General features: G+C 42.2%; 4 protein-coding genes, 1 long non-coding RNA gene and 1 pseudogene across 27 annotated transcripts; 2 read left to right on the plus strand and 4 right to left on the minus strand.

The window, feature by feature from the left end:
• Positions 1-24,606: 24,606 nt before the first annotated feature.
• Positions 24,607-55,218, minus strand: PGM2 (phosphoglucomutase 2). 3 transcript variants are annotated; one of them, XM_038399451.2, is made up of 14 exons: positions 54,802-55,218; positions 47,082-47,249; positions 43,651-43,757; positions 43,205-43,289; positions 41,400-41,483; positions 40,333-40,526; positions 39,472-39,661; positions 38,603-38,700; positions 33,640-33,820; positions 33,458-33,551; positions 32,352-32,481; positions 29,129-29,318; positions 28,327-28,460; positions 24,607-26,492 (listed from the first exon to the last, which is right to left on the minus strand). In XM_038399451.2, the coding sequence occupies exons 1-14, from the start codon at positions 55,102-55,104 to the stop codon at positions 26,390-26,392; spliced, it is 2,061 nt and encodes a 686-aa protein (XP_038255379.1). In that variant the 5' UTR covers positions 55,105-55,218; the 3' UTR covers positions 24,607-26,389. The 3 variants fall into 3 exon arrangements, with proteins under 3 accessions (XP_038255379.1, XP_038255380.1, XP_043369907.1); XM_038399452.2 differs by lacking the exon at positions 54,802-55,218 and adding an exon at positions 54,136-54,573; XM_043513972.1 differs by lacking the exon at positions 54,802-55,218 and adding an exon at positions 49,013-49,188.
• Positions 55,219-100,106: 44,888 nt separating this feature from the next.
• Positions 100,107-209,688, plus strand: RELL1 (RELT like 1). Of its 12 annotated transcripts, none has more exons than XR_006281133.1 (9): positions 100,200-100,392; positions 121,916-122,158; positions 125,372-125,443; positions 128,548-128,605; positions 131,285-131,524; positions 140,775-140,958; positions 154,921-154,998; positions 207,590-207,659; positions 209,548-209,688. XR_006281133.1 is itself a non-coding variant. In XM_043513981.1 (8 exons), exons 1-6 carry the CDS (start codon positions 100,230-100,232, stop codon positions 140,953-140,955), a joined length of 957 nt encoding a protein of 318 aa, XP_043369916.1. In that variant the 5' UTR covers positions 100,107-100,229; the 3' UTR covers positions 140,956-140,958; positions 149,460-149,493; positions 150,193-150,584. The 12 variants fall into 12 exon arrangements, 9 of the variants coding, with proteins under 9 accessions (XP_043369916.1, XP_038255337.1, XP_043369915.1 ...); XR_006281132.1 differs by lacking the exons at positions 207,590-207,659; positions 209,548-209,688 and adding exons at positions 156,856-156,922; positions 181,539-181,689; XR_005292546.2 differs by lacking the exons at positions 154,921-154,998; positions 207,590-207,659; positions 209,548-209,688 and adding exons at positions 145,973-145,998; positions 149,460-149,493; positions 150,193-150,584.
• On the minus strand, positions 175,657-240,130 carry C4H4orf19 (chromosome 4 C4orf19 homolog). 8 transcript variants are annotated; one of them, XM_043513974.1, is made up of 6 exons: positions 239,624-240,126; positions 211,138-211,236; positions 208,171-208,253; positions 198,783-198,840; positions 181,521-181,574; positions 177,059-179,237 (listed from the first exon to the last, which is right to left on the minus strand). In XM_043513974.1, exons 5-6 carry the CDS (start codon positions 181,550-181,552, stop codon positions 178,241-178,243), a joined length of 1,029 nt encoding a protein of 342 aa, XP_043369909.1. In that variant the 5' UTR covers positions 181,553-181,574; positions 198,783-198,840; positions 208,171-208,253; positions 211,138-211,236; positions 239,624-240,126; the 3' UTR covers positions 177,059-178,240. The 8 variants fall into 8 exon arrangements, 6 of the variants coding, with proteins under 6 accessions (XP_043369912.1, XP_043369909.1, XP_043369910.1 ...); XM_043513975.1 differs by lacking the exons at positions 211,138-211,236; positions 239,624-240,126 and adding exons at positions 222,661-222,667; positions 227,577-227,587; XM_038399945.2 differs by lacking the exon at positions 211,138-211,236 and having other exon boundaries at positions 239,624-240,127.
• Positions 231,377-248,670, plus strand: LOC122460071. Its single transcript, XR_006281134.1, has 4 exons — positions 231,377-231,387; positions 243,849-243,851; positions 246,619-246,625; positions 248,551-248,670. It is a non-coding gene; the product is annotated as an uncharacterized LOC122460071 (long non-coding RNA).
• A 4,514-nt stretch (positions 248,671-253,184) lies between these two features.
• Positions 253,185-376,260, minus strand: NWD2 (NACHT and WD repeat domain containing 2). 3 transcript variants are annotated; one of them, XM_038401059.2, is made up of 7 exons: positions 374,598-376,260; positions 331,422-331,510; positions 311,360-311,476; positions 263,122-263,325; positions 260,723-260,867; positions 259,816-260,405; positions 253,185-258,913 (listed from the first exon to the last, which is right to left on the minus strand). In XM_038401059.2, the coding sequence occupies exons 1-7, from the start codon at positions 374,746-374,748 to the stop codon at positions 254,978-254,980; spliced, it is 5,232 nt and encodes a 1,743-aa protein (XP_038256987.1). In that variant the 5' UTR covers positions 374,749-376,260; the 3' UTR covers positions 253,185-254,977. The 3 variants fall into 3 exon arrangements, with proteins under 3 accessions (XP_038256987.1, XP_043369922.1, XP_043369923.1); XM_043513987.1 differs by lacking the exons at positions 331,422-331,510; positions 374,598-376,260 and having other exon boundaries at positions 311,374-311,476; XM_043513988.1 differs by lacking the exons at positions 311,360-311,476; positions 331,422-331,510; positions 374,598-376,260 and having other exon boundaries at positions 260,723-260,918; positions 263,122-263,260.
• Positions 376,261-567,501: 191,241 nt separating this feature from the next.
• On the minus strand, positions 567,502-569,975 carry LOC119855087 (annotated as a pseudogene).
• Positions 569,976-576,716: the final 6,741 nt, after the last annotated feature.

Genomic DNA, 576,716 nt, shown 5'->3' on the forward strand with positions numbered 1-576,716 from the left:
TGGGGTGAGCTCATCACACAGTCCCATGAATGTGGCTTTCCTCATCCAAAAGTCCTGCAGCCACTACTTGTCATCCCAGATGTGCATGACGATGTGATCCTAACACTCAGTGCTCGTTTCCCAAATCCAAAAGTGGCGTTCCACTGTGGTCAGCACCTCCATGAATGCCACAAGCAATCTCGTGCCGTAGCTGCTACTTGTGGTGAAATCAATATTGAGCTCCTCTTGCCTTTGTAGTTTAAGGAATAACTCCACTGCTACTCATGAAGTGTTAGTGAGAGCGAGCAGCATATTGGTCAATAGTGCGAGATCCATTCCTGCAGACTGAAGAGGCAGAGCGCGCAGTACACAAGCCATGAAAAGATGGCACCAAATGCAGACGGAGCACAGGGATTGCTGGGATGCGAAGCAATGTATCACGGGGCATTGGGACAGGACCCAGGATGCCCCACGTCCCCCTCCGCCTTCCCACAACTCTTAGTGGCAGAAGAGAAAGAGATACTCTGTGGGATAGCTGTTCAGAGTGCACCAATCTGAATACTACTGCAAGTGTCGCAAGTGTAAACGTACTAATGCACAGGCAGCTGACAGTGTGAACACACAACAGTGGTTTCCCTTCAGCGATCTCTGAGCAGCGCTGTAACTCTGCAGTGTAGACGTACACTTCCACATGTACTTAACTCTAAACCAGTGAGTAGTCTTATATGCAGTGGGAGTGCTCACCTGCTTAAAGTTAAGCATGCACATGTTTGCAGGATCAAGGCCTTAGGAAACTTTCTTCTGCTATAACTGTTCAGTGAATAGAGGTCTCTAATCTAGTAGACTATCAATCAGACACCTTTCATAAGCACTACAGTAACAAAAATTAAGAACTTAATTCTAACTTCGATGCACAGGCTCACACACACATTTAGGCTTGTGAATATCAATTTTAAAGCTTTTTTGATGTTTATCAATTTAAATTTTCACAGGTGTGCAAAATTATGGGGGAGATCAGACAATTATTTAATGATAGTGGTGTCTCTCAGATTTTGCAGTCAGACAATTCCTGTGTTGTGGCCCATACAGTGAAATTAGCCAGATTCTAGTCTAGTCTTTTCAGAGAGCAGCAGCCCAGACAGGCACCAGAACTACTCACAGGGGATGAGGAGACAAAATTAGCTGAGACACCCCACCCCACCCCTCAAGCAGCCAGGAGGCTGGAGAAAGGATAGAGTAAAAGGGACAACCCTTCAACTTAGAAAGAAAGAGAGAGCTGCTTTTCCCAATAGCTGGGGGTGAGGAGTTCAAATATATCAGACATCTAATAGCCAGAGGCTGATATGAAAGACGGAGCCATAAACTGAACAGCACCTCAAGTAGAAATCCTAGTTCACTCTTCATCACCAGCAGGGAATGGCAGTGAGGCTAGACTAGGTCTGAACTGGAGTTCATTAGGGGGCCCTCCATTGTCTTTCCTATCACCTCTAGCTTATATGCTTAATCCTCTAGCTAGTAGATGTTTTGTCAATTTTTCAAGCTCTGATGCAGGGTTTTATAGATCAAAATAAATTCTTTAAATGGTACTTACATTTGCAGTGGTTTAACAGTCCCATTTTATTTGGTTTTTGGTAGCTTCCCCCCTTCTCTTTCAATACAAGGTTTTTAGCTACAGCTAAAGTGAGAGAAAAACAAAAATCAATCATCTTTATATTGGCAAACACCTTGAAAATTTAAATTCAGGAGCCCATACAAGCAGAGAGAGATGATCTGTTTAATCTAACCAATCTATCTAGGCTTTTATATTGTATTTATCAGTATAGTATAGTATCAGTGTGGTTTCGAATCATCCGAGAACACAACTAATTACCCAGAGTAAAGAAATTTGCAATTCACTGTATTAAGAAATAACTGTACAGATATACAAAATTTCACAACTAATGTACAGGGATTTGCAAACTGTACTATTCTTGAGAAATAACTGAAGATTGGTTATACAGATTGAAATTTCCAGAACAAGCCCGAGTTAATTGTATGTATGAGGAAACAATATACAGTTAGTGATAGGTAATTAACACATCCCTACCCTCTGGCTGTGACAATTTTATTTCAGAATATTCTTTTTTAATTAAAAATCATTCCAATTCATCAACAAGTAAATATCAGTGGCTTTTGAAAGTAATTATTTTTCTTGTAGTCACCAGTTTAACAATAAGAAAAGGAGTACTTGTGGCACCTTAGAGATTAACAAATTTATTAGAGCATAAGCTTTCGTGAGCTACAGCTCACTTCATCTGATGCATAAATGCATCCGATGAAGTGAGCTGTAGCTCACGAAAGCTTATGCTCTAATAAATTTGTTAGTCTCTAAGGTGCCACAAGTACTCCTTTTCTTTTTGCGAATACAGACTAACACGGCTGCTACTCTGAAATCAGTTTAACAATGTACACAAATGCAATGATAGGAATGACATAATATTAACAAGATATAGTGGAGAGATACACAGATCACAACAAACAGGGCCAAATTCTGCTGTCAGTGGCAACAGTGTAAATCTGGAGTAACTCCATTGATTTCAGTGGAGTTACACTAGACTTACACTGCTGTAACTAATAACAAAATGTGGTGTTTACAAACTATATACAAGAAAAAGTTAATGGTGAGACAGTGAATTATTTTAATGAGGAGAAGCATTGTTATAAACATCAGTTTTATTGCTGATAAGAGGAGAACAAATGGCTCACTCATATGAGACAGGAAGTGCTACTGAACAGCAGGGCAGTGAAGCTGCAACTATTTTTTCAGATTCTGCCTTTGCAGCAAAACACCACTTCAAAAGTGATTTTGCTGTTTACTTCCTATTCTTTCCTCTTTCTTATTGCTGTCACATTTTTCTACCTCACAAAGTTTGGGTATATCCACTCTAATACAGTGAAACATTACAACACAACTAACTAGCACCATTATGCTACAAAAACACAACATTGTATTAGTTTGGTCACAGGATGCCTGTAAAGCAGTGGTTCTCAAACTTTTTCCCCCATGGACATGAAAATTGCTGAGGGTCTCGGCGGACCACTTAGTGATCATTCCAAATGTTGTTTGTACCGTTAGCTAACTATTGTAAAGCACTTTGGATAAAAGCGCTATATAAAAAAAACCCTAAATAAACAACATTTTTTTGTTTTACAAATAAAAGCAAACAAGTCATATTTTAATATCAGTAGTCTTACCTTTCTAATGTGATGGATGTGCCCTCTCTCCCCCGCCAAGCTGGGAAGGAGGGGGTCTCTCCCTTTCTACCCCACCACAGCAGCCCCCAAGCTGGGGCTGGGAAGGAGCGGGGTCTCTCCCCCACCACAGCAGCCAGAGAGCTCAGGCTGGGAAGGAGGGCCATCTCTCCCTGGCAGCTGCTGCTCTGGAGCTAGGGAAAGTCGCCTCTTTCTCTGGCCGCCGCAATCCTGCACATCCCAAATTCCCTCCACCCCCTCTTCTCACTCCACTGTCCTCTCCAACCTACCCCTTATTTCCCCAAGGCCACCATCTCACCTTACATATGCATCTTCTCCAGGGTCCAGGCACCTAATTAGTGGAGCAACATTTCCATTGCTCCACTAATTAGGTGGGTGGCCCTTCATTCTCTTGTGCATGGACACCCAGGCACGCACCTTAGAGGGAACTATCCACGGATCACCTGAACACAGACCACTGTTTGAGAACCTCTCCTGTAAAGAATGGGAGACAGTTATTGGTGTATCATCTTATTGTCATTATAACAAAAGAGCTTGTGTTGCTATTTCGGTTTATTTGATTAAAATCTATTTAATACATGTTTAAGGGCCTGATCCAAACCCTACTGAAGTCAATGGTAGACTTTCCATTGACATCAATAGGCTTTGGATAAAGCACTAAATCAGGGGTTCTCAAACTGGGGGTTGGGACCCCTTAGGGGGTCATGAGGTTATTACATGGTGGGTTGCAAGCTGTCAGCCTCCACCCCAAAGTCCGCTTTGCCTCCAGCATTTGTAATGGTGTTAAATATATAAAAAAGTGTTTTTAATTTGTAAGGGGGTGTTGCACTTAGAGGTTTGCTATGTGAAAGTGATCACCAATAAAAAAGTTTGAGAACCACTACACTAAATTCTTATCTAATGACTTCTTCTTGTTCTGGTTCTATTTATATATTGTTTCAGCTACTCCTATAAGCTGGATTTGAATGTTGCCATTTATCACAGTGTATGTTTGCATGCTTTATATTTTGCAAGAACACATAACAGAATTTTAGAGACTAATAAATTTGTTAGTCTCTAAGGTGCCACAAGTACTCCTTTTCTTTTTGTGGATACAGACTAACACGGCTGCTACTGTGAAACATAACAGATGTTTATAATTGTCTTCCCAGGCAAGGAGAGTTCTGATAACACAAGCATAAGTAAACAGTTATAATAAAGCTGAGCTGTTGTCACATATTAGGCATGTTGCTTTTGTATTTTTGCATGCTTATTTTAGATTTTCTGATTTGTCACCCACTCCCATAAGTACATTAAAAATGATTTGCCAGTGAACATACCAGTATTTTAGGCTTTTCCTTTTGTTCAGAAGCTGCTGTTACGTATCATCTAGTTCGCATTTTATTTAGATGTGCCTGAGAATGTAATTGGATAATTGAATATGCTCATTCCATTGTTCAAAACGTTTGGACAGTGTATGACCTGATTTCATTTACCTGATTTTCTGAAGAGCAATAGCCAGAAAACAAAATTATTCCTTCCAATGGGGAGCTGAACTACAGAATATAGCATTTTGGCTACATTTATGTGCTTTTATAATGCAAGGAAATGCTATTTAAAGAACGAAATTTGCTAAACAAAGAAAACTTTTGGTCAGTTCAGTCATACTCATACCTAACTTCTCCTGTTTCCATCACTCTTCCGTGCAGGCTGGAGGGTGGGTTGAGATTTTGGTGCTGGAGATATTTTGCTGGGTGATTTTTTTTGGTATATGATTAAATTATTTATTTTATTTATGTATAGGACCCAGGAGCCCTCTAGCCATGGAGTCCCAAGAGGCCCCAGTCCTGTAAGGATTTATGCATATGCTTAAACTTTACTCACTGTAGATAATCCTGCTGACTTTAATGTGGCTAGTCACAGTGCCTAAGTAAAGCACATGTGTAAGTCTTTGCAGCACTAGGGCCACAGTCAGCAATCAGAGCTGGTTATTTTTTGTATACTGAAATCAACATCAGAAGGATTGAAATATTAAAACTTTAAAAATCACCTACCAAGCAGGAAAGTTTAATTGACAGTAACTTTAGAAAGGATATTAATGACAAGTTTAAGCAATATACGTATACAATGCGAGTCATTTTGTTTTATAGACCAATTCATGTGCATGTTAAACTAAAATTAATGTGCATGTATCATTTTTATAGGCACTTGTTAGCTCAGTGGACACAACAGTATCAAGTGTTCCCTTCCATGTCTCAAATAAATAACCTATTTTAAATATGTGCTATGTGCTAGAAGTCACAGTTCAGGGCAGCAGCACCTATATTGCCCCTCTATGGGGCAGCAAAGATACCCACTTGAGCTTCTGGCCCCCCAGCTGTCACCTCTCTTGGGTAGAGACGCGTCTCTCACCCCCCTCTACCAAGGATATTTCCAGGCTGCACCAGGTCACACTGTTATTCCTAGCAAAAGACAGACTGCCTAACCAGACCTGCTTCGCTTCTCCCCACAGAAATGGTACACATTGTAATAGCTACAGTTAGAAGTTACCACTCAGTTCTTCCTAAGCTAGCCTATTTTATTCTTATGGTAAAAGCACAACAGAGAAGGCACATGAAGAACAATTTAAAAAAGCCTAAATGGATGCTAATAAGCTTACCACAGATCACAGCCTTGAACATAGGTTCTAGCAGGAGCAGTTCTTCAAAACTCCACCCAGGAGTTTGCCTGTGGTTTCATAGTCATCCTACTCTTTGCTGAGAATAAGCATCCAGTCTTATCAGGCCTTACTCCATCAAAGTCCTTCTAACCCTTCCCTAAGGACTGGGGCCCTGGATCAGAACACAAGCCTAGAATCAGTTCACCACCATGTTATCTATCCCAACATCCTTTCTTTGTCTGCTGGTCTCTAGAGAATCCAGTCTTAACCTTTGAAGAGACTATTAATAGATAATGAGCCAGACAATGGGTCCCCTCACCATGGCAAAGCTTCAAAGGGTTGGTAACCAGAAGAGGAATTACATAGGCATAACACCTCCTTCTAGATAAGTTACACATACAATCTGACAATAACACATAATGAACAAATGCATTTTAATACAATAGACCTTACAGGTATTAATCTTAATTCAGTATGGTTTAACTAGGATATTGTGTATATGTCACACTAGATGCACAATTTGCAATGAAGATAAAATATATTTACTTCCTTCTAGCCAAATTACTTTAGGGAATTTAAAATGAAGGTAATTCAATCTACATTTAAATCATATTTAGGTTGCAGCTAATCAACAAAACTACCAATTTCAAAATGAAAGGTATCAAGCCCATTGTGCTTTTAAATATATAGCATTGCCAGTTTCTCATCTTAAACTAACAGCATTTTTCTCATTAGTCAGTCAACCAGCTCATTTGCCAGGGGCCTGATTTTCTTAGATGATGAGCGATTGAAGCTTCTGATGACTAACTGGAATTGCAGGTGCTCGTCACTTCTAAAGATCAGGCTCATTATGCTCAGCTGTAGTGATTTTGGGATCCAGCGCTCACTAAAACCAACTAGGATTTTCCTTGTGCTCTGGGACTCTGTTCAGATCATAAACATTCTTGATGGTGGTCTTAATAATTATTATTTCTGGAGAAACTGTCAGACAGTTCCTAGATATTGCATCTATTTAGTGCAATACTTTCAGCATAGATCTCAGAGGTGAGTATTCATTTTCCATTTTGTTTGTATGTGTAAGCAGAGTCAGGATGAGCTCTACCCTGACATCTGGTGGCGAGTCATGGTGGGTTGTGGAAAAGAACTTCAGGGGCTGATCTCATTTGCATAGGCACACCCACCCTGCCTAGATGCAAAAAGAAAAGGAGTACTTGTGGCACCTTAGAGACTAACAAATTTATTAGAGCATAAGCTTTCGTGAGCTACAGCTCACTTCATCGGATGCATTTGGTGGAAAAAACAGAGGAGAGATTTATACACACACACACACACAGAGAACATGAAACAATGGGTTTATCATACACACTGTAAGGAGAGTGATCACTTAAGATAAGCCATCACCAGCAGCAGTGGGGGGAAAGGAGGAAAACCTTTCATGGTGACAAGCAAGGTAGGCTAATTCCAGCAGTTAACAAGAATATCAGAGGAACAGTGGGGGGTGGGGTGGGAGGGAGAAATACCATGGGGAAATAGTTTTACTTTGTGTAATGACTCATCCATTCCCAGTGTTCTCTGTGTGTGTGTATATAAATCTCTCCTCTGTTTTTTCCACCAAATGCATCCGATGAAGTGAGCTGTAGCTCACGAAAGCTTATGCTCTAATAAATTTGTTAGTCTCTAGGTGCCACAAGTACTCCTTTTCCTTTTTGCGAATACAGACTAACATGGCTGCTACTCTGAAATCTGGGGATAGGTATTAATACTGGGTGGTATAGGCCTTGTATGCTAATTGCACTTTCTCTTCTCTCCACTGTGAAATATCAGAGCTAATTTTGATTCTATTAGGAGTCTAGTTACAGGATGCTGAGCTGAATTCACTTTGGGCTAATGGTGTACCAGCACCAAGGCTCCCTTACTACAAGCTGAAATTACAAAAGAGTTAAATTTACTAAGATCTGAAATCATTGAGCATTGTGTTAAGTAGCGGGGGAGCCGTTTGCGGGACGGTGAACAGAGCAGATTGGAGCGGCTGGCAGAGCATTACAGTTTGTGGGATGCAGAGCAGAGCGGCGGATGGAGCAGCCCATGGGGGCGGCTGGCAGAGCGGAGCCCCATGGGGAGGTGGGGCAATCAGCTTTGGACCACATAAGGTGCCCCTTAACCCCTCCCCCCCATTTCCACCCAGGTTGGGAGGTAAAACTCTGCAGATAAACTTTCGAACTCTGGGGCTGCCCTGACCAGGGACAGAGACTTTTGGGTCATTGGACTTTTGGGTGAGTTTGGGACTCAAGAACCAAAGGGAAATGACACACCCCAATTTGCTTGGGGTGGGTTTTTTTGCTCATGGGTTGTGTTATGAATCCTGTTGGTGGTGTTTCCCCGACATAATGCCACATTCTTTCTCTCTGTTATTAAAAGGCTTTTTGCTATACTCACACTATGTGCTTGCGAGAGGGGAAGTATTGCCTCTTGGAGGCGCCCAGCGGGGGTGGTATATATTTGTCCCAGGTCACTGGGTGGGGGCTCAAGCCGGTTTTGCATTGGGTTATTGGAATGGAACCCCTAGATACTGAACCCGGCCCTTGTTGCTGCCAACTCTGACGGGCAGAAGGGATGCACATGTATTCCAGATTCAAGCCTGGTTATTCAGACAGTCCATTTATCCAGTTGTGTGTCTATGGTGGTCTCTGTGTTATCTAACTTCAGATTTATTATCTCTCACACAAATTTTATCCTACCTGAGGGATGGCAGATGAAGACAACTGTGAGGAAGATTTCTAGTTTAATAATGTCTGTTAGAATACATGATCATAGAAATCTAGGGCTGGAAGGAAAGGTCATCTAGTCCATTCCACCTGTACTATATACCTAGACCATCCCTTACCTGTGTTTATCTAACCTGTTTAGAAATCTTGGACACAGAATTGGACAAACAAACTGTCTGAGTAACCAGTGTTGAACCTTTCCTTCAGAATTCTTTTTCTTCTTTATCTTCTGTTCTTCATTTTAGTTTCAGTTCTGTTTTCTCCTCCCCCTGATATATGTAAGAGAAGGTTGAGTAAAATCTCTGGAATTAAGTAACGGCTGAGTGACTGTTAGCTCAATCCTATAAACAAGAGGTTTGTTCCTGTGATGTTGGCCTGTTTTAGAGATGTTTGGGGGAAAAAAAAAAGATTTTTCATCACTGAGAAGGCAGAATTAGGTATTTTCTTCGGTCTTCTAAATCCTTGCATTAGTCAAAAGGCATTTAATATACAAAGTTGCTAGGCAGCTTTTCAAATGTACTTATACAAATCATAATTGGCAAAGTCATCAAAAAGCATCTCCCTTCCCCATCTTTTTTTTCCTCCACCCACTCATATGAATGCTCTACCCAGCTTATTCACGCAGGGAAGTTAGGACAAGCTCAGCATTTGACTTCAACTGTCATAGTCTGCACGGGCAGAGCGGTGGTCTCTCATATAGTTAGGACCCAAAGCATGTAAAACTTTATAAGTCAACATCTATATTCTCTTAATATATATCCCCTGCAAAAACTAGGTTGTGCAACACATCATACATGTGTGTGTATATACATAAATTCATATTTACATGAATGGCTCTGGTACATGGAGGAGAGTACAGAATTTTGTGAGCTGTTCAGGAGATGTTGTCCAGGCTCGTTGAGCCTCTCCATTGGGCTGTGGAAGCAGACAAAGAGGGAGAACTGACTGATGTAGTAATAGAGTCAGAGAGGAAAAGAAACATTGTGCGTCAAAGGAGGGCCTGATTAAATTTGGAGGAGATTGTACGTGCTGGTGCTCTCCTAGGACAGGGTGGGCAAACTACAGCCAGGGGGCCACATCTGGCCCTCCAATCCAGCCCTCAAGCTCCCACTGAGGAGCAGGGTCTGGGGCTTGCCCCGCTCCGCCACTCCAGTTGGGGAGCAGGGTTGGGGGCTTTCCCCACTTCACGCGGCTCCAGGAAGCAGTGGCACGTCCCCTCTCCGGCTCCTACGCATGGGGTAGCCAGGGGGCTCCATGCGCTGCCCCTGCTCCAAGCGCCACCCCTGAAGCTCCCATTGGCCAGGAACCATGGCCAATGGGAACTGCAGGGGCAGGGCCTGCGGATGAGGCAGCGTGCAGAGCTGCCTGGCTGCCCCTATGCATAGGAGCTGGATGGTGGGCATGCTGCTGCTTCTGGGAGCTGCTTGAAGTAAGCGCCTCCCAGAACCTGCATCCCTCCCGCACTCCAAGCCCCTGTCCCAGCCCTCATCCCCCTCCCGTCCTCCGAACCCCGTCCCAGCCCAGAGCACCCTCCCGCACCTCAACCCCTCCCCAGAGGCCACATCCCCAGCCAGAGCCCTCACCCCCCCCCCAATCCCAACCCCTAATTTTATGAGCATTCATGGCCTACCACACAATTTCCATACCCAGATGTGGCCCTCAGGCCAAAAAGTTTGCCCACCCCTGTCCTAGGCAATTCTCACACCAAGTGGGCCCTACAAATGCTGACTGTTATTCACCTGACAAGAAACAGGATGTGGGTAGTTTGCTAGAATGACTCTTGTCCTCATGCATCTGTTACCTTTTACATATGACAGAAAACTGGTTTAGGTATCTTGCATTTCATAAGCCTACTTACAGTTTTAACAAATTAATTCAAAGGACATAAGTGGCTCTCCTCTAGGTTTTCACTAGTATCATTCAAGCACTATAATGCATTTCAAAGCAAAAGAGAATTCATTCATGTGAGACTTCCTGCAGAATGAAGAGGAGTACTTGTGGCACCTTAGAGACTAACAAATTTATTTGAGTATAAGTTTTCGTGAGCTACAGCTCACTTCAGCGGATGCATTCAGTGGAAAATTGCAGAATGATTCAGCTGCTGAAAGCATGATTTCAGTTTACATCAAAAACAATACACATATACTATGTCTAATAGCTTACTCTTGATCACCTAGAGTGGTGGCAGAAGGAAAGATAGTCAAGATCATCTCCTGCTTTACAGGAGATGCTAGTACAGAGCTGCCTTGAAACCACTTTACACCTAGCCTCTGGAGGATCTTTTCCCTATAAGGGATCCTCAGGTAACATAGAGCTGCCAGCCACAGTGACTGAGGAAAATGAGATATGACTCCCTGGCTGCTCTATCATCCCATTCAGGTTGCTCTAACTTGCACCACAGAACTGGCCCAGTGCAGAGCGCTCTCAGGATTGGCAGAGAAGTAGAAACACCCTTACATACACATACATAAATACTCTGTTGCACCCAGTGTGCCTAGACCAGAGTTTAGTATTTATCCTTAAACGTACAGTGCATCTTTCCTAATTGAATCTGCCTATTCTTTTATATTGTAATAAAGACTTTCAGTAAACATCTAGGAGCAGAAATGGGTAAGTGGTGAGGGTGGAGCCAGACACTGTTAGCAAAAGTCCATTTCAGAACCAAAGCGAAGTTAAATGGTTTAAAATATATGGGTTGCTACGGTTTGGGAATCCCAAGACAGTCAGAGAAGCCAAGACACATTTTTGTCCTTCACAAAGAGAAAAGCAAGAGTGGAAAGTAAGCAAGGGTTTGGGGACTTTTCCATAGGGGCAGCACAAAACCCAATAGCTGCACCTTGAATTTTTTTATTTTATTTTATTTTTTTTTAAGAATTTTGCTTGTTATTTTGGTAGCATCCTAAGTAATGTTTCTGGTAATTCTGGGGTAAATAATATTAAAAGGTTGAGTTTAAGTTTTAAAAACTGGAAATAACTTCTAATGCAGGTATAGAACAAAAAGGAGAGGCCAATGTATGTATAAATATTTAAGGAAGGAATAATAATGGTTGATAGCAGAATAGGACAAACATGGAAAATATCTGGAAAAACACTAACTGGGCTAAGGACCTCATTTATTGTATTACGTGTTAGGCTGCCAAGAGCCTGGGATTGATGTCTTGTTATTATTTTAAATATAAATAAATCTAAAGCCCACTGAAGTAAAGAGATACTGCTGATGACTTCAGTGAGTTTTGGATCAAGGCCTAAAATCATTAGTTTCTAGATTCCTGCATGTGTTACTCTTTAGAAACACAGAAACCAAAGACCATGAGAGCCTTGGTTCAGCACTGTTCACTCACTGTAATTACAGAAAGATCAGCCATGTGGAATATGCCCACCTAATCCTAGCAGATGATCCCTGCTCAGTACTCCAAAGAAAAACGAGCAACCTTAAGTCCCTTTCCAACGCTAGCTCTGGTAACCAGTTCAGACCTCTGCATGTGAGCATGGTTAAATATCTGAGCCATACACACATTTCTATTAAGGTGAAATTAAGATTGTGGACACATAGGTGTGGTTTGAGTATACCTATCAAGAATGTGAGTTGAAAAAAATAATTAGAACCCATGAAATTCAGAGAGTTATGGTTAAACTTACAAGATATCCAAAACCTTGAAAATATTCAAATTGTTAAGGTTGAAGTAGGTCCCCACAAATCTCATAAGCATAAGACCTTTAATGAAAGTGGGGAAAGACTTCCTTCTGCATGCTATTTGTTTAATCATGAAAAAGCAAAAGACTTTTATATGTAGTGGAGATGACTGTAAAGGAAATCATAAAATGGCACAACCACTATACAATTAAAATTAAGGTGTTCCACTTTCTGTGGTCACTGATAAAATGAAACTGTTATGGATGCAGAAGACAGTACAATTTTCTCAGGGCATCTCTATAAGACAGGTTACTTACATTAACTGAATTTCCAATACTTTCAGATATTTGGGTAAGCATTTAACCTTACAAAGCCACTGTCCAATTAAATTTTTAGAAATTGATTATTTTAAAAAGACAGTTTTTGATCCAGCACTACTTATATCCTGATTTAAAAAATATTTTTAAAGTGTTATGTAAGATTTTCTGCTCCCCATAATCCATAATATTATGGATATTAAAGGTGGCTTTTTTGGTTGGTTGGTTATCTTTCTTCTCTTTCTTTTACTGGGCCCAGGAGTAACACCACTAAATATGCTTGGTGTCCTTCCTCTTTTTGTGCACCCTCTTGTCTCCCGTTGCTTCAGGGTTAGGGTATGTCTTCACTGCAGAGTTAACTTGGGCTCTTACTCTGGTGTTGCCACTCCCCAAGCACACACAACTCTGTCACCTGAGTTTGGTCATACTTTAAATCCTGGCTAGCTAGGGCTTGGGTGCCATTGTCACTCAGGCTGATAACTCACCCACTTTGTAATGAGGACACAGACTAAATCACTTGCATGCTGACAGTCCTCCTATGCCTTCCCATAATTCCCCTCTCCCATGGGCCTAGAAGGCAGACATTCTCCCACAGTTCACTAGGAATCAATCATAGAGTGGCTCACAGGCCATATGATAAGGCCCATTATTGTGTTGTTCTGTTCCAGCAAGAGGGTACTACATATTCTATGCAATTTTATGTAGGCAATAACCGGAGAGCTCTTGTGTAAAAAGTTCTCTGCCAAGAAACGCTGTCACGGTGCATCCAAAGTTAGCTGGCTGTCAACTGATTTTGACACTGTGCTGATTAAAGAATGTCTGGATATAATTTCCACAATATTTGCATAATCTGGGTCCAAGATAATACAAAATGATTGAAATATGTTCAAAAATGTATTGAAATAATTAGTGAAAGCATCATACAACTCATACATGATACAGGTGAAAACATAGGTAAAATACTCAAAACCCCCTTATATTTTATCTTTGAATTATGCATGAAATTACTTATAAAGCACAGAAGTCTAGTCCATCTAGTTCATATAATACACCAGAATTTTCCTCATTGATCATGCAGACAGTGTGCAATAATCAGCCATAATGCTATTCTGGTCAAATTAGTTCTGTAAAACTTTACCTCAACCTCTAATTTATCTATCATCAGCAATATCCATAGTTCATAATAGTTGTTAATGTATTCCATTTTAACTCCAGGCAAAGTATTTGTATGACAAATGCATGATATTTTAAATTCATTTCTTCCTAAATGTTCATAGTCGTGTTTTCCTGGCAAACAGCATATTTTCCTTAGTGGCAGCATTGCAGAATAGTAGCATATAGAGGCTTTACATCCTTACAAAGAGGTTTTGGTATCCCAAATGATGATCTATTTAATTTTAAACAAAAAAGACAGGGTAGGAACACATTAAAAAGGTGCTTGTACTTAGCACCACCACATTTTTCTAGCAAGAACAGTTAATATTATGGGATATTGCAAGTACAGCAGTGAACATTGTTATCCATGTAGATTTTCAGGAAGTGATTTCATTATTGTCTCCTACGTGTTGTGGGGGGGGGTGTTTTGTTGTTTTCCCCCCCCCCCCCCCCCCACTTTTCAGCATCCAGCATGCAACTATTGGAAAATTAACCGAGTATTGAGCCTGGCATGTGCACCATATAAAAAGAGACAGTAATAAAACTTGCAAGCTTTGGATCTGACCAGTTAACACATGTATTCATGCAAAACCAATGTGGCCACGCTCAAGAATGGTGATGAAGACGAAGAAATCTCTTGTCAATCATCTAAGATTCACAAGAAATCCAGATTAATAACGTATTTGTATTGTTATACGCATCTAGCCTCAAATCAAGGAGTCCACTCAATTATTTACATGTGTCAGGTAGAATAAATACCATGCATGTGCTCAAGCATGGTTGGACTTCCATGGTGATAACTGATACATTGCTGAGCATTTCAACAGCAGCTGACAAAAGAATCTGATGACATCCCCAGTGACTCAGGATTCCATCCCACCTTCTATAGACATTCTATGACAAAAAGCACATAGAGAAAGCAAGTAAATGCTGTGTTCAGCAGTCAGTATTACAGGGAAACAGATTGATGGACAGTACCTCTTCCAGCACGAGTTCCACATCTTTGCCCAACCATAGGAAGACACTTTGGTCAATATCTGCCTTCCCTGTTTGTGTCTCTGGACCAGTCTTTCCTACCATCTGCATTGTATACCAGAAAAGGGAGTGATACATCACTGTGGCCCATAAATGCAAGAAAGGTTAACCAGATCAGGCAGAAATGATAGCTGCAGTACAGATAAAAAGAGCTGCAGCTTTGGAGGATCAGAATATTGTCTTCACATACCAGGACAGTATGGCAGTTGAAGTCTGGTACCATAAAACATGTTACAGAGACTACACAAAATTTTTGACAAAGTTTGTAGATAAGGATAAACCTGCTTGTGCTGAACAGATGTACAGCAAAGCCTACAAGATTGTATATGCCACTGTCATCCATCAGAGGTTCATTGTAGACCAGGAGGTAGTGTGGATGACAAGACTAACCCTTACCCAAGACTGTTTGCCAGAAGCTGGGAATGGGCGACAGGGGATGGATCATTTGATGATTACTTGTTCTATTCATTCCCTCTGGGGCAACTAGCATTGGCCACTGTAGGAAGACAAGATACTGGGTTAGGTGGACCTTTGGTCTGACCCAGGATGGCCATTCTTATGTTCTTACCCAGATTTTCATTGAGCTTGTAAAAAAGCATGAAGGTGATTGGTGATTCAAATTACAGATAAGTGATACATTGTATAGGCCAATATTTTCATAATCATTTAGGCACAATCATGGCAGAGACAATGGAAATTTAAACATCACAGCATTTTTCTAACCTTTAAGTTTGTAGAATGACAGGTTTCAGAGTAGCAGCCATGTTAGTCTGTATTCGCAAAAAGAAAAGGAGTACTTGTGGCACCTGAGAGACCCAAATAAATTTGTTAGTCCCTAAGGTGCCACAAGTACTCCTTTTCTTTTTAAGTTTGTAGTAATTCTTGAATACTATAGTAAAACTAATTTAAAGAACGGTAGCAGAACTATGACTTACAACTACGATAAATGTCCCCATGGAGAACCCTGTTTTTAGAAATCATGCATGGTTTTGTATTGCAGCATTGGCCAACTGAAATATTGTCTGATATGCAGTTTCCCTCAGCTCATCTTTCATATACCATACCACAAGAATGTCAGCGAGATGGTGTACTTTGACACACTTTCAACAAAATATATTTATTAATAGACTTCTTTATCAATCAGAGGCAGAAACAGATACAGACACAACTGTGAGTGAAGAGGAACAAATTCATTTTCAAGCACAAGCTGACCTACCATCTCAAGATCATCAGCAGTAAGTACACAAGCTCCTGATGTGCAGTCAGCTAGACTCTGCACAGTGGTGCACTGATCAAGAGCACATTGGATGACGCTCCTGGAACGAGTTGTCCTTGGCCACTAACAACAATCGGTTTAAGTGTTGAATCTACAACATCTGTCGTGCCGTTGAACTTTACAATTTGATGCTCTCAATTATTGACACACCAGAGGCACCAACATGTTATGGCCGGTTATGTTGATCTTCCAGATGATGTGGACCTTAAACTCGTATTACTTTGCCAAGACTTTGTTTACCTTGAATCCAACTGTTGAAAATAATCACCTAAATCCCTTTGCCTTGGATTGACAATTAGACATTTGACAACTGGTCACCATACTAAACAAACTGGGACATTGTGCATCTGAAAATACAGTAATTAGCCATGATGACACATCTTGCTCAGCTATAGCTTGGTAAAAGTTCTGATAAGATTCCACTGGGCTTTGCAAAGAAGGCTTCAACAGCTCTAGTATGGGACCATATCAATTTTGGAGAAGAAACCCTATCTGGATACTGTAGAGCCACATCATTGAATCAACTCCAACATCAAGCAGGGCATCACTGCCAAAAGGAGTATATAGTTCTCTTAAAGCACCCCCTACATTTGCAATAAAGCAGTACCATCAGAACAAGAGGCAAGGTCCACAAGACTTGAGTCATGATACACATGTCCCAATAAAAGCTGACAGTTACAGATCAAACCTGGAACCTGCACTGAGAAATAAACTGGCATATATTTGTATGAAGGCTCTCAATGCTGACTCATGTACACTTCCTGGAGGGACATGTTTTCATACTACTCTTCAGCATGACTATGCTCTTGAGAAATCGGCTATACCTTACCTTCCAGTTATTCAGCCATCACCAAACAGATGTCTACTGTCTACACAGTTCTCAAACAAAATATTGATATTGCTGATAAGCTTGAAATTAATCATGTAGTCTAATCTTTGACCAAGCAATATATACAAAAGCACAAGTCCAATGCAAAGATGATGACTACACAAGACGTTTGATAGTGTGGCTAGGCAAATTGTATAGCTGCATGTCATTTCTAGGTGTCCTTGGCAAAAGATTTGTGGATGGAGGACTTCATGGCATCTTGATAGAGTCAGAAGTTGCTGCCCAAGGATCAGAGTGTTCTGAGAGGACAGTGTTATAATTGCAGCATGAGAGCACACACACTTCTATATGAAAACATGCAGCATCTGAAATTCCAGACTTAAATAATTTCCCATGGACAAAGCAGGTAAGTACCTTGAGGTCATTACAAGAAAATGACACTAGCATTCCCTGTTGACTTGTTTGATGTTCTGTGTAGAGCAGATGAAATCACCAATGTAGTCATGAAATATGAAGCCTTTGTCCAGAGAAAGAGCAAAGAGAACCCAATGTTTGCCTTCTGGAGTTCTTACATAAACATGGTGCAACTCTTGCTCCCTTTTGTGAGAGCAACCCAAGAGACTGACTGGGAGTTGCATCATTCAGTTGTACGCTTCATGAAGCCCTAGTTTTTCTCTTACTATCAGACAAACTATACCAGGTATCTTCTATCATATTGACTGGAAATGGAGAAAATGCCCATCACACACTCAGAATGTTACACAGAACTCAGCGCTCGAAGAGAGTGGACAGCCCAACATCAAAGTGGACATGGGTTCTCTTAAATTGCATGTGACCAGGCAATTGAATAAATGTACAATAAAGTTTCAAAAGCAAAAGGTGGTTTGATTGGATTGACACAAAGCCAGTCAGCAGTTTATCGCTGGATCTTGTCACAACATAAAAGAGCTGCTATAATGAGATAAAGTGATGGCAGGCATGACTCCAGAGGCATGGAAAAAGAAAGATCTTGTCAGCACAACAATTCAGCTATAATGAGTATTCTGTGCACTGCTGAATGTATGATCAATCCTTTTGATGCTCCTCAAGATGGACTAGTAAAAAAAACCAGGAGTACTTGTGGCACCTTAGAGACTAAGAAATTTATTAGAGCATAAGCTTTTGTGGGCTACATCCCACTTCATCGGATGCATAGAATGGAACATATAGTAAGAAAATATATATATATATATACACATACACACACACACACACATACAGAGAAGGTGAAAGTTGCCATTCAAACTGTAAGAGGCTAATTAATTAAGATGAGCTATTATCAGCAGGAGAAAAAAACTTCGTGATAATCAAGATGGCCCATTTAGACATTTGACAAGAAGGTGTGATGATACTTAATTTAGGGAAATAGATTCAATATGTGCAATGACCCAGCCATTCCCAGTCACTATTCAAACCCAAGTTAATGGTATTTAGTTTGCATATTAATTCAAGCTCAGAAGTTCCTTATTGGAGTCTGTTTCTGAAGCTTTTCTGTTGCAAAATTGCCAGCCTTAAATCTTTTACTGAGTGGCCAGAGAGGCTGAAGTGTTCTCCGACTGGTTTTTGAATGTTATAATTCTTGACGTCGGATTTGTGTCCATTTATTCTTTTACGTAGAGACTGTCCAGTTTGACCAATGTACATGGCAGAGGGGCATTGCATGCACATGATAGCATATATCACATTGGTAGATGTGCAGGTGAACGAGCCCCTGATGGCACAGCTAATGTGATTAGGTCCTATGATGGTGTCATTTGAATAAATATGTGGACAGAGTTGGCATCAAGCTTTGTTGCAAGGATAGGTTCCTGGGTTAGAGTTTTTTTGTTGTGTTGTGTGTGGTTGCTGGAGAGTATTTGCTCAGGTTGGGGGGCTGTCTGAAGGAAGGACTGGCCTGTCTCCCAAGATCTGAGAGAGTGAGGGATCATTTTTCAAGATAGGTTGTAGGTCTTTGATGTTGCGCTGGAGAGATTTTAGTTGGGGGCTGAAGGTGACAGCTAGTGGCGTTCTGTTGTTTTCTTTGTTGGGCCTGTCCTCTAGTAGGTGACTTCTGGGTACTCTTCTGGCTCTGTCAATCTGTTTCACTACAGCAGGTGGGTATTTTAAGAATACTTGATAGGGATCTTGTAGGTGTTTGTCTCTGTCTGAGGGATTGGAGCAAATGCGGGTGTATCTTAGAGCTTGGCTGTAGACAATGGATCATGGGGTGTATCCTGGATGGAAGCTGGAGGCATGTAGGTAAGTATAGCAACAATTTCCAACCCACCATCAACCTCAGCCTAGACCAATCCATACAAGCGGTCCATTTCCTGGACGCTACTGTGCTAATAAGTGATGGTCACATAAACACCACCCTGAACTGGAAACCTACGGACCGCTATACTTACCTATATGCCTCCAGCTTCTATGTGATGATCCTTCAAGCATCATTTTAGTGTACCTGATTAAGCTTGCAAGAAAGTACAAGTGTACTTATCTGGACTTTGTCACAAATAAAATGTATTTTACTCAGGGAATAAGCACTAAAATGCAACAGCCATACACAATTCAAAATGAACACAGGATTTGAATAAGAAAAGAAAATTGATTTATATCAATGATTACATCAATTCATACCAATCCAGAAAAACTGTCACTTACAAATATTTGATAAATGTCATGTAAAGGGGATTACGGTAAAGAGGTTTGTTTTACTTTTTCAGTGCTATTACTGAGCAAAATAGGCTGGTTGGCAAGGAAAATAGTTTTCAGAGTAGCAGCCGTGTTAGTCTGTATTCGCGAAAAGAAAAGGAGTACTTGTGGTACCTTAGAGACTAACAAATTTATTTGAGCATAAGCTTTCGTGAGCTACAGCTCACTTCATCGGATTTTAAGGAAAATAGTAATACTCTAGGTATTTACATAGATTTAATGCATGTGATGCATTTTTCAATCATTTCAAGTAGTTAAGCTGATGTACAAATACTTTTCTTGAAGGTAAATGATAACAATCCAGCTAAAATGAAAAGTGAGTATTGCCGAGAAAAACAAATTATGGGGATGGGTAATACCTTGACCTATTCTTACTACATAGAGATAGACATGGTAGTTTATTGCACATATCTCTTAGACTGATGATTGTAGAAAATACTAATGCATTAAACCCCCATAGGACAGAATTTTTAGTTCTCTAGCGTTTTTTGTCCATAAACATCAAAAAATAGGGCTGTTGATTAATCGCAGTTAACCCACAAGATTAACTAAAAAAATTAATCACAATTAATCGCAGTCTTAATTGCACTGTTAAACAATAGAATACCAATTGAAATGTATTAAATATTTTTGGATGTTTTTCTACATTTTCAAATATATTGATTTCAATTACAACAGAATACAAAGTGTACATTGATCACTATTTTTTATTACAAATATTTGCAGTGTAAAAATGATAAAAGAAATAGTATTTCTCAGTTCACCTCATACAAGTACTGTAGTACAATCTCTTTATCGTGAAAATCAACTTACAAATGTAAATTTTGTTACATAACTGCACTGCATAATAAAAAATGCAAAACTTTAGAGCCTACAAGTCCACTCAGTCCTACTTCTTGTTCAGCCAATTGCTAAGACACACAAGTTTGTTTACATTTACAGGAATAATGCTGCCCACTTATTTACATTGTCACCAGAAAGAGAGAACAAGCATTTGAATGGGACGTTTGTACCTGGCATTGCAAGGTATTTACATGCCAGATGTGCTAAACATTCATATGCCCCTTCATGCCTTGGCCACCGTTCCAGGGGACATCCTTCCATGCTGATGACGCTCATTAAATGAGTTAATTAAATTTGTGACTGAACTCCTTGGGGGAGAATTGTATGTCTCCAGCCTGTTTTACCTGCATTCTGCCATATATTTTATATTACAGTAGTCTCAGACGACGACTCAGCACGTTGTTCATTTGAAGAACACATTCACTGCAGATTTGACAAAATGCAAAGAAGGGTCCCATGTGAGATTTCTAAAGATAGCTACAGCATTCAACCCAATGTTTAAGAATCTGAAGTCCTTTCCAAAATCCGAGAGGGACGAGGTGTGGAGCATGCTTTCAAAAGTCTTAAAAGAGCATCGCTCCAATGCGGAAACTACAGAACCCAAACCACCAAAAAAGAAAATCAACCTTCTGCTGGTGGCATCTGACTCAGATGATGAAAATGAACATACATCAGTTCATGCTGCTTTGGATTCTTATTGAGCAAAACTTGTCATCAGCATGGGCGCATGTCTTGTGGAATGGTGGATGAAGCATAAAGGGACATATGAATCTTTAGTGCATCTTGCAACACCAGCTGTAACAGTGCCATGTGAATGCCTGTTCTCGCTTTCAGGTGACATTGTGAACAAGAAGGAGGCAGCATTATCTCCTGGAAATGTAAACAAACTTGTTTGTCTGAGCAAGTGGCTGAACAAGAAGTAGGACTGAGTGGACTTGTAGGCTCTAAAGTTTTACTTTGTTTTAAATGCAGTTTTTTGTACATAATTCTATATATGTTCAACTGTCATGATAAAGAGATTGCACGACAGTACTTGTATTAGGTGAAATGAAAAATACTATTTGTTTTTTTAACGTGAAAATATTTGTAATTAAAAATAAAGTGAGCACTGTACATTTTTGTATTCTGTGTTGTAAATGAAATTGGTATATTTGAAAATGTAGAAATCAAAAAATATTTAGAATACTTAAATAGAATATTTTAACAGTACGATTGTGATTAATTTTTTAAAATCATTTTTTTAATCGCTTGACAGCCCTATTAAATTAATTTTTCCACCCAAATGGGGCATTTGCAATATTTTTTCTTGTATATGACTTAAATTCTTCAATATTTGCCCTATAAAGACTCAGATCAGCCAAAAGTGATTGAAATGTATATGGAAGTCTGTTAAAGGCAAAATTGAATGGATCGAAGTTATGGACAAAACCCTTTGGCCAGATGGTGTCAAAATTGGTAGCTTTGGATGTGCTGTGACAGAAAACTGCAGGGTTTCTTGTGAAGAACTTTTAACACAAGATCTCTCAAGTTATTGGCTATATAAACCTGCAGAGAGTAAGTAGTGCCCCTGTTGCTAGAACAAAACTCATTTTCTAAGCAATATAGACCTCACCGTTCAGCCTATCAGCTTAATTGTTCAGTCCACCAGGTATTTGGGTTTCTTATGCAGGTTGTTTTGAGATTTCATGTGTTTTGTTTTGTTTTTAAAAATACAGATTGCTCAGAAAATTCCCATTTAACTGAAGTTAGAAAATTATGATCGCACTATCTAGTACTCACAGGGAACACCTCACTGTAGATATGTCTTCATTAGAGTTAACTCAGGTGACCAGCATCTGAGTCTGAGCACCTGAGTTAACTTAAGATGGATGTGAGTAGCCACACTGCAAAGCTATACCCAAGTTATTGTGTCCTTACTGGTGCTTTACTCACCCATGAGTTGCTAAGCCACTCTATGATTCTTTCTCAGTGAATGGTCAAAGAACCTGTCTTTCCTTTTATCTGCCTCTAATAGCAATATCCAGAGGGAAGTAAATTCTATATCATTTTTGCCAGAACTCACTTAATCCTGGGGCTCATGAAAATACTCCTGAAGAGAGAATTCAGATTTTGGCCTGGGTCAGATTTAAATGAATCTAAAAAGTCTGGAAGCCGATTCCCATTTCAAGTTATGCAAGATAAACACTGAACTCAACTGGTAATATACTCAGCATACTTCCAGGAATAATATGTCAGCAAAGAGTAGTTTTATAATTTTGTTTGGACCTTACTGTTGCCTCCATTTCTCATGATAAACTATTTGGTGTCAATGGGAAAACAAATTAATGTTTTCCAACCCCCACATTCATCTCTCCACACAAATGGACCGGTAACATGATGGATTTATCAGACTAAAGGGGAATATTTAGTAGAAGCCTCTTACTAATAATAATGACAGTATGAACCTGTGGTCTAATCAAACAAAAATCCACCAACCCCTCCAATCAACCCGGGAACTAGCCATTTAAATCTGGTCACTTTATCCCATATCTAGAATGGAGAGAAAGTCTGAAAACTGTTTGACTTAAATAAACAGTATTCAAGGGGCAAAGACCTCCAGCCTCTTTGCATCTAAATTATAGGTTATGGTAAACAGGAAAGTATATGTGGAAGTGTTGCTGCATGCAAGCGTACACGCACAAAATCTAAAGGGGGGGGGGGGAGAAGAGCTGAAGATAAAAACTGCCCCACAATTAAGTCCAACATGCTTACCAGGCTAAAGACTACTAAACTATTCAATCTGTCATGAATCAGTTTGGGGTTTTTTTCCCCTCTCCGGTAATTCTGATTGAAACCTAAAGTTCCAAATTTTTTAAATATTTAGATCAGTGAGACTGGAATTTTCACCAAAGTTAAAACATTATGATCCCACTGTCTAGTACTCATAGTCCACGGTTTTATTTGAGCACCCACTGTCGTTAATCAATGGCTGTTTTTTTAGTAACACTAGAAATTGATGAACCTAACCCACTCACTCCTGGAGTAGGCCTATTAATTTTGGCTGAAATGACTGAAGTTATCAAATCTTGATTTAAAAGTCTTCAATTTATTGAGAACCCACCATTTATTCTAGTTCAAACCAGCAAGTGACCCATGCCCCATATGGCAGAGGAAGCAAAAAACCTCTAGCATCTCTGCTAATCTGACCTAGGGGAAAATTCCTTCCAAACCCCAAATATGGTGATCAGTTAAAGCATGTGGATGAGACCTTCAAGTCAGAAGACTGGAATAGAAGTCACTGTAGTAATTCAAAGTACTCCCCCCACTCTAGTGTCCCATCCCTAGCTGTCATTCTTAGCAGTATTTTTGTCCCATTTTTAGTCATCTGATCACATTATTAGCAGCATTTAAAAAAAAATGCTGCTACACATTGAGCAGAGATGCACTGAGCCAACCAAAATGACTCCCATTAAAAAAGCTCCTTATTGGGCTATCTTTGGCACACCCACCATACTCATCGTTGCCTCCTCTTTAAACCTACATATTGTGAATAAGAGCCATATGTAGTCTGATACAGCCTTCAATCTTTGAATTACAAAGTAATGTGCTAGTTTTAACAAATATGTTCTGTTACCCTTTTCATAAAAGCACCACCATATATAGTGTGTAGGTTTTGTTTGGTTAACTGCTTCTTAATTGTCTTGGTGGTTGGTAAAAGTCACATTTCTGAGTATGTACAAAACAGTGACAGTCAGGCAGCAGTAGCGCTGTACTTTTTATGAAGGTTACACAAATCAGGAGGTTTTATTGTTTAGAATAATCCTTGCTCTAAAGTTAAGGTGACTAAAGCAAATTAATTCTTACTGCATTTCTCTAGACTCTAGAAGCATTGAAATAAGGAGCAAGATATCAGGGTTTTCCTATCAAATTTCCATTGAAGACTACAAAGATATCTGCAATAAGATATTACTTTACCTAAAATGTAACTGTCTAGCTATAAACATTGAGAAGTCACAGCCTAAGATCTTGTGTAAGCCTAACATTTTTCCTTGTGTCAAAATAAAATCCTAGCAACTACCTATATAGAGAATAAGCGCAGTAGTATTTACTTTACAGTACCTGTTTTTTTCCATTTTACCACTTGTTTACAAAGGAAACAATTGGAATACAGGAATCTCACTTTAGAAGGAGTGATATTTTGCTTTCAAGATTCAGTTCAGGTTTACACTATACCAAATACATTTTAGCACAATAAAAACAAACAAACATACACAAGAATGCTGAGTTACAGACTAACATTTTGACCAACACCGGCTGGATGTTGTACAATCCCCAACATTAATATGGCATATACAATAAACACACATTATATGGTCCTCAGTGAAGTATATTCATAATTCCAGACTGCAGTGTGTCCTCCCATGGTTTTTAATAAGTTATTTTAGAGTTGTCCTTGCATTTCATTTTCAGAAGATAACTACCAGGGTAATGAAAAGCCATGTGCATGGAATTTCTATACAAAGTGAAACATCCTAAGTCTCACTGAAGTCAATAGCAAAACCTTCCCATCCATTATCACTAGTAGTATTTAATAAGTATTTCTGGGCCCAATCAAAGATCAGGGCTGCATCATGAGGCACTTTATAAATATATACTCAGAAGCCAGTCTCTGCCCCAGCATGGTGTTAAGTGTCTTTAGAGAAAGACACAGGGCTGGCATGCTCAACTCCAACCCGAGATGCTACATTTCCTCTTCCCCTGCCTAAAAGATGATTTATTTCATAGACACCATGACAATAGACAACTGATGTCCATTCTGACTCTGCTTCATTGACTAATTTATGCTGTCAGCATGTATGTAGTAATATGTATTATCTGCTCCATATTTTATATATTAATATGGATTAAGCACAAATATAATAGTGATATAGCCTAAAACTAGCCTACACCATAATCCCATAACTTCTTCCATTTGCTGATGTAAACATTTGGCATAAGCAGATAAGATACATTCATTCTATGTCTTACTACGAGCTAGGGGAGGCACCTTCGTGGACCTGTATCTAGAATGCTAGTATCTAAATCAAAGATACAGAAACAGAACAAGTTAGGGAGCTGGGACAAACTGATAGGTTGGATTTTAGTGACCTGTAAAGAGAGAGACAACTTGTCTTATGTATAAATAATACCAGCTGAAATGTGCAACTTCGGGAGCACACCTTCTGTGTAAGGTGAATGTAACATCACTGCATTACATGGCTTCTCAGAGACTGGTATCACAATAATAATATGGTACAGGAGTAAGGTTATATGTCTTAGAGCAGTAAGACATGTTCACATGGTTCATTATTAATGAAAGTGTGGTGGTCAAGCAATTGACTATACAATTTATCAACACCCACAAATTCACCACCAACCCCAGTAAAATCCTGCTATTGTGGCTAAAAATCACTTGGAAACCTGTTCTTCTAGGGACATCTACCCCCATTTACCAAAATTCCCCACAGATTTCCAGTGCCCCTTAGTTATACAACTAGCCTGACTTGCAAAGATAAAACTAGACATATTCATGCAGCGCTATCCAGTTCCCCCAACATCAGAAACTTGGTAGTTACATTGCTATCAAATTAGGCTACATACATGTAAAAAGCAAATTGCATTTACAGAAATTAAGGCAAGGCAAGTACAATAAAATATTTATTAGAACAAGACTTGATTATTGAAACATATTTGCATTGTACCAGATAATTTTTGGTTGCTAGTTTTTAATAAGGAATCCCTTGATTTACCCAGATAAAAGATATTAGATCAAAAAGAGGATGTGGAACACATATTGATAAGGATATATATTTTACTCATTTTTTTTGTCCTTAAAAATCACTACTTTTTCAATAGTGTAGAGTTTTGCTCACAACATGCTGCAAAGAGAGTGCAATTAAGGAAATCATCTTAATTGTTTACTCTGCCTTGGGCTGCAGTTTATTTTTTTCTGGCTGAAAGAAATACTCTTCGATAGCACTAACCAGCTCACCTAATTCCTCCTTCAGTTGGTCAGGATCACTAAAACAAAAAAGAAAACCAAGTAAACAAAACCAAATCATAGTAGAGCAGCAAAAGAGGCTAGAAGAAAAGGAAAAAAGGGGTATATTGTGAGGGCTTGTCAAGACAGTCAGTGCATGGCAAGCTGGGATGTAAATTACAGTACACCAGGAGTCCATGTGGACCCTGCTACTGCATGATAAAAGTTCCCCAGTGTGCACTGATTTACACCCCAGCTTGCCCAAGCACTAACTGTTAGTCTAGACTAGCCCTCGGTCTCATGTGTGATGTTTTAACTGCACATTTTCTATAAAAATTGAAAAGTAAAATTGTGCATTTGATTTCTTAGTCCCACATGTGGGACTATGTCAGTGTTTAGCTCTAATCTTTTTGTATCAAGGAGCTGAATTTACATGTTTGTCCATGTTTTTCTAATTTGATATGACAACAGCGGATTTAAGCTTCAAATATTTCCCATTTCATCCCTAGTTTGTATGTTTAGCAACATTTAGACCTTGTATCACTTTTCTTTCATTCATGATAAAGCATAAATACCATTAGCCTTATTTAACAAAAGTTAGCTTATTTTTAAAATACTTTAACACATATATTCATATTTTTGAATCCATCTGTTGCCTCTCATCTTAGATTGTAAGCTTAAGGACTGCCTTTTTCAGATATTGTTATTTAGAGTATCACAATGGGATTGGGGCCTTTAGGCAAATATTACCATAATATTCAACATTATGTATTTAAAGATCAATTTTGATGAGCAATTCATAGACAGTGTTTTCTATTTGAGTTACTATAGCTTGGCAATCAAAAAGTTATGAATAGCTACAGAAAAAGTTATGAATAGCTACTTCTCCACAACACTCCATCAGCGTGCTTCAGCCAAAACATAGCACATTGAATAGAAATGAAGACTGCCATACCAATCCCAGACTTCTGCTGAAGCTTCCAAAAACTGTTGTCTTTTTGTTTTGGGGAGACCAACTGAGCCACCAATTCATTTCACACAGAACATGATTCAGACACCACCAATCTGGGCTAGATCTGAATGACTAACCTAAAAGTAAAATACTACATATGCTAATTGTCAAAACTATAAGGCACATTTCCCCTCCTCCCTTTTAAAAACAGGGAAGGAGGGGCTTTGAGATTTGAAGTTGCTTGCTTTGATGATTGTAGGTTATACTAATTACAGTGTTGCACTTAGAACATTACTTGTGATGTACTCTTACGTTATCAAGAAAATCTAAAGCATACGGACGTGCCAGTTTTTAGCATTTGTACATCTACATAAATGTGTCCTTGGTTAAAGAGAAGAGGAAAGATAATGCAGAGTTTCTGATGAGGGATCCAGAAGATCCACCACATAATTAAGAATATGTTCTTTGGGGGGAAAAAAACCCAAATTTTACACATTTATGAAAGTGGGCCAAATTCATCCTGGTGTCAGACAAATGGGCTAAATACCAAGATGTTATTTGACTTATGACAGTCAATTTCCAAGGCTACTTGAGTCAAAGGAATTAGTATGATATTTGAGTAATAAGTCTCGATAATATTAACTTTGAAACAAAAACAAAAGATTTGAGAAAGGAAGCAGTCCTTTCAAGTTATTTTGGAATATTTTAATACAATTTTAAAATGTTATCAAGTTGAGTGCCCCTTCCTGCTCCTACGGAAGTCAAGACAATCAATGTTCAATGAAACTTCAGTGACAGCAAGAATTGGCCATTCATTGTGCGGAATTAAAGCTTTGGACACATTCTTTTTCTAAAGAGTGTAATTATATTAAAATAGGCCTTTTTAAAAAAAATTGAATTTAATCCTAAAAGCAACACAATACCTGTTTCCAGGAGGGGCGCACAGTTCAGCATAGTATTTGATTTTTGGTTCTGTCCCACTGGTCCTCATAGTAGCCACCCCTCCATTAGCAAAAGTAAATGTTATCATTTGGCTACTTTTACTTGTAGGAAGAACCTAGAAATACACACACATCATAGAATAGCTTCTTTAAAAGTTCACTACTTAAATATATGCAATGAGTTTTAGATGCAAGGGAAAAAAAAAATCTAAACTTGAATTCAGTACCAAATACATAAACTGAACTATTTTATTTTGGCCTCCCAACTTCAACAGACATGTTGGAGTTAGTCACAATCTTACCCTCAAGGTAGGATTTGAAAAGGGAAGCCATGTCATGGCTTGAGTCACTATTAGATAACACATCTTGAAATCTTGTGAAGATTTTGGTACCATATAGAAAAAGCTACACAAAGCATGTGCTCAGTGACTATCAAAAGAAAAAAATAAATACAAATCACCCTTGATTCTAAAAGAAGTCTAAAGAACCTAAAAAACTTCAGATCTGAATAGATATTTTACATTTCTTGCATCAGTGCTGAGGGGAAACATAATCCCTCCAAGCAGTAAGAAAAAAACAGAAAAACTTAAAGCTGTAGTAAATAGCACAAATCCTCCAAGCTTCCTCAGCTGACTCTGCCATTTTATGCAGACAAGATCAAAGTATGGCTACAAGAATCTGTGTGATTTTTAGTTGGTATTTTCACTTTTCTCTCAATGTTAAGTATACTGTTAATCGTACGACTATAAAATCTGATCTATCATTTTTATAAAAGGATACTTACCGCCTTTTGATCAGGCTGGCTGCTATCATAGCCAGTAGTTAGATCCCTTACTCCAGAAACTTTAAATTTGCCACATGATTTTGGGTAAGTGTTTTTTCCATCATAATTTCTAAGATTCTCAAATAGCTCTTTAATAGTTTTAGGATCATGGCAGATAAAATATGAAGCTTTAGTAATATGGCAGCCATATCTGTTGAGAAAATATAGTGATTTGAGAACACAGTCTACTTAAGCACACATTGTGCATACCTTCTCATTGTGATACAAAACACATCATGATACATGTGTGTTTATAATGCAACTAGGTCAAGGATTCTCAACCTTTTTCTTTCTAAGGCCCCTCAACATGCTATAAAAACTTTACACGCCACCTGTGCCATAACAACCGAATATGAATGCCAGGGCCAGTGCTAGGAGGTAGCAAGCATGGCAGCTGCCCAGGGCCTCATGCCACAGGGGGCCCCGTAAAGTTAAGTTGTTCAGGCTTCAACTTCAGCCCCATGCGGTGGGGCTTCAGCTTTCTGCCCTTGGCCTCAGCAAGTCTAATGCTGGATCTGCTTGGCGACCCCCTAAAGCCTACTCACAGCCCCCCAGGAGGCCCTGGATCCCTGGTTGAGAACCACTGGTCTAGGTAATATAAAAATAACTGATCCTCACAATCATCTGAAACTGTAGAATACATATTTTTCACTTACATTTTTGTTTAAAGACCAAAACTGCTGGCGTTTAGTTTAACATGAACCTCCCCCTGTATTTTAACTGCTGCAAAAATACCATTTTTAAAAAATTGGGAATGAAAAAGTGACAATTACAAATGACAAAAAGAACTGTACCCTGTTGTAACTGTGGCTCTTAAAGATGTGTTGCCCACAACATATGTCCAAAAAAACAAACAAACCCCAAAACAAAAAAAATAAAACAAAAAAACCAACACCACAGTTACTCTAAAGGTAGGTAATTGTCCACATGGATTCTACTCTTGGTGAGTAACAAGCAGTAGTTGGTTTGCTTGGAGGTGGATACTGGGAGTCCTACTTTTAAACAATGACTATAGAACAGCTCTACCAAAACAGGCATCCAATGTGGAAGCTTTTACGAAAAATATTGTTTTGTGAATGTGTAGACTCTACATAGCTTTGCTACAAATTTGAGAAAGAAGGACATTCATCCTCCCTGTTCAGAAGATCTTACAATATAAGATGACCAGTAACTGTTGGCCTATGCCTTGTTTATATAATCGTATACCATGTATCTGCAAAACTTTCAGTAACAGGTCTTACAGGCAAGACATAACATTATGTAAGACAGGGGCCAGTCCTGTGTGTAACATGAGCTCTAGTCTCCCATCAAGCACATCTCTTTGGCATTAATGGGAATTACATACAGGGCCATCCCTACCAACTATGGTGCCCTATGCAGCCCGAGCACCTGCTCCCCCCCCAGGGCTGCACTCAAGGTCTGCAGGGCCAGGGAGGCAGGAGCAGTGGGGGGCCAACTTGGGGGTGGGTCTGGGGAATTAGTGGGGGGGCCAGGAGCAGGAAGCGGAACAACCCGGCCCCAGCCCGCTCTGCTTCCCCTACCCCAGCTGTGTTGCTTGGGGGAAGGGGTTTTCCCGCACTCACAAGCGGCAGCGGGAAGCAGAGCAACCTGGCTCCAGCCTGCTCTACTCTGCCAGCTCCCAGCCGCATCACTCCACTTCCCACCACTGGTGAGTGTAGGGGGCAGTCTTTTCCCCACCCCCCCAACCGGCAGTGGCGGGAAGTGGAGCAACCCGGCCCCAGCCCGCTCCGCCTGCCCCAGCATGTTGCTCGGGGGCGGGGGACCCCACCCCACACTCAACAGCAGTGGAAAGCGGAGTGACGTGGCTGGGAGCTGGTGGAGTAGAGCGGGGATGGGGCCGGGTTGCTCCACTTCCCACCGCTGCTGGTGAGCGTGGGGTCAGAGGTGGAATGGGGGCGGGCTGGGGACAGAGCAGGGGGGAGAAAAAGAGTAAGAGCAGGGTGGAGGGAGTTGACCGGGACCCCACACCACTCTAGGGACAGCCCTGCCCCTTGCAGTGGGCACAGCCCGGCGGGGTCCAGCTGAGGGATAGGGCTGGTTGCTGCCACGTATGCAACACGCAGCTGCCTAGGGTACCATGAAATTTGGGGAAATTTGGTGCCCCAAATTTCATGGTGCTCTACGCAGCTGCGTATTCTGCATATGCCTAGATGGCCCTGATTACACGTACACCAGGAGCTGAATGGACCCCGCCTAAGTTTACAGTGTTGTGACTGTGCCAGTCCCAGGATATTAGAGACAAGCTGGGTGAGATAATATCTTTTATTGGACTAGCTTCTGTTAGTGAAAGAAACAAGCTTTCATGGTGGTAGGTGGGTTCATGGGGGATGAGGCTGTACCATTTCCCAATATACATAAACCTTCAAAAGACGAGTCTGGGAGCTTAAATTCCCAACTCTGCTAGACACTAAAAATCATGGTCTTAATAAAAAGACTGGATTTATGACTTATAGCAACCTGTAAGTAACCCACTAACCCTTCCTTTTTTGTCCTATGACTGCAGGGGGTTAATGGGCCTCTTCACCTTGAATGGCCGCTTAGAATGCGTGTTAATTTCTTATGCTAATCAATTTGTTCCACCTTGTATTTAACTGTGACACTGAGTACCACTCCCAAATCAGAAGAGCTTTGTGCAGTTCTAAAGCTTGTGTCTTTCACCAACAGAAGTTGGTCCAATAAGCTATATTACCTCACCCACCTTGTCTCTCTCTGGGACCAACACAACTGCCACACTGTAAATTTAGGAGGGTCCATTTGGCACCTGGTGTATTTGTAATTCCCATTAATGCCAAAGAAATATGCTTGATGGAAGAACAGATCTCTTTACATACAGAATTGGACCCTGTCTTATAGAATCTCTTTTTCTTGCCTACAAGATCTATGCGGTACTGAAAGCGTTACTGAAACAGTTGTATAGCTTGTCACTTGAATAACAACTCAAACTGAACAGTCAGTTGAGGCAACTGTGTATATTCTTAAAAGAGAGAGAGGCATTGAATATATTAAGCTTTGCTTTTATGAGACAGGGCAACTTGCAAGTAGATAATTACTGTTGCAAAAAGTACTTTGCCTTTATATTGTATTACATATTATTCAGTAGCAAGTTCATCTCCAATATGTTAGTTGAGACCATCTCGTAACTAGACAATGAAATTAAACTCACTCATCATAGATAGCTTTCAGCTGCAGAGACAAAGACAAATTTTTGGTTGCTAGCCAACTAGACATCTCCGCAGTTATAACAGCAGCACTGACACCATCTTTGTCCAGGACAAGAGGGCTGCACATATATCCTAAACAAAAGAAAGCATATAAAAAGAAACCTGTAACAAAAGGAACTAGAGTATACAGAGAAAACCACAAAGAAACTGACACACTGCAGAAGTTGAAAGTTTTAGCAAACAAAAGTATCACCACATTCTGGTGTTAGGAAGAGCACCCATAAGAATGATTATATATAATAAACTTCAACATTTCAGGTGATTTTTCTGCACAGAAAGATGAAGTTAAACACTTTAGTACTGATGATAAATATCAGTGAAACATTTTCCAACCACTTGCAGATCCACCCATAAGAGGTACTTTCGTGTGTGTGTGTGTGGGGGGGGGTGGTTTAAAAAAAAAAATCAAAGTTGCACAATAAGGCAGCTTAACCAGAGTTTGGTCCCAAATTTGATTCTTTCCATATGGCAGCATGTGGTAGTGTCAACGGAACTCCAAAAGTCACTCTTTCACTGGTGCTGGAGTGCTATTCTACTTTAAAAAAAGTCGCTTCCCTAATGTGTCATTTGTGTGTCAATTATTCATAACAATTAGAGTTGTTTTTTTTCCCTAGTTTTGTTTTTTTAAATTGTCACTCATGGAAACTTGAATCTCAGATTTCAGGTTAACTTGTCTTCATGGCTCATGCATACTCTGCAATTGGAATTGCGTTAACAATTCTGATAATATACAAACCAGCTCACTACCATATTTGCATCACCTCTGAAGTGCTACAAAAAGTAGTAAAAACTTAGTTAACCAGATAGATAGGATACTGAACACCCATGAAAAGAAAAGGAGTACTTGTGGCACCTTAGAGTCTAAGGTGCCACAAGTACTCCTTTTCTTTTTGCGAATACAGACTAACACGGCTGCTACTCTGAAACCTGAACACCTATGGGGAGTGAGTTTTGAAATGATGACACTTTTACATAGCCACTTTCTGGACAGAAGTGATCTTTACTCTTCTACAGTGCACCAGAGCTATCTATACTGTTCATTTCTTACCTATAGCTTCTTCAAATGCAAATAAAACAGTTTTCCCCTGGACCGCGAGCTGCTTGGCTCGATTTCCCATCCACTTGAAACCTGTCAATGTCTCCTAAAGTGAGATTGTGGGGGGAGGAAATGTAAAATACATTGCGCACAAAAACAAAAACATGAATACAGACTTTTACACAATAGTTTACCTCAAAGTGAAAGCCTTCCTTCAGTGCAATTGCTCTCAAGATTTTGGAAGAGACAGTGCTGGATAACATGTACACATCTTTGATGGCAGCAGGATCTTGATTCTGATTTTTCCAGCAAGTGAAGATCCACCAGCCTAAAAGAGCTCCCAGCTCATTGCCAGAAAACACTTTCCACTCACCACTGAAAACAAAACACGATGCAATCATTATAAAAACAATTTAAAAGACAATATTAGAGAACATTTAACAGTTGTTGTGTACAAGAAAATTGGCAGAACAGATGAAGTCATCTAACCGCTGTGGAGGTGAATTTGATTTTCAAAGGACAAATGGGAGTTAGGGATCCAACTCCTACTGAAAAAAATTAATGGGAATTGGGTGTCTAACTTCCATTGGAAAATGTTCCTTACTTTATCCAACTAAAATAGGACATTCTTCTCCTTGTCATTCCCATTGGCTTATATGCCTGTCAAAAGCTGCAACAATTCATTATCCACATTTGACGATACAACTGTTAAAGCTAAAGAGAATTAAGAACAAGTATTTTTCATTTTAAACTAAAGTATTTTGGTTTTGGAGCATCTACATCATATCTTGATAAAAAAAGACCTCATATTCACAAGCTACAACACCAACATGACTTGGGGAAAAACAACTCTGTACTAAATGACCATTATTAGAGTGGGTTCAGTAACAGTCTGGGCTACTAATTTTCACACAATCACAAGTACATCAGGACACTAGGTCATTAAGGAAGAATGGAAAAGTCTCAAACATAGGGAGAAATCAAAAAAGGGTCAAAGCTGACTATTAGAAGAGCAAGGAAAATTATGAAGGGAAAAGCAGAAGAGAAAAGGGGAGTGAGAAAATTGTTCAAAAATCCAGTTGTGAAGGGGAACAAAGACATCACTAAAGCCGACATAAATCAAGACCTACAAAAACAGTACCTGTTGTGAAAGAAAAGCAGCCTCAGTCTCTTGCATCTATTGATGCCAATAGGCACAAAGTAATGCACAGCAACAGTTTAGTGTAACAGCAGATGACAAACTACTTGCGCTCTAATGGGAGTTTCTGTCAAGGAAGAAGTACAGATACTGTAGAAGTCTATTCTTAACATACTAGTTAGTGTACAAACATCTTCAGCAGGAGGAAGAGACGAGAGGACTCAAAATGTGAGGACTATGGCTGGCCAAGAGATTAGGAAAGAGAAAGGCACAGAAAAGCAAATACACACATTATGTGTAATTCATACCTAGCTGTCACTGCTATAAAAGTGTGCTAAACTAGAAGCAGAATTTCTAATACAGAATATTAAAGTCAGGTTTAAAAAAAAAAACAAAGATGCATTTAGCACTCTGCTCTAAGTAAATGTCCCCAGCAAAAACATTTTCTTTTCCCTCAATGCCAAGGAAGCCTTTTGTGTGTGTTTGACACATGCAACATTTTGCTGGCTGCTTGACTTTGCACCTACTTCCTAAACACATTTGCTTTTTACATTTTATTTTTGCTGGTATGTTAGTGGACTTAGAAATTCTGTTCCTGACTGAAATGTACTTCTGATTTAAAACTTCAGTGCACGCATCATTACATACGAACGGCCATACTGGGTCAGACCAAAGTCCATCTAGCCCAGTATCCTGTCTTCCAACAGTGGCCAATGCCCGGTGCCCCCAGAGGGAATGAACAGAACAGGTAACCATCAAGTGATCCATCCCTTGTCACCCATTCCCAGCTTTTGGAAAACAGAGGCTAGGACACCATCCCTGCCCATCCTGGCTAATAGCCATTGATGGACCTAGCCTCCATGATTTATCTAATTCTTTTTTGAACGCTGTTATAGTCTTGTCCTTCATAACATCCTCTGGCAAGGAGTTCCACAGGTTGACTGTGTATTGTGTAAAGAAATACTTCCTTTTATTTGTTTTAAACCTGCTGCCTATTAATTTCATTTGGTGGAATTACAGATACAGAAGAGCCTCTCTAATCCACACAGCTAGAGCAAGGAAAAGCCCTTCAGCTGCTGTAGGAATGAAGAGGATCCGAGTTCTCCTGGTGACCAGGAAGAATACTTGTGCTCTCCTCCTCTTCTTCCGTAGGAGCTTGAGAGCCTGAGTTAATTGGAGTGGTGTAAACTCAAATCTCTCTAATTTCAACAACTACAGGAGGAGATATGGTAAATAGCCCTCTCTCAGCACTTAGCCAGTGTCGAGGATGGGACCTGGTTTTCAAATCACTCTGATAGTGAAATATCACCTATACTGCCCCTTCCCTTGGTAGCAGCAGCAGAACTTCGTTCTGTATTGCAAGGAAATAAAAACCTGAAGTCCGACTTCAGTGCACGTTTACAGTAGGGCTGTCGATTAATTGCAGTTAACTCATGCAATTAACTCAAAAAAATTGAGATTAAAAATATTAACAGCTTAAATCACACCGTTAAGTAATAGACTACCAATTGAAATTAAATATTTTTGGATGTTTTTCTACATTTTCAAATATGATTTCAATTACAACACGGAATACAAAGTGTACAGTGCTCACTTTATAATTTTTATTACAAATATTTGCACTATAAACAAAAGAAATAGTATTTTTCAATTCACCTCATACAAGTACTGTAGTGCAATCTCTTTATCACGAAAGTGCAACTTACAAATGTAGATTTTTTTTGTTACATAACTGCACTCAAAAACAAAATGTCAAACTTTAGTGCCTGCAAGTCCACTCAGTCCTACTTCTTGTTCAGCCAATCGCTAACAAAAACATGTTTGTTTACCTTTATGGGCGATAATGCTACCCACTTCTGAATTACAATGTCACATGAAAGAAAAACTAGGAGTTCATGTGGCACTGCTGTAGCCGGTGTCACAAGATATTTACGTGCCAGATGCGATAAAGATTTATATGCCTCTTCATGCTTCAGCCACCGCTCCAGAAGACGTGCTTCAATGATGATGTTCATTAAAAAAAGAAAGCGTTAATTAAATTTGTGACTGACCTCCTTGGGGGAGAACTGTACGTCTCCTGCTCTGTTTTACCCACATTCTGCCATATATTTCATGTTATAACAGTCTCTGATGATGACCCAGCACAATGTTGTTCGTTTTAAGAACGCTTTCACTGTAGATTTCACAACACACAAAGAAGGTACCAATGTGAGATTTTTAAAGATAGCTACCACACTGAACCCCAGATTTAAAAATCTGAAGTGACTTCCAAAATCTGAGAGGGACGAGGTATGGAGCATGCTTTCAGATGTCTTAGAGAAGCAACACTGATGCGGAAACTACAGAACCCAAACCACCAAAAAAGAAAATGAACCTTCTGCTGGTGGCATCTGACTCAGATGATGAAACTGAACATGCGTTGATCCGCACCCGCTTTGGATAGTTATCGAGCAGAACCTGTCGTCAGCATGGACGCATATCCTCTGGAATGGTGGTTGAAGCATGAAGGGACATATGAACCTTTAGCACATCTGGCACGTAAATGCCTTGTGACACTGACTGCAACAGTGCCATGAGAACGCCTGTTCTCACTTTCAGGTGAGATTGTAAACAAGATATAGGCAGCATTATCTTCTGCAAATGTAAATAAACTTGTTTGTCTGAGCGATTGGCTGAAGAAGTAGGAATGAGTGGACTTGTAGGCTCTAAAGTTTTACTTTGTTTTAAGTGCAGTTTTTTTGTACATAATTCTACATATACAAGTTCAACTGGCATGATAGAGAGATTGCACTACAGTACTTGTATGAGGAAACGAAAAATACTATTTCTTTTGGTTTTTTACAGTGCAAATATTTGTAATCAAAAATAAATATAAAGTGAGCACTGTACATTTTGTATTCTGTGTTATTGAAATCAGTGTATTTGAAAATGTTGAAAACATCATAAAGTATTTAAATAAACTGGGATTCTATTATTGTTTAACAGAGCGATTAATCAGGATTAATTTTTTTTAATTGCTTGACAACCCTAGTTTACAGCTGTTTAGATTAACTTCTGCTCTACCAGATTAGGTGAAATGAGAAACATTAAATTTCTGGGTGGTAGTATTCAGCGGTGCACTCCAACTGAATCCCTATCGTCTGGTACAGCTTTTCAGAAGCGGTCTGTATGATGCTAGTCACTCAAGGGGACTACTGGATGGTGAGCCAGAATTACATGTCACACAGGCCACAGGCACATCTGACAAATGTGGCAGGCCCCCACCCTAAGGAGCTTACTTTTATTGGCCCCAGCAACAGAATCTAAATGGGTACAAATGTCCAGCTATGCATGTTTTACAATGGAATTGAGAACTAGTAGCCAAATCATCAGAAGTTGCTGAGCACCTACAAATCTCTTAGGAGAGAAAGTGAGATGCAGATACACAGCATCTTTGAAAAATCAGGCTCAAGGTGTCTAATAAATATCTTAGCATATGTAGTCAATCACTACCCCTGTTCTTGAACTGGGGAAAAAGATAGAAAGGGTTTGATACATGAATGAACTATGCTGTCCCCCTGATTCTGGAAGTTAATGAAAGAGTGACATGCAATTAAAGATGTTAGTTACTACTCACTAAATGAAATGAGTGAGAAAGCATGTTTTGAAGCGTACTACTGAAGATTTTTATTTAAACACCGTGATATACTATAAAATAGACTAAGCCATTTGGGGTAAAGGCTGTCTCTTCATATTTGTCTTCTTTTTGTACATTCCCTAGCACAATGGACTCTAAATCATCATTGCAGCCTCTGGGTGCTATTGCAATATAGTTATAAATCACACACACTTTTAGAGCTCTCAGATTTTCCCAACATCATCATCATCATCAAGGAATCTATGAAAAGATAAGGCCAAAAGGAACCATTGTGATCTAGTCTGACCTCCTGCATAATACAAGCCACAGGACTTCCTAGAATGAATTCAGGCTTCAAGTCAAATACCTGTGGTTGAACTACAGCATATTTTTATTACTATACCTTTCTTGTTTCTCTGCAACAAGAAGTCGATCAGCATCTGGGTCATTTGCTAAAATAATTCCAGCCCCTTCTTTTTCAGCCAAAGCAAAAGATAACGTCTAGAAAACAATAGTACAGTGCAACACCAGAGAAGGATCATCAATACTTCTAAATAATATTTTCACTTTTATAGGTCTGTAACACTCCCATTTACTTTCACTTGAACCCACAAAACCACAAAGCTATGTTTATAGCAGAAACGCCATCCTTAATTCATTCAAGGGTACCTTCAGTATTAGAGATCTCAACGGTAGTAGCACTACATTAAAATAAGATACAGAGTGTGAAGTGTAAATTAATAACGCCTATTTCTACATTTAGGGGCCAATTCAAAGTCCACTGAAGTCAATGAGACTGCATTGAAGTTAATGGACTACTCACACAAGTCAAGTTATTCCCATGAATGTTTGCAGATAAGGCCTTAGATCTCTACATTTGGTATCATCTTATTCTAGAGTTTAACTGTTAACAGCTGTTGGATTCAGGTTGTTAAAAATGTTGATTGTAATTGGACATTTTCTAAAATGGAGGAACATTCTCAGTTTGTTTTTTTAAGGGCTATTCTATTCTCCATGCTGATACTGTATATTCTACTGGAGAGCTAAAGAAAAAATTTCTAGTAGTTTATCTTGTTATTAGATAAGTTCATTAAAAATTAAACAGGAACTATGAAAAGACACTTGTTAGCTTTTCAAGAAATCTAATGGAAATAGAAACTCAAAATGAAAAACTATTTTATAAAAATGTTACACCTAGGTTTACAGTGACAATTTCTGGCTGGTGGAGAGAACACTTAATATAGATAGCAAATATTTAAACACAATATTTACCAGTACACCTTTACCCTCTTCAGGATTTGGGTACTTTACTGTTGGAAATTCTGGGTCAGGATCCTTCTGTTCAGGAACAGCCAATGGAGGTTTAAAATCAAATGCCTTAAAGGCTGACTGCACAAATTCATGGCCTACACCATGCACAGAAGTGTGGATGAACTTCAGCTTTGTTTCCTTGTTTATATTCCTGAAATCAAGTAAATTAATGATGATGTTAAATTAACATGGCCACTGTGTGCCACTTAACGGGGGTTCAGAAACAACCACGACTCAATACTTTGCAACAATATTAAACTATGAAACCAAAAGAAAGTTTGTATTACAAGGTACCTTTTTTTACCCATCTCTAACCCTACACGACTGTACCAAGACATCAGATAAGATACGGCTCTGTATAGCCTTATAGAGCACTGGAGGAAGGAAGGAACTAGTATGTATGATTGGCTGATAACATTCAGTACCCCAAGTTGAGTAATGACATTTAAACGAACTTCTACATAAAAGCAGAAGCTACACTGAACCACAGTGCTATCTGTTGCTATGTTATTTATCTTTCACACACTTTACTTAGAGACACATACAACTAAGAACAAACACCACTTATTCTCCTAAGTAAATGCATAATGCTTGTTTGTAATATTACAGCATCATTTTTCATACATTCCTGGTTTTCTAGTACACTGAGTTTAGCAGTTGCTAGCCTAAGGGTAAAGCTAATGTAACCGACGGAAGTTAAAATTTTTGTACCCAGCTTCTCCCCCTCCCCACCCCCAGTTTTAGTTTTAATCTTTCTTGTTTAAAATCATGTTAAAAATATAGGTTTGTCACCCAAGAGAATGACAATCACCACCAGCTCACCTATGAAAGCAGTGCTTTTGTATGTCTTTAAAGTAGTCCTTATTGATAGTGACATAAGGATCATGAAGTAGCAAGCTGCTGTCTACCAGACTGTCATCCCAAGCCTGAGGCCATGGCTCTTGGTTCTCTTTGATAGCTTGAGAGATTCCTTTGTCATGAGGTGAAGTTATCTGTGCACCATTTTCCCAATAAACCTAAATGGTACACAAGACACACAGGGGTTACTTTAAACATAAATACCTTTACTGATCTTAGTTGGCTAAATCCTTGCACAACTCATGGCTGATTCCAGTAAATACAGCTAAAACGATACAGTGTAACATACTTTGGATATAGATTTCCCCAAGCTTTGTTTTTCTGAGGATGTAGTGCCCTATATTTCAATCCCCCATGAAAAACATGTAGACCACCATCAAGCTCATCTCATTTAGAGATAAAAATCAAATTTCAGGCCATTTGCTAGGCAGATAGTTAATACTTGTCCATAATACATTGTATCAACCTACATAGTTTACTCTAATTTTATATATAACCACTACCCATGAGACAAGGGGGGAAAAAAAAGAAAATATTTTTAGTACCAAAAAAAAAAAAACCAAAAAAACAAAAAACACCCCACACAATTTTTAACTGCAAAAGCAGTCAAACTTTTAGTCCCCTACAACACCTGCTGCTCTTGGTCTTCAAACTACTTCCACCCATGCAATAAATTGTTAATTTAAGTCATGTTACTATAAAATTCTTAACACTTTCAAAGGTCTGAACATATTTGAAAAAGCAGCAGAAAATTAATATATAACATTTTAGAACAGTGAAGCAACACATTCTGGAGGAATGACCAAAGATCGGAGTTCTAATCTTGCCTCCGCCTCTTACTTGCTATATGGCCCTGGGCCAGCCACTGTCTCATCTGTAAAATGGGGATGATACTACTTCCCTCCCTCCTTCCTAGGGCTACTTTGAAGATTAAGGACTGGATAGCTTTTTGAATATAGAGCGCTATTATACATGCTATTATTAAATAGTCATGTCGAAAACAATAGAAGATTTAAGTTATTTAGGAATACCTTGTAACCATTATCTTGTTTTGGGTTATGGGAAGCAGTAATCATAATTCCAGCAGAAAGTTTCAGATGAGTTATTGTGTAGGGCTGTAAAACAAGAGTATAAAAAGAGAGTTATCCTGGAGTCTCCATCCTGCTAAATTCTGGGAATCAAGCCATTGCTGCAATCATACAATCATGATTTCAAGTCTAGAAAATAAACTATATTCTCTTTATTGATTTCAAGCCATGCCATCTAGTGGCCTGTCGGCTTACTTACAGGTATACTCAGTACCACACATGTCCAATAAAAGTGCAAGGTCAAAGAACATTTGATTTTCCAAAGACTAAATCTGGACTGAATATACCAAAATAATGAAAACAAAGAAATAATGTATATGACAAATGTTATCCCTGTTCATTTTACTGCTGTGAAATTTAAGTGTAACTAATTCCCTTCACAGCATGTTTCAATTGAAGTTTATTTAAAAGCTGTATAGAGTATCAATATTTAAGTTAACCAGAATTCAGAGTACAGTAGATTCCTCCAATCTGGGACAGCACAGTGAACGACTGTCACCATCAAGATGTGTTCCTAACTCACAGAGGACATTTAAAAAATAATGCTGGTCTCCTGAGAGCAGTAGCCAGTCCACTGTGTACTGGACAAGTCCAAAAAGTTGGTAGGCATTTTGTGCACTGGATTAGGGACAGAATCTTGCTAACTGCATGGCAGCCCAGAATGGCCAAAAGGAGCAAACTAACAGTCAAGAACAGGCAATAGCTTAAAATTCACACAGTATTTCATCAAAGGAGGAAATGAGAGCTGTTACATGAGCAAACATGTAAAAAAAAGTATGAGCACAAGACACACTAAAGTCCTAAGCATGACCATTACAAGAGCATATCCTCATTAAAAAACAGTCATTGCCATCATATGACTTAAAATCATTTATTGAAAGACAACTCATTGAAGCATGGCCTGATGGAATAGGAAAACCAATATCTTTTTCCTTCTATCTTGAAATTAGATATTCTCTCTCTCTATTTATTTATTTATATATTTATTTATTTATTTATATAAATAAATAAAAAAAGATTATATTTGGAGAACATAGTAACTCAGGGATGATGGGAGATACGACTCTATTGTTCCAATCTACGAAATGTTTAATACTTCTGCTACCAGACAGGGTGTGCTTCTGTAGCACCAGTTTAACACTAGATAGAATTTACTAGAATATTCTATTCCAGATACATTAAGCAGCACAGGAGGTCCTGAAATACCCAATACCAATTAGTGAGTACCTGTCTAGTTTAAATAATGTTATTTGCTGGAAATATTGTCTGGATTCTTGAGTTCAAGCTCACCTATCTATAAATATATAGAGTATGTATCTTGGAAAAGATCAGCCATTGCTCATAAGCAGAAGTGTAGCAGCTAATCTTCCAAAATTCAATACGTAACGTATCCCATCAGGCAGGTGTAAAGGGACATACATATCCTTCAGAAACTCTGGTGGCCCTCACATCCCCATCTTTCAGAACAGCTGCTATCTGGGCCGCAGCACAGTATGGTTACATGGAATCAGAAACAGGCAGAGCACTGGCTGCTTCCGAAGAAGCTGAGAAGTTCAGAGTAAAATATTGCCTGCATATCCTAATCAGTTCCTCTACGGCTTACTGCATCTGAAGCAGCTAGGATCTTAAATAAGCCTGAGAGTAGCAAACTAAGAAATGAGTTTGCTTTTTTCTAAAAAAAGATGAATAGTTTTTTGTACTTGACAGTACCCTATTATGTATGAAAAATAAATTATAGACAACCATACCACAAAAGGTGTTGGTGTTATATTGGAGAAGAGGTACACTGGAATTCCCTGACTGATGAAAGTTGTTGCAGCAAGCCTTGCAAACCTAAATGACAAGAAAAAGTTCATTTGGAAATACATTCATGAGACTCTCACTAGACAGTTAAATAAAATTCACAAGGAGCATGTAGATTTGATTCTGCTGTAATTCATTTGTCCCTTATTCTGGTTACAAAGATGGTCCAAATTTGCAGTACAGACTGGATTTTACCTGGGTTTCATACCAAAATGCAAAAGGAGAGCAAAGCTATATTTCTTATCTTCAGATGCACAGTGTACACATTTTTACATTCAAATTGCACACACATCTAACTGCTCCAAAGAAAATGCTATTAAAGCAGTGACCAAACTAGAATACATTCCATATAACATACAAATAAATCATTTCCACAGACTACTAAAAGTACCTCTTGCTGCTACCTCCACTTGAAGGATGGGCGCGAGCATCAAAACCAATGACAACCCCTCTTTTCTTTAGATCACTGAAGTTCTTTTCAAGGTACCTGCAAAATCCCTAAAGACAAAAAAACTCAGAACTTAATCTTCGTATTTTAAATGTGGCTGCAATAAGTTTTAAAATCTTTAAAAATAAAAAAGTAAAGTACCCTAAATTGGTTTAGGGCACAATTTTCTGGGAGCAAGAAATACCTGATTGAAAACCAAGAAAGTGGTGAGTTTCCAAACAAAAATACTGAACTACCACTGATGGGTTTTATAAATATGAATAATTCCAAATGAAAAATTTAAATCCAGGTAGATTAGGTAAAAATGGTAATTTTGGATTACAGAACTTCACAAGTGATTAATTCAGATGCTCTTTTCTGGCCTGAAAAAGTAATCACTACTAGTGAATGCATTAATTTTTTAATCTCAAAAACACCAAAATGAAGCCTGTTTAGGACAAAGTAAATCAGCGACACGGAATACACCCTTACTTTTATTCAGCTTCTCCAGATACAGCAGATCTACTCTAGAACACATTAGAACTTTTATGCAAATTGAGGCTTGCACAGATGTACTAAATTGGCTTAATTTGTGATTTCCTAGATTTTTAATGACTGAGACAGTAGAAAAAGCATCTGGCACGTAAATACCTTGCAACGCCAGCTACAAAAGTGAAATGCAAACGCCTGTTCTCACTTTCAGGTGACATTCTAAATAAGAAGCGGGCAGCATTATCTGCCACAAATGTAAACAAACTTGTTTGTCTTAGTGATTGGCTGAACAAAAAGTAGGACTGAGTGGACTTGTAAAACTTCAGAGCCTACATTGTTTTGTTTTTGAGTGCAGTTATATAACAACCACCACCACCACCTACATTTGCAAGTTGCACTTCCATGATAAAGAGATTGCTCTACAATACTTGTATTAGGTGAATTAAAAAATACTATTTCTTTTAGCATTTTTACAGTGCAAATATTTGTAATAAAAAATATAAAATGAGCACTGTACACTTGGTATTCTGTATTGTAACAGAAATCAATATATTTGAAAACGTAGAAAAAGTAGGAAAAACATTCAAAAATATTTTAATTGGTGTTCTATTATTGTTTAGCTGTGTGATTAAAACAGCAATTAATCACAATTTTTTTTAATTGTGCGAGTTAATTGCAATCAATCAACAGCCCTAATATAACTGAGTAAGATTGCAATTTTAAGATAAGGTTTAAAAACTACAATTCAGCTGGCGGAGCCGAAGTTACTTGGTCCCAATGTGGGTCTCACTGTGGTGGGCTCCTGCTGCACTGGTCTGGGCATGGGGGAGGGGCCCCTTTCTGATACCGGGGTACCGAGAATTGAGAACAGTGCCGACCACTGCTCTATGTGGGGAACTCTGCCGGTGCCAAGGGTCTCTGGCAGAGTCCTTCCTCGGTGACAACTCATGCCTCGTCAGTGCCAGCACACCAATGCTGAGGTGTTCAGTGTTGGCCCTGCTGAGCCGGGATCCGAGTGAAAACAGAGCAGCTTCCATCAGAAGAATCTCGAGGCGCTGATCCCTCTCTTTCTGAGTTTTTGGATGAAATCCCCTGCAGATCTTGCAGCATTCCTTTTGGTGACTCTCCCCCCAACACTTCAAGGAGGAAGCATGGAGGTCACTTCTTGGCATAGACTTGCCACATGCTGCGCTGGGTTTAAACCCTGGGGATTGAGGCATGCCCTGGTACCGGGGCAAAAGGTGGCAATAAAGGGAGAGGGTGTGACATTATCTAATTAAAATATGACCACGTAAACCATTGTTGCTACCACTGTTAAATAGTTGCTACAAATGTTATACAAAGTGTGACACGTAGCCGGAAAGGGTTAAGCAGCTTGCAAGTTAATTGACTCTGGATCAATCATTAGGGACATGTTAGAAAAGCATGTAAATGGTAATTAAGACCATTCTATGGTAGATAGGGTAGAACTTTGAAATGCAAACCTATATTGTTAGCAATTAGAGGCAATGCTAATTCTATATGTGTATTCATATCCTGTTTAACGCTAGCCATGTAAACAGACAGTTCCTGTCTGTGACTATAGCTACTGATTCAGAGATTAAAAGGGAATATTAACATTTAGATGAATCTTGGGTGCAATAATGTCATTGTCTCTGTGTCTCTTTAAAGTTTGTGATAAACTACTTAATGGATCAATGGTCTTATGTTAATCCATGTAGTTAATTACCAGTGAGGTTTAGGAAACAGAAGGTTACATTAAAAGCCTATTGTTCACCCAGAACTATATGGTCAAATGGCTACTAGAAAACTGTATAAAAGACCTCTGGGTTCTGATCCTGTCTTCTCAGATCTGCTTGATGCTTCTATGCAGAGAAAGTTTAAGCCACAAGATTGAGATCCCAGCTCTGAGTGGACCACCCTGATATAATTTGGACTATAACCTATGGACCAATTCTGAAAGACCTCTTTGCAACTACAAAGCTCACCATCTCTACTATGAATCTGAACCTCAAGAATTATACTCACATCTGTATGTATATTGATCTTTTAACCAACACTCTTTTTTAATAAATTTTAGTTTAGTTAATAAGACTTGTCTGTAAGTGTGTATTTGGGTAAGATCTGAAGTATTCATTAACCTGGGAGGAAGGGGGGAAATGTGTCCAATCCTTTGGGATTCGTAGAACTTTTTTATATGATGAATAAGATTTTCAGTAATCCTCATTATATTTGACTTGGCATCTGGGTGGAGGCCAGTGAGGTGTTATAGAAGTTGTTTTGTGCTGGCTTGGTAAATCTACGTATTGGAATATCCATCAGCTTTGGGGCTTGTCTGCCCATTCTTCGCAGTTCACCCTGAGTGACCTCAGTTGGCTCCCCCGGGATTCTGGTCCAAGGGGGTTACCCGCTAACTGAAACTTATCTAACAATTTACAGGATAAAAGTTCAAACTACTAAAGAAGTTGCACTTGCAAAGCAAGAGCTAACAAGCGTTCTGGCTAACCATCACAGGCAGTAAGAAGGAACTGAAGTGGCGGTGAGTTGGCAGGGCCCTATATTCAGCGCCACAAAGGTGCAATCCCAGGGGGCACCTGGACCGATCTGACAGGTACTGCTAAGGGAAAAACGTTCTGGCTGCTGTGCATGCACACCTAATTGGAATGGACATGAGCAATCACTCAAAGAAGAACTATAATTTCAATATACGTTAGTGGGTTTTCTGAAGTGGTCAACATTGGCCTAACTCTGCTCCCAGTAAAAACCACCCTTGAGGTTTTGGACAGTGATTAGGCTCAATTTTATTTCCAATTTCATCTAGTTACTTTTTCATTAAAAATATTATGAAAGCAGAAGAAAAGCCTGCAGTTAAGTATAACAGAAAAACAAAGTGAACCTGGTACCTGAGTTGTCTGGATAATAGTAAAGTCATTCATCTGAGAAATTCCTGCCCCCATGGCTGCTCTGAGTCCTGCTGTCCCAAACTCCATCCGTGACCCAAAACATTTTTGTAGTTCTCCTGCATTTTCTTCAGCAACCAGCTGCTTCACTATTTCTGAGGTTTTTGTATTCTGTAGAAAAATAAAATTACAATATATTGTTATTCTGAAAAAGCCTGTTATGACTTTAGTCTCAAACTGTGACATTCCTTACCATTTCTTCTGCTGAACTGATTCTCAGAGTAGACCTGCATACAACATCTAAAACTCCAAAGTATTAGTCATAACACCTTCATAATTTTAAATCAGTGTTACTATAAGGGATTTTTATTACAATACTATACCCATAATCTGGCATGCCAATTGCAGTTTGCACACCATTTTGAGACCCTGACACTGAAATCTTCGAAATCTTTGCTACATTTGCAAGTCTGCCAGACACAAGAATATTAGAATATAAGATGAGAGAATTTTGGTTATGTGAATAAAGGAATTTGAAAGAGAAAGCGTACTGAAAGGCTATTTAGGGAGATAAATACTAAATTCTGAAATATTACTTGTATAGTACTACATATGTGCATGAAGCGGTTAAAAAAAAAGCACCATCTCTGTCCCACAAGTCTGCCTAATACAATAACTACAGAAGGAGAAAATATGTGAAGGGGTAAAAAGGGAGGGAAGATCAGGGCAAATATATTGCAAACAAGCAATAATTGGAGAGAATATATCCTTCCATCCTGACGGTTACACTTTTTAAGTTTAACAATAAACTACTTTAATCCTCTTTGAATAAGTGGGTTTTGAAGAGGGAACTGGAAGAAAGGGTCTCGTCTCCAATTCTAGAATACAACCTTACTCTATTCATAATGGGGCGGGGAAGTTGTTGGGCTTGTTTTGTTTTGTTCTTTAGTTCATTATGTGCACCACTTTGGAGGCATTTTCCCCTTTTCTTGGAATGTTACATGCGAAATACAGTTGTAATATCTCATCCTATGACATGCACAAGACCTTCACTATATTAAAATACCCTTACATTTCCAATAACCATATTAAAAAGAGCATTGGATTCAAATTTCTACACTAGTTGTAATTCCCTGAACTGTGATAAGCAAGACAGAACATTAAGAGAAATGATGGTCCAGTGTGGTTAGGGTGCTAGCCTAAGACCTGGCCTTGAGTCCTTGCTCTGCCACAGACTTCCTGCGTGACCTTGGGCAAGTCACTTACTTCTCTGTGACTCAATTCCTTGTCTGCAAAAAGGGATGAATACTTCTTTTCTACCTCACAGGGGTGTTGTAAGGATAAATACATTAAAGATCGTGAGGCATTCAGATCCTACTGTGATGGGTGCCAAAAGAGTACCTTAGATAGATTGGACAACAATGCTATGTGATATGTGGTGTCTTGCACAATGCATTATCCATCCCATGACTTTGCACATTTTCTACTGAAGTACAAAGGTTCGATTTTAAAATAGTTACATCCTACAGAGGATCCTACATAGGATTGCTGAGGGAAAAGCTCACCACAAAGTTCTAAAGTGCTATAGGATTTTTTTAAATTATAAACACACAAGCTCTATCCCCAAAGTAACAGAATTACATATTAAAAAAAACCTTATTTCACAATAGGAAAATACTGACAGAAAATGCACTTTGTGTAAATCATGTATTGAAAAAGAATCCTAGCGGCCTATCTGCAAACTGTGACTCATGGGAGTAATTCCATCAAAATCAATACAACTATTTTCATGCATAACAGTTCACAAGACCAGGAGTTCATTTTGTTATAACTGGGAAAGTGACATGCAGTTTATCAGTGATAAGAAGTAAACTTTACTTTTGATTTTGTAACTTTCTATTGGTATTAAAGCAAGCCCCGTGGAACCCAAGTACCTGAGTGGTGTTTTCTTGGATCACAGTAAGTGTACGAGGGTTATATTGATTCAAATTGGGTTTGCTCAACAACAAATATTCTTGAAGCTCATTGTGTGAAAAACTGTTGCAGATTAGCTCATCCCCCTTTCTCAATCATCACAGTGACCAAAAAGCATGTTAATCAAGAACATCTGCAACTTCAAATAAGATAGCTGTTGATAAAAATACATTTTTCTTTTTGAAAAACTACTTAAAATTAAAATTGAAATTATGAGACCTCATAAAAGTCGCTGGCTAACCAAGCAGAATGAGAGTTTGTTGAAGTGCTAAGCCAGCTTTTGACAGCAGTACCTTCTTGTGCAGGTACAGAGAGAATACCTACTTTCTTGATCACTGTGGACAACACTTCCATCCAGCGTTTCACTCAAGCCCTCAGCCTAAGCGTTATCTTCACGTCAGATCTTTCTAGGTCCTCACATCTCTGCTATATCTTAATCTTGCCAATTTTTTCTGTAACTTTCTAAGATATGGCCTTTCTTATCCATCCATGTAGATAAAACTCATATCTAAGCTCCTATCATCTTGCATCTCAATTAATGCAACATCCTTCTCTCTGGCCTTGACAAATGCAATCTTACCCCACTTGTATCCTCTCAGAATGCTTGGGAAAATATCACTTTCCACACCTGTTGCTTTGACCATGTAATCCCTGTTTGCATCCCTCCACTGGTTCCCTCTTCATTATCACATCCAACATAAGGTACCCGTATTCACTTCCAAGGCCTTACACAGTCAATCCCTATCTATCATTCAGTATCAACCTACTCGTTAGAATTTTCCAACAAGCATCTCCATGCTTTCTACCATGCTGCCCCGCATTTGGGAGGCGCTCTCCATAAACCGCCTATTACTTGACTATGGTCAAATATTCGAGCAAAGAATGCCCTGATGTAGGCAGCGGCCTACCTTTTTGATTGTATCATGATGCCATTTGTTAGCAAGCCTACTTAAATATCCTAATCACTCACTTTACTACATGCTAATGACACCTGTTGGGAAAAAAAAAACTGACTGATTGGCTGGAATCTCCTAGAACAAACTTTTATGTACATCTTTATTTGTATATCACGTCACTGATGCAAAGATATAGATGAATCAATTGAAGCTGATAAAGCAAAGATAATGACAACCAAGGTGTTTGAAGAGTTGGCCTGTTCCCTAGCGAATCATTTAAAAATAACTTTCTAGTTGCTCTGTGTTTTATTTAATTTTGTTTTTTTTCCTTGTGTGACTATTCAGTCTTGAATAATGTTCACTTTTAAATGCCAACCTAACGTTGCAAAAAAAGGTAATTCTACTTTCTTTTTTTAGGTCTTCATTACATTTACTTTGAGTTATTTTAATATAAAAATGTAATTAAGTAACTTTTTTTGATAATTAAGCACAAGTATCTAAGGCTAAGCCTATTGGAGACAACAAAGTCTTACTCTTCTTTGCTAATGTTCTAATGAATTAGTACTTTAAAATATTTGGCCATTTTTGACATTTGACCAATTATTTTTGGATTGATCAAATGTCCAGTTCCACTTCAATTTGCTAAATACATATAATACTTAGTTTTAAATGCAACACGTGTTTTGATAAGAAAAAAGCTTATGCATTCAGTACATTTCAGATAGTTTCAGTCAAATACAAACAAATTTAAAATGCTGTTTTAGTGCATGTTTAATTGAATTCTAATTTCCATTAGAAGATATTGATACAAATTTCAAGTGAAAAATTAGTCTAGTAAATAATTGTATGATTTCCCCATTTTTAACATAATAAAAATGTAAAAATTAATCTGAATCTGAATTTAAGCTAAATAATTGCATTATAAGTGAGTAATGATATCGTCTGCCCTCATTATCCAAAAAGTATCAAGTTTAATGTAAAGATGATATTTAGTTGCAAATCAATATGATTTAATGTTTACCAGCTAATTTGAAACAGCTTTTCTTTAGGAAAATACCTAAAAAGTAGAAATGAAAACTACAATACAATTAAAAATGAATGATTTAAACAAGTTTTCCTGCTTGCTGATTTAAATCATGATTAAAATTGGTGATTTAAATTGCCTGATTTAAATCATTCTAACTTGGAAGACATTATTAAGTATGTTCCAATCACCCACGACCACCAGATGAAAAATACTGCATGGGGTTCTGAGTTATATTTTAAAGAGTCTTATTTATTTATAAAGGGCCCCTGCAATGCAAAAGGATGCACCCCTGTATTCACACTCTACATATTGCAATAATATTTGTACAATATGCACCTTATGACTTACTGGTCAGTAAATATGGTGAAATGTATGTAGCAACATTATGTGTAAAGTTATGAAATCCCCCTGTATGATGTTAGAGGCACATATTCAAACTCACATAGCCCAGATTAAGTAGAATTGGTCAAGGAGGCCTGTCAAACATAAGAATGTGTGTTTACCACTATTTGCAGATAAGCTGTATTAAAAAAAAAAAAAAAAAAAAAAAAAAAAAAAAAAGAGAGTCCTTAGACAGCAAGAGGGGAAAGAAAGAAGACCAAGAAAATTCAACATTAGAGCATAAATAGGTGAAAAGAAATATACCTCTACCCCGATACAACGCAGTCCTCATGAGCCAAAAAAATCTTACTACGTTCTAGGTGAAACCGCATTATATCGAACTTGCTTTGGCCTCGAGCATTTCCATTATCAATAGTTACTTCCCGCCCCGACTGACCCCTCAGAACCCCTGACCCATCCACCCACCCTGCTCCTTGTCCCGACTACCCCCTCCAGAGACCTCCCTGCCCCTAACCACCCCTGTCAAGCCCCCCCTGCTTCCTATCCTCTATCCACACCCCCTGATAGGCCTGCAGGGACTCCCACTCCCTATCCAACGCCCCCATTCCCCATCCCCTGACCGCTCCATCCCCAGAACATCCAAACCATCCAAACCCCCCCCCCGCACCGACCCCCCCCTCTGCCCCTTATCTAACCCCTCGGCCCCGGTCCAGCACCCTTAACACACCGCTCAGAGCAGTGTGTCAGAGCCACACACGCTGATGTGCCGATCTGCCGAAGCGCGCAGACCCACCCCCCAGAGTGTTGCTTTACTGCGTTATATCCGAGTGTGCGTTATATTGGGTTGTGTTATATCGGCGTAGAGGTGTAGCATGAAGCCTCCTTCCTCCAGCAGACTCCATGTCTACTTACTCTCAGCTGGAAAGAACTTTAGTGAGGCATGACACTCAGGAAAATGCTTTTCAAAGGGTGACTGGACTATAAAAGTGAGGGGCAAAACACGCCAAGTTCTTGCTCCATGCCCATCTCTCTCTTGACCCAAGATGATCAGAAAAACAGCCATTGGACTTTGGGGCCAGATTCTGGCCTGAGAGTTCAGTCAGCAATATTACTGGGAATGTGGTAAGGAATTTCACTTTGAACCAAGTCTAGTTTAAGTTCAGAAAGAGTTTTATCTTTCTTTTTCTTGTAACCATTTCTGGACTTTAATGCCTCATTTACTGTACTCACTTAATATCTCTTTGTAGTTTTCTTCTTTAATCAAAATTAATTAATTAATTATTAATTAATCCAGTGTTGTGAATTGTTTGCGTCTTCCATTGAAGACGACAAGCTATTATGTACTGATATCCTTAGAGGAGCAAAATAACCTAGTGCAGGGGTTGGCAAACTTTTTGGCCTAAGAGCCACATCTGGGTATGGAAATTGTATGGGGGGCCATGAATGCTCATGAAATTGGGGCCTGGGGTGAGGGAGGGGTTGTGGGCTCAGGCTGGGGGTGCCAGCTCTGGGGTGGTGCCAGAAATGAGGAGTTCAGGTGCGGGAGGAGGCTCCAACTGAGGGTGTGGGCTCTGGGGATGACAGGTTGGGACCAAGGGGTCAGAGGGCAGGAGGGGGATCAGGGCTGGGACAGGGGGTTGGAGTATGGGAGGGGGTCAGAAGTGCAGGCTCTGGGCAGCGCTTACCTCAAGCATCTCCAGGAAGGAGCAGCCTGTCCCCCCTCCAGCTCCTATGCAGAGACGCAGCCAGGCAGTTCTGCACGCTGTCCCATCCACAGGCACCACCCCTGCAGCTCCCACTGACTGCAGTTCCCAGCCAATGGGAACTGTGGGGGCCGCGACTGGGGTGGGGGCAATGTGCGGAGCCCCCTGGCTGCCCCTACGCATAGGAGCCAGAGGAGGAACATGTCACTGCTTCCAGGAGCCATAGCATGGTTGGAGCGGGGCAAACTCACAACCCCCCTCCCCGACAGGAGCTCAAAGGCTGGATGCAAACAACTGAAGGGCTGGATGCGGCCCCCAGGCCATAGTTTGCCCACCCCGACCTAGTGTATCTGGACTGTCCAGAAGAGGGCTGGACACTGCAGCACACACATTTTGGGAGGGAAACTCAGGACTGGTGGCATATTGGCATCACCTGCCAATAGTAACCAAGGCTCCTGGAAGCTGCTGTTTGTTGACAGGCTGCTGGGGTCAAAGCTGCTGGACCAGGGCTGTGGCTTTACACAGACACTCAGGGTGCAACCTGCATATTGGCAGGCTGATCACAAGTGACCCAAACCGGAAGCTACAACAGCAAAGCATTGAGAGGTACCACAGGTATCAGGGCAAGGGTGAGACAGCCCCTCTGGTTTGGACTGCACCCTGGAATGTCACAGGGACAAGACAGGAAAATTAAAATACATTGTTGAAAACAAATGAAATGTAAGAGCCAAATCGGATATTCAAAAGCCAAGTAAAGTGCAATCATTAAGAAGAGGCTGGTAATAATCAAAATCAACTCTGAAAGAAAAGAACAAAAAAAGTAGAGATGATAGAAGACAGACCTAGTGGCCAGAGTATTGGGCGGGGCTCTGGAGATCTGGTCAACTCTACACTACATTGGTTTGCGGGGGTAACCTTAGGCACATCACCTCGGGTGCCTCAGCTTCCTCTTCTGTAACAATGTACAGAGGGCAAGGAATTTTTCAACACAACCCCAATTCATCAAAATCGAAAGCAAAACCTTTTGCCGAAATGAATTGTTTGGATTCATTTTTTCCTCCGGTTCAGAACAGAATTACTGGTCAAAACCAGAGAGAAAGAGAGTGGGCACTCACCTGGGAGGTGGGAAACCAAAGCTGAACTTCCCGCTCTTAATCAAGCCTGACTTTTGCATTTAACCACCAGCCCAGTTGAGCGGCGGGGCCCTCTCCCCCCAGAACAGCGGGTGTGTCTGGAGTTCCCGTCTAGTCCTACATTTCTGTGACTTCATACTTGTTCTCGACATGCCGTGCTTGGTCGCCAGCCCTAGCGACACGTAACAACAATACTCCCTTTGTCAAGGGCTCTGGGATCTAGGGCGGGAAGGCCTCCAGGAGTCTTCGTGCTCTAGCCAGGTCTTATTCCCATCAACGAGCGTGGCCCAAAACTTGAGACTTAATGGAGCTATTGTCTTCCCGTCGGACGCGACTCTCTCCCTCTCGTACCTAGCGAGCGTGTCGAGCGCAGCCCCCGCAGCCGAGCCACGCGGGGTGATTCCCCTCCGGCGGCTCCCGTACAAGAAAGCGAAGGAGGCACAGGCACGCAGCCGCTTCCCGCGCTTTGCGCGGCGACCCTGCGGGCAGGCAGCGAGCGGCTCCGGCCCGGGCCCAGAGACCAGGGGGCGCGCCGGGCACTCTGCCGCCGGTCCCGACAGCCCAGGCGGCTACCCGGGGAGCTCGCTCAGCCGCCCGTACGGCGACAGGGGCGACGTCGGGGAGAGCGCGCCGGGCTCCCCGCCTTACCTTGTCCCAGCGCAGCCACTGAGCAGCCGCCTCGGTCAGACTCGGCGCCGCCATCCTGCCGGGGCGGTTCAGCTCAGCGCTGCCCTTCCGGGGCGGGGATTGAGCGGGAAGAGCCGCTGCCGTTAGCTTCCCTCCGCTTCGTCCCTGGGCGGGGCCATCGGCGGGGCGGGGCGAGACGAGGAAGGATCCGGCCCTAAACGGCTGCGGCTGCGGCTGCGGCTGCCCCTCCCGCTGAGCTGCCTTCGCAAACAGCTCCCGCTCGGCATGCCCCCGGGCGGGTGCACTGAGCATGCGCAGTAACATTCGCTGTTGCCTCTGCCCTTACTCTAGTCAGACTTTGCGGCCCGCTCTTCGGAGGGGTTAAAAAGGAGCGAGGGGGGGGGAGGGGTCAGAGTCTGAGCAGGGGGCAGACATTTGCTGGCCGGGGGCGGGGGGGGAGGGGTCAAGCTACAAGCTTGCTTGCAAGTATAGGGGTGTGGTGGGGGGCAGAGGCTTTTCTATTTCTCCTCGCAGGACGCTGCCTGTCAGCCCAGAGGGCGGGTTCCTGGGGCCGGGCTCTTAAAGGCACAGGCCTCCCCCTTCCTGGACTGTCGGCGCTTAGACACCGCAGCGTCGCTCTTATGCGAGTGCAGAGCTGCTACGTTACGGCGGCAGCCGGGAGACTTGATGCTGTGAAATACTGTGCATACGCTCCCGCCCTCACACTCGGTGCCACGCGTTCTCCACGAGTATTTAAATGAGTCTGTGTCTCTATGAAGTCACCACAGCTCCCTTCTCTTATGTAACATGCGGAGCTTCCCAGAGCCCGCACGGCCGCACCCCCTCCTGCACCCCAATCCACTGCCCCAGCTCAGAGCCTGCACCCCTCGCCCAAACTCTCTCCCAGGGCCTGCACCCAAACTCCCTCCCAGAGCCTGATTAACCTTTTGTGGGCCCAGTGCTAAACCTATTTGTGAGCCCCCCCCATGGGGGCAATGGGAATATGGGGGGGGGGCAGAGTCCTCAGAGCAAGGGGCTGGATGGGGCAATGGGAAAGGGGCATGGCACGGCAGGGACAGCCCTGCTCCACCCAGGCCAGTAGAAGGGCACTGATTACAAACCTGTAGCCGCCGGACGCACACTGGCCCGCCCGGCCCTGCACTGTCATTGTGCTTCTGCCCCTTGTGGGCAGGCCCATGCCACACCATGCCAACCCCGGCCCAGCACCCCTCTGACCCCCTACACCCACTGCCAAACCAGCCAGAGACCCCCACAAACCCGTATGCCCAGTGCCCTCCCACAGACCACTATAAGAACAGCCATATGGGGTCAGACCAAAGGTCCATCAAGCCAGTATCCTGTCTTCCGACAGTGGCCAAAGGCAGGTGACCCAAAGGGAATGAACAGACAGGTTATCATCAAGTGATCCATGCCCTGCTGTCACCCCATCCCACCTTCTGGCAAACCAAGGCTAGAGACACCATTCCTGTCCAGCCTGGCTAATAATCATTGATGGACCTATCTTCCATGAATCTATCTAGCTCCCAGCACCCCCCCCACCCACAGATCCTCTCATTGCCCAGTGCCCCACTACCCGAACACCCCACACAGCTCTCCCACCACAACGGCACAGAGCCCTGCACTTCTCTGCCCAGAACCCCCCCATACATCCCCTCACTGCCCAGTGCCCCCCCCATAATCCCACCACCACAACTGCACAGTGCCCCACACAGACCCGCCCTGACACACAGATCTCCCCCACTGCCCAGCCCCCCAACACACAGATCTCCCGACTGCCCAGTGCCCCCCAAAGCACCCCACTCCCTAGAACCCCAAAACACACAAACCTTCCCCGCTGCCGAGCACCTCCCACCCCCTCACTGCCCAGCACACATCCCCAACCCCCTAGAGATCTACTCTCCCACACCCTGACCCCTGGCCACAATAGGAGGTGACTGTGTCTGCCAGGTTGAGCCGGCAGCGCAACCAGGGCTGGTCCTGGAGCACGATAACTCCAGCCCCTTGGGAGTGGTGCAGTCAGCCAGGCCTGCCCGAGCCAGGCTCCCTCAGAACCCACATGCCTGGCAGGACCCAGCTAAGGCCTCCTACACTGTCCCCTGTGACTGTCTGAGAGTGACCCGGTCTCTGCACCAGTCCGTGGCTACATGTCCATGGCTCCCGCAACAAAGTACAGCTTGCTCTCCAGCGATGGGGGGACTTTCATCAAATCCTCCGGGCCGCAAGGGCCCTCATGGGCAGGGCCCAAAAGAACTGGCAGGCAGGGCACCACGGCCTACCAGCGGGTCCGCCTCTTCCATGACTCCTTACTCACCTACGGGGTAGGTCATGGACTGCTGCGCGGCCCGTCGGGAGCCACGAGCTTCCCTGCCAGCGAGGATCCCTCCCAACCCTCCTCATGGCACCTCTTACCATCACAACATTGAACACCTGTGGCTGTAGGATGGGTCTCCGCAGGTCCCAGGTGCTCTCCTTCCTTCGGGGGGGGGTTACTCTGTGGTTTTCCTGCAGGAGACCTATACGGATCTGACTGCCAAAGACAGCTGGCGGCTGGATTGGGGGGGACAGGGTCTACTTTAGCCATCTCACAGTTCATACGGCTGGAGTGGCAATCCTGTTCTCCCCCGACCTACGGCCCGAGGTGCTGGGGGTTGCCGAGGCTATGCCGGGCCGCCTGCTGCACCTCCGGGTCCACATGGAGGGGCTAGTAGTCAACCTCGTTAACATCTATGCCCCGGCAGTGAACCCAGAGTGGCTGCAATTCTATCAGCAGGCGTCCGCCTTCCTCGGCACCTTGGATCCTCATGAGTGCCTGGTCCTGGGAGGGGACTTTAACATCACCCTCGAGGAGCGGGACCGCTCTGGGACCGAGCAGAGCCCGGCCGCCACTGCCATCCTCCAGGAGATAGTCGAACACCACTCCCTGGTGGACGTCTGGCACAACTGCCACCCGGATGACACTTCCACATTCATCTTTGTCCGGGTGGAGGCCCATCAGTCGAGCCACTCCAAGTTGGACTGCATTTATTTATCACGCTTCCATCTTTCATGAGCCCACTCATCCGGCCGGCCCCATTTTCTGACCATCATTTAGCCACCGTGACGGCCTCCCTCTGCACGGAGAGGCCGGGGCCGGCCTATTGGCATTTCAACAACAGTTTGCTGGAGGATGCGGGCTTCGTGGCATCCTTCTGGGAGTTCCGGCTGGCCTGGCGAGGGCAGCGGCATGCCTTTCCCTCAGTGCGGCGGTGGTGGGACCTAGGGAAGGTGCGCACTCAGCTCTTCTGCCATGACTACACCCGGGGCGCCAGCCGACGGAGGGATGCGGCGATAGAGCAGTTGGAACGGGAGATCTTAGAGCTGGAGAAGCGTCTGGCTGCCAGCCCCAAAGATCCGCCCCTCTGCGGAGCGTGCCGGGAGAAGCGGGAGGAGCTCCAGGCCCTCAAGGACCATCGGGCCCGGGGTGCCTTTGTTCGATCCCACATCCGTCTCCTTCGGGAGATGGATCGCAGCTCCCGCTTCTTCTACGCCCTGGAGAAAAAGAGGGGAGCCAAGAAACATGTCATCTGTCTTCTGGCAGAAGATGGCACCCCCGCACAGATCCGGTGGAGATGTGCGGGAAGGCGAGAGCCTTCTATGCAAGCCTTTTCTCCCTGGATCCGACCGATCCTAACGCTTGCAGAGTGCTCTGGGACAGACTCCCGACAGTCAGCGCGGGTGACCGAGACCGGCTAGAGCTCCCTCTCACTCTGGCTGAGTTCTCGGAAGCCCTCTGTCGCATGCCCACCAATAAATCTCTGGGCATGGACGGGCTGACCGTGGAGTTCTACCGCGTGTTCTGGGACATCCTCGGCCCAGACCTAGTCACTGTCTGGGCCGAGTCTTTGCAGAGTGGGGTCCTCCCTCTTTCGTGCAGGCGAGCTGTGCTTGCCTTATTGCCGAAGAAGGAGGACCTCCGCGATTTATAAAATTGGCGTCCCGTCTCGCTCCTCAGCATGGACTAAAAAGTCGTGGCAAAAGCCATCTTGCTGCGGCTAGGGTCCGTGCTGGCGGACGTGGTCCACCCAAACCAGACCTACACCGTCCTGGGCCGCAGCATCTTCGACAACCTATATCTGGTCCAAGACCTTTTGGAACTCGGGCATCGGGATGGTCTGTCGTTCGCCCTCCTGTCCTTAGATCAGGAGAAGGTGTTCGACAAGGTGGATCACAGGTATCTCCTGAGCACTCGGCAAGCGTTTGCCTTTGTACCCCAGTTTGTGGGTTTTCTCCGGGCGCTGTACACCTCCGCAGAGTGTCTGGTCAGGCTCAACTGGACCCTGACCAAACCGGTCAGCTTCGGGCGAGGAGTACAGCAGGGGTGCCCCCTCTCTGGCCAGCTGTACGCTCAGGCGATCGAGCCCTTCCTCTGTCTCCTCTGAAGGAGGTTGACAGGGTTGGTGCTGCAGGAGCTGGAGCTGCGGCTGGTCCTGTCGGCGTACGCTGATGACGTGCTCCTCGTGGTCCAGGACCCGGGCGACTTGGTGTGGGTGGAGGCTTGCCAGGCCATCTATTCGGCAGCCTCCTCCGCGCGGGTCAACTGGGTCAAGAGCTCTGGCTTGGTGGTAGGGGACTGGGGCAGGCGAGCTCCCTCCCACCCGTGCTTCAGGCCATCCGGTGGAGCATGGGTCCGCTGCTCTATCTCGGCGTTTACTTTTCTGCCACACATCCTTCTCTGCCGAAGAACTGTCAGAATTTAGAGGGCGGGGTGACAGAGCGGCTCCGGAAATGGACAGGACTACTTCGGTGCCTCTCCCTTCGAGGGAGAGCGCTGATGCTTAATCAACTAGTCCTGTCCATGCTCTGGTCTCGGCTTAACACCCTGGTCCCGGCCCCGGGTTTCCTGGCCAACCTCTGGACATTGATTCTCGAGTTCTTTTGGTCAGGTCTGCACTGGGTCCCTGTAGGGGTTCTCCATCGACCCCTGGAGGAGGGAGGGTAGGGCCTGAAATGTCCGCTTACTCAGGTCCATGTCTTCCGCCTCCAGGCCCTGCAGAGGCTCCTTTATGGTGCAGGTAGTCCGGCGTGGAGCATACTGGCGCACGCCTTCCTGCGCCACTTCCGAGGGCTCCGATACGACTGGCAGCTCCTTTATCTCCATCCGAGAGGTCTTCCGTGAGACCTCTCCAGGCTGCCGGTCTTCTACCAGGACCTCCTCCGGACCTGGAAACTGTTTTCAACGACCAGGTCCGTGGTGGCCACCGAGGGGGCAGATCTCCTCGCGGAGCCCCTGCTACACAACCCCCAGCTCCGTGTCAGGTGGCAGAGTCCTACTTGGTGCACCAGAGGTTGGTCCTGGCAGAAGTCACAAGAGTTGGAGACCTCCTGGACTATGACCGGGGAGACTGGCTGGATCCCCTGACACTTGCTCAGCGCATGGGGCTCTCCAAACCTTATACTCCCTGGCACATACTTCAGGAGGTGAAGGCCGCTTTGCTGCCCGCTGCTCAGGTTTATCTCGACCGGGTCCTGCACGAGGGCACGCCCCGCCCACCCTCTACCCCAGGCCCACCGGACCTTTTAATTGGACCCCTGCCCCGTGGACCCAACAGATCCTCACCCCTTCACTGTAAGCCAGCTGCACGAGATGCAGCCGGTCTGCTTTCAAACCACGCCAAGAAAACATCTATACACACTTGTGCTCCACACCCTTCACGCCCTCACCCTCATGTCCCGCCCCGATACAAAATGGCGGGACCTCCTGCCACCTTTGGAGGGTGAGGAGCCCTGGTGGGCCAGCCTATACTCCACCTTAGTCCCGAGACCCTCCAGGGATGTCAGTTGGTGGCTCCTTCACGGAGCCGTGAGCACGGGTGTGTTCTTGGCGCGGTTCACCTCAATCCCAGACACCGGCTCCTTTTGCGGCGTGAGGGAAACCCTGGCACACATATACCTGGAGTGTGCCAGGCTGCAGCCCCTATTCCAGCTCCTCACCAATATTTTATTACACTTTTGGTTGCACTTTTCCCCTCACCTTCTTATTTATGCACTCCCTATCCGTGGCCCCACAAAGTCACAGGATCTCCTGGTCAACCTCCTCCTGGCCCAAGCTAAAATGGCCATCTATAAAACCAGACTGAGGAGGTTGGCCAATGGAGTCTCCTGTGACTGTGGGGCCTATTTCCGATCCTCGTTCCGTTCACGTATCCAGGCAGAGTTCCTCTGGGCGGCGTCCTCTGACTCCCTTGATGCCTTTGAGGAGCAGTGGACGCTGTCTGGGGTTCTCTGCTCGGTGTCCCCGTCCGGTTCCCTTCGTTTGACCCTTTTGACCACACTCCTGTCCCTGTTATTTCATTAGTTGTCCACCGGAATTTTTTGGCATCTAGGTCCTGTGGATCCCCCTTTTAGGCTGGGGGGGGGTCCTTTAGCAGTGAACGGGCTTTGCCCGTCCACTTCCCGGATCCCAATAGGATTACTCTCCTATTGCCATCTGGCCCGACCCTGTCACAGGGGATATATATAATTTTGATTAACCAAATTTATATTTTATGTGATTCCTTTTTCAAATGATTTCCCATCCTCCCCCCAAAAAAAACAACCAGGGTCAGCTGAGAAGCGCATCTCAGGCTTTTCATTTTCCAATTAGAAGCAGGTATGTCCTGATGCTGACTTGCAGTGTAACCTTGGGCAAGTCACTTATCATCTCTATCTCAGCTGCTGCACTAGATGTGGCTAGTACTTATCTAACTCACAGATGTGTTGTGAGAACTGATTTAATATTTGTACATTAATTTGAAAATATGAGTTCAGTGCTATTAGTGACCCTGCAGATTATAGACAAGAGAGGACTTCAGTACAACAAATCAAAGGGGATATTTATTAAGCAGCTGAATGCAGGCTGATAACTAGTAGTTCTTTGTTGCTCTCTCTCCTAGACTGATGAACACAGTGGTGTCTAAATCAAAAGGAATTTATAACCTAGTACAGGCTAGGATTTATGTGACCATTCCATCAATACATTATACATTCCTAGCAATATCATAGATTTAGAAGCAAGATATTATACAAGAAATCCTTCTCAATGACATGCCATTCAGTGCAGGTTGAAATGATGTGATGAATAATACCAGCTATCTTATTTGCAACATCTCTGAAAGAATAACGGTGAAATCACTTGGGGAGAATAGGCAAGGTTTCATGTACTCCATGGCAAACTGCACCTAAATGCTGCATCAAGGGGACTGAATTCTGCACCACCACAGTGTAGTTGAGTGGAAATTTTGCAGAAAATTAATGTAAATTAAATGTGGAGCTTTTTAATAACTATAGAATAAATACCACAATCAGATACATTGCCTGTGTATTATTTATGTAGCTATTACATTTTGTTATTTTACACAGTCCTTATATCTTCAGTTTTCAATGTGCTATGAATTCTTGAACTGTTCTGTAAATGTTGCAAGCTGGAGAGGGGGTAGTTAGGACTTTTGACTTCTATGGAGATAAAGGAGGTGATTTGAGGTTGTAGGATAAGCATAGAAGTTAGACATTACTGCTAAAATATTGATGGTGAAATTGACATTTTTAGGTTTGTTAGTCTCTAAGGTGCCACGGGGACTCCTTTTCTTTTTGCGAATACAGACTAACACGGCTGCTACTCTGAAACCAGAGTTAAACAAGTCAACATGAATGAGACAGTTAACACTTTTCAGCTCTCAAAAATTCAAGACAACAACATTGCATCAATTTTCACTTTATTCACCTTTTAAGGTACTCTTCCCACTAATGACTAGACGTTTTTTTTTTAGAATAGAGCTTAGATTTTGCAACACAAATTCCATGGCAAAGAGTGGATTCCACTGGAAATTTTGCAGAATACCAAGAGCTCTGGCAATAGTGTAGCCTCTTAAATAAAGCGCTAGTCTCCTTATCCAGGTCTGGGGATTTGGTGATGATTATACTTTTGGCTTGAATTGTGATCTATTCTACATTTTCACAGAATACCATGTGATACAAGGAACTCTTCTGGAAGAGATGCTGTCTTCAGGTCACATTATGGTTCTTTCTGGAAATTTTTACTTCGTTTTGTAAACCTGTAATTCACATTAGCAGGTTCCTTCCAAAGTATGAACTGGTACGTGAATTGTTAAAACATGTCTGTCTAGACAGCAGCTCCTCTCCAAGTTCAAGGAAGAATTGCTTTATGTTTGTCTAGTAGACAATAAGAGTTAGAACTAATGCCAGTGCTTTTTCAAGAATATTCTGTCTGACTGCCCTTGATGTTGCTTTACTTTCAAACCAGAAACCTTGTTCTTCTGAGGTTGATTTTTATTTTCTCTCTCAAATTATTCAGTTGCATCAATGTAAATAAGATCTTTAGCACTGGAAATAACTTATTCCCTATACCAATGATTAAATTTTGTAATTTTTACAACAGAATTTGAAATGTTAATAGTTTTAGTTTCATGGCTTTATTAATGAACATATACAGATTATTGTGACTAAATCCCTTTACAGAAGTCAGGAATACTTTCTCTGATACTGATATAACTATTGTTCACTTTCCTTTCTCAGATAATTTGATTGCACTTTGTTTTGAATTAAGTGATTTTTCTTCACTCCTAAATAGAATGCTAAACACAACTTGATTTCAACAACATGACACCATGATTATATGGCAATTAGATTCTTGAGGATGACTGTTGGTGTATTCATGTGCTAAAGTACAGGCAAGTTCTTCCATGACAGACATTAGTCAGACGGGGTTTGAGAAAAAAGTTTAAAGCCCTTATAGCCTAAATGTAAGGCAACAAAGTGCCCAGTGCAGCTGTATGCATCAGGTTACTTGGGACAAGATTTCCAAAATGTTAAGTTCCTAACTCCATCTTTAAGAACCTAAAGTCAGGTTTTCAAAAGTGCTGAACATGCAGCAGCTCCCATTGAATGCTGCAGTCTTACAGGTACATGAGAGGCATGGTTGTGAAAATCAGCTTTATACAAAGCACATTATTCCTGTAACATCGTGGTACCAGTCTGCCAATACTTAGCTTTGAAACATCATTTGTCTTACACCCATCAAACCTCTTAACATTGGATCCAAAACACATGAATATGTGCCTATTAATGGAGAAATATATAGATAAAATGTGTAACTGTGGAAGCTTTTAGGATGTGGGCAAAGTGTAGTCTTTTGATTTTTATAATTTTGGAACATTTGGGTTTTTTTCCATGTTGGAGGTAAGTTCTGCATCTAGAGCAGTGGTTCTCAAAGCCAGTCCGCCGCTTGTTCAGGGAAAGCCCCTGGCGCACCAGACCGGTTTGTTTATCTGCCGCATCCACAAGTTCGGCCGATCGCTGCTCCCACTGGCCGCGGTTCACCGCTCCAGGCCAATGGGGGCTGCAGGAAGCTGCAGCCAGCACGTCCCTTGGCCTGTGCTGCTTCCAGCAGCTCCCATTGGCCTGGAGCAGCAAACCGCGGCCAGTAGGAGCCGCGATCGGCCGAACCTGCAGACACGGCAGGTAAACAAACCGGCCCGGCCCGCCAGGGGCTTTCCCTGAACAAGTGGCAGACGGGCTTTGAGAACCACTGATCTAGAGTATACCACAAAGCTGCAAATCTGGAAGCTCAAAAAAAGTTCATTACACTGAGGCTACATTGACTGGAATGTTACTTTTCTTGATCTAAAAATAGCCGCAACTGAAGAATTGGGCAGAGAGAAGTAGACTCATTATATTATAGATACATTTACTCTTGTCTGAAGAGTTGAGGTTGCAAGTGTCGCTCTGATTGAAAGCATAAAAGCACTAAGTCGATGTCTCATCTTAGGTTCTCTTATCTACTGTGTTTGAAAACTGCCTCTAAGAAGTAAAGGTACCAGGACTTTGAACTTGGAATTAACAACTGAGGGTAATTCAATTGCAAGTGAAATATTACTTTACTTTCTTTTTCTTACAATGTCACTGTAAAGTGTAATGGGGTGGCTAGCTTAATTGCAAGAGGGCTGGAGCTAGCCAACCGTGATTAGAGAATGAGCCCCACCTGAAAGCAATCAAGTGAGTCCTGCTGCTTTTATACTGGAAGTTGAGGGAGAAAAGGAGAGCATTCAGGAAGCTGTAGTTATGCCTGCAGAGAATAAGAGGTTCCTTCAAAACCCTGAGTCAGCATAGGAGAAGGTGCCAGCAGTGAAGGCCTACGGAGAAGGCCAAACTCCAGATGGGAAGCAGAAAGCCAGATCCTCAGGGAAAAGCGACTGTGCTCAACTGAAATGGGGATGAGGACTGAGTTTGTGTTCTATTTTGAAAGACGTTGTGTTACACTGGATTATCAATAGAGAGACATTGAACCTGGGGTTGGGGTCTGGAGAGCCAGTGGACCTGATGACTGAATAAATTGGACCAAAGTGGGGAACGTTTACTTTCCTTTGTACTGAGGAGAGTTTAGGAAGCCCTGAGGAAGGGGAAAACAGAGGCAGGGTAAATCAGGGTCACCCATGGCCATGAGGGGGTACTCTGGAGGCAGTAAGCGGCACACAAAGATAGCACTATAAATAACTTGCATGAATTGGTTTTTTTGTCTGAAAGTCTTGGAAAGTATTAGTATGTGTGTTTCATTGTCTGAGTGGTGTGGCAAATGGCCAACGCTATTATGGGTCCTGCGCTTTTCCTCCATATGATAGGTCAGGGTGCCACCTCTTGCGCCTATTCTTGGGTGTTGACGGCTCCACTAGTGCCCTGGTGGGAGAGAGGAAGGGAGCTGGGAAGGAACCCAGGCCCACCCTCTACTCTGGATCCCAACCCCTGCAGCTTCTTGGGCTTCCTGACTTCTCTCCCCTTGGGCAGGGTTTCTTTCAGTCCTCTGTGCCTGTGGAGTCCCTCTGCTAGAGCAGGGTTTCCCTTCCCCTGGAACTCTGATCCTCTGGTTAAGTACAGTCAGCTCTCCCTCCCTTCTCCCCTCTGACTGAAGCAGGGGTTTTTATTAGTTCTTTGGCAGGGACTTAATTGGCTCCAGGTGCGCTAATTAACCTGTAGTAACCTCTCCTCAGTGCAACTGCAATAAGTCTCTGATCAGCCTGGGGATTATATACCTCCCATTGATAATTCTCCTGCTGCCCTCTGGCTCTGCTATATCACACTGGAAATAAGATTTGTATATTTAGGCACCAAAACAACTAGCTCTATAGTCACTTTCGTTTAGGGTACATCTGCACAACAATTAAATACCCCTGGGTAGCTTTGGTCAGCTGACTTGGACCGTGGGGCTGTAAAATTCTAAATGTATATGTTCAGGCTTGAGCTGAAGCCTGAGCTCTGGGACCCTGCGAAGGGGGAAGAGTCTAATAGCTAGAGCTGGAAACTCTACACAGCTATTTTTAGCCCCATGAGCCCAAGTCAGCTGACCCAGGTCAACTGTGGCCATGCCACAGGTTCTTTTATTCCAGTGTAGACGTACCCTCAATGACTAGATACTCCACTGTCAAATACTATACAGGTTTATTGTGCTACATGAGTGAAAATGACTTGATCTTTTATTTAAAATATTAACTTGCCTGATTTACAGAAACTAAATTGTTTGGGAGGAAGGGTCCTGTAACCTATAAAATGAAGTAGACCTGGAAGCTGTAACTCAGAATTCTAAAGGCCTTATACTGAGCTACATGAGGCCAGGGCAGAATTAACCTCTTGAGGCCTGATGGCAGTTTGAGAGCGTGTCAAAACATTAAGCATGTAAAAGTCAAACTGGCACTAGAGGAAAAGTTAATAGTAAAGTATTGCATACCCTTAATTTGAACTAAACCCCAAAGACTCTGTGGATATTTCAAGTGTATCTACATTCTCCCACCTGTTTCTGTTTATTACAAAAGTGAAACACATTGAATTCAATCTGATTTGCATGAAATTTTTCATTAAAATAAATATTGTATGGACCAAACAAGACAACACACATTAGCCCCAAGCCTGCAACTGACCCTCTTGCCCACACAGAGCACTATTGACTTCAACCAGAGAGAGGCTATTGTTTAAGAACCATTTGTTTGTTTTAGTTTGGGTATTTTTTTTTTAAATCAGAGAACGTCTCTTTCATAAAAAGAAAAGGAGTACTTGTGGCACCTTAGAGACTAACAAATTTTCCTGTGATTATGCAAGGCACTGAATTTAGCCGTATAGAGTGGAAAAATTTGTTAGTCTCTAAGGTGCCACAAGTACTCCTTTTCTTTTTGCGAATACAGACTAACACGGCTGCTACTCTGAAACCGTCTCTTTCATGTTTGCTATGATTATACAAGGCAGTGACCACTCAGGCTTCAGCAGTCATTTTGTCCTCTACTGAAGTCACTGAACTTATTTTGACTACAAACAGTTATGTAGTAATTTTATACAAAGTAATAGTTCTGATAGTGAGGAAAACAGATAAATGAAGGTCACAGTGTGAGTTTATTTTGGTTAATAGAACCTGGTATCTAAAGTCTGACACCAATTTTAGCAGTGATTCCTGGTTCTCTCAATGTATTTTTCCAGATGCAGTACCAGTTTGAGAGTATAAATATGCCACTCACATAGTTGCAGGCTACTTTCAGGGTGCCTACACTCACACAATACAGAACACTCCTCAAGTTGCAAATTACACATTATCCTTTTATGTTAACATTTCTTATCTTCATTACTTTTCCCCAAGCAATGCTTTGAAAGCAAAGTCTAGATCAGGGTTGTCCAACTCCTTCAACCATTGGAACAATTTATCAAGGGTTGTGACAGATTCTCCATCACTGATAATTTTTAAATCAAGATATGCTCTCAGAATTATTTTGGACAAGTTCTGTAGCCCATGTTAAACAGGAAGTCATACCAGACTCACAGTAGTCCCTTTTGAAATCTATTAGTCTGTCAGGGCTACTGGGTCAAGCTGTTTGCAGACACTGGAAGAGGATGCTGCATCACTACAGCCCAGTCACACGTTGGAAGGTTAGTTTTACAACCTTCACACTCACTAGCAAACATGCAAATCTTAACTTGAAACACAACAGTTATCCACTAAGAACAGTTTTCTACACACAACCTATAAATACAGAAATGAAAACATTTCAAATGCATTTGGCCTCTGCACAATAAAAGAGCTTACATGTTATAAACTGTATCACAACCCCACAGCATTATTCCCTCTATTCACACTGGTCTCCAATAATTCCACATATCTAACAGAGAGAAACAACAGTGCTCTCTATAGGTCTTGCTGGAGCCCTAAGCATAAGTAACAATATGAACCAAAGGCAGTGAACCAGAGTAGGCTTGGCTTTGGCAAAATAGCAATGCACCAAGTGTCAGATAACCAAGTAAGCACATTCCTGATTGGAGAAGATGGTACAAAAACACAGATCTCTCATGTAATTAATAGATCTCTCAGAGATCTAACAGGTTTCTCATTCTTACAACATGGTACAAGAACATATAGATGCCTCGTAGGATAAGGAGGGAATGACAGGATAACAGATGAGAATGTCCTGTTCAAACTAGCAGGTACAAGGATAATCATCATCATCATGTTCCTATTACACCTTTGGCATTTAGGGCAGCGATGAAGCTCCTCCACTCCTGTCTGCTTCTGGCAAGTCTTTCAATGATTCCCCAGCTGTGCCCCAGGTTTTTCAGCTTGGCTTCCACAGCTCTTCCCCCTGTTGTTTTCGGGCGGCCTCATTTTTGCTTGCCTGCAGGTGTCCATCTTATTGCTATTCTGATGATGGAATCAGTTTCCATCCGAAGCACATGACCGATCCATCTCCAACACCTCCGGGCAATGGTGGTGCTCAGATCCTTTTGGCTGCACTCTGTCGATAGATCTTGGTTTGAGACTGTTCTGGACCAAAAGATACAGAGGATTTTTCTGAGGCAGATTGTATGGAATGAAGACAGTTTGGACATGTCCTACTTTCTCATTCCCCAGAATTTTGCACTATAAAATAGTGTTGAAAGTACGCAGCTCTGATAAATCTTGAGTTTGGTTTTGGTGTTGTATTTTGATGATTTACAGACTGGCTTGTTCCACTGTCCTGGCTGATGGTGCCGCCCAAGTATGTGAATGTTTCTACATTGATGAGAACATAATCCTCTATCCATACTGGTGAGGTAATATTAAATGTCATGATATCTGTCTTATTGTGGTAGATAATTTCAATCCAATTGGCTGGCTGAATGCATTGAGTCAAGTAGTTTTTTCTTGTATATGGTGTTGGGTATGTGATAGGAGAGTGACATCATCTGCAAAGTCCAGGTCTTCCAGGGTTGAGAAGAGTGTCCATTTAATGCGTCCTGGCATGTCTTCTGTTGCACACCACATTACCCAGTCGATGGCAATGTTGAAGAGGATTGCGGACATGACAAACCCCTGATGTACTCCTGTTTTGACTTTGAAACTGAGCTCACTGTGATCCACACTGCATGTAAAGTTGAAATAGAAGCTTTTGATTATATGGAAAGGAATTCCATATGCCCACAGAATGCGTCATAGGCTGGTCCTGTGAATGCTATCAAAAGCCTTCTCAAAGTCTATGAAATTTATGTAGAGTTGCTGTTGCCATTCTAAGCACTGTCCACTGGTGTCCATGCCTTGTTGTGGCAGGACAGCTTGTGTGCTCTAACAATACCCAGAGTCTGTGTCGGCGGGGGCTTTTTGCTCCTGGTAGATTCAACCATGCTGGATTGGTCTGTAGGGGAGGGGCCAGACAAAACAAACACCCGGGTCCTCCAGGTTCAGGTTGAGGGTGAGGCACAGGGCTAACAACCCTGTCCTGTAAAAAACAAAATACGTTACGGAAACAGCGACGGAGAATGTACAAGGATAAGGGTGATAACTAAAACACCTGGAGTGTAATACATAATTTGTTTGTATCAGTGTGTAAAAGGAGACGTCCTAGGAGGGGCATCTTTGAACCAGTCTAGGGGACAGGATCATGGCCTAGCACCTTCGCTACCATGGGTGGTGGGTACCATAGCCAGGTGTGACCTCACCCATACTCTGTCCCCAGGCGCCCCCTGCTTCTGCTCGATGCGGCCGCTGCAGTCTTCCTGTGGGGTGGCACCAGCTCGGGCCTTGCCACCCGCCCTCCTGGCTCTCCAGAGCTGGGGAGACTGGGGCCACGCCGCCTTTTCTGGGGCTGGGGGGTAGGGGGTTAGCCTGGGGTGGAGGCTAGTGGCTGTGGGCGGGGAGGGGGCTCTGGGCTTGGGCAGGGGTGTGGCAGGGCTGGCGCTTCAGGCAGAAGGGGCGGGGGTGGGGGCTAGCCTCCCCCAGCTGGCGGTTCATGCGCCACCTATGTTTGCTATCAAACCAAGCCTGTGGTCTTTCTTATGAATAACACTGAGATCTGCTAAATTAACATGCTGCACTCTCTGTTAGTGCAGATGGCATCAGAACTCCAAGAACAGCAACCCTAGCAGCATTTACACTGCTGCAGCATCAGGGACACTCCACAGCACTAACATCTCCACAATAAGCCACATTCTTATTACTGTTAACACTGTTAGCCTTTTCAAAACAGTATTAGGACACTAATCTCAACAGTAAATGTGGTTAGTTACAGTTGGACAGGGAATATGATGGAGGAGTTGTGTGTCTTGTGAGTTGTGGATAGGGACCCAAGAGTGTGGTAGTTCAGTGATGTGTAGTATTGTAGATGGTGGGGAAAGGAAGATGAACTTCAGTGATTGGTTGCTGAGTTTGTTTGTAAATCTGTATTGTCTGCTTTGGTGGATGTTGCACTTCAGCAGTCTGGACTGTTATTGACTTTTTGGGAGGGACAGTTAATGAGATGGTGACATTTTTTTTGCCATGGATTATTTAAATTGTAAAGTGATTGTAGCTTTAAATTATGAGGCAGATTAAATTCTATTTAGCATATAAATAATATAACATGACAGACCATACTGTGACGGCATTCTGTCTACATTACATACACACACTAGCTGCAAACTTGGATAAACCTGTGATTAAGTTGGGGTTTTGTTTCTGTTTGTATATTATAAAGTTATAGTTACAGTGCAGCATAGAATCTTCAAAGAAAGAGCTCTGTTATACATATTCAATGGGTTTCAGTAGTTCAGCATTCAAATCATGATTTTGTAGGAAAGGATGCCCTCTGTAGGACATGGAAGAAAAAACTTTTTAGGACACATTACAATATTAACAGTGCTAGAAATGACTCAGCCCCAAAATCGCTTTCTTTGTTTTAAAGAAAAAGACCCTTTTTCTTGTCAGATGGTAGATCAATATTTAGTCATGTGTTTTGATGACCCAGTATTATCCTTCCTATGGGAAGTTTCCTTTGCTTATCTCCAATAATTCAAATGGAAATTAAAGATCACATAGCATTCTTTAATACTAATAACAGCAGGGATATAACTCCAGTGTTTAGCCATATACCTGGTTCCTTCAAGCAAGTTCTGTTACCCAGGGTGTAAGTAGAGATGGATGGAAAACAGTTCTCATTCTCTCATGAACATTCACAACTTCACAAAAAGAAAAGGAGTACTTGTGGCACCTTAGAGACTAACAGATTTATTTGAGCATAAGCTTTCGTGAGTTACAGCTCACTTCATTGGATGCATTCAGTGGAAAATACAGTGGGGAGATTTATATACATAGAGAACATGAAACAATGGGTGTTACCATACATACTGTTACCAGAGTGATCGCTTAAGGTGAGCTATTACCAGCAGGAGAGCGGGGGAGGGGAGGACCTTTTGTAGTGATAATCAAGGTGGGCCATTTTCAGCAGTTGACAAGAACGTCTGAGGAACAGTGGCTGGGCGGGAGGGTGGGAGGGAGAATAAACATGGGGAAATAGTTTTACTTTGTGTAATGACCCATCCACTCCCAGTCTCTATTAAATCCTAAATTAATTGTATCCAGTTTGCAAATTAATTCCAATTCAGCAGTCTCTCATTGAAGTCTGTTTTTGAAGTTTTTTTGTTGAAGAATTGCCACTTTTAGGTCTCTAATCGAGTGACCAGAGAGATTGAAGTGTTCTCCAACTGGTTTTTGAATGTTATAATTCTTGACGTCTGATTTGTGTCCATTTATTCTTTTACGTAGAGACTGTCCAGTTTGACCAATGTACATGGCAGAGGAGCATTGCTGGCACATGATGGCATATATCACATTGGTAGATGTGCAGGTGAACGAGCCTCTGATAGTGTGGCTGATGTGATTAGGCCCTATGATGGTGTCCCTTGAATAGGTATGTGGACAGAGTTGCCAACAGGCTTTGTTGCAAGGATAGGTTCCTGGGTTAGTGGTTCTGTTGTGTGGTGTGTGGTTGCTGGTGAGTATTTGCTTCAGGTTGGAGGGCTGGCTGTAAGCAAAGACTGGCCTGTCTCCCAAGATCTGTGAGAGTGGTGGGTCATTTTTCAGGATAGGTTGTAGATCCTTGATGATACATTGTCAATCTCTCACATTTTCACAAACTGAAAATCCAAAAATCCTGGTGAAAACATGGTTTTCAACCATTTTTAATTTTTAAAAATTGTAATACAATTTGATTACATATCAAAACAAAAAGTCACTTTGAAATGAAAAACTGAAATTTTTTTCATTTTTGACAATGTCAAGACAAATTTGTGTAGACTAATCCTTTCCCACAAAAACTTTTAGTTTCAATGAATCCCCATTTTTCAGTGTCAAAGAATTCCCACTCAGCTCTAGATGTGAATGAGAATTGAAAGCATAATGGTAGCTCCACTTGCTTGCAAAGCCACTACAGTCTCTATAAAGCTGACTATGTCTACATTTAAAATGCTACAGCAGTATAGCTGCAGCACTGCGCCTGCACCACTGTAGCACTTCAGTGTAGAGCAGAAACTCATTATATCAATGGGAAGGGTTCTTCCATCACTTGTACATAATCCACCTCCCCAAAAGGCAATACCTAGGTAGACAGAGGAATCCATTGACCTAGCACTATGTACATGAGGATTTAGGTCAATTTAAGTCCATCACTCAATGGTGTGGATTTTTCACATGCCTGAGGAATGTAGTTGGATCAATCTAATTTTCTAGTGTAGACTAATAGAGTACTCTCCAGTACTCACCCACAAAAAAGGTGATGCACGGCAGAGAGAGATGTGGGATGCAGGAAGAATTTCAATACCCATCTCAATAAAAAGGAAGAGAGATTGACAGATGCAAGGGGATTGTGTAGGAAGAGAGACAGTCTAAAAATCCAAAGACAGAGGGGAAAGACTGTGAGAAATAGAAATCTGAATTGCTTAATTTTAGGGGAGTCTGTTAGAGATATGTTACCATCCAGTTAATATGGTCCTATAAAGTGCTTGTTTATATTAAAATAACTGTCTCAAAAAATTTAGCTGTGCACATAGTTAGCCTATGTAAATACATTACTGATTCCTTTGTCCTCCCTCCTCCAGTCCTTCTGATTTTTGACACCTACTTGTTGTATTTTGTTTGTTGTTGATTGCAAAATCATGAATGACCCCTGGAGAATATCTAGAAATCACTTATTTCCACTTATATCATTAATAATATTCATTCTTCAAGAAAATGATATCCCCCCCCCCAAAAAATCCTTAATTTGTAGACATAACACCAAGGCTACCTCTGATTCACCACCATCGCTTCAGTTTTACACCTCCTAATTTTATTGACTTCATCAAGTTTACTTCTAATTTGCACTGGTGTAAATGAGAAAAGAATAAAGTCTACAGTCTTTACAACTACAGAATATTACTAAGTAATGCAAATGGACAGTGGGATAAACCCCTGAACATATATAGTCCTACTGTGGACAGAGATTGCTTACGTCTGATATGTGAAGGATGTCTCAAACACCACATGTTGGAAACATTTTGTATAGCTTGTCACACCAATAAAGTTTCATTAAATTGAAAGTCACATTTACCATACAACTTTCTGTAGATAACTGAAAAAAGATATCCTGGTAATTCTATCATGTTTTTATTAACAGGCCCTCAGTCTACCCTCCCTTTCCTCATTTGCTTTTTTGTACATTTTAAATAGCTGGAGCAGTATTTTGGGGGATTCTTCCCTGGGAAAAAGTCTCCCTTCCCACAGACATGTAGTCACTGGTGAATGGCTAGGGAAGGGTGAGATCCTAGAGGAGGCTTCTTCTTGGCTGAATGTTTTTCCACATATCTGGCTCTACTCTAGCTCCAGCTCTTTGGGAATTATGTTTTTGCCTCACACCAGGAAAGACCAGCAGTGTTAGCTGCTGGGATTGATAAGTGCTGCTATTTATATCCTCACACAGCACCCCGGTGCTAGGATTGCAGCACTATTTCAGGATGCATGGAATTGTTAAAAATAGAATTCCATGGCAACACGTCTCCTTAGAGGAGCCACATCCTAACCAATTTGCATTTGCCATTGGTAATGTAGTGTTCTGAACAACACGAATTTTCATTTGAAGTCTTCTTTCCAAGCATTAAAATGCACTAATTGCCCTGAGCCAGTGGCCTAGGGACAGTACTCTTTATCGCTATGTGGGGAAAACAAAGATTTCCATGCCAACGTCTTGTGCCCTGCCTGGCTTACTGAAATCAAAGTGTTTGTATTGCCTATTGTTGGCGAATTTATAAGCTCCTGTCTCCTTACTATTATTTGAACATGTCCCTGGGGGAAAGAGTACTCACTCAACACTCTCCTCCATCCAATTAAGAGAATTGTAATGGTTGCATAAAATTACAGCATGGTTGTTTCTAGGTCCCTAATTGAAATATTAGCTCTGTGATGCTGGCAGACCCGGTGCTAGCTCATGCCAAGGCCCTAGGCCTCACTGAACACTGACAAGTGCACAGCTGGAAACCTGTCTGGCTTGCTGACCTGTGTGTTAGTATAGTTAAAATAGATATTCGAGTTATAAGAATGTGCTTAGACTTTATGGAATGATTGTAGGATGCTGCATGTATTAATCCTACTTATAATATCTGTATCCCATGTTATAAGGTATGTTTGAATGTTTGCTCTGTAACTATAAAAAAATGTTTGCTAAGACTTTGAATCCTCAACAGTCAGGGGAGAAGCATTATAAAGTGTGAAATACCAGTTTACCATGAGGTGTTATCTCCTCCCCAACAAAAGTAGGTCTACAGACATCAGACAAGCTATTGTGGTCTAAAGACTATTTGACTATGCCCCTATTCTACTTGCTCTACATTGATGACGTCTTCATCATCTGGACCCATGGAAAAGAAGCCCTTGAGGAATTCTACCATGATTTCAACAATTTCCATCCCACCATCAACCTCAGCCTGGACCAGTCCACACAAGAGATCCGCTTCCTGGACACTACGGTGCTAATAAGTGATGGTCACATAAACACAACCATATACCGGAAACCTACTGACCGATATGCTTACCTACATGCCTCCAGCTTTCATCCAGACCACACCACATGATCCATTGTCCCAAGAGGGAGCTTTATTGCACAGTGCCTAGCACAATAGGGCTCCAATCTTGGTTGCAGCCTTTAGGGGCTGCCTACAAATAATAAATATCCAACATGGTATGTTGATGGGAAGTTGTGTGCAGGCAGGGGCACGGTGGAAGGTTGCTTAGATGTGGGGGTGGGGGAAGAGGATAGATCTCTCAGAGATAAAATTGTTTCCTGCCCCCCAAACCCAAAATTAACTCAATAGGGCTTACGTTTAATTTTAATTTGCTTTAATTTGCTGCGTGCTTTTAAAAAAAGTAAAGTTAGTCATCTGTAGCCTAAATCTATGACATCTCCAACTGACAGAAGCTCATAAAAATGAGGTCCTCAGCTGGAACCATAACTTCAGTTCCACACAGTCAACGTGTTTACTCTTGGCTACTCACTATCCTCCTTAACTGTTACGATGGCATATAGGTGGCTCAGAAGCTGGCCAGAAGTAAGGTACCAGGCTTACGTGGGCACATTGGCTAACACTATGTATATCTTTCTTTTATATTAGAAAATGTTCCTTTGGATCAGTTGTGAAGCACTTAACATCATTGGTTCTCTAGACTTGGATCCTTAACTGTGAAAGAAAGGAAATGTAGAGGCATTATGCATTTCTTGCAAACCAATTACTATTACATGGGGAGTTAACCTATAAACATCTACCCTTAGACAATGCATATAATCATTCCAATGTCAGGTAATGGGAAAAAGCCAAACTGCACTAGCAAGGATTGAATCAGACAAAGTTCCAAGCACAAGTTGTGCATTTATCCAAAATACTACTATCAGACAGACTTCTTACTAGTCATCCAGTGGGTATGCTATCACTTCTTACATACAAAGGCCAACCAAAAAACATTGTCAGCAAAATAAGATTTGCTTGTCTGGGCAATAATAAAGTGAATATGCATAAAGGAAAGAAGATAATCCACTTCCTAGCCAACTCAGCTCTCTACAATAATATAACAGGCAGTGACCATTATGATTCAAAGTGTGAAAACGATTGTCAGCAGATTCCTATATGCTATAAACAAGGATTGTGTTCATTTTCCTGCCAACACCTCCACAGCTGCAGGATTAGGAGTGTATTGGATCAGATGGCCTTTTTCTGCTCCTAAAATAAATTCATGCTCCTATTTTAACCTACTTGCCATACAATGCTCAGCTGAATCAGTAGGGAGACCAGGTGTCCAGTTTTTTAACCCAGTCGAAAACCGCTGACCAGGCCATTGACTGTCCGGTTGGCGGCACTGTGGCATCAGGGCTCCTGGGAAACAGCAGAATGTCCACCCTCCAGCCCCTATGCATAGGGGAAATCCAGAGCCTCTGCACGCTGCCCCCACCCCAAGCACCGCCCCTGCAGCTCCCATTGGCTGGGAACTGCAGCCAATGGGAGCTGTGGGGGCGGTGTCTGCGGATGGGGCAATGTGCAGAGCTGCCTGGCCGCACGTCCGCTTAGGAGCCAGATAGGGGACATGCTGCTGCTTCCGGGAGATGCTTGAGGTAAGCGCCACCCGGACCCCTTCCTGGACCCCAACCCCCAACCCCAGCTCTGAACCCCTTGATCCCAGCCTGGAGCACCCTCCTGCACCCCAAACCCCTCATCCCCAGCCCCACCCTAGAGTCCACACCTCCAGCCAGAGTCCTAACTTCCCCCCTGCACCCCAACCCCATGCCCCATCCCTGATCCCCCTCCCGCCCTCCAAACCCCTCAGTCCCAGGCCGGATCATCCTCCTGCACCCCATATTCCTCATCCGGGGCCCCACCCCAGAGCATGCACCCCCAGCCGGACTCCCGCCCTCCCTGCACCCAACCCCCAGCCCCAGCCTGAAGCCCTCTCCTGCACTCTGAGCCCCTCATTTCTGGCCCTCAGAGCCCACACGCCCAGCCAGAGCCCTCACACACACACCCTGCACCGCAACCCCTTGCTCCACCGCAGAGCCTCGTCCTGCAGCCCAAACCCCTCATCCCTGACATCACCCCAGAGCCCACACCCCCAACTGGAGCCCTCCTGCCCTCCCGCACCCAACCCCCAGCGTGGTGAAAGTGAGTGAGGGTGGGGGAGGGTGAGCGATGGAGGGGGGTTGTCGAGTCCTCAGAGAAGAGGTGGAGCATGGGTGGGGCTTCAGGGAAAGGGGTGGGGCATGGGGCTGGGCAAGGGTGTTCAGTTTTGTGCTATTAGAAAGTTGGCAACCCTATGAATCGGCCTTGATATCTGGCTTAATTTATATATAGACTTGGAGAAGACCCAAACTGTGTGTTTTGTGGTTGAAAGGTGGTGTAGCCAAAGCCAAGTAATCTACATTCTGTAGGAGCAGGGCAGAGCCATTATTAAATCTTTAGTGAGGATTTGGCCCTGTTGAGGCATCTCAGCCCAAATGGCTTACCGTGATTTTGTGAATGCACAGAACCCTTATTTGTGTAAGATGTTTTTTTTCCCCCTTCGCCAGTCTGAATAAACAGACATTTTGTGTTATCAGCATCTAAGCTTGAGCCTGTGCTCATCCATTTGCATACTTTCTCTCAGCCACTGCAGTGACAAGCTGTGCTTCAGTCCTGAAGGTCATTATTTGGTAGATAAGGAGATGCTCATAAAATCATGGTCTGACTCTTTTGCAGTCTAAATAGTTTGAGTGAAGAGTCCTTCAGTGATTGCTTCTTACCTTTCCTCCAGCTTTCACCCAGATCACACCACACGATCCATTGTCTACAGCCAAGCTCTAGGATACAACCACATTTGCTCCAACCCCTCAGACAGAGACAAACACCTACGAGATCTCTATCAAGTGTTCTTACAACTACAATACCCACCTGCTGAAGTGAAGAAACAGATTGACAGAGCCTGAAGAGTACCCAGAAGTCACCTACTACAGGACATGCCCAACAAAGAAAATAACAGAATCACCTTCAGCCCCCAGCTAAAACCTCTCCAATGCATTATCAAGGATCTACAACCTATCCTGAAGGACCACTCAACACTCTCACAGATCTTGGGAGACAGGCCAGTCCTTGCTTACAGACAGCCCAACAACCTGAAGCAAATACTCACCAGCAACCACACACTACACAACAGAACCACTAACCCAGGAATCTATCCTTGCAACAAAGCCCGTTGCCAACTGTGTCCACATATCTATTCAGGGGACACCATCATAGGGCCTAATCACATCAGCCACACTATCAGAGGCTCGTTCACCTGCGCATCTACCAATGTGATATATGCCATCATGTGCCAGCCATGCCCCTCTGCCATGTACATTGGTCAAACTGGACAGTCTCTACGTAAAAGAATAAGTGGACACAAATCAGACGTCAAGAATTATAACATTCAAAAAACAGTTGGAGAACACTTCAGTCGATTACAGACCTAAGAGTGGCTATTCTTCAACAAAAAAACTTCAAAAACAGACTCCAATGAGAGACTGCCGAATTAGAATTAATTTGCAAACTGGATACAATTAACTTAGGCTTGATTAGAGCCTGGGAGTGGATGGGTCATTACACAAAGTAAAACTATTTCCCCATGTTTATTCCCCCCTACCACCACTGTTCCTCAGAAGTTCTTGTCAACTGCTGGAAATGGCCCATCCTGATTATCACTACAAAAGGTTTTCTTCCTCCTCCACCTCCTGCTGGTAATAGCTCATCTTAAGTGATCACTCTCCTTACAGATGTATGATGACACCCATTGTTTCATGTTCTCTGTGTATATAAATCATCTCCCCACTGTATTTTCCACTGAATGCATCCGATGAAGTGAGCTCTAGCTCATGAAAGCTTATGCTCAAATAAATTTGTTAGTCTCTAAGGTGTCACAGGTACTCTTTTTCTTTTTACCTTTCCTCGTGTGACCTTTGTAGTTGGGACAGGATTAGATTCTACAAATATCAGGTGAAAGCACTGATTAAGGCTTTTTATTTTTGAATATACTATCACCAAAAGAAAATATTTGGAAATGCATAACCCCCGGTTAACATAACATCATTATTAATCTCATGGAGTATTTCTAAATGTCTTCTTTAGGCATCTGAATGAAGGTCATGTTAGTCAATCCTTACAAAGAACTGCGTAGCATTTAGATACTTTCAGTGAACTGAATATTAAGAATTTCCTAGTTTGCAGTGGCTGTTTTACCAGAGAAAGGCTCAACTATTTCTTCCATCCTATTTTTGTACTGGAGTAAATGGCAATTAAGTATACGATTCTTACAGTTATAGCTATTGCTTTATATAAGAAACTGATTTGCGCATCTGCACATGGACAGCAAGAACCCTCGTGCTTCCATTTCTTGAGCTCAAAAAGAAAAGGAGTACTTTTGGCACCTTAGAGACTAACAAATTTATTTGAGCATAAGCTTTCGTGAGCTACCGCTCACTTAATCGGAAGAGTCAGAGTAGTGGCTGTGGCCTTACTGCACCCCATTCCACAAAAGGCAAATGATATGCTGGAATCAGGGGTGCAACTCCATTAACTTCAACAGAGTTGTTATATCTGAGCTGAGTTTGGCCCCAAATGATGACAGTCCTTGTAACACTTTAACTTGCTAATGTAACTGCAAGATATTTTTCATCTTCATGTAATTATCTAATCTTTTTTTTAATTTTTTTTTGCTGAAGTGTTTGCTTCTCATCCTGTGGCAGGATAGGTTATACAGCAGAGCAAACAGGACAGTAAATAAGATTGTGTGCCCCACATCGGAGTATAGAAGATAAATAGCAGTACATAAACAACTGTTCAAGAACACATCCTGACTGATTATTTTAAAGAAGCTCACTGTATTCTAATAGCTGAATTATTAACTATTTTAAGAGGAACTTATATCAAAGATAGTTTTGTTTTTTAAAGCTATCACTTAATTTATGAAAACTTACCAGCAGTCCTAGCTTGGCCAGGACAGGCCCAGATTTGTGACACCAATTCCAGGAAATTGGCATCAATTCCTGTGTCCCAGGAATGTTCACAGACCTCCTGTTCCTCAAGAAAACTAACAGCTTAAGCCACTTGCTCCCTGTAGCCATCCTTTCCAGTGAAGCACTTAGTAACTCTTGCAGGGCTTTTGTTGCTAATTTTCCTGTAAGAGACTTCTATGTAAAGAGGTTTATATAAAAGGTTTAGAAACTATGACCTATGAAGAAAGTCTTTAAAAAAAAAAGCCTGAAAGGGGACCTGATATTCTTTAAATATGTGAAGAGCTGTTATAAAGAGGATGGTGATCAGAACAACTGATCTCCATGTCCACTGAAGTTAGGACAAGAACTAGTGGGCTTAATCTGCAGCAAGAGAGAGATAGTTTAGATATTAGGACTATAAGGATAGTTAAGTACTAAAGTAGACTACAAAGGAAAGTTTGGAATCCCTGTCATTGGAGGTTTTTAAGAATAGATGAGGCAAACACCTGTCAGAGATGGTCTAGATTTATCTGGTCCTGCCTCAGTGCAGCAGGCTGGACTGGATGACCACTCAAGATCCCATCTAGTCCTATAAGGAAAGAGTTTTGTCTGCAGCCATATTAAAAGAGCAGCAGCCATTAGCTAAAAAAGCAGGAAGTCACAACCTCACATTCCATTTAAATTACATAAAAACAATGTAATATCAGGCTGTTAAGGAGATCCTGTCCTAATAATATCACCCACTATCACCAGATAAAGAAACAGATCTTAAGATAGTTAAAGAAAACTTAGTTTGATAGCATTCTTTTCTGGCAAGAAATCACTTATCAATAGTTGTGGTTGTGAAATCCTCATTTTCACTCAAGTTTCACTATATAAACAGGGGTCCAAAAAGAAGTTCTTTGGGAAGCAACTCGAGAACACAGCCCCAAGAAGAGAACTGCCAGACCTCAACACTCTGCCAATGACACCATGCAGAAACTGGAGTCCCGCAGATGGGCCAGATGACTGGCCAGCAGGGAAAAGTTCATCTGTCTTATTGGGAGTGGTGAGCATTGTATATGTAATGTGTACATTCTGTTTGGTGGTTGTTAATAAATAGAGGTTACGTAGGATATTACTGTGTAAGGCTCTTTCACTGGTAAAAGACCCTGCAATCCCGCAGAGTGTAAGGTTATGCCTGAGCCCACAGAAGGATAAGAATGGGTGCCTAGATTGACAGCCTCAGCCCTAGGAACAGGGTAAGGGTGGGTTCCTAAATTAAGAGGGTTACGCCTTGAGCCCTAGGAACTAGGTAAGGGGCGAGTGCCCCTAGAGTGTGTGAGTAACAGAGAATTTTGTGCGGGTAACAAGCCCTACATTTCTATGAAGTAGAGCTTCTACTCTGGCATCCAGCAGATCCCCTGCAGAGTCAGGATGAGATCCTCACTACTGTCTTTTCCCAATCCAGTGACACCCCCTTCTCTGCCTCCAGCCCCATTACCAAACAAACCCTCTTGCTCCTTTCCAGATCTGGATTCTCTGCAAAGTTGGTAGCTGTGTATATAAGAATCCAGCTAAGATATCACTGGCTGTCCTCATTTCCAGACAGCAACCCTAAACCTACTTTCATTTGCCTCTTTAAAAGCAATAGCAACATTTATTTCCTAGTCTAAAACAAGTGTGAATGTGTTTGACTTGGGGGAACAAAACAGTACAATTCATTTTTTACAATGTCCTCAGGCTGATCCTGGCTGGCAGTGTAGGCAGCTGCAGGCCATTTTTCACCCATCCCTCTGCAGCTGTATCATTCCTCTCATCAGAATGTTTCTTAAAATAATGTTGTGCAATATTTCTCAGATCATTTCCTTTTGCCTTCATGAAACAGGAAGCTGAAGAAATCTCTCCTCCTAGCTCTGTCAAGAACTTCCTGTTTGGCTCTCGATCAAATAATCCAGCTGCGCACTTGATTTTATTTTAGTTTTCATTGCAATAAGAAAAGCAATTCAAGAACTACTGTAAGAGGCTGACTTGATATGAAGACCTAATTTGGTAATTCTAAACAACAACTGTGCATAGACAATACAAAATGAAGAACTGCAGAAAATCCCCAGCATTCATGATAGGCAATTGTTGTTAATTTCAAGTGACACCAGTATAATAGATGCGTATGCTGTCAGAAAGGAACTATAATCAAATAACATGAAATGAGGTGCCATGGGTATATTTATACCCATCTCCATTGCATCTCTCATTCTATTTTTAGAAACATATTACTGTTTATAAGTGTTCCCTGGCTCCAAATGTTTGACTTCCCAGAGAACATGTTTTTCCTTCTGCTCCATATATTTTCTGATTTGCATTACCATTCACTGAATTTATTATGATGCTCTTTACCTTCGTTTGCAGCTTTGAGACCAATTGGTGTGGCTTCTCCGTCAAAGGCTTCTCACACACCAAGTAGTGCTCATAAATAGGCCTGGCAGAATTGGATTTTCATCTTATATCAGCTCTACCCCATATAGAGTTTAAAAATAGAATAGCCAGTGTCCTATTAACCATGCAAAAATAAGTTCTACAAACTATGCATGCATGAACACTGTCATTCCTTTGAAAAAGATTCACTGCAAATTATGAAATAGGACTCTCTTTTAAGTGTGTAGTCTTCAATTGCATACATACAAAATAGGAAATGACTGCCTATGAAGGAGTACTGTAGAAAGAATTCTGGGAGTTAAAGTGGATCACAAGCTAAATGAGTCAACAGTGTAATACTGGTGCAAAACAAGCAAACATAATTCTGGATGTATTAGCAGGAGTGTTGTAAGCAAGATATGTGAAGTAATTCTTCCATTCTATTCCACGGTGATTAGGCTCAGCTGGAGTATTGTGTCCAGTTCTCAGCGCCACATTTCAGGAAAGATATGGACAAATTGGAGAAAGGCCATAGGAGAGCAACAAAAATGATTAAAGGTCTAGAAAAGATGACCGATGAGGAAAGATTGAAAAACTTGGGTTTTACTCTGGAGAAGAGAAGACCGAGTGGGGACATAACCGTTTTCAAGTACATAAAAGGTTGTTACAAGGATGAGGGTGAAAAATTGTTCTCCTTAATCTTTGAGGATAGGCAGGGGTGAAAGAAAGTCGAGTGACTTACCGGTACTCTGGGGCCAGCTCTGGCCCCCGGAAGGGGTGGCGCCTAGGGCGGAAGGGGCGGGGTTGAGGGGGTCAGAGCCAGCCCCAGCCCACCCTGTAAGGTAACTGTCACCCCCACCGGGGTAGCAGCAGCAGCAGCAGCCCGGGGCTCTGGGGGCTATCTAAAGGGCCCGGGGCTCCCCTCTTCTAACACCCTGGCCCTTTAAATAGCCGCCAGAGCCCTGGGGAAGCGGCGGGGCTCCAGCGGCTATTTAAAGGACCGGGGCGGCAGAGGCAGCTGGAGCCCTGGCCCTTTAAATAGCCCCTGGAGCCCCCGCTACCCCAGGGCTCCGAGGGCTATTTAAAGGGCCCGCGGCTCCCCTGTTTCTACCACCCCGGTCCTTTAAATAGTCACCGGAGCCCTGGAGTAGCAGCGGTGGGGCTCTTGTGGCTATTTAAATGGCCAGGGCGGTAGAAGAAGGGGAGCCCCAGGCCCTTTAAATAGCTACTGGAGCCCTGCAGCCGCTACCCCAGGGCTCCAGCAGCGGGGCTCTGGAGGCAATTTAAAGGGCCTGGGGCTCCAGCCACATAAATTGCCTCCCGGGGAAGCTGGGCTTCCCCAGTAGGGTGCACCGGCTCTTACCAGTATGCTGTACCGGGGCATACCGGCTTACTTTCACCTCTGAGGATAGGACAAGAAGTAATAGGCTTGAATTACAGCAAGGAAGGTTTAGGTTGGACATTAGGAAAAGCTTCCTAACTATCAGGGTAGTTAAGTACTGGAACAAATTGCCTAGGGAGGTTGTGGAATCTTTATCCTTTGAGGTTTTTAAGAGCAGATTAGACAAATACCTGTCAGGAATGGTCTAGTTATTTACTTAGTCCTGCCTTGAGAGCAGGGGACTGGACTAGATAACCTATTGAGATCCCTTCCAGTCTTACACTTCTCTGATTCATGTTGTGTCTGATTGCTTGATGTGGATAAAAGTCAAAGGCTTAAGGTAAAGTAATCGATCATGTTTAATCATGGCTGCAGCTAAGGACGTTAGTCGCTAATGAGTTGGCCAACTAGTATAGTTTAACCATATCAGACTTAGTTTCTCAAAATCACTTTCTAGACTGTGCCACACTACCAAACCATGTTAGAAACTCTTTTAGTGGGAACACTGTTTAAACTTATTTTTAAACAGTTCCCTTGCACAATTAAAAGACCTATGTAATTGAGGCTTAAACCAGACATTTTGCTACTTTGAAGGAATGTGTCATTTCAGCTGCACAGAAGCCATAAGATTACCACAGCATTCAATTTGATCAGAAACAACTTTATCACCATCTTTCTCAATGTCTGATGCAGACAAGTGAATTAATACAGCAAACCATATTTTTTAACTTTTTCACTATTGACATCCAATTCATATTCTGGAAATAGAAATGAATCAGAGGGGGTAACACAGAAATAGAGGGAGAACAGGGAGGTAATTGTACTTACAATGCTTGCTTAGTAATTGTGGCCCAAATTTTTAAAAGGTATTTAGGCATTGTTCCTCTCAGCATTGATTTCAATGGGAGTTAAGCACCCAGGTCCTCTTGAAAATCCCATTAGGTGTCTATCTGAATCTTTAAGTACCTAAATGCCTTTTAGATCGGGTCCTTGTATGCTTAAGTCTCATTGAAAGTCAATAGAACTTTCAGCTACTAAGTGCCTAAGTTACTTCTGACAATGGGATTCAGCCATCTAAATCAGTCAGGCATTGCTCTGCTCAGCATTGCAAGGCCTACATACCTTTCTTTCCAAATTTAGACACGTGTGTCTTGACGTAAAAACTGACTGATTCAAAGCACCAGACAGCTGTATTTATGTGATGTCCAGTTGGTAATTTAATGATCTTGTTTGTGCTGTTACTCTGACTTCTTAATGCTATGTTTATCATCAGCTGCTTGATCTTTCATTCTCCACAATAAGGATACATGTGGCATAATTTGCTCATGTCATAGTTGTTTAGCTACTGCAGTTGTACCAGAGAAGTGTAAAAACGTTAAAAAGCAAGTATCAATGTTTGCTTGTATTGACATGAAAATTAAATTATGAAAGAGGGAGCAAAGGGATGAGGTAATACATAATGAACTGTCCTTGTAAAGGAGGCCGGGAGCAGTATACCTACTCCTATTAAACACCTTTTATTAAATTTCATGAATACCTACCATATAAGTGGCCTGAGGATGAAAAGGCCCTTTTTATGATGATCAATTCATGAACAAGCCAGATAATAGCAAAAAAGCAAAGCAGCCCATTTCTAGAAGAGAGCAAATTCATCATCTGTGCTTCATTTTGACAAGGTCAGTCCTGAATTATCTCTACACTGCTATTATACTAAAGCTTATTATTAATATTTATTCTTTATCTCATACTTTGTTTTCTCCTTACTTCCTCATAGTCTCCTTTCTTGCTAAATGACCTCACAAGAAAGATAGATGATTACTCAAAAGTTCAGATTTTTATCTGAATTTTATCATTAATTGAAAAATCATGATATGTGGGAAGATTAAGTCTCTGATTCCCAGTTTTTCGGTTCTTGCAGCTTGGGATAGGGATAGTGGGGTAGGGAGAAAGGTGACTTCAAGTTACCCTGACACTTATTGTGTGAAATTGTCACCCTATTGTACTCAATGAGAATTTTGCCCAGCCTCTGCTTCACTAGAACATCATGGGTACTCTACTTTATGCTATGCTTCCCATGGTCCCTGGGAAACAGAAAAGATCCTCCACCACATCTCTGATCTCCCTGCTACACTAGTCAAGCAGGGGCACTGCTCAGGGATCTATTTCTGCCCTCCTTTAGATGGCCAGAATGTGTAAAATGGCCTTAGCATAATTGTGACCTAGGTTTCTTGCAGGCCTTGTTATCCCTATGCATTGAAACCAAGCTAGCTCACACATGCCTAGTAACTTCATGTAATACTACAGGATCTCCTTATTCAGTCATAACACCATCCTCTCATTTGAGTGGTTTCCCCATGGCTTTTGCTCCATCATTACATTGCAGTTTGAAAGCTTCCTATAGCATTAACGGGATAATAACAAGCTGTTAAATAGCACTGATTGACTAGTTCTGAAAACAAACATTGAGCATCTCTGTAGCAGGGACTATTCTGTGCAGGTTCTTATATCATGCTCATCTCTGTAGTTCTGAGCACCTTCCAGCAGTGCATTACGCAACCATGACTACACATGTTCTTATCTTCTCCCCAGAGGGAGAAACATGTGTAGTGGAATATCTTGTTTTGGTAGCATGTGTGTGTGGGTGGGAAATATATACCATCCCTCTCCCCACATACACTACCTGAACAAGGTACTCCTGGTGCTATGTGTTTATATTTAGAAGCAGCAAGGTCAAAGAAATGTTCATCAGGGGTATTCACAGCATGGAAAGAAATGTGGTAATTGCAGTGTTTTCCCCCTCTCGAGATTAGTTTTTAAATTTCAGCCAGGAATCCAAAGAAGCCCTGCTGGCAGAGGCTAGCTGGGAGAATGCATTGAATCTGTGCATCCCTAGGTGCCCTGATCATTCCCCCTTCCTGGGTAGTGTTGCCCATTTTTGGGGCTCTGGTCCTAGCCTCCTAGTGCTATGAAGAATATAAGTGCCTTACACCACAGCAACCACTGAGGGCAGATTTTACTTCCAGGGACCCTATGCCTTGTATCACATAGATTATTATTTATAACTACTTGTATTATTGTAGTACCTAGAGGCCCCATCTAGGACTGGAGCCCTATTGTGCTAGGTGCTGTACATACACATAGTAAGAAACAGTCCCTGCTTCAAACAATTTACAATTTAAATAGATAAAATGGACAAAGAAAGTAGTATTTATTTCCATTTTATAGTCAGGGAATGGAGGCAAGGAGAACTAAGTGACTTGCACACAGGCTGTGACCGGAATCCCAGGGGAGCCAACTGAGGTCACTCAATTAGGGTGAACTGCAAAGAATGGGACAGGCAATCCGCAAAGCTGGTGGATATTCCAATACTTAGATTTACCAAGCCAGCACAAAGCAGCTTCTATTAACCTCATTGGTTACTCAGAAGTCAACAATACAGTTCCCTTAAAGTAACTCAGTCTCAAGCCTCCACCTAGACACCCAAGTCAAAATTATGAGGATTACTGAAAATCTTATTCAACATATAAAAAAAGTTCTACCAATCCCAAAGGATTGGACACATTACCTCGCAAATCAATCAATATTCCAGACGTTTCCCAAATACACACTTACAGCCAATTCTTATTAAAAACTAAGATTTATTAAAAAAGAAAAAAGAGATAGTATAAGTGAAAAGGTCAGTATACATACAGACATAAGTACAATCTTAAGATTCAGATTCATAACAGAGATGGTGAGCTTTGTAGTTGGAAAGATCCTCTACCACAGTTGGAAAGAGTTCTTTTAGAATTTAGAACATATGTTATAGTCCAATTCCCAATATCATATTCAGGGTGTTCCAGTTTAGGGCTGGGATCTCAATCTTGTGACTCAAACTTCCCCTGATGAAACTTAAGCAGATCGGAGATAAAAAAAATTGGGACCCAAGGGTCTTTTGTACATTTTTCTAGCAGCCACTTGACCATACAGTCCTGGGTAAACAATAAGCTTTTGTAACCTTCTGTTTCCTAAACCTCACCAGTAATTAACTACATGGATTAACATAAGATAATTCATCCATTAAGCAGTTTATTACAAACTTTAAAGAGACATATAGACAATGATCACAGGTTTCAGAGTAGCAGCCGTGTTAGTCTGTATTCGCAAAAAGAAAAGGAGTACTTGTGGCACCTTAGAGACTAACAAATTTATTAGAGCATAAGCTTTCGTGAGCTACAGCTCACTTCATCGGATGCATTTGGTGGAAAAAGCAGAGGAGAGATTTATATACACACACACAGAGAACATGAAACAATGGGTTTATCATACACACTGTAAGGAGAGTGATCACTTAAGATGAGCCATCACCAGCAGCAGGGGGGGGAAGGAGGAAAACCTTTCATGGTGACAAGCAGGTAGGCTAATTCCAGCAGTTAACAAGAATATCAGAGGAACAGTGGGGGGTGGGGTGAGAGGGAGAAATACCATGGGGAAATAGTTTTACTTTGTGTAATGACTCATCCATTCCCAGTCTCTATTCAAGCCTAAGTTAATTGTATCCAGTTTGCAAATTAATTCCAATTCAGCAGTCTCTCGTTGGAGTCTGAGACTGCTGAATTGGAATTAATTTGCAAACTGGATACAATTAACTTAGGCTTGAATAGAGACTGGGAATGGATGAGTCATTACACAAAGTAAAACTATTTCCCCATGGTATTTCTCCCTCTCACCCCACCCCCCACTGTTCCTCTGATATTCTTGTTAACTGCTGGAATTAGCCTACCTGCTTGTCACCATGAAAGGTTTTCCTCCTTCCCCCCCCTGCTGCTGGTGATGGCTCATCTTAAGTGATCACTCTCCTTACAGTGTGTATGATAAACCCATTGTTTCATGTTCTCTGTGTGTGTGTATATAAATCTCTCCTCTGCTTTTTCCACCAAATGCATCCGATGAAGTGAGCTGTAGCTCACGAAAGCTTATGCTCTAATAAATTTGTTAGTCTCTAAGGTGCCACAAGTACTCCTTTTCTATAGACAATGATATTATTGCACCCAAGATTCATCTAAATGTTCCCTTTTGATCCCTGAGTCCATAGCTATAGTGACAGACATGGCTAGCATCTAAGATACACAAAATAAGTATCACCTCTAATTCTCTAACAATACAGCTTTGCATTTCAAAGTTCTAGCCTATTTACCATGGAATGGCCCTAATTACCATTCACATATTTTCCGAACATGACTTTAAAGGTTGGCTGTGGGTAATTCAGCATGCAAGCTGTATAACCCTTTCTGGCCATGTATTACACTTAGTATAAGATTTGTTTCAATTATACAACAGTGGTAGCAATAATGATTTGTATGATTATATTTTAATTAGACAACATCACACAGGCATTCTGCCAAAGGATCAAGAATTAAACCTGGGTCTCCTGCGTTCTTCTTGAGGCACATAGCTGGTGTATTTGGCTCAACACTTCTAAAGATTTACAAGACAAATTTTTCCACCAGATGCATCCGATGAAGTGAGCTGTAGCTTACGAAAGCTTATGCTCAAATAAATTTGTTAGTCTCTAAGATGCCACAAGTACTCCTTTTCTTTTTACAAGACAAATGCAATCCCAACACATTTGCTAAGTAATTTCCTTCCTTTCCTGGAAGCTATTCTTCCAAGAAACTAATGGGGGGAAGGAAAAAACAAACAGAATAAACTTTATATGTTACAATGGGTTTCTTTTCACCAACTCCATCATAATACTTTGCATCATGGATGAGCTGTTTATCCCAGATGGTGCCATATTGATGTATATGAATCTCTTGAATATTAATATGGTGCCCGTTCGCTGAAGGTCTTTTTAGATACTTTAAGAAAATTAAGAAGGTAAAGTCCACCTTGAAAACAGTGATCAAGATTAAGGTAATGAATAATGTTAAGCAACTATTGGGGAAAAGCAATACCATTTTAATTTGAAAGGGAATTTTGATTTGGTCAGCTTCATTATCCTTTTGTGTCTATTTTAATTTTCAAGCTTTACTTGTACAGGTACTTGTGAAAAGTTGATTGTTAAGATGAAATATTTGAATTATTAATTTTGCAACTAATAGTAGAATCAGCATCCCTTTCTCTATCTGTTCAACTTATGTGCTCAAGTTATAGCCTTGTGGGATGTAACTGTTTAGGCCCTGATCCTGCCAAGGATCTCCAGCCAAAAAAAAAAAAAAAGAAAAAAAGAAAAAGAGAGGATTAACATTTGAGACTGCTTTATCCATTAAGAAGCAGTAAAAGGCAAAATGTCCCTCCTTTTCTCACCCTCTCCCCATTCCCCTTACTTCTCCCCCCGCTTTTGCTTTATAGTTGATTTTTAAAAGTGGATTGGTAGGTCACTTATTCCTTTTCAGATACTCTAAAACACAATCTAGTAGACTAGCCATTTTAATAATAATAAGTCTTCCACCGAATAAACCCAGCAATGACTTGACTCTCAATAATTAGCAAGACAAATTAATAGAACATCTTGCAGTGTATTTTGATCCAATACAGAAATTAAAATATTTTTAAAAGACTTCTCTAAAGACAAACATACTAATGTTCAAAATTAAATATTTAAATAAGTATTCACTGTGTTGCCAATATCTATATAAGAGGTAGATATTTTCATTTGTCTCTAAACCTTTGAATCAAGTGAGAAAAATGAAAGATTTCTAATATGTACCCTTAGATTGAAACAACTAGTTAAGGACAGAAAAGGTAAAACACACACCAAAACATAAATAATAAATAAAAAAGTCCAAAACTTCTATAAAGAAGTAGGTATTTCTTAAATAACAATACAGTTCAAAATCTCTTAAATGAGTGCCTAAAGCACAAGATAAAATTGGAGGCGAGAAACAATAAAATGCTTACATTACATTTAACAAGAAAGTCAGATAAATAATGAATGCTCTTTCTGATCATAAATCATTTGGTTTGCATGTCTTCCCATTAAAATTTTACAAAATATTTTCATGCAGCATTTTAGACATTCTACTTCAGACTTTTAATGCGAGCAAACAATCTGAATGTTACACCCAGTCTCAGTTACAGATTTGTATGTGTATATTACTGTGCCCCCTTTTGAGGGGGTTTATAATGTCCTTGATTAGAAACTGTTTCATTGCTGCTAGAGGACTGGGCCTGCATAAAACAGTGAGCTTCAATATAGTTGCCTAGAATTCCATGAGCAGCTTCTATTTTTATATTATAAACACCTGTATGTTGGACTGGGAAGGCTTTTGAAGCCCCATAGTGACCTATCTGACCTGACCGCTTATCCATATATCCCAGCTGGTTTAACATTTAACAGAAGATATTCAGACTCATTGCTTATAACAGAAAAATATTACAGAGAAAAGTATAATCTTGTTTCAAGTTAACAATATCTTGGTAAGGGGCTCTGAATCCCCTCACCGACAAACAAGATGATACTAAACACCATGTATAGACAGCAGAAATTCTGATCGGAAATGTACCTTTTGGGAAATACTTTAGTAAAGCAGACAAGCTATAGAGCACTGATGATAAGATATTTTAAAGTTCTTTGTCTTGCCATTACTAGAGCTAGTTGGAACAATTTTGAGTAAATGTATTTTCATCAAAATATGCTATAAATTTATCAGAATGTTGTGCAGAGATGTATAAATTTTGACTACATTTTTGATGGGAAGGCTTCTGAGATCCAGAATGAACTCAGAGTCAGAAAGAGACCGAAATTGAAAAACCTGACCTTTTTGATCCATAAACAAATGTTGCAACATAATTCTGTGTTGTGAAAATGTTTGAAAGGCTTTGTTTACATTCTGGTTTGAAAATGAAAACAAAACCTGAAACCTCAAAAGTTGTTGCAAAATGGACTTGTCATCCTCCAACCAGCTGTAGTTATTGATAAGATTTCATCAATGGTACACATGACAGATTTTCTCAATGGGCTGCCTTGCAGAAATTTTTGGGGAAAAAATTACTACTGGTGCAATATGTCTACTTTGTTGTTCAGTTGTTCCACATTTTAGAGTCCAGTAACTGATTTATTTAGTTTACTTGTTTATACAATTTTTATAAATATGTGCTTACTGTGACCTTTATGTTCTTGTACAATCAATAGCTATATAACCATACTTAAACAGTTAGTTGAACTCAGTTGAACCCTTAGTTATTGTAATTCAACTAGTAACTCACCAGCCACAAAAGAACTCCTTCAATCCACCCCAGAATAAAAAGTCTGACCAAGCTGTGATAAATGAAGGAGGGGTGGGAGGTAGCTCCCTTTTATGGACACCCAACCAGCCAGTTAGCTATAAAGTCCCTCTTGGTGGCTATTCTCTGCTTGCTTTACTTGTAAAGGGTTAAAAATACCGCAGGTAAAGAAAAGGAAGCGGGCACCAGACCAAAATAGCCAATAGGAAGGTAGAACTTTTTAAAATTGGGAAAGAAATTTTCCCTTTGTCTGTCTGTTCTCTCTGGGCTGCAGGGACACAGAGCAGCAATGCTATAAGTAGGAATGCTGTGTAAAGTTTGAACCAGATACGAAAAATTATCTTCCATACCTAGAAGGAATCATTTGGATAGGGAATGTTTAGATAAACACAATCAGGTTTATTTCTTTATTTTGGTTTGTGGATCTCCTCTGTGCTAACCCCAATGCTTTTGTTTTGCTTGTAACCTTTAAGCTAGACCTCAAGAAGGTTATTCTTGATGTTTAATTTTTGTAAGTGTTTTTTTTAAATCTAGCAAAAGCCTCAGTTCCAGATGTATATTCTTTCTTTTTGTTTTTAATAAAATTTACCTTTTTTAAGAATAGGATTGGATTTTTGGTGTCCTAAGAGGTTTGTGCATATGTTGTTTAATTAGCTGGTGGCAACACCTAATTTCCTTTGTTTTCTTTCTGAGCTCTTCCCCGGAGGGGGGAGTGAAAGGGCTTGAGAGTACCCCACAGGAAGGAATTTGCAAGTGTGTCTTCCTGGGTTTTTAAAAGGGAGTTTTTTTGCATTTGACTGGAGGCAGCATTTACCAAGCCAAGGTCAGAGAAAAGCTGTAACCTTGGGAGTTTAATACAAGCCTGAAGTGGCAAGTATTAATTTTTAAAATCCTTGCGGGCCCCCACCTTCTGCTCTCGAAGTACCAAAGTAGGGCATCAGCCTTGACACAAGTAGATAGATCTTACAACATGTCCTGAATATCAACTAATTTGGACTGTCCGATCAAAGGGGGAAACCCAAGTCAGAGACCAAGTTCCTTCATGGAGAACCAGTTGACCCAAGACCCAGGTGAACAAATCAAAGTTGCGTCAAAGCAACGTCCCAGTTGATCACAACTGCTAAGTTAAAGCACAGGGAGAGAGGCTGTCTATAGAATAGCGAGGAACTAAAAATAACCCCTCATATTTATTCAAAAATGAGCTAGAAATTGATGGAATCTGTGGAGCACAAGAATAACATGCTGTGGCATTCTGTACCTCAAAGCAGCACTCTGGAACCCCTATATTCACCTCATCATATACTTATGATATGTTTCATACAAAACATGCCATGTAAGATATCATAATAAAGGTCATGATCTGTTGAAACCAATTTGTTCTGTTCAAATATGTATATAATTAGTGTGTATGAGTTATGAGATTTTACTATATGGCTGTTACTGAAATGTGTTGTAAGTTCTGGGGGTGTCCACTGCCAGTTCTCCAGTGACATGATGAGCTACTCCCAAGCTGATCCTGATTGGTTGGAGATCAGATGGCTGGATTAATGATCAGACCCAGCTGGGGAGGAGCTGGATGATTTCCATAAGAGCTGGGAGAGCACTGTTGGGGAAGGAGAGGTGTAGGAGGGCTATTGTCTTCTGTGGCTGGTCCTGAATGGGCGGCGGCGGCGGGGGCAAGGGCAAGGGCAAGGGCAAGGGCAAGGGCAAGGGCAAGGGGGCTAGATGTTCCTGGGAAAAGGTAAGATCTCTGGTAGATGGTTTGACAGCAGGATCCAGACTGGGGAAAGGACTCCAAAGAAGAAGCCTTGAGCATCAGTGGCTTGGTCAGAGCTGAACCTCCATGGAGAAAGTCCATAGGGTCAGCTCCTCTATGAGAAAAGTGGGGTGGATGGATAGCCTAATAAGGGTTTTTATTTTGTTTGATTTATTTATTTAAACTCAAAATGTCTGTGAGACAGAGGTTCCCTAAAAGAAGATAGGCCCATCACAGGACTATTGGGAGAACTAGAACGGAAACAAGCAGAGCCATGGCTGTACTGTGCTACAGTGGGTCATAAGTGGGTGCAGGGACAGGTTGCAGTCACAGATACACTTTGTCCAACAGTAATTCAGACTACTTAGGGTAAACTGTTGAGACTAATTCAAATGAGTATGATATTCCTTTACCAGTGTCTGCTTTTGAGCAGCTCCATTTGGTTGACCCAGAACTAACATTAAAGCCTTCAGGAGAGAAACTTCACTCCAGCTCTCCAGTTATAAGGATGGATTGGTTTGAGGGAAAAACCATAGAAGATCTCTCATTTATATTTATATATAAAAAGTTATTACCCCTTTTGACATGAGCAGTCTTGGTTCTAGTTCCTGGCTCCAGCCTGTCTCACCCTAGAGCTGCAATTGCAGGGAAAGGCCTGCTCAGCGCTAGGTTGGAAGATGCCCAGTGTGGCTGGAATCTTTGAACAACTTAGCTATGAAGCTCTAGTAAGTCTCTACTGAGCAAGTGAGACCTGTGATTGTTTTATCAAAGGCTTATGACATGTACTGGATATCTATAATTTTCATGACTGGTAACTCCACAGAAAGCTGCTAACTACCAGAATCCACAGCACTCAGTACCAGCCAAGCCACCTGCTGGATCAATCTTTGCTGCCTAGTGGTGTGAATGCAGGATTTGGAGACAGGAAATCATGAGTTCTAATCCCAAATATGACAGTGGGTGAGATTCTGTGCTGCACATCTAAGAGCTCAGAAGAAGGGGGATCAAAGGTGGCTTTAAGCCACCATAGCACCCACCCTCCCCATTCTTGAGCTGCTCTGGGAGCTGTAGAGGAACTGGTATAACTTAGACAACCCTGGCAGCTAAATTATAGCAGTTTCTTAGGGCTACCCTGTGGTTGTGAAAACATGTTATGGGGTTAAAGTAAGGGAGAGCAGAGGGACCACAACTCCCCTACCTCCTCTAAAATCGGAGTGAAAATATTCCTGGGTTGGTGTAGTTATTATGGAGAGCTCTCTCTTCTACTTGGCTGGTGCAGTGAGAGTTTCCCTTCTTGGTTATGTTCAGTGGTTGAAACAAATGAGTTTGGAAAATTTATCTTGCTGATGCAAGTCCCCAGTTTTGTTTTTAAAACCCCAAACCTCTAAAATCCAGTCAGATATCACAGTGATGGTCTTAGTATAATTTTTATAGAATAAAATACAACTCATAAAGTCAATTCACAAAAAAACTTTTAGGGCATCTCTGATTAGCTTTTGAATGTTTAGTATTGTAGCCATACAGAATCTCTACTTTTAATTGCCAACAACACCATTACTCCACAAAAAATAAGAAAATGTATTTTAAATTTAAATGAATTTGGTTTATTCATGTTATAAATGTAGTATTACTTGAATCTAGAAATAGGAGTGTACTTGTATCATTTCCTATGACAACTACAACAGCCAAGTCCAGGATTTGGAGTGAAGTGGTACATATCAGTACAGTGTACCAGGATCTTGTGTAAGTGTGAGTGAAGCAAAATTAAACTGAAACTTCTGAAGTAAAATTCTCATTGACAAAAGTTAGTTAAGGTTTTTTGCTTATTTTTTTGAGTGAAGAGCAGTAGGAGCTGAAGAAACCAATTGTAGCAGTGACAAATTAAAGAAAAATGCAGAACCAAGCAGTAACGTTAACGGTGAAAAGATTCATAACTTTCTACCTCCTCAAAGTGCATATAGATGAGAAAATGCTTACTCTTCTAATTTCCCCTCTTGCATAAAACACGAAGAACTGAAAGAATCAGCAAAGTCAAAGACCATTTTAGGCAATCTTTTTATACTTAGTGAAGCTATCCATTTGAAGAATGTGTGTATTAATGCCCAAATTATCATGACATCAAGGTGATCTGAAAAGCCAAGATTGTATTGCAGATCTAGAGGTGATAACTTAACTTATCCAATAACATATAATATAATTTTTCTACTCCTTAAATTCTTGATCTATAAGTCTGGCTGATATAGTATGTAAGTCAAATGTCAGCGATTCAACCACTGTTTTGTTTGTTTTGGTTTTTTTTTTTTCCCACATCTCTGGGGAACTGCTTTTCCAGTGACTTATAGAATGATCTTTAGTTCCTAATTGGATGCAAACTCCTACTAGACTATTTTTAAGCTAAAAAATTATATTATGACTGTTTATAAATCAAGCCAAAAACCTTACAGTGCCTATGCTATACGGTATTTGTTACAGAAATATGGGTGTCTGCTCATAATAAAACTGCATCATTCCTTCTGTGCATGAGTCAAAACTGCAAACATCAAATACCTGCTGTTAAACTTGAAGCAAACTTACCTCCTGCTCTGTGTCATTACACTCATAAATGATGATGAAAGATAAGTTAATCGTTCACTTGTCTGTGTTTTGGATAAAGCTCTATAGCCTTAGCTTTTTGTTGGATCATAAGGATAACAAATGGTCCCAAGCTTACATCATAATTTTGTTTATAGTGGTTTAGATGAAAAAGGTGTAGTGTGTTGCAGACTACAAATTATTGAAATGCTGAAGGTTAAAAGAATAACATTAAAATCTAAGTATATTTAGGAGCAACTGTTGAAAATATAGCACTGGACCTTTAACAAGCTGTGAAAACATGTATTCAAGTTTGACATGACATTCTTCAACTATAGATATAGGTGGTGTAGAAACAGCTTCCTTTTCAGATAATGACAATGAAATCCTTAATGATATGTCAAATTGTACTCTGTCACTAGAACCAGACAAGAATGGAAAAGAAAGTAAATGTTCCTTAAATACAAAGTTAACACTTCATTTTTCTGTTCATGACTGAGAAACTTAGGCCTCTGAGATTGGAGTAGGAGCAGCTGCTAGTGCTTGGATGCTATGATGATGGACAGCTGATAAAGACCCTAAATGCAGTAAACAGCAGCACAGTAGATTTTAAACGTTTATTATAATATTGGCTGCTATCAGTGACAGATTGTTTTGAACTATTCAACTATTAAAAAATTTGGCTCTCTGCTATGATTCCCAGAACCATGGTTTTCCAGCATGTTATATTTTCAAACATATGCATTTATTATTGTTCTACATGCTTATTTTAAAATGTCATAACAATGGTCCTTTTTTCATGACCAAAAACCTGAAAAAGAAAGCAGATTGGCTGATTACCAGCTGAGAGGAGGAAGAAGGAAGAGGTCTGATGGGTCAATGCTAGGGGAGCATATTTCTGTGGAAACAGCTGAAATCATTAATTGTACTAGATGGACAAATTATTCAAGAACGGTAATATGGAAATAAATGCAAATAGTTTTATAAAAATCACATTATTAGTGTTTAAACTATTGTATTGTGTATTCAACAATGAGTAAAGGGAAACAACAAATAAGTTTTTGCATAACATATTTTAAAAGAGTAATGTGTTTGGCAGCATTATGAATTTAAAATAACTGCTTTCATACAAGACTCTGACTTGGTTTTATATCATGTAAATATGTAAGGCCAATTTCAGAAGCAGAGGTGCAAAAAATCTGTCAACTATGCTGTCAGGGTTCCCTCCCCCCTCTGAACTCTAGGGTACAGATGTGGGGACCCACATGAAAGACCCCCTAAGCTTATTTCTACTATCTTAGGTTAAAACTTCCCCAAATCGCAAATCCTTCTTTGTCCTTGAATGGGTACTGCTGCCACCACCAAGTGATTTAGACACAGAATCAGGGAAAGGACCAATTGGAATTCCTATTCCCCCACAGCCTGACACCCGCTTCCTGGGAAGGCTTGAGAATAATATACCAACCAGATTCTTAAAAAACAGAACTTTATTATAAAACCCCTTATCAGATTGCATTGAATCATTCAGCTGCAAGCAAGCATAAACTGCAAGCAAGTAGGATTTGGCCAAACATATGTGGGTTCTTATAAAGCTCTCATTCCACTTCTTCCACTAGTTACTATAATTATAACAAAAAATGAAATGGTGTCAAGAGGGATAAAGGGCTAACACAAATTTTAAAACTTATTCCTTTGTGGGCAAAATTCATCATGCCTACAGCCAAACACAATTTTCATAAAAACTAGCGTGTCACCTTAAAAGTGGACCTTTTAGTAATTAAAAGCAAATGAAATTTCTTTCAAACATATTTCAAATGTTATTCAAAAGGTACTTGTGACTAGAGCCATGGATAAGGACTACTCTGTTTAGATCAACCAAGCCAGGTAGAGCCCAATACTTCCAAGGGTTCTCTGTTGATCCTCTTGAAAGGTTCACAAAAAGAAAAGGAGGACTTGTGGCACCTTAGAGACTAACAAATTTATTTGAGCATAAGCTTTCGTAAGCTACAGCTCACTTCATCGGATGTATTGCTTATGCTCAAATAAATTTGTTAGTCTCTAAGGTGCCACAAGCCCTCCTTTTCTTTTGCGAATACAGACTAACACGGCTGCTACTCTGAAACTTGAAGGGTTCAACAAATTTATTTGAGCATAAGCTTTCGTGAGCTACAGCTCACTTCATCGGATGCATTTGGTGGAAAATACAGTGGGTAGATTTATATATACACACACACACACACAGAACATGAAACAATGGGTTTTATCATACATGCTGTAAGGAGAGTGATCACTTAAGATGAGCCATCACCAGCAGGGGGGGGGGAGGGAGAGGAGGAAAACCTTACACCATCATAGGGCCTAATCACATCAGCCACACTATCAGAGGCTCGTTCACCTGCGCATCTACCAATGTGATATATGCCATCATATTCCAGCAATGCCCCTCTGCCATGTACATTGGTCAAACTGGACAGTCTCTACGTAAAAGAATAAATGGACACAAATCAGACGTCAAGAATTATAACATTCAAAAAGCAGTCGGAGAACACTTCAATCTCTCCTATCACTCGATTACAGACCTGAGAGTGGCTATCCTTCAACAAAAAAACTTCAAAAACAGACTCCACGGAGAGACTGCTGAATTGGAATTAATTGGCAAACTGGATACAATTAATTTAGTCTTGAATAGAGACTGGGAATGGATGAGTCATTACACAAAGTAAAACTATTTCCCCATGTTATTTCTCCCTCCCCCCACCCCACCCCCCACTGTTCCTCTGATATTCTTGTTAACTGCTGGAATTAGCCTACCTTGCTTGTCACCATGAAAGGTTTTCCTCCTCCTTCCCCCCCAGGCTGCTGGTGATGGCTCATCTTAAGGGATCACTCTCCTTACAGTTTCAGAGTAGCAGCTGTGTTAGTCTGTATTTGCAAAAAGAAAAGGAGGACTTGTGGCACCTTAGAGACTAACAAATTTATTAGAGCATAAGCTTTCGTGAGCTACAGCTCACTTCATAGGAGCTGTAGCTCACGAAAGCTTATGCTCTAATAAATTTGTTAGTCTCTAAGGTGCCACAAGTACTCCTTTTCTTTCTCCTTACAGTGTGTATGATAAACCCATTGTTTCATGTTCTCTGTGTGTGTGTATATCAATCTCCCCATTGTATTTTCCACCAAATGCATCCGATGAAACGAACCGTTAGCTCACGAAAGCTTATGCTCAAATAAATGTGTTAGTCTCTAAGGTGCCACAAGTCCTCCTTCTCTTTTTGCGAATACAGGCTAACACGGCTGCTGCTCTGAAACTTGATGGGTTCAGGCTCTAAATGTGGGGGGTAATTCTCGCAAAATGTTTGTTATTTTTGCAAATTTACTCTTTACTACGTGTAAATAGGGGAAACACGCAAGGAGCGGGGGGGGAAACGTTTGTCTTTAGGCGACCTTTTATGCCTTTAGGGCCAGCTTCCCTCTCCGTCGCCAATGTGCATTGGGCAGGAGCAGGAGGAATACAGCTGTTATGTTACCTTTGCTTCCTTGCAGTGATGGCACGGGCTGGGAGCCGTCGGACAGTCCCTACATCAGCTCCCCCGCCGGCAGCTACTTTTCCTTTCCGAGCCGAGATTAGGCCGGCGTGAGGCTGGGGCACAGGGTATAAACCCGTGACCCGGCCCTCACGGAGGCGCCCTTCCAGCAGAGGCCCAAGCCCCTGGCTCCCTCTCGCTACCTCCCCCCCCCCAGGCTTTGCCCCTTCCCTCTCTGCCCCCTCCCTGAGCAGCCCCGAGGGGGCGGGGCGCAGCTGCTCCCGGGCATGCTCAGTGCTGCGAGAGAGCAAGGCAGCCCCAAGGCGGGGCGGGCTGGAAGGCGGAGGCTGAGGCGTCTCGCCCCCGGGGCGGGGGACGTGCAGCGCGAGCTGCAGCCGCTGGGATCGGGGATGGCTTCGTGGGGCGCCCAGGGGAACCGCTCCGAGCTCGGTGGGTGACTCCGTCGTTTCCTTGCGCCGCGCGGGAGTTTCGGGCTGAACGCTGGGCCGGGACTGGAGCCGGCCCCTGCCTCTCCCCAGCCCGCCCTAGGGCCTCCCTCCGCGCCTGGGGTCGCCTCCCCGGTGCTGCGCCCTCCCGGTGCTGCGCGCCTGACTCCCGCCGAGCAGCCCGGTGCTTCTCCCCGCCGCCGCCGCCGCCGCCCTTCCCCCGAGCAGGCAGCGTTCCTCGGTGGGCGTCCGCCACGGGCCGCCCTCAGTCCCCGTCCCAGCGCATAGATCTCCCGCCTCCGCCGCGTATCTTCCCCCGGCTCCCCGTCCCACCCAGGCGTCCCCTAGCGCAGCGCCCTCCTCTGCCTCGCTTTCTCCCTTTCCCCGGCGCCCTGACTTCCCGGGGAGGGGGGGGGCCGGCGCGCTCGCCACTACCTGCCTGCCTCGCCTGGGCACGCCCTGCGGGGAGCAGAGGCAGCCGGAGCTCTGGGGGCGACCCGGCTCCTTCCGGCTGGCTAGCCCAGGGCAGCCGCTTGTTACTGAGAGGCGCTGCCTCCGGCGTCGCCTAATCTCCGCCCGAAGCGAGAGCGGCAGGCTGGGGCCACTGGCGCTTCTTGAGGAGTTGTGGGATGCAGTCTGCGGGTTGGGCACCGGAGCTGGGTGAGGAGAAGCAGAGCTCGGGCTGGGTGTTTCTTCTCTGCCTTCCGAGCCTTGCTCTTGGCCTTTCCTTTTCTGATAGTTGGAAGAGGTCTCCCCCCCCCCCCCCCCCGCAGATGAGAGTTCACTTTGGTACAGCTTCTTGTGTAATATCCCACAACTAGAGGCATAGCTGAGGATCATAGGTCCCTGTGTTTCAAAGTAATAGGTTTCAGAGCAGCAGCCGTGTTAGTCTGTAGTCGCAAAAAGAAAAGGAGGACTTTGTGGCACCGTAGAGACTAACACATTTATGTGAGCATAAGCTTTCGGGAGCTACAGCTCACTTCATCGGATGCATTTGGTGGAAAAACAAGGAATAGTGTTTCAAAGCTGTAGCAAGAAAGTTCTTGGCTTTTCAGGTTCACCTCATGGTGCAAGTTGCCCAATTTTTGCTAAAACAAAACTCTAAAATATTGGTTTCGTGGCTTGTTTTTTGCTTTTCTTATATGAATTTGGCATGTCTAAGTTAAACTTGGGTCCAAAATTAAGTCAGTTACATACATTCAAGGCAGATGACTTGTCTTCAGGTGCTTCCTGTTGCTGCTTGAGGGGGATAAAGTGGTCCCTGAAACAGAAGATTGCATTTATTTCATGGGATGCTGTCGATTTAAATTAGTTTCAAAATTTTAAACTTTAATTTTTTATAATTCATGAGAACTCTGTAGATTAAAAAGAAATTTCAATGAAAACAATTGTTTTTAAACTAACGTTCCTCTGCATGGATTTCAACTCGAACATTGCAGTACTAATAAACTAAAAGTGGAAATGAATTTCATTGCTTTTTATTGTCCAAGGTAAGAAACACAAAGTAATTGGAGCATAAATAATGACATGTAAATTTGATTTAAAAAATTTAATTTTTAAGGTAGCGTCCAGAATTTTATAGGTTAAGATACTTGTTTAGAGTGTGACTTTAAAATTAACTACCTTTTTGAATAGTCTTGTGGAATGGGGTTGGTAAATCCAAAGAATTGGCTTGTTTAATCTGAAATTATGAGTCTACGGAGGAAGGATCTGTGATGTTGCACCCCATGTGATTTATGGAAATATGCTTATGAATATGACAACTGGAATATGCTGTACGCTAAATACCCCTTGTATAGTATCATAACAATATTTATAATCTACTGTGTGTTCATCCTATTTGTATGCATGTATCATTCTTGTTTCTGAAGTTAGAAAAATAAAGTATAACTCTGAAATCCTATTGTAATTACACAAAATGTGAGCTGTGCAATTATGCAAATTATGTGGTTTAGAATCTTGATGGCTCCCATTGACTAGGACAATTGGTTGTAAATGGCTCCGTGTACTTGCAAACCTTCATATGTACCTGTGGGCCAGCCCAGGAAGAATAAAGATAAGGAGTACTTGTGGCACCTTCGAGACTAACAAATTTATTAGAGCATAAGCTTTCGTGAGTTACAGCACGAAAGCTTATGCTCTAATAAATTAGTTAGTCTCTAAGGTGCCACAAGTACTCCTTTTCTTTTTGCGAATACAGACTAACACGGCTGCTACTCTGAAATTTATTTGAGCATAAGCTTTCTTGAGCTACAGCTCACTTCATCTGCTACTCTGAAACCCAGGAAGAATGGAGGCTGAGGTCTCACAGGACATGTGATCATGTCACCTGATACTGGAATCCATCTTAAATCTGGTACTTTTCTGGTACTAATTTAGAAGGAGGGGTGGGGAAAGCACAGACAAAAGATTCCCACCTTGTGCCAAAGCTATAAAAGGGGGTGGAACAGAACAAAGGGGGCTGTCAGTCAGGAGAAAACTCCCAGTTAACACCCAAGATGTCTGCTGGAACTAACAAGGACTGTACCAGGGAACAGGATTGGGCCCAGACTAGGAAGGGGTCTAGTCTGTGGAAGAAGCTTATTGAAACATCTAAGGGTGAGATGACCTGTAAATCGGTTTCTTAAAGCATTAGGCTTAGACTTGCATGTTTTTGCTTTATTTTGCTTGGTGACTTACTGAATACATCCGATGAAGTGAGCTGTAGCTCACGAAAGCTTATGCTCAGATAAATTTGTTAGTCCCTAAGGTGCCACACGTACTCCTTTTCTTTTTACTTTGTTCTGTCTGTTATTACTTGAAACCACTTAAATCCTACTTTTTATAGTTAATAAATTCATTTCTGTTTGTTAATAAACTCAGAGTAAGTGATTAATACCTGGGGGAGCAAACAGTTGTGCACATCTCTCAGTGTTATAGAGGGAGGACAATTTATGAATTTACCTTGCATAAGCTTTATACAGAGTAAAACGTATTTATTTGGGGTTTAGATCCTATTGGGAATTCGGTGTCTGGAGACAGTAACCTACTGAACTATTTTCAGTTGAGTCTGCAGCTTTGGGAGTGTGGACCAGACCCTGGGTCTGTTTTGCAACAGTCTATTGTGTCTGGCTCAACAAGATAGGGTTCTGGAAGTCCCAAGCTGCCAGGGATAACGGACTCAGAGGTAATTTCACCACATCAGGTGACAGTCCTAAGGGGATCTTTGTGACCATACCCATCACAGCCAATTTATACAAAGTCTACATGCAAAACTGCACAAAAGGTGCTATTTTAAACTGATTTTGCTAAATTTGTCCAAAACCCTCTGTAGACACACTGAAGGTAGACAGTCCCAAGGGGGTCTCTGTGACCAAACTCATCACAGAGTCAACCTAAGCAAACACATGGGTATAATATTAAGCATTTCTCCAAGGCTTTTTACACTGTGATTTTTGCAGATCTATTATTCCTAAATGGTGCAGCTGGGTTGGGGGATATAGTGGTAAAAACAACTTTATTTGCACTTTGGCTTCTGCTGGAGGAGCTGCACCTACAGTGGAGACATGCCTTTAGCTAGGAGCAAAGCTCCCAACCCAGGTGAACCGCCTCACACTAGTGGAGCTCAAGTTAGCACACAAACAATACGGATGTTGTGGTTCAGCCTCTCAAGCGTGAACGCCGTGTGAAGAGGCTATCCCTGAGCCCCACCCCTTCCGTGTCGGGCCCACTGGAGCTTAGAGCCACCCCGACGCAGCTGCCGGCCCCTGCCCTAGGATACTGTCCCCAACCACCCCTGGAGCGCCGGGAGGGCGGGCAGTGTGGCCCCAGCCCCAGAGCACAGGGCGGGCGGGCAGTGCGGCCCTGGCCCCTGGAGCTGTGCTGAACAGAAGCAGGAGGGGGAGCCTGGAGAGAGAGCATGGGCGGGGCCATGCCTGGCTGTTTGGGGATGATACCCACTGCCCATGCTCTCAAGGCTTGGTGGGCAGTTGGGCCTGACTCAAATTTAGTTCTGTTGAGTATGAAGACAGTTACACTGGTGAATTCTTGGGGTGACGTATAAAAAAATCAGCCCATTTACCTGGGCTGGAAGGCTCACTCCCAGCTGCAGTGTAGATGAACCTGGGGGGTCTGAAAGATCATAGTGTAGAGAAAGCCTTGGAGCATACACTAACTTTTAGCATCATATTGAGGTGTTGGCAAAGTTGACTCTTATCTGTCAGTCCCAAATTTTCATTAAAACAGACTCATCTTCTGGCATTACCAACTTGTATTGACTCACAGGTCTTCTGCCAAGGGATTAATTATTTTTTTCTGGTGTGTGTGTGGGGGGGGGGGAGGGAAGGAGGTTGTAAGAAAAAGAGGGAATTCCCCCCCCCCTCCCCAACACAGCCTTTCTTCTCTCAGGTTTTATTCATGTTTATGTAAAATACTACTAAGTAAGACTTACATTAATCTTTGTCACCTCTCTACTTTGGTATATGAGATGCAGGTTTGTACATGCTATAGTTGCTGTGCAGTTTTTGTGCTGTAGCTCCATGAAGAGAAACTGGTATTTATACAGACTCGTTTAATTAGCCAGAAGTCTGGAATTGTGAGCATGTACAGACATTTAACGTATGTCTATTCGGATTTAGTTCTGTTGAGCTTGAAGATAATTACGCTGGTGAATTTTGGAATGGCGTCCCTGAGGAGAGTTTAGTAACATTTTCTTTTTTAAAAATCAGTGCCAAGTATCATCAGATGGGCAGGACCTTGTTTCTGAAAACTGGACTTGTAAAACATTGGGACAGGGAATTCATAAGAGATTGGGGGAGTCAGACTCATTTTCTTTCTGGGTTTATTATGAAATTCTTCCCTTCCCCTTTTCTAAAAAGACAACTGCTCGGCTACACTTCTTCACATCTGTGAGCCACTGGGTGTCAATCTTGGGGAACAGATTTCAGAGTAGCAGCCGTGTTAGTCTGTATTCGCAAAAAGAAAAGGAGTACTTGTGGCACCTTAGAGACTAACAAATTTATTTGAGCATAAGCTTTCGTGAGCTACAGCTCACTTCATCGGATGCATTTGGTGGAAAAAACAGAGGAGAGATTTATATACACACACACAGAGAACATGAAACAATGGGTTTATCATACACACTGTAAGGAGAGTGATCACTTAAGATAAGCCATCACCAACAGCAGGGGGGGGAAGGAGGAAAACCTTTCATGGTGACAAGCAGGTAGGCTAATTCCAGCAGTTAACAAGAATATCAGAGGAACAGTGGGGGGTGGGGTGGGGGGGAGAAATACCATGGGGAAATAGTTTTACTTTGTGTAATGACTCATCCATTCCCAGTCTCTATTCAAGCCTAAGTTAATTGTATCCAGTTTGCAAATTAATTCCAATTCAGCAGTCTCTCGTTGGAGTCTGTTTTTGAAGCTTTTTTGTTGAAGTATAGCCACTCTTAGGTCTGTGATCGAGTGACCAGAGAGATTGAAGTGTTCTCCAACTGGTTTTTGAATGTTATAATTCTTGACGTCTGATTTGTGTCCATTCATTCTTTTACGTAGAGACTGTCCAGTTTGGCCAATGTACATGGCAGAGGGGCATTGCTGGCACATGATGGCATATATCACATTGGTAGATGCGCAGGTGAACGAGCCTCTGATAGTGTGGCTGATGTGATTAGGCCCTATGATGGTATCCCCTGAATAGATATGTGGACAGAGTTGGCAACGGGCTTTGTTGCAAGGATAGGTTCCTGGGTTAGTGGTTCTGTTGTGTGGTGTGTGGTTGCTGGTGAGTATTTGCTTCAGATTGGGGGGCTGTCTGTAAGCAAGGACTGGTCTGTCTCCCAAGATCTGAGAGAGCGATGGCTCGTCCTTCAGGATAGGTTGTAGATCCTTGATGATGCGTTGGAGGGGTTTTAGTTGGGGGCTGAAGGTGATGGCTAGTGGCGTTCTGTTGTTTTCTTTGTTGGGCCTGTCCTGTAGTAGGTGACTTCTGGGTACTCTTCTGGCTCTGTCAATCTGTTTCTTCACTTCAGCAGGTGGGTACTGTAGTTGTAGGAATGCATGATAGAGATCTTGTAGGTGTTTGTCTCTGTCTGAGGGGTTGGAGCAAATGCGGTTATATCGTAGCGCTTGGCTGTAGACAATGGATCGAGTGGTATGATCTGGATGAAAGCTAGAGGCATGTAGGTAGGAATAGCGGTCAGTAGGTTTCCGATATAGGGTGGTGTTTATGTGACCATCGCTTATTAGCACCGTAGTGTCCAGGAAGTGGATCTCTTGTGTGGACTGGTCCAGGCTGAGGTTGATGGTGGGATGGAAATTGTTGAAATCATGGTGGAATTCCTCAAGAGCTTCTTTTCCATGGGTCCAGATGATGAAGATGTCATCAATGTAGCGCAAGTAGAGTAGGGGCATTAGGGAACGAGAGCTGAGGAAGCGTTGTTCTAAGTCAGCCATAAAAATGTTGGCATACTGTGGGGCCATGCGGGTACCCATCGCAGTGCCGCTGATTTGAAGGTATACATTGTCACCAAATGTGAAATAGTTATGGGTCAGGACAAAGTCACAAAGTTCTGCCACCAGGTTAGCCGTGACAGTATCGGGGATACTGTTCCTGACGGCTTGTAGTCCATCTTTGTGTGGAATGTTGGTGTAGAGGGCTTCTACATCCATAGTGGCTAGGATGGTGTTTTTAGGAAGATCACCAATGGACTGTAGTTTCCTCAGGAAATCGGTGGTGTCTCGAAGATAGCTGGGAGTGCTGGTAACGAAGGGCCTGAGGAGGGAGTCTACATAGCCAGACAATCCTGCTGTCAGGGTGCCAATGCCTGAGATGATGGGGCGTCCAGGATTTCCAGGTTTATGGATCTTGGGTAGCAGATAGAATACCCCAGGTCCTGGCTCCAGGGGTGTGTCTGTGCGGATTTGTTCTTGTGCTTTTTCAGGGAGTTTCTTGAGCAAATGCTGTAGTTTCTTTTGGTAACTCTCAGTGGGATCAGAGGGTAATGGCTTGTAGAAAGTGGTGTTGGAGAGCTGCCTAGTAGCCTCTTGTTCATACTCTGACCTCTGATCCCACTGAGAGTTACCAAAAGAAACTACAGCATTTGCTCAAGAAACTCCCTGAAAAAGCACAAGAACAAATCCGCACAGACACACCCCTGGAGCCAGGACCTGGGGTATTCTATCTGCTACCCAAGATCCATAAACCTGGAAATCCTGGACGCCCCATCATCTCAGGCATTGGCACCCTGACAGCAGGATTGTCTGGCTATGTAGACTCCCTCCTCAGGCCCTTCGTTACCAGCACTCCCAGCTATCTTCGAGACACCACCGATTTCCTGAGGAAACTACAGTCCATTGGTGATCTTCCTAAAAACACCATCCTAGCCACTATGGATGTAGAAGCCCTCTACACCAACATTCCACACAAAGATGGACTACAAGCCGTCAGGAACAGTATCCCCGATACTGTCACGGCTAACCTGGTGGCAGAACTTTGTGACTTTGTCCTGACCCATAACTATTTCACATTTGGTGACAATGTATACCTTCAAATCAGCGGCACTGCGATGGGTACCCGCATGGCCCCACAGTATGCCAACATTTTTATGGCTGACTTAGAACAACGCTTCCTCAGCTCTCGTTCCCTAATGCCCCTACTCTACTTGCGCTACATTGATGACATCTTCATCATCTGGACCCATGGAAAAGAAGCTCTTGAGGAATTCCACCATGATTTCAACAATTTCCATCCCACCATCAACCTCAGCCTGGACCAGTCCACACAAGAGATCCACTTCCTGGACACTACGGTGCTAATAAGCGATGGTCACATAAACACCACCCTATATCGGAAACCTACTGACCGCTATTCCTACCTACATGCCTCTAGCTTTCATCCAGATCATACCACTCGATCCATTGTCTACAGCCAAGCGCTACGATATAACCGCATTTGCTCCAACCCCTCAGACAGAGACAAACACCTACAAGATCTCTATCATGCATTCCTACAACTACAGTACCCACCTGCTGAAGTGAAGAAACAGATTGACAGAGCCAGAAGAGTACCCAGAAGTCACCTACTACAGGACAGGCCCAACAAAGAAAACAACAGAACGCCACTAGCCATCACCTTCAGCCCCCAACTAAAACCCCTCCAACGCATCATCAAGGATCTACAACCTATCCTGAAGGACGAGCCATCGCTCTCTCAGATCTTGGGAGACAGACCAGTCCTTGCTTACAGACAGCCCCCCAATCTGAAGCAAATACTCACCAGCAACCACACACCACACAACAGAACCACTAATCCAGGAACCTATCCTTGCAACAAAGCCCGTTGCCAACTCTGTCCACATATCTATTCAGGGGATACCATCATAGGGCCTAATCACATCAGCCACACTATCAGAGGCTCGTTCACCTGCGCATCTACCAATGTGATATATGCCATCATGTGCCAGCAATGCCCCTCTGCCATGTACATTGGCCAAACTGGACAGTCTCTACGTAAAAGAATGAATGGACACAAATCAGACGTCAAGAATTATAACATTCAAAAACCAGTTGGAGAACACTTCAATCTCTCTGGTCACTCGATCACAGACCTAAGAGTGGCTATACTTCAACAAAAAAGCTTCAAAAACAGACTCCAACGAGAGACTGCTGAATTGGAATTAATTTGCAAACTGGATACAATTAACTTAGGCTTGAATAGAGAGTGGGAATGGATGAGTCATTACACAAAGTAAAACTATTTCCCCATGGTATTTCTCCCCCCCACCCCACCCCCCACTGTTCCTCTGATATTCTTAAAAAGAAAAGGAGTACGTGTGGCACCTTAGAGACTAACAAATTTATTAGAGCATAAGCTTTCGTGAGCTACAGCTCACTTCATCGGATGCATCCGATGTTGCATCCGATGAAGTGAGCTGTAGCTCACGAAAGCTTATGCTCTAATAAATTTGTTAGTCTCTAAGGTGCCACACGTACTCCTTTTCTTTTTGCGAATACAGACTAACACGGCTGCTACTCTGAAACCTCTGATATTCTTGTTAACTGCTGGAATTAGCCTACCTGCTTGTCACCATGAAAGGTTTTCCTCCTTCCCCCCCCGCTGTTGGTGATGGCTTATCTTAAGTGATCACTCTCCTTACAGTGTGTATGATAAACCCATTGTTTCATGTTCTCTGTGTGTGTGTATATAAATCTCTCCTCTGTTTTTTCCACCAAATGCATCCGATGAAGTGAGCTGTAGCTCACGAAAGCTTATGCTCAAATAAATTTGTTAGTCTCTAAGGTGCCACAAGTACTCCTTTTCTTTTTGCGAATCTTGGGGAAGTGTGTAGATAATCACTGTTGTGCTTAAATTTCAGTTTTCAGCCGAGTATCGGAAATGATAGTGACAACTATCCTCTATAGTTAAGGCCCTGCCAAAGTCACGGTCCATTTTGGACAATTTCATGATCATAGGATTTTTAAAATAGTCAATTTCATGGTTTCAGATGTTTACATCTGACATTTCAGGGTATTGTAACCATGGGACTGATCCAAAAGGGGGTGTAGGGAGGCGGTGTAGTACCCCGCTGCCCCGGAGAAGAACAAGCTCCACTGGTCACCAGAGTGGGCAGGGCCACAGTACTCCAAGCCCGCCCCCCAGAGGGTTAGTTGCTGGACAGGAAGTATAAGAGCCCAACCCCAGAGCTCACTCAAAGAACAAACGCTGAAGAGAGGCCAGACGCCCCCTGCCCAGCTCCTGCTGGGGAGACTCCAGCAACCAGTGATGGACCTGAAGACTGGCCCGACCAGCCGATACTTGACACAGATCAGCATGTGGGAGAGTTGTGAGCCTACCCCTCGCTAGCTACCCAGAAGATCCAATGGTGATAGACCCCCCTGAGGACACCACCTTGACCCAGGTATCCTCTGAGGGGGAGTTGGGAAGTAGCCTGGGGGCAGCCGATCCAAGTCTGGCTGCAACACTGCCGGGACCCATGTCAGTGTGTTGCGGCCGGGATCCCAACTGACACAGCAGCGGGACTTTGGCTGCTGCTAGGGCTCCAGGCTGGGATGCAACGTGTGGATGGCAGTCTCCCCCTCTCCCAGGCCTGAAGCCTGGGTGTGCTATTTACTTGTGTTTGCTCAGCCCCTGCCTGAGGGACTGAGCCTTAGACTCACTGCTTCCTTACCTATATAAACTGCTGCTCAGCCCCTATCTGAGGGCCTGAGACTTGAACTCATTGCTGCCCCACCCTGGGCCTGGGCCTGTTGACTATATAACTTGTTGCTCAGTCCCTGCTGAAGGGCTTGAGCTGTGACTCTTTACTGCCCCACCCGGATCCCAGGCTTGGGCTTGTTAACTGCTAATTGTTACCTATGTGTGTTCAGCCCCTGCGGGTCGGCTTGAGCCAAGACTCCTGTGGCCTGACTGATTCCTCCGGGGCCAGTTCTAGGACTAAGGGAGGCGGTGTGGTTCCCCGCCGCCCCGGAGAGGGATGAGCCCCGACGAACCCGCTCCACATGGGTCATAGGAAAGATTACTGTCAGGGGGTTGTGGGATCACCACCTTTACTTCTGCGCTACTGCTGGGGGAGCGCTGCCTTCGGAGCTGGGCAACTGGAGAACAGCGGCTGCTGGCTGGGCTCCAAGCTCTAAAGCCAGCACCACTGCGAGCAGCAGCACGAAGTGAGGATTGCAGGATATGGGGGAGCAGGTTACCCTACATTTGGGTTTTCCTGGCAGCCTCTCTGCCCAGGTCAGGGTGAGGGCACTGATAGCTGGGGCTGCAGCCTCTCCACCTGGATTGTGGCCTGTCCCAGCCAGCTGCCACAGAGCTTCCTACAGCTGGGGGAGGTTCCCAGAGGCGGGTGGCCCCAGCTCATGGAGTGGCTCCTGCAAGGGAAAGGAAGTCCTGTCTCTCCCCAGCCTGGGCTGGGATTAGCGGTTGGAGCCTGACCCACAGTAGGAGCCTGTGCCTGGGGTGCCCCCAGCCCTGCCCTTCCCCTGCCATAGACTGATTTCATGGTCCATGATCATGAATTTGGTAGGGCCTTTTCTATAGTGTAAGGGCTGGTCTACACTGAAAACTTAAGTTGACATAACTACATGTGTCGGGGTGTGAAAAATTCATACCCCCTGAGAGATAGCTATGCCAACCTAACCCCCGGTGTGGACAGTGTTAGGTTCACGGTGGAGGTGGATTTACTGCAGTAAGGGGAGAACCCCTCCTGTTGATGTAATGAGTGTCTACACTGAACTGCTTCAGATGTGCCACTGTAGCGTTTTAAATGTAGACATACCCCAAAATTTCATTGTTGAAATACAGGGCTTGTCTATGTACAAAAGTTGTGCTTGTTTAACAAAAATAGGGTTTAAAACTGATTTTAATTAAGTCTGTGCAAATCCCTCTATGGTGACGCAATGATTTAAAATATTTGCCACCTTAGCTTTTATCTGTAACTTTGCCATTGAAAGCTTAAGTGATATGAATTAGTTTTAAATCTTCAGTGTGTCTACAGAGGGTTTTGGACAAGTTTAGCAAAATCAGTTTAAAATAGCACCTTTTGTTAATCCAGTGCAGTTTTGCATGTAGACTTTGTATAAATTGGCTGTGATGGGTATGGTCACAGAAATCCCCTTAGGACTGTCACCTGATGTGGTGAAGTTACCTCTGAGTCCGTTATCCCTGGCAGCTTGGGACTTCCAGAACCCTATCTTGTTGAGCCAGACACAATAGACTGTTGCAAAACAGACCCAGGGTCGGGTCCACACTCCCAAAGCTGCAGACTCAACTGAAAATAGTTCAGTAGGTTACTGTCTCCAGACACCGAATTCCCAATAGGATCTAAACCCCAAATAAATACGTTTTACTCTGTATAAAGCTTATGCAGGGTAAATTCATAAATTGTCCTCCCTCTATAACACTGAGAGATGTGCACAACTGTTTGCTCCCCCAGGTATTAATCACTTACTCTGAGTTTATTAACAAACAGAAATGAATTTATTAACTATAAAAAGTAGGATTTAAGTGGTTTCAAGTAATAATACAGAACAAAGTAAGTCACCAAGCAAAATAAAGCAAAAACATGCAAGTCTAAGCCTAATGCTTTGAGAAACTGATTTACAGGTCATATCTCACCTTCAGAGATGTTTCAGTAAGCTTCTTTCACAGACTAGATTCCTTCCTAGTCTGGGCCCAATCCTGTCCCCTGGTACAGTCCTTGTTAGTTCCAGCAGACATCTTGGGTGTTAACTGGGGGTTTTCTCCTGACTGGCAGCCCCCTTGGTTGTGTTCCACCTCCTTTTATAGCTTTGGCACAAGATGGGAATCTTTTGTCTATGCTTGTCCCCACCCCTGTGTCATCAATGGAAAAATACCAGATTTAAGATGGATTCTAGTATCATGTGATATGGTCACGTGTCACTGTAAGACCTCCTAGTCTCCATTCTTCCTGGGTTGGTCCACATGTACGAAGGAAAGTTTGCAGGTAAATAAACCATTTACAGCCACTTGTCCTAGTCACCCTTTGCATAATTGCAATAGGACCTCAGAGTTATACTTTGTATTTCTAGTTTTAGAAACAAGAATGATACTTGCATACAAATAAAAGGAATATTTTCAGTAGGTTATAACCTTTGTTATGATACCTTACAAGAGACCTTTTGCATAAAGCATATTCCAGTTACAGCATATTCACAGTCATAAGTGTATTTCCATATAATACATGGAGTGCTGTGCCAGATTTCTGTTACCAATCAGCCTGAGGGATCAGGTGATCAGGCTGAGGCCGCAGGATTATTAGGGGAGAAGATGACCAAGCATACCAAGTAACTTAGTTTTAAAGCTTTATTGATAAAATAATATAACAGTGGAGAGTGCTTGTGGGGTTCCTCATATCACTCGGAAGAAAGTGTTAGTGCCCCAAGCCCTAACCCACTTTCATACTCTCACCCGCACTACCCGAGGCTGGCCAAGCCTGAGGGTAATGTAAGAAGGGGGGGGAGGTGGTGGGCGGGAGTTCTTGTCCCATGCATGGGTCCTCCAGGGTCCACTGTTGATCTCTGATTTGCCTCAGCTCCCAGGAGGGTTTTTAAGTCCTTGGTGTCGCTTGGGGGTGTCTCCTTCCGGGACCTTTGTTCCCCAACTCTGTGTACCAGTTCAAATTGGTCTTCCATGGCTTCCTCAGCTTTCCCAAAACACGCTGGCTTCAGGGCCGTGAGGCGCTTATTTTTCCTCTCGTTGACCTTGTCTCACTCCTTTTCGCGGCCCCTGCAATTTTGTTCCGCAACTCTCCTTTCTCATGGCTGATCGGGGCGGGTGGATTCCCCCCTTCTGTCTTGGCAGGTATCAGAGTGTGTGCAATGGCCTTAGGCTGGAATCAGTTCCTTATCTTTGGGTTTAGCTGGAACATCAAGTTAACCCGTTCTTTTCTCCTTTCCTCCCCCTTCGGCCTTTCACTGCCTGCAAAGAAACCTTTCACTCCACACTCATACCTTTAACCCTTCCCAGGATCCTTTCCAATACACACAAAAAGATTAGCAATATAAGATGCTGGTGTTTACCCAGGGGACCCCTGGGGCGGGGAGGGGGAAGCTATATTGTGATAGTTCAATGTCACACTAGCGTTCAAGAAAAAAGCTCAGACTAAATTACAGAAATTTTGAGTAATTAGTCCCTGTCCCAGAAAGTTTACAATTGATCTTTTCATTTGTGTTTGTACAGGACCTAGTGCAAGGGGGTCCTGGTCAGTGAGTGGGGCTTCTAGGCACTGCTACAATAGAAATGATAGCTAAATAAAACCTAGGTTCTTCCTGATTCTTGCCCTCAAGTTTCATTTTCAACCACATGATTCTATGAATTAAGTCTTTGGTATCCTTTCACTCTTCTTTTTTTTAAAATTTTTACAAAGTTTTTCCTTACCCAGGGTGGTAGAGCTCCTTCAAGTGATTGCCTTTTGGCAACTATTTCTTGGGTTACCAAGAAAGTGGAGCAGGGCAGAAGCACTGGTGTGATTGTTCTGAGGGAGGCTCTCTTGCTTGGATGGAGGGCAGAATTAGGGGTCTGGGGTTCCTGCTACTGCTCTATTTGTGAGCCACTTTCTATCTGTTCTGGCACCTAATGCCACCTGGTTGATTCAAAGGACAAAATGATAGGTGCATGTTTAGAAATATATAGATACATACAGGTTTTTTTTGGTCCCTTTCTGTGCAGTTTGGAATTTGAGTGTTAACTCTGCTCCCAACTGGAGTTTAATATTTATTTCAGCGTTGACGTTTCATAGTAGTTCTCTGGATGTGCAGGCCACATGGTTTTTCAGCCTCTACTGAAAATAGTGGCACATTTTATTGGAATCTATCTTGTTTTCAAATGGTGGTGAGTCAGCATTATAGATCTGAGACTTCTTCAATTTAAATGACGTTCTCTTACTTAGGTGGGAGTCTTAGTATTTGTTTTTCTTCTTATGGCCCAGTTAATGTTCCCTTGCAAGTTATTACGGAAAACTATTATGTACTTACAATGTTTTCCAAGTTCTTAATTTCAGACTGCTAACACAGGACATAAATTTAAATCAATGCTATGATGTGGCACCCCTGAGCATGAGGAAGGAGAGGGAAAAATAATAATGTAAAGTGTTAACTCACATCCAAAAGTAAAGTTTGAATCTTAAATAACTATAGTGTTTTAAAAGGTTAAAAACTAAGTTTTTGGAAGCAGCCTTTTTAATAAACAATTTCAAGGGGATGAAATCTTGTGTTCTGAGATGTCTGCAGTTAAATCTCTGAGATAACATAAGAAAAGAAGCTGCATTATATTTTCTTGGCTTAATAAGCCTTAAGGGGGAAGTGACTAAAAACCTGAGTATGTGGTTCACCATCTCTAACTCAGGCTGTTTGACTGAGTGAGGCTATGGCTGTGTTTCAGCAGCAGGAGTTTTGCAGCTCTGCTGCTGTAATATATATGCTTTCTACAGTGCCGGAAGGGGTTTATCCATCGCTGTAGTAAATCTATCCCCTTGAGGGGCTGTAGCTAGGCCGACAGAAGAATCCTTCCATTGACCTAGCTGTGTCTATACTTGGGCATAAATTGGCTTAACTACTTCTAATGAATTTTTCACACCCTTGAGTGATGTTGCTAAGTTTTCATTGTAGACCAGGCCCGAGATAGCTGAACTGGAAATAAAAGGGAAACACGGTTCATGTTCACCCCTTCTCAGAATCTGTAGAACAGGGGTTCTCAAACTGGGGGTCGGGACCCCTCAGGTGATCGCGAGGTCATTACATGGGGGGTGGTGAGCTGTCAACCTCCACCCCAAACCCTGCTTTTCTCCAGCATGTATAAATCGTGTTAAGTTCAACATACTGTTTAATATATTTATTAAGGGGGGTCACACTCAGAGGCTTGCGATGTGAAAGGAGTTGCCAGTAGAAAAGTTTGAGACCCACTGCTGTAGAATCATTCTAGGGACTATGAAGTAGTCAGTGATGTGTGGGCTATACATTGATGTTCTTGGCCATAGCTAATTATGATTGCTTCTAACAGAACATAGACCTTGCTTGGGAGGCAGCAGCTGGAGGCTATTTTTCTTTCACAGGAGTCCTGCAGTAAAGCCCTGGTTGAAAATTTTGGGCAGACACTTTTACCACTATTGCACTGAATTCAGAAATAACTATAGCTTGGGGAAGAAACTGGACTAGGTAGAGGCTTTGCATCAGATATCTAAGTAGTCTGTGGCAGGGGTTCTCACAACAAATTCTTTCGTAGCCTCAGAGTGTGGCTGCCAACTCCTGCTGGTGGCCGCTCTGATACGTTTTCCTAAAAAATTAATTAACTTTAGGAAAAACAAATAAATATGCATGTATACATGTCCAAATCATAGTCATTTATATAACTAGCTAAAAGAAAAGGAGTACTTATGGCACCTTAGAGACTAACAAATTTATTTGAGCATAAGCTTTCGTGAGCTACAGCTCACTTCATTGGATGCAATCAGTGGAAAATACAGTGGGGAGATTTATATACACAGAGAACATGAAACAATGGGTGTTACCATACAGACTCTAACAAGAGTGATGAGGAAAGGTGAGCTATTACCAGCAGGAGATCGGGGGGGGGGGGGGAAAGGGGAGGGAAAACCTTTTATAGTGATAATCAAGGTGGGCCATTTCCAGCAGTTGACAAGAACGTGTGAGGAACGGGGGGGGGGAGGGAGGAGAATAAACATGAGAAAATAGTTTTACTTTGTGTAATGACCCATCCACTCCCAGTCTTTATTCAAGCCTAAGTTAATTGTATCCAGTTTGCAAATTCCAATTCAGCAGTCTCTCATTGGAGTCTGTTTTTGAAGTTTTTTTTGTTGTTGTTGAAGAATTGCCACTTTTAGGTCTGTAATCGAGTGACCAAAGAGATTGAAGTGTTCTCCAACTGGTTTTTGAATGTTATCATTCTTGACGTCTGATTTGTGTCCATTTATTCTTTTACGTAGAGACTGTCCAGTTTGGCCAATGTACATGGCAGAGGGGCATTGCTGGCACATGATGGCATATATCACATAGGTAGATGCACAGGTAAACGAGCCTCTGATAGTGTGGCTGATGTGATTAGGCCCTATGATGGTGTCCCCTGAATAGATATGTGAACACAGTTAGCAACGGGCTTTGTTGCAAGGATAGGTTCCTGGGTTAGTAGTTGTGGTATGTGGTTGCTGGTGAGAGTATTTGCTTCAGGTTGTTGGGCTGTCTGTAAGCAAGGACTGGCCTGTCTCCCAAGATCTTTGAGAGTGATGGGTTGTCCTTCAGGATAGGTTGTAGATCCTTGATGATGCGTTGGAGAGGTTTTAGTTGGGGGCTGAAGGTGATGGCTAGTGGCGTTCTGTTTGTTGGGCCTGTCGTGTAGTAGGTGACTTCTGGGTACTCTTCTGGCTCTGTCAATCTGTTTCTTCACTTCAGCAGGTGGGTATTGTAGTTGTAAGAACACTTGATAGAGATCATGTAGGTGTTTGTCTCTGTCAGAGGGGTTGGAGCAAACGCGGTTATATCGTAGAGCTTGGCTGTAGACAATGGATTGTGTTGTGTGGTCTGGATGAAAGCTGAAGGCATGTAGGTAAGCATAGCGGTCAATAGGTTTCCGATATAGGGTGGTGTTTATGTGACCATCGCTTATTAGCACCGTAGTGTCCAGGAAGTGGATCTCTTGTGTGGACTGGTCCAGGTTGAGGTTGATGGTGGGATGGAAATTGTTGAAATCGTGGTGGAATTCCTCAAGGGCTTCTTTTCCATGGGTCCAGAGGATGATGTTATCAATGTAGAGCGAGTAGAAAGGCGCATTAGGGGACAAGAGCTGAGGAAGCATTGTTCTAAGTCAGCCATAAAAATGTTGGCATACTGTGGGGTTGCAAGCTTCCAGAGAACAATTACCACCCATTTCTTTACTGTCTAAGCAGCTCTCGTTTTGATGTGTATGCACTTTAATGCTCAGATGAATGTGGCATATAACAAAAGGAATGTGATCTTCCACATACAAAAGTTCGGGAGCCATTGCTGATCATCCCAGATTTGTATCGTGATCCAGTCCTACCACTCAGTGCTTGTACTACAGGCTCGCAAAACACTGTTGCACTGTGTGCAGTTTGTCATTGAATACCTACGGTAGCTGGTTAGCTTTTTTGCCATCTTCTGCTCATTCTCTGTATCCCCTCTGTGTCTTGAGAGTGTGGTTCTTGCAAATATGAAAAAATCCCTTACCCTGTCCTTAAAATGGGCAAGAGATGCTCCACTGATCTGTGTGGCTTCTGGTGGTGAAGTGAAAAAAACTGCAAAAAAAAAAAAAATAGCCAAATGTCAACTCTCTCTGTTTAAAATAGCTGTGAGTAGCAGTATTCCATAGGAACTTCTGTGGGTAAAACTTCTTCTAGTGTAGACAAGTCCTTAGTGGAAACCACCTTCTTGCTATCAGAATTTCCTTGCTTGCTTTTGGGGAAAGCTACAGTTCCAGGTTGTCATCATGTAACATCACTATTAAGATCCTTCAACATTCTTGCTAAAGATCTTCAGCAAAGAGGGAATAGCGAGTACATGGTTCGTGTATTTCAAATCTAAGTTACATTTATTTATATTAAATTATCAAATTGCACAAATGTTTCTGCAGAGAAAAAACTTGCTAGAGATCTTTCACTTTTTGCAAAAACTTCATAAAATTCTTAATAGACTTGCATTCCCTTCATCCTCTTTTTTTCAAGCCATTTTGTGCAAACACACTGTTGTTGCAGTAACTAAAAACAAGTATCTAGTAACGTACCTTATAGTACAGAGTATACCTTTAAAATTTTTAAATACATTTCAAATACAAATTTAAATATTTATCAGTCCCATTCCAAGCTATATTGCTGTTTGAGTCTATACTTACAAAATATTTAAACCTAACCTGCAAAGGTTTCTTCTCACTTCCTCCTCCTTTTCACGCACATGCACACGGGTCCCTTTCTCTCTCTCCAGAATTAGGTTAAAAAAAAAATGTAATGACACTTCTGAAGGCTGAGCTGCAGCATTTCCTTTTTCCATCCCAACTGTTGATATCACAGAACCATAAATCCAAGAATATTGCAAAATTCAAGGGAAATTAGATGGGGGGGGTGAGAGAAACAAAAGGAGGAACTGGATGAATGGGATAGAAGCCAAGCCATCTGAGCAGTACAAAGGAAGCTAGCGAGGTTGGCACAGGTAACTGTAGACTTAACTGCTGTAGCAGAGAGGATGCCTTCATCGTGCCTAGTCCATAAGTGGCGCTCAGCCTAAAACAAGAGCACTCTCAAAATACCTATCTTAGGTAGGAGAATCCATTTACGCAGTTGTTCTCGTACCTTTTGTAGTTTTCCACTGGCTGTTGGTGAGTCTTCTTAATTGAGCCATCTGACTTTCCTTCCAAACTTCAAAATTATTTGGAGGGGGATGGGACAGGGAGGAAAGAGGGATGATAGTGGAAAGGAAAGCATTCTCTGCAATATTTAATATCTTTAGGTAAGGCAGACCTACAAGCTGATATGCCTGTGATTTAGTAGCAGGGGCAGATGCTATGTAGAAATAATTTGGAGTACTCAAATAGTAAGGTACAGATAAAACCAAGATTGGTCTCTTAATCAAAATGAGCCATATACAGTAAAACCTGATACATTGACTGCTGTCTTTAAAACATTTGCAAGTATTTCCTATTCCAGAAAGGCCAATCTGCCTCTACGTCCATACCAGTACACTTTTTTTTATTCAGCTGATTAGTGAAATTTTTGTGAGAGTTTAAATGTCAGTATAGAACAAATATTTCACTTGCGTTATAATGTATAAGTTCTTGGCACAAGCTGTGCTTTTTTTCCTTCAGATTTAGAATATTAAGTCTTCTAGAATCTTTTTTAGAAATTAGGGGTGTGTGTATTATTTTACATAGCAAGTCATTAAAGGTGACTATATTTGCTTTCACTTTAACAGCTGCTGTGCATGTATGACAATCTGGTTTCCTAAACCATTTAGCACATTTTGTGTTCCTTAAGGTACAGAGAGCAAATTAGACAAAGTTTGTACATAAAATCTTCAGTTGGTATAAGCAAATAATGGATGTAAACTTTTTTTTCAGTGGGAAGCATTTAAAGTTACAGGTTGGTCCAAACTGTGTGCCAGTATTATGGTGAGGAAATAGAAACTAACTTTTAAGTAGTTGTATTGAAGAACAGTTAAACAAAATAATTTTCACCTTTGTTGATCAGTATGAGGTGAAAATTAAGGAGGAAGAGTAAAAGAAGATGAAATAAATGTTATTTCTGCTGTAAAAGCCTCTTTATATGTCTTGTAGTACCCCACTATGGGAAGAACAGGTTGTCTCTCCTAAATTTGGTGATATATATTTTTCCCATTACAAGGGTCCGTCCTAAACCTAGGCACTGACTCTGTGTGTGCTCTGGGGCTAGAGCACCCATAAAAAAAATAGTGGGTGCTCAGCAGCCACCCCCCAAGCAGTTGTTTGGTGGGCTCTGCAGATCAGTTCCTCCCCTTCCCCCCGCATCTCCCACCCAATGGTGGGAGGGAGGCGCTGGGGGGAGGGGAGGAGTGGGGGTGGAAGAGGCGGAGTGAGGGCAGGGCACTCTAGGGGATGTTGGGGCAGAGCAGGGGCAGGAAGAGACAGGGCGGAGCCTCGGGAAAGAGACAGGACAAGGGTGGAGACTTGGGGGAAGGGATAGAGTGGGGGTGGAGCACCCCCAGGGAAAGCTGAAAGTTTGGTGCTCCAATAATCTTTGGTGCTAAATAGAGTTTCCCCTCTTAGATAGGGAAGATATGGATCCTTCCAATATCTCAATTTTTTGTATGGAAGATGAGAGCTGCAAGGGTCCTATTTTTAAAGTGGTGTTGGGTTATCCTTGAATCCCAGGGGAGGTAACGGAGTTATTTAGTGCTTCTGAGATGTAGGTGTGGATAATGTTTATCCACAGCGGGATGGGAGTGGGACGAATGAACTTTCAATGTGGTAGGACCAAATGATGAGTGATAGGGAGGCATAGAAAAAATTGCATATTCATTAAAGTTAATGGCCAGGTATTTGGTTTGCCTCCAGTAGAACCTGTTAGGTATTTTAGATTAGATGTGAACTGCTTTTCATTTTACATCAGATCAATTTCCACTCGTCATTCCACTGATGTTCTTTTTTTCCATTTTGTCCCAGGTAAGGATGCGTAATGGATAGTATTTAGCCACTGGTAACATTGGGCAGCATTTTGGAAGTCTGCATCACTTCTTGTGTGGTGAGGTGGTGAATTTGGGGGTGCATCTGAGCATGGTTTAAACAGCAGCTTCAGAGGCATAATCCTAACAGTAGATAGTATTCCAGTGCAACATAATAGCTGCAGAGTTGCAGGTATGCTTCCAATTCAATGAACTATTGTAATGATCTGTGACAGTACATATACTTCCCCTTTCAGATCATACAGAAAGTATTGTAAAATGGGCCATCTTTATGGTGACAGCCCTCGTCAATTTCTCATTGTGACTAGATGCATAGGTGAGATATCAACCTAGTGATTTTCTGTCTTAAATTGTATGTCTGAGCTAAACAAAATGAAATTCATGATATCTTCAAGGATCTGTGTTGACGTAAACTTTGATTTAACTATATTAAAAGAAAGTTTGACATTTTCTCTCCTTATTTTGAAATATAATGAATGTTTGTGGAAGGATTGTTGCCCAGTGGGTAGAGCTGGGGCCAACAGGGCTAGACTCTTGACTTCTGTTCCCAGCTCTGCCACTGAACTGCTGTGTCCTTAAGCAAGTTGCTTTACCTTTTGTGCTCGTTTTGCCATCTGTAAAAGAGAATACCTACTACTTATAGGGGTTTGAGGCTTAATTCATCAGTAGACCTGGATCCATCAGTGGAAAGACTCCCATTGACTTCAGTGGTCTTAGGATCATGCTCATAATTCACCCAATCCTTTGAGAGCCTAAAGTCAGAGCTGCTTGAAAGTGCAAAGTATTATCTAGAACTGTGCTTCATAACCATGTATTTATTTTACATAGGAAATCAAGATTTTCCTAATATTTTGGCAAGCCATGGTTTAGAAAGTACTACATCTCAAGCTGTCAATGATCACATAGGAAGTGGCATGCATCCAGAATATCTTGCTTATGGGTTGGTTCCTGTCTTTTTCATCATGGGCCTTTTGGGGATCCTCATCTGTCACGTGCTTAAGAAAAAAGGATATCGGTGTAGAACAGAGGCCGAGCAAGAAATTGAAGAGGAAAAGCTTCGAGAAAAGATAGGTAAGTAATGTCAATGTCTTTTTGTTCATTTTTATGCAGTATGTTACTAATCTGGAATGATCCATAGCTGGAGTTCTCTCTCATAATACAGATCCTCGATTAAATAGTTTAAGAACATTGACTTAACAGACAATCAAATGGTAATTACTTTTGGCCATTTCCAAGTGACCTCTATTAGGAAATTCTGCCAATTCCCAATGCCAGTCCTCTAAAATATACTTTTTAAAACCTTTTTTTGAAGGATCAAAGTGTCCAAAATACTTCATGGAGACAAGGTTGGTGAGGTAATATCTTTTATTTGACCAAGGTCTATTGATAAGATGGGCTCTTAGTGTCTCTCTTATCAACAGACCTTGGTCAAATAAAAGATATTACCTCACCAACCTTGTATCTCTAATGTCCTCGGACCAACACGCTATAACAGGGGTAGGCAACCTATGGCATGCATGCCAAAGGCGGTATGCCAGCTGATTTTCAGTGGCACTCACGCTGCCCGGGTCCTGGCCACCGGTCTGGGGGGCTCTGCATTTTAATTTAATTTTAAATGAAGCTTCTTAAACATTTTAAAAACCTTATTGACTTTACATACAACAATAGTTTAGTTATATATTCTAGACTTATAGAAAGAGACCTTCTAACAACATGAAAATGTATTATTGGTATGCCTAACCTTAAATTAGAGTGAATAAATGAATGCTTGGCACACCACTTTTGACAGGTTGCCAACCCTTGCGCTACAACAACACTGCATACAAAATACTTTATAGCTTTTGTGACTATAAACTAAGATTTGAATAGCTAACCCACTTTTCATCTACTATCTGCGGCAATAGTATGCAGTGCATAACTCTTTTAAAGACTGACATCCATAAACCAGCCTTTTTTAAAGCATAACTTTTTGGTATATGTTTAACAGTGCAGATGCTTGAATTTTATTTGAGTACATTTAATACTCTAATACTACGGTTTCCACCCTCTCTCTTCTCCCCTGTTGTGATGGATTGGAACATTGGTGTGCTCTGGCTATATTCTTTGATGTCAGGCCTTAACACATTTGCTGCTATCATTTTTTTCCCCTTCGTCTTTTCCTTCCCCCTCCCCCCCTTTAACATTTTTTCTTTGTGCTCTTGTTCTTGTCCCCTTACTTGTCAAAAAGTACTTGCAGTGTGTGTTAGTGGCTCCATGAATTCAGTAGCATGTGGTGCTGAAGTTACTTATTTGATTTGGGAGCAGAGGAGAAAAGCTTATGCCTGGTAGGTTGTTCCTGTTGCTGTCTTTATTGGGAGATCCTGTGAGCCGTGGGTATTTTTCTTTAACTTTGTAGCTGGAAGTCAGGTAGGAATGGAAGGGTGGGTTCTCTTCAGGAGACAGGCAGGAACTCCTCAGAGATGCAGAGAGACTAAGTAGCTTTAGGGATAATGCTGCCTTTCCTGTTCTAATAAAATTAAAATAGTGAGTAAGGAAGTGACTCTTTCTATATTTTTGTTGCCACATAGGGTTGCCAGGTGTCCCGTTTTCGACTGGACTGTCCGGTCGAAAAGGGAAACTGGCAGCCTTTGGTCAGCGGCCTCTGCCACCGGGGGACAGGAAGAGCAGCTGCTGCTGCTGGAGCCTGGAGGAGTGGCTCTGCTTAGCAGCTGCTGCTCTTCCCCCCTCCTCCTCCCCCCGCCTGACAGAGAGAACTGATTGGCTCCTGGACCAGGCTCCAAAGTAGGTACCGGTGCCAACCAGGGGTAACCTGTCTGCCCTCCTGCCCCTCTGTGTTCTGATTTCCCAGCCCCTCACTCTGGGGACCCTCCTGCTTTGCCTTGATTCCCCAGCTCCTCACTCTGGGGATCAACCCCACCCCCACTGTGCTGTGCCCTGATTTCCCCACCCTGGCCCCTCACTCTGGGGACCAATTCCCCCTCTGCCCCAGTCTCTTGCTCTAGGGATGGACCCCATTGTGCCCCGAATTCCCCACCCCATCCCCTTGCTCCGGGAACTGCCCTCCCACTCCAGTGTGCCCTGATTTCGCCAGTCCCTTGGTGTGGGGACTGACCCCTGCTGTGCCCTGATTGGGCAGGCTCTGCGCCAGCTCCTCCCAGCCCAGCTCTGCAGGTGGCAGGTGAGTCCCAGGGGATGAGGGAACGAGTAACGGGCTGGGGTGGGGGACAGGTGGGGTGGTGGGCAGAGCCTTGGAGGAGGAGGCGGGGCAGGGGGTGGGACCGTGGGAGAGGGGTGTTTGGTTTTCAGGGATTAGAAAGTTGTCAACCCTATAACAGGGTGGAAGGCAGTGGTGTATTCATTATGCACAGTCACAAAGTCAATTTTTACCCCTTAAACTACTTTGAGAAGGCTTTTTGTGAGACTCCCCCACCAGAGTTCTCAATTCAGAGATTTTTTTACACAGGTATATTTATATACTCATTATATTTAAGTGCTTTTTCTTAAAGCCCTGGCTCCTGGAGTCATGCTGTTAAATGAAAATCTTGGCTTTCATTTAAAAAAATGTTTCTATCCCTGTGTTGTGTGGAAAAGCTTGAAAATGCAAATCCTAAAGATTCAAACTCTAGAAGACAAACAAAAATCTAAAATTTAGTATTTTTATAAAATCTTTCAATTTTTAAGATGATCTCATGATTTTGGGAGATTCTGGCTCTTGATATTTGAATGCTTGGGGCTGGCAGTACTTGACTCCTGTCTTCCTAGTTGTAATGAAAGGCGCTGAATTTATAGTCTTAGAGGTTAACAATATAGCAGTGCAAGCTTCCCTGCAACAACTCATTAATTTGCTGCTAGTCAAGTGTGAAGTATTCCATATGTGGTAACTTAATCTCCAAACCCATTTTCTGCTGAGACTTATATTCCTTCTGCTCTTAAAATTGAGGTGAGGAGGAGGATGAAAGTGATGATAGAACTTTGATATTTCAAAGTTTTATGAAAACTTTGAGTTTTCAGGGGGTATTAGATGAAATACATAAAATATGGAACTTAAGAACTCAGTCCTGATCTCTTTAGTGAGAGAATCTTGCCTGAATAAGGGCTGCAGGACTGTCTTCAGGATTGTTACTAAAATCCATAAAAAATGTTTTGTTTTTTTAATATGGCAGTGACATAATACTTACGGAATAAATATATATATTTAAAAAATGAGATGTTCTCCTTACTTTACCATAAGAAAAAAATTTCTAGGAGGCTGTAATACTGACTATATGTTGTTCCTCCCCATAGAAATGAATGAAAGTGTAAGTGACAATAACGATACTGTGGGGCGAATCGTCAACATCATTATGGAAAATGAAGGTACAGTTTAACATCAGTGTACAGTGTTCTCCGTTAAAGATGTGAATCCCTCTGATGCAATTTAAAAAGCTACATAGTATCAAAAGAAAAGGAGTACTATATGCATAGAGAACATGAAACAATGGGTGTTACTATACACACTGTAACGTGCTCAAATAAATTTGTTAGTCTCTAAAGTGCCACAAGTACTCCTTTTCTTTTTGCGAATACAGACTAACAAGGCTGCTACTCTGAAAACCATAACGTAATCACTTAAGGTGAGCTATTGCTGTGGGGCGGGGGCTTTTGTAGTGATAATCAAGGTGGGCCATTTCCAGCAGTTGACAAGAGTGTCTGAGGAACAGTGGGGGGTGGGGGAAATAGCTTTACTTTGTGTAGAAGTTCTTGTCAACTGCTGGAAATGACCATCTTATTATCACTACAAAAGGTCCCGTCCTGCGCGCCCGCCCCCAGTAATAGCTCACCTTACCTGATCGCTCTTGTTACAGTGTGTATGGTAACACCCATTGTTTCATGTTCTCTATGTATATAAATCTCCCCACTGTATTTTCCACTGAATGCATCCGATGAAGTGAGGTGTAACTCACGAAAGCTTATGCTCAAATAAATTTTTTGGTCGCTAAGGAGCCACAAGTACTCCTTTTCTTTTTGCAACTACAGACTAACATGGCTGCTACTCTGAAACCTGTCATAATGTCAGTGTTTCCTCAGCATATTAGGGCTTGCTTCATTCGGATGTGCTCTCATACCTTCTTGTTTGCACACACTTAGCATTCTGAAATTGCTTTTTAGAATGAGACTTTCCATATCTTCTGAAGTTAATTTTTTGGGGGGGTTGGGGGGAAGGTTGGTTCATGTTGGAAGTTTAACTTCTCTTTCACCAACAGAAGTTGGACCAATAAAAAATATCTCACCCATCTTGTCTAATATCCTGGAACCCACACAGCTAAAATGCTGCAAACTTGCTTTTCCTGTCATTAGAAATAATAGAAACTTCGCAGTCTTTGCAAGAGCCTGAATGTTCTTATTTTTAAAAGAAGATAAAAGAACTAGCTTGTTCGCTTAATGGTAATGTCAAAGCCTATTTGGGAGTATTTAAATATTACCATCACACTGAATGGCTTGGAATGGAGGGGCAAATTCCGACTACTGCACATGTGTGACTGAGGCAAAGGTTTTCAGCAAAGTAGGGAAAACAGGACATCTGTTTACTTTGTGATGGTTGTATCTAAACAATGGAAAAAAATGTTTGGAAGGGGGAAAGAATGCTGAGCAGCTGTGCAACCATGTTATGTAAGATTTTCCCCCTGTAACATCACTTCACATTCTGCCTGCCTGGCCAAACAAAGGGCTAGCTGATTAGGAAAATGTTTTTCTGCTTTTGTTTTCAAATTTTTTATTTTGCATTTGTGTAATTCAAATACTTAAACACTAAACTGAGTCCTCTGAGGACAAGTACTTTGGATTTATTCAATAAAATTGGTTTAGAAAGAGGTAGTAGAAGAATTTAAAAAAAAAATACCTGCTGAAAAGGTACACTAAGTGGTTTATTGAAGAGCTTTAACAATATACCAAAATGTAGAACCCCCTGAATATTTTATATATGTGCGAGCAGTATATATGCGTATCTCCACCCTTTCCATAAATGCACCATATTATATGCATGTTTCAATGTGTGATCGTATATACATGTTAGAACATTGAAATAAACACTCTGTTTCAAGTTAGTTAATACATAGTCAAAGGTACTTAAGGACAGAGGCTTGCTTGCAGGGGAGCAATGAAGTAGAATGGCTGTCAGGCCAAAACAGGAGAGTAGTGCCTGTGCAGCATTCTCCTCTGTAACATTGATGGAATCTGCTTTTTGCAACATTACACAATTGGGATTACATGGGTTTTTAGAGAGTTGTAGCTGCTATGTATTGAACTGCTCTTCTAGGAGTTCCTCCCAGTGTAAATTTATGTACAAGTTAAGACTGCCCGTTAGACCATTAACTTCTCCTTTGTGGCATCCAACCTGCAGTGTAGCTGAACTAGTGATCCAGTAGCAATATAGCTCTAGCAATATGCCAAATGCAATGCAAAGGCTAGTATCTATGTGGATATCCTAGAAACTAAGGGAATTGGATCAGATTTTCCTTTGGAAATTTAGGCTTTTCACAGTTGAAGGGTTGCAGCTCCTGCCGTTTTCTGTACATTCATAAATACCCTGAAGAGAGAATGTGGTGGCAATTCAGAATTCACTTGTTTATAATTGGAATACTTTTTTTGTGGAGGTTGGGAGTAACTGGCCCTCAATATGTTCCTTTGAATATGTGATCTGTCTATAATTCTTAAGTTGTAGTGTACTTAAGGTTGTGTAGTACTAATGTGCATTGTTAAACAGCTGCTTATGTTACCAAAAGGCAGCTTTATTTTAATGGTGGCTGATATGTTGCCTTTGAGATCCATCCAAATAATTAAATATTCATTAACTCTACTAATCTTTTGACTTGTGGCCTGCGAATGGTTTTTAGACAAGGTTATCAGTATTGGTAGATTGTATGCATGGTATTAAGCATGACAAGCATTTCCATAACATGGATAGTAATGTATGTACTTTGTATTGGGACTGAGATATGTGTTCTATAGCAAGAGTAAGTTTACCGTCTCAATTATAAACTCCTATAAGTTTTTAAATAAATCAGCATTTCATAGAATCATAGGACTGGAAGAGACCTTGAGAGGTCGTCTAGTCCAATCCCCTGCACTCATGGCAGGACTAAATATTATCTAGACCATCCCTGGCAGGTGTTTGTCTAACCTGCTTTTAAAAATATTTCATCATACAGATTTATTTTATTTGCATACAGATTTCTTTTATTTGTTGCCGTTGGCAGCTTACCTTTTGGAGATTCCATAATGCAGACTTCTCCGGTCTAGGTGGAACTAAATTCAGAGCCCTTCAGTTCAGCTCGTGAGATTGCTGTTAATGCACCTTTGCTAAGTGGATTCTGGGCCAAAATTAGAGTCTTCAGCTTGCTTACTTTTTACTATCTCTTTTTGGTTATACAAGGACATAGCAACACATTTCTTCTAACGATTTCTGTTTATGCTTTTTGCAGCAAATGCTGATATGTTAAAGGCCATGGTGGCAGATAACAGTGTGTGTGATCCTGAAAGGTAAGGTCTTTCTATTTTAACTCTGTATATTTCCTCTATTATGTCAAGATGTATCCTACCAATGATTCTATGTTAATTAAAACTGAAATCTCAGTGAAATTGCAATCCTTTAAATGCTATTATGATAACTGAAAGTTTGTTCACTCTAGTTTTAGATTCAAGAACATTCAGTAGCAGTCATTTGGGAGCTTAATCACAGGGATGCTACTTCAAAGATGCAGTTACTTTTTTTTTTAATAAAAAATGCATCCATTCTTGTCACACTATTCCTGTAAGTTTATGTAGTGTCCATTTTTATCAAAACTGGAAATGTACATTTGATTTCATAAAAACAAGGTATCTATATCTCTTATTAGAAAAAATACAGATTGCCACAAGTTGCTTTACTTGCTAATCAGGTTTTTTCTATTCTTTTGCTCTCACTTGCCTGAGTCATTGGTTGAAAAGAGAATATTTTGATTTCATTGGCTTATTTTTCTCTGATTCACTAAGATTTCCTTTCTCTTCTGAAATAAACTTTTCTCTGAGAAACTTTCAATTCTGTGTGTATGCATTGAGATTTGCAGTAGAAATCTATCATACTGGGGATTGAAAATTGACAGTAGCTCATAAAGCCTTTACACGCCTGTTTAATTCTTTAAAACAAGGCTAGGGCTTGGAAAAACTAACAGAACACTTAACAGCTAGAGAACTAACCCAGATTGCTAGAGGCTGATCTGAAAGATGAGAGGGGAAGAGACAGTAGCTTTCTAGGGGCTTGATTTGTACAAAACTTGACTTCAAAAAAATATACATCTTTCTTTTTTCTTTGTTCTGTTGTAAATGTGCATATATTTTGGGGTAGTATACACAGTTTTATGTGCCAATATAACTATATATGTTTTAGAAAATGAGAGAGTTAAAGTGGAACAACCCTTCTTAGGCCTTGTCTACACTGACAAGTTTCTGTGCGTTAAAGCAGCTTTCTGCTGTGTAACTACCGAGGTGTACAGACTGCAAGTCACTTAATGCGCAGAAACTCCTCAGTTGCAGCGTTGCCAAAAAACCACCTTGACGAGTCGTAAACCTTACAGTGCAGAGGGTCCAGTGCTCTATTGGCAGTGTAAACACATTACAGTGCAGAAAGCAATCAGTAGGCCTCTGGAAGTGTCCCCTAATCCCTCAAGTGGCTGCTATGCTCATTGTTTTGAACTCGGCTTCCCTGGAGACATGCGCCCCTCCCCTTTCAAAGCTCCATTTCTGACAGCCCTTACATGCTGTGCTGATCTGCTCTAGGACACACAGCAAGCCATTAATGTGGTAATTCTTGTGCTGTTGAATACGTGTGTGTGTGTGTGTGTGTGTGTGTGTGTGTGTGTGTGTGTAATTGAGGGAGAGTGCTGTGCAGAAAGCACAGGGAGGGAGGCGGAGGCTGATGTCGGGGTTTCCCCCTCCCCCTGTCTCAGTTCTGGTTACTTCCTGCCACTGTCTGAACTTACAAGACAGCATGCTGACACACTGTCCCCCAAAACACAGCCTCGCCTTCCCATTCCATATATACACACACACACTCCATGTCACACACTCTGCCCCTCCCCCCCCAGTTGAAAAGCAGCTGGCAATTTAGTAGGATGCCCATGGAACAACGGGATTGGGAAACCTACATTATGTGACGCTATGTCTGCCCCATGAGGCATTGCAAACCCCTCCCAAAGCACCCTGCAGCCAGTTGCACAGTGGAATAACTACCACAATGCACTGCTCTCTTTGCCATTGTAAGAGTTGCTAATGTGGATGCACTCCATTGTCACAAGGAGTGGTGTGGACATGCAATAACGGTTTAATTCTAGCGCCTTAATAAAAGTGGTATAACTTGTTGTGCAGAAACTTGCCACTGTAGACATACCTTTCTTGTGGATGCAGTTGTACCAGTCTCTAAAGGTTCTTGTGTCTGTACTGATAAAACATGTTTAACTATATCAGCACCGATATAAACACCTTTAGGCTGACACAACTGCATCCACGCTGAAGAGGGTTGTTCCACTTTTAATTATACCATTTTCTAAACAAATATAATTATAGTTGTACAAAGCCTGTGTGTAAATCAGCCCTGTGTATGCATTATTTACACACTTTGTTCCTTCTCCTTCATTTTACCTCCTATTTTACTTGAAGCAGTTTTTTGAGGAAAATATCTTTACAATCTTGAGAGATGTCCGTTTTCAAATATGGGCCAATTTCAAAATCTTGTGTGATGCAGGAGTGTGTGGTTGAGTTAAAATTTGAACAACTAAATTGTTTTGGCTTCTCTTTCTCTTTTCACAAGAGAAAATGAAGATGTATATGTGAATTTGCAAAACTGCCTTTTTTGTAGCGGGGGGTGGAGGTGTCTGCTGGTGCTCTTCTCTCAGCAAAAGGGGATGGGGGGTGGAGGGAGAAGGCTGGAATAAATTATTGACTTTTCCACACCAGACTAATGTTTCTTTTTTTGTCAGCTAAAACTACCTTCTGTGGGGTGGGAGGGGAATCAACAATCTAAATTTAAAACTAACTGGATACAGCCCTAGGGTATGTGATCAGAGAATAAGGTGAGACGATTATTTAAATTTAAAGAAACTGGCAGGCTATTTCTAAGAAGAACAATTATATGTAATTAAAGTTAAACATTGTTAATTTTTTTTGTTTTGTTTTTAAAAATAGCCCTGTGTCTCCTACCACTCCAGGCAGTCCTACAAGTCCAGGCTCTCCTTTGTCACCAGGTGATACTCCATCAAAACATAACTGTCGTGGCCATCACTTGCATACTGTTGGGGGAGTAGCAGAGAAGGATGTTTGTACTCGCTGTAGTCACAAAAGATGGCATCTTTTAAAGCCAACCAACAAATCTAAAGAACAAAGAAAAAGCCGACAAGGAGAAGTTACGGTACTTTCTGTGGGAAGGTAAGACTGTTCTGTTTTGTTTCATGCTTTATTTACGTGTTATCTCGTCTGATTCTTACTGTTGGATTAGTTATATGCTGCTACCACCTACTTCTGTAAAGATTCTTGCCACAGCCCAGCACATTGATTTTTCTGAATTGCAAGACTGTAATTAACTTTCAAGGCATTGTGTTGCTTCCCTAGACATCAGATGTCTGACCTGTAAATCCAAACTTTCAGTTCACTAGTTCTCTTTTTTTGATCAGATGTGTTTTTTTTTTTTTTTTTTTAATTGGGATTTGGATAAGCATATTGGCAAGTGAAAGAATTTTAATAATTAATTTGTATTACCATTAGTGTCTGGAGCCCTAGTCATGGACCAGGACCCCATTATGCTATATGCTGCCCAAATGCAGAATAAAAAGACAGCCTCTGCCCCAAAGAACTTACTTTAGTCTAAGGCCTAGTCTACACCTAAAACTTAGGTCATTCTAATTACATTGCTCTGGGCAATAAAAATTTTCATTCCCTGTGTGATGTAGTTATGTTGACCTAACTCCACTGTAGATGGAAGAATTCTTCTGTCAATCTAACGACCACCCATCAAGCGATGGAAACCCCCCTTCTGTCACTGTAGTGAGCGTCTATGCTACAGCACTGTAGCTGCTCCTGTGTTGGTGTGCTGCTGAAGCACTTGCAGTGTAGTCATAGGGCATGGCTACACTTGCAGATGTAGAGCGCTGTGAGTTAAACCCGCCTTCGTAGAGTGCAGTTGGGAAGGCGCTGCAGTCTGTCCACACTGACAGCTGCAAGCACACTGGTGTAGCCATATTTGTGGCACTTGCAGCAGCATTGGGAGCGGTGCATTATGGCCAGCTATCCCACAGAGCACCTCTTCCCATTCTGGCGCTGTGACTTGTGAGAAGGGGGCAGGGGAGCGGGACATTCTGGGTCCTGTCCCAACGCCCCATGACGCATCGGTTCGCATCCCAGCATTCCCTTTGCTTCCGTCCGCGTTTGGCTTCATCTTTCAACGTTTTTTGTACTGCGCGCTCTGTCTTCCCTTTCGGTCTGCAGGAATGGAGACCGAACTACTGAGGAGTATGCTGACAAGTCTCGTCAGCATGTCATGTTTGGCAGTAGAGTTATTCCTTATGATCCAAAGTGACAGTGAGGGCTCTGATGATATCGACTCGAGGAACGCATATGACACAAGCTTGTGGCATTCACGGATATGCTTACCACCGTGGAACGCAGTGGGCTGGGGAAACAAGCACTGAGTGGTGGGATCACATCGTCATGCAAGTCTGGGATGACGAACAGTGGCTGCAGAACTTTCGGATGAGAAAAGCCACTTTCATGGGGCTGTGTGAGGAGCTCACCCCAGCCCTGTGGTGCAAGGACATGAGATTGAGAGCTGCCCTAACAGTGGAGAAGCGGGTGGCTATTGCAATCTGGAAGCTGGCAACTCCAGACAGCTACCGATCGGTCGCTAACCAGTTTGGAGTGGGGAAGTCGACCGTTGGAATCGTGTTGATGCGAATTTGCAGGGCCATTAATCCCATCCTGCTCAGAAGAACCATGATTCCGGGTAACGTGCATGACGTAGATGACTTTACACAGATGGGTTTCCCTAACTGCAGAGGGGCAATAGACAGGACGCATATTCCAATTCTGGCACCAGCCCACCTAGCCTCCGAATATGTTAATCGGAAGGGGTATTTCTCAATGGCTCTCCAGACACTTGTGGATCGCCGTGGGCGTTTCATTGACATTAACGCAGGCATCTTTCAGAACACTGGCCTGTTCAAGAAGCTGCAAGCTGGGACTCTTTTTTCCAGACCAGAAGATCACCGTAGGGGAAGTCAAAATGCCCATTGTGATTCTTGGAGACCCCGCTTACCCTTTAATGCCGTAGCTCATGAAGCCCTGGTACAATCACAGATTTGCCTATGTACTGTCCGGAGTACTGTGCAATGAGTGCTGCACTTGAGGATGGCTATACTGCATGGTGATGGGGGTTGAGTGCATTGGGTAAGGGTCGTAGTTTTCAGGGCTGGGTGGTGAAGCTACAAGTGTTGGAGGCAATGGGTGGTGGTAAGAACCTGGATGGTGGGGAAAGTGGGCTGGAGGTGACATGGGGCACAAGGGAAAGAGTTTTGGGACAAGGGGTGGGGGGAGGGCGTGGTAGTGCTCTGCCTGCATTGCTACGAGCGCCGGAATCGAGTCTGCTTGGCGCTCCATGATGCTTAGCAGCCACTCTATGCTTTGGTGCTGGCGATCCGCATTCTGCTGGTGGACCCTCCTTTCACTCTCCTGCCACTCCTGCACTTTTTGATTTTCATTACTTGAATGCTGCATTACTTCATGCAACATGTCTTCCTTGCTTCTGCGTGGCCTCTTTCTGATTCTTTGGAGAGAACACGGATGGCTGAGATCTCAAGGTTGCATCTGTAAAGGCAAAATGCAACACTTAACAGAGGCAGCATTGTTCACACCAGACAGAGCAATGATTCCCCATACTTAAAGGCAAGCACAGTCTACACAATAGCATAACTGGCCCGTTTCAAAGCGAGAGCACACAACCCACGGGAGCCCCAAAATGGTGAGTCAGCACAGGGTCAAGCGTGACTGATTTGTTTCACGGCTGTACTGTCCTCTGGGTTTCTGTGCCTTTGGGGAGCCAACGCGGCAGGGGGCCCTATACTGAACACTGTCCCCACATTTTCCGCAGGAATTCGTCCTGGAAGATCTCTTGCTTCTAAGGAAGCAAGGGAGGGTCTTCTACTGCAGTGTGGCTTTTACTTTGGCTCATATGCCGCTTGCCTGTATGCAGCAATGGTCCCCTCGCCCCTCATGGCACAATGGCGCGGACAAGTTAGCCTGACTGGGACAAGGACCACAGTAAGAAGAAAAGGAGTACTTGTGGCACCTTAGAGACTAACAAATTTATTTGAGCATAAGTTTTTGTGAGCTACAGCTCACTTCATCGGATGCATTCGGTGGAAAATACAATGGGGAGATTTTTATACACACACACACACACACACACACCCGTGAAACAATGGGTTTTATCATACACACTGTAAGGAGAGTGATCACTTAAGATGAGCTATTACCAGCAGGAAGGGGGGGAGAGGAGGAAAACATTTTATGGTGATAATCAAGGTGGGCCATTTCCAGCAGTTAACAAGAACGTCTGAGGAACAGTGGGGGGTGGCGTGGGGGGGGGGAAAGAAATAACATGGGGAAATAGTTTTACTTTGTGTAATGACCCATCCACTCCCAGTCTCTATTCAAGCCTAAGTTAATTGTATCCAGTTTGCAAATTAATTCCAATTCAGCAGTCTCTCGTTGGAGTCTGTTTTTGAAGTTTTTTTGTTGAAGTATAGCCACCCTCAGGTCTGTAATTGAGTGACTGGAGAGATTGAAGTGTTCTCCGACTGGTTTTTGAATGTTATAATTCTTGACGTCTTATTTGTGTCCAATTATTCTTTTACGTAGAGACTGTCCAGTTTGACCAATGTACATGGCAGAGGGGCATTGCTGGCACATGATGGCATATATCATATTGGTAGATGCGCAGGTGAACGAGCCTCTGATAGTGTGGCTGATGTGATTAGGCCCTATGATGGTGTCCCCTGAATAGATATGTGGACACAGTTGGCAACAGGCTTTGTTGCAAGGATGGGTTCCTGGGTTAGTTGTGTGGTGTGTGGTTGCTGGTGAGTATTTGCTTCAGGTTGGGGGGCTGTTTGTAAGTAAGGACTGGCCTGTCTCCCAAGATCTGTGAGAGTGAAGGGTCGTCCTTCAGGATAGGTTGTAGATCCTTGATGATGCGTTGGAGACGTTTTAGTTGGGGGCTGAAGGTGAAGGTTAGTGGCGTTCTGTTGTTTTCTTTGTTGGCCTGTCGTGTAGTAGGTGACTTCTGGGTACTCTTCTGGCTCTGTCAATCTGTTTCTTCACTTCAGCGGGTGGGTATTGTAGTTGTAAGAATGCATGATAGAGACCTTGTAGGTGTTTGTCTCTATCTGAGAGGTTGGAGCAAACGCGGTTATATCATAGAGATTGGCTGTAGACAATGGATCGTGTGGTGTGATCTGGATGAAAGCTAGAGGCATTTAGGTAGGAATAGTGGTCAGTAGGTTTCCAATATAGGGTGGTGTTTATGTGACCATCGCTTATTAGCATCGTAGTGTCCAGGAAGTGGATCTCTTGTGTGGACTGGTCCAGGCTGAGGTTGATGGTGGGATGGAAATTGTTGAAATCATAGTGGAATTCCTCAAGGGCTTCTTTTCCATGGGTCCAGATGATGAAGATGTCATCAATGTAGCGCAAGTATAGTAGGGGCATTAGGGACGAGAGCTGAGGAAGCGTTGTTCTAAGTCAGCCATAAAAATGTTGGCATACTGTGGGGCCATGCGGGTAACCATCTCAGTGCCGCTGATTTGAAGGTATACATTGTCCCCAAATGTGAAATAGTTATGGGTGAGGACAAAGTCACAAAGTTTAGCCACCAGGTTAGCTGTGACATTATCGGGGATACTGTTCCTGATGGCTTGTAGTCCATTTTTGTGTGGAATGTTGGTGTAGAGGGCTTCTACATCCATAGTGGCTAGGATGGTGTTTTTAGGAAGATCACCGATGGATTGTAGTTTCCTCAGGAAGTGATTGGTGTCTCGAAGATAGCTGGGAGTGCTGATAGCGTAGGGCCTGAGGAGGGAGTCTACATAGCCAGACAATCCTGCTGTCAGGGTGCCAATGCCTAAGATGATGGGGTGTCCAGGATTTCCAGGTTTATGGATCTTGGGTAGCAGATAGAATACCCCAGATCGGGGTTTCAGGGGTGTGTCTGTGCGGATTTGTTCTTGTGCTTTTTCAGGGAGTTTCTTGAGCAAATGGTGTAGTTTCTTTTGGTAACCCTCAGTGGGATCAGAGGATAATGGCTTGTAGAAAGTGGTGTTGGAGAGCTGTCTAGTAGCCTCTTGTTCATATTCCAACATAGTCATGATGACTACAGCACCTCCTTTGCAGCCTTTTTGATTATGATGTCAGAGTTGTTTTCTGAGGCTGTGGATGGCATTGTGTTCTGCACGGCTGAGGTTATGGGGCAAGTGATGCTGCTTTTCCACAATTTCAGCCCGTGCATGTTGGCGGAAGCACTCTATGTAGAAGTCCAGTCTGTTGTTTCGACCTTCAGGAGGAGTCCACCCAGAATCCTTCTTTTTGTAATGTTGGTAGGAAGGTCTCTGTGGGTTAATATGTTGGTCAGAGGTGTGTTGGAAATATTCCTTGAGTCGGAGACGTCTAAAATAGGATTCTAGGTCACCACAGAACTGTATCATGTTTGTGAGGGTGGAGGGGCAAAAGGAGAGGCCCCGAGATAGGACAGATTCTTCTGCTGGGCTAAGAGTATAGTTGGATAGATTAATATATTGCTGGGTGGATTAAGGGAACCACTATTGTGGTCCCTTGTGGCATGTAGTAGTTTAGATACTTTAGTGTCCTTTTTCTTTTGTAGAGAAGCAAAGTGTGTGTTGTAGATGGCTTGTCTAGTTTTTGTAAAGTGAGGAAGTTTGTGTGGAAGGTTGGTTCTTTGAGAGTATCCAGTTTTGAGAGCTCATTCTTAATCTTTCCCTGTTTGCTGTAGAGGATGTTGATCAGGTGGTTCCGCAGTTTCTTGAGAGTGAAACTATCAGCTTAGTCTGTGTGGTATGTAGATTGTAATGGATTTTTTACCTTCAGTCCTTTTGGTATGATGTCCATCTGTTTGCATTTGGAGAGGAAGATGTCTGTCTGTCTGTATCTGTTTGAGTTTTTTCATGAAGTTGATAGATTTCCACTCCATACGGCTAAATTCAGTGCCTTGCATAATGACAGGTTTCAGAGTAGCAGCCGTGTTAGTCTGTATTCACACAAAAGAAAAGGAGTACTTGTGGCACCTTAGAACCTAACAAATTTATTTGAGCATAAGCTTTCGTGAGCTACAACTCACTTCTTCGGATGCATTCGATGGAAAATACACAGGACCACAGTGGCTCTCCCGAGAAACCTGCGCAAGCGCGTTGCCCAAGTTCTGGATGAGACCTTTGAAGAGATCACTGAGGCCAGTTACCGCGATGTGAGAGAGCACATCAGCACCTATTCCGCATCTAGGCATGCATGCAGCCCTAACGCTCCTCGCCCCAAGAGCCCACACCGAATAACTTTCTTCCCAAAATAAAAGCCACTTACCGGGAACCTCATCTGGTGTTTGTCCTTCCCCAAGCACTGGCCGCTGCGACTGGCTACCTTCCTCCTGGCTTGAGAACAGCTCCTGGCTGCTTGCATCTAGGGATTCCAGGGTGTCTTCCTCTGCCTCAGCACACTTGCTCCCGCTTTGCTGCTCCTCCTCCTCCTCCCTTGTTGCACTGGGCTCTGAAGCGTCCATGTTGGTCTCTGAAGTGGAGGTGGGGTCGCTCCCAGCTCTTTGTAGAAACGGCAGGTCACGGGGGCAGCACCAGAGCGGTTGTTTGCCTCATGGGGTTTGCGGTAGGCATGCCATAGCTCCTTCAGTTTAATTCTGCACTGCAGTGCGTCCTGGTCATGGCCCCTTTCCATCATGTCCCTTGATATCTGCCCAAAGGTATCGTAATTCCTATGGTTGGAGCCCAGCTGGAACTGGACAGCTTCCTCCTCCCAAATACCGATGAGGTCCAGCAACTCGCCATTGCTCCATACTGGGGCTCACCTGGCATGTGGAGGCATGGTCACCTGGAAAGATTTGCTGAGAGCACTCCACGCGTGGTTGAGCAAACAGGAAAGGATTTTTCAAAATTCCCAGAGAATTTAAAGGGCGGGTCTGATGGTTGGTCACCTGAGGGCCAGGCAGTAGAGGTCAAAGTGATGACCAGAGTGGCTAGCACAGGCATTGTGGGACGCTTGTGGAGGCTGATCATAGCACACTACCAGAGTGTCCACACTGGTGCTGCGGTGCTCCAGCGGGGGCGCACGTTATTCCACTCACCAAGGTGGAGTACCAGGAGCACTGTAGCTACGGAGTCAAAGCGCTCTACGTGCCTTGCCAGTGTGGATGGGCAGTGAGCTAGTGCGGTCAGGGCTTCTTTATTGAGCTGTAACTCGCAAATGTAGCCAAGGCCATAGTCTTAAGTATAAGACAAAAAATGACAGATGGGGAAGTACAAGGAAACAGTGAGACAATGTTGGTCAGTGGTCTCAGCACATCATCAACATAACCATTGTCATGTTTTTTGTAGGCCCTGTAGAAAAGGAGAGTTTGAAGGAGGAGGATGAGCTAGTTTTGCAGATTTTATATGGAGCTCCTCCCAAGTGTGAAGGGACAGCATGGGAAAATGCACTAAGATGCTTATTTGAAAATTTAACAAGTGGGCAATGGGCAGATTGGAGGTGTGATCCAACACCTTGGTAATGAATGAGAATTGATAGGATGGGATAGGCTATGAAAGACTGAAAGTGAAAGCAAGTAGCTTATATTTCTTGGGGGAGAGAAAGGGGAGCTAGTTGAGATATGCATAGAGAGGGGAGACTGGATGCAAAGAGAGGTCAAAGCAGTGGGAGAGGAAAATTATCTTTGCAGCAGCATTGTGAATGCATATGACTGAGGCAAGATCTAGAATGTAATTAGAAACTGTATCGTAAGACATACACCTCAGAGGGCTGAATTAAGACTGCACAGAAACCTTTATTCTGGCATTTCCTATCTTTTGAGTGCTTGACTTTACAACTGTAATGTTCTCTTGGTGTGTGTGCACGCGTGCTGCTGGTTTTTATGAATGCAAACTTAGAAATTCTAACATGTGGCATCGTATTAACGCACATGGGTCATCAGCAGTGTCTGCTACATGGAACTTTGCTATTCGAGCAAAGTGACTGTTGTCATTCTCTGTGTGGAGGGGGATGAGACACTTTACCAGAGACTTTCACAGATTTTTCTGACACCAAAGGAATGATGAGATTTGGGAATCATGGGTTCCACCCCAGTCTCTGAGCGGGAGTCATGTTCTCTAGTGATAACAGACCTGTCTGCCCATTCTGCGCACCCCCCCCAGCCCCAACTTGACCCCTTCTGCTCTGTCCCCTTCAGCCTAGCCTTTTCTAAGTCCTATCTCTTGCCCACCTCTGGCTCCTCATCCTGTTTTCTTCACCTAGCTATGTCACCACTCCTCAGGCTTCCCATTCTAGTCACAACCTCTAAATGGAGCAAGGAGATTAAAGTACCACCTCCCAGAAGGCACAAAATGAGGCCTAAAAACCTGTGCCTTGCACTAATCTGCTGTTGTCATGAAATTCTTGATGGGTCCCCATACTTTAATAACATTCAGATTTATACTGAGTCTTTGGAACTTCAGGGTTCCAGCATAATTGTGTGCATATTCCCTACCTCCTACACTTAGGTGGGGAAGTCAACAAGCTCCAAGTTTCCCTCAAAATAGGATCTTTTTTTTTTTTTTTAATGGATGAATGCCTTCACCAACATAGGAACCACAGAAGACCTGGACTCAGGTTCTTCCTCTCATCTGCTCATGTGCATAGCATGTTGACATGAGTATTTGCAGTTTAGTGCTTGAACCCTGAAGTCTGTGACGTTGTATGTCTGACTGTTTACACTTTCTTTGAGGGGATGGAAATGGAAGATGCTTAAGGAGCACAATAAAGTAAATTTCACTTCAGCATGGGCTGATATGGTTAATATGTTCTTTTTAATCTAGTCAAGGACAGTAATGAATTATACTTTTGCCTCAGAGCCAGGTGGCTTTAAAATTTTGTGCTGTGGAATTTTTTAAAATCCCTTCATAGTGTGAGTAGAAATCCAAAGCTGTGGATCCAGTAACACAATTGCCTAAAAAGAAAGCAAGAATTACAGATAGATGCTCATTCTTTTGACTGTCTTTACAGTAAGTATCAAATACAGAAGATGCAGTTTTCTCTCTTGTTTCAGGTTTTTTTTTTTGGCTTTTGGACTATTCATGATTGCTCAACAATAGTGTAGTCTTGTTTTAAAATTAGAGATCTTGTTTCTTTTTCCAATAGAGGTAGGTATGGTCCAAACACTAGCGTCTGAGATAGGAACTCCCAACTTTAGACTTCTCTCCTGCTGTATTCTTGGAAAGCCCCTTTTAAAATATCTTATTTTCTATGTATATAGTTGGGATAATACTTGCCTCATTGGAATGTTGAAGATTGGTTAGCTAATTTCTGGAGAAAAACAAACCAACCTATCCTAAGTGGGTTCTTGTATTGCTTGTTTCAGATTTAGAGTCACAAAAGTAGAGCACAAATCTACATCCAAAGAGCGGAAAAGCTTGATGTCTGTTAGTGGTGTTGAAGGTGTCAATGGAGAAGTGCCTGCCACACCTGTCAAACATGGATCAGGAGAAGTTCCTGCCACACCTATCAGACAAGGAGCAGGAGGGAGAACTGGCACAGAATAACAGGTGGGTATTGAAGATTATAGACTGACATGGAAAGTGGGATCTGGTGAGAGGGTCAGATATATTCTCACTGATTTCCTTTGTTAAGATGTTAAATATGTGGCTATCCATATTCTAACACACATTGGTTAATTATAAAATGTCACAAAGAGAGAATACATCTACAAAAATGTATACACCACCTTTCAGTTACCTTGTCAAGACTAACCAGACTCTTACCCAATTATTGATTTATATTCTATATTTAAGGTTTAAATTGAAATAAATCCATTTATCTTTTATTGTCGCTTCCACAATCCAAAGAATGAAGATGTGTAAAAGAACATCTGTATTTACTCATTTTCTCTGTAAATTATTTGATTTCATTCCAGGTGCTGGTGAGGAATATGTCCTCAGTACAAAAAACACTATTACAACGGCACTAACTGGAATATACTTGGGCAGTCAGCAGAGGCACAAAGCACTGAATGGGCATGGAACCAAACTTATTTATAATGGTGGTTGTTAAAAGACTTGCAGATCACAGCCTCACAGGAATATCTGAGATGTCTATTATTTCATATAGTTTAAGTGCTGCAGTTATTGTTTCTTGTATCAGATGGTGCCATAACTGTGGAATCTTGGATACCTCTGAATGGTGCACATACCTTGTTAGGAGTACCATTTCAGATTTTTGGTGGGGAGGCAACTTTAACCATGATCTCAGGGGCTACTTAGGCACCTGAAAACTTTTTTTTTCCAGATAATAACTTAGAAATTAGCTGACAAGAGCCCTGTATCTAATTCCTATATAAGGAAAGAAAAAATACATACGAACACCAATTAAAGCCATATTTAAGTTTTTATATTTAAATTTAGAACAATAAGGAGAGAATACAGCAAGATATTCCCAATCCCAAAATTGGAATAGATCATCTGACTTTTGGAAGCATCCTACTAGGGCAAGTCTCCATGAGTTTATATTGCATCTACCTGGGATTCTAGGGGTGTTACTCTAGTACAAATAATAAGACTAGAAACTGACTTTAAACGGGAGTGAAACTGACATTTAAAAGTCACTTTCTCTTCTGTTTTAAAGGCTATTTACTTTCCAGGAGGCTCTTAAACACAACACTGCAATGATTGAGTTGTAGTTCTCACTGGAGAATACTTAAAACCAAACACCAAGAAAATTGCACATTTTAAAGTTGAGAAAAAAGTCTTGTTTATTATTTAAAGTTTGTACATATGTTTTTAAAGTTCCAGTCTGTGTTTAGACGCTGTACCTCAGTTCTGATTGCTATAAAATGGGAATAAGAATATTTGCCTGCATGCCATATGGAATTATAAGGATTAGATTGAGATATGTGGGACAGGAACTGGGCCTTCTTAGTGGTTTGTATGGTGCTTAGCACCGTTGGGGACTCCTCCTGATTTAAGGACTTTGGACCCTAGTGTAATGTTAGTCAGCTGTTGAGATGCCTGCTGGTGGTAGCTGAAGGGGACTTACCTGGTGGGTGGGATGTCAGTGGATTACAGGTCGATATCTGTGTTGGCCAGCAGCACAGACTTCATCCCCAGTGAGCTCAGCACCTGCTGGCAGAATTTGCAGCGCAGCATGGGAACACACCTGTCCTTGAAGCTGCACCCACTAGTGGACATGACAGCTCTGGACCAGAAGGGTCTGTCTCCGATCTTTTCCCAGGAAGAGGTGAGGGCGCTTCCTGCTTCTCTGAGAGCAAATGGACATAGACAATAGACATGCATAGACAATCCAGGAAGTTTTTGGAAAGCGTAGGGGACAATTTCCTGGTGCAAGTGCTAGGGGAGCCAACTAGGGGGAGCACTTTTCTTGACCTGCTGCTCACAAACCGGGTAGAATTAGTGGGGGAAGCAAAAGTGGATGGGAATCTGGGAGGCAGTGACCATGAGTTGGTTGAGTTCAGGATCCTGATGCAGGGAAGAAAGGTAAGCAGCAGGATACGGACCCTGGACTTCAGGAAAGCAGACTTTGACTCCCTCAGGGAACAGATGGCCAGGATCCCCTGGGGGACTAACATGAAAGGGAAGGGAGTCCAGGAGAGCTGGCTGTATTTCAAGGAATCCCTGTTGAGGTTACAGGGACAAACCATCCCGATGAGTCGAAAGAATAGTAAATATGGCAGGCGACCAGCTTGGCTTAATGGTGAAATCTTAGCGGATCTTAAACATAAAAAAGAAGCTTACAAGAAGTGGAAGGTTGGACATATGACCAGGGAAGAGTATAAAAATATTGCTCGGGCATGTAGGAAAGATATCAGGAGGGCCAAATCGCACCTGGAGCTGCAGCTAGCAAGAGATGTCAAGAGTAACAAGAAGGGTTTCTTCAGGTATGTTGGCAACAAGAAGAAAGCCAAGGAAAGTGTGGGCCCCTTACTGAATGAGGGAGGCAAGCTAGTGACAGAGGATGTGGAAAAAGCTAATGTACTCAATGCTTTTTTTGCCTCTGTTTTCACTAACAAGGTCAGCTCCCAGACTGCTGTGCTGGGCATCACAAAATGGGGAAGAGATGGCCAGCCCTCTGTAGAGATAGAGGTGGTTAGGGACTATTTAGAAAAGCTGGACGTGCACAAGTCCATGGGGCCGGACGAATTGCATCCGAGAGTGCTGAGGGAATTGGCGGCTGTGATTGCAGAGCCCTTGGCCATTATCTTTGAAAACTCGTGGCGAACGGGGGAAGTCCCGGATGACTGGAAAAAGGCTAATGTAGTGCCCATCTTTAAAAAAGGGAAGAAGGAGGATCCTGGGAACTACAGGCCGGTCAGCCTCACCTCAGTCCCTGGAAAAATCATGGAGCAGGTCCTCAAAGAATCAATCCTGAAGCACTTAGAGGAGAGGAAAGTGATCAGGAACAGTCAGCATGGATTCACCAAGGGAAGGTCATGCCTGACTAATCTAATCGCCTTTTATGATGAGATTACTGGTTCTGTGGATGAAGGGAAAGCAGCGGATGTATTGTTTCTTGACTTTAGCAAAGCTTTTGACACGGTCTCCCACAGCATTCTTGTCAGCAAGTTAAGGAAGTATGGGCTGGATGAATGCACTATAAGGTGGGTAGAAAGCTGGCTAGATTGTCGGGCTCAACGGGTAGTGATCAATGGCTCCATGTCTAGTTGGCAGCCGGTGTCAAGTGGAGTGCCCCAGGGGTCGGTCCTGGGGCCCGTTTTGTTCAATGTCTTCATAAATGATCTGGAGGATGGTGTGGATTGCACTCTCAGCAAATTTGCGGATGATACTAAACTGGGAGGAGTGGTAGATACGCTGGAGGGGAGGGATAGGATACAGAAGGACCTAGACAAATTGGAGGATTGGGCCAAAAGAAATCTAATGAGGTTCAATAAGGATAAGTGCAGGGTCCTGCACTTAGGATGGAAGAATCCAATGCACCGCTACAGACTAGGGACCGAATGGCTCGGCAGCAGTTCTGCGGAAAAGGACCTAGGGGTGACAGTGGACGAGAAGCTGGATATGAGTCAGCAGTGTGCCCTTGTTGCCAAGAAGGCCAATGGCATTTTGGGATGTATAAGTAGGGGCATAGCGAGCAGATCGAGGGACGTGATCGTTCCCCTCTATTCGACACTGGTGAGGCCTCATCTGGAGTACTGTGTCCAGTTTTGGGCCCCACACTACAAGAAGGATGTGGATAAATTGGAAAGAGTACAGCGAAGGGCAACAAAAATGATTAGGGGTCTAGAGCACATGACTTACGAGGAGAGGCTGAGGGAGCTGGGATTGTTTAGTCTGCAGAAGAGAAGAATGAGGGGGGATTTGATAGCTGCTTTCAACTACCTGAAAGGGGGTTTCAAAGAGGATGGCTCTAGACTGTTCTCCATGGTAGCAGATGACAGAACGAGGAGTAATGGTCTCAAGTTGCAGTGGGGGAGGTTTAGGTTGGATATTAGGAAAAACTTTTTCACTAAGAGGGTGGTGAAACACTGGAATGCGTTACCTAGGGAGGTGGTAGAATCTCCTTCCTTAGAGGTTTTTAAGGTCAGGCTTGACAAAGCCCTGGCTAGGATGATTTAACTGGGACTTGGTCCTGCTTTGAGCAGGGGGTTGGACTAGATGACCTTCTGGGGTCCCTTCCAACCCTGATATTCTATGATTCTATGGATCCCAAGACCCACTTATCTGCTCCTAGCCCCACCATCCTTCTTCAGCTCCCCTTACCTCAGGATCCGTGCCCTGGGGACTGTTGCCCACTCACTACTCCCTCAGGACGCAGCCCTATGCCCTCATCTCTCTCTCCCTGTGGAGAATGACTCCCCTTTCCCACTCCCAGCACCCCCTGCTCCCTCTCTCCTTCCCACCATCACTATAGGGGACTCTGTGCTCCCTCCTCACCACTGGAGACCCTCGCTTCTTCCCCCCCAACCACCACTGGGGACCCTGTGCTCCCTCCTCCCACCCTGACTGACCCCTTCCTTGCCTGCCCCACCCCTAGGGGCCCTGCTCCTCCCAGGGGCCAACCCCCTTCTCTTTGCCTTGGGCCAGTTAAGTTGTCTGTGTCGGTCCTGCTGTCATTTGACCCCAGTGGTCTAGGCTGTGGGAGCCCCTCATTTTCCAAGCTTTTAGACTCAGCTTGAATCCCCATCCTTGCATCCTGTTGGAAGAGAGCGGCTGCTGATTAGAGGAGGGGGCGGGATGGGGTGAGCTACCACAGTGTAGAAAACTTGACTGCGGGAGCCAGAGAACCCTGGCTCCTGAAGGAGGGGACCTGGGTGTGTGTCATGGCAGGTAAGAGCTCTGCCTGGGGCTAGGGTGTGCGCCATGAGCAGACCTCTGGTATGAAATGGGATGAAATGTTGCCCCTGCTTGTGTTGGTAACTCTTGGTGTTTTAGTGGCTATTGCTGCAATGACCTACACAAAGTGACCTACAAAGGACTTCCATTTAAAAAATGGACTTTGCCCTTTTTGCTTTTTTATGCGATAAAATGGTGGCTTGAACACTTTTTTTATTTTAACTTTTAAAAAGTGTTTTTTCTTTCTTCCCTTTAGGGTCGACCTCTGCCAGCTAACCTGAGGTGATAACTTGATTCTACACTAGGGATTAATCTTGATTCCTTTTCCTAGTCTAACCAAACTCTCGGTTCTCATCTTTGTTTCTTGACTCTGACTCATGTTTCACTGGTTCTCCTGTCTCCATAAAGTCTTCCAGGATAAGACAAGGTTGGGAACACTTAACGTGCATGCAGGGTTTTTAAGTTTTTGTTTAATAAAAAAGAAATCCAGGCTTTCTAATATATCTCATGAAGCAGCAAGAAAAGGACATACAACATTAAAGTAAAAATTGAGTTCCAGTACATTTGGAAGGTTACTATAAAATAGACTTATTTCAAACCTATACAAAATGATAACGAGACATGTTTTGTATTTCTTTAATCTTTTTGATAGCATAAAACTTGATAGTTTTGCAAGTCCATTTGTTAAATAAAACAGTATTGCTGCATATTACCTGAGCTGTTTTCTAAAATTTACTGTATCTTTTAAATTTAAAAATAGACTACTCTAGGAATGCATGATACTGCTATAGCTTTGCTAGAAACTTTGAATGTCCATCTAAGGCAACCTTGTGTAGAATCTCCCATAGGATTTAAGTGGTTGCTCACTATTGAAAACAGAAATAATATGGGTAGTGGAGGAGGGACTCAGTGGAAACTTTTGTAAAGTTCATGCCAGTCTGATATAACTGTTTTGTAAATCATCTGGGAAAGAGCCTAATCCAGTGTTAGGCCATAATCAGGTCTTGACTGATGGCTAAAACACTTTTCCCTAACATAGTTATAGACCCCTGTTTTTTTCTGTTCATACTGGCAAAAAGCTGTTCTAATATAAATTGAATCAAAATCCTATTTCACAGTTGTGTTTAAGAAAATTGAAGCAATAGTAATTTCAGGAATGTAACCCACATATTCCTTTTACTATCTCCTAAGAAAATATCCTGACTTACTGAAACTGAACAGAGATAGGTACCTGTTCAGAGTTTTTTGTCACTGCAGCCAGTAAACATATGTTGATGAAATACATTCACATCTAGAGAATTTTGACCCTGATCCTCCTCTACAGTAAAAGAGGACTTCATGCAGTTGCAGGACAGGGAGGCGCAAAGGCATCGTAAAAGCTATGCACCAGCTGCCCACAGCATGAAGGGGACATTTCTGGCTGCTCGAGATCACTGGAAAATGGCAGAGGCAACTCTGTGCCCTGACATCAGCAGCAGGGTTTGGGCTGGTGTAGGAGCTGTTGCAGCAGCGCTGTGCCACTTGAGGATTCCTGTATGCTGGGGGCATTCCTGCTTTATGGCAGTTTTGTGCAGTATTGCCAACAGTTGCCCTAATATCCTTGAAGTTTTCCCTCAGCTTAAACTGCCTGTAGCCAGCATATTCTCAGCACTTTTTTGAAGTGAGCCCTGCAGTTGCACATCTTAGGCTTGAGTGTCAATGCTGACTGCCTTCCTGGAAGTCAGAGTTTATTCCCAGCATAGCAATCTGTTCCACCAATTTAATTTATTTTGAAAGTAAAAGTTTACTTGGCATATAAGAAAAAAGAGAAAATAAAAACTTTAAAGCAGAATATAAACATAACTGGTCTAAATATTGCAGATAGCATAGCGAGCTCAGACCTTGCATTTGGATTGCAATCTATTGGATAAATAAGATTAAAAACTTCACATGGTAGAAAGTTCAATATCTGTAGTTAGTGTCCTCCTTTCTCTTCTCCCCCTCCAACTGAATTCCCATTGCCCTGTGGAGCTTTTTCTAAGATGTTTAAAATTTGTGGTTGGCATGTTTGGACATTCTCGTTTGTTACCTTAAATGTAGATAGTCATCCTATGGTTATGTATGAGCTGCCAATGTGATATGGCTGTGAAAAAAGCTAATGCGGTTTTGGGATGGATCAGGAGAGGTATTTCCAGTAGGGATAAGGAGGTTTTAGTACCATTATACAAGGCACTGGTGAGACCTCACCTAGAATACTGTGTGCAGTTCTGGTCTCCCATGTTTAAAAAGGATGAATTCAAACTGGAACAGGTGCAGAGAAGGGCTACTAGGATGATCTGAGGAATGGAAAACTTGTCTTATGAAAGGAGGCTCAAGGAGCGTGGCTTGTTTAGCCTAACTAAAAGAAGGTTGAGGGGAGATATGATTGCTCTCTATAAATATATCAGAGGGATAAATACCAGAGAGGGAGAGGAATTATTTAAGCTCAGCACCAATGTGGACACAAGAACAAATGGGTATAAACTGGCCACCAGGAAGTTTAGACTTGAAATCAGACGAAGGTTTTTAACATCAGAGGAGTGAAGTTTTGGAATAACCTTCCAAGGGAAGCAGTGGGGGCAAAAGATCTATCTGGCTTTAAGATTCTACTTGATAAGTTTATGGAGGAGATGGTATGATGGGATAACGTGAATTAATTGATCTTTACATATTCATGGTAAATAGGTCTAATGGCCTCTGATGGGATATTAGATGGGTGGGATCTGAGTTACCCAGGAAAGAATTTTCTGTAGTATGTGGTTGGTGAATCTTGCCCATATGCTCAGGGTTTGGCTGATTGCCATATTTGGGGTCGGGAAGGAATTTTCCTCCAGGGCAGATTGGAAGAGGCCCTGGAGGTTTTTCACCTTCCTCTGTAGCATGGGGCATGGGTCACTTGAGGGAGGCTTCTCTGCTCCTTGAAGTCTTTAAACCATGATTTGAGGACTTCAATAGCTCAGACATAGGTGAGGTTTTTTGTAGGAGTGGGTGGGTGAGATTCTGTGGCCTGTGTTGTGCAGGAGGTCGGACTAGATGATCAGAATGGTCCCTTCTGACCTTAGTATCTATGAATTTATGAACCACATAGTCTCTGTTGCACCATATTTAATTAAAATCCTAAAAACCTTGTATAACTTCTTCCCAATCTCCATGAATACAAAAAAGGCACCTTCCCATTTCAAAGTATCCCTTTGAAGTTTAGCTATTTAAATTGAATACATGCCTGCTTCATCCTAAAGCTAATTATGGAATCTGTTATCTTTAACATTTTCTTAAAGGTGTCTTCACACTTGGTAAGGCAACTCTCATCCTTTTATGTATTTATATATTTTCCACTCCATTCATCCGATGAAGTGGGTTCTAGCCCACGAAAGCTTATGCCCAAATAAATTTAATTTCTAAGGTGCTGCAAGGACTACTCATTGTTTTAGCAAGTTAATTATTTTCCACCCTCAGATAACCGTTGTTTACTGGTTTAAGATTGACAGATAACACAGTACTTTAGAGACAGCACTAACCTTACTAAATGAACAACAAATGCAATTCAGATCGGATAGTCCATGTGCTGCAAGCAAATGCTAATCATTTTTTATTAGGGGAAAAAAATCTATAAATCACAGTACAGATAAACTAGATACAACCATAACAGGATTTATAGAAATCCAAAAGATAAGTAGGTATAATCATTATCACACCCACTAATGAGTGTCATCTTAAACTTTCAGCACCAGAGCACCACAGAGAAGTGATATAATTAAGGTAGATATATATGCTCTTTGAATGTCTTTTGTAATAGATTACTTACTTGGTAAAATTCTCATCTCTGCACAGGACAAGGTTAAAATTTTAGGAATGTCATTTACATTTATGTAAAAAAAGGCATTTTTCAAATTTTGAACATATCATAGAATCATAGGCCTGGAAGGGACCTCAAGAGGTCATCTAGTCCAGTCCCTGCACTCAAGGCAGGACTAAGTATTATCTAGACCATCCCTGACAGATGTTTGTCCAAATTGCTCTTACAAATCCCCAGTGATGGAGATTGCACAACCTCCCTAGACAATTTATTTCAGTGCTTAACCACTCTGACAATTAGGAAGTTTTTCCTAACGTCCAACCTAAGCCACCCTTGGAGCAATTTAAGCCCATTGCTTCTTGTCCTATCCTCAGAGGTTAAGAACAATTTTTCTCAGGTTTTCTGAGAACACTTAAGTTACTCTGATATGCATTAAAATTTTAGCACAGGTAAATCTGCCAGGTTCACTTAAAAAAATAAAAAACAAGCCCACATCTATCTCTTTCCCTTTTTTAGTATAATTTCAGCTTTAAAATACATAAATGAAAATTGTTCATAATAAATAAAATGCACCCTAACTAGCACCAGTGTTGTCACAGATTCTGTACTTGGGTGTGTGCTCTACTGCCATTTTCTGACTCCAATGTCTTTGCCATCACCAGATGACCTATTTATGCTAAGGCAACAAGAAGGAAGAGAAAACGCACCGAGAAGAGGAGAAGACACAGAGTAAGGAATGTAAATGAACACTAAAACTCATGTGACTCTTCTCTATAGATTGACTTCCTAAAGTCTGTTAGAAATATTGATCTGTATTCTTGCTCGTTGTACTGTGGATCAAGCAAATCTGAATTCTGTGGAAGGGCTCACCCTACATTCCTGTGCGTAGTTTAGTCATTCACAGTCAGGTTGTTAAACCCGGTATAATGGAAAGGTATGCATACAGGTTTTTTTTTTTTTCAGTTAATTGTAAGTTTACTTGTAAGGCATCTGCTATTGATTTAAAGTTCTGTTAATCTAAATACAAGGCAATTACTTACATTTGAGCATGCTGGGAAAAGCCTGCACACATACTATTCACTATATTAAACTAATATCTTGTGCTATCTTCTCCAGTCTGAGGACCCTTCTCCCAAATTCTGTGTTGTCTAGACACTCTGTGTGTGTGTGTGTGTGTGTGTGTGTGTGTGTGTGTGTGTGTGTGTGTTAGAGTAACCTGTAAATTGCCTTAATCTGTCTGTTGCCAGTGACCCTCTGGGCCCTTATAGCAGCCAGGAATTTGCCAGATACAGGAACATTCCTGATCTTGCACTCTTTTCCTCACCAGAGCCCCTCTAGCTGGAATTAAGGTTGGCCTAGGAGCTCAGTGATCAGGAGATCATTCAGTGGCCAGTTAAGTTGGACTCTGAGTGCACAAAACAATCTGAAGTGGTGCAGAGCAGCTCCAATATACCAGTGAATCAGGCCACTTGTCGTGAGTGACATTCCATTGCATTGTCAACAATGTACTTAAAGTAACTTTTGTAAAGGAAAACCAAGTCTGTCAGTTTTATTGTGGGGTAAATAGTTTTGTTTCTGTTGCAGATGGAGTTTTTAGAAGTGTGTTTGATAACATGTTGCTGAAACTGAAAACTTAGGAAATGTATTATTATAGGAAATGTATTTATGTCACTGTAGCTCTTTATAGTTTCTGTGAAGGAGTCTATGCAAGGGTAGGTCCTAAGCACTTAAGATTTGTAGCCAATAAAACATTTCCAGTCACTGACAGTGTTGCATCCTGTGGTCAGCAGCCTATTTGTTTGCCTTCTTCTTACAAAGAAAAACGTATGTAACCCTTGGGGAAAACAAAAGTTCTTCCACCAGAACTTCCTCACTGCTGTGTCCAAATTTAAAATATTTAATTAGCTCAGCAATGTAAACAATGGAAAACATAGGCAAGTTGTATTATATGGGGACAGCTTTATCCTTTATTTCCAAATAAGAAACTTATGGCATGGTGGCTGTCATGGTTATCGGGATAACATCACACTTGATCACTGTCTGGTCTCTGAGTATACCCTTCACATCCTGAGCCTCGTGTTTACTTCCCATGGGGTGGTGATTCTCTCCCATTTAGAATGGGGCATTGAATCAAGCATGCTTATGCCAGCAGGTCCAACTACATTCAGCACCTGCTGGTCTTCTTTTGGGAGCTTGTTACCAGTGGCAAATACAATGACCAAACAGCCTTCTGAAAACAAAAGAATTTTTTAATCTTAACAGTTAGCAGCAAAGTAAAACATGAGAGAGAGGATTTTTAAACAACAAAAGGCCTACATGCTGTCTGTCCTGTCTAAGCGCTTTCACTCTGCAAGAGGGGCCTAGAAAGGCCTAGCTTTGTCAGACGCCATGACAGGTGTCTGTGGGTGTCAGTCTGTTTCCCCTGAACAGCTTCCCGATAACTGCCTAACTGTTGGCCAGAGAATCTTTTTAATCAGTCTTCTCACATTCCTGTGCTTGAACTCTGCTGCTCAAAACCAATTTGGTGGGCTCCATTGGAAGTCAAACCCATCACTTCTGAGCCAATTGCCCTGCCATTGTCCTCTCTCTCTCTCTCTCTCTCACTCACACAGAGTTTTTGTTGAGGAATGTATGATCTTGAGTCATTGTTTTGCCTTCCTACTTGTTTTTTTTACAACAGCCTGCTATTAAACTAAGACTACATCATATAGTAAACTTTCCTGACAACAATCAAACATATAGCACACAATACAGTATTCAAATATTATAGAGCAGCCCCATGTCCTTCAGAGTGTCTGTCTCTGAAAATAGATACCCTCAATCCATTTGTGCCAACTATTAAGCCATAATATCCGCGTCCTTTCTTATCTTCATATTTTGAGTGCGACTCTCTGATACACAAAATCAGTGACTGTTAAGCAGTGCTAATTGTTGTTTGTGTCTACTTGCCATGATTAATTACCACTTTGCCTTAGAAATGATCTGTTAATTGGGAGCATTTGTGATATTTTGGCAGACTTTGCTGTATAACAGAAACTGAAAAGTGACACTTTTGCTATAATGCGTGCCTAACAAGAATACACATCAATCTGTAGCTTTAATGCATGTCAATAGGGATTGTACTAAATCATGAGAAAACTATAAAGCCGTTTATTATGCTTCACAAACTTCTTGTAAATGTCTTTGTAACTGATTCATGTTTTAAATAAATGCTGTGTTTTTGTAGCTGTGTCGGTCCCAGGATATTAGAGACACAGTGTGGGTGAGGTTGTATCTCTTGGACCAATTCTGTTGAAGAGAGAGACAGAAGTTGGTCCAATAAAAGATATTACCTCACCCACCTTGTCTTTTTAAATGAATACTGTCCATCTTCTTTAGTCGGAATAAGTGCTCTAATTTTTTTCTTTATCTCTGAAAGTCAGGTTCTCCATCAGCGCATGTATTTTTAATTATCAATATGTGTAACAGCAAAAGATTTTCCCCTGGCTATCATTTCACATGCCCCATAGGTTGCCACTTAAAGTTTAGGAATGAGGCACATTGGTGGGTTATTGTAGCAGTATTGCGAAGCCCAGATGTTCAAAAATCATGAGTTAGGCTCATCAAAAATCATGAGATTATGTAAAAATAATAGATTAGATGTTTATTTGCCTTCTGCTTTTTGAGCCTTCAGGGTGCATTGGAGGTCACATTTTGAAGCTTTCTCCCTAGCCATGGGAGCTAGAAACTTACTTTTTCTTTAAGAATGAAGGCTGAAATCATCACACATCCCTTGACTCCAGGAGCTGAGGCTTAAGGAAAACAATTATCATGAGACTCATGAGAGTTGGCAACACTGTATATAGGGAAGTTTACACTACTGACTGTGCTCTACTTGATCCGTAGGTGGCAGATGTAGTCCAGACATCTCAGACCTACAAGAGAAACCAATTATTTTTGTCAATTCTAAATAAAATTAAGTCTTTTAACAAATGTTTTATTTATAGTTTTCAAGAACTGAGTTCCAAAAGTAACTTTTATCTGAGTCCGACTGCTATTTGTGAATAAATCCAAAGATTTAATAGATTTTTTTCATTATTAGTGTAAATAAGATTTCTTGCTTCACTCAGATTTAACTCAAACTACCAATATAATCTTAAAATTACTAAAAGAGACACTTAAATTGATAATCCTTGGCCTACCATGTTTTCCCCTTAGGTTTGCAGATATCACTCTTTTCATGAACAGCTCTACAGCATACTAAAATGTATGCAGAAGGAATTTAAATCGTGCCAGTATATTAATTTCAGAATTCCAGGATATTGTGAGAATAGGTAACTGAAGTGTATATATGTGACAGTATTTTTAATATTAAAATTATTGGATGAAAATGTGGACTCTAGAGTAAAAGTTGTTTTGTACTTACACAGCCAACTAAACAGTTGATTGTTTTGAATATGAAGATGCACAATTGTAGAGTATCCCAAAAACTGAGATTTTATTCTGATGGGAGCACATGTTAGTAATATGTGGTTTAACACAGCGAATAAATATGCTCAAAAGAGTGAAAATGTTAATATATGCTATTTTTTACTTAATTTAAAAATAGTTGCTATTTTGATTCCATTAGAAATATGCAAAATTTTTATCCAGTACATTCAACATGTAAAATCTTATTAGTTGAGATTATCTAGTAATTATTTAACATGAATTTCTAATTATGTACATAAGGCTGATGTTTGTGGGAAGTAAAATGTGTATTGCCACTTTAAGAAAAAAAAATGTGGTAAATGTGTGATCTTATTGCATGCAAGTGGTACAAACATTGTCGTCATCAAAAAAAAAATAAACTTTATGAAATCAGTTTTTCTTAATCTTGCACATCAACTGAATTTTTAACAATATGGTTTGTATAAGACTTGTACTACCAAAGTAGTAAAAAAATAAATAAAATAAACTCATTCTTAAACTCCCTTGTGTTCCTGTTTTAAAAAACCTTAATTCTTAAAAATATATACATGCTGTGTATTTGTAGCTATTGTGTTTGCACTATAGTGAAATTGTGGGGTGGCAAGGAATTTATGCCACACTTTCACTTTTGCAAGAGCTGCTTAAAACTTCTGCAGATCCTTTTTTGATCTATATTTAACCTAGGAAGACCGATGACATAGCGCTTTAAACCTAAGACTTGAAGAATCAGTGTCAAATATATTAGGTGTGCACAATTCTCAATTTACTTTTCACATGTAATTTTTTTTGCCATGTTTACAAATGACAGGAAGCTATTTGTATTTGTTGCTTCTCAGCCTGGCCTGCAGTGAAGTTACAATGTTCTTTGTCACATTGCAATCTCCATGACAGCAAGCTGTAATAACTGTTATGACAACTGTACAATTATGACTTCATTGCAGGGTGGATCAGGAGGAGACCCAAAGCAAGTTATTACTGGGGTTAACCCTTAATGGGTTATCAATATGCCACCAGGATAGGTATGTCCTGCAACCTTTGCTATTTTATATAAGTGTTTGTACCTGCATCATGAAAACAAGGCCTTTTTCAAGCTATTGTGAAGGGTTTTTTATAATTGAGTAGTGCAGTCCATGGTGCAGGATGAGCCATTTTCCTTTTGTCTCAATCTTCTAAATGTTGGAGCAGCCCAGAAAAAGCTTAGCCCCAGAAGCACAACTGGACTTTGTGTTGCAATGCCCAACTTTTAGGTACCAAGAAAATAACTGAAATCCACAAAGCCTGAGTTAGGTGCCACAAAAGCCAGCATCCTAGGCAGTCCCCTGCTTAAGTGAGCCTATAGGACACATCCCTTCTGTTTGTACTGCTAAGCACCCTCCCCGCCCTGGAATTTAGACACCTAAATCCAAGCTGTAGATGCTTCCTTCTGCTTGGGATTTACATCAGGGAAATCCTCACCCTTAAGTGACTAAGCCATTCTTTGCAAGAAATGGCTGGAGGAGGTGATGCTGCAAATGCCTCCCTTATAACTTTTAGCCCAGTGTTTAGAACCTTCACTGAGGATGTGGGAGATGCAGGTTCAGTTCCCTCCTCTGTCTGACTGTGGGGGGAAGAGAGAGGATTTAAACAAGATTTTTCCCCTGTTCAGATAAACACCCTACCCACTGGGATATGGGATATTTTGATGCGAGTCTCTCCCCATCTCTCCTGTTGAAGATGTTCCACTCTGGATACATAATCATTGGAGCAGGGGGACTGGACCCTGTGTCTCTCACCTCCCAAGTGGGAGTAAGTTGTGATGCGGTCTAAACAGGTTTCCAGCTATGTCATGCAGACAGTCTAGCTCAGAATAGATCAACAAGCCAATTCACTTGTGTATGAATATCAAAGAAGGGTTGAGTATCAATATTCAGGCCAATTCACTTGTTCTGACAGAAATCAAAAGATATGTTGATTGTATTGTTTTCATCTGTCTCTGGCCTGTACTTAATTAGCCTTGGATTGAAATATGTTAGTATTTAAATAAATGTGAATTTACTTGATGTGTAAAGCTGCATGAAAACTAATAAAGAATTGTTTCTATCACTTTATGTTTACATTATGTTTACCCATTGGAGATTGGAGTGTTGGATACATTAATTAAGGAATATGTTGACATCAAAGCCTGGCTGGTCATTCATTGTTTAACTATGGGGAATATGGACCCATGCTGTGATGGTAACGCTTGCCAGACTGTTTTCAGCTATAAGAAGGGACCCTGGTAGCGATTCTGCATCTGTGATCTATTTGGATGCTGTCAGGAGGCATTTCAGGTACAAGACAGAGGTCCCCAAAGCCATTTTGGGCAACCCTGAGACCCCTTGAGAAAGGAGCAGCTACCACATTGCTGCCATCATTTGGACTTACAAACTGTAACTTCTACCTGCTTTAACCTCTCAATATCTCTCATTTCTTTTTCTTCGCTAATAAATCTTTAGTTTACTAATGGATTGGCTATAGCGTTTTTAGGTGAGATCCAGAGCATCTCGCCAAAAGTGACTGACCTTTGGGGCTGGGAGCAACCTAATGTGGTGATTTTTGGTTTTAATAACCTTTCTTCACAAAAGTCTGGTTTGTCTGAGTGGCAAGATGCGCTGGAGAGCCTAAAGTGGCCATCTGTGCTCCGGGGTAAGGCTAATATCGTAATCCAGGAGTGCACACTTGTTACTGGTTTGGTAAAATTTAATTATAGAATATACCATCAGTTTGGGTGTATACACTGTTTTCTGACAGTCTGACCTGAGTTTGGGGCATTGAGTTGTGAGCCACAATCCAGACACCATGACATACATGTTTATCCAAAATATGTCTCCCTTAACTCTTCCTTTCCTGGTTTTCAGACGCTTGAGATCTCAACATTCTGGAAGGGCCTGAGAGAGCTCCCAGCCAACTTTGTTTAACTCTATGGTTACTAATCTTTTTGTCAGTGAATCTTTTACTTGTTTAAAAAAAAAAAAAAAAGACTTAATGGTCATTTAGGCCATTGCTTACCTAGGTTTGCAGTTGATACATTAGTGGGGCTAGGTAATAACAAAAAAACTGAAGTTTTGTACAGCACTTTTCATCAGTAGATCTCAAAGTACTTTTACATCATTGAGCTCCATTTTACAGATGTGAAAAAGGCACAGGGAGGTAAAATGACTTGACCAAGTCCCCCAGCAGGCCAGTGGCAGAGCCTTGAATAGGCCCAATGTACGGGTCTCTCTACTAGGCCACGTGGTTGCTGTGTGATTGTGCTCTTCCCCCCCCCCCAGCTCTAACTTTTTTGTTTATCGTGGAATGGGGATAATTGTACTTGGGTCTAATTGCTAACAGGGCCCGTGTGAGAATTCTCAGATATGGCCTATGTGTGGCATAGAATCTAAACAGTTTTACTGCATGGTGGCTACCATAACTTTTAAGTGCATGAGAGAAGATGGCTGTATGTCTTCTATCCTATGACCATTCCACACAACAGGCCGCTCCCCCACACACATATGCACCAATACTTCCTTTTCACTCTTTTCCCCATCCCATTAAGCCATTCGTTAACACTGTAGGGACTGTTGGCACATAAGAGGATGCTCTTTGCTGTCTTGTGTTCTCTGTTGCTGTGTATACATTGCAGGCAGCAGCTGGAGGGCTGCCCACTTCCTTGGTTATGAAGTCTTGGCTAGGTTCATCATCCTCCACCCCCATCCCCAGCTGGGCCTTCCACCCAAATTCCTTATCCTTTCCCATCCATAGTCACCTGTCCCATCTACCATTTGTATGTGAAATGTATTTTCTTTTCAAAAATAGTTTGGGCACCATCTCAATGATTTGCTGTTCTCAGATTACATTTCTTCAAAATAAAATTAAATAAATTGAGTTGACAGAAGTGGATTTTACTCAACTATTTACAGTTCACTTTGACTTCTGTGCAGAATGGGTTTCAAACTTCAGAGTTGCTAGACTTCGAATTGTAGGAAATGATGTTTTTCTTCTAGGGGTTTGTATCTCAGGAACCCCTTGCTTAAATAAGCCCCACCATGACTGACTTACCCTCCCCTACTCTCCTATGAGCAATGGCAAATTTGAAGACAATCCACCTGTGCACCTGGAAGAGTTGTTTAAACAGGAACAGCTTCTCAACCTTAACTAAAGCAAAGCTGGTGCTTCTGCTGTAATATAGTATAAAATCAATCATCGTCAATTGCTTTGCTGATCCAGATTCCCTGCACAGGGTAATGCTGAAAGGGGGTGTGACATTCCCCTCTGGTGTTATCTGGACCAGTGATCTGCTAGGTCACTCCACTCCTTGACTCTGGGAGCCAGTCTTACCCTGCTCTGCTGTGAGAACCCCCACTCCTGGGCTGTTCACACACAGCCTCTGGCATGTAAGCTGCTCCTTGGATTGTGAAACCAAATCACACTAGCCAATATCTCCGGTCCCAGACACAACCCTAGGAGCCTCCAACTTGCAGTGCCCAGTTATACCTGCTGGATGCTGCAAGCTTATATGAGTTTGTTAATTTAACAAAGAAATTGATATGTACCAGGCTTGTTATCCCAAGGGGAGCCTCTGACATACTGCAAACCAAACACACTGCTTCAGGTAGAATAAATAAAACAAATTTATTAACTATAAAGATAGATTTTAAGTGATTATAAGTCAAAGCATGTCAAATTTCGTCCAATGAAATAAAAGCAAAATGCATTCTAAGCTGCTCGTAACACTTTCAGTGTCCTTACAAACTTGAATGTTTCTTACCACGGGCTGGCTGGTTGCTCTTTGTGAGGCTCTCCCCTTTGATCAGTGCTTCAGTCGCTTGGTGGCGGTGGTGTCTGTAGATGTAGATGGGAGAAAGACACATTGCCATGTTCTCCCTTTTATCATGTCCTTTCTTTTCTCTTGGTTTTGCCTCCCCCCCCCACCCCACCGAGTCAGGTGAGCATTACCTCATTGCAGTTCCAAACTGACCAAAGAAAGGGGGTGACTCCCTCGAGGGTTTGTCCCATCCGTGCCCTGCTGAGGTGTGAACTGCCTCTTTGTTCTTGAAGAGTTTTTGAATGGGCTCGCTTTAAGCTATGAGGATACATTTTCAGCCTCATAACTATGTATATGAAATTATAACCTTACTATAATGTTACTGTAACAATTACTATAACAACCATGCTCAGTGCATCATGAGCCTTCTGAACCCACCATGACAAACTTTGCATTGGATACCACACAATCATTTTATAAAGATGAACATGGGAGTGTAGGGTGTTTCCCTGAGGTACAGAGTGTCACGGGGACTTTTGAAGGAGGGAAGGGGCTTTATACACCCATCTGAAGCATAGAAAGCTCCAGAGACCTGAGTGTTCCCATTTCCCCTCCTCTGTGCTGAAGAGCCTGTGCTATGCATCAAGCATGCCCATTCTCAGCTCCAGTCCAGTCTCAGGAGTGTGTATTCTGTCAGCATACCTGTATTTCTCAGCTCCCTACTCAGCAGGGCAGGGCTTCCCCAGATCCTGGCTCACACAGGGAGCGGGACTCAGACCTCGAGGGGCAAGGCCACCTGATACCAGCTTACATTGTGGGGGAGAGGTTGAGAAGAGCTTAGATCCCTCCCCACAGCTCAGCTTAGCTCAGAGGACACACACACAGGTCAGGAAGAGGGGCTGAGATACCCCTAGAGGGTCAAGGCCTCTTATTGCCTAGCTCACATAAGGTGGATAAGTAGGGGGATTTAGTCACCTATAGAGGGGCAGAGGCCCCAGATCCTGGCACACAAAAGTAAAGAAAGGGGCTCATACCCCTTCAACCCAAAGTTGGCCCCACACACAAGACGGGAAGCTGTGGGACTGACCAGTGCCCCTGAACCTATATTTCCCCAGCCACTCACCCCCATGTCCCTTTCCTAGTGTCCTATCCTTCCCCTCCTGCTCCCTCAGCTGAGCCCCCTCCTACTACCCTTCCCCATAATCATAATTGCTCTCTGTATTCCCCACACTCCTGTCTCCTAACCCCCCTACAAAGTATTTGCATGTCCAATTTTTTTTGTTCAAAAACACTTTAATTACATTACCCCATAATAATTTAAAAAAGCCTCTGAGAGAATTTAGCAACATGCTTTCACCCCTTTTCCAGATTTCTGTTCTGGAGGAGGTTTGATCTTGAACTAGCACTGTGTAGTTCGTAATCAAAGACTAGGTATATCCCTTTGAGTTATGCAGCTATATTTTTTTCAGCTCCTCTTAACTCTTTTTGTCTGTGTATGCTCAGTGTACTCTATTTAGGTCAGGAACATTAGGTGTGAGTGTAAAACGAACACTAAACTCTGGCAAATACCATTCTAAATTTGACTCCCCCAAAGAGGTACTGGGTGTGATGGGGGGGGGGAACTCCAGCAACTGAGATCCCCGTGCCAGGATCAGCTCCATGGTTTGATTCCCAGGTCTGAGCAAAAAAACATTGTAAAATGTGAAACCATATTTCAAGGCAATCCATGTGGATTTCAGAGCATTTACAGACCTGGAGGTCTGCCCTAATAATACAAACCAGAACTTGCTAAAAGTCTGTAGCATGAATGTTCTTTCCTCTGCAATGTAACCAGACGTACAAAGAACAATGGATTGCTAGTTAGCCACTACATCCATGCGCACACTCGTGCTCCCAATATCCATTGTAGCTACAGGATTGCAAAAATCCGGAGATTAGCCTGCAAGTAGTGAGACTTTAAAAAGGATAAATCATGGTTTTCAGTCTATCTTCCCCTCGATGCTTTCTCAAGGTGGGTGTGATAATCAAACTCTGTGTCCAGCAGCAGCAGCAGCAGCTGCTCGCGTGCCCCTAGTGTCTATTACCTCCCGCTCCTTGCAGAAGAGGTGGGGGTTACTAGCTATTACAACACTCACGGGCAGCTCAGTAATTTTGTTTGCCGCAGTTCTCCCTTCCGCCGCTAGAGGTCACTGTGCTCGGAAGTGGCGGCATTAGCTGCTCCCATTGCCTGCAGGGTGCCCTTGCATGCACTGAGTAGGGCAGAGTCCCTGGAGTAGGTGTAACATGTGTAGAGCCGCCCTTCCATCGCAGGCTAGCAGCAGCCACCACCCCAGTGTGAGGAAGGGGGAGTTAGTGGAGGTAGGAGCCTGCGGAGCCCTCCCTTTTAGGCTGGAGCCGGAGGGGGGGCGCTAGTGTTGCAGGAGCATGCCCGGGGGTGGATTGGGGCCACATGGTAGAGTAGGGTAGGGTAGGGAGGGCAATGGAAGGAGGGAAGGAAGGTGGAGTTAGGCTGGGGGAGTTGGAAAGAGCAGTAGGTACACAAGAGAAGTTTTAGCCATTTAATCTCCTGGATGCTTAACTGATTGAATGTCTCCCCCTCATGCTTTTCAGTTTATTCTCTCTTGTCTTCAGTATACTGGAATGGTAGTGCTCCATGATAAAATACAGAATTGTTACCTATCACAATGTTTTGCTCATCCCACTGGACTGGCAGATTAAATTTGATTTGTTGCAGCTGGATTTAGGTTTCTTTGTGCACAGTTTGCATTTACTTCAGAATGAATTTTGCCTGAGTAAGGATGGTGGAACTAGGACCCAAGTACTATAGTGGGTGAGATCTTCCCTCATTTGTCTCAGTCCCTTTAGCACGGCTCCTTTATGTTCTGCATGTTTTGTTGTAGATTTTCAGTCTTCAGGGTTTAACTGTACTTTACTAGCTAAAGAATTAAAGTAGTACAATTTTTGTATCTACACAAGCCCTCATTTTGTTTTCTCTATTGTTTTTCTCTTTAGATATCCCCCTCCCCTTCTTCCTTTAATTTCCCCCTTTCCCAGATCTCTGTATTTCTTGTTCCTCCTACCCTTGTTTCTTCTGTGTTGGTGAATCTGGTTGAAGGTGCTCAATATCCAGCAGTGCTGCCTACAGTGGCAGAGGTAGTGCTATGTCTGTACTGAACACATAGCAATTCTTTAAATGAGAGGAGTAAAACTCATTTATTTTAGTAGGTCTCCTTAGAGTTACAAGTGAGATGCAAAATGGCCCTAACAATGCTGCTTTTACAAACCACCCACCTAACCTCCACTTGTAGGAAGTAACTGGCTTAGGTAAGCCTTGCGTATGGTAGCAATTATTGGGAAATTGCCCCCATTTGCACTATGACTAATATAGCTCCACTAGTGGCGGTTGTGCGAGTGAAGGCACAGTACCACTGTGTAATCTAGGCCTGTTCCAGCTGCTTCCACCATTACTACTAGTGCAGATGTAAGAGTGGAAGAGAACCTGATTCAATTTCTTAAAAGTGCTTGTTTGAATTTATAGAAATATATAAAACAGTGACTGATGGCTTAACAATGCTAATAGCAACTACCAGGCAGGGGCATTGGGGTAGATGGAATACCAAGGGATAGCATATATGGTGGGAAATAAATCAGAAATCAGTCAAATATAAATGAACGTTGTCTAACTTTGGGCAAGCTTATGATTGTTTTGAGTTCATTCAATTCATTATGATGTTTATTTAGAATTTATTAATTTTGTTACATATTAAAACATGCAATCTAATTATAGCTACAGTGCACTTAGATTATTTTGATGGTTCTTGTAAGAGTAAAATAAGGTCTTGTTTATCACTAACTGTTTAGTATAGAAACCAGTGCTCTGAAACAGTGCCACACCCCCATACCGGCACTTCTGTGTCTCCTTCCCTTCAACTCCACTGGCTGATCAGAGCTGCTCCATGTGCTCATTTTCCTCAGCACCTGGAGTAGCTACTGCTCCCTCCTGCAAGCACAGGGCTGGGGAGCACAAGCTCAGAGCAGCCAGTGTGGAGAGCTGTGGTCCCCTTAGGCCTGACGGGGTGGAGGAGATAATGCAATTGTGATGGGTCTGGTGGGGACAGGGGTATGTCACTGGGAGGGCTTGTGTGTGTCAGGGAGAGGAGACCAGTTTGTGTGAATAACAGTGTGGGGGCTGTGAGTGTATTAGTATGTTTGTGGGTGAAAGTGGGGGGAGGCACATTGTTGCATAGTGTGCATCAGTTGTGGGGGACCTGCGTCAGTTGTGGTTATGATCTGCAATGTGTGGGGATCTGCATCAATTGTGCTTGCACTGCATAGGGTTGTCTGCATCAGTTGTATGTATGGAGGATCTATCAAGCAATTGGTGTTGGGTGACAGAATCAAAGGGTCTGTTTTTCAACAGTGGGTGGGGCTTCAGCAAAGACAGCTGTTTGTTTTTTCCAGTCAGATTGTTATTGCTTCAAGTTACTTAGATAACATGGGGATGAGTGTAACAGAAATATCTGAGTAGAGAATTCAGTTTTGCTAGTGTTTTTTCATGACAAACTATTAGAGCATTCACTGTGTGGTCATGATGTAAATAGCAAATGTCACAAAGGTACAGACAGAACCTCACAAAGTACTGCTGGACATCAGTATTTTGATTTGCCATAAAAATGCTTTAAAACCATTAATGGCAACAAAACATGGCAATAGATGAAAACCAAATAAATAAAAAATACAAATATAGTGTTTTCTCCTATCTATTCTAAAAACTTTAAATATTTTTTACCTGTGTTAAATGAGCAGGTTCGGCATAGATAAGTCTGAAATCTATATGTGCAGACAGCAGAGGGAGCCGTAGCAATTTTTGCTGATTATTCAAACAAACTTTTTGTAATGCCAATATAATCCTAATTTAACTTGTTAGGTATTAAAACAAATAAGCAACAAAAACATACAACCGCTCCCCAATCCTCCTCCTTCTAAAATAAACATCACAAAGAAAAACAACAGGATCCATGTCCCTCATGTCAAAACTCTAGTTTTATTCAGTAGTTTTGTTGCCTGATCTATTGATTGTGTATTAGTTACCTACCTTTGTAGGCTACAGTATTAATGTGTGTGTCTGGAACAAGGTGCTTGAGGTAGATGCTGCTTTGAAGGTGTATTCTGCTGTTACTATTACTTCGGAAGGAAATCCTCTTTCTGCTCCTGAGACATCCCCAGATGTACCGTGTACCACCACTGCTGCTGCTCAACAGAAGGTCTCTCAGACACCAACTACAAAGAAGGTCCTAGGTGCCTCCAGGACATTGCAGACCAGCAGCACGAAGGGGAAGATCGGTGGCTGCTCGAAGGACCTCCTCCAAGATGCTGTTCCAGTAAGATCTTGCATCCTGAGGACGGCCTGTCGGGACATCACAACCAGAAGGAACATCTCCCCTGCTCCCCAGTAGCACCAGATGCCGAGGGTCAACCCCCTCGCCTTACAGCAGCTGCCGACCGAGAGCCCCCCCGCTCTCCAGCAACACCAGCTGCCGACCGAGAGCCCACCCACTCTGCAGCTGCAAGATGCTTTCAGGCAACCACCTCCCACCCCTGCAGCTGCCCAGGTCCCCGAGGCTGGTGGTGCTCTCGCTGCTCTACACACCATCAAGAGAGGAATCTCCATAGACGGGACCAGCATCTCTCCAGAGACCACCCAGAGGGTCACCAGTGCCTCACTGGATGCCTGCCCAGCCTCAGAAACCACCCTGAGTGACCCCAGGTCCCTGCCGGATGCCTGCCCTGCTGGAGCTCTCGACCCCAACTGCCCACATCAGGATGAACCAGCCAGCGATACCGCTGATGCTGCTGGAACCCTCCCGCTGCAAGGTAATGAGGACACGATCTACCTGCAGTACCCCCTCGCTGCAGACGTGCTCATCTGCCCCATCTGCTCCCTGCCCTGAAGCTTCCACCTCCTCGGTGGCGTCACCAGGCACCTGAAGAGATGCCACAGCAAGCGGGTCGCCTTCAGCTATGCCCTCTTCAGCCTGCCCTTTGAGATGCAGAAGCAATGCAAGACGCACCAAGTTGCCTGCAGGAAATGCCTCAAGGGAACAACAATGCCTCCTGCTGCGTGCCGGCCTGCTGTTCCTGAGCCTCAACAAAGAAAAGCGATCGTGTAAGCTGCCGTCAAGAAGCCTGTCCCCATCACCAGGCCAGCGCAATGGGGTTCTGTGACCAAGAAGGTATCTGCTGCCTCGGGGAACATCACCCAGCTCCTCGCCAGCAGGAGGCCCATCTCACCCTCTCACATCACCAAGCAAATCTCCATACTCAGACGACTCAGTACTACCTTGCCACCTGCCTAGTACATTCCCGTCCCCAGAAGGATCAGCGCCCCACTGTGCATAACTGCTCGAGATCCTGTCGCTGGAAGAGCCAGTGCCGCCCCTCAGAATGCCTCGCCAACTCCAACCGCCGGAGGAGCCAGAGCCACACCTCAGACCGCCCTGCGAACTCCAACCGCCGGAGGAGCCAGAGCCACACCTCAGACCACCCTACGAGCTCCAGCAGCCAGAGAAGCCAGTGCCAAGCCTCAGACCACCCTGCGAGCTCCAGCCACCGGAGGAGCCAGCACCATGCCCCAGATCGCCCTACAAACTCCAGACATTACTGGAGGAACCAGCCCCGCAGCCACAGCAAAGCACCGGGCAGCACGGCCCCCGAGTCCATTCTGCAGGACACTGCCTACGGGAGATCTCCCGCTCCAGCAGCAACCGCCCAGACAGCAGCCACTCCTAGAAGGACCAGTGGTGTCCCAGCAACTCCCGAGCTAGACCGCGTCTCTCCGACCGCTAGCAACGCCAGCATCCCGCCAGAGATCCCGCCCCAGCACCCAACCGATGGGAATCCTGAGCCATGAGATAGATGGCAGGCCGACCATGCAGGCTTTGAGCCTGCACCAGATGAGGTCGAGGACCATGAGGGCCAGCAGCCGGTGGTGAGAGCTGCCACTCTGTGGCAGACTGCCTGGACCGAGGAGCTGCAAGTGACAGCTTCCTTTGATGACTTCGACCTCCTAGTAGACAGGCTCACTCAAGAACTGTCTGCTGAAACCTCTCCCAGGAGAAGTTCAAACCAGGAGAACGTCCCGCCTGTCCACAGAACGCCTGCTCCAAACCTCAACACCACCACCATGGGAGCCAGAAGTAGAAACGCCAGCCACTGCTACGATCCAGCAGCGGCTTCAAGGATTCAAAAGCTGTACTAGGCAAACCGCTCCAAAGCCATGAGGGAGATCCTAGACGAGCCGTCGCCCTACTGCACGATCCCATCTGAGCATCTCTACAGCTACTTCAAGGATGTATTCGAACGCATAGCCCAGAATGACGCGCAGCGCCCAGAGTGCCTCCACCCCTTCTCCCGTGTCAACAAAGCAGGTGTCCTGGAAACTGACTTTACGCTCAGGGAAATGATGGCCAGACTCTCAAAAACAAAAAACACAGCTCCAGGGAAAGACGGCATCCCCTACAGCCTCCTGAAAAAGCGAAATCCCAGCTGCCTGGTCCTCGCCATGCTCTTCAACCAGTGCAAGCGATTCTGCCGGACTCCCAGCTCTTGGAAGAAGCCCATGATGGTACTGGTGTACAAGAAGGGTGAGCGGGACGACCCCAGCAACTGGAGGCCCATCTTTCTCTGCTCCACAATGTACAAGCTCTATGCCAGCTGCCTGGCGTCGAGGATCACGGAGTGGTCAGTGAGCGGGAGAGCCATCAGCTCCACCCAGAAAGGTTTCATGTCCTGTGAGGGCTGCTATGAAAACAACTTTGTCCTCCAAACCACCATTGAAACGGCCAGAAAGGCGTGGAGGCGTGCACAGTAGCATGGCTCAACCTGGCTAATGCCTTTGGGTCCATGCCCCACCACCACATCTTTGCCATGCTCCAGGAATTTGGGATGCCAGAGAACTTCCTGCGTGTGATCCAAGAGGTGTACAAGGGATGCAGCACAACCATTCGCTCGGTCGAAGGGGAGACCACCGAGATCCCGATCCGGAGCGGAGTTAAGCAGGGCTGTCCCCTCAGCCCCATCATCTTTAACCTCGCCATGGAGCCATTGCTGCAAGCGATCTCCAATGACACAGATGGCCTCAATCTCCACGGCGAGAGGGTGAGCATCCTGGCTTACACGGATGACCTGGTCCTGACCGCAGACGACCCAGAGAACCTCCAACGTATGCTAGATGCCACCAGTCGAGCTGCCAATTGGATGGGGCTCCACTTCAATGCAAAGAAGTGTGCATCTCTCCACATCGATGGCAGCAAATGGGACTCAGTGTAGGCGACAGGGTTCCAGATCCAGGACGAGCCCATCATCCCCCTGGCAGAGGGGCAGGCGTACCGGCACCTTGGCACGCTGACGGGTTTCCGTGTCCGGCAGACACCCGAGGACACCATCCAGGAGATATTGCAGGATGCCGCCAAGATCGATGCCTCCCTGCTAGCACCGTGGCAGAAGATAAACGCTCTGAATGCCTTCCTGATTCCCCACATCTCTTTTGTCCTAAGGGGATCCACCGTGGTGAAGGTACCCCTCAACAAGGCAGACAAGATTGTCCGGCAGCTGGTGAAGAAGTGGCTGTTCGTTCCCCAGAGAGCCAGCAATGAGCTGGTCTATATTGCCCACTGGCATGGCGGTGCCAATGTCCCCCGCATGGGTGACCTGTGTGACATCGCGGTGATCACCCACGCCTTCCGCCTGCTGACGTGTCCCGATGCCATGGTAAGGAACATCGCAGCAAACGCCCTCCATGATGCAACAAAGAAGCGGATCGGCAGAGCCCCCTCCAACCAAGGCACCGCCAGATTCCTGAGCGGTTCTCTGGATGGCGAATTTGGATGGGACGGTGGCGACATCGCTTCACTGTGGTCCCGCACTCGCAATGCCACGTGTCTCCTGGGGAAGCGCATCGGCTGCCGCTGGGAGTGGTGCGAGGAGCGCCAGGAGCTGGGAGTCCTGGTGCCACAGATCAGGTTCGACGACAACACCATCGTCACCCCGAGCGCCAGGGGCATGCTGGAGAGGACCCTGAAGGCAGCCATCCACTCATTGTACATGGAAACCCTGAAGCGTAAACCAGACCAGGGTAAAGTCTTTGAACTTACCAGCAAGTGGGACGCCAGCAACTACTTTCTCGCCGGGGGAAGCTTCACGCATTTCCCCGACTGGCAGTTCATCCATCACGCCTGGCTCAACTGCATCCCGCTCAACGGAGCCGTCCGCCACGGGAACCGTGACAAGCGTTGCAGGAAGTGCGGCTACTCCAGTGAGACCCTGCCCCACGTCCTGTGCAGCTGCAAGCCCCACTCCAGAGCCTGGCAGCTGCGCCATAACGCCATCCAGAACTGCCTGGTGAAAGCCATTGCACCATGCCTGGGGGAGGTCGCCGCCGTGAACTCCACCATCCCCGGGACGGACAGCCAGTTGCGACCTGTCGTGGTAGTCGCCGACGAGGATCAGAAAAAGATCATCCTCATCAACATCACGGTCTCCTTCGAGAACAGGACCCCGGCCTTCCGCGAATCCCAAGCTTGTAAGCTGGAAAAATACGCCCCCCTGGCCGACACCCTGAGAGCGAAGGGCTACGAGGTGTAGATGGATGCCCTGATTGTTGGAGTGCGGGGCGCTTGGGACCCCTGCAACAAGCGTGTGCTGCGGACCTGCGGGATCGGTCGATGGTACGCACAGCTCATGTGGCGCCTCATGGTCTCGGACACAATCTGATGGTCCAGGGACATCTACATCGAACACATCACTGGCCACTGACAGTACCAGGAGGTGTGAGCCGGTACAACATCGTGCATCAACCATGGGAAAGGGACTGAGAGACTTTTTTTCATTGGACCATATGAACTGGAACCATAAACTCACTGAACATTAAATCCAACCAAATGAGGGTAGATCCATCCTCAACATGGCATCCGCTCATTATACTCCACACCTGAACATAGCCGTTATATGGACAACATATCCCCATGTCTCAGTGTCTGTACTTTGACCTGTTAAACTTTTACCCCCAATCGGGGAGATTGTATATTATGTATTCCTTAGTCCACCCGCTCCTAAACTGAATTTTGCACCCCTTGATAATCTGTACCTTATTCCCTGATAACCAGAAACTTCCATGCCTAAACTCTGTACTGTTTTCTTTTTACTTCAACAATATCTTAATAAAATTATTAAATCTGTTATTGGACCAGTTTCTGTTGGTGAGAGAGATGAGCTTTCGAGCTCGCAGCGCTTCCTCAGGTTTAGGAAAGATACTCGGTGTCACAGCTAAATAGAAGGTGGAACAGAATTTTTAGCATAAGGAGTTAACAAATATTGTAAGACCATTCAAGGTGCAGTGGGCAGTTAACACCTCTGCAGTCATGGGATAAAGGAGTAGGTTAGTTAGTAGGTGATTGTTGTAATGAGTCACAAATCCAGTGTCTTTATTATGGCCATGATTTTTAAAGATTTTCATGCAACAGCTTTTGTTAGCTTTGTTTTTGTTATGATCATTCAGGTTTCTTTTCAGTACAGTCCTTTTTTGACTCACACAGACTGGATGTTTGTCGCATGAACATCTTGTCCTAAATGCAAAACCAGCCAACCTAGTTGGGCAGTAATGTTATCTTTTTGTTTCGTACCTAAACATATCTGCACAAGTAGAGGATTTTGTCAGTAAAAATTAACTAGAACCCAAACAGCCAGCGGTATTGTTTTGACAAAACATGCAATTTATTATTAGATTGTTAACCTTCAAGTGTCACTGCTTCAACCACATTGAAATGTGTTGGGTTAAAGATTCTTACTTGTAATATCCTCTCAGGATATGTCTTCACTAGCAACATTAAAGTGCTGCCCTGGCAGCGCTTTAACGTGGCAGTGTAGTCACGGCACCAGCGCTGGGAGAGACCACACCCACGCTGGAAAAAAAAGCCACCCCCACGAGGGGCGTAGCTACCAGCACTGGTGCACTGTCTACATTGCCACTTTACAGCACTGAAACTTGCAGTGCTCAGGGGCGTGTTTTTTCACACCCCTGAGCGAGAAAGTTGCAGCACTGTAAAGTGGCAGTGTAGACAAGGCCTCAATCTTGGAGATGGTCCTTCTAGGTCAGGGACAGGCCGAATGAGGGAGCTTGTAAAGCGGTTTAGACCACAGTGGTTTTGTGTTATGGGTAAAGAATTTCAATATCTTAGTGTTGTCAATCCAGCACCTTTCTCTTACACAACTATGCGTTTCTCAGGTTAGCACCACTTTCTGGTAGTTTTGTTATCACGTCATGGCTTAGGGGGGAGAAATTCCCCAAATGAGAACTATGATGTTATCCAGGCTTTATTCATAGGTTCTTAGAAAGTAGAGATGGAAAAAACCTAATATGTAGGTTACCAGCAACAGTCTATTCCCATGCCAAATGCCAATTAAGGAGTGGTCCCTACAGTATATCTTTTAGTGCTTTTAATACATTTAACAGTTTAGGTTTTTCCAGATGCTTAGCCTATTTTTTTTCTTTCCTAATTTCATCCCATATACTCTCATCACCTTTTGTCACCCTAAATTCCTCTTCCTTTTTAGTAGTTACACCTTTCCAATATCTGTGGATAGCTATCGCTCTCCTTACCCCCTCTGCAGGTGGTTTATTCCCTTGGATCTTTGAGTTTATGGGACACAGTTCTCTGAGTGAATCTGAAGAGATGAGGTTGTTGTCAAACTCTTGGAAAACTGCACTGTTGTTCAGTTCATGAGCATGAACCAAGCCCTGCAGAGGTTGCACAGTTTTACTCTTTATCTCCTCTTCTGATTCTTAATTATAAAAAAACAACCACCCTGAACCGAGCATAGATTCTTGCTGTACTTTACAGTAATTCTTCAGTTCTCCATATTGTCCGTTGACATGACCCTTTATTCCACAAGTAGTGGGAGGAAAGGAGACTTTCAAGAAATACAGCTTACTGGAAAGCTTACTTCCTATCAGGAAGCAAAAAAAAATGAGTCACATTTGGACTATGGTGTAATTTGTTTGCTCACTGTCAGAGTTCTCTCATATTTGTTCTGCTATACAATATTGATTTTTATAAGTGCTGAGCACTAGATGTGCAAGTACTCAGCACCACTGCAGCTGTATTTAATTTCAATAGGAACTGTAGGTTTCCCAAAAGGGGACCATTGTGATCTAGGCAGACTTCTTGCATAATGCAGTCCCTGAATTAATTTGTGTTTCAACTAGCGCCTATCGGAGTGGATCAAAATCTGATATTGAAAAGAAAAGAGAAGAAATTAAAAACTGTATTATTTATTTAAATCAATTTTTTTTTTTAGATTTAAATTAAATGCATTGTCCAGCTAGTTCCATTCAATGACTAGCTCATTCAGAGCTGAGAAACGGAATGGGAACTGAAATAGCAGGAAAGTTTGTTTTTTCTCATTCAATCTCTGAATTAAAAACTAGAGATGTGCAGAAAACAGAAATCCCTTCCTGAGGAAAAAATTGTGGTTTTTTTTTTTTTTTTTAAATGTCATCCCAATTGGGATGAAAAGTCAAAAATGTGGCATTTTTCACAGGAAAGGATTTCAAGTACAATTTTGTTTCGGGGAGCCAACATGAATGTTTTAGCTACCTAGCTACTTGCCTTATCACTTTCTCACCATAGGCAGAAAGAAATACTCAGGAGCTGTTGTTTTGATTTTCCTGATGGAAAAATAAAATTTTTCCCATGAATTCTTCAACGTTATGAAAAGGGCATTTTCTATTGGAAAATTGGTCTAATGGAAAATTCCTGACCAGCTCTAATAAACATGAGATGTGAGAGGATGATCTGCTAATTCTAAAACCTTGAAGCACACGGTAACCAGAAACAATCATTTCAGTTCACTAACTACAGACAATACTCCCTTTGTTTAATAAATCAATTGGTTTTAAATGCAAAACATGTTTTGATAAACAGACTTTTTTCTTATATATCCTGCACATTTAAGATAATTAACATATAAAAATAATTTGAGTGCACAAAAGAGCATGTTAAATTGAATTCCAGTTTCCATTCAAGTGCAGATTTGCACAAATCACAAAAATTAATCATCCTTTAGCAGATAAGAAACCCATCATTCACCATTTTATAACATAATACAAATGTAAAATTAAGAATCTCAATCACTGTATGTTAAGCTACCTAATTTCCTAAATCAATGTGCATAGGTATCTCCTGGCTAGCAAAAGAATTATCAAGCAATGAGAATCAATCTTACTTTTTAGTTATTTTCTTAAGGAGAAGTCAATGATTTAAATCAAGGTTTCTTGCTTGCTGATTTAAATTATTATTTAAATCTGTGATTTAATCACTGTGATTTAAATCAATCCACCCTGCAGCATATCTTTTACAAAAACATCCGATTTTGGCTTTAAAATTTCCAGTGATGGAGAATCCACCAAAAGCCGTGATAACTTGTTCCAGTGGTTAATTACCCTCAGTTAAAAATGTATGCCTTATTTCCATTCTGATTTGTGTATTCGAACTATTGGATCTTGTTATACATTTGTCTGCTAGATTGAAGAGCCCTCTATTATCACATTTTTGTTCCCATGTATATACTTATAGACTGTGATCAAGTGACCCCATAACTTTCCCTTTAATAAATTAAATAGATTGACCTTGTGTGTCCCTCACTACTAGGTGTATTTTCAAATTCTTTAATCATTCTCATGGCTGTTCTCTGAACTTTCTTAATTTTTTTTTAACATCCTTCCTTCTTTTATTGTGCTTGCCAGACTGGGTACAGTATTCCAATAGCAGTTGTACCAGTGCCAAATGCAGAGGTAATATAACTTCCCTACTCCGATTCAGTATTCCTCTATTTATACATCCAAGGATTGCATTAACCCTTGGAGTTACCAAGGGAGCTCATTTTCATCTGATTTTTCCCTCCACAACATCCCCCAAGTCTCTTGCCCTCCTGTAATTATGGTCTGCATTCTTGTTCCTATATGTTTGATTTTACATTAGGCCACATTGAAATGCATAAAACGTCTATTCCCATTAGCACACAGGTGGACAAGAGGCTCACACTGACATGAAAGCTATCAATGGAAGACTACAGCTTTTAGAGTTCTGCTTAAAACTGATCCCTCTGAATAGAGGGAGCATAAATGGTATTTACATTACTTGTAGTTCTGCTGTTTATTATGTAGCTGCTTCTGATGTGTGTTTGGGGATTTTTTTAACCGCTACAAAGGGAGGAGAGGGGCTCTTAAAAGGTATAGTTTTGTGCATGCAGCTTACTCTCAAATTTCCAAGAACATTGCTTACGTCCTCTGCTTTCCCAGGGGAGCAAATGTTATTCCCACTAATGGCTGGACTAAGAGGTTTTATGCAAAAATAAAATGGACTGTAAAGATTGATAGCATTTGCATTTCTACATGACTACATTTTAAAGGGCTGCAAAAGGCTTGCTGATTACACAGTTATTGAAAACTTATCTTATAGGGGAAAACATACAGAATTTGTGCTTCTGTGGGGTTATTAATAGTTCAGGGTTATTTCAGAGGTAAGCTGCTTTTCTTCCCTTTTGACATGGGTTGTTATTAATTAATAACTATTCTTTGTAGTCAGTGAAAGGGGCCGTAACATTGGCCCTTAGGCTGCTTTAGCTGCTCAGTGGTAGGGGTGACAGCGAGAGTAAATCTACCCATAAAACCACAGTACGACCCTGTAGAGTGTGAAAGCGGCTAAGTGGGAGGCTGCCCTCAGTTCCCACGAATTATGATGCCAGGGGCTGGGAAGAGGAGCAATACTACATGGAATGATCCTCTGCAAAACTGTGACTGATCTCAGTCAATGCTCTGACTCATGGCGGAAGAGCCCATAGGGGGCAATAAACCAATGGCAGAGCAACTACTGGTTCTCCTGTGCTGCTATGGCTGGTGGTGGATGTGTGGGGTGGTGGTAACAATAGGGCAGCTTGCAGTGGAGCCTTTCCATGTAGCTCGTTCATCTCCATTTTCCAACCTATTCCCTGCCAGCTCTGTTCCTTGCAAGTTGCAGCATGCAGACTCCAGGTCTCCATTTTTTGTGTTAATTTGTTAATCTCCACATGCTTTATATAGAAGAAAAACATAGAGTGCTTTTCTTTTCTACAAATTGAGCACGTGGACTTTGAGTCTTATCTTGCATTTCCCTATCTGACCAGAACACTCTCTGAAGTCAGTGAGAGCTTTGAATTCACAAGAAATCAGGATTCAAGGCCTCTGTTCTTGACCCGAGTAGATTTGCTTTCAAAGGTGTAACCTGGGGACAGAGTGCCACACCAAGCAGGCATGGGTTACAAAGGTATGTCTGTACTAGGGCAAAAGGTGTATTTTAAAATATGTTGGCTAACAAGTTTGAACTAAGGTGTTTTAAAATCCTAGCACAGAGAGGGCAAGCTGTATTTTAATATGTTTTAGCTGGTCAAGGTGAACTCTACAGGAGAACCTAGGGTTCAAATACATGCAAATAAGGGTCACAGAAAATTCCCAAGGGTTCAGAATTAGGGCTACTGTGGCTGCTGTTGCCTACACTTATGCTTCTTAAACATGTTAAATAATTTGGAGAAACGGGGAGTGTTTAAATGGAGAACAAATCATAGTAAGTGAGGAAAAAAAGTTGCTTGGAAAAGAGCCCTGGTATACAACCTCTAAATGTTCCATATAAGATATTTGGTCTGTGTATGTATTTTTTGAATTACCTAAAGACCCACTAGCTTCTCTCTCTCTCTCTCTTTTTTTTTTGGCACTCCAGTAAACTGTTTATACTGCTTTCCGTTCTTCATTTATGTACCATGTTAACAGCTAAGTTGGAAACAAAAAGCAGCTGTTCATAAGGAATCTGATCCAAAGTCAGTCAAAAACTTCCATTCAGTGGGTTTGGATCAGGCCAAAAATGACAAGTGTGAAACAACTCTAGGGTCCATTTCAATGGAATGTCCTTTTTTTTTTCAATGAAGTGAGACTGGGGGTCATTAATTATCAAATTACTGTGCAAATAAGGCTATTTAACTAAGGGGGGAGGTTAGTTTGAAACACTGAAATGAACTCCACTACCCCCAAATTACACCCAAATTGTTCATAGATTCATAGATACTAAGATCAGAGGGACCATTCTGATCATTTAGTCCGACCTCCTGCACAGCGCAGGCCACAGAATCTCACCCACCCACTCCTACGAAAAACCTCACCTATGTCTGAGCTATTGAAGTCCTCAAATCATGATTTAAAGACTTCAAGGAGCAGAGAAGCCTCCCTCAAGTCACCCATGCCCCATGCTACAGAGGAAGGCGAAAAACCTCCAGGGCCTCTCCAATCTGCCCTGGAGGAAAATTCCTTCCTGACCCCAAATATGGCGATCAGCTAAACCCTGAGCATATGGGCAAGATTCACCAGCCAGATACTACAGAAAATCCTTTCCTGGGTAACTCAGATCCCATCCATCTAATATCCCATCTCAGGGGATTAGTCCTATTTACCCTGAATATTTAAAGATCAATTACTTACCAAAATCACATTATCCCATCATACCATCTCCTCCATAAACTTATCGAGTAGAATCTTAAAACCAGATAGATCTTTTGCCCCCACTGCTTCCCTTGGAAGGCTATTCCAAAACTTCACTCCTCTGACGGTTAGAAACCTTCGTCTAATTTCAAGTCTAAACTTCCTGGTGGCCAGTTTATACCCATTTGTTCATGTGTCCACATTATTGCTGAGCTTAAATAATTCCTCTCCCTCTCGGGTATCTATCCCTCTGATATATTTATAGAGAGCAATCATATCTCCCCTCAACTTTCTTTTAGTTAGGCTAAACAAGCCAAGCTCCTTAAGTCTCCTTTCATAAGACTCTATTAACTGACTACATCCAATAAGTGGAAATCCAGTGCTTTAAGTTGCCTTGAAATTATTATATGCAGATGGGCAGTCCAAGTATGCAAAGAATACTTCCTTTAATTATTTGTGTGTGTGAGAAACTGTCTCCTCGTAACGCTGCCTACATACTGTATCAGCAATGAGAAAAAGAATACAGTACAATGTACCCCAAGTAGTATAGTCCGTTACACACTAGAACATGTCCTTTTGATTTTATACAGCAGAATTATGGTGCACAACTTAGTATAGTCTGATTTTTATATTTTATGCAGAACATATTGTTCCTTCATTTAGTTTTCTAATAAGCCTGTTGAACTGATGAGTTCTTTTCTACTAACCAGCTGCAGTATGAAAAATATCAACTTAAGAATATTCAGATTTTACATTTCCATAAAATGTAGTTTCACAATATAAAGACATATATGCAATTTCCTAGTATGACTGGTTTATCTATAATGTACAAATTGTCTACAGGTGGAATTCAGTAATATAGTAAATATATATGTGTATATATATAAAATCACATATGAAAAGATTTAGTAAGTATAACTTTGCCTTACTAAACATTATCATTTAGCATGTCTCAGTTTCACAAAAATATCTCTGACAGTGCTTTTCAACCAGGCACTTTACAGACTAAACATATACTAGAATAAGTTCACTTCTCACTGAAATGCAGCAACAGCCAGGGAGGCAGAGAAAGGGACAGTCTTTTGAGACTAATGTTCTGTATTAAGAACACATGGAGCTTTTTTTATTTTGACAATACAGTGTGCCAACTATTTCATTTTCAGTCATGTTTGGCTTTCTTGAAGCAGGGATTTAAATCACTATTAGTAGGAATATGTATAGTGTGTTGAGAAGCAGAAATATGGATTTAATACTGTAGTACTTATTTGGGAAAAACTAAGGATATGTCTATGCATTGGTGACTGTGCTGGCATAGCCATGTCTCTCTAGCTATGCTGGCATAATCTCATTGTGTAGACTCAGCGTAGATGGATGGAAGGGGTTTTTCCAACAGTGTGGGAACAACGCCACCCCGGGTCATGGTAGCTAGGTCAACGGAAGCATCATTCCGTCAACATAGCTGCATCTTTGCTGGGAGTTAGGTAAGCATAGCTAGGTCGGTTAGGGGTGTGGTTTTTTCACACCTGTGACCAAAGTAACTATGTTGACCTAACTTGTAAGTATACTCCAGGTCTAAGTAAAGACTAAGATTAAAGGTCTTAGTATAGATCAGATATGAACTCTACCTTCAGAATTCTGATCCTTTGACTAAAATTAGCAGAATTACAATGGCATCGTACCACTATCATTTCCTTACTTGAATAGACTGTTGGCATATAGACTGGAGGCAAGTAGCATATATTGCACAGGCAAAGGTGACATAACAATCGGTAATTTTCACACACATTAATTGAGGATGGGTTTTATATTAAGTTTCTTTGAAGGTTTATTTCTTAGGAATTGTTGCATAATTTAGAAACCTAACAAAGTATAAAAGTCAACAGATAATGGTTCTTTAAATTTTAAAACAATTATTTTATTAACAGTTTATAATCAATTCAGGAGCCGACAATTCACAATATAAAACTTGGACCACATTTTCTATCTCAGCCATTCGACAGCATCCAACATTTGGTGACTTTAAACATGAAGTGTTTATTTTCCATATCTCCTAGGCTTTCAACCAGAAATTGTACAAGAGGAAGTTTAACATACTAACTGAAAACTAAAAATATGAAATTATCCAGAAAGGGTAAACATGTCTGAAAGCAGAGAGTCAAAAGTTCTAAAGTGTAATAGGTACTTGATTTGGGGCTAGCTGTCTCCCTGCTGTAAGTCTAGGGACTGTAGTCCAGTTACAGCAGGATGAATTTAGCCCTCACTGGGTTGTGGGTGTTTTTTTTTAAACAAATGGGTTTTGCTTCTTCTGGGAGGCTGAGGCAAAATCCGTTTGTAAACAATTGGTGAGTCAAGAGATTGTGATTCTAGTTTCTTGCAAAGCATGAAACCAGGCAAGTTTCACATGGGTTTCACTGTGACTGCATCTCACAGCTCTGCTAATTTCTTAGTCACAGTTTGCTGAAAGGTTTTTGAAGCTAGGGTCAGTTGTATAGTTTTACACTGAAATGATTCAGTTCTGTGGTTTTGTATGGCTTGTACCAGAAATGGGGAAACTCTGGTTTTTGTAGCCATGCTTTAGATTCATTTGAACGTGAAACTTGAAGTATGTGAAAGCCCTTGAGTCAACTGAAGAAAACCTTCACGTGAACTATACTGTTACATGCTGGCTTTGTCTGAGTAATGCTACGCCCTTGTTTGTGGCCTATGGGAACGATATGGGCCTTATTACTACCAGAAGCCAAGGGAGTTGTTCTTCAGTTCAGGTGGTAAAGGACTGTGTTTTAGCAGCTAAATGATCAGAGTTCTAGTCCCAGCTCTTTCTGTTTTTTGTGCTTTGTACAATAATTGTCTGTTCTGTACAACACATGCATTCATTAGTTTCTCACACAGCTCCAGAATGAAGTTTACTATGAATGTGTTAGAAAGAAATCTCCATCTAATACTCCTCATCCTCTTCATAATCTTCCCCCGCGGTTGCAGCTTCCAGTGCTGCAAGAGCTTCTGCCACCTCTGCGTCCTCCTCCTCTTCCTCCTCTTCAATTTTTCCATTAATTTCTTTATGGTTAATGTGCTTTTCCTCTTGTGCTTCTGTTATGAGGCCCTCAGATGCAAGACCATCAGGCATGTCCTCTTTGACACATACATTTACAGACTCAGTTTTAAGAGCTTTCTCCACTGAATCATAATTTTCCTTCATGTGCAAAGGCAGGCTTAGGCCAGGGTCCTCCCCCTTATTTATCACTATAGACTCTGCATTTTGGTCTGAATGTGTGTAATTGTCTGAAAAACTGTCCTTTTCAGGAGCATTATTGTTTCTGGTTTGGCTATCATATGGGAGGTAATCCGGGTCTGGTAATTGGATGGCATCGTTTTGGGTCTCCAGTATTGCACTTTCTGTGAGAGAGCTGTTTTCTCCTGCAGACTGCGAGTTCTCATCTCGAGAACGTTCTGGCTCTTCTGAGTCCTGCTTCTTGTGATTGCCTGTTTCTGGGTTATATTCTTTGCCAGATTCATTTGAGAAAGAGAGTCCCTTGGTGCAGAGGTCTCTTGTCCTGTTGGCTAAAAAAGAACTTGCTGACTGGCTGGAATTTCCATGTCTGATGGTTTCTTTGATTTGGTTTGTGTTGTGATTAGGAAAGGGATGAGTACCACTACAGGAATTGACACCACTGTCAAACTTTTCAACGCAGTTTCCTAGCCCTTCCTCATGAAGAGCAGTTCCTTTGTGGTTCCAGAAGGCCTCTTTTGTGTTGTTGAACATGTTTTTATTTTCTGTTCTCTTTAACTCATCATTTTGCAGTTCATTTTTATGCACTGGAGTTTCATTGTTCTGATCGCCTTTGAATTTATTGCCGTCTTGCTTGTCTGGTTTGTAACTGTTTACTTCATTGGGGTATCTCGAGGATTGTACATCTTCTGGATCAAAGATATAGCTGGGGAAAGGAGAATTTTACCAGTTAATATTTTCTCTGTTAGAAACCGAAAACTGATTACACCCAAGTCTGACGTATTGAGATTAAACAACTAGCGCAACTGTGCTCAACCTACAGTATTGTGTACTAAACATAAAAAGCATATACTTAGTTGTCGTCATTTTTTCAATAGACTGAATGCTACAGAACAATTAGACTCCAGGCCAGAGGCTCCACAAGGGGACAGAAAGGCCATGGAATGCCTCACTGGATATGTCACAGCCACAGGACAAGAAGTCCTTCCACCTTATAACAATGCAGTTGTTCCCAACCTTTATCCCCTCGATTAGCAGGTGGGCACCCCGTACGTGTTCCCTGCGATCATGGCCTGACCCAGCTGTCATCATTTTTTCCTTTCCTCTGAACATTTTCTCTCTCATATCTCCCTTCTGTTTCCCCTCTTTTTATTTTTTCCATTCATTTTTTGTACCCCCTCTGCCCCTTTTCCATTTTTTTTTATTGCTCTGACACAGGTGTTCTTGTTTTTTCTTCACGATGTCCCTCTCCCCTTTATCTTCTCTGGTAGTTTCAGTTTCCTTCCCCATTTCCCTCACTCACCATGGTTACTCCTGAGGGCATTCTGCGTGAAAAAATTTAAAATTCTGCACACACTATTTTAAAACTCTGCAAATTTTATTTCTCAAATAAATGTGGAGGTTCCAGCATAATATTGGGGAGCACAGGCCACTGCCTGTACGGAGGTGAGCGATTATTGTGCAGTTCCCCCCACCCCAAATACGAACTCAACGTTGAGGCTGCACTCACCCCTGACATAGCGCAAGGACCGGACCTGCCCCAGAAACACCCCAGGGCCCTGCCCCTCCGTGCCAGGTGGAATAGGCATGGGCATCCAGGCTCAGCAAGGCAGGATCCAAGTGTGGAGGGTCTTAATGTGGGGGGATCCAGATGTGGATTGAGAGGATTCTGTGTGGGGCAATCTGGGTGTGAGAGGCTCAGTGTGGGATTCAGGTGTGGGGGATCTGGATGCACAGGCGCTTGTTGGAGAGTTCTGGGTGGAACAGTAATGGGACTCTGCAGAGGGGTCCAGGTGAAGGTGGTTGGGGCTAAGCGGAGGGGTCTGAATGTGGGGGGATAGAGCTTGGTGGGGTGGGGGTGTGGGGAACTCTGTGGGGAGTCCAGATGTTGGGGGAGTGGTGCTCAGTGGGGTGGGGATCCAGGTGAAGGTGGCTTGTCGGGGTGATCCAGGTGCAGGGGGAGTGGGGCTCATCGGGGGGATTCTGAGTGCGGGGTGGGTGAGGATTGGTGGGAGGATCTGGGTATGAGGGAGTCTGGGAGCACAGGGGTTGGGTGGATGGGAGAGAGAGAGAATTTGCAGAGCTTCCTGTGGCTGGGGGAGAAATTTATGGGTGAGTCTGACCCAGCCCTGGATGCCATGCCGGGGAAGAGGAAGTCCCGTCCTCCCCAGCCCAGCCAGGACTAGCGGCTGATCCTGGTGTACGGTAGGGGGCCGGGTCTTCCTCAGTCCCACTTCCTGCCCCACAATGATTTACCCCCTTTGCTGGCTCCCCTGGGTACCCAAAATATACTTCTGGGGAGGGTCGCATGACCGCACTTGTGGCTTCCCCTTGCTTCCTCATCAGAAAGTCATATTTTTCTGCAGGGAAGTAAAGAAATCTGCAGGGGACCTAAATTCTGCACATGTGCAGTGGCATTACCCCAGGAGTACATGGTGATGGGGATGGCATCCACATAAGGCTGAGTGGAGCATTGAGAAGCTTGGGATGGCAGGCTGTCTAAATTGAAAGCCCTTTACTATGTGACCTGCCCAAAGCCAGTTACTGTAAAGGCTACAATGGAAGCAGGGATGGAAGGTAAGGGATTTCATGGAGCCGTCTCTGCCCTACCTTCAGATTTACAGCACATTTCCAGTGTTTAGAAGGTGATGGATCCTACAGCTTCCCCCCCCCCCAACTGAACTAGTCTTGCTTCTTGCCACTCAGGTGGGAAAACACTACAGTGAGAATTTGCCTCTGTTGCCACATAGCTTCTGTGGGCTAGCAGCTAAACAGATAAAACTCAGTTAAAATAAACCAACATGAAGCTTACAGGAAATCAGCATTTTTGGGCTCCAAAATGGCTTAATTGATCTAAACTGTAAATTCCTGAATTATTTGTAACATGGTAAATATCCTTAACTTAAAGGATGAATGCAGGTGAGAATGGATTTATTTTTAACAAGTTTTTATTTTATTCTGATTCCAAGCACCATTTCTTCTGCTGTACCTTTGTATCATTTTACAGCATCTGCACCCCATCTGGATTACTCGTTGTTAACATCTGAAGAGAGAGAGAGAGAAGGCAAGGGAAAAGAAAAATGAGGGATGAATTATTTCATGCAAATATTAAATGAATAAATGGTGGTTGCACTGAACATGAGTCTCCAGTTTTGAAAGGTGCTGCTGTTTGGAGAGAGGTTCCCTGTGCTTAGCAATGGGGAACTGGTAACAGCTCTTGTACAGAATGAACTTTTTCAGTGTTACCACTATGTCACCAGAACAAATTCTTCCCTTGCAGTTTGACTAGAAATAACAAACTGTTGTAAGTAGCTTTCTTTTTGTATGTAGCATCTCACAACAGATAACGACAAATCAGGCAGAGCTTCTCCTGTGGGGTGCTAGATGCCTTCAAATCCCACTAATAGCCCAACCCTTTGTTATGATCGGAATCAACATATTGGTTTGTCCCAATGGTAATCTTGTGTTTAGCGATGCGCTGAAAGCCAAAACCCAGATCTGAACATCCCAGAAATTTGGGAAAATTTGATTCTCAATTTTATGGCTTGGGTCCATCTCTACTTGTGTCAATGGAGCCAGGGCCCTTTGTAAGCTTCTCTTTGCCAGAAGCTGGCAATGCGTGACAGGGGATGGATCACTTGATGAATACCTGTTCTGTTCATTCCCTCTGGGGCACCTGGCACTGGCCACTGTTGGAAGACAGGAATCTGGGCTAGATGAACCTTTGGTCTGACCCAGTAAGGCCATTCTTATGTTCTTATTTTACACATTTTGCAATAATGGAATTTCTATCCATTACTAGTCAGGATCCCCAGTTTCTCTTGACAATTGAACCTGACAGAATCTGTTACCCCTTTGCCCAGCAATAGCAGATCAATTTCCTATTAGGAGAGAAATTGGTGACACTGGATCATGGTATTTGCTAATGCCATTGATTTAATTTATTTACAAAAATCCTGTTTATCTTGAACAGAAGTTCTGCAATTCCACTTGCAGAAATTTGAACTAAAACACCAGTGTCAAACACTCCTTTCTCTAGACTTGTTTCCCCTGGTGCAAGTGATGAACCTGGCACAAGGACAGAGAAGGATGGCAATGCCTGTCCCCAGTGCAGGTTAGGGCAACATATAGGGCTCCACTAAATTGTGGACTGATTGTGATGGACCCTTATGATCCATTCCAGCAGCAGCAATGAATTCCCCTCTCTTTGTTCCTTGGTTGCTGTCTCCTTGCTTTCAGGACACTATCACTTCCATCATCACCTGTTCCTTTCACCAGGGAAGTCTCTTATCCTAAAGTCACTAGCCTTTGGCTGTGTAGAGGCGGGTCTCGGCACTGACCTGTTCTGCAATATAAAGGAATTCAGACAGGTTTGACTAGACCCTGAGTGTCCATTAGAGCCGGCTCCTCTACTAGTCAGACCTCATCCAAATGAAACAGAGTGCTTAACCCAGTAAGTCCCCTTTAACAATTTTCTGAGGACTTGTCTACAAAAAAAAGTTGCACTGGTTTAGCTTAAGGTGTAATGTTAAACTGATTCAGTTTAGTAAGTCCCAATATGGACACACTGATTTTCATTTAAGAGTGTCTTGTTTTGATTTAGCTTAAACCTGTTCTTAATCAACTTAAACTAAACCATAAGAAGCCTGGTAAACTGAAATAAGTGTCCTCGCTGCATTTGTTATTGGTTAATTAAATTGTTTTAAAATCACACCTTCAGTTAAACCATTACAACTCTGTGTGTGTAGACAAGTCCTGAGCTCTGTCACTGCAGCTAGCTTTCTTGAAGGACCTTGGTCCAGACTCTCTAGGTTTAACCATTTTTATATTGAGTTTCTCATTGAGTGTTGATATCAGTAATTCATATCCTGTATTCTATTAACATCTTGTTCCATAAAAATATTTCAGCAGTGGCTTTTAACCATACTAAGTGCTGATAACTTTTGTTTGCTTTAGTTGTAAAGCAGCCTGAGACATTCTCTAGAAAGATTATATAAATGCAAATTACTTCTGTTATTTCTATAAAAGCACTTTCCATGATTTTACACTTATGTGAGTATTTGAATTCTCTGCATTTACTCCTAAGTTTTACAAGCTGATAGTTATAAACACTTGTATTTGTCCTCTTGTATGACTAAACTAATGTTTATGGGAAGTATTTTATACTGCATTCTTTTGTAAATAATTCTCAGCATTGAATTAGGAATAAAGGATTTTAAAATGTCAGTGTTTCAGGTTTTATTTTTTCTAGGTTTACAGCAAGTTTCAGAACCAGGATTACAAAGTAATGTTGTGAAGTAATATAGTCGTATACAATGAAACATGTTTTAGTCCTATTAGTATTAGACATCTTGCTATGAAAATTTCAGTGCTTATCTTACTAAAAAGTACCATAGATGTGTCAATGTTTTACAACACACACAGCTTTGACAGATTCCCATCCAAAGCAAGTTACAATTTGAATCAAAAGAATTCTATGCAGACTATTAAAGAAAGAGGTTTGGAGCAGAAACCATAGCCTAACAGCAATTAGAGGCTAAGCACAACTATGTTTTCAGAAGAGATTTCCATACAGAGATGTAGGAGGGCTGTCGGAAATGAAGGAGAAGGCTCTTCAAAGCTTAGGGGGAAGCAAAGTAAAAAAAGGCAGAGAGAAGTGAGATCACAGAAGGGGACACAAAGCGAATATTGGATAGAATGTGGTGTCTGAGAACAAGTGTAGGAGGAAACCTGTTGTATCTTTATATGTTGTTCTATTTTTAATTAGAGACATTTTAGATTTGCCTTTTGTGACATTTTCTTGCAAAGTCTGACTCTTAAATATTTCCATACTAGTAAACCATGAGTGAACCCTTAAAATATATCAGATTAAGAAGGCATGACTCAGAGCCTAAACTTGCAAAGCACAGTGTGTGGAATTTTCCTAAGAGCTCAGCACTGGCCAAACTCTGCTCCTGTTGAAATCAAAGGGAGTTTTATCTTTGACTTCAATTGGAACAGAGTTGGATCAATGCTGAGCTCTCTTGAAAATTCCCCTTGAGTGCCTTCTGTGAAATTCTGAACATCCTCAATTCTCATTGATTCCATTCTCAGTGGAGGACACTCAGGAGATACTTAGTCCTTTGCAGGATAAGACTTCACATTTTTGAGGTGTTTGTGAACAGCTGAACCTAAAAGATGATGGAATCACAATATGCTAATAGGCATGTGCTGTTGGTAAAATAGTTACAGATCTCAGCAAAGAACTCACACTGGCAAGGCCAAGGCCATATTAGTGTCAAAAGCAAAGCTCTGCGTGTGGAATGAGGGGAGAAATATACCCTTCAATCTTACATAATTACATAGCACTCAATAATGTTTCATGTGCATGCTTCCTTAGTCTGTTCTACTTGACAAAAACCAGCGGGTAGGACTATAGCTAACTGTGTGAAATGCGTGCATATATTGGGTCCCTACACTGTCATCATACTTGCAGTATCCCTGTAATCCCCCACGATTTATTATCCTACATTTTATTACATACACAACAGTGCAGCTGATAGAGGAAGATATAGGAATCCGGGCCTGCAGCAGAGCCAGCCTCAGGGCAACCTAATGAGTGCAACTGGCCTGTAGTAGGCTGCCTGATTGACTACACAGACTGATTGGTGGGAAGAGTCAGCAGATCAGCTCTTAAGACCAGCAGCAGCAGTTTGGTGGGTGCTCAAAGCATTCACCCACAGCTGTGATAGCTCCTGCACCTGCTTCATCCCAGCTCTGCTCCCGCCTTTTTCCATCCTTTCTGCTTCTTCGGTCTCAGCCCTTCTGTTGCCTTGGACTCAGACTTGCCTCACTCCACATAACCTGGCTATGACCCTAAGCTCTGATTCATGACTTATTACTTTGGCTCTGACCCGCAGTGCTGGCATCTGGCCTCTGACTCTGCTTTTGACCCTTAGCTCTGATCCCTGATGGCTGACTCCAGCTCCAGCCACTAGGTACAACTGTCCATGTCTCAGTCACTTACAATTTTGAGCAGCCCTAAAACAGGGAACTGGAACTGATATGGTGATCATGGACCCTACAAAGGCCATTTATCTCTCTGAGAGAGAGTGGGAGCACTATGGACCTTGCAGGCCCAGGTTGCCATCCTGCAGATGCAGAATGCTGTTCTGCCACGCTTTCAGCTCCAACCCAAGCTCCCACACCTGGCAAGTTTGATGGTAGTTATGGCAATTTTGTGGATTCTTAAATCTGTATTTGCTCCTATTTCTGCTACATTGTACCCACTGACCAAGCCTGGGACTGATTATCAGCCTGCTTAGTGGGGAGTCCCTGGCTTGGGTTTCTCTGCTCCTGGAAGAATCAAGCCCGCTTCTGGAACAGTTCGAGGACTTTGTTCAGGCTATGGAGGTGATCGTTGATGATCCATGTCACAAGCATATGGCAAAAGTCACACTTCAGATGTTGCTGCAGGGATGCCGGCAGTTGCTAGCTATTCAATGGGGTTCCGATGCTTTGTAGTAAATGCCGAGTGGAACAGTACCACCCAGCATTATCATTTCCATCTCAGCCTAAATGATGACATTAAAGGTGAACTGGCACAGTTAGAATCCCTGTCTGACCCAGATCGGTAATATTCAGCTGGACTACACTCAAAGATGACTGCAGGGTGCAGCGATTTCTGGGGTTCACCAATTTCTACGAGTGATTTATTAAAGGATTCTCTATGGCACTCCTTGAAAAAAGAGCCCGGTTTGTCTGGTACACGGAGGCTCAGTTGACCTTTGATCGACATTCACCTAGCACCCATCCTGATTGACCCAGATACCACTAATCCATTTACAGTTAAGGCTGATGCCTCTAGGTTTGCTATACGTGGAGTACAGCCTTAACATGAAGGCGCATGCAACCAACCCACCCCTTTGCCTTTTAATTTTGGAAACTAACCCAGTGGAAAAAATATGTGATGTTTAGCTACTGGCTATAAAGGCGGTTTTCAGAGTGGCACCACCTCCTAGAAGGGGCTTGATTCCCAGTCCAAGTCCTGATTACCACAAGAACCTGGAGTACCCCTGGACTGCTAGATGCCTTAACCAGCACCAGATCTGCTGATCTCTCTTCTTTGCTCGCTTTGACTTTACAGTTACCTATCGTCCAGGGATGAGAAATGGGATGGTGGGTGATCTATCCTGCAAAGACGAATATATTGAACCTGGCGAACAGCCCTGTGCCACCGTGCTCAAGATTTCCCACTTTGTCAACAGGACAGTTGGCAGGATCTGAAATCCCCCATCTGCTCTCTGCTGACCTCTTTGTGACCCAGACCATGAATGATGTGGGTATCTGACTTGATTCCAAGTTCCAATTTCAGAAAGGCCTTCTCTGTTGCAAGGGTTGTATTTATGTTCTGGGGGGTGGGGGGAGAACCTAGGCTTCTGGTATTGAAACTGTGCCACAATTTACCACTTGCAGGCCAATTTAAGACTTGGAATCTGATCTAGAGGAATTTCTGGTGGCCAGGCCTACCAATTTACATTAAGAATTATATAAGGTTCTGTGACCTCTGTGCCTATACCAAGGGCACACAATCAAAATCCCTAGGTCTCCTCCATCCTCTGTTCATGCCTCCACTGCCTTGGTCTACTATATCAATAGACTTCACTTTAGAACTGCCACACACTCAGGGACACTCGGTAATCCTGCTTGCCATCAACTTCCTAGCAAAGATGGTGCACTTCAGCCCATCCTGTATTGTTCCCACTGCATGGGAGACAGCTTAGCTCTTCCTGGAAAATGTCCACTGCTACCAAGGGTTATGGAAAAGCATTGTATCAGACTGGGGACCTCAGTTCATCTCCCCAGTCTGGAGAATATTTCTCAGACTCATTGGCATCAAATCCCTTCTCTCATCCACTTATCACCTGCAGACTAATGGGGAAACAGAGTCAATCAAATCTTGAAGAAGTCTCTTCACTGTGTTCTGAGTTACCACCAGGATGACTGGGTCACCCTGTGCTATGCCAAATATAACAATGCGAACCATGCCTTGACCCAACATATCCCATTCTTTGCAAACTATGACTCTTAGCTCTGCTTCCACCCAGACTTACTCATAAGTTCCCCAGTGCTGGCCACTGTGGATTTTGCCTCCCACATGCATTGGGAGAATAAGGAACACTTGCAGTCTCCCAAAGAAGCCTTTAAGCACCACATGGACCAAGAATGTTGAGCTGTCCCAAATCTGCCTGTAGGGGACAAGGTGTTGCTCTCTGCCCAAAGCCAAACTGGATTATTGATACCCATGACCCTTCAAGATTATATTTCTTCAGTGGCTTTCTAGTTACAACTGCGCAAGTCCTTGAAGATCCACCCTGTCTTTCACATTTCACTTCTAAAGTCCTACACTGAGAATCTATACCCAAATGGCTCCAATCCGTCATCGCCCCCCATAATAGTCCATGGTTAAGAGGGGTACTTGTTCCACCAAATCCTCTGCTCTCGGCAAGTTAGGAGAAGATTCTAGGACCTGGTGGACTTGGAAGGCTACAGTCTGGACGAATGGTCTGGAAACTGGTAGAGAATATGCATGCCCTGGACCTATTGTTAGAACTCTACGAGAAGAACCCAGTGAAACCAGGCCCTTAGGAGGTGCCCTTGAGTGGGGAGTACAGTCAGGAATCAGGTCCTGCAGCAGATCCAGTGTCTGGACAATCTAACAAGCACAACTGGCCTGTAGTAGGCTGCCTGCTGGGCTACGCCACACAACTGGTGGCAAGAGTAAGCAGAATAGTTCTTAGGCCCAGCAGCAGCAGCAATTTGGTGGCTGCTCAAAGTATTTGCCCACACCCTGCCCCTCCCTTGGCCGCAGCCTTGTTTCACTGCAGGAACTTGACTCTGACCCTCAGCTCTGATTCCTGACTTCGTACTTTGGTTCTGATTTTGGTTCTGACCTTGGGCTCCTAGTCCTGGCTACCGACTCCAGCTCCAACCACTAGGCATGACTTCCCGTGTTCCAGTTGTTGACAGTAGAAGCTTCTAATGAGGAGTAAAAGCCCTGTAAATCACTATAAGAAAAATATTGCCTATAGGAAATGTAGTTATAACGGTGGCATGTACTTTCTATGCTATTGCTATGTACTTCAATAATTTCTTTGTGACCTTTATCATCAAGATGAGATCATTCACTTTCCATTTTAAATCGTTATCTATTCTGGTATTCCATTCATCATCATCATGATTAATACTGTTGAAATGCTTTATATCCAATGATAATATTTAACAATTTCCTGGAAGTGAGCTAGCTAAATGGACAATAACTTCTATTTGCAACAAAATCTGAAATATTTAAACAATTTTATTTGTAGTTTAGATGAACTATTTGCAAAATTAACATTCAGTTTTTCAAAAAGTTCTCTTTGATGCTTGATCTTTAGACTAAATACAGTGTATATATTTATTCCTTAGCATTATTTATTTTAGTGCTTGTGAAAGGTATGCAATTATCCCTAGATCCTGTAGTTTCTTATTCACAGAACAGGTATAGCTCCGTTAGTGGCAGAACAAACTTCCTTTCATTGCTTGGGTATTGTGCTGCTAACCTGAGATGAAGGGGCCACAAATGGATAAGAGTAGTTCATACCCCACACCTAGTTAGACATTGACACCAGCACTATAAGCCAGATCTTCAGTTGTCATAAATGGGTACAACTCCATCTGGCCCTATACATTTAATTCCAGAATATTCAGAATACTTATGAAATATTTTCCTGTGATTCTTCCCCGTCCCCCATATCCTTTGCATTCTTTTCTTTTGGATTCTTTCATGATTTTGAATTCCAGTGTCATCAGGGCTAAAAGCAAAAGTGCCAACCGTGCATTTGCACTGAGGTGGCAGTTTAATTTTATTCTTTACATTGATTTTTCTTGTCAAAACTATTATTTGAATGAACATATCTTTTTAACGGAAATGAAAATTTGCATGGAAATTTTTTATTTTTGTCAAAATGTTGTCTTGGTTTTTTTGATGAAAAATTGAAAACTTAAAAATGGAAGGGGTGGGGTTTTTTTTTATGTTTTTGGTTCCTCACCGCCTGTATTCTTTTACCCTTTCATCAGTGAGGACAAAAGGTAGTGAGAAGGGGGAAAACCTAAAACCCGTCTTTGTTCTTTTTGTCAAAAACCCAAAACATTTTAGAACATAAGAACAGCCATACTGGGTCAGATCAAAGTTCCATCTAGCCTAGTATCCTGTTTTCCAACAGTGGCCAATGCCAGGTGCCACAGAGAGAAGGAACAGAACAGGTAATCATCAAGTGATCCATCCCGTCGCCCATTCCCAACTTCTGGCAAACAGAGGCTAGTGACACCAGCCCTGGCTAATAACCATTGATGGACCTATCTTCCATGAACTTATCTTGTTCTTTTTTGAATCCTGTTTTAATCTTCGCCTGCACAACATACTCTGGCAAGGAGTTCCACAGGTTGACTGTGCATTGTGTGATAAGCATTTTGTTTCATTTTAAATGTTTTGTGAAAACATTTATCCTCCAACCATGTCTAATATTTAACCAATAATTTTCCCCATTTGCTAGCAAAGCCTAGGACTGATGAGAGATATTAATTTACTTAGAGAACCACTATAGCATAGTGGATGGAAAATATGGCAAGAAATCCTGAGTTCTGACCCCTGCTCTGCCAACAAACTTGCTGTGTAACCTGGGGCAAGTCACTTAAACCAACATTTTAAAACTGAGTGTGATGAGTCATCCCTGAATTTCCTTTGAGCCTGAGCATGTGATGAGTCATAGGAGGCAATTACCTTTTAGACCCCATGCCACTTACCCAGGTTCAGCCAATCCACAGGCAAGAACCCACCTGAGTGATCCTAAGGCAGGTACATAGACTCCTAAGGGAAGCAGTCTTTCTAGTCTGCTCAACTTCAGTACCTGGTCGGGAGTACTCCCACAGCCTAGTAGTTTTGATAGTTTACCTGTGCTCCTACTCCAGCTTCCATTCTTGCTTCGTCCTATGCCCATTTCTACTCTAGCCAGCCCCCTACTGATTCTGACGCTGGCCACCTACTGTTGGACGGTTACATTTCATATTTAAGTACCTAAATAGAAGGGATAGCTGAGGATGGCTTTAGTGGCATTTGTTCATGCTCAGTTCTTCTGGAAATCAAGCCACTTTTACTTGCATTACATAAAGTTAGGAGCCCAATGTTAATCATTCACTTGAAAATGTTGACCTTCACCTTCCCTGTCCTAATCGGAAAACTGGGGCTAATGCCTACCTCAGAGGTGTTATGAGGACTAGTTAATGCTTTTTACAGTGCTTTGGAAAAAACTATAAGGGACTACATAAGTGCTCAATAGTATTATCGCTGTTCTGTAGTTCACTCTGTGTGTGTGTGTGTGTGTGTGTGTGTGTGTGTGTGTGTGTAAACTAGAAAAACATTTCTGCTTTTGTATTAAAAAAGAAGAACCAGGTTTGAATCTGTTTCAGCCTGTGGTATTACTTAATCTGGCTCCTGCTCATCTGAGAGATAAAGGGCAAGATTTTCAATCTGTAAATCTGAAATAACTCCACGACTGCAATAGAGTTATTGTCACCAGAGGAAATTAAATGAGAGTTGGGCTCTCTTTTGCTCAAATGTCATCCGCTGCTAATCCCACTGCAGTGTTAGGACACTTCTAGCTTGTTTGGTAGCCAAAAGGAGAGAAACTCCTTTCTTGCCAATAGAAATGGAGTTGTTTATAGAAAAAACACCCCAGCTATTGTAATTCATTTATACAGTAGAACCTCAGAGTTACAAACAGACTAGTCAACTACACATAGGGTGACCAGATGTCCCGATTTTAGAGGGACAGTCCCAATTTTTGGGTCTTTTTCTTGTATAGGTTCCTATTACCCCCACCGCCACCTGTCCTGATTTTTCACATTTGGTGTCTGGTCACCCTAATCACACACCTCATTTGGAACCAGAAGTTCACAGTCAGGCAGCAGCAGACAGAGAGAAAGAGACAAAAAATAAATACAGTACACTACTGTGTTAAACGTAAACTGCTTTAAAAAAAGAGGGAAAGTTTTAATAAAAAAAGATGTGACAAGATAAGGAAACTGTTTCTGTGCTTGTTTCATGTAAATGAAGATGGTTAAAAGCAGCATTTTTCTTCTGCATAGTAAAGTTTCAAAGCTGTATTAAGTCAATGTTTAGTTGTAAACTTTTGAAAGAACAACAACATTTTATCAGAGGTATGAACATTTGAGAGTTACAAACACCTCAGAAATGGAGGTAGTTTGTAGCTGTGAGGTTCTACTGCAGGGGTAGGCAACTATGGCATGCGAGCTGATTTTCATTGGCACTCACACTGCCCGGGTCCTGGCCACCGGTCTGGGGGGCTCTGCATTTTAATTTAATTTTAAATGAAGCTTCTTAAACATTTTAAAAACCTTATTTACTTTACATACAACAATAGGTTAGTTATCTATTAAAGCTTTATAGAAAGAGACCTTTTAAAAACGTTAAAATGCATTACTGGAACCGAAACCTTAAATTACAGTGAATAAATGAAGACTCGGCATGCCACTTCTGAAAGGCTGCCGACCCCTGATCTACTGTACTGAATTTTGACAAGAGATTGAAATGGATGAGTTGGTTGATGATGGAGAGAGGAAAATCTAATATTAGGGAAGATATATAAGAAGACTGTTTTCTCCCTCCCCCCCAGAAGATTTTGGGAACACTGCCATTTTACACAGTCAGAGAAGTGCCACTGTGTAGTCATGGTGATTGAGGAAATAGTGACAGGGCTTGAATCCCAGTGGAACAGAAGGAACGATATTGCCTTTAATAAACAGACACAAGAAAAGTGGAAAAGTTCCCTTTTTAAATGTTTACCAGTAGCATTCTGCAATCTGGCCATACAGGGTGAAGAGAATGGAATGAGGCCTTTCTTGAAAAGTGTATATAAGAAGGGGGAGAGGAATGTAACCTAACTTCTGAAATTGTAACTTCTGTAAATGAAATGTGAAATGCAAGGCCGAGTATACATAATAAACCCCCCTGTCTGATTAAATAGAAGTGAGAAACATAATACTTCTGACTTTGTATTATGTAATAACATAGGTTGTATTGTGTGTTTAAACTGTGATATGTAATATGGATAAACAAAAAATACAAGTGAGAAGACATCATGAATAAGGAAGGACAAACTATTCCAATGAAAGAAAAAACTGGCAGCCTCTTGCAAAATAATGATTGAAGTGAATTAAAACTTTATTGTGGTTTTAAAACGCTGATCCTTTTTTAGTTGTGTTTAATGTACTGTTTCAATCCATTTCCTGGTTTTGGCCAGGAGGGGAAACAGAAGTGCCAGGAGAGAAGAAATGTAAATGGTATTTTTGACTCAGCCCAGACCAGTAAGAGCTGGAAATCTGACTGAAAATATTTTTGTAAAATAATCCAGCCTGATTTCCACGCCAAAGAGTTTGGCATGAGATCTGAACTTTTGCATGTTTCTTCCAAACTAAATCAGTGGGCTACCAAGTAACCAGGCATTTAATATATTGGTCACTTCAATGGGCTGCTAGGCCAGTTTTTCCCCTCTCCCTAATGCACTGCAGTGTCTCTCTGGGCAGGCTAATGCAGATGCAGTCAGCCAATGCAAAACCCTGCTGGCTTCTGCTTCCTGCTGCATCAGCCTGCTGTGTTTCCACTACCCCAAACTCCTGCCTGCCAGTGATTAGAAGCACCAATTTGCACACCCTGAATAGTTCCCGTTCCTCCTACAAAGTGCACAAACCCTCCCTGCTTAGGGCTATGTCAAAGGAAGTCCAGCAGCCTACACCTTACTGCCAAGGTAACCCAGCCATGTTTCACTTAGTTTCTATCACTGTCTTAGGCCTCATGCAGACACCCCAAAAACACCTGACATTTTCAGAGGCAAGTGTGAGAGGAGAATAGATTGTGGGGGAGATGGATGGGGGAAGGGAAGAGAGGAAACAATAGATTTTGGGCATTAATATCCTCCTTAAGTATGCAAGCAGTTGTAAACACTTAGTGGGCTTTTCAAAGTACAACCTCTGGTTTGTATTCTGTGCTGTGTCGGTATCAGAATCTCATTTAAGATTTCAAAGGTTACCTTGTGGATATGCATGCTGGTGCATATGTATGAGGTCTGAGAGAGTAGCAGGGTTGTGTGTAGTAGGGAATGGGGTAATGCAGAGAATTAGTAATAGGTGGAGACAAAGGAATGAGCGATAAGGAAGATGGGAAAAATCAATGACAAATAGGTGAGAGAGGAATGGAAAGATTATGGAACAGCAGGTAGAGCTGGGAAGAGGAGAGAACAAACGCAGGAATAGAAAGGTGGGAGATTATTAAATATAAGGCACAGAAACACCAGCAGATAGTAAAAGGAGAGAGAGAGAGAGAACATTATGAAAAGTTATTTAGAAGCCCAGTCTAGCAAAGACTTGTCCCTGTCATTTGGACAACTAACGTGCTTAAAGTTAAACATGCTTTGCTGCATTGGTCCCTATTTAGTGTACAGGTTAAAGCAAAAATGTTACAGAAATTAAAACTATGTAGAATGTTTGTTTAAAATGAGACACAAAATTCTTTGGTAACTTCCTTTTGGTTTCTAACCCAAACTATGCCTGCATTAGCATAATTTGGTATGGAGGCATCAGTAGCAAATCCATAGTTAAATTTGCATTAAGATTTGTACTTAAAACAGGCCTGAAATCCCTCGACTTTGTATTTTAATAACCAAATTTAATCTTGAAATTAATCACAATACTCAAAGGAAAATTAATTTTCCATGTAATTATCGGGTTTTTGAGAAAAGCAATTATTAGCTTGGGTAGAAGACAGACTTTAAAAATGATCCCTTTATTGAATTTTGGTCCTGATCTCTCATAGATGTTTGGCTACAGGAGCCAAAGAAACATTATCACCACAAATTCCACCCCTCTTTCTGCACACCCACACCGTTTCTCATAATGTAACTTGAGAAGTCATTTTCATACTTTATTTAAACATAAAGGGTTGGATTGGCACCTCGCAATCCATCCCCAGTAGGAGGAAGCATGTAGCTGCGCTTTACCAACAGTAGAATAGGGACCATATCATGACTCAGCAGGTCACAGTTTACTTCCTGCTTCCCCCCACTGCTCCATAAGGAAAGTAAGTGCTGCAGTAGTCTTTTTCCTGGTGCAATCCACTTGCCCCTCCATGTCAGAACAACCAAAGCTCTACCTGCAGTGGCAGTGTCTTGCCCACCATGCTGCTGCCCTTGAAAGGCTTATGCCACCTTGGTGCCCTGCATAGGAGCATTGCCAGGGGTCACAGTCAGGCCCCAAAAGAGCAGTTTCTCTAATTTGTCATAATTTAATTTGCTTTGCATTGAAACACTTCCAGAGTTGTCTGGATCCACCAGCTGCTTTTTTTCCTCCCCTCTTGCCTAGCCTGGCTCCCTAATTCTTCATCTGTCCTCCTCCTCCTCACATGTATCTCCCCTATTCCTGACTATGGGAAGGCAGGAAGACAAGCTGCCTAGAAGGGATCCCTGGTCCCTAATCCATATGTCTTCTTCCTCCACAGCTCCACTACTGAGATGGGGTTTACATGTGTGCAAGCTCTGGTTCTCAAGTCTGATTTTGCAGCAACTCCCACCCTGTGTCTGCTCCTTCCCAAGCTAAAGTCTGACCTCATATTTTTTCATATACAAACTTCACCACTGCATGTGTTTTGTGGTCATTTGTCTTTAGCTATGATAAGTGCTCTAGCTGTTACGAGGATTTAGATGTTTTGAGCAAGGGGTTGGACTAGATGACCTCCTGAGGTCTCTTCTAACCCTGATATTCTATGATTGATTCTATGTGCACAGTGCAGGTGGTTCTATGGTGGAAATGAGATTATGGTTATGGAGTTGAGCAGACAATGTGTGTTTGGGCATTATGATTAAAGCTGGTTGAAACTTTTGAACAGCTACTTTACTGATTAAAAATGGGCTTTTTAAAATGTTTGCAAATAAATTGACGTTGAAATTTTTCATCTTAAAAAAACTGGCCTCTTGTAATTTAAAAACATTTTTTTCATGGGATTCTGGTAAAGAAAATGTCTCAACAACCATTTCATTTTCAAAAAGTTTTCTTTTAAAAAACTGAAAATTAACCTCCCCTAAAAATTTAAAAAAGAAGACAAAAGAAAAAAATCCAGTTTGAACATCCAGTTTCAAAATTAAAACCACTTCAGAAATTGAGTGTGTATATAAAATAGGTTTTCATTATTCAACCAGCTCTAATTATGATGTTTGAGTGGTAAAGCATATTTGAGGTTGGTATGTATGTAAATGTTGTCTTAACTCAAGGGTGGGCAAACTACGGCCCGCAGGCCGGATACAGCCTGGGTCGCGGGCCCCGCGCTGCTCTCAGAAGCGGCTGGCACCGCATACCTGGGACCCGGGGGGAGGAGGGGGCAGAGGGCTCTGTGTATTGCCCTTGCCTCCAGGCACTGCCCCCAGCAGCTCCCATTGGCTGGGAATGGGGAACCGCAGCCAATGAGAGCTTCGGGGGAGGTACCTGGAGGTGTGGCAAGGGCAGTGCATGGAGCCCTGTGGGCCCCCCCGGGGCTGCACAGGGACGTGATTCTGGCTGCTTCCCGGTGCGGCATGGGGCAAGGGCAGGCAGGCAGGCAGGGAGCCTGCCCTGGCCCTGGCGCATGCCACTGCCACCCCGGAGCCGCTTTAGGTAAGCAGTGCCGGGCCAGAGTCTGGACCCTGAACCCTTCCTGCCCCCCAACTCCGTGCCCTAAGCCCCCTGCCTGCATCTCGCACTCCTCCTGCACCGCAACTCCCTGCCCTGAGCTCCCTCCCACAATCTGCATCCCTCCTGCACCCCTGCCCGGAGCTCCTTCCTGCAGTCTGCACCCCTCCTCTGCCCCAATCCCTTGCCCTGAGCCCATTCCTGCACACTGCACCCCCTTCCACATCCCGCACTCCCTCCTGCACCAGCCCTGCATACAATTTCCCCACCCAGATGTGGCCCTAGGCCCCAAAAGTTTGCCCACCCCGTCTTAACTAGTGATTCATGATTTTAAATGTATTGGAGCAACATTAACTCAATTAACAGATTTTTTTTATGGGGATTTTGGGGTGTGTGTGTGTGTATTGCTAAAGATACATTATGCCCATCTGCCTACCTCTGTGACCTGGTGTCTTTTAGAGTTTCCCAAGCCCTCTCAGCTATGCTTAAAAGCTCTTCCAAAATCTATTTGTTAAGCCTACTGCTAAGGCTGTCTGAAAAACAAGAATTCTGTTTCATGAAAAATGTTGACGTTTCAACGATTGGTTTTGTTCCACATTGGAACACAAGCTAGACTTCTGAAAACATTTTTGCAAACAAAAAAGAACAAGCTGAGTGGTCAGGGCACTCAGGGGGATGGGGGAGACCCAGGTTTAAATCCCTGCTCTGAATCGGGCACAGCCTATGGAGTCAATCTCCCTTTCAGGCTCCTGTTGGAGCTGTTCCACTTTCTATAAATAATTAAATATTCACTGGACTAGAGAGAGAGAGACTAACTCTGTAGACCAATGTTCAGGGCACTCACCTGCAATGTGCCTTATTGACTATTCTGAGGTGAGTCTTGGTCTCTTTCTCTCATTTTGACCGGAAATGGCATTCTGGACCTGAGACACCTTTTGATTTTGATGAATTGGGTCCTTGCCTGCTGCATTTGCTGACAGAAACTCATTTAGTTGAAAAATTCTCACCTATCTCTGTTTGTGGTGCACATCTCAGTCAAATCCCTTCTACAGACCAATGTCTGTATCATTACTGCATTTTAAATGGAAAAGAAAAGGAACCACCTGTCTGGCTAAACCTAAACCACATAATCCAATCTCTCTAACTCACGTTCTTCATTGCCCCTTCCTCTTTCTGGGGCATGTTGTATTCTCATCTGTCTGTCAAATCCATCACGGAGACTGTATGTTCTTAAGGACAGGAGGCCTGTCTCTTACGTGTTTTCTATGAATAAACTGGCACACTTGTGGGTGCTCTTGAATAAAGAATAATAATTATATTACATTTCTGTGCACACAAATGGCTGTACTGGGGTGCATTGAGAGGAGTTATGGTAGAATCTTATGTGCCATTCAGAACGTATTGGGCTGTTAGAATTTTGACCTTGAGAGGAGAAGTCAGGGAACTGATTTTATTTAGACTCAGTATGGATTGCCCGGTGTAGAAGTGGTTTTTGGCAAGGTGAGTATTGAATGGGGCTGGAAACTACCATGCGTGAGAATTGGTGGCTTCCTCACTAATTCTTGTTTGTTGTTTCAAACTGTATAGGCCCAGTTCCATTACCATTTCTTGCATTTTTTAGGATTATTCTACTCAAAAATATTAACCCTCTATGACTAGGGCCCTACCAAATTCATGGCTGTGAAAAATGTGTCACAGACCAAGAAATCTGGCTAGTGTGAGAGAGGAGCAGGGCTGGGGGTTCCTACTGTGTGCAGGGCTCCAGCTGCTAGGTCACGCCAGGTTGGGGAGCGATGGGACTTTCTCCTTCCCTGTAGGGGCCGCTCCTGGGGCCAAATGAGACCCACCTCCGGGAACCTCCACTGGCTGCAGGAAGTTCTGCGGCTTCTGGCTGGGAGCCCAGCTCTGAAGGCAGCGCCGTCACCTGTAGCAGCGCAGAAGTGAAGGTGGCAATACCTCACCCCCCCAACAATAGCCTTGCGACCCCCCCCATGACTCTCTTTTGGGTTGGGACCCCTGTAGTTACAACACTGTGAAATTTACTATTTAAATATCTGAAGCCATGAAATTTACTGTTTTTAAAAACCTATGACCGTGAAATTGACCTAAATGGACCATGAATTTGGTAGCGCCTTGTGACATAAAAGTTTTGTCTCGGGAATTGTTGTGTTCTCACAAATAGGACTATTACTTCAGCAAGTAATGCAAAAGCATAAAGCAAAAGTAGCAGAACCCTTAAACAACAAAGTTGCTGTTGTCATACAAACATTCAGAGTAACAAGAAAACAAAAGAATACAAAATGGAATAGGTGACATTTAAGCAGAATTGTTTTACCTCCACATTTTCCTGGAAATGACAAATCTGTTATTTAAATAATTCACAGGAACATAGTAATCAAACTTAACATTAATAAACAATTGAAAGCAAACACAGTGCACATTGTAATGAACCATCAGTATTTAAAAATATCAATTATCCCCCAAATTACAGCATACTTACCAAATAGCCAATGGGAGTTGACTGATCATGATTTTAACATCTGTCTGAGTGGTGACATCTGAAAGTATATGTATGTGTTATTTGTTTATTCAAGATATTTGCAATAATAATAATAAGATGACTTACTGTGTTTTTCATCCCAGGATCTCAATATGCTATTGCAAACATTAATTATTACAATTTACTTGCAAATTACTTCAGATATTAAATGCTAAAAGTTAATTGTTATACTTCTGGCTTATTTACAATGGCCACCCTTGGGGGAGTGTGGTCTGCTGGCCAAGGGATGTGTCTAGCATGTATTCTGGTCAGGTGCATACTTTAGTTAGGGGTGCATGCAGCCACATTTCTGAATAGTAAGAAAATGCATCCTCACCACTTGGAGCCCAAGTCCTGACTAGTGGAAACTTGGCATAATTGGCAAGATGCCTGGAGCAGAGTGTGTATCTGCTAGCATCCCTCCTCCCACTCACTGTGCTGAAAAGGACAGGGTTTGGCGTGTACTGCATTAGTCCAAAAATATGTACCAATTGGTTTCAATATAGGCAGTAATCATATCAAGAATTTTTATCAAATGCAGCTTTGCCAGCTTGTAAAAATTTTGAGTTGGTGGCATTGGTACATCAGAGGCAGCTCCCTTTCTGTACCTCACCCTCTTCCCCTTCTCTGTCTATTAATGTTTTTATAGGGTCACCGTGATATCTTCTGCCCCTTGCACCTTCTTTTCTTCCCGTCTCCTCTTTTTGAAGACTTACTGACCAGCAGCTACAAATGGGCAAAGATCTTCCATTGGAAGCAAAATTTAAATGTTCCTACCCAGCACTGACAGACGCTTCCTGGCACATGTTAGTATTTGTTAAATGCTGCTTCGCAGGTAGCCTGACACCAGTGTGGTATAGTTAAGGTTGACTCTTGGCGATGGTTTTTGCAAAAGTCATATTTTTGAGGTTGTTGCTAGCTGTTGCCTAGCTGAGCTTCCCATAAAACAAGTAATAATCATTCGTGGTTATTTCAAGTCCTGCTGGCTCCTCCCTAGAATGTTCTCCTGGCTCCATAATGGCATAACTTTGTATGTAAAATCCTTCCTTTTCTTTCTCTTGGTGCAGCGTTAGATCTTCTCTCCCCAGTGGGAGCTTTTCTAACCCTCCTGAGCGCCATCAGAGGTGTTGTATCTATTGGTTGTTTTTCTCAGGAAAGGAGGAGAGGTATTTCCCAGCCAGGTATTTTATTTTGTTTCCTTTATAAGGGCCCCCCCCCCCTTACAGTCTGTTCTCCATACCTGAGAGTGCCGTGCTCTTGCAATGCTGTTCCCTCTTTCCAGCTTTCTCTCTCATCCTGGCCAACATGCCTTCTCTCTATAAAACAGGCTCTAATGTCCAAGGCTGCATGTGTGAGTTACTGCTGAGTACCTAGGGCTTGGTCCTGCTTGGTGCTGACTGCTCCTGTGAAGTACTGAGTGCCCTTAGGTCTCACAGAGGTTGATGGGAGTTGTGGGTGCTTTGCACCTGGCAGGAGGTGCTCAGCGCCTTGCAGGACAGACCCTTAATGACTAACATGTTTGCTTACAGTCACTGCACTGCTAGTATCCAAGTTATTGCTCTGAGATACCTCAGCTTTGAAAAGAGCTGTGTAACACTATGTAATCCCCAAATACTCTTCTGTTCCTCTTCATCTCTCTCTTTGTCTCTGTGTTTCTCTAGCAAACACTCATACTCTTTTGTTGTGTCTCTCTCTCTCTCTCACACACACACACACACACACACACACACACACACACACACACACACACACACACACACACACACACACACACACACACACACACACACACACCCCCCTCTGTTTTGTATGTGTAGTTTCTCTCCTTTCCATCTCCATGGAGGACGTTTGAGGGGATACATACTTCTAAGGCACTTATTATCAGAAGCACATGGTGGGTATTAGTTACACCGATCAGTAAAACATAATGAGATCTAAACCGGTCCCTTACATTATTACATCCTTAAAAACAGATTTTAAATATTTACTCAGGTTTAGAGAGAAGAATGTGTCCTGTCTGATTTCCCTTGTCTACCATCCAAAACAAGAAGTCAAAGAGCATCTCCTCACCCCACTATTTACCATATAAGGTTAAATATAATTTTCATTTTAGATTATTAAAAGGAAGAGTGGGGCAAAGGGTAAATCCCTTGCAATCATTAGCTAGTTTGCAGGCGGGACAAACAAATATGATGAGTAGCATAAAAAAAACCTCACTCACTTCCTCTTCAGAAGTCTTTCCTGAGTTTACTTTTAATCTCTTATGATTGCTGAAGTTCATTTGTCCCAGATTCATAGTGACTTATCCCTCTATTATTAATTACTTGTTCTGTGGTAGCGACTAGAGTCCCCAGTCAGGCATCAGGACTCACTGTGATAAGCATCATATACATGTCTAAAAATGCAGTCCCTTCCCCAAAGAGCTTACAGCCTGAACATATGACAAGGGGCAATAGGTAGTTCCAGCAAACAGTTGAGCGGAAGGACAAGTTATTAGTGGGCAAACCATATTTGGTTCAGTGAGCAGCAGTCACATCATGTCCACTGCTTACCCATTTTAATACCCTTTATCTACCTGGTCATTGTTTGTAATACTGTATAACACTGTAATATCACTGCATTATCAATTATTACTTGAGTGATCAGAAGGTGGACAGTTGGTCATTCTAGCCAGAGGTGATCATATTGCTGGGATTCTGTACCGCTAAAAGATATCACTGGAATGCACAAACAGAGCCAGCTCTGAGCTGAGTTGGCAGCTCAATCTTGAGTGCCAGCATATCCTGTTTGGCTAGCATTGCTGGTGTCTGACATCACCAGCTAATCCATTGCTGTAGTATTAATTTTGGTCAGCTTGCTCACAGTAATAATAATAATAATAATAATTAATAATAATTAATAAATAATTAAGTATATCAGATTCTGTATACATGCTCCCAGGCTACGTGTATCAATGGGTATGTTTCTGTACCACTTTGTACAGAAAAGTGTCTTGCCTCGGGTTCTTAGACTGCAAGGAGCATGAGCACTTACAAACTCTTATGGGAGTAATAGGCATTGTCCTTGACTGGCGAAGAGTTGTGGAAATACATCCAGCTGCAAACTGAGTTCATTTTATGTTAACATTGATGCAACTTAATATGAATTATATTGTAATATGCTGCTTAGTCTATTATGAGGCTCGTGTGGCAGAAGGTGTTACTGATCAAATAATGGGGTTAGAATGGGAAGTAAAATCTAGAACTTTAGTCTTTTAAAACTAATTGTCTCTAATGACATTATTTAAAAGGCTTTAAAATAGCCTGATCAGATGAATGCCATATAATAGGCTGTAGAATGACTCAGATGTGTTGATAGCAGCTTCATTGAGGATTCAGGACAAGCTGTCTATATTGATAACTTCCATGTCTGATAACTAGACTTGACACCAGAGAGAGTTTGAGGCCCAATGGCATAGTAATAGTGCAGTGGGCTGCCATGTTAGAAACTGAGCATTAGCAGCCGATTGGTGACTCTCAATCCCGAGGGTAGTGGAGATTCCATGCATTGCAGATACACAATGGACTGACTCTCTTGGAGGGAAAAGCAGGATGTGCTTACTCATTTGCCCAGCACCCCTTGCAGACCAATTCAGCATTTTGCTGGAGGAGGCAGCTTGTGAGTTATATGTCAGGCCCCTTTCAGTGAAGAAATGAAGTGGCAAGTGCATGGGTTGTGAGGAGAAGCATGAACATATAAACAAAACCAAGACAATGGTTGGGCTAAAGCCCAGGTTCCTAAGATTCTGAGTTTAGCTGTTCTTCAGTAGAAGCAGAATTTTTTTGCATTAAGCGGGTCTGATTATCTGCTCCATGGCTTTGGAAACACAGTTAGCTGCAGCCCTGGCTGGGGAATGCAAAGGACCATTGCTATTATGCTTTAGGGACATTTTAAGGAAATCATTAGACAAATGTCATGTAGTGAACTTGTTTGACTTGGTGTATGGGTATGCTAGGAGGGAGGCATATGGGAATTAATACATGCTAGAGATGCTTAAGTTTTAATGTTTTATTTTAAAATATGTGGCTACTTAACATGGAGTTACAGTCAGCAAAGTTGTGATCTAAAATGGCAATTCTGTTCCTTGTGTATCTGGCTTTTAGTGACAATCTTTAAACTATCGTTCACCTGCGCATCTACCAATGAGATATATGCCATCATGTGCCAGCAATGCCCCTCTGCCATGTACATTGGTCAAACTGGACAGTCTCTACGTAAAAGAATAAATGGACACAAATCAGACGTCAAGAATTATAACATTCAAAAACCAGTTGGAGAACACTTCAATCTCTCTAGTCACTCGATTACAGACCTGAGAGTGGCTATTCTTCAACAAAAAAAACTTCAAAAACAGACTCCAACGAGAGACTGCTGAATTGGAATTAATTTGCAAACTGGATACAATTAACTTAGGGTTGAATAGAGACTGGGAATGGATGAGTCATTACACAAAGTAAAACTATTTCCCCATGTTATTTCTCCCCCCCACCCCACCCCCCACTGTTCCTCAGATATTCTTGTTAACTGCTGGAAATAGCCTACCTTGCTTGTCACCATGAAAGGTTTTCCTCCTTTCCCCTCCTGCTGCTGGTGATGGCTTATCTTAAGTGATCACTACTCCTTACAGTGTGTATGATAAACCCATTGTATCATGTTCTCTGTGTGTGTATATCAATCTCCCCTCTGTATTTTCCACCAAATGCATCCGATGAAGTGAGCTGTAGCTCACGAAAGCTTATGCTCAAATAAATTTGTTAGTCTCTAAGGTGCCACAAGTACTCCTTTTCTTTTTGCGAATACAGACTAACACGGCTGCTACTCTGAAACCTAAACTATTTTTGTCTCCTAATAATGGACATTTAGCTTCAAGGACCTTCCTCTTATACTCCCTTATATTATTGCTACCATTCTGTACCACAACCGCAGGCTCCTCCCTCGTAGATCGCACTAGAAGTTTCAGTACATGTCTTGTGGGATCTACCACCTTCTTGCTGTGAAGACAAGTCATCTAAATGTCTCTTGTAGTCACCACCTACCCAGATATTGATATTTCTCTGTGTGTCCTTTAGCCGTGACACTGATTTCATCAACTGGAGGATCAAGACAGCCTTTTCTGAGGTAGGCGTATCTTAGAGTGCCCCTGTACATTGTCTCTGTAAGTAATTGGGCCTCCCCCAGTTCAGCAACTCTATCCTAAAGATGCAGAGGGACATGCATTTCTTGCATCGGGGGCATACATGTGGCCACAAGGCAAATAGTAATACATTATGCAGTCCAGGACTTTTCCAGCTCCCTTTGAAGTAAACAGAGGACTTTCCATTGAGTTCAATGGAAGTTGGCTTAGGCACTGAACTGCACAGTCCCTAGGTTGACTAATCTATGGCTAGTTCTCTACCTCCAAGTTTTTATTTAATAATTTTTCTATGCTTTCTTCCACTAACAGTTATTTAAGCATCCTGCTCTTCTTGGCACCAAACTCCCATGCAGTTCAGACTTCCTTGTACTTGCTCTGTCTGATGCCTTTCTCAGCATGGGAGCTAACTTTAGATCAGTAGTTCTCAATTGTTTTGGGCTCAGGACCCAGGTGTAAATGTTTATGGCCTGTCATGACCCAGTAAATAGTCTGGAGGTGGAGGCCCTGGCATAGTTTCGGTCGAATCCTGCCCCCCCAGTGGGTTGGGTCCTGCTTGGCATTCACCCCAAAGTGGCAGCTCCTGTGTTGTGGGGCTGGCTGAGCTTGGCTCTCTGCTCCGGGTGTTGCAACCTCCGGGGTTGCAGTGCCACTCAGGTTTGGCTCTGCCCCCTTGACTGGACCAAATTTGTGTGAGTGGAGTTGTGACCTGGCTCATGGGGTTGCAGTGCCACACACTTAAATTTGTCCTACTCGGACTCCTGCCATCATGATGGCTGGGCTAAACCCGAATGGTGCTGGGAACCCAGAGGTTGCAATGCCTGCAGCAGTAAGGTGAGCTCAGCCAGCCCTGTGGGACAGGAGCCACAGGAGATGCCACACAACCCTTTCAAACATTTTGCTGACCCAATTTTGGATCCCGACCCATGAGTTGAGAAACCCTGCCTTAGATTATTAAGGACAAGGTCTAAATCCAGGGACTCTTGGTAGCTGTGTCAAAAAATACTTCTAGTTCCAAATGCAGCAACAGCTAGACAAGGGAGACTTCAAGGTTGTGTGGATGAGAAGATGGTGTGAGGAGGAAGGGTTTAAATGTATTTGTTTCAGTGGAGTTTTTTGGATCAGGAAGAGCCAGTACAGAAGGGATGGAACTAAACTGTTGCACAAAATATGGACATAATTTTGGTGGATTATTTAAATGTTGAAGAAAGCTAACAGGTGCTGAGAAGCACTCAGGTCAGACAAAGACATCTGTTAGGGATGGCAATAGAACAAAGGTGTCTCTGTATCTAGTAAAGGATAGGACACAAATTACAGCTGAACTGTAGGAAGGGCAGGTTGAGATCAGAGAAGTACATTCCAGAAAAATAACAGGATATCAGATTAAAGAGTTAAATTAAAATAGGCACACAGCAAAAATTAAAACTAGAACTGGCTAGAAATGAGTGTGAGAAGGTTGCATTCAAAAATGCCTGACAATAAAAAGGTATCTTGATAAAGTAGGCATTACTGAAATATGGTGGGATGACTGTACTAATGGACCGGTCAACAGAAAATCATGCCACCTTGTTACAAGCTGACTGTTATATTACAGTTTTCTTACTGCTTCCTCTGATGCATCAGGTGCTGGCTACCGTCAGAAACACTGCTCTGTTGGCAATTCCTATGCTCTCATTACTGTTCAGTAGTGTAGTCAATACAGCAACATGAGAATGAGCTGGATTCCTGACTCTTGCATCATCAACTAATTCTGCCCTTATTTACATTTTTGCGACCCCAAGGAGATTTGATGAGGATTGGAAAGATGTAATAAGGGCAGAATTTAGCCTACAAAATAGTTATTACTGCTGGCGCTGAATGAGCTGAAAACGACACAGCTTGATTTTCAGTGCCTGGAATGAACTTGCAGAGTTGACAGGTATTCAAGTCAAAAGGTTTTGTTTGTTTTTTATCTGTAAGCAGAACTACATGTTAAGCCACCTTCTGAGCCAGAATAGAGAGAGAGGGAGGTTTTGCTCGCATAGTACATCAGACTCCCACTTTAGACTTGACCAAAGCCCCCAAACCTGCTGAAGGTGGAATCACTTTTTCAATTTGGGATGAGGTTTGTTTTTGTTTTCTCTTCTTTGACCATTTTAGAGTAAATTTTTGCCTTACCCATGCCAGTTTTATAAATGTAACAGCGTGATGAAAGACACTGCTCAGAAAACTATAGCGGGCGAGAAGACTAGGAAGAGTGTTTTCTCTTTAATTTCCCTAGGGGTAAAAACTGTGAGGAAAAACTCTATAGGACAGACTGGTTCTTAGCAATTAGTGGCTGGCTGGCCAACATGAATTCTGTTTCATGAAAAAGTTTTGATGTTTTGATATTTGGTTTCATTCTACATAGGAACAAAATCTAGAATGTTTGCAATGTAGAGAGAGATTTAGGATTAACCAGTATCCTGGTGCTAAAGTGGTTTAAGTCCCTGATTCAGAGCAGGAGCTTGAGTCTGTCACATACCAGGGGAATATCCAGTTGCTGTTCTGGGGTGAGAGGTCTTTCTTTCTTTTTCCCTGTAGACCTGAGAAACCTGTTCAGTGAAAAAGACCACTTTTATCAAATTTCTGACCAAGTCTACCAGCAATGCTGCTATTTAATTAGTCCTCTGTGTGATAACTTCACCACCACTACATGGCAGCATACCATGACTTTATACTCTGTGAAGTCAAAGCTCTATTTGGGCCTCTTCAATCCAGTTGTCACTCTACTTGGCCACGTTGCCTCTTGCACAAACTTTGCTTATAAGCTCCATGCAGAGGTAATAATCTATGGTGGTTTTACCTACTTTCATGGGTAATGCTGGGGGTGTGGCTAACATAACTTTTAAAAGACTAATTATAGCACAGAATCTCTAGTCCAACTGGAGAATTTTTGAAACAAAACAAGGGCTCAGCAATTCTAGATTTAATAAAATATGTAGGCCAGATTTTCTAAAGGCGCATCTAAATGTATGTGCCCAAAATTGCACCTTCCATTTTTTTGCACGTGTAATTTTAGTATCACAAGGTTATTGCATGCCTAGAATCTTGTGTGTGCAGATTTGGTAGCTGGTGGCTCTACCTTCTGCTGTTCATCTATCTGTTTGGTGCACACGCTTCTTTTTAATTTGGGTTTTGAGCTGAGGTGTTCAAAGGGATTTGGTGGATACCTGCATATAGGCAGCCCTTTACATTATGTAGAATTGTGTATTTTAATTTAAGGGAGAGGAGTCCTGAGAATAGGACGGATGGCTATAGATACCATTCTAAATATACAGATGAGTTTTTTGGGAACATGAATTTAAAGGCAGGATTGAGGTCACTTAGGGAATGTGCCCTTGCCGTCATGTTCTGACTGTCCTGGTATCCTGAAAATCATCTTGTCCTAGATATTTTAAATGCCTCTGATTGATTAATGCTGCTAGAGACATTGCCAGGGGCACAAAGACACTTAGATTGTGAGCCACTTACAGTGGAAAAAGACTGCAATAAACCTGGAAGCAGTGAATGTGACTAAAAGGGATTCTGTTCTGAAAAAAACTGCTGGAGGGGGCCCAGAGTTTTCCCATATTTATAGGAATACTGGGTTTGTCCCTCTGGTGGAATGAACCAGGGGCCTGCAACCAGCTCAAATGGGATCCGCTGAGGTCAGTACTATCTCTATTGGCCCTGGCATTGCCTCTTAGGTTTCCTGTCTCTCTTTTTTCCTCAGTTCCCTGGTATCTTATCCCAAAGTTCTTATCCTGTTGTCCGTCTTTTCACATTCACGTTCTCTCTCTCTCCCCTCCCCCTCCTTTTTTGGATTGTATTAATTGATTTTTAACTTGCGTGGGTCACTGCTGTACCCCTGGTTAATTAAAATTTCGTCTTTATGATGTTTTGTTTTCTCAACTTCAAAGTGAAAACAAGGAGGGTTTCAGTTGTCACTACAGAACGAAGATCAGGCCGGAAGAAAACACCGTTCAAAATCTGTCCTGTCAGTCTGTGTACGTATGGCCACACATCATCATCATCATTAGAATACGTGATAGGATAGCACAGAGAGAAAAATAATCCAAAGACATGCTTATTGTGCCTCAGTGCAGAAGACATAATGGCAGATCAGAAGAATGGCTACTAAATCCAAAACCTACAAGAGGAGAATAAAGATCTTCTTACCGATTAGGGAGTATTCCAGGATGTACCAATAAGGGTGTGCACTCAGATTCCTCTAAATGTTTAATTTCTGAAATGTCCTGATCCTACAATAACAAAGCAAATGTTTTTGACTCAGGAAATCAATAATATTTTGGGAGCTGCCTCTTTCTCATGCTTATATTGCAAAATATGTACAAACAGTATGAGCCCCAGGTTCTTTGAGCATAGCAATGTAGTAGGGTTCCCAGGTCTCCCCCATCGAAATACTCTTAAAAAAAAGATCAGATTAAGCCCTGATCCAGCAAAGCACTTAAGTATATGCTTAACCCATTGAAGTAAACAGGAATACTAGCTTACTTAAAGTAAAGCATATGCTTTGTTGGATTGTGGCCTGTGTGAATTACTGGCCTTTTAAAAAACAAACAAAACAGCAAATACTCAAATATGCAGTTGTACAGTATATTTTTGGAGGGACCAGGGTATTTATTTCATCACCTAGAACCTTCTCTTCATCTTACACTTGTCCGAACCCCCTCTTTGAATCTTCATCATGAACCTGGAAACTTATCAAAAGCCTCAGGCATTTCCATAATACTGCACGTACCTAGTAAAGATATTGTTGTCTCTGATATATGTGCTCCCGGCTGAATGAAAATTGCATTAAAAAATGTCTTTACCGACCATTGACAGACAGGGTAGATTTGTTCATATAATGATAGAATTTGAATTTAAAAATGAAGATACTTTTATCTTTTAAAGTATATTAACTTTTTGTTTCCAGATATCCCACCAAAAATAGTGTGTGTGTGATTGAGATAGGAAGACTACTCTGTGAGAGGCAGGACCGTATAATCAGCAGGTCAGACTCATTTCATGAAAAGGGCAAAATATGGGGCCTGGACTATAAAGTTTGTAATGTACGCATTTCTTACTAGTGACAGTAGAATGTGTGTACAAAGATTGAGGGCAGTACAACCATTATATATTACTTCATTTGCAGGCATTGATCCTCCACAGGATTCTGCTTGCTCGAACTATGCAGCCTGCTTGGGGCCTCAGTTATGTTGGTGGCACACCGCATGGGCCTATGAGTGCCTGTTAGCAGAACCCCATGCAGGATTGGGTCCTTAGTAATGTCATTCTGAAATTCAGCAGCAATTAGTAGGGAAAATATTAATACAGAGCATTTCAGAACCACCATTGTTCCTTCCCTATTTTTAGGCTCTTTTTGCATGCATTATTTGTTTTGTGGATGTATTTGCAGTTATGCAAATCAGGCTCACAGTTCCACACCTAATTGTTGGAAAATAAAGCTCTCAAAATACCATCATTAGATTTCAATGTTACCGGTCAAATTATACCAGTTAGGCAATTGACAGTCATGTACATCTTTTTCAGAGCTGCCATTTCAGACTGCCTGCAGAATCATGATGAGAACCCTGTGCTGAGTTGGTGTGGGTTTGCACTCAGTCCATATTTGGAAGGTTTCCTATGCAACCAAAAGAGTTACTTTGCCTTTCCCACTCCCTCTTCCCCCCCCCCCCCCCCCAAAAGGGCCTGAGTTCTCCAGAATTAGATTATGTCATGGAGACAAAACTAGTGGACTGGGTTTTTGATACTACCCTTGGGATTTGAGGAAAACCTGGGAACCCTTAACTACTTCCCTTGCTGTATGCCCTTAGGGGTAAGGCACATCAGATGCTATGGAGTAAATAGGCTTATGGAGACTTTCTTCTCAGAGTGATGCCATGTAGTGTTTTAATAGACTTTTTGCCCTTGAACTTGCATCTGGTTGTGTCAGTTTGTTAAGAATTCTCTGGTGTCTCTGTTAACTTTAGTTCTGTTATATTTGATGCGGATAAATTTGCTCGTTCTTAATTACAAAATATGTCCTGAAAAACACTCTCATTCATTTCTGTTCTGTTCTAGGACTAACAGGGTATTGTTATCCTCATGTCCTTGCTTGTTGGTTGTGGCCTAAGAGTTTACACACACTACGGAGCATTACAATTCCACCTGACAGTGGAATCCGTATCCTCCTTACATTGCATTGAGAGAATGCAGATTTTAGCTAGCAAATACAGAAGCTACATTTTGTTTTAATGAATTAAACCGTAAGGTGCCTTTCTAGTTACTGTGAATTGTTTTCATTTGCTGACAAACTTTGGAGTTAAAGATTAGCAGGTACAATAGTTTTTCTTGCCAGGAGCGAATTTATATACATTGACTAGAAATGGAGACGAAAAAACCTCAAAGAGAAGAGACTATATGAGTCATAGTTTTTGGCAAGCATCTTTATTACTAGATGTGAGGTAATTAAGTTGTTCCACTCTGAACTTTTGCCTAAACCACAATATATGGGATCAGTTTCTGTTAAACAAAAGGGATTTTTTAAGAGTTCATTCATAAGGTCATTTGCCTAATATTCGAAGGACTAGCATTAGAAAACATAGTTGTGTTCGAGACTTTGTGTAACAAAAGAGAACATGCAAAAACTGATGGACATTCAAATGAACCTGCAGATCAAGTGATACTCTTTCTCTTCATAGTATCATCCAGAAGGGTAACCAATCTGGATGGTTTATATTTATATTTAAACTTTAATAATCATTTTTTTTCTATTCTTGGACTTGTCAAACATGATTTAAAATTATTACTTCCATCATGTTTGGAGCACGCTAAGATAACTTACAATTTCAACTGTGTATGTGTCTCATTTTCACAAACCACGGCTGCCTCCTAAAATGAAGTACTCTTTCTCCATCTATCACTTGCTTAGTGATGTCCTCCTCCTAGTGGTTTTAGGAAACTTTCTCTATTTGTCTGGTCAATAAAACAAAGGCATATTTCCATATCCTGCTCTTCTGTATTGTTCTGAAGGACAGAAAACCCCTGCGTGCTTCTGAATGTATTTAGGTACTGCTATGCTCTTACATGCCATAAGATACGACGTATGATTTGATACATGCCCTGTAAAGTAATGCTTACCATGTCTATGCAGGTTGAGTGCACTTTTATGGGACTGAGTGGAAGCCACATAGTCGTCATAGGTCCAGGCAGAAAGCAATTTTCACATTACAAATTAACCTAGAATTTTTAATACAAATGATTAGGCTAAACTCCATGTCCCATCATTGACTGTTCCAAGTACTTATGCCGTAGACAGACCTATTGTGTTTCCTTTTTTATTTAGTTCCTGAAAATACAGTCTCTCAAAGTCACATGGTTAAAATCTAAATGAAATATGATAAGCCTGCTTTGGCATAAACACTGGGTGCAGTTTTGTGCAGCAGCAGAAGGAACCTTCTAATCATTGTGATCAGTTGTTTCCATTTTCACCTTCCTGGTTTGTTTTGCACCCCTTTTTAGGTTGGTTTGATTTTTTAAAATTGTATCTGTGATCAAATGCAAAGCATCCATTGTTCAAATTGTTCTGCTTTCTCAGTACAGGCTGTGCAACTATTACTCTACCTCTGCTGTGCTATTGCTTTGTTTGGAATTTAGTCCCTAAGGAATTTATGCACCATGCAGGGCTCTTTTGTTGTATAAAGTTACATGAAGCCAACCAGTACTCTTCACAAGAAAATAGACTTCCTCACCCTAGGGAGTAGTGTTTGCTTTACTCAGTGAAACAAAACAATGTTTAATCCTTTCTCCTTGATGCCAGAGCATCATACATTGGTATTTCAGATAAATAGGACTGTAGGCAATATTGGATTTACATTGTTTGAACAAGTGTACTGAATTTTAATACCCCAGCTCATGGTTTCGGAACATGTGTGGTTATCAAAACTATTTTATTTTGAACCTAAAGAAATTTTTTTTTGTTTCCCTCATTACTCTTTCTCCTTCTTCGTTCTGCCCCTGTGTGAAGTCTTGGTATTTAGTTCAAGACCCTTCTCCTCTGCCACTTCTATTGTCTGGTACCGTTTCTCTCTGGCCTGGCCTACACTGAGTTTAGGTCGAATTTAGCAACATTATCTTGATTTAATCCTGCAGCCATCCACACGATGAAGCCCTTTTTTTTGACTTAAAGGGCTCTTAAAATCGATTTCTTTACTCCACCCTCGACGAGGGGATTAGCGCTGAAATCATCTTTGCTGGGTCGAATTTGGGGTATTGTGGATGCAATTCGATGGTATTTGCCTCCGGGAGCTATCCCAGAGTGCTCAGTTATGACTGCTCTGGACAGCACTCTCAACTCAGATGCACTGGCCAGATAGACAGGAAAAGGCCCGCAAACTTTTGAATCTCATTTCCTGTTTGGCCAGCGTGGCGAGCTCACCTGCACAGGTCACCATGCAGAGCTCATCATCACAGGAAACCATGCAGTCCCAAAATCGCCAAAGAGCTCCAGCATGGACTGAACAGGGAGGTACGGGATCTGATCCCTGTATGGGGAGACAAATCCATGCAGGCATAACTCCGTTCAAAAAGACGAAATGCCAAAATATTTGAAAAAATCTCTAGTGGCATGAAGGACAGAGGCTATAACAGGGACCCACAGCAGTGCCATGTGAAAATTAAGGAGCTTGGGCAAGCCTACCGAAAAATCAGAGAGGCAAACAGCCGCTCTGGTTCAGAGCCCTAGACGTGCCGCTTCTATGATGAGCTGCATGACATTCTTGGGGGTGCAGCCACCACTACCCCAACCCTGTGATTTGACTTCATCCAAGAAGTGGAAGGCAACATGGAAGCGGGTTTTGGGGGCGAGGAGGAGGAGGTTGTAGATAGCTCACAGCAAGGAAGCGGAGAAACCGGTTTCCCCAACAGCCAGGATCTGTTTCTCACCCTGGACCTGGAGCCAGTACCCCCCGAACCCACCCAAGGTTGGCTCCCAGACCCTGAAGGCGCAGAAGGGACCTCTGGTGAGTGTACCTTTTGTAAATATTATACATGGTTTAAAAGCAAGCACGTTTAATGATTAATTTGCCCTGGCATTCGCGGCCAGTACAGCTACTGGAAAAGTCTGTTAATGTGTCTGGGGATGGAGCGGAAATCCTCCAGGGACATCTCCATAAAGCTCTCCTGGGTGTACTCCCAAAGCCTTTGCAAAAGGTTTCTGGGGAGGGCAGCCTTATTCCATCCTCCAAGGTAGGACACTTCACCACGCCAGGCCAGTAGTCGGGAATCATTGCAGAACAAAGCATTGCAGCATATGGTCCTGATGTTTGCCGGCATTCAAACAACATCCGTTCTTTATTTCTCTGTGTTACCCTCAGGAGACTGATATCATTCCTGGTCTCCTGGTTGAAATAGGGTGGTTTTAGTAAGCAGACATTCAGAGGTGCCCGTTCCTGCTGGGCTGTTTGCCTGTGGCTGCATAGAAATCTTCCCCACTGTGAGCCATGCAGTGGAGGGAGGGGTGAAGCCAGCATCCCAGAGAATTGGGTGTGTGTGTGGGGGGGGGGGAGGGAGAGTGTTAGTTGGGTTTCTGCTGCACGTGAACCCGGAAACTTCAACCCATTTTTAATGGCCAACCCAACAGCTACTTTGTATGGGAAATGAAGGTGCTGCTGTTTGAAGCCATTCCCACATGTTATGAAGGTTAAAGAAGCTAGAAGACTGTGGCTTACCATGGCTACCTGCAAGTCGAATTCTGCTGCCCGGCCCTGCGTGAAGGATCTCTCACACCAAACCGGCGTACCCTCAATAAGAGGCAAAATGCGACCTTGTAATGAAAGCACATGTGCTATGTAATGTTAACAGCAAGGTTCACTGTGAAAGAGTCTACACATTGTTCTCTAAAATGTCTTTTTAACTACCACTCTTCCTTTTTTTCCCCTCCACCAGCTGCATGTGTTTCTCCTTCCCAGAGGCTAGCGAAGATTTGAAGGTGAAAAAAACGCACTCGTGATGAAATGTTCTCTGACCTCATGCTGTCCTCCCACACTGACAGAACACAGCAAAATACATGGAGGCAGACAATCTCAGAGTGCAGGAAAACACAATATGACCGCGAGGAGAGGTGGCGGGCTGAAGATGGTAGGTATCATCAGCTTGCTGAAAGAAGGCAGGAGTCAATGCTCAGGCTGCTGGAGGATCAAACTGATATGCTCCAGCGTATGGTTGAGCTGCAGGAAAGGCAGCTGGAGCACAGACCGCCGCTACAGCCCCTGTGTAACCAACCGCCCTCCTCCCCAAGTTCCATAGCCTCCTCACCCAGACGCCCAAGAACGTGGTGGGGGGGCCTCTGGCTACCCAGTCACTCCACCTCAGAGGAGTGCCTAAGCAACAGAAAGCTGGCATTCAATAAGTGCTGTGTGGCCTTGTCCTTCCCTCCTCCACCACCACCCCTCCCGGGCTACCTGGGCAGTTATCCCCCTATTTGTGTGATGAATAAATAAAGAATGCATGAATGTGAAGCAACAATGACTTTATTGCCTCTGCAAGTGGTGATCGAAGTGGGGAGGGGAGGGGAGGGTGCTTAGCTTACAGGAAAATAGAATGAACCTGGGGGCAGGGAGGGGGGGTTTCCATCAAGGAGAAACCAACAGAACTTTCACACTGTAGCTTGGCCATTCCTGAAACTGGTTTTCAAAGCTTCTCTGATACACACCGCGCTCTCCTGTACTCTTCTAATTGCCCTGGTATCTGGCTGCGTGTAACCAGCGACCAGGCGATTTGCCTCAATCTCCCACCCCGCCATAAACGTCTCCCCTTTACTATCACAGATATTGTGGAGTGCACAGCAAGCAGTAATAACAATGGGAATGTTGGTTTCAATGAGGTCTAACCGAGTCAGTAAACTGCGCCAGCGTGCTTTTAAACACCCAAATGCACATTCTACCACCATTCTGCATTTGCTCAGCTTATAGTTGAATAGCTCCTGACTACTGTCCAGGGTGCCTGTGCATGGCTTCATGAGCCATGGCATTAAGGGGTCCCCAAGGATAACTATAGGCATTTCAACATCCCCAGCGGTTATTTTCTGGTCTGGAAAGTATGTCCCTTGCTGCAGCTGTTCATACAGACCAGAATTCCTGAAGATGCGAGCATCATGTACCTTTCCCGGCCATCCCACGTTGATGTTGGTGAAATGTCCCTTGTTATCCACCAGTGCTTGCAGCACCATTAAAAGTACGCTTTCGGTTTATGTACTGGCTGCCTTCGTGGTCCAGTCCCAAGATAGGGATATGTGTTCTGTCTATTGCCCCAATACAGTTAGGGAATCCCATTGCAGCAAAGCCATCCACTATGATCTGCACATTTCCCAGAGTCACTACCTTGATAGCAGCGGCCCAGTGATTGCATTGGCTCCTTGGATCACAGCAGCCCCCACTGTAGATTTGCCCACTCCAAATTGATTCCCAACTGACCGGTAGCTGTCTGGCGTTGCAAGCTTCCACAGGGCTATTGCCACTCGCTTCTCGACTGTGAGGGCTGCTCTCATCTTTGTATTCTTGTGCCTCAGGGCAGGGGAAAGCAAGTCCCAAAGTTCCATGAAAGTGCCCTTACGCGTGCGAAAGTTTCGCAGCCACTGGGAATCATCCCAGACCTGCAACACTGTGCTGTCCCACCAGTCTGTGCTTGTTTCCCAGGCCCAGAATCGGTGTTCCATGCCACGAACCTGTCCAATTGACACCATGATGTGCACATTGCAGGGGTCTGTACTTTGTGAGAAGTCTATGTCCATGTCCTCATCACTCTCGTCACCACGCTGCAGTTGTCACCTCCTCGCCTGGTTTCACTTTTCTTGCAGGTTATGGTTCTGCATATCCTGCTGGATAACGCGCGCAGTGTTTATAGTGCTCATAACTGCCGTGGTGATCTGAGTGGGTTCCATGTTCCCAGTGCTGTGGCATCTGCGCTGAAAAAAGGCACAAAACAATTGTCTGCCTTTGCTCTGACGGAGGGAGGGGTGACTGACAACATGGGTTACAGGGTTGACTTACAGGGAATTAAAATCAACAAAGGGGGTGGCTTTGCATCAAGGAGAAACAGAATGGCCCCCTCAAGGTTAGAACTCAGAACCCTGGGTTTAGCACGCCGTTGATTTCACGGAGGAAGGGAGGAGAAAATGAATACAAAACAAATCTGGTATATTTCTTGTTTTGATCCACTTCATCTAACTTTATACATCTGTCAGGCAGCAGGCAGTGCAGTACGACTGCTGGCCATCGTCATCTCCTGAGTGTTCGGCAGAAGATGGTGCACTATGACTGCCTGCCTGCCATCGTCGTCTCCTGGCTGCTCCTTAGAAGACGGTGCAGTAGGACTGCCAGCAGAACTGAATTGCCATGAGATAAAACTTAAAAGGGAAATGACCTGGCTGAGTCACTCCCAAGTTTGCCCAGGCGCCCCTGACCTACCTCACCGAGGTCGGCTAAAAGAGCACCCTGGAGTACGGCGACGATGGCTACCAGTCATATTGCACTGTCTGCTGCCAAAAGGCAATGAGCTGCTGCTGTGTAGCAATGTAGTACCGTGTCTGCCAGCACCCAGGAGACATACGGTGAGCTGAGCGGGTTCCATGCTTGCCGTAGTATGGCGTCTGCATGGGTAACCCAGGAAAAAAGGCGCAAAACAATTGTCTGCCGTTGCTTTCATGGAGGGAAAGGGGGGGCCTGATGATATGTACCCACGACAATGTTTTTGCCCCAGCAGGCATTGGGATTTCTACCCAGAATTCAAATGGGCGGCGGAGACTGCAGGAACTGTGGGATAGCTACCCACAGTGCAACGCTCCGGAAGTCGACGGTTGCCTCGGTACTGTTGACACACTTCGCTGACTAAATGCACTTCGAGTATTTGTGTGGGGACACACACAATCATCTGTAATAAAATGCTTTCTACAAAACCGACTTCTATGAATTCAACCTAATTTCATAGTGTAGACATAGCCTTAGAATGCTGGTATTTTCCCGCCAAATCAAAGCTTATGAGGATGCTGCATCTACAGTCTGCTGTGCGATAATAAAAATGGGAGCTAAGAATGGATGGTAAAAAGGCTGAAGACTTTTGACAATGAAAATACCTCCATCGTAGTATCGCAGGCCCTATCTACATGGGCAGAATGGAGGCTTTTTTTCCTAACCAAGTTAGGTCAATTGAATTAGTTCAACTTGACTGAACCCTTCCTTCCTCTGCTCCCTCGCCCCCAACACCCGGGTAGATACAGTTTAGCATCTTGAAGATCACTTGAAATGTAAAGTGGGATGCCTAGGCTACCACCAGACTGACTAAAACCATTTTAAAGGTGTTAAACTCTGTGCCTACATAGGTGCGTGTGTTCATTCAAGTTAAACTAACAGAAAAAGCACTTCTTTTGCCTGCATGGACAGAGCCTTACTTTGTAAAAAGTAATCACTGGTGCAGCTGGAAGTGAATGCTGCTGTGTCTGTTTAACTAATTTGTATATATTGACTCTTATTAAAGAGAGCAGAGACAGAGACCACACATCTATTCCTTCTCTATTTCCATCATTACCTTTGTGCTAACTGCTTAGTGGCATGTTAAACAAAACAAGTCTAGCTGAACATCTGTAAATTCAATCGTGCAAATCATCCCAGACTCAGCACAAGTGGTTATGCGTTTAGAGCAGATTTTATCTGGAAATTGAAATTACTACTGGCCATTGTTTTGGCAACATCTGTTTTCCTCATGTAACTTAACTAAAAACTGTCTGAAAATGCACTGAAGACAGACATTTGGATAAGATTATAATGTGATGGTTCAAGGTGTATGAGCCGTTGAAATATGAGATTGATTTAAATTTCTCAGTGGGGCAGGAAAAGACTTTTCCCTGCAATCTTGTCTTCAATTTTATTTTTTTAATCCTATGAGACAAGCAGTTCAAGCATCCATTTGAGTCTAAGCATACAAAAGTCACACTGTTCAAAAATGGTCTAAAGTAAACCAGTGCAAGCAAAGTTTTAAACCAATGCAGAGTATTCATGCACAAAGTTGCCCTGGTTTAACTAAATCAGTGCAACATCACATCTTTAGTTAAACTGGTGCAACTGTGGGTGTCGACCAAGCCTGAGAGAGTGTGAAAGCATGGATCTTTCCATTTACTGCTTCAGAGACAAGTTTCCCAAAAGCAGTAGAGCCACTAAAGCTCCTGTTGTTACTTGGGGAAAAGAGAAATAAATGCCCTGATCCTGCAAGTGTTCTCCGCGGGCAGATCCCTGCACCATCACAAAGCTTCATTGATTTATCTGGGGCTCTCTGCAAAGGTGCAGGCATCCACTGGGACCTAAGGACTGGTCTACATGCAGAAGTTGCACCACTGTAGTTAAATCATTGAAGTTAAATCAGTACAGCTCCGATTTCGGGAGAGTCTTCACTCAGTTTGAGAGTGACATATTTGTGTAGCTTAGCTTAGTTTTAGGCCTTCTTTACAAATCATGAAACAAAAGAAGGCAATTTGTTTTTCCTTTTCAGGTTTAGCTTAGTTAAGCTAAATGGGTGCAATTTGTGTGCATGGCCAGGACTCTAGTATAGACCATACCAGGAATGTAAATTCTGATCTTCCCTAGGTTTGCAGGAGGACCTCCTGGATGTCTCCTAACATGTATATTATAAGCTCTAACACCTTAATTGAAGGGTCTGGGTTGTTGAGTATTTAACAAAGGCTTCCCTTCTCTAAAATGTACGTTAGGGCTTGTCTATACTGGCACTTTACAGTGCTGCAACTTTCTCGCTCAGAGGTGTGGAAAAACACACCCCGGAGTGCTGCAAGTTTCAGCGCTGTAAAGTGCCAGTATAGACAGTGCAGCTCCCAGCGCTGGTAGCTACGCCCCTCGACTACACAGCCATGCTTTAACGTTGCTAGTGAAGACATGCCGTGAGTCACTGAAGTTCAATATGTGTTAAAATAGAGTTTTAAATGGTCTGATTAAAAATCCCCTTTCCTTTTATTTACTGAGCCTTCAGTCTTGTGATTTGTTCTCTGTGTGTGTATATAAATCTCTCCTCTGTTTTTTCCACCAAATGCATCCGATGAAGTGAGCTGTAGCTCACGAAAGCTTATGCTCTAATAAATTTGTTAGTCTCTAAGGTGCCACAAGTACTCCTTTTCATCCTTTAACTAGTTCTCCAGTTATCATGCAATTCTCCAGGCTAGAGAGGAGCTGAATTTCTAAAGTAAAACTCAAGCGTGGGGGGGGGTGATGGAGGGGGGAACCTTGAAGAAATATATAGACCTTCTTTATAAATCATGAAGCCAAAAAAGAACCATTTGTTTATCCTTTGCAGGTCAGCTTTAATTCAGTGTTCAAGTGATCTACAGGGCCTTGTGTGGGTTTAGATGAATTTCACCCCAAATGACTGGGTTCTCCCAGATGATGGAGGTAGGCAGGGGTCCAATGTTAGGCTCTGATCCTGCACTGAGATCTGCTAGTATGGGCACCTGTGCCTGTGAGGAGTCTTGGGAATCTGCAGGCATAGGGGTCTGTCCTGGTTGATCCCAGTGTAGGATTGCGGTCTTAGTGTTTTAGATTTCCTGACACTAGCTCACAGTGACTCAGGGTAGAAATTCTCCAACAATATGCAAGCAAAACCAAATCCCATAAGCTAGATATGTTTAAGGAATAATGTATTCTAATAGTGCTGAGCGGAGAATGGTGATTCTGTTTTGTGGAGGATTTTGTGATTGCAGAATTTGGTTTTGTTTCAGTGTGGAATGAAAGCTAGCATTTTAAAAATTCTCAGCCAAGTGGAATTATTCTTCTCCAGCCAGCTTTACTGGGATCCCGGCCTCCAGGGCAATTTGCATTGTGGGCTATCACAGAACAGGGCATCCTGGATGCCCAGGGAGCCCCGATTCAGAGGAAGCCTGCCAGGCAGCCTGCTGACGGTTCTGGGAGCTAAGGAGATGGAAGCCCAAAAATCTGGGCTTCTAAGTATTCAGCTCCCTGTCAGCCCACCAAGTGGCCTGCTAAGGATCCAGACAGGAAAGATGGTAGGTTTTTGAGGGAATTTCATCAAAGTAGACCCAGTCTTGTGGACCATTTCAATGTTCATGAATTGACAAACATTGACAAAAAGAAAAGGAGTACTTGTGGCACCTTAGAGACTAAAATTTATTTGAGCATAAGCTTTCGTGACCTACAGCTCACTTCCGATGCATCCGATGAAGTGAACTGTAGCTCATGAAAGCTTATGCTCAAATAAATTTGTTAGTCTCTAAGGTGCCCCAAGTACTCCTTTTCTTTTTGCAGATACTGACTAACATGGCTGCTACTCTGAAACCAAACATTGACAGTTTCATTGAAAATTTTCTGACCAGTTCTATATTACAAGTGAACCTAACAGGATGGCTAGTCAGGTTTCACTCAACATCCCTCAGTCCTCTAGTGAAGCAGGCGAGGGAAGAACGGGCCTGATGAGATGGAAACATTTTTGACAGTTAGAAAGGGGAATGACACTAGCTTGCACTGGATGAGCAGCCCTGACAGCTTGTGAGAGACAGAGCTGGCCATGAGGTTGAGAAATGCATGGCTACGTTTATTATACTGATATTTCTATCTTTCCTCTGTGACAAAACTTTCTAACACCACAATGACGTCTTATGAGACAGACTTAACTATTGAATTTCCATATATTCCTTCTTTATATCAGATAGCCGTGGCTGTATGATTATACCCTTAAAAAGTGCTGTAACTACCATATTGCTTTGTTTGACTTCATCCTATATAAAACTGTATTTTCAGAGGATTTCCAGAAAACAAAAATATCCAAAAGAAAACCAGTCCACTGTGAATAGGGCTGTTCTGACCCCATTAGCTGGGTGGAGCCTTTGAAGCACAGTCCCCAGCACCTGTTGAAACTATTACCTCATTCCATGACATCCTGGGCACATGTACCATTACTGTGCTACTTGGACGACTACAGACTTTGAACACAGTTGAATGACTACCTGGAGCCAGCTGAGAGTCAGAGGTTTTGAGAGGCCAGAGAAAGCATCAGAGACAATATAGTTCTTTTTTTATATTTTTGAACCTAATGCACCAGTCTACTTGCTCTTTGACCGTTAATTGCCATCTAAACAACAGAGGACTTTTGCAAAGCACAACCATTGTTTAATTTGTAACTCCTACCCTGTTTTGAGATTACCTTAAACTCCAGCTTTTGTTATAGACTGCTGCAAAAGAGAGTGAAAGTCATTTCTGGAAAAGAATCGCTCTGTTTGCAGATCAACACAAAGCACGGATAGTCAATGCAAGCTATTCTGGAAGGTCATCCGATGAAGTGAGCTGTAGCTCACGAAAGCTTATGCTCAAATAAATTTGTTAGTCTCTAAGGTGCCACAAGTACTCCTTTTCTTTTTGGAAGGTCATTGTTTTTTGATTTGTCGTCACCTTAGGTGATTCACCTGTGCTCACAGTGAACGATTTGAGGAGTAGGTTTTATAGACCTGAAAGAAGTGTAGAACTTGGAAGATTAGGTCAGGGAAAGGGAATCTGCATAGAAGGCTAGAGGATTAGAGTGGGAGACAGACAATACTAGGGCAGTTATTTATGTGGGTTGGACAGAACGGTGGGTGAGAAGGAACTTCGTTCTTGTGGGTAAGGCACTAGCCTGGGACATAAAAGATTGGGGTTCAATTCATGGCTCTGCCCCAGACTTCCTTTGTGATCTTATGCAAGTTGCTTCATTACTCTCTGCCTCAGTTCCTGATCTGCCCACCTTTGCCTGTCTTGTCTATTTAGACTATAAGCTTTCTGGGGAACAGAATGTTTCTTACTATGTGTCACTTCTACAGCACCCAGCTAGGGTGACCAGACATCCCCTATTTAAGCCCTCCTGCAGGTGTCCTGACTTTTTCTTAAAAATGGGCAAATTGTCCCATATTTTCTGTCTCCCCTCCCCATCAGTACTGGCGGGTCCTGCTGCTGACCTGATCCCTGCTCGCCAGCCGCCTGTGATGAGTGGCAGGGTCCAGTGGCCGACAAAGGGGGTGGGTGTGCAAGGCTGGGGCAATGCTACAGCATGCTGGGCCAGCCACTCCCCCTGCTGGTCCATCAGCTGCTGGCTCTTGGCCAGCAGACCCTGCTCCCCCCGTCCCGTTTCCGGCCGGCACTGGCTGTGTGCTGCAAGCTGTAGCGGCTGATGAGTGTGGGCAGGTGCCAGGCGGCAGCTGGTTGTGTCGCCTCTGCTGCCCATCCATCAGCCCTTTATGTGCTTCCCCTCTCACTGTCCTCTCCCTGCTTTGCCCCATCAGCCTCCAACTCCCACTGCTTCTCCACATCTCCCCCCCGCCCCCCCCAGCAAGGTGCATGCTGCTCCCAGCGCTGTGCGGAGAACCAGCCCCTGGTTAGAGTGCTCGGCTCACCAACAGCCTGGCTGGCAGGCTCCTTCCTTCCCCCACTGCCTCTGGCTGGGTCACCGCCCCGGGAAACCCCAAGATGCTCCAGCCCGGGGGACTGACCAAGAGGAACCAAATTCCGTATGTGCCAAAGCCCTGCACAGCGCTGGTATGGGGAAGCCTCTCCGCCCCTCAGCTATGCTGTGGGGTGGGGGGGAGGGTGGGGAGAGAGTGATTTCCAGCCTGTTCACACCCTGAACCTGCAGGCTCCACAGGGGCTTAGCACCCTCTTCACCGGCTCCTTCAGTCAGATTCCCTGGGCCCTGGTGCACAATGCATCCTTAGGGCTTAACCCCTTTCTGCCCACACTGTAGTCGGGGGTCAGGTGGCGGCTGGGTTATGTTGGTGGCCAGCAGCAGCCTGGAGGTGTTAGCTGCCTTTCAAGACTGTGGGCAGAAAAGGACAAGCTGCTTCCAGTCACAGGGAGTGTGGGAGTGGGAAGAGACGAGTTCTACAAAGACACCGGCCAGATCATCCCATCCCATGGCTGGAAGCAACTCCCATCCCTTCCCTTCTGCACAGTGCCGAAAGGCTGCTGCTGGCCACATTCTGGTGTGAACCCTGACAGAAATCTGGGGGGGGGGCATGTGACCCTGCATGCCCCCCCCCCCCATGTGTTGCCTTGGGAAGTCATGGCACCAGGTACCAGGAAAGGCGGGTCCATCCCGGGGGCACAGCCAGGCAGGGTGGGGAGGGTTGGTCTGTCACCCCCCTGCCCCATGTGAGAGAGGTGTACTGGAGAGAGAGAGAGAGAGAGAGAGAGAGAGAGAGAGAGAGAGAGAGAGTGTGTGTGTGTGTGTGTGTGTGTGTGTGTGTGTGTGTGTGTGTGTGAGAGAGAGAGAGAGCTCTCCCATGTGAACCCTAAAGCCTTAAAGATAAGAAGGTAAACAAAAAGAATCCAGCTATGCAGTATTTCTTTTTAATGGAGACACAGTCAACTTGATGTTAATTTGAACATTTGTACTGCATAGTTCTGACTGATTTGCCATTGAAGTCGTTTGAATATGAATAATTTTACTAGATTTCCCGTATTCAGCATAGGGAAATATGGTCACCCTACACCCAGCACAATGAGGCCCTGAGCTCAGCTGGGGCCTATAGATGTTAACAAAGTACAAATAAAAATAAGTAAGGAAATAATGTAAATCTAAAGATAATTGTGGTGTCCTTGGCAAGCCCAGCTGAATGGGAACATCTAGTCCTATACAAGGGGAAAAAATCCCAAATCCCAGCTCCATAAAGTGAGTTTCTTCCTTTTCTTTTGGGAGATGGGACTGGAAGGGCACTGAGCCCCAGGACAGAGTGTACCCTGATAAATAAATACTGTGAATTACAAAAAGCCCCCAGCATCAGCCTTGGGCACTTCACGGGAATGCCTCAAAAAAGGCAATATATTAAAGCTTCGTTCGAATCAATTACAGTCTTTATTTCCATTAAGAGATATTTAATCCTTACTCTGAGCAAAAGGAACCCATACACAGGACAGAGAGAGGTCTAGCACAGACTTTTGTCCACTGGCCTTTGACAAAGCCTCTTTGATGGAAATGCTGGCCCTTTACTGGGTTGTACATGTTACTTTTTCTTGGAATAGCAATTCTTCCACTGCTTACTGGAAGAAAATCGATGGTTTCAATGAAGCTTTCTTGAATAGACTTTATGGTGCTGTGCCCCAGATGCGTTCTGGTTTCTGCAAAGCTAGATGATAGCATGCTCACAGGTATGTTTGCCCTCTCCTTCCATGAGTGTAGGGGTAGCAAAAAAATCTGTATTTGCAGAAAGTTGGCAAGGGAGTGAGGGATGGCAGCTTTGCAACAAGCTCATTCCCAACACCTTTTTGTCAACCTTAGGGAAGCCTCTCTGGAAACTGCTCCCTGTGCCAGGTGGGAGGGGATTTGTGTACCACTGTTTCCTTTTAAACCATGTGGGAGTTTTTGGTTTCCCCTGCCCCCTGAGCATGCCCCATTGATGAGGATATAGCAAAAAGACCCAACACCAACACAGCAGAAGTTATGGAGGGCAACAGTTCACAATCTCACCTGAATGGATTGTTTGAACTGAAATAAAAAATGGACTCTTGGTGAGTTAGGTTAGAGTTTTAGGTTAACTGCAGAGGTGACTTGTTAAATTGTCCAAATTGTCCAAATACTATTCTGCACATTGGGCTGAATGAGAGGAGTAATATTGCATGCTGTGAGAGTAAAACAAAGAGGAATTGAATTGGCCAGAAAGATCTGTTTTTACTAAACAAAGAATTCTCAGTCTGTGATTAACTAATTTCATGCTGAGGGTAGAACATACAAATCTAGGCTCTTTCATGGAACAGTACATAACAATACCAGCCCTGTAGCAGGGAGAGCATGCCACTGCTGGATTATCTGCAGTAAACCTGCTTAAGAGAAGTTCAGTAACAAATACCTATTTATTGCCACCATTAGGAGTGCTGCAAATCACAGATACCCAGATAAGCCTGTTTGGGCTTCAGGTGCTCATCTCTGGTGCTGGCCATGTGAAACCCAATTTGTTTGTTGCAAATTTAGCACGTCAAATTTGTTCCATGTCAGGTTTGAATGATACTGTGAGTGGAGCTAAGTGTCCTGAGATTTACAGAATTAACGATCTACGGACTCCAAAATCCTCAGATGGCCTTTAAGAGACTTAACAGGATTTTGGGGGGGGGAAAAATTCCTAGCTCTTCGAAGAGTAAATAGGATCTAAGGGAAAAATGAGTTTCTGTTGGTTTGTTAATTCAAAGGGGTAGATAACAGAGATGACATCAACATGGCTGCCAGCCTGGAAAAACTTTTGAGTGGATTATAAACAACAATCACATCTTAAAGCTGGAATGTAAACAGAATGAAAAGTTCCTGGAACATATTTATAAATGCCTGGAGTCTGCATGAGGGTGAAGTTATATCCCTGGTTTGCTACTGCTGGCCTTTGTGCTTCCTGCAAAGGAGATATGACATGACCCCCAAAATATGCGTTGCAAACTTGCTGCTCAAGCCAGAAAAGAACCATGCTTGGCAGGCTTTAAGGAGAAAGCACCATAAGTTGGCAACTGCCCTTCTCCCACACTCACGGTGGCTAGAATGTTTGACAAAAGGCTGTGCAGAGGGTATATTCTCTGGGCAGTGTGCCTGGGAAAAAATGAATAGAGGCAATGGGCTGGAAGAAGTAAACAAAAAGGGCCTCTACACACAATGGGAAGATGTTTGGTGAAGATGAGCTGCCCTCTGACTTTAAACAACAATCAGACTCAGCCTACCTTAGTAGAACCCAAGCCCAGCCTCTCCCCACACACCTGGCCATCCATCCTCTTTATGGACACTAGAAATCAGAATGGAAAGTGTCTATTTTAACATATCAGAGGGGTAGCCGTGTTAGTCTGGATCTGTAAAAGCGGCAAAGAGTCCCGTGGCACCTTACAGACTAACAGAAGTATTGGAGCATAAGCTTTAGTGAGTGAATATCCACTTTGTCAGATGTATGTAGTGGAAAATTCCAGAGGCAGGTATAATGCATGCATCTGACGAAGTGGATATTCACCCACGAAAGCTTATGCTCCAATACGTCTGTTAGTCTATAAGGTGCCACAGGACTCTTTGCCTATTTTAACATAAATATTTATTGCATTTTCTTATCCTTGCAGGTATTTTGTAGGATTACAAAGAAGAAATCTGATTAAGTAACACAAAACTTGTTACAGCTTGTGTTGGGATTTAGGCATAAACAGTGTTAGAGTTGGGGTTATTATTTCCTGTTTGGATTCCTCCGGAAGATCCCTTCCTCGACTGAAATATTAGGCTTGAAATGGATGGAGAGGAGGAGTACAGTTTATTGTTTGAGTAGTGTGGCAGTTTTCCTAAGTACTTAGAGGCAGATCCTGCAGGGGGTTGATTGCCCACAATGCATACTAAATCTAATGTTCATCTCATTGGAGTTCTAGGACATTAGAGTTTGATCCTATGCCTATTTAATCAATAAGAGGACTTCAGTGGAAGTTGGAGGAAATCCTTAATGCTGAGGGTATTTTGCAACCTGTATGGGGAATTACATATGTTCTAACAGGCCTGAGGGCATATGTTCACCTCTGAGGGCATTTCAGAAGGATCAAATAATCAGAATGAAAACACAGAACATTCTTAATTGACGTAATACTTGTAGATCTTTTCTTGCTGCTGTTGTTTTTGCCTTTCTAGTAATTTTGTGCAAGTGTTTTATGTGGCCAGGTAGGGGAGCGGCAGCTAGCCAACAGTAAGATCCTGCAGGAAAAGACTTGGCGTTTGGACATATTAGGTAGGCACTCAAAAAACCCAACTCCATTTCCTTATATTTTGTCTTTTTTAAAAAAAAACAAACTCACTAATATAGGTGAGGAATAAAACAATGTAGAATCTGAGATTGTGTGTATCCTGTTGTGCTATAGTATACAGTGTATGCTTACGTGAAGATGCCTTCATGTGCCATTATTTTACCTCTACTCCAGTACTGTATTTTGCCCAGTCTGTTTTTTTTTAAACAGCATTTGAGTGACTGTGTAAAGTATAGGGTAATTTAATCTGCATAATTTTACAGAGTCTGTGAACTTTCCCAATTTTTTTTTTTTTTAAAGCAATTTCCCTGAAAGACATGGTGGGGTGAGAAGATGGTTAAGAGAATGATTGGTCACAGTGACTTTAAAGAATAAGAATAAAAAATCTTTATGCTACAATTAGAGTAATTATTTCTCAAGCACATGGCAAATCCATAGTATGATCATAGTTGATGATAGTATTGAAAGCCATCCACATGTGGCTCAAGTATTGTAATTGTGAGATGGCAGTGAAATACAGTTGCATTTCCATTGTGCTATTGAACTGTAATGTGCTTGATTTCTTATCTTAATTATATTTCCAGGCTTTTTAGTGTCAAACTGGAACAATGCTTACAAGCTATAGAAGAACATTTGTTCGTTGAAGAGACTTTAATGTTTGGAATTGAGCCAACCAATGAATCCATTTCTTTTCCAGAGAATAGGCTCTATTCACCAAAGTTATCAACCAGAATTTCACAGTTAAGTATGACACGTGGGACTGTTTTTATAGTGAAGTAGCTCATGATTATATACACTAGTAACTATTGTGTTGGCGTTTCTAGTAGAAACCCTCCTTTCAGAGGTTTATATCTTGGCTGTAAAAATGTGCTTCACATGGCTCTTTGGCATGGCAGATCCCCCCTGCTTAGGAGCAAGGACAGTTTATTGGCAATATCGATGTATTTTTTCATGATAAGAAATTGAGCTGGAATTGAAAACTCTGTGTATTGAGACGGTGTGGCCTAGTGGATAGAGCACTGGACTGGGATTCAGAAGGCCTGAGTTCTAGTCCTGGCTGTGCTACTGGTCTGCTGGATAAACTTGGGTAAGTCACGCCATCTCTCTGTACCTTGGTTTCCCCATCTGTAAAATGGGGATAATGATACCTCCCTTGTAAAGCGCATTGAGATCACTGATGAAAAGTGCTAAATATTATTAAATGCTTAGGCCCTATCTCCATTAGATAAATTTGCATCAGTCTAACTTAATTGATTTAATGATGCCAGTGTAAATCCCCAAACCATGATCCAACCAGTGGACCAAATTTGGTGATGAATCCTGGTCACGTGCCATCTGAGGCACATTGTGCATACACTAAGAAGATGTAAAGCAGAGTTTTATTCTGGTATGATTTAATTCAATAAATTGCCAAAGTAGTATTACCTATTAAAAGACTTTATCCTGCAGTCCTTGCACTATTCATTGACTTCAACGGGAAGTTTGCTTACTCCCCTCATTGAGGGTATATGTCCACTTTTTATTAACAAGATTCACAATCTACAGGTTTTGATAGATTCCTGCCACAATTTCCAGATAGCATGAGTAGACAAGAGACTTTTCCTCCAACCCTCTATGTGCCTGGTTGATCTGGACTTTACCATACTAGTGTATGAGTATTCTCCAGGCAGGATTACTACATTCGGCTCTACTTGGGGCTACATGTGAAGACTACACAAAACGAATGCAGAATACGGCTGACCACTTACTTAGCAGAATTTTGGATGGGGCCTGATCTGAAGCCTACTGAAATCTGAGAGAGTCTTTCTGCTGACTTCAGTGGTATTTGGATCAGGCTCTTACAGTGTATTACACCTTTACTCCCATAGACTTCTAGAGGTGGTTGAAAATTTTCTGAGGAAAATTTCAACTTTGTGTTGAAAAGCTAAAAACCTGAAAACTGTTTTTTTGTTTGTTTTTGTTTTTCAGCCAAAAGCTTTCAGGTTTTTGATGAAAAATTTAATATTTTCTAGGAAAGTCAACATTTGCTTTTGTTTAATTGAAAACCCAATTTTGATGCAAAATTTTCAACCAGCCCTGAAGGGTTCCACTTTGTTTCTGGTTACAATTCTAAGTATTAATATAGAACTACAAAGTCCTACTTGGTTTGGAACTTGGCTTTCTTAGAGACCATTGCACTGTTCATGCTCCATCTCAGAACTTCTGTTGAAACTGATTTGAGAGGTGGGCTGCATATACATGAAGGTTTAAGAGTAGTTGTGGCACCTTAGAGACTAACAAATTTATTTAGTTTTCCAAACTCCAAAGCAGCATCACCCCTACTTAGCCTAGAACTATGTAGATTTGACTGCTCCAAAGTACATAAGTTAGTGCAACACAAGACAGTGACTCTTACAGCAAGCTGTTGTCATTGAAATGTACACTTCTACTGTACACTTTGTCCTGTGCTTAGAAATCATCTTATTCAGGAAATTATACCATACACTAATGAACTAACTGGTTTCTGACTGAATGGAGGTTATTTATTTTGTAACTTTTACATCAATAAATAAGGTTCAGTTAACAGTAATCTAATTAGCTGGGGCTGGGTTTCATTTTGCACAATACATTTCAAGTTAGAGGAAAGTGATCCTTCACTACTATGCAGATGTAAATGCAACACCTAGGTATGTATATGTGTGGACAGCAAAAGCAGAGAACGTTAATTTAGGCTAAGACTGAAAAAAATGGAAGCCTAAATTTTTTCCTTTTTATTTGTTAATTATAATTTAATAATCAATAATAGGTTCTAAATCCTCAAAGACCTGAAATAAGTGGCCTGGTTTTCAAAGGTGCTGAGCATTCAATAGCTGCTGTTGAAGTCAGTGGGAGTTTTGTCATTCTCTTTAATGGGAGCAGGATAAGACTCAAAGGCATTTTGTGAAACAATTGTGTTTTGCTAGATGATTCTGTGCTTTAGAGAATCAGTAAGCAGTGTGTGCTCTATATAGAAGTAATGTATAAGGGCTACGGCATTTTTATTTAAGCACATTGCTAAACTGTTGGCATTGCACCTGCTATTTAACTTTTTGATGAATGATCTAGCAAACGGAAAATGTTTCCAAACGTTTTCAATTAAACAAGAATTTAAGAATGGAAATTGTACATGTATGTGACAAAAAGAAAAGGAGTACTTGTGGCACCTTACAGACTAACACATTTATTTGAGCATAAGCTTTTGTGAGCTACAGCTCACTTCATCGGATGCATTCAGTGGAAAATACATTGGGGAGATTTCTATACACAGAGAACATGAAACAATGGGTGTTACCATACACACTGTAAGGAGAGTGATCAGGTAAAGTGATCAGCAGGAGAGCGGGGGGAGGGAGGGAGGGAGAAACCTTTTAAAGTGATAATCAAGGTGGGCCATTTCCAGCAGTTGACAAGAACCTGTGAGGAACAGTGGTGGGGGGGAATAAACATGGGGAAATAGTTTTACTTTGTGTAATGACCCATCCACTCCCAGCGTTGTTGTCTTCTTCCTCAACTCTCGTCCCCTAATGTCCCTACTCTACATGCGCTACATTGATAACATCTTCATCATCTGGACCAATGGAAAAGAAGACCTTGAGGAATTCCACCATGATTTCAACAATTTCCATCCCACCATCAACCTCAGCCTGGACCAGTCCACACAAGAGATCCACGTCCTGGGCACTACGGTGCTAATAAGTGATGGTCACATAAACACCACCCTATACCGGAAACCAACTGATCGCTTTGCCTACCTACAGGCCTCCAGCTTTCATCCAGACCACACCACACGATCCATTGTCTACAGCCAAACTCTACGATACAACTGCATTTGCTCCAATCCCTCGGACAGAGACAAACACCTACAAGATCTCTATCAAGTGTTCTTACAACTACAATACCCACCTGCTGAAGTGAAGAAACAGATTGACAGAGCCAGAAGAGTACCCAGAAGTTACCTACTACAGGACAGGCCCAACAAAGAAAATAACAGAACGCCACTAGCCATCACCTTCAGCCCCCAACTAAAACCTCTCCAACGCATCATCAAGGATCTACAACCTATCCTGAAGGATGACCCATCACTCTCACAGATCTTGGGAGACAGGCCAGTCCTTGCTTACAGACAGCCCCCCAACCTGAAGCAAATACTCACCAGCCACCACACACCAAAAACACTAACCCAGGACCCTATCCTTGCAACAAAGCCCATTGCTAACTGTGTCCACATATCTATTCAGGGGACACCATCATAGGGCCTAATCACATCAGCCACACTATCAGAGGCTCGTTCACCTGCACATCTACCTATGTGATATATGCCATCATGTGCCAGCAATGCCCCTCTGCCATGTACGTTGGCCAAACTGGACAGTCTCTACGTAAAAGAATAAATGGACACAAATCAGATATCAAGAATTATAACATTCAAAAACCAGTTGGAGAACAAATCAATCTCTCTGGTCACTTGATTATAGACCTAAAAGTGGCAATTCTTCAACAAAAAAAGCTTCAAAAACAGACTCCAACGAGAGACTGCTGAATTGGAATTAATTTGCAAACTGGATACAATTAACTTAAGCTTGAATAAAGACTGGGAGTGGATGGGTCATTACACAAAGTAAAACTATTTCCCAATGTTTATTCTCCCTTCCTCTCCCCCTCCACTGTTCCTCAGATGTTCTTGTCAACTGCTGGAAATGGCCCACCTTGATTATCACTATAAAAGGTTCCCCCTCCACCCACCCCCCGCTCTCCTGCTGGTAATAGCTCACCTTTCCTGATCACTCTTGTTAGAGTCTTTATGGTAACACCCATTGTTTCATGTTCTCTGTGTATATAAATCTCCCCAGTGTATTTTCCACTGATTGCATCCGATGAAGTGAGCTGTAGCTCACAAAAGCTTATGCTCAAATAAATTTGTTAGTCTCTAAGGTACCACAAGTACTCCTTTTCTTTTTGCGGATACAGACTAACACGGCTGCTACTCTGAAACCTGTCATGTGTGTGACAGTAGGTCCTTGTGCCTCTGGAGACCCTGTTTGGGGTGGGTAGTTTTAGCTCCTACCATATTTTGCTCTTTGACCATCTTTGCCTGTGAATCTGTTGCTGACATTTCAATGTGTACCTTAACAACGCAGACGTAACATATTCACTATTAGACTGCTAATGTTTAGCAGAGATGAACACGTTTTCCGACAACTGAAGCGAAGGGCTGACATCAGTCAGTCCGACATCTGCTAAATTCACATGGGGGAAGATAATACAAAAACTAATATGCAAAGAACAGAGCTACACTACAGGTAAATATTGTTTTTTCCATGCCCCACCCAAAGCAGCTAAACCAAAAATAGAGGCATAAAGGACAATGAAAAATTGTCAATTTTAAAGACACAGTAACCTCATTTTCCATTGAGTTATAAAGATGCAGTCTTTCAGTTTACTTCAAGAGTCTGAAATCCACAGGGCTGTATGCTGAACTCACAAGAGTATATCATGGGAGTAACTCCTTTGAAATCAGAGCAGTTAGGATTGTGGAAGTGAGATCACAATCAGGCTCAGGAGTTAAGAGCCGATAACATTTTACAGAATACGGTAAAAGAAACTGCATTGAGTACCTGGCAATATTGAGTTGCTAAGAAGCATAAAAGGTGCAGTAGGCAGCAGAGCTGTGGACTTTGGACCCTTTCATCACACCATCTGCTGCACTGAATGCAAGGCTCTTGCTAGGCAGTTAGTCTGCTCCCAGCTTTCCCATGTGCAGGCAGCACTACCCTGGGGAGTACCACTGCGAGAAGGGCCTTGGCAGACCCAAACTTGGGAGCAGGAAATCAGCAGAGCTCAGGCATTAACAAGTGCACAAAGTAAGGCAGCCCCAAAGGAACTGCTGTGAAACCAATGCCGCAAAATGGCTCGTAGTGGGGATGGAGGGTCAGCCTTAGAAGAGCAGCAAATACCATAGTATTGTCTGGGGAGGGGGAGACCAACTGTCAGAGGGGCCAAGTATCGACAGCCTAAAGGTACATGGTGATTGTGGGAATGTGACTCCGCACATGCCAGTCAGACTTGGCACACTCCTCTGTTTACATGGCTGGTGTGGCCACTTCAGAGCAAGCACTAGGGATCCCACAAGTGAGCAATCTTCCAGGAGCAAGGTGTGCTTGGCATCCAGATGCCACACCTCAGAATTAGCACCTATCCCCCCAAGTGTGATATAGCTAGGGCCCTACCAAAGTCATGATCATGAAAAACCTGTTACGAACCGTGAAATCTGGTCTTTTGTGTGCTTTTACCCTTAACTATACAGATTTAATGGGGGAGACCAGCGTTTCTCAAATTGACCCAAAAGGGAGCTGCAGGGGAGTCGCAAGGTTATTTTACAGGGGTCGCAATATTGCAGCCCTTATTTCTGCACTGCCTTCAGAGCTGGGCATCAAGGAAGTGGCAGCTGTTGACCAGGTGCCCGGCTCTGAAGGCAGCGCCTTGTCAGCAGCAGCGCCGAAGTGTAGCAAAATACCATACCACTCTTATTTCTGTGCTGCTGCCTGCAGAGCTGGGTGGCCAGATAGTGGTAACTGCTGACTGAGGGCCCAGCTCTGCAGGCAGCAGCACAGAAGGGAAGGGTGATAATACCAGGCCATCCTTACTTCTGTGTTGCTGCTGGCGGTGGCTTTGCCTTCAGAGCTGGGCTCCCGGCCAGCAGCTGCCACTCTCCAGCTGCCCAGCTCTGAAGGCAGCATAGCCATCAGCAGCAGCACAGAAGTAAGGGTAGCAGTGCTGCAATCTCCCCTACAATAACCTTGTGGACCCCCCCCAACTCCTTTTTTGGGTCAGGATCCCTACAATTACAACACCGTGAAATTTCAGATTTCAATAGCTGAAATCATGAAATTTACAATTTTAAAATCCTATGACTGTGAATTTGACCAAAATGGACCGTGAATTTGGTAGGGCCCTAGATATAGCAGTGGTGGAGAGATGGGGAGAAGTGGTAGCCAGGGGAGATACACAGAGGCCCCATAGCTGTGGTGGAGCTGAATCACTGGGGCAAGCACCTGCTGCTGCATTGCAACGATCTCTGCTCTAGCTCTGTTTCTCCTTTCAGCTGGTTAATTTTGTGATGTCACTAGAACAGTCTGCAAAGCTGTATGGAGTCTGGCTGTACACCACTCATTCCCCCTCTTGCTGAAAAAGGGTCTGATCCTGCTCTCACTGACGTCAGTGGCAAAACTCCTGTTAGCTTCAGGAGTGCTTCTCAGGGTGAGAGAGGGTGACTGAAATAAGACCAAGAACTCTCTACTTTGCCTTCATCTTTGAGCTTGATTCTCCACTGCAGAAGTTGAGTAACAAGCATAGAGGTCAATTGGAGTGGTCTGCTACAGCAAGGAATCAGCCTTATTTGCGTACAACATATCTACTTTGGCCCACTATTTACCTTAATAAAAATACACATCTCTTTTAAACGAATGGGGAGGATTCCAACGTGGCCATAGAGTGATACTGAATAATGTGAGACATGAGAAGCCTCCTACCTCTTTTTTTCCCCCCAGAACCACAAAATAATTTTACATGTCAATTTACAACAGAACACAGGACTATAAAACTTCTTTATAACCAGGGCAAAAAGCATCTGCACTTCCACAGCAATTATTTATGGCTAATATGAGAGGTAGGGAACTAAATAAATTGCTGGAGAAAAAGTGGAGGAGACAAAGGTCAGCCATTAAGAGAAACTTCTGCTTTTTATATATATCTGCTTTCTATTGTTACTGCTTATGCATTTAATTCATACTCTCCCAAACAATGTGATCAATTCACAACAAAATATGAGTTTTTCCACATGTCCAAATGAAAGAATGCTGAATTCAATCCCCAGAAATATTGACAACATCACTGGTACCTCTATGACCTCAAGTCATCCTTTTCAACCCTTCCTCCAAATCTTTCTTGATACCCACTTGGACATCAGCCTTCAGCAAGGAAAAATGGTCTGTGCTTCAATTCTGTCTCCTCTAACTTCTCAGTGCTTGCTTTCTCTAGCACAACAATAATCAACCATTCTCTGTCCACTGGCATTGTTGCCTGCATCCATACTTTTGGGCTGTGTTTCTCCGAGTTTCCCTGAGCTAAGTAAGGATTGTTAAGCCAGGCCACTGTTTAGATGGGAGAAAATCCATGTGCTGCTGGATTGGGTGCTGTTAATTCAGGAAGTGGGACTCTGCCTGTGAGTCAGTATGAAACCAGTACTCCCGTCCTATGTGGTGTAATATAGCACTGTACTGCTGCAGGACTTCCTTTTTTTAGGTGAAAAGTTAGACTGAAATTCTGATTGTTAGTTTTAACTAAAAATCCAACGGCACTTCTATAGCACTGTGACAGAATGAATAAACAACATCACCTCATGCAAAGTTGTCTCCCCCCAAAGAGGGAAGGAGAGCCAGAGTCTCTGGCCTCGTCTACGCTGCCACTTTACAGCCCTGCAACTTTCTCGCTTAGGGGTGTGAAAAAACACCCCGCTGAGTGCTGCAAGTTTCAGCGCTTAACGTGGCAGTGCTCCAGAGCTGGGAGCTATTCCCCTCATGGAGGTGGGTTTTTTATAGCGCTGGGAAGCTCTCTTCCGGCACTGGTGCCGTGACTACGTAGCTGCCGTGGCAGTATTTTAACGTTGCTAGTGTAGACATGCCCCCTGTGTAGTTCACTGAGAACTTTACTATTGCTCTCAGAGATTCAGGTGATGAATGGCAGTGTACAAACCTCAGGTAAACAGACGACATATAGGAGTTGAGGTGTTATCTCTGGTATCCTGGCTAAATTGTGAGCTGGGTGTGTTTATAATATGACTAAATAATATTCTTCCCATTGTTTCAGTTGTCTGCATTTTAATGGGCTTTATTTGTATCACAGTAGCACCTCAGACCTGAAGCAAGGCAGGGACACTGTACTGTGCATTCTACTGAGAGACCATCCCTCCTCTGAAGAGCTTACCATTGAAATAGGCCAGGGGTGTGTGAGAGGGAAATGAGCAGAGTGACTTGCCCATAATGTCACAGCAGGGCAGTGGCAGAGCCAGGAACAGACCCAAGTGCTCTGTAGACTTTCCCTCCTGTCTTTCTGGCCTTTTGTTTTATGTTCTCCAGGCCATTCCTTGCCTAGCTTCCCCAAGCACAAACGTTTCTCCTTGAAAGGTGACCATTAGACCCTTCTGTACCCCTAGGCTGTGTACTTGTGTGTGCATATGGATACACTAAAAAGAAAAGGAGTACTTGTGGCACCCTAGAGACTAACAAATTTATTAGAGCATAAGCTTTCGTGAGCTACAGCTCACTTCATCGGATGCATTTGGTGGAAATTTTTCCACCAATTTTTCCAAATGCATCCGATGAAGTGAGCTGTAGTTCACGAAAGCTTATGCTCTAATAAATTTGTTAGTCTCTAAGGTGCCACAAGTACTCCTTTTCTTTTTGCGAATACAGACTAACATGGCTGCTACTCTGAAACCTATGGATACACTGTAAGTGGTTGTGAAATACTTTGTGATATTTGTAACAGCAACACTATTCCCAGATAAAAGTATTACTAGTGGAATAGAAAGCAGGCAGAAGAGGCAATGCGGAAATTGTACAAGGGTTGTTTTCAACACTTCTGCCTGTTTGGACCCTCCACTAAAAATTGGCCCCAGGTTCTTAATTTCCAAGAATTCCTCATTGCCTGTGTACCAGAAGGAATATTTGATTTGTATGAATCTACCATGCCTGTCCCATAAGGCACCGCTGCATTTGACTCTGTGCTTACATGAAATGACAAAGCAAGAAGTTAAATGGGACTGTGTCATAAATGGCATAGCAGAAATTCTAATTACAGTAGGTATTGTTAGGTTACTGCTATAAAGCACAGCTGAGCTGCTAAAGAAGAGCTAGGTGCATCTATGTCAGTTGCACTGGTTTCTTAGGAAAGTGCTGTGGCTTTTTTCTCTCGTTCAAAAATCATGTTTCTTTCATTCTAGATCTGTAAGTATGATGACAGCTGAAGTCATGCTTCACAAGCAATGCAAATATTTACTATGATGTCTCTGAAACTCACAGGCTAAGAACATTTTACATAATGAAACATGTAGCTGATTTAATGACTAAGCTGCTAAATATGGGTGTTCCATGACCCAGCCAATGTGTACAAACATTACGTAAAACAGAAGGGTTATAATAGACATTGTCACTTAAAAGACACAGTGCCCCTTTTCCATTGGAATCTCTACAATGGGATGATTGTAGCTCTTGGTGCATTTTCTTTCCAGGTATGCAAATACACCCCTTATGTTAACCTGAAGAATTTTCTGTATTGATCTTGTGAATGATTTGGGTCAAATTTTATTCTTAATTATATTTGTGTAAAGTTACAGTAACCCTTCTGAAATCACTCCAGATTTACACCTGTGTAGTTATGAGCAGAATATGACCTAAGGTAATTTTTATGGTTAGATTATAAGCTCTTTGGAGTGGGAACTGTCTTTTGGTCCTGTGTTTGAACAGCACCTAGCACAATGAGATCCTAGTCCATGACTAGGGTTCCTAGATGTGACTGTAATACAAACAATAATAATATATCAGGCAGTGCAGCAAAGCTAATGACACAACCCCTGTTTAGGTACTCCATGAGGCACACAGCTGAATGTGTCCTGCTTCTAATGGGTTAGATAGTCAACTAGTTTAAACAGTTGCAGCTTTACTGAAGTCAATGGAGCTGTGCCTGTTTACACCAACTGGAGATCTGGCCCAATAAGTGCAAATACCTCTTAATAACATCATGGTTAGGCTAATACTCCTAATTTTCAGAGTGAGGTTTGAATAAAACACATATGCAATTGGTTGAAGCTAGTCAGGATTTCATTGACTACCTGTAGGCCAACCCCTCTTTAAAACAAAACAAATGGTAGGGTCATTTAAACATAAAATTTTCTTCTTTTCAAACACTAATCTCTGAAAGGTCATTGGACAGGATACATGTTTTTAGAATATTTATATGACAACATTAAATCCTGTCATGAAATTTGTCCTGGTCTCAGCTGTCACTTTTATGCTAAAAATCCATTCCCTTTGCTTATCACTATTTAATTGTTATGTATTTCGTTTAACCAATTTTAAAGCAGTAGGAACTCTGTGGGAACCTGAAGTCTAATCCTGAAGTCAATGGGAGTTTTTCATGGGTAAGGACGGCAAGATTATGCCTGTGGTGGTTTTCAAAGGCCTGCAAATCTCGCTGTTCTTTTCTAAAGAGCAATATACACTCAGAACACTGATATGGCCCCACAGCCTTAATAGACCTGGCTGAATTCTGTTATTGGCTCTGCCACGGAATCACTATGTGGCTTTATACTGATCACTTCTGGCCAGAATTTCAAAAGTGGACACCATCTTGGCTGATTATAGGTTTTTGGATGTCCAACTAAGACATCTTGGGCCTGATTTTACTGAGCCCTTCTGAAAATCAGGCCCAAGATGTCTCAAACTGGGCACCTACAAAGTGAACAAAAAATCAGTGTCCAGATTTGAAAATGTAGCTGATAACTCCTCTGTGTACTCAATTTCCCCATTTGTTAAATGTGGGTGACAATAGCTTCCTTTGTAGAACACTTAGAAAACTTGGCCACAGAATGCAATGTAGTGCTAAGTATTATTATTCTCCTCTGCTTTTAATACCTGCTGATAGCAGACGGGACGAGAACACTTTATACAGCTTTTCACAGAAAGATGACAAAAATACCTTCCTTGCACCCATCACCTGTCTGCCAGAACTACTGTAGTTTATAAACTGTAAATCAATAAACACTACTAATTTGTTTGAAGCAACAGGAATCCCCAAGGGACAATATTATGGAAAATAGAGGTAGCATTGTCAAACAAGATGGAGTACTGCATTCCTGTGAAGGGAACATAATGGTGAGTGGATAGTGCATTATCTGAAACAATTATGATGTTTAAGGGAAAACATAGGTAGAAAGACAAGATCTTCAAGACAGAGAGAGAGAAAGAGCTCCGTTTTTGCCTAACATTGTACACTAGAAAAATTCTTCAACAAAAGTGAAAATATGACCCTCCATGATATTGACAAGGTCAGTGAAACCTCATGCCATTCCATGTGTAAGTTAACATGGCTTGCTGTAACTTGCATACCTGATTTCCCAAGTTTTAACTGAAGTATTATAATCACTACTTGCATCCCTCCATTTCTAGATTCTGCTCTGTCTTTAGATTTTTGAAGTCCCCTCCCCACCTCCACCTGCCTCTTATTTATCTTGCAGGTTTTCACAAAGGTGCACCAAATTCTAGAAGGGAGAAAACTGGAATTACATAATTTTAATGGGCAGTCATATCCACTAAACCACAGTTTCACTGAAGTGATTCAAACACTACGCAATTCATAGGAGGCATAAATAAAATCAGTGGTTCCCTAAATCCTCTGTTTTCAGACATAAAGAGTATAGTAACTATTATTTCAAAATACACCCTAATAATTGCTAACATGACCAGTTAGATACAAAAAATTAACTTAAAAATCTTTTTAGGTTTAGGTTTTTATTAGTCAGAAGTAGTTTAAAAAGAAGGTATCTGAGCTGCTTTGGTTTTCTGCTAAGCGGTCTGTGTCTGTCTGGAAAACAATACTGTCCCTGTAACAGGTGAAACATCAACGAGTTTAAATATTTTCAGGACAAAACTATTAGAAAGATTTTTCTAAAAGTTAAAACTAAACAGAGTGCAGTAAATGTCCAGCAAACAATTTCTCTTGAAAGTACAATTAACATTTGGAAGTTTAAAACATAAAAGAGCAAGAACGTTTCCTACCTGCAGCTTTTGTGTTGGTCAGGAAGTGTAGCTCTTTTCTGATTACAATCTCCCATGGCTTAGCTTGGTTTCTGCATTTGAATGTTAAATATGTAAGAATGCCTTGTTTAGCTTGAGAGTTTGCATGACCTCTTAATGAGACACTGTAGTTAGTGTCATTGGGTATGAAGGTATCATGTGACTGTAGATGAAAATAAAATCCTTTAAAGTTTGAATTTAATACTTCCTAGAAGCTGTAACCCTTTACCTGCAAGCTGGATATGAAACTTTACAAACCTTGTTGTTTTATGGTCAGTATAAAAAAAGAAAATGTTATTCCTTTTCTCTGGGTGCGTAACTTGTATAAAAAAACCTCCAAGGCAATTTATGTACCCCCAGACTTTTGCTGCATTTTGAGTATTCTATATATTAGATTCTCCCAAGTCACAAACTAAGCTGACCAGAAAGTTCCCCTCTCAGATCAGGTATTTTTACCTGGCACTGAATTATAGTCACCACCATGTTGGGTGCTGCTGCTGCTGCTCAGATTTCAGTCCTACAGCTGAGAGATATGCCTACAGGGGTGACATCAGACCTGTTCATAAAAGTTATTGGTTTTCTTGGAACAGCTGCCTTCTGGGTGTGGTATTACTTCCAGATAGGATATGAAAGGAGAGTGCTTACTTGTCCCACTTCTAGTTGTAAGAAGGAGGGAGTGCTTAGTTGTAAGAAGAGAGATTTTAGGAGATTCCTGCAGGCAGCCAGGCAAATTAAGTTTTCTCCAGTCACCTCAGTTAAAATACTGATTCTTGATATTCCTAGAGATTGTAGGCTGAGTCTTGGAAGGAACTTGCTGCATCACAACAACATTGTACAATCCCAGCTGGTTGTTTCAGAGCTGTGGGTTCAAAACTGCCCACGTACTTTTCTCTAACCAGATGAGACTTTGGAAATATTCTGCTAAATCCTTTTTATTGGTTTGTTTGTTTTTGTTTTAGGGCTTATGAAAATGGGGCTGATAGTATTGGGTACAGCTACTCTACTGTGCATTGCTATCATGCATTAGAAAATAACAATAGCTATATGTATGGGACTATACAACTTTGCCAGCATACTTCTGATCTGACCAGCAATACCCAGTTACTGCAGTCCTTGTCCTTTCTGTGAGAAGAAAGCACTGATCATGCTAAAAAGTGTGCCACTAAATCCTGATTGCCTTACTCATGTGAAAAGAAAAGGAGTACTTGTGGCACCTTAGAGACTAACAAATTTATTAGAGCATAAGCTTTCGTGAGCTACAGCTCACTTCATCGGATACAGACTAACACGGCTGCTACTCTGAAACCTTACTCATGTGAGGAATCCTATTGACAATTCATGTGTGTAGAGTGTGCAGGAGTTGTCCGATGGTGATTTTTCTGATGTGCATTGGGGATGGTATAGATTTCAGAACATCAGATTCATTTCACTTGTGGCCTCAGTAAACTGGATACAGGGCTTGGAAGATGAAACATTAATGTGTAAAACAACTGCGCCACCTAGCCTCAGTTTCTTACAGCTGCCCTTTCTCTAGCTACATATTCAAAGGCTAAACATAAGATGCCAGTAAACAAATTAACAAAAATTGCTTTGGATGTGCTTAATGTAAATAGAAAAAGGCTTATTTAAAGGCTAAGCATAGCTGAGCTTTCAGACTGCATGCTAACTCCAATAACTTCTACAGTAGCTGTTTGGCACATTTATTTCTTCCTCTTACGTTTTTAGCTTGGTTGAAAATAGACTTAAAGAATCAGGAATGTTTTAAATTAAAAAGCCTGCATTAAACTATGATGAAGGTTCCAACTTCAAGGTTCTGTTGGCAAGGAATCATCAGTCTCTTGCAGGTACCTCTACACTGCAAAAAAACTTCCATGGAAGCAAGTGTCAGAGCCTAGGTCAACTGAACTCCAGCATGCATTATGGGCTAAAAATAGCAGTGTAGATGTTCCCGCTGGGGCTGAAACCTGGGCTCTGAGACTTCCCCCAAGTCAGGTGACCTGAGCTCTGAAAATCGCTGCCGCAAGGTTGTGGGTGTTTTGGAATGTACACTAAGTGACCCTGACTTCACAGAGACAGCCGGTATACTTTGAGATACCCACATTTGTTTGTTACCCCTGCTGCACTAAGGCACATATGGCATGCATATCTCACTTACATTGCTTCCACCTGATTTACACTGGTGTGAGATCAGAATTGGGCCCCATGGGCTTGCTCCTGCTTCCATTTATGTTACTTTGCCTTTGAGTGGGATCAGGATTCAGCCTAGTGAGATGAGCAGGTAACAGGTGACAACCTTCACTATGAGCCAGAGTCTGATCTGAAAGTGATTTCAATGTGGTTATCTGTGGAACAGGGTGGTCAGCATGAGTAAGCATGGGAGGATCTGGACTTACACATGGAATTCCTAGTCTTTATTTAACCTAAAACTTTTGAGCCAGATTGTGGACCCGCTACTCACACTGGTGTGGAGTTGTTCACCCAAGTAGTCCTTCTGAAGTCATTCATGTGAATTAGTGCTTACCAAGATGGTAAGGAGTTCACAATCTGACCCTTCTTGTTCTAATCACTTCTTGTCTTTATTTTACATATGTATATTACATACAAAAAACTGCAAAAAACATACAAAAAATAAAAACTATTATTTTTAAATAAAAAATATTTAAAGAATATTATTATGGTTGCGAAGTCAAGCCCTCAAAAGTTAGGAAATGCCAGAATTAAGGTTACCAGTATAACCTTAATTTAGCCCCTACATGTGTGTATGCATTATGATAAGACTTTAATTATATGATCACATACTGTTTTTTTCCACAGGACCCTGCCTCATTCAGTGCATAGCATAGGTGGTGCTCTCTTAATTCAATATTTTGTTTTCTCCTCATTTGTTCACTGGGTGGTCCCAGGCCTTATTTGCTGCTGTGAAGACAGAATTAATTTCTGTTTCTAATTAATTAATTAATTTCCTTATGGGATTTTCTGCAGCGCTTATCACTATAGTATCTGAGTTCTTCACAAATATTAATTTATTTTCACAACATCCCTGTGAGATGAGAGTGTATTATTATCCCCATTTTACAGATGGGGAACTGAGACACAGCGAGACTTGAAGGAGGGGTGAGCGGATGTATCCACTAATTGTGGGTGTCCAATTTGAGATGCTTAGGACTTGATTTTTCAGAGTACTTAACATTATATAGCACTTTGTATTTTCAATGCACAGCTCCCAGTGATTTCAGTTGCATCTGAGAGTGCTCAGCACTTCTGCTGATCAGACCCTAAGGTTTCAAGTCAGGTACCCAGAAAATGAGTAACACAGAGTTAGTGATCATCAGTGTAAAATTTGGGTTAAACGACTTGCCCAGCATCACATAGGTACTCTGTGGCACAGGCAGGGATAAAATCCAGTTCTATAGGTCAGCATTAAACCGCCTTAACCATGAGACTGTTGTTTCTTTTCCTGCAATCCCCTGCCTCATTTACTACACACTGTTCAAAGAAGATGATCCTGGAGTTTTTCTCGCCGGGGCTGCACTGGGTCTCTGCAGGGGTCATGAGCCTCCTCTTGTGGGAGTGCAGACAGGGCCTGGTCTGCATCTGCAGTTAAGTCCATGCCTTCTGCCTTCAGGTCCTGCAGAGAGTCCTTTATGGTGCAGATAGTCCAGCCTGGAGTATGCTGGTGCACTCTTTTCTCTGCCACCTCTGAGGGCTCTGATACGACCGGCAGCTCTTTTATCTCCACCTGAGAGATCCCCTGAGATCTCTCTGAGCTGCTCGTCTTCTACCAGGACCTCTCAGGACCTGGAAGCTAATTTCTGTGACCAGGTCCATAGCAGCCACCAAGAAGGAGGATCTTCTCAGAGAGCCCCTGCTACACAATCCACACCATAGTGTGCAGGTGATAGAGTTCCCCTTGCTGCACGAGAGATTGGTCCTGGCCGGTGTCACCAGAGTCAGAGACCTCCTGGACTATGATTGGAGGGACTGGGTGGACCCCCCAGCACTTAGCCAGCTCATGGGATTGTTATCCTGTGTGTCCCCTGTTATATGCTCCAGGAGGTGAGGGAAGCCTTGCCTTCTGCTCCTCTTGCTTGTGCGTGTTCTGCAGGAGGGTGCTCCCCACCTATCTCTCACCTCCGGACCTTGTCATTGGTCCCCGGCCCTCTGAACCTTCCTAGCCACCCTGACATGTCCCGTGAACAATATCCAGCCTGTCCACGTCTGAACTGTGCCCGGAGAACATCTGTACGCGCTCGTGCTTCGTACCATCCACTTCCTCTCCCTCGTGTCCCACCCTGACACCAAGTGGCAGGACCTGTGCCACCTGAGGAAGGCAAGGAAACTTAGTGGGCCAGTGTGTACTCCACACTGGTTCCATGGCCCACCGGAGATATCAGTTGGCTCCTTCATGGAACCGTGAGTATGAGCATATACCTGGCACAGTTCACAACTTCCCCGACTCTTGTCCCTTTTGCAGTGAGAGAGACACCCTGGGTCTGTAGGGTGCATCTGGTTGCCGTCCATATTCTGGCTTTTCCAGAACCTCTTACTGAGGTTCTAGCTGCACTTGTTAAAGTCCTGGGACCTCCTTGTCAGCCTCCTCTTGGTGCTGGCCAAGATGGCCATCCATCACACCAAGAATAGGAAGCTGGACGGGCAGGTACTCTGTGACTGGGGCCTATTTTTGTTCCCTTGTTCATAGAATCATAGGATCGGAAGTGACATTGAGTGGTCAACTAGTCCAGTCCCCTGTGCTCAAGGCAGAAATATGTATTCTCTAGACCATCCCTGACAGCTGTTTAGTTACATCTCTGTGCAGAGTTCCCCTGGGCAGTGTCCACTGATTCCTGGGATGCTTTAGAAGAGCACTGGCTTCTCTCCGGGGTTCTCTGCTCAGGTGTTCCCTTCTGATTCCTGGATTTTCTACCTTTGACCTCCCTCCCAATCCTCTTTTCTCCTTTGTTGTACCCTGTAATCAACTGGAGCTTGGACTTAGTGGTTTCTCCCCTTACTTGAAGGGGAGGGCCTTTAATGTGGGTGGGTCTAGATCCTCCCGTTTCCATTACTTCAAATTGTACACACTGTCCATCTTCTCTAATAAATGACACAGACAACAGCCTTCTTCACTGCACAGCCCTGATTCATCCTTACAGCAGTTCCATCTTGTGCACTTTATGAGGCTGGGGTTCTGAGGACATCATAATATGTGATTCTGTAATTAAACATTGTATCATAATACATAGGATAATGGGACAGAATTAAGGTTGCTCAGGCAAACTTTATTCTGGCACTTTCTAACTTTTGAGCGCTTAACTTTGCAATGTTAATGGTGTTCTTTTAGCATAATTGTTTTGTGTATAATTTTCTAGGTTTTTAAAAAAGCAAACTGAAAAAAACCCCAAACACACATTCCGTTATGTGGCATCATATGGACACTCCCACCCACTGTTCATCGGCAGGTTTGGAACTTTTAGATTCATGACACAGACCTCTGCCACTTAACCTAACAGAATAATTGAGAGCAGTGATAGACTGGCATCCTGTAGTCCAGCATTTGAGGGGGATGAGACATTTTGCTGCTGGGATTCACAGATATTTGCTAACGGCAGAGGAACGGTGAGTCTCAGGAACCTTGGGTTCCATTCCAGGCTCTAGAGCAGAGTGTCCTCTAGTGAGCACAGATTCTTCTGCCCCATTTTCCCCAACCTTGACCTCTTTTGCCTCTCCCTTCCAACTCGTCCTTCTCCCACCCTGGCTCCTCATCCCAGTCTCATTCTCTTCATCTGGCCAGGCCCAGTGTCCACTCCTCAGGCTTCTTATCTCAGTCCCATTCTTGTTGCCCAGCAAATCCTAGGTTTGCCCTGCTGCACTGCCCATACCAGTCTTCCCTCATTTCCAGTCCCAGTCTCCTTGTCTAGCCACTCCCTAGTTCCCCCTCCTGACTCCTTATCCAATCTGTCTCTCTCCTCCTTCCTGTCCTCCAGTTGTCCCCGCCTTCCCACCCAGGTTTCCCATCCCCAATGGCTCCCAGTCCCAGTCTTCCCCCACTGGGTTCCCCATCCAATTTTAGTGTGACCTCTTCCCAGCTCCTTGTCCCAATCTCTTTGCTCAGCCAGTGTCAGTTCTCTCATTTGCACCCTGACTTGCATCAGATCTGCCTCCCCACTCTTCCCCATTACCCCATCCACTGGTTATCAGTTCCAGTCTCTTTGCCTAGCCAATCTCAATCTCCCCCCAGCTACTGGCTTTATGGCCCCACTCCCATTTCTCTCCATGGCTCCCAGTTCTAGTCTCCTCCCTCATCCCATCTCCCAGTGCCAGTTTTCCTCCTCCCCCTTGCTTAGCTTCCTGTCCCAATCTCCCCCACAGGCTCCTTGTCCCAATTGATTCCTGCCCCCCAGCCCCCAGCAGCTGTGGCTTTTTTAAATTGGGGAAAACAAGCTATTTTGCCCTAACCTCTTTCTCAGAAACAGCTGAACCATTTTGGCTGAAATTTTCCAAAAAAGATCAGCCTGAGGCAGACACCTGGCGTGGAATATTTCAGCTCAAACAGTTAAAGTTTGGCAAAGTTACAAACAATTGAAAACAGTCTTATAATAGGAAGTGTCGGGCAACCTTAATAATAGGTGGCACTACTAGCCCCTCCTAAAATATATAGACAAAAATGATCTCCACACGGCATCGTCTTCTGGGATGTTGCATTTTAATCTATGCCATAATGCACCTAGAATGCTCATTGAGGCCTCGGTTATGCTCGTCATTGAGGCCCCATTCTGGAACCTTTCACATATACCATCGCTCTAAGCCTGTGAGAAGTTCCATTACAGTCAGTAGGACTTTAAAGTGAAGCATGTACTGAAATGTGGAGGATCAGGGCCTTGGCATGTAAGCCACTTGAGCAGAGACCTACTACTTTTTGTCTGTGTCAAAATAATATCAGTACTAGTGTGTGGCAGGTCATGACAGTGGGATCGGGGCAGAGCTCCTGTATGCAATTCAGGATTGAGGCCTTTGCTTTTAGGTGAATTCAGCACCAAGCTGACACTCCTGGGTAGTAAAGGTCTCTGTTTCATCGCAGTACAGATACTGCATGGCAGCAGCAGGGGAAGCTTTCTGCCGTTGTTCCTAAGAAGATGGCTCAGACGTTTACCTGGAGGGCTCATAACCAAAGGGTTAGTCTCTATGTGCTCTATACTGAGAGGTTGGACATTGTGATTTAGAAACACCTAGCCTGAGACCTTCAATTCATTTCACATGGCCACTAAACTGCAGTAAAATGGTAATGAATGACTTTCAGTGACTACCAAAGTGACCACATTTAAAAGGTTTCAAAGTAGCAGCCATGTTAGTCTGTATTCGCAAAAAGAAAAGGAGTACTTGTGCACCTTAGAGACTAACAAATTTATTTGAGCATAAGCTTTTGTGAACTACAGCTCACTTCATCGATGAACTGAGCTGTAAGGTGCCACAAGTACTTCTTTTCTTTTCACATTTAAAAGGTAATCTAAAGGTGAGAAGCTCTGTATCCCATTACTTCTTTCTTTAGCCACTCAGTACTTTAGAAAGTAGTATTCCAATAATCTTGAATACATTCCTCAGTGGATTATAACAACTTTAAAGTGGGTCACATTTGCAGTCTAAATACTTGACAGTGATTCTTGATAACGAATCCTTCATTTGAACTATCCAGAGGGCCTTGCACACATTTTGGTTTGATTACCTGAAAAATGGTGTATCAAAAATCAAGCTGGCATTGCTCGATACAGAGACTCAGAAAAGTATATCAAAGAAAGGCCCTTTCAGAATGGTGCCCTTTCTCTCTGCTAACATGCAACCTGAATAATTGCTGAACAGGCTTTATTCAGAATTTTAATAACTTGAGTTATTTATTATTTCCATTATGGTAATGCCCAACGGCCCCAGTGGGGATTGCAGTCCCTTTGTGTTGTGTGTTGCACAAACACTAGATGTCATGATCCCTACTCCAAAGATCTTACAATCTAATTTAAGATAATGGTTAAAATTCTGTGCTTTAAGCCAGCTTTGTGCCCTTGTTATTTTGGAAGCAGTTCACAGTGTATATTAGAGCAGAGGTGCGCCAATTTACAACAGCCTCCTGAGGGCTGCCTGTAGGCTGCTCTGCAGTTTGGAGCAGCCCACAGTACCCATAGCAAGTCCGCCCAATATGTCCTCTCCACGTGGGCTTGGGAAGGAGGGCAGCATAGGGCCTTGCCAGTGCTGAGCCCCAGCATCTCTAGGCTTGGCACTTCTGGGCTTGCTGCATCAGTTATGGATGTAAAAAAATTACTTGATCCCCGGCACCTCTTTCATTACAAATGAAGCATTGTGCTGTACTAGGGGAATGAGAGTGCAGAGGTCTTATGCTGAAGGCATTTCAAACTTGTGCTTTCCTAGGCTGGAGTAATTTTCTGCAAACTGGTTTGCCATGCCTTTCAGTGCTGTGATAGGGAGGCCCATTGGTCCCAATTGGCAAAGGATTCACTGTTCATTACGAGCTACTCCTGTCTCAGTCCTGATAGACTCACTATACCTAATACACCACTTTCATGGTATTTATCCATAAAGGGTAGCATGTGAGGTTCCACTGAAAGCCTGTAACCTGTCGATATTCATAAACATTGTAATGTGTGTGTATGGGTAATATTTAAGGAATAGTGTGACTATACTGAAAATTATGCCATTATGGTCTTGGAATGAAATTTGGTCACCAGGGAATCATATGTCTTGGCAATGGCCCATTCACATGGGAGGGAGTTTTCACCCCTCTCTTGCTAGCTGATTATTTCATTTATTGCTCAATTGCACCCTTGCACCAACTCAGAAAAGTCAATGGGAAAACCATCAAACTACAAACATGAAAACCACTTGGCAGTGAACAGGAATGATCTGAGAACTTTGGGGTGAGAAACTACTGTATTAGATAGGGAAGGTAACTCTTAATAAGTTTAGGCCGTAGTTCACATTTTATGATTTTATTTTATATGTAACCATTTGTTTCCATCACTCACCCTGTAGTTCACATTTCCATCACTTAGGCCGTAGTTCATATTTTATGATTTTATATTATATGTAATCATTTGTTTCCATTACTCATCACTCACTCACTTCTATTTAAAGCTCAATTTTTTTTCTTAAATTTTCTTTTGTTTTATTATAATTACTATAAGTGCTGTGTGTCACACAGGAATGGTGATTTAAGGTAAAATTGGTAAACGGGAGTACACCATTCCTTTGGGAACAAGGGATCTGGGATTTTTGTGGGTATCCAGTGATGTGGGGCTAGTTATCACAGGGGATACTTTGAAAGGATTCGGGGGCTGGTGTACATATGTTTTTTTCCTGTAGGGCAAAGGCAGAGCCAGGCTCGCCGACAGGGGAAGGGGGATGCAAAGGGGTGAATTGCCCAGGGGTCCGGCAATTTAAAAGGGCCTGGGCGGATGAGATAGATACGTATTTTTTAAATAATAATTAAGATAAAAAAAATCTGGTTTTCTGCTGCTGCGGCTGTGTCCAGAGCGCCGGCCCCCATTGTGACAGTGACAGTTTGCCGCAGCTCTGCTGCGCCCTGCTGGTCTGGCGGTCTGGCAGAGCGTCAGCAAGAGCAGCCTGGGAACTGCGGAGCTTGCTGCCTCCTCGGGAGCTGCTGTGCTGGCCTTCTGGCTGTAGGTCTGAGGACAGGGAGACTTTAAAGAGGAACAAGCTCCCTCTGTGCTACCAGATTTCCTCCCCCAGGGCTGCAGCTCTGCCCCAGACACAAGCCAGCAAGTTCAGCCACCCAATCGAGTCTCTGAGTTTGCCGAGAGGCAGCTGGGGCTAGCCCTCCCCCTACCCCCTTCACTGCTGCTAGCACTGGCTGACGAGATGCTATCACAAGCGCAGGATGAGGGGCCACCTCCACCGCTCAGCCAGGGAACGAGGCGCGGGTTTCCCTCTGCCTTTGCCCCTGGCTGCCTCCCCTGTGTTATCCCGGTAGATGTGGCGCACCATACCTGCTGTCTCATTGCTCTGGGCGTCAATGTCCCACAGCACCAGCAGCACAAGCTTTGTATTATATGTTTTAACTTCGTTGGTCATATTCAGTTACATCTTGTATATCAGTTTTTTCCTTGTCTTTCGATTACACATGAATCATGATTAGGTGTTTAATTAGCATACTTGATACTTTAGGTGTGTTCTTACTTTGTGCTGCTTTAAATGTTTTTTATATATTAATTCCATAATGTATTTAATTTAAATATATAATTCAAAATAGATTCTACATCTTATATTTAGGTTCACAATTTGTTTAACATTGGTGCTGTAACTGGAAAAAAAAAGTTAACTTGATCAAGTAACGCCACAACTTATGCATAGTGGGTTCTAATGTGTTATCTATCAAAAGGATAAAAAATAGTGTTGTAGAATCATAGAATCATAGAATATCAGGGTTGGAAGGGACCCCAGAAGGTCATCTAGTCCAACCCCCTGCTCAAAGCAGGACCAAGTCCCAGTTAAATCATCCTAGCCAGGGCTTTGTCAAGCCTGACCTTAAAAACCTCTAAGGAAGGAGATTCTACCACCTCCCTAGGTAACGCATTCCAGTGTTTCACCACCCCCTTAGTGAAAAAGTTTTTCCTAATATCCAATCTAAACTTCCCCCATTGCAACTTGAGACCATTACTCCTCGTTCTGTCATCTGCTACCATTGAGAACAGTCTAGAGCCATCCTCTTTGAAACCCCCTTTCAGGTAGTTGAAAGCAGCTATCAAATCCCCCCTCATTCTTCTCTTCTGCAGACTAAACAATCCCAGCTCCCTCAGCCTCTCCTCGTAAGTCATGTGCTCTAGACCCCTAATCATTTTTGTTGCCCTTCGCTGTACTCTTTCCAATTTATCCACATCCTTCTTGTAGTGTGGGGCCCAAAACTGGACACAGTACTCCAGATGAGGCCTCACCAGTGTCGAATAGAGGGGAACGATCACGTCCCTCGATCTGCTCGCTATGCCCCTACTTATACATCCCAAAATGCCATTGGCCTTCTTGGCAACAAGGGCACACTGCTGACTCATATCCAGCTTCTCGTCCACTGTCACCCCTAGGTCCTTTTCCGCAGAACTGCTGCCGAGCCATTCGGTCCCTAGTCTGTAGCGGTGCATTGGATTCTTCCATCCTAAGTGCAGGACCCTGCACTTATCCTTATTGAACCTCATTAGATTTCTTTTGGCCCAATCTTCCAATTTGTCTAGGTCCTTCTGTATCCTATCCCTCCCCTCCAGCGTATCTACCACTCCTCCCAGTTTAGTATCATCCGCAAATTTGCTGAGAGTGCAATCCACACCATCCTCCAGATCATTTATGAAGATATTGAACAAAACGGGCCCCAGGACCGACCCCTGGGGCACTCCACTTGACACCGGCTGCCAACTAGACATGGAGCCATTGATCACTACCCGTTGAGCCCGACAATCTAGCCAGCTTTCTACCCACCTTATAGTGCATTCATCCAGCCCATACTTCCTTAACTTGCTGACAAGAATGCTGTGGGAGACCGTGTCAAAAGCTTTGCTAAAGTCAAGAAACAATACATCCACTGCTTTCCCTTCATCCACAGAACCAGTAATCTCATCATAAAAGGCGATTAGATTAGTCAGGCATGACCTTCCCTTGGTGAATCCATGCTGACTGTTCCTGATCACTTTCCTCTCCTCTAAGTGCTTCAGGATTGATTCTTTGAGGACCTGCTCCATGATTTTTCCAGGGACTGAGGTGAGGCTGACCGGCCTGTAGTTCCCAGGATCCTCCTTCTTCCCTTTTTTAAAGATGGGCACTACATTAGCCTTTTTCCAGTCATCCGGGACTTCCCCCGTTCGCCACGAGTTTTCAAAGATAATGGCCAAGGGCTCTGCAATCACAGCCGCCAATTCCCTCAGCACTCTCGGATGCAATTCGTCCGGCCCCATGGACTTGTGCACGTCCAGCTTTTCTAAATAGTCCCTAACCACCTCTATCTCTACAGAGGGCTGGCCATCTCTTCCCCATTTTGTGATGCCCAGCACAGCAGTCTGGGAGCTGACCTTGTTAGTGAAAACAGAGGCAAAAAAAGCATTGAGTACATTAGCTTTTTCCACATCCTCTGTCACTAGCTTGCCTCCCTCATTCAGTAAGGGGCCCACACTTTCCTTGGCTTTCTTCTTGTTGCCAACATACCTGAAGAAACCCTTCTTGTTACTCTTGACATCTCTTGCTAGCTGCAGCTCCAGGTGCGATTTGGCCCTCCTGATATCTTTCCTACATGCCCGAGCAATATTTTTATACTCTTCCCTGGTCATATGTCCAACCTTCCACTTCTTGTAAGCTTCTTTTTTATGTTTAAGATCCGCTAAGATTTCACCATTAAGCCAAGCTGGTCGCCTGCCATATTTACTATTCTTTCGACTCATCGGGATGGTTTGTCCCTGTAACCTCAACAGGGATTCCTTGAAATACAGCCAGCTCTCCTGGACTCTGTTGTAAACCTCAGCCTTCCCTTTCTAGGGGGGCCATTAACTGTTCTTCCCTGGGGCCCGGAATTGCTGTTGGCAGGCCTGGGCAGAGCTGGTGTAGCCCGGAGGAGACTGCTTGAGGGGCTGACAGGCTGGTTGTGTTAGGAGCTGACACCCAACCGGGCACAGGCATGACTCAGTCGTGCTGGAGGCAGTGGTAACAAGGTGACTCACAGCCATGGTGCCCTGAGAAGTGTCACAAATGTAAGATCAGGAAAAGTTATCTGCAAGTGTTGAGGAATAGGAAGGTATTTCTTCTCATTGGAGATTCAGTTATATAACCTTTTGATTTCATTTTGCCTTTGTTACTGAAGGCTTTCACAGAGAATGGCTGAGAGGAAAATGGCTGGGATTAAATGTTCTCTTTGGATATGTCTACACTACAGTGTAAGCCCAGGGTTCAAACTCAGGCTCAAACCTAATTCCCTTCCATCTACACCAATATTGTGCTAACTCAGGGCTCAGAGCACAAGCCACAGCTTCTGGGAGCGGCTTGAGGTAAGTGCCGCCCAGAGCCTGCACCCCGAGCCTGTCCCCACGCCCCAGCCCTGATCCCCCTTCTGCCCTCCGAACCCCTTGGTCCCAGCCCAGAGCACCCTCTTACACCCCAAACTCCTCATCACCAGCCCCACCCCAGAGTCTGCACCCCCCAGCTGGAGGCCTCACACCCTCCCTCATTCCCCAGCTCGGAGCCCCCTCCTGCACCCTGAACTCCTCATTTCTGGCCTCACCCTGGAGCCTGCACTCCCCACCAGAACCCTCCCCCTCCCCCGCACCCCAGTCCCAATTTGTGAGCATTCATGGCTCGCCATACAATTTCTATTCCCAGATGTGGCCCTCGGGCGAAAAAGTTTGCCCACCCCGATCTTGTGGCCTTAAAATAATGCTTAGGTTCTATTGGAGCTTTATTGATTCACACCAGCTGAGGATCTGGCCCTAAAAATTTAGTCCCCTTTCAGAAATTTCTTTACAAATTAAAACCACACATATAGCAGTCTGTTTACTTAGTTTATTCATACAAACAATGATTACACAAGACTGTATATTGTTTGAAGACTGCAATAGATTTCTAATTTAACAACTCTGTAACAAAATTTAACTAAATTTAACATTTATGAAAATATAACTCTCTGATTGGGTAATTCTTCCCAACAATACAAAGTTTTACATAAAAACATTCAATATGATCTATTAAGTTGCAAACAAGTTAGGAAAAGTCATTCAAGTCACTTGATATACTATATTGGCTTTTACATAGAACATTCACACACTACGTTAAACCCTAGGTTGGCATTCGTTTCTTGGAAATTTAGTGGCATGGAGTTCTAACTTCCCAAAAAGAAAAATGTGATTTATTTAAATTCTTTTAAAAGTTTGCCAAGGACATGCCATGTTTAAGATAAGTAAAGGGTGGGATGGGAGGACCTTTTCACCCTTTAGATACAGATAGCCACTTCTTTTAGTTAGGTGAAGCTGTTTTTTAAAAAATAGTTGACAATATTTCACAATTTCTGTCTTGAAACTGATAAAACTGTATAAAAGGCTCAGAACAGTTGTAAAGCAAGAAGTGAAACATAAAGGAGCATACATATAGTATGTAAAAGTAAGAAATCCATTACCAATTGGAACAGTAAAGAACCTTTGGACAGCCTTTAGATTTTATGGAATATTTCAACACATATACACGCATATTCTGTTAGTCCCAGAGTATTTGGTCATCTGATCTGTGTTGAACACAGGAAAGAATAGGAATGGTAGTAATAAGGCAAACATTATCAAGAATAATACATGGCATGTCTGAAAGCTTTCTATTAAGATCACTGTAGGGACTTAAGAGATATTCCAAACTTTTATACAACAGAGGGAATAAGTAACCTTTTAAAGAGAGAAGTGAACAGGTGTTTGACTGTTTATCTGTTAATGCCCTTTCTCTTTGAAAAAGTATTTGTTTTATCCAGTACTAATATGCACTGTAAAAGAGATAGAAAAACAATACAATTTCAGTGTTAAACTTCTTCTTTTATGACCTAGGTAATAACTAGTTTTTATCATTTTTATCAGACTATAGAAAAATCCTTGCATGCAATGTTTGTAACTTTCAGTACTTTCATTTCATTTCATTCCATTTAGATGAAGACTGATTTATTACCTCACATGTAGATGTGTTTGTTGTTGATTGGCTTCTACCCCTTTCAACTCAAACGTTAATCCCAATTTTTTTTTAAAAAAAGTAGCTATTTCTTTAAATGATGGAATGCATCAAGTGTTCCAGGTTGGCAGGTGACATCTTGTCATTGCACCATCAAGCAGAAAAACACATTTTTGCAAGTGGGTATAAACTCAGGGTAACAGTTGACCTAGCTTTGTCCACGAGGCTATCTGGATTATAAAATAGTGTCTTGCCTCCTATCCAACAATAAATTGAGTTTTGTCTCTAGCTAAAACTCTGGCAACCCCCAAATAAGATTATCTAATTCCTGTAATGGTATAACAATTGTAATAGTATTGCTAGAAATTGTCAGTGAAGGCCCTGGATCTAACCTTGGACTAAACCTTGTATTCCAAAATTTTAAAAACCCTGCAGCCCATTGGATAAATGTTTTTCACATTTGGTTGATTTTTTTTTTTTGCTTATTTTTGTTCACATAAATGTAAGAATATTTGTTGAGAAAAACAGCATTCCTGCCCTCAGCTGTTCTTCGTCTTTCAAGAAATGCACTGGTACTTACTTTTGAATCAGAAGACTAGCCTATGCATATGTATTATGTATTCAGGAAAACTAAGTACATGTTTCTAATCAGTTATCAGCAGCAAAATTGTGTCCTCTGCAATCTATGGCTGCACACACTTTGTCATAACAGTAGTTATGTTTTTTGGGTGTTGTTGTTTCGCTTGTCTCAGGGTCTGTCACTGTGATGGGGCTATCTCTTGCAAACACTTCAGTAGACTCTCTCCAAATGCAGTCTGCATTCACCTTGAAGCTATAATTGTGACACTTGGGCCTAATCACTTGTGTTGCATTACTGAAAATTTGACGGCTATTTGAAGTAGCAATTTTAATTTTCAGTGCTGCATCTACTCGATCCACTACAGTGTAAGTACCTATACTTCCATCATCAAAGCCAACAATAATATTCAAATGCCTCTGTGAGAGAGAAAGAAAGGTTGGAGTTTTGTAAAGGGAACAAGCACCAATGTTTTTACCATCAGCCAGTCTCATTACAATTAAGCTAGAGATGGCACCATTGTCGTCATCCTCTTCATTACGAAAACAGATGTACACAAGATAGCGGCCATCACGGGACAGCCTCTGTCGCCAGATAATGCCGGGGGCATGAACCACACGAAGTTTGCCGCTGTGTAAATCAAGCACATTGATGTTCTCATCACCATGGGATAGAATTCCTAGCTTCCCATTGGGGGATATTTCAAAGTCTTCTAAATCTTTTAAGAAATTACTAGGCAATTGTACACGCCTGCAGATTACTTCCTCTGTCAGACTCCAGATGTTCACTGTTTCAGTGGATGTTATAAACACTACAATATCTGGGCAGTCTGGGATCAATTTAATATTAACAATTGTGGCACCATCATCGCAGCAAAATTTCTTGGTTATACTTCCTGTCCAGAGACTTACTGCCAACACTTTATTCTTTGTCATTCCAACTACAAATGTATTAGCAGTGGTTATAAACGCATTCTGTAAGGCAACTAAAATATTGCAAACTCTGTGTCCCGTGGCCAGTCGCCAAACTCTGGAGGCATTTTGTTCACAGAGCGAGACGACAAACTGATCGTTGTGTGTAATCATCAGCTGAGATATCCTTTGTCCGTTAATGCGGAAGATATTTTCGCCGGTAATGGTGTGCCATACATATTGGCTACATTTGTCATCTGATGTAATCATTATGTCTCCAGAAGAGGTCAGCACACAGTTTTCAACAATACCTTCATGTTTGAACACAGCTTCAATGAATCCAGTGCTGAAGTTCCACTTATGTACAGATTCTGATCCATCCAGTGTATAAATTAATTCACCTCTGGTTGGCAACACCAGTCTTTGGATGGGTTTGCCAGATTTGTCAATATTGGACATAGCAGTTATGATATCTATATCCCAGATAGAAAGGACACCACTGGTGGATAAGGATAGCAGCATGTTATGGTGACTGGGTTTAATTAGTCTGACTATGGTTCCTGAGATTTCCTGTAAGCTTGCCATACACTGTCCTGTATCTCTCCTCCAAACAAAAATGGCTGAGGTATTTTCCATAGAAGCAATTATACAGTCACCGTTTTTGGATAACACAGCAGATATAAAGCGCTCATTGTGTTTTGCTCTGAACTTTTCAGCCACTTTCCACATGCCAGTGTCGAGAAGTTCTATACTGAGTGCCTTACAAATTAAAATTGCACTTTGGTCTTCAGAAAGTTCAATGCTGACAACTTCACTGTCTTCTTTCCTGCAGTCGAAGTCATCTGTCAGTTGGGGATTTGTGATTTCCTCAGTGTTCCAAACTGAAAGGCCGCCCTCATTGTCCACCATCACCATTTCTTGAGCAGTGTCCAGAACAAAAAGAAATTTGACAAATCCACCTGAAAATTCAGAGGTCACGGTGGACAGTTTCTCTCCACTTCCTAAGTGAAATATAGTGGTGGTGTTAAGGTACTGACCACAGAATGCATAGATTCCATCTGGAGAACACTGTACACAAGTCACTTCATACCAGCAGTGGAAGTGATAAAGAGGCCACCCATAAAGTAGATCTATTACAGTAACATCTTTGCTGGCTTCCAGCCAAGCAAGTGCATGATTAATGGACAGTGTAAATCCATTTATAAAATTTGAGCTTCCCCCAATTCCACAATGTTTTGATCCCTTAATTTCTACTTCAGACAAAAGACAGGAATTTTGATTATCGTAAATCAAAAGTGTGTTCTTTGTTGTAGCCACTACAAGATATTTTTCATCATTTGTAAGTTTTATCCCTAAGATAACAGATTGAGCTGTTGTAATTTGCCTTAATAGCTGGCGAGTCTCTGCATCCCAAGTACTGATGGAGCCATTTTCCAGAGCAGCAATGATTGTATTTGGATTAAAAGTAGGCAGGATCTCAGTGACCTGCATGCAACTGGATGACAAGGGTAGTCGCTCAGGGCTGTAAGTCACATCCATGGAGGAGTGCAAAGGAACGATAGAGCAGTATTTGGGTCCATCTTTGTCACATTCTAAAAGAAGGTGTCTCAATTTAGGCAATGAGCTGACAACTGGAAGAAGCCTCTGTTGCAATTCAGCAGAGAGTGAACCTGGATATTTTGTTACTTTGAACTTTATACTGCGAAGGGTACTTGCCAGAAATTTCAGCTCCTTTTCTTGTGAATAGTTATAAGCCAATTCTATGTCAGAAAGTGCTTTGTCAAACTGTCCTATTTTAATCATTGTGTACAGCCAGCTGAAGTTCATAATGACACCATACAGCAGATCGTCTGATCTTCCACATCTTGTCAAGTGATACAAAAGTTCTGTCATTTTTCTGTGATTGACAAAAAAGATGTCAGGCTCTAATGGATTACACTGAAAGACCCACGGCTGATCAGGTGCTTGCCTGTCAAAAGAGGTGAGATCCATACAGTGCTTCTCCTCATCATTCATGCTTCTACTGTTATTGTCAAGGCACCCATTCAAATATTGATCTTGGCTGTAAAAAGATTTCCTTCTTCCACCTGACCAAACTCCGAGGAAGTACTCTGCCATGATTGTATGCATTTCATGTACATCTTCCTCACTGTGGAGATACAATTTCTGGGCAATAAGCTGCAGGTGCCTATTTGCCCACACTAGAAGTGTTACATTTTTCACTTGCCGCTCTATCAAGTATCCCTTTAAGCCCTCCTTAAGCCTTGCAATGTATATGTAAGGTACCCTCAATGGGTTACATTGCCTGACACTATCATTTAGCTCATACATAACACTGTTGTCAAGAGCTAAAATATCTTCCAATTCCATTTCACTCAGGCCAGATTTGGACATTGTGATGTAGCCCAGTGCTCTCGACAATAGCTTTAGCCCACACTTGTTTTCTAATGACCAAAATAACTGCTCGATGCTTTCATGAACAGTGACACAAAGGGAGGACTCATCAACATCTTTGTGAGATCTCCAGTTCCTAACCTCTCTGAAGGTTAAGTTTACAAACATAGGCAGTGTGCACTTTGAAAAAGCTTCATTGACATAAATTTGTTGCCCTGATGTTACTTTTCTTTTAACACGCAGCAGCTGATGTTTCAGTACTTGGCTGCACATCTTTCTGTCTCTTGAAATCAACTCAATGTAGTTGTCCTCTTCATGAATAAGGCACCTCAGTTTTTGCAGGATCCCATGTTTGTTCGGCAGTGTTGACATGATTATCCGTACTGAACGGGGAAGGTGAATGGGGAGCCACCATAGTTTCCTAGCATCATCGTTATCTGAAAGCTGCTCTAGGGCATCAAATATTATAACCAGTGGTCTGTGAAATGAAGACTCATTCAACAGATTTATAAACAAGTCCCGAAGATCATGAATCTTTTTAGGATAACTTTGTACTAGGCAACGATAATTAATTGCTAATTGTTCACAAATACTTTGAAGCAGATTCTTAAGATCTGTACTCATTTCTGTGGATCCCAAAAATCTTATAACTACCACAGGGTCAGATTCTGGTCCCATCTCTTCCTGCAGCCAAGTATAAGCCTATAATGTAGAAGCATAATTTAGTTAATGTCTAAATTAACAGAGCCAAGTGAAGCACAATAACAGAGCACATAATTGTTTTACTTACGGTTTTATAAACAGCATTAATTTGTTTGAAAACATAAGTTTATTTTTGAAGTGTTCCTGTCTGAGTGGAAATGTTCTAAATAGTGGGGTTTTAGAAAGTGTTAATATTATACATCATGAATGAAATATCAGATTATATGTCATCTTTAACTCAAGCAATACTGCCAGAGCACTCAGTAATACAGCTGTGGAGCTGCGATTTTCAGTGGAGATAAGTTCACAGACGTCTGAAATGTGCTCCTCACACTTCACCATGATAATCTAGTTAATGATTGGACAGGCATACGTGAACTAAATGACTTCTGAAATTTTGAAATAAACACAAATCATGGAACTTCTGAAGCAATTCAAGAGGATCTGAAACAAATTAGCATGTCTTTAACGTGCTTTACTTGTAAGACTGATACCATATAATCATTAAATGGTGTCACATCCTTATAACACCACGGAACAGGAAGGGAGGGACTAATGATGTTACGATGGTGTATTTGTAAAGTTGTTTATTTCACAAATAAATTAATTCTTACCAGTGATCTAGGAATTGGATGAAATATTTGCATTTCCTTAGAAAGCTCTACTAACAATTATGTTTTGGCTGGAAATATGATATGAAGATCTGGCTACTAGGATGTACACTGCCTCTTTCCTGAATAAATATCCAGTAATGTGCAGAAATTGGATTTATTGTCTGTATCAAAGACTAATCTTAGATCTGTTGATACCACAATAAGGAAAATGGGAATTAATTTGGTCTACATTTACTACCTCTATTAAGATTAACATATTATAAAATATATTGTTTTTTTATTTTTTACCTTCTTTGCCACTTCAGCTAATAAAAGGGTTTTTCCAGTGCATGGTCCTCCATATATGATAAGAGGGTTAATATGTCCTGTTTTGCTGTGCAGAGTGTATCTATGAACTATGTTTAGCGCCTCACACCTGTACTCATAGAAAGAGGAGTACGTTTTACATAATGAAGAGTGTTGAAGGACTTCATCATAAAGCAAGTCTGTCTCAGTGTCAAAATTCTGTTGTACTGTTGCCTGAATTATATCAATCATGTCTTCGTAGAACTGTTTACCAAGTCCTTCAATGTAGTGGTTTTCCACTTCTTGTGAATAACCAAGTTTCATGTCACAATGAGTAACAGAAGTGTACACTCTCAGATTAGATGCTGCAACAATAGTAGGAATAAATTCATCCCGGAGTTTGATCAATTTCTCATGGGTTTCTGGATCCCGCAGAACTTTCCCACCTATATGAATTACATCCATGTATTTTCCCATCTCTGGAATTTTAACAAAACGTTCAATGTTGGCAATTTTCCGAATGTAACAGACACACTTCTTCAGGAAAGCTGCTGTTTGTTTTCCCAAGGCAAAATCAAGCTCATCTTCAACAGCTGGAGGGAATAAAAAAGAAAACAGGAAAACTGTTAACTTCCTTCAAAACAGAGGAAAAAAATCTCTGTTTCCTCTAGATGAACAAGCAAACAAAAAATACTGTATGCAAAATGTATCAGGTGCAGTTTTATTAAGTACTAGCTATAATACAGGACTCAGGCTCAAGCATGTATAAATTTACTTTTCTCCTCTTTTAAATTATGTGTGAGAAATGACAATCAAAAATATACTTTGATAATTGTGGAAATATTGCTAGGCTAGATTATGAATCAGTGCATAGATATAGAATATTTTGTGTACGTATTCTGAGCTTTACCAGAGGAAAGATATCTCTTTGCTTGGCTGTGTTTCATTTTTCCTTTTTCATGCAGCAACTTCACAGCAGTCTTAAAAATCTTCTTAATCTCTTCTGATATGTCCTTCCATTTGTTCTCATTCATAGAATTTGAAGATGATTCCATCTTTTAAAAATATTCATAGTTAAACAGTAGCTGTAACATCAGTTTCTACAACTTCAGAAAGCAAAGGTTTAATATTTAAGGTAATGATATACATAAGAAAGGAGAATACAGTAAATAATATAATGCATACATTTAAATAACCCTCCAATATATTTACTCTTAACCTTTTATATTGGACAAATCATAATTTCACATTATAAATTGTCTGTTCTGAATATAAAACATAAGACTTCCTGACATAGTGCACAAAACTAAAATGTAAACAACATTATTCAGGGGGTAAATGAGAATAACCAGTAAAATATGAAGAGAAAGTGGGTTTTTGGGTCAGGCCTGGAGTACTATTATTAGGGAATAATAATATTTTTAGATTAACTTTCATGCTTGGATCTCAAAGCTGAAAAGTAGGCACAAGGAATTTCAAATTAAGCACCCCAAATTAGGTGTCACTTTTGAAAATATTGGATTTTATTTGATGGTACTTCAGTACTTCCTTTGCAGAATGGTGATGATAATCTGACTTGCCTCAAAGGGGTGGTGGTAGGCTAAATTCATTCATCTTTGTAAAATGCATTGAGATGTCTGGAGGAAAGTTCCTGTGGGCCAGATTGTAACCAGGAGAGAGAGCAGCCCATTGGCAGTTAGGCAGGAAGTGGGTGGAGCTTTGTCTTTCCTTTTAAGACCTGCATTCCAGCTAGGACAGCTGAGCTGGTGCAGAGAGGGGAGTAAACTGTACCAGGAAAGAGCTGACACATTATACTTCCCCCTATGGAGGAAGCAGGGAGCAAATTGTGGCTCTCTGAGTCACAGTTTTGTCCCTGCTCTGCTCCTTGTATTGAACAGCTAAACACAGCCCCTTTACATATGTCAGATTTTAAGATTACAGGCTAGCTCTATTTAAGTACAAAGTAATTTATTATTATTTCTGATTTAGTGCTAGATTGTCAATTTGCAATCTGGTCCAGAGTATGGGGGCAGCACCTCGTTGTGCTGCCTCAGGGAATCACAATCTCTCACAAAGCCCTTCCTGCAGAAAATTCAGAGTTGCAGATCATTTTATATTCTGTCTGTTACTTCTGTTTTGTTTACTGGGTGTAAGATTGCACTAGTGTTGATATATGAACCTTTTCTGCTTACCCTTGTGGGACAGTAGCTTGGGGAAATCTATAAAATGTTAATAAACAAAAATACAAAAAAACCCTTCAAGATCTATTGAAAGGGCTATTTTGGGCTTTGGGGAGGACTATGTAAGTTGTTGCCCCCCCCAGTGATAAATAGTTCAGTCTCTGCTGCACTACGTTTTCTTGAACTCTTTTAAGTCCTTACTGCTCAAACATATTTTATGCAACAGAGCAGGTTATTGCATTTTGTAACATGGTAAATGCATGCTATGTAGTGGTTTAATTTCCTTTTGTAGTGTAATTACAGTCAGTGTGCACTAAAATAAAGTGTCATTTTGATATTGCTTTGGGATATAGCTCTACCTTAAAGGGTTTATTCTCTTCTTGGAGGGTCAAATCCTCTCCTTGGAAAATAAATGGCTCTTGCTATATGAAGGTAAAATTGGGCCCTGTATCATGCATAGCTATGGTCAGACAAAGTTATGTGCACATAGAGTCATAGACTATCAGGGTTGAAAGGGACCTCAGGATATAGGAGGTGAGAATAAATGGGACTGTTCAAAAATATTTTACTAAGAAACTTTTTTTTAATATGAACCCCAATTCAGGGTAGTCCTTGAGTGTGCGCTTAATTTTAATCATTTGCTTAGCTTAAAGCATGTGCTTAAGTGTTTTGCTGACTTGGGGCCATGGGGAGAAATTCACATTTGCCATGTAAGTCCTATTCATGGACTTTTAATGAGAGCCCCATGCAAGGGCTGAGAGAGAATCTTCCCCACTCCAACAAGCGGGATGGATAGAGGCACCTATGCAGTCATTCCTCAATTGCTGCAGAAGGCTCATGAGCTGTAACAGTGCTTGCAGCCCACTATCATTGCCCTATAAAGGTGACAGTTGTGACCAGTGGACCATTCTTAGAGCCAGCAGCCTTGGTCCATCACTCCCGGTGGTGTCCCACACTTCCTCCTTCTGGACCATCACAGAGCCAACCTCTGCAGTGTGCAAAGAGTTCATAGACTATGGAGGTTCATTCCATTATGACCCCTAAATTGTTTTCAAATGATGCTGGTTAATTCCATCCGCTATGACCAATCTATATAGGTTTTTTTATTAAGGACATGAAGGTAATTTACCGTATTAAGATTGTTCTTCAGCATTTCAGATTTTGGTCTGAGGTAATATGCTGGTGGCACCGCATTTTCATCTCTACAGTACCACTCTTCCAAAATCCTTGTCTCTAGCTTTGCCTCCACAGCAGCATCTAGGATCATTTCAAATTCCGATGATTCAACTTCTCCTGGTATTCGGATGGTCCCATATTTTTCTCCCAACAGGCCCTGTGTATTTACAACAAAGTATGGGTTTAGTGTCCCTTTCCAGTGATGCTAAAACCCTAGTCAGGATATGGCTAAATACTTTGATAAGATTCAACATGGCATTAACATCAGTTCTATCGCTTTGAAGTTACTAGGAAAGTAAATAAATATAGTTAGACTTTGCAGAATTGGATTTTTATTTTTTTATATTTTCGATGGCTAATATCAATGTTTATTTTAAAGCATTTTTTCCAATTTTTATCTCTTTAAATTTTCATAGTTCTGGGAAATTATAGGGGTGTCAGGCAATAATTATTTAATGAAATAGACATTAAGATTCAAAAGTTAAAGCTTTATAACCATTAAAACACAATCTATCAGACTCACATCAACACATACAAAGTAAGTATCTGAGTTCTTCAGTAGCATTTTTCTTTCTTTGCCTCTCTGTAAATTACTATTATCTATGGAAATATTTTTCATCAGTTTGAGTGTGTACGGTGAAATCAATGGCTACAGACATTTACTGATAAAAATCAAATCCTTCTGAGCCTAAATATAGCAGAATACGAATTCTTACTAGGACTATTGTATTGAACAGCAGTTTGGTTATAAGGGCTTGGATATTTAGTATCTTTCTTAATAATTAATGCTAACAGAAAAACCTAAGGATCAGGGACATTGAAATTCTGCAAATGAAAACAAATACTCAAAATATATTTTATTAGGGAACCAACTATATATTTATATGATATGATGGCACAGAACATAGGTTGCCATGAAAATCCTGTGTGGCAGTGACAATGAAAACTCTGTTTGCACTAGGTAGAAAAGAAGCACCAGGTTTTTCAGCATAAGCGGTTACTAGCCACATTGCTCTTTGAGTACTCCAGGTGTTTAAAGTGGTGAAGAGCTGAACTCTAAGCTGTACTAATCTTTTCCTTTTACAGCCAGCTCTATGCCACTACAGCGATCAGGCCAGGGCTGGATATGCCACCTTTATGGCCAGAATCTGCCAATGGCAGGTGTGGGACAAAGCAGCTGCGCTGCACTGCACTGCACTGGAGAATCTGGCTCCTAGCCTCTCTTAGAAACGATGATATATTGTTATCTAAAAACATAAAAATCTAAAGTTTTCAAACATTTTGGCTGAGTCAGTCATTATAGACATGTATTTTTAAGGTAACTTTCTTTCCATTTTTATGAGCATGGTCATCCTTAATGTTGTTCATAAAGCGTGCAGATCTGCATTATGGCCTCCTTGACTTCTATGCCTTCCTCTTATTTTCTGCAGTTGAATGTATGTTTTCATTTTGATGAAAAGTCACATGGCATATTCAGCCTGATAACCATAAAGCTATATTTTTATAATATTAGTAACAGCAACAAATACTCAGATTACAATTTAAGAAACACAAGCTGCTTCACTGCCTTGAGAACTCTCATTAGCAGAAAACACTGAAGATATTTATCCAAATAGCTACCTGGTGAATGAACGAATGAAAAAAAAAAAAGAAAAGAGAAAAATTGGTCAAAACTAACTTAAATACTCAGGTTGTGCACCAATTTTCTATATTAAGAGAAGAATTGTTCAAAATCTCAGAGCTGAGATGTGGTACCTCAGGAGTTAAATTCTGTTACAGAAGTTATGATGGGGTTATAACTCTTTTAGCTAATATATTCCTGGAGGTAGCACCTCACCAGTATTCTACAGAATGAGCATTGGTCGGATAATCATATAGGAGATACAGCTCCAGACAGAGATTTTTCAAATCTGCAGCTAGTTGAGATTAATTTTGGACACTATGGGTTGCGAGTAAATATTAATATTTTATTATTCTTTCAGTATTAAACTCATGATTTCTTGGCCAAATATCCTAAAATCTTTTCTGTGTTAGCCAAAAGTGATGGTTAAATTCTTACGTGAAGGAGTTTTTGTTTTGGACAAATGAATGTCTTCGTCCTAGCAGGCCTGTACTGAGTTATACATTCTGTTTTTACTCTGAACTTCAGCTGACTCTTGTGTGTTGTCAGTAAGCTTTAGCTGGACCCTAGCATATATTGTTAAATAATGGATTGTGTGTCCTTCAACTCTGGACCCTTAGGGAAATGTGTCCACATGTCCATAAAGGAACTGCTTGGAACTGGTATAGGGCAGGTGTTTTCTGTGATTATTAAAATAATAATCTGTCGAAAGATGCTTTTAGTTTATCAGGATTTAGTCTAGCAGATTATTTCTTTCATAATGACTTAGTTACAGATATCTTTTTCAATTAATAAAATAATGGATGATTGAACAGATGTTTTAGCCTATCAATTGTGTGAACCAGATACCATGAAAAAAAGTCCCTGGCCAATAGGCTATTTTGTTCGTCTCTTTTCTGTAAACTCATATCGTATATAAAGAGATGACTGTAGTTATAGATGCATATTGTAGTGGACAAAATGATGTAACTGATAAGGGATGCTCATAAATGCTCTGTAACTAATAAAATTAGTAATTGACAAAATGAACAAGGTACATGTGGTATAGCAGGTGTGTTCTTTAATCAATGTATCAGCAAAACATTTAATGCATGGATTAATGTCTATGCATTAAGAGCTAATTGTGGTCACAAGTGGTCCCAATAGTGATAAATTAGTTAGAAATATCATTGGCTTTTTGATTCAAAATAAGATCAAGCATGACAGAGGATTTTTCTTGGTTCTGAACAGTATCTAATAGGTCAATTTGAGGGAGTTAGTCAGAAGTGAACTGAGGTAAAGCTGCCATCGTCTCTCCAGTTACAGAGAGTTGGTATGTTTGTTTTCTTTCTGTTTTCTGTATAATGCTGTATTAAGGACTGATCGATTGACTGTCATACTAAACAAGCCTTCAATGGAGTTAATTATTTGACATCATATCTTAGTAAATCCAAACACAACAGGGTGAAATCCAGGCGAATTGAAGTCAGTGGGAGTTTTGCCATTGACTTCAGTGAGGCCAGGATTTTACCCTGTATACTAAGTTTGCTTTATGTTCTTTGAGTGGTTAGTTTATGTAGATAAAGATTTTGAGGTAAATACAAAGAGGTTAAAGAGAAGGAATAAATTAATGGGAGGGAAACAGACAGAATTTGATATGGCTCTTATTTAAGGAATCCTTAGTTAGATACTTCCTTAGAAATGCACATGTATATAGTTGTGACCCCCAGTGCCAACTAGCAGAGGGCACAGGGGGGCGCACAGGTTTTCCAGGGATCCCTGGGTTGGATATCTGCATAATATTTCACCAAAGGTGGCATGTGAGGTGTCTACCTATATGGACGATATTTAAGGAATGATGTATCTGTATGGAAAATTATGTTCTTAAGGTCTTGGAGTTAAGGTAGATCATCAGGAGGTGACAATGTTCCTTTCAGGCAGGTGATGACAGACACCTATCTCCCTGTTCAGCCATTTGTGTATTGTATGCCTCCAGTCACTGTATGCCTATTTGCATACTGAATCACAGGCAAAAGAAGAGATTGCTTATTCTGTAGATTTTCTCACTTGCAGATTTTTCAAACAGTGGAAGGTGGGGGTGTCCTGTTTATGAATAAAGACAAAGGATTTTTCGGGTATATCTTGGAGTGCCAAGTGACACAATGAGTCCTTCACTGAAAAGGCAAGCTGACAAGCCTGTTTGTCTCATGAAAGGAGGTCATAGCCAACCTGGCTGTAAAGTGCTGTGAGGATTTTGGGTGACCAATACTCTGTGAGAGTATCTTGTTAATTAAGCCTAGGGTCCAGAAAGCATGTTATGATTTTGTTTTATGTTACCATTTTTTTCAAATACTTATACTTGCTATTATTTGAATCTCTATGCTTTGTTAAATAAACTTATACTTGATTCCACTATAAACATATGTAGGTGCTATGTGTTAAGTTGAGCGGTGAGCTGAGATGGAACTGATAAGCTGGGCTGCACTTGCTTCTTTGGAAGTAGTGAATCTGTGAATTCTGAGTATTCAGCGGACCAGGGGCTGGGCATTCCAAGGGGACACTTGGAGGGCTCGAGGGTTCGGGTGTGCCAATAGCTAGCCTGTAGAGTAACAGTGAGGCCTAGAGGGGAGTGCTTGTGCTGCCTGTGGCCCGAGGAGTTGGGGAACAGGCACAGAGAATTTCTTCCACTAAGGGCAGGTACCTTAAAATCATCAACCTTGGTTTTGTAGGAAGCTGGTTGGAGAAATCAATCTTGCTCAGTCAGAAGAGTTAAATAATCATCCTTCTGATGAAATGAGAATGTTTTGATTAGATATATTTCTCTAGTTTGTGATCATTTCTAATTTGCACTTTTTCCTAGAAAGATCCACATCTCTTCCCACAATGGGGTAAACACGTTGCAAAGTTTAGACATTCATTCTCCTAATCTACTTTTTAGAATCCTAGGTTTTCTGTAGTTCTGCAGCTGCACAGTGTGATGTTCCCCTCTGGTGTTATCTGGACGGGTGATCGGATAGGTCACTCCAATCCTCGACTCTGGGAGCCAGCCTTACCCTGCTCTGCTTTGAGAACCCTCACTCCTGGGCTCTGCATGTAAGCTGCTCCTTGGATTGTGCAACCGAATGACACTAGCCAATATCTCCAGTCCCAGACACAACCCTAGAAACCTCCATCTTGCAGTCTCCAGTTATGTCTGCTGGATGCTCAAGCTTATATGAGTTCATCAATTTAACAAAGAAGTTGATATGTACCAGGCTTGTTATCCCAAGGGGAGTCTCTGACACGCTTCAAACCACACACAGTATTACTATAACATTACTGACAGGTTTCAGAGTAGCAGCCATGTTAGTCTGTATTCGCAAAAAGAAAAGGAGTACTTGTGGCACCTTAGAGACTAACCAATTTATTAGAGCATAAGCTTTCGTGAGCTACAGCTCACTTCATCGGATGCATTTGGTGGAACCAAATGGTTTCCACCAAATGCATCCGATGAAGTGAGCTGTAGCTCACGAAAGCTTATGCTCTAATAAATTTGTTAGTCTCTAAGGTGCCACAAGTACTCCTTTTCTTATAACATTACTGTAACAACAATTACTATAACATCACTATAACAACAATGCTCAGGGCATCATGAGCCTTCCGAAGACATCCGACATGACAAACTTTGAATTGGATACCACACAATCATTTTACAAGGATGTACCCACGAGGTACAGAGCATCACACCCAGATTAAGCAGGAAATAATAACCCTTCCTCTTCTGCGGCTGCTTCTTCTGCTTCAGGAAAAAATAACTTTTTCTTTGTCAGAGTGAAATTCAGCCTTGTGCAGATGGCCAATACAAAGCTTATGCACTATTCAAGTCCAGTGTAGGTGGTACATAGGCCTTGTGAATTTCACCCTCTACAGAACTCCACTATATGGACTTTGCAGTTACTTTTTATGTCGATTATTAAATGAAATTACCAACGCTGTACTTTTTCTGCATTTGGGCCCCGTAAATTCAATGAGGAGTTTTACCTGAGCAAAGATGGTAGAATTGGGCCTTTCATTAGCAATACTAAAATGTCTAAGTGTCTGCTGCATTTTTATGTTATATTTAAGGCTGTAGGAAAATCACAGGCCATGATTTTGTTGCAGAAACTGCAACCTTTAACACACACTGCCTCTTTTCATAGTTGCCGCAAATTTGAGTGAGTAGCATTGTGACCTGGGGCACTGGGTCGCAATGTCACTCAAATTTGTGTTTATCATGGTTTTTATTTTGGTTTTTTAAACAGTTTTTTATAGTACTTGAACCGACCGCAGCAAAATCACAACTATAGCAAACTGTTGCTGCAACTTTTGAACCAAAAACCATAACTTTCATACAGCCTTATATGCAGATTACTGCAGCTGAATTAATTAATTCAAGTTATTCTTAAGGAGTCTTTCCTAATGGAATCTGTACACTTCGCTTTTCTCTGATACAGTTTGTATTGTTATATCTCCACAGTACTGAAAGTAATAAAAACAATTAAGCAGTCTTTTAAGACGAGGAGGCAGGTTTTTTATTCTATATCTTATCTAAAGCTATCATTGCAATGGACATTACCCAAACAGTCATGCATCACTAGATCATCATCCTGACTAGTGGAGCAAAGCACAAATAGAACACTGATATGGGTGTGGATAGGCTACGGAAGACTCTTAGCAATGGCTTTTTAATAAAGTTGAGGCATACACAGATTTTATTTAAAAGCTTTTTAATTATTTTTCACTGAATGCTAATACAGTAGAGGGGACACATGTATAGTGCTGCCTGTCGTTACTCTGTGGATGGCATTGTCAGTACCTACTTATGTGACTGATGTCACTTGAAAAAACAGCCACAGGAGAGAAGGAATAGTATTTGCCCATCAAAATGTACATACAAAAGAACATCCCCCATCTGTTATGGGGATAGAGACCAGTCAGTAAAATGAGCATACAAGAACAGAAAGCTTGTGCCACTCTGCGTGAAGTCAAGCTTTCTTTGTAGAAGCATTTCCCTACCCCTTGCATTAGCTGAATAATGGAGAAGCTTTAAAATTAGTCTGATAAGAGAATATGCATTCTGTCCAGAGAGAAATGCAATGTACCACGAAAGTAGCAGCAGCAAAGTCGGGCGGGGTGAGAAGGAAAGAGAAATCCAAGTGAACTTACAGCATGGTGAAAATCTGCAGCCCAGGACAACAGGGCTGGCTTTGTTGATACTCTGTATTTAGGATAACCTGGAGCCAACAGCTATAGGGCAACAACAAAAGTGAACACCACTTTGTGTGAATGAACATTCCATCACTTAAAAGGAGGTGGCTGAGGGTGGAAGGGAAGCTACTTAAGGGTAAATCCATATAGATACCCCATTTCCATTAGAATGTTTTCCCAAGGTCTTCTCAAGGTGATGGAGGAACAGGAGCCAGCTGCAGTGCACATTGCAGAGCTAGGCTCCTCTATTCTTCTCCTCACTATAGTACAGAATATTTTGAAAAGGGAGGGAAGGTTGTTGTCTAAAAAGGGAATCCTCTGTGGAATTCTGGGTTCCTGTGTGGTCCAGGCACACTGAAAAAAAAAACTGGCAGAACTGGATTACTATTAGAGATGGCACCTTTTTAAAGTGTGGGAATGGGAGTGCGCCTGATCTATATTTAGCAACATTGCCAATTAGTGGTGGAAAGATAGTACAGCAGCCCCAGATAAGTAATTATTTCTTCATTTATATTGCTGTTTATCTTCTCTTCACTTTCTCTGTATTAGAAAATAAGTACACTTTTTGTTATATAAATAAATAACAATAATTATACTAATGGTGTTGTATTCATCTGGCTTCCTTCTGTGCTCACTGGTGTTTTTGTTTTTTAAATCAAACTAAGAAGGGGGTGGGGAGAGACTGGAAGGGTGCAAAGAGTGAACTGGCCAAATAAGGGAGAATTAGAGGTTCATGAAACTGGTATTCAGTTTCTAGGTATATCATTTCAGGATACGGCAATGTAAGGCCCTCAGATCTTATGCAACAGCTGAATTCTTGCCAACGTGTCAGTAGGAGGCTAGCTATAATGTGGTATCAATACCTGGCTCCAAGTGTCCACTTGAAAAAAAATGTCTAGATAAAGAGCATTGTTTGGTAAAGAGCATGTTTTCTAATCACTCCAAACTAGTCTGAGTCTACAATCCAGTTTCCAGACAATAATTTCATGGTGACAGTGTGAGTCATTGAACATAACATTTCTTCCATTTTCTGAAGGATGACATAAATAACTGACATTTTTCTTAAAGAAACAAATGTCAGATCCCAGTATGAGGACCAGATAGTACAATGCATAGCTTTGTAAAGAGAATGGTGTTCAAATGCTGCATTAAGTCACACACAAAAATTAGTTTGGTGGCCTCATAGGACATTTCTCCACAGTGACATCCTTGCTCATGATCCACTGTAGTAGTTAGCAAAAATAGTGGTGTCTGCTAAAAAAAAGTCCAAGGACTGGGTAACCAGTATTCAGTAGACTGGAAGCTTGCACTTTGCTTGCCTGCATCTTGCCTAACTTCAGCCAATGATGTATTTCAATTTCCTTAAGCACCAAAATGAGAGAGAGACAAAAAATACTCTCTAAAAAATTCAGCGTCTTCTTCTGCCCTACTAGGATGTAATATCGTATAATAAATCATATCCTAAGCTGGTATAAACATACATAGCTCTACACCACCTGAGGATCTGGCTATATAAATACAATCTAATGCAACACCATATGCACAAATACAAAAATAAATCAATACAGTTCAAAAAAGATTTTTCATATTTGATGCCTCCTGATATTAAGTCCACCAAAAAAAAAAAAAAGGGAATATTGTCATTGACAACCCCTGTGAAAAATGACAGTATCTTACAGTAATGATCCAAACAATACATTTTACAATATAGATACAACAGTGTTTTGTGTGATTGTCAACTATAGAAAATGAGTATTTTTTTAAAGGGAAACGTTACTAAGAATATTTGTCCTACAGTATATACCGGGAGACAGCTTGATATGCAGATTCATGAATTAAATGTCCCACATGATAACGCATTAACTTTTAATAGCAAAACAACAAATTACCGAATCATTAAATTGAAGGTGATTGAAATGTTTAATGCTGCCAGGGCGACCAATGCTGCCTCAGCAACCAATTGTATCTAGATGGGGTTTGCATAATTAACATAAACTGTAATATAATACCAAGAACAATCTCAGCAGTATCTCTGTTAGCTTTGTTAAGCCTGGGGCCAAAGCGACCATTAAAGGAAGATTAAACAATTATTATTTAGATCCAGATGGGAAATGTTTTTCTTCCCCTTCCCCGTGGTGTATGGAATATACTCATATTACAGATGCACTCCTAGTCACAACAGAAGGAACAAAACTGAAATGATTTGGGTTTGCTCTTCAGTCATGACAGATTCACAGTGCATGTGGTGTAATTATTTCAGACACTTCATAACCAAAATGGCCATGCGAATGCATCTGATGAAGTGAGCTGTAGCTCACGAACGCTTATGCTCAAATAAATTTGTTAGTCTCTAAGGTGCCACAAGTACTCCTTTTCTTTATTCTAAGAAATCATACTTGGAGAATCAAATATAATTGGTTCATTTTTATCATCTTCCTATTATCTAAAGGCAAATAATACTTTAACAACAATTTTGTGTCAAGTAGCCATTTGCTCTGAGAAATATGTTTTGATTGCACTGATGCTTACTTATCATGATGCTCACCTATTTATCACCAGACAGCCTCCCAAACATAAGTGCAATCAAAATGTATTTCTTGGCATCACCAGGGGTGTGTGGTGGGGGGAGACGAGTAAACTTCAACAGTGGTGCAAAAATGGTTAATACAATTATAATTTATTGTGATATTTTTTGGTAATTGTAAACCTGCCTTTGCCTTTGCTGAAGTTTAGAAGATTTTTGTAATTACAAATTCATACATGTGCATATATGTGGAAAATAACTCTTCTTATGCTTATGTTTTTAGCTATTTATTTTATTGAAAGGAATAGTTAACCAATTAAAGAAACTCCTAGGAAATCTCTGCTTTCTCTCAATTAGTGAGAGGCATGAAAAGCTTCAAGGAGAAGACCTCCTCCCTGGCGATACAGCTAATACTTATCATTTTCATGTCCAATTGCAAATTTTGGAATGCAGTTTTTCAATGACTATTTTGTTGTAATACTATTACTAAAACTATTCTATGTAGTTTATTTTATGTGATGTTAGAGCTATCTGAATATTAGTTATTGTGATTTTTGTTTTTGTATAGAGGGTTTGGTAGGAGTTTTTAACTGTGAGTGAAGCTACTGTAGACTAACATTGGGAACTGTCTGGTTAAAAGCAAACACCTAACAGGATTGTCTTCTTGAAGAGATGCTCTTCCCTTAGTTAAAGAAAATTTTCTAGGATTTCAGAGAAAAGGGATGTGTAGCACCTGGTTTATCAAGGACACAAAGGCTAGGTTAGGAGCCTCTTATATCCCTTTTCCCTCTGTTCTCTGCCCCTCAAGTAAAAAAACATTCCATGGGGATATTAAAATGATATTGTAATTAAAGATATTACCAGCTTCTATTGTAAAACACCAGATGGTTTTTAGACCATGTATTCCTGGAGAGGAGACCTAAGCTAACCCCTTGGTAAAGAGAAAGAAATAGTGAAATTTAATTTGGAATTTGAGACTTACATTGATTAATTGCTTGTTTTAAGACAGCTCCTTGAGTGGCTTTTTAAGTAACTGAATGTAAATACTTTAGTTGGGATCACTTGCTTTTGCCCATTTATAAATTGTTGGTTATCCCTGATATACCAAACAGGATTCACCTATCCTTAAACAAAATGCCTTGCCCATCTATAAACAGTTTTGGTTATCTATAATACACTAAAATAGGACTCTCTATGATTTTGAAAATATAAACTCTGATCTTCTCTTACCTAGAGAAGAGCGCTCCCATCTGGATAGATTTACTCTTAAACTGCAATCTCTGTTAACAGCTTTCCATAGAAAGGTATCAGTTTTTGCTTATGTTTGTTGTTTTGAATTTTATTTCTTTTAATAATAACATAGTCACAGTTAATCATTGCAATTACTTTGTCCTAAGGCATGGAAAGAATCCCATGTGACTAAGATAGTGGGTGTCAGATCCCTGAATTGGCACAAAACAAAAGAATTATGTTTCTCTAAACTATAAATTTTAGTAATTTGGGGGGATAAAATTAACTGGTGCACGACTTGAAACACCACTTTATACTTCATGTTTGAGAGTGCAAAACCCACATTTGTATATGCAAAACTGTCTATAGGTTGCATGTTCAAGTCAGTTACGGGAACTACAATCTGACTCTTATCCAGGCACTTACTCCATTTGTGTGCACAAATACATATTTTACACATGTTAACAGATGACACTGACAAATCAAGGAGCTTTTCTTAAAGTCTAGACCACAAATGGTCAGGATCTCAGTTTTACAAGGAATTTTATAATAAAGGCATTCTATTTAACCTCCCATTCAAATGAAACCCCACCTCACTAAGCCAGCAGATTTCTTTGGCTTTCTGATATGTTATAACTTTAAATGCATCCTGTAGAAATTCCTTATGCTTTATACTATCCTTCAGATATTGGAAAAATCATTTGAAAAAATAAAATAAAGAGCCTGACAGACTTATTTGTTTCTCCAAAATAAATGACACATTCATTGTTGAGTTTAATTATTATGAGAAACAGAAAAGAACATTTCATTTTTTTATTCCTCAAGGGAACAATAGCTGCTCCTTTATGACCTCAAAACAGAAATGCTAATACCTTAGACAATAGCAAATGCTTTGAATAAAATGTTTATTTAGATTTGTTTTTAATGCACTAATGATCACAGTAAAAGCAAAATAAATATTTGAATTACTTGAGGAGCTCAGTAAAGTACCCATTTGTCATCAGTTTGTAAGGGTCCATCACAAACTACTAAACTGACATTAGCTGAAGCCATGTTGCAGAGAGTTGTACCAAGCCACTTCATCCAAGCCGAATATTGGGAAGATGAAAGTAATACAAGTGGTGGCTGAGAGATGTTATGAACATGGTTTACTTTGTTTTGACTGTGTAGACAGAAGTGGTGATGTGATGAGCTATACAGACTGCTGGGCTGCACCTTGGCCTCCTGATCAAGGAAGCAGTAGTGTGCTCTCTGAACAGACCCTTTTAGCTGCTTTTCAGGCTCTTAAGCAATCAAAGGTAATTGGAGAGAAGGCAGTTTGCTGCCCTTAAATAAAACCCACCAAAAATGCTACCATCAGGTGGCTTAAAAAATAGGTAGAAAAGTTATATCCCTGGATTTCTAGGATTTACATATCATCGTGTCTCCAGAGCAGTGCAATAGAGCGGTAACTTTTCTGCTGCTCCACTGAGGAGGCAGTGCAGCCTACTGGACACTGGGCTTGGACTCAGCTACAGGAGACCCTGGGTTCTCTTCCGAGCTCTGCCGCTAGTCTGATGTGTGATATTGGGCAAGTCATTGTGCCTCTTTATACCTCAGGGTCCCCATCTGCAAAATGAAGATAACGATCCTTCAGAAAGTACTTTGATATCTACTAATGATAAGAGCTAAGTATTATTAAAATTGAGCCTATTGATCTGATGGTGTTAACATTTAAAGGCACTTGTGATTATCCACAAATTATATTGTACAGCTCACTGCATAGTATTTAATGCAGAAACATGTACAATTCTTCCTTTCCTTATCCCTGGAGGTACTACAGGGAGTACCTGGTGTGGACGTCATATGCCTTTGTGTTTCAAGAACATCAGATCAGTGGACTCATAAGTCAGCTTGGGTTCCATTGCACCAAAGATGAAAGTTGGCTGCTGAACTACATCCTAGGAAATCAGATTGGACTGGAGAGGGCAGTGGGGTTCCTGGGAAGACCCTAGATTGAAAGGAGAAATGAGCCCTCCAACTCTATCCCATATGAGTACCATTCCTGCCCCACTAGGAAAGGGGTTAGAGTGGTGGTAGGATGGTTCTGAACTTTTATACCAAACTTTCAGAAATTTTGATCTGGGATTGGTTCAGGGTAATGATAAAGGTAAGGAGTGATTCTTCTTTGAATGAACCAGTTCACTCATCTTTAATCTTCACCTGCATTTTAATATTTCCATTTCTCAAAGCTTTTGTCTCCCTACAGTGGTGCTAGATTAGATTATGAAAGATGATTCCTCAGCACAGAGAAAGGGAGGAGATAACTATCTAAAAGTACATCAAACACCATAGAAATCGATTTTGCTTATTTCACAGGAAATCCATGCTGTATCTCTGATTTACAGAGCAACAACATAAGGCCCCCCCTTAAACCAGTGGTCCCCAAACTTTTCACATCATGCTCCCCAACCCTATCCCACCCCCCACAAGGAACTGGGGCCAGGGGGCCCCAGCTGCAGGTCAGTCTGGTGCCAGGAGTGAAACAATTGCTGGGAGTGGAGCTGTGGCCAGGGGCCGAGGCTGGGGGCGGAGTTGGAGATGGGAGCAAAGGGGGCTGGGTGGTGCTTCCTCCTCACTCCCATGTGGGGGCTAGCCCAGGTCCTGAAGATTCCTCCACACCCTCCTGTTTGGGGACCACTACCTTAAATGGATATAATAATGTCCCCACAAAGAGGTTGCAATGATTTAACTCAATCAGCTTCAAATCTGATTTAGCTAAATCACTAACGTTCTTCTGTAGAAAATGCCACTGACATGTTAATTCTAATGAGGAACTGTGATGGGGTGTCTATTCCGTAGAGGTGATGAAAGGGTTAAGTGGAGCTGGATAGTTCAGTTACGCTACCTGGCTGCACCTTGTAGCTGCACCTTGCATGTAAGAGGGAGGGAAATGGAGGCTTCATGATGAAGCCCAGCTGGGGAAGATGGTGGGTAGATTCTATAAAGAGAGGAAGCTGACTCATGAGGAGAAAGGTAAAGAACTCTGCAGCTCCTCTCTGAGTAACAGAGTGTGGGTCTCTGAGAGATGCAGAGCAGCCATCAGGTGGAGCATGCGGTGGTGGTGAGCCCTGACAAAAGGACAGGATGTGGCAAGGTGTCTGATGGAGCAGATCTTGGCTGCAGGTTACAGAGTCACTGGACTGGAAGGCAGGGTAGAGGGTGGGCCTGAGTTTCCCTCTTCCTACTGCTGGGAATGAGGCCTCTGTGGTAAAGGGTTAAGAATGACCGAAAACACTGGGAGAAGCGTGTGAGAGTGGGCAGAAGTTGCTTTCATTGTGGCTTGTGTTTTGCTTTTGAGCTTGATTAAAAGACTCAAGGAAGAAGTTTTTGGGCCACTCTGATGGAAGACAGGTTTCAGAGTGGTAGCCATGTTAGTCTGTATCAGCAAAAAGAACGAGGAGTACTTGTGGCACCTTAGATACTAACAAATTTATTTGAGCATAAGCTTTTGTGGGCTAAAGCCCACTTCATCAGATGCACCAGTCCTCGCTTACAGACAGTCTCCCAACCTGAAGCAAATACTCACCAGCAACCACACACCAGACAACAAAAACATTAACCCAAGAACCTATCTTTGCAACAAAGCCCGTTGCCAACTCTGTCCACATATCTATTCAAGGGACACCATCATAAAACCTAATCACATCAGCCACAATATCAGAGGCTCATTCACCTGAACATCTACCAATGTGATATATGCCATCATGTGCCAGCAATGCCCCTCTGTCATGTACATTGGTCAAACCGGACAGTCTCTACGCAAAAGAATAAATAGAGACAAATCAGATGTCAAGAATTATAACATTCAAAAACCAGTCGGAGAACACTTCAACCTCCCTGGATACTCAATTACAGACCTAAAAGTTGCAATTATTCAACAAAAAACTTCAAAAACAGACTCCAATGAGAAACTGCAGAACTGGAATTAATTTGCAAACTGGACACCATTAAATTAGGCTTGAATAAAGACTGGGAGTGGATGAGTCATTACACAAACTAAAAACTATTTCCCCATGCTAATTTCCCCCTACTGTTACTCACACCTTCTTGTCAACTGTTTGAAATGGGCCATCCTGATTATCACTACAAAAGTTTTTTTCTCCTGCTGATAATAGCCCACCTTAATTGATTACTCTCATTAGAGTTGGTATAACAACCCCCATTTTTTCATGTTCTCTGTATGTATGTATATATATAGATATAGATATATGTCTTCCTACTGTATTTTCCACTGCATGCATCTGACGAAGTGGACTTTAGCCCATGAAAGCTTATGCTCAAATAAATTTGTTAGTCTCTAAGGTGCCACAAGTACTCCTCGTTCTGATGGAAGAAGAGCCCTGGAAGGGTGGAAACCCTCCGACTGATAACCACTGTCAGGTAGCACACAGTCCTTTTGGGACACTGATACCTTGGAAGGGATGAGACTTGTAAGTGGCTTGGGTAGAGTCATGAGAAGAGACATTTAACTCCACAGCTGGACTGGCTGTCAGCAGTGGTGCCTTGCTCCAATGGTAAGTCAACTCTTCCGCACAAAGACCACTTTGGGAGATGTGTGTATGTCCTAGCGCATGCTAAGTAAAGCAATTGTCATAATTCATGTAGATCAGAGAGGGCTCTCCAGCAGTTTTGACGAGTGGCGTTATCTGGCGTATAGATGTTTGGATTTGCATTTGGTTTCTCTCCAGCACGGCTCACTTGGGATGATTGTTGTTATTTTTATTACATTAGTGTCCAAAATGTGTGAGGTGATGTGCAGACACATAGGAAGAGACAATCTGTGCCCTAAATAGCTTATAGTCTAAAAGACATGAGAAAAGGGGAAAAGGGATACAACATAAAGTTCAATTTTTTTTTTATAGATTCCAAGGCCAGAAGGGACCTTTTGTGATCATCTAGTCCAGGGATGGGCAAACTATGGCCCGTAGGCCATGTCTGGCCCATCAGATGTTTTTATCCATCCCTCAAGCTCCAGCAGGAGCAGGGTCGGGGGCTTGCCCCGCTCCACACATGCCATGGCTCCCGGAAGCAGTGGTATGTCTCCCCTTTGGCTCCTACACAGAACCACAGCCAATGGGAGCTGCAGGGGTGGCGCCTGCAGACAGGTCAGTGCACAGAGCCATTTGGCCGGCACTGCACCGCCGTGTAGGAGTCGGAGGGGGGACATGCCGCTGCTTCTGGGAGCTGTGTGGGCAGTGCCTGCAGACGTGGCAGCGTACAGAGCCGCCTGGCTATGCCTCCGCATAAGAGGGGGACATACTGCTGCTTCTGGGAGCTGCTTGAGGTAAATGCCGGCCAGAGCCTGCACCCCGACCTCCTCCTGCGCCTCAGGGGCTGATTCCCCTCCTGTCCTCTGAACCCCTCAGTCCCAACCCAGAGCGCTCTCCTGCACCCCAAACTCCTCATCCCCAACCCCACCCCAGAACCTGCACCCCAGCCGGAGCACCTTCCCGCACCCTGAACTCCTCATTTCTCACCCTACCCCACAGCCTGCACTGCCAGCGGGAGCCCTCACCCCCTCCAGTACTCCAGCCCCCAATTTCATGAATATTCATGGCCCACCATACAATTTCTGTACCCAGATGTGGCCCTCGGGCCAAAAGTTTGTCCACCCCGATCTAGTCCAAGTTCCTTTATAACATTAGCTATAGAACTTCAGAGCATATCTTTTAGAAAAATATTCCATCTTGACTTAAAAATTGCTATTGATGGAGTCTTCATAAGTCTTACGGGAGCAAGGGTGAGGGACAGGAAACTGGCAGAGAGGATGAGCTGAGAGGAGCAAGGACGTAGGGAAAAGGAGAGGAAAGAGGGACACTGAGAGTAGGGGAAGGAAGAGAAGAGGCAGCAGGGATAGTTGCAGAGGAACACGGAGGGCAGTGAGAATAACATGGAGGAAATGAGAGAGAGGGAGGGTGCAGGAAAAAACCAGTCATTAGAAAGGAACAGTGTTCAAAGGGCAAATTGTAAAATGCAAAGTGTGCTAACAATGTCTGGCATCTGGGAGGTTGTGAGGAGATAATATTACGTGGTGACTTATTTAGGGGCCAATCCAGTAGAGTGCTCTAAGGTGGTGTCTGAGTATGCCTACTGGATCGGGCCTCAGAGGCAAGATTGGTGGGACTGTCTAGTTTCCCATGGGAGAATCCCATGGGGGCTTAGGCATGAGTTAGGTGTCAGGACTTTGGTGGCCTTGCACATGCTAACTGGCAGACACTTAGATCCCTACAAAATTTAGGTACCTAAAGTGGCAGTTATGTACTTAAATCCGTTGGTGGAACTAGCCCTAATTGCCCATCAGACTCCACAATTGAGCCATTAACTCATTTCCATCTTCATCCCACCAAATGAGTCATTTTCACATTGTCTATCCTTTTCTGCAAGTGAGTGGGAGGTTGTCTAATTGGCATCTGATAGGAAAAATTTATGTAAAACTCAATGCCTTGAACTTAATTCCTACTGCAAGCCCGTAAATTTGTGTTATCTCTCTCTAACAGGTCTTATAACAGTTCAGTTATTGGAGGCTGGTGGTTTTGGGGGAAGAAAAACTCTATACTGTTCAGCAGTATAATAAGACTGTTTTTCTCAGTAATGCACAGCCAATGTGCTGCTGTTCAGAAAGTGTTAATTAACAGGCATTAGCATAGACAGATACACATTTATGAAATCACTGTCTGCATGTAAGACCCCAACAAACCCCTTGACTTTGGAAAATCTAATGTCTGATACTTGTTGGCTAATTTCTCTTTGCTGTATTTTTCTTCCTATTAGAGCTAAATAGCTAAGTAGATTTGCAATTCATTGAGTCTGTGAATGATACCCTTTTTTTTTTAATTAAATGCTAGGAAAATGATTTCACCACCTAAGTGGAAATAATACAGCCACCAATGACCAAAATATAGATTGTGTCAGACCAACTTGATCTCCTTCTTTGAAAAAGATAACTGATTTTTTTAGACAAAGGAAATGCTGTAGATTTAATCAACCAGGATTTCAGTAAGGTATCTGATACAGTTCCACATAAGAATTTATTAGTTAAATTGGAGATGATGGGGATTAATATGAGAATTGAAAGATGGATAAGGAAGTGGTTTAAGGGGTCTAAGTACAGTGGCTCATACTGAAAGGTGAACTGTCAGGCTGGAAGGAGATTACTAGTGGAGTTCCTTAGGGATCGGTCTTGTGACCAATCTTATTTAACATTTGTATTGTTGACGTTGGCACAGAAAGTGGGAATGTACTAATAAAGTTTGCAGATAACATGAATTTGGGAGGTATTGCCAATATGGAGGAGGATTGGAATATCATACAAGATGATCTGGATGACCTTGAAAACTGAAATTTAATAGTGCAAAGTCTTGCATTTAGGGACTAACAACAAGAATTTTTGCTATAACCTGTGGGCATAGCAGTTGGAAGTAACAGAGGAGGAGAAAGACCTGGATGTATTGGTTGTTCACAGGATGACTGAGCCACCAATGTGATGCGGCTATGAAAAAGGCTAATGCAGTACTAGGATGCATAAGGTGAGATATTTCCAGTAGAAACAGGAAAGTGTTAATGCCATTATACAAGGCACTTGGAAGACCTCATCTGGAGTACTGTGTGCAGTTCTGGTCTCCCATGTTTAAGAAAGATTAATTCAAACTGGAACAGGTGCAGAGAAGGGCTACTAGGATAACCGAAGGAATGGAAAACCTACTTAATGAGAGGAGACTCAAAGAGCTTGGCTTGTTTGGCCTAACCAAAAGAAGACTGAAGGAAGATATGATTGCACTCTATGAATACATCAGAGGGATAAATACTAGGGAGGGAGGGGAGTTATTTAAGTTAAGCGCCAAAGTGGACCCAAGACCAAATGGATATAAACCGGCCATCAACAAGTTTGGGCTTGAAATTAGATGAAGATCAGGAATGAAGTTCTGGAACAGCCTTCCAAGGGGATCAGTGGGAGCAAAAAAACTAACTGGCTTCAGGACTCAGCTTGATAAGGTTATGGAGGGGATGGTATGATGGGACAGCCTACAATAGCATATAGCTGATTTCTAACTGCTTGTAGCAGATATCTCCAATGGCCAGTGATGGGACACTAGATGGGGAGGGCTCTGAGTTACTACAGAGAATTCTTTCCCAGGTGTCAGGCTGGTGGGCCTTACCCACACGCTTATGGTGTAACTGATCACCATATTTGGAGTCAGGAAGGAATTCCTCCCTCCCTCCCCCGGTCAGATTGGCAGAGACACTGGGTTTTTTTTGCCTTCTGCAGTGTGGGGCATGGGTCACTTGCAGTGTAAATGGTAGATTCTCTGTAACTTGAAGTCTTTAACTCATGATTTGAGGATGTCAGTAACTCAGCCAGAGCTTAAGGGTCTATTACAGGAGTGGGTGGGAGATGTTCTGTGGCCTGCAATGTGCAGGAGGTCACACTAGATGATCACGATGGTCCGTCCTGACCTTAAAGTCTAATGAGCCTTGAGTGACTTGGAGGAGGTGCGTATTATGTACGGTGTAACAACAAGGCTAAAACTCCCTTTAAAGCGACTTGGGATAGACAAAGGCCCAATCGGGGTCCTTTATCATTTGGGACATCAGCAAAGGGCAGACTATTATGCTAGTTCCCCAGTATTTACTTTCCTGTTCTCTTCTCCCCTGCCATACTAACTGGTTGTCAGATTATGCAAAAAGGATGGTATGTTTAAATGAATCTGTGGGATGGTCTGCTGAGAGCTGATCTTCATCTCCCTCCTCCAGTGAATGATGGAGAAAAAGGGATCAAACCTAGGAAGATAAATAGCTGAGAACAAAGAGGTCCATTAGTTCCTCCCAGTTCTGTCACCTCTGATAAACAGGTATGTTAGGTCCCAAGATGGAAGTCAGGCTAGGGAGTCTAAGAATGGAATTTAACAATTTTTATTTGGCTTATCTTTCTTAATGTTTCTACAGTAATTTGAACATTCAAAAGTGATATATGTGTTGTTATTGCAAAGCTTTCCAAAAGAATGAATAATAAGTTGTTAGGCAATTTTAATAAAGTTGTTTCTATATAGTCTGTTTTCATTTCCTGTTTCTCCTCTGTTGTATGATTTCAGCTTGGTGAATAGTATTAATAAATGCTATCATTACTTTCCTCTAATATATGCATCATAAGTAAGAGTGTTTCCTCTCATGGCATCTTCTGGAGTCACCTTACTTAAAAGAGAAGAGAGAGCTCCAATTCTTTCTCTCATGCTGTTCCCTATGCATGGAGAAAAACAATCCATCAATCACCACCTTATCCTCCTTCAAACCTACCTCTGCCACAATGTCTACAAATTATTGCTGACATCTTGACTTTAAACTCTGTGGAGCAGGGACTGTCATCTTTGTTGTTTGTCTGGACAGCACCTAGCACTATGGGGCTTTGATTCTTGACTGGGGCTCCTAGCTGCTACTACCATAAAACAAAGAATAACAATAATTCTGACCTTATTAGTTGGGAAGACCTATGTTTGAACCAGACCCCACTGAAACCAGTCTCTCTTAACAAGACAAGCCAGTTGGACTGTACCTTTGAGGTTGAACCTTGGGTATTCCATAGACCATTGGTTCTCAACCAGGGTATGAATACCTCCGAAGGTACACAGATGTCTTCCAAGGGTACATCAACCCATCTAGATATTTGCATAGTTTTACAACAGGCTATATAAAAACACTAGAGAAGTGAGTACAAAATTAAAATTTCATACAGACAATGACTTGTTTATTCTGCTCTATATACTGAAATGTAAGTACAGTATTTGTATTCTAACTGATTTATTTTATAATTATATGGTCAAAATGAGAAAGTAAGCAATTTTTCAGTAATAGTGTGCTGTGATACTTGTATTTTTATGTCTGATTTTGTAAGCAAGTAGTTTTTAAGTGATGTGAAACTTGCAGGTATGCAAGACAAATCAGACTCCTGAAAGGGATACAGTAGTCTGGAAAGGCTGAGAGCCACTGCCATAGAGCAGTTGTCTCTGCCAGGTTGTCTCACAGAGGAAGTATGGAATGGTATAAAACACAGGCTTAAAGAACATGTGCAATCATTGTATGCTGATCTAGTGAAATGAATTTTATTCCAAGCTCTTCAATCAGTATTAAATTATTTATTATAATAGTTAATAATGAGATAAGAGATGGGCAGACAACTTTATGGTTTCAACCTACATCATGATGTGATGAAATGAAATTTGTTCCACATTTTATTAGCTGTAATATGTCATATTGGGCATCATTGTTTAATGTATATGGATACATAAGCAGAGTAAAAAGAAAAGGAGTACTTGTGGCACCTTAGAGACTAACAAATTTATTAGAGCATAAGCTTTCGTGAGCTACAGCTCACTTCATCACGAAAGCTTATGCTCTAATAAATTTGTTAGTCTCTAAGGTGCCACAAGTACTCCTTTTCTTTTTGCGAATACAGACTAACACGGCTGCTACTCTGAAATAAGCAGAGTAATCCACTACAAGGTTCTGTTAGGAGGGCTATTAAAATTGTAGAGTCTGGCATTATGCCTGAGGCTACCTGAGCCTAGATTAAATAGCCAGAAAACAGCGGAACAAACTGCAGATGCAATCCTTAGGGTGGAAGAAGCAGTGTTCCACTTGGGTTTGAAGTAGAAGCTTACTGAATGTTTTAAACGGAGATGCAGAGCCAGTTCTCTAATTAAAGTACTGTATGCTAGTAGGTGAATGGCTTTAGTCTGAGTGATGTTTGTGACTCTTAAAATGGTAACCTAGATCAAGCATTTTAGAAACATCCAGCTGCAAGGTAAATAAAAATGTGCCTTGCAATCTGTTGGTGTGTCCAAAGAGAGATTTCATCTTCACAAAGACAATAAGTAGTGAAGAAAAGCATGGGCAAGAAGTGAGACTCTTAAATCCAGGTCAGAGAAAGGCAAACTGTTTCCTTTTGTAGTAAAACTGAAGGCCCCAATGAAAAGCTGGATCCTGTTTCGGGGGGACAAGACCATGTGCAAAAAAAAGACCTGCCAACCCTAGGGTTTAAGGAGGTGGAACCAAAGTTTAAACATAAAATGATATATGGATTTGAGAGAGGAACTAAAAGGAAGAAGCAAGGGATGAATGATTTACTTTAATTTGCTGTATGCTAGGCATTGCATAATTCAGGTGACTTGACAGAAATGTGCTTAAGAGGGAGAGGTTTGGGATTAAGAGAGGATTCTGATACCAAAGAATTCTGTAGAAGTCACAGGTCTCTTCAGTGAGAAGGTATCTATCCAATAAAGGAACACAAGTGCAACTGGGGTCTGCAGTGGAGATTTGCTGGGAGCCTATGGGACTGAAATGGAGCAGTCTGCAGCCACCCTCATCTTTTATATGAAGGTGCAGCCCGTGGTGAATATAGGTCCCAGATTGTGATGTTCCATCTTGATCCAAGCAGAGGTCACACATGCATAATAGAGATGAGGAATTACTGTACGACTTTGTTTATAGCATGTTGCCAGCTTAGGATGCACTTTGATCATCCCTGAAATAGATGAAATATGGGCAGAAGGGGAATAGAAAAAAAACAGTGATTATAAAGTTATCAAGCATTGCTGTCTATAGCAATGTAAACAACATTTATTCAGAACATCCTAACAAAACTATTCAGCATGATATCAACAAGAATACCTTTAAAACTGGAAACACTGACCTTAGAAAGGCAAACTTCTTGACCCATGGTTTGCTAAAGGAAAGGAATAAGATTTGGTAGTCGCATAAGACCTTAATTGTTGGTGGCAGAGTTATTGGTATAAGAGGGTGACAAAATCAGTGCTGCCAGTGAGGATCATAGTAGGCTCAATAAAAGCAGAATTGCCTGAAAGGTATCAGGTACTTTTTAACAGAATAAGCTAGATTTTTTTTTCCATAAGCACGTGCACTTTTTCTTGCATCTCTAAACCATACGTTTGCAAACTCGATGCACACGCAATCCCCAATTTTCACAGCATTGTAGATTCAGCCCCGTGCACCATAGTTATACTTTTTACAGATTTGGAGGCTGCTGGCAAGTACAAAACAGTCTGAACTGGAGACAACTACTGGAGTGGGAAGAGGAAAAGATAAACTGAACAGAGGCAGAAACAGGGCACAAGACACAGTCGGTGTGTGGTTGGAGAAGCCAACTAATGGGTCTGCACACTTTCTGTTGTTGCTTAATGGAAGATTACTGCAGAGCTCCTTATAACATGTCTCTTGAATAAATGCATTGGCTCAAGCTTTGGAGCCTGAAAAGTTAGTTATTCCCACCATCCAGACAGTTTGTTAATGGTCTCAGAACAGAGTTAGTGTTCAGAAGCTCCAGTCAGTAACTAGTAACATGAAAAGGATGAACTTCTCAAAAACTGCACATACACCGAGTGCATCTCTGCAGAAGTGTAAATCCACAGACTTAATCCATTTTCTACATATATGCAAAAGATACAACTTTTAAATATTCGTAACTTTCCTAATTATCAACTAACTCTTTTCAGACTCTGTTATAGAAGCCCTCCTGAAAGAGATCGACGAGGTACCCTGTTTGAGCATTCTGCTTGACTAACAATCTGATTTTTGTTTATATAGTGGGAATAGTATACTTTTTTTTTATACAACAAAAACAACCAAAGGATTTTTCTCGAGCTTCCTCCAAAAGTCTGCCTTTGGTCACAGACCAAACATGGAAAACTCTAGCCATAAAGGAGATTTTGTTGTTTGGAAAGTTTGAGGAACGAAAACGGGATTATTATAAGTGAAACTGTTTTGCAACCTCTGCAGTGCACTAACTAATGAAGCTGTCATTTGGCAACTGCCAAAGAAGGTAATTAGGAACTTTGGGTGATAAGACTAGCTCATCCAGCTTGACGAGTTGCAAACAGCCTCCAGAAAGAATTTTGCAATGTAGTGTGACAGGGTCAGATGATGTAAAGACTGATAAATCAATGTACAGGTGAGCAAAAACAAAGTTCAAAGTTAGATTCATTGATATAGCAATACCACCAGGTGAAAGATTATAACATGGTTTCAGAATGACTTGGATAAACTGAAAAGACCACGAACCACTAAGTAATTATCTTCTTTCATCTCCTTTCCATTCTTCTTAGGCTGTACCCTATGCCTGGAACAGCTGGTCCCCCTACCCTTGCAAAAAACTTTTGAAATCTACCTAATCCATAAAACAGACCTGCTGTGATGACCACACTGAATTCTCTAAAAAAAAGAACAGGAGTACTTGTGTCACCTTAGAGACTAACAAATTTTATTTGAGCATAAGCTTTCGTGGGCTAAAACCCACTTCATCGGATGCATGCAGTGGAAAATACAGTAGGAAGATATATATACACACACACAGAGAACATGAAACAATGGGTGTTATCATACACACTATAACAAGAGTGATCAGTTAAGGTGAGCTATTACCAGGAGGAGAAAAAAAACAAACAAACAACCTTTTGTAGTGATAATCAGGATGAGCCATTTCCAGCAGTTGACAAGAACGCGTGAGGAACAGTAGGGGGGAAAAATAAACATTGGGAAATAGTTTTACTTTGTTTTACTTTACTTGACACATCCACTCCCAGTCTTTATTCAAGCCTAATTTAATGGTGTCCAGTTTGCAAATTAATTCCAATTCAGCAGTCTCTCGTTGGAGTCTGTTTTTGAATGCCCCTCTGCCATGTACTTTGGCCAAACCGGACAGTGTCTACGTAAAAGAATAAATGGACACAAATCAGGTGTCAAGAATTATAACATTCAAAAACCAGTTGGAGAACACTTCAATCTCCTTGGTCACTCTATTACAGACCTAAAAGTCGCAATATTATAACCAAAAAACTTCAAAAATAGACTCCGAGAGACTGCTGAATTGGAATTAATTTGCAAACTGGACACCGTTAAATTAGGCTTGAATAAAGACTGGGAGTGGATGTATCATTACAGAAAGTAAAACTATTTCCCCATGTTTATTTTTCCCCCCTACTGTTCCTCACATGTTCTTGTCAACTGCTGGAAATGGCCCATCTTGATTATCACTACAAAAGGTTTTTTGTTTGTTTTTTGTTTTTTCTCTCCTGTTGGTAATAGCTCACTTTAACTGATCACTCTCGTTATAGTGTGTATGGTAACACCCATTGTTTCATGTTCTCTGTGTATATAAAATCACCCTACTGTATTTTCCACTGCATGCATCTGATGAAGTGAGCTGTAGCTCATGAAAGCTTATGCTCAAATAAATTCGTTAGTCTCGAAGGTGCCACAAGTACTCCTGTTCTTTTTGCGGATACAGACTAACACGGCTGCTACTCTGAAAACTGAATTCTCTGATTCTTACTGTACCATACTGTTGTACTTTAAGTTTAGAAATCCCATGTAGTAGGATCAGCTACTGTACAATGTTTTATGTACCTATGTCGCTGTATAAATAAAATAGTAACACTTTCAAAAGGGCCTAAGTGGCTTAGAAACCAAAGTCCCATTTTCAAGAGTGACTATTACTTAAGCTCCCAAATTCCACTGACTTTCAGGGGGACTCTGGCTTCTTTTGAAAAATTCACCCACTACTTAATCATGGAAATGTAGGGTTGGAAGGGACCTCTAGAGGTCATCTAGTCCAGCCCCCTGTAATGAGGCAGCAGCCAGTAAACCTAGACCACTGCTGATAGGTGTTTGTCCAACCTGTTCTTAAAAACCTCCAGTGATGGGGATTTCACGGCCTCCCTTGGAAGCCTATTCAATAACTTAACTACCCTTCTAGTTAAAAGATTTTCCTGATATCTATCCTAAATCTCTTTTGCTGCAGATTAAGCCCATTACTTCTTGTCCTACCTTCAGTGGACACGGAGAATAAATTGATTGCCATCTTTATAACAGCCCTAGACATTTCTGTTATCAGGTCCACCCTCAGTCTTCTTTTCTCAAGACTAAACATGACCAATCTTTTTAAACTATCCCTCATAGATCAGGTTTTCTAAACCTTTTATCATTTTTGTTGCGGTCCTCTGGACTTTGTACAATTTGCCCACTCCTTTCCTGAAATGTGGGGCCCAGAACTAGATACCATTCTCCAGCTGAGGCCTCACCTCTACCAAGTAACGTGGGACAATTACCCACCCCATATCTTACATACAATATTCCTGTTAATATACCGCAAGGTTATGTTAGCCTTTTTTGCAACTGCATCACATTACTGACTCATAATCCATTTCTGATCCCCTGTAACCTCAAGATTCTTTTCAGCAGCACTATTGCCTAGTCAATTATTCCCCATTTTGTAGTTGTGCATTAGATTTTTTTTTCCTTCCTGAGTGTAATGCTTTACACCTGTCTTTGTGGAATTTCATCTTGTTTCATTCTTTAATATATCAAAGGTGTTTTGAATTTTGGTGTCATCAGCATATTGTTTAAGTATATACTCCAGTCCATTGTCTGTCAATGAAAATGTTGACCCGCACCCGACCCAGGACAGACTACTGCAGCACTCCACTAATAAAGTGGAAGTGTTTTTTGTGGTATTTCGCTTTCAGAAATTGTATCACAAGCACTATTTGGGTTTTTAAAATTTTTTTAAATACTTTTTTCCTATCTCTCCACCCTCAAATACCCCACCCCATTCCAAATTCAAACCTTACTTGTAAGTTTAAAAAAACCTCTTCAGAACCAGTTTGGCATTTTAAACACAGGCATTTGTATATTTGTTTACTGTTTGTTTTCACTTGTTTTCTGACATAATGAGGCCTGTTAAAAAGGGACAGACTAGAATTGTGAAATCATGGCCCTGGTCGACATTACAAACTTATGTTGGGTATAACTATGTCACTCGGGTGTGGAAAATCCATACCCCAGAGCAATGTAGTTATACCGACCTAGCCCCTGGTGTAGACAATGCCCATCGACATAGCTACTGCCCTTCTCTAAGCGCTACAGCAGCACAGCTGCACCAGTGCAGCTATAGAGCTGTAAGTAGATTAAAGCATTTCTGTGCTTCATAATCCATCCACATCCTTCACACCTGATAAAGGATATTGCTTAGGAAGCTCAGGAATAACTTCAGATATTCAAAGCACCTTCTTCTATGTCTTTTATTGTCAGTTCACATCTCCAGTGACAGACTGATGTTGAAATGTCATTAATATAAACCATCCCTTCCAACAGCCAGGTAGCCTTATCTTCAGAATTACCAGTTTTTTAAAGGTTTCAGAGTAGCAGCCGTGTTAGTCTGTATTCGCAAAAAGAAAAGGAGTACTTGTGGCACCTTAGAGACTAACAAATTTATTAGAGCATAAGCTTTCGTGAGCTACAGCTCACTTCATCGGATGAAGTGAGCTGTAGCTCACGAAAGCTTATGCTCTAATAAATTTGTTAGTCTCTAAGGTGCCACAAGTACTCCTTTTCTTTTTTCAGTTTTTTAAACTGTTCTTCAACACCATCTGTTGTTGGCGTTTTATTATAAATATATCTGGAGTGAATTAATCTTAACACCTCTACAGAGCTTTTATTAGCATTCAATTGCCATCCCTCCTAAAAGTGAAATAAATCAAAATAAGTAGGTTAGATATCATAGGTTGTTTTCCATGATGGTTTCATGCCTTTACTTTTTGTTTCATTTACTTAAAAAAAATTGACTTAAATGTAATGGCCACATACACTAGGAAATATTTAAATATTATGCATACATTAACTAATAGGTCAGACTACTAGCCAGCTGATGCAAATTTCTGTAGCATCTTCCCAGGGAAGTGTATGGAGGAATGGAAAAGAACAGGTTGAGAAATTAATACTAGTTAAAACACTATGTCCTATGCAATGCCATGCTTGAGAAGCTAGCATAAGTTTCATGCAACCAGAAGTATTGCCAATTGATATTATCAGCTGTGCTCTGCAAAATATTCAGAAAGGGAAAAAATAACAGCTACTTACAATAACAGTATTCTCTTTAGAGTTTTAAACAAAATGTTCACTGCTGTGTTTTTATGAGTTAAGTGGCATGTTAATTTCTCTAGGAATGAATGAAACAGGCATACTTAGCCACTTGATGGCACTCTAACAGAACAGTGAATTTGAAAAAACTCACACTGAAAGCCAAGTATTTTTTACATTACAGAACCAGGTGGTGAAGTTATTATAAATCAGGGGTGGGCAAACTTTTTGGGCCGAGGGCCACATCTGGGTGGGGAAATTGTATGCAGGGCTGGGGCAGAGGGTTGGGGTGAGTGAGGGAGTGGGGGAGGGGGTGCAGTGTGCAGGAATGGGCTCAGGGCAAGGGATTGGGGCAGAGGAGGGGTGTGGGGTGTATGGAGGGTGGTGCCCTGGAGGCAGGGGCAACGCACGAAGCCCTCTGCCCTCATCCCCTGGCCCCAGGGACATGGTGCTGGCCGCTTCTGAGAGCAGCGCGGGGCCTGCGGCACCAGGGGGGGCAATTCCACGGGCCAGATCCAAAGCCCTGAGGGGCCAGATCCGGCCTGCAGGCCGTAGTTTGCCGACCCCTGTTATAGAGCCATAAGTTTTCTTCTGTAAACAGCAATGTATTTTCCTATTTTACTTTTGGAAGCTCTAGGGTCCTTGTTGAAGGAAAAAAGTTTCCTTTTCAGAAAATGAAGTCTTTAAAAACTTTATGTATTCTCACTGAGTAATATGGTAGTACTTTTGAAATTACTTGTAATAAAACAGACAGTTTAGGTATATTTACAGATTTTAGAATATAAAATAGAACATAGACAAAGCTTAATCCCTCACAAAAGAAATATTTTGACTGAATTTTAAAGAAATTATTTGAGCAAAAGTAACCCTGTTTAATGCAAGAGCAATAGCAAGAATTTGGGTTACCATAAAAAAGAGAGTGATTTCCTAATGACTGTCAGAATCCTATAAAATGATTCACTCTGATTATTTTCTTGAAAAAAGTCCAATGATTATCAAGCGGATTGAACATAATTCAGCCTGATACCTGAGCTGACTGCTGGATTTTGGTTCTTGTGGTGGAGTTCTACTCCTGGGACCATCATAAGCAAGTTTCAGAGTAGCAGCCGTATTAGTCTGTATTCGCAAAAAGAAAAGGAGTACTTGTGGCACCTTAGAGACTATCAAATTTAGTTGAGCATAAGCTTTCGTGAGCTACAGCTCACACTGAATGTATCCGATGAAGTGAGCTGTAGCTCATGAAAGCTTATGCTCAACTAAATTTGTTAGTCTCTAAGGTGCCACAAGTACTCCTTTTCTTTTTGCAAATACAGACTAACACGGCTGCTACTCTGAAACCTGTCACTTTACATAATCTGTACATCTAAACTGCTATTTACTATCTTTACATGTACATTAAGGCTAGTCGGCCCATTGCAGAATAACAATGTCATTAAGGATGAGTGTACGAATGCCGTAGTGAAGTGTTTAAAGTTAATTTTAGTACAGTGAAAAATATTGGATTGACAGCTAGGGAGACAGAAATCCTTCAGACCAGGATAGGACCCCAGAACAGCTACGAAATTGGCAGCAGCCATATACGCCCTCTCCCTCACACTGCGCACCCAACGTATCTAGTCTGAACTGGAGGGACCACCTCTGTGAGTGACTAGTGCAGTCTAGACTCATTCAGTCCATGGTCTCTCTGTGGGGATTCTCCATGTAGGTGCCATTTGTGATGTGGGCTGCTGTACACTTGAAAATGCAAACAAACAACCCATTTCCCATAAGTGACTAAATAGCATGACAAGATAGTAAGTATCATTCTCTACTGCATTCATACTGTAACCTAGAGGCGAAATGCTTCATGTCCTTTAAGCAGCCCCTTGAACCATCCACTCTCAGATTTTATTTATATTTTTGTCTTTCAGGGTTTTGTGGTTCATTTAATTTTGAGTTTAAATTAAGGCAGAAAAAGCCATAGTCATTCCTTGCAGTTGCTCAAATGCTTCAGTGGGTTAGGATTAGAAAAAGGATCAGAAAGCAATATCCTGCACAGGGAATATTTACGTAAATTGAAAGTTTGAGCCTTTTTGAAGAACAAAGTATATATGTACACACTTCAATAATAGACCACTTTCAATTTCTATAATAAAAATTATAAATTCAAACGCACAGGAGCCACACCCTGTGTAAAGGTAAGGATGATAGATTTTTGCTAAAATCTGAAATATATTACATCTACCATTTTCCCCTTTAATTTATTTCCCTATGAAATTTCTATAAAAAGAAAGCGAGTTTTCTTGGCAAGTTCTGTCCTTTGAAAGCCTCTACTGTTTATCGCTCATAGCTTTGTTATCTTCTAGAAGCCAGATTTTCAAAGTTACATACAAGCAAATATTTCATAAGTCTAACTTATGCATGCAAATAACTGATTTGGACGAGCACATTTATCTGTTATTTTCCATGTACAGATTAGCAGCTAGGGCCTAGATCCACAAAGGGGTTTAGGAGTTGTGATGCTCAGCACTGCAACTCTTAGCTTTTAGGCACCTAGGAATCACACAAAGCCTGCTTTAGGTGCCTAGAATCCTATGCAATATGTGAGGGGAGAGAGGTGCCTTAGAATGGGATCCACAAAAGCCCAACATGCTAGACAGGGAGCTGCCTCAATTAGCCAATGGAGATGCTGCTGAGAGGAGTGTGTTTGAAGCATAGGCTCCAACTTTTCCTGGCGCTGGTGGGTGCTCGACCCCCGGTCCTGCCCTGACTCCACCCCTGCCCCGCCCTCATTTCAACCTCTTCCCTAAAGTCCCTGCCTCTATTGGACTCCTTCCCCAAATCCCCGCCTCTTCCCCGAGCGCACTGCGTTCCCCCTCCTCCCCTCTCCCTACCAGCACTTGCTGCTGTGAAAAACTGTTTTGCAGCAGCAAGCGCTGGGAGCTAGGGGGAGGAGGCAGAGGTGAGCAGGGGGGGCGGGGTGGAAAGCTTCTGGTGGGTGCAGAGCACCCACCAATTTTTCCCCAAGGGTGCTCCAGCCCCAGAGCACCCATGATGTCAGCGCCTATGGTTCGAAGCCCCACCCCTCTCACAGAGATAGGTATCTACCTGTGGCCTGGATATAGGCACCTATCTCTCCTAACAATCCACAAGTGAGAATCCCTCTCTTGAAACCAGGAGGCGTAGGTGCCTAAGTTGTTTATTGTGCAAATGAGTTAGGTGCTTGCCTCACTCCACACAAAACCTGAGAAGGAGGAGGTGGTGCCTTAACTTCTAGCCCAGTGGTGAAAGCACTCACCTGGGATGCAGGTGCTCCAGGCTCAATCCTGCCTCTGCCTGAGGCTTCTGAGTATGCCTACCTGATCAGGTCCCACAGGTGAGATAAGCAGAGGTGCACTTATCTTCCCCTGGCTTGTGGACTGCACTGGGACTTAGGCTGTGGATAGGTGTTCAGACAGTAGAGTGAGGCAGCAGCGTGTGTGCACCCAACAGAAACATAGGGGCATAGAAAACTTTTCCAGTGGAAATTTAGACACTGAGTTTAAACGTCTACAGGGTTAGGCGACAGTCAGTTGGGGGCTTTGGGGATTGTAGAAATGCCTAAACTTGGGATTTAGCCACCTAAGTACCTCTGTGGATGTGGGCCTAGGTTTCTAACTCTCCATGAGGTCCTTTAAGCATATCATCTGTGTGCACTACTAGTCTCTGCATGTATACATTTGGTGCACATAAATATCTACATGTATCTAATGTAGATAATCTGACCCTTGAAGTTCAGTGATTTTTTTCTCTTCATATTTGTTCCATTATTTTACAGGGAACTGATTTTAGATGGTAACTGCCAGGACCTCTAGAAAAAGATTTTTGAAGACTGGTATTATTACACCTGCTCTTTTCCAGTATCTCCCCATGATATTACAAAAAATAATTGTCACTGGTAAATTCCCTTGTTAATTCCTTGGTACACCTCAAGACTTACTTGGCCTTCAGCAGAGAGGGTAAGAGAGAGCTGCTACCATCTGACCCTGATTCCAGTGCCACAGGAAACAGCATCAGAGGAGGGAATTTAAAATCCCTCCCACACTCCAGTTACGGACCTCATTTCCTTGTAACTATTTTGAAGAATCCATTGTTGTTTGTTTCTCATTGACATTCTTGGAGAACCCTCTTCTGCACAGCCCACCATTCAATGGTTCCAGCCCAGCTTGATTCTCTTCACACTTGCACTAGTTTTACATCAGTGAACACCACTGAGGTCAGCGAGATAAGGGGATTGATCCACAGCCCACTGACATTGATGGGAATCTTCCCTTTCCTTGAATGGGTTTCAGATCAGACCCTAAGTGAGAAGAGAATCAAGCTCAATATGTTGAGGAGATTTAGTCATTGGGTTATATTCCTGGAATATATTTTAGTTAAGACTTACATTTTGAACTTTTGGTGGATTCCCCCTTCCACCCCCCCAGTTTCCCCTCTTTTGTTCTCCTTTATCAGTTCAAATTATTTTGAAAATCTAATCCATCCTACAGAGCTAAATAGTGAGATGTTCTGAACCTCACAACTCATGCTGACTTCAGTGGCAATTCTAGGTACTTGGCACCCCCTGAAAAGTGGGAATTAAACATAGATTTAGATGCATGACTTTAGGTATCAAGCTTGAAATGCTATAAAGAAAGCAAAAACAAAGATTAACTCAGATACTCCAGTGACTTTACTCAATTTTGCACATTGATAATAAATCTTAAAATCACTTCAAAACTGAACTGGGAGTTAAAGGACATTCAACAAAATTGGAGTAATATGATTTGGGAACTTTCTCTGAGCCAAAATGTGTCCAGAATTAATCACCAAATTGTAATCTGAAGCAATCTCAAGAAAATACTACAAATTGTGGCATGATTTAAGCATGCATTATACCATAGGAATAAAAATTTCAGCAGATGTAAAAGCCAATCCACTCCTATATTTTACTATACACCATAGATGATTGCAGGCTGACTTAAAAATGTGTCTAAGATTTTTAGATCATTAAAACACTCTTCTTAACCCCACCAGACTCCTAAATTCCTAATCTAATATCAGATCTTGTCTGATTGCTGTCAATAGTGCTCAAATTAACACAGTCAATAATTTCACACTGATAATGATAAATTACCAGGTCTGTTGAACAGGGCCATAGAGAACATGTTTCCATTACTTTTGGGGGCAAAGGAAATCAGAAGTGGATGCAGGAAGCCTCTTAAATTTGCTCCCAACACCAGAGGAAGCTAATCCTCACAAACTACTTCCAAGTCAATATAATCTTATATGTCTCATGTGATGCACCTTTGTCCTTCGCCGATTATTCACCTTAGATTTTACTATTTGAAATTTTTCTCTGCTGATAATGTAAACACTTTTGAGTTAGTCCTAGCCTCAGTCATTCTTCTCATCTTTGGTATTAACACCCCTCAAATTTGTGTATTTGTTTATCATGTTCCCCTTTCAGTGGTCAATTAATTTTGCCTCATAAATTAATTTTGACCATCCACTTCACTTCAATTCTTGACTCCTTTTCCTGCTTACCTGAGGTTTGAGGTACCCACAATTCTCCACCACTTCTTCGGTCCATGGCAAGGCCTTGGAGTTCCAGCTCTTTTTTCTTCAAACCTCTCTTACTGATTCTTTCCATCATCTCCTCCTTCTTTCACAGCCTTTCTTGCTATCTTCTTCCTCACATGCTCTCTTGTTCTTCCATTCTTATATGTCCAGCTCACAACAAACATGGGCTCTCCAGTCTATTAATCACTGACTGCCAAGTTCATCTTCCCCCTAATTTCCTCCATGTGCACTCTATTATTTTCTACTTGTGTAGTCTTTCCTTCTATTTCCATCAGACCCCCCATTTCCAAACCACAGAGGAACAGGGGCAAACACATGCAGCATACACTTTGCCTTTCAATTTGTTACTAACTGATGGTCCACAGTACTCCTGTCACCTTTTTCACTTCTACCCATGCACACTGGGTTGTTCTTTTCTGTTCTCCAGATCTCTCTCTAATTGCATTTTGTGTACTTCTCAAGTGAACATTCTTTCTTTTGATTCAGATTCTCTCCTGAAACTTCAATCAAAACTCTTCTTCCATCTTCCCTACTTGCATTACTTCAGTTTACCCTTTGCTCTCAGCCAAAAGGGTCAGATCAGCAGCATAGGGTAGTTTTCTCTGTCTCCTCTGGCTCAGTTCTCCTACTAATTAACTTCATAACTACCATGAAAACAAAATTCAGCATACTGCCCTTGTCTCAAACCCACCATACAAATGAGTATTTGTGCCCACATATCAATTAAGTAGACAGCTGACATACCAATTTACATGCCCAAATACCTGTATGGGACTGCAATGTGGGGATTACATGCACAAAATATACATAAGTAAATTTTAGAGTACAGATTGAGGCTGGCTGAAAATGTGATTCTTTATGTCCACATATCAGTCTTTCCATTATGGTGACCATAATGACTGAAAGCCATGCACTCAGTTAAGATACTGATCTATTGAATTCCTTTGCTCCATTTTCTGCTAGGAATAAAGTAATAATTTCAATTGGTTTCCAAGCATTTTTGCCGCATCTTGGAAGGAGGCCCTGCAATCATTAGAATTGGAAAAACTAAATCATAAGCAAAGAACATAGATCCATTAAGTATGTCTCTTTGGACAATGGAAAAACACCTGCAGACTTCTTTCTGCATGCTTTTTATAATTGAAGCTTGTTGCCTAGAACCTTTTCTGAGACTCCATTGAATAGATCAGACAAGGAGGAATATGAACTGAAGCCAAATGATTTCACAAGCTATAAATGCTGTTTTTAAATTTTAGAGATTAAAAAGTGAATGAACAGCATTATTAGTATTCTTTCAATGCTGTGATTGAATATCCCATTTTCCACTGAGTTTTGAAATTGAAATCTTTTAGAGTGTGATATGTGACTGGAAAGTTGTTAGCAATGAGCTGAAATACAACTTTTGGTATGTCACGGGGTGTACCAGGCCTTCTGTGCCCTCCACTGGAGGCATTGCCACCTGGACACCTCTGACCTACAAAAGCCACTCAGGCTCGGGTACCAACACCACTTGATGCTCCAGTGGCTAGAAGGACCAGGATTAGGCAGGAGTAGCCAATCAGGAACCATCAGGCAAGATAAGAAGACCTGCCTGCTTCCTCTGAAGGGGAGTTCTGGGTGTCGCTGGGACAGGAGAGGAGTTCCTAAGTCCTAGCCCAGAGTCCAGGGCCGGGGTCTAACTGTCAGAGTATACCTTCAATTAAACAGTGTGAAAAACCATGTGAAGTTTAAGAGCTCAGGCAGCAAATTTTTTAGTTTTACTTTACTTAACTGCAATGGCTAGCAAAAAAAAAAGCTTGCTGCAGGAGACTTCTCCGGGGAAGCTTTGCAAGTGAAAGTGTTGCATAACTAGCTGTTAAATAGGTTCAAATCTAAACATATATAATACAGAAAATAGTAAGAGGTGACAAATGAACAACTGATTTCCATGCCCTCTTTCAGCTAGAATCTTGATATTTGGTGAAATCATTAATTCTGCGCTGTTGATTAAAGAAATCTAACCAAAAACCAGTATTTGAAATCTGACCTTTCTAGTAAAAATCACTAAAAGGTTATTGGTCACTTTTGTTGGATTTCAACAATGCAAGTGCCCTTACATGGTTACTATGTTCATAAAAATTATATTAACACCTACTATGAGCGGTCATGTTGGGTGTGAGGCTCTAATTTGGAGAAAGGGAGGTCATCTGAGGTCATTAGTGCAAGATAGGATTTGACCTGTTTAATCAGATATGTAGCCCCAAAATTTCCACAGATCTATTTATTGGGTAATTACAAACATTACAGTCATTTCCATGATGCATGCTGCTGCTTAAGGACCCAATCCCATGAGAAGAACAATTCAGGAAGACTTCTGAGTCCAAACAGATCCCCACCTATATCAATGTGGCTCTAAATAGACACAGGAGTCCGCCTGCACACTGTAACTTGCAGGGTACGTTTTAAGATTACATATTTGCTCATGGGCACTTTCATGTTGCACTAGGGAATGTTCAATCGTGAGCTGAAAGTAGAATGGTAGGTGTGAAACATCAAAGGTCAGTGAGTCCATTCCACTCAGAATCAACATAGCATTACCACAGCTTTTAAAACAGACACAGTCAATAACATTCCCTTGTGATATTAATACAATCTGCCAGTCTTACATAGTGTCAGTGTTGCCAACTCTCACAATTCTATCATTAGTCTTGCGATATTGGCCCAGCTCCTGGAGTTATGTGATCTCAATTTATTTTTTTTAATGTAAGTTTCTAGCCCATATGGATATGGAGAAAAACTTGACAAGATGAACTTTAAAGGCTCAAAAAGCTGAAGGCAAACAAAGAACCTAAATCTTACAATTTTTAAAAATCTTATAACTTAAATCAATCTCATGAGTTTTGAGGGCAAGACTCATGATTTTTTTTAACCTTTAATGTGGCAATACCACAGTGTTTTAAGATATGGGGAAATTACTTCATTATTTCAAAAAGTGGGGGGAATTGAAAATATAGTGCCTTGCACATTGTGTAATCAAAGTGAGTGGCAAGTACCTCTTTGACCAAAACATAACCCTTTCATTGCTGTTTTCTGTTATAGCCTCTGTGTGACTGTACAGTAGCAGGCACATAGAGCAGTACCAAAAGTATGTTTTGTTTTGACACAGGTATGAGGTATATAGTGCTGCATTTAAGTAACTTATAAATTAAGGAGCATACTCTACCCTTGTTCCTCATGTGGATCTTCCACTGATGACCATAAGAATTCCATGCAAAGCTCAAAGGGAAAATATCCCTCTCAAAAGGAGAAACTTATTTTTAATAAATAAACCTTGTAAGCACATACCGTATTACTTTGATTTAGCGTGTGTACCATTACAATTGCATAGTAAAAGCTAAGGTTTTTAAAAAGATCACAAACTACAGGTATACTTTCTACTCAGTCCAAGGATATTTCCCCAGGAACTGATATATAATCCTACTCTGATAGGAGGAAAGTGGGGTACTGTACTTTCACAAAGAGGGTGCCACAGACTGAGGACTTCTTTCACATCTTTTTCAGGATTTACTTTTCTTTTTTGTCTCCAGGTAAAACCTTAATATTTGTGCTTGAACAAAAGTTTAGGTGTCTTAAGTTACTGCCCTGTGCTGATTTAAGAATTGACATTTCATTTTTCTCACACTGATAGCACAGTATTGGCACACAATGCCACAAAAAAGCGATTTATAAAATCAATCTAAACCCACTAGTTTATCCAGTTTAACAAGATTTAATCCCAAATTCAGAATGTTTGAAGGGGAGAGGAAGAAAAAAGATATGATTGAAAACTATAAAGAAAACCCCTCCTTAATGGAGGTTACAGGCATTCTTGCAAGAGACCAGCTCATTGGAAGTAAAACTTACAGAAAGGAAGGATGACTTAAAGCTATTGTATGTACACACTGCAGTTAAACTAAACAAACAAACAACCCCCCCAAAAACACAGCCTGCACCATTTTCTTAAGAAATGGAAGTTATCCACAACTGGTGGGCCAACCAGCTTTTAGTTAATGTTACCATAAATCCAGAACAACTCTGCTTGCTTCTGGTGTAAAAGAAAGCCGAATTTGGCCCATTAAATTCTAATTAGGCAAAAAGACAAGGACACATGAAGAGACTTCTGTAACTTTGCCAATCTGGTCCAAAAACCTAAAATAGTAATGAACTGTAAATGGAGAGGAATTTTGTCATTTTCCCGAGACCGCCTTGTGAATTTCATGCATAAACTGAATGCATATTGAAAGAATATGCCACTTAAAACATATTGTACACCTTAAACCTTAAGAGGTATATGTTAGGCCTGGTCTAAACTACAGAGTTAGGTTGGTGTAACCCTAACTCAGTAAGCATCTACACTACAATGTTGCTCCTGCTGATGTAAGTTGCCTATTACCCTGACTTAATAACTCCACCTCCGCAAGAGGCGTAGCACTTAGTTCTATGTAGTTAGGTCGACGCAGTGTCAGTGTAGAAAGCTTATGCTCTAATAAATTTGTTAGTCTCTAAGGTGCCACAAGTACTCCTTTTCTTTTAGTGTAGATACTGCATTACTTATGTCAGTCCCTGGCAGCTGACAGATGGAGGACTGCTGTCCTGTCAGCCCCATGTTGTGGGACTCAATCGGTCAGTGCCCTACCATGCTCCATACAGACAGTTAAACTATGCTCCTGCTGAGGATGTGCACGGCCGACAGAAGGAGCATAGTGTGGAATGTTGTAAGAGTCCAAGAATGCTCAGCATTCTCACTGTTTGAATGGCTGAATTTTTTGACACCACTTTAAGAAGTATTGTTCAGTTGTCAGTGGTGCTGTGGGGCAGGGGGAATTAGTTTTATTTTTTAAATATGTATTTTTATACCATTAGAACTCTCATAGAGGTAAGGTGTGTTAGAACAGATCAGCAAGTGCCTTGAGATGATCTTTCTGTGTCTCATGGTATAAAGTTGAAGGGAATTAGATCATGTATAGTTCTTTTCCACTTGACAAACTGCTAATGAAAATATACCATATGAATAAAGGTATTGCTATATGTGATCAACCAATAGCCTATCTAGTCCAAGGTCCTACCTCTGCCAGTAGCAAGTATCAGATCTTACAAGAAAAGTACAATCCCCCATGATAGGCAGTTATTCAATACCATACCCACACGGGAAATTTCTTCATATTCCTGCAATCAAACCTTTGTTTATCAGTGAATCGGACATTCATATTTATGTTATATCTAAGACTGAGAAATTCCATTTCGATTACTATCAAATTGTGCACATTCCTCTCTGATATTCCTTTTCTGGACTTTACCCTTTACTAACCAAGTTACTCATGTATACTACTGCTCCTAAAAAGCTGTGGTGATAAGGTAGAATCAGGTGAGTCTGCTAAGCCTGTTCTGTGTGGAAAAGAAAAAGGTGACTAGGATCTGCCCCAGACATTTCTTCTACTCAGAAACATTCTCATACTTTTCTTGACTTGGTTATTACTACATTTAAAAGGCCAGCTCCCCAAAGGGTTAAGGTACATTGATACTGGAGAACCTTAAACTAATGTTTCCTAAGTTTGTTTCTCTTCTGAGTAGCGTGAGTATAAGAGAACTTCCACTTCTAGTGCTGTCAGTCCAGCACATTTCCACTGATGAACATTACATTCACTTAAAAACCCTAGCTTTTGGAGCTTGATGATTAACCTGGTAAACTCCTGCATCAGTTGAAATGACTGGATTTAAATCAGTCAGGTACTGCGATACAGCATGGTATGAATACCTGCTTGTTTCCAATCTGATAATTATGTCACCAGCATTTACTCAAGAACTGTCAAGGAAGGTACAAGAAATAAGAGGGAGCAGGGATGAATATGAACATTTCAGGGGAGGCTACCAAAGACGTATTTAGTGTGCTGTCCTTGGGTCAGTGAATGGGAGCCGGAAGATTTGGGGGAGCTATTGTCACACTAGAATGCCTTTGGAAGAGCTATTGATAGGATTGGTCTTGGTAAAGAGCAGGCAAGAATTTGAGATCCTGTGTTGTGGGTGTGGTGGATTTGGGCATCTCTCTAGGGATAGGTATTGACAGGACTACCAAGTCCAGTTAACTCTTCAGGTCCATTGATTTCCATTCTTTCTTCAGCAGCAATGCCAGTTATAAACAGTTTCAAAATTGTTTAGTTCATAAAATATTCAGGAATGTTAGCGTAAGTAGGTGTCTTTCATTTTACGTTCCACAGAGACATCTGGGGATGATAGGACTTGTTTCAAGTCCATGGCTACAAGAAAATATAAAATCTGTACCCTGCAAGCCTGGTTTCTTTGTCAAAGAGAAAGTGAAAAGTCATAAAAATATATCCAGAAAACTGGACTAAGTCCAGGTTTCTTAGCAAAAGAAGAAATAGATGGAAGCTCTCTAGGGATTTGAGACAACATTTAAGTGTTACAGTAGCAGCTAACCCTAATCAAGGACTAGGGCTCCATTTTGCTAGGCTTTGTTCAGGCAAGTAACAAAACCAGTCTTTGCCCCAGAGAACTCACAATCTACAAGACAGTCTGCAACAGGGGGCAACGTGGATGAAATTGACAAATGAGTGAGGGTGGGCTCTTAAGAGTGAGATAACAATAAAATGTTTTTTCAGAAAAGTACAAGCCATAGCTCACTACTTGCCTAACAAATGCCACACATAGGGAACAGTAGGCACCACAGCAACTATAGGTTCCAGAAGATCAGTGGTTCCATGTCACAGGCTGTTTTGTACCATTCAAGTTCATATAGAAAACTGTGTTAGTAGTTTTAGCCTTTTCATCTTTTGTTCCTTAATAACAATCTAAGATTAGGACTTTCCTCAAAAATCTTCTCTTCACCATTTAAAGTAGCATCTGCCATTTCGGTATGACAGGTATACGACTCAGACTTCAGCTCTTTATTTGTGTTCTAACAAAACAGCAAAGATTTTTTTTGTTTAATTTAACGTTAGTCCCCCAAAACTTTCTCACTGTTTGCATTTCCTACTCCTAGTATCTTCTGCTTACCCATCTCAGGACTCTCTACATTCTAGTAACTTGCAGTGACTCCAGCATAGCTTTTTCACTTTAACCATAGATTTTACCTAATGGTTTGTTCCTTGTAGAGCTATTCTAAACACTTCTTCAGTCCTTAGGCTTTCAGTTCCACTTTTGTGATTGCAGGCAAAATTGGGTATCTGGATGTTTATTATGGACTTTCAGGACTTGTGGATGGGGGCATATTCTGCAAGTGATTGGACCTTATAGGAATCTTCTACAATAAATTATAATATGTAAATGAAGATCTCAGAAGAGAGATGTTGGTGTCCTGTGTTGTGTTGTAAGAAGCATCTCCATTAACTTGATATTTGCAATAAGAAAATAACAGGGTGGGGAAAGGTTCATCAATAAAGTACAACAACGTGTTTTCATTTTCAGCTCTTAAATCACCCAGTAAAACTTTAACTATTGAAAGTGCAAGTATTACAGAATTGGGTTTATAGGCATGAATCTTGTCCAGTTGAAAATATCTGGGCTGAAGCACAGGGAGTCAGAGATTCTGTCTTTGGCCCTGTCTACGTTAAGAGAAATCCGCTTTGGTGTAATGATATTGGTGCAAATTTCTACAGTGTAGACAGATCTTCTGTCCATCTTCCACAAACATTTGGGTGTTAAAGCCATGCAAGTTATATCTGTAAATATAAATAAAGAGCTTTTATAGTGTTTATCGATTAAAAAGAATTGATGGAATCTGAACTATTCCGCTGAGCAATTCCTCTAGTAGCATTATTGTAGTTCTACAAAACTGTTCTCAGTAGTAACACAGAATGCATAATTTACCTGTATTTTCATCTCGCAAACCACAAACTCTAAATATCCTGATACAGAGAGGTACCCCACTCCCCACTGTTGTCCCAAACATCTTATTGCTCAATACTTATCAAGCTCTGTTGCTAGATTAGATACTTTAAACTAACTGCCTGAGCCAAAGGAACGTAGTGTGCGTGTGCCAAGATTTCCTACTGGCTCAAAAGTCACTTATTCTAAGTTGTAATTTTTATACAGACCACCTTTTCAGATTGTCTGACTGTAACATAGGCAACACTCGGTGAGACTTTATACTGTACCTCTCAACGGTGCAGCTCAGAATTCACAGCTCAATGGCAGTGGAGGTGGTGAGGGGAGGCTAGAGAGGTTTAAAGCCACCTTTTTACCTTCAGAGTTCTTGGCTGCTCTGAGTGCTGGAGCGTTCCCTGTGTAATCTAGAGAAGCCCCCAGGGTCTAACAACAGCCTCCCTGAGTTGCTCTGAATCTCCTCAGCACTATGTGCTGCAGTCTCACCCCTGATATGCGCATGCCATCCCCAGTGATGCCCCTTGTCATAACCACAAGGGTAGCCTAAAATTCCTCCTTACCTGTAAGGGGTTAAGAATCTCAAATAACCTGGTTGGCACCTGACCAAAGGAACCAATGGGGACAAAAGATGCTTTCAAATCTGGGGGGGGAGGAGGAGAATCAGTTGACTAAGGAGCAAGTGACTGATTATGTGATTTGGCTGACAGCTTTGGCTGCGGGTAGAAGAGGCAGGAAATAAAAAACAGGTCCTATTGCTAACTTGAGTGGGACCAGGGAGTTTCTCCACTGGGAGACCCGAAGAGGGAAACTGGGTGAAATCCTGGCCTTATTGAAGTTAATAGGATTTTAACATTGATTTTAAGAGTATCAAGATTTTACCCTGGGTGCTGTTTGGTCTTTCCTGGTAAAGGCCTGGGGAAAGAACCTGAAAGGAGCAGTGATCAGAAGCCACTGAGAGGAGCCAGAGAAAGACTGGAACTATTCAGAGATGTTAAGAGGAGGGCTGTGGAGAATTCCTGAAGACCAGGGACTGAAAGAACAGAGCCATGAAGCAGGGACTGTGTTTTGGCCCCTGACACAAGCGAAAGCAAACACCCCTGCAGTGAGGGGGAAAGCACTATGAAACTCTCAGGAAGGGCTGAAAGGACTCTGAAGCCGTGCTAGAGGGGCAAAATGACATGGGGATAGAACAGGTTAAAAAGCAAAATCCTAGTTTTTGCAAAATAGTTCTTGTTTAGAGTGTTTGAAATTAACCCTTTAAAAAATAATGTTGCAGGAATTTTTATTGAAAACATCAGAATGGTGATAGAAATTGTATTTACTAAAAACCTAGTGTTTGGTAATTGAAAAGTTTGATAAACGTTTTAATAATGTTGTTGATGATAATGGAAAAATATTGAAAAGATGTACAACACCTCCCTATAAAAACTGAACAAATTTTGTTTTTGAAAGAAGGCCATTTTCTGACTAAAAATAACTTCAGCCAACTCTGGTTGGGGAGCCTGGATACAGGGTGAACAGCTGAATAAATTTTGTTGTATAACAATAAATGAAACCCCCATAGGGGAGACTTTTGTATTAAACATCAGCATGATGTAGGAGACTTTACTGATTTTGCTAAGGTGGGGCCCTGAAGTGAAACTGCTACACTAATGGTGTGTGCAGATGGAGAGAATATAGCAACCAACTGACAGGGCCAGGAGGGAGGAGAAGTCTTAATACAGTGTCTGAAACAAAATACTTGTTTAAAAAGTTACATTGACTGGGGGAGGTTGTGTGTATGAGGCTGGGCTTTTATCCCACATATAACTGGCTCTATCTAGCTACAGCAGTTTGCTATTCTGAGAAAAAGCACAAAAAATAGTCCCTTTTTTAAACTAGCAAACACTTATCTTGAAAGATAATTGTTTTTTATACTAAGAACTTTTTTTTCTTCCTTTAAATCTTCAGAGGTTTTCTGACTTCTACTGAACAGAATTTCACAGCAATTGGCAGATCTCGGTAATGATAGCAAAATATTGAGGCACTGATCTTCAAAGGTAATTGGGCACCGAACTTCCATTGATTTCAGTGGGAACCAGCTTCTTAATATCTTTGAGGCTCTGGGCCTGCATGTGTTCTCTCAGTGACCTGGGTTCTGCTTGATAAGCAATTCCTGCTTATTGTTAACAACTTGCTGTAATAATTCCACAATATCATCACATCTGCAGATATTTCTCTAACAAGGAAAGTGAAAGAGGCACATTTGTGGATTTTTTTAAAACCAGTTTTGTAGATTTAAGAGCAAGGATATTGGGCTGGATCCTCGGCTCCATTTAATCGATTTTGCACGGCTCCTGCAGCACTAATCAGACTTAAAGCCATCTTAAGTGACTTTCTGAAGATTTCGCTGGCATTGGAGGGGTAGGGGGAATATTTGGGTTGCAGCTTCTACATCATCTCTCTCCTGAACCCAATGTAGGGGGCATATTACAAAAAAATGAAGCATGTTCAAAGTGCCTCTTTGCCATGTTGATCCTTTGTGGCCAGAATGGCCCCTTGCAACTGCAAGCAGTCAGTGGACAGAGCAATCCTGGTCTTATATACCTTTTGCTGAGTCTGAGAAAACACAGAACAGCCCCAAGACGAGGACAGCTTAAAGGAGGTTTAGAAACCAATTTTGCACTCTCCTCTGCTACTGCCATCCACCTACCTCAACATGTGGCAAACTTTATGGGATATGCAGTGACTGGGACAGCCCCTATAGAAGCGGGGAGGAGAGCATACACTGGGGGAATGCCAGGGTAGCCCCTACTACTGTGCCCATTGGCTAGCTGGAGTAGGAGGGGAGCGGACTGGTCCCTTGTTGGGGCCAAATTGTGGATTTTTTGCCTTCCTTGCAGCAGTCGGGAGGCACAATTAGGTTAAATAGGAATAAGATTTAGTAATCAATGGTAGTACTTGGTCTGGATGTTAGTTTGTCGCAACTTGCGGCCAATTTCCAGTGTGGTTAAAAGGCAGGGATTGTTCTCAGAGTAAAAGACCTGAGATTTTGATGGTAGGCTTTTTATACCCAGAAAATAGGGTAGGAGTGGGCAAACTTTTTGGCCTGAGGGCCACATCGGGATTGCGAAACTTTATGGAGGGCCGGGTAAGGAAGACTGTGCCTCCCCAAACAGCCTGGACGCCGCCCCCATCCATCCCCTCCCACTTCCCACCTCCTGACTGCCCCCCTCAGAACCCCCGCCCCCCGCTTCTTGTCCCCTGACCTCCCCCTCCCGGGACTCCTGCCCCTAACCACCCCCCGGGACCCCAGCCCCTATCCAACCCCCCTGCTCCCAGTCCCCTGACTGCCCTGACCCCTATCCACACCCCCACCCCTGACTGCCCCCTGGGACCCCACTCCCTATCCAACCCCCCTGCTCCCCTGACTGCCCGCCCCCAGAACCTCCATCCCCATCCCCCCTGCCCCTTATCTAACCCCTCCCTGCCCCTTACCACGCCGTTCAGAGTGGCAGGAGCTCACAGCCACACAGTCACGCTGCCTGGCAGGAGCAGCGGACCAGAGAGCCAGCGGCTCAGCATGCTGAGGCTGCGAGGGAGGAGGAACAGCAGGGGAAGGGCCGGAAGTAGCCTCCCCGGCTGGGACCTCAGGGCCGGGCAGGATGGTCCCGTGGGCCACAGTTTGCCCGCCTCTGGGATAGGGGGAGACCTTGTGGCATGCACGGGGCAAGTTCCTCCCCCCGCCACATTTCAGTGCCTTCTATCCCCCTCATAGGTTTTGTGGCTGTGAGTGAAAGGATTCAGATGAGTGAGCTGAATCTAAGGGGTAAGCTGAGGAGAGTCTACCCTGAGTTATGGGCTATACAGTAGAAGCCTTGTAACCCTGCACTGGAACCACTTAAAATGCTCGTATGCAAGAGTCTGGTTGATAGGACAGGTAGTGCTCCTCCTTAGGTTAAATTTTATAAAGTTGCAGCCTCACACTTAAAATCTGTCCTTGTGTCTGTCCTCGTTCGCTGACATGTCCTGAACACTGTTCTGATACAGTTGAAGACATGGCTTATTAACTGTAGAAGTTGGATATGCTGGCTGCTGCAACTGATTTTATTGTTCTCTCATTACACTGACAACAAACTCACACATCCTTTACAGATGACCTGCTTAAGATTTCTTTTTATGGGGTCTGTGACACTTAATGTGCCTTTTTATTGCAAAATGAAGGGCTGGAAGGTGTTTTCCAAAGAAACAATTTTTTTTATTTAACTTTACTTAGAAATAGGTGGAATGTCATGAGCTGAGGGATTACTCAGTGTCTCAGGTATTGACTGGGTGTTTTCTCATTCCCTAACCAAAGAGCAGGATGCAGAATCCTTAATAAAGACTATGTTCCCAGGTGTTTATTATTCACTGAAGTTAGATAGGTGTTAACAAAAAATAACAAAACAAAAAAAACCCAATAACAGTCTGACTAAAAATTCCTTCCAGGCAGTATACATCTCCAGTAAAATAGACTTGCTCACCTTATTCACAAAGAATCCCAGCCCATACATACTCCACACATAAACAAAACAAATCCACTTGCCTCCCAAATTGCTTCATGCATCTTGTTTCAGATATCAGTGCTAACCTATGATGCTTTAGTCTAAATTGCTCAAATACTGATTTCTGGCTCTGCCATTGTATATCCAACCTTATTAATTACCTTAATCTACCCAGAAAGCGTTAAAAGGAACACCTTATTTAAAAAGTTGGCAGAAGAATGATAAATTTTTGTCCAGAATCAATACGTAAGATTAATACAGTTTATATGCCACATACTGATGTGCCAAAAATATTTTTCCATATTTTTTACCTATCTGCTCATTAAAGCAAGGCACACATTTTTCTAAGGGAAAGAGAAATAAAACTTTACACTTACAAGTCTATTCTGCACCATATAATGAATATAACACCACTGCCAGCAACCCTTAAAAGAGAGGATTCCTATTTTGCAGAATTTAACTGATGCATTCTACTCCTAGTGTCTTTCAGTTACTGAGCTCAAATTAACATTTGACTTGGCGCCATAAATTCAGAATTGAAGATATTGTGATGGGCAAACATCTTAGCTATCTCTAACAAGGGGAACAAAGATGACCCTGGGGAATTATAGACAAGGCAGCCTAACTTTGATACCTGGAAAAATACTTGAACAAATTATTAAACAATAAATTTGTAACTACCTAGAGGATAATAGGATTATAAGGAATAGCCATCATGGATTAGTCAAGAACAAATCATGCCAAATCAACCTAATTTCCTTCTTTTGACAGGGTTACTGGCCTGGTTGATGTGCGTGAAGCAGCAGCATGATATATCTTGATTTTAGTAAGGCTTTAAAAACAGTTCCACATAACAGTCTCATAAGCAAATTAGGGAAATGTCATCTAGATTAAATTACTATAAAATGGGTGCACAATTGGCTGAAAGACCGTACTCAAAGAGCAGTTATCAATTGTTCGCTGTCAAATTTGAAGGGCGTATCCGCTGAGGTCAGTCCTGAGTCTGATACTAGTCAATATTTTTGTTAATGACTTAAATAATGCCGTGGAGAGTATGCTTATAAAATTTGCAGATGACACGACACTGGGCGGGTTGCAAGCACTTTGGAGGACAGGATTAGAATTCAAAATGACCTTGACAAATTAGAGAACTCATCTGAAATTAATACAAGATTAAATTCAGTAATGCCAGGTACAAAGTATTACACTTAGGAAGGAAAAAAAAATCAAATGCACAACTACAAAATGGGGAATAACTGGATAGGAAGTAGTGCTGCTGAAGAGGATCTGCAGGTTATAGTGGATCACAATTTGAATATGAGTCAACAGTATGTGAAAAAGGCTAATATCATTCTGGGGTGTATTAATAGGAATATCATACATAAGACACAGGAGGAATTGCCCTGCTGTACTCAGTACTGGTGAGGCCTCAGCTGGAGTACTGTGTTCAATTCTGGGCACCACACTTTAGAAAAGATGTGGATATATTGAGAGAGTCCAGAGGAGAGCAATAAAAAAAGATAAAAGGTTTAGAAAACCTGACCTAATAGGAAAGGTTTAAATAAATTTGGCATGTTTAGTTTTGAGAAAAGAAGAGACCCTGATAGTCTTCAAATATGTTAAGGGCTGTTATAAAGACGACACTGATCAATTATTCTCCATGTCCACTGAAAGTAGGGCAACAAGTAATGGGCTTAAAAGATTTAGATTAGATATTAGGAAAAACTTTCTAACCATAAATTCTGGAATAGGCTTTCAAGGGAGGTTGTGGAATTCTCATCATTGGAGATTTTTAAGTACAGGTTAGACAAACACTTGTCAGGGATAGTGTAAGTGCAGGGGGCTGGACTTGATGATTCTCAAAGTCCCTTCCAGCCCTACATTTCTATGATTCTATGGCAGGAGATCTTTTCTTGAGCTTGAGGTAAGATACTAGCTACAATCTTAACAAATACTTACTCCTATTATACAGAAGTATGTACGCCACTTTTACAAAAGTTGATGGGAGGGCCAGTGAGGATGAACACAGGAATTATCATTTTTTTCCAGGTGTCTACAATGTTATTGAACCTTAAAGTACCTTCTAAAAGCAACCTGTCCTGGCAGCAGTAAACAATCCGTGTTTTGCGTACGTGTGTGTGTGTGTGAGAGAGAGAAAGATGATAGCCACAACCTTCCCAGGCTGTCACTGGCCATCTCCCATTTTGATGTTCAGATTGAAATAGCATCCTACGATTTCCTGGACCTGCCAGGCACACCAGCAGAGAATGTATCAAAGAGGATAACCGCTGCCTGCTGCTGTTCTTTTATAGGCAAGCCCTTGCTGGCTTGCTAATACCAGAACTTGGGAGAAGTACTGGGAACTAATTCCCTAACCAAGGAGTGCTGCCATTGGCCAGCAGTCATAGTGCCCTCCATGTGGGGGCACTAAACCCCCCAAAATGGGCTGGCTGTGAAGGGCCAGTCCTCCTTTACTGATGTCAAATATCCATTGTCAATTTACAGCACTCTCTGGGAAATCTCAGGTCTGATATTTCAAATGCACAGTAAAAAGTATACAAGAAATATTTCAGAAGTAAAAGAGAAAACACATTTGTCTAGGAAAAAGCCTTTAACTGCACTACAGATGCTAGGATAGCCATCAATGTATTTTTGTTTTAATGTAAAGCATTATTTGTATACCCACAACAAAACATGGACCTGCAGAAGTTTTCAAGCAATCTTCTAACAGCTTCATACGAGTCTTCTGGAGCTCAGGACTGTCCCACTCTTCTGTTTCTACTCCCCAGTATAAGTCTATGACCTGGAAATCAATGTATAACACACTGTTAGTTTTATCCATTAGTTTAAACTTCTCCTATATAACAAGATGAACAAGATCTCAATTAAGAGATTTGTTTTTTTATCTTTAACGAGTTAATGTGGGCCAATGAGTAGAGCAGTGGACAGAACTGGGTGCTATTCCCAGTCCTGACATGGTCCTGCGCTGTGATATAGGCAAGTCAACTTATCTCTCTGTGTCCCCTCCCACTGTCTTCTCTATTTAGACTAAAAGAAAAGGAGTACTTGTGGCACCTTAGAGACTAACAAATTTATTTGAGCATAAGCTTTCGTAGCTACAGCTCACTTCATCGGATGCAATTTGTGAGCTGTAGCTCACGAAAGCTTATGCTCAAATAAATTTGTTAGTCTCTAAGGTGCCACAAGTACTCCTTTTTGCGAATACAGACTAACACGGCTGCTACTCTGAAATCTATTTAGACTGTAAACTCTTTGGGGCAGGGACTGTCTCTTACTAGCACCTAGTACATTGGTGCCCTGATCTCAGATGGGGATTCTAGTTGCTATTGTAATGCAAATAATAAATGAATAATAATAATTATAAGACTCTCTGGGCAAAATCCTGGCCCCCATGAAGTCAGAGTCTTGCCATTGACTTCAACACAGCTCAGATTTCACCCAATGACTTTTTGACCCACCAGAGATCAAACTATCCTGTGCTAAAATGAACAAAAAAGACAGGACTGGATTAGATATTGTAATATCTCTCTTCCTTTGTTCCTTAACGTTTTGTTGCTCTGGAAGCAAAAAGTGCATGAATTTATAATAGCAGATGGCTTGCTGTTATGACTTTCATCTGTTGCTATAGATTCAGTTTTATAATGCTAATAAGATGCAAGCAAATGCCTGGAAGAAGCTGGTTGAGGTTGCTACATTTATTTAAGGAGATTTAGTGATGAAGTGTGGTTTCACTACATATTTTAACTAACGGATAGAAGTTTCATTATTACAGGACCTTAATTTAAAGGAACAGAGAGTCCTTTGTCCAAAGGTCACAGGTTTTTTTAAAAATAAACTGATGATATATCCTCCTGCGATTTGCTTATTTATGCTACTATCAGCTTTCAATACAACCATGGGATACTATTATAAAGAAGTCATTACTGCACAATTAAAAAAATTAATTAATTTACATATTTATTTGTATTGTAATAGCACCTAGAGGCCTCAATCAAGATGGAACCATATTGTGCTTGATGCAGTTTGAACACAGTAGTAAGAGAGAGTCCCTGCACTGAAGACCTTACCATCTAAAAATGTATATGGTTGATGCATTAGTCAAGTTAACCCTCTTGGAAACAGGCAAATCTTCTTAGGAAGGTTCTGGTAACAATGGCTGATGGGTTATAAGACCCAATCCTGCAAACAGTTATGCACATGCTTTTGTTTTGTAGTGTGTGTGTTATTGTTCACCGTGGTGTTGTAGCCATGTTGCTCTCAGAACTAGATGGCATCATGGAACAGGCTACCAAAATACCCTGAGAGATTGGAAAAAAAATCGGATCCAATTGCACATATCTAATTGTCACCTAACACCCCACACTGGAACCCATACAGGGTATCATTAAACAATTATAATAAATATTTGATGGGGACCATATCCTGAAAGAAATCTTTCCCAACCCTGCCCCTTTCTGCCTCCAAACAACCCCCAACCTTGCCAAGCTCATCATCAGAAGCAAGCTCCCCACAGGCCAGGACACACCAACTCAAAGCAGCACTAGCTCCGCCATAACAACTGATGCAAAAATTACGCCCCCCCCGAACACAGTTATCACAGCATGTGACATCCCTCATCCAGCGCAACTGTGTGGGTGAAATGAGACAATCACTAGGCTCTTGAATGAACTCACACAATAAAGTGATAAAAGACAAAAACACCATATCCCCAGTGGGTGAACTCTTCTCACAAAGTGATCACTCTATATCTGACCTCTCAGTCCTCATCCTGAAACGAACCTGCATAACATCTTCAAAAGACAAGCCTGGGAGGTTAAATTCATAACTTTGTTAGACACTAATAATCATGGACTTAATAAAGCCACTGGATTTATGGCTTATTACAACAATCTGTAACCCACTAACTCCCCCTGCCCCCACTTCTTTGTTCTAGGACTCCAGAGATGTTAACTGGGCACTTCACCTTGAAAGGTTTCTTAGTATGTGTTAACTTCTTATGCTAAACAATGTGTTCTACCTTGTTTTTAGCTGTGACACTCTGTGGGCAAGTCTAACCTTAAAACACTGCACGGGTGTAGTTGCACCGATGCAGCTGCGCCATTGAAGTACTTTCATGAAGATACTCGAAGTTAATGGGAGAGTGCTCTCCAGTCAGTGTAGTTAATCCACCTCTCTGAGAGGTGGCAGCTAGGTTGACAGGAGAAGCTCTCCTGCTGACATAACGCTGTGTACACGGGGGGGTTAGTTAGGTATAAGTATGTCGCTCAAGGGTGTGAAAAATCCACACCCGAGTGGTGATGTTATATCGATTGAGGTCTGTAGTTTAGACCAGACCTGAGTACCTTTTCCAGACCTGAAGAAGAGCTCTGTGTAAGCTTGAAAGCTTGTCTTTTCACCCACAGAAGTTGGTCCAATAAAATATATTATATACTCACACATTATATGTTTATGTTAGAAAAGGCAAGGTCAAAGAAATGCATCTTGCACTTACACTAGAAGGGGCTGAGTTTTGTGATGGTCTTTAGCTGCTGAGGAGTTTATTCCACAGTCTTGGGCTGGCCCCTGAGTAAGTTCTATTTCCTGCATAGATGAGCTTTCTTTTTATTGTAGCTTCAGGTACTTTCTCAAAAGCAGGGTTCATTGGGATGCTGGAAATGAATGCTTGGAGCAATGGTTGTAAAAGGGTAGATGGGGCCCACTTGCCTCAGTCCCTTCCAAGAAAACCTCAGAGCCTGATGATGGTAGAATGCTGAAGACATGAATGGGGGTGGAGCATGTATTAATGCAGAGGCAACACTCTTAAAGAACTACGGTTACTTGTGAATAATCTTTCCTTTCTGCTCAAAAGTGAAGTTTAGAATCTCCCGCTACTAACACGTGGAAAATACATTATTACTGTTGTGCTAGACGAGAGGATGTTGTTGGAGCATGTTTTTAGGCAATCACATTATCTTGCTGAAGCTGGTGGATGCACTAGCCACCTTTCATTCATGCTAAATGAAGGAGCAACTAAATACCCATTGGTTCAGGGACAGCTGAAACAACAGAAACCATTGCTGAAGGCACAGACCAGCATGGGAAGGACTGAACAAGAACTAACTCAGGGAGAATAAGAAGGGTTTCTCTGGGACTGACTGAAAATACAGAGGCTGAAGAATTGATTGGTGGAGGTGTCTCTCTCTCTTGGTCAGAAGCAGAAAGCAGCCAGAGAAGCAGATGATAGCATAGCCTAGAGAGCGAACAGAAACTGAACTTCTTGAGACTCAGGACTGACGGGAAAGTGAGCACAGATTTCTAAACAAAGAAATTGATTCCTGCTTCTGTGTTTAGGGGAAAAGACTTTGTATATAGTCTTTGTAAATAAGGATTTTTTTACATCGAAGGATTTACAGGATTGCATCAAATTTAAAATTTACAGGATGGCATTGAAGAACTAACTGACTATCATCAATTTTTCCTACTAATGGCAACATTATTAAATCATAGAATCATAAGGGACCTCAAGAGGTCATCTAGTCCAGTCCCCTGCACTCATGGCAGGACTAAGTATTCTCTAGTATTTCTTACTAATTGAAAGAAGTTACCATCTTGTTTTGCATATCTTTCTGTAGGGTGCATTATCCTGTTGAACCCTTTAATCAGAAAACACTGTAAATTGTTAACAATATACGTGAACTTTTTTGCTTAAAGCTGGCTGCCTTGATTTGCTTGTGCACACTGGATTTTTTTTATTCCATTTATCATATATCTTCCCCCCCCCACTATACACCACAAGATGCCCCCACTTAACAGTTGCTAATTATCCTGAGAAAATGTTTCCATTACGAACTAGTTTCTCAGTTTAAAAGAAACCTAGAGAAACAGATATATGTCAAGCTGTTTAAAGATTCAAAATATCATGTGTTCTGGAGGTATCCTTTCTAGCGTTTTTATCTCTATTTTAACAACAGTCCAAGTCAAAATACATATTTTTCAGAAACATTTTCGTGATTCAAAGGAAAACAAATGGAACAAATAGAGTACCCTAAACCAATTCAGAGATGGAATTAATGTATTCAGTCACATTTCCCCACATATGGTAAGTTTGTCCCACAGGAGTGGTCAACACAGGAAGCCTGATCTGAGGTTTTGCAACAATTGAGACCCTGTTATCGGTGGAGCCGGATGACTCAGAGAAAACTGGAGCACTGAATATATTAGAATGAATTTAAGTTAGGTCACAGTTTATCAAGTAGATGATGACTTGAGGATACTCTACAGCAGGGGTTTCAAAGTTGCGGCCCGCGAACCTCACCAGTGTGGCCAGCGGGGCTCCAGCAGTTTTGGGGCCAGGTCTCCCTTGGCCCCACCTGCCGCCCCTGGGCGCTGCGCTCCCCTCCCCCGGGTGATTTAAAATGGCCTGGGGCCCCAGCAGTACAGCGGAGCTGAGCACTGTTTAACCTGCTCGCTCCATGTGTCTGCCAGCTCCTCCCTGCGGCCACCGGGCAGGGCTGTGCTTCCGCACGCTGCCCACGCTCTGAGTGCCCCTGCGGCAAATGGGAAGCTCTGGGGGCGGTGCCTGAGGGCAGCAGCGCACTGAAGCCCCCAGACCCTCCCCACCTTGGAGCCCCAGGTGGGTGCCACACCCCTTTCCCCCCTCCCATTGCCTGCACCCCCTCCCACCCCCAAACTCCCTCCCAGAGCCTGTACCCCAAACCCCTACCCCAGACCTCCTTCCCCTCCCAAATTCCCTCCCAGAGCCTTAGGCAAGTGTGGGGTGGAGTTTTGGGGGAGCGGAGTTTTGGGGGGCGGGTTCTAGGCAGCATAAGTGATGTTATTGGCCCGCTGGGAGGATTTGAGGACTGGCACTGGCCCGAAGATAAATTGAGTTTGAGACTCCTCCTCTACCTCCTCATGGTAGCCAGACACTGATCAGAGCTTATAAGTAGAGGACCACATATAAAGAATAAAAAGTAAAGTACTCCCCTTTCATCCACCCAAATACTGTATCTATTAGAGGAAGAAGCTAGGTCCCTTCTTGTATGTTTGAAAAGTGCCTAGCACTTCATGGGCATCACTGCAAACTAATAATTAATACTAATGATTGTGTGTTTTAAAAGATAATGCTTCCCATAATAACCATAAAATAGTGGGAGGTTGGACTGCCAAGAAAAAGATATTTTTATGAGAGAAAAATCCATCTCAGAGCTGCTGCAGAATGCTCTCTCACTTCCCCTTTGTAATTTTTATGTAACCTTTCCCACTTGAGCCAAAAAAATCTGCTAAAATTACTTGTATACTAATGTCAAAACTAGGGCTGTCGAGTAATTGCAGTTAACTCACACGATTAATTTAAAAAAATTAATCGCAATTAAAAAAATTAATCACGATTAATCGCAGTTTTAATTGCACTGTTAAACAGTAGAATACCAATTGAAATTTATTAAATATTTTGGATGTTTTTCTACATTTTCATATATATTGTATTGGGTTGTAACTGAAATCAACGTGTATATTATTTTTTATTACAAATATTTGCACTGTAAAAATGATAAACAAAACAAATAGTATTTTTCAATTCACCTCATAAAAGTACTGTGGTGCAATCTCTGTCTTGAAATTGCAATTTACAAATGTAGAATTTTTTTGTTACATAACTGCACTCAAAAACAAAACATAAAACTTCAGAGCCTACAAGTTTACTCAGTCCTACTTCTTGTTCAGCCAGTTGTTAAGACAAACAAGTTTGTTTACATTTACAGGAGATAATGCTGCCTGCTTCTTATTTACATCACCAGAAAGTGAGAACAGGCATTTGCAGGGCACTTTTGAAGCTGGCATTGCAAGGTATTTATGTGCCAGTTATGCTAAACATTCGTATGTCCCTTCATGCTTCAGCCACCATTCCAGAGGACATGCTTCCATGCTGATGACGCTCATTAAAAAAATAATGCGTTAATTAAATTTGTGACTGAACTCTTTGGGGCAGAATTGTACGTCTCCTGCTCTGTTTACCCACATTCTGCCATATATTTCATGTTTAGCAGTCTCAGATGATGAACCAGCACATGTTCATTTTAAGAATACTTTCACTGCAGATTTGACAAAATGCAAAGAAGGTACTAATGTGAGATTTCTAAAGATAGCTACAGCACTCAACCCAAGGTTTAAGAATCTGAAGTGCCTTCCAAACTGAGAGGGATGAGGTCTGGAGTATGCTTTCAGAAGTCTTAAAAGAGCAACTCTCCAATGCAGAAACTACAGAACCCAAACCACCAAAAAAGAAAATCAAACTTCTGCTGGTGGCATCTGACTCAGATAATGAAAATGAACATGTGTTGGTCTGCACTGCTTTGGATTGTTATCAACCAGAACCTGTCATCAGTATGGACGCATATCCCCTGGTATGGTGGTTAAAGTATAAAGGGACATATGAATCTTTAGTGCATCTGGCATGTAAAAAATTTGCAATGCCAGCTACAATAGTGCTATGAGAATGCCTGGTCTCACTTTCAGGTGACATTGTAAACAAGAAGCGGGCAGCATTATTTCCTGCAAACGTAAACAAAATTGTTTGTCTGAGCAATTGGCTGAACAAAAATTAAGAATGAGTGGCTTGTAGGCTCTAAAGTTTTATATTGTTTTATTTTTGAATGCAGTTATTTTTTATACATAATTCTACATTTGTAAGTTCAACTTTCATAATAAATAGATTGCATTACATTACTTGTATTAGGTGAATTGAAAAATACGATTTCTTTTGTTTTTTTTTTACAGTGTAAATACTTGTAATAAAAAATAAATGTAAAGTGAGCACTATCCACTTGGTATTCTGTGTTGTAATTGAAAACAGTATATTTGAAAATGTAGAAAACATCAAAAATATTTAAATAAATGATATTCGATTGTTGTTTAACAGTGCGATTAATTGCGTGATTAATATTTTTAATTGCTTGACAGCTGTAGTCAAAACTAGATTTGACTAGTCGCTTTTATGGATCCCCAATTGTTTCAGGACATGTAAGTAAAATAGTTAACGTCTGCCTCTGCACTTGTGGGGCTTCCCATTAGACCTTCACCTACATGAAGAATTTCCTGATGTTTTGAGGCCTATGTCACTCTGTCTTCAGATAATAGTTGAATCTATTTAATAAAATAGTTTTATTTTTGTGAATACAAAAAGGGAAACCTTCCTCAGTTAAGTTTCAGAGTAGCAGCCGTGTTAGTCTTTATTCGCAAAAAGAAAAGGAGTACTTGTGGCACCTGATGAAGTGAGCTGTAGCTCACGAAAGCTTATGCTCAAATAAATTTGTTTGTCTCTAAGGTGCCACAAGTACTCCTTTTCTTCCTCAGTTAAGATATTCATATATCATCATCAAAACAGGAATTGAGGTCTTTCTCAATTTTATACTACAGCCCATCTCAGAATGTGTTTTCTTCCCGATTATGGATTAAATGCATGGGTGTTATGCCTAAAAGAGACATCACACTGTTTCTTTCCTTTCTTTGAGATGTCTTCTCAGAGATGACTGAAGAATAAGGAAAATAAAGGAATTGGATAAATAAAGTATATCAGAATTTTCCATGAATAGTACAGGAGAATAAGAGAAACTGGTTTTATTACTTTATACTCCCCTTTGCATTCTCCCCCTGCAGTACTGCTATAGAGACCGTCCAAACAGCTGATCAGTTGGCATCCTCACATCAAGATTTTTCATAAACACAATCTAAAATCACATTGGATGCTATTTCTACTGCCATACAGGCTGTCAAACTCCATTTTGATTCGAGGGGATCTAAGATTGAGTCTCTTAATTCAAATAATATTGTTTTTCATAAGAAAAAGCCCCAACAACAACATCAGAACATGCTGATGAATGTATATCAAGAGTGAGGCAGGATTTTAGATGCAGAATGATAGCTTAAAGACATTAACTGTTATCACTAAAGATAATGCTTCTTTATTTCATAAAGTTGAGTTACGGGGAAGCAATGCAAAGGCATGTAATAGTGTGTTGGGAGGAATGCCTGAAGATTTGGAATTAGATTTTTCTGATAAATTACATTTTTACAATTTTGCATAGTGAATTTATTCCTCCTCTCTGAGAGCCTGACCCAAAGCCCAGTGAAGTCAATGGGACTCTTTTTTTTAAAAAAATGCAATACAAGTTTATTCAAGAACATTTTAGGTATTTACATGGTCCCCATTACTGATGTATCTTAGTACCTCATAGATCTGTATTTATCCTTCCCCATGACATAGGAAAGTACTATCCCCCCCCATTTTACAGATGTTGAACAGAAGCAGCTTGAACCCAGGACTCCCAAGTCACCGGCTAGTGTCTAAGCACTGCATCATCTTTCCACCAATACCACAAGACAGGGAGTGGAGGCAAAGCAGACTGGCTGATGAGAACACAGTACTGCTCTTGCAAGTGAGAGGCGAACAAGGAAGGAGGGGGCTTTCAAAGGAACCTATGGAAGTTAGGTACTCAACTCCTACTGAATTTCATCTGGAATTGAGCACCAGTTCCTCAAAGATCCACTGAATATCTCAGCCAAAACTTTGTAAGTTTATGTGAAATGAAAACAGTTGAGGTGCTGGAGGGCAAACAAACAATCCCAATACACAGGTTCAGCATGGCACTCTGGGAACTAGGTTCACCTCTCTCATCGCCACCAAAAGAAGCTGCCTATTTAAGTCCTTGTATATGACCCGTGGCAATTTACTTATGTTTATTTCACTCCTAATAGATGGAGAAAAAGATATAAAGCTGGACATCTTTAGAAGCCACTATCATAGGATGTATTCTGCACCAATTTATGCAGGGTAATGGGATTTCTACTTCTGTCCTCTCACCCCTTGCCAAAATTAGCTTTTGTTTTCTCCCATCCTTTCCTGTTTCTTGTAGAAGATGGAGAAACACTTCATTTTCAAATTGTTACCAGACACAGCTAAAAATTAACTTGACAGGAGCAACTTGTTAAAGGTGATTGGCTCCCATTGATTTCAAAGGGACTTTTCTCTCACGCTTAAAGTCAAGTATGTGTTTAACTGGATCTAGGGCTGCACACTTAGCATCTTGCAAGATTCAAGACCAAAGTCAACAGGAAAGGAAATTTCTTCATTGCTTCTGGAAATACAAGTCTGGGACTTTATCAAACCACTTAACTGGCTACATCAAAGAGTGAAGAGACACTATTTAAATCCTGACTGGCATTCAGGCTTGCACTTACCCTGTTCCTGTTCCTCCTCCTCCTCCAAGTTGTAAGTAGAAATAGATCTAACCTACTCTCACAGTATGCCAACATTTTTATGACTGACTTAGAACAACGCTTCCACAGCTCTCATCCCCTAATGCCCCTGCTCTACTTGCGCTACACTGATGACATCTTCATCATCTGGACTCATGGAAAAGAAACCCTTGAGGAATTCCACCATGATTTCAACAATTTCCATCCCATCATCAACCTCAGCTTGGACCAGTCCACACAAGAGATCCACTTCCTGGACACTACAGTGCTAATAAGTGATGGTCACATAAACACCATCCTATACCAGAAACCAACTGACTGCTATACTTACCTACATGCCTCCAGTTTTCATCCAGACCACATCATATGGTCCATTGTCTACAGCCAAGCTCTAAGATACAAACACATTTGCATCAATCCCTCAGACAGAGACAAACACCTACAGGATCCCTATCAAGCGTTCTTAAAACTACAATACCAACCTGCTGAAGTGAAGAAACAGATTGACAGAGCCAGAAGAGTACCCAGAAGTCACCTACTACAGGACAGGCCCAACAAGGAAAGTAACAGAACGCCACTAGCCGTCACCTTCAGCCCCCAACTAAAACTTCTCCAGTGCATCATAAAGGATCTAAAATCTATCCTGAAGGATGATCCCTCACTTTCACAGACATTGGGAGACAGCCCAATCCTCGCTTACAGACAGCCCCCCAACCTGAAGCAAATACTCACCAGCAACCACACACCACACAACAAAAACACTAACCCAGCAACCTAACCTTGTAACAAATCCAGTTGCCAACTCTGTCCACATATCTATTCACGGGACACCACCATAGGATCTAATCACATCACCCACACCATCAGGGGCTCATTCACCTGCACATCTACCAACGTGATAAATGCCATCATGTGCGAGCAATGCCCCTCTGCCATGTACATTGGCCAAACTGGACAGTCTCTACGCAAAAGAATAAATGGACACAAATCAGGCGTCAAGAATTATAACATTAAAAAACCAGTCGGAGAACACTTCAACCTCCCTGGACACTTAATTACAGACCTAAAAGTCACAATTATTCAACAAAAAAATTTCAAAAACAGACTCCAACCAAAAAGAGAACTGGAATTAATTTGCAAACTGGACACCATCTAATTAGGCTTGAATAAAGACTGGGAGTGGATGGGTCATTACACAAATGAAAAATATTTCCCCATGCTAATTTCCCCCCCTACTGTTACTCACACCTTCTTGTCAACTGTTTGAAATGGGCCATCCTGATTATCATCACAAAAGTTTTTTTTTCTCCTGTTGATAATAGCATCTTAATTGATTTGTCTTGTTAAAGTTGGTATGGCAACACCCATCTTTTCATGTTCTCTGTATATATATCTATATCTATCTTCCTACTTTATTTTCCACTCCATGTATCTGATGAAGTGGATTTTAGCCCATGAAAGCTTATGCCCAAATCAATTTGTTAGTTTCTAAGGTGCCACAAGTACTCCTTGTTCTTCTCACCAATCTGTCAATAATATGCAGGATTAGGCACCTGTCACAGAAGCATTGCCTCCTACTGAAATTCATTTAGGCATTTAGCCACAGTAATCACCAAAATCATGCTCATTTTCAAAGCAGGAAACATTTCGCCTTTGTCAATTTTCTGTGAAGGCAACTTTGTATCAAGCAACTGACCTGCATGCAGTTTGGTCCCATCAGTTGTAGTAACACATAGTAGATGGAGTTACTTGGTGTCATTCATGAGCAGCTGCTTTTGATAACTCAAGTTTGTTCTTTCAGCCTCTCTGTACAGAGGAGCCAAAAACCAATATTTAAAAGTTCATAATACTTCTTTGAATAAACTACTTTCTTACTAGCTGAGGTTTGTCAAATATATGGAGACATTTATGGCTACAGTGTCATTCACCTGACACCAGTTTACAAGCCATATATTTGATGTCATCAAATTAGTGACAGAATGTCTTTAAAAGATCTCCTATTCAGAAAAGCAATGGTAATAATGGGCCAGGTCAGGGCCAAACCTTCCTTCAAATTATGCAGCTCAGTATCGAGGGCCTAACACAAAATGTGATTACATTGCCATCATTTTGCGGACTCAAACGTTGATGTCCTAGTGCTAAAAGAAATATACCTGGAGAGTGAAGGCCATCATTGAAAGATCAACGGAAACATTCTCATATTTGCAAGCCATTACCATAAATATGGACTAGTGACATATGTAAAAAACATGACCTTAAGAATTCCACCCAGGTCATGCCTACTATGAACCCCTACTCAATCGCCATCAGCATCAGTGATATGACAGTTGTAAACGTGTACAAGCCACCATCAATGGAGTGGTTATGTCCAGCATTACTAAGCCATCCTATATCACAAGGCTATACAAGAATGACTGTACTGGAGAACAGCTGACATCCTGGGCTTTCATCAAAGACCAACATCTCCTCTACAATACCAAAGACTGTGGCATGGTCAGGTTGGATTGATGGAAGAAGTGCTACACTCCAATACTTCGTTTTGACTTGTACAACATCAGTAGCCACCCAATACCATCCTCAAGGTCAGTTCTTGATGACTTTCCCAATAGCCAATACTGCCCAGTTATGACTTGCACAGGCCTACAAGTTCCACTCAATCCCTCCTGAAACTGTGCTGGAATCTACAGTCTGCTGACTGGTTCTGCTATGTGGTTATCATAGAGGGCTTGCTGTATCTGGCTCATTACCACTGCTTTATAGACCTACTAATAATCAGCTGATAAACCAAGCATTGCAAGGGACTTCAAAAAAAGCATTCACTCCTTGCTAGAAAGGGAGAGCGAGGCCCTCTTCTGGCAATATCATGCTGACTAAAAGCCCCAAAACTACAATGGCTTTGCTTGAGTCTTTGAACTCAGCAAGAAGGAAAAGGTGGTGTGAAACTGTGATGGCATTTGACTTCACAACATCAAGCTGCAAAACCTAGAAGCTCCTTAATGTTTTAGGCACTGTGGTTCCAGCAGTCTACAAACCACCTCAGGTAAGTGCTGATGCCATCTCCACACAGTTAATTGCCAACTCCCATGTACCGATGGATAAAAACATAAGGCAGCAAGTCCATAACCAGCTTTAGTGTGCACTAAACCACTGCCAGTTGTTTTCACCCTTTTCTGCCCCCTAGACAGTAGATAAAGTCGACAAGGGTCTTTCCAACATGAAGTCCAGGAAAGTGGGAGGAATGGATGAAATATATTCAGAATTCCTGAAGAGTCTTGGTTCAAAGACAAGAAGGTGGCTAACAGACTTCTTCAGCAACATCCACTCTTCTAGCATGATGCCAAAAGAGTGGAAGGTAGCCAAGATCATAGCCATTTTGAAGCCCAGAAAAGAGGACACTGACCCCAAAAGCTACCAGCTCATCTCCCTCTTTAGCAGTTACTATAAAGTGTTGGATCAGCTCCTACTACAGCCAATACTGGAGCAACTGGTACCCAAAGAGCAGGCTGAATTTAGAACCAGTTGCACCTGCTAAGACCAGCTGCTGGCCTTAACCAGCTATATAGAATCTGGCTATCAGCAAAGGTTAAAAACAGTGACAGCATTCATTCACCTTTCTTCTGCATATAATACTGTATGGTGCAAAGGTCTCCTGCTGAAGTTATCGTTAACTTTCCCATGCCAATCAACAATCAGATTCATCACCAAGATGTTGAGTGATGGAAGATTTACCATACACCTTGGTAAATCTGCCAGTAAATCACAGAGATTGAGCAATGGCCTCCCCTAGGGATCCGTTTTAGTGCCCACACTATTCAGTCTCTATACCAATGATATTCCTATCACATTATCCTATAAATTCATCTATGCAGGTGACATTGTGTTAGCAATTCAAGTGTCCTCTCTGGAGGCCACAGAAAAGGTCATGAACAATAGCCTCTGGACACTTGAGACGTATTTCAAAGTTTGGCAATTGAAACCAAATTCTTTGAAATCTATGCCTTCCGTTTGAGTAACTACAAAGCCAAAGTGCCGTTGAAAGTAGACTTTTGTGGTCTGCCACTTTTGCATGACCACAACACTACAGGCCAGCGGAAAGGACACCAGCATACACTGGCTCAAATCATGGGCCTTTGTGATGTCCCAAATGCAGACCTGATTGAAGATCCAACAAAAGAAGTCCCGGGATTCTGCCTTCAACATAGGAAGTGGCCTGCATTCAACTGCATTCAGACAACGCATGGAAGGTGTGGATATCTCCTCCACAAATGGAAAATCGGAGAATCTCCAAACTGACTGTGGTCAGGTACAAACCATGCAATACATTATAGACAATTGCCTTCATGCTTACAATAGTGGCACAAGGGGGATCCATCCAGCTACCCCACAAGCATTAGAATAGCTGTTGAATCTCAATATTGAATTATAATCCCGGCCTGTTGCTTTTCAAATGCCATACAAAAGAAGAAATAGAACGAGCCATATATTAAGATCACCTGCAGCAGAATCACCTCATCCACTACAAAAGTGGAGCCACCTTGAAAGGATAAGGCCTTTTCCTATAGCCATATTGTAAGGCCTAAAGCCTAAGGCCTTTGTCTGCAGCCATATTAAGAGAGCAGCAGCCATTAGCTAAGAAGCAGGAAGTCACATCCTCACATTCCATCTAAATTGCATTAAAAAATGTAATATCAGGCTGTTAAGAAGGCGATCCTGGCCTAATAGTACCCCTGATCACCAGATAAAGAAACGGATCTTAAACTGGTTAAAGAAAACTTAGTTTGATAGCATTCTGTCTGGTAAGAAATCACTTATCAATACTTGTGGTTGTGAAATCCTCATTTCTTTATTGTTTTATCTTTATGGTCCCCACTTCCCTATTGTTTGTTTGTATGATCTCTGTCTGGTTCTTTGATTTTCTGTCTGTTTCATAATTAATTTTGCTAGGTGTAAATTAATTAAGGTGGTGGGGTATGATTGGTTAGAGAATTTTGTTAAAATATGTTAGGACTGGTTAAGGTATAGCTAAGCAGGACTCAAGGTTCACTATATAAACTGGGGTCCAAAAGGAAGTTCACAGCCCCAAGAAGAGAGCTGCCGGACCTCAACACTTTGCCAATGACACCGTGCAGAAACTGGAGCCCCCCAGATGGACCTGATCCTGACTGGCCAGCAGGGAAAAGTTCATCTGTCTTATTCAGAGTGCTAAGCATTGTACAGTAACTCTTCGCTTAATGTTGTAGTTATGTTCCTGAAAAATGCCACTTTAAGCAAAATGATGTTAAGCAAATCCAATTTCCCCATAAGAATTAATGTAAATGGGGGGGATAGGTTCCAGGGAATTTTTTTTCACCAGACAAATAAGACATGTATGTATACACACTACACACACACAGAGACAGTATAAGTATTAAACGAACAATTTAATACTGGTACACAGCGATGATGATTGTGAAGCTTGGTTGAGGTGGTGAAGTCAGAGGGTGGGATATTTCCCAGGAGATGCCTTACTGCTAAATGATGAACTAGCAATTGGCTGAGCCCTCGAGGGTTAACTCGTTGTTAATGTAGCCTCACACTCTACAAGGCAGCACGAATGGAGGGAGGAGAGACACCATGGCAGACAGAGACACACACCCTGTGAGAGAGAGATGCGCGTTGCTCCTTTAAGTACGCTGACCCTACTCTAAGTACATTGCCTTTTTAAGTTAATCAGCAAGCTGAGATGGCAGCTGCTGCCAGGAAGCTCCCTCTGTCCTGAGCCCTGTCGTGTGTCCCGCCTGCTCTATGGAAGATGGGGTAAGCGGGGTGCAGGAGCAGGGGGGGAAGGGGACACCCTGACATTAGCCCCCCTCTTCCCCACACACCAAGCAGGAAGCTCCGGGGCAGAGGGCAGGAGCAGCACATGGCAGTGGGGTGAGGGACAGCTGAACTGCTGGCAATTGATAGCCTGCTGGGCTGCTGCTGCACAGGGAACTTAAGGGAGCAGGGAGCTAATAGGGGGTCTGCCAGTCCACCCTGGTTCCAAGCACCCACCAGCTAGCTCCAACGGGCTGCTCTTCCTGCAAGCAGTGGACAAAGCAGATGGCTGCCAAACAACGTTATAAGGGAGCATTGCACAACTTTAAACGAGCATGTTCCCTAATTGATCAGCAATGTAACAACGAAACAATGTTAACTGGGATGATTTTAAGTGAGGAGTTACTGTATGTGTACCGTGTGCATTCTGTTTTGGTGATTGTTAATAAATAGAGGTTAAGTAGGATATTACTGGGCAAGGCTCTTTCACTGGTAAAAGACCCTGTAAACCTGCAAAAGAAACTCAGAGGATTATGAGGATTAAGAGGATTATGCCTGAACCCTAGGAACAGGGTAAGGGTGCGTGCCCTAAAATGTAAGGTTACACCTGAGCCCAATGAATGGGGTAAAGGTGGGTGCCTAAATTAAGAGGGTTACAACTTGAGCCCTGGGAACTAGATAGAGGTGGAAGCCTTGAGCCCTAAGAACTAGGTGAAAGTGGAAGCCCTAGGGCATGGCTACACTGGAAACTTCAAATGCTGTCACGGGAGCAGCACTTTGAAGTGCGAGTGTGGTCGCATGCGAGCGCTGGGAGAGAGCTCTCTCAGTGCTCCTGGTAATCCACCTCCACAAGGGGATTAGCTCAGAGCGCTGGGAGTGCAGCTTCCAGTGCTTGGAGCCTGTCCACACTAGCGCTTTAAAGCGCTCAGACTTGCTGCGCTCAGGGGGGTGATTTTTCACACCCCTGAGCCAGCAAGTTAGAGCACTATAAAATATAGGTGTAGAAAAGCCCCTGGAGTGTGCAAGTGACAGAGTTTTGTGCAGATAATAACCTCTGGAATGAAATCTGTGCAGAACCCAGGCCTAATGGTCTGAGAAGGTCTCCACTTACTCCAACTCCACATGCCCAGATTCAAGCATGATGAGTATGCTGCCAGAGTTGATTAGGTCCATCTAGCCCAGTAACCTATCAATGATAGTGATCAACAACAGATGCTTCATAGGAAGGTGCAAGAAGGTCACAGAAGCACCTCAAATAGTCCAACCATCAATTTAGATTTTACAGCCAAAACTCAATGGAACTATCATAAAACAGTTCTGTTTGGCTTCCACAGTCAAAGTCAGTCATAAAAAAAAGTTTATTACCAAAGTGCAGTATCATTCTGATGCAAAATACTCTGCAAAGAGATCATTCTCTTGCCAAATAATCCTCTCACTCCTCTCAAACTCTAGAGGGACACTGGTGGCTTTTTTCTTTTATTCTCTTATCAAAAAGCACATAGGTCAATAACTCCAGGAGCTCCAATATGTAGTCCATTAATTCAGACAGAGACTGGTTCATGATGGCAGCTGTTCAGGCCATATCAGGGTGATAATGGCTCTGAAGAGTCTGTAGCTCTTCCTCATCCATAATATATGGATCTTCTGACAAATCTTCAAGCCTTGTGGGTGTGTTCATGAGAACATTGCAAACTGAATGCTTCCGGAAGAGATTTCAGATGGAAGAAATAACCATCAGAAAAAACTAGGGAGGACTGGGGAGAGTCAACTTAGTGAGGCGTTGTATGAATGCTGCCACCAGGTATTCTGGCAAATATGATAAAGACAAAAATAAATCAGCTAGCTGAAAAACCAGGCTTGGTACTTCATGTGATATATTCAGGAGTGTAAGATTCTCTACATCTTTTTGTAAAAAGACAGGGTATTACAGATTATGCTGGCAAATCAGAATAAAGGGGGGAGGGATAGCTCAGGGTTTGAGCATTGGCCTCCTAAACCCAGGGTTTGAGTTCAATCCTTGAGACGGCAATTTAGGGAACTGGGGCAAAAATTGGGGCTTGGTCCTGCTTTGAGCAGGGGGTTGGACTAGATGACCTCCTGAGGTCCCTTCCAACCCTGATATTCTATGATTCTATGAAAATAATCCATGTAAGGCTAGAAGACTGACTGCTCCACCTACACTATATCACATGTGACTGTCAGGAAATCTATTTGGAGGGTGGGTTCACTCAGGTGAGGCTGGATTGAGTCATTCAACATTTCAAGACTATTTTTGTAAAGGCCGCTGGGTAGCTTGTGTTTAAGAAGGCCAAGCCACATCCTTTCAAATGCCTGTTTATACTTCTTTAGCTTCAATACATTCCATTCCTCCTGCTTAGCTTGCTTCACTATGAAACTGACCACCTCATTCTCTTTGTTCGGCATGCTAATAGATTAAACAAGGAAAAATACATTCTGCTGGTAAAGAGATATACTCTTTTGTCTTCTACATGACTTGTCTGATGTTTTCAGCAACCGCCTTCATCACAAGGTACCAAATGTCTTCATAATCCAGGTATTCTTGGAAAAGCAAGGTCAGGAGTGAAGAGTCCTCTTCTTAAAACATTAAGTTCTTGTGATGGGGTATTGACCCCACACTTGCCCTGAAGAGCTTAATGTAGGCTAAGAAGGGGTCCAATTAACCAGACAGGCCACAGCTGAGGGGGATTAGGTAGTTTAAGTAATCTGCTGACTGAATAATGAGGAAACCCAGCCGAGGAGGAACAAGCTGGGCTGGGTTTATGAAGACAGGAAGTTAGCAGAGGAGGGCTGCAGGGAAATCGGCTGCAGTCACTCCCTGGGAGAAGGGAGACACATTTAGAGTCTACGCAGCCAAAGAATCCTACAGTTTCCTCCTGGGAGGAGGGAGTTTTGGGGCTGGCAAATCTAGGGCAGCTAGAGGTTATGAAATGCTTAGGGAAAAGGTAGTAAGGTAAAGAATGGAACAGATGGTGGCTGCTGATTAGATGGTCTATGAGCTGGAACCCACAGTAGAGAGCAGGCCCAGCTTCACCTACCAGCCACTGGAGAAGTGGCACCAGCTGAACAGAGAATAGCTGCCTGAGCCCGTTTATAAGAAGACTTTGATACCCCAGAAGGGGAGGACATGTGACTTGGCCAGGGGGCTAAGCCATGAACACGGAGCATCTTGCCTCGCTGAGGGCCAGGAAGAGAAGGTAGGGCATGCAGCGAGAGGTGGAAAGGATGTGTCGGACCTGGAATCAGCTAATCCCCAGAGTGACAAGGGGGAGGCTCACTAGCGGTCAGCAGACCCTGTGACAGTTCTCCACAACTAATTTTAAAAGCTCATGAGGGAAACTGGAACTCCCATTCTACTTTGACCGAAGGTATTTCCCTTCCAACTCAATAAAGTTTGTGATAATTCCTTGACCTGAAAAGACTCATGGCCCATCAGCTCCACCAAGCAGTTGACACGACTGTTACAACGATGCCTCCACCATATTTTGTACTTACTTTCTGCACTGCAGTTCTCTGTGAAAGAGGACTCTTGGTCAAGCAGCTAGCCTCCAAACAGCTCCTCCACTCCAGCAGTGCCCCAAACTGGCTGCAGGGTCTGATGGCGCAAAGGATAGCGGCATCTTTGGCTGCCTGCAGCAGCTCCAGGATCTTTAAGAAGTAGCTGCCATTGCCCTGGCTCTGCAACACCAACTCCAGGCTGGCATGCTCTGTCCTGGCAGCACCATCACCGTGTGCTACCTGCTCTACTGCTGCCAGCTGGGCCCAATGGGAGTCTTTCTATTGCCAGAGTCTTCAGGAAGGTACTTAAACACATGCCTAGCTAACTGTAAGAAGATAGTGACTTTTATATTCATTACTGATATTGTTCCCCGAGAGGTGTGGAAGGACCAAGTTATTGTAATATACAAGGTGAAAAAAGTTCATGAGTGAAATCCTAGTCCCACTGAAGTGGGTGGGAATTTTGCCATTTACTTTAATGGAGCCAGGATTTTACACCATATCTTTCCAAACCTGGCCATGACTCCGCAAACACATGGGATAGTTTTAAAAAAAAAATGTTCAGAGTTTTTCATTGGTCATCAAGGCTTCAATAATTTGCCTATCAAATTCATTTCCATGTTACTGATGACAAAATTGTAGTTGCAGCAGTAATTATATGTAGTATGAAGATGCTGTGACTTAAATGATGATCAAAAGAAAAGCAGGAATGATGTGATTAACATTAACCCAAATTGTTGAAACTATATGTGACTTTATATTTTCTGAATATGAACAGTTTAATTTCTAGAAAGACAGTACCATAATTTGGATGTGACATTATTTCCTCTTAAGTGTTTTGTATTTTTACAGTTTCATTATGCATAACTTTCAAGAGGAAATGTTATTAATTTGTTACTATATTGTTCTTATTTACCAGTAAACACTCTTCCATAGAGTAGTGTGGATTTTTCTTAGCTGTCTTTTTATTAATACCAACTCTCTTTTCTTGTGATGCTTTGAGCACTTCAATTTGACAAAATTATCATATTACATGTACTTTTTTTGGTTTTGTATAGGCTTCTATTTTGTGTCAGATTTATCAATAATTACACTATTTTTACATATAAATCAAAAATATTTTCAAAAATAGGAAGGTTAATTATATATCATAATTGAATAGTTAATGTGATAAAATCTACCTGTAATTCCAGCCCATAGTTTTCTCTGCAGAATTCTCTCAGCTTGGGACAAACATGTTCTCTTAGGGTACTTCTTTCTGCTACTGTATCTGTGATAGAAAAAAGAATTTTGTTAACATTTATATTAACTCTATATTTTTATGACCTATATATAGATTTTTTGAGGAAAATAGAGAAGTCTTGAAAAAATGAATGAAAATCTAATAGGGGGATTTCAATATCCAAATTTTGTCCCTGGATGTTCTGTTTAATGTAAATGTGTTATGATATTTAATACAACCAGCTTAATACATACTTTACGAATAGGCTTCTGTAAAACAGGACTGAACTGACCCTGTAAAGTCAGCAGTCATATGTCAACTTGACTTTTATTTAATTTTCAGGGAGCTGAATTTTACTGATTAGAAAAACCTCCAGAACAGAGACAAACCAAAGATTAGGTAGGTATAGCAGAATATGCATAGATAAATCAAGGTTTCATTGCAGTAAGAGCCAAATTCTACCATCATATCTTCACCCCCTCTAATTCTGTAGTCTCTTAAAAGAGAAGCATTGAAATTAGAGTACTAAATGCACTAATCCTCACACCCACATGTGGCCTATAAGTCTGGGTATGCAGATCTCCAGAGGCCTGTTTTCATAATTAAAAAAAAAATTAGTAAATTACTAAGGCTACATCTGTCCTTGGACCTGGGGATTTGATTCTCATCTCGCATAGACATACTTGTGGTAGTTCTCATCTGTGCTAGTGCGCTAAAAATAGTATTGTAGCCACAGTAGCACAGGCAGCAGCAGCACCCAGGGGGTTCAGCCAGGTTTGTACGCAGGACAGCTAGTACAGTGCCGCCACTGCCCATGCTACCATGGCTACACTACTATTTTTAGCATCCTAGCTCAGATGAGAGCTAGCAAGAGTATGCCCACATGAGCTGGGAATTACAACCCTAGTATAGATGTAGCCTTAGTATCAAAGATCCTAGTGAGTGCTCTCTGTCAGCCATCCACTGGGACTGCTGTGAGGGGAATCCAAGCCTCTGCTGGTCTGCGTTCCCAGCGTGCAGGGCTAGCTCCAGGCACCAGCGTTCCAAGGGGGTGCTTTGGGGCGGCAGTGTTTCCGCCACGGCGGCAATTCAGCAGCAGCTTCTCTGTTCCGCCGGCCACAGCGGCAAATCAGCGGCAGCTTCTCCCTTTTGCGTCCGTGGTGGCAGCTTTTTTCACTGCTTGGGGTGGCAAAAACTGTAGAGCCGGCCCTGCCAGTGTGTTTCAAGCTTTTAGAGCTACAGCAGGCTGTAGCACTGGTTCCTCCCATGGCTTCTCTGGCACATTTCTTGAGCACTGACTCTGTCTGTTCCTCTTCTAGGAAATGTGGGTTCTCAGCCCACCTGCTGTAGCCCTCCAAGACCAGTGCTGACCCCTGAGATACCCTGATTATTCAAACTCCGCCCCAGAGGTGCAAAGCTTCTTGTTTACAGTTTATCTCTCTCAGGGGCATACAGCAGTTCTGAAGCAGTCAACAAACACTTTACACAGTCTTAAATGCCTTTATCCTCTTTTATACTTAATCAGGTAAAGTATAGGAGCGCACCGATCATACAAAACAACAAACACTAAATGCATGTCCCTACCTCACTTTCTTCACCACTTCAGGGCATTCTCTGAGCTGCAATCCGAGTTCCTGGGATTTTGCAGAGTCCTTGGGGGCCAACTGGGGTCAGGAAAGTACATAGGGCCCCCTTACGCCATTTAAACCCTTTCTGGACACTTGGTCTCTTTTGTTCTGTATGTCAGTTCCCCATGTGTAAAATGAGGATTATAGTACCTTCCTACCTCACAGGGATGTTAGGAGGAAAAATACATTAAAGATTATGAGGTGCTCAAATACTACAGAAACAGAACATAAAATAGAAAGTCTACTAAGGAATGAAATACTTCCTACAATGGCATGTGACTCATTGGCGACTGCCAGTAGCAAAAATCCCCAATGGCCAGAGATGGGACACTAGATAGGGAGGGCTCTGAGTTACTACCGAGAATTCTTTCCTAGGTATCTGCTTGGTGGGTCTTGCCCACATGATCAGGGTCTAATTGATTGCCATATTTGGGGTCAGGAAGGAATTTTCCCCTGGGTCAGACTGGCAGAGACCCTTGGGGGTTTTCACCTTCCTCTGCAGCATGGGGCACAGGTCACTTGCAGGTTTTAACTAATGTAAATTATGAATTCTCTGTCACTTGAAGTCTTTAAGTCATGATTTGAGGACTTCAGTAACTCAGCCAGAGGCTAGGGGTCTATTACAGGAGTGGGTGGGTGAGGTTCTGTGACCTGCAACGTGCAGGAAGTCAGACTAGATGATCACAATGTTACCTTCGGACCTTAATCTATGAGTATATGAGAAATTTGTTTAATCCATCAAAAATATTTGACAATATCAGTTTCTACACTTATAGCCATTGAAGCATTGGACTTCAAATTTGTCACTGATCCAGGATGAAATAGTCTATGTCCTTTGCCTTGAGCTAGGATAATTTTGGTGTGAAACAGTCTACCAAAAATAGGAAGTCTCATATTCTTAAGAAATGCAGTGTTTCCTTAAGAAAAACATTTAAATGTTGGCTGGCCATCAACTGTTATCTAACTACAAAAATACATACCTATAGTAGCATCAAGTGTCTTAGTGACTGTAGAGAATATATTTTGCTGGAAAATCAGAAACCCTAAACATTGCTCAGTGGAGAATCCTCAATCAGACTTAAATGATCTTTTCCTATTTTCCAAAATATGATACTTATTGTAAAAATAGCATTGTCTCTTTTAAGCAAGCAACTGGCTGTTGGGACATGAGTTTTCAGAAAAAAAAACAGTTTTAATTGGCTAATGCTGTCCACAGTTACTAAAATGACCAATATCATAGCAGACAAAATATTCTCTATATTGAAAAGCTAGAATGAGGAACAAAAGTAGAGATCCACCGAGGGGAAGAAATATGGAGTGAACCATGATCATTTTTGGTTTGGGGAACAAAATATAGAGAGAGTACAGTTTTGCCACCCTCACTCAGGTTGTGTGATTTCAACGGCACTACTTCTGGAATGAAGTACCCCTCAATGTGATGAGGGTAGTAGAATCTCGTTCAGAAAGAGAAATAAATCCAGCTCATCACACAGAACAGTCCTGAATTTTTTAACTCTCCAAAAATCAAATAGAGCTAAAGCATTGTCTAACTCAGAGGTGGCCAACCTGTGGCTTTAGAGCCACATGTGGCTCTTTAGAAGTTAATATGTGGCTCCTTCTGTAAGAACTGACACTGGGGCTGGAGCTACAGGCGCCAACTTTCCGATGTGCTGGGGGGTGCTGACTGCTCAACCCCTGGCTCTGCCACAGGCCCTGCCCCCACTGCACTCCTTCCCGCCCCCTCCCCTGAACCTGCCATGCCCTCGCTCCTCCGCACTCCCTCCCAGAGCCTCCTGCATGCCATGAAACAGCTGATTGGGAGGTGTGGGAAGGGAGTGAGGAGGCGCTGATTGGCGGGGCAGCTGGTGGATGGGAGTCGCTGGGAGCGGGTGGTGGGAGCTGCTGGGGGGCTGCTGACATATTACTGTGGCTCTTTGGCAATGTACATTGGTAAATTCTGGCTTCTTCTCAGGAGCCACTCCTGGTCTAACTGGAATTCTGTCTGGTATTGCAACAAGGTACCCTACATTTTTAACTCCTGTCTACAAATCTTAATGGAAAAAGATAAAACATTTGTTTAATTGGAATTCTGTTCATTTAAACTCCTATTTGATTAAATTGCACTGTCCTTGTCAGACTGGGAATAGGACTTTGTTGATTTTGTGATCTCTACATGCATGTCATTCCTGGATGAGCCCACCAAGTGTTGGAGGCCCATGTGGCTGTAACAGTTGGAGATCCTGCAGTGCTTGCAGATTGGAGGGGAAATTTTTGCCTTAAATCTTTAAGTTTCACAGACTTGCAGATTATTTTTATGATGCATCTGTCTGAAACTAAGGACATAAGCTTGTTCCACCTTTATGGTGATGCTACTCATTCAGAAACAATATCATTTCTGTAGGGCCTCACTAATTCAGAAGTTTTGTTACTTATATTAATGAACAATTAAGAATTCCTGTTTTTTATTACTTTATGAAGTTTGTCTTTCTGAAAATGGAATGGCACATAATTTAAGATGGAGCAGAGTAATTAGGATGGAGGACAGAAACTGGTTTAATTAAATAAAATCTGACTTGATTCATACTGACAGAAAATCTGTGAGGTTGGCAAGTTCCTAAAAATTGGGAATCTCACAGACAGGCAAATTTTAACTTACAGGCTGCTGCAGACGAAGAGATTACTTAAATGACATTCTTCTGGCTGCCAGAATGAAGTAGTGCTAACAGCACAAGAGAATGTTATCCTAATGTTAATCAGGTACTCTGAAATCCAAATGATAGCCTTAGAGTTTATGATAAACTGTAGTCACAAAATTGTATTCGCAAAAGTGGAGGATAAGTTAAGACCTTTTAAAAATTCTGGGCGGATATTGATATCAAACCAACAGAACACCGTGTCCTTTTTGTCAGACACAGCTTCACTGAAAGAATAATTACCCATGAGCAGCAACTCCTATGGATCACTACTTCCCTGAATGCACACCTTGCATCATTACAAAATGCCTTGCCTCATTCAGGGCCTGAACCAAAGCCCACTGTAATCAGTGGAAAGACTCCCATCGACTTCAATGGGCTGTGGATCAAGATAGCATGCACTTTACTTTGTAATGTATGAAGCAGAGCTCCTGATGCTCACATTGGAAAATGCACATTGAATGATGTAGGATGCTTGTAGAGCCCTGCCTCATTTAATGAGTAAACCTTCAATAAATTTTTGATGATGCGGCTAAATTGGCCATTTACACATGTGGCCCATCTTCCTGCCAAACGATAGGTGATCACTGTTTATGTGATGTATGATTTTTTGAAGGCTCATAGCTAAGTCAAATCACAGCCAGTTTTCATCAGAATAATCAAGTGTACTGTTTCTCTGAGTGGTCCATTTCCTATGCCAAATTTTAACTTTTGAATGCAAGCTCTTTTGTTAGTACTTTTAAAAAATATATAATGGGAAGAGTGTATATTTTACATTCTTGGATTTGAAAATGAGTGATCATATTGGCTTAAACTTGTCAAAACCATTCACCTTCTGACAAATACCAGACACAGAAAAGTTCTGTCCAATCGATGAAAGTTTCAGAAAGGTATAAGCAAATGAAAATAGGGAGTTAAAAAGGAAAATTGTAGGCAATCAGCTCTTTGCAATCACTAACACTTCTACCATAACAATCCTGCCCACACAACTATTTCCTGTTCCCTGTGACACACCAGCAGCCATAGTGGCCCAAATTTGGCAATGGAGACGAGAAAATTTGTAGAGGTTAATCTCACAAATTGTTTACAAATCCAAACTGGTCTTCAAAGACACAGAACATTTAAGTTTACAGCCTATTCATGTAACTGACACACATATGTAAGGATTACCTGTGGGAGTAATGCAAGTTCAGGCGAGTGAAAGTCGCAGCTACAGTGGTTGTATGGGCCATAACAATGGGATTGACTAGACAGGAGTGTTGTGCTACCCGGCTCGCAGAGGACCAGAGAAAAGCTGTTGACTGACACAGCAGACAACATTTGTGACGGGCAGACAGCTAAACCTGGAACCAAGAGAGAGAAAGAAAAAAGCAGCCCTTGCTGCTGCTGAGACCACCACACAGATTAATGCTCGGCAGCAGGGGTAGTCATTTTGTCAAGGCCCAATTCCCTGGTCACTGTATAGTCACGGTCCAAACTCCAGAGGAAAAACAAACAAGAATAAGTAAATAAAAATATTTTGGGGTCCATTCAAAAGAGTCTGGCGGTCCAGATTTGGCCTACAATCCATCTATTGACCACTCCTGCTATCCACACAAAGTCCAGAGCCATCAACAACATTAACACTGATCATTTCTTCCAGGGCTGCTCCTTGTGCACAAGGGGTGAGCGACATGCTCTACCCTAATGGATGCAGCAGACTTCTCCCTTCCTATCCGCAGTGTGCCAGCCCTGCTCCCTGGGCCGCCGCACAGAGGTGGTGGGGCTTTGGCCCTGCCTTGTCTATAACCCCTTTTTTCTAGCTTACTCCCCCTCCTTGTGTTCTTTTGAACACAGGAGGTACAGGCATTGTTATCATTAGATGCTCTTGTACAGTCATAGAAGGGGGGGCCGGGGGAACCTGTTGCTAGCACCTCTGCCTTTGCATGAGTGAAGAGCATCTCTCCTGATCTAACCCTAAATGCACAGCCATTCAGAAACCTCACTGAAGAACATAGTATAAATACAATACTTGTTGGGGGAGGTAGCATCATGGACAGCGTGTGAGCCCCCCTTTGGGGAGGCTAGCCACGCAGCCCTACCTCTTCCACCCAAGGCACCACCCCTACCCCCATCCATGGGAGCCCCAAGCACCCTCCACCCCATTTGTGGGTGCCCTGAGTGCCCTCCCCCCCATCCACTGGAGCCTTAAGTCGTCTCCCCTCGCGCCAGAGGAGCCCTGGCCAAACCATCCTGGGCCACCGCCTGGCCTCACTATCAGCCTGCTGACTTCTGGCCAGCAGCGGAGCTGAGTTCCTGCCAGCTTGCGGGAGAGGGCAGAGCATGGGCAGGGCCAGGGCTTGGCTTAGGGAAGCTTAGCCTCCCCTACCCTATTATACCCGCTGCCCATGGGTAGCACACATGTTTGGCACAGAGAACATTTTTATGCTCTACATTTTATTTGGCCTCTGAATAAGTTTTCTTTTCATTACCATGAGACTCTGCTAGAAATAGAAGAGTACGTGGTGAAAATAATACTGAACATTACTTAGCAGCAATACTGAATAAGGGCACTACTTCCATACCTGATAACAATAAGATGCTCACATCACCAAAGACTTTTCAGCAACTCCTACTAAGCAGCAGGGTTTTTTTTACCCCATTTAGCACAATATCACTTTGTATTACTCATGTTACTAAAAGCTTTTGAATATCAAAAGGAAAATAATGTTCTCAAACCTTAAATATTATGGAAACCTTGTCTCTGCATATAATACCATAATAATAACAGTAATTTGCATTTCTATGGTGCCTTTCATCTGAGAATCTCAGAGCACTTTACAAACATCAGGTTAGATTCATAGAAACTGGCACATAGAGATGAAAATTACATGTCCCTGAGCTACCCTGGACTCCAGAGCCCCTGGAGAAATTCACACTGAAAGAGGGCAGGCTGCGTTACTGCATTCTCCCTCCCTTGGGTTTCCGTGTGAGCAGGGAGCAATTGGAATTAGCAATTGAAGCTCCATAAAAGCCCATTTAGGGTAAGTTGTTAAGGGGACACGGTGAACCAGCTCACTCCCCAGCCTCCTTGCTGTAAAGATAGGGGTATGGAAGATTATAATTTAGAGACGGTCCTTCATAAGGGGTAGTATTATGAATACAGGAATTTAGAGATGTGCCTTGGAAGCTGGGATTGAGAATACCATGTAGCTGTGTACAGCAGTTCACCACAGAAGCTCTCTAGTTTGTTTTATTAAAAGTTGTATTCCTTTCTCATTCACTAGTTTGGTGTTTAATGAACCCCGAGATCATTACATGGTGTCAGAAGTGCTGAATGAGACGAAAACTGCAGTCATTTTGAAGTTAACTCCTGTGTTTGCAACTGAAAGCAGAGGCAAGGGGAGCAGTGGAGCAGCAAACAGAGAAGAACAAAGGCTTTTATATGTATTTTTATAAGGACAATAGTAGCTTGATTAGCTTAAGAAAGGGGAAATAGCCAAAAATGGATGTGTTGCAACCTCCATCCAGCCTGCAATTGTCTGGCAATGTTGCAGAGAACTGGAAAAAATTCACACAGAGATTTAAATTGTATTTAGTAGCCATAGGGGCAGCAAAAACTGTGGAAGCATGAACCAAAGAGCTCAGTTCAACAGAAGGGTTCATCCATGTACTAAGTACAAAAGAATACAGCCAAAATAGGTCAAGTAAAAAAGTAGAACTCTACTGCCAACAGACCCCCATTGTCAGCAGGCAGGATTGAACTTGGGACCTCTGGAACTTAGTACATGAGTCTCTACCACATGAGCTAAAAGCCATATAGCCCTTAGCTAAGGCTGTAGAGCAGACTCATTAATCTCTCTCTAAGTGGTCTCAGTGCCACTAGATGGGACTGAACACCACACCCAGGAGGTGTTTGGGTTACAGAACCACTTGCTATGAAAACCACTCCTAGGGGGAAGTCTGGGTACAGACAATCAGGTGGACGGTATGGATCACAGCATGCCCTAAACAGTGTGTTGCCCTCTGGAAAATTCTGTCATAAATGTGGGGAAAATCATCATTTTGCAAAACGCTGCAGATCTCAAATTCAGAAAACTCAAGTGCATTCAGTTGAAGACAACATGGTTGAGGAATTTTTCATAAACATACTGAAATCAAGCAAGCCGGATGAGAGGGACTGGATACTGCCAATGAAAGTGAATGAAACAATTATTCCACTGAAACTGGACACGGGAGCTCAGGTTAATATTCTGTCTGAACAAGATTATGAGAGACTGAAAATAAGACCAAAACTGAGCCCAACAAAAATAAAAGTACCTGATTATTCCGGAACAAATATACCAGTGAAAGGGAGGTGCATTACTAGCATCAACCATACAAAAGCTATGTACAGGCTTCCATTCGTTGTAGTGCCAAAGGAGGTGACACCAACTTTAGGCCTTGCTACGTGTGAAAAACTCAGTCTGGTAAAACTGGTGCTTTTACTACAAGATCATACCGAACCTGGCTATGAGGCACTCATTTGGGAATATCAGGACCTGTTTCAAGGAATGCGTTGCTTGCAGGGTGAACATACAATCCAGATAAACAAGCAGGTCCCCCCAGTTTTCCATCAATGTAGAAAGGTGCTATTTGTACTCTGTGATAATCTCAAGACTGAGCTTGCAAGGATGGAAGCAATGCAAGTAAACAAAAAATTGAAGAGCCAACAGAATGGGTGGGCTCCCTAGTCACGGTGGAGAGAAGTAACAGCCAACTACACACATGGTTAGATCCGAGAGACCTCAATAAGGCTATAAAACAAGAACATTTCAAGCTACCAACGAGGGAAGAAATTATGACTCAATTTGCAAATGCTCAATATTTCAGTAAATTCGATGCATCCTCAGGATTTTGGCAGCTAAAATTAACTGAAGAAAGCTCAACACTACCCACATTTAATATCCCATTTGGATGATACAGATTATTACTGTGATGGGTTGGACCCCTTGGGAAGCCACTGGATGTGCTGAGATACCACTGAGTCTACCTATTCTGGCAGCATGGGTCCCCTTTAACCTCTCTTGCTGAGCCAGGCTCTTAAAACCTCCTCTAACACACACAGGCAGAGCCACACCCAGCTGCAGATCAGATCTGGGAAGACTCAGCTTCAGGAATTTGCCACAGCAGCCAGATGTTCAATCCCACCCCCTTGGAGTAAAAACCCAAAATTATATGAAATTCACTTCTTCCCTCAATGTGGAGGAGGGTATGTGCAAATTCTCACCCCTCCCCCCATTAAAATCACATAAACTGAGTTATTTTGTAAACCAGAAATAAATTTAACAACTATAACAGGTGTATTTTAAGTGGTTAAGGAGGTAGCAGCCAGAACAAGGCAGATTACTAAGAAAATAAAACAGACCACACAAACTAAGCTTAATTCACTAAAGAAACTGGTTACATGTAAGTTCTCACCCTAAATGTGGTTCTAATAATCTTCTTCACAGGCCAGACGCCCTTCCAGCCTGGATCCAGTTCTTTCCCACAGTTCAGTCTTAATTGTTCCCAGCAGTCATACTGGATGCGGTAGCAGGGGAGAATTGACATTCTGGATTACCTCACTCCCCACCCTTAAATAGGATTTCCATAAGGTGGGAGTCCTTTGTTTCCTAGTTTGACCCCCATTCCCTTACAGTGGAAAGTTACAAGAAGTCCCAGGTAATGTTTTAGTATCAGGTGACAAGGCCACCTGACTCTATAGGTTCACAGCATCCATGAATCAGGGGCAGTATGGAGCGTCCACAGGAAGACCAAGCTTTTCACAGTCCATTATCCTTGCTAATGGGCCATTGGCCCTGTCTGCCTTTCCATTGTTGTACCTGAAGTGTTAGCAGTGGACATCACCCAAAGTGGCATAGTTGAAATACATATATATAGTCAATATTCCTAATTTCAGATACAGAAATGATACATGCATACAAATAGGATAATCATATTCAGTAAATCATAAGCTTTCCAATGATCTCTCATGAGCCATCTTGCATAAAGTATATCTTAATTATGTCATATTCATATCATAAGAATATTTTAATAAAGAATATGGAGTGACACATCACAATTACACCTAACTTTTGGCATAGCTTCATAGTGTACCACAAAACCACACATATGATCTATGAACATATTAACGGTGTTCACACCTCAATGGATGACATCAGCATCTGGGGCTCAACAAAAAAGAAGCATGATTGTAGATTTTGGGAAGTCCTGGATGCAAGGAGATCTGCAAACCTCAAACTAAATAGGGCGAAATATGTTTTAGGTGTTACAGAACAGACTTTTGTTGGGAAGTTATTTCCAATGAAGGTGTAAAACCTGGTAAGAGGAAGATTTCAGCCATTGAAATGGTGCCACGTCCCCAACAGTTCCTGGGAATGATTAATTATCTTGGAAATTCATACCTAATCTAGCTACCAAAGCAGCGGCTTTGAGAAAACTCTTAGAGAATAAAAAGGAATGGTATTGGGGTGCAGAACAGATCATTGATAAAAATGTTAAATAGCATAGGACCAAAAACTGATCCCTGCATGACCCCATGGAAAACACACCCGCTTAATGACAATTCCCTGTTTACAATTACATTTTGAGACATATCAGTCCAGCCAGTTTTTAAGCAGTTTTATTGTGTGCCATGTTAATTTTGTATCATTCTAGTTTTTTAATCAAAATGTCATCCAGTAACAAGTCAAATGCCTTACAGATGTCTAAGTCTATTACATCAACACTATTACCTTTATCAACCAAACTTGTAATCTCATCAAAAAAAGATATCAAGTTACTTTGACAGGATCTATTTTCCATAAACCTATGTGTAGTGATGCAGGTGGCACACTCCAGCAGGAGGTGGGGCAGGAGCAGCCAAGGAGGCTGTGGAAGCCTGCAGCTAATTAGGGCAAGGCTTGTTAGGAGGCAGCTGCTGGGGCAGCCCAGTTATAAGAAGCTGCCCAGCAGAGCAGAGGGGAGTCTCTCCCTGACAAGTAAGGGAGAAGGACTGGCTTCCAGGCATAGCACCTGAGACAGAGCAGTGCTGGGCAGGCTCAGGGGAGCAGAGGGTGAGCTCTGGCCTGTTACCTGCTAGACTGCAGGCCCCTGCCAGAAAGGTCCAAGAAAGTGCAAGGGCCAAGGGGAAGTGGCCCAGGGATGACAGACAGACAGACAAGGGGAGAGAAGGGCAGAGAGGCTGCTGCTAGAGGGTCCCTGGGTTGGGACCCAGAGTAACAGGTGGGCCTAGGTCCCCCTCTTGCACTGCACCTGGCTGCAGAGGAGCATGGCCAAAACAGATTGCAACTTGCCCCTGAAGTGAGGGGCTAAACTTTGGGTTGTGGTTGGCCCCTGCAGCGGGTGCAAGCCAAAGGACTGCCATAACTCCTGGAAGGGGAGTGAAAAAGAAGTAGTGGACACTGCCGAGCAGGGGAGCAACGCAGGTCCGAAATAGTGGAGTAGAGCAGACAATGGGCAAGACAACACCTGCAGAGGGCGCTCTGGAGCTGGATTGAGCTAATTCCCAGAATAACCAGCAGGAGGTGCCATGGTGGTGAGTCAGCAACCGATTACACCAAGTTTTACACACATTACTTTGCACAGGAGTTAAGGCATGCTGCTGTGAAATTGTAGGAGAAATCTGTCTGGCAGAATGTAATAAAACCACTGCACCTGACCAGAGAAGCAGGATCAACATAAAAACTCCTGTAAGAAACTTCAGTGGGATACCTAATGGTAATGAAGAATGTTCCAAAGGCCACTCTCAGTTTGGTTCACTTCCTTCTGAATTAGTGAGCTCCTATGGCAAGGATATTGTTTCTGAATGAATAGCCTCGCCATAGAGGTGGAACACACATGTCCCTGGCTTTAGACAGATGCATCGTAAAAATAACCTGCAAGTCTGTGGAATTTAAAGATTTAGGGCAAAATATTCCCCTCCAATTTGCAAGTGCTGCAGGATCTCCAACTGTTACAGCCACACAGGCATCTAACACTCAGTGGGCTCATTCAGGAATGACATGCATGCAGTGATCACAAAATCAACAAGGGCCTCTATTCGCAGTCCGACAAGGACAGTGTAAATTAATCAAATAAGAGTTAAAATTAATAGAATTAAATCATACTTAGACATAAACACAATTAATACATCCAACAACAGTCAGTCACTAACAGTGAGAGCTTTTGTGTTAGAGCAGTCCAAATCCCCTTGGGCTCCAGGGCACCCCTGGGACAAACACACTCTGAGAATAATGGCGTTTTTCAAACAGGAATTCTTAAGTCTCTAGGGCTAAGGCTTCCCTGCTCAGGCCCTTAATGTTCCCTTTCCCAGGTGAAAGCCTCCCCCTTGTTCTTAGCTGCCTGCCTCATTCTGTGACCAGTTTCAGAACAATGTATTTTGAAGGGGCCAAAATGAAAACACTCCCTACATATAAAGGTTTCTTTTCTTTATGTGATTATATTTTACTAGGGCACCTATGTGTATGGAAAAAAAACAGTTAAGATGCTGTTTTGTTTAGTAGTATGCTTGTCAGATTTAATCCCTGAAATTTCAAGTGTTAACTCCTATTTTAACCACATGACTGTCATTAAAAGGTAAAGAGATTCATATGCCTACAATAATATACAGCTCTGAAAAGTTTCTCCCAAAGTGTTTTGGGAGATGTTCACAAGACAATTCAATGACAGGATATGGCTGTAAATGTACAAGTTACTTCAAAACATTAAACAAAAAACACATTGACAACCTAACATAGCATTCAAAAGTCAGGTCTTAGTTGTAAGCCCAACAATTCTATTTGTACCAATCAACTTTACGTCTTGTCTCCAAAATCAAAGAATAACACTTCTTAAAACTATGAACAAACTTTAAAATGTGGACCTTGGTTTTTTTTAAAATGTTAATTTAAACTCCCTACTACAAATTGTGCAAATAAAAAGATTTAAATGTAGTAGGTTTTATTTCTCATTAAACATCAATATCATTAGACATCACACACACAGGAAAATAGGATGGTACCATATATGGTGAGGTGAGGTATTAAAATACAGAACTGTGCATTTTAGGAGATACACCAGCATAAAACTAGTGTGACAGACTGGGGAACCAGTCCCCATGTGCCCTTACTCAACAGAATTTCAACATAAATAATTACTTGATCCATGTATATGCATGCTTTCTGTGTTCCCAATTTAAAATAGACTGTTTTCTGAAAGTTCACAATTTTTATTCAAAGGGTAATATTTTTATATAGTACAAGTTTAAGGCCTGATCCAAAGCCTTTTGAAGCCAATGGAAAGACTCCAGATGACTTTAGTGGGGTTTAGACTAGGCCCCAAATTTGTACCATATAAGCCAACTACCCATTGAAACCAACAGTTTTTTTTCCCATTTACCTCAATGGGCTTTGGATCAAGTCCTTCCAGTCCAATTCTTCCCTTAGACATGTGCAAACAATTCCTATTAAAGCCAATTAATGTAGGATGTGAGTATCCTAAGGCAGAATTTTATCCCCTGTATTGTGCTTCTAAACTAACACCAGATAATTTTTAATGCATCAATCTTTCATGGTTAAATTCATTCATAGACTTTTTAAGGTCAGAAGGGACCATCATGGTCATCTAGTCTGACCTCCAGCACATTGCAGGCCACAGAACCTCACCCACCCACACCTGTAATAGACCCTTAACATCTGGCTGAGTTACTGAAGTCTGCAAATCATGGTTTAAAGACTCCAAGTTACAGAGAATCCACCATTTACACCAGTTTAAACCTGCAAGTGACCCATGCCCTATGCTGCTTAGGAAGGCGAAACCCCCCCTGGATCTCTGCCAGTCTGACCTGTGGCAAAATTCCTTTCTGAACGGGCTGTGTGTGAAAGCCTCTAGATTGCAACTTTATTGCCTCAGTCACTGCCCCTCACATTCCCTATGCATGGGTTTGGGGGCAAGGAATGTGCACAAGCAGTGTGGGTGTTTTGCAGGATGGAAGGTCATGAGCAGAATCTCTGCAGTGGCATGAATTTCACCTTCTGTAAACTACAGAAAATAAGTTTATTAATTCAATAAAAAGACAATTCTCTTTCATTTGATAAAGCAGACTAGCAAAAGCTCCCCAAAACAAGACAATTTACAAACAATTATTGTCATACAATTAAATGATGTGAAGGAAGAAGCTGTAGACAAAGCACATTAGACACCAAAATTAAGTCTGAAAATTACTTCTACAGAAGACCAAAGCTCATTACAGCTAAACACGAGCAAATAGCAAAGCCTGCAATGACAAGAATTGTTACTGTAATCAAAATTAATATGAAACAACACATTATTTAACCTAGACTAGGTTTCCTGGGTGATCTGTGCAAAATAAATTATAACATAAAAATTATGATTAGGACTAATATTAGGCTATCAAGCAGATGTATACAAAGAATTCAATTAAAATTAATGAATCTGAATATATTAATTCATACTTCAAAAAAGTTAAGGCATTATACTTAAACTGAAATAGAAAAATAGGAAATATTTTAACAATTATGTCATGTGTATTCTGGCAATTCTAGTAGTTTTTCTGGCACTATTAGAACAAAGAAAAACAACCAGGACACGTTACTGAACCACTAGGGGCACTGAATCTGTGGCAATCGATAAAACCACAGGGTATCTCAGACATTTTGTCTCCCAACTAAGCTGCATATCAAAGTAGTGGAAGCAAAAGAAATAGGATACTTTAGCTGATAGTTTGAGCAGACACAAAGCACAGGAGGACCACATAAAAATAAGTGAAAATGAACGTAAGAGTGCATTAAAAAAAATCACACATCTATCATGTACACAATATTGTAACAACTACCAAAGAAAAACAGACAGTTGTAACAAGGCATTTGTTGCTGAAATGAGTGAATTGCATGAAAAGATGCTGAAAGGAAATTGCTGCTGAGGGAAACTCCATTATTATCCACATCATATTCAAGAAACCCAAACAACTAATATAATGATCCTTACCATTTATACAGCACCATTCTCAGAAGATGTTAAGAGCCGTACAAACATTAACTAACTGCCTTTTATAGTGCTCCTGTGAGGTAGGGTTAGGTTCTTGTGAACTCCTGGTTTCAAATCTTAAGCAATCTGGATAATTTTTTCCAAGATTATATATAGAGCCCTTCCAAATTCACAGCTGTGAAAAACACGTCATGGCTGATGAAATCTGATTTCCCCCGTGAAATCTCGTGCGCAGCCGGGGGCTCCTACCCTGCACAGGACTCCAGCTGCTAGTCCCAGCAGGGGATGTGTCTTCCCCTGGAGGGGCTGCTCCTGGGGTGGGTCAGACCCACCTCTAGCATGTGACCTCCAGAAGAAGAGAAAGGAGAACCCACGTATCCCCAGTGCAGATAGAGGTAAGAAACCATTTTCAGGCTCTCTGCACAGGTACTACGGCAGAGAATGGTTTGGAAGAGTCATCTGAGGGAAGGGATCAAGAGATCTCATTGACCAGAAGGCCTGGGATGCATTGTCCTAGGGTTAGGGGTTCCCTGACCACAACTTCCAAGAGGAGGATACAGGTGGTGATGGTCGGGGACTCCCTCTTAAGGGGGATGGAGTCATCCATCTGCCATCCAGACCAGGAAACTTGAGAAGCGTGCTGCTTGCCTGGAGTTGGAATTCAGGATGTGATGGACTGTCTGCTGAGACTGATAAAGTCCTCAGACCGCTACCCCTTCCTACTGCTCCATGTGGGCACCAGTGATACTGCCAAGAATGACTTTGAGCGAGTCACTGCAGACTATGTGGTTCTGGGAAGAAGGATAAAGGAGTTTGAGGCGCAAGTCATGTTCTGGTTCATCCTCCCCGTTGAAGGAAAAGGCCCTGGTAGGGACAGTCGAATTGTGGAGGTGAATGCATGGTTACCCAGGTGGTATTGGAGAGAGAGGCGGGAGAGAAAAGGTGGAGGAGTTGCACTGTATGTAAGAGAGCAGTATGATTGTTCAGAGCTCCAGTATGAAACTGGAGAAAATCCTGTTGAGAGTCTTTGGGCAAGAGCAACAAGGGTAATGGCTTGGTGGGCAACTGCTATAGACCACCAGACCAGGAGGATGAAGTAGACGAGGTTTTCTTCAGACAACTAACAGAAGTTTCCAAATCACAGGCCCTTATGCTCATGGGGAACTTCAATCACCCTGACATTTTCTGGGAAAGCAATAGAGGGGTGCACAGAGAGTCCAGGAAGTTTTTGGAGAGTGTTGGGGACAACTTACTGGTGCAAGTGTTGATGGAATCAACTAGGGGCTGTGCTCACAAATGGAAGAATTGATAGGGGAAGTAGAAGTGGGTGGCAACCTGGGTAGCAGTGGTCATGAGATGGTTGAGCTCAGGATCCTTACAAAAGAAAGAAAGGATAGCAGCAGAATATGGACCCTGACTTCAGAAAAGCAGACTTTGACTCTCTCGAGAACTGATGGGCAGGATCCCCTGGGAAGCTAATATGAGGGGGAAAGGAGTCTAGGACAGCTAGCTGTATTTTAAAGAAGCCTTATTGAGGGCATAGGAACAAACAATCCCGATGTGCAGAAAGAATAGCAAATATGGCAGGCGACCAGCTTGGCTTAACAGAGAAATCTTTGGTGAGCTTAAACACAAAGGAAGCTTACAAGAAATGGAAACTTGGACAGATGACTAGGGAGGAGTATAAAAATATTGCTCGAGCATGCAGGGGTGTAATCAGGAAGGCCAAATCACAATTGGAGTTTCAGCTAGCAAAAGATGTGAAGGGTAACAAGAAGGGTTTCAACAGGTGTGTGAGCAACAAGAAAATGGTCAGGGAAAAAGTGTGGGACCCTTACTGAATGGGGGAGGCAACCTAGTCACAATGATGTGGAAAAAACTGAAGCACTCAAAGCTTTTTTTTTTTTTTTTGCATCGGTCTTCACAGACAAGGTTACCTCCCAGACTGCTACACTGGGCAGCACAGTATGGGCAGGAGGTGAGCAGCCCTCAGTGATGAAAGAACAAGTTAAGGACTATTTAGAAAAGCTGGACATGGACATGCACAAGTCCATAACTGAATGCAATGCATCTGAGGGTGCTGAGGGAGTTGGCGGATGTGATTGCAGAGCCATTGACCATTATCTTCAAAAACTCATCAGGGTCGGGATCGGGGGAGGTCCTGGATGATTGGAAAAAGGCAAATATAGTGCCCATCTTTTAAAAAGGGAAGAATGAGAATCCGGGGAACTACAGACCAATCAATCTCTCCTCAGTCCCTGGAAAAATCAGGTCCCCGGAGTAGGTCCTCAAGGAATCCATTTTGAAGCACTTGGAGGAGAGGAAGGTGATCAGGAACAGTTCACATGGATTCACCAAGGGCAAGTCATGCCTGACCAACCTGATTGCTGCCTTCTATGATGAGATAATTAGCTCTGTGGAGATGGGGAAATCCAGCAAGTTAAAGAAGTATGGACTGGATAAATGGTCTATAACGTGGATAGAAAGCTGGTTAGATCATCGGGCTCAACGGGTAGTGATCAATGACTCAATGTCTAGTTGGCAGCTGGTATCAAGCGGAGTGCCCCAGGGATCTGTCCTGGGGCTGGTTTTGTTCAACATCTTCATTAATGATCTGGATGATGGGATGGATTGCACTCTCGGCAAGTTTGCGGATGACACTAACCTGGGGGAGGAGAGGTAGATATGCTGGAGGGTAGGGATAGGGTCCAGAGGAACCTAGACTAATTGGAGGATTGGGACAAAATAAATCTGATGAGGTTCAACAAGGACAAGTGCAGAGTCCTGCACTTAGGACGGAAGAATCCCATGCACTGCTACAGGCTGGGGACCGACTGGCTAAGCGGTAGTTCTGTAGAAAAGGACCTGGGGCTTACAGTGGATGAGAAGCTGGATACGAGTCAACAGTGTGCCCTTGTTGCCAAGAAGGCTAATGGCATATTGGGCTGCATTAGTAGGAGCATTGCCAGCAGAAGGAGGGAAGTGATTATTCCCCTCTATTTGAAACTGGTGAGGCCACATCTGGAGTACTGCATCCCCCACTACAGAAAGGATGTGGACAAATTGGAGAGAGTCCAGTGGAAGGCAATAAAAATGATTAGTGGGCTGGGGCACATGACTTATGAGGAGAGGCTGAGGGAACTGGGCTTATTTAGTCTGAAAAAAAGAAGAGTGAGGGGGGATTTGATAGCAGCCTTCAACTATCTGAATGGGGGGTTCCAAAGAGGATGGAGCTAGGCTGTTCTCAGTGGTGGCAGATGACAGAACAAAGAGCAATGGTCTCAAGTTGCAATGGGGGAGGTCTAGGTTGGATATTAGGCAACACTATTTCACTAGGAGGGTGGTGAAGCACTGGAATGGGTTACCTAGGGAGGTGGTGAAATCTCCATCTTTAGAGGTTTTTAAGGCCCAGCTTGACAAAGCCCTGGCTGGGATAATTTAGTTGGTGTTGGTCCTCTTTGAGCAGGGGGTTGAACTAGATGACCTCCTGAGGTCTCTTCCAACCCTAATCTTCTATGATTCTATTATATGAGTTCTCAAACCAACCTCCAGTAGCCCATTGGCAGTTATAATCATTGAAAAATTATGTAGGGCTATTCAAGGAGTTATGTATTTCTAATTAAAAAAATATGTTCTTAAGGTCTTGAACTTGAGGCTGGTCATCAGGAGGTGACATACCTCAAAAATGTTCCTATCAAGGAATCTGTGACTTCCAGCAATCTCCATGACTTCAGCCTGCAACGGTCAGGAGCTGCAGGGTTCCCTGCAGCTCGTGGGGGATGGGAGCTCTGGGGGCTACCAGAGGCAGTGAGGGTACTCCGCAGCTCCCAGCCACCACGGGAACCCCTGGAGCAGCCAGTAGCAGGGGAACCCTGAGCTCCCCAGCTGCCATGGGTCCTTGGAGCTGCAGGCAGCGAGGGCACACCATAGCTCCTGGCTGACATGGGAAGCAGGGGCACCTCCCAGCTCCCACAGGCAGTGGGAGGACCCCCAGGGTTGCAGGCAGCAGGGGTACCCCCCAGCTGCTGCAGGTAGCTCCTAGCCCCTGCGCAGCTGCCCTGCTTGAAATGATGTGGGGACCCGCAGATCCCCATTTTGTCCCGGATATTTTTAGTAAAAAAGTCATGGACAGGTCACCGCTTCCATTAATTTTTCTTTTTTGCCCATGACCTATCCATGACTTTTACTTAAAATATCCATGACAAAAATCTTAGCCTTATCTATAACCATTCACATGTAGATAATGCAATACTGTATTTCTCAGTAAAATACAGAAGAGAGGATTCCAGATGGTGTCTCAACTAAAAATTATTAAGCAAGACCAAATCATTGACAAAAATGGCTTGTTTTAACAGATTATGTCATGTCTGAAAGGAAAACAATGACAAACATACAAAAAAGTGGTTTCTTTCCTCTTTTCTCCCTAACCTTTTCCAATTTTTGTTATTGTGTGAATTTTTTTTATGAACATTGTATGATCTATCCACAAGGCTATGGTTTGTGTTTTCCAATGTATTTGTTTTTAGGCACTTAATATATACCTTGGGTTGTTTTCTTGCTGGTTTGTTTTTGTGGTGCTGGTACTTTCATTTTAACTAGTTTTTTTGTCTGTTCCTTATTTTACCCCTCCCAATTTCTTCTGATTGCTAACCCGTTCCGGCTGACAATAAAGAGAACTAGTATGTATGTTGGTTCAACAATCTTTGGATAGCCAGTTATCAGGGCTGGATTAACCCATAGATTAATAAAGCTATAGCCTTAGGCCCTCCTATTTTTAGGCCCTACTGGTCCGGCTGGGGGTGTGGAAGCAAGCATGAACTGTATTGAACTGTACTAATAATCAAAGAAATCCAATGTTTTTCTTTGATGTATTTTTCTGTACTGGGATGCACAGGTGTCAAGGTTCCTTCCCCACTCTGAACTCTAGGGTACAGATGTGGGGACCTGCATGAAAACCCCCCTAAGCTTATTTTTATCAGTTTAGGTTAAAACTTCCCCAAGGTACAAACTATTTTACCTTTTGTCCCTGGACTTTATTGCTGTCACCACCAAGAGTCTAACAAACATAACAGGGAAAGAGCCCACTTGGAAACATCTTTCCCCCCCAAATCCCCCCAAGCCCTACACCCCCTTTCCTGGGGAAGGCTTGATAAAAATCCTCACTGTTTGCATAGGTGAACACAGACCCAAACCCTTGGATCTTAAGAACAAGGAAAAAGCAATCAGGTTCTTAAAAGAAGAATTTTAATTGAAGAAAAACTAAAAGAATACCATCCTGATTTTACAGAGGTGAAATACCTTACAGTGTAATCAGATTCAAAACATAGAGAATCCCTCTAGGCAAAACCTTAGGTTACAAAAAGACACAAAAACAGAATATACATTCCATTCAGCACAACTTATTTTATCAGCCATTTAAACAAAACAGAATCTAACACATATCTAACCAGATTGCTTATTAACCCTTTACAAGAGTTCTGACCTGCATTCCTGCTCTGGACCCAGCAAAAAACAGCACAGACAGAGCGAACCCTTTGTTCCCCCCCCTCCAGCTTTGAAAGTCATTGGTCATTTGGGTCAGGTGCCAGCGAGATTGTCTTAGCTTCTTAACTCTTTATAGGTGAAAGGGTTTTTCCCTCTGGCCAGGAGGGATTTAAAGGTGTTTACCCTTACCTTTATATTTATGACAACAGACAAACAAGTTCTTTCCTTATGTCAGCCTAGCTCCACAGGCCAACACATCTTTGTACTTTTAAGGGGTTGCAAAAACACTGAAAGAAGCTCAACATATAATGTTGTAGGTTTCTCCCTCCCCTCAAGGATTGTAAATCCACTTCTTAGCAGGCTAAAAAGATAAAAGGACTGGCTGAATAGGGCAGGTTCTGTGCATTTGCTGGTTCTCTAGCAGTTCAATCCATCATAAAGGTACCTCACATTTGATTTCTTTTGAGTTTCATTCTACAAACTTAAAGCTAAATAAACCTGAAGTTAGTCCTAATTTTTCTGCCCCAACTCAAACTAACTTCTTTCCCAAGTGGAAAATGTTGGGCAAGCATAGAATGTGTGTGATTCGAGAAGGGAATGAGAACACAGGCCAATTCTTGCTGACAGTTACACCAGTGTAGCTTTATTGACTTCAGGGAGAATAGATTTTTGCCCCAAAATAGATTTTGTTCCCTTCTGCTCTTTCACACCTGGTATAAGCAGAATCTCATTCACTTTCCTCTCCTAAACTCTGGGCATTTTAAGGGAAAAATAGGCAAGGTCTGCTTGATTTACACATGCAAACAAACCGGAAGCTCTCCCTTCATTCTACACCAGCCTTAAACAAACATGAGACCTATGTAACAAGGGTGTCACTACAGCAGCCTTGCTTGGACTGTTCTTTTGAAAGATTCTTAATGATTCTTTTAAGAAGCTGATTTTCAATGAAGTATTTTTGTTCAGGGAGGCAGAGAACACAACAGGGAATAGCTCTGTTTTGTCAACTCCTAGTCATTCAAAAGCTGAAAGTATTAGATTAAGTTTGTTTAATGTTTGTACAGTGATTTTGAAGAACTAACATAGTACAGAATTGCTAAATATTATGACTGGGCAACCATCTAAAGAGCTGTGTCACTTCTAGTTATCTTTTTCTTACAGAAAGCTTAAAACAAACCAATGCAAACCGTAGGAGGCTGGTGCACACAGAACTCATGCTTAAAAAACCTCATGTCAGAGCTGCTGATCACACATTCTAGAATAGATAATACTTAGTCCTGCCATGAGTGCAGGGGACTGGACTGGATGACCTCTCAAGATCCCTTCCAGTCCTATGATTCTCATTGTGGAAGAGATTGGTGAAAGAATGGCCTGATGTGGAGATCACTGGAGATTAACTACACAAACTGAGTATCCTCCCACAAATAATATTTGGGTTCAATGTGAAAACAGTAATTCATTGTCCTCAGCCAGTGCAACCCTGGGAGGCAGCTTTCAGAGCAAGACAGCCTAAAATACAATGCCATTCAATGTAATTTTCCCACTACTACTTCCTCTGCTCCAGTGGATTTTACACCTGAGTGGTTTTCTTTTACATAATAAAAGCTGGCTGCCTCGCAGACTGCAGTCAGAGTGAGATAGGATATGTGGTGTAGAGTCTATAGCTTGGGGGAAAAACCTGTAGGGCTTGGCTTTGCACTGTGCCATGTGGAGAGCTGAGGTTGAAAGAGGTGAGCAGGATGGGGAATTTGCAGTGTTCATCCTCAGACAGATGAGCTCTCCACTACCTACGAGGAAGGAGGCCTAAGAAGGACACTGTAGCATCCCTCATGCTACCTCTTACTCAGCAGTATCCGTTTGAAGAATTGAGTGTAGTGAGTAGAATAAACTTGTTAATTTTACATAAATAAATAATATGTAAATATGTATGTAGAGAAATGTTTGATGACTTCATAATTTTTTTTTGCAATATGTAATTCATACTTAGGCCCCTCATAACCTTAATCTGGTCCTGCTGTTAGTCCAGAATTCATACAATTTATTAACCACTTTTGAGAAGCAGATGCAGATGAAACTCTTCAGTACTGTTTCTCACAACTAATAAATGCCAGAGACAAATGCTACAGAGAAGATGGTACTTAAAGAGTTTCCAAGCCTTAGAATGCCCAGTTCAATTCAGTGACTTAAATACAGTATCTTTTTCAAATAGTCTAATATTTTTAAAGACTCTCTGTACTGCAGTTGTCTGTAACAATGAGTCATGGTAGCTTCCTTCCCCAACCCTTTTTCATAATGATAATAAAAACGTTAACTATTACTTTTTCCTTGTGGCACTTAATAGTACATGTGATCTGGATTTTTCTTTAAAATTTTTGTACATTAGTTTACTATAAATATAGGGGGCAGATTTATAATGGAACATAGCTCAGTTTAGGTACCCAAGTCCCACTGAAAGTCAATGGGAGTTGAATACCTAATGCTCGCCTTTGAAAACCTCTTCCATGGTTTTACAGGTTTTGGCTTCCCAATATACTTTGGTTATATATAAATATGATTATATTTTGGACATAGTACATACAGTAAAACATAATATAATCAGAATATAGCATACAGTACATAGTGTATATCACATTTCAAGTAAACCACAGTTATGCAGTTGCATATTTTAGATCAAGTTTTCCATTAAACTCTTCTGTATCATATTTGAACTTGAATATTACATTTTCCACATAGAGATAATCTGATAAATAGTTAAATGACACTCCACATCACACAGGGTGTGTAGAAAAACAATACAGCAGGATCCTGATCCAAAGCCCACTAAAGTCAATGGTAAGACTGCCATTGAGTTCAGTGGCTTTGCAGGAGGCCCCAGCAGCAGGAGTCTCCAGGAGCATAGTGGCTTAACCAGAATGCTTCTGAATGGGGAGCACATGCTAGAGAGGAAGCTTTAAGCATGAAAGAATGTGGCATGTGCTCCCTTCGTGCTGGCCATGCTCTGTTAGGCAATTTACAAGGTGATGACAGCCACCTAATGTCAAGCCCACACTCTCCTTTTGCTTTTTTTAGTACCACCACCAGTAGTAGATACCGTCAGTCCTTACCAAGGACAGTAGTTGTGTTTGTTCCTTGCCCTGGGATTGTGAAAGTATATGTGAAGCTTCTGGTATCTGGCCTTAATTTAGCCCAGAATAGGGGAATTCAATTTTTTGTTATTCTACTGTTCATTTTGTTACAAATATTTTCTGATTTGTGTCACAACTGTAGTTAAGATGTGTCACAGTTCAGGGAAACTGTATCTGTAGTCCCTCTCTATGGCCCAGCAAGGGCACCTAATCTTAGGTTTCCAGCTCCCCAGCCATCACCCTTCTTGGGCGGAGAAACGTGTCTCTCTCTCTCTCCCCCCGTCCGGGGTATTTTCAGGCTGGATAGCTTCCTTCCTGCACTATGTTATTCCCCAGCAAAGCCGGACTGCCTTGCAGGCCTACCTTACTTTTCTCCTCACAGACAATAAACAGTGTAATTGCCACAGTAAAGTTACCACACAGTCCTTTATAAGCAAGCACTTTTATTCTTATGTTAAAAGCATTACAGAGAAAACATATTAAAACAATAAAAGAACCTTCAGGCATGCCAGTAAGATTACCAGAGATCAACCCAATGCCAGCAATGACTCTGACTGGTGAACAGTCCTCCAAACCACCCCAAGGGGTTTTTCTGTGGTTACCAATTCGTAACCACTTTGGCTCAGAACCAGCACACCCATGAATCTGAAAGTCACTCTTATCCACTTTGGGTCTTTGAAGAGACCACGAATAAGTAATCAGCCAGACAATGGGTTTTCTCCTCAAGGGACAGCTTCAAAAGGATGGATACAGAGGTGGGTAATTTGTATTCCCCACTTCCCAAGTATGTCCTAGGAACACCATTAAATTTTGTTTGTGAAGAACACTGTTACAAAGAGTATTTTGAAGCTCCATAACACTTCCCGGGGTTTATATTAGCCATGTCTCCTCCTCAAGAAGTTACATACTATTCCAAAATAATACATAAACATTTGCCTTCTTAATGTAATGAATTCCTAAAATACTTGAACTTAATTCAGTAAAATGTGTCCCGAATAATGCAGAAAATTGCCATCTCTGTCACAAGGTGTATTATAGCATATGTGAAACTGAGAAGCTGATATTGATATTGCATTGGAATATCATATAATGTGGTATTTTTTGCTGTGCAGAAATAATTATAGACGGCTTAATTATGGAAAATGTGAAAATTAAAAATAATTAAAAATTAATTTGATTGCAGGCAGACTCTGAGTTATGTTTAGTTAAGCATTTTTTACATCCTGCTTTATATTATTCATGCCATTATTTGGCTGGTCTATGCAGGTGTGTTTCTTGGAATGGATTTTCTGCCTCAGAATGTGCAAGCATTGGACAAAGAGCCAGAAATAGAGAGGTTTGGAGCAAAAGACTAGCTACTGGAAGCTGCTGCAAACCCATTCTGAGTGAGGAAGATTAAATGGGTGATTTTTATTCATTTGTTTTTAAAGTGTTTTTTTACAGTATCCCCAATTTTAGCCTATTACACTAATTCTTGTCTCTGAGTGTTGCTGGTAGTGCTGTGGATGTCAGTTGTGGAGCAGGTGGGTTTTTAAAGGTATGTTGTGAGGGCTGCTGTATTACACATTCTGTTATTAGGTGCTTTGGGGCCATTTGCACAACAACAATATAGGCTTATTAGAACATCCTCTGAACTCCTGTTTTGGCCAGATATATCCTCTTTAAGCCCCACTGCATTTAAATCACGTACACTCATTTTGAACAGCAGGAAATGCTGAATTCTTCCTATACCCATTTTCTGAATTTTTTTGCGTCAACTAACTTATACTACAATGTAAGTCACGACAAATTTTGACCAGTTTTTTTATGAGCCAAATTAGAACTGGTGTAAACAGGTATGCTTCCACTCAGACTACTCAAAATGTAGTTAGTGCACAGGCTTACATATCCATAAGAATTAGGGCTGTCGATTAATCACAGTTAACTCATGCAATAAACTAAAAAAAATTAATCGCAATTAAAAAAATTAATAGTGATTAATTTCAGTTTTAATCACACTGAGAAACAATAGACTACCAATTGAAATGTATTAAATATTTTGGATGTTTTTCTACATTTTTATAGATATATTGTATTCTGTATTGTAACTGAAATCAAAGTGTATATTTTTTTGATTACAAATATTTGCACTGTAAAAATGATAAACAAAAGAAAGTGTTTTTCAGTTCACCTCATACAAGTACTGTAGTGTAATCTCTGTCATTAAAGTGCAATTTACAAATGTAGAATATTTTTTGTTACATAACTGCACTCAAAAACAAAACCATGTAAAACTTCAGAGCCTACAAGTACACTCAATCCTACTTCTTGTTCAGCGAGCCAATCGCTAAGACAAACAAGTTTGTTTACATTTATGGGAGCTAATGCTGCCCTCTTCTTATTTACAACGTCACCAGAAAGTGAGAACAGGCATTTGCATGGCACAGTTGTAGCTGGCATTGCTAGGTATTTATGTGCCAGATATGCTAAACATTCGTATGCCCCTTCATGCTTTGGCCACCATTCCAGAGGACATGCATCCATGCTGATGATGCTCGTTAAAAAGATAATGCATTAATTAAATTTGTGACTGAACTTCCTGGGGGAGAATTGTATGTCCCATGCTCTGTTTTACCTACATTCTGCCATATATTTCATGTTTAGCAGTCTCGGATGATGATCTAGCACATGTTCATTTTAAGAACACTTTCACTGCAGATCTTTTGGGGGGGGCAGGGCTGGCCTTATGGGTAGGCACCATGGGCAACTGCCCAAGGTGCTGTGGTTATGGGGGGGCCATGAACTGGGAAGGGGCAGGGCTGAGTATGCCCTGGCTGGGGGTTCCTACTGTGCAACAGGTATAGCTGCTAGCCCTGACCAGGCTGGGGAGGGATGGGACCTCCTCTTTTCCAGCATGGGCTGCTCCCGGGGCCAGGTCAGATCCACCTTAGTGAACCTCTCCCAGCTCTGAAGGCAGCGCCACCACAACCAGCAGCGCAGAAGGTGGCAATACTGCAAACCCCTTACAATAGCCTTGCTTAGCCCCGCACACACAGTTCCTTTTGGGTTGGGACCCCCACAGTTACAAAGACTGTGAAATTTGAGATTTAAATATCTGAAACTGTGAAATTTGAGATTTAAAAAACCCTATGACCATGAAATTTACCAAAATGGACCATGAATTTGGTAGGGCCCTACTTATATGTGCATATAACTTTCTAACATGAATAGTCCCTCCTCTTGAATTCAGTGAGATTGCTGACATGAAAAAAGTTACTTACAAGCATAAGCATTTGCAGAACTATACAACCACCTAAAGGTGGGCAGATATGAGGGGTGGGGGGGAACCATACCCAAAACACAATGGGGCCCAATCCTCAAATGGTGTATATTACAGATTTATGCCATCTGAGGATCTGGATAAATACTTAAAAATGATTCAGAGCCATCAAGCAACTAGGCTGTGTAATCACGTGAACTTACTATTGTTACCTTTATCCTCCTTCTCTCCTTGTCTCCTGTTTATCCCATTTGCTTGGTCCCGGCTTAATTTAGGCCACTTCTTGAAAATGCTTTCACAGGTGCATAACTTTGCATATGTGAGTAGTCCCACAACCATAAACTTTAATAGTATGTTCACGTGGTTACAGAGGCTAGCAACCTGATGGCTCTGAATCATTTAAAAGCATCAAACTATCCAATGATATCTAATCAATGAGATCAATCATGCATAATGTTACTGGCGCATGTATTGGCAGGATCAAGGCCTTAGAATGCAAGCATTTTGAGGCAGAGACCATGTCTTTTCATATGGTTGTACAACACCTAACACAGTCAGGCTTCAATCCTGACTGGATCCTGTGGGCTCCAGCACAGTACAATTAATTATTATTATTAATAACAATAATTAATAAAAATTAACAATGTCACTCAAAAGGGATTTGAATTGTATTTCAAAGCTTTCATTTGGTCAATTACCCTGGGCACTATATCATAATCAAATACATTTTGTCACTAACTCACACTTCATATTAACTTACCATGAAATATTGCTATTTAGGGACCCCAATGAATGACTTCACACATAGTGTTTCCAAATAGCTGTACTAAAATCACGCACACACTACAGTATCTCCACACCTGGATATTAAATTAAGCAAGGATGGTAGAGCATAGAGTTAGAGGCCAAGAGATGGAGAATTAGAATATATAATAGTTATAATAAATACAGCCATTTCCCCCTTTCCGAATAGATACATCTACAAATAGGTTATAAGGCTCTCCCCTCATGTGATAAAGGCACAGCACCACGCCGGGGATGATACGGAGTCACATTAAACAGGGGAAACTGGGAGGAATTCCACCTCACAAAGGCAGAGGGGCATGCAAGAGAAGAGTACCCATTAGGGTTGAAACAAGCTTCCCTTACATACTTGGCCAACTCCAGTGGCTGATACTTAGGGCAAGGTAGGGATCAGGCCAACAAGTAACCGTTCATGTACTTCCTGGTCTTCCAGCCCACAGGAGCACTTGGAACATCCAAACTAAATTCCCTCTAAGCTGCGCAGCCGCTCAGCTGCCTATTAAGCCCTGCGCAGGGGCTCAGGGCTATTGCGGGGAGAGATGCCTCTCCCATAGTATGGACCTGCTGCAGCGGGGGAGACGCCCCTCTCTGCTGGCCCCAGCGCAGACCTGCTGCAGGAGAGGAGCCTCTCCCTCGGACCGGCCTAGGCCCACTGGCGCCTCTCCCCCTGCCCCAAGCTGTTGCGGTGAGAGAGGGCTGGGGGGAGTCCTCTTTCTCCACCGCAGCCCCGGGGCAGCCTGCACCCACAAACCCCTCATCCCAAGCCCCACTCCAGAGCCTGCACCCCAACCCTCATCCCCAGCCCCACCCCAGAGCCCGCACCCTAATCATCTGCCCCAGCCCTCTCCTGCATCCTGAATCCCTCATCCCCAGCCCCACCCCAGAACCCACACCCTCAGCAAGAGCCCTCATCCTCCCCCACCTCAACCCTCTGCCCCAGCCCTGAGCCCCCTTCCAAACTCCATACCCTTCGGCCCCACCCCCACCACATGAATTTTGTTATGTGCACCAATATGCAGGTGATGTGTCACACAACAAAATTCATTCCGCACATGGACGTAAAAAATTAGGGGGAACACTGCAGCACAATCTGGTCCCTAAAGATGACTGTATTCTCTAGGTGATGCTCCATATTCTGCTGTCCCTCAGACTACAGTAAAGCTTCTGACATTAATGGAGTTACACTGGCGTAAAACCCGTCAAGTGAGAGCAGTATAATGCCCAGTGGAGTTATTCTAGATTTATATTGGTATAACATATTATGTATGATTAAATATGGTCCTCTAATTCTGTCCTTTATGATCCTTCCTTAATTAAAATCCCAGACAAGGGCTGAAGTAGCTGTCTTGAACAACTGTGCCTACATTAAGGAAAAATTGTCAGACCTCGCTATACTCCCTGCATATGACTATTTGGAATTAATTAATATAACAGCAACAAATGCAATTATTTCTACCACCTTCAGTCAATTTAAATCTTATTGGGACCTATACATTGCAAACACATTTGTTATACCTGAATGCATGCCATGTCTAAAGAGTTATTACTAATATTTTTCAGCATAAGAAAAAAATCAAGGAAATCCGATAAATTTCTTAACTTGAAACTTGTCATTCAAGTAATGTCCTCATATATATAATTATACTATGGCCATCTCTTGTTCTGAAGATTTCTTTCAAAGTCAAATATTTTAAAAATTCCCCATGCAATACTTAGATATTAATGGCTTCAGGGTATCTTTTCCACATGCCAATATTTCTCATGCATGAGGTATAATGTATTATAAAGGCTCATACCATGCTATCAGTTATGAAGTAGAACTCTTACCGAAGTCAATGAGAGTTCTTAAAAATCAGTCATGTGAGATGGAGTAGTTAGAAAAAGAAACTGAGTACCAAACTTCTTACCAGGCTTGGTGTTTGTGTGAATTTGTACAGTTTGTCATGAAGACAATGACATGTTTGCACTGTTGCTTAAACAAGAACATTAATGCAAGTATCTCAAAGTGGCACAGAATGAACAAGCTTCTTGGTAGCTCCAGTTTGGCAAAACACCATCCTATTCTTACACTGCAGAAACGTCAAAAGTCAGTTTTCCAAGCATTTACGAGATATGGAATCTGGGTACTTTTTGGGATTGAACTGGATCATGATGACAATGGTAATGTAGAGCAGGGGTGGCCAAACTGTGGCTCCGGAGCCATATGCGGCTCTTCAGAAATTAATATGCGGCTCCTTGTATAGGCACAGACTCTAGGGCGGGAGCTACAGGCACCAACTTTCTAATGTGCTAGAGGGTACTCACTGCTCAATCCCTGGCTCTTCCACAAGCCCTACCCCCACTCCTCCCCTTCCTGCCCCCTCCCCTGAGCCTGCAGTGCCCTTGCTCCCCCCCTCCCCCAGAGCCTCCTGCATGCCAGGAAACAGCTGATCGGGAGGTGCGGGGAGGGAAGGGGACGTGCTGATTGATGGTGCTGCCAGTGGGTGGGAGGCACTGGGAGCAGGGTGGGGGAAGCTGATGGGGGGCTGCTGACCTATTACTGTGGCTCTTTGGCAATGTACTTTGGTAAATTCTGGCTCCTTCTCAGGCTCAGGTTGGCCACCTCGATGTAGAGGAATAGGAGGAAAGAATCATACAGGAAACAATGTGTATCATTAAGTACAATGAAATTTGTGTGCAGAACTGACTCATGTCACAGAAATACAATGAAAATTTTCATATTTAATTTTAAAATTATTTCCTCATTATCTGCAATATATTTATCCGTGCTCATTTAATAAACGTAGTCAAAGTTAGTATATTTCTTCCATCCCAGATGAAACTACAAAACAACTACACTAAACTAAAGTTACAGGTGCTACAAATATTCCGTGCTGATCCTGGGCTAGAATTAAATATAGGGTGCTATTTGTAGCATTTTAATGTAGATATTTTGTCTTTTATATTTATTACTAAGGCTGTTAAAAAGAGTTGCTTTGCTGCAGTAACGTCACAAAAGGGTGTGAATTCTCCATAACAATGAATAAAAGATGAGGTGAGTACCATGGCAAGGCAAAAGTCTCCCAAGCAGTACACATAGTTTATTTAATCCTCTTTTTCTGTTGTTCCATGGGACTGAGACTGTTTCAGTGTTTAAAGACTGAAGCCAGGCCAGACAAGAAGCCTCAAGCCCTAAATATCTGACTTCACAGTGGGACAATTGTTAAACAGAAAGGTCAACCCACTGCACTAGACCAGAGAGAGAAAGAAGCAACTCCGTAGCTGTTCAGGGAGGAGAGTTTATCTCCCTGTGCATTACATCTTCCCATCACAAGCTGGGTCCTCACACCATGCTGAGGCTGAAGGGATTATTGAGGTGCGGGAGCCAAAGAGGACTGACTTTCAGGACACCATTTCATCTTCTTATGTAAAACAAACTTGGGGGTATGAGCTCTCCCAGCTCAGATCGGTGCAGAGTAGTGATGTTCCTGTTCTTAATTGCTAAATGTGTTGTAGTGCTCGTCACCCATCTAGCTGGAGAGCAAAGACTTTGTTGTTTACTTTGAAACTGAAAGTGAGATAATAGGAAACGGAATCAATACTGTAACTGTATCTTTCAGCCCAAAGTTTAATATAATGTAGAATCTGCACTTGGAAATTCCATCTTCCCTAACCATACTTGGAAACTATAATCCAATGTATATGAAGCTCAAATCCCTTCCTACAAGCCAAAAAGTGGAAGAAGAAAAGGACAGACTCTGGCGTAATACACCCATCTCAGTGGCACTGAATTTCTAAACCAGAGATCTCAAACTCAAATCACCACCAGGGCCACACGAGGACTAGTACATTGGCCCGAGAGTTGCATCACTGAAACCTTGTCATACAATGATACAAAAATATAGTCAAAAATGAAAAAAATGAAGAGTAATATAGTATGCTACTAAAAGTCAATGTATTAACTTTTTAAAAACTGTCATGTGAAGAGGGGTTTTAATAAAATATAAACACTTGTAGCCATTCCTTATGTGGTCAGTAACACTGATGATGATCTACACTAACAGTCGATCAACATAGCTGTAATGGCAGGAACTTTTTAAAGTAACTATTCATACAAAATACATTGCCACTTTTAACAAACATTCTTCCCAACTACTCACAGCAAAGAATCATACATGCTGAACTTCATACCTCAGACTGCTTGTCTAGTCCATGAGTCCCCACCCATGTCTGCCTCTTCCCACCCCTTCCCCGCCCCCATTCCAACCCCTTCCCCAAAGTCCCCACCCCAACCCTGCCCCTATTCCAACCCCTTCCCCAAATCCCCACCCCAGCCCTGCCTCTTCTCTGCCTCCTCCCCTGAGCGTGCTGCATCTCTGCTCCTCCCCGCACCCTCCTGGAAAGTCCTAAGTGCCACCAAACAGCTGTTTGGCGGCGGGAAGCACTGGGAGGTAAGCGGAGGAGCGGGGACGCGGCGCGCTTGGGGCGGGAAAATAGGGAAGGCAGGGGGTGAGGGGAGCTCGGCTGCCAGTGGAGTCGGCGCCTATGGCAGGCTGCAGGAAATAACTCCATAGGCTGCATGCGGCCCACGTGTTTGAGACCCCTGTTCTAAACCAAACAAACAATGAGAGATATGCTCATATGTCTAAAAACCAGACTACTAGGAGCCAAGATTGGTATGCGAATACTTGTGAAGATATAAAGCAACTTTAAACATTTATTGTGGTAAGAAAGGAAATAATGTGCTCTGTCGTGTTGTGATTTTTCCCACTCTTTGATGATAACAAGATGGACCCGCACCAAAACTGCAGATCCAAACAATCTGAACTTTAGGAAATGTGTATTTCTGGATACAGAGCAAACTCCTCTACAGGACCCCTGAATAGGCTGAAACAAAACCCAGACTCTGTATATCCTTGAATTTTGCAGAAGTCTGGGTCTGGCTCTCAGTTTGGTGGCTCAGGCCCATCTTTAGTATGAACAGTGTTTGGATGTGCAACTCTGATATTCTTTGAGCATAAATATCCAGTTTTCACAAGAAGTATTGTTAGTTTTGAAAGCTGCCTTGGACACTGTGGTCTTTAGGGTGCTAATAGACTGCTGTGTTAGGTGAATCTGGAAACCTTAAATTTTTCAAGCACAATTTTGTGACCTCGATAACAACATTATTAACTATTTTGAAGTCTTAGAAATAGATTTACCTTCTCTCAAATGAGAAGGCTGTCAAAATTATCTAAGTATCTAGAGTTTTATAATGATGCTCATCACTCAGCTTCTAAGCATCTTCCATAATCAATAGCAATAGTGGGAGAGAGCAGAGCAGTCTCTGGCTCTCTGTCTTCAGAGTAAAATCTCTGCTTGGGTTTTTTGTTTGGTGTTTTGGTTTGAGGGTTGTTTTTTTTTTGTAGTTGGTTTGCTTGTTTGTTACTTGATTGATATTTTGAGGGGAATGTGTTTGGGGAGAACAAATAACACAAGGATGTAGGGACACAATTAGTTTCCAAGGCACAAATCGAGATCAAACTAGCTGGAAACATAAAGAACAACAAGAAAATATTCTACAAATACATTAGAAGCAAGAGGAAGACCAAAGACAGGGTAGGCCCGTTACTCAATGAGGTGGGGGGTGGGGGAAACAATAACAGAAAATGTGGAAATTGCAGAGATTCTTAATGACTTCTTTGTTTCAGTTTTCACCAAGAAGGTTGGTGGTAACTGGACATCTAACATAGTGAATGCCAGTGAAAATAACGTAGGATTAGAGACTAAAATAGGAAAAGAACAAGTTAAAAATTACTTAGACAAGTTAGATGTCTTCAAGTCACCAGTCTTCAAGTCTAGCCTGATGAAATGCATCCTAGAATACTCAAGGAGCTGATTGAGGAGATATCTGAGCCATTAGCGATTATCTTTGAAAAGCCATGGAAGATGGGAGAGATTCCAGAAGACTGGAAAAGGGCAAATATAGTGCCAATCTATAAAAAGGGAAATAAGGACAACCTGTGGAATTACAGATCAGTCAGCTTAACTTCTGTACCCAGAAAGATAATAGAGCAAATAATTAAGCAATCAATTTGCAAACATCTAAAAGATACTAAGGTGAAAAGTAACAGTCAGCATGGATTTGTCAAGAACAAATGATGTCAAACCAACCTTTGAGAGGGTAACAAGCCTTGTGTATAGGGGGAAGTGGGAGTCGTGTATATCTTGACTTTTGTAAAGCTTTCGATACTGTCTGACATGACTTTCTCATAAACAAACTAGGGAAATATAACCTAGATGGAGCTACTAGATGGATGCATAACTCATTGGAAAACTGTTCCCAGAGACTAATCATCAGTGGTTCACAGTCATGCTGGAAAGGCATAATGAGTGGGGTCCTGCAGGGATCAGTTCTGGGTCCAGTTCTGTTCAATATCTTCATCACTGATCTAGATAATGGTATAGAGAGTACACGTATAAAGTTTGCGGATGATACCAAGCTGGGAGGGGTTGCGAGTGCTTTGGAGGATAGGATTATAATTCAAAATGATCTGGACAAACTGGAGAAATGGTCTGAAGTAAATAGGATGAATTTCAATAAGGATAAATGCAAAGTTCTCCACTTAGGAAGGAACAATCAGTTGCACACATACAAAATGGGAAATGACTGCCTAGGAAGGAGTACTGCAGAAAGGAATCTGGGGGTCATAGTGGTCCACAAGCTAAATACGAGTCAGCAGTGTCACACTGTTGCAAAAAAAAGCAAACCTCATTCTGGGATGTATTAGCAGCACTGTTGTAAGCAAGACTCGAGAAGTAATTATCCGCTCTACTCTGCGCCGATTAGGCCTCAACAGGAGTGTTGTGTCCAGTTCTGAGTGCCACATTTCAGGAAAGATGTGGACAAACTGGAGAAAGTCCAAAGAAGAGCAACAAAAATGATTAAAGGTCTAGAAAACATGACCTATGAGGGAAAAGTGAAAAAAATTGGGTTTGTTTGGTCTGGAAAAGAGAGGATGGAGAGGGGACACGATAAGAGTTTCAAGTACATAAAAGGTTGTTAAAAGGAGGAGGGAGAAAAACTGTTCTTCTTAACCACTGAGGATAGGACAAGAAGCAACAGGCTTAAATTGCAGCAAGGGAGGTTTAGGTTGGATATTCGGAAAAGCTTCCTAACTGTCAGAGTAGTTGAGCACTAGAATAAATTTCCCAGGGAGGTTGTGGAATCTCCATCATTGGAATTTTTTAAGAGCAGATTAGACAAACCTCTCAGGGATGGTCTAGATAATATTTAGTCCTGCATGTGTGCAGGGGACTGGACTAGAATATTTTTCAAGGTCCCTTCCAACCCTATGATAGCTACCCCCACGTCCCCTTTTTTTAGTTTCTTAACTTTCTCAAACACATTCCTTTTATTTCTGGATTGTGCAGAGCAGGGAAATGGCTTGTTTTTACGTAATTTTGTTCCTTCCTAAAGATGTAGGACAACAAACAAAGCTGAAGAACTGAATATTTTGCAATTCTATAAAAGTCCCAAAACACCTTTTTGTTTTTTCAGTTGATCCTCTGCACTGTGTGCATTTAAAACATATCAGCAAAATCTGTTCAGCCATTTCTGGCATCAATTAAACAAACAAAAAAACTTTTCATTGTTCCAATTATACATTTTTCAACATATACCCAAATCCTTAGCCGGGTCACCAAGTTCGGTGGCCTGAGCAGTAAGCAGGTGCACAGGAGGTCATGAGCAATTCTCCCAACAGAGCATCTCCACAGCTGCCCCCACGGAAACTACTTCAGTCCAATGCACCCTCTTCCATGGCTCAATGAGCACTTCCCACAATGGAAACAAGCACCAACGGAACTGCACTGCTGTGGATCCTTTTGTGCCACTTCTGGAACAGGCCTTCCCACCATCCTATTCAGGAAACTTACAGCTTACACAGAGCAAGGTTCTGCATTCTTCAGGAGGTGTACACCCCCAAAAATCTTCCCCTCACCAACTGATGCAGCAGAACCTCATCAGTTCTGAAGCCGCAGAGGAGAGGGCTCCACAGAGACAAAAAACACCAAGCTGAAACTTTTTCATTCCATTTTTTTAGACTGAGTCCTGCCTTGTATGGCTGGAATGCTGGATTTTATCAATCTCTGAGCCTCTTGAAATGGGCATTTGTTTCAAATTACAGACTATTTAAAAAAATGAGATTATTTGAAATTTGCCACCGTCTCAGACTCTGGGTCACTGAAAAGTTTAAAAGTTCATAACTTTAAAAATACTCAACTGTTCTTCAAATGTAGTTTGTTTTGTAGCTATTAGACACCTCAATAATAAGTGCTACATAAAACCATAACAGATACAACTTCAAGTAACAGGAACTGACACTTAATGTAAAAAAGTCTGGAGTTGTCTCCATATCTCTTCAACACCTCCCTTGCTATCTCATGCACTTGAACATTTGTGTTTTCCTTTACACAAGGAATACATTCCTTCCAGATTACATAAAATTATCTTTATAAATAAGATATTCCTATGATGCAATTCATATAAGAAGAGACCATGCAGTATTTTGGGGAAGAAGCATAATGGATCAGAGCTAACTGCTTTAACAAGTATTTTCTTGACTTCTGTGTGTTTGATTATTCATTGATTTAATTCTTTTTTAAAAAAGGAAATCAACATTTCAAGTAAAAATAAAGTAGTATAGTGGGAATATGCTACAGAAGGGAAATGTTGTATCTTTATCTCCCTACATATGGCAAGAACACCATAATTAGAGCAATCATAATTCTTCATCGGTTGTGAGTTGCCAGCTTTATGCTTATTGGTAGCAGTAAATGTTCTATGGCATGTCCACAGAAATGCATATTCCATTTCATTTTCTCTGTCTTTCACACACAGAAGGAGAGAAAATTTCTCAAAAACAGCAGACAAAGAAGTCCAAACATAGTAATGCAGATAAGACCCATTTCTGCAACTTTCTATCACAAAAGTATCCCTATTCTACTCAATGGGACTAATCACCCAAATAAATACTATAATATCATGAGCAAAGTTGCAAATGTTTTTGGAATATTCAGTTTAATGGAAAACATTTTAAATAGAATAATTCTAGCATTCTATTATAAAAATAAGAGTATAACAATGAAATACAATGTAATGAAATCCCATTTTGGTCATCTTGCAAGAGACTGTTAAAGTTCCAGGTGTTTAGTTTGATGTTAGCAAAGCCTCCTAAATCTTTATATTAAATGACGTCTTATCTAACATTCTTATATGCAAAAAGAAAAGGAGTACTCGTGGCACCTTATCGACTAACAAATTAAGTGAGCTGTAGCTCACGAAAGCTTATGCTCAAATAAATTTGTTAGTCGCTAAGGTGCCACAAGTACTCCTTTTCTTTTTGCGGATACAGACTAACACAGCTGCTACTCTGAAACCTATTCTTATATGCATATATTATAGCTCCATAGTTAAGGTTACACTGATTTTTTTCAAATAAGTGGGAGTTCAGTATCCTTGTTAGAGGTGAAAATAAATATTTGTCATTACAAAATAACACAAATTTCCTTACTTCCCTAGTACAGTACAAATTTCATTTTCTAATGAAAGTAACTAAGGTCAGTAGGGTTCTGATCCAGCAAAGCACATAAGCAGGTGCTTAACTTTAAACAAGTGTATAGTCCCTATTGACTTATGTGCTTTGCTGGATCAAGGCCTAGTTTAAGAGTTCAAAGGAGTTAAAGCTGATCTCTTTTACGATCCTTGTAATATATAAAACAAGGCTTGGAAGGATTAGATTTTTAATCAGTAAATGTAGGTAAACATTGATTTCACCATACACACACAAACCAATGAAAAAATATTTCCATCAATAATAATTAAAATTTACAGATAGACAAAGTAAGCAAAATACTGCTTGAGAACTTATTAGAGTTTGATCTAAGGACATTACTTTGTATATTTTGACATGTGATATTGACAATTTATGTTTTAACAGTTATAAACATTTAACTTTTTGAATCTCAGCATCTACTCTCATTCAATAATTATAGTCTTCCCCCATGCCTATAATATTCCACAACTGTGAACATTTAAATTGATGAAAATCAAAACTAATCCTTAAAAATAAACATTGATATCTGTCAAAATTATAAAAAAAATTAAAAATTGAATTCTGCCAAGCTTACTTATACATGGCTTTAATGCTTGAAACTTTAAGTAGCTATTGAGTGAAAAAATATCTCATGCACAGGCCAGCAGTTTTGTTTATAAAAGTTTTTAAAAAGCATCGTATCTGTTTCTGTTTATGCCACAGAAACCAGTTTATAAAATTTAAAATGTCAAAAGCTACTATATCAAGTGTTAACCATCATAATCTGATAAAAATTCTACAGACTTTGGAGGATCTTCAGTGTTCCCCAGAGGGAGGGAGGGGTCGAAATGCAGTTGGTTTGGGTTTAGGGTAATGGACCCAAAACCAAACACTAAGGGTGAAATTCATTCCTGGTCAGAAGGCCCAGTCAAGTCCTAGACACTACTTAAGTCCCACTTGAGCCCTCAGATAGGACTTGCTCACCCTACCCATGGCAGGAAGATGCATAGGGGTGACGTACAAATGCGAGTAATCATTACCTCTCTGTCTTCATTAGGACTGTTCACATGTATAGGAGGGCAAGATTTGGCTCCATATGTATTCTTTGTTAATGATTTCACTCTGTTCACTACTGAAATACAGCCTTCCTCAGACACCAAATGTTGCAACACACTAAAAACTACACAGCTGTTTACAGTAACAAATCAAGAATAATTTAACCAGTGGGAACAACAGATCAAGCTTAAGGGAGTGGATAAAATTACCAAAACCGGAATTTGACAAAAACACCAGGCTTAATTCCCAGCTACCCTGCTTTCCAAAGTGCCATGGAATTTTTAATTAAGGCAGGTTGTCAGAATTTTGATTTTATGTTCTCATTCAAAATACATCACCTTCAGAAGCCAACTCTATGCTGTGGTACTGCGTCAGCACATCCTTGCTGCCCGTGCTGCTTCCCGCAGCGCTCATTGGCCGGGAACAGCAAACCGTGGCCACTGAGAGCTGCGGACGGTCAACGTAAACACTGTCTCGCAACCCGCCAGTGGATTATCGACAGGCCGTGTGTGGCCCGTGGGCCGCAGGTTGCCCACCACTGCTGTACACTTTCAACTCCTACTGAAATCAGTGGGAGTTGAGGCCACTCAGCACATTTCAGGAATGTTCAGAACAGTGGCAGATTTAGAGTTAGTGAGGCCCTGTGCACAGCTTCATTTTCAGGGGCCCGTCCTTGGGACCCAGCCAAGAAAAAGAACATTCTCTCTTATCTCCCCCTCCTGATTTTCATTCTTTTTTTCTTTATCCTCCTCCTATATTATAAGTAATGGGAAGTAAATGAAAATAAAGAGTGGTACCTTGATTGGGGCAGGGGGCTGGGGTGTGGGAAGGGGTGTGGGGTCGGGCTCTGGGAGGGAGTTTGGATGCTGGGTGAGGGCTCTGGGATGGGGCAGGGGGTTTGGGTGCAGGAGGGGGACGGGGGTGGGCACTTACCTTGGGCACTTCTCCCAAAGCGACCAGCACGCACACCCCTCTGACTTCTGGGCTGGGGGGTCGCTGTGTGCCCCTGCCTGCTGGCGCCACCCCCGCCAGCAGACGCCGCCCCCGCAGCTCCCATTGGCCACAGTTCCCGGTCCCAATTCCAGATCCTCCTTTGGGGGAGTGGGGCAGCGGGTCTCCGTGTGCTGCCCAAGCAGGGGCAGCACGTGGAGCCGCCTCCCCCACACCAGGGGCATGCAGAGACATGCCAGCAGTCGGCCACTTCTGGGAGTGGCGTGGGGCCACTGGCCACAGCATACAGGCAGTCTGCCAGCCTGAGCCGTGCTGCGTTGCCAGCCGGGACTTGGGGGCAGGTTGTCAGATGGGATTTGGCCTACATTTTGGGGTCCCCTCCTGTTGTTAGGGGCCCCGTTCAACCACATGGTTTCATGGTAAATCCGCTCTTGGTTCAGAAACTAGAAAGATCAAGCCCAGAGTGCACAAGTGGATGTCGTGAGCATTAACAAGTAAGGCTTTGAACCTACAAACACACATAGGATCAGGTCCTAAATCTGTTAGTTAGTGAATCTGAAGCATTTTCAAATGGGTTCTTTTTCAAAATTATGTTTGTATTCACTTTTTGGGGGCATTCTTTAGAAAATAAATTCCTGATTTTATTAAGATATGAAAATAACTAACTTCTAGATTATAGTTAAATCCAAGGCACTGGCGTCTTTTTCCAGTTTATTAATTTTTTTTATTTATACGCACCGTTAGTAATAATTATTTCTGTCTATGTCACAAGGACCGTCAACAAATATTTTCATGGATGGATATTTGTCATAAAGAGGATTCTCTAGATTTAAGGCCAAGATTTCCAAAGGGACTAATGATTTTGGGTGCCTCAGCTTTAAAGGATTTTCATGCCACACACCTTACCCTTCTCCAAATTGGACTTTTTAGGTATCTCATGTTGGGCACTCAGAATCACTGGTCACTATGGAAAACCTTGTCTCGGGCTTTCATTTAAAAAAAAGAATGTATCTAGCCTTTACTGCTGTGAAGAAAAAATTGGAAATGTGAACCAAGGGTAAATCAATGCAATGTTGTCTTCCTGAATCTGCAAACAGCCTGAAAGAAATCACTCTGAGAGGCAAACCTGCTACATTCATCTCAATATGGTTAGTAAACTGATATCTCAAAGTAACAATTTAAGGAATCAATCCTGCTAACTGTGAGATATGTGCCTAAATATTAACTTTTTAAACTAATTGATTGCTGAGCATTTTAACAGAAATATCTAGCTAATATGACAAATGGATGTGATGACAAACAGCTTTGATGACAAATATTATGGAGGCGTCACAATCAGAGTGACTCCATAGTTAAGAATACATTTACACTTCCAGCAAGGTTTAAATTGGTCACTTAGGCATGAATACAATTATGTATCTTTTTCAAATTTACAGCACTTACTCTTTCTGTACAGAATTAATATCTTGTAGATTTACATTAATCTTTTAAATAGTTTAAGCATTATAAACATTTTTTAATGACCATGAATTGATTTTGGTGAATCTACCTTTAAGAATCCTTTTAGCAACAAAATCTCCCAAATTTGAGAGTTGAAAATTGACTCATGCATTCAAAAAAGCTTGGAAAAAGTTACTACTGTGACAATTTGTTTTCTGTACTCTATTAGTCATAACCACGTCTATTTGTGCTGTGATATTTGTCATTTTTTAAAATCAAATTAATTTCTCATTCTAAGTGTGACTTTCTGTTTTCTGTTACGTACATTGAAGGTGACAGTATTGTTGAATTAAATTAGCTTTATCAGGGAAGGCATTAGGGGGTTGATGTGAATGAGTATGGAAAAATTAGTGCACTGTTTCTTGGCAAGGGGTAGGAATGTTGCCTTAATCTAGGATTTCCTTACTTTTAGTGTTTGGATTTTTGTAAAGAAATAGACTTGAGCAACTTTAATTCTAAAATAACTACATTTATGAGTGGGAATAACTACTTCTCCTGAATGTATGCTAAATTCTTCAGCTCTGAAGGCAGAATATTTTGTACTTCTAAGTACAGGCTGCTTAATTGTTTCAAGGACTTCTAATAAAGTGCCTGATGCTGCAGTGTTTTTAAACCAAGGCTGTAGACTTTCATAGAAATTCTTCCTTGTAAATAGACCAGGATTAAGATCAAATTATTGTGTTAACTTTAGTCCTCTGCTCTCCAAAATACCTACAGAGAAAAAAGTTCTCCTTAAATTCTATTTCAGACTAATCACTGTGTATGACCTACACTTAATTGCAATATACTGTGAAATCAGTACATGAGACCTCTCTTATCAGGCAATCTTACTAAGAGATTCCTATACAGTATCCTCAAGTAAAATGCACTTTCTTCTGCACCTTCATTAGAAAATTACCTATTTTTTGTTGTTGCCTTGAGTGGTCACTTCACTGTGTTTCACTCAAAGTATATTTACCTTATTATAAATATACATAGCCGGCGATACTGTGCTTTTAGTTTGTGCGTGTTACTCTTCAGGAACGGGGTTGTAGCAAAATCCGAGTATATCACAGCCTATATTTATGTGAAATGGCTCGTTTCCTAAAATCAGAGCTAAACTTCAGGTAACATAAGGCAGTGAAACACACGATCTAGCAACTTAGGTGCAACTTAGGCTCTTAGACATTTAGTTCTCGTAGCAGCCTCTTGTTCAGCTTTCGACCTTGAAAATAACGATCCCAGCACAATCCTGGAGCAAGAGCCAGCTACCAGAGTTGTTCCTTTTCAGTTTGTTTTCACAACCACGGGGGAAGGCAGAGACCCGAGGGCTCCCCGCCTAAGAGCAGGCTGATCGGGCTAGTGGGCTGAAGAGGGGAGAAACAGAGTCATCCGATGCCAGCCGTCCTCCGGGCTGGGAAGCTGGAGACTCGTGACTGTGGCTGTGAGGGTCTGAAGGCGCCCTGAGCAGCTCAGCTCAGGACTAGGGGCTGCTGCACTAACTGCAAGAGGAGAACCCTGCTCCCCCGTGAACCGCACGTGCCGGGAGACTCCCCGGGCAGCCGACCCGGCTGCAGCCGCGGAGCCGCCTTGTCTCTTTACCCGAAGGGACGGCTTGAGCGCCAGCGTTTCCCGGGCCCCCTGCACTGCTCCCCCACAGCCGCAGGCCAGCTGGAGAGGGCTCGCCCCTGCTGTGCCACAGCCCAGGAGGCGCGATCACTAGAACAGCTAGGAGAAAGGAAAAGCAAGAGCTGCTGCCGCCAGCAAGGAGCTGGCTGGCTGTGCCCGCCTTAGTGCCCTCTCCAGAGCATGTCGGGGGCGGGGGGGCAAGATGTGGGCAGACAAGCACCAACTTCTGCCAACACCACCCCGTGCAGAACAGCTAGGAGCCTGCCAAGGCCCCGCAGGCTCGTTCTCAGCTGTGAGCTAAGGGTCCAGGCGGGCAATCCCGGCATCTGGCGGGCGGGGCGGGGCGGGGCGGGGGGGTGCATGGGGAGAGACCCCTGGAGCCGCCGGAAGGGAGGACGCGGGGCTGCAGAGCCAGGGGCGCCCCGGGTCCCTCGCGGGCTGGAAGGCGGCCGGCGCCCGGGCGAGTTACCTTCGGGGTTGGCGCTGATGAAGACCCGGACGCTCCTGCCGCTGGGCGCTAGGTGAGACGGCAGAGCCGAGAGGTTCCCGGAGAAAGCCGCCCGCCGGAGCGCCGAGTCCCGCGGACAGGGCAGCCGGCCGGCCGCTCCCGCCGGCCACATCCCCCGCCGCCGCCTGCTCGGCCCCGCAGTGCTCCGCAGGAGAAGCTCCGAGGCAGCCGCAGTCCGCCCGCCCTCCCCGGGCTCACAGCAGCCCCCGGCCCGCAGGAGCGACAGGAGCGGCCGCGCTCGCCACCGGCTCGCTGGGAGCGGCCATACGGGCTCCCCGGCTCCTCTTCTGCCGCCGCCGCCGCCGCCGCCTGTGTCCTCAGAGCAGCACGGGGCGGCAGCGGGAGGTCATCGGCGGCAGAGGCAGCTGGGCTTGAGCTTTCCCCGGCCCTGGGAACGGGCAAGCAGGAGGGCGCCCCAGGGCCGAGGGAGCCGGAGGGGCTGCCGAAGCAGGTGGCGGCTGGAAACAAACTTTATGCGCGGAGTTCTTCGCGGCTCGCTGCTGGGCGTTCAGCGATGACTCCACAAGGCCGGCCCCAGCACCCAGCGAGCGCCGGCGACGGCGCAGCGCAGCAGAGCTCGGCTACTGCGGCCAGCCCGGGGATGGATGGATGGGTGGAGGGGGGGGGGGCACCTCCGCGGGCATCCACTGCGCGCCTCTCCGCCGCTAGCTTGGCACAAGCGTGGGCGATTTCACAGCTCGGTCCACGAGCTCCCCCCCCCCCCCGCCGCGCGCGCCTTGGGCTGTGGCCCCCCTCTCAGTCCACGCCTGCCCAGGGCAGCACAGCGCGTCATCCGCTGCCCCCTGCAGGGGCTTCCAGGGGAAGAGAGCGCGCGGGGCGTTTTGCAGAGAGATTCTGGAGGAGGGGGTCGACCCTCAGCTATGACTCTCCGGGGCCAGTCTCAGCAGGCTCCTGGCGGGTGCGGGAAAGCCTGCTCACAGCTGAAACACGGCAATAATAAGTCTCTTGGTTGGTTGATTTTTCTCGTGCATTAAGGGCTGCGGCGCCCCCAAAAAGGGACCTTCCCTTCTGCAACTCTTCTCCAGCAACATATCCAGCCCTTCCCTCCTCAAACTGTTTCACAGCCCCCGGCGGGGATTTTTATAGGAAAGCTGCTCCTGGCTCATCCTCTGGCCACTAAAGAGTTCAGAGAGATGTGAGGTTTGTTTGGGGTTTTGTTGTGGGTTTCATTGCATCTGGGCAGGCTCTCCAGCGGGTCAGCTCCAGCAGAGGGGTTTCATTTCCAAAACCAATCCCTCGTTTGCAACAAGGACTCAAAGCCCGCCCTGAGAGGCTCGCAAGGGGCAGGAAGCGGCTCTGCGGGAGCTCGCTCTTCTGTGCAGCCGTCAGTGGCCGTGCAGCCCCGGCGGGCAGCGCCAATGAAATATTCAGAAAGGTTGGGACGTCTGGCTGGGCGGCCGCCGCCTGCTGATCCGCCGGAAACCTTTCCCTAGACACGCTCAGGGCCGAGCGGCGCAGAGAGATAACCGCGCGCGCGCGCTGGAGGAGGGGGGTGGGGGGGGGCTGGACTGCCCGGCCCCAGCACGCGAGCCTGGCAGGGGAGATTGGTCCCAGCGCGAGATAGTGGCTGCGCTGCAGCAGCAGGCGGCGGACCTTTCACAATCGGCAGAGTTTAGAAACCTCCCAGAGAGAGAGACATCAGATGGGCGGGGGCTGGGCCCTAATATGATACTCCCGGGCTCGTGGATCCCTTCTTGGAAACAAGCTGCAGATTCTTCCCCCAGCTGGTATATTGGGATCTCCATATATTCCAAAGTCTCTCTCTTTATAGATCTTTCTTTCTTGGTACATGTGATATACATACAGGCTGTATGGTAAATAAGTGATACATAATACATATAGAAAAGGAGTACTTGTGGCACCTTAGAGACTAACAAATTTATTTGAGCATAAGCTTTCGTGAGCTACAGCTCACTTCATCGGATGCATTTGGTGGAAAAAACAGAGGAGAGATTTATATACACACACACAGAGAACATGAAACAATGGGTTTATCATACACACTGTAAGGAGAGTGATCACTTAAGATAAGCCATCACCAACAGCAGGGGGGGGAAGGAGGAAAACCTTTCATGGTGACAAGCAGGTAGGCTAATTCCAGCAGTTAACAAGAATATCAGAGGAACAGTGGGGGGTGGGGTGGGAGGGAGAAATACCATGGGGAAATAGTTTTACTTTGTGTAATGACTCATCCATTCCCAGTCTCTATTCAAGCCTAAGTTAATTGTATCCAGTTTGCAAATTAATTCCAATTCAGCAGTCTCTCGTTGGAGTCTGTTTTTGAAGCTTTTTTGTTGAAGTATAGCCACTCTTAGGTCTGTGATCGAGTGACCAGAGAGATTGAAGTGTTCTCCAACTGGTTTTTGAATGTTATAATTCTTGACGTCTGATTTGTGTCCATTCATTCTTTTACGTAGAGACTGTCCAGTTTGGCCAATGTACATGGCAGAGGGGCATTGCTGGCACATGATGGCATATATCACATTGGTAGATGCGCAGGTGAACGAGCCTCTGATAGTGTGGCTGATGTGATTAGGCCCTATGATGGTATCCCCTGAATAGATATGTGGACAGAGTTGGCAACGGGCTTTGTTGCAAGGATAGGTTCCTGGGTTAGTGGTTCTGTTGTGTGGTGTGTGGTTGCTGGTGAGTATTTGCTTCAGATTGGGGGGCTGTCTGTAAGCAAGGACTGGTCTGTCTCCCAAGATCTGAGAGAGCGATGGCTCGTCCTTCAGGATAGGTTGTAGATCCTTGATGATGCGTTGGAGGGGTTTTAGTTGGGGGCTGAAGGTGATGGCTAGTGGCGTTCTGTTGTTTTCTTTGTTGGGCCTGTCCTGTAGTAGGTGACTTCTGGGTACTCTTCTGGCTCTGTCAATCTGTTTCTTCACTTCAGCAGGTGGGTACTGTAGTTGTAGGAATGCATGATAGAGATCTTGTAGGTGTTTGTCTCTGTCTGAGGGGTTGGAGCAAATGCGGTTATATCGTAGCGCTTGGCTGTAGACAATGGATCGAGTGGTATGATCTGGATGAAAGCTAGAGGCATGTAGGTAGGAATAGCGGTCAGTAGGTTTCCGATATAGGGTGGTGTTTATGTGACCATCGCTTATTAGCACCGTAGTGTCCAGGAAGTGGATCTCTTGTGTGGACTGGTCCAGGCTGAGGTTGATGGTGGGATTGAAATTGTTGAAATCATGGTGGAATTCCTCAAGAGCTTCTTTTCCATGGGTCCAGATGATGAAGATGTCATCAATGTAGCGCAAGTAGAGTAGGGGCATTAGGGAACGAGAGCTGAGGAAGCGTTGTTCTAAGTCAGCCATAAAAATGTTGGCATACTGTGGGGCCATGCGGGTACCCATCGCAGTGCCGCTGATTTGAAGGTATACATTGTCACCAAATGTGAAATAGTTATGGGTCAGGACAAAGTCACAAAGTTCTGCCACCAGGTTAGCCGTGACAGTATCGGGGATACTGTTCCTGACGGCTTGTAGTCCATCTTTGTGTGGAATGTTGGTGTAGAGGGCTTCTACATCCATAGTGTCCTGACCCATAACTATTTCACATTTGGTGACAATGTATACCTTCAAATCAGCGGCACTGCGATGGGTACCCGCATGGCCCCACAGTATGCCAACATTTTTATGGCTGACTTAGAACAACGCTTCCTCAGCTCTCGTTCCCTAATGCCCCTACTCTACTTGCGCTACATTGATGACATCTTCATCATCTGGACCCATGGAAAAGAAGCTCTTGAGGAATTCCACCATGATTTCAACAATTTCCATCCCACCATCAACCTCAGCCTGGACCAGTCCACACAAGAGATCCACTTCCTGGACACTACGGTGCTAATAAGCGATGGTCACATAAACACCACCCTATATCGGAAACCTACTGACCGCTATTCCTACCTACATGCCTCTAGCTTTCATCCAGATCATACCACTCGATCCATTGTCTACAGCCAAGCGCTACGATATAACCGCATTTGCTCCAACCCCTCAGACAGAGACAAACACCTACAAGATCTCTATCATGCATTCCTACAACTACAGTACCCACCTGCTGAAGTGAAGAAACAGATTGACAGAGCCAGAAGAGTACCCAGAAGTCACCTACTACAGGACAGGCCCAACAAAGAAAACAACAGAACGCCACTAGCCATCACCTTCAGCCCCCAACTAAAACCCCTCCAACGCATCATCAAGGATCTACAACCTATCCTGAAGGACGAGCCATCGCTCTCTCAGATCTTGGGAGACAGACCAGTCCTTGCTTACAGACAGCCCCCCAATCTGAAGCAAATACTCACCAGCAACCACACACCACACAACAGAACCACTAACCCAGGAACCTATCCTTGCAACAAAGCCCGTTGCCAACTCTGTCCACATATCTATTCAGGGGATACCATCATAGGGCCTAATCACATCAGCCACACTATCAGAGGCTCGTTCACCTGCGCATCTACCAATGTGATATATGCCATCATGTGCCAGCAATGCCCCTCTGCCATGTACATTGGCCAAACTGGACAGTCTCTACGTAAAAGAATGAATGGACACAAATCAGACGTCAAGAATTATAACATTCAAAAACCAGTTGGAGAACACTTCAATCTCTCTGGTCACTCGATCACAGACCTAAGAGTGGCTATACTTCAACAAAAAAGCTTCAAAAACAGACTCCAACGAGAGACTGCTGAATTGGAATTAATTTGCAAACTGGATACAATTAACTTAGGCTTGAATAGAGACTGGGAATGGATGAGTCATTACACAAAGTAAAACTATTTCCCCATGGTATTTCTCCCTCCCACCCCACCCCCCACTGTTCCTCTGATATTCTTGTTAACTGCTGGAATTAGCCTACCTGCTTGTCACCATGAAAGGTTTTCCTCCTTCCCCCCCCTGCTGTTGGTGATGGCTTATCTTAAGTGATCACTCTCCTTACAGTGTGTATGATAAACCCATTGTTTCATGTTCTCTGTGTGTGTGTATATAAATCTCTCCTCTGTTTTTTCCACCAAATGCATCCGATGAAGTGAGCTGTAGCTCACGAAAGCTTATGCTCAAATAAATTTGTTAGTCTCTAAGGTGCCACAAGTACTCCTTTTCTTTTTGCGAATACAGACTAACACGGCTGCTACTCTGAAACCTATAATACATATAGGTTTCAGAGTAGCAGCCGTGTTAGTCTGTATTCGCAAAAAGAAAAGGAGGACTTGTGGCACCTTAGAGACTAACAAATTTATTAGAGCATAAGCTTTCGTGAGCTACAGCTCACTTCATCGGATGCATTAGAACTTATTTACCCTGTGTTACACAAGTGAATATGATACATTTAAGTAAATACAGCCTTAGCATTTTATAAATCGTGACTTGGTGTTGATATCTATCTAGTATGGGGGCCCTACATACATGAAGCTTTTCTCCCTGGGGCCCAAATCAGTGCACTGGCAATATGCAGGTTGCCTAGTGTTTAGCAATGTAGGGAGGCTTTCTCCCTGGCTCAGATACTAGTCTCTGGCTCTCTCTCATGTGGTCTATGCTAGAAAAATGGCCTGTTGCTAATAATGGGTGTCAGCAACAGGTGAAGTTGAAGTGGGTTTGGATTACGGTTTAGCTGCAAGCACAGTCAATGGCAAACCATGCGCAGCGTTGTTTCAGAAATTGAAGTAAAAAGCTGGTCGTTTACTGAAGTGCTGCCAAAGCCGGGGTTTCTTTATCTGCACCCTGCCTCCCTTTTGTGCACCTGTGTTCACCAGTGGTTCAGCTACACCCATTGCTAGATCTAGTTGTCAGGTAATTTGTCTAATGTACATCAGGCCTAGAGGCAGCCCCTGGAGGCTGCTGACAGCTCACTGAATGAGATATAAGTGATTTGTGGAACAGCCTGAGCTACATCTTATAAATTTTACTGGGGTTAATGTTTAGCTGGACTAGATCCTCTGCTTTTTTTTCCAGCTTTAACAAGATAGGCAGCATGGAGCCAAGGGCAAATTGTGATTATTCCTGCAACTGTGGAAGCAGCTCCCAGGGGTGCATGGGGGCCCTTACTTTATACTGGGCCTTTTTATGATACAGCTGGTCTGGAACCCATTATAAACAGTTTCCTAAGAGTGTTTCTTAAGGAGATTCACCGCATGGCTATGGCTTTTGGCTACCTCAGCTATGATGTGCTGCATTTTATGATGGATTTTTGCAGTCACTTTAACCTAATTAAGATCCCCAGCCTGTCTCATTTTAATTCACTGGGAGTTTTGCCTTAGTAGGAATAAGATCACATCCTAACTGTCTTAGATTCTGCTCCTGTGAATTGCTCATGTGCAGCACTGGGAATGAAGTGAAATAACAGATGTTGATAGGAAAAAAGAGGAAATGTGTGTATGTTGTGGGGAAGTGAGCGGTTCGGCAAAAAGGAGTTGTTTGATTTATGTGAGAATGTATCAATATTAAAACAAGTTTGAGTTAATGTAGAAGGTATTTAGTTACTCTTTCTTTAAATAATTTAAGTTTTAATATGTTAAGCTAACAGTAAAAGGAACAGGATACCAAGGGATGTCATGTAAATTGAAATATGAAGTTTTAATAGGATATCATTATGTCAGTCATAAAACATTAATTGAAAGTCCCAATAGATGAACAAATTTGACAAATTTTGATATGGCACAAGCTATAATTTGCTTTTAGGTTTTAGAACAAAGCTACACCTTTAGGCTTCATTCCTGCCACACATGGAGACCCTGCCCTCATGTGGCAGCATTCCATATAGGCACAAGAATCCACCCATGCAGCTCATTGTAGGAGTGGGCCTAAAGGCCTGATCCAAAACCCACTAAATTCAATGGGAACACTCCCATTGGCTTCAGTGGGTTTTGGATCAGACCTTTAGACCTTAAGGTCTTCCTACATTCTTAAGGGTTAATGGGAGATTTGCCATTGAATTCAATGGGAATAGAAGCAGGCTCTTTCATTCCACCTGTGACTTGATATAAAACATTATGACTAAGAGCCTGATCCTGGAAAAACATAATTCCATATTTCTTACTTTATTCACATGAGTAACCGCTGAATATTGGGACTGTTCATGTGAATAAAGTTACTCACCTGCATAGATTTTGCATGAATGAGCCCTATGTTAACTACATCCAAATGTTAAAATATATGTTTAAAATATGTTGATCCTATTCTGTAGTTTGCCTTGGCTAAATCCTCATGAAGTCATTAGAACACTCAGATTTATAAGGACATAATACCTTTACAAGTGAGGTTTAGGTAGGATTTCATGTATTTGAAAGAATTCCATTATCTCTACATTTTTATATCCTGACTATTTTTCTTTGTTCTAAAAAAACTGTTTTAAATATTAGTTGATATGTCTGGTTTTCAGTGCTCATCACTGGTTAAGAGTCAGATTGGGAACCGTCCCTTCACCCACACTGGGGAATAGTTGTTGCTTCTATTGAGGCCAAAGTATCAGATACTGCAAGACAATCTGGCCCTAAATGCTTACAGCTGAACAATATTTTTTGTTTTCACATTTAGTTCTAAAAGACTTTTTAGGAATATTTCTTCACTAGTTTGATAAACTTACCCAAGTTTACTCTAAACATAATGCTAGAGTTTAATTAATTCCATATTTCTTTCTCCCCTTTCCCCTCTTCCTGTACCTCTCTTGTTTATCATTCAGTTAAATGCATTTTTTTTTCAGAGACAAGGTAGATGAAGTAATGTCTTTTTCAAAGAATAGTTACAACCGACAGAGCACTAATATAGAGCGACAAGGTGGGTGAGGTAATATCTTTTATTGTACAAACAGAAGTTGGTCCAAAAAAAGGTATTTTCTCAACCATCTTGTCTCTCTAGTATCTTGGGACTGACACAGGTATGACAACACTGTATAGAACACTAATCTGTAAATTAGGTATAATATTACAGAATGTATATCTTGTTAAAACATTAAATAGATTCAAGTTATTACCCGAGAACCTGGTTCTCAGACCCTTGCTCACACTGAGTAGCATCTTACTCATAGAGTAGTCCTATTGAAATCAGTAAGACTTTTCAAGATGTAAACTACAATTCAATGGGTCTGATCCAAAGCCCACTGACATCAACTGAAAGACTCCTGTTGGTTGCTATAGGATTTGAATCAAGGCCAATGCGTGCAACATGGTCCTATCATTGAAAAATAATATGTTGAGAGCTACACATCACTTTAAATCTTATTTACTGAAGAAATGAAGAATAAGGATCAACTCTTAATTGAATTTAAAGCTTGGAAAGTAACCTGTGTGATAAATGAAATGCAATGCTACAGCTCATATTTAACTGCACAAAAGTCTGGAGATTTAAAATTATGGTTCCCACTCTAAGCTAAACTTGTGTTATTGTGGATGTTTAATAGATTAACTTTATGCCATAGTTACTTTATGGCTGGGATTTTCAAAGGAGCGCCACATTGGTTTAACTCACTTGTCATTGACTTAGCTGAAGCAGAGTTAGACAAATGCTGAAGAGTTTTGGAAATCCCACCCTGTGTACGTAATGGGCTCATGTTACTTAGAGCAAACCTCATGTCTGAGGTTTTGCATTTTAAATAATAACACCTGAGTTTATGTGGCATCTTCCCTCCAAAAGTATGTTACCCTCCACTAAAATACAGCCATTCATACAGTAGCATGTGTCTATTTAATAATCCACAACTATATTTCACAGTAATTTAAGGGCATGATTCTGAAAGGTGCTGGGCAGCCAAAAATCCCAATGACTTCCCACTGAGATGCAGGAAATACTCTTTGCAACTCTGGGGATGTGTGGACAGTATTGCATAGGTAGCAGAGCCCCTCATACCTCCTGTTCCACATGGAAAGAAGAGATCCCAGTGTAATCCTGTGTGGAGCAGAATCACTTCACTGAGTAATGACACCATTTGTCCACTTGCAGGAGCAACTCTAAAGCTATACGATTCTTACAGTTACACATTTGGTTTATAGCCCTTAGGGTAGTCCAGCTCATTCAGTCTTTGCCTTTTCTTCTGTCTCTATTATCAGTTAGTTGCAATCACGATAGTTTCCTTTGTAATGACTAGGGCTAGTGTCCTTTGTAATGACTTTGTAATAACTGTACCATCTTATTTCACTTAAGGGCTGAGTTAGGTCAGGAACAGGTCTTTAGGCAATCCATAAGATGTCAAATAGTAACAAGTGTTCAGTATAGACATGGATGAGACTTGAACCAGTGCAGTTGAGGTTATAGGCTCTATATCTCGTTTCTTATGCCCTGGGTCATCCTTTCGTCAAATGAAATGCTTATCTTTCATTGTCCACATATATTTACTGAAGGGTTGCTGGGCTCCTCGGGTTTACAGTTTGCCTTGAAACTGTGATTTCCAGGAATAACATATGCATCTGCAGTCTTACCACAGTGCTATCCCTGGCCTCCAATCAGAGACTCCTTCTTTTACATGAATTTCTGAGAAATTTCTGATCAAGTGTCTGATAAATTTAAAGCTCCCACTCTCCATCTACCTTAATTTTCTGAAAAGGAGCTTTTTTCCTCCTTCCTTCCTCTCTCTCTGCTCCCAGTCCCTCTAGATTCCTGGGGTGATCCTCTACTCTACCCCTTCCACAGCTTCCATGCAACTGCAATCAGCTCCACTACTTTAGTTTTCTTCTCCAGTTGCCATTGTTTGGTCCTCCCTCCTGGTGAATAATGCCAGATGTGGGGGTAAGGGGGAGAATTGACTTCATTTTTGTCAATCTCAGGGCATAGGAACAGTGAAACTGTTCAGAGTTTTGTTAATTTCATTCTTTGCTTGGAAAAGTTATGAGTAGCTGCAGAATCGGAGAGAGATCACATTTGGTTCACATTAGGTTAATAATTAGAATATTTCTCTTAAACACACATTTTGCAAATATTGACGGCTTGGGTCCCTAACCGACACAGGAAGTCATTGAGGGCAAGAATTTAACAAGATTTATATGAGGACTTGAAATGGGTACAGATAACAAGACTATCCACAGTTATTATAATTAATGATAACAATTAAACCTCATGCATCAGGATTTAAGTCAGTCTCTTACTATTAGAGATCAGGACGAGACCCATGTGCGGGACAGATTATCCCACATCTGGCTATTGTAAGATTCCTACACCTTCCTCTGAAGCATGTGGTGCTGGCCTCTGTTGGAGGTAGGATACTGAACTAGATGAACTTTGGGTCTGATACAGAATGGCAGTTCTAATGTTCCTATTTTTCCTTGCTGATCAAGGAAAGTTTTCTGCTGGTAAGTCCCTGATGAAATCCCTCTAACCCCTTCACGTTTTCCCCACAATTTAAAAGGTTAAAAAAAATTGCACTGGAATATTTATTTTTGAGTCTTCAATATAAATTATATATATTATAAATTAATTCCTGCTTAAAAGAAAACTAATCTTACAAAATTACACAGGTCTGATGGGGGAAAACAAATTACTTTGCTTTTTATGGGGCCCAATCCTGCTAAGCCTTAGGCCAAGGTGGGCAAACCTTTTGGCTCGAGGACCACATCTGGGTGTGGAAATTGTATGATGGGCCATGAATGCTCATGAAATTGGGGATTGGAGTGCAGGAGGGGGTGAAGGCTCCGGCTGGTGGTGCGGGCTCTGGGGTGGGACCAGAAATGAGGAGTTCAGGGGGTTGGTGTGGGGGGGGGCTGAGGGCTCCAGCTGGGGGTGTGGGTTCTGGGGTGGGGCTGGGGATGAGGGGTTTGGGGTGCAGTAGGGTGCTCTGGGCTGGGACCAAGGAGTTCAGAGGGCAGGAGAGGGTTCAGTCCATAGGGTGCAGGAGGAGGTCAAGGGTGCAGACTCCGGGTGGCTCTTACCTCAAGCAGGTCCTGGAAGTAGCGGCATGCCCTGCAGCTCTCATTGGCTGTGGTTCTGCGTGGGAGCAGAGGGGGGGACATGCCACAGGTTCCAGGAGCTTCATGGAGCCACAGCATGCGTGGAGTGTGGCAAGTCCCCGACCCTGCTCCTGGATGGAGCTTGAGGGCTGGATTAAAACGTCTGATGGGATGGACGCGGCCCGCGGGCCGTAGTTTGCCCACCCCTGCCTTAGGCACATGCATTACTTTGGTATTCATGTAAATTGTCCATGTGCCTGAAGTTTTTCAGGATTGGGCCTTAGAACATCAAACTAGTGGTGTTTGTGAATAAAGGATGAATGATCCATCCTTTAGTATTTAAGTAAAATGTTATACATAATTTTCTGGTAACAAATACAACAATCTTTAGCTGAACCAAAAACTGAAGGTGAAATCCTAGTCCTGTTGAAATCAATGGGAATTTTGCCAATTGACTTCAATGAGTGAATGTACATAGTCTCAATAACTTTAGGCTCCAGGGTGGACATTTTCTTCCCACCTTGATTGTAACCTGATATAGACTAGAACTTTCTCTAGAGTACAGAGAACACATTTCATTTTTTGAGAGCTGTATAAGTTTGTATCAGTAGGCTTTGGACTGGATGACTGATGAGAATAGACTTTCTCATGAGATTTTTGGTACTTTGTATTTTCAGTCTTGCAGTGAATACTAAGACAACAGCCTTTCTCATGTTTTTTTCCATGGTCACCTTAAGTCAGAACCAGGAAGAGCTGAGGCTCTTGCAATGATGGAAAAATAATGAAAAATAATTTGAGTCTGAATGAGTTAATTCATGTCAATCACAAGAGTATCAGTAACAAAATAAGCTATCCAAATTATGACAAACCTCTTACAAATTTTGAATTTACTCTAAGTTTTGGCCATATTTTATTTTAAACCAATTCAGCTGTTCAAGATGATTGAATTTTACAAGGAATTAAGTGGAAAAGAAACAATAATGTGACATTTTTGTAAGAATGCTCTGTAGGTTTGATCCTGCACCATTTAAGTCAATGGGAGTTTTTCCATAGACTTAGCTGGGAGCAGGTTTAAGCTCCATATGAGTATTATAAGAAGGAATTTAAGAACAATCATGTTGAGAGAATGAGTCAGTGCTGATATCATAACTAAGAAAAAGGGCCTTTAAGAATGTGAATGGAATACACTTTTTGTATACTTTTTAAGATGCCTAGGAGTGATATGAAATGATAATATGCCTTCTGCCTCCGCTGAAGTTGAGAAGAATTTTGTTATTGCTTCAGAGAGAGCAACACTGGATCTATTGTCTGTCTTTCTGGTACTCTTAAAATTGCTTGCAGAATGGGCATGTAAATTAAAAAAAACCCAGATATTTCACATAGGGGATTTTCAAATGTATTTCTACGTCATTTCCCCCCTGATTACTCTGAACATGGGGATCTATGTGTTTGTAAATAATATTTATGTCACTGTAGTTCTATGTTTTTGAAAAGAATTAAAAGGTAACATTATAGTATGTTAAATGTTTTGGGTTCTTAAATCATTTGCTTATTTGTTTGTTGTTTTTAAGGCATTTCAGGTCATCTTTAAGATTCTCTTAGACTAAATGGCAACCAACTTGGAGTCTTGCCCTGCTTTGAATTACAGATCTCATGAGCACGTTCAGTGAAGTCTGTCCAGTTTTGTTACTGGTGGATTGTAGATCCATAGATTGTGGTGGATTTAGATTTTTAACATGAATGTAAATGTTAAATGGGGACGAAGAGAAGCCCAGAGGCAAAATTCTGCAAACGAGGAAGACATCTGTAATTAGACTTTCTGGGCACTGAGCTGTGGAATATTCTGGATCTTCTTTTGCTGGCATCATGAAATATTATATTTTCTGCTGCACAGAAGATTTTAAGGGTCATATCATCTCCTATGTGGACTACTTGCTATGGTAGAGTTTCCACCATATTTCCTGGGGTGGCAGTGGATTTATGGATTTATGTGATGTTCTGGGTTGCAATCCAGACCAGTGAAGAGTTGTGTTACTCTTACCTTATAACGCCAGTGCTTTGCTACTGTGGCAATGTGTTGAGCAGCCCTAGTCCAACGCTTTGGATTCTGGAGCGTGCCTGCAATACCACAGACTTCCACAGGTTTCCACCAACCTTGCTTAGCAACTGGGAAGGTGACCCCACACTTGTCCCAGCCCCAAATTTCCCAAGAAATGTGTGTTCTGAAATGTCCTGGAACAACCAGAGGAAAGCTAAGGTCCGTTGCTCCTTTAATGAGTCAATATTCAAATTTGTTTTTTTACCTGGAGTTACCAAATAGTTCAGTTTAAACACAGCACTGGATTGGTTTAGATTAAAAATAAAACAAAGTTTATTTAATTACAAAGAGAAATTTTAAGAGTACAAACATAAGGATTAAAGTCAGAAATAGTTACAAGAGACATAAAGATACAACACTTTCTAGTAGCTAAAACATAACAAGTTAGACTTGTTTCAAGATTAAATCCTCCCCACTTGTTTCCATCAAGATGGTTGACCAAACTCCTGAGTCAGGATCTACTCCCCCAAAGTGAAAGGGCTGGGACCTTTCCTCTGGAAACTGTCTTCTCAGGTGAAAGACAGATAATTTGGGGTTTCTTGGCTCCTCTGTTTTATAGTCCAATGAATCTCTGAAATGGATTCTTCTGAAAGATACCTCCAGATAAAAGTCTATTTGTAGTTGTGAGGTATGCAACATGGAGCCTGTCTAGAAGGAAGTTTCCTGCTGTTTCCTCCCTGCTGGAGTTGTCTGCTAAAATGCACATTTTTTAGTTCCTCCTTCCTCCAGTGCAAGTGAATGAACATTAGACTTGTGATTGTCAATCTCCTCCCTTGCTGTGACAGTGTAAAGTTTGCCTCCACCGCTTGTTAGCTTGATAGGTCTGTTTACACAATAGGTAACTACATTCCCATTGTCTTTCAAAGCACTTTGGAAGTAACTCCCCGGGTAGGGAAACCATATTGTTTTCCCTGGGTGAGGTAATTCCTGTTTGGCTGACAAACAGTTTAAGAATTATCATTTCAGTTTCTGTCCATAACTTTGCATCAGTTGCTTGCACCTACATTATGTGATGATATTAATAACCAGTGAGTCATGAGCTTTTCATTGATACCTTGCATGACACTTATCAGATACTCTTCATGATGCTAAAGAATTGGAGTACACTTGAACAGATTAAGCCATTAGCAGATATCTGGGTGCCCCATGCCCTCTGCTCTTGGGCAGGAGCAACAGAAGCACCCTAAAAGTGTGTGTGTGGGGGGGTCTGCAGCCACTCAAACTGTGGCCCTGCCTGCTTGCATTGTCCCTTCTCGCCGAGCTCCTGCCTTCACACAGCCTCTTCCCCCAAGACCCCGCCCCCACACCACCTTTTCTCCTGAGATCCCGCTCCCACACTGCCTCTTACCCCCAACCCCCCCTGCTCCTTTCTGCCCCATCCCCCCATCTCTTACCTTTACGATTGGTAAAAAGTGGGGGGGCATGGCCCCCTGACCCCCCCGTGCCAGCACCCCTACTCTTGGGCTGTTCTTAAGGTCAAAGTCTATCTCTGTTCTTATGTGGTGCCCAGTACCATGCTATCTTAGTGACATCCAGAGTGCAGCCTTCAAACTCCCTGGCTTTCATGGGATCTGAGGAGACTTTTCAGAAAAAGACTCTCCCTTCAATGACATTCTCAATGTAGAGACCTAAGAACAATCTTTTAAGGAGCCATTAAGCAGTACAATTACAAATATACAGGTTATTTAATATTTCAGGAAGCTTATCAACTCAGACAAAGAAATGGTACTACCTGCAATCTTGTCTGCTATTGTATGTATGCAAGCACAGGGATATTACACAGTCATCTCCAAGCTCCTGTCTAGTCTGCCAGCTGGCATCAGTGTAATGAATGTTATTTCATCTTCAGGTTTAAAAAAACCCAACCAAAACACCTGTCTTATCTTCTGAAACTGCAGCAGTGCTGGTAAGATTTGAAATGGAGTATTCTGAGGAGACTCGGTAGAAATTCTCAATTCCCCTTTGCAGATAGATAAGCAAAAGCTTTTGATTTTCTCTTAAGATGGAATGGTAGGTGGCTTCAACACATCATTATTGTCATTCCTTATTCCTTGCGTCCTTGAAAGGTTCCCTCCAATTTTAAAAGAGCACAATCAAGGTGCTTGAATAGTTTTTGTCTCCGCTTTTTATAATAAATCATTGGAAGCTTGAACATAAAATCTGCTTCCTTGCACAAGTCTGTTTCTCTCTCTCTCTCACACACGCACATCCCCTTCCCCCAGCAGGTTTATTGATAATTATGTTAAAAGAACATTATTAAGGTTACAAAGTTAAGAACTCCGAAGTTAGGAAATACCAGAATTAAGGCTGTCTGTGCCATCTTAATTCAGCTCCATAGTGTGTATGCATTATAATACAATCTTTAATTACTTTATCACATACTATTTATTCCACAGGAACCAGGTGTTATTCAGTTCACTGAACAGTGTTAACTTAATGAGCAGGTATTCTGGCATGGAAAATTTCAGCCAGTTAAAGTTTAGCAAAGTGATAAATAATTGAAAAGAGGGGCTTGTAATGGGAAGTTTATGTTGACCTTGGCAATTGGTGGCACTACCAGTGCTGACTCTAAGACAGAATAATAGTTGGTACTTACACATTACTATGTATGTAGTATTACGCGGGTGCATGGCACATTACAGAAAATGTAAGTGGCTCTTGCTGCAGAGTTTTCAATCTAATTTAGATGATGGAAGTCAGTGGGAGCTGTGGGTACTAGACATATGAAAAGCAGGCTATGTCTGCAAACTAAAAGTTCAGCCTTTTGTTTTTTGGGCATTGTTTTAAACCTTCTCCCAGTATCTAGGTCAAGATTTTTCAAAAGTGGCTAGTGATTTTGGGTGCCTCATGTGGTGGATCAGTACGCCTGCACAAGCCTATATCAAAGTGACACTGTGACTGCCATTTTGAAGAGTATAACTTGTATGTGGAGTGCATAGCTGTGATGAGGACAAACCAGAGCAGCTTATTGTGAGGCCGGACAACTCCAGTGCTAATACAAGAGTGATCAATGGTGATTGTCAGAACAATAGGTTTTCTAAAGGGAGTGGCCAAGATAGAGGAAACTGGGTCTGTCAATTTGCCCCCAGGAGAGGGCTTGGACTTTAACCACCTGACTGAGATGCTGTATCCATTCAGTGAATCACACAACAGAGGGAACAGAAACCTTACAGTCAGGATCTGCAGAAGGACTGCAGGAAGTAGAAGGCAGAAGGGGACTACCCATCTGACACAGAAGCTGGATGTAAGGACTTACAGAAGGAGTGAGCATAGACTTAAGGAGCAGAGTGTATTGGTTGCTGTTCTTTTCCCTAAAGATCTGTCCCTCTTTTGTATGCTTTAAGAATAAAAATTACTTATAGAGTGGTTTTAGAAATTCCTGTGCAAAGTCTGTGCTCCTTACAAGAGCTGGGTGGGAAACAGTTTTTCCCATCCCACAAAACTTTTTGTGATTTCAGAAATGTTTCTGTTCTGCATCAGGATGAAACTGAGACCTTTTGAAGGTGTCTGTGAAAAACCAGAGAAAGAGAGCCTTGTGATCAAGACACTCATCTGGGCTGTAGGAGACACAGGTTCAAGTTCCTGTTTTACCCCTGCATACCAGAGGCTTGAATCTGAGTTTCCTTCATCTCAGCTGAGTGTTCTTATTAGCTGGCTATGATGAAGTGGGACTCTCTCCTATACAAGCTGTTCCATTTTGTATAAATAATAATTCACTAGAGCAGGGATTTGAACCTTGTTGTATCATTTCTTGAGTGCCCTAACTACCAGGCTATAGAGTCAATCTCTTCCTTTCTTTCTGGCCCTGGGAATAAAAAGGGCTTGATTTTTCAGAAACTACTTGAACACCTGCATTCCAGAAACTAGGCTTACCTTATGGTGTCTCATGTTGGACACCCAACTGTTGAGGCCAGTCACTCTTGAAATCTTGGAATCTCTAAATGTTGCAATATTAAATAAAAGGTCCCATATTAGCTGCTATAATGAAATAAGGAAATTGCAGACAATCCTCATAGGAGTGCAAGAATAGGCTTCAATCTCTGAAGATAACTGACTTAAACTATAGTTGGAGCAATACTGTGAGTGATGATAGATTCTGAAAAATCGCAGTAGCATAAATTTTGGGATCTATCTAATTGCTATTGTGTGTGCAAAAATGCTAGGTGCAGTAAAGAAGAACATACACATTATGCTGTCTCTGGGGAAATGAAGGCCCAGTAAAAGCAGGGGAAATGAAAGAAAGAAAAGGTTGAGATATTTCCATATACATCTACTAGTGTTTGTGTCATTGCTACTGCAGAAATTGTATGATAAGTAATCTTGGAATAGGATTTGAAACCGCAGTTAGGGAAATGTTGACTCTAGTGAGTCTATGCATGCCTGCAGTAAAGTTAAGAGGGAGCCATCTGTTGTGCAGAATACTATCAGTACTTTCCTTGAGTAAGTGAGCTATACCTGCTGTACATAGATTAATTAAATCAGAAATAGAAAAGTCAATATCCCTGTGCTGCAAGATTGCTGATGAGTACAACCCACCAATCTCATTTAAAAATATTATTTATTCACATTAACTGAAAAATAAAATCACTGATCTCTGATTTGTCTTTGTTAATCAGAGGAGACGGACAGCATTTACACTCCACTCTTAATGTGGTTTTACAGTTAGTTTTGGAATTAAGAAGTCCCAGAGGAGTGAGATTATAATAGTAACTCTGATTTGTCTATGCTGGGGAAAAAAAAGACTTGCTAAGCTTTGTTTTACCTGCAGGGGTTCTAAAGAAACAGCTATCAATTTTTTAGTCTCATTTAGTGCGTGTCATCATTTTTTATCCAGCTCACAAATTGATACTGCAGCTGTGCTTGGGGAAAATAAAGCTCTCCACCTGTTCCAAACCCAGAACAATGTACTAAATCTTGGAGACAAGCAATAAGAGCAAAAGGGAATTTCACTGTATGAATCCAGTCGCTCTCCAGCAGAAATGATGTCAGTGGATTTCTGTTCTAGTCTACTGTATCTAATAGTGGTTTCTGTAAATTGATGGAGCATGCAGTACCCTATTACCAAATGCCATCATGGACATGTTTTGCAACCATTACTGTGCCACAGTTGCCCAGCACTGTGCTCTGAAGTGTTACAAATGCCCTGAGGCAGCCCGACTATAAAAGCATTCATTCAACGATCCTGAAAGCAACTACTGTGACTAGGAGTGCAAATTTTTTATTTTGAAATAATCCTTATCCCCCAATAAAATCACTTGGGTTGTTGCTTTCATAACATTAATAGCTTTGTCTCTGTAAACAGGAGTAGTTCAGGCCGGATCCTAGCATCCTTATTCATGTTGAGTATGTAGAACCATTGAATTCAATAGGACTACTCACGGAGTGAGGGGCTACTCAATGTGAGTAAGGGTAGCAGAATCTGAATGAATCTATCTGTCCTTTAAAAAACCCATCTTGCTTGCAGGTGTGCCTTTCTGATCTATAGTACTTGGGTTTATTAATAACATACTTTATTGGCTGTGTCATCCATTGAATGAGGCCACTTCTTTGAAGTTTCACTTCTCAACCGACAGCTCAGCTTCAAACAGAAACCACTTACCTCTAAACTGGATGCCAACTTTTACAGGTTGGACCTTTTATACAGGTGCCTTTATAAGTAAAAGTTACACTTTCAGAGAGAACATCTGCCTGCATGAAAAACTGTAAATTACCTCTCCTTCCTGAACCTAGCTGTTTTCCCAGCATTAGGGAGTACTCTTATGCATGGGCATTTCTGTTGCATTCAATCTACAGATGGAGACCTGAGGCACAGAGGGGCTAAGTGATTTGTCCAAGCAAATCTTTGTACAGCCATAAACAAAACCCAGATCTCCTGAGACCCATTTAAGTACCTTACCTCCAAGAACAGTCTTCCTCTCCTGTAATGTAATCTGAACTGAGAACAGTTTATCACTTCCAAGCAGGGCCCTAATTCAGGAAAGCACTTAAGCATGTGTTTAATGTCACCCATATTCAGGATCAGTGATAAAGCACATGCTTAGTTTAATAACATGAGTAAACCCTTGATTTAGTCTCTTTCTGCCTCAGTTTCCCATCGGTAAGCAGTGGAGGCAACAGCTCCTTACAGTGCAGGAAACATTGATTGTGAGGTGCTCAGTTACTATAGTGATTTGGGAGGGTTCATATAAGTACCCTCTCCATAGCTAGAACCCTGTTTCCATCTGAGTCTGTAGCATATCTCAGACTGATCTGACACTTAAGAAAGTAGAATATAATTAAGCACATACCAAGTTAAAATATGGCCAAGGCACTACAGCTAATGCCCCTACACTTCCAAAACTTGCTCTGATTTTAATGATCACAAGTGGTTATGGCTTAATTTAGTGTTTCATGTGGAAGACGGCACCCCCAACAGCACAGTAATGCTAACTTATTCTGCAGTATCAGCTCAGTACTGACTGAGAGAAGCCTGGGACTTAATGAGTCAGAAAAATCACCACCTATACTACTCTGGGTTTTCCTGTCCATATACTAAACAGCCATAACTCTGCTTAGCTAGTGATTTCTTACAAGGTCACTGCTGGGGCATTATGTTTGTTTACTTATCCATTTTTATTTTTGCTTTTCCACATTGTGTATGGACAAGTTTAAAATCAGACACGCAAAGACTTAACATTAACATCAGTTTACTCAAGAGTTGTCCTATTAAACTTCAGTGGGACTTTTTGTTTGAGTAATGTGATGCAAATTTGGCAAGTCAGTAGAGTGGAGGTGCTCTGTGCCCTGATAGGCAGGCTTGAATTAAGGAATGAATTAAAGTCTCACTCTTCAGACTAGTGATGTCACAGAGGCTGTTTGCTTGATCTCCAGGGAAGGAGGCCAGCCGAACTGCTCAGACAGCGCTTACTGCCAAGCGATCCATTGAGCAAATAGCTTGTTATGTCTGCTCAGCTAAGATTACAAGGCAATGAAAACATGGCTGTAAGAGAAAACAATACTGCAATGGTTGAAAATTACTGGGAATTATAACATCCAAATATGATTCATAACTGATTATTTATCAGAGTTAAATGCACATAACTATTTGCTGCTGTATTGCACAGCTGAGAGCTTTCTGTAATATTTTGCAGTAATATAGAAATAGGTGGGATGATGCAGCTGTTACATTCCAGAATCTTCTTGTGTTTTCAGTAACATTTAGGCTGAGTGATAGAGAACCTTTTTCTCAGTCTGAGAAATTTAATTTCATATGTATTCCAGACAAAGTCTGATTTAATTAACCATCTTCTCCGTAGGTAGGAATTAATTAGTTAGCATACCTATGGTATGATTTAATTAGTTTCTTAATGGGTATTTACATGACTGGGAGTTATTTTTTTCCAGCAAATAAACAATCACTTTACACTTAACAAATGAATGAGTATTGAAAAGGGCCAGGGATATGTTTCAGAGTAGCAGCCGTGTTAGTCTGTATTCGCAAAAAGAAAAGGAGTACTTGTGGCACCTTAGAGACTAACAAATTTATTAGAGCATAAGCTTTCGTGAGCTACAGCTCACTTCATCGGATCCGATGAAGTGAGCTGTAGCTCACGAAAGCTTATGCTCTAATAAATTTGTTAGTCTCTAAGGTGCCACAAGTACTCCTTTTCTTTTGGCCGGGGATATGTTTCACTGTGGGGTCTCGGATCACTTTTACAAAAAAAATAATCGAACACAATAGAAATGCAGCCACCTCTAGGGCAGGTTTTCTGAACGCCTGCATGGCGCTAAATAGACTGGTATGTGGCCACGCACCTTACAGGGAACTTAGACTACAGTACTTGTATTAGATGAATTGAAAAATGCTATTTCTTTTGTTTTTTACAATACAAATATTTGTAATAAAAAATAAATATAAAGTGAGCATTGTACACTTCGTATTCTGTGTTATAATTGAAATCAATATATTTAAAAATGTAGAAAACATCCAAAACATTTAAATAAATGGTATTCTATTATCATTTAACAGTGCGATTAATCACGATTAATTTTTAATCGCTTGACAGCCCTAACACATATACACACTTACATATAGATACACAGATTTACACACACACAGATACTATATGCACATGCACACACACACACAAAGAGTTGCTGGTGGCAGATGGTATAATCAAAATTGGGTTTCAGCATCCATTCTAAGTCACTTTTTCAGTTGCTCATAAATTTGGCATTTTCCCCCTTTGCTTCCTTTGCTAATGTATTTACAGTCACAAGCTCTATGCCTTTTTCTACGACCTCTGTGTTTTGGTTTGTTCCACTGCTTAACCTTTTTGAATTGCAGATGCATTATCTCTGAATAATTTTACAACCCCCTTTTTATTGTTGCACCTCATAAAATTGGCTTTTAATGAGCAAATCTTATCAATGAGAGACTTTCTATTGACTTCAGTCGGCTTTGGATGAGGGCCCTAGCATAAATTGGTGTAGCTCCATTAAAGTAATTTGAGCTGTACTCACACCAGTTGGAACGCTGGCCTTTGTGTCTCTCAGAAATTACACAGTTGAGAATACAAAAAAGGAGTACTTGTGGCACCTTAGAGACTAACAAATTTATTTGAGCATAAGCTTTTGTGAGCTACAGCTCACTTCATCGGATGTAATGGCATTTTCTACTATGAATGCGCAGATGTTCATAACTTGGTAGAGGTCATTTTTGGGGGTTTTTTTTTGGAGGATTTGGGGAAAGATCAGGGTGAGAGCTGCCAGGGGTTATTCATGGATGCAGTAGGATCAAGTTTGGTGACAAGACTTGATTATAATAGCCAGGCAAGTGTGCAATGGACATAAGCAATTTAACATGACTTGCTTATTGTGAATTCTAAGTTTTTAAGGGGCAAAGCAATAGTATCATGAAGGGCTAATTTATATGTTGATTTGGAAGCACATTTATTCTGTTTATTTTTGAGTTGGCATAACTAGATATATGGGTCCTTTAAGGGCAGAGCCTGGCCAGTGCTTGCTTTACTAAGATCAAGCATTCAGAGTATTTGTAGCCCCCAGACAGGGCTGGCTCCAGGCACCAGCGTTCCAAGCAGGTGCTTGGGGCGGCAGTCAGAAAGGGGCGGCAGAGTTTCCGCGGCGGCGCCAATTCGGCGGCAGCTTCTTCATTCCACCGGCAGCGGCGGCAATTCAGCGGCAGCTTCTCTCTCCCCTGCCATCCGCGGTGGCAATTCAGTGGCGACAGTTTTTTTCACTGCTTGAGGGAGCAAAAGTGGTAGAGCCAGCCCTGCCCCCAGAGATGGAGCACATGACTGAGAAGAAGCAAGGCCTGCTGGGCGAATGAGACAGAAGAGCTCCAAGTGCTCAGTATAAGGGCAGATTTGGAGCCAACTGCTGGGTTTCTGAGAGAGAATGTGATAGGGTAGGACCTGTGCTGGGTACTCTGTATCGAGGGTCTCAGGGAAGGAGCCTGAGTGAGGTTTGGAACAGGATTTGCCTGGGAAGGGGCCAGGGAAAAGGCCTGAACCAGAACAGGCAATGTAGGAAATGACCCTTGAAGATAGTAGAGCAGGCCAGATTTGGGTTTAGGGCAGATTGCTTCCTGATGGTTTAGGACTCCAGGGCTGATGCCTGTAGTAGATGGAGATCGTACCCTTCCCTCCGCCCCCCCACTCTCCATGAAGCCTCTTAGGGAGATGGTGCAGAAATTCCTGACCTGAGGGGAGATAGATTGTTAAGCTTAAAGAGGGCAAACAACTTCAGAGCCTTACAATAGAGACCTGGTCAATGCCTGATAAAAAAGGGGGAAAACTGGGAGCACCTGCATTTAGGGGCTGAAGAACTTGTCTGTGGAAGTTTTGTTTGTTGGAATCTTTCTTTTTCCCTGGAAAGGGAAAACTTTTTGCGTTGTGTGGAGGTTCAAAAGTGCCAGATCACCCTACCGGTTCATTGATAATCATTGTTTTCAGGGAAATGGAGGCACAAAAAATGAGAAAGTATTCCATTCCTTCCCAGTGAGTAATAATATTTGCACAATCAGAAAAACACACATTCTCTTTTCATTGTCTCAAATCTCAGGAGGGATTTTTCCTAAGAGTTAAAAAAAAAAAAAAAAAGGTAGGCATGAAAATTTTATTTTCAAAGTGAACTTTGGAGAAAGTTGTGAGTGAAAAGAGGGAGTTATAATGGAAACTATTTTGCAACTTTAACCATATTTGCTACTGCTGACACCAATGCAATAATGACTGCATGTTCATATATGTTCAGTTCATACGTACTGTATGTGCATGGCATTTTTGAATAACAGTGTAAAGCCCTGTAGCACATAGTTCTCATTTTTTCGGCAGGAAAAAAGGAATGTTCTATTTTTGGACCTGAGCAATTTTTTTTTAAAGCACGGTGACAGTTAATGATTAATAGACACAGTCCACAATACTGTCAGCAGGAAGCCAGTCAGTGTGGGGGAAGCCTAAATAATTGAAGAGAAGAGGTGACAGAGGCAGCCATTAGTTATACCAGATAAGAGAGGCTTCACTGCTGGGCAGCCTGCCCAGATGAAAGGGTTGTTTTACCATTTGTGGAGTGCAAGTCATGGACTTTATGATGCACTTCTCATGTTAAAAATGTGTATCAATATCTGCAGAAATCTATGTGAAAAATCTGTATCTTAACTTGTTCCACAGCACATCGTTACACCTGCAAGATAACCAGTTTCTCAGAAATATGGGGGTGTGGTTTCAAAACCCAGCCTTTATTCCCTAAACCAGCACAAATCATAGTTCATTAACTGAGGAAAAGTGCACAGCAGTCTTCATGAGGTCTGCCTGCAAAAGGCAACGAGGCCCTGTTGTCTGTAAAATAAAGTCATGTGAACTGTGATGGCCACAAGGGGCCCCACACATTTTCAGAAGTGGTCAGTGATTTTTGGAGGTCAAACTTGAGACACTTTGGTGCTGGTATTCAAAGAGACGGAGAGCCCCTGGATATCTATGGGCGTGATGGATGCGCAGCAGCTCTTGAAAATCAGGCCCATGTGTCTCAAGTTGGGCACCCAAAAACTGAGGCATCCAAAATAAAGGAATGCTTTTCAATATGTTGGCCATAATCTACATGTCCTATATGTTTTGCTATCGCTTTCTGTCTTATTGATAATTGGACATTTCATATGCTCATAATGGATGTGAAAGAGGATCTGCACTTTTTGAAGAAATTGTACACTAGTTTCTCATCTGGCTCTCTGGATAACCTACAGTCATTTTCTTCAATTTCCAGTCAGCATTTTATACAGTGCCATATGACAGACTGTGGTTGAATTGCTTAAGATGGCAAGGACACAATGTAGATCTTCAATTAACATCCTATTATAAGAAAAATTGTGTTCATATGAGAAATAAAGTGTTGAATGGCATTCCATGGGGGTTAATGAGATTTTTCCCACATGAATAGAAATATGATATTTTACAAATAAGTTGATTTGAGTGGCAATGGAAAACTGCATGATAGTGAAAGCTATAGGAGACAAGCAAGACAAATTAGCCTTGTTGCTGGACTGACAGAATTGGATTAAATTCAGTGAAAGAGAATATGAAGAAACATACGAGGCCAAATTTTGTTCTCACAATGATTTTGATCTGAAATTGCGTCATGGATATAAAATATTTGGGTAGAATCATGCTCTGAATTTAAGCCAACTTGATTAGGAAGAATTTTTAAGAGGACCTTGTAGCAGCGACGACTTGTACCTTTAAGGGCCAGGAGGTCTTGGGCCAGTCATCCCTGTTCAGTTAATTCTTCCCTGCTACATCTGTGCTGGGTGCTGGACTTCAGAGGAAGGAAGCCCCATCACTGAGAGCTGGCTGGACAGGAGAAGAGAGAACAGGGCTATGAGGAGCCAGAAGAGAGCACAAGGCAAGCAGACGCTTGTGGAAGGCTTCAGGTAGGAACGGCAAAGAGTCCTGTGCCACCTTATAAACTAACAGACATATTGGAGCATAAGCTTTCGCGGGTGAATACCCACTTCATCGGATGCATGTAGTGAAAATTTCCAGAGGCAGGTATAAATATGCAAGTAAGAATCAGGCTAGGGATAATGAGGTTAGCTAATGTCGTGCCCATCTTTAAAAAAGGGAAGAAGGAGGATCCTGGGAACTACAGGCCAGTCAGCCTCCCTTCAGTCCCTGGAAAAATCATGGAGCAGGTCCTCAAGGAATCAAGTCTGAAGCACTTAGAGGAGAGAAAAGTGACCAGGAACAGTGAGCATGGATTCACCAAGGGCAAGTCATGTCTGACTAATCTAATTGCCTTCTATGATGAGATAACTGGCTCTGTGGATGAGGGGAAAGCAGTGGACGTGTTGTTCCTTGACGTTAGCAAAGCTTTTGACACGGTCTCTCACAGTATTCTTGCCAGTAAGTTAAAGAGGTATGGGCTGGATGAATGGATGGTAAGGTGGATAGAAAGCTGGCTAGATTGTCAGGCTCAACGGGTAGTGATCAATGGCTCCATGTCTAGTTGGCAGCCGGTATCTAGTGGAGTGCCCCAAGGGTCAGTCCTCGGGCCGGTTTTGTTCAATATCTTCATTAATGATCTGGAGGATGGGATGGATTGCACTCTCAGCAAGTTTGCACTAAACTGGAGGAGAGGTAGATATGCTGGAGGATAGGGATAGGATACAGAAGGCCCTAGACAAATTAGAGGATTGGGCCAAAAGAAATCTGATGAGGTTCAACAAGGACAAGTGCAGAGTCCTGCACTTAGGACGGAAAAATCCCATGCACCGCTACAGACTAGGGACCGAATGGCTAGGCAGCAGTTCGGCAGAAAAGGACCTAGAGGTTACAATGGACGAGAAGCTGGCTATGAGTCAACAGTATGCCCTTGTTGCCAAGAAGGCCAATGGCATTTGGGCATGTATAAGTAGGGGCATTGCCAGCCGATTGAGGGACGTGATCTTTCCCCTCTATTCAAAATTGTTTAGGCCTCATCTGGAGTACTGTGTCCAGTTTTGGGCCCCACACTACAAGAAGGATGTGGAAAAATTGGAAAACGTCCAGCGGAGGGCAACAAAAATGATTAGGGGACTGGAACAGATGACTTATGAGGAGAGGCTGAGGGAACTGGGATTGTTTAGTCTGCGGTAGAGAAGAATGAGAGGGGATTTGATAGCTGCTTTCAACTTCCTGAAAGGGGGTTCCAAAGAGGATGGATCTAGACTGTTCTCAGTGGTAGCAGATGACAGAACAAGGAGTAATGGTCTCAAGTTGCAGTGGGGGAGGTTTAGGTTGGATATTAGGAAAAACTTTTTCACTAGGAGGGTGGTGAAAACTGGAATGCGTTACCTAGGGAGCTGGTGGAATTTCCTTCCTTAGAAGTTTTTAAGGTCCGGCTTGTCAAAGTCCTGGCTGGGATGATTTAGTTGGGGATTGGTCCTGCTTTGAGAAGGGGGTTGGACTAGATGACCTCTTGAGGTCCCTTCTAACCCTGATAGTCTATGATTCTGATTCAATCAGGGAGGATGAGGCCCTCTTCTAGCAGTTGAGGTGTGAACACCAAGGGAGGAGAAACTGCTTTTGTAGTTGCCTAGCCATTCACAGTCTTTGTTTAATCCTGAGCTGATGGTGTCAAATTTGCAAATGAACTGAAGCTCAGCAAAAAAGAAAAGGAGTACTTGTGGCACTTTATAGACTAACAAATTTATTTGAGCATAAGCTTTCGTGAGCTACAGCTCATGAAAGCTTATGCTCAAATAAATTTGTTAGTGTCTAAGGTGCCACAAGTACTCCTTTTCTTTTTTGCGAATACAGACTAACATGGCTGCTACTCTGAAACCTGAAGCTCAGCAGTTTCTCTTTGAAGTCTGGTCCTGAAGCTTTTTTGCTGCAGGAGGCTACCTTTAAATCTGCTACTGTGTGTTCAGGGAGATTGAAGTGTTCTCCTACAGGTTTTTGTATTTTGCCATTCCTAATATCTGATTTGTGTCCATTTATCCTTTTACGTAGAGACTGTCCAGTTTGACCGATGTACATAGCAGAGAGACATTGCTGGTACATGATGGCGTATATTACATTGGTGGACGTGCAGGTAAATGAACTGGTGATGGTTGTTAGGGGGCTTATTCCTTCACCCACTTACTTCCCTGGTCCTTCTCTCATGAACAGACAGCAACAATACCTGAAGTCCAAAGGTGCAAACAATTCGATGTTTATTGGGGTGAACTTCCAGCAAGCATGATTCCTGTTTCCTTCCTTAGTGTCCCCCTTCCCAGCTCTGACACCACAGGCCCTTACACCTGTGTCCCTGTTCCCATTCCTGCCCTTAGCCAAACATGATTCCAGTTTCCCCACCCCCATTCCCTGTTCCTGTTTCCTCCCACAGACACCCACAGACCCACCCACTTCCTGATTGACTGCAGACTGTACAGTAAACTTGAGTTCTGCTTAGCTATATCTTAACCAATCATTTTCCTGAAATTTAACTAACCAATCCTAACATATTGTAACATGATTATGTAACCAATTATATCCCACCAGCTTAATTAGTTTACACCCAGCAAAATTAATTATACAGCAGACAGAAACAATCACAGAACCAGATAGAGATTATACAGACAAACAATAGCAAAGTGGGAACTATAATGACAAAACAATACAGAAGTGAGGATTTCAAATCCCAGCTATTGATAAGTGAGTTCTTGCCAAGTTCTTGATAAGTTGGGGACGCATCAATTAGAAGTAACGGAAGAGGAGAAGGACCTTGGAGTGTTGGTTGATCATAGGATGACTATGAGCTGCCAATGTGATATGGCTGTGAAAAAAGCTAATGCGGTTTTGGGATGCATCAGGAGAGGCTTTTCCAGTAGGGATAAGGAGGTTTTAGTACCATTATACAAGGCACTGGTGAGACCTCACCTAGAATACTGTGTGCAGTTCTGGTCTCCCATGTTTAAAAAGGATGAATTCAAACTGGAGCAGGTACAGAGAAAGGGCTACTAGGATGATCCGAGGAATGGAAAACTTGTCTTATGAAAGGAGACTTAAGGAGCTTGGCTTGTTTAGCCTAACTAAAAGAAGGTTGAGGGGAGATATGATTGCTCTCTATAAATATATCAGAGGGATAAATACAGGAGACGGAGAGGAATTATTTAAGCTCAGCACCAATGTGGACACAAGAACAAATGGGTATAAACTGGCCACCAGGAAGTTTAGACTTGAAATTAGATGAAGGTTTCTAACCATCAGAGGAGCGAAGATTTGGAATAGCCTTCCAAGGGAAGCAGTGGGGGCAAAAGATCTATCTGGTTTTAAGATTCAACTCGATAAGTTTATGGAGGAGATGGTATGATGGGATAATGTGATTTTGGTAAGTAATTGATCTTTAAATATTCAGGATAAATAGGACTAATCCCCTGAGATGGGATATTAGATGGATGGGATCTGAGTTACCCAGGAAAGAATTTTCTGTAGTATCTGGCTGGTGAATCTTGCCCATATGCTCAGGGTTTAGCTGATCGCCATATTTGGGGTCAGGAAGGAATTTTCCTCCAGGGCAGATTGGAGAGGCCCTGGAGGGTTTTCGCCTTCCTCTGTAGCATGGGGCATGGGTGACTTGAGGGAGGCTTCTCTGCTCCTTGAAGTCTTTAAACCATGATCTGAGGACTTCAATAGTTCAGACATGGGTGAGGTTTTTCGTAGGAGAGGGTGGGTGAGATTTTGTGGCCTGCGCTGTGCAGGAGGTTGGACTAGATGATCAGAATGGTCCCATTTGACCTTAGTATCTATGAATCTATGAATCTATGATTTCAACAGTTTCCATCCCACCGTCAACCTCAACCTGGACCAGTCCACACAAGAGATCCACTTCCTAGACACTACGGTGCTAATAAGCGATGGTCACATAAACACCACCCTATATTGGAAACCTACTGACTGCTATTCCTACCTACATGCTTCATCCAGATCACACCACACGATCCATTGTCTACAGCCAAGCTCTACGATATAACCGCATTTGCTCCAACCCCTCAGACAGAGACAAAAACCTACAAGATCTCTATCAAAGATTTTTACAACTACAATACCCACCTGCTGAAGTGAAGAAACAGATTGACAGAGCCAGAAGAGTACCCAGAAATCACCTAATACAGGACAGGCCCAATAAAGAAAATAACAGAATGCCACTAGTCATCACCTTCAGCCGCCAACTAAAACCTCTCCAATGCATCATCAAGGATCTACAACCTATCCTGAAGGACGACCCATCACTCTCACAGATCTTGGGAGACAGGCCAGTCCTTGCTTACAAACAGCCCCCCAACCTGAAGCAAATACTCACCAGCAACCACACACCACACAACAGAACCACTAACCCAGGAACCTATCCTTGCAACAAAGCCCATTGACAACTGTGTCCACATATCTATTCAGTGGACACCATCACAGGGCCTAATCACATCAGCCACACTATCAGAGGCTCGTTCACCTGCGCATCTACCAATGTGATATATGCCATCATGTGCCAGCAGTGCCCCTCTGCCATGTACATTGGTCAAACTGGACAGTCTCTACGTAAAAGAATAAATGGACACAAATCAGACGTCAAGAATTATAACATTCAAAAACCAGTTGGAGAACACTTCAATCTCTCCGGTCACTCGATTACAGACCTGAGAGTGGCTATCCTTCAACAAAAAAACTTCAAAAACAGACTCCAAAGAGAGACTGCTGAATTGGAATTAATTTGCAAACTGGATACAATTAATTTAGGCTTGAATAGAGACTGGGAGTGGATGGGTTATTACACAAAGTAAAACTATTTCCCCATGTTATTTCTCCTCCCCGCCCACTGTTCCTCAGGCGTTCTTGTTAACTGCTGGAAATGGCCCACCTGGATTATCACCATAAAAGGTTTTCCTCCTTCCCCCACCCCTGGTAATAGCTCATCACTTAAGTAATAGCTCATCTTAAGCGATCACTCTCCTTACAGTGTGTATGATAAAACCCATTGTTTCATGTTCTCTGTGTTTGTATATAAATCTCCCCACTGTATTTTCCACCAAATGCATCCGATGAAGTGAGCTGTAGCTCACGAAAGCTTATGCTCAAATATATTTGTTAGTCTCTAACCTGCCACAAGTACTCCTTTTCTTTTTGTGAATACAGACTAACACGGCTGCTACTCTGAAACTTGTCATTATAAAATGGCAGATGAAATTCAGTGTTGATATATGCAAATTAATGCACATTGGAAAACATAATCCCAATTCTACATATAAAATGATGGGGTCTAAATTAGCTGTTACCTCTCAAGAAAGGTCTTGGAGTCATTTTGGATATCTCTCTGAAAACATCAAAAGCTAATAGAACATTGGGAATCATTAGGAAAGGGATAAATAATAAGACAGAAAATATCATATTGCCTCTATTTAAATTCATGGTACACCCACATCTTGAATACTTTGTGGTCATCCCATCTCAAAAAAGTTATATTGGAAAAGGTTCAGAAAAGGGCAACAAAAATTATGAGAATGGCTGCCATATGAGGAGAGATTAATAAGACTGGGACTTTTCAGCTTGGAAAAGAGACAGCTATGGGGGGGCGGGGTTGGAGATATGCTAGTGGTCAATAAAATCATGACTGATGTGAAGAAAGTATATAAGGAAGTGTTGTTTACTCCTTTTCATAACACAAGAATTAGGGGTCACCAAATGAAATTAATAGGCAGCAGGTTTAAAACAAACAAAAAGGAAGTATTTCTTTGCTCAATGCACAGTCACCGTGGAACTCTTTGCCAGAGGATGTTGTGAAGGCCACAAGTATAACAGAGTTCAAAAAAGAACTAGATAAGTTAATGGAGGATAGGTCCATCACTGGCTATTAGCCAGGATGGGCAGGGATGGTGTCCATAGTCTCTGTTTGCCAGCAGCTGGGAATGAGCAACAGGGGATGGATCACTTGATGATTACCTGTTCTGTTCATTCCCTCTGAAGCACCTGGCATTGGCCACTGTTAGAAAACAGGATACTGGGCTAGATGGACCCTGGGTCTGACCCTGTATGGCCGTTATGTTCTTATGGGGCAATCATATCTAGGTGCTACTGCAGTAAAATAAACAATAATAATGGTAGATGAAGAATGATGGGGGGTTAAGGGCCTTTTTTTGAAGACAGAGAATACAAGTACGTACTTGTATGTTGAAGGGAAGGAGCAAACGAGAGAGACAGCGGATGAGGATGAAGGGGAGAAAGGAGTCCAGTAAGAAGTAATGTAAGTCAAAAGAAAGTTTATGGAGGGGGATCAAAGAGGGAAGTGTTAGGATTGGCAGGGCAGAGCTGACAGAGAGCAGAGGAGGGAACATCAGATACCGAAGAAGGTACATAGGAGCGTTACAGGTGCATCATGCTTCAGATAAAAAAAAAAATCTAAATTCAGGACAATACTTAAGCATGTGTTTAACTATAAGCTTTACACTTTTATGAGACTTAAACACATTAAAATTAAACATATACTCAGGTGCTTTATTGAATCCAACCACACCGGAGAAGCATTTCCTGGAGGTATTTTGCCTGGAGACTCTGGCTGTAGCATTACTTTCCCTCAATGGCAGCCCCGGTCTGCCAGTTAATGTAGAAGGGATGCATGTCGAAAGTGCATCCGACCAAGTTTGTATTCACCCATGAAAGCTTATGCTCCAATACATCTGTTAGTCTATAAGGTGCCATAGGACTCTTTGCCACTTTTACAGATCCAGACTAACATGGCTACCCCTCTGATACTTGACAACATGCCTCAGGTGGCATGTGATCAGGATTCATCACTAAATTTGGTCCGCTGGTTGAATCATTAGCTACTTGGGCCCGGGCCAGGTACTCGACAGGGAGTATGCCTAGACCTTGGGATAGACAATGTAAAGAAATACATTGTGAAACTGCAGTGATTCTGAAGATGAAATAGGAACAAAAGTTGATCTATAATTGCTCAGGCAGTTTGCCAGCTGTTCTTTCAACTATATCCTTTTGTGTAACTTTTTTTTTCATCACCACTTCAGTCACGTTTTCTCTTCTAATCTTCTTTTTCTTTTGCCATTTTAATCTCTTGGGGCTGTAATAGACACGATCATAACTAAGAACTACAGCCATTGTAGTGCCTGCATGAGGATACAAGATTGTCCCTAAAAGAGCAACTAAATTACAAAATACTTAGAAGCTGATATATCTTACCCTTAATCAGAAATTCATATTTGCCTACTATGATAAAGTTTTATGTGGACACATTTTAGAAAGTTAATAAAAACAGCACTGATACTGGTAACTTTTAAAGACAGCGGCTGTAATACTTCATATGCAGTCTCACATTGGGAAAGACCTTGCACTAGCTGTCTGTTTCAACATTTATATGGCCCTCAGTGTCATAGCATTTGCCCTGAAACAGTCATTAATGGATTTTATCCTCATCACACCCATGTGGTGGAGGGGGTATTATCTCCATTTTTACACGGGGAGCTGAGACACAAGATAGATTAATTGACTTGCTTAAGATTGCACAGAAAGTCTTTGGCTAAAATGGGAATTCAGTCCAGCACTCCTGAATCCCAGTCCAGTATCTGTACCACAAGACCATCTTTTCAGATTTTAAAGCCAGAAGGGGCAATTACAGCACTTAATTTGTAATTAAAGAGGTGCTGGGGCTCAGCCATGGGAAAACCTGGCATAAATTAAGCACTGGGTGATTATTGTAATCTCGTTGATCTCCTGAATAACACAGGCCATAGAACTCCTTCAGGTGATTCTTGCATCAAAGCCATAAATTCTGGTTGAGCTAAAGCGTATTTTTTAAAAAGACATTGCATTTTGACCTAACATCCTCCCCTTCTGCTGCAGTATGGGGAGTTCATGGCAGGCTAAAGCACAAGAAAAGAGAATATTAAATAAATCCAAGAATACTGAACAGTGGATAAAACTCATGAAGACTGATAATAGAGGGGTCATATAATTAACTTACCTACTTGAGGGGATAGACTGTTATCCTCACAAGTTGTTATATATCTGAAAGCTTCTATGGGCAATGGATTCATTCAGTTGCCTTAATCTAGTTAAAATTAAATGCAACTTTTATGATAAAAATATCATTGAATTTCCCAATAATAAAACTTGATAGTGTTCCACTATTTGGAGCATAGTTCATGAACAAGGATCATTATAGTTTGTATTAATTATAAACAAGGCACCCAATAATTCCAACAAATTCTTCCTTGCAGCCCTGAAAATTAATTTTATAATAATTTTTTGTAGGCAGCTAAAGAAATATACTGCAGTTCTATACTGAAGTTTCCATTGACATCTGGCTTTGCTTTGCTAACCCATTTGGACTCCACAAATTGTTGATGACAATGTCTAAAGCTACTGCTCTGCTTCTTTTTAGTTTACTTTAAAATATAGATAACAGTATTTCAGAATTATCGTCTGTGATTCTGATTGTACTGGGCAAGCATGACCTGATATAACTGAGCTACTTTTGCTACCTGGCTTGGTCACAGAAGGATAACATTTTAATATCTAACCAGATATGAAAGATACATTTGCTTTTGCTGTCACTACACTGAAAACTCATTTTTGTTCCAAAGATAAAAGTAGTTACTGTGTACCAAATCCCAAATGGCCCCCATTTCCAGCTAGGCATGTGTTGACCTGCTAAAGGCAATCCAGACCTCCCAAACTTCACTTCAGCTGGTTTCAGAAGTGATAAGATCCCACATATGAACAAGACACACTGAGCTAATCTAATGAGGGTAATGTTGGTACTAACCTGCATAAGAGGTGTACAATTGGCTATAGTTATAATTTTATCTTATTCCTTGTCAGGCATAATGACAACCAGAACAGGGGCTTTGGAAAGTAAAATGACATAAATAAGTGAAATAATGTTCCTAACTATGGAAATAATGCAAACAGGTATCTGTGTAACAAATGCATGGATTCCAGTACATATCAAAATACCAGGAAATGAGATGGCTGACAAAGCACCAAAACATGCTCTGCAAAAATGAGGAGTGGGATATTAAGATACCTTTAAGTAGACAAGACTTTAAAAGTCTGGTCACACAGGAGCTTGAGAAGGAATGGCAAGAACTATGGGCTAAGGAAACAAAAGGACAAAGTTTCTATGATGTATACTCAAAAATCAAAGGTAATACTATACACCACAGTCCATGATAGTACAAGTGAAGCAGTCATTTATTTGGTGTTAAAGGTCATTGTGCCTTAAATGATAAGTTAAACTTATTAAAAAGACAGAAAGATGGGCTGTGTGTAAGCAGAGTCTGAATGAGCTCTCCCCTGACATCTAGCAGTGAGCTGTGAAAAAAGACTTCAGAATCTGATCTCGTTTGTATGGACATACCCACCTTGCCTAGGTGCTCAGCATGATGGGATTGCTTGCCCAAATGATCACTTGAGGCTGGTATTGGATCCCCAGTCTCCTTGTTATTGGGGCAGGAGTAATCAAGGGTTGTTATCCTTGTTGTGTGAACCAAGGGCAGCAGAACTGTACCTGGCATACCCGAACAGAGGGACTCACCCTCAACTGAATGGCAGTTGCTAGGCAGGGGACATGGGTTCCAAAGCCCAATGAGCTGAGAAAGGGTAGGACAGATATTTGTACTTGGTGGTGTGGGTCTTGTTTAAAAGTTCTAGACACTATTTGATCCTTCCTCTCTCTGTGGTATAGTAAAAGAGTTAATTTAGGCTCAATTGAGAGTCTTGTTACATGCTACAGAGCTGAAATGATATCTAGATCTGAGTATTAGACCTACTTTAGGACAGTGTCTCTATTGTAAGAGACTGCCTTGTGTGCACCAGCAGTGAGGATACCCCACTAACAGCTGAAATCACTGAGAGCTGTGTCAAGTGTGTTGTGGGGCCCTGAAGACATCTTGGTGAGCGGCCAGCTGGTGGAGAGGGCCAGAGCAGAGCCCTACAGAGGCATGGCAATCAGCCGTTGGGGCGAAGAGCGAGTGCCTGAGCAGTGCAGCATATAAAGTGCCTCCTTACCACCACCACCCCACCTTCTACACAGGGTGGGAGGAGGACTCTGCCAATGAACCTCTGAACTCTGGGGCTACACTGGCCAAGGACAGCAACTGTGAGTGAGGTACAGACAAGGGATGGGCATGCTAAAGGGACTTTTGGGTTGCTGGACTTAAGATCCTGAGGGGAAAAGGACACTGCCCAACTTACTTGGGGATGGGTCTTTTGCTTATGATTTGTGTTTATGAACCCTAGTTGTGGTGTTTTCCCAAATTAATGCTGAGTTAATTCCTTCCTTTTATTAAAGGTTTTTGCTACACTCGTACTCTGTGCTTGTGAGAGGGGATGTATTGCGTATTAGAGGCTCCCAGGGGGTGGTGTGTAATTGTCCCTGGGTGGGTCACTGGGTAGGGGCTCAAGCCTATTTTGTGTTGTATTGTTGAAAAGGAACCCCTAGATACTGAACCCGGACCTTGTTGCTGCTGGCTCCACCTGGCAGAAGGGTTACATGTGTAATGTGTGCAAAACCACAGAAACTGTTGATCATGTTCTATGGCACTGTGGGCAATTTTCTATGGAAAGAAAATTTCTTTATGAAAAATGGAGTGAGTTTGGAATCAAAGATTTTTCCTTAAAGGGAAATGCAGTAGTGCAAAAACAACACAAAACAAAACTTGATGTGTTTTCTAAGGATACTAAAGTGAGTAAAAGGATAATAAAAAACAAACTAACAAATCACACACACACTTTGCCTAAACATGAATGACAAAAGTGGTGGACATAACCTTGTATAATGAGACTGCTATGGCAAAAAAAAAACCAAAAAAAGTCAAAGACAAAGGAAATGGGAAGAGGAAGCTCTGGTGGAGGAGAGCTGCATTGAGCAGGAGACCCTGCCTGGGAGAAGGGTTGGGGCCTGGAAGCCAGAGCCAGAAGGCTGAGCTCCAGCTTGGAAAGGCTGGGAGTGGTGGCTTTCTGAAGAGCAAACTGGGACTGAAGAAGAGCTCTGGGTGTGGTAGAAGATGCCAGGGCTGAGTATGAATCTTTTGTTGTGGTGATGGACTTTATTTTGGGGGCTTAAGGATTACTTTGAATTGTTACTGTTATTACACCAGCCCCAGGCAGGGGTCATGGCATTAGCCATTAAAAAGACTATGTGGAGTTCTTAAGAAGTCCTGAAGAGGGAAAATAGAGTCTGGGTGCTGCAGAGTTACCCCTGGCCATGCAGTGTCCCATGGGAGGTGGCTGGCCCTGTGACCTGGTTGCATTTTTCCAGGAGTGTTCCAATGCCTTGCAGTACATGGTGGCTCTATGTGCTGTGGTAGTGCATGTGCTTTTAGAGGTATGATTTACTTAATGCTCAGAGGCCAGTTATTGGAAAAGGCTTATGAATGCATAAATTCATGAAAGTCTCTTACTTTAACTTACATTGGAGTAAGCTCCAAATCTAGCAGGCCAAGCCAAGTCAGCTATAAATAATGCAAAAAATGTTTGCTGAGGGAGCTATTCAGCCGGTAGAAGTAATTCGTACTTAGTAGTCCAGAAAGCAGAATTCCAAGAGGATACTTAAAAATGTCATGTTCCTAGGAAAAGCATTACTGTTCCAAAACTAAACCCTGAGAGTGGACATTGTTTCTCCATTGTGATTCTATAACCTAGTTGCAAATTTTGATGGGAGTTGTGTGCAGAAAACAAAATTAATTGTGGACCAGCTGGCTTATTATTATGCTAAATTGTACTGCACAAGAGAGAACTTCTCTGAAATATTAGTTCCAGAACCCACAGTACAGTTTAAATGCTGCCTGTAGTAAAAGCACAATTATTTCCACTCTGAGTAGATTAGTTCATTTCTTATTTGGCAAGGCATGTCTGTAGTGGAAATTGTTCTTCAATGTTTCTTTACCAGCAGTGCTTTTCTAAGTCTTTTTTACTTAATCCAAAGTATGGCTAGTAACCTATTCCATTGGAGATTTACTTATACTAGCATATTAGACTAACTATGCTACTCATTTCATTAAAATGATGAAAAGCTTTTCTTTACTCCATAATGACTAGGTGTCACTTTTCCAGTTAGAAGTTGCAGAGAATTGGGGGCACATTTCCTAATGTGATTCAGCAAGTGATGAATACAGATTCTATTTGGCACCTTCGAAGCCTCATAACTTTATCAAAGCAATTATTTTGACCACGGACAGACCATACTTTCTATAGGCCTGTTCAGAATTTCCTCCACTGGGCTTTGCAGGTCCAGATTTCTTTCCTTTCTACCCCAGAATTTAACATAAATAAGTAAAAACTTCTTATTCTGGTGCAGAAACTTCCAGTAATACTAGCTCCCACTAAAACACTTAATGCCTATGTCATAAATATAAAGGGAAGGGTAAACACCTTTAAAATCCCTCCTGGCCAGAGGAAAAACCCTTTCACCTGTAAAGGGTTAAGAAGCTAGGATAACCTTGCTGGCACCTGACCAAAATGACCAATGAGGAGACGAGATATTTTCAAAAGCTGGGGGAGGGAGAAACAAAGCCTCTCTCTCAGTCTGTGTGATGCTTTTGCCAGAGACAGAACAGGAATGGAGTCTTAGAACTTAATAAGTAATCTAGCTAGATATGCGTTAGATTCTGATTTATTTAAATGGCTGAGAAAATAAGCTGTGCTGAATGGAATGGATATTCCTGTTTTTGTGTCTTTTAGTAACTTAAGGTTTTGCCTAGAGGGATTCTCTATGTTTTGAATCTAATTACCCTGTAAGGTATTTACCATCCTGATTTTACAGAGGTGATTCTTTTTACCTTTTTTTCTATTAAAATTCTTTTTTTTTAAGAAACGGGATGCTTTTTCATTGCTCTTAAGATCCAAGGGTTTGGGTCTGTGGTCACCTATGCAAATTGATGAGGATTTTTAACAAACCTTCCCCAGGAAAGGGGGTGTAAGATTTGGGAGGATTTTGGGGGGAAAGACATTTCCAAACTGGTGTTAGATGTTTGGTGGTGGTAGCGAAAGTCCAAGGGCAAAAGGTAAAATAGTTTGTACCTTGGGGAAGTTTTAACCTAAGCTGGTAAAAGTAAGCTTAGGAGGTTTTCATGCAGGTCCCCACATCTGTACCCTAGAGTTCAGAGTGGGGAAGTAACCTTGACAGCCGGTATGCTACAAACAGCTGTCTGAGTATTTAACCAGCATGTCTCTTTGGCCCAAAGTATCTGGTCAATAGAGCTTCACTGACTTTGATGATTTACTTGGGTCTGGCCCTTTAGGTTTAAATAAAACCTGTGACATGCTCAGGGAGATTAGAGAGGCTATTAAAATAAAAAACTCAATAATAATGGGGAATTTCAGCTAACCCCATATTGACTGGGTACATATCACCTCAGGATGGGATGCAGAGATAAAGTTTTTTGACATCTTAAATGACTGCTTCTTGGACCAGCTAGTCCTGGAACCCACAAGAGGAGAGGCAATTCTTGATTTAGTCCTAAGTGGAGCACAGGATTTGGTCCAAGAGGTGACTATAGCTGGACCCCTTAGTAATAGTGACTATCATATAATTAAATTTAACATCCCTGTGGTGGGGAAAACACCACAACAGCCTAACACTGTAGCATTTAATTTCAGAAAGGGGAACTACACAAAAATGAGGAGGTTAGTGAAACAGAAATTAAAAGGTACAATGCCAAAAGTGAAATCCCTGCAAGCTGCATGGAAACTTTTAAAAGACACCATAATAGAAGCTCAACTTAAATGTATACCCCAAATTAAAAAACATAGTAATAGAACCAAAAGAGTGCCATTGGGGTAAACAATAAAGCAAAAGAAGCCGTGAGAGGCAAAAAGGCATCCTTTAAAAAGTGGAAGTTAAATCCAAGTGAGGAAAATAGAAAGGAGCATAAACACTAGCAAATGAAGTGTAAAAATATAATTAGGAAGGCCAAAAAAGAATTTGAAGAACAGCTAGCCAAAGACTCAAAAAGTGATAGTAAATTTTTTTTAAGCACATCAGAAGAAGGAAGTGTGCTAAACAACCAGTGGGGCCACTGAAAATCGAGATGCTAAAGGAGCACTCAAGGATGATTAGGTCATTGTGGAGATACTAAATGAATTCTTTGCATTGGTCTTTCCAGATGAGGATGTGAGGGAGATTCACAAACCTGAGCCATTCTTTTTAGGTGGCAAATCTGAGGAACTGTCTCAGATTGAGGTGTCATTAGAGGAGGTTTTGAAACAAATGGATAAACTAAACAGTAATAAATCAGTAGGACCCGATGGTATTCACCCAAGAATTCTGAAGGAACTCAAATGTGAAATTGCAGAACTACTAACTATAGACTATAATCTATCATTTAAATCAGCTTCTGTACCAAATGACTGGAGAATAGCTAATGTGACGCCAATTTTTAAAAAGGGCTCCAGAGGTGATCCTGGCAATTAGAGGCCTGACTTCAGTACCGGGCAAACTGGTTTAAACTATAGTAAAGAACAAAATTGTCAGACACGTAGATGAACATAATTTGTTGGGGAAGAGTCAACATGGTTTTTGTAAAGGGAAATCATGCCTCACCAATGTGCTAGAAGTCTTTGAGGGGGTCAACAAGCATGTGGACAAGGGTTACTTAGTGTACTTAGATTTTCAGAAAGCCTTTGATAAGGTCCCTCACCAAAGACTCTTAAGCAAAGTAAGCTGTCATGGGATAAGAGGGAAGGTCCTCTCATGGACTGGTAACTGGTTAAAAGATAGGAAACAAAGGGTAGGAATAAATGGTCAGTTTTCAGAATGGAGAGAGGAAAATAAATAGTGGTGTCCCCTAGAGGTCTGTATTGGGACCATTCCTATTTAACATATTCATAAATGATCTGGAAAAAGAGGAAAGCAGTGAGGTAGAAAAATTTGCAGATGATACAAAACTACTCAAGATAGTAAAATCCCAGGCAGACTGTGAAGAGTTACAAAGGGACCCCATAAAACTGGGTGACTGGGCAACAAAATGGCAGATGAAATTCGATGTTGATAAATGCAAAGTAATGCACATTGGAAAACATAATCCCAACTATACATATAAAATGATGGGGTCTACATTAGCTGTTACCACTCAAGAAAGAAATCTTGGAGTCATTGTGGATAGTTCTCTCAAAACACTCAATGTGCAGCTGCAGTCAAAAAAGCATACAGAATGTTGGAAATCATTAAGAAAGGGATAGGTAATAAGACAGAAAATATCATATTACCTCTATATAAATTCATGGTATGCCCACATCTTAAATACTGAGTGCAGATGTGGTTGCCTCATCTCAAAAAAGTTAAATTGGAAAAGGTTCAGAAAAGGGCAACAAAAATGATTAGGAGTATGGAATAGCTTCCGTATGAGGAGAGATTAATAAGACTGGGACTTTTCAGCTTGAAAAAGAGATGACTAAGGGGGGACATGATAGTGGTCTATAAAATCATGACTGGTGTGGAGAAAGTAAATAAGGAACTGTTATTTACTCCTCATTATGCAAGAATTAGGAGTCACCAAATGAAATTAATAGGCAGCAGGTTTAAAACAAACAAAAGGAAGTATTTCTTCATACAACGCCCCATCAACCTGTGGAACTCTTTGCCAGAGGATGTTGTGAAGGCCAAGACTATAACAGAATTCAAAAAAGAGCTAGATAAATTCATGGAGGATAGGTCCGTCACTGGCTATTAGCCAGGATGAGCCGGGATGGTGTCCCTAGCCTCTGTTGCCTCTTGCTTATTTATTCTGATGGGCTTAACCTAACAAGGTACATAAACCTACATCCCATGGCATCCTCTGATAAAATGTGCTACAGCAATGCAAAGCGTTAGGGCCTCTCTACAGTTCACAGCTTTTAGCAACACATCTATGTCGCTACAGCCATGACACTAAAAGTTGGGCAGGGTAGCTACTGTTTGTTGGATCTCCAGCTGACAAAAAACTTCCACCCCAAATGAGCAGTGTTTGTGTTGTCAGCAGGAAAGCATTCCGGCCGACAACGCGCTGTTCACACTGGCACTTGTGGCAGCAAAACTTTTGTCTTTCGGGGGTGTGGAGGTGGGGTGTAGCGGGCTGGTCACCCACTCCTGCCCTGAAGGGCTTGAAATCAGCCCTGGGAGAGGACTGAGGCTGCGAGAGGGCTGCTGCTGGGGAAAGCAGCAAGCCACAGCTGATTGCAGAAACAGCCACAGCTGCGGCCATGCCTCAATCAGGGCCCAGCTGGCCTTTATAAGAGGGCAATGGGCCAGGAGGACAGAGTCTATCCAGCAATATCTCTAAATATTGAGTGGGAGGGGCCTGACTGCTGGGAGCTGAGCCGGGTACCTAAAGTGGAGCAGGGCTGGGGAAAGGTCTGGGGAGCTCCGGCTTGGGAAACCCCCAGGCTGCAGGCCTTGTAGAAGGCCGATAAGTGGAGCAGGGCTGGGGAAAGGCCAGAGGAGCTGGGGAGCTCTGGCCTGAGAAACCCCCAGGCAGCAGGCCTTGATGGAGGCCTAGGAAAAGGGTACGGGGGTTGCAGAGGGCAACCCCAGGGTACGCAGAAGCAGCAGGTCCAGACCCTCCTTGCCAATGATGAGTGGCAATTATACTGCAGTCTGCCCCAGGAAGTGGGGGCTAGATGGTGACTGGCAGTAGCCAAAGATTGAGGTGAGGTGGGGATGGGGGGGGTCCCCCAGGGGCAGGGAGACCCAGATCTGTGGGGAGTACTGCCAGGGAGCAGCACACCGGCGTGAAAAGGGCATCAGGGTTTGGGAGGGATTGGGAGCCCAGCGGCAAGCGGGACACTGGCCTGCAGAGGGCACTCCAGAGGCTGGAAATGCTAATTTCCTGGATGACCACCAGGAGGTGCTGCACGGGTGAGTCCCACCCCGCCACATGAGGTTTAAGACCTCTGAAAGACAAAAGTTTTGTCATTCGATTGCCAGTGTAGACATAGCCTAAGTAGAAATAGTATGGTGGGATGTGTGTTAAGGAGCTAATAAACCTGTTGTGCTCCTGCTGACAGAAAAACAGAAGTTTCAATGAGATTCCTCTTATCAGTTTAGTTTTTGTCTTCCTGTGCTGATAGGCTGGATAAATCCTACTAGTTTCCAGCTATGCAGGAACACAATAGAAACAAAAATCTTCGGCATTTTCATTGATCTCTCCGTTTGTATAATAACTGTGTGCTGGTTTTGCCCAAAGGGATAATGAAATGTCTTCTTATTGCTTTCAGTTAGCTGTTGTGTTAGTGAGCTCTAAGGACCATCTGGGCTAAGATTACTTATGAAAGAAATAAAACAAATATATTATATAAGAAATATATTATTTCAAATGATTACTGATAACAATATTTTGTGTTAAACATTCCGCACACCTCACTAGATCAGTGGAGTTTGCACTGTAAAATTCTCTGGTCGGGAAACCTGCAGTATCCTTGCAGTGCTGCAACTGCTGCTTCAGGGATTTTGCCAGTCACAAACACCCTACAGGACCTTTAATAAGGAACAAGGAAGTCTGAAAACATTCAAACTAGAGGCACTGAAGGCAAACAAATCAAATTGAGGCAGACAACTTTTGGTGAGATGATCCAGTATTTCACCAGGAAAAAGAAGAAAAATGGGTAATATAAATAAAATACACCTAGGATGTCTGGGACAGTGCGTGCTAAATGTTACCGATATGATTCTACTGTAACATCTCTTCATGGCTTTAGCATTATCAGGAATCAAATGTGTTTTATATTTAAGAGAGAGTTTATAAAGGACTTCACAGTGATGGGCCAAGACTGAAATATCCATTCCCTGAGATATTTGACCTACCTGCAGACACACAGCTGCTAGGGGCACTCTTTTTGATGTCATTCCATAGTCTTTGAATGAACACGGTGTTGTCTTTTGACAATGCTGGAGAGATTTCTGAATAGAGGTTGACATTGCTGCTTAACCTTTGTGAGCACAGAACTTTCTCCTTGAAAATTCTATAATGCTCGATACTTCAGAAGATTCTGTAGAATCCTTAAAACATTTTCGCAGCTGGTGACAGTGTCAAACTACAAGTATTTTTGTACTTATTTCCGCCACTAAATATTTCAGTTTGAACAACAGGACACACTGGCATGACACAAAGTATCGGTTAGAAAATGAAAAAATTCTCATTAATATGTTAAACAAATGCATATAGCGTATTTACATTCCAGCATTGGACCCAATGTCAGTTGTATTTAATTCACCAACAGGTGGCAGCGTTCACTCAATTCCCTGCAGACATGTCTGCGCTATGCAATGTGAACAGTCATTTGTCGTGCACTGTGGTGCATAAACAATATTGTATGTTGGAGAATATTTATAGAATTTTTTGCAAGCTGCACCAGTAGTGTTGTGATAATGTGATGTGGTAACAAAATGCTTTGTAAATCTTATGGAATTCAGTTGTGATTGATTAATAATAATTAATTAATTAATTTACCTAAGCAAAATGATTTGGGCAAAGAGGGGACACAATTCTGCAAAATGCTGAGCAACTCCTCAACGGTGCTGTGATTCTGTGGCCCCCACTGAAGTCAGCATCAGGTCCCATATTTGTTTTGTGCTTCCTTAATTTTGCAGGGAAAAGGGACTTTTGATTCAGACAAACTTGGCCACTCTCGACAATAAGAAGTACAAGACACCAAACTTACTCCTAAAATTTTTGGGTGCTCTTGTGCTATTACATACTCACTCTGCTTTTGTTTAATAAAATTAGAAGTAACTGCAAACAAATCTTGTGATTTTTGTCATAGGGTTTTGGTCATTTTGGTACAGTTGTTACAATATAGTTTTACTTGTGCATGTTCCATCTATCTCTGTATTTATAACACACTCAAGTTAGCATGGGATCTGAGTGTATCATAATTATGAAAACATACATACTTATCACCCAAATACTGCTCTTCTCTTTGTTTCATGACATGCTGAGAATGTATATGTGGTAAAGATGCTTTTTTTTTTAAAGTCACTTCCCCTCTTAGGTGAGTTATTATGGGAATCTCAATGTAAAAGCAGAACCAGCACTAGGCATCAGCAGACTAAGCAATTGCTTAGGATCCAGAGCAGCTCAAGCCCCCACCACCTCACTTTTTTAGTATGTGTTGGGTGGGGGGGATATTCTTGCTTAGGGCCCCCAATGGGCTAGCACTGCCTCTAAAAGGTTTGCATGGTCGTTCTAAGATCCTGTGGAATGGTGTACCTTTGCCACCACGATGGTCTGATCCATTGGCAATAAGAGTCTGATACTTAAGTATCTTTTCCTGCTTCTTTTTTACCTTACAAATAACAAGAATATAAAGCCTGGCCTTCCTTGGTTCTGCTAAGGACTTCTTCTGGTCTCAGATATTTATTATGAGCTGTCATACTTTAATTGAAGAAGGGGATTGTTATTTTGGATTTTTAACAAAGACTTTTAAAATTCTAAATTCACAGTAGACCCTGGCATTAAATATGTGTTTATAAAAACAGAGTTTCTCAGTCTCTCTGAAAATCTTTTCCCTTTTCAACGGATCTATTTTCACTCTCTGACTCTTGTTATGTTGTATTTTCACTAGCTAAAATCACCATAGAGCCTTCCAGGGCAGAAATATCTTGTTTCTAATATACAAAACAAATACATATCACTCTTTTTGAGAAACTTGCAGACCTTGTTTATACAGCACAAAGAAGGAAAAATGGGTACAATCCCAGTTTTTGTTACTATGCGTATGACCTTTCACCTCTCTGCACTTCAGTTTTAACCTGTTTTAATCTGTAAATTGTGGATAATGATATTAAACTACTTCAGAGGGATTTTGTAAAACTTCCAAATGATATTTGTAAAGTATTATTGAGGCCAATCAGTAACAGAGACAGGACTAGCTTTCTGGAGTTCTGGATTCCCAACCCTGTGTTCATTCTTCTAGCCTGTGGACACTGGAAGAAAAAAAAGTAATAAAAATATTGGCTGTTTCCCCCTGAAAGCTGGATTCTGCTTCTACTGTATTTAGTGGAAGTTTTGCCATTGATTATCAAAGGAGCAGGCCCTAAAATGCTGCCATTGGGTGGAAAAAAATTAGTCAAGTTGTAAGTAAAAATAATCGAAGCTTTTAACTTCAGGTATTATACAGTCACACTGGCTGAAAAGGAATTATGTTTTGGGAGAAAGCTGTCATTCTTTTTAGTAGTAGTAGTATAATAGGACCCAGTGGCTACTAGTCACAATCTTGGATTAAAAAGAAAAGGAGTACTTGTGGCACCTTAGAGACTAACAAATTTATTAGAGCATAAGCTTTCGTGAGCTACAGCTCACTTCATCGGATGCATCGATGAAGTGAGCTGTAGCTCACGAAAGGTTATGCTCTAATAAATTTGTTAGTCTCTAAGGTGCCACAAGTACTCCTTTTCTTTTTGCGAATACAGACTAACACGGCTGCTACTCTGAAATCTTGGATTGCAAGTGCTTTGGAGGGGATCCCCTATGTTTTGGAAATTTATAAAATCAATTTTAAAATGTCTTTTCACTTTGTGAGTTGGTCTTGGGATAGGCTGTGAGACCTTCTACAACTTGCAAGTTAGCCTGTAAGTGATTTTCGGAACATGATTTTTGGAAAGTGGGTTCTGACAAACACCTCTGTGTGGCTCACTCATATGGTTCAGACACTGGTCGGACTGGACAGTGTGTTAGCAATGAAATGAATTCACCTCCTCTTCCAAATATGCCCCAACTTTGATTTTCACAACCTCATACATACTAGCGATAATACTGTGATCCAAACGGAATTGAGATGTAATACTGCTGTGTTTGTGATTTAATTCTTCCAGCAGCATGGGTCAAGCCAGATCAATAATGTCCCCAATCAGTTGCATTTTTAAAAGGGTGGCAGTACCTCTTGGTGAGCAGTTTCTATCTTGATCCTAAGCAATTCTTGACATCTGAATTGTTCTTTTGGCGGCCATATCAGAGAAATCACAGATGAATCAGTAGAAAGGTAAAGGAGTCAGTATGCATGACCCGGAAGCAGGAGCAGTGGCTGTAGGAATAATGCAGCAGCATGAGAATGTTGCAAATGTCTCATTAGATTACAACACTCGTCCCCTGTTCCTATGACCTCTGCTGACATTGTTTTTAGCAGGTTACAAGCTTTCAGCTTACTGTTGGGATCCTTAGTAAGGTGAATCTAAACAGAGGATGCGTTCAGTTCTTAACCCATCACCAAACAGCTTTAAAACAAGCAGAACCAAAGATGAGAAGACTCTGTGTATGCATTATTTGAGATCAATAGGGGTCTAATTTTTCTTAGCATTTCTCTCCTTTCAAGAGCAAGATCTTGCATCCCAAATTCCCACTTTAAAACTGTGCCCCTGTGCTCAGAAAGCTCTGGCAGCTGGTTAGAAAAATCTTGTGATTATTTATGTCCTTCAGTGGACTCCATTTCTGGAATGGGCCTGTTTTGCGGATGGAATTAACTGAACAGAGAGCATGAGGGGGGATAGTGCTGCAGGAGAAACTCATCCATTGACGGGATTGACAGACAGTTCTGACACATTGTTCCCTGCGCTAAACTTCAAGGCAATGAATGTTCATGTTTGTGTTGCACTGCACAGTATATTGAATCATGACAGACTTCTCCTGCAGATCCCTTTTCTATTTGATATCAAAATACTGGCATATTTTTCCACTTGCTGGCAGTCATAACATTTGTGCACATATGATTTAGGCATCGCAGCATTTCAAGAAAATGCAGTAGCTACACTTACTATCAATGAATCCATGTTATCAGCTATGAAGAGATCCCACACCTCAGCTAATAAATGCTAGTGTTGAATTTTTAAATACTGTATGTTTGTTAGTTGAAGAGCACTTTAAAAAATAACAGCAACATAAGCATTGTTTCAAATGTCAGCCTGTCATTCTAATGTGTTTTTTGAGGGAGAACAAATTGAAATGTGTCCTTTTAACACTTTGTATTAGCTGAAGAGCGAGACTGCCAAGTAATAATTGAGCTGAAACCACAATGTACTGGGGTTAAGAGTTAAATCACCTGGCTCAGTCCTTCTGTGTTGGAAGATTAGGCTTGGCTGGAGTTAAAGTACCACTGTGCTTCCACATCAAGTTTTCCTATTAAGGCTTACTGTATGAATTCTTTTCTGGTTAACTCAAGATTCATAATCTCTCTAATAAATCTTTAAAATTCCAGGATGGGAGCTGGGTCCAGTCAGCAAAAGAAGATTAGTCTGCAATGTCTCTGATTCAGAAATGTCACAGGCTGCTTGAACTGTATCTTCTGTACTGTTTTTCCAAGACAATGTTCTCAGTAGGCGATGTAAGTTTTTGTGGGGAAATAAAGACATTCTATTTGGGAATGCACGGAAACCACAATTTACACAAATATTTAGAAACAGAAAACAAAGGAATCTGCTGTGGATGATTTTCTTTCTGCAAGTGATATTAGAATGGGGCATGAATTGCTATTTGTCTGCTACTTGGCAGAGTGTCAGTACAGAAGCCATAAAAGACAGACAAATTTTGGATGGGAACTAGTGAATTATTTCTCAGGCAAGGTGTTTTTAGATATGTATGAAGCATTATCAGATCATGCTAAAAGGGGAATTGAAAAAAGTATAGCAAGCTCCTTCTGTCTTTTTCATGTTGGTATTTCTAAACATTTCTTTAAGATATCTGGATCATTTTGACTTGGTTGAATACTGCCTACATTTGTTTGTTTGGGTCTTACTAAGGAGTGATATACAGGCCCGTCCTTAACCATACGCAAACTACGCAGCTGTGGGCTGCTCCAGCAGCCAGCCCGATCCCCCGGCCGGCTGAGCTGGCCAGGAAAGCTGCCCCCGCCCCGTCTCTTCCCCAAAGCCCCTGCCCCACCCCCGCCTTGCCCCACCCCTGCTTCGCCCCATCCCCAACCCACTCCACCCCTTCCCTTGAGCTATGTCCCGGGGCACTGCAGCAGGGGTCGGGCATGCCCTGCACTCACTGGGAGGCGGAAAGTGGAATGACCTGGCCCCTGCCCGCTCCACTCCGCTGGCACCCAGCCATGCCACTGGTGAGTGCTGGGGGGCAGTTCCCCCTTGTCCCCCAAATCCCAAGGCTGGGAGCCAGGAGAGCAGAGTGGACCAGGCTGGGGCCGGGTCACTCCACTTCCCGCCGCCCCATGAGTGCAGGGTCGGGCCCACCCTGCAATCACTGGGTGGCAGGAAGTGGAGCGACCTGGACCCAACCTGCTCTGCTCTGCCTGCTTGTGCTGGGGGGTGGTTGCCCCCCAAGCCTGCTCCTGCCCCCCACAGACCTTGGCTGAAGCCCCTCCCTCCCTCCTTCCCCCTTGGAGGTCTGGGGCTGCATAGGGCACCACAATGTCTAGCGATGGTCCTGGTGATATATCTCCGATGTGTGGAAGCTGTCCCTATATCTGGGTATTGTTTACCAAAAAAGAAGAATTCGGTCATCATCTCTGTAATGAGATTAAAAAAGAGAGCCAGGGGCCTGGATACAGTAAATATTGTATGTGAGCGACTTCCACTGAAATTCCCTGGGGACACTCTTTCTGGTAGCATTTAATGTTCTCCTCTAATGGTTCATTGACCTCTCATGATTGGGCTGAACTCTGTCAGGGAATGTGGTGTGCACCACTTTTTTATCTGCTTCTCTTTGCTCAGGTTGAGCAAGATCATCTCAGGTACTGTTAATCTTTTCAGCAAAATAGGATGAGCGCCTGTTGCATGAGAAGTCATATGGGTCTGGGTTTGAAGTTCATTTGATGACCCACTTCCTGAAAGATTTTGTAGATGCTATGGCAGCACTGGCATAGCTACAATAGTGCAAGTGGTGCAGCTGCGCCAAGGCCAAATTGCAAAAATACTCACTCAAATTTGCACCCCCTCTGTCAGACAGAGGGGTGGCCAGGCCAAATCTGAGTGGCATTGTGATCAGGAGTGCGGCAGTCGCAGCACCACTCAAGTTTGGCCCATCTGCCCCTCCATCATGTGGTATGTGTCTGTGTGTGTGCAAATTTGAGTGAGTGGTGGAACGACTTGGAGCATGGGGTCACAACATCATTCAAATTTGGCCCTCGTTGTGTGAGTGGGGACAGGTGATGGGAATGAACAGAATCACTGGGTAGCCAGGATCAGGAGGAGCCACCCTAGGCCAGGATAGGAGCAGAATGCTGAGCTGGGAGGAGGCGCTGGTGAGTGGCCAGGAAGGTCCTGGGGGTGATGCGTGGGCAAGTTGATGGTGCGTTATGGGGCAAGTGGAGAGTGTTGGGGGGACTTTGGAGGGGAATGGGAAATGTTGGGGGGCTTTGGAGGGGATGGTGGGGAGTGCTGGTGACTGTGATGATGGGCTTAAGCAAAATTTTAGTTTTCAGAATCAGGAAGGGGGCCCCTAACCTATTCTTGCACCAGGGCCCTCTAGGGCTTTGTTACACCACTGTATGGCAGAGAAGAAAATGGACTTCTTAGTCTCTCTGGTAGTTGCAGAACAGGCTTGCACAATCTCCTTGTGCTACGGATCACTGAAGTCTGAGCAGGACTTCTGGTACCTTTGCTCTAATCACTTGCCTTCATTTGGCATAGGTTGCTGATGAAGCAGGGCACTCTGGGGATGATGTGAAGGAAGGAGGTGTGCTGTGTTTAGGGCTTTCGAAAGAGGGAACTGCAGATGATTGTAATGGTAGCCATGGTGGCATTTTTTGGGGGGGGCATGGGGGGCACGGTATACATTTAGTTTGAGCCTCTGTTATTGTGCTTTTAAATAGTTTCCATGCAGCTTACAGGCATTTCGCTCTTGTGACTGTTCCTTTTAGTTTCCTCATTTTTGTATCGTTCCCCTTTTTTAAGCTAAATGCTATTGTGGTGAGTTTCTTTGATATTTTCCCCCTTACAATGACAATAAATTTAATTACATTACGGTTGATTTATTACTGAGCAGTTAAGCTATATTCACCTCTTGGACCAGATTCTGTGCACCACTTCGGACTAAATAAAAAATTACTTTTCCCTTTGTGGGTTCCAGGACTAGCAGCTCCAAAAAGCAGTCATTAATAGTGTCTAGAAATTTTATCTCTGCATCCTGTCCTGAGATGACATTTACCAACTCAATATGGGGATAGTTGAAATCCCCCATTATTATTGGGTTTTCTGTTTTTCTAGCCTCTCTAATTTTCCTGAGAATTTCACAATCACTGTCACTGTCCCGATCAGATGATCAGTAGTATATTCCTGCTGCTATGCTCTTATTATTCAAGCATGGAATTTCTATCCAGAAAGAGATGTGTTCATAGCACTTAAAGACTTTTAAAATATTGCAATATAAATTAATAGTGCAAATGACATTTCTGCAATAAGAGATGAACAAATTTGGTGCTCTAGAAGTTGGTGAATGTGATGTGTTAACTGACAAGTTAGCCAGCCATGTGATATTTATTCTATTCAGACTGTTTTAATTCATAATACATTCAGACTAGATCATGGGCTTTCTGATCACCACGTGAGTCCATATGGGTACTAAAAAGTTATACAATAATCTCTTCCGAGATTTCTTTTGTAGTTGATATGTTGCCAGGGAAACTGTTTTGCTAAAAAAGAAAAAAAAGGGAAAAAAAAAGGTTCCATTGTGACATGGAAGTCTGGAGGAAAACTCAGGAAAACTTCCACTGCACAGTTGTGAACACAAGGCACAGCAGCCAGCCAGCACACATTAGGCATTAGAAAGTTGTTTCCCCTGTTTCCTTTCAGGTCACTTAAGACTGAAAACTTGGACAACTGCATGTAGCTCAGTCTTATTTTCAGTTATTTATTTAATACATGAATAACAAACTGCAGAGGGGAAAAATGTGGTGGTTTCTAAAGGCAATCTTGTATTTTGGCTTAGCCAGCTCCCACAAGCTCTCATCCCATTTAGTTATCAATACTGTCAACTCCATGGACTAAATTCTGACTTTCTTTGAGAAAAAGCCATTTAGGGAATAGGAATATTCTTCAAATCATTCTATTGGGGGAATGAGTTATTGTCCGCAGAATGTACAAGGAATTCAGCATTCTCATGCACACAATATTTCAGTACACCCCCATAGCATCATAGCTCCAGGATGCTGTCACCCTCACACCACCTTCAGCCTAGCCAAGGAGTCCAGTAGATGAAGTGCATACATGGATTGCCTCCTGGTGGAGCAGGAATGCAGAGTATGCTGGGGAGTTGCTGCTTTTCTATCCTGTGTCCCGTGACAGATTTGGAGCTGCTCTGTGATAATGTATAAATATTGTATGTTGGCTGAGGTACTGGGATGTTGTCTGTATGATTATATTAGTTTAACTCAACTGGAACCTGCCTGGAAATACAAGCAGGAAGGAAAAGAATGGCTGAAGATAGCCACTACAGCTGGTTGGAACGTTTTTTGACTAAATGTGTTATCAAAATATGTTTCATCAAAGCCAAAATGTTCTGTGATGACATTTTGATTTTGAAGTATTTGAAGGGAAGGTTCCTGAGGTCTAGATGAACTTTCCAGTCACTTCCAGAGATACCCTGAAACATAAATTTGACCTTTTTTGATCCAAAAATGAATATTGTGACACAACTGTTTCATGAAAATGTTGGAAAGGTTTTATTTTCATTCCAACATGGAATGAAAATGAATTTCAAAACCTCGCAGGTTATCACAAAACAGAATTGTCATTCTTAGCCAGTTCTAATAGCTGCCTGTCAGCAAATACTTAAGATTTAGGGACAATGCCAGAACTATTAGCTTTTATGTCTTTGCTCTGTTTCTGGTCAACCTACACAATTGGTTTGGATCAGGGCAGGAAAAGGCTCATGAATTTGGAGGAATAAACAGACTCTGGCAGGATTAAAAAGGACCCTTTGTCAAGAGAGGAGAGGTAGTTCAGTACCACTCTATTTGGTACTCGTTAGGTCTCAGCTGGAGGACTGGTTTCAGAGTAGCAGCCGTGTTAGTCTGTATTTGCAAAATCCATTGGCATCCAACCCATTTATCTCTCTGGCCACAGGGAGTAGCAGGTTGCATTGCTGTCTGTGTCTCACTGCAGCAGAATATACCAAATACACTCATTCCTAGCTTCTTCAAAGTACATGCAAAAAGAAAATGAGTACTTGTGGCACCTTAGAGACTAACAAATTTATTAGAGCATAAGCTTTCGTGAGCTTCAGCTCACTTCATCGGATGCATTTGGTGGAAAATACAGAGGGGACATTGATATACACACACAGAGAACGTGAAACAATGGGTTTATCATACACACTGTAAGGAGAGTGATCACTTAAGATAAGCCATCACCAGCAGCAGGGGAGGGAAAGGAGGAAAAGCTTTCATGGTGACAAGCAAGGTAGGTTATTTCCAGCAGTTAACAAGAATATCTGAAGAACAGTGGGGGCTGGGGTGGGGGGGGAGAAATAACATGGGGAAATAGTTTTACTTTGTGTAATGACTCATCCATTCCCAGTCTCTATTCAAGCCTAAGTTAATTGTATCCAGTTTGCAAATTAATTCCAATTCAGCAGTCTCTCGTTGGAGTCTGTTTTTGAAGGTTTTTGTTGAAGGATAGCCACTCTTAGGTCTGTGATCGAGTGACCAGAGAGATTGAAGTGTTCTCCAACTGGTTTTTGAATGTTATAATTCTTGACGTCTGATTTGTGTCCATTCATTCTTTTACGTAGAGACTGTCTAGTTTGACCAATGTACATGGCAGAGGGGCATTGCTGGCACATGATGGCATATATCACATTGGTAGATGCGCAGGTGAACGAGCCTCTGATAGTGTGGCTGATGTGATTAGGCCCTATGATGGTGTCCCCTGAATAGATATGTGGACAGAGTTGGCAACGGGCTTTGTTGCAAGGATAGGTTCCAGGGTTAGTGGTTCTGTTGCGTGGTGTGTGGTTGCTGGTGAGTATTTGCTTCAGATTGGGGGGCTGTCTGTAAGCAAGGACTGGCCTGTCTCCCAAGATCTGTGAGAGTGGTGGGTCGTCCTTCAGGATAGGTTGTAGATCCTTGATGATGCGTTGGAGAGGTTTTAGTTGGGGGCTGAAGGTGATGGCTAGTGGCGTTCTGTTATTTTCTTTGTTGGGCCTGTCCTGTAGTAGGTGACTTCTGGGTACTCTTCTGGCTCTGTCAATCTGTTTCTTCACTTCAGCAGGTGGGTATTGTAGTTGTAGGAATGCATGATAGAGATCTTATAGGTGTTTGTCTCTGTCTGAGGGGTTGGAGCAAATGCGGTTATATCGTAGAGCTTGGCTGTAGACAATGGATCGTGTGGTATGATCTGGATGAAAGCTAGAGGCATGTAGGTAGGAATAGCGGTCAGTAGGTTTCTGGTATAGGGTGGTGTTTATGTGACCATCGCTTATTAGCACCGTAGTGTCCAATTTTGGTCTCCAGTGTATAGAAAGATTTAGAGAAACTGGAAAGGATCCAGAGGCAAGCAACAAAGATGATCAAAGGGATGGAATAAAAGCCACATGAGCAAAGGCTGAAGGAATTGAGTATTTTTAATGTGGAAAGAGGAGATTACGGGGGGATATGATAGTGGTCTTCAAATACTTGAAAGGCTGCCATAAAAAAGATGGATAAAAATTGTTCTCTTGCCAGAGAGGGCAGGACAAGAGGCAAGGAGTTCAAACTACAGCATAGCAGTTTTAGATTAAATCTCAGGAAAAACCTCCTAACTGTAAGAACAGTAGGACAATGGAACAAACTGCCTAGGAAAGTTGTTGAATCTCCTTCATTGGAGGCTCTCAAAATAGGCTGGATAGCTATCTGTCTTGGCAGGTTTAGACACATCAAATCCTGCATGCACGGGGGGGAATGCAAGACCATCTTTATTTCCTGTTTATGCAAACTCTTACTTGCTCTGTGCCCCCTAGTGGCTGTTCTAAACATTCACCACTAACACCACAAGTCTCATTGACTTTCAACAGACAATTAGCAAGCACAGCTCAGTTAATTTGGACCTCAGTGGCTCCATCTGACACAGGACAATAATAATCATACAAAGTAGATGGGAAATTAATAATCATATATACACACTTAGGATATGTTTTTACTGCCCGGTTAACTGAGGTGATTAGTACCTGGGTTAGCCTAATCTAGGTGTGAGTGCTCCCACGAGCCCTACCAGTGTTACTGTAGCCTCATTCTTTCTGCACTTGCTCTTGTGTGTCTGGGGGCATATTCCCATGGTCATTTGAGCTGAGATGCTCTAGCATTCTTTCCCTGTTAATTGTGGGAGAACCTGTCTGCTCTTCAGTGGGAAAGGCATTGGAAGGACTATAGGACTATTGGAACTATCAGAAGGGCATTGAAGGACTACCAGCACTGAAATGATTTTGCCTGCAATCTCACTGCAAAGTGTGTATGGGTTCCTGCCTGAGTGAAAGCAGAGCCCAGGTTCTAACTTACACCCCCCAGCTGGGTAAGCTAGCACGGGCTCAAGGCACCTCCAAACTGGGGTCAGATTTTTCTATGTGGGTGGTAGGGAGGTTTGGGATAAAACCTGGGTAAAAGCCCAGGTCTGCTGTTCAGTGAAGGCATTATCTTTAGCCTAGCTCTTCTGGAAGTTATTTTTTTTGCAGAGATGGAGCAGGATTTTTCTGTTTACATGTCCCCTACTAGGGGAACAAACCAATCTGCAAATAGAAAACAACACTTTGTGAGCGTTAAGGAGGGCTTAGAATTCCAGTGAAATTGCCTTTAACTCTTTTTAAGGACCTCAGCATGCCTTGAGCATCCCATGTAAGGGACACATGAATATGAAAAATTCAGTGTAATTTAGTGTGCGGTTTTCAATATGTCATTCTGTCCCAGGGAGAGGGATTACAGCCACATGGAAGGGGCAGGTGGTGTCTCTTATATCAGCATAGACACGCTAATGTATGCAGGGACTTTTATGGATTCTATGACAACTGTCACTGGAGCCAATCCCCCCGGGCTTACTCAGGAGCATTTCAGCCATTGGCTACAGCTGGTTGAAAAATACTTTTGGGAAATATTAATAATTTACAAAGGAAAAAAGGGTCTGTAATTTGCTGTGCAAAGATGCTCAATACATTTACAGAAAAAACAATAATTCCTGACAGTGCAGCTAAAATAATATGCTATAGGATGTATTTGACTTTTAGTTGTACCAGGCTGGAGACACAGTGGCAAATTTGTACCAATCTTAAGAGTTCCCCACAATGCCTAAAGCAGTGATATTTCAAAGAAGCTTGAGGCCTATTAGAAAGAAAACTGAAATAGGTCATGATGACCTTAACCTTTGAAGAAAACTCAAACTCATTCTGAGGAGCTGCAAGGCATTTTTTCCAGCACATGAAATTTGACCTTTTATCATTGTAGTCCGCTTTGCTTTACACAAATGCACATCCATAGATATACATATTCATGCCAAACAAATGCTTCCGGTGTTACAAATAATATTCAGTTACTTACAAATCACAAACACATTTTTGTTGGCTGGAGTGCATTTCACACAAGACACAATCACGTAATACAGAACAAAATTTTAGCATAACTCCTTGTGGGGATTCTATAAACTGAGTAATGTTCACGTTTGGGTAAGTGGATTTAAAAATAGCTTCAAGAGAAGAATAGGCAGCCTTAACTATAGCTTTCGCTACTGGCAAAAGCTATAATAGAGCAATTTATTACTCCATAAGGCTTTTCTTGGCACTCAAGGTGTACCAAAAAAAATGGGGAGCAGCCAGGGGGAAAGTGGCTGCTTATGCAGAATATGCAGTCATAAAAGGTCAAATTTTTTATGTGTAAAATTGGAGTAACTCTGATTTAAATGCATTTAAACTGGTTTAATGATATCAGAATTTGGCCCAACAGTTCAGACTTTAGGGGAAAGGAGTTTTTACTCCTTAAGTTAAATAAAATGTTCAAAAATATGAAGCATGTAGGTTGGTGAAACACAAAAAAACAAATATCATAATGTCACATACAATGGGTTAAACCACCTTATATTTTTCTCCTCTGGACTCTTCTTTACATGGTCTTTTAAAGTAAATGATCTTAAAGAGGCTTGTAAGAAAAGCAGGGTATTCATTTAGATGACCTACTAACATATACTCTAGGTCCTTTCTAACCCTAGGCTTCTCGCTTTGCTTCCATGAAAGCTCCATGGTTTAACTTTGAGTTTTCCTAATATGTTTAAATTTTAAACATATTTCTCTTTGCCATGCCTAACTGCAGGGCATCCCATTGCTGACCAGCCCTTGTAATACAAGGGACAACATATCTGTCACTGGTAGAAAAAAGAGAATATGCTTAAATAGGTCCATGTAAAGCATCTCAGTGCATTGTGATAAAATTGCTTCAGCTACCACCTCATTCCCTTTTTACAAAGGGGAGAATTTTTCCTACCGAATGACTATTTATTACATTTGAATTTGTCATTAATAAAAAAAATCTGCTCATCATTAAACATATAGTACCATGTACATGAAGAAATGTTAAAAATATCAACTCCTATCAGCTCCTGTGCAAAACAGCTTAATTTATCCCACAGCCATCCTACTGAAGCAAAACAGATAACCTCAGATCATGCCTGAAGTTCCACAAAGGTAAGGGGAGAGAGCCCTTCACCAAGAATTTCCGGTGCTTAGGTCTCCAGAGCTCAAAATCCTGGAGACTTTTAGCACAAGTATACCAGTTGCTATCAACTGCCTGACAGGTACATAAGAAGGAAAATAGTATTTAAGACACTGATCTGGCAAACACATCAGTATGGATGGGTGAGTCCCGTTGGCTTCAGTGGTCTGTGTGAGCATAAGGATTGCCACATTTGGATACTTTTGCAGGAATGGGGATATGAAATAGCTAGGAATCAAACAGGTAAGGCTTTATATATACAAACTGACACCTTTGATTGTGTGAGAAATGAACTGGAAGCTGATTCAGGGTTGAGAGAACAGGTGCAATATGTGCTATGCCACCAACACTTCTAAGTAAGTGAGCAGTCACATCCTGTACTAGCTGAAGCTTCCAAGAGGTTTTCAAAGGTAGTTCCATGTAACGTTCATTTCACTAATCCAACCTGGAGGTGAGAGAGCTCTTAAAGGTCTGATGAAATGGAGCATGGAAAGGCATTTTTGGAATTCTCTGCTATTTGAGAAATTGGGGTTGAAGATCCCTTCAGATTACAAATGCTCAGCCAAATGGTGAGCACGCACCCCCAGGCAGAGAAATAGAAAACACCCCAATATCTTCCAGAGGCTTCCACCTACCTCCTAATATCACCTCCATCTCGCCTGAGTTTCAGTAAATTTACTCTCATTCAGGACCCTCTTGGGGGTCTCTATATACTGGTTTACAGGAATGATCCTGCATCTCTGGGCTGATGGATTCTGACAGGGGGAATCCTGAGCAATTGGGTCCCCAAAGCCATTTTGGGTAGCCCTGAGAGACTTATGGAAAACCAGCAAGTATAGACACTACATCTCTGCTATCATTTGGAATATAAACTTAGACTCACCTGTACTATATTTTACCTGCTTTAGCCTCCCAATAACTAATTTCTTTTTCTTAGCTAATAAATCTTTAGTTAGTTTACTAGAGAAATTGGCTACAGTGTTCTCTTTGGTGTGAGGTCAAGAGCACCACTGACCTGGAGTCAGTGTCAGGCTCTTTGGGATCGGGAGTGACCTAATGTGTGGTGATTTTTGATGTTAATAAGCTTTCGTCACAAAGTCCAGCTTATCTGGATGGCAAGATACACTAGTGAGCCTAAGGGGGACTGTTTGTGACTCCATGGTAAAATAAATACAGTAATCCAGGAGTGCACAGTTGTTACTGGCTTGGTGAAATCTAAACATATAATATACCACTAGTTTGGGGTGTCTGACCTGTTTTCTGACAGTCTGACGTGAGATTGGCCCTTTCAGTTATGAGCTAATGCACACAGTGTGACAGTGGTCATGACATGTTTTTTTCATACAGTGGATGCATTTAAAGTTCAGTTTTAGGGAGAGTAAAAGTTTCAGAAATAATCTCTACACTAGAACCAATAATAGTTCTAGAACTGGAAGAAACTTTAAGTGCTCTCACTGTGTGTTAGGAATTGTAAAGCATTTTCCACCCCGGGGTATTATAATAATAGTTTAACTTTCTTTGTAGACAAGTTTTTTCTCTTTACATTTTTTTTTTAAATAAAATATTTGCAAGGACTGCTAAAGCACAGGCTTATTTACATAACCTCAAACTTTTTCCAGGTTGGGCAGACTTCAGTGGGAGTTTTGACTGAGCAATAACTACAAAATGACCCTGGATTTAGTTTAGTACGTCAAAGCAGTTGAAGGACATAATCCTATCAAAGTCATACCAAAACCAGAAGCCAGGGGAAATTAGATGTACTGGGTAAAAGAGAGGCTTCTTATTTGTTAGTCTCTAAGGTGCCACAAGTACTCCTTTTCTTTTTGCTTCTTATAAGTATTAGTCAAGCCAGGGGGACATTATGGGACTAGATTTCTGGGTGATTATTTATTTATTCCAATGTATTGCAGTAGTGCCTAGAAGCCCCAGCTATGGATCAGAACCCCACTGTTCTGTACAAACACAGGACAAGACGACAGTCCTGCCCCAAAGAGTTTACAATCTAAGTATAAAACAAGAGGCAACAGGTAGATACAGGCAGAGAAATACAAAGAAACAATGAGATCATACTACTAAGCATGATAAGCAATAGTCTCAGCATATCTGCTGCCTAACCAGTGTCCAATTTTTTGTAAGCTTCATGGCAAAGGAGATTCTTAAGAAAGATTTGAAGGAAGACAATGAGATGGCTTTGTGGTCGTTCACAGTTCACTCCTCCCATGCATGAGGGGTAGTTTGGGAGAAGGCAAAAAGGTGCAGTTTGAAAACTAACAAGTGGGTGATGGAGGCTGGCATTATTGGCAGAGTGGAGCTGACATTTGGATAGCATATGAGAGAGAGGACGAGAACAGACTGTGAAGCGCCTTGAAAATGAAGACACTTGATGCAATGAAGGAAGGGAGAGTCTGTGGAGGGATGCAAAGAGAAGGGTGATATGGTAAAAATGATTATCTTTGCAGCAGGCTTTTGAATGGATATGAGCAGAGCAAAATCCGATTTGTCAAGGCCAGAAAAGAGGATCTTGTGGTAATCGGGCTGTGAGCCTGGATGAGAATTTAGCTGTGGGAATGGTTAGGAAAGGTCATGTTTTAGAAATGATATGCAGAAAGTATTGACAAGATTTAGGCACAGTCTGAATGTGAGGATCTAGAGAAGTCTGAGTTCAAGAAAGACACCCAGGTTATGGGCTTGAGAGACGGGGGAAAATGGTGGAGTTGTCCACAGTGACTGAGAAGGGAAGGCTTTGGGGGAAGGATTAGGAGTTCTGTTTTGGACCTGTTGATCTCAAGCTAGCAGCCTTACTTTGCATGAGGAGATGTCAGATACAGGCCAAGACTTTACTCAGGATAGGAGACAGGTTTGGAGTAAAGAGGTTGATCTGTGAGTTATCAGTTTATAAATGATTAAATTTGTGTTTGCAGATGAGATTACACTTCTCTCTGGGTAGAGGGAGAAGAGAAGGGGACAAAGGTTGGACTGCACAGAGCTTTACAGACATAGCATTTACAGACTTAAAGTGCCTGACCTATTTGATTATCGGATAACCCTTAAATCAATGCATATATGGGAAAGTACACTACATCCAGAAGTCCAAAATCCCCAGAGACTGGTGGGAATCAAGTATTTCTTATGTTTCTTCTGGCTGCTCACATGAGCACTGAGCTTTTGATGAACACACTACATTCGCTTTCTGAGAACTAAAAGCAGCAAACTGACACAGACAATCCTGTATTTCATGTATGCATGTAGCTGCACACATGAACAGAGACATGTTAATTCTGTTAAGGATTTTCTCCTTAAACATTTTGGTTAGCATCGTTGCCAAAGAGCCAGTTACAAAACGGTTTCAATTTATCTTAATGTAAACCAGTAACATTTCTCTATGTATTTTTGGTAATTAAAATGGCATTTGCAGCAGATAGAAATTTAAGTTTAAATGTAAATAGAAATTAGTTATTTGAGTGAGTATAGAAGATCAAAATAGCATTGATGATTTTTGCCTGGTGTTTGAATTCCCTCAGAGACCTCTTTCCACTCAGCTTCCCAAGAACTCAGTTAAGACTCCAGAGTTCGTCACTCGTGTATTTTTATTTGGCATACACCAAGGCTACACTGCGTTGATCAGCCTCAAATGCAGTGAGGATGGATGCAGGGTACATAGGGTGACCATATTTCCCAAAGGAAAAATGGGACACCTCGCAGGGCTGGCCCAAGCCGCTCGCTTGTGCCCTGCCCTGCCCTGCCCTCCCCACATGCAGGGCTTTTGCCGAGCCCAGCCTGCTCCCTACTTGGGGCTAGTGTCACTCAATACCCAAGCCCTCCACCCTGCACGCAGGACTGGCATCACCATTCACCTGATCCCTGCCTCCCTCCCACTATGTGGCTGGCATTGCTGCTCACCAGATCCCTGCTTCCCTCCCTATGCAGCTGCTGTTGCCGCTTGCTGGAGCGACACGACAAAAGTTTGAGCAACAAAAGTGCTGGTGAGAGATGCTCTCCTGTCAACATAGCTACCGCCGCTCATTGAGGGTGGTTTAATTATGCCAATGGGAGAGGTCTCTCCCATCAGCATAGAGCAGCTACACAGGAGGCCTTAGAGCAGCAGTACAGCTGTGCCTCTGTAAAGTCTGTAGTGTAGACATAGCCTTAGTTAGCACAAATACTCTGTTTTCAGCATGATGATTGTCCAAAGAATGAGGCCTCCCCCTATATGTTTAATTACTCATGCCAAGCCTACCAATAATCTATTATCTTTGTTTTTCTTTTTTATAGTAGCATTTGTTTAATTTGCATTATATTTTTGTTTTTCTGTGCTTTCTTTTTCAAGATTATTGCCCATCAACTCATTCCCAGGACTACAATAGATGTAATTAGTTGAACCACCATTAAGCTTAATTATAAAGTACAAGCCAAGAGGTGCACACTCCCCTCCTCTGGTACAGCCTGCCAGGGTGTCTCCACTGTCTAGACACTATTGTCCCCACTTTCCTGTGCTCAGCTATTAGTTGGGCAATGGGTACCAATTGCGCTATTTTCCTTTATATCAAATCAGTTGTGTTAATGGACCCGGGAGGTATGGGTGCAAAGAGATTGGTCACCAGAGACTCCCATTCAATGCTGTCTGCCATGACATTTGTCACATTCTCCTTCATCTGCACAGTTGGCCATAGGATATGGGTCCCAATCTGAGTCAGAGAGGTGAGGTTCAGGCTCCCCTGGCTCAAGCTAGCAATGTCTGAGTAGCATGTAAATTTAATTTTCAACTAGAACCATGCAGGTTTTGAATTACTGTATTTAAAACATCTTCCAGTTAACTTAGGGTATGTCTACACTACGAAATTCAGTCGAATTTATAGAAGTCAGTTTTGCAGAAAGCTTTTTTTATACAGTGGAGTGTGTGTGTCCCCACACAAATGTTCTAAGTCCATGTAGTCGGCGGACTGTGTCCACAGTACCAAGGCAACAGTCGACTTCCAGAGCTTTGCACTGTGGATAGCTATCCCACAGTTCCCGCAGTCTCCACTGCTCATTTGAATTCTGGGTAGAAATCCCAGTGCCTGATGGGGCTAAAACATTGTCGCGGGTGGTTCTGGGTACATATCGTCAGGCCCCCGTTCCCTTCCTCCCTCCATAAAAGCAAGGGCAGATAATCGTTTTGCGCCTTTTTTCTTGAGTTACCTGTGCAGACACCATACCACAGCAAGCATGGAGCCCGCTCAGCTAACCATCAACATATGTCTCCTGGGTGCTGGCAGATGTGGAACTGCATTGCTACACAGCAGCAGTTTATTGCCTTTTGGCAGCAGACAGTGCAGTATGACTGGTAGCCGTCGTCGACGTAGTCCTGGGTGCTCTTTTAACCGGGCACCTGGGCAAACATGGGAGTGACTCAGACAGGTCATTTCCCTTGTTTCATCTCATGGCAATTGAGTCATACCAGCAGTGCACTGTCTTTTAATCTGCAGCCAGCAGAAGATGATGGCCAGCAGTCATATTGCACCGTCTTCTGCTGAGCACCCAGGAGGTGACAATGGCTAGTGGTCGTACTGCACAGCAAGCAAGATGTATAAAGATAGATGAAGTGGCTCAAAACAAGAAACAGACTAGATTTGTTTTGTATTTATTTTCTCCTCCCTATCTCCCTCCCTCTGTGAAATCAACGGCCTGCTAAACCCAGTTTTGAGTTCTTTCCTTGAGGTTTTGAGTTCTATCCTTGAGGCGGCCATTCAGTTTCTCGCAAAGCCATCCCCTTTGTTGATTTTAATTCCCTGTAAGCCAACCCTGTAAGCCATGTCATCGGTCGCCGTCCCTCCGTCAGGGCAACAGCAGGCAATCGTTCCGCGCCTTTTTTCTGTGCAGACGCCATACCACGGCAAGCATGGAGCCCGCTCAGATCACTTTGGCAATTAGGAGCACATTAAACACCACACGCATTATCCAGCAGTATATGCAGCACCTGAACTTGGCAAAGTGAAACCGGGCGAATAGGCGACATCAGTGCGGTAACGAGAGTGATGAGGACATGGACACAGACTTCTCTCAAAGCACGGGCCCTGCCAATGTGGGCATCATGGTGCTAATGGGGCAGGTTCATGCGGTGGAATGCCGATTCTGGGCCAGGGAAACAAGCACAGACTGGTGGGACCACATAGTGTTGCAGGTCTGGGATGATTCCCAGTGGCTGCGAAACTTTCGCATGCGTAAGGGCACTTTCATGGAACTTTGTGACTTGCTTTCCCCTGCCCTGAGGCGCAAGAATACCAAGATGAGAGCAGCCCTCACAGTTCAGAAGTGAGTTGCAATAGCCCTGTGGAAGCTTGCAACGCCAGACAGCTACCGATCAGTTGGGAATCAATTTGGTTTGGGCAAATCTACTGTGGGGGCTGCTGTGATGCAAGTAGCCAATGCAATCAAAGATCTGCTGATATCAAGGGTAGTGACCCTGGGAAATGTGCAGGTCATAGTGGATGGCTTTGCTGCAATGGGATTCCCTAACTGTGGTGGGGCCATAGACGGAACCCATATCCCTATCTTGGCACCGGAGCACCAAGCCAGGGAGTAAATAAACCGCAAGGGGTACTTTTCAATAGTGCTGCAAGCACTGGTGGATCACAAGGGATGTTTCACCAACATCAATGTGGGATGGTTGGGAAAGATACATGATGCTCGCTTCTTCAGGAACTCTGGTCTGTTTCAAAAGCTGCAGGAAGGGACTTTCTTCCCAGACCAGAAAATAACTCTTGGATGTTGAAATGCCTATAATTATCCTTGGGGACCCAGCCTACCCCTTAATGCCATGGCTAATGAAGCCATATATAGGTAGCATGGAGAGTAGTCAGGAGCTGTTCAATTACAGGCTGAGCAAGTGCAGAATGGGAGTAGAATGTGCATTTGGACGTTTAAAAGTGCGCTGGTGCAGTTTACTGACTCACTTAGACCTCAGCGAAATCGATATTCCCACTGTTATTACTGCTTGCTATGTGCTCCACAATATCTGTGAGAGTAAGGGGGAGACATTTATGGTGGGGTGGAAGGTTGAGGCAAATTGCCTGGCTGCTGGTTACGCACAGCCAGACACCAGGGCGGATAGAAGAGCACAGGAGGGTGTGGTGCGCATCAGAGAAGCTTTGAAAACCAGTTTCATGACTGGCCAGGCTACAGTGTGAAAGTTCTGTTTGTTTCTCCTTGATGAAACCCCTCACCCCTTGGTTCACTCTACTTCTCTGTAAGCTAACCACCCTCCCCACCTCCCTTTGATCACTGCTTGCAGAGGCAAAAAATCATTGTTGCTTCACATTCATGCATTCTTTATTAATTCATCACACAAATAGGGGGATAATTACCAGGGTAGCCCAGGAGGGGTGATGGAGGAGGGAAGGACAAGGCCACACAGCACTTTAAAACTTTAAAACTTATTGAATGCCAGCTTTCTGTTACTTGGCCAATCCTCTGGGGTGAAGTGGCTGGGTGGCCAGAAGCCCCTCCCCACCGCATTCTTGGGCATCTGGGTGAGGAGGCTATGGAACTTGCGGAGGAGGGTGGTTGGTACACAGGGGCTGTAGCGGCGGTCTGTGCTCCTGCTGCCTTTTCTGCAGCTTAACCATACACTGGGGCACATTAGTTTGATCCTCCAGCAGCCTCAGCATTGCATCCTGCCTCCTCTCATCATGCTGTCGCCACCTTTCAGCTTCAGCCCTCTCTTCAGCCCGCCTCCTTCCGGTCATTTTGTGCTTTCCTGCACTCTGACATTGTCTGCCTCCATGCATTCATCTGTGCTCTGTCAGTGTGGGAGGACAGCATGAGTTCAGAGAACATTTCATCGCGAGTGCGTTTTTTTTTCGCCTTCTAATCGTCGCTAGCCTCTGGGAAGGAGAAGATCCTGTGATCCTTGAAACACATGCAGCTGGTGGAGAAAAAAAAAGGGACAGTGGTATTTAAAAAGACACATTTTATAGAACAATGGGTACACTCTTTCACAGTAAACCTTGCTGTTAACATTACATACATAGCACATGTGCTTTCATTCCAACGTCACATTTTGCCTCCCCCCACCGTGTGGCTAACAGCGGGGAACACTTCTGTTCAGCCATAGGCAAACAGCCCAGCAGGAACGGGCACCTCTGAATGTCCCCTTAAGAAAAGCACCCTATTTCAACCAGGTGACCATGAATGATATCACTCTCCTGAGGACAATACAGAGAGGTAAAGAACGGATGTTGTTTGAATGCCAGCAAACATACACTGCAATGCTTTGTTCTATAATGATTCCCGAGTATGTGCTACTGGCCTGGAGTGGTAAAGTGTCCTACCATGGTGGATGGAATAAGGCTGCCCTCCCCAGAAACCTTTTGCAAAGGCTTTGGGAGTATATCCAGGAGAGCCACGAATGCCAGGGCAAATTAATCATTAAACATGCTGGCTTTTAAATCTTGTATAGTATTTTAAAAGGTACACTCACCAGAGGTCGTTTCTCCACCTGGCGGGTCCGGGAGGCAGCCTTGGGTGGGTTCGGGGGGGTACTGGCTCCAGTTCCAGGGTGAGAAACAGTTCCTGGCTGTCGGGAAAACCGGTTTCTCCGCTTGTTTGCTGTGAGCTATCTACAACCGTTCGCCTTTCTGGTACGCTTGCCTCAGCTCCTTAAGTTTCATGCAGCACTGGTTCGAGTCCCTGTTATGGCCTCTGTCCTTCATGCCCTGGGAGATTTTGACAAATGTTTTGGCATTTCGAAAACTGGAACGTAGTTCTGATAGCACGGATTCCTCTCCCCATACAGTGATCAGATCCCATACCTCCCATTCGGTCCATGCTGGAGCTCTTTTGCGATTCTGGGACTCCATCATGGTCACCTCTGCTGATGAGCACTGCATGGTCACCTGCAGCTTGCCACACTGGCCAAACAGGAAATTGAAATTCAAAAGTTTGTGGGCCTTTCCCTGTCTACCTGATCATTGCATCTGATGTAAGAGTGCTGTCCAGAGTGGTCACAATGGAGCACTCTGGGACAGCTCCCGGAGGCCAATACCATCTAATTGCATCCACAGTACCCCAAATTCGACCCAGCAAAACTGATTTCAGCGCTAATACCCTTGTCGGGGGCGGAGTAAGGAAATTGATTTTAAGAGCCCTTTAAGTAAAAAAAAAAAAAAAAAAAAAAAAAAAAAGGGCTTCGTCATGTGGACGGGTGCAGGGTTAAATCAATTTAACGCTGCTAATTCGACCTCAACGCCTAGTGTAGACCAGGGCTAAATCTTTTCTTCAAGCTTTCTTCATTAGCTGCAAAGGTATAGGGAATAGTATAGAAAATGTAACATTATGATTCTGGGGAAATAAAGGGTCTGATCCAAAGCCCAGTGTAGTCCAAGGGAGTCTTTTCCCTCATTTCAAGGGGCATTGGATCGGGCCCTAAGAAAATGTATATGCCAGTTTCTGTAGTAATACTTAGTGAGATGTAAACTCTCCTTTATATATTTATAATTCTAGCTCTTATATAGCACTTTTCACCAATAGATTTCAAATCACTTCACAATCTTTAATGTAGTTATCCTTATGACAGCCTTATTTCCCCCCATTTAGAAATGGGGAAGTGAGGGACTCGGAGGCTAGGTGACTTGCCCAAGATCACTAGGAAATCTATGGGAAAACAGGCATTTGAACCCAAGTTTCCTACCTCCTAGGCTAGTGTTTTAAAACTGGACCATTTAAACACTACTGGACAGTGTGGAAGAAATATCAATTTGATCCATAAAAGATGTCCTTAAAGAGATCTTGTTAGAATTAACAGAGTTGTGTTTTAAAAAAAAAATAAAGGCCAGGGAAAGTCACCTTCACATAGCAGGAATTCCTTTCAGTGACAGGACCTAGCCAACTTAGTCAGCTTAGCCTGATCATGACAACGATCATGCTTAAGTCTTATTTAAATTATTGGAGGGCATCCAACCCATTTATCTCTCTGGCCACAGGGAGTAGCAGGTTGCATTGCTGTCTGTGTCTCACTGCAGCAGAATATACCAAATACACTCATTCCTAGCTTCTTCAAAGTACATGCAAAAAGAAAATGAGTACTTGTGGCACCTTAGAGACTAACAAATTTATTAGAGCATAAGCTTTCGTGAGCTACAGCTCACTTCATCGGATGCATTTGGTGGAAAAAACAGAGGGGAGATCTCCCCTCTGTTTTTTCCACCAAATGCATCCGATGAAGTGAGCTGTAGCTCACGAAAGCTTATGCTCTAATAAATTTGTTAGTCTCTAAGGTGCCACAAGTATTCATTTTCTTTTTGTGAATACAGACTAACACGGCTGCTACTCTGAAACCTGTCATTAAAGTACATGGAATCTTAATGAGTCCATAGCTTTGCATTTTTCTTTCTTTGAATAAGGTATTGAATGCTATTTCTAAACTGCACAGACATACCATGCACTATGAAACGGTAACAGACTAGCCTGTTCTGAAGCATTTTGTTTAAAACCAGACAGCACTTATCAGCCTATGAAGTGCAATGGTGGGCAGTATTTATGCACAGTGCATGCCACTGGGACTCGTCTAAGAAACTGGAGCAGAGGAGTCATCCCTGCAGGAGTCATTGACAGTTTATAACGTAAGAAGATATTTTTCACCGATCAGATTTTCCTCTGATGTGACGATCCTGAAAGGTAACCGATGAATGAAGGAGGGTTAGGATGAAATCTGAGCCCTGTTCAGCTTTCATGAACATGCTGTTAATACACATGGAAGGAAATACAGCAATATTATAGCACAACCAAAGGTATGCACAGATAGAGAACATGGGGCTGATTCTCCATTGCTCTGCACCTTGTGTAGTCATTTACCCATGCGCAGAATAGATGTAAACCATGATATGGTGACACTTCACACCCTCTTTACACTCAATTTGCACAAGTGTAAATGACCACACAATGTGCAGAGCAGTGGAGGCTCAGACTCAGTGTATTGTATTTTGAGTTAAAGACCACAACTGTTGTGTGCCCTTGGGAGCAGAACTACTGTACTGTTAAGTGTGATGCTTTTACTGGTCTCTCCGGCACTCTGCCATGATTTACAAGGCAAAACAGCTTGAGAGCTCCTTTTTAAGTGTCTGTTGGAGTGAGTGGCAAAATGGTTAGTCACCAACATATTCAGTATCACACAATCACTTTATTGTACTGCAGTGCACATGGTATAACAGTGCCAAGAATATCATGCTTTGGAAGAAAATCCTTCACATCCACGGACCTGAAGATATCCTTTGAAGGAGTGAGTATTTATAGCACTGGTATAAATAGTACAAGCCACTGTTGGCTTCAGGGGGAATTAAAACTTAGGTTGAAATCCATTAGATTTCCACATTTGGACAAATTTGGTAAGCGGCAAAAGCAATTCTAACGTGTGCTTCTAAATTTCCTTTTGTCATTGCATGCTGCAGGAAAGTATTTTTGCCTCTAAGTTTTATCCTATTATAAATAGCCTTCACTTTCCACACTGAATCTTTACAGCTTGTCTTTAGTTTAGTGAGGGCTGGATCTAGAAAGTGATTTAGGTGCCTGACTGCCACTTTAGGTGCCTAAAATCCAAAATTTAGATCTTCGCAACCCCCGTTCAGCTGCTGCTTAAACGTGTAGGCATCTGAGTTTCCACTGGTAAAGTTCTTGAAACTCCACATTTCTGCTGGTGGACATGCACACAGCTGCTGAAGTCCTGATGCCACTGAATTGCTTGGTGTCTAGCTCACACCTAAACCCCAGTAGAATTCTCAAACTAGGCGTCCCCATGGCCCTCTCACCTGTGGGGCACCATCTGGTTAGTGTGGTCTGAGAGAACTTCCCATATTGGGTTCTGCACAAAACAGCTGCTGAGAAGGAAGTGGTGGCGGTGGTGGCGGTGGCAGTGGCGGCAGGGGTGTGTGTGTCAGCGAAAGAGTTTAATAGATTCATAGATTCCAAGTCCATAAGGATCCATTATGTGAGAGTGACTGTAGCTTAGGGTACCTACCTGGAAGACCAGGCCCCACTCCAATAAATATTCAAGTATTTTATACAAAACAGAACAGCTTCAACAGCAGAGATTGATAGAAAGATACCCCAGAATACTCTTTAGATTTAGGGTACTCAGATAGCAGGTAGGAGACCCAGGTTCCAGTCCCTCCTCTGATTCAGAGGTGGAATTTGAATGTTGGTCTTCCACATCCCAGCTGAGTGCACAAACTGCTGGACTCTTCAAACTGACCTGGCTTAGGCATTGAAATCCAGGAGGAGGGTATTCTTCCCCGTGCATTGTATGGGGAGCCTGGGGAGCTAGCTCATGGCTGTAGATTCCATTAGACAGCCGGGTGCTTAAACTCAGCATTGCAGCACCTAATAGTTAAGTCCCTTTTGTGGTTCTAGCTCATAATTTCTATCACAATGTTGAATGTTTCTTCTGTGTATTAGTGTGATATAAGAAATTAGATCATATTCATTTTGAACATCAGAGTATCAATTATGTATCAGAAAAAGGATTATTTCCTACAGCAAAGAATTTTCCAAAAATTGGAAAGATTCCAATGACTTTAATGGGCATCGAATTAGGCTCTAAATAAGTCTTGACTACTGTGGAAAAGGAAACAGACCTTAATTTAGACTATCAATAATAAAATGCTGGAGAGAGTACAGATGTCTAATTGGAGATTTCAAACAGGTTCTTTCATTTTGTATTCATAAGAATCAAGGGTAGATACTAAATGTGTTTGTGTACCTGTGTCCTGTTTGAAGGTTAACAATGTAACCAAATTATCCTGTAGATACTAATTCCCTTTCATGTCTTAGGGCCTGTCTACATTACCCACTGGATTGACGGACAGCAATCGATCCAGTGGGGGTGGATTTATCGCGTCTAGTCTAGAAGTATTGATAGGGGAACTAGAAGTGGGTGGCAACCTGGGCAGCAGTGACCATGAGATGGTCGAGTTCAGGACCAATCTGATTGCCTTCTATTGATGAGATAACTGGCTCTGTGGATAGGGGAAAGCAGTGGACATGATATAAGTTGACTTTAGCAAAGCTTTTGATACGGTCTCTCACAGTATTCTTGCCAGCAAGTTAAAAAAGTATGGATTGGATGTATGGACTATAAAGTGGATAGAAAGCTGGCTAGGTCATTCAGCTCAACGAGTAGTGATCAACTGCTCAATGTCTAGTTGGCATCCAATATCAAGTGAAGTGCCCCAGGGGTCGGTCCTGGGGCCAGTTTTGTTCAATATCTTCATTAATGATCTGAGTGATGGGATGGATTGCACCTTCAGAAAGTTTGCGGATGATAATAAGATTGGGAGAGAGCTAGGTATGCTGGAGAGTAAACATAGGGTCCAGAGTGACCTAGAGAAATTGGAAGATAGGGCCAAAAGAAATCTGAGGTTCAACAAGGACAAGTGCAGAGTCCTGCACTTAGGATTGGAGAATCCCATGCATTGCTACTGGCTGGGGACCAACTGACTAAGCGGCAATTCTGCAGAAAAGGACCTGGGGATTACAGTGGATGAGAAGCTGGATATGAGTCAACATTGTGTCCTTGTTGACAAGAAGGCTAATGGCATATTGGACTGCATAAGTAGGAGCGTTGCCAGCAGATCTAGGGAAGTGATTATTCCCCTCGATTCGGCACTGGTGAGGCAACACCTGGAGTATTGCATCCAGTGTTGGGTCCCCCCACTATAGAAAGGATGTGGACAAATTGGAGAGAGTCCAGCGGAGGGCAATAAAAATGATTAGGGGGCTGGGACATGTGACTTATGAGGAGAGGCTGAGGGAATTGGTCTTATTTAGTCTGCAGAAAAGAAGTGTGAGGGGGGATTTGATAGCAGCCTTCGGGGGGGGGGTTCCAAAGAGGATGGAGCTCGGCTGTTCTCAGTGGTGGCAGTTGCAGTGGGGGAGGTCTAGGTTGGATATTAGGAAACACTATTTCACTAGGAGGGTGGCAAAGCTCTGGAATGGGTTACTAGGGAGGTAATGGAATCTTCATCCTTAGAGGTTTTTAAGACCAGGCTTGACAAAGCCCTGGCTGGAATGATTTAGTTGGGGTTGGTGCTGCTTTGAGCAGGAGGTTGGATTAGATAACCTCCTAAGGTCTCTTCCAACCCTAATCTTCTATGATTCTTTTGATACTGGTTTGGTGAATCTAATTTTAGAGTAAACCACCAGTTTTTGGGAATTATCTGCTCTGTTTGTTGCAGCCTGTCATGAATGTGTCATTCTCAGTGTCGCCTATCCAGGCACCCAGTCACAGGGAATTTTCAGTGAAAAATAGAAAATTTCCACAGAAGGCAGCCACTTTCTGGAAAAGAAACAAAGCAAAACAAAAACCAAAAAACAACCCCCCCCCAAAATAGTTTAACTGCAAACCCAACATTGTCTGTCAGTTTTTGATGGAAGTGCTTTGGACAGCCCTGCTACTAAGTAATAGTGAGCTTCTACCTCATTTGAAGGGAGACCTCAGGTGGAGATTTTCAAAGGAGCTTAAGTAATTAGGTACCTAAATCTCACTGAATTCCAAGGGGATTTGGGCATTTAGCTCCATTAGACTCTTCTGAAAATCTTAGTCTTAGTGTTTCAGGATTTCTGTACAATAATTTGTACAATCCATTTCATCCCTTGTTTTAAATTTATTGCTACACCTTTCCATTTAGAAGGTTATTTTTCCTTATTCTGTGTGTGAAGACCTGCTGATTTACATTCACCTCTGGAGTGTAACAACTCATTTATTACAATTGAGAAGATTAAAATAAGCACTTTAGCCCTGTTGAAAAACCTTGGTATAAATTTCTTTACTATTTTTTTTGATAAATCAAAAGGTCCCAGAGGCTTTAAAAAGAGAACTAAGTATTGGCTTGTTTTAGTTTTGAGTTAGGTGAAGATGAAAGGGGAAACAAATTCACCATTGGGCCTGACCTGTGTTTTAGAATGTTTTAGGCCATCCCACTTGCAGGGCTGCAACAGTGCTCACACAAATTTGGTCCTGCTGCCTCTCCATCATTGCGCCTGACCTGCCATTGCGACCTGGTGTATGAGGGTGCTAGTACTCTTTGATGTTGAAATTGAGAAGTAGTGCCCTGAAAATATGGATATTAAAGTATATGCTTTTAAAAGTTTCCTATCCTAAAGTTAGACAGCAGGATCAAAGGGCTGATTTATTTAAAATAGAATTCCCTTTGTTGGAATCAATGTATTAATAACCCTGGTTCCATTGAATTTACATAGGAAAGTCCCATTTTGTAAGGGGAGGGCTCCAAGCTAAATAAAAGTTGAGGGGTATGATTCAAAAAAGGTTGAGAACCCCTAGAGTAAGGCACTAACTCTTCCTGCTTATAATGCACCAGTGGTATTGTACCATGAGGAAAATTTCTTCCTGACATTAACTGTGATGAACTTATGCCCTGAAGTATGAGGGTAGTTAGACCTTGTAATTTAATCTTAACTTGTGGAGCTGCAGATACTATTCTCCTTTATAGATATGACTAGTCCATCTAAAAATCTCTCTCATCAATAGATAAAATCCATTCCTACTAAATTCCCAGTGCCTCCCGCTCTCCTGAATACATTTAAGGTATGACTTCACTGCACATTCCTTTTGGTGGTATGTAGAATACATATGCTACATGCTCTCCTAGCACAAGTATAAATAGCAGTGTAAACAGTGAGGAACTAGTTAAGCAAGTGTATTAAAGACATGAATCGTGTGGGTAGGTACCTGGCTATTTACCCTATATGGCTCATTACTCACCCAACAGAGCATCCCCGTCTACACTGATATTTTTAGCAATGTATTGTCCCACAGTTGCCTCCTTGCTGCTGGAGCCTTTCCTCACGTCGGGGAAAGACTGGCAGCAGAGAGAGGCTCTGGCAACAGAGAGACAGTGGGGAAAACTCCTGCAGCTCCGCACTGCTATAACCTTTCCCCGCTGCAGGGACCTGCCAGAATCTTTCCATGCCACAAGGAAAGACCACAGCAGCTGGGCATGACTGTGGCAGTGAGGAGGCAGCATGGAAAAGCGTTGGGAGTTCCCCATTTCCTCACCGTTCCAGAGCCATTCACTGACATGTGTAGCTACACAGTGCACCAAGGGTACAGCCCGCTTTTCACTGCAGTGTGTAGCTACGCATACCCTACACGTTTCCACAAAAACTGTGCAGTGCAGACAGACTCAGACACTGAATTATGTACTGCCTCTGAGTACAATTCAATACAAGATATGGGTGGAATTTTCAAAGATGCTTAGTCTTTGCTTAACTTTGCTCACACTGAAGTTAGTACAATCAATGCTAAAATACCCATTGACTTCAGTGGGAATAGACTCAGGCCAATGATTGCTTGCAGAAATACCACCCTTTAGCTTAAAAAGCAGATTGAGCATTCAGTGAATCAGCTGAAGTGTGTATGGTTGGAATTCTTAGAACAAAGGACAAGGGCGATACATTTACTGGGTGAAAGAAACAATGGGAGTGAAAAGGGAATTAGCAATAAAGCAAAAATAAATAAATAAAAACAAGAGAGAGAGCAAACATTAGGACAGTTGTCTTCCTATTCCCAATGTTTCTGAGGCTTTGGAAGTGGTCAGTTTAAAGAGTGCATGCATCAGTATCAGTTCTGGAAGGTCTTCAGACCCAGTGCTGCAATTTGGTATAGGAAGAGTCATGTGGTGGTGAAAGTCATACACAGGAAAAAAAAAAGTCAATATAAAAGTGTGATGCCATGAGGACAATTTTTCATAGGCACAAAGTTAATAAAACAGGATTTCTCTCTTTCAGAATTTAGATATTTGCCTGGGACTTTAAAGGCAATGTCCCAGCCTCAGTGGCTTTTCCTTAACTGAATTATCTGCATATAAACATCATGGCAAGGTCACCTCACCATGTTCAGCACAGATGGAAACTAAGAGTATATCTATGCTGCAGTAAAATACCTGCAACTGGCCCGTGTCAGCTGACTTGGGCTTGCAGGGCTTGGGCTGCGGGGCTGTAAAACTGCACCGTAGAGGTTTAGGATCCAGCCTGAGCCCGAATGTCTACATTGGAGTTTTATAGCCCCACAGTCTAAGCCCTGTAGCTGCAGTCAGATGACACTATCTAGCTGTGGCTATTTTATTACAGTGTAGACATACCCTAAGGGACAAACCTGAGCAGTGTGAAAGTCAAGTCAGAGGCAAATGGATTAGCAGATTCTTAGAGGGAATAAAAATTGAATTACCAGAAGGAGGAGGGATGCTGCATCCCATTAGCCTTTTGTTTTCCTGTCAGAAACATGTCACTGTCTTGCCTGAGTCAGGAATGTGAATTGCTGATATGATTCAACCCCTAGTCAAGTGAAGAGGTATTATTGTAAAGGTGAGAATCAAGAAAGAAAATTTTATACTTCCTGTCTTCATTCTGGGCTCTGTTGGATCAGTTGTGGAAATGAGTTCCAGAGATGAAGACTCTTAATGGAATATGTGCCCTCACTTTTAAAGGACCATGATTAATTCTTCTACTTATTAAAGCTGCTGTGGTATCACACGAAGGGAAAGGTCTTTCTGGAAGGCAGGACTCAATTGTTTAGGGCTTTATGAATGAATTCCAATATCCTGAATGCCACCCAGAAACTTACTGGAAACCAAGCAGACTATGGGGCCCCAATGTAAGGTCCTCTGCAATGCAATGCTTTCTATACTAAAGGTGAAATGTGGCCTCCTTGTAGTCAATGGGAGTTTTGCCATTAATTTCAATGAGACCAGGATTTTATCCAATTAATTATTCTGAAGCATCTTGAAGTGTGACCCCCTATCAAATGCATAGTAGTAGACCAAGTATGAGATGACAAAAGCAGGGATAACTATAGCAGGCCAATATTAAAAACAGATATTGTAGCCCCACTAAGCACAGCTGGGAAAAAAAGCATTGGAAAGTAAACTAGGTTGCAAGGATTTATTTGAAAGGCTACTTATTGCTGTGGGAAAAGTTTTAATGATCTTGCATAAAAGAGATGCTCAAACACTATGGAGTAACTTTTGTGGATGATGTGTCAATTTTACACCAAGACACTCTGATATTTGCCTTTGTGAAAATGCCAGCCTCTCACTGTACAGTCTGAATGAACTGAGATTTAAACCCTAGAAATCAGCTAACCCACTGCTTCATCATCTTCATTTAAACCAACAACCTTTTTTGGGTTCATTTATTCTCTTACATCAGAATATTAACCACTTAGTGTGTTCCAAAAGAAAACCCAGTGTACATAGATTTCAAGAGCAGCCTTTCACAGCACATCTCCTTTGTTAGCTGCCATTTATTAAATCTGCCTCCCTGCCATCTGCTAGGCTGTGTCGACAAAATGAATTTTATTTTGAAAGCAAATAAATAAATAATGAAAATTGACAGTTTCTCCACAGCAGTCCAAGGGCACATTTATCCTCAGCAGAATTGATGATGTTGTATTAACATAGTGTGGAGAGTCAACACAGTGTTTACTGAAAGAAAAAAAGCATTGCATGAAAGCACTCCAGGGTTACTGATGACATTTGCTGCTTTCCTGCCCATCTCAGTAATTTTAAAACAGACAGTGTGCAAGTGTCCTGTATTCGTTATCATAACTTATTCTTTAGCAGTCTGACTAGTAACCAGTGGCTAGAGAAATTTCTAAATATTTGGATATAACAACAATAAAATAAGGATTGTTATACAAATATATCATGCATCCTAATTCTGGGCAAGTGCCCACAATCCATTACATGAGTTCAGAGTTTGGGATACTGTTGGATTCCCAGTTAGTTATTTGATGATCAGTTAGCAGCACTGACTGGGAGAGCCCTCCTTCATCTGCATTTGGCCAGAAAGAAGCTACCATTTCTGTTGGATGCAAGCTGTAGTCCACGCCTTTGTTACCATGAGGTTATATTGCTGCCATGTGATCTTCAGGCCACACCTTAAACCACAATTGGAGGCAGCAGCATGAATCCAGCACATATGGCAGCAGCGTCTTTCTAAGCAGAGTTTCTCTCTGGGAGAACATGATACCAGTGCTCTGTTACTTGCACTGTCTATCTATTGATTGCTAGGTGGATTTTTAGCTGTTGGCTTTAAGCTAGAAGTGTGTACCTGGCCTGGTGCTTGTCCCCCTGTTAGATACTTGTGCAGTTGCCATCAGAAGATGTGCAGTTGTCTTCAGTTTAAGAGACAGGGCTGTAGTCACAATGTCCTCTGAATAGCCCTGAATTTTGGAATTTACTCCCATCTCAGTCCAAATAACAGAACTGTTAGCCATCAGAGAATATTAGTAATATTTGTCAGGGTTGTGTAGTGGAACCACAAACGTTTGAGGCATTAAAACTGTTAGAAGCTGAAAGTCATGTTTTAAAACATTTTATAAATGAATTTCTGAGCTCTCTTACTGGCAGTGATTAGCTTATCTTGGTTAATGATCTCAAACTTACCATGTTTTACTCATAAGAGTAGTCCCACTAAAGTCAACAACAGATCTATTTGCACAGGTCCGTTGTTGTGTCTCACTCTTTCCCCTCCACCTTCATTCATACATTCTAGCAATGAAATGTTAGGCTCTGCAAACACTGACTCGTGCTGATAGCCCCATTGGCTTCCAAGAGAATTCTGGTGTAAATAAGCATTTTCAGCACCAGGCTTTAAAATTGCCAAACAAATTAAAAGGGCACTCTTTCCCTTTACGAATTCTAGAGTTTGTTCTGTCTAGAACTCTCTGAGAATTTGAGAAGCAAACTGAGACACAATGTGCTCATGTACGTGTCAATAGTCAGAATGGTTTTCCATATCACAGCTATTTCATAGCAATGCAAGTCAAGGGGGAAAAAACAAAGTTTGGGTATACTCCTATAAGTAATAATTACTTTCAGGATAATTTAACAGTCTTCTGTTTTGTGTGTGACCTCTTCTAGTGAGGCAGTGTGGCTCCCCGCCGCCCCGGAGAGGGACGAGCCCATCCAGGTGCTGGAGTGGGCGGAGCTAGGGAGCTCTAAGCCTGCCCCTCAGAGGGTCAGGCGGCAACCAGGAAGTATAAAAGCTCACCCTCAGAGCTCACTGGGGGCCCAGCCGCCTCCAGCCTGGCCTGCGACTGGGAAGCCCCCCTGGCCCAAGGTGCATGCCAGGAGTTGCTGGACCTGCCTTGCGGCCGCTACCCTGAGGAACCCATGGTGCTGGATGCCCCAGAGGACACTACCTGGATCCAGGTACCCCAAGAGGGGGAATCGGGAAGTAGCCCAGGGGCAGCCGACTGTAGTCTGGCTGAGGCACTGCCAGAGCCTATGACAGTGTGTTGTGTGTTGTGGCCAGGAGCCCCACTGACACAGCAGCAGATCTTCTTCCACTGCTAGAGCTCCGGGCTGGGACACAGTGGAGTGGGAGGGCCTGCATCCCCCCTGCCACCCAACTCATGGGTGGCAGTCTCCCCGCCTCCCAGGCCCTTTAGAGGCCTGGGTCTGTTAACGTTGAACTGTTTGCTCAGCCCCTGTCTGACATCAACTGACTTGGTTGCCCCGCCCTGACCCGGGGCCTGGGCCTATTTCTATATACTGTTTGCTACTACTCAGCCCCTGCGAGAAGGTCTGAGCACCTGACTTATTGTTGCCATGCCCTGACCTAGGGCCCGGGCTTACGGTGCTTGTTTCAGTTGCTGCAAAGGACACCGATGGAGACTCCCGCGGCCGGACTAATTTCCCCAAGCATTATCTGTGTGCTGTGAGCCTGTGTGCTCCCTGCCACCTTGGAGAGGGTCGAGCCCCAGCTAGCCACTTTATACCTCTTTATCAACTACAGGCCTAATCCACAGACCACTGAAGTTAACAAAAAGACTCCTGTTGACTTCAATGGGTTTTTGATCAGGTCTCAACTACAGGCCAAGTAAAGGGAAGTCACAGACAGTCCAGTGTGATTCAAGAGACCAGCTGTTGCTTCATTGGATCTTTTTGTCCATGTCAGGTTGAAGATTTCAGCACGTTCAAGCCATGTGTACACTACGGAGTTAAGCTGACGTAAGTTACATCGATGATCATAAACTGCTGTAATTAAATTACTTTTGCATGTCTACACAATGCTCCCTGTGTCAGCAGAGTGCATCCACAGTTGGTGCTCTAGTTCTGACACAGAGAGCAGTGCATCTTGCACCACTGTGCAAATTGCTACCTTCTCCTGCTAGGAGTTCTGGGAATAGATCACTGTGCATCGTGGGTATGGCATCACTGCCCCATGATGCAGTTTTCTCTGTCCCATACTTCCAAGGGCTTCTGACTGCATTTCGTACCATTTTTCAACTGCCCCTGTAAATTTTGCGCCCAGCATCTCTTCCTGAAACCATGGATCCTGACAGTCTCATGATAAGTGTTATGAACACAACACGGCTAATCCTGCAGTATTTCATGAGCTGCGAAACTTAACAGGAATCCTTGCTGCCTGCCCTGCTGTGTGCCATGGAAAGAAACAATTCAAGATTGATGTTAGCATTCATGGAACAGCGGCACATGGGTGGACTGTCGCTATTGGACTTGGGAAACAAGCACCTAGTGGTGGGATCGGATTGCAATGCAGGTCTGGGATGATAAGCAGTGGCTGCATAACTTTTGTATGCACAAAGTCACCCTTCTTGAACTGTGTGCAGAGCTTGCCCTTACCCTGCAGCACAAGGACAACAAAATGAGAGCTGCCCAAATGCTGGAAAAGTGAGTGGCAATTGCTGTGTGGATGCTGGCAACTGGTGAGTCGTGAATCAGTTTGGAGTTGAGAAGTTGACAGTGTGGGTTGTGGTGATGCAAGCGTGCAGGGCCATTAATCACCTTCTGCTACGAAAGACTGTGACTCTGAGAAATGTGCGGGAAATAGTGGATGGCTTTGCGGAAATGGGATTTCCTAACTGTGGTGGGGTGATAGATGACATGCACATCCCTATTTTGGTCCCAGACCATCTTGCGACACAGTACATCAACAGAAAGGGTTACTTCTTTATGGCGTCGAAGGCGCTGGTGGATAACCAGAGTTGTTTCACTGCCATTAATGTGGAGTGGTCAGGGAACATTCATGATGCATGCATCTTCGGGATCACTGGCCTGTATAGAAAGCTGAATGCAGGGACTTTCTTTCCAGACCAGAAGATTCCAATAGGGGATGTGGAAATGCCCATAGTGATTCTGGGAGACCCAGCCTACCTCTTACTCCTGTGGATCATGAAGCCATACACCGGAAGCCTTGCCAGCAGCAAGGAGTGCTTCAACAACATGCTCAGCAGCTGCAGAATGACGTAGAATGTGTGTTTCATAGATTAAAGGGTCGCTGGTGCTGCCTTTTTTGGCAGGTTAGACCGCAATGAGGAAAATATTCTCATGGTCATAGCAGCCTGCTTTGCTCTGCATAACATTTGTGAAGCCAAGGCGGGGAAGTTCCACAGGCGAGCGCTAAGGTGGATTGACTGGCTGCTGATTTTGAGCAGCCAGACACTAGCGCTACTAGAGGGGATCAATGGGCGAGTGGGGAGAAGGCTATTTGAATTAGGGAGGCTTTGAAGCAGCATTTTGACCATGAGCCCCAGTAATGTGTCTTTCTGTAATGAATTTAGCCAGGCATTTTGTTTACTTCCCACATTAAACAACCCTTGTAGTAATTCCTGCCTGAGCTTTAATTGTAGTCTGAAAACATGGCAATTGCCACTGTGTATGAATTACTATTGCATCCACACCTGTGTAGGTCACAAATAAAGAATCACTGTCTTTGGAAGCCTAACTTTTTATTAAACAGCAAAACTGAGATTAACATTTCTTACAAGAGACTTGACAGTGAGCAGCACTTTCTGAAGTGAAGATCTCTCAGCTGTCTGTAAATCCAATTGTCATTATGGAAAATGTTCCTGTGGTGGAGAGCAAGGGGTACTGCAATGGGCCAGGAATTTGAGAGGAATGTGTGTGGGGTGTTTGGGGAGGGCAAGGAAGGCAGCTGTGTATGGGCTGCTGGGGAAGTCAAGCACGAATGTGTTCCACCTGCAGCACAATCAGGGACCTCAACATCTCTGTTTAGTTCTCCATGAGCTTTATTACTCACTCTTGACCCTGTATTATCCATGCTTGGCCCTGTCTCCTCTCCTGGTTATCCATTTCCAGTTTCTCATTTACTGTCTCCCTCCATGCTCTGTGCTCGCTATCGGCCTGATCTGATGATAGCAGCACTTCGTGAAACACGTCCTCCTTACTCCTCGTTTGCCTCCTTATCTGACAGAGGCGCACCACTAGTGTGTAGGAGCTGGCCCTCAAGGGCACATCCGTAGAAACAAAAGAAACAATACACAGAGTCAGTATTGTGTGTGCACTCAGTCTTGAATCATAAAAAAATCATGGCAGGCATGCACCACGGAGATGTGGGAGGTGGAGCAAGATGGGACAAAGCATCTGGATGGTTTAAGAAAGGGATCAGTACAAGTGCCTAGGGACAGTATTCTGAATACTTGCACCATTTTCCACAGGTGAGGGGATCAAAGCTGAAATCACACTACTGAGGGTAACTGAAGATGCAAGGGTACATCTCCTGAGTGAGTGCAGCTTCAGATCAAGTCCGTATGGTGGTTGCCTGTGCTGCTTTGATTCCTGCAGAAGCAATTGCCAATTGGTGCAACAAAGTTTCCTACAAAGGGAGAAGAACCAAAGCAGCTCTTCCAAGGAAACTTCAGCCGAGAATTGCAGAGTATCTGCAGGAAAGATTCCTGGAGATCTCTATGGAGGATTTCAGTGTGTGTTACCATGTTTTCTGCAGGACCCATACTATGTAGCTGCATGAGGGGAACATGAAGCAGATGCAAACAGTACCTAGTGTTGTTAATTTCGATCCCTTCTCTCACATGCACCATGTAACAAAATAAAGGATATCTCTACTTCATGTAACCATGCACTATCAAAGAAAACATGAGTACTTAATGGAGTCCCCCTCTTCTGCTTCAGGCACACCGGAACTGGAGTGCTGGGACTGGCTAGACCCCCTCTGGAGTCAAAAAGAGGTCCTGGCTTGCCATGCCACCAGATGTCCCTGATGCCTGTCCCACATCCTCCCCCAACTCTACCTCCTCGTACACCACTTCATCCTCAGGGTTGACTCTGCTGGACGCTGCCTCCAGTCCCGCCGAAGGATTGATGGGGCTCTTGGCAGTGGAGATGGGGTCACTGCTGAGGATGGTATGCAGAGTGATGGTTTGCCTCCCTTGCCTTCTGGTACACCTGTCTCAGCTCCTTGATCCTAGCACAGCACTGCTGCACATCCCTTTCATGCCCTTTCTCATCCATGCCATGAGCAATCTGTTCGTAGGTGTCAAAGTTCCTATGGTTGGAATGGACAGCCTCCTCTCCCCAAAGACCCAACAGATCCAGCAACTCCGGCGTACTCCATGTGGGAGCCTGTTTGCTGTGGAAATCTGGCATGGTCAGTTGGGAAGATGCAATGTGAGCTGTCCATGCTGAGCAAACAGGATGTGGAATTTCAAAAATTTCCAGGGCTTTAAAAGGGTAGGAGTGCATGCCTGTGTAGCTGGCTGCATGGCAGCGGAATAGAAACTGCTTACCAGAGTGGCCATGATGGGCATTGTAGGACACCTCCTGGAGGCCACTTAGGGTGACATAAGCAAGCACAGTGTCTACACTGACACTGCATCACTCCAACTTTGATGCAAAAAGCTCTGTGACACTCTTTGAGGCGGTTTTATTATGTTGGCATAGTAGGAGAGTTAAATCCGTGGGAGAAGCATTGTTGTGTGTACACCTCCACTGTTCTGTTGATGAAACCTGACTTTTTTGTTGTCGTTAAATTTTCAAACTATATTTGTGGATTTAAAATACTGTTTCATAGTATGCCTTACTAATTATATATGTTTAGGCTGTCCAAAGTTGAGTGCTTAAAAAGTTGGAAAACTACTTTCAGCCCTCTTACCTAAAAGTGGCATTTGAGAGTAGGCCCTCACCATGGTGCTATCGAGATTCCTTCCAGGCAAACCTCTTGTCTGACTTCCATAACAGAAATTCATTATTCATGGTGCACTTCAAACGCTTCTTGAAACTACTGAGACTCACACCATTTAATTATGTAGTGAACAATGTTTCTGAGCTCCTTGATTACTGTTAGGAGAGAGTACTACACTGTAGTATATATTCTCTGTGTCTTATGCACACATGGCCTCATTCAATGAGTTCTAGAAATTTATGGAAAGAATCTCAGGCCTATATTCTATGTAGTTAATAATCAGTAGATAAAATATTTCAACAAAACGTACTATAAATTTAGCTTTATTTTAAATTTAAGTTCTGTCAATTTTTGCATCCTGTACAACTTCACTTAAGTCACTGGGGTTGCACAGGATATATGTCAGTACAGCATTTGTTCCACTCTGTTAGAAGTTCTGTTTAGCTTTCCTAGACAAATTGGAATCTTCTGAATATTCTGATCCTTAGATTACATTATCAGTTGCAAAATAAGCTACTGTCCTATGAAAAGAAAAGGAAACATTCTAAACAAAAATAAGCGTCTATCTATTTAACAAATATTAAAGTTAGCATCAGAACAGAAGACTTGTATTGCACATATTCTTCTTTCTTTTTCTTTTGAATGGCTTAAAATCAGCAATGTTACTTGTCCAAATCTAAATTGGCAATCCAGTTGATTGTCTGAGGTGATGCGGAGCAGATGGCAGAGGTATCGCCAGGCTATACTTGTTTGAGACATTAGTTGATTAGTCATTCCATAGTTTTGAAGTCTGTTTCTGCAGTAACAAATAGGATTGTGTCTCAATCCCCATTTAGGGAGGAAGTAGGTACATCTTCCATATGATGTGTGGATGCAGTTCAAAGTGGACCATATTTTCCCTGGGAATGAAAAACCACTGGGTTCTTTGATTGGGTGGTTGATGAGATGTTTATATGGGATGTTGGCATCCTTCCATCTTGCTTGCCATTGATCTTTGGGGGACAACCCCAAGTCTTTGAGCTCTTGCACTGCAAGCCAAAAAGGTTTCTGGATTTTGGTGGAAATCTCAATATGTTGTTTAGGTCTTCATATATTGGAACATCCTTGTCTTTCTGATACAATGAATTCTGAAGGATTATCAGATTGCGATGAATTTGGGGTGAGTAGATGTGTGCCAGTGTGGGAAGCCAGGGTTGTGGTATTGATTTTACTGTGCCAGTGTTGAGTTGACAAGCTATGTGTGGGAGCTGTGCGTCCAGACAGATGAGTAGTACTCTGCAGTAGAGTAGACAAGAGCCAATGAAGATGTCCAGAGAGTTTTTGCATCAGCTCCCCAGGTCATTCCTGTCATTATTTGAATGAGATTTACACATTTCTTATAATAACGATTGGTGCAGCTCTGGCTTGGTTGGAAATCCATTTGTTCATGTGGTAACATTGTGTGAGGTTCTGCGCAGATTAGACCCCAGATCTGTGAGATGGTTGATGGCTCGGCGCTGCTATTCAGCAGCCCTGATAAGTGGTGTGTTATCATATAAACCTGTGGTTCTGTAAAAGAAGCTCTGGAAGGAATAATTTTTCTTGCAGGGCAACTCTTTCCATACCTGTTCCATCCAGGGCATCCCAACCTCACTGAGCGAAGCTGATTTGATGACATTTGTTGTGCCTTAGCAGATAACAAGGCAGCCCACAAGAAGATTGTCATCACCTGCATTTAAATGAAAACGTACAAAATGTGAACTCTCCTCCTACCCCAAGATGCTCAGAACTGTCAGCTTTGTTAAAATGCTGGATTTTTTGATCGTTGGCTGGCTATCACACACAGCTGTTGTATCTAACTTATAAAGAGCAACAGAATTGCTAGGTAAGCTGTCATATATGCCTGACCAAAGGAAATTATAAGAATATGCATTGTAACATAGCTGTCAGTCTCAGTGACATCTTAAATGCACCCTTGGTTGACAGTATCATAAACAGGCCAGATCTGAATCTACTTTTAGAATACTAAAATTTATTTTAACATACTTCACAATTCTTTTCATTGGAAGGATACAGCATAATGTATCTTGGGTCTAAGGGAATTCAGCCACTATTTTTAGTTATCAGGAATTCATCTATCAATCCACAGACTTTTAGATCTTTCAATTCCCTTCCCCCACACCTAATTATGTAATAGTTAATAATGTTAGTTATTATTGTTAATATAGCATCCAAAAGCGCACGGCACTTTGCCAACATGTAAAAAGCAAAAGGTCCCAGCCTCAGGCTTGGTCTACAAAAGAAAGCTGTACTGGTTTAACTAACAGTTTAGTATGGACATGCTTCTTCACATAAAGGGCTGTAACCTGGGTGTTATCTTTGACTTAACCCACTCTCCAGATCCTCACATTCAGGCTGTGTCTGAATCTTGTCAGTGCTTCCTGAATAACATCTCTAAGTTCTGGCCTTTCCGTATTATCTATGCAGCTAAGTTTCTTGTCCAGTCCCTCATCATCTTGTCTACTGCAACATCCTCCCCCTGCCCTTGACAAATGCAATCTTACCTCACCTAGGTCCATTTGCTGCAAAGATCATTTTCAGAGTTCCTTGCTTTGACCACCTCACACCTTGTTTTTGTATCCCTCCACTTCTCCATCACATAAAACAAAAATGACATTATTTTCGAGACCCTTCATGGTCTGTCTCCATCCTATCTGTTGTCTCTTGTATGCTGTTGAGTTGTTGGTGCCTGCCTCTGCTCTGACAGTGATGCCAGCCTTCATCGCCCACTTGTTACATTTTCAAACAAGCATCTTCATGCTTTCTCCCTTGCTGACGCTCATGCATGGGAGGAGGTCTCAGTAAACATCCAGGAAACAACACTGTCCTCCTTCAAAGCCCTCTTTTGCTATGACACCTAAAAACACTGGCTAGCAGCTGATGTGCTGTGACCATGGCTTTTCATGCTGATTGATATTATTTCATTGTATCCTTGTACTTTCCCCTGTATGGTGTCTCTTGTCTTATACTTAGAATCCCTGCACACACACACGCACACCAGTCATCACAATTTCCTTCCCTTCTCCCCCGAAAAGTTCATCAGTACCTCACCTCAGTCCCTGGAAAAATCATGGAGCAGATCCTCAAGGAATCCATTTTGAAGCACTTGGTGGAGAGGAAGGTGATCAGGAACAGTCAACATGGATTCACCAAGGGCAAGTCATGCCTGACCAACCTGATTGCCTTCTCTGATGAGATAACTTGTTCTGTGGATATGGGGAAAGTGGTGGACGTGATATATCTTGACTGTAGCAAAGCTTTTGATACGGTCTCCCACAGTATTCTTACCAGCAAGTTAAAAAAGTATGGTTTGGATGTATGGACTATAAGGTGGATAGAAAGCTGGCTAGATCATTGGGCTCAATGAGTAGTGATCAACAGCTCAATGTCTAGTTGGCAGCTAATATCAAGCGGAATGCCCCAGGGGTCAGTCCTGGGGCCAGTTTTGTTAAATATCTTCATTAATGATCTGGGTGATGGGATGGGTTGCACCCTCAGAAAGTTTGTGAATGATACTAAGATGGGGAGAGAGGTAGGTATGCTGGGGAGTAAAGATAGGGTCCAGAGTGACCTAGAGAAATTGGAAGATTGGGCCAAAAGAAATCTGAGGTTCAACAAGGACAAGTGCAGAGTCCTGCACTTAGGACAGGAGAATCCCATGCATTGCTACTGGCTGGGGACCAACTAAGTGGCAGTTCTGCAGAAAAGGATCGGGGGATTACAATGGACGAGAAGCTGGATGTGAGTCCAGTGGAGGGGCAATGAAAATGATTAGGGGACTGGGGCACATGACTTATGAGGAGAGGCTGAGGGAACTGGGCTTGTTTAGTCTGCAGAAGAAAAGAGCGAGGGGAGATTTGATAGCAGCCTTCAACTACCTGAAGGAGGTTTCCAAAGAGGATGGTGCTAGGTTGTTCTCAGTGGTGGCAGATAACAGAACAAGGAACAATGGTCTCAAGTTGCAGTGGGGGAGGTCTAGTCTGGATATTAGGAAAAACTATTTCGCTAGGAGGGTGGTGAAGCACTGGAATGGGTTATCTAGTGGTGGAATCTCCATCCTTAGAGGTTTTTAAGGCCCGGCTTGACAAAGCCCTGGCTGGGATGATTTAGTTGGTGTTGGTGCTACTTTGAACAGGGAGTTGAACTGGATGGCCTTCTGAGGTCTCTTCTGCCCTGGTCTTCTATGATTCTATACTTGGCTGGAGGCACCAGGTGATCTAAGGGCCTTAGATTATACCTCTGATTCAGCTCAAGAGGTGGATGTGGTTGCTGTGGCTCAACTGCCTCATCATATGCAAGAAGAGCATCCTCTTCCCTATTTGTTTCCCTTTCAGTAGGCAGTATATCTCACTGGTTAACAACGCATTCTCCTTGTGGTAAACACTTGTCACACTTGGGGTGACCAGATGTCCTGATTTTATAGGGACAGTTCAGATTTTGGGCTCTTTTTCTTATATAGGCTCCTATTATATAGGCACCACCCCCGTCCCGATTTTTCACATTTGCTGTCTGGTCACCCTAGTCACACTCCATACCCAGCAGCCTGCAATGTCATGTATCGAAAATGTTTCCACATCCTTGCCTAGCATACACTGCTTGTCTAGAATAGAACACCTGGAGTCTTGCGTGGATATCCTTGTTGAAATCTCATATTCCATAATTGGATTAGCTGGCTTTGAGGACAGGAAAGGGGTGGGCTAAGCCTTTTCCATCAGCATATAAAACTTGTGCATAGGTCAGCTGATGAACTGAAAGAATGGGTTATTTTCCAACACTTTCATGAGGCGTACTTTGAATAGACTATAAAGCAAGACTTAATGCAATAGGGAAAGGTGTATCTCAGTGTTTTATCCAGTTTGCAAACTTATCTATCTTCAGATTCTCATGCAGTGACTCCACTATCCCATTTCCTTGGGGATGGTACAGAGCGGATTTATAATGTACTGTACCAATACTTGTCAGAAAGCCTTCAAACCCTCTTGATATAAAAGGTGCCCCATTGTCTGAAACAAGGCTCTCTGATAGACCAAACAGAGTGAATAAAATGGTTAGATAAGAAATGAGCTCCTTTGAGGTGCCTTATGAAATTATTAATGTAAAGGGGTAAAATGAATAATAGTCTGTAAGAGACAGCAGTGTGTAACCATACCCTGTAATCAAGGAGCCAGTAACATCCACTGCAATTCTCTGCCATGTCTATGACTACCAGTTACAAGGGGGCTGGAGGAACAGTGGTTGTATGCAGTGTGCGGACTGGACATATCTTTACATGATGCTCAATGTCTGAGTGCAGCTCTGGTCCCCAAGCACAATTGTGCAGAAGTTTCTTCATCTTCATAACTCCCAATTATCTTTCATGAGAAAACATCCAGGACTGCTTATCACAACGCTGTTGGAATGATCATCTGGGTGGGCTCATCTGCATAAGAGAGGTCGAGTAGCACATGTCCTCACTGTGAGTTCAAAACAAATTTTGTAGCATGTAGACACAGTTTTCTTAAGGACTGGGTCCGTCCAACCCGCTTATAGAGTACATGTCACCTTTCGCAGTTCAGCATCTTGAAAATTAATATTTGATTAATGACTGTTTCTTGGAGCCGCCAGTCCTGGAACTCACAAGGGGAGAAGTAATTTTTGATTTAGTCCTAAGTGGCACACAGGATCTGGTCCAAGAGGTGATTACAGCTGAAGTGCTTAGTAATAGCGACCATAATGTAATTAAATTTAATATCCTTACAGGGGAAAAATACCAAAGAAGCCCACTACATTTAACTTCAAAAAGGGGAGCGACACAAAAATGAGGAAGCTAGTTAAACAGAAATTAATGGGAACAGTCAAAAAAGTGAAATGCCTGAAAGCAGAATTGAACCTTTTAAAAACCACCATAATAGAGGCCATGGGCAATGGGTATATTAGACCAGGGAAGGCTAAGCCTTCCCTGGCACAGCTGCAGCTGACTTGCCACCGGACACTTGGTGGGCTGCAGTGGCCCTGCCCATTCCCCGACTCTGAGGCCTCCACTGCCTGCTGTTCCTTGCCCTCCCCCCCTCAGAAGTCATTGCTGCTAGCACGCTGTGTCCCTCCTCCTCTTCTTGGGAGAGGGAGTGAGGAGGGATGCGGCAAGCCAGTGTGCGGCCGGTGGGCAGGCAGGGGTGTCTGGTGGGGGAGTGAGGCAGCTCAGCCGGGCACTGGGGCTTTCCCAGTGCAGGTCATTTGAGGGGCTGGTGGCCAGGGGGTGGCGGCAGCTCAGTTTGGGGGACCTTCAGGGGCAGAGGCGGGGGGGCGGTGGCTTGGCCTCCGCTTGGGGTGAGGGGCCTTGACCCAGTGCTGGGGCCAGCCTAGTGTTTGGGGAGCTGGTGGCTCAGTGCTGGAGCTGACCTGGCTCGGCTGGGGAGGGTCTTCAGGGGTATGGGGGCTGGTGACTCGTGGCTCAGCCAGTGCTTGGTGGGGGGCAGTGGCTCGGCTGGGGTGGGGGGGTTCAGGGGCATAGAGGGCTGGAGGCTCAGCCTGTGCTCGGAGGGACGGGGCTCGGCTTAGCGCTGGGCCGGTCTGGCAGCCCTGTGTGGCTGGGGTGGGTGGGCCAGGGCTCCTCCGGTTGTGGGAGGCCCCTTATTGCTCCTCCTGTAAGGAGTGGTGGTTTTGGGTCTCTGGCATGTGGGATAGGGGCCTCCAGAGGAATGGGCAGGGCCAGCAGGTTAGCCTCTCCCAGGGCTGGATTACCCAATGGGCAGACTGAGCACATGCTTAAGGCATCAGCAAAGTGGGGGGCACAAAAATTATTTTTTAAAAAAGATTTAATATTTCAAAGAAAAGCATTGAAATATTCATCATGGGAAAAAAATCAGAACTTTCTTAGACTTCCTGACACTCCACTACCCACTCTTCCCCCATTTTCTGTTCTCTTTTTATTACTTATCCCCACCTAAACCAGGGGTGTGTCCTACTAACATAGATCAAAATAATGCGAGGAAATCAGATCCTGTCATGTATTGCATTTGTTTTATTACTGATATATTCTTCTGAGTTACATGTACTTGATTCGTTTTCTTTCATTATATATATGACACACACTATTTTTGTGTGTGTGTGTATGTTGTATGTTGTATAATTTCACATACCTACTTACTATGCTATAATTGATACGCTTGACGCTCATATGAAGAAGAGAGGTGAAGTGTACAAAGTAGTATCAAGTAGATTCTTTTCTAAAACAATATGGACTTATCTGACGAACAATATTCACAAGGTTCCCAAAAGCTAGTTGACTCATATCCTGTTGACTTGAACATGAATCTCTGTGGAGAAGTATGGCAGTTCCACGGTTATATGTGTGCAAAGTTTAATGAAACAGGAAAAATGAAATTCAGTCACATTGATCTTCATGACACAATATTGAAAGACGGAATACAGTGAGTATTTCCAAATGTAGAGATCACACTATGTATTTTTCTAACATTGATGATTATTAACTGCTCTGCAGAATGCTCTTTTTCTCAGCTGAAACGAATAAGAAACCCTCAGAGAACAACAATGTGTCAGGACAGACTTGATTCACTTTCCCTATTGTGTATGGAAGCGGACATGCTTCATTGAGTCAGCTTTGATGAAATTATCCAGAATTTTGCAATCAGAAAATCTAGAAAGAAGCTATTTTAATTTCAGTGTACATGTAAGTTTGTCATTTCAAAAAATAAAAATTTTACAGGATAGTATTGTTTTTATTTTGAATTACATATGGGGAGACACCATAATCTTTTCAGTACTTAGGGCCTCTAAAGGTCTTAATCTGGCCCTGGCCAGAACGGGGGTTTACCTGCCGCCCATGATAGAGGCTCAAAATATATGTATACACCTAACTTAAAAACAAACAAACAAACAAAAAACCAGCAAGAGAACAAACAACAACAAAATGCCACTATGGCTAAACAGCAGAGTAAATGAGATGGTAGGGACAAAGGCATCCTTTAAAAATTGGAAGTCAAAACCTCATCAGGATAATAGAAAGGATAATAAACTTGGCAAGTCAAGTGTACGGGTATAATTAGGCAGGCCAAAAAAGAATTTGAAGAGCAACTAGCAAAAGACACAAAAACTAACAGCATAATTTTTTAAAGCAGGAACTCTGGCAAACAGTGTGTATGACTACCAGAAGATCAGGATGCTAAAGGAGCGCTCAGTGAAGACAAGGCTGTTGAGGAGAAGCTAAATGAATTCTTTGCATCAGTCTTCACTGCAGAGGATATGAGGGAGATTCCAGTACCTGCGCCGTTCTTTTTAGGTGACAGATCTAAGGAACTGTCTCATATTGAGGAGGTTTAGAAACAAATGGATAAATTTAACAGTAATAACTCACCATGATCAGATGGTATTCACCCAAGAGCTCTGAAGGAACTTGGATGAAATTGCAGAACTACTAATTTTGATAAGTAACCAGTTGCTTAAATCAGCTTTTGTGCCAGATGAACTGACAGATAACTAATGTGACACTGATTTAAAAAAAAAAGTTACAGCGGTGATCCTGACTATTATAGTCTGGTAAGCCTACTTTCCATACCTGGCAAACTGGTTGAAACATTAGTCAAAGAACACAATTATCAGACACACAGATGAACAGAATATGTTGAGGAAGTGTCGGCATGGCTTTTATAAAGGGAAATCATGCCTCACCAATCTACTAGAATTCTTTGAGGGATCAACAAACGTGGACAAGGGTGATCCAGTTGATATAGTTTGTGTGGATTTTCGGAAAGCCTGTGACAGGGTCCCTCACCAAAGGTTCTTAAGCAAAGTAAGGAGTCATGGAATAAGAGGGAAGTATGGTTATGGTTATGTAATTGGCTAAAAGATAGGAAACCAAAAGGTAGGAATAAATTATCAGTTTTCACAGTGAAAAAAGGTAAATAACTTGGTCCCACAAGGACCTGTAGGGAACCAGTGCTGTTAAACATATTAATAAATTACCTGGAAAAAAGGGTAAACAGTAAGGTGGCAAAGTTTTCACACAATACAAAATTACCAAAGATAGTTAGTCCAAAGCAGACTGTGGAGAGTTACAAAGGGATCTCACAAAACTGGGGAACAAAATGACAGATGAAATTCAATGTTGATAAATGCGAAGTAATGCTAATTGGAAAACATAATCCCAACTATACATACAAAATGATGGGGTCTAAATTAGCTGTTCACGCTGAGGAAAGATCTTGGAGTCACTGTGAATAGTTCTCTGAAAACAACTGCTCAATGTACAGCTGCAGTCAAGAAAGCTAACATAATATTAGGTATCATTTGGAAAATGACAGATAGGAAGACAGAAAACGTCATAATGCCACTATACAAATCCATGGTACCTTGAACACTGTGCGCAGTCCTGGTCGCTTCAGCTCAAAAAAGTTATGTTAGAATTGGAAAAAGTACAGAGAAGGGCAACAAAAATGGTTGGGTGGCGGGGTGGAACGGTTTCTATCTGAGGAAAGATTTAAAAAAAAATCTGACTGTTTAGTTTAGAAAATAGACAACTAAGGGGGTATATGACACAGGTCTAGAAAAATCAAGAATGCTGTGGAGAAAGCGAATAAGGAAGTGTTTACCGCTTCACACAACCCCAGTGAAATTAATAGGCAGCAGGTTTAAAACAAACATAAGGAAATACTTCTTCACAATCTGTTGAACTCATTGCCAGAGATTTCTATGAAGCCCAAAAGTATAACTGGGTTAAAAAAAAGAATAAGCTATATTGATATAGGATAAGTCCATCAATAGCTATTGTCCAAGATGGTCAGGGATGCTCCCCCATGCTCTTGGTGTCCCTAAACCTCTGATTGCCAGAAGCTGGGACTGGGATGACAGCAGAGTGATCACTCTATAAATTGCCCGGTTCTGTTCACTCCCACTGAAGCATCTATTAACAGCCACTGTGGGAAGACAGGATACTGGGCTAGGTGGACCATTGTTCTGACCCAGTATAGCCATTCGTATGCTCTTGTATTACGAGAGGGCAGACTGCTGATGCCAAAGTTGATTGGCATCTCTTTCAGTAAAAAAAAAAAAAAAAATATGGTGTATGCGGTTTCTTAAATGACAGTGCCAACCCAGCCAAATTTATTGAAAGAGTAACAGCAAGTAAATTATATCTTTCTTTGACATGAATCCGATCAAAGTCATACTGCTGCAACTGAATAATCCTCTTCTGCAGCCTCACATGCAGAATGTCAATGGCCTTATGACAGAGACCCAGAAAAGGGAAATGATCTGTTTCCAAGGTGAAATGTCTTCTGATGTTGAAGCGTACAATAGTAAAAATCTTTGCCAAGAACTCTAGCTCAATCTGGGAATCACTTCTGTTGGGCTGAGAGTATGTGCCAATATAATTGGCCTGTGATGACTGTGTGTGTGTGTTGCCTGCCACCTATGGATTGAATTAGGCCAAGAAACCTCACTCACTTCAGTTTTGCTGATCTTTATCTTCATACAAAGCATCACAGACTGGTGCTGACTGTTGTATTTGAACCCCAATTGCCTCAGGACATTGGTACAAGTTTTTGTCAGACATGGGCTAGTGGTGATGTAATGTATTGGCTTTGTGTGTACAAGTTGTTAGCTTATTCCTTCACTCTCCTGCTTCCCTGGTCCTTCTCGCATGAACAGAGAGCAACAATACCTGAAGTCCGAAGTTGCAAACAATTCGATGTTTATTGGGATGAACTCCCAGCAAGCTTAAATTCAAGTTCCTTTTTCCTTATTTTCGAATCCCAACTTACTTCCTGTTTGCCCCTAATTTATATAGTAATATTCTTAGCTATACCTTAACCAATCATTCTACTGAAATTTAACTAACCAATCCTAACATATTGTAACATGATTAGCTAACCAATTATATCCCACCACCTTAATTAGTTTACACCCAGCAAAATTAATTATACAGCAGACAGAAACAATCACAGAACCAGACAGAGACCATGCCAATAAACAATAGCAAAGTGGGAACTATAATGACAAAACAATACAGAAGTGAGGATTTCACAACTACATCTATAAAGACACAAGGGTTTCCCAGCTGTCTATTGATGAGTGAGTTCTTACCAGACAGAAAACTATCAACCTAAATTTCCTTTTACATCTTCTAGACTCTTCCTTTTCTCTGGAGGTTAGATCCAGATCACCTTCCTAACAGCCCCATATTGACTAGTTTAGAATGTGAGGATGTTACCGTATGCTTCCAGTTTATGGCTGCCTCTGCTGCTTAGCCAAAGGCATTGGCCTAAGAACAGGGCCTCAGACTATCACAGTGAGAGAAGGCCCTTACACAGATTCTTTCTTGTATACCTCTGTTACTAGCTAAATGATAAACATACCTATATTCTTAAAGTATAGGCCTTTACAGGCAGGCCTGAATATCTATATCCTAACACAAGCGAAAGTGATTTTGTCCTCTAATATCTGGCCCTTAGAGAAATAAGGGACCTGATATACTTTTAGCTAAAGGAGTTCTCCTTTTACCTCATTAATAGAGAGGCCTGTGTTTTTAGCCCAGCTATGAGGATATGTGTACTTTAAAACTGGAGAAGGAAACCAGGCAAGAGGGGTGCTGGGGAAGCTTCAATCCAGAAGCTGTACAATGAAGCTGAAAAAGAGGTTGAGTAGCTTTAGGATTGATACTACTTTCCTTATTTGAAAAAAAGTTCTTTGTTCAGTGTTGGAAGAAAGCATATCTTTCTGTGAATCTTCACTACACAACAAGCTACAGCTGTGCACGTATGTTTGGTTTTATATGGTAATATTCTCTGTTGACGGGTTGTGGATTGATGTAGGCTTCCTAAACCCAGACACCATTGCTGTTGAGTACTCAGGAGAATGTCCCATAATCTTTGTTTGGCAATTCTCTTAAAAATACTAGGTTTTAGAGTGTAACATATATTTAACACCTAGTTAAAAGCCACTAATTTAGTACTAGCTAAATTCACTGCAACAAAATGAAATTTATTCCAATATTGTGACAGTTAAGCAGGAGTCATTAACATCTACTATCATTAGACTAAACCAGTTTCCTAGGAAACTGTCTCAGTACAGCAGCCATCACAAATGTTCAAATCTCAGTTAAGTAGAATTAGGATTAGGCATTTGACTAGGAAATAGTCAAATATTTAAAAGCACTAATTTATTAGGATAGTAACAACCGTAACAAAAAAAGAGTGAGGCTATGTCTCCACTACCACTTACGTTGACAAAACTTATGTCCCTCCTGGGTGTGAAAAAACACCCCCCTGAGCAACATACATTTTGCCGGCATAACTAGTAGTGAGCACAGTGCTATGTCGGCGGGAAAGCTTCTCCCGTCGACATAGCTACTGCTGCTTGTTGGGGGTGCTTTAATTATGTCAACAGGAGAGCTTTCTCCCATCGGCATAGAATGGAAATCTTATAGTGGCTGTCTTGCTGTAAGGTCTCCAGTGTGGACATAGCCTAAGATTTTATGGTCTCCAATAGGCTTAGTCTTAGATAACTAATTGAGTTATTCTAATATAGAAAAATACAACACAATGAAATTATATTCTACAAAAAAGAAAATAATATTTTTAGAAATGATAGATTACCATTTGAATGCGAGCTTTATTCAAGGCTGAATAGTTACAAAAGAAGAAAAATGAAACAAATAAAAACAAAACACTAGCATCTATGAAAGAAAAGTTACCTTTAAATGCATTTATGTGTCAGGGACTGCAGGTCTTAAACTCTGATCCACAGGGCTCTTGTAAGCGAGAAGTTTCCAACCTGCCATCTAGTGCCCTGCTAACAGTTACTAGGATACAAGCTGAACTTTGATTGAGAACTTCAGTCCAGGAGTCTGATTGGCAAGATGGTGGGGGTACTGACTGGTTCACAGCTTCTGTACAAGTCCAGCACAACAGGAAGTTGTCTATGCAACTGGGATCCACCTTGCTCCAGATTGTGTGCCTTGTGTTTTCTGTTCCCCTGACATGACTCTACTCTCAAGTTTGTCTCCTGGTAACCTGATGCTGACTGACACTTGACTTTTGGCTTGCCTTCTAGCCAGTTTGGAATTCTGACCTCCTGATGTCTGATCCATCCTGACTACTGCTTTGACCACCAGGTCAGATTGCTCATATCCCAGGTGTGATGTTGTGCTAAGAAGGCAGCAGGCCAACTCTTCAGAAAGCATCTTGTTTTTCATCATCATTTTCTTTATCAGCTTCAGCTGCTTCATCTACATTTTTGTCATCATCGAATTCATTGGTATCACCTTCTTCCTCTCCACCTGATGAATACTGAATCAACTGCTTATCTGTCACTTTCTTCTCTTATCATAAAATGTGATAGGTGGTCACCAGATTTCCAGCAGTGGAGGTCTTGAGACTGTTTGTTTCTGGTTCTTGAGTGAATGATTTCCCAAACCAACCAATTTTGTACCACCACTCATGCAGTAGCACACACAAATGTAAAGAATCTACCATTGTAGCTACAGTGTACGGAGGATACAACATTCCTCTACCTTAATGAAGGAATAATCTCTTTTGATTCAACTGCTGGGATTGCACTCCACATTGTTTTATGACTGAATGGACTGCTTCTTCCTTTATAATTTGCTAAATCCACCAGAAATTGTTTATTTGTTTGTATATCCTTTAAACTTTGCAACAGTCATTATGAAGTCACAGGCTGAATTGACATCATCATCAGAAAGCTTTTGGTCTTGAAAGTGTGGATCAAAAAAGGTAGGCAGCATTATCACTTGATTTTTCTGTGAAATTATTTTGTCCATTGTTTTTCTCTTCAGCTTTTATAAATGGATTGTGTTCAGTATTCTCACAAATGTTTAACACTCAGAAATTCATTCTTGGCATCAGACTGTGTAGAACAATCATTTTCCATATTCTGAATGGGCTTACCTATAGGTTCAAGCAGTAAAATCAATTTTGAGTTTCTTGATGACAATGACTTTTGGATGAGAATGTCAGTGAGGAATATGCGGGGGCAACACCTGGCCACCACCATTTCAACAGCAGCTGGTTGATGAATCTTCTTGCATATTTGAAGATCTTTGAGATATGACAAGGCTTACTCAGTGTGAATGAAACTGACTGCTGCACTAAATGACTGCTGGTACTTGGTTGTTTTTGAAAAATGTGACAAAGCTCTTCACTTTTGATGAGATGCTCTTCACTTGTGATGAGAAAGTTGTCAGATTTTCAACATCACCAGTGAAAAACTACATCATACTGGCAGTACATCCATGACACAGAAGATTGGATACTCATCTATCAACTAAGCTAGTGGTTCTCAAACTATGTACTGGTGACCCCTTTCACATAGCAAGCCTCTGAGTGCAACCCCCCCGTATAAATTAAAAAAACACTTTTTTAAATATATTTAACACCATAATAAATACTGGATGCAAAGCGAGGTTTGGGGTGGAGGTTGACAGCTTGCCACCCCCCCATATAATAACCTTGTGACCCCCTTAGGGGTCCCGACTCCCAGTGTGAGAATCCCTAAGCTTTCATATTAGACATGTTGTTGATAACAACTGAAATAAGTTTCTGTGGACCCAATTAATTAATTTATATTTTTTTAAATGATCAGCAATATATTGGGCTGTGTGGTGTCTCAGAATCATTAGTATCACCTTCTTTCTCTCCATCTGATGAATACTGTATCATCTCCTCATCAGTAATTTTTCTGGTCATGGAACACCTCATCCAAAACCATCTTAATACCAATTTGATGAACATCTGAAGACTTTCCAAGAGCAGAAGTTTTCACTGCTGAAGCAAATGAAGAAGCAAAATATTTATTAGAAGACGAAGAAATAGAATTAGCTTCACTTTCATTGTCACTCATGTCACTATCTTCATCATAAGGCTACAGGCTTCACAATGCTGTTGCCAAAGACAAAGTAGGGAATAAACAGAAGAAAACAAATTTTGATGCAGACCAGTTTTTCCCCTTTCTTGCTGTTTGACTGCAATAATCTCTCTTTTTAACAGTAGCTGGACAAATCATAGGAATTCAACAAGTGTTTCTCCATTCTGTCTACATGTGTCATATATTCAGGTGGACAGAACTTGCACTTAGCTGTCATGAAAACTGACATTATTTGACTAGTCAATAGACTAGTTTACCCAGCCTAAGTAGAATATAATATGTTATACTTGTCACCTGAAGCACTTTCAAGTTAGAATCATACAGCACCAGAAGCACTGAATTGCAGTACCCTCTGGTGTGCATCAGTGATCGTGATTCTTCAAGTTATGCATGCAGCTGGCAGGTGGAAGAAAGTCCTGGAGAAATGAAAAATTCACAAAAGGTGGGGGGAGAGAGAGGAAGATTTTAGAGCCATATACAGAAAAAGAGGGGGGAAAAACATTAACTGCCAGACAACCTCCATTCACACCAGCAGCTGGTTTCTTCCATTTTTGTATTAAATATTCATTGGATATCTCAAGTGGTAGTGAACATGGCACTAAAACATAATTGGAAATGGAAAGAAAAAGGCACTCCCTCATTATCCCAGTTCCAGGGACTTCCATTGTTAGGGACAGAGCTATACTCTGGTATTCCAAAGAGCACTAAACAAGAGAAGGCAAAATAGAAACCCTTTTTTATATTCTCTAAGGGTATGTCTACACTACGAAATTAGGTCAAATTTATAGAAGTCGGTTTTGTAGAAAGCGTTTTTATACAGTCGAGCGTGTGTGTCCCTACACAAATGCTCTAAGTGCATGTAGTCGGCGGACTGTGTCCACAGTACCGAGGCAACAGTCCACTTCCGGAGCTTTGCACTGTGGGTAGCTATCCCACAGTTCCCGCAGTCTCCACCGCCCATTTGAATTCTGGGTAGAAATCCCAGTGCCTGATGGGGCTAAAACATTGTCGTGGGTGGTTCTGGGTACATATCATCGGGCCCCCGTTCCTTCCCTCCCTCCCTCCATAAAAGCAAGGACAGACAATCGTTTTGCACCTTTTTTCTTGAGTTACCTGTGCAGACGCTATCCCACGGCAAGCATGGAGCCCACTCAGCTAACCTTCACCGTATGTCTCCTGGGTGCTGGTGGACATGGTACTGCATTGCTACATAGCAGCAGTTTATTGCCTTTTGGCAGCAGACAGTGCAGTATGACTGGTAGCCGTCATTGACATAGTCCTGGGTGTTCTTTTAACCGGGTGCCTGCGCAAACATGGGAGTGACTCAGCCAGGTCATTTCCCTTGTTTTGTCTCATGGCGATTGAGTCCTACTGGCAGTGCACTGTCTTTTAATTTGCAGCCAGCAGAAGACGATGGCCAGTAGTCATACAGCACAATCTTCTGCCGAGCACTCAGGAGGTGACGAGGGCTAGTGGTCGTACTGCACAGTCTGCTGCCAGCATGATGTATAAAGATAGATAAAGTTGCTCAAAACAAGAAATAGACCAGATTTGTTTTGTATTCATTTTCTCCTCCCTCCCTCTGTGAAATCGATGGCCTGCTAAACCCAGTTTTGAGTTCTATCCTTGAGGTTTTGAGTTCTATCCTTGAGGCAGACATTCAGTTTCTTCGCAAAGCCACCCCTTTGTTGATTTTAATTCCCTGTAAGCCAACCCTGTAAGCCGTGTTGTCAGTTGCCCCTCCCTCCGTCAGGGCAACAGCAGACAATCGTTCCGCGCCTTTTTTCTGTGCAGACGCCATACCACGGCAAGCATGGAGCCTGCTCAGATCACTTTGGCAATTAGGAGCACATTAAACACCACATGCATTATCCAGCAGTATATGCAGCACCAGAACTTGGCAAAGCGAAACCGGGCGAGTAGGCGACATCAGCGCAGTGTCGAGAGTGATGAGGGCATGGACACAGACGTCTCTCAAAGCACGGGCCCTGCCAATGTGGGCATCATCGTGCTAATGGGGCAGGTTCATGCAGTGGAATGCCAATTTTGGAGTCTGAAAACAAGCACAGACTGGTGGGACCGCATAGTGTTGCAGGTCTGGGATGATTCCCAGTGGCTGCGAAACTTTCGCATGTGTAAGGGCACTTTCATGGAAATTTGTGACTTGCTTTACCCTGCCCTGAGGCGCAAGAATACCAAGATGAGAGCAGCGCTCACAGTTGAGAAGCAAGTGGCAATAGCCCGGTGGAAGCTTGCAACGCCAGACAGCTACCGGTCAGTCAGGAATCAATTTGGAGTGGGCAAATCTACTGTACGGGCTGCTGTGATGCAAGTAGCCAACGCAGTCAAAGATCTGCTGATATCAAGGGTAGTGACCCTGGGAAATGTGCAGGTCATAGTAGATGGCTTTGCTGCAATGGGATTCCCTAACTGTGGTGGGGCCATAGACGGAACCCATATCCCTATCTTGGCACCGGAGCACCAAGCCAGTGAGTACATAAACCGCAAGGGGAACTTTTCAACAGTGCTGCAAGCCCTGGTGGATCACAAGGGACGTTTCACCAACATCAATGTGGGATGGCCGGGAAAGGTACATGACGCTTGCATCTTCAGGAACTCTGGTCTGTTTCAAAAGCTGCAGGAAGGGACTTTCTTCCCAGACCAGAAAATAACCGTTGGGGATGTTGAAATGCCTATAGTTATCCTTGGGGACCCAGCCTACCCCTTAATGCCATGGCTCATGAAGCCATACATAAGCAGCCTGGAGAGTAGGCAGGAGCTGTTCAACTACAGGCTGAGCAAGTGCAGAATGGGGATAGAATGTGCATTTGGATGTTTAAAAGTGCGCTGGTGCAGTTTACTGACTCGGTTAGACCTCAGCGAAACCAATATTCCCACTGTTATTACTGCTTGCTGTGCGCTCCACAATATCTGTGAGAGTAAGGGGGAGACATTTATGGCGGGGTGGGAGGTTGAGGCAAATAGCCTGGCTGCTGGTTACGCACAGCCAGACACCAGGGTGGTTAGAAGAGCACAGGAGGGTGCGGTGCGCATCAGAAGCTTTGAAAACCAGTTTCATGACTGGCCAGGTGTGAAAGTTCTGTCTGTTTCTCCTAGATGAAATCCCCCGCCCCTCGGTTCACTCTACTTCCCTGTAAGCTAACCACCCTCCCCACCTCCCTTCGATCATCATTTGCAGAGGCAATAAAGTGATTGTTGCTTCACATTCATGCATTCTTTATTAATTCATCACACAAATAGGGGGATAATTACCAGGGTAGCCCAGGAGGGGTAGTGGAGGAGGGAAGGACAAGGCCACCCAGCACTTTAAAAGTTTATAATTTATTGAATGCCAGCCTTCTGTTACTTGGGCAATCCTCTGGGGTGGAGTGGCTGGGTGGTGTTCTTGGGCAGTCTCCACTGCGTTCTTGGGAGTCTGGGTGAGGAGGCTATGGAACCTGGAGAGGAGGGCGGTTGGTTACATATGGGCTGTAGTGGTGGTCTGTGCTCCTGCTGCCTTTCCTGCAGCTCAACCATATGTTGGAGCATATTAGTTTGATCCTCTAGCAGCCTCAGCATTGAATCTTGCCTCCTCACGCTGCCGCCACCTTTCAGCTTCAGCCCGCCACTTACTCTCTTCAGCCCACCACCTCTCCTCCCGGTCATTTTGTGCTGTCCTGCACTGTGACATTGTCTGCCTCCATGCATTTGTCTGTGCTCTGTCAGTATGGGAGGACAGCATGAGCTCAGAGAACATTTCATCACAAGTGCATTTTTTTCGCCTTCTAATCTTCGCTAGCCTCCGGGAAGGAGAAGATCCTGTGATCCTTGAAACACATGCAGCTGGTGGAGAAAAAAAAAGAGACAGTGGTATATGAAAAGACACATTTTATAGAATAATGGGTACACTGTTTCACGGTAAACCTTGCTGTTAACATTACATATATAGCACATGTGCTTTCGTTACAAGGTTGCATTTTGCCTCCCCTTCCCCCCCCCACGTGGCTAACAGCGGGGAACATTTCTGTTCAGCCATAGGCAAACAGCCCAGCAGGAACGGGCACCTCTGAATGCCCCCTTAAGAAAAATCACCCTATTTCAACCAGGTGACCATGAATGATATCACTCTCCTGAGGATAACACAGAGAGATAAAGAACGGATGTTGTTTGAACACCAGCAAACATACACTGCAATGCTTTATTCTACAATGATTCCCGAGTACATGCTACTGGCCTGGAATGGTAAAGTGTCCTACCATGGTGGATGGAATAAGGCTGCCCTCCCCAGAAACCTTTTGCAAAGGCTTTGGGAGTATATCCAGGAGAGCCACGAATGCCAGGGCAAATTAATCATTAAACGTCCTGGCTTTTAAACCTTGTATAGTATTTTAAAAGGTACACTCACCAGAGGTCCCTTCTCCGCCTGGTGGGTCTGGGAGGCAGCCTTGGGTGGGTTCGGGGGTACTGGCTCCAGTTCCAGGATGAGAAACATTTCCTGGCTGTTGGGAAAACCGGTTTCTCCGCTTGTTTGATGTGGGCTGTCTACAGCCTCCTCCTCATCGTCTTCCTCGTCCCCAAAACCTGCTTCTGTGTTGCCTCCATCTCCATTGAAGGAGTCAAACAACACGGCTGGGGTAGTGGTGGCTGAACCTCCTAAAATGGCATTCAGCTCATCATAAAAGTGGCATGTTTGGGGCTCTGACCTGGAGCGGCCGTTCGCCTCTCTGGTTTTCTGGTAGGCTTGCCTCAGCTCCTTAAGTTTCACGCGGCACTGGTTCAGGTCCCTGTTATGGCCTCTGTCCTTCATGCCCTGGGAGATTTTGACAAATGTTTTGGCATTTTGAAAACTGGAACATAGTTTTGATAGCACAGATTCCTCTCCCCATACAGCAATCAGATCCCGTACCTCCCATTTGGTCCATGCTGGAGCTCTTTTGCGATTCTGGGACTCCATCATGGTCACCTCTGCTGATGAGCTCTGCATGGTCACCTGCAGCTTGCCACACTGGCCGAACAGGAAATTGAAATTCAAAAGTTTGTGGGCCTTTTCCTGTCTACCTGGTCAGTGCTGTCAGTTGAGAGAGCTGTCCAGAGTGGTCACAATGGAGCACTCTGGGATAGCTCCCGGAGGCCAATAGCATCGAATTGTGTCCACAGTACCCCAAATTCGACCCAGCAAAACCGATTTCAGCGCTAATCCCCTTGTCGGGGGTGAAGTAAGGAAATCGATTTTAAGAGCCCTTTAAATCCAAAAAAAGGTGTTCGTCATGTGGACGGGTGCAGGGTTACATTGATTTAACGCTGCTAAATTTGACCTCAACGCCTAGTGTAGACCAGGGATAAGATCCTGAGGTTTCTCTAGAAACCCGTGTAAAATTTGTCATTATTTTTAAGTAGATCAATTAATTGCTTTTGGTTCTCACAGCCCAGGTGTAAATGATTTCTCCTTCCAGATAAGTTAATGGCTGGACACCATCAGATTATTGCTTCTCAAAATTCCATTGAGGGTTTGTGTATTATAGCAAAGTATGCAGAATGGACAGGGTATTTTTAATGGTAGTTCTAATATTAGACCACTGTGCTCAAGCTTCCAACTTCACTGTAGATCTATATATACAGGCATACACTCACAGACAAAGAAAACATATGAGAGTTGTATGTTTTATTTATATTAAAGGTTCAACTCTCAAGACTACTTCCATATATACGGGTATGATTTCTACTGGAATTATCAATGGAAGTTGCATCAGGCGGGACTGGATTCATTGTGCCAGACCTCAGCTTTTGCAAACTGCCATAGTTACATTTACTTCAGTGGAGCTGCTACACTAATTTAGACCAGCTTTGGGTCTGGCCTATTATGTTAATAGTACACAGCATGAACCCTTGGTGCTTGTCTATAGTATTTGCTATTGTGAAATAATGCACTTAAAACATGTTGTCTGTATTGTTGGCTAAAATGACGTAGCCACAAAAAGAAAAAAAAACACCACAAGTAGAGACAAGCCCCATCAAATGCAAGCAGCCTTGAAAGTATTTTTGGTGTGGAGGAAGAGCACCACATCACTGCGTTTCAAAATCTAAATGCAGATCCACAAATGAATTTAGTTGGTAGCCTCCAGTTGAATAATGGACTAAACAAAAGCTCTTCATCTAAACACCCCCAAATGCTGTGATATTCCAAATACAAATCCAATCAGTTTTGCAGTTTGAGACTATATTTCTTCTTACAGAGTGATTAGTCCATAAGCAAAAGTTTTCACTTTAAAATGAGAAAAGAATTAGTGCTTTACCTAAGTCTTCTGAAGTGGATGAGTCAGCTACAGTAAAGTCATTAAATATTTGAACACTTAATCCATGTAATCTCTTTGCTAATGCTTCAGAAATTAGAAGATTGATGCTCCCATGTCTGAGGAATGCAGTTTTCTATCCATCATAACAATAAAGGGAAATGCAGGGAAAATATACATCTAGTTGTTACTATGATTAACTGTCAGTCAAAAATGTTTTAATGAATAACAAGAAGTGTCCATTTCTCTGTAGTGTCAGATTAATATTGCATTGCTGTAACCATTTTTGTGACTAATGAAAACTGTCTATTTCTGAATGTTGGATCCAGAACTTTATTTCCAACAGCCTAATCCTAAAAACATAAGAATGCGGATACTGGGTAAGACAAATGGTCCATATAGCCCAGTATCCTCTCTTCTGGTGCCAGATGCTTCAAAGGGAATGAACAAAACAAGGAAATTTATCAAATGATCCATTCCCTGTAATCCAGTCCTAGCTTCTCGCAGTCAGAGGTTTAGGGACACCCAGAGAACAGGTTGTTTCCCTGACTATCTTGGCTAATACCCATTGATGAACCACCTATCCTCCATGAACTTATCTAATTCTTTTTTTTAAACCCAGTAATACTTTTGGCCTTCACAATAGCCCTGGCAACAAATTCCACAGATTGACTGTGTATTGTGTGAAGTAGTATTTCCTTATGTTTGTTTTTAAACCTGCTGCTTATTAATTTCATTGGGTAACCCCTGCTTCTTGTGTTACTTTCTTTACACCGTTCATGTTTTTATAGACCTATCATATCACCCCATATCTTTTCTCAGCTCAACAGAGGTAGTCTTTTTACTGTCCTCACATGGAAACTGTTCCATATCTTTAATCATTTTGGCTTCCCTTCTCTGTGACTTTTCCATTTTTAATATATTTTTTTAAACTTGGGCTACCAGGACAGCATTCATGGTGTGAGCATACCATGGATTTATATAGTGGCATTATGATATTATCTGTCTGTTTCGTAATGGTTAAAGCTCCGATTTAGTCAATGAGGTCACGGCAGTCACAGATTCTGTGCCTTTACTGGACTTCCGTGACTTCTTCAGCTTCCACTGTCAGCAGCTGAAGCCATGGCTGGGGCAGGAGTCGGGGCTATGCTCCCCACATAGCCACAGTGGGGGCCGCCGCTGGGGCCCTGCACCTCTGCCCCGGGGCTTGCACTGGGAGCCGCTAGGGGAAAGCTGATGGGTGCAGAGAAGCACATGGTTTTGTCAGAGACATCCTTTAAAGCAGTGGTTCTCAAAGCCAGTCCGCCACTTGTTCAGGGAAAGCCCCTGGTGTGCCGGACCAGTTTGTTTACCTGCCTCATCCACAGATTTGGCTGATCGTGGCTCCCACTGGCCGCGGTTCGCTGCTCCAGGCCAATGGGGGCTGTGGGAAGGGTGGCCAGCATGTCCCTTGGCCTGCACCGCTTCCCGAGCCCCCATTGGCCTGGAGCAGCGAACCACGGCCGGTAAACAAACCAGTCCGGTCTGCCAGGGGCTTTCCCTGAACAAGCAGCGGACTGGCTTTGAGTACCACTGCTTTAGAGTATCCCCTTTAATAAATCCTCCCCTATAACCTAGTAAAGAGGAGAGGATAGTTGTTGATAAAGTACAGGTCAGAACTAAAGAAAAACAGTCAAATGAAAAAAGAGTCCAGTTCAGTTACATAACAAGAATGCAGATAACGAAATACTGACAAATTTTATAAGTGCTTGTATACAAACACAAGAAGTCTAAATACTAAGCTGGGTTAACATGAGTTAATTAAGTGAGACTATTGATATAATAGGCATCGGAGAAATTTGGTGGAATTATGATAATCAATGTAGTACCAAGGTACAAAAATATATAGAAAAACAGAGATTGCACTAAGAAAAGGAGTACTTGTGGCACCTTAGAGACTAACAAATTTATTTGAGCATAAGCTTTCGTGAGCTACAGCTCACTGCATTGGATGCATTCCAGAGATTGCACTGTTGTTGGGATGGCACTATATGTGAAACAAAGCATAGAATAAAACATAGTAAAATTCTGAAATGAATCAAACAGTACCATAGAGTCTCTTTGAATAGAATTTCCATGCTTGAACAGTAAGAGAATAGCAGTAGGAATATGCTACCAACAACTTGACCAGTATGGTAACTAGGGTTGGCAATTTTGGGTGGATGTACTCCTGGAGGCTTCATCACCTGGTATAATTTCTAATTAAAAATTAATCTTTAATTCCTGGAGACTCCTGGACAATTCTGGAGGGTTGGCAACCCTAAGGGTGCCAGTGATTGTGAAATGCTCAGGGAGACTTCTGTGACTGTTGTCCCAGTGTGGGCCAGCTATGGTCACTCAATTAGGGTAACTGCAAAGATCGGGGCAGACAATCACCATAAAACTGGTGGATATTCCAATACTTAGATTTACCAAAACAGCATAAAACAGTTTCTTTATTACCTTGCAACAAGTCCAAACACAGTTCCTTAAAGTGATCCAGTCTCAGGCCTCCATCCAGGTACCCACGTCAAACATGATGAAAAATTCTCTAAATCTTATTTCGTCACATAAAAGAAAAGGTTCTACTAATCCCAAAGGATCAGACACATTACCTCCCAGGTTATTGAATAGTCCAGATCTTACCCAAATACATGCTACAGCCAAATTTTTATTAACTAAACTATACCTTATTAAAAAATAAAAGAGAGAATATGGTTAAATGATCAATACACATACAGACATGAGTTCAATTCATTTAAGTGCAGATTCATAGCAGAGATGGTAAGCTTTGTAGTTGCAAAGAGTTCTTTTAGAAATAGTTCATAGGTTACAGTCCAATGTCCAAATCTCATATTCAGGACATACCAGAATAACTGGGACCTCAGTCTTGTGACTCAAACTTCCCCCAATGAAGCCTAAACAGATCTGAAATGAACAGGATCAGGACCCAAGGGCCTTTTTATACAGTGTTCTAGCATCCACTTGACCACAATCCTGGTTAAACAATAGGCATTTGTTGTAACCTTTTGCTTTCTAAACAGCACCGGTAATTAGTTACCCAAATTAACATTGTCTAATGGATAAATTGCCCTATTACAAACTTCAAAGAAACATAGACAATGACATTTTACCCAAGATTTAGCTAAATGTTAATATTCCCTTTTGATCTCCGAATCAATAGTTATAGTGACAGACAGGAACTGTCTGTTTATGGGTAGCATCTAAGATACACACAATTAGTATTACTTCTAACAATATAGGTTTGCATTTCAGAGTTCTAGTCTATTTAGCATGAATGGCTCCAATTATCATTCACATACCTTTCTAACAGGACTTTAAAGGTGAGCTTTGGGTCATTCAGTCTGCAAGCTGTTTAACCATTTATAGCCATGCGTCACAGCTTCCAAAACAGAAACACAGTAATAGTGGAGAACTTCAACTATCCTCATAATGAGATCCGATGAAGTGAGCTGTAGCTCACGAAAGCTTATGCTCTAATAAATTTGTTAGTCTCTAAGGTGCCACAAGTACTCCTTTTCTTTTTGCTCATAATGAGTGGAAACGTTTGACCTCCAGATGGAATGCAGAGATAAAATTTCAAGACATCATAAATGAGTGCTTCTTAGAGCAGCTAATCCTACAACCCATAAAGGGAATGGCAATTTTTTCTTTAGTTCTAAGTGACACACAGGATCTGGTCCAAGAGGTGAATATAGCTGAACCACTCAGTAATAACAACCATAATATAATTAAATTTAACATCCTTGTAGGGAGGAAAATACCAAAGAAAATCACAATAGCATTAAACCTCAAAAAGAGGAACTACACAAAAATGAGGAAGCTAGTTAAACAGAAATGAAAAGGAGCAGTCAAAAGAGTGAAATGTCTGCAGGAAGCAGGAAAACTTTTTTAAAACACCGAAATAGAGACTCAAATCCTACATATAGCCCAAATTAAAAAAAAAAAAAGTGAGAAACAAAAGTATGCCATTGTGGCTAAACAGAGTAAAACAGGTGGTTAGAGGCAAAAAGACATCCTTTAAATATTGGCAGTCAGATCTTCCGAAGGAACTGAGAAAGGAGCATAAACTGTGGCAAGTCAAATGTAAAAATATATTTAGACAGGCCAAAAAAATAAAAAATTGAAGAGCATCTAGCAAAAGACAAACACTAATAGTAATTTTTTTTTTTTTAAGTACAACAGAAGCAGGAAGCCTGTCTAAGAGTCAGTGGGGCCACTGGATGATCAAAGATGACAAGGCTGTTGTGGAGAAGCTAATGGAATTCTTTGCATTGGTCTTCAGAGAAGGGCACTAAAAATTATTGAAGATATGGAACAACTTCCACCTGAGGAGAGATTAAAAAAACCTGAGTCTGTTTATCTCAAAACATGAGGGAGATTCACACATCTGAGTCACTCTTTTTAGGTGACAAAACTGAGGAACTATCGCAGATTGAAATGAGAAGTCAACAGATGAGGTTTTGGAACTAACTGATAAATTAAACAGTAATAAGGCACCAGGACCAGATGGTGTTCAAGAGCTCTGAAGGAACTCAGATGAAATTGCAGAACAGTGGTATGTAATCTATTGCTTAAATAACCCTCTGTATCAGATTAATGCTGAGTTTAAAAAATCCTGTTTGAAGTAGAACATAGCTAGGAAAAAAATATTCCAATTTTGCTATAAAGATCTCCAGTGATAGAGAATCCACCACAACCCTTTGGTAAATTTGTTTGAGTAATCAATTACCCTCACTGTTAAAAACTTATGCCTTATTTCCACTCTCAATTTGTTTAGCTTCAACTTCCAGCCATTGGATCCTGGTAGCTATTTGTGTGCTAGATTAAAGAGCCCTCTGTTATCAAATGTATGTTCACCATGTAGGTACTTAGACTGGTCATGTCTCTCCTTCACCTTCTCTTTGTTAAGCTAAACAGATCAAGCTCCTTCAATCTGTTTAGAAGGCAGATTTTCCAATCCTTTAATCACTCTTGTGGCTCTTCTCAAAACTGTCTCTACTTTATCAACATCCTTCTTGAAGTATGGGTACTAAAACTGGATACAGTATTTCAGTAGTCACACCAGTGCCAAATACAGAGGTAATATAACCTCTCTGCTCCTTCTCAAGATCCCCTTGTTTATACATCCTCAGTCCTTTTGGCCATACTGGGAGTTCATGTTCAGCTGATTATACACTAGGCTTCCCAAGTCCTTTTCAGAGTTACTACTTCCTAGGTAAAGTTAAAGAGCCCTCTCAGGAGATGAATGGGGTGAGAGGATCCATACTGGGGACTGTCTAGGGGGACGGTCTCTCTCTTTCTCTCTCTCTCTCTCTCACACACACACACACACACACACACACACACACACTCTTTCTCTCTCTCTCACACACACACACACACACACACACACACTCTCTCTCTCTCTCTCTCTCTCTCTCTCTCTCTCTCTCTCTCTCTCTCTCTCTGTGGCAGGAGTCTGAAGAAGTTGGGCCTTCCTAGATCCAGGGAATGGTAAGTTTTAGAAAGAGGTGAGCATATGAATAGTTGGGTTTATTGTTTTAAGATCTGCTTTCTCTATAATACCTTTATTCTAAATAATTAATATTTTACTTTAAGACGACTGTTTGGTTACTGGATACCAGTGTCATTGTTCCTAGAAGGGAAAGACATGCAAGTCAGATAATCATGGTTAATTGTAGGGGATTGTAGTCCAGGGCTCAGTCGGAGAGCAAGAGAATAATGTAATTCTAGACCAGGAAAGAGGTGATGGCTTGCGGCCTGAGATGTGAGGCAGGGTGCATTCAAAGAGACTAAGAGGGGTCAGAATTGGAGTTAGCCCAGTAACTGTGACAGGGAACAACTCAGTAGCAGCCTTTGCACTTCCCAGTTTCCTGTCTCAAAAATATGACCCCATAACTAAAACAAAAAGCCTCCCTAGTACTTAGAAAATGTTCTTTTAACTTTCTTGTTTTCATTTTCTTTGTTTGCTTGTTGATGCTTCTTGATACAGTCCAAGGCTGAGACAAAAGTAGAAATACTGTGAGAAAAGCTATTCTTGTATGTTTACAGAGCAATTTCTCCACTCAAGAGCTCCGAGGAGGTTACATTTAATCAAACAAAGCTTTTGAGGGGCAATTTTACTAATGACAACCAATACAGTTTCTTTTGTGCTGTGCTCAGATTAATTAAATTTTCATTCAAAATGTAAACAAAAAAATTGGATTTAAATGAAAAACAACAAAGAGTAGATTTATCTTTTTGTGACAGGGTTGGGACTCCCCACCGCAGCACCTCCTACTGGCACATCTGGGAATTAGCTCTGCCCTCTGCAGGGCACCCTCTGCCAGTGGCATCCCATTCATCATCTGCTCCCCCGTTGGTATCCAGACCTGTGTTGTTCCCTGCTCAGCAACATCAACTTCTGGTCACTGTCCTCCAACAGTGCCCCTTTAGTCCATCCTCACCCCCTTCTTGGTGAAGCAGCAGTTTTCCCAGTTCACTCCTGCCTCAGTGGCCAACCAAAACCCCCAAAGGTCTAGCTCCTCTGCTCAAGGGCCAGCTGCAGTCTATCATGGCCATTCTTCCACAGCCAGATGCTGTACAAGGGAGGGACCCAGGCCCACCCACTACTCTGGGTCCCAACCCAGGGACCCTCTAGTGGCAGCCTCTCCACCCTCCTTCTCTCCACTCATCTATCTATCCTCCCTGGGTCACTTTCCCTCTGACCCCTTGTACCCTCTAGGCCCTTCTGGTCAGGGCCTGCAGTCTGACAGGTATCAGGTTGGAGCTCTCCTCTGCTCCCCTGAGCCTGTGCTGTCAAAGGTGCTGGTCTTCTTCACTCAGGAAACAGCCCTTCCCCATCTGGAAAGGGCTCACTGCTTTGCTCGTGGGCAGTCTTTATATAGGGCCTAGCCTGGCCCTGATTGGCTGATACTTTCCCTGCTCTGATTGGCTCTCCCCAGGCCTTCTCTGATTGGCTGCAGGTCTGTGCAGCCTCTCGGGCCTCGTTCAGCTCAATCTTGCTTGAGGGTGGGGCACCGCCCCACCACACTTTTCAACTTGGAAGAACAGAAAATGAGGACTAAATAGCCCAATGTTTTAAAAATATGGTCTTTGTGACATTGTAATTGTGGACAAGTTCCTGTCATAATGAACTGAGCACATATACCACCCAGAAAATATCAGCAAAAAACAAACAGTAAAGTGAATCCAAATCAGGAATCACAACAGAGACCCACACAGAAAAAGGGAAGCACACCAACAAATGGTTAGATTGTGCCTTCTAGGCACAGCCTTGCACTGAAGGTCTGCAGGGACCATGGACTGTAGCAGAAATCCAAGGAGGAATTTAGGTTGTTCAGTTCTGTTTGCTAGGTCCTTGGAAATTTTTGGCTGGAATTTTCAAAGTAGCTTAAGAGAGTGAGGCACCCAGTCTCCATGACATTTTGTCTCCTAACTGCCTCAGGTTCATCTGAAATCCTAGCTACTCCTTAGGCTATGTCTACACTACCAAGTTAAGTCAACTTAAGTTCTGTTGATGATCATCCACCACTGTAACTAAACCACTTTTGCACATCCACACAATGCTCCTTGCGATGGTGGAGAACATCCATAGTTGGTGCTCTTGCATTGACAGAGAGAGCAGTGCACCGTGGGTAGCTATCCCACTGTTCAATTCACCACCGTTTGTTGCTGGGTTTTCTAGGAAGGCTTTGCAGTGCCTCCTGGGGTGGGCTCACCATCCCATGATGCAGTTTTCTCTGTCCCATCATTCCGTGGGTTTCCAACTACATTTCATGCCACTTTTCAACAGCCCATATAATTTGCACACCCACCATCTGTCTCAAAACATGGATCAAAACTGCTTTCCAGTATATTGACGAGTGTTATGAACACAACACGGCTGATCCTGCAGTATTTCATGAGCTGGCCATCTGATAATGATTCAACGGTGTCTGCCCTGCTGTGTGCCATGGAAAGAAACAATTCAAGATAGCTTTTGGCATTCACAGAGCAGCTACACACAGTGGACCGTCAGTATTGGGCACGGGAAATAAACACTGACTTGTGGGATAACATCGTTGTGCAGGTATGGGATGATAAGCAGTGGCTGTGGAACTTTTGGATGCACAAAGCCACCTTCCTGGAACTGTGCGCAGTGCTACCCCTGCCCTCCAGTGCAAGGACACCAAAATGAGAGCTGCCCTAACGGTGGAGAATCGGATGGTGATCACTGTGTGGAAACTGGGACCTCCAGATTGCTACTGGTCAGTTGTGAATCAGTTTGGAGTTGAGGTTGTAGTGATGCAAGTGGGCAGGGCCAGCTACAAAGAACTGTGACTCTGGGGAATGTGTGAGAAATAGTGGATGGCTTAGTGCCAATGGGATTCCCAAACCATGTTGGTGTAACTTTTGGGTGGGCTAGAGTTCACTTCATTGCCCTTCTCCAGTGCCTAAAAAACCCCAACTCCCATAGAAAAGTAGCTGGAGACCCAGAGTTCAGTCTCTAAGGATTTTTAGCAAGGATTGCACAGGGTCAACTTCCCCACATTCAAGTCCCAAAAGGAACTAAAGAAATGAATTTAATTTAATTAAATAACTTTATAAAATCTTATGATAAAGAAATAAATAATCTAATTTTACAGCATAACATGGTTATTGTATAATCCACAGACATTATCTTCACAGTTATACATAAACATAAAAAAAAAAATTAAAATTTGAACAGTTCAGTCCCCACTGAAATACGAGAAGAAACTGAAAGTTTCCAAAAGCTTAGGTTTAGTTCACTTAAGTCTCAGTTAGAATTTTTGATCACCAAATCTATACAGTCTGCTGAGTCTAAAACAATATCTTCCGTCCACTTGCTTGTAGGAATCTTCAGTTGGAATCCATGCAGACTTTTCCCTTGCTGAAATCACTACTAGCCAGTCAGCTAACTGATTAACCAATCACTCAGTTAAGTCACAAGTGTATAGATTTAAAGAAAACCCTGTTACAAGAAAATACAACCCTGAGAATAGCAAAATATAAATGACTCTTTCCCCGTTATTACATTTAAAGAAAAGTTGGTGAATCAGACTAGTTGAGACAATTTAATTAGAACTGTTTGGCTAAAATCAAAACAACATTCAAAGCATACAATTAAAATAGAAGTTATTTTTCCCTCTCAATTTTCCCTGGCTATAATTAACATTGTCCATGCTTCCCTTTTAGAGGGTTAACAATATCACTAACCTGCTGAAAAATGCTTCAGGGTTAGAGACAACAGCCTGCTTTCTGCTCCTGGGCTCAGCTTCTCCCAATTTGCACAGGGCACATGGCCCCCTGCAAAGCAGCTGTCCTGATTGCTTGCCCTGATGGAGTCTGACCCCAGCAACAGGGAGTCTATTGGAGCATACCCAAAACTACCACACCCAATTCCAGAAGCTTCTGCATGTGGAGTGCTTAATCCGCCTAGCAACAATGACCCAGACACAATTCACTCCTACCTTTCCCCAATGGGTCTCTTAAAGAGATATCTCTCTAGTAGAAACATGGCTTACACAGGGGCGATAGACGGCACACACATCCCCATTTTGGCCCCAGTACATCAACAGAAATGGCTACTTTTCTATGGTACTGCAAGTTCTGTTGGATCGCTGGGGTCATTTCACTGACACTAATGTAGGGTGGTCAAGGGAAGGTGTATGATGCATGCATCTTCAAGAACACTGACCTGTACAGAAAGCTGCAAGCAGGGACTTTCTTTCCAGATCAGAAGATTCCAGTCGGGGATGTGGAAATGCCAATAGTGATCCTTGGAAACCTATCCTACCCCTTCTCCCGTGGCAAGGAGTGCTTTAAGAACAGGCTTAGCAGGTGCAGAATGACTGTTGCTTATGCCTTTGGCCAATTAAAGGGTTGCCAGAGCTGCCTTTTTGGCAGGTTTGACCTCAGTGAGGAAAATATTCCTGGGGTCACAGTAGCCTGCTGTGTGCTGCATAATATTTGTGAAGCTAAGGGGGAGAAGTTTCCGCAGGGGTGGAGCATTGAGGTGGATCGACTGGCTATTGCTTATGAGAAGCCAGATACCAGGGCTGCTGGAGGGGCTCAACAGGAGGACTATTTGAATCATGGAGGCTTTGAAGGAGCATTTTGAAAATAAGCCCCAGTAATGAGTTTCTGTAGTGCATTTAGCCAGACATTGTTTTCTTGCACCATAGTATGAATCTTGTAATGGTTGCTGTGTGCGCGTTAGTTTTACAATGTAAATGCACTGATTGCCACTATGTATGAATTTCAGTAGCAACTACCATCTGTAGGAGACAAATAAAGATTCCTTATCTTTCTATAAGTACATTTTTATTCAACAGCAATACAAACATTTCTGTATTCTGCAAGGGACATAAAAATGAAGAGCACATTTTCAAACGAGGCTCTAACAGTTGGATATATGTCCAGCTGTCATTGTGATACATGTCCCTCAGAATGGAGTGCATGGGGAACTGAGACGGCCCGGGAAACAGGCAAGGAATGTGTGTGGGGGGAGGGGAATGTAAGGAGGGCGTGGAAGGCAGTTCTGTATGGGCTGCAGGGGGAGGTGAGCACGGATCTGTTCTGTCTGCTGTTCAATCAGGGACCTTAGCACGTCTGTTTTGTCCTGCAGCAGCTGTACTGATGCTCCTGCCCTTTTCCTCTCCTGACTATCCACACACAGTTAATCACTGATAGCCTCTCTCACAATCCGACGCATCAGAAGATTGCAGCACCTCCTGGAACATGTCTTCCTAACGCCTCCTGTTTTGTCTTCTTATCAAATGGAGCTGCTCAGCTGGTGTGCAGGAGGAGACGGTCAAGGGCACATCTGAAGAAGCTAAAGAAACAATAGATAGAGGCACTATTGTGAGTGCACTCACAGCCTTTGGTTCAAACAAGTTAGAAACACCACTTTCTCACTTTCCCTTGGCAGGTACCCAGCACAGCGGGAGTCCCAATCATGGTAAGTTTGGCCTAGGGGTGGGGTGGAGTGGGGGGAAGGGGAAATATGGGACTAGGGGGGAAGGGGGGTTTCAGAGGGGTATCAGTACAAGCACTTAGGGCCACTATTTTGAGTACTGGACCCATTTTCCAGAGGTGGGGGCGATAGCAACTGATATCTTGCTCCTGAGAGTACTGAGGATGCAACGGTACAGCTCTTGCTTGTGTGCGGCTGCAGACTGGATCCATATGCTGCTCACCTATGTGTTGCTTTGTTGTCTGCAGAAGAAATTGCTGAAAGGCACAGCAAAGTCCCCCCACAGACCCAGCAGATCCAACAACTCCAGTGTATTCCAGGCAGGAGTGTGCTTGCTGCATGGAGCTGGCACGATCAGCTGGGCAGATGCTATGTGAGCTCTCCATGTTGAACAAACAGGAAGAAGAATTTCAAAAATTCCTGGGGCTTTAAATGGGGAGAGGGCAGCAGAGTTCAAACTGGTGATCAGAGCGGTCACAATGGACATTGTGGGACATCTCCTTATGGTGACAGAAGTAATGCAGTGTCTACATTCACACTTTGTCACTCTGTCTCCCTAAGCGCTATGCCTCTCATTGAGGTGGCTTTATTATGTCAGCCTAGTAGGAGATTTAAGTTGGCAGGAAGAGCATTGGAGTGTGTACACCTCCACAGTTAGGTCAATGTAAGCTGCATTATGTAGCTTACATTACATAATTTAATTATGTAATGTAGACATGGCCTTAGGTTTGGTTAAGTTTTTTGTTTGTTCCTTTGTTTCTGTGGCTATGTGTACAGGAAGCACAAGGGGAAGAAGAACTAGGTTTTTGAAGGAACTTTGAGACCATAAATATAATGCTTGTGCACAGAGTTTCAGTGTTATGAACTCTTTTCCATTACTGTTCTGGTTTGCCCTTTGAATAATCTCATTCTAAGAGCAGATGTTTTATGTCAGGTCTGATATTATCATAATTTACTGCCCTCGGGACTTTTTTTTGCCTTCATCAACCCTAATACTCCTCTGTTTCTCTCTCTACTTAAATTTGAGTATTACGTCAAGATTGTTCCCCACACACACTTCATACTAGGAGGTTTAAATTAATCAGATTCAGTGTTCTAACATGCAGCATACTTCCATTATAAACTTTGAATAATTTTGCTGTTGCTTTCTCTCAAACTAAATTCTTCTTTGTGTGTGTGCTTGTGTGCTTATTCCTTTCACTTAGTCTCTACAGCCTGATTTTATACTTTAATATCATATACAGTACAATGTAACATGTTCTTTGTAATACAAAATATTTTACAATTGATCTGATTCTTTGATGACTCTCTAGTTGACTTATGAAGTGGTGCCTTAATGAGAATCATTCTGCCTGATGCAATACACACCTCAATGAGATTGGAGCGTTTAAGAGATGACATAACTTCAAGAGTAAATTTTGCTTTGTATAGGCTTTTAAATGTGAGTTTAGGCAAAGAGTTGATAGCTTGAGTTGCTGTTTAGGCTGCAAGGCCATTGACTGGCATTTGGTCACCACATTGATGGCATTAGTTGTGTTGAAGCACTTAACAGGGAGGAGTGCATGAAAGTTGGCCCTCATCATCTCAGCAGCTGAATATTGTATGCTAGTATAGGCAGATAGCGTACATACAAAACTCATCAATTTGCATTTGAACAAGGCTGCAAGAATTGTCACAGGAGTCCTGACGTCAACCCCAACAATCTGCCCCCTTATCCTTGTGCATATCGTATGAGTATTCTGCCAAAGAGAAGCAGTGATAATATAAGAATACGACAATATGACAATATAAGACAATATAAGAACATGTGTGATAATGAACCCAGATTTACCTATCTATGAAGATCTTCCCCCCCATAGTTCTCAAAATTCAGGAGTGTCATCAAAAGACAAGTGGCAGAGGCTGTGGGAAAACAGTGGGGGCAAAAATTAATACCTGATCATGGCTCCTACAGCTCACTTGGTTTCATCATGCCATTTAAGATATGGGTCCAGAGGTGAATTAAGGTCACTGGGGGCCCTGGACCAGAGCAAGTGCAGGGGGCCCCAGCACTGGAACCATGGTCCTTCCCCACACCTTCAACCTGTAGTCCCACCCCTGTTCCATCCCTTCTGCCTGCTTCTCTGACCAGGGCCGCACCCTATTCTGCCCCTTTCCCTTGGCCTGCTCCTGTTCTTCCCATTTCCTTTGCAACCTGCCCGTTTTGCCCATGGACCTGCCCCATTCCGCCCTCATACTGCAGCCCCACTCCCTGTTCACTCCTTACTGACCCCCCCACTGCAGCCCCAAGACTGGAGAACCTCTGTCCCCCTGACACGGTCCCAGGGTCATAGCAGGGAGTGAGAGATCCTCCAGCTCTGAGGTCGCAGCACGGAGCAAGAGCTCCTCCAGTTTTGGGGCCGCAGTCAGGGTCTGAGCACTGGGGCTTCTCCCTGCCCACCCAGTGCTTCTGCTGGGGACTGGGTGCTGGGATTTCCTCCCCCCCACATCCCCTGGCCTGTCTGGCATTTCTGCCAGGGGTTGTGGCTCTGGGGATTCCCCTGCTCCATCCATCCCGCCTGCCCAGCACTTCTTCCGGGGACTGGGTCTGGTCGCTGGGGCTTCATCTGCCTGCTCTGTGGCTTCTGCCGGGGACTGGGGTTCAGGCACTGGGGCTTCACCTGCCTGACCTGTGACTTCTGCCAGGGCTCTGGGCTTCTGCCACCCTGCGGCGAATTTCTGCTGGAGTTCCCATTTTTCTGGGGTCCACCAATTGGCTGGGGCCCCTGGGCCTGGGCCCCATGGGCCCATTGGATAATTTGCCACTATAAGGGTCACAGAAAACCGCTTCAGAAGCTCATGTGGATGTTGCAATTATCTGTTACATAAATGGAAAATGAAGGACACCCTGACATGCAAATATGGAGAAGACATCAAAACCATTGTACTTCTAGTGAACTGCTGCCCTCCTAAGTACCTTCTCTGGAGGGTCAGTCTTGATTCAGTCCACATCACTGGAAGCCACAGAATGCATAACAAACTTGGACATTGACCTTTATTGTTGTGTTTCAAATTCCCATACGAAAGAAGGTGGCAAAGAGATTTTTTTCATGTGGTTTTAGGCAAGGAGATATCTATATTGTTGTTGTTTGATGTTGTTTGATGTCTAGAGTGGCTGATGAACATGAGTGTCAACTTCAGGGCAAACACCTCAACCTCGTGGTATGTTCTGTAATAATATTTCACCCACCCAATAACAAATGTGAACTCTTGAATCACTGTAAGAGTCTTACTGTTGGCAGCGGTCCAGCTCCCTCCTCCCTCTCAGTTCCCAGACACAGTTCGCCAGAAAATCACAGTCCAGAGTCCAGCCTGGTGGCAATTCGATGGGTTTATTGCGGCTAAACAAGCAAGCATATTCCGAAGCCCTTCACACCAATTGGGCTATTTCTATATGCCGGTAGAATTTTCCTCTTCCCTTCCCTCTTCTACTACTCTATATGCCGATAGAACCCCCTTCTTCTGCTGACCCCTAGCTCAGCACATCACTGGAGCTCCCTCTTCGCCCCCCCCATCCCCTCTTCTTGGTAAACTTAATTATACTGGTAATGCCCCTCCCCTATTCTGTTCTGTTCTGGGGGTCTTGAGTCTGGGGTCAATAAGACCACCTCTTTTCAACCTAATGGGAGGGGTAAAGAGCATGGTTACTTTTTGTCCATGGTCACTTTTTTGCAGACCTTGTCTTCTTCTTACACCCTCCCCTATCCTCCAGCTGCTTGGTTACCATAGCAACCCCTTGCTTGATTAGCCCTTATCTTCCAGGCTACCAGCTGTAGGGAAAAGGAAGAGAAGGGGGGCAGCCCTGTGCTTTCACTTACATTCTCTTGCTTGCTTATTCAGCCTGTTTAAACTAAAAGCAAGGCCGGAAGCAAGATTATTGTTGTTTAGTCTCTACACTATTTACTTCGCATTCTCCTAACACTTACCAAGGAGTCACAGACAGTCCCCTTGGGCACTCCAGTCTATCTTGCCACCCAGGCAAGACAGACTTAGTGATAAATGATCACTTACACCAAAAATCACAAAATATTCAGGTTGCTCCCAGTCCCAAGAGACCAGTCACTTACCTCAGATCTCACCCCAAAGAGAATGCTTGTTGCTAATCCTATGGTAAACTAACTAAGGATTTATTAACTAGGAAAAAGAAATGAAAGAGTTATTTACTGTTTAAAACAGGCAACATCCAAATGAGTTAGTCTGTGGTTCCAAAAGGTGTCAGATGTAGTAATCTGTCAGCACTGAATATCTTTTAGAGCTAATGCAGGTTGACCCTGGATATCTCTATTTTTGTTTCCTAGCTCCTGCCCTGTGAGAGTCCAAACAGCCAAAAGATTAAAAATTTTCATTTCAGCTATCTTTAGTTCCTTCTTCCAGAATTCAAACTGAGGGGACAAGCTTTCTTTCACATAGCACCTTCAGGGGCATTAGAAAGCAATTAACCCAGTCTTTGTATCATGATGTTTCAAAATGGCCCATAGTTCTCCTTAATGGGCGAGACAACCACTCCTCCTGCTTGGGTTCACAAGTTCAGAGCAGAGATTTTTACACTTACAAAGCAAAACTTACATATTTCCTTACAGCATGGGATACAGACATTACAAGTGAGATTAATGCATGCAGCAATTTATAAGCATTCTATAGTCTAAGCACTAAACACATCAGTACAAGTCTAACACCAATCTTGAACAATACACTCGATTACAGACTTAAAAGTGGCAATTCTTCAACAAAAAAACTTCAAAAACAGACTCCAATGAGAGACTGCTGAATTGGAATTAATTTGCAAACTGGATACAATTAACTTAGGCTTGAATAAAGACTGGGAGTGGATGGGTCATTACACAAAGTAAAACTATTTCCTCATGTTTATTCCTCCCCACCCTGCCCCGCTGTTCCTCAGATGTTCTTGTCAACTGCTGGAAATGGCCCACCTTGATTATCACTACAAAAGGTTTCCCCCCACCCCCGCTCTCCTGCTGGTAATAGCTCACCTTACCTGATCACTCTTGTTACAGTATGGTAACACCCCATTGTTTCATGTTCTCTGTGAATATAAATCTCCCCACTCTATTTTCCACTGAATGCATCTGATTAAGTGAGCTGTAGCTCACGAAAGCTTATGCTCAAATAAATTTGTTAGTCTCTAAGGTGCCACAAGTACTCCTTTTCTTTTTGCAGATACAGACTAACAAGGCTGCTACTCTGAAACAGACATAGAAGTGAGCTGATCTACTTTCTAGCTATGAATTTGTCAGTCCTCAGCTGACTCCTACATCCTTGGCAAGAGCTGGCACCTGGTCTACCAGCATAACAGATGCTACAACGTTATAACACTTACTTGATAACAGGAGGTCCCATTGGATATCATATTGACTCTGTCACTGTTTTCCTTTATAAAATATAAAATGAGTAAATACCTTTCTTTAAGATATGAGCTCATTTTAGTCAACTTTTCTAAACAAAGTAATTTCAGTCTAGCTTGTCATTAGCATTAGTGATGTTAAAATTAGAACACACATCACTGTTTACTGGACGTTATGTGAAGCAATATTATGTATTATTAAAGATCCATGCTCTTCTTCCGACATATGTGCAACTTCACATTGACATTAATGAGTACTATGGGAGTGGAATGGAGTAGGAAAGATTCCTAAGAACGTAGAGATATTAATATTTTTGGAAGGGTATAGTTTCCAAATGCAAACCAGAATTTTTCTATTTTTGATGAGAAAACATGAGAACCAAGACATAGGCAAGGCTATGCGGGGGAGAGGGGAGAAGAAAGGGGGAAAAAAAAACAACCCTGCAAGGAAAACAAATTTTTGAGGTGTTTGAATTACCATGAGGTGAGGGAGAAGTTGAAAGGCAACAGGAGTGGGACAACGAGAAATAAAATTCACTGCTAGGGCCTAATTATCATGCCTATGAACAAAAAATAATTGGAGGGGACATATATTCTGGCATATACTCTGTATTGATTTTGCCAGATTCCGTCAATAGACGTGAGAATGAAAACAAACAGATGAGAAAAGAGTTAAGGCCTTAGGAATGTGATGTTATTACTGAACTCCGAGAATGTCATGGGAAGAAAGACAGACCAAGCAGTGAATATAAAGTCTGAGGAGAACAAATATTCATTGATGATGGTTTTATTAGAAAGAATATTTGTGAGAGGCTTGTTGTCTCAAAAGATTGTTACATTTCAGTCATGAATACATAATAACAGGCAAAGGGCCTACTTCTTTTCCCAGTAAAGTCAATCAAAAGTTCAACTTGTGTGGATTTTGTTTTTCTAATTTCTCTCACACACTGAAGGCAACAGGGCTACCTGGACTTACACCAGCTGGGGATCTGGCTCTGCATGTTCCCATTTAACTAACATAAGCTTGATGTAACTGAAATATTATTCTTAATGCTTTGCAGGAAATCTTTTTTCAAGCAGAAAACATGGAAATTCTTGTCAGTTTCTAATGTCTAGTGGCCATAAGCCATATTTAAACATTATGGGCCCGATCCAAAGCTCACTGAAGTCAAAGGAAAGACTGTTAGACTTCAGTGAGCTTTGGATCAGGCCTGATAAGGGTAACATATGGATCAAAGCAGTTTCATCTTACATTGTAGTGCTAATCATCCTCCTTCTTACACAAGTGATTCAGCATGAGCGCCAAATAACATTTGTTTGTGTGATGTGAACTGTGGCAGGAGTGGTCTGACAATTTCTTATTTTCTGCTGATTTTTCTCTCATACTGGCAGTAGACTGTGGGGATGTGATATAGATTTCACTGCCTCTGTTGCCAGGAACACTGTTACACAACGTCTGTCTTTGTACTAACTGTGCAATCTGCAACATCAACAATGTTAGCATGACACTTCTCTTAGTTTTAAGTTTTTACTGAGTGCTACCATGCAATATGTCTGCAATTAACCTCTGCTGTGTTTCTTCTTTCTGTGCAATTGTATGCTAGACCATGACAAAACATTTATTAAATTTAATTGATTTATTTTATTTAGAGCACCTATCACTGCAGCTAGGTACATAGTTACTAAGTTATAAAGGGCAATATAATAACCATTATTCTGCTTAGTTGAGATTATGTCCCCTGTTGTTGCTGTTTATTATTTATTTGTTTGATGGCAACATTTAGAGGCCCCCATCAGGGATTGTGGCACCAACGCACTAGGTACAAAAAGATCTACATTTTTATCTGTTTAACAAATCCATGAGCATGGGGGTAAAGGATCCTGCCATTTCAGCTCTGTTAGTTACTTTTATGAGTACAAGTATGGGGTTTACACTACATTATTCTCCTGCACACCCATATAAGGGGAGAAGAAGATGACATGGGCCATAATTACTATGCATAAGTAGTGGTGGATATTGAAGGGTAAAGAAAACTGATTCATAATATGTTGTAGTAATTCATTTTCCAAGTTGAGTGTCTATGATTCCTTATTTGGGCGGAGTCCTTGTAAAAGAAGAAATCCCAACAGGACACAAAAGATAAAAAAGACATTCTTGATTAAAATTGGGTGAATAATTAAACTTACTTGAGCTTTGATATCTGTGGGACTAATTATACACTTAAAGTTAGGCATGTGCTTAACTACCTTGCTGAATCACAACCTTCAGTTTCATCTTTCTTCTCCTTGTGACTTGCCCATGAGCAGATCATGATTTTATTGAATGTACTCATTTTACTTTAGTAGCCAAATAATTTGGAATAATTTTTAATCTGTTGGTCTTTTACAAGCACATCCTGGAAAATATTTGATGTTAGAGGCTTGAAATGCTGGCTGTTTTGGCTGGACACATACTATGGTGTGCATGGGTATGTTTTTCCCCCCACATGGATGGTTGTAATTCTTAGAATTAGGGGTGTGTGTGTGTGTGTGTGTGTATAAACATCTGTGATTGTAGGCAAACAGACATTTTATTATTCTTTAATTTTATAGCACCAGCACATGGGTTTACAGAAAATACAAAATACTACAAGTTTCTACTCTGAGAAGCGTACTTATTTTAGACATGGTAGTTTAAATGTGTATGTCTGCGTAAGATCCACACATTTTTTTTTTTTACGGCAGTGCTGGAAAAATGGGTCTATAGGACTGGTATGAAAGAGGATAGTGGTTTGGAGGATGGATTTTAAACAAGGTCTTGGAAAGGGTTCCAAGAATCAGGTGAGGCATGGAAGAAGGTGCTGAGATATTTGTTCATGGTAACGCTTTAATACACACTTTAAATTCACTGGTTTTGTGAACAGTGTTGTTAGTAAACATGTGCTAGAACAGAGGTGGGCAAACTTTTTGGCCAGAAGGCCACATTGGGGTTGTGAAACTGTAAGGAGGGCTGGGTAGGGAAGCCTGTACCTCCCCAAACAGCCTGGCCCCCACCCCCTATCTGCCCCCTCCCACTTCCAGCTCCCTGACTGCCCCCATCAGAATCCCCGACCCATTAACCCCCGCTGCTCCTTGTCCCCGATCACCCCTCCTGGGACCCCCCGCCCTTAACTGCCCCCTATTCTCAGGGTTTTCTTTATTGTTAAATCAAATAACAAGACACAACCTAAACCAAAGCTTCCTGATCTTTACTGTCTCCAGGGCTTCTTCCAGCATGACCCCTCTTTCCCTGTCTATAGTTTCCTCTGCATCAAAGAGACACTCAGGCACCTTTATGCATTGGAGTTCACACTAATTGTTTTGAATCAGCTCTGCATCTGGGCAGTATCCTGAGTATATTTATCTAGGTATAAGCATAGTCTATATTTAAAAAACCTGACTGAATAGCTACAGAAAATATTTTTGCACTAATCACCTTGTTGCAGTTGTGATAATGCAGATAGGAAAGACCTAACTGGCTTAAAAAGGAATTCATTGAAGATCACAATAATGACTAATGATCTGCTAGAAAAAATAATGCTATTATTGAATATACAGGATTTGACAGGGTAATGTAGAGTATTTCTGTCACAATAACTTGAATGAAAGAAAAATAGGTTATTTTTGAATAAGTGGCCCTATATAGGGAAAGACCTATACCTAGGACCATCCATGCTCATCACTTTGTTCTCATTTTGCTGCTTCTATGGAAAAGCAAAATAAACTGTTTTTAATACTCATGAAATTTTGAATGGATACCAGTATGAATGCTTTTCCTTTGAAGGCATTGGGTTAATAGTGTTGCTTGTTTGCATCTGAGCACCATTTGTAATGCAAGAATAATCTTGTATTGGCAGGGAGATGAACTGGATGATGACCCAGTAGCTTTTTTCTATTTCCAACTTCTAAGGTTCATTTCAATTGCTTAGATAGTCTTACAACATATTCACAAATCTTGTCTCATCATATTCAATAACAAGTATACAGACAGCAAACACAATTTCACAGTTTGAATTGCTGGATTATTAGCCAATTAAAACCCATTAATAATTGACCCTTGCATTATCAACATAATGATGTGTAATGGTTTCCAGTTGCCTTGTAGCAATATTAAGTATCAAAGCACAGTATGACAGTGTGGAAAAATTGACAAAGATAGCCTTCAGTGAATGAGGCAATTCTTTCTTTGACAACCACATCACACAAGTGCACAACGCTGAAAAAGCATGTGCTGTACGCTCAAAATCAAAGAATTTGAAACATGCCAATCACTGAAAGCTTTTCAGTTACAAATACTGCCCCAAAAGTTTTGGCTATGAAAATCCCAACAAGATCTGAAAACCTCAAAATGCAATTTTACCTTGAACAACCCGTTTGTCTGAAAACTGGAAAAGTGCAACAACCTGCTTGAATGACAACTCAGTTTGACAAAAAGGGAAGCCCCATGTTCATGTCACATGGCTCCCCTGCACTTTTGGGAAAGCAGAGCAAACAAGCATGGTGGGAACCCCTCCCACCCAGAATAGAATATGGATGGCTGACCCCGTGTACTTTAGTGGCCTCGAAGGAAGAAGAGTAGATGCACCAATGATTTGTTGTTTGGATGTGAGGAAAGGCACAGAGGAATTGATTCTCAGCTAGTAATTACTAAAGCTGAGCTCAATGTTCACAGCAAACATTCAACCTGTTCATAATGACTTTGGTTTGAGGTCAACTGCATTGTGTAAAGCTCAGGGAAGGAAATCTGTAAAATTCCATTCCCCAGATAACTGACTACCCTCCTTCCCTACCAACAATGATGATCTTCCTTTCACACAAAGCCATGAGACTACCCAACCCATCATTCTTCTCTTCAGGTGGCTGGGAGAGGGGGAATGTGGGTTTTTACTTCCTGGGGCCATATGTGTCCCTTCTTTCCCATAGTCTTCAGGAAGTGCTGTTGATCATCTGCAACTTTGGGACAGATGCTACTTAGCAGAGCCAGAGATCCCCCAGCCCAAAGATCTTCTAGTATGATCAAGAAGTCTCCTTCTTAAGGGAATGGGAGAAGGAAACCCTTTGTGATGCTTCCTGGTGGTTCCCAGGGTTGTGAGGCACTTTGCTACCACTTGCCTTCAATATGAGGAAGTCTAGTCTGTGCCTGCTGTGGATCAGCTTCCCAACTTCACCCACCCTGGGCAGCCCAAGCCCTCTCCTCTAAGCCTTTCAGGCTCTGCTGTTACTCTACAGACTAGCAATTGGCAGACCCCAGCCCTTGCGTATCTCCCTGGAATGTCCAGCTCCTGCTCCACTGACCTATTCAGTACTTCCAAATATCAGGGGGTAGCCATGTTAGTCTGTATCCACAAAAACAACAAGGAGTTTGGTGGCACCTCAAAGATGAACAGATTTATTTGAGCATAAGCTTTCGTGGATAAAACACTCACTTCTTCAGATGCATGGAGTGAAAATTACAGATGCAGGCATTATTATTATTATTATTTATTATTGTGTCATTATAACAGTACTTCCAGAGAAACAGTACACTCTAGCTTGCCAGGTCCATCTGAGATCAATGCTCTGCTTAACACCGAGCACTTACATATGTTTATAGTGAAATCAAGTATGCGTTTATTTAACAGAGCATAGAGATGCAAGAACGTAGCTGTATTGCAAACAAATGGTTGCATGTAAAATAAAATCATAACATGCATTCTAGATCTTAAACTTAATTAACAAAATACTCATGTCTTGTAGAATATTAGTCACCTAAAATCCTTGCAGCGCTTTACAGTCAGGTTGCCTGTGATCCTCCTTTCATGAGGCTACTATGCAGTCAGTTTGCCTCCCAGGTGAAGGATTGAATGTGTTGCTTTGCACTCCAAGATATCCCAGAACAATCTTCTGTGATTATTTATAAACAGGACACCCCCATGCTGTTTGCTTATTCCTGTAGATTTCCTCTTCTGTAGATTTCACAATTTCGTCTTTTGCCTGTGGCTCAGTATGTAAACAGACATACACTGTGAGACATACAACACACAAAAAACCATACAGGGAGATAGGTGTCTGTTATATCCTGCCTAAAAGGAACATTTCTGAAGTATGTCACCTCCAGGTGACCTGCCCTAATTCCAAGACCTTGAGAGCATAGTTTTTATTATAGATACATAACTTCTTAAATATTATCTGTACATACATTGCACAATAATTATGGTGACCAAGGGGCTACTGGCTCTTGGTAGAGACCTCACATGACACCTTTGTGAACTATTATGTTGGGGGCTCCCTGAAAAATCTATGCACCCCCTGTGCTCTCTGCTAGTTGTCACCATTGCCCCCTGGGTCACCCGTCCTCTCCTTCAGCTGTAGGTTCTGCACTCATCCCAGGGCCAGATGACACTTCATAAGACCTAGACTGGCTATAGCACTCATAACCACAGGAATAGCGCAATTGGAATCAAAGGCTCTACTGCCTAGTACGCTCATGCATTGCAACCCCTCATGGTTAAGGGGCTGTCACCTATCAGAGAGGTTACTGCAGAGCTTACTATAGTTAGAGAGAGACAGTTTCCTTCTCCAACTCAACTATGGGAGTGTCAGGACAGGAAGGGACAGGTTTCCTGCCTGGTGGCTCATTCCCTGAAAATATTTGTTGGCACCATTCAATGACCTGAGAAGGAAGCCGTCCAGGAGCAGCAGGAATAGTGAAGGAGACCACAGTCCCCCTCTCCCACAGTGAGAGAAGAAGCCATAGGTCATGCCAAGGGAGTGCAGGAGGAAGCCAGGTGGTAAGTTAAGCAGCTTTTTGGCAGCTTCCAAACAGAGGGAATGATTGATGTGAACAGGGAAGGGTTACATTCCCAGTCATTTCCTGGTAAATGGAAATAAAAGGGGTGAGGGTGGGCAAAGGCGACTTCTGTGCTTGGTGGAACAAGGTGTCACATACCTAAAACTGGATCTTGTTAAGGAAAATACTCTTTATTGGAATGTTGTTGTTTTTTTTTTTAAATAAAACCCTCCAGTCACAGAAATTCTTATTTATTTCAAAGATTGTATAGTATTGGTCACAGGGTGATTGACCTCTGTAAAGACAGATGGGCCCAGCCCCACCTGTGACGAATCAGCTGCCTCCTGAGGCTGTGGGGTTAGGAGTCAGGTGAAGCACACATGGTCCTTAAAATGGACCAGCAAGAGCTCAGAAGGGCTAGAGAGCTGCAAGAAACAGGTAGGTTCCTGCGGTAGTCTCTGGAGCAGGGCAAAGAACCCAGTGATTAGGGAATGTGCAGGTAGGCTCTTGCAGGAGTCCTGGGGTTGAAACGAAGACTGAGAAGGGCTGAGGAAAAAGCCTTTGGGAGCTGTAGCCAAAGTTGGACATAGGAACTACTATAATGTGGTATTATGCTCTTTTTCTGTTTAACCAATACATTATGTGTGGAGGCAGTGGCCCGAGTCAGACTCTGGCATGGCATCCTGGTGCACAGCCCAGGAGCTTGCAGTGCCTTTTACCAATCCTAGGAATTGTGTATATAGAAGCAAACAGGGAGACAGTTTGAGATTGAAGATGGGCATAACTGCTATAGGCCTACAGTGTCTTGCTTGTGCACTAGCAGAGGCTCCTTTAAAGGTAGCTTAGGGAGAGTATACTACATTAATCTATGCAGGTAGTGACAACTGTGAGATCTGCATTCAAGACTGCTTCCAGTTTTCTTCTGTAAAATCTCCTTTTCTTGTTCTGCAAGATCTTCTAAAAGATTTAGTAAAACTTATTTTTTGTCCTTGAAGTGTTTCACTTTTTTTCTTGATTTTTCTGTTAATGAACTAGAATTCAGGAAATCTGAGTTTATTTGTGAGTGCTGGCACAGATTGCCTGTGTGATTTTGGCCAAGGTCTTTAATGTTTTGGTGCCTCAGGCTATGTCCACACTACGGACCTTAGAGTGGCACAGCTCTACCACTGCAGTTGCTCCCCTGTAAGGTCTCCTGTGTAGTCGCTCTGTGCCAGCGGGAGAGAGCTCTCCAGCTAGCATAATTAAACAACTATATGCTGTCCATAACTAAACAACACAATGCTGTCCATGCTGGCACTTTTATTGGTGAAACTAATGTTGGTCAGAGGTGTGGTTTTTTCACACCCCTGAGTGACAAAAGTTTTGCTGCCCAAAGTACTAGTGTAGATACCACCTCAGTTCCCAATCTGTAAAATGGAAATACTACTTCAGTTGTCTATTGTGATTGTAAGACCCTGCCCAAAAAGCTATCTTTATTTCTTAGTATGTGTTTGTACAGCACCTAGCACAATGGACACCACTCTTGGTTGGTGTCTCTAGGTGCTACTGTAATATAAATAATAATGAAAGCAAATAACAATGTGGCTAAGCACATATTAGAAAAAAGTACCTTATGTAGGTCATTTTCAGCAGGGAACAACAATATGCAGGTGTCATTTGAAGAACAAGTTCATTTAGTTATGCCCAATTTACTTCATCAAACAAAATACCAACAGAAATAAGAATCACAATTTAGTAAGGTTCTCAGTTATCCACATTGCTGGAAACAATCATTGTTGGCTGTATAAAGAAAACAGTATCTATCACAAGTCACAGAGGACTGGATGTTTAATAAGGAGCTAATAAGTTATGGGTGATCTGATTTATGAAGGTAAAAGAACTGTGATTCCACAATGCTTGAGATCAGAAAAGACCATCCATTGGAACACATGGGAGTGCAGGGACAGAGATTTTCTGTTTAGGCCTGACAGGCATGCAAAAATTGAAGAACAAGTTTGCTGGTTCAAATATTACAGCAAGAACACAAAAACCTGTCTCTATATGAAGGAACAGGTTTCAGAGTAGCAGCCGTGTTAGTCTGTATTCGCAAAAAGAAAAGGAGTACTTGTGGCACCTTAGAGACTAACAAATTTATTAGAGCATAAGCTTTCGTGAGCTACAGCTCACTTCATCGGATGCATCCGATGAAGTGAGCTGTAGCTCACGAAAGCTTATGCTCTAATAAATTTGTTAGTCTCTAAGGTGCCACAAGTACTCCTTTTCTTTATATGAAGGAAGAGAGCATGCATGCAAAATCCTGATGAGCAGTGGCTTCTGGGCATTGTCAGAGCCAAATCACTGAGATCCTATCAGACAATGGAGGAATGGAATACGTCAACATAACCATAGACAAATTGCAGAAAATTCATCTAATTGGTTCTGCATGTAACTCAGTTCTTTTTTTCAGACCACATGGTGGTTTTGTTTAGTAGGAAGTCTTTTTAACAACTTTTGACCACACCTTCAATTCTGCTCCAGGCACTCAGAGAAACCATAAGACACTGATAATTATGTAAACCATGTTGTTGTACATGTGATGTACTGCAAAACCAATGCAAAATGGAATTGATTAATATTTGTTAATAAGCTAATATTTGAACACTGTTTTCACAGTACAACAGGCTGCTGAAATATTCAGTTAGTGCAAACTTTCAAGTCTCTGGTAACAGTAGACTTGATAACAATTTTTTCCTTCTGCAAGTTTTGGCAGCTAAAGAAGTTTTAGACTTCTTTGAAAATTCTGACTAAAAATTTAATTATTTTTTAATTAGTTCCGCTCAAAAATAGCAAAGGTGGACCCCTTAGGCAAAGCTCTTTACAAGCTGAATAAATTCATACTATCTTACAGATGTCGGTAATTGACTGATTCTTTAAATGATGAGAGAGAAAGTGGGAATGGAAATATCTCTTATTGGACCAACTTCTGTTGATGAGAGAGAGCAGCTATCAAGCTACGCAGAGCTCCTCTGCAGGTCTGGGAAAGGTACTCAGAGTGTCATGGCTAAATACAGGATGGAACAGATAGTTTAGCATAAGTGGTTAGCATATGTTTTAAGGGACCATGCATAATGAAGTGGCCTGATAACACCTGTCAACACCCATCATCCTTAAATGATGATGTGATCAGTGTTTATCTTTATACCCTAATGAAAGTCGTTGGAATTCTTTAAAATTATTGTTGGTTTGTATTACAGTAGAACCTAGAGGCCCCTGTAGCTTTGAGACCTCATTGTACAATGGGATCTCGGCATTTATCTCTCACTGGCTTCTTTGAAAATCCCAGTTTTAACTTTTTTTTTCTTTCTCTGAAGGGCCCATCATATCACCTCCATCCCAAACACTACACTGACAGTAATGCAAAGAGACTAATCAGTATCTGGACAGTAGATGAAAAAGAATTAAATATACTGCACCTGAATGTGAATGGAAAACAAAGCCTGATTACGACCTTATATCAACTTTAAACAGATGTAACTCAGTTAATTTAAAAAAAGAAAAGGAGTACTTGTGGCACCTTAGAAACTAACGAATTTATTTGAGCATAAGCTTTCGTGAGCTACAGCTCACTTCATCGGATGCATTTGATGGAAAATACAGTTGAGAGATTTATATACACGCACAGAGAACATGAAACAATGGGTTTTATCATACACACTGTAAGGAGAGTGATCACTTAAGATGAGCCATCACCAGCAGCAGGGGCGGGAAAGGAGGAAAACCTTTCATGGTGACAAGCAAGGTAGGCCATTTCCAGCAGTTAACAAGAACATCTGAGGAACAGTGGGGGATGGGGTCGGGGGGGGGGAGAAATAACATGGGGAAATAGTTTTACTTTGTGTAATGACTCATCCATTCCCAGTCTCTATTCAAGCCTAAGTTAATTGTATCCAGTTTGCAAATTAATTCCAATTCAGCAGTCTCTCGTTGGAGTCTGTTTTTGAAGCTTTTTTGTTGAAGTATAGCCACTCTTAGGTCTGTGATCGAGTGACCGGAGAGATTGAAGTGTTCTCCGACTGGTTTTTGAATGTTATAATTCTTGATGTCTGATTTGTGTCCATTTATTCTTTTACGTAGAGACTGTCCAGTTTGACCAATGTACATGGCAGATGGGCATTGCTGGCACATGATGGCATATATCACATTGGTAGATGCGCAGGTGAATGAGCCTCTGATAGTGTGGCTGATGTGATTAGGCCCTATGATGGTGTCCCCTGAATAGATATGTGGACAGAGTTGGCAACGAGCTTTGTTGCAAGGATAGGTTCCTGGGTTAGTGGTTCTGTTGTGTGGCGTGTGTGGTTGCTGGTGAGTGTTTGCTTCAGGTTGGGGGGCTGTCTGTAAGCAAGGACTGGCCTGTCTCCCAAGATCTGTGAGAGTGATGGGTCGTCCTTCAGGATAGGTTGTAGATCCTTGATGATGCGTTGGAGAGGTTTTAGTTGGGGGCTGAAGGTGATGGTTAGTGGCGTTCTGTTATTTTCTTTGTTGGGCCTGTCCTGTAGTAGGTCACTTCTGGGTACCCTTCTGGCTCTGTCAATCTGTTTCTTTGCTTCAGCAGTATTGGGTATTGTAGTTGTAAGAATGCATGATAGAGATCTTGTATGTGTTTGTCTCTGTCTGAGAGGTTGGAGCAAATGCGGTTATATCGTAGAGCTTGGCTGTAGACAATGGATCATGTGGTATGATCTGGATGAAAGCTAGAGGCATGTAGGTAGGAATAGCGGTCAGTAGGTTTCCGATATAGGGTGGTGTTTATGTGACCATCGCGTATTAGTACCGTAGTGTCCAGGAAGTGGATCTCTTGTGTGGACTGGTCCAGGCTGAGGTTGATGGTGGGATGGAAATTGTTGAAATCACGGTGGAATTCCTCAAGGGCTTCTTTTCCATGGGTCCAGATGATGAAGATGTCATCAATGTAGCGCAAGTAGAGTAGGGGCATTAGGGGACGAGAGCTGAGGAAGCGTTGTTCTAAGTCAGCCATAAAAATGTTGGCATACTGTGGGGCCATGCGGGTACCCATCGCAGTGCCGCTGATTTGAAGGTATACATTGTCCCCAAATGTGAAATAGTTATGGGTGAGGACAAAGTCACAAAGTTCAGCCACCAAGTTAGCCGTGACATTATCGGGGATACTGTTCCTGACGGCTTGTAGTCCATCTTTGTGTGGAATGTTGGTGTAGAGGGCTTCTACATCCATAGTGGCTAGGATGGTGTTTTTAGGAAGATCACCAATAGATTGTAGTTTCCTCAGGAGTGTCTCGAAGATAGCTGGGAGTGCTGGTAACGTAGGGCCTGAGGAGGGAGTCTACATAGCCAGACAATCCTGCTGTCAGGGTGCCAATGCCTGAGATGATGGGGCATCCAGGATTTCCAGGTTTATGGATCTTGGGTAGCAGATAGAATACCTCAGGTTGGGGTTCTAGAGGTGTGTCTGTGCGGATTTGTTGGTGTGCTTTTTCAGGGAGTTTCTTGAGCAAATGCTGTAGTTTCTTTTGGTAACCCTCAGAGGGATCAGAGGGTAATGACTTGTAGAAAGTGGTGTTGGAGAGCTGCCTAGTAGCCTCTTGTTCATATTCTGACCTATTCATGATGTAACCCAGCAGAAGAATCTGTCCTATCTTGGGGCCTCTCCTTTTGCTCCTCCACCCCCATGAACATGATACAGTTTTGTGGTGACCTAGAATCCTATTTTCGACATCTACGACTCAAGGAATATTTCCAACACACCTCTGACCAACATATTAACCCACAGAGCCCTTTCTACCAACACTACAAAAGAAGGATTCTGGATGGACTCCTCCTGAAGGTTGAAACAGCAGACTGGACTTCTACGTAGAGTGCTTCCGCCGACGTGCACGGGCTGAAATTGTGGAAAAGTAGCATCACTTTCCCCATAACCTCAGCCGTACAGAACACAATGCCATCCACAGCCTCAGCCATACAGAACACAATGCCATCCACAGCCTCAGAAACAACTCTGACATCATAATCAAAAAGGCTGACAAAGGAGGTGCTGTCGTCATCATGAATAGGTCGGAATATGAACAAGAGGCTGCTAGGCAGCTCTCCAACACCACTTTCTACAAGCCATTACCCTCTGATCCCAACCTGTCAGTTGATTTAAGTGGAGTCATTTGAGTTATACCACTGAAAATTAGATCACATTGATCAGATTTAATCCATAATTGCCACCCCCCAATAATGTAAAATAATTTTAAAATGGCCCAAAAACAGCTTCTCATAAAGATAGGTTTCAGAGTAGCAGCCGTGTTAGTCTGTATCTGCAAAAAAGAACAGGAGTACTTGTGGCACCTTAGAGACTAACAAATTTATTAGAGCATAAGCTTTCATGGGGTACAGCCCACTTCATCGGATACATAGAATTGAACATATAGTAAGAAAATTATATAAAATATACACACATACAGATAAAAAGTTGAAAGTTGCCATACAAACTTTGAAAGGCTAATTAGTTAAGATGAGCTATTATCAGCAGGAGAAAAAAACTTTTGTAGTAATAATCAAGATGGCCCATTTAGACAGTTCACAAGAAGGTGTGAGGATACTTAACATAGGAAAATAGATTCAATATGTGTAATGACCCAGCCACTCCCAGTCTCTATTCAAACCCAAGTTAATGGTATCTAGTTTGCACATTAATTCAAGCTCAGCAGTTTCTCGTTGGAGTCTGTTTTTGAAGCTTTTCTGTTGCAAAATTGCCACCCTTAAATCTTTTATTGAGTGGCCAGAGAGGTTGAAGAGTTCTTCTGCCGGTTTTTGAATGTTATGATTCCTGATGTCAGATTTGTGTCCATTTATTCTTTTGTGTAGAGACAGCCCAGTTTGGCCAATGTACATGGCAGAGGGGCATTGCTGGCACATGATGGCATATATCACATTGGTAGATGTGCAGGTGAACAAGCCCCTGATGGCGTGGCTAATGTGATTAGGTGCTATGATGGTGTCACTTGAATAAATATGTGGACAGAGTTGGCATCGGGCTTTGTTGCAAGGATAGGTTCCTGGGTTAGTGTTTTTGTTGTGTCAAATAGGCATTTAGAGTGGCATCATTGAAGAAATGCACTTCTGTTTCTTAGCCACATCTAAAATCTCCCATGCATATAGATAATACCAAATTAGTATCTACTACATGATACTGATTTCTGGGAATGGAAAACTTGTTTGTATTTATTCTGACACACTGTTCAAATGACTGTTTCCCCTGATTTTAAAACATCCAGAAGCTATTTCTGTGAGGAAAAGTGATATGTAGTACTATTGAATTGCAGTCCAGTTTTATTACTCTTTCTTTTAGCCCTAAAGTTTTATGTGATACATGAGAACATCTCCTGCTGAGACATTAAATGGGTCTCAGCTGTTAGTTTGTACTAAAAGCTAGAGGTGCTGAGCTATTAGCATTTACATTCAATCAGGATTAAACTAAAAATTTAGCCAAAGCAAATCTTCTGAAGTCAGCCTATGATAAAATATTCATAAAAACCTTTCCTTTGAACACACTTGCTGGACTAGACTTCATAATGTGCAGTCTATCCAAGGAAGAGTACAAATGTGCTCATGGGGCAGTCACTTGTATATAGTTCCAGGAAGCCAGTAGGAGGACAGAGTTAATTGACACTATAACTATTCTGGCTGGGATAGAAATTTATAATTAGTATTAATTATGCAATTCTCAGAGAGCGGACAATGAAGTCTGCCAGGAAAGATTGTATTGTTGTTAAAATTGAAGTCCAGTAGCTATGAAATACAATAGCACTTCTTATTTTAAAAGAGGGGTCAGAAACTGTCAGTTCAGTAGCAAATTAGATTTGCTTCTCTTAAATGGTGCAATGCCAGCAAACTCTCAGTTCACTGCAGCAAAGGAATGTGTTCAGAATTGCAGATACCAGGCTTGCTCCAGTATTGGCTGTGGAAGTGGGCTGTGCATTTACAAGTCAAACAAGTAGCAAAGATATAAGTTTGTATGGAATGATATCCACCGATAGGTATAGATTTATTTGGGCATAAGCTTTCGTGGGTAAAACACCACTTGTTCAGATGACTGGCCCACAAAAACTTATGCCCAAATAAAACTGTTAGTCTTTAAGATGCCACCAGATTCCTTGTTGGTTTTTGTGGATATAGACTGACACGGCTATCTCCTGATACTTGACACCGATAGGTATGGTTCTCACATGGGAAGAATGAAAGACTGCATGGTCTAATACTCATTCCCTAACTGTTGTGATCTAATAGTCTATCTTCTGATGGTTATTACAGACTAACCCATCATTTGTTGTAACTTTTTACTTGGTGTCCTACTGAAGTTTAACCAGCTGGTCAGTTTCCATGATCATCTTGATTTATCTTGTTAGACTGACCTCATACTTGGTAAAGCAACCCCCATCCTTTCATGTATTTATACCTACTCCTGTAGTTTCACTCCATGCATCTGATGAAGTGGGTTCTAACCCATGAAAGCTTATGCCCAAATTAAATTTGTTAGTCTCTAAGGTGCCACAACGTGTCTCCACCTCTTTTTGTAGACAAAGTATATCTGCTCTTCTGAATCCTATTGGAGCACTCTTGAGCCAAAGTCAGCAAAATACTTAAATATGTATCTGGGGAGACACAGTTAACTTGAATAGGCATAAGCAGCATGGCAGAAGAAGCTCTGTAAGAGGGACTTGAATGTTGACAGGGTATTGACTTTTCAGATGAGCTAAGAAAGGTCATACTGTGCATGGAAGGCAAGAAGGTACAGAAGTGTTTTTATGAGAAGCTGAAAAACAGTCAGATATGACAAGGAACTTTGGCAGAATGGAGGGGATGGGGGACAATGTGTAGCTGACACAGAAGGATAACTAGCAAGGGGCAGAGTTGTGTCTCTTTTTCCTTGACCCTCTCATCTTTTTCTACCCCAATATTTAAGGAGTCTATCCATATTTGGAACTCACCAAAAAGTAGGTCTCAGGAAGAATTTGCTTGAGGAGAGAGTGGGGGGACTGATGCCTGAAATGAGAAGGTTTTTCCATGCGAAGTGGGCTGGATGGAGAAAGGACTGAAGAAAGTAGTGAGGGAAGGAAACAAATAGGCATTTAGAGTAGCATCATTGGCTAAGAAGGGCTTGAGGGTTGATATGATAAGAAGCATGATCCAAGGTATAGTTTGAGGTGGAGAGCCTTTAAGACAAGAAGTTTAAGCCTGACAAATATTTCAGAAGAAGCCAGTGGAGGGATTTGAAGAAGGGATTGATGTAGTCTGATCAAAATGGCAACAGATTATTTTAATGCTTACATCTTGAAGAGACTGGAGGGAAGCAATGTGGATTTCAGGGATGCCAGAAGGAGGAAGTTTGGCAAGAGTTGACTATGGTGCTGTTGAGTTTTATGAGCCATTGGACAAAAGTAAGGATCAGATTTTTAATATCTTGTTAACCATTTAGATTAATGGGGAGAAGTCAAAGCTGATTCTCAGGCTGCAGGGCTAAGGAACAGTTGTAAGCAGCAATGGACACTGATAGAAGTGGAGAAGATGTGGAAGCGAAAATAAAAAACTCAGTTCTGGCCATGTTGAGTTTGGGCTGGCAGTCATCCATTCAAGACAATATGTTGGAGAGAGCCTGACATACTGGATTATTATTGGTCATTAATAATTTACCTGCTCACAACATGTTCAGTGCTTTGCAAGTCACAAAATGAAGATGGCCCCATACCTGGAAAGCTTACATGCTAAAAGATGCACACAAGAAAGGCAGGATGGGAAGAGGAGGTGACTAGTTCAACTAGTCCAGAGAGGGCATTCCAAACTTAGGGAGGTGTGTGTGTGTGTGTGTGTGGGGGGGGAAACGCCAAGTAAGGAGAATAGGAGAGGTTGATCTGTGAGTGCTCAGCATAGAAGTAATAGCTGAAACTGTATGAGTGATATTTCAGTACTCACCAGCATTTCTGACCTGCATCACCTCTTTAATAATTCTCTTCAGGTCACCCTGACCTCCAACACCCTCAGTTCTGCCCTTTTTCTGGTGTCTTTCATTAATATTTTAAAAAGACATCTAAGACATCATTACTACACTGCTTCATGAGTGTATACATCCCCAAATTGTGCTGGCGTTTTTTCTGCCATACCACTCAAGGCTCACTTTCTGTCTAGCATCAATTCTTGGTTTGTTTCACCTCATATTCCCTCTTCCCAGAATTTACCATCCCACTGAATGCACATCTTTTGGATTATGTTCACCCAAGTTACATTATCAGTGGGTGCTGCATTATCAGTGCAGCACCTGCATTCAAGAATGGAGTCAAATGCCAAAAATAATGTGTGAGAAGAAATTTCTGTTTTACTAGATCTCGAAGACTGAGATTCCACTCTCTGAGTACAGTTGCAGGCCCTACTGTTACTTTACAGGTTGGCTACTGGCACACTCCAGCCTTTCAGCCCTCTGAGCATCTTCTTGAAGTGTCCAGCCCCTAGTTCATTGGACACTCTCAGTCTTCACAGATTTGCTACACCTGAAGAAACAGTACACACCAGCTCTACCTGTTTCACCTCAGAGCACTGTTCCACTTAATACACTGCATAGGTTTATAGTGAAATCAAGTATGAGTTTATCAAAAAATAGATTCAAATAGTACCAAGTAGAAGTATTGGAAACAAATGGTTACATATAAAATAAAATCATAACTCATGTTTTGGAGTCAAGAGTTAATTAACAAAATGCTCTCGTGTCTAATCAAATATTGCTCACCCAAAATCCTTGAAGCTCTTTCCAGCCAGGTTTGGCTGTGACCCTCTTTTCATGATACAGCCACACTGTTAGCTTGCCTCCTAGGTAAGGGTTTCCTTACACTCCTAGATGTACCAGAATGATCCCTTATCTTTATGCAGTGTAGTTGTAGCTGTGTTTGTCGGATATTAGAGAGACCAGGTGGTGAGGTAATATCTTTTATTGGACCAACTTCTGTTTGGTGAGAGAGACAAGCTTTTGAGGAATATTGTGTGACTTGAAAATTTGTCTCTCACTAACAGAAGTTGGTCCAATAAAAGATATTACTCCCCTCTGCCTATGAAGGGAGAAAGTCCATTCAGAGGGTTCCCACTGAATGGGTAATACTGGCCAGAAGATCTGGCCTCTGGATAGCAAATTTCAACCTGCTCCCAGTACATCTAGAACTCTACATAGTGCATATGTCAAGAGAGACAGTTTAAATACAAAGCCCTTTATGGTATGTGGTTGTGTGGTAGCTGCCGGAGGCAGCTCTGAATCTGACTTGGACAGATGCTCTAGCTGCAATAATATCAGAAGTGAAAGTTTTCCCTGAAGAAAGAATACATGATGTAGTTGGGGGTGGGAGACTCTGAACATACTATAACTGATGCAGACACCACAAGTTCTTATTGTTGCCTTTGTTAACAGTAGGCTAATTATTCATATTTTACAATTCAGATCCTATTTTTCTTTCCACTACCAAGGAAACAGTTCAAACAGTGGACTGTGTATAAGGGAAGCATTCCTGGGATTTAATTTCAGTGTGAACAGCTGTATGTTTATCTGGTTCTCAACAAAAATAAACCTCATGCAAATTTAAAGATGGTCTAATTGGAAAGGGAATGGAGGCAGTCAAATGAACTTGGAAAACACATTTATCTTTCTCTGTGGGACACACAACAATCACATAACCAAAGCTTTTAGTAAGCCTTTAGAGGGCTATGTTACAAGATTATACTCTTTGATATTCTATTTAGGAAACATTTAAAAATAAAGACAATGTTAGGAAACCATTAACTTTTATTAAGAATATTTCATACATATTTTTTTTGGGCTCAGTTTTTAAAAACGTGAATGTAGAGCTTGTGAAAATGTGCAGATTGACAACCCTGATAACTGAGTGTGGAGGTAATTCACCATGGCACAGAGTATACCCTTGCACAGTAAGAGATGGCTCTGACATTCCCGCACTCCCAGTGCAAAAGACCAGGGGACAGAGGTATTCTCGGTCAGGCTGTGGGCAGAGCAGGCTTGTCATGGGCAGGAGGAGGAATGGCTGGGTGGACCTGCACATTGCTAATTGTCTGCTGCTCTAAAGGCTGATAGAGATGCTTTAGGTTAATGGTGCTCAAACTTTTTATCTTGTGGCCCCCTTACCCCTATTCATGCACCCCCCTCCCAAGTGGGGCAGGGAGTGGGTTCGCGACTCCAGGAGGGGGATGCAGACAGGGGTAAGGGGCTGAGGCTGGGGCCACAGCTGGGGGTGAGGGTGAGGCCTGAAGTCGGGACCCTGGGTGCAGGCCCAGCAGCCGGGGCCCTGGCGGGGCTGGGACCCCAGGTGTGGGGCCAGTGTAGCACCAAAAGCTGGCCAGTAGCTGGGGCCAGGAGTGGATCTCCCTGCCTCCCGTGGGGGCTTGCCCAGGCCCTAGCTGCAATCCCCTGAACATTCCTCCGCACCCCTCTAGGGGTACATGCCCCACAGTTTGAGCCCCTCTGCTTTAGGTTGAGCCATGCCAAACCAGCCCCTGTGGCCCTGACTTCTTCAATCTCTGCATTGCTGCTATGGTGACTCTGTGCCTGAAGTCTTGTATTCTTTTATAAAACGGGGTGTAACACGGGCTGCAGCAGTGCAAACCTCTCCAGTGTAGCCCCTAATATGCACCCACCACAATCTGAAAAATAGGCGAGGAAGTAATGCTGTCTTTGGCTTCTCTATTGAGACTCTCAATAAGAGGGTTCTACTACTGGCATTTGTGATGGAGGTGCTTGTGATGTGGATACCTGTCGGCATGGAATTCGGGTGAGATCACTGTCTCAGAAAGGTAAGCAGTAACAGTGCTGTTGGAAAAGTTTTTATGGTGGGGGTGCTGAAAGCCATTGAGCAAAAGTGTAAACCCTGTATATGATGGAAACACTTCAAGCCAGGGGATGGTGCCGCAACCCCAGTATCCCTAGTTCCAGCACCACTGATTAGTAAAAAATGCTGTCCACTAGGAAGCAGCAATGGCTTTAAAATCGGTGACCATTTGTAAATTGAACAGCCAGTATTCACATTTCATAATTGTACAATGTGCATTTCTGTGAAGACTGGAAATGGGACAAAGCAGAAAGAGGGAGTAGAACTGGTTTTATTTTCTGAGGTGACCAATATGAAATATATGGAGTTGAGCTCCTGAAGTTTATTATATTGTGATCAAAATAAGCTAATTTGTTTAAAATGTTTCAGATACAAACAGGTACTGAATGTTCATGTTTCTTGGTACTTTTACTTCACACTTGTTTTACACAGATACCATTTTCTGTACTTAATTTCTGAAGATGGCAATGATTTCCATGTTGTGTTGTGAAATGCCAGTGATATATTAGAGAGACAAGCTGGGTGAGGTAATATTTGTTATTGGACCAACTTCTGTTGGCAAGAGAGAAAAGCTTTTGAGCTACACAGAGTCCTGAGTACACATGTCCTCAGAGTGTCACCTCTAAATACAAGATCAACTGGATAGTTTAGCATATGTAGTTAGCACATATTCTAAGGGGCCATTCAAGGTGGAGTGGCCTGTTAACACCCCTGTAGTCACAGGACAAAAAGGGGAGTTGGTGGGTTACTGGTTGTTGTAATAAGCCATAAATCCAGGGTTTTTATTAAGACTATGATTTTTAGTGTCTAGCAAAGTTAGGAATCTGAGCAACCAGACTTATCTTTTGAAAGTGTTTGTGTCATGGTGGATTAGGTCCGGAGGGTCCCTGCTGGAGGCCTCATGGCCCTGCATCACTCTGACCCAGAATAGAGCAGGGAGAAGTCCTCTAGCCTGGAGTGGCTGTAGAGGAGCAGCCAATTAGAGGGGCTATGGGAGTGACCAATAAGGGGCCAGAAGTGCTAGATAAAAGGCAAGCAGCAGAGTAGAACCTTTAGTTGCTGTGTGGAGCTTGGCAAGAGAGGATTAGATGCCTGGCTGGCTAGATGAGCAGTGGGGCTGTAGACAGCTTACTGCAGAGGGCTCACCAGACAGAACTGAGCCTAGGGAAGGCTGGATAGAATAGCAGCAGGACCATGAAAAGGTTAGTGGAGGCACGCTGCCTGTGGGAGTGAGATCAGAACCTGGCCAGACTAGGCAAGGGTACTGAGATGGGCCCTGCTGGTCTGGTGGTAGACTGAGCCCATGGGGAGGGCTGCTGAAAAGGATACTAGCTGAGGTACCAAGATAGGCCCCAGCTTGGTGACTGAAGAAGTCAGGGCTTTTGGGAAGAAGCCTAAGAACAATGGCCCCATACCAGGGCGGGGATAAGAATATGGGACCGTATAACCTGGAAAGGGGTGGTGGTGTTGGGGGGGAGGGGAGGACAGTGTATGTGGCTTGGCTGGAGGGCTGAGTTGCTGGAGACCTGCTGAAAGAACCATCAACTGGGGGGTGCTCGCAAGAGGCGGGTGCCACTGCTAGATAAGCAGCTAGACAGCTGCAGCGGCACAGGAGCTAGCAAACAGAGCTCTAAACAGGGGAGTTTGAGTGGGAGTTCTGTTGGAGGAGAAGGTAGTTGTACTTGGTTTTGTATTTTTAGTATTTGTGTGTGTGTGTGTAGGGGCTTTGTGCTGGGAGAGCAGCTGAGTCCTGATTATAGACTGGAGGACCAGTGCTAGTAGTAATAATAATAGGGCTCAGATTTTCCTAGATGCGATAGCTGATGGATTCCTTCATCAAGTAGTTGCTGAACTGACTAGAGGGGATGCCATTTTCGATTTAATTTTGGTGAGTAGCGAGGACCTCATAGAAGAAATGGTTGTAGGGGACAATCTTGGCTCAAGTGATCATGAGCTAATTCAGTTCAAACTAAATGGAAGGATTAACAAAAATAAATCTGCAACTAGGGTTTTTGATTTCAAAAGGGCTGACTTTCAAAAATTAAGGAAATTAGTTAGGGAAGTGGATTGGACTGAAGAACTTATAGATCTAATGGTAGAGGAGGCCTGAGATTACTTTAAATCAAAGCTGCAGAAGATATCGGAAGCCTGTATCCCAAGAAAGGGGAAAAAATTCATAGGAAGGAGTTGTAGACCAAGCTGGATGAGCAAGCATCTTAGAGAGGTGATTAAGAAGAAGCAGAAAGCATACAGGGAGTGGAAGATGGGAGGGATCAGCAAGGAAAGCTACCTAATTGAGGTCAGAACATGTAGGGATAAAGTGAGACAGGCTAAAAGTCGAGTAGAGTTGGACCTTGCAAAGGGAATTAAAACCAATAGTAAAAGGTTCTATAGCCATATAAATAAGAAGAAAACTAAGAAAGAAGAAGTGGGGCCGCTTAACACTGAGGATGGAGTGGAGGTTAAAGATAATCTAGGCATGGCCCAATATCTAAACAAATACTTTGCCTCAGTCTTTAATAAGGCTAAAGAGGATCTTGGGGATAATGGTAGCATGACAAATGGGAATGAGGATATAGAGGTAGATATTACCATATCTGAGGTAGAAGCGAAACTGAAACAGCTTAATGGGACTAAATCGGGGGGCCCAGATAATCTTCATCCAAGAATATTAAAGGAATTGGCACCTGAAATTGCAAGCCCATTAGCAAGAATTTTTAATGAATCTGTAAACTCAGGAGTAGTACCGAATGATTGGAGAATTGCTAATATAGTTCCTATTTTTAAGAAAGGAAAAAAAGTGATCCGGGTAACTACAGGCCAGTTAGTTTGACATCTGTAGTATGCAAGGTCCTGGAAAAAATTTTGAAGGAGAAATTAGTTAAGAACATTGAAGTCAACGGTAAATGGGACAAAATACAACATGGTTTTACAAAAGGTAGATCATGCCAAACCAACTTAATCTCCTTTTTTGAAAAGGTAACAGATCTTTTAGATAAAGGAAATGCAGTGGATCTAATTTACCTAGATTTCAGTAAGGCATTTGATACTGTGCCACATGGGGAATTATTAGTTAAATTGGAGAAGATGGGGATCAATATGAACATCAAAAGATGGATAAGGAATTGGTTAAAGGGGAGACTGCAATGGGTCCTACTGAAAGGCGAACTGTCAGGTTGGAGGGAGGTTACCAGTGGAGTTCCTCAGGGATCGGTTTTGGGACCAATCTTATTTAATCTTTTCATTACTGACCTTGGCACAAAAAGTGGGAGTGTGCTAATAAAGTTTGCAGATGATACAAAGCTGGGAGGTATTGCCAATTCGGAGAAGGATCGGGATATTATACAGGAGGATCTGGATGACCTTGTAAACTGAGTAATAGTAATAGAATGAAATTTAATAGTGAGAAGTGTAAGGTTATGCATTTAGGGATTAATAACAAGAATTTTAGTTATAAGTTGGGGACGCATCAATTGGAAGTAACGGAAGAGGAGAAGGACGTTGGAGTATTGGTTGATCATAGGATGACTTTGAGCTGCCAATGTGATATGGCTGTGAAAAAAGCTAATGCGGTTTTGGGATGCATCAGGAGAGGCATTTCCAGTAGGGATAAGGAGGTTTTAGTACCGTTATACAAGGCACTGGTGAGACCTCACCTAGAATACTGTGTGCAGTTCTGGTCTCCCATGTTTAAAAAGGATGAATTCAAACTGGAGCAGGTACAGGGAAGGGCTACTAGGATGATCCGAGGAATGGAAAACTTGTCTTCTGAAAGGAGACTCAAGGAGCTTGGCTTGTTTAGCCTAACTAAAAGAAGGTTGAGGGGAGATATGATTGCTCTCTATAAATATATCAGGGATAAATACAGGAGAGGGAGAGGAATTATTTAAGCTCAGCACCAATGTGGACACAAGAACAAATGGGTATAAACCGGCTACCAGGAAGTTTAGACTTGAAATCAGACGAAGGTTTTTAACCATCAGAGGAGTGAAGTCTTAGAATAGCCTTCCAAGGGAAGCAGTGGGGGCAAAAGATCTATCTGGTTTTAAGATTCTACTTGATAAGTTTATGGAGGAGATGGTATGATGGGATAACGTGATTTTGGTAATTACTTGATCTTTAAATATTCAGGGTAAATAGGCCAAATACCCTGAGATGGGATATTGGATGGATGGGATCTGAGTTACCCAGGAAAGAATTTTCTCTAGTATCTGGCTGGTGAATCTTGCCCATATGCTCAGGGTTTAGCTGATAGCCATATTTGGGGTCGGGAAGGAATTTTCCTCCAGGGAAGATTGGAGAGGCCCTGGAGGTTTTTCGCCTTCCTCTGTAGCATGGGGCATGGTTGACTTGAGGGATGCTTCTCTGCTCCTTGAAGTCTTTAAACCATGATTTAAGGACTTCAATAGCTCAGACATGCGTGAGGTTTTTCATAGGAGTGGGTGGGTGAGATTCTGTGGCCTGTGCTGTGCAGGAGGTTGGACTAGATGATCAGAATGGTCCCTTCTGACTTTAGTATCTATGAATCTATAAGAACTAAAACCAAAAGCAGGTTCACAACCAACCAACCAATGGGGGCTGCCCCAAGACTGTGATTGCAGGCATATTGGTGAGAGAAAGGGGGCACTCATGAGAGGTGGGGTGCTGATCCAATTACAGTGTTCAGTGTTTTCTTTGAGGATGAGGACTGACAGGTCAAGATATAGAGTGAATGCTTTGTGAAACGTGTTCACCCACAGGTGATAGTTTTTGTATTTTATCATTTTCCTGTGAGTTCATTTGAGAGTGTAATGATTGCCTGGTTTCACCCACGTTGTTGTTGTTGGGGAGTTTAGTGCACTGGATGAGGTACATCACATGTTGCGATAGGCCTGTGTAGGATCTATGGATCTTGAAAGGTGTGTTGTGGGGGATGTTGATTAGTGGAGATATATCTGCAGGTTTTGCATCTGTTCTAGCAGGGTCTAGTGTCACTTTTGAGTAAAACAATAGTGAGATAACCTATCGGATAATGTATTAGCCTTTTTTAATTTGCTATTAACATATATTAACTGTCTTCTGCTTTGCAGACTGGGAAAAAGACAATATTCTTTGCAATGGTGCTCTCCAAATTGTTGGTGTTTCATGTAGTTACATATTCTGCTTGCCCATAAAACTTGGCCCAGGGAAGGGGGAGGCAGTTGTACATTCCCCATGCTCTAATGTGCTGTTTGCTTTATTACAAAAGGGGACAGAGGAGGTCTGAGATCTGTTCTCGGAGAATTTTTAAACTGGATGTGAAAGCAATACCTTGATACTACAGGATTGATAGGACTAGGTGATAAACCCCTTTATTATCATAGGTCGGGGTGGACAAACTTTTTTGGCCTGAGGGCCGCATTAGGTTTCTGAAATTGTATTGAAGGCCGGTTAGGGGAGGCTGTGTCTCCCAAACAACAAGACATGGCATGGCCCCATCCACCCCCCTGCTCTGTCCCCTGACCACCCCTGGACCCCTACCCCATCCAGTGAACCCGTGCCCCCATTCAACCCTCCTGTTCCCCACCCTCTGACCACCCTGACCACTCCCCTGCCCTCTATCCAACCCCGCCCCCTTACCACGCTGACTGGAGCACCTGTAGCTGGCTGCATGGCTGCACTAGGACAGGCAGCTGTGCAGCACAGAGCACCAGCTTAGGCTGGGCTCTGCAGGTGCGCTGCCCAAGGAGCTCACAGCCCCACCGCCCAGATCATTACGCCAGGGCACAGTGATCTGAGGCTGCGGGAGAGAGGCCGGGGGCTAGTCTCCCGGGCCAGGAGCTCAGGAGCAGGATGGTCTCATGCAAATTTAAAGATGGTCTAATTGGAAAGGGAATGGAGGCAGTCAAATGAACTTGGAAAACACATTTATCTTTCTCTTGTGGGACACACAACAATCACATAACCAAAGCTTTTTGTAAGCCTTTAGAGGGCTATGTTACAAGATTATACTCTTTGATATTCTATTTAGGAAACATTTGAAAATAAAGACAATGTTAGGAAACCATTAACTTTTATTAAGAATATTTCATACATATTTTTTTTGGGCTCAGTTTTTAAAAATGTGAATGTAGAGCTTGTGAAAATGTGCAGATTGACAACCCTGGAAACTGAGTGTGGAGGTAATTCACCATGGCACAGAGTATACCCTTGCACAGTAAGAGATGGCTCTGACATTCCCGCACTCCCAGTGCAAAAGACCAGGGGACAGAGGTATTCTTGGTCAGGCTGTGGGCAGAGCGGGCTTGTCATGGGCAGGAGGAGGAATGGCTGGGTGGATGGGCCGTAGTTTGCCCATCTCTGTCATAGTACTGCATATTTCATTTTTGTTCTTATAAGGCATGATCCTGCATAGCTCAGGTGTAGAAGCTTCTGCTTGTAAGCAATAGATGGGGCTCAGACATCTGAACTGCAATTAAGTACTGCTGCTACATGGCTAGTAGTTTGCTCTGGGTAAATTTTAGACTGAGGCCTAAGAGGGAAGCAAGTAATGAAACTCCTCATTTGCAGGCCAATGATCATCCTTAAGTATGTGTCACCTCAGACACGCATCCTGCTCCTTTTTCACTCTGCACTATAGAGCAAAAGATCTTAGTCCTCCATAACAAGCAAAATGTAAGTTTATGTGCTATACACTTCTACCCCAATATAACGCAGTCTTCGGGAGCCAAAAAATCTTACTGTCTTATAGGTGAAACCGCGTTATATGGAACTTGCTTTGGCCTTGAGCATTTCCATTATTAATAGTCACTTTCTGCCCCCTGACTGACCCCTCAGAACCCCCAACCCATCCAATCCCCCTGCTCCTTGTCCCAGACTACTCCCTCCGGAGACCCTAACCACCCCTCCCAAGACCCCACCCACTTAAGTCCCCCTGCTCCTTGTCCCCTGACTACATCCTCCAGAGGACCCCCGTCCCTAATCACCCCCAGGACCCCACCCCCTACCCAACCTCCCTGACCCCTATTGACACCCCTGCCCGCTGACAGGCCCCCTGGGACTCCCACACCCTATCCAATGCACCTGCTCCCTGACTGCCCCTCCCCCACAACCCTCCCTGTCCCCTGACCGCCCCCCTCTGCCCCTTATCCAACCCCTCGGCCCCAAACCAGCACCCTTAATGCGCCGCTCAGAGCAGCATGTCTGAGCCTGATACACTGATCCGCTGGAGCATGCAGCCCCGCCCCCAGAGCCTGCTTTAACACGTTATATCCGAATTCGTGTTATATTGGGGTAGAGGTGTACTTAACCTTATTTGTGCCTATGGGTTGCTTGTATTGATAGCTGTGCTGCAATTCAGTAGCTGTGCTGCAAAAGGACTTGCAGGGTCAAAGTATTTCCCCAATTTAGAGGTTGCCAATATCAGGTGGGGGAAGCCCTCCTTTGCTTTCAAAAGATGAGAAAGCCAATAAGTTGGGTCATGAGGGTCCTGAAAGAAAATCCAAGCACATAGTTTACATAAAAAGAATACAAATTTGAAGTAGTGCCACCCTTGGAAAGACAGTAATTATGCATCTATAAATCCAATGAGCTGATATGTCAGTCACTGGAAAGCAGTTAGTATGAAACCCTGCTGGAGACATCCGATGGGCACTGATGCTACTGCTACATAAAGAAAAGGAGTACTTGTGGCACCTTAGACTAACAAATTTATTGGATGAAGTGAGCTGTAGCTCACGGAAGCTTATGCTCAAATTTGTTAATCTCAAAGGTGCCACAAGTACTCCTTTTCTTTTTGCAGTTACAAACTAACACGGCAGCTACTCTGAATACTACTACATAGTGACCTGCAAGAAGGAAAGACCTTGTGATAATTGTAAACTGAACTGGATGAAAAGAAGTGCAAATATTAATTTGAATGCAATTTATATGCAATATTTATGCAATTTATCATTGTTTATATATTTGTGTGTGGGCTTGCATTTTGCTGACTTTATAATGGAAGGAGCAAAAGCCTCAAGGCCACATGATCAGCTGGTGTTAATTTATATCTCCCTTGAGGCTTGAGGAGCTATGCTGATTTAGACTAGCTGAGAATCTGGCCTGTCCATTATGAGGTATTCATACAGATGTAAGCCGGTGTGCCAAATTTCAGCATCTGTGATAAAAGTACCATTTCTTAAGATGAATGCTTCAGCCATATTCTCAACTACTGAAAACTGGTATAGCTCCATTGACTTCAATGGAATTATGCTTGTTTATACAGCTGAGGCTTTAGCCCATCAGTTTGAATCACCTCCAGCATTTCTCTGAATTTTCATTGTGTTCTAGGACAAGGCCCTTATTTACAGTTCCAGGTTGTAATCCAGCAGAGGGAATGGAATCATACAATGGTTTCTTTATACTTCAGTTATCTCTTCTAGTCCTCTCCTGTCAAATATCATATCTATGGATACACCTAAAAAGTGCCAGGTTTCAGAGTAGCAGCCGTGTTAGTCGGTATTCGCAAAAAGAAAAGGAGTACTTGTGGCACCTTAGAGATTAAGGTGCATTCGATGAAGTGAGCTATAGCTCACGAAAGTTTATACTCAAATAAATGTTAGTCTCTAAGATGCCAAAGTACTCCTTTTCTTTTTGCTAAAAAGTGAAAAATCTTAATCTCTTTAGTTTTACAAGAAATAAGAACCTGTAATTCCTTGGCAGTAGATTACATCAGTTTTAAAGGCTGGCAGGAAATTTTGTCAGTGTTGCTTTCTTTCCTACAGTTTATTGCAGGATTTAATCAATAATTAAAATAAATATAATACACTTAATGGAAAATCTCCAATTCACTAGATACTCTTTCAGATAGAATACATTGATCTGGATGATGCCTTGAAATACATGTGTACCTGCTAGGTTGGGTAGCTTGGTTATCAGACCTTTAAAACTTAATATATATGAAACTATCACACCACTTCTCAGATTTTGTGTCTATTATATGAAGACATTCCTGGTATTTCATACTGAACCCCTGGTATTTCATTCCGAAATCTCCCTTTATGTCTATGGATTACTTCACATGAAAAAAAAAGTGCATTAGGCACCATTAGAAAATATCCACAACCCCTATTGCAGCATGATATTTAACTTTCCCACAGTATTTCCATTATCTTCTTAGAATAGGAAATAGTGCAACTAAAAGCTGTAAATTTAACAACTTCAGGTAATATATATTTAATTGTATCCACTATAAGATGTTTTGCCTGAGAATAGGGTGACCATAGGGACAGTCCCGATCTTTGGGGTATTTTCTTCTATAGGGACCTATTTTCCCCTACCGCCATCCTGATTTTTCACATTTGCTGTCTGGTCACCCTATCTGCGAATCCATACTATATGTGAAACAGGCAATGCCTGTCCCTATGGTCTCTCAGTCACTTGCATGACATTTTCTAGACACTTAATCTAAGTAGTTCAATATTCTAGTGTTCATTTCCTTATGTTGCTGGTCAGATTTTTTTTTCAACCATAATATTGCATTATCTAAAGTTGTTTATATTATAACAAAACCTGCCATGTTGTCAAAGAAGAAAATATATTCTAAAGTGTACCAAGTCCTGATAAGTGTTTGCTGAATAGAGAAGCCCTGAAAGCTAGTAACAGGAATACTTCACTAAAAATTGAACTTACCATTTTTCCACCCAGAATGTTAACATTTATGCTAAAATAGTTGGGATGATCCTTCATAAAGGAGACAATTCACAGTGGATCCCACTTCCACTACCATGAGATGAGCAATGCTGCTGGGATATGAATTCCCTGCCCTGGTAGATATATTTCCTAATCCTCTGACTCCAGGCTGCCTACTGTTTCTGGAGGGGGAAACAGGAAAAGTAACACCACCCAAATCCTCTACCCATACTTCTTGTGTCTGCACTGTAAATGCAAATATCTGTAAGAATGGGTCAGGGAGGGAGGCAGGGGGAGAATCTGTCCTATCAAAGATTCATTGAACAAAAACTTATCTCCCAATTAAATGGTAAGAAATGTGTCCAGAAAGATTAATGTATCCTGGGAAACAGTGAGTCATCACAGACAAGTGCAACTTTATAACACTGAGTTTGCCAGGAAGGAAGGGTGGCTATTATACAGCAAAAAAACAAGCAAAAAGAAGAAGGAAAAATAGAATTCAATCTCTTCTCCCTAGCATTGCTAACTGCATTTATCTAAAAAACCTCATGTAACCACACAGAAGTAAGCCTGACTTCATAATGCCATATCCTCAGAGCTCCTCACTTGCACGGGAGTGTAATGTTAAACTTGAATACATGTGGGTTATAGTAGTTGTGTGAACTTGGAAACAAGCTATATACGTTTAGGGCACTTTGAAAATTATCCAAACACTACACAGATCCTGTTCTTTGTACCCAATGGGTTGTGTCAAAGGAACTAGACTTTAAAGCACATCATTGCATTTTGTTCTTTGACATCCCATTTGCAGTTCAAGAGCCAAATGATAGATGTAGGGCCAGATTCTGATCTCCATTACAACAGTGTAAATCCACTGACCTCCTTGGTATTACTCTGTCTCTCCATTTGTGTAACTGAGATCACAATTTGGACTGTAATGTCTACTCTTCTAGGCAGTAATAGCTGCTCTTGACCGTAAGAAGGTACCTTTGTCACATTGGCTTTTTTTGGGGTGTTGTGCTGTGGTTAACATAATGATAGTTCAGCTGTATCAGACTTTTGCTGTCCTGGAGCTGTGCGGAGAATTTCACATAAGCAGAACCAGTCAATTTGGATTTACACCAGTTTTGTGAAAAAGACAGTTGAAGTTTAGCAAAAGCACTTTTTGCTATTAAGCACTCTAAACTGATATTCCACAGCTTTGATTTCCGCTTCCAAGCAATTAGCATAACTTGGCCCATGGGAGAGCTGTGATCTGTGATAGAGATGTTGCTATAAATGAAGTTTTGCCTTGTGTAACTTCTGTAGAAACTTCTGTTTTCTTATTATAGAAGTTCAAACAGATGAACACTGGACAAAAGCTCTTTCCCCAGATGCTATCCAATGTTAGGCTATGAGAAACTAGTGGTGTTGGCATTCTCTTGCTTATTTAATTTCTCTTTCCAGCTATCCTATGCAGAGTCCACAATACACAGTACATGATTCCCATCATTTCCATATTCCTAGATAGTTAAATATGGTTTGCTAAAACCAAGATGCTTATCATTTTGTACATTGAATCTGGCAACAGAACTTGTGTGAATTCAGTGCTCATGACAGGTAACAAGTAGATTGATGGCATTTGAAGCTTAAACATCTGTAGACGTGACACTTTCCACTGCTACCCTGTACTGCTGCCATGACACATACCAGATTGACAACCTTGGCAAATCATAATTTACACATACGCAACCAGTACAGCACAGGTAGCAGCACTGCTGAGGCTTCCCAAGGCTGCCCTGCCAGTGATTGCCTGGCAAGAGGACAATTAAATCTACATGGCCCACTAGATCCACAGCTCTCTGCTCAGACTGTCAGTTAGCATAAATTTAAGGTGGTGGCTTCTGTGATGCACACTTAAAGAAAAAAAATGACAGGTTTCAGAGTAACGGCCATGTTAGTCTGTATTCGCAAAAAGAAAAGGAGTGCTTGTGGCACGTTAGAGACTAACAAATTTATTTGAGCATAAGCTTTCATGAGCTACAGCTCACATAAATTTGTTAGTCTCTAAGGTGCCACTAGTGCTCTTTCTCTCTCTCTTTTTTTTCTTTTTAGATAAAAATGAAAATCCTACATAATTTAAATGGAATTTCCTTTGTTTTTGTCATGTTTAAAAATAACCCAAACCTTTGTAAAAGTCTATAAAATGCCATTCTGGTCACTTGGGTAATTAGGCAATAGTCAGAAAAACAAGGCTTTCTAATTTACCCAAGAGATGGTCTAGCTTCTTACATAAATACAGAATTAGGGAGGATTTTTGCAAATGCTGCAGAAAAAGAATTATTATTCAGCTGCAAGATCATAATTGCCCTACTGGAGCTGTTACAGACTGTTGTACAACTATTTAATGAAGATTCAAACTATGAACGCTAAAAAGATTTTGGAAAATAAAACACTGTGGGTACAGGAAAGACTTACACTGTAGTATTTCAAATGATTTAAAAAAACCCCAATTACTAAAATTAAAGCCTATAGCACTTTAAGGGCCAGATTTTCAGAAGTGTTCAGCAACCAATCTCAGTCCAAAATTTGGCCACTTTGGTGCTTAAATGGAAACTGTCATGCATTGAGCTCTTTTGAAAAATCTGGCCATATATCTTCAAAATCTTGTACAAACACTAGGAATTAGTCCCCTGGGTATGTAAATAGAGCTAAATGGGGATTATACAATCTGGAAACTGACAAACCAAGATGAGGTAACTTGTCCAAAGACACCCACTATGGGTTCAATTCTGTAGCTGTTTCCACGTTAGGAAGTCTTGTTGACTGGTATGGGAGTGTGTGTGTGGGGGCGGGGGGGAACAAACAAGAAATAAGTAGCCATTCCTAGGAATGAAGTGACAGATCAGCCAAGTAATGCTATAGATTAAGGCTGTCAATAAGTTAACTCACATGATTAACTCAAAATTAATCACGATTAAAACAATTAATTGCAGTTTTAATCACACTGTTAAACAATAAATACTAATTGAAATATTAGTCTCAGACGTCTCAGACTCAAGGAATATTTCCAACACACCTCTGACCAACATATTAACCCACAGAGACCTTCCTGCCAACACTACAAAAAGAAGGATTCTGGGTGGACTCCTCCTGAAGGTCGAAACAGCAGCCTGGATTTCTACATAGAGTGCTTCCGCCGACGTGCACGAGCTGAAATTGTGGAAAAGCAGCGTTGCGTACCCCATAACCTCAGCCATGCAGAACACAGTGCCATCCACAGCCTCAGAAACAACTCTGACATCATTATCAAAAAGGCTGACAAAGGAGGTGCTGTCGTCATCATGAATAGGTCGGAGTATGAACAAGAGGCTACGAGGCAGCTCTCCAACACCACTTTCTACAAGCCATTACCCTCTGATCCCACTGAGAGTTACCAAAAGAAACTACAGCATTTGCTCAAGAAACTCCCTGAAAAAGCACAAGAACAAATCCGCACAGACACACCCCTGGAGCCCCGACCTGGGGTATTCTATCTGCTACCCAAGATCTATAAACCTGGAAATCCTGGATGCCCCATCATCTCAGGCATTGGCACCCTGACAGCAGGATTGTCTGGCTATGTAGACTCCCTCCTCAGGCCCTTCGTTACCAGCACTCCCAGCTATCTTCGAGACACCACTGACTTCCTGAGGAAACTACAGTCCATTGGTGATCTTCCTAAAAACACCATCCTAGCCACTATGGATGTAGAAGCCCTCTACACCAACATTCCACACAAAGATGGACTACAAGCCGTCAGGAACAGTATCCCCGATACTGTCACGGCTAACCTGGTGGCTGAACTTTGTGACTTTGTCCTCACCCATAACTATTTCACATTTGGGAACAATGTATACCTTCAAATCAGCGGCACTGCGATGGGTACCCGCATGGCCCCACAGTATGCCAACATTTTTATGGCTGACTTAGAACAACGCTTCCTCAGCTCTCGTCCCCTAATGCCCCTACTCTACTTGCGCTACATTGATGACATCTTCATCATCTGGACCCATGGAAAAGAAGCTCTTGAGGAATTCCACCATGATTTCAACAATTTCCATCCCACCATCAACCTCAGCCTGGACCAGTCCACACAAGAGATCCACTTCCTGGACACTACGGTGCTAATAAGCGATGGTCACATAAACACCACCCTATATCGGAAACCTACTGACCGCTATTCCTACCTACATGCCTCTAGCTTTCATCCAGATCATACCACTCGATCCATTGTCTACAGCCAAGCGCTACGATATAACCGCATTTGCTCCAACCCCTCAGACAGAGACAAACACCTACAAGATCTCTCTCATGCATTCTTACAACTACAATACCCACCTGCTGAAGTGAAGAACCAGATTGACAGAGCAAGAAGAGTACCCAGAAGTCACCTACTACAGGACAGGCCCAACAAAGAAAACAAGAGAACGCCACTAGCCATCACCTTCAGCCCCCAACTAAAACCTCTCCAACGCATCATCAAGGATCTACAACCTATCCTGAAGGATGACCCATCACTCTCACAGATCTTGGGAGACAGACCAGTCCTTGCTTACAGACAGCCCCCCAATCTGAAGCAAATACTCACCAGCAACCACACACCACACAACAGAACCACTAACCCAGGAACCTATCCTTGCAACAAAGCCCGTTGCCAACTCTGTCCACATATCTATTCAGGGGATACCATCATAGGGCCTAATCACATCAGCCACACTATCAGAGGCTCCTTCACCTGCGCATCTACCAATGTGATATATGCCATCATGTGCCAGCAATGCCCCTCTGCCATGTACATTGGCCAAACTGGACAGTCTCTACGTAAAAGAATGAATGGACACAAATCAGACGTCAAGAATTATAACATTCAAAAACCAGTTGGAGAACACTTCAATCTCTCTGGTCACTCGATCACAGACCTAAGAGTGGCTATACTTCAACAAAAAAGCTTCAAAAACAGACTCCAACGAGAGACTGCTGAATTGGAATTAATTTGCAAACTGGATACAATTAACTTAGGCTTGAATAGAGACTGGGAATGGATGAGTCATTACACAAAGTAAAACTATTTCCCCATGGTATTTCTCCCTCCCACCCCACCCCCCATTGTTCCTCTGATATTCTTGTTAACTGCTGGAATTAGCCTACCTTGCTTGTCACCATGAAAGGTTTTCCTCCTTTCCCCCCCCTGCTGCTGGTGATGGCTTATCTTAAGTGATCACTCTCCTTACAGTGTGTATGATAAACCCATTGTTTCATGTTCTCTCTCTGTGTGTATATAAATCTCTCCTCTGTTTTTTCCACCAAATGCATCCGATGAAGTGAGCTGTAGCTCACGAAAGCTTATGCTCTAATAAATTTGTTAGTCTCTAAGGTGCCACAAGTACTCCTTTTCTTTTTGTGAATACAGACTAACACGGCTGCTACTCTGAAACCTGTAATTGAAATATAAATCTCCAAACTCTGGTGGCCCCTTCATTCCTTGTGGCCTTCCAAATCCACTCAGTTTAATCCTCTTCCACAACATTCCCCGCATGAGACCCTTCCTTACTGCCTTGAATAGGCCCTCTGTTGCTCCTGCTTGGTGTTTTAAGGTCAACCTTGTGGCTGCTGAGGGTGGATAGCAGGCCTGCAGTCCTGGCACTAAATATCAATGTCTTTGGTTCTTTTGTCCCCATGGTATTTTTCAGTTTCAGACAGACAATATTTACCAGCACATAGATAGTAAGAGCAGGATCCTTCTGGCATTTTTCTTCAGTTTTTGTTTTTGTATTAATCAACTTTGATTGTCTGGATGAAGCCAGTTCAAATCCATATTTTTCATCTGGTAGAGAGCAATCAGAGTCCTTTAGCTGTTAAGTTGTCATTTGGAATAGTCCAGTTACAAACTAGAGATGAGTGAAGCTTGTGAAACCCATCTCACTTTTGGGTGTTTGCCAAAATGTTGAATGACAAGGAAACTTCTTTCCTGTAACTTAAATGTTTTCCTGCCCTCACCTCAAAGGTGGCTCACTTTTTTTCAATGTAATACCTGTATTCCTAGCTAAAGGAAAGCTTGTGCTATGTATTAGAGGTAACAGCTATTCTAGTCTTGCACATATGATAAATACCAAAAGTCTGGTGCACAATAATGAGTTTTCTGCATGCCTGCATAGATTGGGAAATTATGCCCCTTCCTAAATGAGGGAGTATTCAGCTGGTGAAAAGTCAGCTCTGCATCTACTGCTTCTAGCGCCTTGTCATAAGAAGTATGACACTTTCATCTTTCCTTCAGAGATGGGGATGGGTGGAGATTCACTCCTCTACAGATGCTCATGTAAGGGATAAACTAGAGCAGCTTTTAGGCAGCTCTAATTCACACCAGCCCACAGAATCCAAGAGCCATAATCAGCTCCCAAATAGCCCACCAACCCCTGCACTTCCACTCTGCTGTGTTGAGCAGAGATGCCAACTAGTGAACAGGAGCAGATCATGAGGGAGTTCTCCATGTGAAGGAGGAGCAAATACATGACCCTTGGGGCCAATTTGTTGCCTGTTTGCTTGCTTGCTTGCCATATATATATGCTTAACTTAAGTTTATAGTATGGGCTGTTTCAGGGGGCTGTGCACTGAGCATAGGCAAGACTGAGAGCTTCCTAACAAAGCTCTATCCTGCTATCCTTTCATCCCTAATCCATTTAGGATCCCTTAAGAAGGTAGGACTAATTCAGGGAGAAGAGGGGTACATGTAAGTACCAGTGACATAGGGAAAGGTAGGAGAGAGGTCCCAGAAGCCAAATTTACTCTGCCAGGTAAGAGATTAAAGGCCAGGTCCTCCATGGTTGCATTTTCTGAAATGTTTCCAGTTACACAAACAGGGACAGTTAGACAGGCAGAACTGCAGGATCTCAATGCATAGATAAGATGAGGGTGTTCAGCAGAGGGATTTAGTATTCCCTAAAAAACAAAAACACCACACTAGAGGCTCAAATTATATGTAAACCCCAAATCACTTATTTTAAAAAAAAAAAAAAAGGACCAGAAATATGCTACTTTGGCTAAAAAAGAGTAAGAGGTGTTAGAGACAAAAAGACAGTCTTTAAAAATTGGAAGTCAAATCCTACTGAGGAAAATAGAAAGGTACAAAACTCTGGTAAGTCAAATGTAAAAGCATAATTAGGCAGATCAAAAAAGAATTTGAAGAGCAACTAGCAAAAGACAAATGCAAACAGCAATTTTTCATTTTTTTTAATACATTGGAAGCCTGCCAACCAGTCAGTGAGGCCACTGAATGATCCACATGTGAAAGGAGTACTCAAGGAAGAGAGGGCTATTGTGGAGAAACTAAATGAATTCTTTACAGCAGTCTTCACTGTGGAGGAGATCCTCACACCTGAGCCATTCTTTTTAGGTGACAAATCTGAGCAACTGTCCCAGATTGAGGTGTCAGAGGAGATTTTGGAACAAATTCATAAATTACACTAATAAGTCACCAGGACCAGATAGGATTCCCCAAGTGATCTGAAGTAATTCAAAGATAAAATTGCAGAATTATTGTGGTATAATACTTATTGCTTAAATCGACCTCTGTTCTAGTTGACTGGCAGATAGCTATTATAATGCCTATATATATATATATCTATATATCTATATATATCTATAGATATATATATCTATATATAAATAAAAAATTTTAAAGGCCCCAAAGGTGATCCTGGCAATTACAGGCTGGTAAAGCTAACTTCAGAACTAGGCAAATCGGTTGAAACTATAGCAAAAAAACAGAATTATCAGACACATAGATGAACTTCATATGTTGGGGAAATAGTCAACATGGCTTTTGTAAAGGGAAAGCAGGCCTCATCAATTTATTAGAATCCTTTTGGGGGTGGGGGTCAACAAACCTATAGATAAGGGTGATCAAGTATACTATATCCACTGCAACTTTCAGAACACCTCTGACAATGCCCCTCATAGAAGACTCTTAAACAAAGTAAGCAGTCATGGGATAAGAGGGATGGTCCTCTCATGGATCAGTTACCAGCTAAAAGCTAGGGAACAGAGAGTAGGAATAAATGGCCAGTTTTCACCATGGAGAGAGGTAAATAATGGGGTCCACCAACAATGTGCACTGGGACAAGTGCTGTACAACATGCCCTAAAAGACACAGAAAAAGCAATAAACAGTGAGGTGGCAAAGTTACTCAAGATAATTAAGTCCAAATCAGACTGTGAAGAGTTACAAAGGGATCTCCCAACTGGGCATCAATATGGCAGATGAAATTCAATGTTGATAAATGCAAAGTAATGCTAACTGGAAAACGTACAAAAACATGGTGTCTAAATTAACTGTTAACACTCAAAGATCTTTGAGTCTTTGGGGATAGTTTGCTGAAAACATCTGCTCAATGTGCAGCTGTAATTAAAAAAAAGTTAACACTGTTGGGAATCATTAGGAAAGGGATAGGTAATAAGACCAAAAATATCATAAGGTTGCTACATAAATCTATCATACTCCCACACCTTGAACGCTGTGTACAATACTGGTTGGTTCATCTCTTTTCATTGGAAATGGAAAAGATATAGGGAAGGGCAAGAAAAATTAGATACAAGGAACAATTTTTCTTCTGAGGAGAGATTAAAAAGACTGTCTCTTCAGTTTAGAAAAGAGAAGACTAAGGGGGGGGGGATACGATAGAGGTCTATAAAATCATGAATGGCATAGGCTCTGGCCAAACCCTCGCCGCCCCTCCCACAGCATTGCCTTGGGCCGCCAGCTGGAGCTGAACCTGAACCTCTGCCTGCTTCAGGGTAGAGGGGGAGGGAGAGCAGGGCCTTCCAGCAGAACATGGGTGTGCCCACAGCCTGGGTCAGGGGAGACTTGCCTGGTCTTTGATACCCACCACCCATGATGAACAGTGTGGAGAAAGTGTATGAGGAAGTGTTTACTCCTTCATGTAACACAAGTAGCAAGGATCACCCAATTTAATAGACAGTAGGCTTAAACCTAATACAAGGAAGTACTTCATACAATGAATAGTCTCCCTGTGGAGCATGTTGCCAGAGATGTTGTGAAGGCCAAAAGTATAACTGGGTTCAAAAAAGAATTAGATAAGTTCATGGAAGAAAGGTCGATCAATGAGGATTAGTCAAAATGGTCAGAGATGTAACCTCATGCTCTGGATATCGCCAAACCTCTGACTGCCAGAAGCTGGGGCTGGATGTTAGGGGATGGATCACTTGACAAATTGCCCTGTTCTATTCATCCCCTATGAAGTATTTGTCACAGGCCACTGTTGGAAAAGAGGATACTGTGCTAGGTGGATCATTTGTCTGACCCAGTATGGCTAGTCTTTTATGTTCTGGGATTCACTTACCCGTTGTTCTGCATACACTTGAATTTGCTGGTTCTTAAGTCACATTGCATAGCTTAATTTTCACCTAGGCCTTTTCTGGGAAAGATGGTTGAGTTAGGGGAAAGAAGTATCTGACCTTGGGAGGCTTTTATGTTTTGGACATTGGTCCCAATTTGTTTAAATTGTATTAGTGCCCAGGGCTCTCAATATAAATATTGTTCAATGCCAGAGCATTCTTAAATAGATTCATAGATTCATAGATACTAAGGTCAGAAGGGACCATTCTGATCATCTAGTCCGACCTCCTGCACAGCGCAGGCCACAGAATCTCACCCACCCACTCCTACAAAAAACCTCACCTATGTCTGAGCTATTGAAGTCCTCAAATCATGGTTTAAAGACTTCAAGGAGCAGAGAAGCCTCCCTCAAGTCACCCATGCCCCATGTTACAGAGGAAGGTGAAAAACCTCCAGGGCCTCTCCAATCTTCCCTGGAGGAAAATTCCTTCCCGACCCCAAATATGGCTATCAGCTAAACCCTGAGCATATGGGCAAGATTCTGCAGCCAGATACTACAGAAACTTCTTTCCTGGGTAACTCAGATCCTACCCATCTAATATCCCATCACAGGCCATTAGGCCTATTTACCATGAATATTTAAAGATCAAGTAATTACCAAAATCACGTTATCCCATCATACCATCTCCTCCATAAACTTATCGAGTAGAATCTTAAAGCCAGATAGATCTTTTGCCCCCACTGCTTCCCTTGGAAGGCTATTCCAAAACTTCACTCCTCTGATGGTTAGAAACCTTCGTCTAATTTCAAGTCTAAACTTCCTGGTGGCCAGTTTATATCCATTTGTTCTTGTGTCCACATCGGTACTGAGCTTAAATAATTCCTCTCCCTCTCTGGTATTTATCCCTCTGATATATTTATAGAGAGCAATCATATCTCCCCTCAACCTTCTTTTAGTTAGGCTAAACAAGCCAAGCTCCTTGAGTCTCCTTTTATAAGACAGGTTTTCCATTCCTCGGATCATCCTAGTAGCCCTTCTCTGTACCTGCTCCAGTTTGAATTCATCCTTTTTAAACATGGAAGACCAGAACTGCACACAGTATTCTAGGTGAGGTCTCACCAGTGCCTTGTATAATGGTACTAAAACCTCCTTATCTCCAAAATAAAGTGAGGTGTATATAAAGTTCTCCTTAGAGAACAGTCTATTTAAGTGATCTATGGAAAATGGGTGAAAGAATTAAAAATTGCACTTGAAAAAATAGTTTTAGAATTGCTGCTTGCAAAATGGACTTTTAAGCTAAAAATAAGGTGCTTTGTAGACATAATTCACTGATAGCCAGTCATTTGATATTGCATCTTAATTTTATCCATAATCAGAATGAATGAACTTCTGACTCTCTCTTAAATGAGGGACCAATTCTGTCCTGCTTAAATTACCTGAAAAGAAAGCATCCTTAATGAAACATGTATATTATTTCCATGTACCAACAGAAAAACTAACATTTGCTTTAGTGCTCCCTGTAGGCATAAAAGCTATGATGATAAAAGGAAAAATAATGTATTATGCAAAGCTTTTAGCAAAATGAGGCCCTTCAGCAGATATTGATTTAATTAAATGCTCTTATGTACATAGATTCTTTGAAAAGGAGTTGTCTTCAGAACAAGGAAATATAAAAAGGCCAGATATAAAGAGGAGGTGTAGAACGAGAGGCTCACTGGTTTATTGGTCAATAGAATTAAAGGATATAAATCAACAGACTAGAAAGGACTTGGTGTAGATTGCTGCTCAGTTTAGTGTTAGAGGGTTATTTTTGTATTCATGATCCGATTCCTTAGTCTGGGAATTGGATGCAGTATCTACAATGGGCCATATGCTCTTGTATCTAATGCGCAAAGGAGCAAAACTGTTTTTTGCAACTAACTGAAAAAAGTAGCAGGCAATCTACAAGAAAGTAATTCTTTTGTGGCATGATCCATTTAGCATTTGCAATTTGGAACAACAGTAGCTCACAATATCCAGTTATTGCCAGAAGTAAAATGGGTGAGGGTGTGGCCAGGTCTAAAATGGGAGGAGTCACGCACCAAGACCTGCTCTTCCAAGTAGACATAAACCATGTGTCTCCGAACTAGCTGAAAATAAACTTGATTAAAACCCTCCAATTTAATGTTATTTCAAGCAGTAATAACAAGCGGTGCGTGTAGAGGAGCAACTGACAGAACTACAACATCCCCTTTAAAACATATCGCAACCTGCCTGTTGCGTAAAAGATGCATGTACCATTGGTTATATCTGTTGACCTTTGCCAAAAATGGTATTGCCAATGGAGAAGTGAGGAAAACCATATAACTGCTCTGTATTGCCTTGTGTTCTAATCATAACAGGGCTCTTTTTGATGTAAATTTTTGGCCTCAACTTCTCTTATTGGGGATGATCAGATTTAGAGGTATAATTCAATATAGTATTAGGGTTTGTAATGGATCTTGGATTTCAGTCCCCACATGGTGGATTAAGGAAAACTACAAAACTCTAGAAAAGCCTAGAATGTCATGGTAAATGTTTTATTACATGGTAGCTGAGATTCTTCTGCTAACAAATACATATTTGCAAACAGCCCAATCTGAGATTTGGACGTTTTCTATTTATATTTTTTAAACTTTGCTTTACACAAGGGATAAGAAATTTACTGGTATTCTACTGAGTTATAAATTGAACACAACTTTGTTAGGGCAGTTTTATTTAAAATGGTGGCTCTCCGCATTAGAAGGCCAGAAGCTCAGCAGGTGTAAATTGATTTACAGCAACTCATCTGACTCTGATAATGTGCAAAATTGGATATGTCCTTCTGCAGCTTTGACTGAAAACTTAAAGACAGAAGAGCTGTGTGTTCGAAAATGGTGAAGTCAAAAAGACATCAATGTTAGAATGAGGAAAAACAAATCTTGTCAAATGTCATGTGTAATTTAAACCTACAGCACAGAAGATTCAGATTGCATCATAAAATTTCCAGTGTACAGAAGCAGGCTTCTGGGTGACTTAATGCCATTCTTCAGAGGGACAGGAGGTTAAAAAAAATGGGCCAAAATATGGAAAATGGAAAAAATGACATAACCAACCATTTTAACAAATTAGAGAATTTGTTTGAAATCAACTAGATGAAATTCAATGAAGACCAGTGGAAAGCACTACATTTAGGAAGGAAAATCAAATTCACAGGTATAAAATGGGGGACTAACTGGTGAAGCAGTAGTACTGCAGGAAAAAAATCAGGGGGTTATAGTGGACCACAAATTGAGCAACAATGTGGTGCAGTTGCAAAAGAAGGCTAATACCATTCTGGCGTGTTTACAACACTCCTATGTATGTAAGATTGTGATGGGGTATACAAACCCCACACTGGAGAATAAGGAGAGGCTCAGGGCTTAGCCAGCCCCACCCCATCTCACCTGCAAGTGATGCACAGGCTGGAGGAAGAGTTAAAAGGGAGCAGACCAGCTCACTTGGAGGCAGGGAAGAGAAAGGACCTTTACCTTGCAGCTCATGAATACAGGACTGAGGGAAGGCAGGTTCTTTCCCACCCATAGATGCCTGAAGGTCCCCCCCGAGGGAAGGGAGGACTGGCTTCTGATACAGCCTGAAAGGACAGCATTTCCTTCTCTCCCCTACTAACCCAGCTTGTGTGGTGCTTCCCTGATTTGTTTATGGACTAATCCTAAAGGGGAGAGACTTGGAACTAACCTGGCCAGAGGGCCAAGGCATGAGAGGAGGCAGCTGCTGCTTCAAGAGGGAGAGAATTACCACCCCTTGTGCAGTCACGAAGAGGTGCCATGTGGTAAGCTGACCCCCTTCATGCTTTCCTGTAGAGACTGAACAGTGGACAATTGTAGGATGGTAGGAAGTGGCCCAGAGGACAGGCACTTCTGCATGTCAGACCCTTTTGTTCCCCTCAAGGGTCTTGAGCCAGAGCCTGGTGCACTGGGAAGACCGGGCTCCTCTACTAAAACCCCCTCTGCAGGTTGCAGGGCCTAAGCCCTGGCGACTAGGCAATGCTCCGCATGAGCAAAGAACTTCACAAAGACAGAGGAGGTAATTGTTCCACTGCACTCAGCACTGGTGAGGCCTCAGATGAAGTACTGTGCCGAATTCTGGGTGCCACACTGCAGGAAAAAAGTGGGCAGTTTGGGGAGTTGGAAGTTTGGGGAGTTTAGAGGAGAGCAACAAAAATGATAAGGTCTAGACAATGTGTCCTATGAGGAAAAGTTGAAAAATACTGAGCGTGTTTAGCCTTGAGAAAAGAAGATGGAGGGGGTACCTGGTAATTATTTCCAAATACGATAAGGGTGTTACAAAGAGGATGGTGATCAATTGTTCATGTCGTCTGAAGGTAGGACAATAAGTAATGGACTTTATCTGCAGCAAGGGAAATTTAGATTAGCTATTAAGAAAACTTTTTAACTATAAAGGTAGTTAAGCTCTGGAATAGTGGTCTAAAGGAGGCTGTTGCATCGCCATCATTGGAGGATTGAAAGAACAGGTTGGACAAATGCTTGTCAGGGATGGTCTAAGTTTACTTGATCCTTTCTCAGTGTAGGAGGCTGGACTTAATGACTTCTCGAGGTCACTTTTATGATTAGGAGTCATAGAAGCTGCTCTTTGAGACCAAAAAGGAAAATTATTTTGCAAAGCATGGGCAAAAGACCTATTACAAACGGTTTAGGAGACCAAAGGGGATGGATGTGTGTGTCCTAATAAAACAGGAAACAAAGCACTAGTTAGTGCCTATTGGAAGCACAGAGTGACCAATCCACTCCTGCAGTAGTATGCTTTATTTAGTTTTACTTGTTTATATTAGCATTAGTGATGTCATCAATGGGTCCTCAAGAAGGGACAGTTCCTTCCCTGAGACACTTAAAATCTAACTAAGGGTATTTGCATTACTGCTATTGTGGCAGATATTCATGGGATGATCTCCTGGCCCTACTGAAGTCAGTGGCACAACTCCCATTATCTTCAATGGGGCCAAGATTTCACTCATGGTGTCTATTAACATATATTGCTTTTGGCATGTAGCGCATTAAGCTGATGAAAACCTTAGGGAAAATTCTCTTGAATGCAATGGCAGTATGAAAAATATTGTGTGCTTATTAGGGAGTAAGACTGGTTGTCTTAAAGATATTCTACACTGGAAATTTAGTGGTTCAAGTGCCACACAGATAACTATACCAGGTTAGTCAGAACATCGGCATGTTTTGCCAGCATGCATTGGAGAATATCTAGTACCATCAGTGAGAGTAAGTTTCTTTCTTCTGATCTTATCACCACTGGCAAAGCTCAGTATTTTTAGTCAATGAATATCTGGCTGTTTCTGCTGACTATGTCAGGATAAATAAAAAATCAGACATGTATTTACTGAATATAAAAGTCTTTATCCTGGAGTGCTTTGCAGCTGCAAGGCTCACTCCACAGGTTTGGACATGTATTTAATTAGAACATCATGTGTCAACTCTGCCTGCCTGGGCTTACTGAAGGTTGGAATCTGCAAGAACCAAAAAGCAAGGGAGAGGCTTGAGCACATGGGCAATAGATTCAGAATGAGCTCTCAAAACTGGATACTCACCAGCAACCACACACCACACAAAAGAACCACTAACCCAGGAACCTATCCTTGCAACAAAGCCTGTTGCCAACTCTGCCACATATCTATTCAGGGGATACCATCATAGGGCCTAATCACATCAGCCACACTATCAGAGGCTCGTTCACCTGCACATCTACCAATGTGATATATGCCATCATGTGCCAGCAATGCCCCTCTGCCATATACATAAAGAACCAACCTTCCACACAAACTTCCTCGTGGCTGGACTTTACAAAAACTAGACAAGCCATTTACAACACACACTTTGCTTCTCTACAAAAGAAAAAGAACACTAAGCTATCTAAACTACTACATGCCACAAAGGGCCACAACAGTGGTTCCTGTAATCCACCCAGCAATATTATTAATCTATCCAACTATACTCTAAACCCAGCAGAATAATCTGTCCTATCTCGTGGCCTCTCCTTTTGCCCTTCCACCCCCACGAACATGATACAGTTCTGTGGTGACCTAGAATCCTATTTTCGACGTCTCCGACTCAAGGAACATTTCCAACACACCTCTGACCAACATATTAACCCACAGAGACCTTCCTACCAACACTACAAAAAGAAGGATTCTGGGTGGACTCCTCCTGAAGGTCGAAACAGCAGACTGGACTTCTACATAGAGTGCTTCCGCCAACGTGCACGGGCTGAAATTGTGGAAAAGCAGCATCACTTGCCCCATAACCTCAGCCGTACAGAACACAATGCCATCCACAGCCTCAGAAATAACTCTGACATCATAATCAAAAAGGCTGACAAAGGAGGTGCTGTCATCATCATGAATAGGTCGGAGTATGATCAAGAGGCTACTTGGCAGCTCTCCAACACCACGTTCTACAAGCCATTACCCTCTGATCCCACTGAGAGTTACCAAAAGAAACTACAGCATTTGCTCAAGAAACTCCCTGAAAAAGCACAAGAACAAATCCGCACAGACACACCCCTAGAACTCCGACCTGGGGTATTCTATCTGCTACCCAAGATCCATAAACCTGGAAATCCTGGACGCCCCATCATCTCAGGCATTGGCACCCTGACAGCAGGATTGTCTGGCTATGTAGACTCCCTCCTCAGGCCCTACGTTACCAGCACTCCCAGCTATCTTCAAGACACCACTGACTTCCTGAGGAAACTACAATCCATTGGTGATCTTCCTAAAAACACCATCCTAGCCACTATGGATGTAGAAGCCCTCTACACCAACATTCCCCACAAAGATGGACTACAAGCCGTCAGGAACAGTATCCCCAATAACGTCACAGCTAACCTGGTGGCTGAACTTTGTGACTTTGTCCTCACCCATAACTATTTCACATTTGGGAACAATGTATACCTTCAAATCAGCGGCACTGCGATGGGTACCCGCATGGCCCCACAGTATGCCAACATTTTTATGGCTGACTTAGAACAACGCTTCCTCAGCTCTCGTCCCCTAATGCCCCTACTCTACTTGCGCTACATTGATGACATCTTCATCATCTGGACCCATGGAAAAGAAGCCGTTGAGGAATTCCACCATGATTTCAACAATTTCCATCCCACCATCAACCTCAGCCTGGACCAGTCCACACAAGAGATCCACTTCCTGGACACTACGGTGCTAATAAGCGATGGTCACATAAACACCACCCTATATCGGAAACCTACTGACCGCTATTCCTACCTACATGCCTCTAGCTTTCATCCAGATCATACCACACAATCCATTGTCTACAGCCAAGCTCTACGATATAACCGCATTTGCTCCAACCCCTCAGACAGAGACAAACACCTACAAGATCTCTCTCATGCATTCTTACAACTACAATACCCACCTGCTGAAGCGAAGAAACAGATTGACAGAGCCAGAAGAGTACCCAGAAGTGACCTACTACAGGACAGGCCCAACAAAGAAAACAACAGAACGCCACTAGCCATCACCTTCAGCCCCCAACTAAAACCTCTCCAACGCATCATCAAGGATCTACAACCTATCCTGAAGGACGACCCATCACTCTCTCAGATCCTGGGAGACAGGCCAGTCCTTGCTTACAGACAGCCCCCCAATCTGAAGCAAATACTCACCAGCAACCACACACCACACAACAGAACCACTAACCCAGGAACCTATCCTTGCAACAAAGCCCGTTGCCAACTCTGCCCACATATCTATTCAGGGGACACAATCATAGGGCCTAATCACATCAGCTACACTATCAGAGGCTCGTTCACCTGCGCATCTACCAATGTGATATATGCCATCATGTGCCAGCAATGCCCCTCTGCCATATACATTGGTCAAACTGGACAGTCTCTACGTAAAAGAATGAATGGACACAAATCAGACGTCAAGAATTATAACATTCAAAAACCAGTCGGAGAACACTTCAATCTCTCCGGTCACTCGATTACAGACCTGAGGGTGGCTATACTTCAACAAAAAAGCTTCAAAAACAGACTCCAACGAGAGACTGCTGAATTGGAATTAATTTGCAAAGTGGATACAATTAACTTAGGCTTGAATAGAGACTGGGAATGGATGAATCATTACACAAAGTAAAACTATTTCCCCATGTTATTTCTCCCCTCCACTCCACCCCCCACTGTTCCTCAGATGTTCTTGTTAACTGCTGGAAATAGCCTACTTTGCTTGTCACCATGAAAGGTTTTCCTTCTTCCCCCCCTGCTGCTGGTGATGGCTCATCTTAAGTGATCACTCTCCTTACAGTGTGTATGATAAAACCCATTGTTTCATGTTCTCTGTGTGTGTATATAAATCTGTATTTTCCACCAAATGCATCCGATGAAGTGAGCTGTAGCTCACGAAAGCTTATGCTCAAATAAATTTGTTAGTCTCTAAGGTGCCACAAGTACTCCTTTTCTTTTTGCAAATACAGACTAACACGGCTGCTACTCTGAAAGATGTTATTAAAGACATCTTATCTTAATTTTAAAACTGGGAATCTAAGCTTAGTAGCACAATAAGTGTGTGTGTTTGACTTTAAGAAGCACTTTTAATTTGGAACTTCAAAAAAGAAATATTTTCTCCCTTTATATTGAAAGTATGCTCTGAGAGATGCAAAGACATTTAATTATTTACCATAGCAGGAAGGATAAAGGACCACAGAAGGCTGGCTGGAATAAGGCAAATGGAGAAAGACTAGGTGCTCCTAAACCATTACAAATGTTAAATAGCGTGTTTCTCCTAATGATGAAAATGGGTCAGAAACCAGTTTCAAGATGGTTCAGATGTTTAATATGACCAAACATCAAAATTTTCTAACTATATAGACTTTTGGTTTCTTTCTCTCCACTTCCCCGCACACACAATAAAAACAGTAGAATTTCAGAGCCGGTTCAACTTTACAGAATTACTTCTAGCTTCTGCCATTAAACTGCTTCCACAATCCCGCATCAGGACTCCAGCCACAAGTGTCTACTGCTCAGTACAATCTATTTTATTTTACAGAACGAGGAAGCTGATATTTTTATCTGCTAGCATCCTTGAGTTTTTCCTCCTTCTTGTCAGAACCAAGTGTGAGGAAAATCTCGCCTTTTCTTCACATCTTGTTAGCAGATGAAGATTCTTTGCAATGGTAAACTGAATTTGAAAGACTTGAACTTCATGTACCTTTCAAATAGAGAGGATCTCCATGCTATTTGCAGTTTGGTTTAGATTTTTGTATCATTATATTTAAGATTCGGGAGTTGGCAAAGAAAGTCAAAGGTAGCAAAACATTTGGTACTGTTGAAAAGATAAGCACTTCTTGGGAAATTAAATTTCATGTAACTTGTATTTTACAGTGGGTCACTAAGGATAGATAAATAACATTTTCCTGTTCACCATGATAAGCAGTTTAGTCATTATCTATATTAATTTGATAGCACCACATGAGCTAGATTTTTTTTAAGGGACTTTTCAGCAAAGAAATAAAAGGAAAACATTTTTCTGTACCAACATACTATAGTGGGGTGGTAGCAACACTATGGGTAAGTTGCAGTGTTGTAGCCATGTTGGTCACTGATACAGAGAAAGGTAAGTGAGGTAATACCTTTTATTGGATCAACCTCTGTTGGTGAGAGACTAACTTACTGTTTAACAGCTGATTTTTCCAAAGTGCTCTAAAATCCACATGCTCAGTTGGATTGTCTTGAAAGTTGCTGTGCTACATGGGGGTCAGTGATGGGGCTAATGATACAATTTTAAAATTGTACAAAATAAGAGGTTCATTAGATACAGCACTCCCATAAATCATGTGACATCAGAATTTTACGGTTCTTATTTTTGTACACACTTGGGACTCTAATCCCCCCTCCCCCAGAACTGGCATCACTCACTCAGGATTGAACTAGGCTATTATTTGGCACCCACTACCATTTTTGGATAAGCAATATTTAAAACTTTATTCAGGGTAAAAGTTGGGCCTACAGTGTGGCTCAAGCCAAGCTGATGAAACGGTCATTTATGTGTGCCTCAAACCAGAAAAATCCCCCTGTCCCCTGTGGGCTTTGAGGAATTGTGGATATCTCTATTAATTACTCACCTTGTCTCTCTCATGTGTGTGTGTGTATATATAGTCTTGTAATTTTAAGTATATACACTCTTCAAAAATGGACACTTGAGGATCGAAAGAACCTGGAATATTACCTGCAAACTGTCCTACACCCAGAATATGTCTAGAATAAAATTCCTGAAGAATCAAAATCAGCTTTTAATCAGGGTTGAAAACTTAATTTTGTAGAGTTCAATATGGACTCCATGTTCAAGGAGTTGACGTGACAGTAATGTTTGCTGATTATATCATAATGCGCTGGGAACTATAACTCTCGTGTTGCATGTTGTGTATACTTATGTTTGAAGTGAGGGACAAACACCAACTTTTATAGTATATTCAGGGATTCAGTGGTTCAGGATAGTAGATCAAAACTTCTTGTTCTGTGTAAGGTTTATAGACCCAACTTTTCCCCCCTCTCATCACCTCTCCAGAAATGGTTCTGCTGCTTTGATTTTCCAGTACTTGACATCAATCTTGGGATATTGGAAGGACATCAAATTCACAAGCAAATGTTTTGAATATATTAGAGTTGAAAGAAAAATGACCTAAGATGTCTTTGATCAAATGGTCATATCACACACTGCATGCTGAAGAATGAATATTACCAGGAATTAATGTAGCAAACAGTACTCCTGCTCTATAGTATTTATCATTCTGTATCTAAAACTGAGTCCAAAAGTATCATGTAATAGATTGTGGCATAGGCCATGTGTGCCCAATGAGCCAAAATCATACTGCCAGGGTTGTGTGTACTGCTTCCAGCAGTGTAAAAAACCCCTGAGATTAGAGACATGCAGGTAAACAGATGGCATGAGAGATTTATAATAGATTAGAGAATGAGAACTCAGACAGGTCGGACTGTGATTGTAAACTGTGAACTGTCAATTATTGTGGATTGTATCACGTCACCAGTTCGAGTGATCGTTTTCAGTTTCCCCAGCGTATTAGTGACTTTATCAAAAACAGTGATACGCTGCTTGCTCTTTAGTTAAGATGCAAATGATTCTAAAACACTGTGTAATCCACTGACAGTTCAGTAAACGACCTTTTCCTTGAAAGGATAATATTTACAATCATATTCATAAACAAGACAAACTCCTTCTGTTCTCGAAGACCAGTGTGCAGTGTAGGTCTGTTGACTGACAGTTTGTAGGCAGAAGCAGATGCTGGAGCAGTCTGGGAGTGAATCCTGAGCCCAGGATGATTATACAGGCCATTTTCCGAATAGATTTGAAGTTCTGTACATTGGAAGTGCTGTGGGTCAATAGGCTATAGGCATGCTCAGCCTTCCAAATGAGCAGAGTTCTCATGACAACTTTTTGTAAACAACATTATTCTCATGTCACACCTTCCATATGAGTATCTCACAAACGCTCTGCAAGAATCAATCAGTGAAATAAAATGGATGAGGCTGTGGCCAGATCTAAGATGGAAGGAGTCACCTACCAAGACCCTGGTCTCCCAAATAGACTTATACCATATACTTCCTAACTATTTACATCAATATTCAATCAATCAGAATTAAGCATCTAAATGTTATGTTTTGAGGCTCTGCGCTATAGCACCCTTACAAGTAATGTACGTAGATATCCCCATTTTACAGATGAGACCTAGATAAGGATACTGTATAACTTAGTTGCAGAAGAGCAGCCATGCAGAAGAGGTACACAATTACCACAGATGAACAGGCAGTCCTGGCATTTTCACATGCAAATATCTATCGGATTTGCATGTGCAGTCATGGTGGATTGTAAATAACCTCAGGGTTTTGAAAATTAGGAACAGTTAGATTTAGTCTTGCCAAATGATCTATAGAGAGAGCCTTATTTATATCACAGGCTGGGAATAATACTCCAATCTCCTGCCTCCAAATGAGGAGGCTCTCTAAAGCCATGGATTCAACTGCATCCATTGGTACCCCTCAATCTGGGAGAGGATTCCTCATCATCTTCCCAGTGCACATATCCCTAGTACCCTGCCCAGGTACAGGAATGGATTTCAGGCCTGGAGTGGATTTGGGACATGTTGCTCATATGACTCTTGGTCTAGAATCAGAAGACATTTTGCTTTTGCTATGTTTGTAAATTTTCTTGGAAGTGCATAGAAATAACCAAGTTTGTCTATTTGCCAAATGGTGAATGAGGAATACAAATGAGAGAATTTGTATATTAGTGTGATAATCCATTCTGTAATAGGCAATTATAATGCAGACACCCCTTTGTGGAGCTTCTGAGACTAGAAAGTTTGACTTGGAAATTTTAACTGACAAACTGCAGAGAAAATATGTATCCCTTGAAAGCAATACACATGCAAAGTCCACAAACCTGGAGTGAGCTCATTATCATTTCTTAGGTTTTCCTCATTTCATAACATAAAGCAGAAAGCATATTGAAGAGGTATTATGTCATATAATAAACATCCTACTGAAAACCTGCATCTAGCATTGCAAAAACAAAGTTAATAGTGGATGTACTTTGAAGTATTCTACTTAAATGCACCAGTTCATTGGTAAACTGCTGTCATGTTCATGATGGAAATTTTTTTAGAACTGCTTATTTTGAAATTGTTCAGAGGCTGTGTCTCAGGGGATGGAAACAGTACAAGTGCCATATCTCCAGCACGGGGCAAAAGCTTTAGAATATTAAATATATATTTTTCTTCAAGGGCTCTCTAAGCTGTGAACAGCTGGGGCCCATATTGCAAACATCAGCCCTATGGTAAAAGGTTGGAAATCACACCATTAAAAATTATAAGCAGTAGGTTATAAATTTTTATTGCTTGCTGCTGTTAATTAACCTTTAAAGGCTGCTCACGTAGGGAAAGCCTAGGGGTTGGCTTCTATGGGAGCACATTTAGTATGTCTGATTTCCATAATGAGCACCTGAGGATTCCTTTCTCTCCCAGTGTGAACGTGACATTTCAATTCTCAAAGATGTGTGCTTGGTGCCAATACTTTACAGAGCTTTAAGCATGGTTAGCAGAATCTGGATGCAATAAAAGGCAGTAATTTGTCTCAGTCCTAACTCATTGCTCTGAGTCATCCTGAAAACCGTTCTTCATATGAGAGTGCCCACTGATTTACTCACATGAGTAAGATTTACTCACATGAATAATACCCATTTTTTTAAAGGTGTTCCTTTGAGCCCCTTCTTAAAATTTTGCCACCAGTTGAAAGGAAGACTGCAGTGATTTGTCTGACTTAGGCCCACATTTTAAAAATTATTTTAAACATTCCTGCATTGGGTATCACACTTAACTGATTTAGGAGCCTAAATCTCATTTTCAGTAGGGATTTAGGCACTTAGTTTAAATTCCATCACTAAGTGCCTGAATCCCTTTTAAAAATAAGAATTGGACTTCTAAATCAGTTAGGTGTTGTATAGCAATGCCTGAGCATAGCAATGGTTAAATTGCTTTAAAAATCTGGGCCTAAGCCCTGGTCTACACTAGGCATTGAGGTCGAATTTAGCAGTGTAAAATAGATGTAACCCTGTACCCGTCCACATGACGAAGCCCTTTTTTTTGACTTAAAGGGCTCTTAAAATCGATTTCCTTACTCCACCCCCGACAAGGGTATTAGCGCTGAAATCGGTTTTGCTGGGTCGAATTTGGGGTATTGTGGATGCGATTGGATGGTATTGGCCTCTGGGAGCTATCCCAGAGTGCTCCATTGTGACCACTCTGGACAGCACTCTCAACTCAGATGCACTGACCAGGTAGACAGGAAAAGGCCCGCAAACTTTTGAATTTCAATTTCCTGTTTGGCCAGTGTGGCAAGCTGCAGGTGACCATGCAGAGCTCATCAGCAGAGGTGACCATGATGGAGTCCCAGAATCGCAAAAGAGCTCCAGCAGGGACCGAATGGGAGGTACCGGATCTGATCGCTGTATGGGGAGAGGAATCCGTGCTATCAGAACTACATTCCAGTTTTCGAAATGCCAAAACATTTGTCAAATTCTCCCAGGGCATGAAGGACAGAGGCCATAACAGGGACCCGAAGCAGTGCCGCATGAAACTTAAAGAGCTGAGGCAAGCCTACCAGAAAGGCGAATGGCCGCTCCGGGTCAGAGCCCCAAACATGCCACTTCTATGATGAGCTGCATGCCATTTTAGGGGGTTCAGCCACCACTACCCCAGCCGTGTTGTTTGACTCCTTCAATGGAGATGGAGGCAACACGGAAGCAGGTTTTGGGGACGAGGAAGACTATGATGAGGAGGTTGTAGATAGCTCACAGCAAACAATCAGAGAAACCAGTTTTCCCGACAGCCAGGAACTGTTTCTCACCCTGGACCTGGAGCCAGTACCCCCTGAACCCACCCAAGGCTGCTTCCCGGACCCACCAGGTGGAGAAGGGACCTCTGGTGAGTGTACCTTTTAAAATACTATACAAGGTTTAAAAGCCAGCATGTTTAATGATTAATTTGCCCTGGCATTCGTGGCTCTCCTGGATATACTCCCAAAGCCTTTGCAAAAGGCTTCTGGGGAGGGCAGCCTTATTCCATCCACCATGGTAGGACACTTTACCACTCCAAGCCAGTAGCACGTACTCGGGAATCATTGTAGAACAAGGCATTGCAGTGTATGTTTGCTGGTGTTCAAACAACATCCGTTCTTTATCTCTCTGTGTTATCCTCAGGAGAGTGATATCATTCATGGTCACCTGGTTGAAATAGGGTGCTTTTCTTAAGGGGACATTCAGAGGTGCCCGTTCCTGCTGGGCTGTTTGCCTATGGCTGAACAGAAATGATCCCTGCTGTTTGCCACACGGTGGGGGGAGGCAAAATGCGACCTTGTAACGAAAGCATATGTGCTATGTATGTAATGTTAACAGCAAGGTTTACTGTGAAAGAGTGTACCCATTGTTCTATAAAATGTGTCTTTTCAAATACCACTGTCCCTTTTTTTTTTTCCCCACCAGCTGCATATGTTTCAAAGATCACAGGATCTTCTCCTTCCCAGAGGCTAGGGAAGATTAAAAGGCGAAAAAAACGCACTCCCGATGAAATGTTCTCTGAGCTCATGCTGTCCTCCCACACTGACGGAGCACAGACGAATGCATGGAGGCAGACAATGTCAGAGTGCAGGAAAGCACAAAATGACCGGGAGAAGAGGTAGTGGGCTGAAGAGGGTAAGTGGAGGGCTGAAGCTGAAAGGTGGCAGCAGTGTGATGAGAGGAGGCAGGATTCAATGATGAGGCTGCTGGAGGATCAAACTAATATGCTCCAGCGTATGGTTGAGCTGCAGGAAAGGCAGCAGGAGCACAGACCGCCACTACAGCCCCTGTGTAATCAACCGCCCTCCTCCCCAAGTTCCATAGCCTCTTCACCCAGACACCCAAGAACGTGGTGGAGGGGCCTCCGGCCACCCAGCCACTCCACCCCAGAGGATTGCCCAAGTAACAGAAGGCTGGCATTCAATAAGTTTTAAACTTTTAAAGTGCTGGATGGCGTTGACCTTCCCTCTTCCACCACCCCTCCTGGGCTACCTTGGTAATTATCCCCCTATTTGTGTGATGAATTAATAAAGAATGCATGAATGTGAAGCAACAATGACTTTATTGCCTCTGCAAGCAGTGATCGAAGGGAGGTGAGGAGGGTGGTTAGCTTACAGGGAAGTAGAGTGAACCAAGGGGCGGGGTATTTCATCAAGGAGAAACAAACAGAACTTTCACACCGTAGCCTGGCCAGGTTTTCAAAACTTCTCTGATGCGCACTGCACCCTCCTGTGCTTTTCTAACTGCCCTGGTGTCTGGCTGTGCGTAACCAGCAGCCAGGCGATTTTCCTCAATCTCCCACCCCACCATAAACGTCTCCCCCTTACTCTCACAGATATTGTGAAGCGCACAGCAAGCAGTAATAACAGTGGGAATATTGGTTTCACTGACGTCTAACCGAGTCAGCAAACTGCACCATTGCGCTTTTAAACGTCCAAATGCACATTCTACCGCCATTCTGCACTTGCTCAGCCTGTAGTTGAACAGCTCCTGACTATTCTCCAGGCTGCCTGTGTACGGCTTCATGAGCCGTGGCATTAAGGGGTAGGTTGGGTCCCCAAGGATAACTATAGGCATTTCAACATCCCCAATGGTTATTTTCTGGTCTGGGAAGAAAGTCCCTTCCTGCAGCTTTTGAAACAGACCAGAGTTCCTGAAGATGCAAGCGTCATGTACCTTTCCCGGCCATCTCACGTTGATGGTGGTGAAACGTCCCTTGTGATCCACCAGTGCTTGCAGCACTATTGAAAAGTACCCCTTGCGGTTTATTTACTCCCTGGCTTGGTGCTCCTGTGCCAAGATAAGGATACGGGTTCCATCTATGGCCCCACCACAGTTAGGGAATCCCATTGCAGCAAAGCCATCCACTATGACCTGCACATTTCCCAGGGTCACTACCCTTGATATCAGCAGATCTTTGATTGTGTTGGCTACTTGCATCACAGCAGCCCACTGTGATTTGCCCACTCCAAATTGATTCCCGACTGACCGGTAGCTGTCTGGTGTTGCAAGCTTCCACAGGGCTATTGCCACCCGCTTCTGAACTGTGAGGGCTGCTCTCTTCTTGGTATTCTTGCACCTCAGGACAGGGGAAAGCAAGTCACAAAGTTCCATGAAAGTGCCCTTACACATGTGAAAGTTTCGCAGCCACTGGGAATCGTCCCAGACCTGCAAAACTATGCGGTCCCACCAATCTGTGCTTGTTTCCCAAGCCCAGGATCGGCGTTCCACTGCATGAGCCTGCCCCATTAGCACCATGATGCCCACATTGGCAGAGTCTGTGCTTTGAGAGAAGTCTGTGTCCATGTCCTCATCACTCTCGTCACCGCACTGACGTTGCCTACTCGCTCAGTTTCGCTTTGCCAGGTTCTGGTGCTGCATATACTGCTGGATAATGCGTGTGGTGTTTAATGTGCTCCTAATTTCTAAATTGGTCTGAGCGGGCTCCATGCTTGCCGTGGTATGGCATCTGCACAGAAAAAAGGCGCGGAACGATTGTCTGCTGTTGCCCTGATGGAGGGAGGGGCGACTGACGACATGGCTTACATGGTTGGCTTACAGGGAATTAAAATCAACAAAGGGGGTGGCTTTGCGAGAAACTGAATAGCCGCCTCAAGGATAGAACTCAAAACTGGGTTTAGCAGGCCGTTGATTTCACGGAGGGAGGGAGGGAGAGAGGGAGGGAGGAGAAAATGAATACAAAACAAATCTGGTCTATTTCTTGTTTTGAGCCACTTCATCTATATACATCATGCTGGCAGCATACTGTGCAGTAAGACCGCTAGCCATCGTCACCTCCTGAGTGCTCAGCAGAAGACGGTGCACTATGACTACTGGCCATTGTCTTCTGCTAGCTGCAGATTAAAAGACAGTGCACTGCCAGTAGGAATCAATCGCCATGACATGAAACAAGGGAAATGACCTGGCTGAGTCACTCCCATGTTTGCCCAGGCACCCGTTAAAAGAGCACCCAGGACTACGTCGACGACGGCTACCAGTTATACTACACTGTCTGCTGCCAAAAGGCAATAAACTGCTGCTGTGTAGCAATGCAGTACCATGTCCGCCAGCACCCAGGAGACATACGGTGATGGTTAGCTGAGCGGGCTCCATGCTTGCCGTGGTATGGCGTCTGCACAGGTAACTCAAGAAAAAAGGCGCAAAACGACGTCTGCCCTTGCTTTTACGGAGGGAAGGAGGGAACGGGGGCCTGACAATATGTACCCAGAACCACCCGTGACAATGTTTTAGCCCCATCAGGCACTGGGATTTCTACCCAGAATTCAAATGGGAGGTGGAGACTGCGGGAACTGTGGGATAGCTACCCACAGTGCAAAGCTCCGGAAATCGACTGTTGCCTCGGTACTGTGGACACAGTCCGCTGACTACATGGACTTAGAACATTTGTGTGGGGACACACACTCTCGACTGTATAAAAACGCTTTCTACAAAACCGACTTCTATAAATTCGACCTACTTTCGTAGTGTAGACATACCCTAAGTTTATACCACTCTGGACATGAGTTCTTGGCCTGATTTTTAGAACACTTTTGATCAGCTCTTTCCCCCCCATCGGAAAGCATTTGAAGGCAAGCATTTACAACATTATTAGCAATGGATACTCCTTTCCTTCCTTAGAAGGCATTCCTCTCAAGCCACTTCAGAACACACAAGCTGATCATTGGCCTGTACTATCAATATATGCAGTGTGGTCCTGTTCCTGCAAATGCTTATGCACATGCTGAACTTTAGTCATGTGAATATTTGCATTTAAGTCAGTGTACTACAAGCTTGCTTAAAGGGTTAGAAAACTTGACCTATGAGGAAAGGTTTAAAAAAAACTGGGCAAGTTGAGTCTTGAGAAAAGAAGACTGAAGGGGAACCTGATAACAGTCTTCAAACACCTTAAGATCTGATATAAAGAGGATGGTGATCAATTATTCTTCATGTCTACAGAAGGCAGGACAAGCAGTAATGGGCTTAGTCTGCAGCAAGAGAGATTTAGCTAATATGTTGGGAAAAGCTTTACTACTTACTTAAGGGTAGTAAACTTTTGGAATAAGCTTCCAAGAAAAGCTGTCCAACTTTTTTTAAAAAAACCTTTGTTGATGCAGGGGGTGGGGGCGTTCCTACAAACACCATGTAAAAAACTTTTCAAACCAGAGAAGTATCTGCTGCTTGGATACAATTATTCACAATTAGGGAGTATAGTTAGCCAATAAATCTTCATCAAGACCAGCCCACTCTCATCAACTAACAAATCATTTTTACCAGTCAATGCTAACAAAAATAGCTTTCATGTCCTTGCCCTCCACTTCCCCCCCATGATTAATGAGGGAAGATTGATTGATTGATTAAGGACAAGATTCTGCCCTTTGGAGTTGTGGCATTTTCTACTATGCTTGGAAATATAAAAGTCCTCTCCCCCCACCCCCCGTACTTAATATTTCCTTTAATTTACTAGAAATTTAACATAATTTCTTTCCAATACTGGAGTAATAATCTTTGTACCTTTAGATGAAAAAAACCCAGAGGTCCAGTTAAAAGTAGTTAAGTCAATGGCAGAACATCCTTTGACTCAGAATTTTATCCTGAATTCTCCTGGAGTCGTAAATCAGGAAACTTTTCTCCAAAATTCCTTTTTCTCTTTGTTCTAAACCAGCTACGTCAGAGAAAATGAAGCCTAGTTAGGATTAAAAACAAACTAATACAACCTGTATCAGGATTGTAAAATCTGAATAATAGCAGTTATGGCCTTTACATTCTAAGTAGACTTTTGATGCATCTACCCACTTAACTGTTTGAGAACACCTCCTGTCTTTGCCAGCTTTTGAGGTGGCAGCAGCAAGTGGTAATGCAAAGAAGACTGAGGTTAAGAGAAACTCCTCCACATTTAGTCTGCCCTCTTTAGTGATGAAGAAGCATCCCTAGTTAGGAATTTATCAGCTGCACCACTTTCTTTGCTGCATCACGTTCAGGACATCACTGAACAAAGAGGGAGGTACAAAGGGATCCCTAAAAGGACAGTTTACAAATCATCCTAATGGGCGTATTCACATGGTGGTCTTTGCAGTGAAATGTACCCCTTCCCCCCCCCTTGAGGAGCCTTTTGCCTTCATAAAAAGGTAAACAACACAGAAGGCAGCATGGGGCCTTTAACCCCCCAGTCACTCTGTAAATGTCACCTCCAGCATTACAAGGGCTTGGCTGATGACAGAGCTATCAGTCTTGGCAGCAGCCCAGATGAAATAATTATTGAATTAAATTAAGTTCCTCCATTACAAGAATTGCTTCCTTGCACTATAATGCTCCTGTAATAGTAGCCACATTCATTTTAGGCTGTAAAAAAAATCCATATGATAATCAATCCCCATCAAATTTTACTAAGAGGCTGGAAAGTAACAAAGGAGGAACAAAGAAACCACTTTAACACACGTCATTTAGTGTACTGAGTTTCCACGGAAACTGGATTCTCCATCTTTCTGCAATTGGCTGTATATGTCCAGTCCAAAGGACAAGTATATTAAATGCAACTTTGAATTGCTTAGTCCAAGGACTCCTGTGTGTGTCATTTCAACAATAGCTGTTTTGTGTAAAATCTCTGTAGATGATTGAACCTGTGCTGGGGCTTATTTGGTACATAGGACCTTGCACAAGGATCTCTGCATAGAAGTAAATTTCCTCCTGTAGGAAACAATTTTCTCCATTTTACATATGGGGACCTGAGTGACAAAGGTGAGGTGACTAGCCTAATGTCACAGGAAGCCTGTGGAGGAGCAGGGACCTGAATCCAGGTCTTGGAAGTCCCAGGCTTGCACCCTACCCACTAGATTATTCTTCATTCCAATGGGGGTGACAGCCCATGATTTGAAAGGGGGATATCTTCTCCCCATAGCAAATACAACCGATGGAACGTTTATTTGACACAACCCTTTTGGGCAGTTCTTGAGTGCAAAATGCCAGAAAGTTAATACATCAACCCAGGAACAAAGATCTGTTTTTCTTCAGAAGCACATAAAGATGTGTACAGTATTGAAGCATATCATCAGCTCTAACCTTTCTGATGTTGTTTTTATCAGTCACCATTCTACAAATGACAGACGGACAATAAAACACTCATTAGAGTCTTCCATCTGCCTGTCTGTGCATCCATCCATGACTTGCAGAGTGCGCAATTTCTGTTTGTTAGAGTATTTAAATGTCAGAAGCTATTTTACTCTGAACCGATTTCAGCACTATTCTAGTAGAGTTATGCTATTGCTTTGAGTATATTGCTCCTTTTTTACTTGAGTGGTTAGCCAAAATTTCATAGAATCAGAAGGGACTGCAAGGGTCATCTAGGGCAACTCCCTTAAATTTAGGATTTAGTGGGTTGTTCCGATTAGGAGAAGAAATTGGTGATGGAGTCAGGTATTTCTCTGAATTAATCCTGTTAATTTACAAAGAGCACACAGTTATTTTCCCCTGAAGACTGCAGGAATTGGAGAAGGATAGTTTCTTTGCTCACAGTTGCAAGCCACTGTCTAGCCAGCATTTAGCCCAAAAGGTCTCTATCTAGGTTTTTCTCAAAACGTTTGGGATAGCAGAAGAAGCCACCTGTCACCTCCTGAAGACAGAAGCGGAGAGCAGCGAGCAGGCCTAGTGATTTCTCAAAAAAATAATTTTAAGAGAAGTAGACAAAGTCTGGATCCTGTTAGGGGGTGTGAGAATGGAAACTGATGTTTTTGTCCTCTTCTCCATCCCCTTTCCCATAGGGACTAAATAAAAAGAAATGGATTCTCCATAGGGGCTTGCTAGATCTTTGTTTCTCCTTCAGTTCAAAGGTACCACTTCTCTCCCTTGCCCCATACAGAATGAAAGGAAGAGGGGAAACCCCGTTCAACTCATCCCAAAGTGATAGGGAGAAGAGTAAGGAGGAAAGATATCTCTCATTTCCTCTACCCTCCACAGTGAGACAGTGGTGATCCCCCTTTCCATCTACAATCGTCCTCCTCCCCCAAGTACATGTACTCTTGCTTCATAATATTGTTGCTGTCTTTGTGCCTGCCTCCTCTACCTAGCATTTTACAATTTTGGTGGTAATTTGTGTATTTTATAAATGTATTTCATTTGTTTGTGTAGTACAGTTCCCATGCAAATTGCTCTGTGAAAAAGCTCATGGATTTAAATAACAGGAAAACATTGTTTGCAAAACTTTTGAATCTTTTTAAAGTTGGTACATACTGACAAATATAAAAAGAGGTGCATATGTATTATACAAACCTTTATCTCTTCAACTGTAAAGTAAAATCGTATTTAGAAAAATCTTAATTAGCTTTAAGATGCATTTCCATCATGAAAGTGGCTTACAGACTAGTTAAAAGAGACAGATCTTCTGCAGTATGACAAAAAGGCCAGGCAGACAAAAAATTGCAATGTTGCATATATACAGTGTTAAGTTCCAAAACAATGTTTCACCCTAGTCCATAAAGTGATATGGAAAACCCTGCCCTTCCTTGTGGACCAGACCCTTAGCTTGTGTAAATTGGCCTAGCTCTCTGGAGCTAAGCTGATTTACACTAGTTGAAGATCTGGCCCCTTGTTCTTGATATAGCCAATAACTACTGTGTGAGCAGGCGGCATTCACACTGCATTCCAAAACAGCCAAGACACACTGTGTAGGCTTTTTAAAAAAAAACAAAAAACAAGCACATAAACTACCTCACCCCCTTCTTAGAAGTTGGCTTTGTTTAATGTGTTAACACAACCCAAAGTGCAACTCAAATATTTTCCCCTAGGCCTGGCTGTTTCTAGGGTTCTTTTCTTAGGACTGTTCATCCCGAGACATTAGATTCTCTCTCCAGAGGAAGGCTACTCCTGCATCCCTTTCATCTAGGTGAGTTAAACTGAACTTGTTATAGTGCTCCATTAATATCTCCTTGTAAGGCTCCAATGCCTGCCAATGGGATGAGGCAACCTGAGAACCAAGCCAGCCTCTTGTGCTTTGGTCCATTGTATGTCAAGCCCAGTTTTAGACTATACAATACATTCCATTCTTTACTCATTCACACCAGAGCAAGTCAGAAATGACTCAGCTGAAGTCAATAGAATTATAGTACAATGGCACAAAGTTCATGTAAGTGAGAGGAGAATCAAGTCCATATTCATCAATACCAACTCTTTGACTCATTTCTTGGAATGATGCACCAATTATACAGGGCTAGTCATCTCTACACTAAACACACTCTACTCAGAAGAAGATGGCACTGATTTGATCAACTTAATAGCAGGAAGGTTCTGATATTAAATCTGAAAGAACTGGAAAATGATCAACCTCTAACTATCCTGATGATAATGGTTATAAAAGGGGTTCAGATGTTGAAGAGCCTTGACTGGCTAACAACAGTTCCAAGTAGTGACATTAAAATAATATAATTACCTGCTTTTCATTCATAACAGCTTGTTAATCACATCAGATAAAGTATCCACAAAAAGGTAGAAATGGAAGCAGAGAGAATTATATATTTGTGCTATATTTCCATGATATAGAATTGTTAACACTAGTCATGTTAAGAGAATTGTAGCACCTGAATAGAATGACCAGATAGCAAGTGTGAACAATTAGGAAAAGCGGTGGGGAGTAATATCAGGACTGTCCTATAAAATCAGGACATTTGGTCACTCTATACCTGAACCTAGTAAGAGTCCTTTCTCAGAATGTCTGGTTCTATCCATTGAAAGAATCTGTGGGGCCCAGAAGGAAACTTGGGAGATTTAAATCCCCTCACAAGTCTGAATTCTTAAAAATATATTTTGGGCTCTGTAACTTTTGGGTGGTGGTGGTACAGTATCACCCCATGCTCCGTGGAATCCAGTTCTTGTACCACCCTTGCACACTTGAAGAATCTGTAGCCGTTACCTTCTGTGCCTGGCCAACTCTGCTAGCCACTGCAGAAAAGGGGAAGGGACAATCGTAGCCCATTCAGGAGAAGAAACTACCACCGATGATAACACGAGTCTCCTGTAATCTTTGTGCTCATAGGGACATAGGGCACAACATAGCAGTTTTTAGAGTGACCTTTTTTTAGAGGGGAGACTGGAACTGTTTGGTTAGGTAACTACAAGTTGAATCTGAATTCACCCTACAGTCAGGACAGGGCTTAAATTCAGCCAGAGCTGTCCAGAGCAGAGCTCCGGTAAATATTTTCAGTCGCTCTGGAGTTTTCATAGCATGTTGGGGAAGGAGGTGAGGGGCTCCAGGAAATACTCTGAGAATGTAAGCCCTGGGTAGGGACACCTAGGTTATGGCTTCTCTCCTAAATTGTGGTACACAAAGGTTTTCAACACCTGTTATTGTTTACCTGGCTTCTTTGTGTTAATTCATCAAGTTTTACTTTTATTTAAAGCCTTACTAACTTTGTTAATATTTAAAATGAACAGATCTTCAATTGTTGGACTGACACAATATTTTATGATGCATAATTAATGGAAAAGCTGCCCCCAAGAAGCATTTTTCATATGCCACATTGCTGATTATAAAAGGTTTCTAAAGTGATGCAGTGTTGCTGGCCTTGGCCATTTCTATAAGTATAGTTTAGTAGCTGAACTTGTTATTCCATAATAAAATGTCTAAGACCATTGCTGTGCATAGGTGAGTTAATTATGCAACTTACTTGAGAAATAAGATTGAAACCTTATACTAAGAAAAATAGAGGTATGGAGTAGAAAAAAACTAGTATGGGGAAAAAAGGGAACCTTGTATACCTCACCAATAATACATATGAAACATCTTTTCATTAACTCCATGCTTATTTCCTACCCTTACATGTCCTTTAGAAGAATGTCCTATTTACTTAGACTTAAATATTCACTGAAATGTTGGACAAGGTATCTGCATGCTTGATGTTCAAATGATTTTTAACAATGCCATTTAATAGTCAACTACCCTTTTATAAGCAGAAACTAAAACTGTGCCCTGAATAGGTTACTGATGGAAAGAAATCTTTATCCTCTTGTTTTTCTCCCTTTCTGCCATCAGACTTTGATTACTTGAAATTTTTTGCATCCTGACTCAACAATCTGACTTCAACTAAATAAATATGCAGATCATCAGAAGCTTGTATGGATTGATTATTTAAAGCAATAATCTCATGCTTGCATTCCGGAACAAACCTTTGGAAAAATGTTTGTCTTTCAATTATTGAAAACTTTTGCAAAAGTTAAGTTGATCTTGATAAGAAATCTTCACTTGTGCCATGCTATTTTTCAAGACTTGAGGGAAATTCAAGGAGCAGATTAAAAGAGGAGTACTCTTATGTTCCCCTTCAAAAAGCCCTTTGGTTTAGGGGAATGTTCACAGGTCCTTTATCTAGATGGGAGTAAATGAGGAACAGAGTGTTTTTGACCTGGTATAGATTATAAAGAAAGCTTTTGGCAGACCTACTTATTTGGCACTGGCATGACTGCTGATGGAATACTGTGTGTAGTTCTGGTATCCACAATTCAAGAAGGACATTGATAAATTGGAGAGGGTTCAGAGAAGAGCCACAAGAATGATTAAAGGACTAGAAAACATGCCTTCTAGAGGCAGATTTGCGGAGCTCAATCTATTTAGCTTAATAAGAGAAGCTTAAGGGGTGACTTGATTAAGTCTATATGTACCTACATGGGGAACAAATATTTGATAATGGGTTATTTAGTTTAGCAGAGAAAGGTATGACATAATCCAGTGGCTGGAAGCTGAAGTTAAACCAGTCTGGAAATAAAACATACATTTTTAACAGTGAGAATAATTAGCCATTGGAACAATTTACCAAGGGTCATGGTGGATTCTCCATCCCTGGCAATTTTTAAAATCATGCTTCAATTTTTTTTTAAAAGGTATGGAATGTTTTCAAGGAAGTTCTATGGCCTGTGTCATACGGGAGGTCAGACTGGAGGATCAAAATGGTCCCTTCTGGCTTTGGAATCTGAGTATCTGAGCACCTGACAGTCTTTAATGTAATTATCTTCACAATGTGTCAGTGAGGTAGGGAATTACTTTCATTCCCATTTTACAGATGGAGAGCTGAGGCACAGAGACTAAAGCCCAGATCATCAAAATGATGTAGGCACCTACCTCCCACTGAAATGAGTGTTAGATGCCTAAATGCCTTTGAGGATCTGGGCGTAATTGATTTGTCCAAGGTCAAACAGGAAGTCTGTGGTGGACCAGGGACCTGGGAATAGCACCATGATTTCACACATGCTATTCATCCACATCTAACCTACTAGACTGCAGTGCCTCTCCTACAAATGGCTTCAACTGTTGGCGTATAGTCTACCTATGAAACTGGGTTAATAATGCTTACAAAAAGCCCTTGGTAACACACATAGAAATGCACTCAACTTCAGAGTTATTATTAGCCAATTTTTTTCAGATATTTTAGCCAATGCCCAGAAAAATCATTTGGTTTGAAAGCACTGCAGACTAGTGAATTAGGTATTAGTGCTGAAACGCAGAGATATGGTTTCTAGTCTTGACTCTGACACTTACAAATGAGAGATGGGTAAGGAACTATACTAGCAGATCTATTCCAGAATAAGAGCTTTCCTTAATTTGTACCGGTGTCTGGAATTAAATGTAGTTACTGTTGCGCACGGATGTGTGACTAGCCTAGATACACTTTGAATGAGTCAAATCCTCACATGAACCATTGTTAGCTAGCCAGCTCTCTTCTTTTAAGTTAAGGATTGGTGGCCCATCTATCCTATTTATTTCACACTTTAAAAACTGTAACTCAGTTTATCTTCAGAACTCTGCTGGCCATAGATTTCTCCTTGTGTCCCTTTTGCTTCCCATATCAGTTTTCTACAATTCCTTAACTTCTGATTTATATTCATTAAGATCAGTTTCTCCTTTTTTCGTTTGTTTTACTTACACACACTTCTATAGATGCCTTCATTTCCCCTCTAAACAAGGTCACTTTTTTAAACCAGTACAGCCTTCTTCCTCAGTTGTGAGATTGTGGCTCTTTGGGCACCTAGTAAGGTGTTCTTAAATGATTCCCAATTATCATTCAAATTTTTCTGATTAAGATCTTCCTCCCAGCTAATTGGGCTTATAATTGTTTTCAGCTTTGTAAATTTGGCCATATCAAAGCATCAAGTATATATATTACTAGGCTATGTTTTATTCCACTTGCACCTAATAAATGTGATTAAGTCACGATCAGTTGTACCTAAGCTACCATTAATTTTTAGTTCTGTGATCAGTTCCTCTTTATCTGTTAAGACAATGTCCAACATTGAATTTTCCTGTATTGGATGCAATACTTTGAGTTAGGAAATTGTTATCTATAATGTATAGAAATTCCAATGTTTAGAGGGCTGATACAATTCTTGCTTGTATAAGCAGGGCAATACAAAGTAGCAGTCGGGAGGTGGTATTAACTCTAGACCGCACTGATGAGACCATTATTGGAATATGGTGTCCAGTTCTGATGTCCATTTTTCACAAATGGGTGTTGGAAAAATTGGAAAAGGGTTCAGAATGTTTTGAAGATTGGAAAAAACCTGCCTTTCTTAATCTCTCAGTGTAAATCTAATCTAATTAGTTTATCAAAGAGAAAATTAAAATGTGACTTGATCACGGTCTATAAGTTTTTCTACATGGTGATAAGATTTTTTTTTGAACTAGAGGGCTCTTTAATCTAGCAGACAAAGGAATAACACAAGCTAATGGCTGGAAATTAACACTAGACACATTCAAACTGGGGATAAGGTGCACATTTTTAATAGCAAATGAAATCAACAATTGGAATAACATACAAAGAAATGTGGTGGATTCTCTATCACTTGAAATCCTTTAAATCAAAATTGGATGTCTTCCAAAAATACGATCTAATTCAAACACAAGTCAGTGGCCTTGATGCAAGAATAACTGGCTAAGCATCTATGGCCTAGTATTATGCAGGAGGTAAGGCCAGATAACCCTAATGGGCCATTCTATTATTTAAATCTAGACATTTCTAAAATTGTCCAGAAATATTAAAACCATCTTGAAAAATATTGGTCTCAAATCCAACTGTATAATTCTTCATCAGCCAAGAAGTAGAAGTATATTTAAGGCTAAAAGACAGAAGCAAAGGGAAGAAAATAGCATAATAGTGAACAGGGAAATAGAAACCACATTTTTTTTAATATTAACTGGATGTGGCTTAAGAGAAAAAGAGATTAAGGTTAGCAAAGCACCCATTACTGTAGTATCCAAGCTTATTATAAGAGTAACAAATTTAACCTAATACAATAAAGCCATGTCCTTAATTTCCCTGAAGTGTGGTTAGTAAAAGAGATTGGATCTGTTATGGGGAAGAGGCTAAACAGGGTTGGGAGGGAACAGATTCAGGGGGATCCCATGAGATCTGTGTTTTAGGTGATGTTCTGGCTTCAGGGCACCTGCCATTTCCAGGAGAGGAGAGTAGGAAATTCTGTAAAGGCAGACCTGAAGTTTGCTGTGTTCTGTATGGATGAAAGTAATTCAGGATGGGACAGCATTCCTGTGGATAGCCAGGCATACTGAAGACCAAAAATGTTATATGGAGGATTTGAAGGGAATTGGATATCACCTGAAATGTGTTAAATGAATCTAGCCTAAAAACAAAACATTGTAAACTATTTGATATTTACAGTTCAGTATCCAACATATCCTGTAATATTTGCTGTTCTATAGTAATTGGATTTCAAAATATTTCTTCTTGATTAAGCTACTAATAAGTGCAAAACCAATAAATGGTTTAAATTTATAATAGGGCTGTCAAGCAATTAAAAATAATTGCAATTGATCATGCAATTAATTGTGCTGTTAAACAATAATAGAATACCATTTATTTAAATATTTTTGGATGTTTTCTACATTTTTAGGTTGATTTTAATTACAATTCAGAATTCAAAATGTAGAGTGCTCATTTTATATTTTTGATTACAAATATTTGCACTGTAAAAAACCAAAAGAAATAGTATTTTTCAATTCCCCCATTACAAGTACTGCAGTGCAATCTCTTTCTCATGAAAATTGAACTGACAAATGTAGAATTATGTACAAAAAATGTTTTGTTTTTGAATGCAGTGTAATACTTTAGAGCCTACAAATCCACTCCGTCCTACTTCTTGTTCAGCCAATCGCGCAGACAAACAAGTTTGTTTACATTTATAGGAGATAATGCTGCCCACTTCTGTTTACAATGTCACCTGAAAGTGAGAACAGGTGTTCACATGGCACTGTCGTAGTTGATGTTGCAAGATATTTATGTGCCAGATATGCTAAAGATTCATATGTCCCTTCATGCTTCAACCACCATTCCAGGGGACATGCGTCCATGCTGATTACAGGTTCTGCTTGATAACTATTCAAAACAGTGCAGAACAATGCATGTTCATTCTCATCATGTCAGATTCCACCAGCAGAGGTTGGATTTTCTCTTTTGGTGGTTTGGGTTCAGAATGTTGCTCTTTTAAGACTTCTGAAAGCATGTTCTGCACCTCATCCCTCTCAGATTTTGGAAGGCACTTCAGATTCTTAAACCTTGGGTTGAGTGCTGTATCTATTCTTAGAAATCTCACATTTGGTAGCTTCTTTGTGTTTTGTCAGATCTGCAGTGAAAGCATTCTTAAAATGAAGAACATGTGATGGATCATCATTTGAGACTGCCATAACATAAAATATATGGCAGAAAGCAGATAAAACACAAAGAGGAAGCATACAATTCTACCAAGGAGTTTAATCACAAATTTAAATAAACACATTATTTTTTAATGTGTGTAGGGTGACCAGATATCAAGTGTGAAAAATCGGGATGGGGGTGGGGGGTAATAGATGCCTATGTAAGCAAAGGCCCCAAATATCAGCCTGTCCCTATAACATTGGGACATCTGGTCACCCTAAACAAGCATCATCAGCATGGAAGCATGTCCTCTGGAATGGTGGCTGAAGCATAAAGGGGCATACAAATCTTTAGCACATCTGGCACATGTTTTAAATATTTTGCAACGCCAGCTATGACAGTGCCATATGAATGCCTGTTCTCACTTTCAGGTGACATGTAAACAAGAAGCGGGCAGCATTATCTCCTGTAAATGTAAACAAACTTGTTTGTCTGAGCGATTGGCTGAACAAGAAGTAGGACTGAGTGGACTTGTAGGCTCTAAAGTTTTACATTGTTTTTTTTTTTTGAGTGCAGTTATGTAACAAAAAAATCTACTTTTGTAAGTTGCACTTTCACGACAAAGAGATTGCACTACAGTACTTGTATGAGGTAAATTGAAAAATGCTATTTCTTTTGTTTGTTGTTTTTACAGTGCAAATATTTGTAACCAAAAATAATATAAAGTGAGCACTGTATACTTTGTATTCTGTGTTGTAATTGAAGTCAATATATTTGAAAATGTAGAAAAACATCCAAAATATTAAACTTCAATTAGGATTCTATTGTTTAAAAGTGAGATTAATCGCAGTTTTAATTTTTTTGAGTTAATTGCATGAGTTAACTGCGATTAATAGACTGCTCTAATTTATACTATTGCACATTTACTAGAAATGCCTAAGAAGTTTTTGTTTTGAGAGGTTTGTAAGTCTTGCCACTTGTAATTTTTTTGTCCTTCCTGGAAAAGTTGCCGGAAGGAAAAACTTACTGGGAGGCTGAAAATCTGAGAAATGTTAACACTTACTTATGATACTGAAGGAGGAACTTCAGAGAACCTTCCCCACTTTCATTGGGAGAGCACTCTGTCCTGTGAAATGTATTCAAATGATCTGCCTCAAGACGATAGTCTTTTTACTGGTGAAGTTCATTAAATCCCTCTTTTCAACAGCAATAAGCAGGTTTTCCAATAAGCCTCTGTAACCTAGTTTACTTCACAGCTCAAAGTATGATGCTGTGCTCTCATGAGGAGAAATGTGCCACTTTCTCGCTATTTTGGGCAGTGCTAACTGGAGCATTTACCAGTTTGTTCCACAAACATGCTGACATTTGTACCACTCTGACTTGTCCATGTTAACACTGAGTGACAAATTGAGTGGGAAGTTTCACGCACATCTACACTCTCTTCTTTGTCTCTTAATCTTCCTTTAACCCTTTATGCTTAATGCTCTTCTCTTTTCATCTGTTTCACCCTTTGCCATGTAGGTTGATATATATCTAGATTACATTTTATATTTATGTTCCTGATCCTACACTTGGGGGGAATGAAATCAATGAGACTCCATGTGGGTGGGTGGGTGGGTGGGGTCTGCATTAGCAACTACCAGTGTATTATTAGGCCTTAAAAGTGTCACTTTGCACTACTATAAATAACTACACAAGGTGCAGAGCGATAGCAAATTGGGCCCTGAGAGTCAGAATTCCTGGGTTGTATTCCTAGCTATGCAGCTGACTTATTATTTGACTTCTGGCAAATTATTTAGTCCCAGTTTTTTCTAAAGTAAACACGTGCTTTTCCATTTTCTTGACTTTGCACACAGTGCTCAATGCATGTATGCAACCAAGGTTTTGTGTAGGTATATAGCAATGAACACAGGCACATAGAACATTGATATGTGCAAAGGTGTTCATATATTTTGGGTCTTCTTCCGGATATCTGAGTTGCCTCCTCAATGTTGATAAATCCAAAGTAATGCATGTTGGAAAAAATAACTATACATACAAAATGGTGGGGTCTAAATTCACTGTTACCACTCAGAGATCTTGAAGTCATTGTGGATAGTTCTCTGAAAACATCTGCTCAATGTGCAACAGCAGTCAAAAAAGCTAACAATGTTGGAAAGCATTATCTATCCTTTTCCTAATAAGAGAGAGAATCTAATGCCACTATATAAATCCATGGTATGCCCACACCTTGAATACTGTGTGCATATCTGGTTGCCCCATCTCAAAAAAGATACATTAGAATTGGAAAAAATACAGAGAAGGGTAACAAAAATGACTAGGGGATGGAACAGCTTCCATTTAAAGTGAGATTAAAAAGACTGGGACTGCTCAATTTAGAAAAGACAGTAAGGGGGGAGATGGTAGGTCTATAAAATCATGACTGGTGCGGACAAAGTAAATAAGGAAATGTGATTTATTCCTTCTCATAGCACAAGCACTAGGGGTCACCAAATGAAATTAGTAGGCAGTAGGTTTAAAACAAACAAACATAAGGAAGTACTTCTTCAGAATACACAGTCTACTTGTGGAATTCATTGCCAGGGGATATTGTGAAGGCCAAAAGTACAACTGGGTTCAAAAAATTTAGATAAATTCTTGGAAGAAAGGTCCATTGATGGTTATTAGACAAGATGGCCAGGAATGCAACCCCATGATCTGGATCATCCCAAAACTGCTGACTGCTAAAAGCTGTGACTGGATGACAAGGATGGATCACTTGATAAATTGCCCTGTTCTGATCATCGCTCAGAAGCATCAGGGTGCTAGGCTAGATGGCCCATTCATTTGACCCTGTATGGCCATTCTTATGTTCTCCATTATTCTCAGAATACTTTGATTTCATTTAGAAGAAGCCATGTAAGTATTATAAATGTAGAAAATTTACTGTTAATACTGTGTACTTCTTTAAGTTCCTTTTGTACCCAATCATGTAGGTTTGGGGTCACCGCTCTCCAGTATTGGGATAACATAGGGCAGATCACAGTGATGACTGAATCACAATACTGAATTCTTGTGTTATAGAAGTGTTGTTTGAATGTGATATATCAGGGAGGGCTGAGCACTGAGAGTCAGAATCAAAAAGCAAAGAAACTCAAATAATTTTAATCGTAAGTTATTTGTCTAGCTCTGCTGATGCTGTTTCATATTCCTTTCTTATCTAAACTTCAACCCCACAGCATTTGTAAGCAGCAACTGTTTTCAGGAGAACAGGAAATGGGCTCAGATCTATTAAGGTACTCAGGACATCTAAATTCCACATTTAGGTGCTACTGTGATTGAGAGCATCCCCCGGTTGGCTGTCACCTAGCTCTGTAGGCTCCTAATCTCACTTGGTGCATACATTTTCAGGGTAAAAGTCCTGTAGGTGCCTTAATTTGCTGCCTTTGAGCATGGACACTGCAGTCTCATTCTAGGCATCTGAATGCTTATCTCTTGCCTAAGCCTCAATGCAATCCACAAACCAGGGAAGATAAGCTTTCCCCTGCTTATCTTGCCTGTGAGGCCCAATCCAGTAGATGTACTCTGAGCACGCCTATCATATCAGGCCTATTTCAAAATCCAAGAGGAGGTGGTGCTGCTGCCTCCCTTATAATTTTTAGCCCAGTTGTTAGAGCACTCTGGTTCAATTCCCCTTTTGGCCTGACTGGGAGAAGATATTTGTACCAGGATTAGGCACCTCACTGCAGCCTAGACTGAGGTGCCTCGCTCCCTGAGAGTGGTGAGGCTTAAGAAACTCCTCTCCACTGCATCTCCCATTCGTTACCTTAGGCAGCTTCCCACTTGGGTGCTAGCTTTTATGAATCACACTCTTAGGCACCTGTCTCTTCCCATTCACTGTAGAGGAAGCCTAGGAGCCTAACTCATGCTTTGTGGATCCCATTGTTGTTCCAGCGGTTTTCTAGGCACCTAAAATCTACACATTGTGGCGCTAAGTGCCAAAATCCTGTCATGGATCTGGACCATAGTTCCTTTTCTCACTCTCTCCTGATCTGTCATATCTAAAAGTTAGTGACTAGTTACAACTGTTGTTTTACATTGTTCCTTTATTTTGATGTGATCCCTTTAAGAGAAGTGAGTTAGCTGGGGTCTGCCTAGAAACATTGTTTTGATGACCGCTTTGTGTCATTAATTCATCAATTAAAGCTGTGTGCAGCTGCTTCCTTATGAACTAAAGCCTAGAGTTCTGAGCACAGATGAGCAGTGAAATACTCCCCTCTCCTTTCCACTCCCATTCACTCTCCAACACATGTTATTACTCTCTCCTTTTCATTCCCTTTGCAGGTTCTCTCAATTTCCCTCCCTCTCTTCCTTCTATCCTCTTCGAAGACTCTGCCCCGCTCTCATTTTAGATTTTTCTTTGTCTTCACTCTCCCTTCCCTAGATGCTCCCTCCTCCCTAGGCTCCTTTACTCCACTTTACTTCCTGGTGCTTTTTACCTCTTCCCCCAGTGCTGCCTCCAAAGGAGGCAGAAGGAACCCTATTACTGGCAAAAGGAGCCCATGCGGCAGGATCTGTACTTTGTCCTTTCCGTACAGATGCTGCTGATTGCAATGCCTTCACAGCCATTTGAAAACAACATGATAGAGTGCGGGGATGCAGTATTTCATTTCAGGGTGCATTGAGTGTGGAGGAATAACGGCCAAAAAACATGCTTCAAGGGAAGGGGAGAAGTTTTTTCACTTTTAACCTCCAACCAGTGTGGTAGTCATGTTGGGAATGGCATGTACACAATTCCCCCCGGCCTTCCCTTTTCATCTGTCCTTTTTAGATACAGTGGTTAAGTGCTTCTACTGCAATCTAGCCAGTGCTGTGGAGCACATATGGCCTGACTCATGTAATAAGCTGAAATGCTAGTATACCACTTGGAAGATAGAACATAAAGTGATAAGTAATATTGCTACAAACCAAAGCAAACATAATAGCCACCACACACTTTTTATTCTTTTGGGTCCCCACCCCCACCCAGAATGTATGATTTACAACAGCCAGCGGATAATCTCATTGATAATCCTGGCTAAAGGAGTCTCTTTGTATTATGTTGTCAGCAATCCTTTTAAGAATAGATTACTGTGATTCATTATTTTAACTGAAAGCCAAAGTCATGCTTTCTCTCAGATATACCCACACATGCCCCTTCCCTTGAGCCTTTTCTCTTTAGGAAGTGGATGGCTGTATTCATCTATTACAAAATGACCCTCTCCCTTTCCAAGTTTGATCAAGATAGCAGTCCCTTCCAGAAGCATATGTTATCTCCTGGGAATGTGTTCAGAAACAAAGCTAACTACTCTATTACCAAAAGAAGAATGCATAGAAATGTAGAAATGTGGACTATTTGAATATGCTTTAAAAAAAACACAAAAAGATGCTCTGATTATGCTCATTTGCAGTGGAACAAAGTAAACAATGCAAATCGCTAGTCCCTGTAGCCAGATAGTTAAATAGGTTGGATCACCTTTGTCAGTTTTATCTGGCTTGTCCTCATCTGTCCATCCCTCCTTGAATTCTATTTTGTTGTGAGCATGTTCTTTCCATTTCTGCCAAAGAGTTTTGTCATGGGATCAGTCCAGTGCATTTTCAGGCTGCTCAGCAGTCGCTTGTCTCTGAGTATCCAGTCACTGATGCGGGTTGTCCACCTATTGTCTTGCCTACAGACTACATGACCCACCCATCTTCACTTTGCATCATACATTATCAGCACTACATTGGTCACCTCTGTACAGCTTTTGATCTTCTCATTCGGTATATAATCATGGAGCAATATCTTACACTTTCGCCTTTCCATTGCTCTCTGGGTAACAGCGAATTTTTCTTCCTCTGCTTTCGTTGTTGACCAGCTTTCTGCTCCATATATCCTTGCTGGCAGAACAATGAAGTTAAACAGTTCTTTCCTTTTCTTCATGGGCAGTTCATCATCCCTTAGACATGTCTTTATTTTGTTGAAACTTGTCCACCGTGCCTTTCGCCTCCTACTGCATTCCCCTTTGAATGAGTTGTCTCTGCTCAGCTGCTAACCCAGATAAATATATTTCTCAACCTCCTCAATTTTTTCTCGTTTACAGTGATTCCTGCACAATGCTCATTTCACATCCACTTTGTCTTCGACATGTTCCCTTCCAACCCGATATCATGCAAAAGTATTTGCAGTTACTGCAGTTTCTTCTCCAGTTCCGCTGTGTCCTTTAAGTATTACACAGTCATCAGTGAAGAGAAGATGCTAACTGTTCTCTGTCAATTCTGATTCCTTCTTCCCAGTTCAATTTCTTGAACAGCAACTCCAGTACTGCTGCAAACAGCTTCGGTGAGACTGTCACCTTGTCTGACTCCCCTGCATATAGTAATAATGCAGGGGGCATAGTATTATTCAATTTCTGTTGAGCAATTAATTTCTTTAATTTCTCAGTGGTTAATTTCTTCCAGCAGGTCAATGTACCTCAGGTCAATTCCAATTTTGTTGAGCGCATTGATTACAGCGTTAATCTCTATCAAGGCAAATGCCTTTTTGTAGTCAACAAATGCAATACACAATGGTACTTCGTATTCTTTGCATTTTTCGATGAGCTACCAAACTGAGAGGATGTGATCAATTGTTGAATACCCTGAGCGGAAACCAGCTTGTTCTCAGCCTTCGTGCATTTCAAGATCCTTCTTAGTCTGATCTGAGTATGACGCGGGTGAAGCTTTTATATGCTTGTGAGAGGAGTGTGATCAGATGGTAGTTGCTCAGTTCTTCTCAATATTATTGATGAAGAAAGGTGATAGTTTTCAATTTCTTCCATGCATCTGGAACATGCTTGCTATTGATGTAGATGGTGAACCATTATGCCAACGCTTTGAAGAGAGTATCTTTCCCCTGCTTTGAGATATTCTGGCCAAACATTGTTCACTCCTAGACTGTTCCCTCTCTTTGTTACGAACTGCATCTTCAATTTCTTCCCACATGACTTTGAACTTCTTCTGTAAGCTGCTACCTTGACGGTGTACGCTGGGTATTGACATCCAAGATCATTGTAGAATTTTGTACCTATTTCATTTGTCTTGCTCCTTTCCAATGTCCTTTTACCATTTTCATCTTTCAGCGCTGCCGGGATAATCTGTCTCAGCCTAGCATCTTTCTACCTTGTTCAGAATCTCATTGTTTTCGGCCACCTCTCAATTTATTCTTTCTAAAGTCATCTTAGTCTTCTTTGATCTTCACACAAATGTCTTTGCAGTGTTCTGTATTCTTCACCCATTTTTCCTTCTCATTTCATGCATTCCCTCCTCACCATTAGATTCATAGTTTCCTCGCTGATCATCTATTTGCATCACAGCATTTTCAATGCCTTTGCCTTCTTAGCTGGTGAGATTATCTGCGAGATAAACTGTTTGTTTGCAGTCTTCATCAATGTCCTTTTTAACCTTATACTCAAGGTCCATTTCATTCATTTCCTGTGCAAATGCCTCTTTCTTGAAGTGCCATTTTTGCTTCGGTTTCTGGCTTCTCTTAACTTGGTCTTCGTAGACATTGTCAATGCATAGTTTTGAACACAACATACAATAGTCTGAGCCTGTTAAAATGATTTGTCCTCCTCTTGTCGCTGCATCGTTGAAGATTCTTCTGGTATGCATCATTACATAATCAATCTGATTCAGTGTGACTCCATCCATGCTTTTCCATGTCCACTGCCGATGCTGTTCTTTTTGAAATATAGTGTTCATTATGTGGAGATGGTTTGCCTCTGAATCCAACCAGACATGCTCCGCGATAATTTCTTATACCTTTACTGAATTTTCCCACATACTTTTCTTTCTCACTCTCCTTTCTACCTACTATTGCACTGAAGTCCCCTTGGATAGTTGTGAAGGTGGATGTTTTTTGTATTACCCCTTCCAGCTCTATGTAGAAGTGTTCCATTTCTTCATCTTCTGCTTTCTGTGTGGGAGTATACAGCTGAATAATTTTAATCATTCTCCTTCATTTTATCTGAAGTGTGAGAATTGCTATCTGCGGTGATAAGATGTTGTAGCTGACTATATCCTTGGAACTGTTTCTTTCCTGACAATGAATCTAATACCTCCAGTCCTTGCTTTATTGTCAAATGATCTTCCTAGGAATACTTGCTCTCTGCTTTTCCATTGTACAATGAGGTCTTTTGTTGTTTTCATATATCCCAATGACGTTGGATTTTATTGATTTTGTGTGTGTGTGCGTGGGAGGGGGTGACTTCAATGTAAGTACTGATGTACAGCTCAGATGATAGTGTTCTTGTGTTGTGACTCGCAACAAATAGCTGGACTATTCTTTTAGCCATTTTCAATTTTTTGTTCTGTGCTACCTCGGGTTGTGAGCGTTGGTCAGGCCAACACATGAGTCTGTGCTCAGTTTCCCGATTTATTATGCTTTCTGTGGCTTGTTTGGCAGGAGAATTTTACAGCAGTGCATTTAGGGTGCCAACCCTTATGCCCTGTAGCTGTGGTATCCCCTCCACTTTAGCCAGGTTGCCCTAGAGTAATAGAGGTATGGTCTGACTACCTACTACCCTGGACGCCAACTCGACACCACCTTGGCTTGGTAAGACCTGCCAGAGCATGCACGCTCTGCCATAGTTTGCTGTCAAACCCCATTCACCACCACACCAACACTGAGGTAAGGAGGTAAGATTTTGTGGGGGAAATAGGTTGGATGCCCTCATAATTGAAATGAATCTTTAGCAGGATTGGTGTCATGATCAGGTGGAGATGACTAAATCTGCAAATCTCTATCACTGCAGGGAATTCTGTATGTGAATGGTATGTGTGTGTGTGTGTGTGTGTGTGTGTGTGTGTGTGTGTGTAAATCCAGTCATGCTAAGATGAAGACTTCATGATTTTAACACTATTTCCTCCATTATAGTTACAATTATCAACATTATGGCTGTGCAAATTAATAGGGTGGGAGGGAAAAAACCTAGTAAAGCCTAAAGTTTGAAGTATTTGTATTTTGCTGTGAATTAATTTACAATAGTCCAGTTTCAAGAAAAATGCATAAATCATGTTTTCACTCAAAATAAGGCAATTTATCTCACCCAAGGTGCTATTATTTGTTTTATACACGTTGCATTTTTCTTAAACATGAGTATAAGCTGTTCAGCGCAGTAACTGTGTTTTCCTAGAAGTTTGTATAGTGCCTAGCAAAATCCTCAGTCTTTGTCATTCCATGTCCCAAAATTTCATTAGGATGAATGTCAGTTTTTGGATCAAGTCAAGCAAAATATTAGAATTTTCACATGCAATGTAAAAAACAGATGATTTTACAAAAATGTTCAAAAAAAGAAAAGAAAATTTGTGTCACAAAATGGCCCAAAACAAATTTATAAATTTCTCATAAAAACGTTTTTCCTCATTGGCATTTATTATAAATGGACTGTTTGTTTTTAGGATTCCACCTGTAAATATTCCTTGATATATGGCCAGCTGGGCAGCTGTGACTTTACCTGGACTGATTGCTGATGATAGTAGTGGCACTGGAAATCATGAGAGAGTTCAAATTTCCAATGCTGCCTGTCAGGCAGCTTGGGGAAAAGTGACCTTGGAATGGTCATTTTATATCCATCAAACATTCTGTAACTGCTGAACTTCTGCAGTCTTATCTCCCTGTATTTTATGTAAATAGTTTAAAAATGACTCTATTGTAGACCCTGAATGAACCCTATAGACCACTTCAGAACATGCATGAGAAGCAAAATTTCAGGTTGCCTGTCCAGATTCTCACATTCTGTCACCTCTCTTGTCTCCAAGTATACACATCATTAATATGCTGGGTTTATTGTAAGTTACAGGACGCAAATTTTGTGGAAGGTCCTTTAAATATTCTGATCCTGCATAAGTAATGTACGATTACATATTGGTAACACATACTCCTGACAGCAAATGTTTTGTTAAATTCTTGGAAAAAGAACACACAATATGGCATTTTTGCAATAGGACAAATGTAAAATTCACACTTTCCTTCTGACAAAAACAAGGAGGATTGTCGCACTATTTCCATCATCTGTCTGTTTTTAATTAATAAGCCATCGAAACATTGGGCCAGATGTTCAGCTGGTGTAAATCAGCATAGTTCCATTGACTTCATCCCGTACCGATAGGTGAGACAATTATTGTTTCTAAGGCTTGCCAGAGTTGCCACTGAAATGTCTTTTTGATCCACACATGTCAGGATGTTTAAGTAGCAACAATTACCAAGCTATTATAAAAAGAAAAGGAGTACTTGTGGCACCTTAGAGACTAACAAATTTATTAGAGCATGAGCTTTCGTGAGCTACAGCTCACTTCATCATCCGATGAAGTGAGCTGTAGCTCACGAAAGCTCATGCTCTAATAAATTTGTTAGTCTCTAAGGTGCCACAAGTACTCCTTTTCTTTTTGTGAATACAGACTAACATGGCTGCTACTCTGAAACCAAGCAATTATAATTATCATTGTACTTGGCTGGCAAATTTTACAATCCTTTTCTTTTGTACGTAGATCTTGTTATGGTTAAGCCTGCCTTGGTCTCCTCAAGGTTGGATTACTGCAATGCTTTCTCCATAGAGCTAGCTTCTAATCTTTTGGAAAATTCAGATACACTTAATGCCACAGGATTCTGTGCTATTTCCAGCCTAGATCATATTACTCTTGAGCTTATGATCTACACTAGTTACAGACTAAATTCCAGGTAAAGATTCAGAGGTGCATGTGGGTGTTTTTTTTTTACACTTAGCAGTAATTTGGATTCTGGCTATTGGGGTACTTCTATCTATGACAGTTGCAGAGTACATGTGCCTGAGAGAAAGAGAACCAACCCCCCCCCCCACCTTTGGAAGGAGCATAGCTATTGGACATTTTTGTGAAGGGTCCATGGCTCAGGAATTCACTTCCCACTCTGGTGAGCCATATTTGATGGCTTGCAAGACTTGCCTACTGTCATGGGCTGCTCTTGTTTTGAGGGGAGGTTTTGGGGACAGAGGAGGGGAAGTTGTGGGGACAGAGGGAGCTGGTGGTGCAATTGAGACAATTTCAGCATTAAAGGTTTTTTTAAGGAAATCTATTATTTTTAAAACACACATACATTTTGTGTAAAGTTCATTGTTTTGATCTGTAATGTGCCTAGAATTTGTAATAAGGATGAATGGGAAATCCAAATAAGTATACAAGGGCTGAACGGATGATAAACCCAATGAGAGGCACAAAAAAATATCTACAGATAAGTGTCATTTGACTCACTGCACTAACCAAACTCTATTCAGCCTAAACAGCTGCAGGGTGCTAAACATAAGGAGCTATAAAAGAGGTCTTTTTGAGTGAAGTCATTATTTCAATAATAGAGGAAGGTTCCCTTCAATAAGCTAGATGAAGAATAGTAGAATCAACTAAACCCCTCCAGAATCAATAATATTAGAATAACAAGAGGCTAATATGGAAAACTGTTGGACCTGATTGCTGTTTCTATTTCAGTAGCAAATATATCAAACCTAAGAAAAACTTGAAACACTATCAAGTGGCAGCCCATATCTAGCAGAGGTATAAGCAAGGCAACTCAAGTCACAAAAGAACAGGTTAACTTCTGCTTTCACTGGCATTCTGTAGTTTTACACCAGTGTAACTTCGTGAAAATTTGGCTTTGCTACTATAACTTGAGATTCATGTGCCATATCTCAGTGGTTTCACAAAAGCCAGTAATTGCCCCTATGAACTCTTATAAAAATTAGGGGTCAATAGCTCTGCCTAGAACCAAACCTAGAGCAGGCAGATGCTGTGCAACCTTAGCCATGTAACTTTAGGATGGACCAGAGTTCAGGCCTGTAACTTAACTGCTTTTCCCTTTCTGAAGCTGATTTTGGTGGTGGGTTTGCATGCAGGGCCAGTATTTGTGCTCCTAACCAAGGGCCGGATTTTTCAGTAATGCTGAGCACCAGCAACTTCCACTAAAGTCTAAAAATCAGAAAAAAGACTGAACCTTGAAAATCAGGTCCCATAATTTTATCCTGGGTTTCCAGAGGAGAAAGACCATTGTGCTACTTCTCATTTTATGTTATAGTACAGTGGTTGTCTCCCAAAAGAGACAAGATTGTTATGTAATATCTGGTAAGACGATAGGATGTTATGGAATAGACTAAACCACAGTCTGGTCAATTATGAAAACCTATTGTATGATGATTTATCTGGGTTCTTATATGGCACCACCCATCACTGTAGACCGTGCAAAATTATTATAAATTACAATACTTGCCTGTGCTTTAAACAGTCCTTTGTTTTAAGGCTGACAAAATGTAGCTTATGTCATTAAAATCAAATAAAATGTGCTTAACATGCATATCATTGCAATATCTTGGATTCCCTAGTAGACAGAGCGAAGCAAGTACATTTTTTCAAATTTTTGGTCCAGAGCAGGCACTTACTAATTTTATGTTGAGAAATTGTATTTAAATGTAAGTCTCTTGTGAAATGCACCTGACCTTACAGGGAGTAGACTTTCAATCTGAGGATGATTTAAATAGATGAGACCCTGACCGTGTTTGTTTCACACATACCTACCTAGCATATGTACATCTATGAAACTGTTTGTTAAATTAAAGTGACTGATCTGGAAAGGTCAAACTTGATGTACTTGTAGAAAGCCTAAAGAATCTCTATCAAAATGAGTTTTTTAAAATTTTAATCAAGCGTTTAAGGTCAACGTTTACTTGTCTTTCTAGATTATGATTAGGCTTATTGAAAGGATATTTATGGCAAGTTTGTCATGATTACTCAATGGCTTGACCCAATCCATATAATACAGTTAAAAGTCATACTTTTCATGTTCATAAATATCAGCAACACAATGCATCATATTTTGTTTTTTTAATTTGCATTATCAGAATGGGTTTTTCCTTGCTATATTGGATGGAATATTTAGATCTTCAGTAAGCTATCAAAGCCTTTAAACACTGATAAAGGGCCATACTAGTGGCCTTGTGGTTAGTGTTCAGTACTTCCACACATGTTCTCACTTATACCAGTTTTATGCTGGTCTAACTCCATTGACTTCGGTGGAGTTACTTCTAACTTACCCTAGCATGAGTGAATCTTTTTGTGCCAATGGTGCTGAAGGGGGTGGCAATAGTCCCAGGTTAGAAAGAGCTAGGATTGGTATGGAAAAGGTGCACTCCACTTCAGGGTAATGGGATGGGGAAAGAGTGCCTGTTGCTCAGTAATAACCATCCTGTCCATTATAGCACAGTGTATATTGAAAGTGGAAGGCAGAGGAGAATCTCTTTGAACCCTGAGTAAGGCTGCCATGGCATGGTGTGAATAGATCCTTCCCAACCATGCCACATACCAAAAAAATTTTTAAAAAAATCCATGGATAAGGGGATAGGCTATAAAAGCAACTGAAGTGACATTGTTTTTTGGTTTATTAGCAAAAGAAAACATATATAATTTCTTATGCTCTGCAGTTACCAACAGTTCAGTGAGCAAGGTTATGAGAAAAATTATTTTAGATAATTTTTACTTTCCTAACTGGGAGATTTAGGGAAAATACAACTAATTTTTTCTCATGTAAGAGGGGCAACGGATGGTGTAGAATTCGTTATCCAGCTCAAGCTACAAGTGCTGCAAAGGCCTCAGTGAGACAATGCCAGAGATGGAGACAAGAGGAGATGGTATGGGCAGTGTTACAAGGTGTGCTGAGTCAGTAGTTGACTCAGCACCCTGTCACTCAGATCCCCACCAGTTTTAACTGGAACATGACTAAAAGACAGGCAATTGCCAGAGGGTGCCAATTAACTGAGTAGAGATGCAGCTGAGGGGCTAATAGGGTGGAAGTAACCCCCAGCAGCTGGGACTATATAAGCAGACCAGAAGGGCCTGCTGGGGAGGAGAGTAGGGAGCCTGAATGAAGGCAGGACTGGCTGCTACTAATACTGTACCCTTCCCAAGGAGCAAGTGGGGGAAGCTGGCTATTGACTGTAAATAGTATGTAAATAATACTCCAGGGCTATAATAAAGTACGGTGGTTACGAACCCTGGAGATGTGGTGGTCAGAAATGAAAAGTCTCTCAAGGGACCACCCCATAATAACACTAGAGGAGAGATGATGGGCTGTTAGAGTTTACATTTTAAATTCATTTCAGGTAAGACAAACATCAAGGAGAGATTAATGTTCAGTTTCCACTGTGGTTTTGAGGCTTAGCTGGCTTAGCTAAAGTGGTGAACGTTTTCTTACCTGTGTGGAGGTTGTTTCAGTCACATGGAAGAAGTCAAATGGCAAGTCATTTTATAACCTTTGGTAAGGGTTGTGTGTGTCTATATGTTGAAGTTGTAAGACTGGATGGCATAGAGGCATAAAAATAGCCATTGGCAAGTAGCTTTTGATTTACCAAAAGCAAAGAGCAGCAGTCTTGACCGTCCTGACTTTTTTCGGCAAAAGTGGGCATTTGTCCCATTTGCTCTTGCCAACTTGATCAGTTGCAAGAGCAAATGGAACAAATGCCCACTTTTGTCAAAGTGTGGTGTGGAGAAACATGTGTGGGGGCAAGCAGAGATGCCAGCCCCTTGTGTGTGTGTGGCAGGCAGGACGCAGGCAGGGTTTCAGTGACCCCAGCCTTACATGGGGGGAGGGGGAAGACAGGGTTTGAACGACCCCAGCCTCATAGAGGTGAGTGGGGTCAGGCCAGCCCCGTGCAGTGTCCCATTTTCCCTTTGGGAAATATGGTCCAGTCATGGTACTTTTCACAATATTCCATTACTACTGAAATCTACACAGTTGTATATAGCTTTGTTTGAGGATGATCTACTACAGACATTAAATATGGGGAGATTTTAGGGCAACTCAAGGCATTTTTGTTAAGTCACAGTAATACACAGCAGAGAGAAAACCTCAAGAAAAATAAAGATAAAAATCTG

Source organism: Dermochelys coriacea, chromosome 4 (assembly GCF_009764565.3).
Source record: "Dermochelys coriacea isolate rDerCor1 chromosome 4, rDerCor1.pri.v4, whole genome shotgun sequence".
In the NCBI taxonomy this organism is placed as follows: Eukaryota; Metazoa; Chordata; order Testudines; family Dermochelyidae; genus Dermochelys; species Dermochelys coriacea.

Coding starts and splice junctions, on each gene's coding strand:
- PGM2 (XM_038399451.2), bottom strand. CDS start 55,104: ATGTTACTGCGCATGCTCAGTGCACCCGCCCGGGGGCATGCCGAGCGG. Junction 41,484..43,204: donor TAACACCAACACCTTTTGTG/GTATGGTTGTCT, acceptor CTTGTTTTACAG/CCCTACACAATAACTCATCT. Junction 33,821..38,602: donor GTTGCAGAGAAACAAGAAAG/GTATAGTAATAA, acceptor TTTTGTTTTCAG/TGGTGAGTGGAAAGTGTTTT.
- RELL1 (XM_043513981.1), top strand. CDS start 100,230: ATGCTCAGTGCTGCGAGAGAGCAAGGCAGCCCCAAGGCGGGGCGGGCT. Junction 122,159..125,371: donor AAAGCTTCGAGAAAAGATAG/GTAAGTAATGTC, acceptor TCCTCCCCATAG/AAATGAATGAAAGTGTAAGT. Junction 128,606..131,284: donor AGTGTGTGTGATCCTGAAAG/GTAAGGTCTTTC, acceptor TTTTAAAAATAG/CCCTGTGTCTCCTACCACTC.
- C4H4orf19 (XM_043513973.1), bottom strand. CDS start 200,128: ATGTTGGCCAGGATGAGAGAGAAAGCTGGAAAGAGGGAACAGCATTGC. Junction 198,841..200,061: donor CAAGAGCACGGCACTCTCAG/GTATGGAGAACA, acceptor ATATACTTTCAG/ATGTCACCACTCAGACAGAT. Junction 179,238..198,782: donor CAACTCCCATTGGCTATTTG/GTAAGTATGCTG, acceptor TCCTTTCCCCAG/CTATATCTTTGATCCAGAAG.
- NWD2 (XM_038401059.2), bottom strand. CDS start 374,748: ATGTGGCCGGCGGGAGCGGCCGGCCGGCTGCCCTGTCCGCGGGACTCG. Junction 331,511..374,597: donor CATCAGCGCCAACCCCGAAG/GTAACTCGCCCG, acceptor TTTCTATCACAG/ATACAGTAGCAGAAAGAAGT. Junction 263,326..311,359: donor CTGCAGGTCCATGTTTTGTT/GTGGGTATACAA, acceptor GTAAATACACAG/GGCCTGTTGGGAGAAAAATA.